The sequence below is a fragment of the Harpia harpyja genome, chromosome 13 (genome assembly GCF_026419915.1).
Source record: "Harpia harpyja isolate bHarHar1 chromosome 13, bHarHar1 primary haplotype, whole genome shotgun sequence".
Lineage (NCBI taxonomy): Eukaryota > Metazoa > Chordata > Aves > Accipitriformes > Accipitridae > Harpia > Harpia harpyja.
The window spans coordinates 29368264-29944979 of record NC_068952.1 but is presented as its reverse complement, the minus strand read 5'-3'; the positions used below and the strand labels follow the sequence as shown (position 1 = coordinate 29944979).

The 576716-nt window shown below is 41.5% G+C and overlaps 7 protein-coding genes and 1 long non-coding RNA gene across 11 annotated transcripts; 6 read left to right on the top strand and 2 right to left on the bottom strand.

Annotated features, from left to right (window-relative positions):
- Positions 1–22418: 22418 nt before the first annotated feature.
- On the bottom strand, positions 22419–61569 carry ADSS2 (adenylosuccinate synthase 2). Its single transcript, XM_052805905.1, has 13 exons — positions 61269–61569; positions 44635–44737; positions 42048–42116; positions 41241–41291; positions 38927–38993; positions 35657–35764; positions 35293–35374; positions 33610–33736; positions 30583–30737; positions 30035–30159; positions 28859–28956; positions 23974–24123; positions 22419–23209 (listed from the first exon to the last, which is right to left on the bottom strand). Exons 1-13 carry the CDS (start codon positions 61434–61436, stop codon positions 23157–23159), a joined length of 1356 nt encoding a protein of 451 aa, XP_052661865.1. The 5' UTR covers positions 61437–61569; the 3' UTR covers positions 22419–23156.
- Positions 61570–62062: 493 nt separating this feature from the next.
- Positions 62063–68008, top strand: LOC128150298 (uncharacterized). Its single transcript, XR_008238015.1, has 4 exons — positions 62063–62368; positions 63524–63572; positions 65495–65568; positions 67808–68008. It is a non-coding gene; the product is annotated as an uncharacterized LOC128150298 (long non-coding RNA).
- Positions 68009–68737: 729 nt separating this feature from the next.
- Positions 68738–100816, top strand: CATSPERE (catsper channel auxiliary subunit epsilon). The gene is given in 11 exon segments (XM_052806658.1): positions 68738–68850; positions 71697–71727; positions 72976–73053; positions 74149–74255; positions 79326–79413; positions 79796–80094; positions 80096–80156; positions 80158–80268; positions 92979–93031; positions 95121–95220; positions 100246–100816. Coding segments are annotated over 11 exon segments (1383 nt in total). The 3' UTR covers positions 100588–100816.
- A 6456-nt stretch (positions 100817–107272) lies between these two features.
- On the top strand, positions 107273–123170 carry DESI2 (desumoylating isopeptidase 2). Of its 4 annotated transcripts, XR_008237923.1 has the most exons (7): positions 107273–107692; positions 108304–108408; positions 114769–114841; positions 116721–116814; positions 117536–117677; positions 119564–120962; positions 121875–123170. XR_008237923.1 is itself a non-coding variant. In XM_052805893.1 (6 exons), exons 1-6 carry the CDS (start codon positions 107492–107494, stop codon positions 119795–119797), a joined length of 849 nt encoding a protein of 282 aa, XP_052661853.1. In that variant the 5' UTR covers positions 107273–107491; the 3' UTR covers positions 119798–123170. The 4 variants fall into 4 exon arrangements, 3 of the variants coding, with proteins under 3 accessions (XP_052661853.1, XP_052661854.1, XP_052661855.1); XM_052805893.1 differs by having other exon boundaries at positions 119564–123170; XM_052805894.1 differs by having other exon boundaries at positions 107274–107692; positions 108322–108408; positions 119564–123170.
- Positions 123171–147993: 24823 nt separating this feature from the next.
- LOC128150554 (cytochrome c oxidase assembly protein COX20, mitochondrial) lies at positions 147994–152123 on the top strand. The gene is made up of 4 exons (XM_052806821.1): positions 147994–148153; positions 150365–150479; positions 150622–150685; positions 151297–152123. The coding sequence occupies exons 1-4, from the start codon at positions 148121–148123 to the stop codon at positions 151436–151438; spliced, it is 354 nt and encodes a 117-aa protein (XP_052662781.1). The 5' UTR covers positions 147994–148120; the 3' UTR covers positions 151439–152123.
- Positions 152124–163941: 11818 nt separating this feature from the next.
- Positions 163942–178097, bottom strand: HNRNPU (heterogeneous nuclear ribonucleoprotein U). Its single transcript, XM_052806819.1, has 14 exons — positions 177151–178097; positions 175965–176076; positions 175762–175835; positions 173176–173315; positions 171558–171657; positions 170338–170450; positions 169656–169919; positions 169304–169423; positions 168683–168811; positions 168151–168319; positions 167377–167616; positions 166726–166928; positions 165480–165551; positions 163942–165065 (listed from the first exon to the last, which is right to left on the bottom strand). Exons 1-14 carry the CDS (start codon positions 177893–177895, stop codon positions 165012–165014), a joined length of 2535 nt encoding a protein of 844 aa, XP_052662779.1. The 5' UTR covers positions 177896–178097; the 3' UTR covers positions 163942–165011.
- Positions 178098–200001: 21904 nt separating this feature from the next.
- EFCAB2 (EF-hand calcium binding domain 2) lies at positions 200002–234258 on the top strand. The gene is made up of 7 exons (XM_052806525.1): positions 200002–200297; positions 220815–220899; positions 225659–225731; positions 230468–230547; positions 232413–232455; positions 232556–232622; positions 233644–234258. The coding sequence occupies exons 1-7, from the start codon at positions 200270–200272 to the stop codon at positions 233757–233759; spliced, it is 492 nt and encodes a 163-aa protein (XP_052662485.1). The 5' UTR covers positions 200002–200269; the 3' UTR covers positions 233760–234258.
- Positions 234259–256107: 21849 nt separating this feature from the next.
- On the top strand, positions 256108–573603 carry KIF26B (kinesin family member 26B). Its single transcript, XM_052806304.1, has 15 exons — positions 256108–256438; positions 256712–257113; positions 350536–351069; positions 381328–381494; positions 452055–452238; positions 501449–501655; positions 503251–503344; positions 505438–505700; positions 508617–508800; positions 513553–513712; positions 545697–545859; positions 546938–550370; positions 563157–563359; positions 564750–564900; positions 566471–573603. The coding sequence occupies exons 1-15, from the start codon at positions 256376–256378 to the stop codon at positions 566617–566619; spliced, it is 6357 nt and encodes a 2118-aa protein (XP_052662264.1). The 5' UTR covers positions 256108–256375; the 3' UTR covers positions 566620–573603.
- The last annotated feature ends 3113 nt before the right edge of the window (positions 573604–576716 follow it).

Below are 576716 nucleotides of genomic sequence, written 5' to 3'. Positions count from 1 at the left end.
ACGGGCCTCAGCTTTGGGTCCTTTGCCCTCGACGGGAAGCGACAAACAACGAATTCAATGGCGCGGTGTTGCGAACCCCCGGGGATGTCTCCTCCGCTTTCCCTACCCCCCGCCAGCATCCAGCGCTCCCCAGGGGCCGGGCACAAGCAATCGGGGGCCCGGTGGGGACCCTCCCCGCCTTGCAAAATCAAACCTTCCGCACCTCGGGTCACTGGCAGGCTGGGCCGACTAACGCCGGGGCTGAGCCTCCGTATCCAACACCGTCCTCGGGGCAGGGAGGGCGTCTGGATGCCCGGGCCTGCACGGCACCTCACCTTTCTCTGAAGGGATGGCGGGAGAGTTTGTGCTCGGGCAGCCGCCGTCACTTCACAAAACTTTTTAACACCCAGCCAACGTCCAAAAATAAAAAATGCGCTAACGCTTGCCCTGGGCGGCTGCTGGGAGGAGCTCTGGAGGCCTCTTGGCTTCATCTTCTGTGGTTCGGTAGCATCTCGTGTGCTCATGGGCTTCCCTGTCCCCATCCCCGCTCCCTGCCACATCCTCCTCCCCGGCCTCATCCCGTGCCTGCAGGGCTGCCTGCAAAGCAGCAGGAGAGCAAAAGCTGAGGGGCTTCCCTCAAGGAAAACCCAAAAGCGGCCTTAAAGAGTAGAAGGGCTCCATTTGTGTAACTCCACACATCGCCGCAGAGGTGATGCTGCCAGCAACTGTCCCGCTCCCTTTCTCTGGCACATGACTCACCCCACCGTGCAGGCGCAAACACGTCACTTTTCCCAAAGCTCAGCCCAAGCCTAGGCCACAGCAGCCCTCAGCATGGGGTCGACACCGCTTCACCCTGAGCTGCCACTGGTGAGCAGCCGCTGCCCAACCACCAGAAAGGCCAACCTGACCGAAAACACTGCGTTTCAGGTGTGGTCAATGGCATTGTGTTTGTTCGCTCTAGAAATGAGAAGACGGAGGGTAACGAGGAAAGAAAGAGGCAGTTTTCCATGCTGGCTGGAAGCAGAGAGGACAGTGGCACACGCAGAGAGCAGCAAGGGAGGGTGCTGCCGGGAGAGGTGCTGCTTCTTGGCTCAGCAAGCAGGCATTTACTGTGCTCACCCTTTTCCTGGGAAAGGGCTTTTGAACAAGACCTGTTGGGCAGGAAATGTGCCAGTACTCTTTGTACAGGTTTCCCTGCCTTGCACACGGGTCAGCGGCAGTGCTGGGGCACCCGCTCACCTCTGGACGGCACCTGCAAGATGCATTTCCTTCCCTCCCTCCCAAGCCAGCAAGAGGGTTTAATGGTGTATTTTGAGATTTGGGAGCCTGAGGAAAGCAGCACCGTGGTGGGTCTCCCAAATTGCCTCAGCAAAACAGCCAGCAGAGCTGCAGAGCCAGCAGCAACCACAATGCTAGAGCCGGTGCCCAGCCAGACGCTTGCCTCAGCATCCTCTGAGCAGGTGCCGTCCCACTGCTCCTCCTGCTCTCCCCACAGCCCAGACCTGGCCTCTGCCCCCTCCACCCAAAATCGTTGCCCAAAATGATTGCCTCCTGAGCTCAGCCTGCAGGCAGTCAATGTTTGCCCTCCAAGGAAACCATCCCCAGGCAGCTGTTGAGCACACGGTGGAAGCACCACACTTATTTCTGGGTGTTTATGGGCTCTTTTATGTCTCTTGTCCTTCCTCATTCTCCACCCACCTGCTGAAACACCCAGCACTTCAACAAAGCTGTTTCTGTTTCCTGCTCTTTGTCTCCTCTTGTTTGAGCTCCAGGACTCACATGCTGATGTACAAATATGTGGATAACATTGTCTTCTTTGTTTTCTGTAAAGGAGAAATGGAAGAATTCACCTACAATACAAAGAGGGGTCAATTTGTTTTCCCACCGTAGAAGGTAATGTTTGTCTTGCCCTGCTTTTTGTCTTGGAAGCCTGGATGGATGACAGAGGAGCTTGTCAGTTTGAGACAGAGGAGGAAAAAAGCAGGTGAAAATTGATTTGCAAGGAAGTTACTTAATCATGTATTTGTACTTTTGGTTGTGCCTCGAGCTTTTGTTTATATCTGCGTATCTCATATATTTGGGAGATGCTTGAGAGACTGACAGCCCTGTTGATGCATCAATTAAGGACCACGCTGACAAGCGCCCAGCTCTCCGAAGTGCCCGACCAGCTCTCCGAGACGAGAATCAACGTTCCTGGAAAACAAACCTCAGAGGGAAAACAAATGTCATGACCAGGATATCTTTTAAATTTTGCCTAGAAAAATAAAAAATGCTTTTTCCTAGCAGCTATATATCACGAGCAATGAAGCAAGGGTGTCCTTTTATTTTTTCCACAGAAAGCCACTTCCAAAACAGGCGAAGAAGAGCTGAAAGATCTAAGTACGGAGGAGGAGAAGCAGTCGTGCGTGCCAGTGCTGTTGCACCCCGATCAATCTCCCCACAACTATACAGAATGATGCAGACACGCACACATGGCCACCTCTGAGCCAACCCGTACAGCCCGAGCTACACAGAGCCCTCGTGTCCTCCCTGCTGTGGCAGCCACACTGGACCCACAGTGCTCACAGCCTGAAAAACATAATCTTAAACACAAGGCAGCATGACACCTTCTGGAGCTGAAAGGTGCTGGAGGCTCTTTGGGGGTGGGGACGTGCTGGCGGTCCTGGGGCGACATCCGCCAGCTCCTGCGAGGAGGCCTGGCAGGACCGGCAGGGGACCGGCAGGGGCACCGTGTGCAGGGACAGGCTTGTGGCGGGGCCTGTAGACCATCCCCAAATCAACAGTGCCAAAAACTGGGAGGCCCCATCAACTGAGTGGTGGAGGGGGCACAAGCAAGGAGGCAGAAGTGCAGGAGGGGCACGGATACCCGGAGAGGAGAAGATGGCTGAGGGTATTGCAAGACGATGCAACCAAGACATGGTCTCCACGCCGATGCCATGACCCAAAAAGTTTGCGTGGGACACTGGGTGAATCGGGAGAAGAAAATAAGTTGCTGAAGGGCTGATCCTCTGGCTCCATCCCTAAGCTGCTGAGGACCGTGCCTAGGGGAAGCATTGCAAAGTAGGTGCTTGCCACCTGTCTCCTGGCATCGGAGGGAGAGGCTGGAGAGCCGGATGGACTGCTCTGCTCCAGCACAGCCCTCTCCTGGCTGGGTATCACGCCACCTTACAAACCCCAGGACTGTGGTCGGGAGGAGCAGGGAAACACTCTCACTTGAGGCGAACAGAGCCAGACTGCAGGGGAGATGGCAGCGGGTGAGGCTCAGTCTGCGTCGTGAGGGGATGCTGGGCTCCTCGTTAGCTCCACGTTTTCCTTTCCTCTCCCTGCTGGTGTGAGAAAACGCACGCTGCATTTGTTCGGCTGCCAGGAGTATGGCAGCTCAAGCACCATCTTGTTAGCTTTGCTGTGTGTCGTTTCCCACAGCATTGCTTTAAATAATGAAGGGAGTCATGATCCACCAGCTGGATTAGACGTTATGAACTTACCTGGCTCAAATCCAATGGTGATATATTTGGTCTCATTATTTTATGCACAAATGCCACAAAACAGCGCAAGATTTTTTTTTTTTCCTAAATACTCTTTTTCTTTCAGCACTGACATTTCTCTTATTTGCATTAAGATTTGCACTGAACAGTCTGTGCCAGACCAAATTTGTCAGATACTTCTGCTTTTATGGCTGGTTTGTTCCAGGAAATCAGGGTTGGAAATTGTATCCCCTGATCTGAGGGGTGGGCCAGCGAGCGCTTCCAGGGTGGGGAACATCTCTTCGCATTCAGGGACCTGCTGTGTGAAGAAATGGGGCAACTGGTGAACGCATCATGGTGCCATGGCCAGGACATCTGTTCAGGAAAATGGAAACCGAGATCCTCATGTGATAGGACTTTTAGCAAGCATCTGAGCTGTAGTTTCCCCAGCTGTATGGGGAAGATAATATTCAGCCTGCTTTATAAAGTAGGTTTCCAAGACTTTCATCAAATGGAGATCTAGATGGAAGTGGTGGGAAGTGCTGTTAGGTAAACTGCGCCCACACTCTTGCTGTTTCCAGTGGAGGTACCCAACAAGGTGCGTGCAGGGTGATGGATGCAATGGGGCAGGGAAGCAGCCACGCTTGCTGTGGAGTGCAAAACTTTCTCTCCCCTGTGGTGGGAATCAGCCTCCCCGTCATCTGGGAGACAGAGAAAGGGAAGGTTTTGCAAGGGAGGCCAGCTAACTGCAAAAGCCAGAGATACCAAAGGGATCAGAGGTCAGGGATGGATAAGAAATGCTTTGAGCACTGAAAGATTAGAGGGCAGAAGCCTTCACTGGGGATACTTTCAGCTTGCAGCACTACAGATCCAACAGAGTTTGGCCCTACCCGAGAAGCATGAAATTGCCTCAGACCAGGTTCTCGTGTCCTGCTATTCCAGCAAAGTAAAATAAAAAATTCACAAAGAGATGCGAGCCACCTGGGATGGTAATGCCCATCACTTTCTTAGTGATAAAAGTGCAAGAAATGAGGGTGTTGTATGGTATGCTTTACCCAGCCATCCTGGCAAGATCACGCTGTTACAATTCAATTCAGCCTTCAGGCAACGCACTCCCACTCTGCTTCCGGAATCAGTCGGCGTCTGCTCTGGGTATTTCATCTCACAACCCAGAGAGAAAGGGAGATTAGAGAAGCAGAAACCTACAACATTTGGGGAAAAAAAGGTCTTTTTTTTCCCCCCCTTCTGTTTTGTGTCTTAGTATGTGCCATTGTGCTGAGTCTGCTATTTGAAGTAGTTGCTGAAAAGTCAAGACCAAGTTTGGGAGCATCTGGAAAAAACGTGAACACAATGAATCTGAAAAGCAAATTCAGGCTCTCCCCATTTTGTTTTTCATTAAGCAGAGAAGGGGAAGAGAGCGCTCCATATATTCAGCCATTCAAGTGCAATGTACTCAGATAGCGTCTGGGTGAGCCCAAGCATCGCTCTGCAAATATTGACAGTCTCTTCATTTAAGCAAGAGCTCTCAGAGCCTAATATTAAGTGCTCATTTTGTGTATTCCTCAATAAAAGTCATGCAATTAGCAGAAGAACAAGCCCAAGTGTGGTTTGTGTCTCTTCCAGACATTGCCACCCTGCACCACGAAGCACCTACTCGTGACACGGCTGCACCATTGCTGTTGTCAAAGCCGAGCCTCCTCCCCAACAGTTCAGCTCCTACATGGATGTTTTAATCTTTCATACAAATCCAATGATTTAAAGTGAAGCTGAAAAGTGCATTCAATTTTTTTGTTTTGTTTTGCTACTATTTCAGTCTTTCGCAGACTTGGGCATATTTTCCAGCCTCACAAAATTGCCTGCAGGACTCAAGGCAGCAAGCGCCATTCCCAGGCAATTCACAAACTGAAATGACAGGTTTGGATCTCCTGAATTCACAGCAGAAACGCTCCCAGCTCTGGGGCAATATGCAGCAACTATTTGATTGCCTACAATTTAATAACATTACAGGAAAACTCAGGGCAGGAAGGAGATAATGCCTCTTTCTTGCAATTTAGTCAGGAACTAGGATTTAGGAAGCTGGAGTGTATTTCCCCCCGCACCCTCCTCCACCTCGAATGTGCTCAGGATGTGGGTGTTAGTCCTGCAAAAAGCACCACTGGATCTTTAATGGCCACAGGTGGCCGGGATTTTGACTACACATCATTTGCAGACAGTTCAATAAAAGAAAGGCTGGTGAGCTTTCTCTGCTGGGACGGTCCCTAACCCCCATGGCTCCTGATGTAAATCACAGGCCATCTGTGCGTTAAGATGGCCCTCTCTCTTTTCCTGGGCTGCAGAAATGAGAAACAATAATTGGATCCTCTGAGCTGAAAGGACATGGGGCCAGTGCTTACTCCTTAATGCAATTATACAAGGCGAGAGGCAAAGGTTTCAGGAGCATTTTAAAATTGTCGGATAATCAATACAGAGGCTGAGTAGCAATGGTGGGGTTCACAGCTAAACGGATAAGGTGTCGCATCACGTTTGACCTATTTCACAGCATAAGCATCACTTCTGCCCCAGTTGTCTTTTAAAAGATATCAGTGGATACTGCTACTGCTGGAGAACAAGAGCTAAACATCACAGTCTTCCACCGAGGTGTTAAATGGGCTCCATCAAAGGTTAAATTAGCAATCCTCAGTGTAATTCTTTTGTAATATTTCTTTAACATTGAAAACAAAAATGAATGGTCAAACAATTGTGCAAGGCAGACTGTCGGCAGGATCCTGGCTTTCATGTACCCACGGGTGCACCCAGCCAGCATCAGGTGCATCTCCCTACGGGAGAATGGGACAGCGTCTCCCATTCCTGCCCTCCTGCAGTCGCTACAGGCTGACTATCACTGAATTCAGGACCCGGTCAAACTGCCAGGCTGGAGCAGGCAGACAAAGCAGGCTGGCACAACACGGTAGGAGGGCAATCATCCTAGTTTGCCTTGTAAATTGAGTCCATGCTACTGGAAAAAAAAAGCCAGGCTGATCAGCAGGTATTTGCACATTAGGGGTCCAGGCCCAAAGAGATGCATGGGCTCACAAGCCCATGTGGGACGTCAGCCCTGAATGCCATCACATACCATGGGGAAGAAGATGCTAGACTAGGAAACTCCTGCCAGCATCCTGCAGAAGTGTACTGGAGGTATAAGGCCACTAGGTCAATGAAGGGTTAGGCAATGAGGAGCTGGTCCAGGTGAATCTGGGGAGGAGGCAAAAGCAGCCACAAAGGACACTTTTCCAGGTTGCCACAGTACCTGAGCATCTGGCACCCCAGTACGTGACTATCCCTGGTTTTGCATGTTTCAGTGTATAGAAGCACACGGCTGCTCGATGGTTCTTGTTCCTGATGAGGGCACAGATCTGCCTTGGGTGAAATCCAGGTACATGCAAGAGCGGGACCATCCCTGACATGGCACAAAGTGGTTTTCACCACTGAGACTGCGTGCACCAAATAACTGCCTCCTTGGGAAGTTGAACTTACGCTGTGCTTCCAGGATCCCTTGCTGCAGGGTGAAGATAAGGCCTGAACCAGGATATTTTGAAACAGAGGCAGCAATTTGTATATCTCCTTTAACACGCAGAGCCAGCCCCCTGCGTGCTAGGTCAAAACATGAATGATGTGGCTTGGATCCTTGTCTGGTGTTTAGTGGTCTCTGCTCCCTGCATTACTGGCCTGGAACAAAGACATTTTGGATGTACACTGTTTCAGCTCTATATCGGATTCATAGCCAGCGGGGCTGGAAGTGCCTCGAGAGGACTTCCAATCTCTCTCAGTCCCTCACACGTGAAGAGTGGCGGAGATGGCAGGAGGGTGCTCCTCCTGCTTTCGGGTTTGTGCACCTCTCAGTCCTGTTCTCCCATGCTGACCGGGCACTGCAGCTCAGTACATCTCAGTGCAGCTCAGTACATTTCTGATGTCCCTTAAACTCCTCGAGCACGGAGCTTGCACTGAGCCCTGTGCTCAGGACACACACCCCCTTGGGGATTTCAAAGTACACAAAGGTGTTTCAGTCCCTGGATGGAGAAATTCATGGAAATTTCAGATTCAATTTGAAATTAATTACAAATAGGTACTGCTGGGCACATGAATGTATGAAGCTTGGATCCTTACAACTGTGTGTCCTGCTCCTGGATTACCCCTTGTCTAATGCGCTCCCTTTAGCAGTTTCTCCATTTTGCACTGCAGAAGGCACAGATCTGCAGCTGTGGTGCTCATACACCCTCTTTCCTTCACGGCACCTGGCTAATGCTGTACCTGAGCTCCTGCGGGTCTGGGTTTGTGTTTTCTTCTCACATGCTTGTTTGCACAAAGGAACTGACCTGCAGGGACTGAACGTCTTTGAGAACATCACCTTCATCAAGCTGGTCAGAAAGTTTGGGAGTCATCTGGAGGGAGCTAACAGAGTGATGGTCTAGGCCTTATTTCCACATGAAAGCCCCACAGATTATGGAGGCCTCTTTCAGCCTTAGGAGGGTACTTTTGCCTGTCATCCCCAATACTGCCAGTTGGGGCTCTCACCCTTCCTCTCTCATCCTGACAGGAGAGCGCCAGACACCAACGCTCCCCGAGCACCGTCTCTCGGCACTAAAATAGTCTCAGTATTTAGACTTTCTCCCCAGCTATCATGTGTCCCCAAGGGGGACCATCATCATATTTTACAGTGACAGACCAATTCGATCTGGTTTTCAAGTTGCTTCCAGTTTCTAGGTCCTTTCCCCTTGCTGGCACAACCAGAAAGCCAGACAGGTTTCTCCAGGGTGGGAGCTGACTTCTTGCACCCCTTGTTTGCTCCCTTCTGCCTCACTGATCCCCCTCCAGCACGGAGCTATTATCCTGGCATTTTTCTTTTCTGTGATAAGGGCAGCATATGTCTGGATCTGCAATTACAAGTTGTGTCTTTGTGAATCGCCAAGAAATGAATACTCCTTGATCCAGCCCATGTGTCGCTTCTCCCCCCTGCTGCCAGAGCGTATGATTTGAACGAGGCACCCAGCTTACCTCTGCAGAGGAGAGCTCTGCTCAAAGTTACACTTGTGCACGAGAGCTCAGAGTCACGCAGTGCTACTCCTCTTCCTCTCTTTAAGCATTAAAAAATCCAGGCTGTCATCCTCCTTGCATTTTTGCTGTTGCAGGGTAGCCCTGCGTGCAGCAGTGGGGGCTTGTCCCTGGCGTTAGGAGAGGGTGTGGGTAGCAACATCTCCAGGTGTGACTGGGCAGCTGCTGGTGCCAGCGATGTGGAGCTGCCGGACCGTTCTGCCTGGGTAAGCCTGTAAGAGCAGTTTTCCCAGAGCTGCTGTTTACCTTAAACCACTTACTCTGTTATCTTCCAGGGGGAAATTATTTTCTTTTTTCCCCAGCTGAAGAACATCAATGCCATTAAAATAATAAGAGATTTAGAGCATCCCTTTGTTTATACAGTGACATGCCACAGTGACAGGCACAATATAAATAACTAAACACTGAGATAACCAAGCACTTAGGCTGATGAAAAACTCCAACATTTTTCCCATTCCAAATTCTTTAATCTGATTTGACCTCCAGCACAATGCATACTTTAATGGTGTCTGAATAATGACTAGGCAAGGAATTAACTCCTACAGTGGGTTAACGCACTCACTTTCACCCAGAAGACCTAGGCTCAAATCCCGAATAAATCAAATGGATTTGGTGATCTCATTCCTGTTCCTCACGGTCCTTTGTTCACACCCTGCAATTTGATAGAGCCGATGGCTCCTGCCTGCCTCCTGCAGAGAGGCGCCAGCATTTGGGTGACAGAGATGGTGTGGGTCAGAGGGGAGGTGCGTTAGCAAAAACCAGCAAGCCCCTCTAATCCAGGGATCTCAGCTGCTGAAACGACAGGGGTAGGGTAGGGAGGGCTTTCACAGACCTTTCACCACCTCCAGGGTGTCGGACATTCACTGCTGTTAAACACCTTGATGTCAAAAAACCCATTTTTAACTGCGTAACAGATGCTCAAATATAAACTGCCTAAGTGTGACCAACTGCAGATTTGTCTCTCCAGGTGAGTGGGAGAGCAAACATAATTCACTTAGCTGATGGCAGTGTTGAGGGAGGTCTTCGGTAGGTGACTGTGCTGACAGCATTTTATGCATCCTATGAAGATGGTAGTATCAGTAGGGTGGGATAAGACCCTGCACCTATCAAACGGGGAACTTGGAGGTAAAACATTTTCTGGTGTCCGATATTTTCTGCATTTCTTTTGCGCTCGTCGCTAAGGTCACTTGGACAGCAATGGGAACCTTTGAGTGGCGTTTCCAAATCCTGTTACTGAAAGCTAGATGCCTGGCACCCATACTGGAGCCCGCAAATGACATCAGTGAAAGCTGCAGTGCTCGGTGGCTATGAAAATTACATCACTGCTGCCTAGATGCTGCACTTTGGTTAAACGAATTGAAAGGCTGCTTTGTTTTCTTCTAGTTTTTTATGTAATATCTCCTGCTAAGACCATACCCAAAGCACAGCCAGTAACACCACAGAGAAGTGCTGTGGAAATAACTGAGTCAGAATGTTATATTATTTTACCTTTAAAAATGTGGTCAGCAAAATCCTAAGGTCAATGAAACAAAGCGCATGTATCCCTGCAAATATAACTCGTATTAAAACCACCATGCGGGTGGGACTCCATCCCAAGAAGACAGAAAGAGAAACATACTTTAAAAAGTTTTCCATGAAGCCTCATTCAGCATGTAAAGCTACTGGGACTAAGTGCTTTTTAAGAGATTAATACGTACACGTTTTAACAAGTTTTAACTGTGTGTTTTGTTTCTTCAAAGTGCCGTTGACTGCAATCCGGAGGCCCGCAGCATGATGTGAAGATAGCTTGTGACAGCTGAGTAGCAGTGATTGGTGAAATTCTGGTCATGCCAGCGTCCATGGGAGCTCATGCCGTCATTCAAATAGTGATGGGATGTCATCCCATCTTTTCAAATTCTTGATGTGTATATTAATAAGCCAGTCTTTTCTGATGCTGCACAATACTGAAAGACTCAGAAAATAGTTTAGGTTTCGGTTAGGAGGAGCATTGCTGGTACCAAGCAGGATATCCTTCCTGTGCTGGCTTGGTAGAGGGAAGCTTTTTATTTCACGTGTGAAACATATGGGACAAATCAATGCGGCTGAATTATGGAGCCCAAATAACATCTACCAACTTCAGCAGGCGCAGTCCTTAGCCTTTGTAGCATCAATCCTATTTACTAGCAGCGGGGGTTGGGGGGCATCACCCCTCCTTCCAAGCTACAGCTCAGCAATAAGTGCCTTCTGGGCTTAGCTGAGTATTTGTGAGCTGTACCTGAGGCACAGTTGCTGCATACTGAGGTCAAGCGAATTCTCTGAGCCTGTTACCGGTGGGTAAGCTGAGGCACAGAGGGAAAAGATGGCTCCTCAGCACGATCTCCAGGAGGAGTTGCTGCTGGGGAGCAGAGCTGGAAGGACGTCTCAGCAGACCAGCACCCTCTTCTTACCTGCTAAGCATCCATGGGTCTTGCCTTAGAAGAACAGGGAACCTCACACTGTCTCTCCCGGTGTGGAAAACCATGTCCATACCGTCCCAACTCTCTACCCTAAACCCGCCCAGGCAGTCACCAAGTCCTGGTTACAGGCAGGAAGCAGGAGCAGGCAACCGCTGAGGCGGGCCAGAAGGGTGGCAAAACCCAGGTGGTTTGTACCCAGGTGGATCTGCAAACACCATGACCTCCTGGGTACCTCAGTAGGGAAAACGGCCACCCTGGAAGTCCACAGCAGCTCCCGGGAAATGGCTCACATAAGCCAGGGAAGGCTGCAGCAGCAAAGGGTGCAAACGCTTTGAAAATGTCATGCAGACCTGCAGCAGCTGGACGCGGTCAGCCTGCTTGCCGGCAGCGCAGCCGGTGAGGGGACAGAAGAGAAACAGGCTGGCAGAGCGTGTGCTCCTGCCGCTCCTTTGCACGGTTTGCTCCTGCCAGCCGAGAGTGATGAAGCCATGAAAGTGCACGGTGAGAGACCAAGCGAAATTCATCTCGCCCAGTACACCTTGGCACACGCAATGGGGGCTCGCGCTCCTACAGACGCCGGGAGTCAGGAGCGAGAAGCTCTTTAAAACGTTCCTTGGTCAGGAGGTCTTTGCGGTGCTGGGCAACATTCAGCCCTGCAGCTCAGCAAGCTGAGGTGGAGCAAAACGCTTGAAAACCCCTGGGTGATAGGTTCATAGCAGGGTTTTCAGAAGCTCTCTGCCTCACCGAGAGATTTCCAGCGGCCACCCTGGCCAGGCAGGCCGGCAGCCAGTGAGCCTTCGCCTTTGCCTTGTGCCCCCCGGAGCAGGGCATCGCACCCCCAGGAGTCACACACGCCGCGCTGTTTGTGCTTGCGCTGTTTACACACATGAATTTAAAGCATCTCCCCCGGTTTCTCCGCAAATTGCTGCATTCAGATGAAGTGGCAGCTGCTGTAATTAAGACACAGTTAATTACATATCCCCTTAATTGCAATGATAGGATTTTGTCAATTTGCTAAATAAGAATTGTTAGGTTTCTTCCGGCAAGTGCAGGCTCAGCATGGCTCAGATGTGGCTCCCTTTGTCTGCCGGCAAACGGTGAGCTGCCCGGCACCGGACCAGGACGGCGGCTCTCAGGTGGCAGAGGTGCTCGCTTTCGGCTTGCCGGCAAACTTCAGCTCTCCAGCTGCCTCCATCCGAAAAGCCTTTGCAGAGGGCAGCGCCTGAAGGGAAATGTTTAGCGTGAGCTTCAAGGCCAGTGCGGTGTTGGGAAACTTCTGGGAGGGTAAGTTGACAGGAAAGAGGCAAATCTTCTCAATCCTTTCCTTTATTTAAGAAAAAAAAAGATAATGGGAATGAGTTGGATTTCTTGCAATAAGGAATGAAATCTCCCACTCGCCTGCTACTGGGCACAGACCACGGCCGTAAGCAGGACCAGTGTCACAGCCAAGGGGCTTTTAAATTCCAGCTCTGTCCTCATGAATGACTTTATAGTCATAAAAATAGTTATAGTTTTTATAGTTATAAAAATAACTTTGCAGGTTTCTTTACTTACTGTGTCTAATTTTCCCCTTGCAGACTGTGCTGAATTTGTAAATTGCTCTTTCTCTTCCAAACTGCCAACCCAGCAAAGCCCAGGGCCAGCTCGGGCACGTGCCCTCTGCCACTACCACGTTCTGCCTCTTGCCTCCTGTGCTGCCCCACCGCTTGCAGGATGCTCTTCCAGGGACAAGTCTCCACCTGTGCCAAGATTACCGGGTTGACACAATTTTGTCTGAGTAGAGAAAACGGGAAGACAGAACAGTTGCAAAATACCAGGATTGAATCCGACTGTCATTGCCTGTTTCTGGATGAGAGCTGAACTGGTCTCCCGCAGAGATGGCCAGAGCCTGGAGCGAGCCGGGTGGTCGACATGAAGAAAACCCATCTTTCCATCCTGCTGTGGAGGCAGCTTGATACCGAGGCGAGCGAGAGAGAACACGTGTGAGACATATATGTCCTTTTTGGAATTGCTTTTCAGTGATTCAGTACACAGGGCTGTCATCCATATTGATTAATGAATCGCGGTTGACCGACCAAGTATGTTCAGGGTGTTCTCACATAAAAAAAGTGGCACAAAAAATCATCCGAATAAAAAAGATTACCTAAGATCACCTTAGACTTAATCATTAGTTATGATTAAGTTACAATTAGCTAGAAATTAATGAAAACATTGTTTGTATTTGCCTCCCAATTCTTTACCCAACAGGCAAACTCAACCTTTCTCCTCACGGGAAGCTGCAAACACCACCTCTGGGCTTCGGCAAGGCCCCGACACTAGCTCAGCATGAAGTTACATGTTGCGGTTGAGTGTCGTCCCCTCCCTGGTGGCACCTCCGCTGCTCCCAGGTCTCTTTGCTGGGCCAAGTCAACCTGCTGAACCCACAGGCACCTCTCTGCTTATTTTTCACCAGTTTGTTTTCTGCCTTTTTAGCAAGGCGAACTGGTTTGGCACAAAGCTCAGCAACCACAAGGTGAAAATCAGGACATTTTCTTGACAGCATTAGCAAGCTGCTGGTATCAGCTCGAATGGTGACATGTTCTGACTTGCAGGATGTTTTCATAAGCAAATGAAGGAATGTGGTCTAGATAAAACTGCTTTGGGGTAGGTGCAGAATTGGTCAGGGGAAAAAAATCACACCCTGGAAAGCGGTTCACCATCAGAACAGCAAAATGTATTCAGCGAACGGGTTCTGCTTCCATACAATGCAAATTTTTCATTGGTGAAGTCAGCAATGGGATAGAGAGTGTACTTAGTAAATGTGCAGGTGATGCAAAGCTGAGAGAAACTGAAAATACATTAGAAAACAGGGTAAGAGTTCAAAATTATTTTACCAAATTGAAGAAATGGTCTGAGAAAAATAGACTGCAACGCAGTAAGGCTGTGGGCAAGTTGCTACATGTAAGCAAAAAAGAATATCAACGGAGCAAATGCAAAATGGACCGAAATATGAATCAGCAGAGCTATGCCATTGGAAAGATGGGAAATATCATACTAGAATCCATAACTAGATTTCCTGATGCAAGATACATGATGTCATCCATCCTTTCCACTCAGCACTGCAAGCATTGGTGAATGAACTGTGACCATTTTCAGGTCCCCACTCCCCAGTGACACAGGAAAAAACCCCAAACGAACAGCCTTGGAGACAGCTAAAAATGAACTCCAAGCAGAGCTTCAGAGAATTGATCAGCCTGAGGAAAAAACAACTGGGATGTAGCAAATACCCAAAACATTGCTGCAGAGAAAAAGGGAATAATCTGTCCTTCCTAACCATAGCAAACAGACCACCGAACTGCAAGCTTAAATTGTAGCAGGAGGGATCTGAGTGGATGGTAGGAGAAAATTTCTAAGGGTGAAATGCTGGGAGCAGATTACTGGGGAGGCTGTGAAGTCTCAGGGTAGGAGGTGAGGCAAGCATCTGGATCACTGAAGGTAGAGATCCTCCTCCCATTCCAGGCCCCACCGACTTGAGGCGCTTCATGGTCCCTCCTGGCTCCATGGGTCTGTGTCTCAGAAGCAAAGCTCTTCCTTCTTCCTTGCCCCACCTCAACCTTTCCTTAAGTCTCCCTCTTTCAGTGCTGAGATGTAGGTCGTAGCTCACATGACAGAAGGGTGCATAAAAAAATCCAGACTCAAATTACACCTACGTTTCCAATTCCAGAAAGGTTAAAGAAAGATTTACTTTCTGCCTTCAGTAAGTAAGATGTACTGGAGAGCACATCCAATAAAGCATCAGAAAAAGGTTTACCCTTAAAGACCCGACCCTGGACTCCCTCCTGTGTCAGATCTTTTTTGTTTTCTCACTCTCTGACTTTATTCTTTAAACTTCACCACTGTCAGGAGATGCTCCTACACTTGGATCTAGGAGTAACTTGAGGAGAATGCAACGTGAGAACTAGCAGACAGTACCATCTAATTTACCGAAGCGCAGCAGCACTCAGGACAGTGGCTTGGGTGTGCAGGGGCGTAAGTTTCCAAGTGATTTGCTGATAGATGAGCTTTTCCCCTCCCCTGTCTAGCTCTTAGATCTCCACCTTCAGTACACCAGCCCATTTTATTGTGTATACAGTCAACTGCAACACTGCTAGTAAATTGGCTCAAACAGCCCTCAAAAATGCACTCGCAAGGCTGGCACCAGTGGGACTGCTCCCCTTGCCCCGAGGCCAAGAGGCACTCCCCTTCCAATGCCAGTAAGGAAAGGAGGAACCATCACAAAGCCAGGCTGAGTGAGGTAGAGGGATTTGCTCACACCAGCCTAGCAAGGGAAAGGGAGCTCAGGCAGACAGCCCCCACGACTGTGCCTGCAAGCTTTGCCTTTTCTGATCTTCGTTCTATGATTTATCTAAGTCTGTAACCCCATGGCATGAACCGGGAAAGGTAAGCTCACATTGCAGCCTCAGCCTTCACCCAATCTGTAAGCAGAAATACCACTTAGTTAAATAAATTTTATTGGTGTGAACTTCCACGGTTTTCAAAAGCAGAATGGATTTCATCCTGGAAGAAGAATCATTTTTCAGTGTGTTAAGATCAGTACGCTTCAAAAACAAGACTAGGATACTTTTTATGGCTGATTATTACTTAGCATGAGCAGGTAGATTACAGATGGTCCTGCAATTTTAATTGTATGGCTGTAGCATTTGGATGTACTGCTTTCCCTTGACTGCAACAGACTCCCTGCAGGGTCCTGCATGAACCATTTAACCTCCGTCTTAGGCTCTCTCCTTCCTACTGAGCTTTATGTCCCTTGTCTGTTAAGACCAAAGCCACTTTAGTTCACAGCATGATGAGGTTTCTTCTAATACTTCAACTCCCAAAAGCTTCTGAGACTTGTAACTATAAAGTTTTATGTGCAAAGTTACAAGAGAAAGCTGTAACTTAGGCATTCAAATGGCAAATCTTAAAAATATTCCTGATGTATCCAGGACAGAGGATAAATGCTAACACGAGGGCCTTTGAAGTGTACACCAGGAGACCGGTAAGCAAGCCGAAGTTTGGAATAAAGCTTCTCAGTTCTGTGGTAGACACAGTCGCTACTGGCACAATCTCAGGTAGCTGTGTTGGCAACCTCAACACATGATTCCTGCTGGAGGAAGGAAGATGCAACGTCCCCCATTTCCCAAAGATGAGGTATGAGGAACGCTTCCCACTGAAGCCGCGCTAAGGGTAAAACTGGAGAAGAATCACCCCCGGGGAGGAGTTGGGGAGAGGAGAGGAATCTCTGTTGGTGCTGCTGACTATGATGAGGACAACAGTTGTGCAGAACTGGCTGACAGGGATATGGAAATGTTGGTAAATATAACAGTGATTCTCAACAGCTCATATTGTGTGTGAGTGTTGGAGTTGTCACTTTTGTATGTTGTATAGCTACATTTTCCAAGATTGACTGAAATTATCTAAAGCATGAAAATACATTCTTTTGTAGACTGAATTGGATAAGGAGTTTTTACATCATGCTGTACAACTAAGTGGAAGAAGCAATGGTCTTAGTTTTAGAAAAAAAAATCAAACTGTGGATGTATTCAAGGAGTTTCTAAGACGGCTGTGTCATGACACTATTCAAAACAATAGTCTGACTAAGATCTCTGGTGAGAACCGATTTTAACATCAAACTCTTGAAGCTGCAATATTAATTCACGCTCCAGTGAAGTAGTTGCCATGGAGTGGCCAAAACATAATTCACCAACTCTGATGGGCAACAAAATACAGAAAACATCTACTTTATTTTCCAAATACTGGTGAGTCAGTGTTTTATACACAGCAGCCAAATTTCATTCCTCAGGAGGTAGAATAAATTATTACTTAATTGTGACAAACAAGCAGACCATCAGACCCACTGATATAATGAATCAGTCTGCAAAGAAATTCTGCTTTGAGTCACAGAACAGCATGCTGTTGTCCTGAATTATAAAATACTGTTTAAATAAGTTAACTGGTTCCTGCATTTGTTTCTACTCTGAGACCTGCCACTAATATTGTACAACTCATTCTAGAAACTCCCATAGCTCTGCAAAATTTAACATTTTGTAGAACCTTTACTTTTACATGCATACACTGCTTCTTTTTTTTCCTGGGGGATTCCTAATAGGTATACTATTCCATAGCAGATTTTGCTACCAAAATGGAGATTAATACATTCAAGCCATGTAAGCAAGTTATTTTAGGTCCATCAGCAGCTCCTTAACAAAAAAACCCCCAACAGTTTACATCATTGTTTGCAGGAATTTGGCATGTCTTACTGTCTTACTCCACAAATAAACTAAGGGAGTTTATAGATCTTGCACCAATATTGCCACTAGGGTAAGCCTCATGAACACACAGCACACATTATGTGCACAGGCCAGGCTACCATTTAGTTGTATAAAAAATCTGCTCAAGACTCTTAGCATTTCAGAAGGGTACTTGGGGGGGAGGAATTCTGCCCAGCTTTTATTTCTTAAATTAAAAAAAAAAAAAAAAAAGTTCATTCATCTGCACAAACTCACATTTTTTCAAAAGATGCAAGATTTTGCCTTGTTATCAATGTCATTCCCTTATTTGCTTTTAAGGTCTGTACTGGGCCAAAAATATTTCTTTTCCATAACTGCTGTATAAGAAAAATTGCTTTTCCACAGCTTGGGTAGGATTCCTGCTTGTACCTTCACTATCTTCTATTTGCTTGTTTCATCAGCTCAGTTGTTCATCCTGGAAAGGATGCCTGTGGTTTCTATCCTGGGCAACTAAGACAGGTCCACAAGGCACATGCATCCAGAGGAGCTCCAGGGTAAGGTTGTACATCAACATAAACCCGTAAGACCTGTGGAATAAGCCTTTCCCTTTTATGCCTATTGTGGGCAACACTGCAACAACTTCTAATGATTTTTTATGACTTTGGCCTAAAAGAGGAACAAGAAGAGAATCCAGGCAGAGTAAACCAAAACTACAACCAAAAGGTTTTGGCCATACCAGGAGTGCTGCATGACCTGAATTTATTATGCATATGAGAATCTAGAATGGAAATTGTTGTAAAAAAATGCTGGGTCCCCCCCCATGAAAATTTGTTGTATTACAATTTTAAAAAAAAAATTTTAAATGTTGTAGGCTATTTCTATTGGGAAGTCAGGGCTTTAAAAAGTCTAGTAATATTAAACTAATGCAGTTAGTTGCTCGACTGCAAAAGGCACAACCCTTATCTTGCTAATTACAAGTCAGATGGAGCCAATCAAACAATACTGAATTATTAAGGTCTTACTCTACATTCTCAGGCTGTTAATATCTATTAGATTACAGCTGCATTATACTGAGTGCTCATTTCAGCAGGAGATTAGAAAGTACATTTATAATGCTGGCTACCCTTTGGGTGGATCACGGTATTTACATACCATATGTCAGCATGAGATTACAGAATAATTTATGCTTTTTGCCTAGACCTTTCCAGTAAACTGCAACCAGCCCCAGTAAACCATGAAGCTGAAACTCCATTCCAACCTGACCTTGACGATTCAGCTCTCAAGAAGTACTTCATTTTCAAAAAAAAAAAGAAAAATACCACCAGCAACCGGTACCAAACAATCTTCATACAAAGCAGCATTTGACTTGCCATATCTCAACACAAGTAAGTAATCTATGCTGTTTTTCCTGTCAAAAGGGGCATAGAAGATGAACTAGGGAGGTTTGCTCTGCTGTAAACAAACTAGTCCTAAATTGCACGGAGAAAAAAGTGACTAGTCATCTCACTTTTTCCAGAAAAGAGCTGCCACCTGTCCCCCAAAGTCATACCCTCTCCCCACTACCAACACTCAGGTAATCCAAGTTCCATCTCTAATATGCAGAGGGGAACCAGCGAATGGGAAACCAATAAGGCAAACTATTTGCACTTGTGCAGATTGTTATCTAAAAATAGTTACTCAAACACACTGTAGATAACGCCAGTAGTGTGTATCAAAAGAGCTAAAGAGCAAGTACCTGGATGTATGCACAAATGGATTCTTCACTGCAAAAAACTAACATAGCATGAGAAAATACATTGCTTTGATACACTTGATTTGACAGTTCTAAAGTGGCAGTGAAGAACATTAGGATTTAACTCAACATTATCTGTCTAAAGTTGAATGGAAGATACTTGAACGTGTATTTATTGCAAGGTATTTTAAAGATGACATGTCAAATGAGTTGTAACACTCAGACCAACAAAGTATGGTGTAAAATTTTAAGTCTGCAAATAAAGCAGCATCTGTGTGTATGTATGTATGCACAGCAGTCTGCCTTAAGTAGGTAAAGCTGTCATGCACCAAAGGAAGTGTGCTTGATTACTATACCAGTAGGTTTACTACGTTTCACTGTTTCAGAGACTAGGAACAGTATGGGTGGGAGAAAACTCACCAGATTGAGTTGTCCCTTATCTTCATTCCCAGCTACTTTGCCCTTTACTTTCTCTAAACCAGCCAAACCTTTGATTATGTTTCATTAAGGGAGCTGGCTGTGACAGCAAAAGGAAACTATGATCTTCTGTTAGAAAGTAGATTTCCAGGATGATGATCGAAGAAAGCAGCTGTCATGCATTGCATCAGCATTATCTGTCTGCCACTTTCTGAAGGTTTTGTCCATTAGCTACATACCAAAACCCAATTACATGTGGAGTACAAATGTAACGGCTAAGCAGCAGAAGTATGCCTCGCTTCCCCTCCTATTCAGTAAAGGAGGCTCACTAAACCGTAGGGACCTAAGGGCTATTAAATGCTGCAGTACAGCACAAGCCTAGGAGAATCAGCCTCGTAAATATTTCAGTGGCAGCAAGAATGGTGTGAGATCAAAATACCTTGTCTGTCATCAGCCTTGTCAGGTCTAACAGGTATCTGTCTGTGCCTCCTGAAAACATCCCATTAGCGGGAGGGGACACTTGAAGGACAATCAATTTCAACTACTATCCTACGCTGCCATCCTCTCCCTTCACATGCTAGCAACAGAAGAGACTTCACAGAGGAAGGGAGTATACAGGAAGGGCCTGAGAAATACATGCTTGCCGTTGAAGTACAAAGGTTTTTCCTTTTATTACAGCTTATTACTAGCCTGTGACAGACAACCAAAAGCCTTTTGCCAATGAGTGTGGCAATTCCTTTGAGGCCAAAGGGCTCTTGACTAATGAAGGGAGAAAAAAAGCAGAACAGTGAATTTTGTCTAGAGAAAAAACTAAAAGCACCTTCAAAGACATGTAACTTTGCCCCTGCTAAACACACTGCTGGTGGTAGAGTATTAGGCTGTTCTTCTCTTCTTCCTCCTTGCTTCCATAGTTGAACATAGCATGGTTTCAAGAGCAGAGCATACAGCACTTGAAACAACCTCCGTAACTTTTAACATTTGTTTCCACAACATTCAGGTTGGTGATAACACATCCCAGCCTATTTCCCCATATGTACAAATGAAATAAGGGGTAGAAAAAGTAGCACTGGGGGAGGGGAAAATTTGGTAGAATATAACCATTCTATAACCATTGTTTAACACCAGGAAAGTGTTTGTGCACCAGTCCAAGAACTCACTCTAGCAAAACTTATGCAAAACTGGCATTTGGGGACAACATAATAAGCTTTACAGATGCCAAGTTTAACCACCTGAAATTTAAAGAGAAAAATTCTTCACTCCAGGTCACGAGAGCAAATATACGCCAAGAGATCCCAGACCACATATTATCTGGACAAGCACTGGTAGGAGGATGTTTTCAACTTTCCAGGCCTGCACTTGAGTGGAAGAATCAAAGAAAAATCTCAGCTGAACTTAAGAGAAAGCAAAAGAACATAAATCACTCTCATGCAAGACAATTCTGTTTTGTTTCTTTAACTGCACAAATAGTTTGTACCATCTTAGCCTATAGCTATATTGCTTAGAAATCCTGCTGTATCTGGGAATATGAATTCCTCAACTGAAAAACAAGAGTAGTTTGTACAGTGGAGTTACAACAGTGAAAGAATTGAAACAGGCCTTGAACTTGGAAGTCTCTGCTTGGCAGAAGTGAAACACAACTACGTAGTAAGCCCTCATTTATTCACTCTCTGTAGAAGCAAAGCATGCTCTTGTTTATTTATTTACTCACTCCTTGAACCAGCTAGGCCCCCAGTCCTTGCCTGGTAGTTTCACTGACAGCACAAATCCCCTTGGTGCCTTCTACAGCTACAGGAAGACAAGAGTATTTAGTAATTATTACCTATTGTTCACATTGCAAGGTCAACTCCCTCCATCACCTAGAAAGCAGTAGTATTTTTTTTCCTTCTAAATGAACATTGGAATTTGTGTTTCACACAGTTATATCCTTCCTTCTCTTCACCAAGGAATTAGGAAGACATTTTTAATTCAAGATGTCCCTTAGCTAGGGAGGGAGGGTACGGTTCTCTCCTGGACTGCGAGGCTGACAGGAAAACTAGACCCTCATCCCCTCCATAAAAAACTGAGTATGAAGTTGTTTGGTTTTTAATGCTGAGGAGAATGATCCTTACGTGCAATGCTGATACAAAGGTGTCTCAATGTATTTGCCAATGGTATCCTTCTCTTTCCACTTATTACACAAGTAAAATACATACCCTGCTAACTGCTGTCACATGCAAACAATTCAATAGAAACTGCTCCTTAAATATCAGTGTTTTTATCCTTCAACCCTGCTGTTCCTCCCCTTATGATAATCAGTTTTATTTTATGCCCATTGAGAACACAAACATTGTGCTGAACACCTCAACAGCAGCATCAATCCAACAAATCTACTGCATTTCAGGAAACGTCTGGTTACCTAAGACATAATCTGGAAGGCCTCATATCTTATTTTGCATTAAAAGTTTCTTATATTCACCTGCATAGCCAAAATCTACTAAACTAAATCTAAAACTCCTGCCCCACCCTGACACAAACTTGTTTTTAGGAAACAAAGTAAATTTTATTTTAAGTGAAAAGGAAGCACATGAATACCATAGCATAGTGTGTAAAAACAAAGTCATTCTCAAAAAATCTGGAAAGAGAATATGTAATTATTGAATTGTTGCCAAAACAAGTAACATTCTTTGGAATATATAATAATGGTTATAAATTAAAATAATTCTAGAACATTTCCCAACACTAATAAACCAAAGTATGTCAGATGTCTTGAGGTGAATACTTGTTATTTTCCCTACATCTAAAGCAAATACATTGAATACTTTAAATGCTATTTCTAAAGCATCTTCAATTTATAATTATAAAAGTGTCTGAGCTTTGCCAGTTCTCCAGAGAAAGATCGTCTATTGGCTATATAGAAAGGAATTTAAAAGGGCATCAAAATGTTAGACTTCTCACCAAATATAAATATAACCTCATTTAATTAGGGAAACAGTTTGAGATATGCGCCTTGGAAGTAGAGAAGTACAGGGTTTTTAAAATACCAGAAAAAAAAAAAAAAGACTAACATTATAAAACATTTAACTCAAAATCAGAACGCTTCTTTAATAATCGCAAATGAACTTTTTACAATATCAATTTTCTAACTTTCTGGGCACACTTCCTGGTAAACACTTGAGTATCCTCTGTGAGTTACAAAGAGTAAGTTTCTGTGTTATACAGCTAAAAAAACCTGGACATTCTTAACAACTTGGTATCACATCCTTTTTTTAAAAAAAACAGATCACACAATAATTTAGACAGCATTTATAGCATTATAAAATCAGAATCCCCCTCTTTAATCACTCACAAGAGCAGCCATTAAGAATACAACAGCTTTAGGAATACAAATAATGAGGATGTAAAACTATCTGTGCAAAACTGCATTATTTTTACTGTCTAAAATTTCAGGGAAGTAACACCGCCAAAAGCAGAGAGAGGATAACAAAGACAAACAGTCATGAAAGTAATGCTACTTTAGATTTTCAAACAGGAATTACATTATGAAGTAAATATTAGGTAAAGAAAAAAAAAATAATGTGATGGCACCTTGAACAACAATGACAAGTGTCCTGGAAATTGCAGTAGAACAAGAATTGATACAGGTTCATGTTAAAAGTCTCTTTCAGGAGTAGCGATTGATTTGGGGGTATCAACTCTAGCATTTCTTTCCATGCAAAAATCTATCTTTCCAACATCTTTGCTTTGCGGGCTACTAATGCATTTAAGAATGAGCAGTCTTTTGAGGAGTGTGCTTTCTTCCATGCATCTGAAATCTTTAAAACAGCTGGATCATTGATTCCCTGGATTTCCCTACTCCAATCCATTTAACTGCAGAAGAGAAAAGCAAACTTTTATTGTAAGTAATACAAAGCAAGATTAGGTTGTATCTTAAGATGAGATACAAACTTATCTTCTTAAGCACTTAAGTACCATAGTCTGAAGAAAAACACAGCATATAGTATTAGTACGTCAAGAAATGATAACTATGTCTATTGTTCTCAAAGTAAGAATGCATTGATAACTTAGAAAAGCAGGAACAGTCTTGAAGCTGCCATAATAAATAAATCAGTTTTCCAGATCGTAGGAAAAAAGATACATAGAAACTGTCAGAAAAGTAAAGATTTGCATCATCTCCTAATTCCTAGCTTTGGATGGAACCACAGGATGATCTTTACTAGGGAGCATAAGAGAAATTTATTAGTTTAGGACCTCTTACTGTCACATATATTTAAATCACATTGATATACCAGTAGTCCCACTGACTTTATAATGGCAGCAGAACTAAACCCCTATTATAACCAATCTGAAAAACACTTAAGCAAGTTATAAAAATCTCAGTTGAACAAGAACTATAGTATAAGCCAAAGAAAGAATGCATATTAAAACTTTCCAAAGCTTTCAATTCAACAGCTAAACAGATAAATAAAAAGAAGTAAAACAATAATTACAAGTATCACCAGGTACATCAGAATAAGCACAGCTGCAAACTAGTTTTCAATATTTTGAATGTTCATTAAGACAAAGTACAAGATAGGTTTCATGGAGCAGGAAAAAACCAAAACAACAAAAACAAAAAAATCTGGATTACTTACCAGGAACACCCAACTCCATTTCTATAAAGCGAACATAATTTTGTGCATTTACAGGCAGCTCATCAAATGTCCTTGCATTTGATATGTCTGTATCCCATCCTGGGAGTGTCTCATACTGAACCTCTACTTTATTTAAGACTTCCTGGTTGGCTGAGAAGCAAACAGGAACAAAAATATTATGTCCACAAAGATTATATATTCTCTACCACTAAACACATAACTGTAAAGCTTTTTATTCTTTTCTTATACAAAGAGGTTTACTCATAAGCTAATACCAGCACTGAAGGTGCTGAAGTGTCCTTTTTTGTTAATATAAGCAGAGGAAAAAAAAAAAATCCAGTAACTATCAGGACTTAGACTTTAGGAATTCCAGTACTCACAGTCACATGCCTATATTTTACTTAAAACACAATCTTTTAAGTTCAGAAAACAACTTTTCAGGAAAAGTGATTCCCCAAAATGTTGATTTTTTTTTTTTTTCTGAACACATACCAAGATCCAACTCCCCCTTCATGAGGGAATTTGGTGATGTGAAAGCAAAATTAGGCACCAGCTTGTAAGTATCAGGCAGTTAAAACATATTTTAAAATGGCATAGGTTACTAAACATAGTCATAAGATACAGTTCATACATAATAGATTTCTGATGCCCACAGACCCTTTGCCCCAAAACTCTACAATGAATTTGTCAATCAGTGTGGGGTCCCACATGATTTATGAACAGTAACTCTTCCAATTACTTCTCAGAATAGAAGCAATGAGTGTATTCCATTTTGTCCTTCATTTGTTAACTTGCTACAATGTTGTCCATTAACTCTGAATCCTGTGATGATTTCAAGTACTGGAAAAGATGCTAGGCACATTGTTCTGGAACTGAATCATTCCAGTAATTATCTGAACATTAGTCTTGGAATGACAGTGGGCAGCAAAACAAAAGCCTTAAGCCTGAAAATCCTCAAAATACGTTGATAAAAAAATGGGAGGTGTCAGGCATTCTTGCCATCCTGAAAAAGACAGGGTTCTGCCAAAGGCACTGTAATTAATGTTATGTAGGCTCCATGCCTCAGATCAAGTCATTCCTGCAAAGACAGCTAGTCAACCTGGGAAAGGGTTTTAGGTGCAAGAGGCACAGTAGAGGTGCAAATACAAAACCATCAGCGTGTGTGTAGCCAACAAACTCAGGCTCAGCATACTGAATAATTTGTCCTGGTGCAAGTAAGATTTCGATAGTAGCAATGTTGTAAGGACAGCCCTTATAAACTAGGCATTTTGAGTAAGGGTGAAAGAGGACTATGCTCTACTGACTTCAAAGCCTACAACCGTGAAGAAATGCACAATTTTTGGACTGAGGTGTTCACAGGTTAAGGCGAATGATCCTGAATCAATACTTGTTGTAATCAGGACAGACAGGAAAATTAAGGATGTTGGGTTGCAGAGGCCAAGGATAAGCACTTTCTTTAATGTCATCAGTAGTAACAACTGAGGTGTCGTCTGTTGGCCAGTTATGTTCAAAGTGCAAAACCACAAACTAATCTCTGGGCAGTGCAGATGGTCTAGAATAGGATGCTAGCCTCCCTCTTTCTAGAAGAAGGAAAGTGACTGAACACCTAATCTTGGAGGTCCACAGGCATTTTTTATTTTGAAGCCTCTGATGAGGCTAGCTGGGAGAAAGCTGAAAGCACTTAGAATTGAACGGTCTAATCTTGTCTACAATCTTCCATTACTCTGTATTAGTTCAATTCCTTACTTCCCCAAAAGAGAGGAAGAAAAAGAAGGGATAAATTTCTTGATGTTTGAAACGATTCTCTCATTTTGCTCCAGCAGGTGTGATAAAAGATAATGGGTGGGAAAGATAAGCCATAAACTGAGCTCAGTGTAGTAGCAGATGTAGTCACCATCTAGACTTCTGTGAGCTCTTCCCTTAGGGGATTTATCTTTTAGGCTTTCTGGAATATTCCCTATTAACAGCTGAATTAGGTAACAGAGAGAGCAGATATAATGATATCTGGTAGTCTGGTAGTATAATTTGGAGAAGGAATTATGTGATGTTATTTCCAACTCAAAAAAGAATAGCTGAAATTTAGAATCTTGGCACCACTGTAAGAGAAGGATCCTCCAGCAATTTCCTGAAACTGAACATAAAAACAGTCATATAGGTCAGACCAAAGGTGCAACTAGCACAGTGTCCTAGCTCTTTAATCTACAGTAGATGCCCAGGCAAAGAGCACAAAAAAAAAAAGAAGCAAGCATGAAGTAAAGCTTCTCCAAAATAATCTCCCAATTTCCTAAGGACCTGTGCTTTCAAAGTCTCCTGAGCTAGAGGTTGTGTCTGTCTGTGCTGAGATCACCTGACACCTGAACTTGGACAGGAGTCATTAGCAGGACTACACCATGGCTTTCACATTCCTTTTAAACTGATCAGCTCAGAGCTAGCAGGGAGTTCTGTCCTTCTTTCATAAACTCCTGTGACTGAATAGAAATGGAGATACTGGCCAGCTCCATAGCAAAAGACTGCAGCCTCAACAACACCAACTGAAGTCAGCTGTGAATTTACAAGACATTTTCAGTTCCTTCTTAACAGGAGATTATGAAATGCCCACAGAAATCTAAGCTAAAAAAACAGAGTGAGACTCGTATGATTCTCTCATCCAGCTGGAAAAAGGAACAATATATGAAATATGGCATGTTTTTCCTGAGATGGTGGGCACTATGTGTGCTTCTAATTCAGAGACAGTCATTTCACAAGACGGGTAAATCACTAACATCTCCAAGAGAGTGGGAGGGTAGGGAGGGGAGAGAAAAAGAAATACCCTGCCAGCAAGAGATTCCCAGACTAGATCTCTTCTAAATTAAATTCAAAATGTCAAAGAGGCAAGTTTTTAAAAATAAATGAATTCTACAAGAGGACAGCATGCAGAGATGTAGACATCAAAAATAATCTAATGGTCTGCAAAACACAAAGTGTGAAGAAAGTCACCTTTTGTTTTTTATGCCAGGGGCAGGGGTAATAAGTAACCTGCAGCATATGTGCTGAAAATGCTGCCAAATGTTGAGGAGTATAGCAGAGAGAGAGGTGTGGAACACAGAGGCGCTGTGAGAGACAGCATCTTCCAGCTTACCAGAAGTTCAGCTCAAACTCCTTCCTGACACTTAAGGAAGACAGCACGTCAACAGCAAAGACAACAACTTCTACTAAATTTCTACCAGAATTCTTAATTGTTCATACATTGAAGAAAAATACAGTTAGGCAGGTCAGCCACGTTGTGGTGCTATGACCAAATGTCAGCTACCTGTTACCTGGGCATATACAGGGAGCAAAGTCTGCTCTCAGGAACTGTAACAAGATTCTTGTGCCATCTGAGACACAAAATGAATGGGGGAAAAAAAAAAAAGTAATCACTTAAGTCTTAGCACTGGAAAACGTGGCCACCTATTTATGTCATCTTTAATGACGGACTGCCAGAGAAGGTCCTCCTGGCTTGAGCACAAGAAGTCCAAATAGCCCCCAGCTTAGATGACAGGGCTACAGATGAAGCATTTACTGAGTAGTTCTCAATTCAAACATGCAATCCCCATTATGTTCAACAGCCATCTAAAGTACACACAAATTTCCTTAATATTTTGATAAGGGTATCGATCAGGGAATACGAGTCTTAAAAGTGAAAAGCATTCCCTGGTTTACTGCAAGATGAGTAGTAAATTTCCTGAATAAAAGTGCATGCCATGTCATTCAGTATGCATTCAGATTGTAACTGGCACTTTTGTTTGAAGATACTGGAAGGCAAATCAATTAGAGAACTCCCCCAAGCACATGGAGAAACAAGATTTTTTGTTAATGCCTTATGGATTTCCCTAACAGATATGTGCTATTTGCAAGAACTACTGGCAGATCATCACTTATTCCTTTATACATAATTACATCTTTATACTACATAAATCCTGCTGTGAGTTGTATCTGATTACTACAGTTGATCTCCTCACCCACAAAAAGTTCTCTGCTGATGATATCACATGAAAAATTGTAACCTGCGACCAGCATCAAACCCTGAGGTAGCAATTAGAATGGAAACAGGCATCTATGCACACATTAGAAAACGAGAAAACCCAATCTTTAGTACTAGTTAACATTCTTCCTTTTTCTGGAGTATCTCTGCTACAGCAAACTGAAAAAGATGCATTATCCATGAAAACACTGGGCTTAATATTTGAATATTTTAACATGCAGATAAATTTTTCAGGTAAAAATGATCACTGTCCTCCTCAGGAGCTATATTTTCTATCATGCCAAGCTGATGTATGGTGGTCCTGCATCAGAAAACAGTCTTGCTTTCACCTAAACTAATTGCTCATTTCCTCCCCCACCCCTTCTCCCTCTTTTCCATTGCATAGGTGTGACAGGTTTTTGGCTACTCTGTGAACCATTAAAGGGAAATGAACTGTTAGAAAAATAACACAGGGAGAGAAAAATCTGGTTTTTCAACCAGATCAATTCTCTCATGTGGTTCACCGCATGCTTAAATGAAGACTTGTCCTGCTAGAAGAGGGGATGAATACAGTAGTGGGAATAAGACACCGGGTTTAGAGTGTGAAACAAGCTTCCAATTTAGCTTGAAGGTAATGCAGGCTGTATTAAAGGAAAGGGATAAAGCAGTAACAACCTTCACATTTAAGAAGCTTTATACAGCACTTTGCATCTTTCTAGTAGGTAAATGACAGTATTTGGTACAGGTGTCTTGAGGGTGCAGGTACAGGTGTGGTACAGTGTGTCTCTGTGCATTTGGGAAGACGTTAATGTCTTGATGCTGCATAAATTTTACAAGTCAAATGCATTTAAGTATCAGAGTACATTTCACTAAAATCTAAAATTGTTAAACAAGCAGTCTTACCAGGAAAATGAGGTATGATTTCACCATCTAATTTGTATGCAACACCAACTTTGATTTCTGGAAATACATCCAAGATATCCAATTTGGTAAGTGCCAATCTATACAGAAACATGACTCTGGTTAAACAAGTTCAACAACTCTCAACTCTCATCACATTGTAAAAATACCAAAAGAAAAATTGATTCCTGCACATTGCAATTAATTGTCTTTCCTTAGAAAAATAGCTTGTATGGCACTAATCTATTTATCTGGTGTGACTTTAAAACAAAAAAGAGAAGAAAACTTAAACAGGCTTTTTGTTGCATCCGCATCCTTAGAATTAGTAATGTAAGAAAATGGCAAAATTCAAAGAACAGGTATTCTCCAATTAAAGTGACTGGTCTATAGCTTTAAGTCTTAGAATTTTAATTGGTGAGGGTGCTGCCAAGATACTTTATGACCATTCATTTCAGATGGCTTCATAGCATGATGCCTGTTGCTGTCTGTTCCTGTCCTCTGCCAAACGTTCCTGTCCTACAGTGAAAGCAGCAAAATAATCAAACACTGGCTCTGTAAATACCTGGCTGCATCCTATTTTAAATAAAAAACACAAAGGACAAGAAAAACAGGAAAATGTAAGTAAAGCATATATTTACATAGTTTGATCTACTAGAAATTTTATACCAGTTTTGTTTCAGATACCTATTTTTCATTTTAATTAAAATCCCAAAGTCATATCCAAATTTTCTACACTTACACATACTGCTGAAGATACTGATGGGTTCCCATCTGTCTTATTTTGAAAACAAACTAACAAAACAAAACCCCACAAACTATATCAGGTTTTAAGGCCTTTGCAATGCATTTGATTTGGTTTGGCAGGATGGCAGGGGTTGGGGTACCTTGAAGCATCAAGTACTAAGATACGTAAGTGCTTCTTGGAAGATTTTAAAAGAGAAACAACAACATGCCACAAATAAAGGAAAGAAAAATTTATGAGTATGAAAGTGTCAAATAAAAAAACATTTAATGCTAGGAAAAATGAAGGACAGTTAATTTATCAAAATATCAAAACAATCAACAAATCAATACTAACAGTCTAAATGTTACTAACTAGTATATGTACAATTTACAGTAATCTGTAGCATTTCATGCTTTTTATGTCAAGTTGCCGGCAAAGCTGTCAAAATAACTCACGCAGTAAATCCATTAATCATGTAGGCATATCGAAGTAACACAAGGTCCAGCCAGCCACATCTTCTTTTTCTACCAGTGGTAACGCCAAACTCTTTACCTCTCGTTTGCAGCAATTCTCCAATTTCCTAACAAAGAGTAATACTATTACATGAGCCTTTTTTTTTTTTTTCTTGTTTGCAACACATGATGCAGATGTATACTTAACAACATTGTAAATTACCTTAAAAGTTCTTCCCCCAATTTTTCACAAAGTTGTCCATTGGGATGAAAATAGAAATACAAAATGCTATTTCTAATTCAAGAGAATGTTATTTGAGCAAATCTCTCAAAATTTGTTCCTGCTCTAGCCTTCTATTCCACAGGAAGGTCTGAGAAACTGACAATCAGATTTGGCAGTCCTGTAAGCTCAGTTCAGAATCGGAAGAATGAGACATCCAAACACACTGTCATCTACTTGCATTTAACCAGTAACACTGATTTAACATAGGACAGACACACCAAGTTATTTCACCCAGTTACAGGTCACATCTAGGGCTGATAATACTCACATTATTTTGTTCTGTAGGAAAGGCACCGATTCCAACTCTTGTTGTATATGCTTTCACAACTCCATACACTTCCCCGACATTCTGCGGTGGCATGCCCAGACCTGTACACACACCTCCAACTGTGCAGTTTGATGAAGTCACAAAAGGATATGTGCCTATTAAAAAAAATTTGTTTTAAAAACTTATTAAAACACTGGTTTTAAACTATTAAAAAAATATACATATAAAAATCTAACCTGGTGAGGAATAGTACTTGCATTACACTTACCTAGGTGTTACAATACTAAAAAAGAAAACACACAATAAATGTATTTTGTGGTCAAGAAGATATTTAATGAGCTCTTAGCTTTGTATGTACATTGTCTGATCCTTCTTTATTGAAAAAGATAGGAATCTTACCACTTACTTCAACTGGTACAGATGCAAAAGTTGACTACATGACAATTCTGAATGATCATACAAGTCAAAAATTGCAGTAAGACACCAGAAAACCATGCCTTGCTATCTTACATAAAATATACTCACTAATAGAACAATGTGAAAATTTCAAGGGAGACTCTTCTCTTAAGAAAATGGTATTAAAAGGTTAGAAAATACAAGTTTATCACTTTTCATTTTGGGAGAAAAAATAAAATGCAAGCTACTCACTGGTCAGCACGTATTAAGGATAAGAAATTGCAAAGAAATGCAGAATTCCAGAAAGAAAAATTTTGCTTACATAATCAAATGAAAAAAAAATATTTCCACAATTAAAGAAGAAAAAAAAAAAAAAAAAGAAAAGAAAGACTCCTGGAATATAGGCTAGTTCATTAGTGGTGAGAGTTTGTCTCTAGTTAAATATTTAGCTCTCATTTAAAAAACAGCCTGGACAGCAAAGATAAAAGAGTTAAACATCTCAAAATCCTTGGGTTTACACGTTTGTTTTTTTTTTTTAAAAAGTAATGGAAGATGAAACAAAGCATGCCAGTCCTTAGTTGATTTGAATTGTGAACAAACACTGCAGCCACACAGTAACTATATATAAGTGAGAAACTTCTACCTCACGCTTCAGACTTTCTTTTCTTTTGGTATAAGAATCAGAAATGGGCAAGAGAGAACGGCCAAAACAAAAGGAAATGAAAACAATATAGACAACTTTAAAAAGGCAGAACCCTTCAGAGACTGTTCAGTGAGGTTTTGCAGACTAGCTTCAGGTATCTCTAGCTTCTTTTGTCTAACTCAAATCTCTCAAGAGAAAGACACAGACTTACAGGTGATATGTCACACCAGTTTGCAAGCACTAATTAGTTTTTATCCTTAGGACACCAAAGTTGAGCTTTTCTTTACTGACAGGTAAATACAGCTAGTGGATGTCACAGAGTCAATGAGACAATTCTTACTCATTTTCAGCTCCCAGCCTGGTGTATTGACATTGGTTTATCCTCACTCAGTGTTTAAATACACAGAAGACCACACACCCCCACCCCTACACCCCAACCCCCAGACACATGCACATGTGAGCTTCGTTACACGCTCCAGAAAAGCGGGATGGACTGCAAGGCTGGGGATTTACCATCTTTACCACCAACAGACACACACTCATAAAACTCACTTCAGTATTAAGACTTCTGTGCACAAAGGCACAGAAAATAGCCCTGTTCAGAATGCTCAATAATCAAATTTGGCATTGTCACATCTTTTGACTGGGACTTGTCTATTGTTAACCCAAGTGTCCAATCCACTGATGGTATCTACCCAAGGAGAGCAGATATTCTTTCTGTGTGTGGGTCTCACAGCACAGGCAGGAGAAAAATGTAAGTGCCCGAACAATTCTGTACATATTATAGACATATCTGATGAGTTTCAGACTATTTGCATTTCCTATACATACATGAAATCTAAAATCCTCACTACTTACGAAAAACACCCCCCCTAGAGTTTTCTCCAAATATCTCAAGTTTTGCATCAAAACATTTCCCTGTGACAAGCATATTTGAAGACTTCCTTCCTCTTTTTTTTTTTTGACTTGTTAAAAAAGGAAGTTTCTTCCAATATTCAGATTATCATGGGAAAACTTGGTGCTTACACTTACAGTGACCAGCCTTAGACGCATCTTCCTTGTGTCAGGAGAGGAGAGAAAGAGGCACAAGAAAGAGGCTTTCAAACTCACTATATTTGAAAATGCCTAATATCAGAACTCCTACCAGTTGAAAGCAGAGCGTGTACCAATTTTGTATTTGTTTGACAGTAGTCCTTACAGGTTTCAATTTCAGGCTTAAGCATCTTTCCAACAATAAAAATGATGCAGTTGTAAGGCTAGTGAGACTGAAGAAAAATGGGACAAAATGCAGGAGCCAATCATATAGGCTGCTTACGCCTATACAGAGGTATAATAATTTATCTGTCCTTGCAACATAATGATAACAAACAACATAACCTCAGAAAAAAAAGCTGCTTCTATCAAGAAGCTTCTAATTTTATTAGCAAAATTACAGTGTTTTAAGAAAAACTTCACCATTTATAATTTCAAATTGATTGGGATAATATTTTACTCTTGCCTCATTAGCAATCCAGATTCCCAACATCTTTCCTTACACCATGAAACAGTTGAAAACTAAATGTTATATAAAGGGTTTAAAAAAAAAAAAGCAAGCTGATTCTTCAAAAGTCAACAACTACTTTGTATATATACCTTGCCTCTCAAAGCTCTCCATTTTTCTTCTCAAGTGTTTTCCACAGACGTATACAACTGTGAGTTATTTCATATGAAATTTATAGACACTGAAGTAATAGTTACACTCTAGTTAAGAAAAGTCACCTGATCTTTACTGTCATTCAAATAATTAATCTTGGGAGAGTCTAAAGCTTTTTCGATTTAATTAAAAACTTTTTCCTCTAATTATTTGCTAGTCATAGAGAGTACTGTTCTTCCCAAACACCAAATATTTCTGCCATAAGAACAGCTAAGCACAGAAGAGTTTATATTTAGTGTTCCTCTTTCACAACATAAGTATACAGCAATGTGTGTCTCAAAAAGGTTATACCTACCAAAATCAATGTCCAGCAGTGCTGCATTTGCACCTTCTACTAAGATCTTCTTTGGTGGTCCATGTAAAGCCTCATACATGAAATAAACACCATCCCTTACCATTGGTTTTATTTTTTCCATGCAGCCCTGAATAATACAAAAGACTATTGTATAGTACAATTTCATTATGATAAAGCCAGCCAGAGTACAAGTGCTATTCCTCCCTCATAACAATGCTCTTACTCCTTTTGAAAAGGAAAAGCAAACAAAGAAATGCTAAATATGCCATAATGGGTGAACAAGGGAAGGAAGAACATTAGACTCAGATTTATACAATAGACATGTATGCTCTTCCTAGGAGGAAAGAAAGAACAAAAGAGGAGAAAAAAGGCGGGGGGGGGGGGGGGAATAAATTCCAAACTTTTGAAATGGTTCAACTCAAGCTTGAGTATAATCACAATACTTTACTGTATTTGGTATTTCATTTCCAAGTGTTCAAAATTTCTCCCCCAAAACCAGCATGTGGGGAGTTCCGCTTCTGGCCATCTGAAGCCAACAAATGCACACAACTATAAAGCAGCATTAATTTGTGACATATATACAGGTATGTTTGTAAGTAGAAGTAAAAAGTTATTTATTGGAATTAAGTGTGAAGTGCCTGAATGCCACTGAGTAGCTGGATGTAAGAAGCCGGTAATGTTCAGATTAACACTTGGTACACAGGCCTTTCCCCATGAGAACATATGGAAGTTCTCATTCTAATGATTCACTTCACATGAAATATAACACTTTGTCTTTCAGAATTTAATCAAGTGCATAGCATAAAACAAACATTAAGTACAAGTAATTTTCCTCAAGCTACAAATACGTTTCCACCCTAACAACAAGTTTCAGATATTCTATAATCCTGATGTGTACTAAGTAAACTATAAAGCATTATAAAACACTCAACTTGAACTGATTTTTAGGTCTACGTACCGATAAAAATACTACAGCTCAACATAGTCTCACACAGTTAAGTTTCTATAAAATGCATGAACAAAAAGGCTGGGTAAGGGTAAAACACCTGACAATTTCTTCCAAGTAAGAACTTGGGTGCACGGCAAAAATCACACTGTTAGGCATAAGAAAATTAATACTAGTGAGAAATCTCACAACTGGCGCAATTGCAGGGAAAACATCAAATCAGAATTCATAATTAACCAGAAGACTAGTTTGCTGGCAGTCAGGCTTCATTAGTTCTGCTGCTATCAACTTACATTTTTTCTATGTTGTTAGTATTTTTTTTCTTCCCTTAAGGCTTATTAGAATAATCATTTACTTCAGTTCTTAAGTTTCTGACACAAGGAATTAATATTCTGCTTTACAATGAAACATACCTTCCCCAACTACTATTTTACGGGTTTTTTCTCCTAGCCAGTATGTTTGAGCAAGTGAAAGTCAAAAATAATTCTCCCTATACACGCCTTTTTCTCACAAGTTCACAGTATTTCTCTTGAAATTTTGAAATGCTGCATAAAGCAGGGTCAAAAGTGTCTTTAGGGATGCTAGCAGACTCTTTATAATTGATACATACCAATTTCCCATAATATGTATTATGTTTTAACTCCTCACACAAGCACGAGCATCAGTCACCAGGAGATCTACATATCAGTTAACTGCACACAGTGATTACATCATTTAACAGACAGAAGCAGGCTTACCTTGAGCTTTTTCAATTCCCCTTCAATATCTATCTCTAAGGTAGGATATATCGCTTTGTACTGATTGGCTAACACTTTGAACCTGGAAGGTAAAAATGCTTCACTAAGGTTTTTGTTTGTTTTCCTCCTCATGCCCCCACCAACCTTAGGTTTTACCGGTTACATATCTGCAATTATCTGGTGAATAAACAGTTTTAAACAATAAAATATTTTAACAATTATAAAGAGAAAATTTAATAAAATTATAAATAAAATTAATTTCATATTTAAATATGATTTTTAATATAAAAAGTAACAGCAACCAGGGTAGTACCCAGAAACTGAAAACTATGCTTAAAACTGTGCATTAAAATACAGAAATTACCTCTCAGAAAATTCATCAAAATCAGAAACAAGATCACACATTCTGAGTCCACTTCGAGCTGCTTTTGAAGAATATACTGGACCAATTCCTTTTTTGGTAGTTCCCAAACTTTCAAAAGATAATAACAGGAGTTATTCTTGATATAAAACTAAGATATGTTTTCTTTAAAGCTAATACATCCTTAGCATAAAATAAAATGCTGTTAATTGTGAGCATTTAGAACCTTGTTTTAAGCACTTAAAACATGAGATACTTTTAATATGCAACTTAGTTTCAGAATATCACTTTTTATAGATATAAAGATATTAATCTCCCACACACTTCTGATTTTAAACCAATAACTTTTCATACTTCAGTGAACTCTTACGTATTTATTTGTACACAATTCCCAACTTTTACACTTAAGGAACTGAATGCCAAGACAACATCCTGCAGTACTATGAACTGAAACTAACTAAACACCTTCCTAAAAAGCTGTCGTGAAGACCTAAAGAAAGTCCTCCATAACGCAACAGCACAAACAGTATGGATTTCAAGTTTGTATGTAAGAAATATTTCATTTAATTCTAAATGCCTCAGTTGGAGCCAGGAAAACAGAAATCGCTGCCGAGCATCTAAGAGTGACAATGATACTCAAAATGCTGTACATTAGAAAGGGTTCAGGAATAAATTTTCCACTGTAGCTGATTCTGAAAACCTGAATTCTTTTTCTTACCCTTACCTACCCACTCTATGCGAAAAGCCTTTTTCAGCTTAAGTCAGTGATAACAAAAGATACAATTTGCTTGCACTGACTTAACTGTCAGAGAAGTACAGCTAGTTCATTCAGAAAGTGTCTTCTACCAGAGTCTTGCTAAATAGCTATCAAAATGGAGCAAAACTGCACTCATCATAGGCAGATTATCAAACACCTTCCCCATCACTCCCAAAAGCTTAAGTAACTTTTTAAGAAGTGAACAGGTGTGCAGCATTTTCAGAAATGTGCTGTACATTGGTAAGCTTAGTTTTGCACTTAGTTTTAACTGTTTTGCTTGGTTTTTTTTTCCCTGAGCAGACACACAGAGCCTTATCATCTTCAATTATAAATTCTGCATAGGCAGAGTAGCCCAGATTTCTTCAAACTGCCTTGAGGGTACCATACCATAACTCAATTCAAGAGGGACTCCGTTGCAAGTAGAAGGTACAGGTCATATCTAAACTTTAACATAAAGGGTATCAATTGGTTTGTGAGTGAACTGAAACACAGTTCATAATCAGTACATAATTCATTTTAGTTAGGTCATTAGTAGTTTGGAGTAGATTCAAAACAATACTCTTGGAAAAAAACAAATTCTTCCAATTGGACTCAATACTGAGTAATCTCAGGGAGTGATGTGTTTGCCTCCAGTGCAAGAAGAAAGACATTCTGATCAACTTTGCATCACACAGTATCATTAACCAGACCAGGACACTGTGGCTTAAATAATTGTTTAATTCATACCCTCCACAGAGAATTTTTTTTAAGGAGGAGTTGGTTTCCATTTATTTTGTTTCATTAAGACCTGCCAATTCACAAAAGAGTTAAGCTGTCAGAAGACTGTATTTATAGAAGTTAAAACAACTGTATAAACATAATATACTATATTAGTTTACCTTCTCTATAACCTTTCTGCAACGGAAGCTACATGAGCCTTACTTGTGACTGGTTTTGAGCTACATTTGAACAGATAAAAGCATTCAGTTAAAAAAAAAAATAAACTTTCTATTTATAATGATCAACTTTGAAGTGTTAGACACAAAAGAATTTTAATACCAAATATGCTATGCAGTCAAATCTACCGTTCGACATGCTAGCAGGCTATTTCAATTCTCCACCCCACGGCCAAACAGGAGACAGTCTTTTGATAAGTAGTTCATGACAGCCAGCTCTTAGCCAGCCTGTAGTAGTACTCCCCCCCACTAGAGTCACTTACAGAGCCTTAGAATTTAGGAGGAAATAGATAGTTTAGCATTTTCAATCCATCAGCAGTTCTAACAAGCTTGAAAACTGTACGATTGTTGCAGAATTTCAAGAACCCCACAGAAAGAAGAAATACAGCCCTTTTAAGAGTGACTTAAGTTTTTTAGCTTTGAATGTAACTTTTTTTCTGGGTTTCTTTAAAACAAATTAATTGGAGAAAAGTGGTTATTTCTTCATTGGCCTTCCCCTTACAACCTTTAACACTAACTAATAAAGTGGTTCCTTCTCACAAGTAGCTGACTGACTGACTGTTTTTAATTGCAAATATTGTTATACAGCAATTTTAGTTTGTGGTCCATAAACATTCAAACATAGCTGACATACATGTACTAGCTCATAAAAGAAAAATATGTATATTCTTTCATATACATATATATATGTATGTTCGTCCTGTTTACTTTGTAATTCCTAAAATAGCAGGTAACAAGACAGCTGGTACAGCACAGTCAAGTGTGAAAATGACCCAGTGTAAGAGTAACTGACAAGTTATCACTCAATATCAACCTGTGTAAAGCAAGATATGCCCAAATCAGAGATTCTTTTAAAGGTTATTGTCATGGATGATACCTTTTACAGGTCTCAGTAAGGAAGACTGAATTACTTTTCATCCACCAGACAAACTTCCAAGAAGAGAGATTAAGTTCACTGGTATCTCAGAAGTCTATAGTGCTGCATTACTTTCCAGCTGTAGACACGCCACAGTTAATTCTGCCAGCTTTTTCCCCATCCTCAAGAACTAGTGAGCTACTTGGAAATCACAAGTTAGAAACATAGCAGCTAGTTTCTAAAAGTTTCAAAAGCTTCAGAAAGTCAGTAGCAGCATGTAGTAGACAATGTGAACACTTACACGCACTTCTGACAATGAAGCATTGTGAGATACCAAATCAGTCATATAAGACCTTTCAGTTATTTGGAGATGACGAAAGGGTCCTTTGATCTTCATAAACAGAAATATATTTTTACAGAAACAAACACCTCCAGTAAACAAAACATTAGGAAGCAGGAACACTTTTTATAAAGCAAATTAGGAACTAGGAACTTTTTCGTAAGGCAAAATATCAAGATACAACCCTTTCATTAAGAATATAATCTTTTGCCAGCCACTGGAGCACAAAAGTGTAAGAAATGATCCCTGCATACTCCACATCAAAGAGTTATAAGGATAATTAATGCTTGTTTAAACTCAACGACAAACAATAACAGAAATCCAATGTATCAAGTCATATGTTTGTACTAAGTCATCCTATGTTTGACAAAACAAAACTACCTACTTCTTTCCTGCTTGTTCTTGCCTCTGTTGTTCTTGGATGCCATCAGCAGCTTGGTGGAAATCAAATACTAAGAAAATAAAAAATAACTTAAGTAGAAAATTTGTGTAAAACAAATTACCATATCAGTAACTATTTCTTCAAACCAACTCTAGCCCTGTTCATCAATGTGGAAAACAAAAATATACACACTGAAGAGAGGCAAATAAAATGACAAGAGTTTTTTCTCCTCTTTTACAAGTTACTTTTTTTCACAGGAAAGTTCTGAGGTTCTTCAGAGACTTTTTTTTTTTTTAAGTGTTTATTTTGTAGAATACTTGCAGACTGCATATACACCTCCCCCTACTAAGCCATTTCAGCTTTGTAGTGGCCCGAAAGAATATATGGACAGGAAAGAAAGAAAATATGCAGTTGAAAAAAGATCTGGGAAAACAGGTTATAGTAAAAAATGTCAACTGCTGAAATCTACAGTGGGAACTTTTAAGTAAACATTCTTATTCATTCTAAAGATTTCTTAAACCACTTTATTTTTATATTTTAGACAACATCAATTAAAACACATTTGGAAATACAAAGCTCCCACCAACGTCTGTTATGTAAACAGAAGTCATCTTCACAAGCCCCGATTATTTTTTAAAGCATTATGTATTATTGACAGATGAGGCAAAGTATTCCTTGCACCAATTCTGTCTACCATAAAAGCAAAAAAAAAAAAAAAAAAATCTGACATGACTCATGTCAAATACAAACAGTGGTGCAACAGTTTGCAGGTTAACAGAAGGCAGCTTATTCTTCTTAAGTACTATCTCCTGAAAGTTAAACAACTAATCTACACATTACATAGGAAAGACTGAAAACTTGCAAGAAACGGACTCATTTAATAAGTACTCTAGTCTCTTTAAAACAAGAGTGGTTCTCCTTGTTTGCCTTACCAATTTATTTTGTGTTTATTTCCACACATCTCCATAATTTAAAGGATTAGATTATCCCCAGCAGCTTGAACCTATTTTTGGTTGATCTTTTGTTACAGACTAATCATTCACAGATCACCAATACCCAATTTAGAGAAGACGTATTTATCACTGCAATAGATCTCCAGACCGTCATCAAAACTTTCTAAACAGAAGCATTCTCAAAGTTCATTTATATTAACAGGTTGAATGATTATTGGTGACAGTCAATAACTGGTCCTTTTTACTCAAGACCTGTTTAGCTATGAAAACTTCACAGTATTGCCACTGCAATATAATCATCGCAGAACAGTTTTTCTAACTATCTAGTCATTTCCAAGTAATTCACCTACAGTGATTCTACTCTCAGAAAGGATTTTAGTAACTTAGGAACAGTTACTCAACTATTTGAAACTCAGTAGTTACTCCAAAGTAAAAATGTATTTATTCTGAAATAACATGTTCACTCACTAAGCTATTCCAGATCGTGGTTTTTGTTTTTTTTTTTTAAAAAAAGCAAAACCAAAAGCAAAACCTTTTTTCCGGCGTTATAAGCTTTTATCTGATAATGACCTAAAAAGTTTGCATCTTCAGAAGATGACTACCTGAGCAGCAATAAGCCCATTTCCTAATACATGCAGTTACATAACTATTATGTTACGACATCTAAAGATCTAATTTAAAGGATGAATTTATGTAGTAAAGATGTCCCAGGAGTGATACAGCAAGAGCCTCCGAAGCTCTGTTGCAAGTGGTTTGGATTCTAAACGCTATTTTACTCCAGGCTTTGAACTGCAGAGTTGTCTGGAACATAGGCTGGAATCAACGGTTGACTGAAGAGCTCCCTGGGAGGAGGGCTGCCATTCTCTCTATCCCTATAGAGTCCTTCCCATAAAGTCTCCTTTCTGAAGTATGTAGCAATTTACTTGGTAGGGAGCCTGTTAGTTTGGAAGTCACGCCCAGTCAAGTGGTTTCACAGCAGAGAAGTTGCTATAAGCAACACTGCTCTTACACCAAAGGGGGAAATGAATCCTTCAGTCAATTAACTTCTGAACTGCTTTTTTACTGCTTTGCACCTCTGATCTTTGATTTGGAAAGTGAACCTGCTTTTCCGCCTAGGTTATGCTTATGGAATAGAATTAGAGTCACTAGAATATAAACCTGGGAGGGTCCTGAGTGGCGAGTGATTTTTTTCTAGGACCTTCAATAAACCAAAGCAGCATATGGAGACTTAATCCAAAGAAAAGTATATACCTATACGAAGAGATGGCTAAAAATTGTCATGCTTTTACTGCCATCGGAGTTCAGAGAAAATAAATGTTAACAAAAAAATCAACAAAAAAACCAAACCACAAACAGGAACTTACCAATATGAGCCCTGTCAGAAATTATTAGTCTTTTTTCCCAGCCTTCTAGCCCTTAAAAGACAAAATGAAATAGCTCAAATTATGTTTTATATAGCATTTCTGTCTTCTGATGTATAAAGGATAAATACTTCTCATATTTAGTCTTCAGTCAATCTATTTAAAGATTGAACAATCACATTCCAGAGAAAAAAACCCAGTAGATTTCAATAATTAAAACTTGGCATCAGCCTATAAAGCTGAGAAAGTCAGGCTTATTCTGAGGAAGAATACTAGCTATTCTACGAGTTCCTCAATTTCAGCAATCAATCAGTAGCTTTTTGTTTTTGAATAATCGAGAGCATTGCTTTACTTCACTTACAGTAGACTGCTGCCAAACATGGCCATACACATAACAAAGTATCCAAACCAAGTTCTGAATCAGGAAGTCATTACCACAGCATTTGTTTACATTAACATGTATCAAACTGTACACTAATATTGTAAGAGGTAAAATGACTATGAACAGGTAACACACTTCAACAAGTTGTTTCATTTCTTAAATTCACTGCTTTAAGCAAAGAAAAATGTCTGCAGATAATTCATATTTAGAACATGTTCTTTTCTGAAACTGTACAGCGACTCCTTTTGTCCATCTTCCCATGAGGGCCTTGGGACTTCTAGCGAGACTCCTGTCAAAAACTAGCAGCTAAATGGATTTCTGGAAAAAAAGAAACCTGTACGTAACCTCTACAGAGGCATTCACAATCTAAATCTTTTGAGGAGGGCCACACAAACTATTTGAAGAGTAGTATCTTAAAATTTTCTCACCTTTTCCTTTCTTTAAGTTTTTTTCAGCTTCTTCAAAGAGTCCTGGCAAATGAATTACGACACCATTTCCTGAAGAAAACCGTTACGCAAAATTTAGTGAATTATGTTGAGCATGGAAAAAAACATTCCAAACAATTCAAAGACACTTCATATTTTGAATGCAGAATAGTTTAAGCTTTTAAACTTTCAAGACATTGCAATTTTTAGTCTTAGGAATTAATCTGTTAAAGACTTATTTACACCTAAAGTATGTGTTTCTAACTAAATGCATTGAATCTTTCTAATAAACTCAACAAACTTTCAATTTAGGTCAGGACAAACAGTAACAGCATCGTGGGACAGTCCAGAATGCAACTTCCTTGTATCTAAAATTAACTTCCTTTTGTACTTCATTTTAATAACCCTATTGTTTTTTAAAAGCTTAGCACATTTCTATCATCATTATAAACATTAGCATCCCCTCAGGCACTCTTCTGCTGTAAATAGACACAGAATATTCTGTATATAGAGTTGGGGTTGTTAACAGACTAGCAAAAATAACAGAGGAAAAAGCTCCATCAAAAGCAAGCTCGCTTTCCTACAGCTGTCACATTGCTCAGAAAAAGACTACTAATTCATACAATTAACCAGCATCACTGACTGCTTAAGAAGGAACATTTCCATTTAGCAAAAGTGAACCATCTTAAGGTCATACCAAACTCAGTATATCAGTAGATCCAAAGCTATCAGTATGGTAACATCTAGCTAAAGAATGAAGGGACCTGCCATTTGTAACTATTTGCATATTACTTAATTTCACATAGACAAAAGCATTCTAAACACCAAAATACAAAGTATTTAAGACTTCGTCACTGTAACCTTCATGGTACAGTCCTAATCAATAGTAATAATCTATTATAACACTCCAATCATTTTGCCCTTGCCCCCCACCTTTTTTTTTTTTTTAACCTACAAGCCCTTTCAGTGGAACCTTAAGCCAGATTTTTTTTTTTTTTTCCAAAAGAGGTTTTAAACACAGAGCAGACCTAAAGGAAGCTAGAACAACAAACTTCCAAACGGACAAGACCAAGAGATAGCAGATACAGACAAGACAATTTGTAAAAAGCTCTCTCCTGTCTACTGTATTTTTAAAGGATGGGGTCTTTCCTACTCAACCCTGAGTCCACCAAACAAAATATGGCAAATGAGCATCCTTTTTTACTGTTTTCAAGCAATAACCTTTTAAAGAAACATAACACAGTAACACATCAAAAGAGAATAAAAGTAGTATCATCTGCCACAGCCCTCAAAACTAGAAGCAGTTAACATCCCAACGTCCCTTTCATCAGAGGAATTTTCACGCCTATTGGCTCAATTTCTGTAGAAGTATTAGGCAGGGCAAGTTGATCCAAAACTATCTCGCTATCAAGTCACAATGTAACAGCTGAAAAGAGGCAATTAACCACCAATTCCCATCAAGTAAAGAGTTAATGCTGACTGCAAGCATAAAGTCACTACAAGCTGGACCCAAGAATTCAGCAAGTACTGTTTACAAACCAAGTAACTAGCATCAGAGGCTCTTTAGTTGCTATGGTGTTCAGCAAAGTGTCAATGACCACTTACTCCTGGCACATGTACCAAGCTGAGAGGCAAGACTATAGACTCAAAGCAATGAGATATGCAGGAAGAAGTGACAGGAAGAGCATGGCAATAGACTCCTGATTTGGAGAAGTACACTGTGTAAGGGACAGGAGTTCTGGGTATCAAAAAAGCAGGATGGAAGTGTTGATAGGTCATAGCCTTTAGCAACTCAGAGACTCGCCTGATTTGTTAAACAAGCACACGAGTACATGCATAGTTATAATGCTGTGTCGACATGTTTTTTATTTACCTTAATTTTTAGAAGGAAATGTTAAGGGCTACACAGCATTATTAAGTAGGTTGGTCATACAAGCATTCCAAAGAAAATAAACAATGTAGGATTGGCAACAGGATTCCAAGAGAGGGAGTGGGGTAAGTAGGGTTGTGGGGACAACAGACAGGACAACCTAACCCCCCATCAGGAAGCAAACAGATCATAGATTCTGACATCACATAGTACTGCCACTGCCCTAAACCTTCTAAGGTACTCTCCAGAGAGGACTTCTTGGTAAGAACTATATAGTGCATAAGTCTTTTGGAGTCAGCATTCATTTCACCACCCAATGGAAAAGGAAGGAAAGATCTATCTTTCAAAAGGTACTGGTAGTTACTTAGCAGGGTTGAAGGTTAAAACAGAGAGGAGGAATTCTGAGAATAAAAGAAATAATTGGTAGAGAAAATAAGAGGGAGCAGGAAAATGAAGATACGCTGGGCAGCTAGCTGTTTGCATTGATAGGACAGACAAGAACAAAGATGAACTATCCAAGACAATAAAAGAAACCTCCATAATCCAAACTTCACAACTGAGTTAAGACAGTATTAAGAAGATAGTAGAGCAGTTCAGGCCTATGAGAATTTGAGAATGAAATATCCTGATCCTGTAGGTCCTCAGATATACTTTGCTATTTTAATTTGTCAGAAGTCTGTAGCTACAGTATTGTCTAGTTTTTAGAGATGTCCCACTTACCAATGAATGCAGTGACTTTTGGATTGATGATCCCGCTTGGCAGAAGATGAAAGTCATACTCCACAGAATCCACAACAACTGTATGCCCTGCATTATTGCCTCCCTGGGGGTGGGGTGGGGGCGGGTGGGAGGAGAAAGAAAAAAAGTGTTAATGGTTTTTGATACTAAAAGACAAATGAACACAGTATAAAGATGGAATGAACTGGTTCCAGCTCCAATTCTGCAGCCTTCGTTTCTGTTATTGACAAAAGATCTTTGAGAGATCTCCTTCTCCTAGGAAATCAGCTGAACTTGTTTTGTCAAACTCAACAATTTCAACATCAGTATTATCCATTATATAGACTTTGGACAGTATTTTGGTTTATCAAAGGTACAAAAGCTTGGAATAAGATTAAAACTTTCTAAAAATTATTGGACAGAAACATAAATATTCTAGTACATGCAAACACTTCTAAAAGCCATCATCAGTTTTACTCTAACTGTAATAGGAACCTAGTAAGTATTAAAAGTGGAACTGCAACCTTACAAAAAAAAAAAAATCACCAGTAAACTGAGTATATAAACCCATACATCTATTGGGAAAGATAAGTCTAGCTGGCAATGTGCAGGCTTGTTGTTCTGAATTTTGGGTTCAATCTTTTCAGTGTTTTTCTATGAATAGTAACCAGCAAAGTTAACTTGTTCATTCTGTACCTCCTCAGCGATAAGAGAGGTCTGTAATAATAAAAGTCATTTATATCTGAAACATGCTGTTAAGGAGTGAATCTAGAGGCAACTAAGATGATTGTGGTTTCGTAAGATACCGGAAACCATTTACATCAAACTAACACTTAACATTTCTAGCTTTTTTCATTACCACAGAGAGTATTAAGAGATTTGTTAAACTGTGAAGTATGTCTAAAATACAAAAAGAAGCCGATGACCAAGTCTTAAAGAGGGTCAAGACAGGCCTATGAAACTAAAAAGATTACAAAATAGTTACTAAATATCCCCAGTTCTTGTCTGTTGTACTTTTGAAAATAAGCTTACACTCTCTTGTGACCGAGTCATTTGTGCAAGACGAGGTTACCTACAAAATGGTTCTGTTTGTCATAACTACAGGAACATCCTTTACAGGCACCTTGCACCAGAAATAAATGAACTGCTTCATAGAAGGAAAGCCTTAAAGAAAAGACTTTTAATCTAAGCCTTCTTTCAGCACAAGACAAACTGAAGAAAGGCATTATATGAAAACAAGAAGAAAAAAGAAACTATATGAAAAATTAATCTATGAAATTATAAGTCTGAAACATTTCAGAATAATGTATCACAGAAGATCTTTTCTAAGCAATGGACTCAACAGCTACTCACTACTACTACATTTACAAAGCATGAATGCAATACATAAAGCCATATATCTGACACTACAAATAAAGAATATTATTAGATATCAAACATTTGTGCCAATATGTAAATACACATGCCACAGGTAAAAGCCTAATCTCAGTGAAGTTAGCAATGAAAATTCTTGTAATTTCAGCATTATTTATTTCAGGACTTACAGCCATTCCACCTCCTTTAGAAACAGGGAAGACTTACAAACCTTCACCCAACAAAGGAAATGTCTGAATTTAAGAAAAGTTTAAATGATTTAGTAATTTAGTAGAGTTTTTCCATGGAGTGAACTGTACCTTGAAGAAGTGGTAAAGATTTCTGGATGCAGATAGTTTTCACTGCAAATGATCTGACTTAATCAGAGAATGCCAAATTTTGATTCACAACATGTGAAACATATTGAATGCATAAATAAAGCAAGCCTTTCAAGTTTATTCTTTTAAGAAAATAATAAATGTTCAGGAGTAACTTCCTCTTCCTCCTCCCATCCTTTCTATTCAACAGTAGCTGTTAAGAAAGATTTAGCAGTCTACCAACTCTACAGTTGTGTCTTTGATTTGAAAGGATGTTAACTAGCTACATTAGCAGGTAGATCATTTACAACTATTTCTTAAATGCAATGCTGATACTCCTGAGCTACTACAAGTTACTCTAAAACTAGATAATATTCTAAGAACTAACAAGTTATATACATACATAAAATATACAAGCTTTTTTAAGTAAGAAAAGACATTGGTTTTCTACTCAGTGTTTCAGAACCTAAGCAAAACCTTTCCTGAGGAAGAAAGAACAGCTATGTACTAAAGCAGCATTTACAGTCAAGTACATCTGCTGAAAGTGGTAGTTATCTTCTTCCTCAGATTCCTTCAAATTAGTCCTATCTATTAGATTCACAGTAATATCAGTCCAGACAAATTTAACATGAGCACTGAAGTGCTTTAAATGAAAATTCAATAAATAGGCCTAAGTACAACACTGAAGTACTGAGGTAGTAGTAATTTACATATGGGAAGATGAGTCCAAATTCTCCCACTGCAGCATAAATAAACGGGACTACTAATCCATACGCAACACTAAGATTAGTGAATGACTATTCATTTGAAATCCCCTACTAACTGGATGATTTAATTTCATGTTTTGCTTCTCAATTTATTTAAAAAAAAAAAAAAAAAGGTTTTCTAGCATCATGAATGTCAAAGAGAAAGAAAAATTGGCCATTGTAGAGATTAGATCACAATTAACAATAAATTCTTAGTCTTTTAAAGTCTGCCAAGCTATTGGTGCCATTCAGGTGTGGTAACTTAAAAGTTCAGCGGTCCCGTCTGCTTGAGTAAGGTGTACAGCATGCAGACTCAGACTCTGTTAATCATGAGAACGTAACTGCTGGGTTTTGGTGGTGTCCAGATTTCTCCCTTGCACTGCTGAGTGATGCCAAGGTGTGTTGTTTCCATCCTCACTGGAAAATACCCCATGGCTGACAGAATAAAAATGGCATCTTACTTTTTAAACCTTGAACTACATGCACAGCACAGCTCACACCTCATCTAGAAGCAAGCTAGTTATATATACTTCTGCATGTTTACTGTGAGCAGTTATACTTTAAGGGATTTTGCTAGAGAGTAAAGTAGAAAACTTGACATGATGTGTGATGAATCACCATCTGAACACACTCCTAGGCCATTCTAATACCTCAAGGTTTCCAAATACTTGTTTTCAGATTGGACTCAAATTTGAATCTCAGAATTTAGTTGTTTATAATATCATGATTCCTATGACATGAAAAGATTCAATCCCAAATGCACTACTGATAGCAGCCGTCTGGTAGAACATTAAGTCAGTCCCCATCCTGCTTTGGATGTCATTCTGTCAAAATGTGTCATTTTGAAAAATATTTTTAATTTCAAACCATATTCTAGGAGAGCATTAAAGCAACAGCATTTCATTAATTCGCTTTTCAAAATTCTGCTGTTGATTTACAGGTAAGCTCTACCTTAACTGCAGAAGTGCAAGCGTATAGTTACAGAGTTAGGAATTGTAATATATTAAAAGAATGGTTCACACTGTACACTTACAGTGAACTAGCAGTAAAGTGTACACATGTTGTGTGCTCAGACATTGCACAACACGGGTTTGGTAAACAATTCCAATTACAGAAACCTGAACTCAGAGTTCTAGTTGTGGTGGGGTGGAGGGGTGGGTTGTTGTTAGGTTATGGGGTTTGGGTTTGTTTTGGTTTTTTTCCCTTCCTCCAGAAATTGATGATAATGCCAACATCTTTGTAATGTAGGCAACTATTGCCTCTGGGCATAATTCAAGGTATAAACTGATGAAGTCACTCCTGGCTTCAATGCTTTCCATCTGGATTTCTGACTCCTCCTCCCTCATCACACTAAACCAAATGGGACCAGTTAGGTCATTCAAGCTAACACTCCTTTGATTCAAATGTTTAAACATTATTAATGGAGAACTAACTGTGGAATTTATTTTCACCATTAGTTAAACAAAGTTCATGCTCAAATGATCTTCAATACATTGTATAAAGCTTTTGCCAGAGGGAAATTAAGACATAAAAGTAATTTCTTGAGGCTGGCAATACTCCCCAGTTAACTAAATAGAGTAATCAGTCTACCATATCTTGGTAACCTTCTAGGTAGCCAAACTACAAGAGTTCTCTCCCAGCCACGTGAAAACTGAAACACCTACCTTGGGCCAACACAGACAGAGAGGCCAAGTGCATGGCAAGACCAAAAGATGCTCTTGCTCAGTCTGGAATACGCTACGTGCATGTAGCGATGACTCCTTTTCCCTTTCTCCCTGCACAACGGCAAGATTTCCTTCATCTGAGCCAACGAGTGTGCCATGGCCAACATACTCACTCATTAGGGCAAGGCAACTCTGGATTCAGCTACAAATAGGCAGATTGCAGAAAAGGATTGAGGGGTGGAAAAGATGACTTCTTGGAAAAGATGACTTCTTATACACGAGAGGTACAAGGCGGCACCAGTGGCACTCTGAACAATGAATTCTTCACTGGGGTGCTTTCTTCCCATTCTGCAGAACGGTAGCAGAGGAAGCCCCTCCAGAAGTCAGAATGCAGGCTGTGGAAGAGGTCAGGCAGCCAAGGCAGAGCTGGCTTTGCCAGCATAAGAGAAATAATATTGTGCGGATTAGGGGGAAAAAAAAAAAAAAAAAATTTAAGAGGAAAGCTAATCAATAAGACTGAATAGCATGACAGTCAGGAATGTCTAACAGACTCAAGACTTTACTTGCTCGGTATTGCAATGCAATATTTTATTCCAAAATTTTGCATAAGAGGCTTTCTGAAAGACAGCAAAGACACAAATACCTAATGCAAAACACAAGCAAGAAAGCCCTTTTAAGAAAAAAAGAAAGATCCTTTTAGCAATTTTTAGGTAAGTTAAACTTGCAGAAGACCAAAAAAAAAAAACCAGTTCAGGACAGGCAGTATAGGTGGGACCAGAAGAGAGCTTTCAAGGTCCAAGTACCTACTAAACACAAACCCACTGAACCTTCTTCATAAAGTTTTGTGTTCTCAACCTCTGCGTCAATGGTTTCCATGCTCTGATACAGCTGTTATAAGAGTCATCTAACCCCACCCATCTAACATATTATCAAGAAGGAGGAAAAAACAAAACAAAACAAACCAACCATACACACACAAAACCCCACTTGTTTCTTTAAGTGCTTCCCAAAAACATTTTTGTGAAAATTTTTATTTTTTCAGTGCTGCATCCATCTCACAGGATGTTACAGTATCAGGTACAGTATTGTAAATCCTCAGATCATCTGCCAGAAGAGCAGAATCAAAATTTTGAACCTAAATAAGACTGTCTCTCTTAAAAGTCATTTCACAACCTTTTTCCTCTCTCCTCCCCAAACCTCCTGTCTGTCAGTTCAAACAGCTATTAAGAAAAAAATTGTAATTTTAAAAATAATTAAAAAATCATAATACTCTAAACATTAATCACTGAAAATTAATTCTGATTTTTATTCTACCAACAACTGTGTATATTATTTTCTTAAACATACAATTACCACAGAGGAGATACTTTATGCAAAACCCAATTTATCCCCTGCACACATCCTTCAAGTTTGGATACATACAGCACAATCCTTACATGCCATGAGCTTCTCATTTCAACAGACACAATCTAGAATATCCCAACATTTTTTATTTCAAGTCTTTTCATTCTGGAAGTCATGCCAAAAGGTGTCTGCTAGTTACCTAAAAATTTTCTTAGTACAGCATCATCCCTGAAACATACCAAGGACACAGTCAGACAACAAGCACAGGTGTTTATTGCCCAAAAGGCTGTATCACCTAGCATTCAAATACTGTGAACTAGAAGTATACAGTTGGAAATTATCAAGAAGAAAAATCAGTTCTTGTTAATATTACACCAGAGACTAAACACTTCATAAATTTAATATGCATAATGCTTAACTTTTACTTATTTAACACTGAAGTATCACTCTAGATTAGGTTATTACTAGGCTATTTAGGTAAGAACAGAAATGATCTTCTCCCTTAGGTTCTAATAATGCTCACTTAGAAGACAGAACAGTATTTAAAAAAAAAAAGCCAAACCATTTCTTTACAGGTTTTCTTTACATTAGAAAACAGCCTCTGAACTTGGGCTCATTTCATCACAGAAAACTGAGTATACAGTAAAAATAGGTGCATGCCTTGCTAAAGAACAGAACATAAAAGATTCTCCATCTAACTACAAAGCATCTACCCAAAACAAAGAGCAATAAGAACCAGTAACAACACACTAAACTCCTATCAAGAGGCTAACACAGGCTTACTACTCCTAAGGTCCCAAGCATACTTGGCTTAGATATAGCACCATTTATTTGTACATCTCTATCAAGGCACAGCATTGCCATTTTAGCATACTCTGAGGTTTCCATTTAGTTTGTTTGTCCTTTCTTTATTCCTTGCACTATTTTTTCTCCTCATATCTTTCAACACAGTATTTGCAACCATTCTCTTTCCTCTCCCAAAGGATTCTTCAGTGACCAAGGCGTCAGCCCTTTCAGCAGCCCACAGCTTTACCAAATAACAATGTTAAATTGTGTCTCTAATTGAATTTCCCCAACTTTTCAACTGAGGCCCACTGTTTTTGCTCAAGACTTTGAAAGAACACACCATTAGGTTTCATGGCTGGACCCAGCCTCCAGTTTTCAGATTACCAGTTGCTGCCTGCACTGCTGCCAGCAATGCTGAAGGAGTAACTGCCACCAGGTGACACTGAACATTTGTGCTGATAACAGGGGAAAAACACGAGCTTGCTCAAAGTGAAGGGAGCACCAAACACCTATTTTTTTCCCCCCCCAACAATATCAGTTCAAACAATTCACAGAATTATGAAGTTGGGCATCTTAGAAATAGCTGTTTTAATCATAGCCTTGATGCAAAAAGAAACAAAACAAAACAAAAAACCACCTCAGCCATGACAGTTTCCCAGTACCTCTTTTTAAAAAGAGTTGTTGGTTTGGTTTTTGGAGGGTTTGTTTGGTTATTGTTTTGTTGTGTTGGGTTTTTTTTTTTTTAAACTTCTGCACATATCCTGCTCAAAAGGGTGCCAGCTGGACTGGAACGAAAAATTTCTTTCCATTTATTTGGAGAGACAGTGTGAAAGTCATCATGAACAAGCAGCATGAACCTATGCATTTCAGTATATGGATTTAGTTTAGGGACTTTTTAGTTTGATGCTCTGATGGATGCACAGTTTAAAATCCTATTAAGACACAGCAGCCTTTTTTCTCCTTTCATGATCCTGACACTATTATATTATACCATTATTTTAGAGTATTTTAAGTCATTAAGTGGAATAGTGAAAGTGAGATCAGGCACAAGATCATTACCCAATCTATAACATTTTAAGCAAAACCTGTTGTTGTAAGATAACTAAATGCATAAGCTTTTTAAAAAGGCATTATTCCAATTTTACTGGTGCGGTATGCTTAAATCACTTCCTTGAAAAAGCATATGATCCCTGACCACTAGGCTGGTAATCCTGAAATATCTAGGCTATTCAACATGTAGAGCAGCTAAGTATACAGGACTCTGACAGAAAGGTGCATAGTAATAGACAAATTATCACACAAGTACTGTTAGAATTGACAGCAATCCAGGTAACAAACCCCCATATTTACCCACTTTCTAGAAGCCTCATTCCAAAAACATTCCCTACAAAATACCACTTTTGAAATCTCCTTTCACAGTGGTAAACTGCTCAGAGATATTTTTTAAAGCAAACAAAAAAGAGGGGAGGGGAGTCTTCAGCTTGCTAAAGAAGATTAAATAGCCTAAAAATCCTTCTCAGTGTAAGCACCACACCCAAGAATCTGCATCCATATATTCAATTTAGATAGGTTGGTCAGTACTACACATAAACCAAGATACTATTCTAAAATATACCTATCCTGGCAAATGTGAACAGAATCAGTTACATATGCACAGAGGGGGCATAAGATAGCAAAGACAGCTGAAAGTATTGCACATCTGGGGGCCGTTTGATAAACATTCTTAGGAAACACCCTTTTTGCAATAGTTTTGAGTGCCTGAAAATAATAATTGGGAAGGAAAAAAATTATCTGCTAGTTGACATTTTACTGGAAACAAGCTTGAAATTTCAATAAATCAAACAAGTGACTCCTGCTAGCCAAAAATTATTGAAGCACTGGAAGGCAATACTTACCACAAACAATACACTCATGCACATGACTCAAACACACCAGTTACCACAATACTGTACCATAGTCCAGACAATACCACTGCAAAACATACTGAAGACTCATCAATAGTATCAGAGAGGACTACATTTTAAACCTATTGACTGAACAGTATTTCTAAAAGGACATCTACTGTAATCTTCAGGTAAATCATTTCAGCACTTCCCCAATCTATGCAAAATGGCTTATTTTCTCTTGCATTCTATAGCTTTTAAATACCTTAACTGCCAGCTGAAGTATTTTGGCTAGAGAACTGAATAGAACTAGCAACAATGTTAATGCAAGTACCTGACTACAGTTTTATGATTTTTTTTTTCCCCCCTTATAGCTCTGAAGACTGAAACAATTTTTAGAAGTGTAACTCTTGGAAAGGCATGTTCTGGAGCCAAACTGGTAAACTCAAAAGAATACATGAACAACCTTGAAGCAAGACAAGTCTTCTCACTTTAAGCCTTCACATAGCACAATAGCTCTTCAGCTTGTTAAATTCTGTCCATGCAGAAGAGCTTCCAAATCATGTATAAAGCATGGAGAAGGAGCATTCATAATAATATTTAACAGCAATTTTTCTTCTGGAATTGCATTGCTGTACTAGTCAAAAGCCCCCAAGGAACATTCATGTATTGAGCTAATTTCACTGGACAAATAAGAAGCAATCTTTTTTGGAGTTATGGCAGTGTCTTGATAATTTAATGAAGTTAATTTGACAAAATAGTAATGACTTATGCCTGTCTTCAGAAAGTCTAATTGATGAGTACGTCACCAACCTTTCTGTATCATGACCTTTATTGTCAGTATTAAAGAGAGATGCTCTCTTTAGACAAAAATATTATCTTCTTGCTGAATTAAAATAGTGCAAGAAAGTTTATCAGGTAAGACTTCAGGTTTACAGTGCTTAACCAGCCACTACCAAAACTCAGCTAACAGAACACTGAGGTTGAAACAACCACCGCCACGGGTTTTGGTTTGGGTTTTGCTAAATATGAAGGTACAACCAGAATGTTTCCTAAGAAGTAATTTATTCGAGAACAACTCATTTGGCTTTCCATAAATATGCTTCAACAATATTAATGTTTACCAAGGACATAAAAATTTTCGATTGAAAAAAAATATCATCAAACTGGGAATTACAAGCTCCAGTGTGTTTTATATGCAATGCCTGCTAACAAAAGCTCATCTGAAGCTAAGTGAAGCCAACAATCGAGGAAGCATGGAATCTCATTTTCCAAAAAGACTCTGAAAATGATACAAAGCCATACTCAAATGCTTATAGAGAAATCCTTAACCAGGACTTTTTCCTCTGGTGAGTTTGCTCAGAAACGTTCCATGCTCCTGGGTTTGCAGCCAATCTCACTGATTTACCTGAAAAGTATGCAAAGGACTTGACCACTTGTCCTTCCAGTTTAAGGGAGAAGGATTTGCAGTTCTTCCATTTTCCTGGCATGCACATGGGACTCTTCCAGGAAAAACGTACACACTTAGTGTATCTATCATTCACTGAAAGACTCTCAATCTTAAATTCATTCTAGCTTCAAACTTTGGGTTTCTCCCTTCCTTTTTTTGAAGGGGGGGAAAAAAAAAAAGTGCAAACTGTCTAACAGGAAACATTAATGTACCAACTTGGATAATCAGCAAAACAGAGTTGCCTGTTAACAAACCGAAAGCAAAAATACTACTCCTCCTTGTAAAAAAAAAAAAAAAAAAAAAAAAAAAAGACATTCTCTGCTTTTTAAAATCTTTGTATAGAGCACAAAGAGCAAATGTGTGCCATGTGTGCTAGCCAAGGAAGCATACACTTAAGTATGAGGCATGTGTACATACATAAGTAGAACATGCAAGTAAGAAGTCACTGCAGGAACACATAAAAAATAAAGTGCATTTGAAACTAAGATGGAGGAACAACAGCGTATCTTTCTCCATTTTAGATCTATGCAAGTTGAAAATATGCATTTTATTTTCAGAGTGTATCTTCATTAGTTAAGGACAGACTAGACTTTAGCATAGTAACCAGAACAGTTAAATTCATCTTGAACAGATCAAGACAAGAAAGCAGTTCAAACCCTGATGCCGCACGTACAGCAGTACTCCCATAACTGCTAAGACTGGTCTACCTCACTGCAACTTTACCTAACAGTGGAGGTGCATAGGGAAAAAAAAAGTTATTAGAAAAGCAGACTGAAATTACTTTTAAAAGCATATGGTGAATGGCGCTCTATACTGATACTAGATACAAAAGTATTTAAAGCAGCTCTGAAATACTGACATATGCGTTTAAGAGAACTATCTACCCAAAAAGACTACGATGACAATCACTGCCTTTTCCTTGATCATGCCAAGTTGTCTGTCTCAAAAATATGATGCCTCAGGGTAGAGCAAAGTCTTTCAAGTTCTCTCCTCTGGAATAGAAATTAGTTGTCTAGTTTAAAGAGATGTTATCTCATGCTACGTTAAGGAAGAAGCCATACACTCCTTTCAACTCTCCCCATCAGATGTGTGTGTGCATAATTTTTTCTACAGTTTACTTTTATTGCTACCACATTCCAGCATTCATTTTTAGCTCAGGGCAACCACTGTTGTTTCTGAGCTAGCTGTACAAGTGACTGCCAAGTTGGGCAAGAAGCAAGTCAATGTTGCTTTGGCATCATTTGGTTGTAAACATTTTCATTTAACTCTTAGATGAAAAGTAAAAAATACATCAAGAAAGCTGGATACTACCATAACTTACAATAAACATAAGAAAGGCTCCTTCTTGCCACAATCAGATTCCGCGAACACTGAACACACTTTTTAAAAGTTGATCAGTCTAGCAAAAAGACATATCTGAACTCCTATGATGCACCCTAACTAGACAGCTTTGCAATTACTAGGCTATTTGCTTCTCATTTCAATACATATTGCCAAAAATCTATTTTGAACTTCAGATTGCAAACCACCCCCCTTTAAAAACAAAATTTTTTAAAAAATCAAGGTTTTGATAACTAATTCATTCTCTCACATCCCAGATTTTGTGACTAATTTCTTGCTTTCTCCCCCTTCCACCCCCAATGAATTAGCAGCTAACAAACTATTGCATAACCTACTCCTGGGTTTCAGTATAAACAACATCCAGCAGCTAGCGATTTTCTTCCTTGACAATCCATTCACGTTTGTAAGATCTAAACCTAGTTCAAGGAGTCATCATGTCACACACTTAAAGTTTCTGAAATTTTGGCTAGTCTTCAGAAATTTTTGAATGTGTAGTACAAGAATTGTTGCATCAGAACAAGATCAAGAGCATGGTTTGAGGCAGAATATGACAGAATAAGCACATTATGTTTTACACATTCACCTGTATTCTCCTAACAAATAAAAGAAAACATTAACTTTACTTAATCTATTAATCTCAAAAACTCCATGCATTTCTCTATACTGACAGAACTTGCTCTGAGGAACTGCTATTTAAAGACAATATTCAGAAAGGCTCTCTAGATCTGGTTTTGGCTTAGTTTCACATGATCTGCAAAACCTTATAATGTTGCAATGCCTACGTATGTTAGGTAGGGAACAGGATGCATTATCCAAGTCCAGAATAAAGACCAATCTATCCCTAAGAGATAAAAGAGATCAAGTGAGGCAGGGCAGATAAGGAACAAGAAAAATGTTGAAAGCACAGATTGGTCCACCACTACGTTGCTTCAGTGCATAAAACCCCACCGATGCTTGCTACATTTCACAAGAATATTTAAGAAAAAATATGAAAAACAACAAGTGACTTTGGGAATATTTACAGAGAACATCTTCCAAATGTGTGAGGTAGTACAGTAGAAATAAAAAATTTATTTGAAATCTTAATAAGCTGCTATGGAGTACTGCATCTTAACCAACCAAACACAGTAAGCTTTTGTAGTAACTAACAGTAAGATTGAAAGAACAATAAGAAACCAGTAGATCAAGGTGTAATTTGCTCTTTAGTGCTATTAAGATCTCCTTTGTTAATGGTACAAACTTTATGAACTGGAAAATCAGTTTTCAACTGTTCTTCTGTTAGAAATAATTGAGACATTGTGTGATTGCTTACAATAACAAGAGATCACCTATCAGTGATGCTCTAAAGCAGGTCTGTAAAGCATATGACTCACTGATGGGGCAGGCTAAAGAACTCATTTTACTGACCTCTCTTTCCTCACCAGAGCATATTATTGGCATGCTGCCAACCACTACAAGGTCCAAAAGTGCACCCAGCACTTAAAAAAAATGAGAGCTCTAGCTAGACATCACGTATCGAATGCCTGAGTAGCTAAAAAAGCACTAATAGCTATAGCTACTGATTCTGCTATTCCTAATTCTGCATGGCCTGCAAAGGCTCCAGACCGAAACACCTTTTCAAACGAGAACATTTAGGAAAAGAGAAAAAGCAGGCTTGGTGAATGGAAGATAAGAAAATTAAAGTTTTTCAAAAAAAAGTGGCTATATACAGACTAGCGATATGGCAGCATTGGTCTGAGGACTTCAGTTGGCAGTTATCAGCCGATCAATGGTAACTGCTTCACCCCAAGAATGTGCACACTGAAAACTTCTCTACTAATTGTTGCACTGTAATCACCACATTATCAAGTGATCAGCAGTGGCGTCACTATACACACTGTTGTTTGGGGGGAGGAAGAAGAAAAGGGAGTACGAAGAATCCACACATTGCAACTGCCATGCATTAGCAGTTCTCCTGAAAGTAGGAATCGTGTGACCCCACAGCAGGCAGAGCAGTAATGGCAAGTCACAGGCAGACCATAGCGAAATCAGTTGAGAAGATGTGGTAAGAAGCTGCAATTCTGTTCTGAAGTAGTAACAAGATGTACAACAGAACTGAAGAAGCAGGAAAATAGGATTCTTTAGCATAGGAAGCATGGCTTAAAAAAATTTGAAGACTTAGAAATCTTACTCACCTGTGTGAATTATATACTCTGAGTAAATCAGCTATCTCCAACAGTAAGTGACCAAAAATTTGGTGATGAAATGAGTAAATGAGAACAGAATCATGCAGTGCAGACATTACATTTTTTTGCTGTACTGCATACACTGGTAGATTGGGTGGAGGAGGTGGTGTTAATATAAGAGATACATAGCATATTTTAGTACGGTATTTGTTTTGACAAAATGATCACCCAAAATAACTTGCTGGCATTAATTTGCCATTCCTATATCCAATAACAAATTAAAATCTGGTAATTAAATTCCCTAATTTGGTTGCATTCTGCAATGGTAGGAAGTCCCTTAATTGGAACAAGAAGCATTTTCCTTTAACTTTCCATTACCTGCGGAATTGGAAAAAAATACAATGTGTACTTTTAAATGGCAGTAAGGCCACCTGCTTACTAAGAGGGAAACTATGTCAATCAAAAAAACCACAAAAGCACAGTTTTTATGGCAACTACCCGTGAATCTCAAACCAATTCTTGCTCTATTTTACTGTCTGGACTATGATTTATGTGCTAGCAGGTAAAAAGACTTTGCTCTGTAGGCCAGATGACCAGATGCAGGTTTAAGTGCAAAAGTCTCACCAATACATTTGTTTTATCAAAAGCATCATTTTACAAGATACCTCCTAGAGGTAAATGAAGGCCAATTCAAATTTAACAGTGGAAGAACAAGTACATACTTTGCCTGTCATGTCAACATGCACTAACTGCATCTGAACCCTCTACACCAGCAGTGCCTTCATGAAACTATCACAGTTGCCAGTGCAGCTGCATTAGCAAATACATACATACAGCCCTTGGATGTGTTTTAATTCTAGTTTAGTCTCTTCAAACAGTTGTTGTTGAAACCATAATACTACTTTTGATAAATGTGAATCTGTCTCCTGAAAATAAAACCCCATACTCTTGCACTGAGCACAAGAGTCCTTTCAACCACCTCTAAACCTAGATAAAACACTTTGGAGGGTGGTACTTAGAAATAGAGCCATAATACATCTTATTTCCTGACACACTTATTTAGCTGATTGTACCTAAGCAAGCACCTCATTCCAGAGGCCATAGTCAACTAGTTAAACAAGTGGCTGAAGTCATTAGCACACCTGCTACCTAGAATACATGATGGTATGGCCATAGATTTTAGAGTACTACTTGCAATGCCTTTGCAGGCACTGTAAAAGTGATAGTCAATTCTCAGTTCTGGGATAGGACCACTTTTATGCTCTGCATCTGCACAGAACCAAGGACAGTGATATGAAACCCACACTAGAGCTCCCAGTTTCACTGCAAATGTAACAGAAGTTTCCAAGACATCTTAGACCTGCTGCAACAACTTCCCAAGTCCTCCAAGAAAATAGTTGTACTAATAAATTTTTCACAAGAACATACTAGAAATATTTGATCTCATCCACAGGCATTCTAGCAACTCTGTGGCATGATGAATAGAAAGAACCATCCTAGAATGAATAAGGGTATAATGGCAAAATAAGAATCAGAAGCTCCAATTACAGAAAGCTGATATTAACAATAGGCAGACTAAGTGTGTTCCAGTCTTTCTTTCTGGACTTGTACCACTATGAAAAGCGCAAGAGTCATACTCTAATTTACCAGCACTAACAGTAGCATCTGGAATATGCTTGCATACATAGCAAGATGATTTAATAGCTCAGTACCACCGAAAGAGAATATTCCTGTCTTCCCTTCTCCTTCTGAGAAACTGTTCTTTGTGCTTACCCTATCCTGGGCTCCTCTTTTCATTAAGGTCCTCCAAGACCATTAAATTCAGTTTTATTTACTAAAACGGCAGAAAGTAAATCCAACAAAAAATAGTTTCCTGCCATTTTGGTGAGTTAATCAACTTAACAGAAGTGTTCAAGTGCCAGAGTCAGTGCATGGGAGGAGACCCAGACAGCGCAGCCATCAACAGGAAAGGGAAGAAAGAAGGAAGAAAAGCTCCTTCCTTCAGCAGGAGCAACAAGCTGTTAGAAATGGCACAACTGGTCATGAAATTCAAGCCTGAGATAACGTCATAATTTTTCCCTTTTCTTGATCCTTTACCCAGCTGATTCAAAAGAAGTAACAAACACATTAAAACACATGCACACAAAAATTTACCATCTGACTCTCTCTCTCTCTCCACCAAAACTTCTTAGCGTTAAACATACATGCTTACCTAGATGCCCTTCAAGTTTCAAGAACAAAGTTGTAAAGGACGAACTGAGTCACTGTGTTCTATAACTCACAAAGCCAGGCGACCATGCCACAGCACATCAGATTGTATTATTAAAAAAAAAAAGGGGGGAAAAAGTAATTCATTTGCGAAAACAGCTATTTAAGTTTGTTTACTTCAAAATTAAAAGTCTCTGAAGTTCGAGTTTTTGATTTGTCAGCTTTGCAACTGACTGGGTTTTGAAAACAACAGTTTTATGTGCAGTTCTCATTAGATAACACAATGCTCCAGTGTTTGCATTCTTCTGCAAATGGTACGCTCTTCCAAAATATATTTATTTAAGAGCAAATTTAACTTGTGTGTTCAACAAAAGCGTACAGATAACGACACCTACATGAAGTCTGCGTATGCTGTAGGCATCTTACACTGCTGTATTTCTTACCTTCAAGAAAAAACGGTACATAGTTTTAGTTCATTATGTTGTGCTCTACAGAATTACTGCACTAGAAACGTTAAGAAAAATGCCTCCTCAGAACTGTGTTGTTTTTATGTAGGCATTTAGGAGTACTCTGCTTGCACGCCAGACTGACTTTTTGCGCTCTTTTGCTGGAATAAGGCCTCCAGAAGAAAAACTAAAAAAAAAAAAAAAATCAACAGAGGAAGATGGTATTTCATTGACACAACCACGATCTTGAAGCAAGGGCAAGCGAGTCTTTGAAAAGCTAGTTTTATCTGAAGATGACTAAGTTGTTGCGGGCTGCATGCACACCCTCACGTGCATCCTGTAACTAACTGCTGGTTTCGTGCGGGGGCCAGCGTTACACCCCCCCCACCCCCGCCCCGAGAGGGGACGGCGAGCACGCTCACAGGCGGTGCGGCTTAGGCCACGCCGCCGCCGGGGAGGGCTCCTCGCCCCGCTCCCAGCAGCGATGCTGCGGGAACCGCCGAGCGCGGCCCCTTCCCGGCGCCCCCCAGACAAAGAGTGCTGCGGCGGCGGGCCTGAGGGGGGGTACGCGACCCCGGCGGGCGCATTCCTCCTGCTGGAGGACAGCTCTCGGCGGCGAGGAGGGCGCCTTCCTCCTCCTCCTCCCCCCGGCGCCGGGACGGGGACAAAGGAGGAGCGGGAGGTCTGCAGAGCCCGGCCGCGGGGCTCTCTCCAGGGGCTCCTGCCCCGCCGGGGAGGGCTTCGCTGCCCCGCAGCCCGCCCTGCGCGGCGGGAGCCCCTCCGTCTCACCGGGCACCGCCGCCCGGCCCTGCGCTGAGGCGGGCGCTGGGGGAGAAGAGGGGCGAGAACAAGTGCCCGCGCGGAGCCGGGCGGCGGGGCCGCCCGCCTCAAGGTGACACCCTTGGCCTCCCCCGCGCCCCGGCTGCCTCCTCACCTGGCACCTGCAGACGATGTCGGCGTCCTGCGCCAGCAGGTCCACTACCTTGCCTTTGCCCTCGTCGCCCCACTGGGCCCCCAGCACGACGGTCACCTTGTTGCCGGGGACGCGGGCGGCGCACTCGCCGTTGGGGATGGCGGGCGCCGGGGCGCCATGCTCCGCCATGGCTCGCGCTGCCCGCTCCGGCTCCGCTCCAGGCACATGCGGCAGCGCGCGGCGGCTCCGCTCCGCTCCCCCCCCGCCTCCGCCTCCGCCTCCTCCCGGGCGGGCGGTGGTGCCGCTGCCGCGTCCAGGTGCCGCCGCCTACCGGCCCCGCCAGCGCGGCCTCCCCCGCCGCTCCCCGCCGGGCAGACCCCTGCCCTCAGGCGGAGCCCGGCCCCACTCCCCCGCGGAAAACGGGAGCCGCCGGTGCCTCTCCCGGCGCCTCCCCCCCCCCCTTCCCTCGCCCTTGCGCCGCTCCCCCCGCGCCTCGCAGCCCGGACTACATTACCCAGCGCGCTGCGCGGGGCCGAGCGCGGTGCATGCTGGGGCGCGTAGTCCCCGGGGGCCGCACCTGTGGCGGGAGGGCTCCTGCTCGCTTGCCCCATGCGCCCCCGCGGCGGCGCGAGGCCGTGTCGGCCGGGGAGCGGGTAGGGGGCGGCTGCGGCGGAGCGGCCACGGCGCCTCACCGGGCGTTGCTGGCCCTACTGAGGCTGGATGGCGGCTGCGCCTTGCGGAGGCGGAAGGAGGGGGCCAGGGGCGCTGAGAGGAGGAGGCGGCGGGGGGGGCGGGGGTTGCTTCTGTGCGTCGGGTCTGGCCTCGGCTCGATATATGCTCAAGCTGCGGCCTCGGGTTTGGTGGCCACAGATCCCGTGTCCTTTCGCCAGAGCTGGCTCTCTGGGAGGCAGCAGCAGCCCGCGGCCTGACGTGCTACAGGTGTCCCCGCACCGCTCCTGAACCAGAGCGGGAGCCTCTGGTCCGTGCCAGCCCGGAGGGTCTCGGTCTGGTGCGGCTCCCCGTTTCCCCTCAGGTTACATCTGCTGTGGGCAAGGCATACCTGTCACAGATGTCAGGCCTGCTGGCGTGGGTTTGCAGTATATCACAGCTTTGCCTATGTGGTTAGTTTTGCTGACTTAATGATAAGAATGTAAACTAGGGTTTGTAGAAGCAGGGGCTAAATGTAAGAGGCCATTTTCTCCAGAGACACCGGAACATGGCCCCAGGCTTGTTCACGAGTTAAAAAAATAATGGAAAAAACCCATAGCAGAGAAATGCCTTCATCATGCATACTTGAGGGTTTACATGTGGAACTGATGTCTCAGTGGCTGTTTTCATTCTTTCCTGCTTCACAGAATCAACACCCCTGGGGGAAGATTTTTTTTCTGTAAAGTAGCTATTAAAAAGACGTAAGTCTGAATGATGTAATTATTGCTAAGACAGCTATTCAAAAACCTGACTCACTGAGCAGTCACAATCTGCAGCTGTCTGGCAAGTTGTAGAGTTTGATATTAGTTGCTTCTTTGCTCCTTCAGATTTACTTTAACCAAGAATTTGAGGATCTATAAAAGCCACTGGAGAAAAGGTTGTGTCTTGCAAAGCTGGGAAGGTATATAACAGAAAATTAAATACGGACTTGACAGAGAACGTTTTAAAAAAAAAAAATTGAAAATATCTAAATCCTGAACGTCACTGCAAAGAGATGCTATGACAAAGTAGTCAGTTCAGTACAGAGATGTTCAGCAATTGCAAATGATACAAGGCAATTGCCTGTTTACACTTCAAAGAGCAAATAGTTCCTTAAACATTCAGTGTAGTCCATAGTATTAATATTTTTGTCTGCTCGTGCTAAAAAAAAAACCAGCCATGATTTCTGTATTGCTGCACAGAGCTTGTGGGAACTCACTAAAAGCCATAAGGAACTGCTGAAGTCAGTTTCTCCAGTCTTGCTGACGCAATGGCAAACTTTGTTTTAGTGCACTCACTTCTGAGGCCATAGATCATCTCATGACTCCCCAAACAATGGTCCAGATTAATGTTTCAGGATATGGTTTTCTAGTATAGCTGAATTGTATTAACACCTCACTGTTGCCAGCACAAATATTCCCTCAAATCTCAGAATAAATTTGAGCCTGTCATGGTAGTGTCCTAACAATGTGGTATTAGTGTAATGCCACTTTCCAAAGAGGTCTCAGGCACACGAATCCATTGTTCTGCTATTTTTATTTGGTGTTGAAGAGTTTTGAGATTTATGTTTTGGTATGTTTTCTTGGTAGGTATAGAACCAGTGAAGAAAACTATGAACTCTTCACTTCCAGAAAACCTGTAAGTATTTAATGAAGATCAAGCTAATCAATACTGATTGGTACTGCAAGGTTTAGAATTTTTACTTAATACATGGTCGTAGGGGTCTGTCATTCCTCCACCCCCTTTTCTTTGTAAACTAAATGGAAGCTTTCATTCTAATACTGTAAAACATATTAAATACTCTTATTGGCATGATTCACTAACTGTATTTATAGTGTAGTTCTAAAACATGGTAACTTGACTAAAGTACAAACACAGCTGGTGTTTAATGCCCCTTGTCAAAAACAGGCATTTGCTGTAGTATAAGTAAGAGCTTAGAATAAAACTGTGCAGAAACTCCCAATTGCACTTATTTCAGTTCATTTAGTATAAGCAAGAAAACCAGCGAGAACATGCAATGTTACCGTACTGGTTTTTTCCTCTAACATTTGTGGACTATATTAACTTGGTTTGCGAATTGGGCAAGCTGAATCTGCTCTGTGAGAGGTCAGGTGGGCATTTAGAGGTGGCACAAAGTGTCAAGAGTTTATGTTCAAGGAGTGAAGGAATGTGGCTGCCTTTTCTGGCATTCGCAAGCTGGTGTACGGGATTGACTTTGTAAAACTGAACCCATGGTAGAAGTGTATACTGATAAAGTTTAGGTTGTATTGTCTTCTGAATTGTTCAATGTTAGTGACTGGATATGAAGAACTGAGGCAGTTACATTTATCACAAATTTCACTCTAATTTGGGTATATTCAGGCTTTTCATATGACTGCATTTCCTGCCTCCCAATAAACTGCAAGAGACTCAGACAGGAATTTTTAATAGATAAACACTGAACAGAAGCAGTGCGAGATCTGCATTTCATTCAGATGTGTTGAAGAGATATGCAGAATTGTTACATATATACGTTTTCAATTATTCTGATGAAGTATCCCACATATTCTGATCATGTATTTTAAAAAAATTGACACACAAAGTAGTTTAGAGGAGAATTTTGGTAAGAACTTCAGTAGTTCAGAAAATCAAGGGTGAGCATGAATGAAGGGAAAATGCTGTAACAAGAAGGTAAACTGGACTATTAGCTAATGCTCAGCATGGCCGATGGGTCATGGAGTGCTATTTCTTTCTCCTTATTAATACTTCTTAATTGTGTTGAAGGACTACTGAACAATGTTAATACTTTTCTGATACTGTTTTTCCTAGTGTAAGCAATTTCTGAGTTTCAGGGGAAGTATACGATGAAGAAATAGCCCTTGGCAATGAAAATGTCAGGGCACGTGGTCCATGGTACGAGTTTTCTGTTAAAATGGTTTTACCTGTGACAATGATGAAATACTCAGATATTTGACACTGAGGTCTTATCTACACTAGAACAGTGGTTGCAGAAAAGTGGTCTGTGGGCCATGGTTAGCTAATCTGCAGGTGTCCTACAGAACTGTGTTATTTAAATTTGTCACATTTATCTCATTAAAACATTCAGTAAAAGGTAAGTTAATTTTACTTCCTGATTATTTACAGCATCTTTAAAGTATTTTCCTGGTTTAATTTAATGTTAAGATGTACAGTGGCTCACAAAAAATGTAGGGTGTTTAGTGCCATGGTCAAAAAAAGTCTAAGAATCACTGTGCCAGACATGATTGGCAACTGTAGCACTTCGAACTGTCCAGAATGCTGTCAGCTTAGCTTAGGAGGAAGAGAAATCATTATACAATTAGGACATACGTAATTTTGTTTGAACAGTGTGCTAATGTAATTGATCCCTGCTTGTTGCTTGTTATTACTGTTTTTAAATTAGTTTTTCCAGTTAAAATTTCCCCTAATTATTTTTGTTACATTCATTAATCTTTTTATCATGATAAAAACGAGATTAAGAACATTATAAAGTAATAACTGTATATATTGTCACGATTGATATATTTGCACACACTAGCAAGTGTTACCAACTCTTTGATTAGATATTTCTAGAATATGAAGGAACTTCATTTATTGAGTGGGAATTTCCTGATGTATGTACTGCAGAAGATAAAAGGTAAGAGCTTAAAAAATCATACACATCACAATAGCAAGATTTTGAATTCAGTGAGAGAAAAGTTAAGGTAATACTGGATACTCCTGAAATTTCATGGGCAGTTTACAGAAGTGCGTTTTTTACATGCAAGTGTAAATAAGGTAGCAGCTGACAAAAGTGGAGATAAACAGGAAAATAAAATTCTGTCGTTGAAAAGTTGTAAAGCTAAATCCTTTCCTTGGAAATGAGATTTGTAAATTATGATTTGCAAAGACAACTATTTTATATAATAATACAAAAAAAAAAGAGAGTAAAAAAGTTTTAAGTGTGTTCTTCAGATCTGCATATTCTCTTCTCTGAAAGAACAGCAAACAAATTGTTGTCTTTGCAGAGCAGAAATGAAATGGAGTTTTTTGTATGTATGGTACTGTAATTTAAATATTTACCTATAATATGTTAAATACGAAAATGGACATATATGATACAAGTTAGCTTTTATTACAGTGTTCCCCCCCAAGAATTTCATCGCTTCTTCTGATCCAAGCAGCAGCTTACCCTCCAAGGCAGATGTGAATAAGTTCCCTGTTCCTTAGTGTTACAACATGTTAAGTGTGTACAAAGATACTGTGTTCTGTCTCGGTCTTAGCCTTTGACAGCATCAGCCATTGAAAGTTTAATAGAATGCATGTGTGATAGATATTGGGTGATTCATTTTTTGCAGGACTTTATAGTTTTATAAATTTCTCAGAATATGTCTCTCAGGGAGAATGAAGCACTATGTAACGGAAACAAACAAAAAAACCCACTAATAAATGTATGAATCCTTTTTGTTGTTTTTGTTCATTAAAACAGGATGCCAAATATCATACAATATTTGACTAAGAAAGATCTTGAATTGGCTGAAAGCTTTTCCTTTTTCCTGGGTCTGGTTTTTGGTTAGAATAGTTCCCTCATCCGGGTCATTGCAAAAGTGTCAGCTCAAGGGAGGGGAGCACAGTAGCCCCGGTTTGCATCAGCTTTATCTGTTTGAAAACAGCACCCTGAGTTCACCATCTCTTGAAAGTGCCGCAAGGGCTGTGGATGAGAGCTGCTGCACCAACCAAGATTATATTTGGTTGTCAGATATAGGTTAGATTAAAGATTTTTGTCTGTGTTAACCTGTAACCCATAATACCCGAGTCCTGATAAATCCTTAATTTATTTTGCTACTAATCCTATCTGACGTTTTGGAACAAGATAGGATGAGACTAAACTGGTGAATGGGGTTAAGTGTGACCTTCAAGGCAGGTGACCAGGATGGGCAGGCCTCTAGAATGACCCATACCACATTCTTAGAGAGCTCAGGGGCTGGGAAGTGTGCCCTGCCAGTTGTCTGTCATTAAGGGGCTTGTTTATGTAGCTGTTGAGAGACAGTCATCTTGTAGTTCCCCAAAGTGTCACTGATACTGTACAGTAGCTGAGTTGTCTCACATACATGTAAGAAAAAACTTGAGCCAAAAGCTTAATGAATATTTTACATGCTTTTAGGCTCAAGTTTCTCTCACATTCTTCTTTCTTTTTTTTTTCTTTTAAATTTTGTCCAATGTGCTTAGAAATAATGCCCTAAAACTATAAACATTCAGTCTTAGAGATGTAGATTGTCACTGGAGTGCTGAACTGCTAGATTGTATTCTCTGTTTAATAGAAGTGTGGGGTTTTTCTCTTGCACAAACTTATGAAGAGGACCCTGAAATCCTAAATTTTCAAGATTTAATCTAAATAGATTCTCAGATGCACATATCTCATGTTAACTAATGTTAAACATTTGTGCTATGGGTTGTGTTTCTTTTTAAAATAATTTTAGTTCACCAAAACCAACACTGAACCTTCCATTTGCTGGGACTTACAGAGTAAAACCAATACTAAAGGCTGAGGTAAGCTGTGAAAATAAATTGTGAGAAAATTAACTGTGGTCTGATCATTGTGTCATGGTGTACTTGGTGATGGTTTGGATGCTGATGCCTCACAGCACCCACAGTCTGTTGTGAAATGGAGCTCCAGAATTGAATATGCTATTTACAAATAACCTGTCTTTATCTCTAAAGGTTGTGAAGGAAAACTTCCAAGTAAGAACAGATTTTAACTAGTGTAGAGGTGGTTCGTTTGCTTGCAAGATGAATCAATGAATTCTGAGATTTCTGATAGCGTCTTTTATTTTATTGAACTTCTAAATATTTTACACTCACCCCTTTAAGATCCAGTTACTCTGCTTGCTCTACAGACCTATCTGCATCCCTTATCTTCTCTGGGGACAAAAGGCAGCTGCTTATATACAGCTGCAGAAGAACTCAGCTTTCTCACAGTAGTTTTGTAATGACTATTGAGTGCTTTTATACCAAATTCTGTAGTATGATTAAAGATTAAAAAACGTATGGGACAATCTTAACAGATTTTAATCTTATGTTAAATGAGAGATAAGAAACCGTTGTGCAGACATTATTAATTTTCTTACTAAGTTCATCAGAACTCTTGATTCTTAAATGGGTTTGTAATAATAGTATTTCCTGCCTGTTACACTGGAACAGCACAGATTATGTGGATATTGTCGCAGATTTCTACCATGTTTACAAAAAAAACCCTTGGGATTTGACTTACTAGGATTTTTTTCAGTATTTTGTAAAGAATGTAATTGGTGTTTTGGTATCTGAACTGTAATTGGTTTTGGATCTGAAGAAGCTCATGCTGAATCCTTACTGTGATCACTGACTAGAAGGAACTATAGTGTCTTTTAAAGGTATTAAGGAAGTTTGTAATATCATGTTGAATCCCTGTTCATTAGATAAAACTGTTACAAAGAAGTGAATAGTATTGGGTCTATGTCCCCATTTACACCGCCATTTAAGGTGGCACAAAAACATATGTAAACTGCATAAATGCAGTGCATTCTATGCAGAAAGGATCTAATATACAGGCATTTAAAACAAAACAAAACAAATACATTTCATGTAAGAAACCTCTCTTAATTTAATATTTTCTCTTACTGGATGGGATTGCTGCCACTTATTTCATGAACATCAAAACCAATTGTTGCCTATGTGTTCGTGTTCTCTAACTCTCTCCTCCTATGAGCCTTTCCCAGTGCAAAACCCTACTTCTCTCCCCTTTATGTTTCACCTCACCCTTTCTATCTAAATAATCCTAAATTCTACCCATGTGTTCAAGCTCTCTTGTCGCCTTTAATATTTCGATTTCCTACCAGTATCTCTTGAGCCATTCCAGAATAGCTTCAGCTGTTCGAGTTTTCAACTACTGGTTGAACGAGAGGTAACAAGTGCTGGGATGAGTTGTAACCTACATATGTGATAATTGACCAAGGCTTTAGGACCTGGAGTTTCCAAGCATGCTTGTGTGTTCGTAAATAGTCTTACTGAATTCAATTGGACTATTCATAAATCAAAGCTTTTTCTGTAAGTAATAAAGCATTATGGAGATGTATATATTGATACAAGTAAAACATAAACCAGTAGCACTAGGAAGAACAGTGTATCAAAGCAAAACATGTTTCTGTCTTCTACGCATTTGAGGGTAAAGAATGGTATTTGCTGGCTTCTGATCATTCTAATTGTTTCATGTGGTATGTGACAGCAGCTTCACAAACAGGTAAGGGTTTTTTTCTATGTGAATATGTTTGGAAATATGTGATAGTAACATTTTCTAACAGGGATGGTATTTTTAATGATCTATGTGAATAAATGAAAAACCTGACAGTTTGGAATTTATGATTTTTGCATAATGTTGGATATTGTGTGTATATATATGTATGGGTCAAATTGAGAACTGCTTTGTTTGCATATTGAATTAAAATCCATAGAATGTGAAAAGAGGAGCTTTTGTACTTAGTACAGGTCTAAAAATGAAGGATATTGACATGTGGATTCAGATGTAGCACGGAACAAAAACGCAGCCAGCCATTGTCCAGGGTAAATCAGTGTTTCAAGACAAAATTATTACAGAAGGCAGCTCATAAGCAATAGATTACAAAGGAAAGAGATGAACTTGGGAGGATGTATGTCTAACAGGTCTGAAGGCTATTGAAGAACATATCTACTGTGGAATGCAGGGGGATTTTGATTGCAAGGGTCAGAAAGAAGTATGTTTCTTGGAAAGAGTGAATTGTAGAAATAAAAATGTCTTGGATGCTGTTGCAGGATTCCAAAGAATGCTTGTTAGAAGGGAGAAAAATGAGGCAGAGACTTTATTCTTTCGTCTATGTATGTGTATTTATCCTACTCACTAAAGTAATGATTTTTAAACCTTAGAATGTAAGCATGTCTCCCTGCACATTCGAACATCTCTGAAGAAGGCTATGTCAGAGTGAAGTTGCAGCTAAAAAACCTCTGCTCAAACAAATAGGAATTAAAAATAATTGAACAGAAGGCGCCACTTGTGTGGAGGCAGAGAGCATGATCGTGAAGTGTGCTAGACAGGCCAGGAAAAAATGAGTAGTGAAGCATAAAAGCACATGTTTTAACATAGTAGGACCAGGCAGGAACCCTGGCGGTTGTCAGTCTAGGAAGCCCTACCAGAGTTATGATCACCTTATACTCAGAAGCACTAGGAAAGTTATGAGACTACTGAAAAAGTTTTGTAGATTTCCTGAATAAAACCAGCAAGCAGGTTTTAGGTGAAAACAGTAACTTGTATTCTGCTCCTATCATCCATGGAGTTTGCCAGTATTTGGCTTGCTTTATTTATTTAGGAGGAAAACATCTATAATGCTAGTCAGGAATATTTTTAATTGCATACTTTTGCTTACGAAATATGTGTACAAAGTCCTGTTTTTCTGAACATAATAGAAATAAACAGCAGTAGCTTTCTTTTTCACAGTTTTTAAACCCCTCTGAAAACTCCTGTGTAATGCAAAGCGTCATGTGCTTGCCCTCACAGCCATGTAACTGTTCTGTTTATTGTATAGTAGGCTAGTAAGCTCCTTACTTGGATTTTTTTCTGTCAACCCCAGGGTAAACCTTCTTGCATGTTTTCTGTTTTGATTAGTGTTAATATTGCCAGCAAATGTCTTCCTCTACTTCCCAGATATTGCTGCAGAAAGGAGCACTTAATTGCTTTTTTGTTTTGTTTTGCTGGAAGGAATGCATTGAGTACAGTTACTAAACTTAAACAAAACGTGATTGACAAGAAGCCAAAGACAGCCTTAATAGCAGCAATCTCTCTTATCCTGGAAGAACCATAGATCAGACTTTTTTCTTCTACTTCAGTCACACTAGTTAGTATTACTTGCGTCTTTGCTTGGAAACTGCAAATTTAGTTTTGTAGTCATATGGAATTTTTTCAGTAAATTTGAAGATAATTGGTAGATTTTTAACATTTTACTTGAGTGGTGATTAAAACATGCTTCCATATTATAAACTCTGATCCTTGTCTACAGCTTCTTTTTTCCACTTGAACTGATGGATGAATTCTTGACCTCTTTCGAAGGCAGTGGATGCTTAGCATTGACTTCATCAGAATTAACATTTCATCCAGGATGTTTAATGGGGTTTGATTTCATGCAATCCTAATTCTATTGTATTTCTGACATCCAAGATACAGCAGTTTCCTTGCCTTTCCCTCGACCTTGGACCTTACCCATACCAGCTGCAGCAAGAGTGCAGAAGACTCGGAGGCCCCAATTCTAACACAAGCAGCGCTTTGCTCCCTGTTTTGTCATTACAGAGGGGGGCATGTCTCCCTCATTGGAGAGGGGAGTCTTCTCATATAGGGCACAACACAGGGTCTCCATTGTGCACTCTGATACAGCAGGTATACTTCCTTGCAAACTGATCTTTTTAATCTGATAACTTTCAGAAGACATGCTTTCTTTTAAACAGTACGGTTTTTTGGTAAGAGAAAAGTTACGTTATGAAAAAGCCTATGAAAGATGCTTAGAATGTATTTTTAAATGAGAAACATCAGCAAATATGGATCTGTCTTTAAATATTAAAATATTTATGCAGTGGAACAACCAAAGCCAGTATGCTAAAAACATTATTTTAGACACTGTATACACATCTCATACAAGCAGATTGATTTAAATTGTGTAAAATAGTTTTATTCAATAGCAAGCTTTTTAATGATAATTTAAAGTAATATGTAATTTATTGTTTTTGTAGAACAGATCCACTCTCCATAAGTGAAAGCCAGGTAAATTTAAGTTTGAATGTGTTCTTTGGCCTTATATCTTAATTTAGCTCTTCTCAAATTTTTTTTCTCATTTTTATGGAAAACAATTTTGACACAAATTCAGGCTGAGTAATGGCAGACCAACCTATTATTCGTTTATTTGAATTTGTGTATTTGAGATTTTTAAAATGTGTGTGGCATACAATGAATCTGATTAAACATTCCATTGGTACAGGAAACTAATATAATCTTGTTTATAAAATCCCTTATTTCGTAGCATCTGCCAAATTTAATATAAAGAGACGGTAACATAAATTATTTCCTATCTCACCCCCTCTTTGACTGTGAGAGAGATTGTGATCATGTGGGGAAATACAAAAACTTTAAATAGTAAAAAAAGTGTCCTTGCTAACAAACTGAATTCATAAGTAGTTTGCAGTCTGCTAAAAATGATTGAACTTCACAGCTGTGGAAGCAAGCTTATATTCTCCCTGTGCAAGTTATTCTACTCAGCCACCTCTGAGCAAGCAGCTGTATGATTACTCAGCTTGCCCTATTCTAAGGATGGATTGCAAAACTTGGCATTTTGATTTGAGTAGATGAATAGGAAACTGCAGGATGCGAACTGTAGGATGTAAACTTGCAGCATGTCAGCTGTTTTATAACTGCTTCTGTGCACATCCTTACACCACTATACTTTGTGGTAAAGGTGGTGAGTTTGCCTCGCTGAATGATTGCCCCTGCATGTACCATGAGATGGAAACACCAGGCGTTTACTTGCTTCCTGACTGAAAGAGCAGTATATCAGTGATGTGCCAGTCATGGAAGCATACATGGTGCACATTTAAATGACAGCTTCATAACATTTCCTTGACAAGAAACAAGTCCTGTTTTGTTTCAACAGTGAGTAACCCCTCTTCCTTTGCTGCAGCAGAACAGGCTGTATATAGCTGCATAGCCCACAAGAGTGGAGAGAGACTGAGGAAGGATTTCTGAGGGAAGTATGACAGCTTCAGAGGACAAAAAATTCTTCTGCATAAATTCTTACTCTTTCTCCCTTTATTTCTGAGAAAGGAGGTGCTGCTTCCCTCAGTTGTTGTTGCCTGTTCACATCAAAAAGAAATAGTACAATACTAGCTTGCAGCGTATGCTTTGCCCAAGTTAATATTGTTATGTTATGTGTCGTTACAAGAAGAAATACTATCGCAGTGGTAGAATATTGGTGTTTGTTAAGAAACTATCAACTTGTGTCTCTTTTTTACTTGTTAGAAGTTATTTTTGTGGATATATGATTCTGGAAGTGCAGATGCTTCTGAACTGAACCACACTGCAATTATTCCATCACAAGTATGTTGAAATGATGCCACTTAAGAAAAAAGTTAAAATGCATGTCTTGTGAAAATTTACCAGTTGAAAGTGGAAATGTCTTATTGAAATATACTGCCTGCATACATCTTTACTTATTTCCTTTTACTGTGTTACAAAAACCAAGTTTGCAGGGTTTTCTCTCCTGTTAATACTGCAACAGTAACACAGGTATAAAGAGTGAGGTGAAACCTATTGTCTATTTCATAGAGATAGAATAATTAGCAAGTTTTAGTGATTCAGTCAAATTCTAGTCTTTGTGAAAATTATATTAAGAAATTGTAACTGGCAGTAATGTGTGACAGTTAAACAGAAGTCTCTTTTCGGATTTCCTCATGCACCTGCATAGCAAACTGTTGGAAAAAGGTTTAAGCAAAGGCATTGTGGAAGTCATGATATGTGATAAACAGGGATGTCAATTTACTGGTTTAATTTAGACCTAAAATGTGACTACCTATGTACAAGCTGATCTATACAGATAGTTCTCTGAACTGAATGGAGATTTATTTAAGACATTATCTGACATGGATTAGTTGTAGGGATTAATATGCACAATAAATTTTGTTAGGAATGGGTTTCTGACCTAAACAAATGGCAGAAAGTGATTAGTCTTTGGTACGGTATCTGACACGAGGCATGCATGCATGCGACCACAATTTATTTTAATATTTTTTATTATTATTTTAAGTTGCCATCATTATATCTTTTAATTTTTTGAACATTTGTTACTATCTTCAAGATTAAAATGAAACAGAAGAAAAAGGTAGCAATATTAATTGTATTGTGAAGGCATTTTTGTTGTTAGATAACTAGATGTTAGGAAAGTGGTTTTGTTTTCTGTCTGCTGCTATGGAAAGAATGCAGAGAAAACTGAACTTGGCTCTGAGTGTTGTGTATTCTGAAATGTATAGATTGAGTAAATGTGATTTCAATGGTATGTCATTGTTTAAAAATTTATTTTGTAATATCAAAGCTTATTACAACTTCAGAATTTCAAAAGAGAAATGTTGTAATAAGCAGCTTTACACTAACTGGACAAAAATGTAATTAATAATAACCTTTATTTTACTTAAACAGTGTTCTCAGATACTCAGCAGGCTGGTTTGGAATTTGGGGCAGGAACCTGTTGTTCATACCTATTTGAAAAAAGAAAAGTACTATTCTCAGGAGCATCCAAAATTAGGGTATGGTTTTTGTTGGAGTTTTTTTGTGGACTGCTATTTAAAATAGCTACACTTGCAACTCTACAAACAGCTGTTGATGAGTAGGGCCATGATGAGAGCTGTTGGTGAGAGCTGTTGATGAAAGGCCCATCTCTGAGCCTCTTTTTTCTACTTTGATATAACTTTGTGCTTCAATAATAATTTTGCCATTTTTCCTCTTCTTTGAAGACAGCTTGTCATCTACATGTTTAGCTGCCCTTTGTTTCATTCACCATAGTGCTTAAACTTACGCAGGCCTTTCTGTCAATCCTAAAAAACTCACTACATGTAATTGTTCTACTTCATATGCACAGAAGCTCATGGAGTAGAAAGCAAGATCAAAAATCACCTAAAATTTTTACTGTAATGAATGGTCTTTGAGTCTTAATTGTCAAGTTGTAGGTATCAGCTCGAAGTTCCAACATATCCCCCCATTCAGGTATGCCATTCCTGGAAGTTCAGGACTTGTGTAAGGTGGTGTGTTGAATACCTCATCCTTATTTAGAAAAGAATCTTGGACAGATACCCTTCCTTACCCTTCTCTAGACTTCTAAGTGGGGGTTGCACATTTTTACTTTATGTGCTATTTCAGGCAGAATTTCAAAAAGGAAGTAAGGTAGCTCAGGCAGAATATCATTCAGATTCAATTAAACTGCTTCCAGTGTCTCTGCTAGCTTGCTTAGGGTAAAGTTCAGGTATTTGTGCAAAGTACCACATCTTGGACATTTTCTTTCACCTGTTGCTGAAGAATGCAGCATTTTCTGTGAATCAGCAGTTAACTATACCCTTGATAAGCAGTAATAGGGCAATGGCAGTAGTAATATGGTTCTAAACATATGTGATAAAATAATACCCAAAGTATTAATCCTTCTTTTAATGCTTGCTTATATTACAGTCATGCTTTGTCTGGGGGTTTACATGTTCTGTATAGAAAGTAGGACAGCAAGGAAGTGGTTGGAAGGTGAGGGAAAAGCAAAAGGGATCCCGGAGCCTCCTCATACCACAGCACCCACCATCAGGTGATGTTCATAGGAGCTTTTTTCTTAGGAACATCATAGGATTCCAAAGGATGAATGATTTTCTTTCTTTTCACAAGCAACTATTGTCAGTTTTCTTATAAATAAATAAAGGGATTGTGGTAAGATTTTGGTGACTCTGGACAGTCACAAAAAAAGCAATTCATGTATCCAGACAAACCTGACATTTGAAGAGCTTCCTGAGGCAGTGCCATCCCCTTCAATTCTTATTTTTTCTGTGCTGGAGCCCCTGATGAAACTCTTCTGCATTGTTATTTCTAGTATTTTGGACCAGTAAATATTAGAACTAATATAAGGACTCTGATACTGTCAGTTGCTCTACTTTTATCACTGCTTACTGCATTTTAGGGCAATTACTTCTTTTCCTTTCTAAGAGTATGTAGTATTCACCGTATTTTGCAGTGTGCCATGAAAACACAACAGGTCAACAGTGACAAAAATTCACAGTTTTTATTTGATTATGAGTTCATGAGAAAATAGAACTAACCAGTAAATAATAGTGATGTGAACATACAGGAGTTATGTGCAGCAAAGGTATTTGTCAACAAGTTTTGTGATCTGTAAAGTTTTATCGTACATAGGCCTTCAGTGAAGCTAATCCAAATATATCAGCTAAATTTTGTCATGGGGTAGTAAGAATGACTCTGGGTTTACATTTTGCAAGGGGTTCTCAACTGTAGGTATTTCCTGCAGCACATTCACCATCTGACCCTTACCCATTTTACACACTCTCTTAATGCCAATTATAAGAAGTTCACTACTATTTTGTGACTTTACTTGCTTTTTTAAAGAGTTTACTCTCAACATGTAATTAATGCTATGTATTATACTGCAAGAAATGAGTATGACTTTTAATGGGATATGTAGTATTGTTTATGTAGGTTTGGTTTGCTCTCCCTCAGTCGTTATCTATTGTACCTTTCTATTTAATCACTAGATGGCAATATAGCAACGCTCCGTATCAAAAGTTGCTAGAACCAGAGGTGGGCTTTTTCTATCACATTTTTCACAGCAGAGCTTAAATAATTCACCCCACCCCCCGAAATGGGAACATATGCATTCTGGCAATTTCAGTAAATTGTTTCTTAATGGTGTGAGTTCTTTCTGTCTTATTAACTGCTGCTTTTTTAGACAAGTGAAGTGCAGAATAATCAAGTAAGAGAAAATAAAATTGCTTTATAAAAAAAAGTCTTTTTTTGTCCAAATAAGGAAGAGAGTCTATTGATTCATCTGAATCATCTCATATAGAATCATAGAATCATAGAATCATTTCGGTTGGAAAAGACCTTCAAGATCATCGAGTCCAACCATTAACCATGCCCACTAAACCACGCCCTGGAGTACCCTGTCCACTCGCTTTTTGAATACCTCCAGGGATGGTGACTCAACCACTTCCCTGGGCAGCCCATTCCAATGTTTGACAACCCTCTCAGTAAAAAAATTTTTCCTAATATCTAACCTAAATCTCCCTTGCCTCAACTTGAGGCCATTTCCTCTTGTCCTGTCTCCAGACACCTGACAGAAGAGACCAACACCCACCTCACTACAACCCCCTTTCAGGTAGTTGTAGAGAGCGATAAGATCTCCCCTCAGCCTCCTCTTCTCTAGACTGAACAACCCCAGAATATGCTTGGTTATTTTGTGGAAACACCTTTTATTGATGCCAGTGGCACTTTGTTAGCATCTACAAGAACAGAATTTGCATCATTTTCGCCTTTCCAAATATTTACTGAGGTAAGTCTGGAAGTTAATATATCTGTTGATAGAGAAACACTGAAGTAAGTTTGTAGTGAAACAACTTGTATCCAATAATCATATGCAAGAGTGTCCTTAGCATCCCTCTTCAGAGCACTGAGCCCGTAGACTAATTCAAATTCTAGTCAGACTGGACAGGATGCTTATCACTAGACAAGGTATGAAAACTGAAATTTCAAACTCTGTTTCTCAGGAGACATATTTTCCAGTGAAATGAGAGAAAAAGAAACACGACGAGTCTTAACTGAGCTACCAGCTTTTTTTGCTTTTGGAACCTTGGACAGACTCAACAGTTTTGCTCAGTATTTGGTAAACAGTGAGAGGCTCTTAGGCTTCTTAGGTCTCTGAAACTCAGCAGCAGCTTCTCAGGAAACAAAACAGTTTGTAAGAATAGGAATAGGTTCTGTTCTGCATGACATTTTCTCCAGAATCCCAAACTAGAAAGCTTATATTCCTCCCAGGTCTGCTTTGTACTGAGCTGAATTTTTCAATTTTTAAGTTTCTGTCAGCCCTGCTATATCCTGATGTAGTGAAACAGAACTGTTTGGGCCTTGATATTTGAACAAGTTATCTTCTTCAGAGATGCCGGCCTTTGCACCCCATCAGATCCATTATTATCCTTTGTATTTAATGAATGAGTCATATTATGCCAACTGAAGTTAGGGAATTAATTTTGGAAAGCTCTGCAGCTACTATTATTTGAAAAGTAACAAAAATAATTTCTCTGTCTTGATTAGCTTGCATTATCCACACTCTCTGTTTCCTGGGAGTATTTGTCAAGGAAACCTCTTAAGTTTCAAACTCACTCCAGACTTGATGTGTTGGAGCTACTAGAGCTGTGTTCATATCAATGTATATCCTAATAAAGTGACAGTATGCTATGTACCTAAAACTGGAGGACCACACAGATTGTTGATCTCTGTAAGGAATCCATCAATGAATGGATTAGCAAAATTAATTAATAATTCTGTGGAATACACTGAGCATGGGCAAGTGAAGCATATAAGCATAAGGATATAGAATTACATCATGTGAATTTGTTATTTTTTGTAGGATTATCTATGTTAGTTGCTCACCAAGCATACTAATATTTTCTGCTTTCAGTGCTTAGAATATCTGCATTAGGGATGCATGTGTAACTGTCAATGTGATGTGCGCACACACACAGACACACACTGTAAGAAGCTAAGAATTCTTCCCAAAGACTTAGAAATTCCCAAGATTCATGACTATTTCTGTTGTCACGTTTGCTAGTCTGCATGATTTACAATAAGCCTATTCCTGCACATAGGTTATCTCTTTTCAGCCCCATTTTCTGTTACTGCTTATCAGCACAACTCTTGCTGAATTATCAGTGGCCCTGATCATCATCTGCAACATGGCTTGGTATTAGTTTTTGTTCATCCAATTTCTTCTCCACATTCCAAGTAGCTCAAAGGAGGTTGTGGGAAGGATGGGGAGAAGGTGTCCTCAGTAATAGTGAAAGTTGTATTACTCCATGGAGTTACAGTGTTACAACCATTAATTTATTTTTAACTCCAGATACTATCTTCTCAGCCAGATCTTTCAGTCATGTACAGTTCTCAGACAGCACTGAGATAGGAATATGCCTGGTTTGGTAAATCTAGAAGTTAAAGTCCAACTGCAGGCAAATTTTGATCTTTTTCTCCATGATTTCTTTTCATCATCTGTCTTCTGGAATTAAAACAGAAGTTGGAAATAATTTTGTACCACTGAAGGTGCAGTTCTTCTAAGAATGTGACATTAATCATGTAGTTGAATTTCTTTCAGTCAGTTCAACTAACTGAAGTTTTCAAGTTTCTCTGTTTGTCTGTTGTTTCTTCCATTTCAAGATTATGAACAGTCGATATACCTGCAATATCTGATGACATCATAGCAAAAATACATGGAAAGCCAACAGTATTTCAGGAATGCTTTGTTCTAGATACTCCTTTTATAATTCCAAGGCCCAAACAATCACTTCCTAGGAAGGAAAATTACATCTCATTCTGTTTCCTCCAAAATAGCGACCTCTCCCTTAAATGGTCTGCATGTTTTCCAACAACAGCAGTTTTACTATCAAATTTTGGAACGTGCTATGCAAATGATGGATTCAACACTTATATAGAAATAAAAGTTCCCTCAGATGCTTTGACCCAAGGCCTAAATAACAATGTAATTGATGTGGCTCTAACACATAATGGAATCATATTTTTAATAAATGGTACTTTTTATAAACGAGAAGCTAATTTTTTTTTTTTAAACTTGGAGTAGAACACAAGCTTCCTGAAAGTGAAATAACTGGAATACATTCAAGATATTGGTGTTCATCTGTCTATCCAGTGCAGGTGGCTTATCTGTAGTTCTCATTTGACATTTCAGATACGGATGGTCTTCATTAAATGTCTGGATGAATCTATTTTAGATCTACTTTGCATTGATGTAATGCTGGATTTAGAATTAGAAATGACCAGACTGCAACAAGTTTATTTAAAGAACATTTTGAAATAAGGTCTGCACATTGTCTGTGGCTTTCACTGCATGAGCTCATGCAGCCATGTGAAATAATTTTTAGCATCCCAGCTTAAATTTGTAAATGCGTTTCAGTGAAGCTCTCCTAATTACATTAGCTGAAAATGCATCCCGAAACATCTTGATTTCTTAGTGTACATCCTGGATATAAACTTTAAGAGAAGTTACTATTTACCTAATTGCCATTTTTTTTAACAGAGTGGAAAACAATTAAGTACTTTGGCAGCATGGACATCTTCTGAGGTTTATCTTGGATATAATGAAACATTTAATAACATAGGAGATGATACAGCAAACTTTGTGAAGTTCTTATATTTTCCAAACACTGCTCCTTTATCTGTACAGGCTGTTAGCTATGACCTAGTCCCATCTGAAATTACATTGTTGCTGATCTGCAGTGGCTGCAGCTCCTCCAGACTTTTTTTTCTGGCAGTTTATAATGAAGACAGACAATCTGGGGGCTTAAGAAATTTTTACTTACCTGTTCCTTACAGTTCTGTTGAGGATGATATACATAAATGCAGCATTATCATCTGGGCTGCTGCAGGATGACGTGAGCGTTTAGTAAACTTACAAAAGCAACACAACTAATGGATATTTTCAAATATCTGGATCAAAACTTTCTCCATCAGAAATGTCACAAGGGAGCATTACTCACCAGATTATTCTTGGTTAAGTATACTATATTTTAAGTACTTATTAAGTATTTTTTTAACTAAGTGGTAAAGTAAAAGAGATTTCAAGTAAGAGATCATTGAAGATACCTTTTTGTAAATGACAGTAGTAGAATAATACTTATTCATTTCATTGGTCTGTCAAGAGTGAAAATTATTATTTTTAGATGGACAGACATACCAAGAAGAGAGTTCGCAAACTAGTTATTTATTCTTCAGGTATTGTTAACCTGCATCCATATCAGTATGATTCTAACCTGCACCCCCTATTCAGTATGATTCTAATATGAAAACTCTGGCTTTCAGCCTTAGCATTTGTTACAGGAAGTTAACTTGATTATTTTTGTCCAATTCTGTTTGACTAGGAGTTTAATGGCATGATAGCTCTCAGGAGAAGGTGACTGAAATACTACAACTTTTTCAGTACATCAAAGAGAGATTATTTTACAACTTTCTAACTTTAAGGCACTCGCTTTCAGATTATAATCACAGCATCATATTGAAAATACCTGGAATTCCCAAGTAGAACACAAGTGTTATTAAGAAAAGTCCTTTTATTCATTATTCCAGCCTCAGGAAACCCCATCAAGTCTTTTCCCAAGGTATTTGCTAATCTTTAGTTGGCTGTTAAAGGATAATTCAACTAAGGAGGTACCATTCACTCTACAGACAATGGTATGTCTTTTTTACTACTTGAGTCACCTGGTAACTGTACAAAAGTCTAATCTGAGTCCATCTCTATGAAGTTTGGAGTTCAGTGGAGCAGTGCTGGACACTACTACAGCCATATCCTACAAAATTGTTCATGAAACTTGAGAGATCTTATTCTATGGTTTTGAGCTGTTCTAATCAAAAACCCTTCTGAGTGTGCAGGATCATATGGAAAAGCTCTCTCAGGCAAAATTAGCCAGCTCCAAAGGCCACAATAAATATTCATTGGGACAAAGCTTGCAAGATGAAGCTATCAGGCTTACTGGACACTCACTCTTACCTACTGATGCATCTTATGTGACATAGAGGATGGATCCTAACAACGTAGCCTGGTGATGGCTTGAGAGCTGAGCTTATCATTGGAAATATGGCAGCAGCTGAGAGACTGCTTACACAGAACAGGAAGCATCTAGGCAGAGCATGGCAGAACTGCCAGCCCAACTATTGCACGACTTTGGTAAACTGGACAGCTGAGCTTATGGTGATTTGGTTTGCTCATTCACCTCTGTATAAAGGTGGTCACTTCAACCAGGGTGAAAAAAAAAAAAGATCAAGGCACTAATGGTTGCTCTTCTTCCATGTGGAATGGTCTGGAACTCATCAAAATTTCAGCCATATCTGAATTTCATTAGAGTTAGGTAATTAATTAATCTGTGCTCTTTCTTAAACTCCCTGTAGTTTCAGGGCTGAGTTGGACAGCAGACATCTTAATCTGAATAGGATGAAATTATTTAGACAAACTCCTCTTTCCTTCTTTCTGTAGCCAGAAGAACGAAAAGCACAACAAACCCCTTACAAAGCCTGTTCAGCTGAATAGCCCCTCCACGGTGAAAGTGCTTTCAGAGATTAAGGTATACTACTCAGAATTTAAAAATGTCAGACATCACAAGCAGCCACTTGGAGTTCCACCTACAATGACATTGTAAAAGCATCTATGAATGATAGTGTTTCTTAGAGCAATCTTTTTCTTAACATACGCTAACTCCATATTAGCTCTGGATGTGAAGGGGAAGCTTCTTGTTATCACCATTAGTATGGTGGATTATGTATACTGTCAAAAATTAAAGGGCTACTTACCATTAATCAAAGTTCTTTGAGATGTGTATGCCATATGCCTATTCATCTTCTATCTATCTCTGGAAGAGGTCCTCATAGAGCTGTTTAGATATAGAATTATGGGGTTGAGAGGACTACAGAGTATATGGTGTGGTCTCCTTTATGTCCCTATGTGCAAAAAGATGAAGCATGACCATGCTTCATGAATACTGCTCAAGCCACATGGCTTCAAGTACTAACAGCACATGCATCCAGAGTGGCAGTGTGCCTATGGGGATTATATCTTCAAAAACTCCAGCTAGCGCTGAGTACCTCCCTATTTTCTCAGAAACATTCCTGTATCTGAAATGTATACAGTTACCACTGGCATTTCATTATTACATAAAACATTGTGCAGTATATAAGTATTTTAGAGTAGCTGATCATTTGGTGAACTAGTTTGTCCAGTCATTGTTTTATTAAAGACACTGGTATCCCCCCTTCCTCTTATGAGATCATACATGGTAACACTACTGGAGTCAGTAGATTTAAATTTATACAGTCATTAAAAGCAAATTAAGGAGTTTGCCTTCCTTCTTCAAAATAATGCTCCTTATATCTATACAAAGACCCATCTTCTATCCCCATGACATCCAGATTCTTAAGCAAAAGAATTCCAGTTGACAAAGGAAATTATCCTGCAAGATCTTGTGGTTTTTTCTTCTTTTTTTTTTTTAAGACAGAGTGAGATTGAGAGGGCAAAAGATATGTCTGTCAGCCACTAGGCATAGTGGATGAGGGAAAGGCTGTGGATATTATCTTCCTAGACTTCAGCAAGGCCTTTGACACTGTCTCTCATGGCATACTCCTTGAGAAGCTGGCGTCTCATGGCTTGGACAAGTGTACTCTTCGCTGCGTGAAAAACTGGCTGGATGGACGAGCCCAGAGGGTTGTGGTGAATGGGGTGAAATCCAGTTGGCAGCGGGTCACAAGTGGTGTTCCCCAGGGCTCGGTGTTGGGTCCCGTTTGTTTAATATCTTTATCAATGATTTGGATGAGGGGATTGAGTGCACCCTCAGCAAGTTCGCAGACGACACCAAGTTGGGAGGCAGGGTCGATCTGCTTGAGGGTAGGGAGGCTCTACAGAGAGATCTGGACAGGCTGGATCGATGGGCTGAGGCCAATCGTATGAAGTTCAACAAGGCCAAGTGCCGAGTCCTGCACTTCGGTCACGGCAACCCCATGCAGCGCTAGAGGCTTGGGGAAGAGTGGCTGGAAAGCTGCCCGGCAGAGAAAGACCTGGGGGTGCTGGTTGGCAGCTGGCTGAATATAAGTCAGCAGTGTGCCCAGGTGGCCAAGAAGGCCAACGGCATCCTGGCCTGCATCAGAAATAGTGTGGCCAGCAGGAGCAGGGAGGTGGTTGTTCCCCTGTACTCGGCACTGGTGAGGCCGCACCTCGAGTCCTGTGTTCAGTTTTGGGCCCCTCACTACAGGAAAGACATTGAGGTGCTGGAGCGTGTCCAGAGAAGGGCAACCAAGTTGGTGAGGGGCCTGGAGCACAAGTCTTATGAGGAGCAGCTGAGGGAACTGGGGCTGTTTAGTCTAGAGAAGAGGAGGCTGAGGGGAGATCTTATCGCTCTCTACAACTACCTGAAAGGGGGTTGTAGTGAGGTGGGTGTTGGTCTCTTCTGTCAGGTGTCTGGAGATAGGACAAGAGGAAATGGCCTCAAGTTGAGGCAAGGGAGATTTAGGTTAGATATTAGGAAAAATTTTTTTACTGGGAGGGTTGTCAGACATTGGAATGGGCTGCCCAGGGAAGTGGTTGAGTCACCATCCCTGGAGGTATTAAAAAAGCGAGTAGACGGGGTACTTCAGGGCATGGTTTAGTGGGCATGGTTGATGGTTGGACTTAATGATCTTGAAGGTCTTTTCCATCCTATATGACTCTATGATTCTATGGCTTGTCAAAAGACTTCTCTTTAACTTGGGGATGTATATGAATGAAGTACATGTAGATATCATATGAGAAAGATAACAACTATAAGAAAAATGAATTTGAAATAAATACAGCCATAATCTTTTGTAAATTTAAATTACACAAATGTGTATTCTTGCTGCTTTTCTTCTTACAGACTGCTTTGGGAATATATTGATAAAAATGAAAAATAACATCTTATTTGCTGCAATAACTGGCTTGAGAGAATTAGTAAAGCTTTCTGTGTGGACAAGTGGAAAGAAAAACATGGTCCTTTAATTGAATCTATCTGCTAATGTATACATGTTATTAATTGATGGTTTGAGAATATACCGCCAGACCTATCCTTTGGAAATTGAAATATTTAGCTCTACATTTAGCTCTGAAGATTCTTGGTCAATTGTAGCTTTTCAACACAGCATGATTTGAATGTCTACTATCTGAACATGGGAGATGAGGTAACATTTTGGTTTCTGATAGCTTTTGAGGAAAAGGTCGCTATAAGTACATCTCTGGAAGTCTTCAGGCCAAACATACTACAACTAGAAAAAAGCAGCAGTTATGAACTTGCTCATGGAATCTGTGTTAAAAATGAGGTACGGTTGGGGTTTTTTTCAAGTTTCTTTCAAATATAAGTTTATTTCCACTATATTTTGCTATATATGTTCATTTTCTGCTGTATTTGGGCAATATTTGGGATAGTCCTTACATGTATGTAGAAGGAATGGAGAAAGGCTTCTTTCCACATGCATTCACTGCTGTTGAGACTGCGCAGCAGAGTATATGCTCACATAGGTCCACGCAGATTAATTTTCTACTGATATAGCCATTATTTCCTTAAAACTATAAATCAAAATAGCATCTTAACTAAGGTCAGCACTCTAAATTTGTGTATTAACTACACAATTCTGCAATATTAAGATTTCTTAATAAACATGAACAATAAGTCACATAAGCTGGAAATCATCTACCCAAATTTAGGCAAATGGAACACACTTAAATATCTCTTAAGTGTTTGTCAGCTTTTCATCTTATCTGCCCCGTTCCTGCTGCGATGTTTCATTCAGGTGTCTAATGATCCAAACATATCAAAAGTGTCTCTCTTGTGCTTGAACAACCTGCTAATTTAGATGGCTACACCATAATCATAGCATGTTGTGAAGCAACTGCCATTTTGTAGAATTTAAGTCCTGTTGCTCTCTACAAGCTCACCCTTTCCTAAATAGCTCAGAAACAAGGCTCCTTTATCAATCCCATAAAGGAGGCCCATCCACTAGTATAAAAACACTGACCTAAGCATGATTGTTTTGGCAAGGTTTAGGACAGGTCCTGGACTAAAGAGATAGGAAATACCAAAAGTAGATGGGGTAGAGGACAGGTCACATGGCATACGCCTCATCCTCCTAGATGCAGCGTTGTGATTCTCACCGGTGATACAGAGTGGGTAGATTGTTTCCAGCTCTATCTCAATGCCATGATGTATCTTTGCAACCTTTCTTGAGACAGATTCATTTCCAGTCATGTCACAGACATCACTGTTTTCCTCTAATATATGTTAGAATGCCTGATCATGTTGTGCAGAGTGCGTTCTTATTGTGTGTGGGAATGTTGTTGAAGGAAAATTGTTGTGGTGATCTTAGGAGCTATTTCCTTCACTGTGTGGTGCCTATGAAGAAGAGAGAGTTGAGGATGTAGGTAGCTATATAATTCTGCTGTCCAGTGACCCTGGCTCTTTGATCTTCCTTTTCTTTCCTTTGTCTTCCTCACTTTCCAGCTCCCACCCTCTCTCAGGGAATTCTAATCCTCCTCTCTGTGCTTCTTCCCCACGGGAGGCTGAGAATGGGGAACTGGCCGTGGTGACTGAGTGCTGGAGTGTTTGAAATAGTGACTGATTAGAAAAAAAGGATTTATTTTTTCTTCTGAAGCTGACTGTGGAATGGGATTGGCATTCTGGTAGAGGTGACCAGGTAGCTACCATGCATATGGTCATGTCCTCTTAAAGACACCAAGTTGTTTCACTACAGCAGTGTCTGCAGTAGAAGCTAGTCATTTCTCTTCTGTGACATGGAGATCTTCAAAGGAAAGTGGAATGTGTGATTCCAAAAAGAAATTATGCCAAATCGCTGAGGATGTCTGTATGAAGCAAGGAAAAGACAGGAGATAGGAACGAGGGTGCTGAATTGTGAAGTCCTTGCAAGTACACTGCAAGCATGACAGTGCTTTTATTTTCCAATGTTTCAAGAAGGAGCTGCATTGGTAGGATGAGAATAGATCTCTCGGGCGCCTTTTCCAAAGGAATCTGAAGAGTGTAAAACTGCTGAGATGTTCAAAGAGCACAGGCTTAGTCTTTTGTGCTAGGACACTTGTCTCAACTAAATGAAGGCTCTTAGTTTATGGGATATATGGACCTATAGTTCAGATATCTAATTTAGGGTAGATGAATGCCAGGTACACTGTTTAGGCAACTTAGAACCACATGAGCAGAGAAAAGATTCAGCCTCTCACTTAACATAGGTACTGTGAAGGACCCATTTGTATGAGTATTACTTATTTTGTAATAAGTTCCAGAAGTGGAATTGCACTATTTTTTCCAATTCCCCGGATATCATGACGATATCCTTTATCTCAGTAGAAGCATCACTGTGGTTTAAAGATTTTTATTATTGTTATTTTTTATTCTCTTTTAGACATTTACATTTTACTACCAAACCAACTATACTTTAGAAGCCCATTATACAAAGGCATTGTGAGTATCAGAAAATTTATTCAGTACATGTTGAGCTGATAATGTAGTTTTGATAAGTGGGAATTAAAAATCTCATCAGTACTACACTAACTGCCCTGACAGTTATTACATAAATTAAATAATATAGTTAATAATGCTAAAGAGAAAATACTGCTTGTTGCTGTAATACATCAAGAAGGGCCATATGCAGCCCACAATGGACATAAGTTACATTAGGGAAAGCAAATAAAATATTTATAAAATATAAAATAGATAATCCTGTTACAAGGGGTTTATTTTACCTAATACATAGATTCACTCTAAAGTTTCTTTTCACTGTTTGTTCCAGCTGACAGGCTTTTCAGCATTTATGTTTTCTTGGATGAAGATACAGCTGTTGAACAAACCTACATCCCAAGGTTATAATCACTGATGAGGATCTGGGGTTGGAGATTAGCCTTACATTCCACATATAAACTAAGAGCTATTCTTCCTAGAAAGATACACAAGAGAGAGTACTGAGTGTGGCACATGACTGAGCCACCTCATTCTCTGAAGGAGATGACTTCAGCTACTGTTAAAATAAGCACGTCAACATGTAGCCTTAGTACAGTGCTATGGCAAAGGACCGAATGGGATTTTTGTATATATAAGAAAGAGAATATGAATAAGAACTAAAAAGGTCAGTTTGCTTCAGTGCACAGTGTTGATAAAGCTGAGATGAATATATTGGTGTCCAGGTCTAACACCCTCTGTTCAAAAGGAATGTAAAAATACTAAGAAGGCTTTAGGATCACAAAAATGATCTGGTAAGTGAAGGAAAAGGTTCGCAATGTGATGCCTAAGAGATCAGTTTGTTTCATGTCTGATAAAAGAAAGTGGCCATTGCCCTCAACATTCTTGTAATGCTTGCAACTCTGTGCAAGAAAATGAATGTAATTTAATGTCAGGCTTAAGTGTTCCATCAGGTATGCTGTAGGAGTTAGAAAGGTATGGTTTTCCCAGTACACAATGGCCACATTACTCTCTGTGAGGTGAAGGTGTGTTTGTTTTCAGTCTCCTTTGAAGCATCAGTTTGAGCACAGATTAATATATCAGACTACTTGTGAGAGTGTTATTCCACGGGTGCATGGGTTGTTGGACCTCATTCCTATGTTTAAAATTAATTACTGTTCCCTGTTATTTCAGAGGCTTCAAGCCTTCATATGTCACTGTCGTGAAAGAGATTTTGTTACATGGCTTTGGTTTAGCAGCAATTTAGGATTTATCAATATTTTTGAGAAAGATCACAAGATTGGGTTGTATAATTTTAATCATCAGCCAATTTAACAGAGTGAGTCGATGGAATTTGTTACAATCAAATTTGCAACTTAGTTAAAGATTCGAAAATGGCAAGGATCACCCAAAACTTACAGCAGGGTTGCACACAGATGGAGGTTAAATCAAATCACGCACATGCACAGACAGATAAAATGGTTCTGAACCACACAGGCAGGCAAATAGTTCTGAACCAAACTGCCAATGCACACACACAGATAAAGCAGTTCTGAACCAAATTTTACACACACCCACACACACACAGAGGTTAACCTATGATTAAAATTTCTCTCTCGTGAGTTTCATGAATTACTCACCTTTATGTGCTGGCATTCATCAAGGGACAGTCAGTGAACCTCGCAAAATCAGGCCTTTAAGTCCTCGCGAAATCATCGACAGACGATCTATCAATCCTTGGGAAATCCACCCCAAGAGGTGTCCCAGTGTCCCAGCTCAGGAGAGACACTGGGTCACACAGCCCACTGCTGTCCTGGAGAGCTCAAAAGGTCTCTCCTTGGATCACTATTTATCAGGTCTCAAGATGTTTGGCTTCAGTCTTTACTTTACATTCTGGCCACAATTCTTATCATTCTGATACACAATTCAGGCAGCAGATGGCCCAGGTGTGGCCAGAGTGCCTGATGCTCAAAAGTCGCTGCACTTGTAATCAAGATAACAGCACAATGGAGGTTTTCCCAAAGCATGCATGGCTTATCCTGAGATCTCAGAGTGACCCAGGGGGCTGCACCACTGTCCTGGTTTCAGCTGGGATAGAGTTAATTTTCTTCCTAGTAGCTGGTACAGTGCTGTGTTTTGAGTTCAGTACGTGAAGAATGTTGATAACACTGATGTCTTCAGTTGTTGCTCAGTAGTGTTTAGACTAAAGTCAAGGATTTTTCAGCTTCTCATGCCCAGCCAGCGAGAAAGCTGAAGGGGCACAAGAATTTGGCACAGGACACAGCCAGGGCACCTGACCCAAACTAGCCAATGGTGTATTCCATACCATGTGATGTCACATCTAGTATAGGAACTGGGAGTGGGGGCAGGGAATCGCCGCTCGGGGACTGGCTGGGTGTCGGTCGGCGGGTGGTGAGCAATTGCACTGCACATCATTTGTACATTCCAATCCTTTCATTATTACTGTTGTCATTTTATTAGTGTTATCATTATCATTATTAGTTTCTTCTTTTCTGTTCTATTAAACCGTTCTTATCTCAACCCACAGGTTTTGCTTCTTTTCCCAATTTTCTCCCCCATCCCACTGGGTGGTGGGGAGTGAGTGAGCGGCTGCGTGGTGTTTAGTTACTGGCTGGGGTTAAACCACGACAACCACCAAAGTCCCAAAGTAGTCACCTAAGAACTGAAATGCTTTAGTTAGTTAACTAAATTTACTGTGCTTTATTCAAAAGAATTGGGATGTAATTAAAATGTCCTGACATACTCAGAAAGCAAAAGTAGATGCCTAATAGTCCTAACTACTGTGATTTGTATGCTTTACTATCAGCTTTCATTTATTTGTTCCCATATTACACTTATATTTTAGAAGTTATTTTGCCAGTCTCATATGTCCCCTTAAGTTGGTCTGACAATTGGTAATGAGCTCAGACTCTGTATTGTGTTTTATTTTGAAGATCTTCTTTTGCTTTCCATCCAAGACAAGATTTTCACATTTTCACTTATGTGAAGTATCCAGCCAAAGATCTTGGCAAATGATCCATGAAGAAGGTTAAACACTCCAAATGGCCATTCTTCTTTGAGTTCATCTTTGAATCGGCAGTACTGCAACCCATGTTAAAATCACTGGCATTGGAGCTCTTACGCCAGGATTCATTCCTTTTTTTTCATCCAGATACTCATTCATTTAGCAGGTATCATCAGACATTGATAATGCCGCCTTCATTTTGTTGAGGAAGCCCATGATAGGTTTAGGATACCAGATGATTTTAAAACCTTCTTCAACAATTAGCAAAGACTTTATACTTTGGTGAGCTCTCCTGCAGTCTTCTGAATTCTTCTGCCAAGTATCACCCATGAGGATCTCACTGCCAATGACTGAAACAATCTTAAATCTATCAGGAAATCTATCATTGGCAGGGCCCTACATCTTGCACCCCCATCTCCAAAGATACCAAGTCTTGGCAGAGAATACCGTATTTCTCTTTAGCTACAGTGGTAATCACCTGTGCCATTGATAGTAACAGTGATACATAAAAAAGCAAACGTATTTTCAGTTTGCACTGTGTACTTGGGGAGAAGGACTATAAGGGACTGAATGCCCAGTATTAGTACAGGTATTCCTCTGCTTCCTTCTAACTCAGATTAGCAAATTTATCAAACCTACTTTATGAGCAGAAATTACTTGTGGTTTCTGAGATAATTCTGCTTGTGTTTTTCCCAAGCACCCCCATGCAGTCAAATCTGGTTGTTTTCAGGCAGGTAACTTCCCTAGTCACTTTTGTGATGTGAATCCATCTTTGAGCCCTTCATTTAAGCATGTTTGAGTATTTCAGACTTCCTCCTCTCTGCTCCCTCCCCTTAGCATTGCTGTTCAGTTTCTCTTTCCATATCAGTTCATACCTGTAATGGTGGCAGGATCCTCGAAATGTCTGTGTGGATATGCCATTCCATTTTTTTTCCTCCATCCAAATCAGTCAAAATGGATTGCTTCTCAGCAAGGTACAGAATTCATGCAGCTGCTTTTAGGCCAGGATTCAAGGACAAAGCTCTTTGCCTTAGTATACTGGAGTATAGAGCCATAAAGACCCCTATATGCATCTGATGATATCATCACTGTGCCCTGCATCAAAGGACAAAGTAGCCTGATTATTCTTTTGTCAGAAATGGTTGATCTTTAAAAGTTTTGAATCAAGCTTCCAATTCAACTCTAATATTCTCCTTCAAGGAGTCCTAAAAATGCTAGTGAACAAACCTTGCCATTTCAGAATCTGAGATCACAGAAGGGAAATAGAGTCAGCTGTCTTCAGTACTGTTTGCAAGGACCGATGATTTTCTGAAATTGATTTCTTTATGGAAAACTACAATAGGAGCAACCAGCTAAGTGTTCTGTTTTAGGGCTGCCTGAGTCAACAGTCTCTGACTGATAGATTTCAGCTTCCGTGCTACAGTAAGTTGTCTTATGCCTTTCATCTTATCTCAACACAAGCCAGACTTCTGCAAAAAGTGAATTCAGATAGGATGTCTGTAATTCCATCTTCCTAATTCCAGATTCTACTGCACCTGTTAATGGGTTCAGTAATAAGCCCAAATCTCCCACAACAGCAATCAACCTCCCACGTGAAGTCGACTTTTCTGCATTTTACAATGTGGTTTGTCTGCAAACTAAAAAAAAAATCTTTCATCTGTTCACATTTTCTAAGCTGCTTCACTATCTCACTTTAATTGGACTTGTGTTTATCTATAAAGACCCATTTCACAGCAATTGTTAATCCATCCTCCCAAAGCAAAACTTATTCTAGCATTCCAAGAGAACTAGTCTGGAAATTAACATTGAAGAATGTAGTCTGTCCTTGGATAGCTGCTGTATTATTAAAAAAGTAACCAGGAAGTCTAATAAAGTCAAACTTGTTTCTCTGGAATCAACAAGTATTTAAAAATTACAGGCTGCCAGGACTGACTCTCATAGTCCCTCAAATATCCACCTGTAATACCACAATGATACCTGTATTAGTACAGTGGGAGTAAAATGGGACACTGACATTGTAGGTGATGTGATAATAAAATAAGAAATAATAAGTAATAATAATAATAGGTGCCTCTTGCCTCCAAATGAAATGACATTGATACTGCTCCATTTCATTTCCTTGGTGTTACTGATTTATTTCAAAATAAATTCTAACACAAATTCCTGGTTTGGGCAGGGGATTCTTTTGTAGAGAATTAACCAGCTGTGTTCTGTCAGTTGAACTGCAGCATAGCATCTTTGAAAATGCTGGTAAATTGCAGCATCAGGTAGGCACTGTAGCTTGATAAGGTAATTTGAAAAAAAAAATGCAGTAACAATGCTTCTCAGATTCTTATGAGCAAATCCCGACCCACTGCCAGGAGGATTTCACTCCAATTCATATCCTTCCAGTTAATTGACATCATGTAAAATAATATAAACATTGTCTAAGTAGAAAGGCAGAAGAGAGGAAGTTCACAGTACAGTATTGATGAAAAAGTGTCCAAGAGAGTAAGATATGAAAAAGTTTGTGGACAAGAAGGGAGCCATAGTGTTATCAATTAGTATGTATAGTATGATTGAAATAACCAGGGAGCTGCTAAAGTCCTGTGTACAGCCCCCATCAGTTAATATTTAAAATAGGGAAACAATTAGACATGATTTAGGGTTTAGGAACTAACTATTAGACAATGGGGCTTTATGTTTGTGTCAGAAAAGGTAATGGATTGTGGTCTGGTCAATAAACCTTGAAGAACTGCTTGGAACTGCCAAGATTAGGGAAGAAGTGGGTAAAAGGTAATTTCTACAGGGGGAGATTGCGACCACCGACTCATTGACCACCTACTCAAATGATACCATCTACTCAAAATAAGACAATGAAGGAAGAAGACAGAGTCTGTGCACTAATTTACATGAGGGGCGAAGAAGAAAGAACCAATCATTCAGGAAAATAACAATGAATATGTATTAGTTAAGTGTATAAATGTGAGGATTTTTGAGACAAGGGTGTGCTGTCTTGAGACAGGCACCCATTCATGCACATCAATGAAATCAATTTGAAAATACCTCGACTCTCTGTGTTATTGGCTTGCACACTGGGTAAATGAACCCCGTTTGTGGGAGAACAATAGTACTGAACCAGTATGCAGAATTGGTGCAATAGTCATGATTCCCATTAGTAGTGACCAGACTCCTCAAAGTGCATGGAAGAGGTTCATTTCTGGAATGTTTCCTGGGTAAACAAAAGTTTGTATTTTTTTCAGATATCTTCTATTTATGTTGACTGCCCTCCAGGAAGGCATATTGTTGTTGAGATGTAAGTTTTAATCATTTATTTACTTCTGGGTAACTAGTTGAAATAAATGCTGACATAGTGGTATTTTTAGCCTCATATATATCACTTCTTAGATTTATAAAATGTTTCTTTCACTGCATAAAGGCATAAAAATAATTTAAATGTTTATCTTTTAGAATTATGTACAGATTTATATAGCTTATAACTTCTGAGGAAAAAAAAGCTAGCAAAATTTTTTTAAACATAAAATATCCAACTTTCCATAATATTATCAATTCTCATTATCATCCCTGGGAAAGCCAGCGTAATGTAAGTATCCTTTATCCTGTCTTGGGGCAGTGGGATGGAGAAGATGATCTTCTGTGGTTCATTCAACCTTATTTTCCTGTAATTCTCTGAAATGTTCAATCCATGATTGGAAGTACAGTATTATTAACTCAAACTTCATTCTTGTACTAAGACTTCTGACATATCAAAGAGTTCAGGAAAGTAAAAGCATAACCAATAGATCTCTTTTACCTTTAGAATTAATTTGAAACTAGCCTAAAATTCATCCCCAAAGCCAGCTTTTCATATTTTCTTTAAAAATTCATATCCTTAGAAAATTCTGTAACATCCTGAAATTATTGGGAAAGGTTTTTTTGTGAATAGAGTTCAGAATACCAAAATAATAGATGAAAAATTATTGTACAAATAATGATCATTCTTAAAGCATAGAATAATGAAAAATCATTTACATGTTTGTGCATGAAGTATTAAATGAAGCTAATTTATACAGATTATTTTTTCTTTGTCTTTTAGATCTGTAGATGTCATCTGTGAAAAACATAATTTCACTACCTACAAAACACCTGAGCGGGACACTGTATTAACAGCCCGAAGAAGACTAGGCATTTTGGACATACTGTCATATGAAATAAAGTGCTATATTTGAATATATATCACTTAATATAAAATGAGGCTGTTCTGATATTAATGTTCCTACCATCTTTTTCTTTTGTTACAGTACAGACACAGTACTTGTGAACTTAAAGTGAACTAGTATTCTAAGTATCTTCTACCAGAATAGCCTGATTGAATCAATGCAGAAAACTATTGAAATATTTTTTTCTTTTCTGAGATTACTCTCTGAAATACCTGCAAAAGCATTATCTGTACCTGATCCCAACAGGTTGATGGGCATTTGCTGTAGTTCAGAGTTTCACCCTTGTGCTGTTAAATGAACAGTGTAAAGAAACTGGGGCCTGTAATTTTTCTGTTATCTAAATTTTTAGTTACTAGTTCTGGGCAATGCTGATAGCAATAGTTGCCTACAAATCTTTAGAAACTAGTGTCGTTTTTAAGTTGATTTTAATAACATAAGAAGTTTAAACTGTATAGTGGAAACACTTGCTACTTCTGTTTGTAAGTCATAGAGAAGAGTGGCAGGTTGAAATGTTTCTGTCTAAACAATTGACATTATGTTATATCAAGATAAATAAAAATAAGAGGTTTAATAATTGTTAATGTTTCATTTCATTAGGAAATTTCTGTGGAACCCAACAGATGAGGACCAGGTTAGAGTTATAGGTTCCATTCTAGTTGGGCTGCATATGAAAAAGAGAAACAGAGTGCGACATTCAATATCTGACTAAAACTTCTCCTTTTTTAGATAGCCTATTAAGACTGGGGTAAATACGGTTGCCTAATGGAACTTCATTGTGAAGAGTATTTCCAACCTGTTACTTCCTTGTAAGTAAACTGCTGATAAGCTGTGAGGCACGAGGAAGACTTCTTCTACCAAGGTCATGCAGGGATGTGAAGCTGCAGAAAGCATCCAAGTCCAACGGCAAGAGTAATGTTATCAAATCTTTATGTTCCTTTTCACACATAGTACATACAGGACGCTTTGGTTTCAGTGGGTATTGCTGCACCACATCAGTGCTGTAATTGCAAGACCCCTTAAGATGCCTTAGGGTAAAACGTCTTGTCAGCATACTGCATACCTGTCTTACCCTCCACAGCGGTGGCAGCTCGACATGCTCACTGATCCATGCACAGTTCTGAATACAAAGGCTGTTTGTGTGCTTGTGCTCTTTTACTGGGATGTCACATTCCACATGTTTTACAGATATGATGGTGATTCATATGTTAGAAATGTTGAAGCAAATTTTGTATTATGGGAGATGAAAGGCAGAACTGGCTATGGGTACACTTCATTAATGAAAGAAGTAAGCCATCTACTGAGAATGTAGTTTAAATGTTTTATGCATAATGGCCTACATGCAAAGTATGACTGTTCTTACACATGCTGAGAACTCTTTAGTCTGAATGGATGTATATAGCTGCATAACATGTAAACATTTCATATACTGGACTTAACATCATAGACTATTCAAAGTTATGCATGTGGGAGGTATCGAAATAACACAGTAAACAGAAGAAAAATGTGCCCAATAGAATATAGTTTGGGAAATGAAATGTCAAAAATCACTTTGAAATTTCAGACTGCCTTCTCTCCAAAGAGAAAAAAAATTATATGCACTAATCCACATGGTCATGAAAAGTAATTCTGCCCGATCTATTTATAATTAAAATTAGTACATTGCTTCCTTTTTCAGTAGGATGGCAAAGGATATTTAAGCCAGCTCCTCATGTACATATAGTGTTACAGGACCTTTGGTAGCCTCCTCTGACAGCTCAATTTATGAAAGAACTCTTTGACACTCTTCTATGTATACATATACAGCTATGCTGGAGGTTTGGACATGATCCTACTTAGTCATTTGCAACCCTGACAGATACAGTCATCTCTTAAAGATAAGTAAATCAAATATACTGAAGCATGATGCCACATTTTCATGTACCATACTTTGAAATGATACATATTTAAAATTCACATTTTTAATCTGTTGGTTTGGGTTTTTAAATTTGTGTTTTTAACAGGCAGGTTGTCTGTATAAAGCACAGTCTTGGCCCATGATGCTTAAACAAAGTAAAAACTCTGCATTGGATAAAATATGGGGACCACAGGTATGAAAATGTATGTTTAGAAATAGCTGGTGATAGTGTGAATAAAATCTATTGTTATCTTACTTCATATTCTTGCATTACTGATATCCTTGGAGGAGGGGGGCATGATGAAGCATTGACAGGGTGGAATAAAGCTTATATGACAATATTGCATTGATTTAACCATAAAATGATCTAAAAGGATAATTTTGTGCTGACAATACATTATCAGCATTGTTAGTTATTATATTGCAAGAAAGGCAAAGGTATCACTTAATACTCAGTAAAGCATTCTTTGTGGTGAACAATAGGAATAATTGAAACTCTTGTAATACAGAAGAGTGGAACACAAAGAAGAGTGCTAGACAGGAAGCCAGAGGGGGATTATAGAACTAAAAAACATTCCTCAAATGCAAACACACACCAGGAAGCTGTCAGAAGAAGAGTGGGTACAAGCCAGTGGAAGTAGGATAAGCAACAAAAATTGTGTTCATCCTTCCTGAAAAATAAAGGCAAAGAATGAGTTCGTTCTTTCGCACAAGGCTGGAGTATCTGGCTTGAAATTTCTGCAAAATCTTGTCTTCACTGTGTTGTTCAGTGAGACAGAAATTTGTTTGAAAACCTCTCCACATCAAAGCCAGAAACAGTTTTGTTAGCAATGCGAGTTTGGAAAGGATTCCATTTGGATATCCTATTTATCAGTAGTTTCCTTGGCATTTAGGTCAACTTCATAGCGTTTATTTCCCATCTAAACAAAATTGTTTCACAGAACCCCAAATTTGGGCTTTTGCTCAAAGAGGCAATAATGTCATTACAATTCAGTAAGCATTTTTAGTAGTCTGTCTATCTGTGGTCTTGATACTAGAAACGCAGCTATAGTTAAATTTAGGGTGAAATCTATTTCATCATTACAGTTACATCTGTCTGTTTAAAACACTTCTACCATTAGAATATAATTCTAATAAAAACCATGCTGCTTTTATGCATCAATTCCTATTTAAGAAGCCTGACCTATTTGTACCCTTCTCGTTGCTAGAATCTAATCTTAATCACAAATACAACTCCGGATAAATTTAAATATCTTTGTAAAATAGTTTTGAATCATAGATCAGCCCAGGTTGGAAGGAACTCCAAAACCTCATCTGGTCCAACCTTTCGTGGGAAAGGGAGCCCAAGTTATATCTCATCTAGTACCATGTCCAGTCACATCTTGAAAACCTCCAGTGATGGGGACTATACCACATATCTGGGGAGATTGTTCCAGTGAATGATTGTTCTCACTGTAAAACAATTCTTTCTTACATCAAGATGAAGCCTCTCCCAGTGCAAATTGTAGCCATTGCCCCTTGTCTTCTCCATATGGCTCCTTCTGAAGAGAGCTCTTTTTGCTCAGTATTGCTCTTTTTGCCTTATGTATCAATAATATTATTGATATCACATTCTAGGGGAGGCTTGGCTTTCAGCATCAGACTCATTCCCGATCATATGGTTAGAAGAGCTGATGTACACATTTCCCCAGTTTCCTGCCTTTCGTAGGAGATTGTCAAGGTAAGGTAGGATGAAGACCAAGTGGTTTTGCTGGCCTTCAGCAGTCTAACTTTCCCTCAGCAACATTGGCTTCAGGATCTTCTGAGACTTTCAGTCTACAGGACACTTCCATTATTATTATTATACCAACTTGCAATATGTCTTTCCACATAAAAGCTTTTCATCTAACTGTTTGGATGTGGATGCTAATGGGGTTAATGTAACCTTGCTCTTACCAGTGAGGAACATTCTTGTAAACAGGAGAAAGGAATCCAGAAGATCTGGTGAGACAGGCAAGTTGAAAAGGCTTTCAGCTCACTGTTCATGAAGATCATATTCCCCATTATGAGCTCTACTCCAAGCAGTGATTCTTTACTATCTATTCAAATTGAAGAGTTTTGGTCTCTCGGTTAGCTCTGCTAGAGCTCTGATAGCTCTGACAGCTCATTTCATGCCATTTTTTAGACAGGCACTATTAGGTTAAAGTTTATTGTATGTGAAGATTAATCTGCTTTTCCCACCCTCTTGATGGTAGACTTGTGAAGGAGAAAAGCAGACTCAATTCTCCTGCCAGAAAACTGTTCTCTTAATGGAACCTTAATTAAATTTCTGCATCTTTTAATAAGAAAATCCTTTGAGTATGGGACTACAAACCTCTTCTAAACCTGTCCACTAAGACTACCTCTTCAATCACCATTACCTTGGCCCGTTAGTGTAGGTGAGAGTCATTTCCTCATGGCTGACCTTTTTTCTAGTTTTCTATGAAGATAACATGACTTTTAGAATACACATAAAACTCTTACCCAAGATTTTATTTTACTTTTATTTAGTCAGGAAAATGCTTGCATGCATCTTTTTTCCTAAAATTCATTCTTCCGCAGAAGCAACCCTTCGCATCTTTTATGTTAGTGTACCCTCTCTATCTACATTAACAGGATGATTTTCTAACAGAGCTTACATACATGTACCAATGGTATGAATGTAGACATGTACATGTATTGGGTCTGTGTGGCCAGGTTTTGGTAGTGGGGGGCTACAGGGGTGGCTTCTGTAAGAAGCTGCTGGAAGCTTCCCCTATGTCCGACAGAGCCAATGCCAGCCGGCTCCAAGACAGACCCACCGCTGGCCAACGCTGAGCCCATCAGCGATAGTGGTAGTGCCTCTGGGATAACACATTTAAGAAGGGGAAAAAAAACCTGTGCAATTGCAGCTGGAGGGAGGAGTGAGAAGGTGTGAGAGAACCAACCCTGCAGACCCCCAGGTCAGTGAAGAAGGATGGGGAGGAGGTGCTCCAGGCACCGGAGCAGAGATTCCCCTGCAGCCTGTGGGGAAGACCATGGTGAGGCAGGCTGTCCCCCTGCAGCCCAGGGAGGTCCACGGTGGAGCAGATATCCACCTGCAGCCCGTGGAGGACCCCACGCCAGAGCAGGTGGGTGCCCGAAGGAGCAGGCTCCTGGCAGGACCTGTGGCCCCGTGGAGAGAGGAGCCCACACTGGAGCAGGTTTTCTGGCAGGACTTGTGACCCCGTGGGGGACCCACGCTGGAGCAGGGGAAGAGGGTGAGGAGTCCTGCCCCTGAGGAGGAAGGAGCGGCAGAGACAATGTGTGATGAACTGACCACAACCCCCATTCTCCGTCTCCCTGCATCGCTGGCAGGGAGGAGGTAGAGAATCCGGGAGTGAAGCTGTGCCCAGGAAGAAAGGAGGGTTGGGGGAAGGTGTTTTTAAGATTTGGTTTTATTTCTCATTACCCTACTCTGGTCAATTGGTAATAAATTAAGTTAATTTTCCCCAAGTTGAGTCTGTTTTGCCCATGATGGTAATTAGCAAGTGATCTCTCCCCATCCTTATCTTGACTCATGAGCCTTTCGTTATATTTTTTCTCCCCTGTCCAGCTGAGGAGGGGAGTGACAGAGCAGCTTTGGTGGGCACCTGGCCTCCAGCCAGGGTCAACACACCACAGTACATATAGACAATACATCTTGAGAAACTCGGAGGAAGTAACCTCATTTTATGTTTGCTGTTTGATCAGATTCCCATTGGAAGCCATGCCAGGGACCCACAAGTTTTACAAGGTTGAAAGAATGTAAGGAGAATGTACAAACCATGAGATCTGGGGTTTTCACCTCCAAGCAGCCAAGCTGGATGGGAAAAAACAGAGTATGTTCTGTAATATCCACAGAACTAATGCTTTGTCCTGTCCAGGACTTTCTTGTGCAGGACTGTAGCCATAATTATGAAGCATCTTCATGCCCCTTTCAGATTGAGGAAAATATTTTCTGAAGGTTTTCAGAAATAAATTCTGAGGCATCTTCCAAGTGCTCTGTCTATTTTATATTCTGTCTCTTCTGTCTAGTAGTATCCTTAAGGTCTGTATAATAGAGACTGAATATGGTAAACTGAATACAGACTGACTTACAACTGTAAGATCACAACGTTCTCTAAAGTGATGTCTTCAGGAGAAATACAGTTACTGTAAGACTGATGTATGTGTTTGGTAAATTATTGGCAGTTTCTTAGCAGGTCTGTCAAGGGACTGAATTATATAATTTATGTTCATGTGGACATTTAATTTATGCTCAATTGAACATTTATGTAGCAGAATCTATTAATTTTCAGCCACTACTTGCACATAAAAAAACCACCACCCTGAATCTGTGTTTAATTGCTTTTCAAAGCTAGTTCAAAAATAAGTAACTCTTTTATTGTTTCTTTTCAGAATTACAAATCCTGTTTTGTGTTTCATCAGAACAGTACAAATGAAGGACTGCATGAATGTGGTGGTGCGTTTCTTCCCCCTCTCTGGACTGATCTACAAACTTGGGAAGTCTCGCTGGGCCTTAGCATAAGTGTAATGAGTTGGGCGGTTACGTGTCCCTTGACTGTATCAGGAACTCTTGCATGGCTAAGACAGGGGGTCATACTGACCGTTTCAAGGACTCTTGCTGCCCCAGTGGATGCGGGGGATGGGAGTAGAGATAATTCGTTCTCTCCTGACAACCTTGAGACATATCTCAGTCCTCTCCTAACCACCTTGGAGCATCCCGTATCTGAATCTTAACTCATTCTCTGACAGCTCTGGAGCCTTCCTTATCTGAATCGCAACTCGTGTAACGGTACCAGCGCAACTGGAATCCCAGTAATTTGCTAATGACTAAAGCCAATCATCTCCTGAACCTATAAACAGTGGTATGAAGTAAAACCCTTTGAGCTCTCCTGGGCCGCAGCAGGCTGTGACCAGCATCTCCCTCTGAGTGGGACACCTCTCAGTGCTCGCAAACTTTTCCATTTGTGAAGATCGGAGGTCTGTCACTGAAAGCCGACAAGACTTGGGCTGATACTCTCCGCTCCTGGAGGCTCAATCCTTGGCCTGTTGAGAAAGATGCCAAAGCATTTGATGTGAATATTTTCACTGAACTCAAGGGGAATTTTTAACAGCTGTACCTCTTTTACTTGCTTACATGTATATCTCTTAGTGTCTTTACGCATGTGTGCGTACTAACCTGACTATTCTATAGCAAGTATATTACAAGTTATTGCTCTTTCAGTCTGTACTTAAATTACTGTCGTGAACTTTATTTGACTGTCAGTGAATCTCAGGCTGCTATTATACTCGTAATTTCTTTAGATATAAACCGTTGACCAAGTCTGAGACTAGGAGTCAATTCAGCCGCACCCAGACTCTGACAGGAGTTTAGAAAGCAAGGGGGACTCCTCTGAACCTCGTGACTCAACGGGAGGGTCTCCTCTACCTTTTCACATTCCTGATCTCTGTACAAATCATGAGAAATCAATTCTAACTCGATTTTCCTTTGTATGTTTCTCTTTTACCCTATTGCATCTTTGGTCTCTCTGTATACATAATTTTAGTTTGATTCTGACTTGATTTTCCTTTGTGCATTTCATCCATGTATTAAGTTGTCCTGGTTTCAGCTGGGATGGAGTTTATTTTCTTCCTAGTAGCTGGTATAGTGCTGTGTTTTGTGTTCAGTATGAGAAGAATGTTGATAACACACTGATGTTTCCAGTTGTTGCCAAGTAATGTTTAGACTAAGTCAAGGATTTTTCATCTTCTCATGCGCAGCCAGCATATATTGTCATATATTTTGGGAACATAGATAAATTCCAATAAGAAGTCAAGAAAAATAAACTGGTATGTTCACATTTCCTGGTGGCTTACTTCTATTAGGCAACCTTACACTGAAACCAACTAGTGTAAGGTTTCACAGCATGAAAAAAGGTCCTGGCACAGGAGAGAGTTCTGGTTTTTCTTCTCCCCTCCTTTCACATGTTTCCTTGAACCACCAGCACAGAGGTCAGATGGAAAACAGTCAGGACTGCTTAATGCACTGCAGTTTCTGCAATGTTCCCTGCTTTTACTAAGCCTACAGTAAAGAGAACAGTTTTCAAGCTTTTTCTAACCTCTCTCAAAGCCATAAATGTTCCCTTGTATCCTGATCTTTGCAGAAACATGTTACCTCCTGTTTACACCTCCACAAGCCCTGCTGAACTGCTGGCATAACTCTTGTAGAAAGTGCTTTTTCCAAGGCAAAGGACACATAAAAACGTGTATTTACATGCCTGGATGCTCCCAAAAGTTTGAATTTAGTGCAGAAAAAATAATTGTAACTGCAAATATATTAAAAATTGACTATGATGTACTGCATTTTGAGTGTTACTTATAACTTTAGAAGGTTTTGAATAATGTGAATCATTTAATAATTCTAATCTGCTTATCAAGAACTTAAATTTTTCATTAAATATGTAAGAATGGGTGATTCTGGGCACTGGACAGTTTCATAAGATTCTCTGGTTTTTATTCTCTGTGAAAATAACCTAACAACAGGGCTTTTTTATGTGTTTCAGTTTTTGCTACTTAAAAGCATTCTTTGCAGTCCATACATATGGTGTAATTGAAAGGTAACAGCTAGTAGACATTTCTAAATATTATTGTTATTTAATATATTAAATTATTCTTATAGTCTTATTCTATTATTTTATTATTTAATATGTGTGAAATAAACTTGATATTACAAAAGCATAAAGACAAGATACCATGTTCTTGTTCTGTGCAGAAGATTCACAGATAAAGGCAGAAGAATTTATCCACACATTTTTAATGATGCAGTTTCTCCAGAATCTCTATTTGAAAGCAAACAGGAAGTTTGCCAGCCTGTCAAACCTCGCTTGCTGCAATCCAAGTGTTCTTACAAGATCCACAAAGCTAGACACATCCCTTGCAACTGCTTAGACTAATTTCTAGCCATTAATATTAGTCTTGCAGAAATCATGTTTCTGCAGCCTTCTGGTAAAAATACAGGATTTGCGTGGATGGGAATAAAAAAAATTTTAACATTCCCCCATTAGCACTTCTCCAACATATCCAGAAACTTCAGAGAATTGCTTTAGCCAGGCTTACAACTTATTTGACTAGGTGAAAAGCATTCAGAGATACTACTCAGATGCCAACTTACAGGCCTCAGTGTGGTAAACCAGTGGATACTACCTGCTTCTCATTCCAACTTCTGTGGTATTTTATTTTCTGTGTTCTGTACAAAACATACCTGGAGTTGGAAAGCTTTTTAAACCAAATGAACTTCTAAGGACCCCAGTACAGTCACCTCTTATTAGGAAAAGGCTTTATTCTTGTTCCCTAATCAAAGGAATTGCCATTGACTGAAAAAGTCAATTGCTGTTGGCTGAAAAAGCAAATAATTTAGGTATTCCTATTGGATCCTGAATCGTTATGACCATACAGATTAAAAGAAATCCCTAATAATTAACCAAACAAATATTGTCATGAGATACTGTACTTAGTGAATGTACCGCTAGTATGAAATCTGAGATATCCTTGACTAATTAAGGCAGGAATCTAAAAAGTAATTGTATTTTAATCCTATTTCATCTGCATTTCAGGTCAGAGAGACCTAGAATTACGCTCTATTCAGTCACCAGGCTCTTCATCTTTTTGGTCATCCTTATCATCAGCTACAAATACACTACTACTAACATACAAACATTACTCAGCTTTCAAGAGAACTAGAGCAAGACTTAAAAGACCGGTATCTTACTATCCGTCATACTAACGACAACCCATAAACAACTGGTCAACATATGGTGTCATTTTAGACTGCTGAAATATTGTTTATTAATGTTTTTATAAGCACTTTTTATATCTCTGTAATACCATTTAATGTATTTACGTTCAAATATGAAGGACATGGCACTGAATACAACTTTAACCGATTTGTGAGTACAGGTCAGTGGTGGCTAATAGCCTTTAACAGACACCTTTCAAGCCAAACTAAGTTAAGCTACACTTTTGAGCCTCATGCTGGGGTTAGCCTCATCTTCTTACAGCTTTCGCTGACCTACCTAAGCTATTAGCCTATCTTTTCAGTGACAAATCTGATGATAGAAACATGTATGCAAAATTTCCACTCTATCCAAGGGGCTGCAGCCAATTCAGTTCCCATAATGAGCACCACAGTCCACAGAGGGAGTATTATATGTTCCTGAAGATATTTTTTTGATACTACATGTTTTACTTCTTGTTTAACAAATGTTAATTCTATCTTTAAAGTATGTATTTGGATTATATATCCTCTCAAGCTTATTCTCTCCTTCAATATATAAATGTGAAGGTTACAATACTTGTTATAATAGTTACGTGTCTTATTTGAATCTATTTTTTCATTCCAGCTGAAGACATTTTTGCACTTCTAGTTAGAATTTTCTTATTGGCAAGTTAAGGTAGCTTGTAAAGCTTATAATGTTAATGGCAATTGTTCTGTTTGTCCTAAAATAAAGCTCCATAGGTAAATAAATGGTTGAACTTCTCATAATTGCTTTGTTCGATATTCACAGTTTATGAAAATTTTCATAAAAATTATAAAAGCTGTCGAAATCTGGCACGAAGAATACATGAGTATTTTTAATCATTCGTTACTGATTCATTTTGTATGATTCACATCCCTTCTATTTCAGTACAGTTTGTACCAAGACAGAAATCAGAAAAAATCAGAAATCAACTTTGAAATTTCACCTCCAGTGAAAACAGTCTGTTCCTACTGAACATTAGGTCGGTCTTCCCTTAGGAGAGGATGGTTCCATGGGCTGAAGCATAGGTGAGAACCCTGCAGTTCCTTCTGGAGCATTTGCACATCTGTGTTCCACCTTAGCTGCGTGTATGCCAAACGCAGGAGACACACAGGAGGTATGTAGCAACATCTGTGCGGGGTGCTCTGCATCTCTCTGTGAATCTAAGGTGCCTTAGTCTTCTCTCAGTTCTCTTTTATGGCTGAAAACTGGTGCTCCTCTAATCTTGACTATCTCTACACCTTTCAAAACTAAACAGACAATGGCATTTTCCATAAAGGCAAGAAACCAGACTGCGCTTTACGTGCATTTCTCCCATACAAGGATAGGAAAATATCATGGCATAAAGTAAACGTAGTACAGATTGGTAGACAATGATTTTGGTTTGTGCTCTTCTCTGAGGCGATTTTCAGTGTTCCTTTTAAGGGCTCAAGCAGCTTGGCTTTCAGTTTTACAAGGCAGAAGTCCCTGGGTTCACACACTACACTTCTTTTGTGGTAACAGTGACCACTACTCATCTCTGCCCCTTTACCAAATTGCCAAACTGATCTTAGTATCTTGGAGTATCCCCATACCATACTTTCTCACTCTCCAAACCACTCAGATAAATACAAGCTGCTATAAAACATACCATGTAAGGCGTAACTTTCTGCAGTACTCATGCATGCTTAACATTGCTTCTGGCACCTAGCCAATCAGTGTCTTTTTGCTCAAAAGAAGGATTTTCCTGTCTTTTGCAGATAACTGCATGAAAAGATAAACTGCGTCACGAAGTCAGTGCTGTAGTACTGTGTTAGTACTCTATGCAGTCAGTCTAACATTTAAAAGCCAAAATTCCATTTTTAAGGCAAATAAATGACACTTTGGGGCTTTATTCTTCAGCTTTATTCATATAATATGAATTTTATTTCTCTCTCCTGTCAACACAGGCTAGAAGGTATGTTTTCCTCTTCTTTTTCTTCACAGTGCATCTTGCAGACAGGCAACGAACCGGAGAGAATGAGGACTAAAAGTGATTCACTAGAAGTCATCCCAGCACCCTGTATTTCTCTCTTCTAGATAATGCATACTGTTGGTTGGAAACGGAGTCCCTGCCTTTTCAGATAAGGTTTTTGACCCCTCCAGTTTTTAAGATACAATCATATTTTCCTCAGTATTCCCTGACAGAGATGCAACTTTTTTCCCACAAAACTTTTTCATTTATTAACTACCAGCTTGTTTCCTAGCTGCCAGCCAAAGGTGGAGATGAAGAAAGTGACCCAAAGGAGTTACGACATCCCATCCACAGGTTTACTGTATCACTGGCAAAGTAAGGCATTACTGCCAACAGTCCTCATACAGCTGAGCCACAGGTTCACACACCACTCTCTGAGGCGTTTGAATTTCATATTCTGACAACCAGTAGCCAAACCTCTGGTTCAGTTTTTGCAACAATACTAGTTTCCTCTAACTGAAGATCCCTCCCCAAAGCAGGAAGTAAACTGATGCTTCTTTAACCGTCTGCATCAGTTGTGCTGCAGTACTGGAGGGACGGAGCTATTCCGCACGCAAAATGGGAGCGCAGGGCACGGAGCTCAGCAGCCAAGAGGAGTTTTAGCTGAGAAAGAGGGGCTAAACATCTAACATCTAAACATCGGCAGCCAGAAATGATAGTGGAAGCCAGAATACCCCTGGGGTAGTACGTCCTCCTTCCCGCAGCACCTTCGTCGCAAGGGCCCATCCACAGCCTGTTGTGAACTGCACCTTTTTTTAACCTGCTGCAAAAGGGCAGCAGTTGCCTCTGTAAAATTGAATCTGCACCTCGGGTTAGCTGCTGGGAGAGAGAGTGCATCTTTTCTCTTGTTGATGGTTTTAGCAGCTGGACTTTTGTTTTGCTATTGCTTGGCAAGGTTATACACAAGGTTACTTTAGGTGGTTATACATAAGGTTACCTTGTGAGGTTATACGCCAAGGTTACACCACCACACATCGAAAGTGTTTGCAGCCTTAGAAGTGGCCATGCGTTCACCAGTACCCGCACGTGGGGGATCTGCAGGCCCAAAAGGCTCAAACGCTCTGGTAACGCCTGCTCCAATTCCCACTCTGCTCCCGTGGAAGAGACGCATAAAATGGCGGTGCCGCGGGACACTCCCCGCACGGCCCCGGCACAGACTTCCCTGCCCCTGGAAACGAAGCGCCGTAACGCACGCGTGTGTCACGCTCGGCAGACAACGGGGCGGCCTGCCGGAGCCCTGCAGCCGGGAAAGCGCGGCGGCGTCTGCTCCGGCCCGGGCCCAAGGCCCGCCCGACCCGAGGGGCCTCAGCGGCGGGCGCGGCAGCCCCCGCCGGCACTCTCCGGCCAGCTCACCCACCCCAGACGCCTCCCCGGGACGGAGACGGGAAAAGGCTCGGCCCAGCGCACGGCCGCCTCGCCCCCGCCCCGGCCCGGGGAGAAGTGCGTGTCCGTCCCCCCCCCCCCCGCCGCCCAGGGGCCGCGCGCAGCCGGCGGACGGAGCGGCGCCGGGCAGGCCGGGAGCCGCGCTGCGCGCCGGGAGCCGTAGTCCGCGCCGGCCCGCGCCTCGCGGACGATGGGGGCGGGCCCCAGCGGCTCCATTTTGCGCCCATTGGCGGGGCTGCCAACCCGTCCCGCGGGCCCGGCGGCGGCGCCGGCGCCAGCGCCAAGCTAGGGCGCGATCCGTTGCCCGCGCCTCTCCCCCGCCCGCGCCTCGCCTCCTCCCTCCCTTCCCGCCTCTCCCCTCCCGCCGCCACCGGCACCGCCATCGCTACCGGGGTGGGGCCCGCGCCCGCTCCCCCCCGCCCCCGCCGCCGGCCGCCGGCCGAGCGCGTCTCCCGGGGGCGAGGCCCCGTCCCTCCGCGGCGGCGGCTCCATGGTGCCCGCCGCCCCCCCCCCGCCCCGCAGCAACAGGCAGGACGAGGAGGAAGCGGCCCCCGGGGGTCCCCACCGCCCCGCCGCCGGCCTGAGCAGCGCCGCCGCCGCCGCCGCAGCGGGAGCGACCGAGCGGGCGGGGGGCGCCCGCGGGCCGCCGGCGATGGCGAACCAGCTGGTGATCCTCAACGTCTACGACATGGTGAGCGCCGGGCCCGGCGCCAGGGGCCCGCCGCGGCGGACAGGCCCGGCCCGGGGCCGTGGGAGGCGGCGCGGCCCCGCGCTCTGTGGCGGCGGGCGCGGGCGGCGTCCCGGCCCCCCCCTCCCGGGAGGGGCGCGGGCGCCTGCGGGGGGGGGCCGGGGTCAGCGGGAAAACTTTTGGTGCCCTTCCCCTGCCTGTCCCCTTGCGAGGTGGCTCCGTGGGCTGCCGCCCGGGAGGGGGGCGGGGGAGCAGGAGAAATAACGAACCCGCGGCGGCGGGGGGGAGTGGGAGGGCGGTCTGTCAGTGCCTGCAGATCGTCTGTGACCTGCAGCAGAAGTTCGGTGCGGTGCCGGACCGGGTCTGTCAGTGACGGGTGGATCCGCTCCCTCTCTCGGGGGAAACTCTTCCCTGCCGCGAACGAGCAGCCAAACGTGAATGAATGTTCTTCCTCGGTTACTGCCCCCCGGGCTCGGGGGGGGCTGCCTTTCCTGCTCCTGAAAACGGTGAGAGTGGCCGATTTTCCAGCAGGATGGTAGCTGGGGATAACCACTGCCTCTGCAGGGATAAGAGTTTTTTAGCGCTGTGTCGGTAACGGGTTTTTTTTTTTCTAGCCCGGAATTTTTGAACAGTTTTGGTACGGCTGCAACTTGGTAGGAATAAAGGAATTGCTCCAGCTTGGTTTGCAGTCCTATGAGCTCACCTTCCCTCCCTTCTGGGTAATCTTTCTGTGACACCTACAGCAACTGTTGTATTGTCTTATGTTCAGCTGGAAGCCGCTCAAATGCCATGGTAACAAATGAGGTGTAAGTACCTGCGTAGAACAGGAGGTGCGGATAAGTAATATTAAGAAAATATTATCCGTTAATGCATTTCAATCGCTGGAAATCGGAACAAGTAGCACTAGTTCTCTGACCACGTTTTGAGTGTACTGATAGAGGGACGGTAAGATTGACAGCTAGCTTCAGGTAACTGTGTTTGTGTTACTTAGCTTATTTTGGATAGGCTTTCGTACCACCACCACCATTTTAAAGTGAACTTTTGGTGTTTTAAAAGGCTGAAGGTGTGTAGTGTAGAGTCAGTGACTGCTGGCAGAGAGAAAATGCAGCTTGTTTGCTTGGGAATACTCAGGCTCAAACGCTAGAATGTTTAATAGCAATCAATAGGGAGCTATCTGGCTTGAAATTAAAATTATATATGTGATTATATGAACTAGCCTGATTCTTGTCATTATTTTCTTTCACCCTAATACTTAACATAGAAATCAATGTCCCTGTCAAAGGATTTTATTCCTCTCCCCCCCCCCCCCCTTCTGTGTCCGAGTTCTGTCTCCGGTGAATATAACCTGTTACTTCTACTTTGTTTTTCCATCATTGTAGAAAAGGAGGGGAGACTGCACACAGGAGCAGCCTAGTCACTAATTTTTCTGAGAGAGGGGAAAAAAAAAAGGGGGTCTTTGCTCACCTGGTTGAGCTCATACGTGATGCTGATATGACAAAAAGTCAGCGTGTGTTATTTTTACTAGACTTAAGGAGGGAAGGATGCTCTGTCACATGCATATATATGACTTCTTTGGACTACGGTTCAAAAATATACATTGGAGAAGCTCTTTTGGCATGAAAAGAGAAGGTTTTATGTTTATTAACTATAAATATTTGTACAGAGGAAGAAGTAGGACTTCAGTTTCAGGACTCTTACATAAGGTAGTATCTTTGAAGTCAAGGCTTGACACGCTTCTGACTCACTAAGGTGGAAGACCCAGCGTTCTTACGAAGACTTGCTTAGCTGTGCAAAGTGTCACCTGGGCCCAGTTCACAGGCAGGCTGTGAAAACTTAGCAGAACGGACTGTCTCCTGTGTAAGTGCCTGCTTGGAAAGTAATGCCATGGCCTCTGTGAGAAACTCCGTTCTCACTATGACGATAGCATTGGTGGGGTGTGACTTCAGCATGCCTTTTCTTTTTCTCTTGTGATAGTCTACTCTTTGATTCACATGGTTCTCCTTCCATCTCTTACTCTTTAGATTTCTTTGCTGCAACCCATATCCTCTTTTCTTTTTCCTCCAGAGTTGAATTGCTGTGATCAGTTTTATTCCAGCCATCCTAGGAAGGCTGACAGTTGACAGGAGGGGAGGGGAAAAAAAAGCAACAGGAAGGTTGTGCTCATAAAAACTAATGTCATACTTTTCCTTAGGACATGTTGGGGACTGATAGTTGTCCTGTTGTCATTAGTGGAGCTCTGCCTACGTCAAGAAGTAGCATAGTCTCTAAAGCCGCCATCTGTGGAAGGAACTTAATCTTCAAATGAAGCAAGCAAGCACATTTATTTGCAGATGTTTGATCACATGTAGGGGTGGCTTTTTGTGCATTGGTCTGCAGTTGTGGTATTTGTTGAAGCTGTACATCACCAGAAATTATACATACTGTAAGCTGAGACCACTAAGCAGAATATTTCTACATCCTGCTTCAGCTGTGTTTGCTTTATAACGATGTCTAATTACTTGACCATTAGAGAAACAGACTTATTTTAAACTGCAAAGAAAAACTGAGGTTCTAACAGTGTCTGAAAGGCAGGATGTACGCTGACAGTGTCTCGAACTCTTTCGCTAAATAATGTCTCAGTCCATTTTAAACTTGTTTGAAGCAGGAGCTTAAACTAAAGCCTCACTTTCATGTTGCATAGCAGTTACATTACTGCATGTAGACAGCCTGCGGAAATCAAGGATGCTGCGTTGTTTGAGGGCACTAAGTGGGGGAGAGAAGGGAACAGTCTCATAATAGCTATTTTGAAGTTCTGTTTATTCATCAAATCCCACCAACTGTGTTTTGAGGCACTAGCAGGTTTACTGTTTGCTTCTGACATTTTGTGTCACTTGGAGGTGGCTTTGGGGTTTTTTGTGGTTTAGGTTTGGGACTGGGGTTTGTTGTTTCTCTTTTGGAACACAAGGCCACTGTTAGTCACCTGGTTGACAGAATCAACACTACTATAATTGCAACAGTCATATGAACAGCTGTATTTTAACCTGAGTACTAACTGTAGCTTCATTTCCCAGACGGCCGCTTAGGTATGCAGGGGAATACTAGGTCACCTTGCTACTGTTGAAATTCCTTACAGGACTGAGTCGGTTGGTTTTGGAGCATATACCCTTCCATTGTCCTTAACTCCTGAAAAAGCTAAAATCTTCAATAAAACCAAAGGGCAAGGAGGGGTGCGTGTGTTGTACAAGAAAGTGGACTTTGAAGTACTGGTAACTTTAGGAGGGAGAGAAGCCTAAAGGCATGTTTATGTGCTGCAGTTCATGCCTTTGAAAATCTTCTATGATCATTAAAAGGGTAGGGTGAAGACTTTGATATATTGTGTTTTGAGAACTGCAGCACTTTATAGTTTCATTTTAACTAACTGCTATTTTTAGGAGTCTAGCTTTATTTTGTGCCCAAAGTAGCATCCTGTTTTTTCCCTTGTCAAATAAGGCTATAACAATCTAAGGTATGAACATAAATGAAAGCTCTGAGGAAAGTAACGAAGAAGGTATTTTTGAAGCACTGGGATTAGTGTTTTTCTTTCATTTCAGTGACATGACTTTATTGTGCACATAGAAAAATACTTGTCTAATATTTCTACTCTGATAGTTGCATTAAATATGAATTCCTGTTTTACAAGACCGACTTAATGCAAAATACTGAGGATATGGATTTGTGCTTCTTCTATACATTCTACTATGACAAAATTCATATCAAGACTAAATGGAGGGAATCTAGTTTGTGTAATGGAAGCAAGGATGTAGCTTTTGGGATTAGTTTGGGATTCCAGAACTGACAGCATGTTACTGAACCAGCGAGCTACATAGATGTCATTTAATTTACAGTATTTGTAAGTCATTTATAATCTTTTCAGCTGTAGCCAAATTCAGCATACTTTAAGTTGCATTTGTCCTGCATTTCTTTCTTTGGTGAGATAAGGCATTTTGTTCAATGAGAAAATGTGACCAACCTTCCAAGAGCTGATCCAGATTAAGTAATAATTAGATATAATTACTGTTCCTAGGGGGAAAGTAATTTTGCCTTATTGAAATTCTTTTATCTTCAATTAACCTACTCTGTTCTTACTGGAAATATTAAGTGAAGTGCCAGCTTGCTTTAGGCACTTCTTCCAAAGCTGCTAACATTTGTTTAATTTGCCACCAGTGCTTAGTTTTTGTAGTCTAGTGAGCCCCGTGTATTTAGGTGGCACCAGTAAGGAGGAGTGCATACTTGAATAGCACTGGACCTGCTGAACACCTTGTTGGAGCAGCTTTCCATCGCATTTGTCTGCTTCTGTATAGATCGATGAGGAGGGTTGGTGACCTGCTTTTCTGTCCTCTCCCTATACCTTGCATTAGGTTTCACGGGGTTGTGGGAGGGGAGGACTGTGAATAATTTTTTTCTCTTTTTCTGCTTAGTAACAAACTAGGCTTTATTACTTTTACTGCTTATGGGACATCTTGTGTAACTTTTGTTCCATTTTCAGAGAGCAGTGATAACCTTGCTTGGCATTAGCAGATCTGATGCGTTATGTGATGTGTAGGTTACTTGGAAGTCAGAGGCCGGACCCAGAGTTTTCTGGCCGAATGGGTGTCCGGGAGAGGAAAGACTAGAGCGCCAGGGACCCTGTCTAGCTCTGTTCTAGATTAGGTTCGTTTGGATACACCTTCTCATTAGGCAAACATACTTTCTTCCTGTGCTGACAAAACTGTGTGTTGAATGTGCCTACGGTTTTGCCTATAAATATAAACCTAAAACTATTTTTAAATGGTCAGCTGGTAAAGTGTGGGATAGGACTGGCTTCAGAACTGAAACAGTTTTATGTTGAAGTAGCTCTTCCATTTTCCTGGGAGCTTTGATTTCACTTCAATGAACAGCATCCATTTTTTTTATGCTCACAAACCCATTAAGTTATTGGGTAGTCTTAACATCATTCTTCTTCCTTCCCGTCGTCTTGTTTTCTCCCTGTTTTATGTCCTTCTATGCAGAGTAAATCTAACGCAGTATATTTCTGGATGTAGCTTGGTCATACGAACTAGCTCTCTGCTCTTTTCTGGGGGGAGGAAGGAAAGAACTGTTAAGGCCTTTAAATAGACTAAGGTGATTAATATAGTCATCCATACCCCTCTAGCTAACATAGCAGTGCATCGACAAAGCCAGAAATTAAATCAAAGGGTAAAGCTTAGTCTTAAGCAAAATTTATCTACAGATCTCAATGAGCCTTAACTTTAAATAAATATAAGGAGTAAAATCTGTCTTCTGTTAATTCATGTTGACAAAATTTCCCACAGCTGGCTTGTCTATAGAACAGAACATCAAATCCTCAGCATCTTGTTATCCAGATAGTCATTTGTGTCCTGTGCCTGCTAGCACAATTGTGAATTTTAGGCTGGAAAAATCATGTGCTGATGTTTGGCAACTGCTGGTAACTTAATTTGGGGACCATTTATTTTAGATTTGACGATACTTGGAATAAGGATGACTGTAAAAGCCAAATACATCCATATCTTACACCTGAAAGTCTCTAACTTTTGACGTGACTTGATCTTTTTGCCATTTAACTTGTCTTGATTTTCATGAATAGCTTCTCAGTCCAAAGTCTAGTGTATCATTTTTATTGGGAGAAAACTAGCTTTCAGAAGCGCATGTTATATGCGATAATGTTTGGAAGGGCCCTGTAAATTATGCACTAACTCCAGCTAGCACATCTTAACGAACTGTGACACCTGTAACCCTCTGCATTTTTGTCATCAGTTGTTCTGTTTTAATAGTGACTTCACATCAGAAAGCACTTATGTCAACAGGTTGTGTGAAGAAGACAGCTTCTTTTTCTTCCTGTTTGCTAAACAAATATTAATTTTCTGGAGGTACTACCTCAGTTTGTATCCTGCCTGCCAGCTGACTTTTTGAAGTCTGCTTTGTAGAAGCTTGCAGTAGTGCCCTTTAGGATCAGATGACCTGGGAGGAAGTATCCCACTACTGGTGTAATTGACAAAATAATGTTTTCCTTGTATTTTTGAGAGGTTTTTCTGGCTAGCCAATTTCAGTTTTGAAACAACTGAAGCTTTTTTTTTTTTTTTTTGCCTTTGTTTGAGGTTCCTTTTTAAACTATGTGTCACTTGGAAAATTTTTACTGCTTGGAGGCTGATATTTTGAGGGTGATGATGTAGCCAAGGAAAGATCGTAATTTTGAGGTTTTCCCTTTCTAGAACTCTGTGCATCTTTAAGGTCTTGAGGGTAATAGTTAGCTCCTGATAGGTACTCGCTGCTGCTGCTGCTTTTGAAAAAGAAAAGAGAAAGCACTAAGGGAAGTGGGGTTTTTTCTTTCCTTTTTTTTTTTCTTTTTTTAGATTATAATTTCCTGCTTTCCTTTTGCAATGCAGCTATTATCTGCTGGCTACAATAGAAGTGATATATTGGAAACAAGTGTTAGACTTATGCAAAAGATTTACACCTGAGGTATGGAGACACAAACATCAGGAGCCTGGAGAGAGCTTAGTCTCTTGTATGGTGACCACTAATTGAGTACTCAAAGACAAAACATACTAGGTAATTTCAGTCCATCTTACATACCTCTGAGTGTGTCTTGTGCTCATCTGGTCATAAGTAAAAGTGTGGTCATTACTGTAAATGACAGCTGGTGTGTGTATATTACAGTCCTATGTTCTGATGTTATTTTAAAAAAAAAAAAAAAAGTGCTCCTGCAAAGTTATTGCAGTTGATTCTAGAATGTATTCCACTTAATGGAAAACTTTACAACCTGTAACTTGTTGACAAATTGAAAGTAGATCTGGATTTCTCCCAGGTATGGTCTCCTTGGTTGACAGATATTGACAGTGCTAAAACACTGGAGTAGAACGTAATGGAATTAATTCACTGTATACAGTTGGGGAATTTCAATGGCATGTTCTGTTCCTGTAAAATGGGTTGTGCAGTTTCACTTTGTGGTAGGGTTTTATGCTTTTGATGTGGGGGACAAATACATGTCAGTCTGCTGTCAGAAGACAAATCTGTATTGGAAACTAAATAGAGTATTTTTTTGTTTTCTTATTTCCTTTTAGTATTGGATGAATGAATATACTTCTTCCCTTGGAATTGGAGTGTTCCATTCAGGTATAGAGGTGTATGGCCGAGGTACGTACAAGAAAAACATAACTTACTCTTTGTTCCAGTAATGCTGTTATTTAAAAAACATTTTTCAGGTAGTGAGGGAAGTCTGGCTCCTGAAACCTGTTCATCAGTGTTCTCTTAAAGTTCTCATCTCTTCTGCCTCTGGAAAAAACCTTGGATATGAATAATCCAGTAGTTATCTTGCATTCTTGTATAAAGCTATGCAACTATGAAAAAGTGTGCAATTTATTTACCTAGACATAGAAATCTTTATTTTAGGTTTTGAAATACCTGTTGTTAAAACAAATGTGTGCTTCATCTAAGCACGGTTGAATCATGTTGTATTCTGCCAGCACTTAGTGCAAGGAGTTAATTTTTAACTACAGAAACAAAACCTGTTGCACATAGGCTCCTAAAAGTGTGTGATGCTCAGGAAAAATTGTCTGTTCCTTATTGGTAGGTTGGTTTGTTTTAAAGAGACAGTTTCTTCAAAATGCATCTCATGCATACTGTTTACAAATCATACTCTTGTGATAAATACAGCAATACATTCTGATTTTGCTAAATAGGTTGTACTTTGGGGAAACAGCTTCCTGATCTGTTCAGGCCACTTTGAATCCCCTTTGCTGCCAGAAGGTGTTTCTGAGCATGCTGTAGCACAGGCTCAGGTCTGAGGTGTTCCTGCCTAGCAGTATAATGACGCTCTGAGGTGATGGTGTTGCTCAAAGTAGTCCATTTAAAGAAGAAAAATCTACTTCAGTTCTCTTTTTGGAAGGTATTTGGAGGTGAGGGGAAGCAGCAAAAGGTGTGGCATGCGATCCAAACACCACATTGCGCAAAGTTATCTTAAACTATAGATGTTTCAGCTTACTATAATGGTCACATTGTAGCTGGGTTTGCAGGTGTTATCAAAGCAACAAATTGACAAAATACAATGCGTATTGTTAAAACATTTTTGGATTTCTCTTAATCCAAACCAGAAAGACCTGACTCTTACTAGTGCTGTGCCTGAAACCCAGTTCTTGAGCTGGGCCAAATACATGTGTCTCCCTTCCTGTTCAGATTATAACAGCTTTCTCATATAGCAGGTCATACCCCTGCTAGAACAATGACTTGCATTTTTCAAAGTACATCAAACTTTATTTATTAACCTGTTGTAAAAAAGATTATCCACAAAACTGAATGCTGGACTTGGATGATGTGTTACGAGTTTTGAGGAAAGGAAGCGTGAAGTCATGCTTAAAAGCTTTTTATTGCACTCTGGGTGTGGCATGTTGTGTTATCTTACAGACACAGAAGGAAGCTAAAGCACACCATTGTATTTTCACGTACTGTAAGTGCTTATGCCAGCAGATGCTATGTGCAGGCTTCAGACACATGCACTGGTTTGCTTTCTTGTTATAGTAAAGAACTCGGGACAGTTGAACTCTTACAAATCAAGAAATTAAAAAAAACTATTGGGCCACTACTTGCAGCCACACTTAGAGCTGTCGCGCACACTGAACAGAAGCACCATCAGACCTTTGAGGATGCAGTACTTTGAATCCCTAATCTATAAATATGTAAGTGGACTTTTAAAGAGAAGCAGGTGTAAAGAACACTGGTAGGATTTACAATTTAACTTGTAAATCCTCACTTATACAATGAAAACAATATATACTTACTGTAAAGTTATTCAAGTTAAACCTGTACACTGATGCAGGAAATTTCCTGTTAGTTTTCACTTAGGCTGACTAGTAACTAACAAAACTATTCATTTCCAGCTCCTTGCATTTGTTACCCATGTAAATAAGATGTCTGGTTTCTGGCTTTAGATCTTTGTGAAGTGATGTAGTCAGTGAGGTCTGCTGTTCTTTACTGTCATTTTATGCTGTTTTTGTTAAATCTGAGCTTTCTCTTTCAGAATTTGCCTATGGTGGTCATCCATACCCTTTTTCTGGAATATTTGAAATTTCACCAGGAAATGCTTCTGAGCTAGGAGAAACGTTTAAATTTAAGTAAGAGGGATACCTATTTTCTTGCTTTTGAGAAGGCATATTAAAAAGACAACTTGTTGCATTTATTTTTGAGGATAGATGTGTTGAATGATACTACAGGATTTCTGACTTTGGAGAAATTAGTGTGTTTTCTTTACTTAGAAATGAAAGATGGACAGAGGTGATGAGAGTGAAGTGTCTACAGCAAAGAACATTATTTTTAGCATACCATTAAATTCCTTAAATGTGTACAAATTCTGTTGACTTGTGGGTAGCTTTTGTTATTCGTACAGTATATACAACGGGGTAATTTTTTCAAGATAGTGAAATTTTTATTCAAAGAAAAAGCTGAAAAATGTTGCTCTTCAAGGTTTCCCCATGTCTCTTTTCCACTTTCTCAGTGTGATTGCCTTGACTGTTCCCTGTGTTACAAGCCCTTACCTGTTCTCAGCTGTCTCTTAGAAACAGTTTCCTTTGGGGAGCAGCAGAAAATTGCATCCAGTGTTTGTCAGAATTAAGTTGCAAAGAACTTGTGAGCTACAGGTGGACAATCGGCAAGGAAATAATCTCTCATGGTAAAGATGAAAGTGGTGCTGTAAAATGGAATAGAAAGAATCTATGTTATTCTTGGAGGGCAGAAAGATCTTACCACAGTAGGGTGATTTTTGAGCAATGTATGAACAGTAATCCACCTGTATCCTGGAAGCCTGATCACCGCCTATTTTCTCTGTTTCTCTTCTAGAGAGGCTGTGGTTCTAGGCAGTACTGACTTTATGGAAGATGACATAGAAAAAATAGTAGAAGAGCTTGGAAAAGAATTCAAAGGAAATGCTTATCACCTAATGCACAAAAACTGCAATCACTTTTCTTCAGCTTTATCTGAGGTAAACAAACTTGAAGGCCTATAGAAAGGTCCTTCCCAGGTGGTTACAGAGCGTCATCTCCTTCCTGTCCTTTGGAATGTTTGGCCTAACTTCCAACTTCCTACCTCTGTTACCTTGGGCAAATGTAAACCCAAAAACGTTTTTCAGGTTTTATTTGTGCTTATGTCCAAAGCACAAGATTTTGCTGCCAAAAATGCTAAATATTGTTGTCATACATAGTTTGTGTTTGAGCAAGGGTGCATTCCTAATTAAGAGACCTAGTAAATTAAGTATTAACAGGATTTCAAAATCATTTCAGATGCTTCAGAGATCACTACTGAAGATAGAACCATGTGTTATTTTTATCAGTATTTCCCCACAGAGTCATCACACTGAAAAGAATTTTTGAAGTTATGACCTACTGTTAAAGAATAACAAAGGCATTGAAGTTTCACAGACAATGTTAATCTTCTGCTTGAGAGGCTTTTGTCAAGTTACTGCTCTGCTAGCACCTGCGTCCTGGTCATGGAGATACCTGAGTGGTCATGCAGAGTGTCTGACTGTGGAGTTGAATGGGCTTTGCTTTTTCCCTTCAGCTGTATTTTAACATGATAGGTTTGCCAATATGATTGAATGCCTGGTCACTCACATGTGTATCAACACAAGGGAAGGGTCAGGAACAAGTAACCCAGGACAAAGAGGGGAATGGCAGTTGTGATTTTATTGGTGGTTAGCAATCTGTTCTTGTGAGAATTTATTCTAATGTTACATTGAAGCACTTCAAAAAAGGGATGGCTATTTTTTCCCTGGTGAACTTCCATAAAATTTAATTGTTCTTTTTTTTCAAAATCGTTAATGGCACACTTATTGCATAGCCTGTGTTTTGTGTAGACTGTTTGATCTTCCGGTGGTACTGGAAAATTTTATTGAGATGATGATTCATGTTCAGTGCTGGTACGAGTAAGTAGGGTGAGACACTGACAAAGCTGCAGTTGGCATGAAATCTGGCCTATATGGCCAGGTTTTTGCCATACTCTTCAACCGCATGGTCATGTTGTTTCTTTTTTATGTCTTGTCCTATTTAGTGTTCAAATTGACTATGAAAACAGGGATATAAATACAAGTTAAATGCTGCTCAGTCACAGCAGAGTAATGCTCCCGTTAGCTGTGATTTTCTCCATATTTGCACTGGAGTAAGTAATATCAGAAGTGAATATGGAGGTAGTGAGTAAAACAGCTCGCTTCTTGAGTAGTGATAACGAAACCATTTAATGACTGATGTACAGTAAAAACAAGTATTTAATGCAGCTTTATATATTTTTGAGGAGTTGAAACCAGCTTTGCATTGTATAGCTTCTCTTGTTCCAGTGAACCGAAGCGTGTGCTTGGCCTGTGTGCTGTAAGATGGTGATGTCTTGTGCAAAGTCATCAGAGCCCGTCACAGTAAATAGCCTCAGCTGTACACGTAACCGTAGTATTGACACTGTCTTTTTGACCACTTGATTTCAGGGTGCTTTTTTGTAATAGTGAGATTTCTCCTGCAATTTCTGTTTCTGAGGACTTAGTGGTGGATAGAAGGCATACCTTAACTCATTTCTGTGCCTTTTATAGAAGCTGTTCAAAAAGAGTGAGGTGGTTAGGCTTTTTAGGACTTCTAGAAAAAGTGTAGAACCATGTGTCAAACTCTCACAGTGGAAAACAAGTCTCCTTGTGTGACTTGGGATGCTGCTTTTACTGATGGAGAAAGTTGTCTTAGTGCAGCTAACTTGAGTGCTTCTTGACTTGCATTTGTGATATGTAAATCGTAAGGCTGCTTGCAGTCTTTGCTTTTTATTTACAGTACTGTAGTTTTGTTACTGCTGAATCCAGAAGACAAATTAATCCTTTCTTTTCCCTTCTCCCCCTAGATTCTGTGTGGAAAAGAGATTCCACGATGGGTGAATCGCCTTGCCTACTTCAGCTCTTGTATACCGTTTCTCCAGAGCTGTCTGCCAAAGGAGTGGCTGACTCCTGCAGCCCTCCAGTCTAGTGTTAGCCAGGAGCTACACGATGAGCTGGAGGAAGCTGAGGATGCAGCAGCATCAGCTTCCTTGGCAAGCTCAGCATCTGGGTCTAGAACTGGACGCCACACCAAATTATAAGTCCTCCTCCAAAGTAACAAATGGTTTGAAATACTTCAGTTTAATCTCTCCAGCAATTGACTTCCTGACAGAACATGAGAGCTGACTCTAGAACATTGTTTTTATATGCAAAAAAGGCTCTCATCAGCCCCTGTTTCAGCTCAGGATTATTTATGTAGTGAAAAGAATTGCTGGGAGGAAAGGGAAGGATTTTGTGTAAAGCCACCCTTTTCATTTTCACCTGTTTGGTAGACCTGGGTTAACTTAACATCTTGTATAAAGCAGAACTTAAATTATTTGTTTACAGTATTGTGTACTGCTGTTTACAAGTCCTGTAAGGACTCCTGCCACCATGGAAGAAGAGAGAAATTGAATTTGGTTTAACTGTTGTGATAACTCAAAAGCAGTGGTATGATGCCCTAGATGAACTCTCCCCTCTGTTTTCAAGATTTAAGGCAGGTGAATGTTAACTTTCTGAGAAATGCCAGAAACTGCTGAATACTATATATGTGAACAGGGTACTGTGCACTTAAAGTGGCTGATGTAAACAGGTAGATTCCAGGATGTAGGGAGACTGGTTTTGTCTAAGATCTTTTACTAGCAGTATGACCTCTACATTAATGAAACTGTGGATTTTTGCACATATGAAGGGAAATTTCTTTCTCATTACAATGCACATTGATACCTTTTTTTTTTTTTTTTTTTTTAACTCAGCCATGTAGTTTGCATCCTATCTTCTGTCTCTATTTACAGTCTACTTCAGCCAGGATTTAGAGATGTGAATATCATCTGTTAGAAGCATCAACAATTTTTTCACTGTTTGCTTTACTTGATTTCAAACTTGTATATAAAAGTTAATGCTTGTATTCTTTTTTTCATTTCGTATAGTTTGGAATAGTGTAATACAAGCCATTTATGGTTGGGGAATGGCCTTGCTTTTCTGCTGCTGATTTTGCTTCATTTGAGTTTGTAAACATTAGTGTCCTTTTCTTTGAGCTATAAATTACTGCCCAGTTGTGCATATCTGTGCAAATTATAGAGAAATCCTAATTTATTTTCCCACAGTCTCTATCTGTGGCATTAACTTTCTTGTCAGATGTAATGAAGAAAAACCTGAAAATTGCTTATGCACCTGCTTGTTTACACAGCAGAACCCACTAATCTGCACACATAATTATATCTGAAGGTAAGAGATATTATTTTCTAAAACACAGAAGTATGTTTGCTGGTAGATTATAATTAGAGCTAAATTATAATTAGTGATCAGAATATATAATGGAATGCCTTATTCTTGTTCACTTACCAAGAGAATTAATGGTTCTTCCAGTCATTAGTGTAAATTAGTGAGGTTCTATTGTGCACATAAGGATATAGTAGCACAAACATGAGGGAGGTGAGCTTGTGTATTTTGTAAGACTTGCTGCCTTAAACTAACAAAAACCATACCATCTGTAAACTGATCAGCTCACAAAGAAGTGTGCATTACTAGAAGTATAAATGATTCTTACAAGCTTTATTTTCAGTCTGTTGCTGGGTTTAGTTTTTCTATTAAGTGAAATACTGACTCTACAGTTTCTGCTGTTTAAAAGAAAAAAGTCCTCTTAGGAGGCAAGAATGCTTCATTTTATGAGTGCTCCTAGCCGTGGGTAGTCAGTGCCATTGAAACCCACAGGAAGGGTGCAGTAGGCTGTATCGTAGTAAGAATTCTTATGGTCGCCAGCTCTGACTCATGTGAGAAACAAGTGGAAGTTTTTCTGCTGGCAGTTGGGTTGAATCCTTTGTCAGACAGTCTAAGTTTTCACTCATCTTCTGTGATGCAGTGTAGGTACAGAGAAACACACACTCAGTTCTGGGGGAAAAAAAATCAAGTGAGACTCTTTCTGGAAAGAGTGGGATTAACAGTAGAAGTCTTTTTAACTGTAGTTTGGTACATGTTTTAATAATCTCTTCTACCAAGTGGGAAACGCTTAAGACTGACAAGTGTACTACTAACTACATTCTCTGGTCTCCAGAAGCTGGACATACTGACTCTCCCTGTTGAGTGCTTTTTTTCACTTGAATCTCTGAATTTGAGTTCTCCTTTCTTTTTTTCCTGTAGTGAAAATGAATATGGTGGTCTCCAGTCAACTCTCAAGCATTACAGAACTGAATCTCACACTACTTACAGCTAAGACAACAGGCTGCAGACAGGTTATTTTGTCTCTGCTGTGCAGCTGTGGTAGTAATGTGACTAAGTCTCTTGGCCAAGGCAGGTCCTTTATTTCAGCTCAGGGTTGAGGCCACTGATCTAGCAATGTACTGTAGCTTTTCCTAGGTTTTAGGGAAAATGAATAGAATGAATTTTCATTGCTACCTAACTTTTATGTACCAAAATCAGCTTTTTAGGCTTCTGATACATCCAGAGCGTTAGGTCAGAAATCTCTACACCTTCATTAACACACAACTACAGCATGTACAATGCAAGAACATGACAGATCACAGCACAGTTTTTATTTAGAAGTAAAACTAAGACTATTTTTTATAAAGCAGACTGGAAAGTTTGTAACAAAAATGTTCATTTTATTGGTAGCTGTACAGGTGAAAATACTGTCTTATGCGCCATAATTTTTTTTGTTTGTTTCAAAACCATCCATTTGTAAATCCTGTGAGGAAACTGACACCCGAACCCTGAAGGCTGTTGGGTATTGTATCAAAGCAAGCGGTACTGTAACTTCAGTCGCGTGCTGTCAACTCAGCCTCCACTGGATGCCTCCAAGAAGTCACCCTGCCAGTGGTTACTCCGATTTGTTAGCAATAGAGCAAGTTACCTTTCACCAGCATTACTGCCAAGCAGGGATTACTTTAGTCTACTGATGACCACACTGTGCTAGGACTAGGACACTCCAAAATGCTGTGAGAAAGCTGGACACCTGTGGAGTCTTTTCCATCAAAACGGGTAGAAAAATATCACTACTTCAGGGTTCTGCTCTGTTTACTTTCTCATTCTTGTTTAATTTTCTGTAAGATAGTACTTTTGATACGTATTATATTCTTTAACTCAAAGTCATTTTATTTAAATGCCATTTTCTGTTCAGCAAGCCAAAAAAATCCAATGTACTGTCAGTGTGCACCAGTAACTTCAGAGTGGCTTGGTAAAAACATAGTTGCATTACTTCTAAAATTTGCAATGCAATTCTGATCACTATTGATACATGATAATTTTCACTGTTGGAAGTTGGTTACAAGCTGAATATTCACTGATGCATTTTTTGTAAACTTGTATTCAAGTTTACTGTACTACATAGTATTTGTATAAAATTCAAAGAATTTTGACTTTTGTTACCTGTACATGGCAACAAGTTGTCTAGCATCTGAAACTTAAATCCATCAGTTTATTAAAAATACTTTTATAAAAAAAGACAGTTGGCTGTGTGTGTTATTCCCCTGGTACGTACAGCTTGTTTTGTCAGTGCCACCCAACCTGATCTTTGGTTTTGAAAGATGCTTTCAAAGGATAGTAAAACTATCCAAGGGTTTCCTATAGTTAAGCTCTAGGCTATATTCTGACATGGGCATCTGGAGCTGCAGTTTGGTTTGTCTGAGGCATTATTAAGAGCTACTAGTTTTTAATAGACTAAATTCAAAATGTTTTCAGATTTGGTGTGCTAACTACAGCTATTGGGGTATAAACCACTTAGGATGTGCTTGGGATATGTTGCAGATATTGTGGGCCATATTCTACAAATTTGCTTGAAAGCCCAGATCTGTAGTCTGGATTTGCACCAGACTAAGCAGCCACAAGGTGCGTGGGGTCTGTAACGTCTGCGCCTTGCACACTCCTTTGAGCAGAGCAGAAGTACCCAGGCTGTGGTAAAGTACCAGTGGCAATGCCAGCCTAAGCCACTGCTACTTGTGCTAAGGCATACCCGCTTCTGCAGCAGCAGTGCTGCTGGTGGCACAGCCTGGTGCTGACCCGGACTGGAGAAACTCCCCTGGCTGTTTAATTAAGAAGCTGCCAGGCTATTTCCCAGAGAGGGCAGTTGAGCAGTTGGGTTGCAGCCTGACGCCCTGCGCAGTTCTGCGGGGTGGTGGCACCTCTGCTCGAAGCTGTGGTTGCTCTGGGCAGCAGAGCTGGCTGCTCCTCACAGCCGCGCTGCCTGTGGGGCAGCTGCATGGCGAGCCAGCCGGCAAAGCGAGTTCCCCAAAGGTCCCCAAGCTCGGGCACAGAGCTGGCAGCAGCCCTTGAGGATGGGCTCTGCCAGCACCCAGTGGTGTTGGTGCTGGACTTTGCAAGCAAACGCAGATGAGCTCACGTGTTTTAACAGGATAGATACTTCTCTGCACGTTCAGGGCACTGATAAAATTGGAGTGCTGTCCTGTGGCTGTCAAAGCTGGTGCTGCCCTTCCCCTCTCGCCCCACAGCTGGAAAGGGTATATGTGTTTTACCACACTGTGCATGCTGAGCCTGGCATCTCCCTGCGCGCTGCCCATGAAGATTGGCTAGGACATGACCTGTTGGAGAAGCTGTCAAGATACAGGTGTGTTCCCTTGTCCGACTGATCACTAACAGAGCTGCAAGAGAGTTTGAGGAACTTGTAACCTACTGAAAGGAAACTTGACAAATTTGACAGAGTTCATCAGTTAAAACTAATAATGTGAGCACCAGATAAACTCACTTGTGGCATCCAATGGCCAAGAGTGCCTATCCACTTCTAGGAAGGTAATCAATACACAAAAAATATTATTGCATTGTTTCTTAATGGGTGAGTAGCTGAGTTTAACTGAACCGTTCTTGAAGAAAATAGAGATGTTTCAATTGAAATTTCATTTTCTAAAACAGTTTCTTCAGGCATGCAGGCTTTATGTGGCAAATTTGTCATTGGAACTGCTTCCCAATAAGCAAAGCTTTTTTATGGCTAAAGGCACCTTAGTCATATCACTCTCCCAAAATAAATGTTTTCTTTCACAGTGCTTTAGATAATGCAATGAAAAAGGCTGTTGGACAGTTCCTGACTTTCTCTGATACCCTTTGGTTTTATCTAAAGCAGATCATGAAAAAACTTCAAACTTTTCAATGTAACAACTTGTCAGAGGAGCCATGGCATTGCTTTGGGAAAGCAGCTATGCTCCACCGGCAACTCTGATTCCTGCTGTGCTAGAGTAGGAATCCCATACTTCTCACATGATCTGGTCCACTAAAACTATTATAGCGCAAACTAAACCAGGATCTAGCCATAAAGAAATGCAAGATTCCTGCACTGGTGCAGTTCTAGCTTGCTTTGGGAATGATAGAGGGCTACGTATATCTCCAGGTCTCCTTAGAGAGGGATGTTACTAACACCAGACCAGCTCTCCATCTGAGCGGCAGCCCAGGACAAGCAGAGCTAAGGTAACGCAGCTCCTTCTGCAGGTGGAAGATGGGTGGCCAGCGGTTCTTGTGTTCTTTTCAGAGTGGTTTGTCAATCCTGGAATCCTCAAAGCAGAAAGCCTGCTGCACTTGCTGATTACCTGCTGTGCTGTTTCTAACCCGTGCAGTTATGTGAAAGGAGAGGAGTCACTGCTAGTGACTTCTGAACGAAGCCAACAAAGGTGAAAGGGGGGCTTCACGTGTGCCTCAAAGGGACAGTTCAAACTAGGCTCATGGGTTTCAACTATTAAGGTTTCCTTTCAGGGACCCTTTTTTACCTCTTTACCCCTTTCACCTTTACACAGCCTGAAACAAGGCACCCAAATACTGGACTTCAAGAAGCCACGACTGTGTTGCCGAACGGCTCCTGCTGGGGCTCACCGTAGCTTGGGAGGAAGGTCAGGAAGGGGTTCAAGCCATCTCGGATGAGAAAAAAGCCTTTCCCGCAGCCGTGATGCCAGCCTTGTCTTCTGCCCCAGGCGACTGTGGGGCAGCAGCGTGGGGGGTCAGATGCACCTTTTGTGGGGTTCCCATCTGGTCCCAGCGTGGCTGATGGCTGATACAGGTCTTCCTTTACAGTGAGATAAATGACATGAATCAGACACCCCCCCTGCCAAACAGGGCGCAGACAGGTTTTTATCAGGCTCTAGCGAAACGTGCCCAACTTCCAGCACCAGGAAGGGACGGGGGGAGGAGGAGACCCTCTGTTCCCAGTGAGTGCCTGAGTGACACAGCAAATGCGGTTTCGGCTGGCTCCCTCATGTTTCCCAGGTCTGAACGGTCATTGCTGTTAGCTCAAGCAAAGCCAGGGCTTTCCTCCCAGAATAAGAATAAAGCCCCATTAAACCCACCTAATGACAACACAAATCATGTCAAACAGAAAATGGCTTGTGTTCCCTACTCGGGCTTCTGAGGCTTGTGGGTTTTGTTCTGGTTTTCCCATTCCTAATTTGCCTGTGGGAAATGCTGCCTTCCCCCAGCCCTCCTAGCACAGGCACACAATAGCTGCTTGTTTTTTGCCTGGAAGGAATTGCTGAGCCTTTAAATAGCTGGAACTGAGTTTATTTTTCTTCTGTACTTCAGCTCATTCATTACTCCAGTCATAGCATCCTAAGAGTGAAGATTTCCAAGAGCATTGGAATTTCCCTCCTTTTTTTTTCTGAAAAGATGCTCTGCATCTTAAATTTTGTGCACCAACCCTCACTAACTAATCCTGCAGTGAAGTGTCAGCTTCTAACAAATTAATTCACATCCCATTAAGCAAATATGATCTGAGTAGTGAGGACTATCAAGAGCTGATGGCAGCATAGCTGGCTCAAATGCGACTGTAAAGGTCAATTACTTTTTATGTCAGGGAGACTTGGAAAGTTCAGTAAAAGCACTGAACAAGACCTGTCGATAGTCAGGGTGACCGGCTGAGCGGAGGCTGCTTGGGCTGGCTCTTACCTCCAGCACTCTGGAGTCGAGGGCAGAGAAATGCCTCAAGGAGTACCCCAGCTTTTGAGGATGCTCTCACCTCTGCAATTGCTTTCTTTAAGCTGCTTTGCCCTTCCAGGAGCCTTATGGCGTCTGTGTGTGTTAAGAGGTTTAAAGGAAGGACAGTCTCTGTGGCCCAAACCGCTGCCTCTGCCCCACGGGTCCCCACACAAATGCTCCTCCAGTGAAACGGCCATGCCGCAACACGTGCGCAGGGATGCCACGCTCGCCTTGTGCTTTTGGAGAGTACAGATGAGCATGGCATGGGAACCTGCAATGGATCCTTCAGAGAGACAGACAGCCTTTAGCACCTCTCCAGGTTGCACTGAGCTTCAAAGGTGTAATGGTTGGTGCTAATATTGCTGAGATTGTCTTCCAATGAGAAAAAAAGGCTTTCATACTAACTATACTGATGTGATTATTTATTGATAATATACTAATACTGCAGAATTAAACCAAGAACAAACAGGAATCTGTTCAGAACTAGACTATGCACCTTTCTGGTCCTAGCCTGTGGCATAACCTGTACATAGCACAACCAGAGCAATCAGCTCCTCAGAGTCATCTTTTTCTCCCTCACTCTGTCTTCTACAGATGTTCAACTTCCTAAATAGTCTCTGAGGGCCTGTCTGTTACCTGCAGACCAAGTAACCCTGTAGGTCATGACACTCTTCCCTGATTGTGTCATGAGCTAATCTTAATGGCTCAGGACCAGGCTATTCCCATGTGCTGCAAGTTGAACCGCCGAGGAAAACGACCGGCCTGGCTGAATGGGGAGCTTTTGCTAGGACTTAAGAAAAAAAGGAGAGTTTATCATCTCTGGAGGAAAGGGCGGGCAACTTGGGAGGAGTACAGAGATCTTGTTAGATCACACAGAGAGAAAATTAGAAAGGCGAAAGCTCAGCTAGAACTAAATCTGGCCACTATCGTAAGGGACAACAAAAAATGTTTTTACAAATATGTTAACAGTAAAAAGAATCCCAAGGAGAATATCTTTCCTTTAATGGATACAGAAGGGAACGTAGCAACCAGTGATGAGGAAAAGGCCGAGGTACTTAATGCCGCCTTTGCCTCAGTCTTTAATAGTGAGTCCAGTCATCCTCAGGGTACTCCACCCCATGAGCTGGAAGGTAAGGATGAAGAGCATAACATACCTCCCTTAATCCAGGAGGAATTAGTTAGGGACCTGCTATGCCATCTGGACACTCACAAATCTATGGGACCTGATGGGATCCATCCAAGAGTACTGAGGGAACTGGCAGAGGTCCTTGCCAAGCCACTCTCTATCATCTATCAGCGTTCCTGGTCAACAGGGGAGGTCCCAGAGGACTGGAGGCTTGCCAATGTGACTCCCATTTATAAGAAGGGTCGGAGGGAGGATCTGGGGAACTACAGGCCTGTCAGCCTGACCTCAGTACCGGGAAAGATTATGGAACAGTTTGTCTTGAGAGCACTCACACAGCAGCTCCAGGATAAGAAGGGGATCAGGCCCAGTCAGCATGGGTTTACGAAAGGCAGGTCCTGCTTGACCAACCTGATCTCCTTCTATGACCAGGTGACCTGCCTAGTGGATGAGGGAAAGGCTGTCGATGTTATTTTCCTAGACTTCAGCAAGGCCTTTGACACTGTCTCTCATGGCATACTCCTTGAGAAGCTGGCGTCTCATGGCTTGGACAAGTGTACTCTTCGCTGCGTGAAAAACTGGCTGGATGGACGAGCCCAGAGGGTTGTGGTGAATGGGGTGAAATCCAGTTGGCGGTGGGTCACAAGTGGTGTTCCCCAGGGCTCAGTGTTGGGCCCCGTTCTGTTTAATATCTTTATCAATGATTTGGATGAGGGGATTGAGTGCACCCTCAGCAACTTTGCAGACGACACCAAGTTGGGAGGCAGGGTCGATCTGCTTGAGGGTAGGGAGGCTCTACAGAGGGATCTGGACAGGCTGGATCGATGGGCTGAGGCCAATTGTATGAGGTTCAACAAGGCCAAGTGCCGGGTCCTGCACTTCGGTCACGGCAACCCCATGCAGCGCTAGAGGCTTGGGGAAGAGTGGCTGCAAAGCTGCCCAGCAGAGAAAGACCTGGGGGTGCTGGTGCAGAGAAAGACCTGACGGCTGAATATGAGCCAGCAGTGTGCCCAGGTGGCCAAGGCGGCCAACGGCATCCTGGCCTGTATCAGGAACAGTGTGGCCAGCAGGAGCAGGGAGGTGGTTGTTCCCCTGTACTTGGCACTGGTGAGGCCGCACCTCGAGTCCTGTGTTCAGTTTTGGGCCCCTCACTACAGGAAAGACATTGAGGTGCTGGAGCGTGTCCAGAGAAGGGCAACCAAGTTGGTGAGGGGCCTGGAGCACAAGTCTTATGAGGAGCAGCTGAGGGATCTGGGGCTGTTCAGTCTAGAAAAGAGGAGGCTGAGGAGAGACCTTATCACTCTCTACAACTACCTGAAAGGGGGTTGTAGTGAGGTGGGTGTTGGTCTCTTCTGTCAGGTGTCTGGAGATAGGACAAGAGGAAATGGCCTCAAGTTGAGGCAAGGGAGATTTAGGTTAGATATTAGGAAAAATTTTTTTACTGGGAGGGTTGTCAGACATTGGAATGGGCTGCCCAGGGAAGTGGTTGAGTCACCATCCCTGGAGGTATTCAAAAAGCGAGTGGACAGGGTACTCCTGGGTGTGGTTTAGGGGGCATGGTTAATGGTTGGACTCGATGATCTTGAAGGTCTTTTCCAACCAAAATGATTCTATGATTCTATGATTCTATACTTCTTCCTTCTGGGAAGGTTTACTGAGAATGTCTTGAAGTAGCAGCAACCCCCCCAGCAACAGGCTCTTGTTTAATGTCCACCAGTGGTGGCCTTTGCAGCGTATACCTGGTAGCCTGCAAAAGCTCGATTCTGTCCCTCCTTGCAGACTCCAGGGTGACTTTCTGCCATCTTTCCAAGCCAGCTGTTGCCTTCAAGCCTTGTCCGCAAGCTGGAGAAAAGTGCTGAAGTAGGTTACTTTTCAGCTGATCGCCTTCATAAATTTTAATCTTTCAGTTTTATAGGAAAAAAACCACCCTAAAAGTGCACTTCTAGTGAGTGTCAGCTTGATTTGGAGAAGCTAGCCTTTGCGAAACATTAGAAACCCCATGTCCATAGGCAGCTGGAGAGGCCAAAGGACCCGATTAGCAGCTCTTCTAGTTTTTCAGCTGTGGAAGCCTGTGCTGATGACATCATCCTTCCATGATGACCTCAGAATAAAGAAACGTTTTCCCTCCCATCTGAGCAGCCCATGAAAGCTCTTTTGGTGCTCTTTTCCCAACAGCAACTTGCTTTTGGGACAAGAGCCATGGGGACAGACTGTCCAAGGTTAAATCTCTGCCACTGGGGTGCTGCAGCAGAAGCAGAGGGTGCCCTGCGAGGACACCTGAGCCAGTGCTACGCAGCACTGGGCCACGCAGACGAGCAGGACGGACTCTTGGGAGACCCAGCAAGGGACTTCAAGGGCTCCATCTCGGTTCCCCCCTCCCCACAGCATCACCTTACTCTCACTTCAGAAGAAGCCCCTGATGCAATTGTTCTAGCATTAAGTGACCTTTCAGCATGAGGGAGAGCTGCCACTCAGACCAAGGGCTAAAGCTGCTTTTAAATTTAAAACCATGTTTTAAAGTAACATACTCCACGCTGGTGCCTACAGTGTTTCAAGAAATGCAACCAAAAGCTGCAGCTGAGCCTGGGTCAGACAAGTCTCCTCTCTCTACCCAAATGCACAGATAAAACCTCTAGTTATGGAAGAGCATGATATGGGTTTGTGGCTCCTCAAGAAACACCACCTGCCTTGGGAGGGAGATGGATGTGGGGAGGCTTGAGAAAGCCCAGCCATCACACCCCTCTGCAATCCCTGGTGCCAGCATCCCATCCGCAGGGCCATGTCGTGACAGAAAGGCTAGGCAGAAGCGCTCCTGGAGTCTTCTCCAGCATCTCTGTCCCTCCCTGTGGGGCCAAGGCCACGGGAGGGAAAGGTCCATCCTGGCACTGCCTTTATTGCCCAGGCAGCAGGCACAGGGGGCAAACACCACGCTCTCTCCCACCTCCCTGGCGCAGGCATAGGAACTGCCTGCCTTCAGGTGGGGCTCCCCTCCATTCCCATGCTGCCAGACTGATAAGCGAGCCTGAAAAATAACAAAGTTGGGCTCTAAAACTGAACGGGGAATGAAATGCCATCCCTGTGAACTGCACGGCAAGCCTGGCTCCTGTAATAGTCCCATGCAGGGGATGGGAAGGAGTGGGATGAGGTGGGGTGGGGTGGGGTGGGATGGGTAAGACTCTACTGCAGGTTTTAGTACAGGTGCTTAAGGCACTCAGTCAACAGCCTGGTTCACTTGGACAAGCAGCAAATAAATAGCCTGGCTTTTATGCTTTGTGAGGAAAGAAAGGGCTTTTCTAATGTTTGCATCATGCAATATTCCCATTTAAACAAAAAGCTGGGGTTCTGCTAGCCTTGCCATGCTTATATGAGGCTTGGAACAAGAGTAAAGGTGGAAACTGCTTTTTCTGTGGTAAACTCCTGGCTGTGGGGATGGGAGAGCTCAGGCATCATGAGGCTAAAGGACAGACTTGAGTCACTCGTCGCTCCTGTGAGCACAGGGATTGGGTTCAGGAGAATGCAGGCACGCTGAGGCACATATAGCTCCAGTAGCCAAGCAAAGGAGGAGTCACAGGCAGACAGGCTGAGATGGTGGAGGTGGCTGCTCTGCCCTGAGGCGCAGAGAGGGCCTGGCCGCCAAGGCCATTCAAAGCAGTTGCTGCTCTTTGCTGGCTGGAAGAGCTTCCCTTCAAGTCTAGTTAAGTCCAAAAACCACCCAGAGAAAGAACACCTCATCTACATCTGGTTGCTGAAAGCTCAAGGAAGTCCATGAGCCAATTAAAAAAATATCACCTGGTGCCAGGCGCTAATTCTCCTGATACAAGTCAAAGTCTTTGATTATGGAAATGCTACAAGCCATCCCGTGGCTGATCCCAAGTAAACATCCAACCGGCACCACCACATTTTGTGTCGGAGTAACAGTGCTGGGACACCTCAGCCATCACCCCCAACAAGAGAGCAGCTCTCTGCTCCCTCTTCTTGCCAATCCCTTCATGGTCTGTGGCTGGAAAAGAACACTTTCCAAGCAGGACAATTCGACGAGGACACAGCACAGGCACAGACAGATGCTCACACTGCTCGTACAGCTTCGCTCTTGTAAGCGGGACTCAAAAGCCACAAGGATGTGTTTGTACCTAGTGCATTTAAAGAGAAGCAGGTAATGTAACCTTAACCTGGAAATACCAGTGCCCTGGTTTTGGCTGGGATAGAGTTAATTTTCTTCTTAGTAGCTGGTATAGTGCTGTGTTTTGGATTTAGTGTGAGAATAATGATAACACGCTGATGTTTTAGTTGTTGCTAAGCAGGGCTTATCCTAAGTTAAGGATTTTTCAGTTTCCCATGCTGTGCCAGCGAGGAGGTGCACAAGAAGCTGGGACGGATCATGGCCAGGACAGCTGACCCGAACTAGCCACAGGGATATTCCATACCATAGGATGTCATGCCTGGTATATAAACTGGGGGGAGTTGGCCAGGAGGGGCGGATCACTGCTTGGGCATCGGTCAGCAGGTGGTGAGCAATTGCATTGTGCATCACTTGTCTTTTCTTGGTTTTTTTATTTTATTTTATTTTATTTTATTTTATTTTATTTTATTTTATTCCTTTTCATTAGTATTAGTATTAGTATTAAATTTTATTTTACTTTCATTATTAAATCGGTCTTATCTCAATCCATGAGTTTTACTTTTTTCTGATTCTCCTCCCCATCCCACTGGGTCGGGGGGGAGTGAGCAAGTGGCTGTGTAGTGCCTAGTTGCTGGCTGGGTTTAAACCACGACAGCCAGCAGGTAAGCTGGTAAGACTTCACCAGAGCAGATATTTCTGGTAGTATTTAGGAAGAATTCCAAGAATATTTGTAAATTAAGTGCGATACATATAGGACTGGTATTCTAAATATACTTGTTTAACAAGTTAACCTATAGGAGTACACTAGGAGCAGTGGAATAAATGAGTGAACAAAACATGTCATCTGAGTGGGTAAGGGGTCCAAAAAGGAAGGGGGACATGTACATTCAAAGCTGAGCACAAATCCTTCCGTCACTGCTGGGGCCTGGGAACGCTACAGCGGTGGGAGGGGAGGGTGAAGACATCTCGAGACCCTTCCTCCCTCTGCCCTCCTCCCCCGGCTGTGGGACAAGCTGCCCAGAGAGGCAGGATGAGGAGGATGGGTGGCAGCCGGGACAGGCACTGCACTCGGGCTGCTGCCCATGGAACAAGCTGAAGCCTCTGGGCCCGGGCTTGTCCGTCTCATGGCAATGAGCAACGTGTGTGCATGTGCAAATGGAGGGAAGCCCGGCGGCACGGGAGGGGGAAGGACAAGCAGGTCAGCGGTCTTCTTTCCTGTATGTGCTACGAGTCATTTCTTGGTTTCCATGGAAACCAGCTGCTGCAAAATTGATGTTATAAAAAGGACTTCCAAGATTAAAGCCAACATATTTGCTTTGCTCTAACAAAAGTAGAGGGACATGTTACTTCATCGCCCTGCGTGTGGCGTAAAAACAGTGTCAGAGAAGTTGCAAGTACCCCTGAGACAAACTGCTGGCAGCGAGCACTGCATCGCCTGCCCTGTGTTGCTGAACAAACCCCAGGCAGGGGAGAGGAGGAGGAGGAGGAGGAGGAGGAGGAGGAGGAGGAAGGAGCAGGGACTTCCAGGTCCCATTAGCTCCATCTAGGTGGGTACAGCTCACACCAGTGCAGGAGGCAGCGCTGTTGCCATCTCTGAGGGCTGAAAGCTATAGTCTGCCCTGGAAAAGCGTGGCCAGCAGAAGCAGTAGCAATGTATGATTGCATGGCGAGATCTCCAAGAGGCTGCAAGGACACTATGCTGTAGCACCTCGAGTGGAAGGAGAAAAGGCAGCAATGCCAGGTTAGAGACAAGCGCAGTTATTGTGAAGCTGCCTGTCCCCCTTACACGAATATTGAACTGGGGACAACTTTATTCAGTGTCTGCTTTGATATCTGATGAGGCCATCAAGCGGTCAAAAATCAGTCTTGTATGAAGATGAAGTTTGGGTAGGCCAACTCTTATGTAAGTTGCTCTCAGAAATACATATACTATTGAATAAACCAAAGTCGTGCTTCGCAGAGAAGCTCCATAGCAACAAAGTGAGCCAGTCTTTGATGGAATAATTGGCAGGAAAACGTGCAAAACTTAAAAAGCTTAACTCTCCCTACTTATTATGAATTACTCAATCAAGTTTCATTTGGAAAGAGTCCATGAAAATAGGCATTTAGCCTAATGAGAAATGCCACAGCCCAGGTTAGGTAGCACACAGAGGCCTGTGGTTAATGCTCAGAACCAATGGTGTGAAGACAAACTGTGGCCACCATGACAGCAGCGACTCACATCTCCTCTGAAAGGCAGCAGAATGGCCACATGGACTGCATACTGCACATGTTCAACTCAATGCAGTGCTAGCACCTGCACATAATCACTTCAGTGGAAGAACAGCCTTCCCAGTGGATAATAATCAGGCAAATCAGAGAAAACATCTGGAAGCAGATGTTAGCAGGGTGGAATTCATTCTTAGCATAAGTTCTGATAAGTTTCTAGAAGTTGCTCCAACATTTTACAAAAATGTAGTCAAGAATACAGAAATGCTGAAGGCAGCCAAATCAAACATCAAATATTTTTGTTCAAGTCCTGCAAATGACAGCTGATCATAGCACTAACAAACAAGTGTTCATTATTGAAAAGTCCCTGTGTTCCTCAGTGCAGTGAAAGCTACGTGACCTTGGAAGCTTCCCGTGAATATTTTTCTGCATCTCTGCTGTGAAATCCACTCAAAATAACTATACTGGATTACCCATGACCCCATTTCTGGAAAGACTCCGACAGCAAGGCTCTACAAAACTTGAGGATGTAAAATTAGAAATCCTGGGAGCTCAATTCATGCTCTGTTGTGGAGTGTTTCATCTCCTTAAGCAGTGTTAAAGCGCTGCTACGCAGGCCTCAAGAATATAAACACTAATTACTGTAGCCATGTAACTGAAGTCATAAAGAACTTTACAGTACAACTAATAAGCAATTAGATGCTAAATTAAGAAGTAGAACATGATGGTCTATAGTCCGTCAAAGGAGGAACAAAGCTCCTCGGAAGACAGCTATGGTATTTTATGGAAGAAACAGGTAGCTCTGAAGTCTAACTTTGGCATCTGAAGATACGCAGTGTGAACAGACACATGGTGCTGCCAGTGACTTGATTTTACATATATGCTTAGCCTATCAATAAAATGATTAATTAGCTGAAAAGAACAGAATGGTCACTCCATAGGTGAGGACAGCAAAAGAAGACTGCATTATACGACATATAAGGCAGTGATTAAATGTACAGAGAGGGGAGCTGTGGCTTGGGTTCTTCAGACTCGAGCTGCTGGACAGTCAGGACATGACTCAGTTGCCTACATACTGGCACCGGGTCACTCTTGGTTTAGCCACCCAAACATAAAGTACTTTTCCAGCTGATTTAGTACTGTCATGGGAGTAACAAAACTCACACATACTTGAAAGGAACTTGTTTGACATGGACAGGATTTGCAAGATTGAGTAAGCTCTCCATCGTGTAGCCTTTCCCAGATTTCCTTCTGAACCCTCCTCCCAGCTCAAGTCACAAGAGGCTCAGATGCTCTTTGGAGCCTTGCCAGGGAAGGTAGAGGCTGATGTGAGGTAATCAGCTTTCCAACCTACTACCTTTCTTCCTGGATGAGCAATTTGTCTCAAAGTACTCCATCTCCTCTGAAACCCTCTCACCCACATGGGTGGCATTCCTTGGGAGAACAGCTCAGTCACTCTCCTGATGAGCTTGCAAAGTGCGTGGCTTCATGTTTGCCATGGTTTAACCCCAGCCAGCAACTAAGCACCACGCAGCCGCTCGCTCACTCCCCCCCCCAATGGGATGGGGGAGAGAATCAGAAAAAAAAAAGTAAAACTCGTAGGTTGAGATAAGAACAGTTTAATAGAACAGAAAAAAGAAACTAATAATGACAATAATAACAATAATAAAATGACAATAATAATAATAATAAAAGGATTGGAATATACAAAACAAGTGATGCACAATGCAATTGCTCACCACCCGCCGACCGATGCCCTGTTAGTTCCCAAGTGGCAATCCCTCCCAGCCAACTCCCCCCAGTTTATATACTGGGCATTATGTCACATGGTATGGAATACCCCTTTGGCCAGTTTGGGTCAGCTGCCCTGGCTGTGTCCCCTCCAACTTCTTGTGGCCCTCCAGCCTTCTTGCTGGCTGGGCACAAGATGCTGAAATATCCTTGACTTAGTCTAAACATTACTTGGCAACAACTGAAAACATCAATGTTATCAACATTCTTCTCATACCAAATTCAAAACATAGCACTATACCAGCTACTAGGAAGAAAATTAACTCTATCCCAGCTGAAACCAGGACAATGTTCCAGCTGGTCCAGCCATGGCTTAGCACTTAGGAGCTGCTAGGAAAAACATAGCACCAGGGTGTTGTCTAAATGGTTAGGGCCAGAGCAGAGTCAGGACATGGGTCCCATAGTAAATAAAGGTCTTGGACAGCAATCAGGTTGCGCATCAAACCAAGGATTTAAGGAGGAAGCTTGGTCAGAAGTTAAACTGATGTTGAGAAGACAAGGCAGGAGCCTGGACAGAAGATGAGAGGGACTCAAGGAAACCCTAGAGGAAAGGCTATCTGCCTTGTAAGGACCCACTGAGTAAAGGATAGATTTGTTTTCAAAATCTTCTTTATTCTTTCTTACAGTGTAGTTCAGAGAGTTGTGTTGTCAGACTTAATTGCTTTTCTATTCTAATAAAACAGCCTTGGACAGCCAGGTGAAGAAAAGTTGAGAAGAGCAGCGTGAGGTCAGCGCACTGGGTGACTCATCCCAGCAGAGGCAGCAACACTGGCTGCTCAGGCATGCAAGTCCTTACGTTCTTCTTTGCTGTTGAAGCCTCTAGTTGCCCCTGAGACAGTCAAACCCTCAAATCAGGATATGAACGCACATGTCTGACTCCCAGATTGTTCAGCTGGTCTTTCTTACCTCTGTTCAATAAAACACATCAACTTGCAAACCAATTTTCAGTCTAGAATTTGCTTGACCCACAGTCTCTATAGGAATGGAGACAGTGAGTTTCAAAATTGGTTCCCAGTGTTCCTTTCCAATAGCAGCACACAAAGTACAGGAAAATCACCCATCAGCCTTGTAAAGAGCATCTCATGCAACTTGTTAACTGAAAATTGTCTCAGACATTGACAAATCCAATTTGATCACACAGTGATAACTGAACTCTATCCTGAAGCACAATAGCAGGGCCTTCTGATAGTGTCACTGAATATTTTCTCTGTAGCTTTCTCTCGCAACACCGAGGTGTTCTTTCAGTTCACTGATGCTGCCATGCAGCTGCGGTCCTACAGCAGTAAGACTTGAGTATCCTCAGCAATGTGAGAAGAAACTGGGGCTGGCAGATATACATCCAGAATTGCTGCAGGCAAGTTGAGCAAATGACGCATAAGAAATCCGTGTATCCTGATGAGTGATAACAAAATAGAGGCATTTTATTTTTTTTAATCTGACTCATGCATTCACTTCCTCTGTCTGAGGGCAACACGTAGGTAAGAACAACTTCACTTCCACTAACTGGAAGAATTTTCCCCCAGATGGAACTTCTTTGGTCAGTAACTGCTGGCAAGCAGCCTGGGGAATTTTGAATATGGTTTTAGAATAGTTTCTGAAGCAGGAAGGGACCTTCAAAAAGGCAGTGAAACTGAATATTTCTGAACAGATCAACTAAGCCTGGACTAAGTGTGTTACGTTCTAACCATGGAAGATCAATGACGAGATCTGTAGGAGGGGGTCAGCACTGCTGGGCTGGAGTGAGAATGGTATGGTGGTACCAAGAAGTCTTTGTGGTGTTCGGACACTTTTGCTGACCCACTTCTATAACTACATATCTGATCTTTGCCTAGAGCTGCACACTTCCCTAGTATTTGTATCCTTTGGGGACCTGGAAGGGGCAGAGAACATTGCCCAAGGGTTGCTGATGGCCCCTCCTGACCCTGGATGAATAGCTGTCCAGAACCTTCCATGGAAAACAGAGGTGAAGATATCTGCATGCCTCGGTGCTTCTTCCTGCAGGAGGCAAAGCTTCTGGGGCAAAAGAGGTCTGCCTATCAGGACCCCACTGAGGAGGGAGCATGGGGCATGTATGGTCGTGAAGCTGTCAGTGGAAGGATAGGTGATCTCTCCTGAGAGCTGAAATGGGGCAAAGACAGAGAAAGCTTTTGATCATGGAGGGGGAGGAGGAAGTTTCTTGGCTGAGAAGGTTCCTTCAAACCCTCTAGGGCAGGAGCCACCAGCTCCACCTCTGACCTCTCTAACCTTTATCAAATTTCCCATCTGTGGCTGTTGCTTTCAGAGCCTTTATCAAGTTTCTCTCCAACCACCCCATTTCCCACCAACTCCTTTTGAAGGAGCATTTACACACACCATGTACCAGCTCCTTCCCCTTTCCTGTCAGCTTGACACAAAGCAGCATAAAAGCAGTCTTCCACCACTGCTTTCTACAGGCTGGAATACACAAGACATCGTGGCCACCTCCTTCTCTCTGACAGGCTAGTATGCTCAAGGCTAGTGAGGGCAGGTTACCCAGAGCTCTGGAGAAATGTGGGATGGTTCCTCAGGGCTCTCGAGATGGTTGTTAAAGCCCCGAGCCAGGTGGTAACACAAGGAAAGTCAAAAAGGACGCAGACAGCCAGTGAGGATGGGATGGTGGGTCCCAAGCCAGCTGGGGAAGTGTCTTGCTTCCTCACCAAGGTTGTGCCGGGCACAGCATTCATCGGCAATTCAGAGGCTGTGGGGAAGACTGGCACTCTGCTTGTTGTCCAGGGTCCACCCTTTTGCAGGGAGACGGCTACAAATATGTTCTGCTTCCACAGTGCATGTGGTAAGGCCAGAAGTAAACGCAGCATAGGCAGACATAGCTCTGCTAGCACAAAGGTCCCCCAGGAATAAGCAAAGCTGTAGCAAATTCTGGGCTTGGAAGGTGAAAGGGAGACCAACAAAGCAGCCAGCAGCAGCTCCCTGCGAGAGAAGGTGTCTTGCTGGCTGGGCATGAGAAGCTGAAAAATCCTTGACTTAGTCTAAACACTACTTGGCAACAATTGAAAACATCAGTGTTATCAACATTCCTCTCATACCAAACTCCAAACACAGCACTACACCAGCTACTAGAAAGAAAATTAACTCTATCCCAGCTGAAACCAGGCCAAAAGGGAACACAGTTACAGCTGCTCTTGTGTGGATCTAAAAACCAAGCGAGACTTCACTTCTTGTGGCTCCTCCAGCTATCCTGCTTGGACTGCTCAGGTTCCCGCTCCATGCGGACAGCCCCAACCAGCCTGACTCACAACAGAAGACATACAAGGTATGGTACCTGTCTCTCCAAATCACAGCTTTCTCAGAAGTTTGATTTACTCTGATCAGACATGTTTGCTGGATGTGAAAGCAGGCTGCACCGACAAGATAATATATTAGTACTAAAAATTAAATACATTAAATTTAATGTTCCCTTCACATCAATATTTTGTGGAAGCATTCATTTGTAATGATGACCTGAAGATGTACATATGCAAGGAGGATGCTAGAGGCAGAAAGGACTTGTGTGTGGTTTTCGTCTAGCCCACACTTCCTACACAATTTTGGACAAAATGACACCTTGGGATCCCTTCCAGCCCTATTTCTCCTGAGTTTATAGTGCTATTAAATATGGTAACTTTGTTGTTATTGGGATAGAGGCCCAATAACAATTTTTTATCTTTCTGGACAAGAAAACAGGTTTTACTGTTTTATTTAATGATGCTATTCTTCACTGATTACATGATGTTTTAGCACTTGTCGAAATTCAGTGTCTGTACTCTGACCCCTTTTTCCCCCCAAAATCATACTAATAACCTCAATAAATCTGAAGTTATCAAGAAGCTTTAAGGATTTGGGGAGCTTAGTGTTTTGGTGAAATATCAGTGTATGTGTGTTAAAATGGATTCTAGAAACTTTCCAGAAACTGAGCTGTATTAATTATGAAAAAATTAGGTTTAACCAGCATTTATATAAATTCATAGATGCTGGACAGTCTGTAGCTGATACACCTTTACAAATGAGCTAAAATCAGTCTCTATGTCATTCTTCGTAACTATAGATTAAAATTGTGTGAGAATGTGAAATTAACTGAAAAAGCAGCACTCTTGTGGATAACGATAATATCAAAAATTGCCACTTTTCTCAACTGAAGTCTGCACGATTTCGTTAATTACCTGTCTTAGCTCTGGATCTGAAATCAGTCGCTTAAAAGCCCAGTGACAGGTGACAGATTGTTCTTAGCAGACACACCCCTAGTAACTAAGGAGCTGATGGTTACTGAGTTTTAAATAAAAATCAAAATGCTTAAATTTTACTCCTCTGAGTGCACAGCAGCTCTGCATTTTTTGGAGAAAGATCTAATAAATGAAATGGTGAGGGTGATTTGACTTAAAAATAACAGCATAGTGCCTGAAGTTCTTGTTAGGGATTGGTCTTTCACCACAATTTGCCTGAACAGAAGATTATGCCAGTTATAGATAAGATTTTAAAGAGACCTCTAATATGTGCCAAATAAATCTAAGGCTTGCCTGTAGTTAGGTTGGAAAAAAAAAAAAAACAAACCCAGAACTTTGAACAGCATTAGGTTTTTAATATTCATTACAAGCATTTGAAAAAGATGGGGGATTTAAGACAAACTACTGTATTGCAATGATCATCTTGATCGAGTTTAAAGTACCCTCACAGGAGGTAAAGAAATGTAAAAAGGAAACCATAAAATACGGGAATGTACGTATTGCTCCCAAGCGTAAGGACAAGGTGGGAATCGGGTGGAACCTACACTATTATTCAGAATTACACTATCATAAGCCCAAGTTAGCACTCTGAAGGACCGTTCATCAAAATAAGCACTCCTTTCCCTTCCTCACCTTAGAAATGGCCCCTCTCTGAAGCACCAGGTTCAGTGAAGCCTGTTGTAGAAGTTTCCTGCCAACACAGACTTCCCCAGGACTGGAAGAATAACTCACCAGCTACCTCTGGCTGGTGTTAGGCTATTTTAGCTTCAGCAGACCAGAAAAACTTATCTATTAGACACCAATTGTATCCAGCTCTCTAAGCATTTTAAACAGTTTGTAAGTGAGGTAATTAAGCACATGTTTAGCTTCTGCTCTTGTTTCTGCGGAGGTACTGAGAAGGCACAAGTCTGACATGCTGGGAAAATAAAACTATCAGCATGGGAAAATGTATGGGAAAATAAAGCTACCAGCATAAATAAAGAAACCTTTCTGCATAGACCAGTAGCCACTGAATAGATGCCCATGTTCAGGAGGTCTGAAACTGAATTTAAGGAGCAGCTAGCTATCTCACTGTTGAGGATAATAGCACTGGGCCCTACACTAAGTGAGATTCCTGAAGGCTTCCCTAGTGGCACCGCTGTGCACATGGAGGTGGACGACAACTAGCAGTTCCGTGCTGAGGGTGCACACAAATCCCCCTGGTCTACCCAGGAACAATTCCTCCAGCACCCCAGAGAGCTCCAGTTGCCCTACTTTTTTCCAAAACCTCAGAGCACAGCTTCTGTCCCCCACCAAATTCTGCCGGCTGTCTTGCATCAGGTGCTCTGTAGAGTTAATTCATAGATGTAAGTGACTTTAGCCCCAGCACGCAATGCTTTAGGCACGAAACTAGCATCCTCCAAAATCAAAATCCGACAGAAGGTCGTAGCCCTCGGTAGCCAGTCACCAACAGACTGACTCAGCCTTCAGGCCAGGTCACAGTGTGGCACCAGGAAAAGAGCAAAAAATACTGGATGCAAAAACACCAGCAACAAGATATGGAGTATTTTTAATCTCTGATCCTTCTCAGAAAGCAGCAGAAACCACACCAGCTGCAAAAATATTTATACGCTAAATTAACACTCTTGGTGTGCAAGACATGAACTCATTCCTGTCACAAATGAGAAAAACCTTGAATTCTTGCCAGGGAATCTGGACACCATAGCAGGACACCTGAGGTGCCTGCAAATCTGGAACAACTGTTTGGAAATAATATGTTGTGTTTGACTTTGATCTCTCAAATCTCAGCCTTGCAGACTGGCTGTTTCTTATGAGATCTTCCTGAAGCCCCTTGCCAAAGGTGCGCCATTTTGCATAGGAGATCCTGCCCTAGCATACTGAAACCAGCCTTTGTAGCATGACGAAAAAACGTACCCTGACTTCTCTGAATCTTTCACCTATTATGGATGGTGGCTGTCTTAGGAGTATACTGTTACTTCCAGTGGAACAAAACACCTTGCATCTGGCCGTGTCACCAGACAAGGTAGCGTGGGGATAAGTCAGTGAAACCTACTCCAGAATATTTGGTACTTGATTACAAAATTAAAATCAAACCCCCAAACCCCTTACCCTGCCCCCCAAAAACAAAAAAAAAAGAAGAAAAAAATGAAGAAAGAAACCCCAAGGTGAAATGAGATCTACCTGATGCACCGTATTTTTTTTTCTAGTTGATACATGGCATCATTTCTGAACATCCTCTCCAGCTGTCTGATTTGAGTGTCTACTTTGATATGCTCTGCTCCTTGAATGTGACTCCTCTTTCCCTGTATGCTGCTAATTATACATCTACTTTAATGGCACATTGCATGCAAAACACATCATCAAAGTGGATCCTGGCACACCACTTCTCTCCTCTCTTACCCTTCAGTTCAGTGATATCATTATATTATATCACTGTCTGTGTTAAAAGTGAACCAGTTGTCCAGACCATAGCACATTAAAGCAATAAGAGGGTTCTTTCCCTTCTCTGGGCTTCAGCCTAATCTTGGCAAAAATGCAAGAGCCACAGTGAGTAATGCAAAAAGTTAATTTAGCTAGTGTTGAATATATAGGGAAAAGTGTAAGGACAGGAGAAGCACACCATGATACTTCCTCAGAACACCCTTGCAGCCTCCAGCGACTTGTGGTGAGAGAATTCTTACGCCTGAGAGGGTGCCTGAGCATTTAATAGCCTTCAATAGATTTTCTTTTTTTCCTCTGTGAATTTTCTAGTTCTGTTGTGCTGTTTAAACAGCTTATTTCTAAATAAATTTCTTACTGGCACAACCCTCTTCAGTTTGTTATGACTTCTCAGAAACCACATTGCAAAAGAAACAATTACCATACAAATATCTTATTAGTTCTAGTCTCCAGTTTTCCCTCAGGAATTAATAAAGATTAAGCCTGACACATTCATATGACAGACATGGAACATGAAGCTCAGAGTTCATAATAACCCCCCTCCACACTTCGTGATAGAAACCTCAGGACAGCTACTGTATTTTGAAAAACTAAGACGTGAAATGGAAGGGGAAGTTTTAAAAGAAAGTGAGATAAACCTGTTAGGAATGAAACAGGCCTAAGTAAAGCAGATGTGAGGCAAGAGAAGAGTTCCCTTCCAAACTCCTGTTTCTATAACCCTGTGGTTACTAGGTCATTATTATTCACATTTGTTTCAGAAATAGCATGTATCTCCTAATGTCTTCAGTTTCAGAAAACAAGTTCTACATCTTACAAAGCTGCAACTTAAAAAAATGGACCAAAAAATGGCAGAAATAAATACTACCATCATCGGCTTGAAGTGGATTACAGTGACATACAAGAAAGCTTAGTGTCTGTCAGTATTTGCCATTAAGACATTTAAGACATGCTTTATAGACAACAGAAGTAATTTACAATATATGAAAAAATTTGGTTAACTGAGAAAAACTCTCTTCTATTTTTAGTCAGAAGTATCCTTAAGTCCAATTGCTACTAATAAGTCAGGAAATTCTAAATGTAGCTCTACATTTAACAGTATAGCTGCAATTATAACTATTACATTATTTACTGTTATTGTTATTTACTGTTATTGTTATTTACTGTTATTGTTATGTTATTTACCATTAAGTTCTTCACTGTGAGGGTGGTGAGGCACTGGAACAGGTTGCCCAGAGAGGTTGTGGCTGCCCCATCCCTGGAAGTGTTCAAGGTCAGGTTGGATGGGGCTTTGAGGAACCTGGTCTAGTGGAAGGTGTCCCTGCCCATGGCAGGGGGGGCTAGAACTAGATGATCTTTAAGGTTCCTTCCAACCCAAACCATTCCATGATTCTATGATTCCATGTTTTACGTAAGCCTTCTTTTTTAACATAAACCCCTCTTTCTTTTTGAATCAAGTGACTGAATAAGATAAGCAGATTAAAAGATCTGGTAGAAGAAATACAGCCATTAGAAGCCTGCCCTTGTTTCCCTGGCTTTTAGAGGAGTATGTTGCATTAACATATCTTACGTGTTGCAGCTGAAAAGATCATTTGTACAGCCAGTTAGGCAAAGTCAACCTACCGAAATGATCAGCAAAGCCAACCCAAAATAAAACTGTCTTCCAGCAGAAATTTAATTTGCACTAGCATTAATGCTTGGGGAAAAAAAGTAATTTTTTTTATTCAATTGCACAAGTATTTTGCTGACTGCCTTGGCAACTGCAGCCTGCACACACTTTTTGTGCCTGCCCTGTGCCCACAAGGGTGGTTACTCTCACATAACCTACTGCTGTCATGATAACCATTTACCACCACAAAACTATCAAAATATGTAACTCCTACACACTTGCATACAGTAACATAATGTCCTCCTCCTAAAGGACAAACACCCTCATGAGAACTGAGGACATGAGTGGAATAACCATCCTCTTCCTGACTTCTGGCAATTCTAAGTACCCCTTGCTTTCACGGCTTACGAAATGGCATGTGGTCACCACAAGCAATTGCTTGACTGCTATTTAAGCAGCTTCAGGGTGACCATGAAGACAGATAAAAAGTCCCGCTGGATATATCCAAAATTTGTCTTGAGGCATGCCTCAACTACTAGCCCAGCAACCTGACAGCCTGCTACCTGCCAAACAACATCTGCAATGGAGCAACTTCTTGAGGCACTTGATCTAAATCTGCACTGCTCTCAAAAGATCAGCGTGTTTCTCCCCTCACAATGGCCAGGCAACAGCTTTTTGTGTAGTGTTAGTTTTCAGCTGCATCAGGTGGCAGAGCTGGTGGTACCAGTGAGAAGGCAGGATCGCACAGCAAAGAGGAAGGCCTGGACCACCTCTGGTGCCAGCAGCCCACCTTGGAAGTGTTTAAGCTACGTGTGGAGCTGAAAGGCAAAGCCAAGAGTGGTTCGATACCAACAGACAGAGCAGCCCCCACTTGCCAGTAACAACTGCTATGGACAGACCAGGAAAGCCTTCACAAACTACCTGGGCAGAGCACACAACCCTTAGGGAGATGCTGAATTCATCCCACTGAAGGTTAGTTATCTGAAAGGTCTATGGTAGCCATCAACCTAAAGTGGTTATCATCCATACTGCCTATTAAATGTATTTCTTAGGACAGGCTGTCACATCTTTTGCAGGTGCTTGCTTCTCCACAAGGCTACATGAACAGCTTATGGTATAGGAGTAACTTACATGACCAAGACATGCCAAAGGTAGGAAATTCCACGTATGTGTGATGGCTTCCTCCTTCTAGGGAGTACAGCCCAAATTGTTTCATAAGTGACAAGATCCTTGTACATAGGTTGAGACCCCTGAAGCAAGCGCTCTGTGTGATGAAGGAAATAAGCACTGGCGAAGTCAGTGAGCCAGGTTCCCGTCTGCACTGTTGTGCAGGCTATCCCAAAGTGTCGCGTCAGCGGCCCCTCCGCTTTTCAGCTAAGGAGGCTCCAGCTCAAGAGTCTTCGTTGGTCCCAAGCACTGCCAAGCAGCCCTCTGTCTACTTCCAATTCCACAAAGGGTAACAGTTACTAATTTTAGAGCAACTTCCAAAGCCCACGAAGCAGAACCGTGAGGTCCAGCAGTAAAGCAGATTAATGACTGAGTGCCAAAGACAGGGAAAAAAAATTAGAATGTTACGTTTATTGCCAATGGGTATTTCAGTGTAATCTGTGTGATTTGGATATTTGGAAAAGGGAAAAATGACACGTAGGGAAAACCATGCGCTTCTCCTGAGCCTGTTCTTGACTATCAGACAGAAGATGCTCTATTTGTGTACTCTGCTCTCCAGCACCTTAATTCTAAAACCCATTTCCTGTTTCAAAGCAAAAAAGACCTTTCCATTCTTCTCCTTCAAAATATGAACTTCTGCAGGGCAGGCCACCTCATCGGTAGTAAAAGCAGTGTCTGTTTTTCACCATTGTGGCCTTGTTAATCTCAGATATATTAGCATGCTCTTGGGATTTCTTACTATATTCCGCAATGTTTGTCATTGCTTAATAAAATGCAGTTACATCTTTTTAAACCAACTAAGATAAAAACAGACATTGCAAACTTTTCCAAGGAGAGATTATGCCAATAATTTTGTTTTTCAAATACTATAGCAAATGTCCTATGTTCGCAGCAGTACGTACATAATACACGTTAGCTTTGAACAGGCTTAACTACTCACAATTCAGGCAATGTTTACCAATCTTTTTAAAACAGATAGCACATGTATTGAATCGGCATGTTCCATGAATTCAGAGCATTGCCTGTGAAGTCCACAAAGATGATAAAACAGTGATAGATTGGGACTGTTGGGAAGGATTGAAACTTGTTTCTAATCCATCAGAGATTTAAAATAGCTTATGTAAATGTACAGCAGCACTTTTCAACTAGTGATACATGAAAATTGATTATGTCTAAAAGTACATTGTTTCCAAAATCCTGAAAAGACTTAAGTAGTAACAGAAAACTCAAATTGGCTTAGATTTCAGTGTGTGAAAAAGACCATTTTATTTAGCATAGGATTAAAAAAACCCCACATACAAAAATAATCTTTAACAAGGTCTGAAGGCATCTCATTCCTCCTAGGAAAGTAACATGTTTTTTAAATCAAAGAGGAATACTACACATCTCTCATCCTTGTTATACTTCATCACTAAGATGGAAAAGGTCCTAAATTGAACCCTCCCTGTAATTCACTACTTGGCAGGTAGGGACTTGTTTTCTTGCAGCAGAATGTGCTTTTACAGTATCTTCCAGAACTACAGAACTCTTGTCCTACGGTACTTGGCACTATTTACCTCTTCAGGTATAATTAGGTATCTAAGGGATCATTTCCAGTATGCCTACCTGATTTAGCACAGGACTTACCCCTACCGAACCCACTCGTGTTTTGTCTAATTCAGTTGTGAATGTCCCACACGAGAGCATTTTCAAGAGCGCTTCTTTTGAAGCAACTCTTCCTAAAAGAAACCATTCTTCCTCCACCTCCTTTCCCCTGCCACCAGGGCCCTCTTCTCCCCGTCGCACATCTCCTCACCCCATTCTGGGCCGTGCCCCGTGTGCGCCGGCGATAACCTCTCCCCCATCCCATCCGCCGTGCCTGCGCCGCTCAGGCTGCCTACACCCGCCGCAGGCTCCCATGACCTCCTTCTCCCACTAGGTGCTACTCGCTCAGCGTGTGTTCGTCTTCTGCTCCTGTTATCGCTCTCTGGGCTTTCAGTAACTCGGCTCAGACAGGCTGGGGCCGAGGCCGCCGGGCCGCCGGGCTGCGGCAGGGCCCCTCTTCGAGGGCTCCCGCTACGCCGCCGCCGAGCAGGGAGCTGCTGGAAAGCCCTGCTCAACGCCTCGTTCCGCGGCAAGGCGCGCCGCCACCCAGAAAGCAACAGGGCGGCGTACGGCGGACTCGCGCCGCTCTCCCCACGCACGAAGGATGGCCGAGGGCACGGGTGACGCGGCACCGGCCCGCGAAGCTGCCGCAGCCGCCTCTCTCACAGCGGCCAACCGGGAACCGCGGCGGCGCAGGGAGGCGGGGGCCGGCCCGCCCTGGCCCGCAGGCTGGGCCCTCAGGGCGCTGCCGACGGTCACTGCTGCAGCCGCTCCGGCAGGGCCAGGCGGGCTGCGCGGAGCAGCGCGGAGCAGGGCGGAGCAGCGCGGGCCGGACGCCGCCCTCCCTGCGCGCCCGGCGGAGGCGCGTGCCTGGAGCGACGGGGGGCGGGGGCGGGCCGAGCGCCAGCGCCGCGCGTCCTCCCCCTCCTCCCGCCCGCGCGCGCGCGCTCCCGCGCGCGCGCCCTGCTCCGTGACCCATTTCACTGAACAAAGGATTTTGCTGGAATCTCAGCGCTAGACCTAAAATGGCGCCGGCGCGCTCGCCCGCCCCCGCCCCCGCCCCCCCCCGCGGGCACCATAGAGACGGGGCGGGGCGGGCCGGGGCGGGTAGAGCGGCCCCTGCTCCTGCCTTCTCTACGCGGCCGTAGTCCGGCCTCGCTGGTGCGCGGCGGGGGAGGGGGCGCGGGCCGGGGAAGGCGCTGTCCCCTCATGGCGGACGAGGGCGACTCTGAGCCGAGGAAGGTAATGGGGGAGGGGGTCGGCGAGGGGCCCTTCCCGCCCCGCGCGTGGCCGCAGCCCTCCCCCCTCGCCGGAGCGCTGCCCTTCCCCCCCCACTCCCCCCCCAGCCCTGCTTGAGGGGGGCGGCTGAGGGAGCCGTGCCCGTAGGGTCCCGCCCCGGCTGGGCGGCGGGGACGGCCGCGGAGCGGCGACTGAAAGTCGTCCCCGGGGGGTGGCGGGGCCGGGGCGGGCCTCTGGCCCGCAGAGGCGCCGGAGGCCGACGGTGCATGGAGCCTTTCACGCGTCCTACGGGTTCACCGCCCGCCCCGCTGAAGGGCTGCCGGGCCCTGGGGGGAGGAAGAGGAGGAGGAGGAGGAGGAGGAGCTGTGCCGCCACGGTCCCCGTCCTACGCGCGGCAGTGCCCGCGAAAGCAGCGGGGGAGCCCAGCGCTGCGGACAGGGGAGGTTATCGCAGACCAGTAGTGAACCCCCGTGGGTTTTGCTCCAGAGGAAATAAGTAGGGAACAGTAGATGGAAACCGGCGGCAGAACTGAGGCTCTGTAGGGCCAGGTGGGTGGGCTGAGGGTTTTGTGTTTGTTTTTCCACGGACCCCACGGTTACAGGGCTTTCTCTTTGTGGGTGAAACACTGTCATGACGCTTGAGCGATCCTAATGCCGGTAGTTAGCAATGGTTAAAGTCATAACAAGTGATTTCAAGTATAGCAACAGGTGAAACGCTATTTTAAAAGGGTGCATCATGCTGCATGGATGTAGCAGGGATACCTTCTTAGCCAACAACAACATATCGAGTGACTTCTTCCGTCTGAGAGGACTTGAAATTACTCATTAGGAAATTAGACCAACATAGACCAAATCCTTTTTGTCTCACTTGTACACAGGGATTATGTGGAAACAGCTGATGGCTGTCCCTAGGGAACATAGATAAAATTATTGGTGGGGATTTCCATACTTGCATACAAATCCAGCTGTTGTCAGATGCTTGCCATCCCTATTACCACAGTCAGACATGTTTCACAATGCCTTGTCTCACGGAGTTGTCAGCCCTCCACAAAGAGTTGACTGTAGTACTCCATCTTCAAAATCTACTTTGTCCAAGTAGAATAGCTTTACAAAAAATAAAACCATTTAAAAAAAATCTTTCAAAATTTTAGTTGATACAGTTGCACATGTGGTATTTAATGGTCTGAGGGTTTAAACACAATAGAATGAAGATGAATTCTCACACCATCCCTAACAAGAGAATTAATAGCAGAAAGATGTGCGGATGTTACTACGGTGTAGCCACCTTAACCCTGACCCATGTCATCTAGAGGCCTTTTTGTATGTAGTTTCTCACTCCTGCTTGTGGCGCAAATGCACATGTGCGAGGATGTTTGTCGGGTGGGAAATGTGAGTTGCGTTCACGTTAGAAGACTTGGATTTTGCAGAAGCCAGGGTAGGCATGTCTGAAATGAAAAGTGTACTTGTCAGTTCACGGTTGGGTTTATGAATGCCACATGGAATTACCATTTGAAAATTAAATAGCAAACTGATAGTTAGAAGCTAGGGTAGGTTACAGATGTGAGACAGAGTATGAAATAGTTTGAATAATTTTTATCACTAGGTTAATTTAAAAACTTATGTGTTGTATATAGAAGAATTTCTGTGCACAGCCCTGCCTATATATAGGATTAGATTAAAAATTACTGGTTTATAGATGTTTTTATTCAATGTTCAGTATAAGGTTCTCTACTACATGCACATTCTCTGGTAATTTCACCTTTTTTTTAAGCACATTTGCCTTTTCAAATATTAAAATTATGTGGCATAACTAACTGCATAATTGATTGTAATCTTACCTGTTTGTTGTGATGTACGTTGGTTTTGAACAAAGATCGTAGATTTTGAAGGTTTTCTCCCTTCTTTTTTGGGGGAATGTAAAGGAAAAAATGAAATAGTTCTTTTATAATATTCAATAGAAAGGATGGATCAACAGGTTTGTACAAAATGATGCTGCCTAAATCAATAGTTAACTCTTCCGAAACCGTTCCTGATACAGCTATGCATGTTCACTTTTGCTCAGACATATAACCCTGCAAGTAGGAAATCCTCAAGTGGTTATTTTTGACTACTAAGGCAACAAGTCCATTTTACAATGGAGTTGGTATCATAGATCTCTACAAAAGTAATTTTTTTAATTTATGGTGTGTTTCGGTTTTGTTTTTTTTTCTTGCAGTCCTTCAAACTCCTAGGATTTCTTGATGTTAAAAGTGTCCCATGTGCACGAGAATCAGTGCTCTATGGCTCCCTGGGATCTTTAGTTGTGGGTCTTGGACATTTTTTAGCAACTAGTAAGTACTTATTCCTTCTTTTTTTAATATATTTATTTGCAAGGAAAAATCAATTCCGATTTGCTGTTAGGTTTTATTAATAACGGGAAGTCATCCAAGGTTTTTTCTCTAATTTTTTTGAGGATTTTTGTTTTTCTTTCAGGTAGAGTTAGAAGATCTTGTGACTTTGCAGTTGGTGGCTTTATTTGCACGATGTTGGGATACTGGTATGTAAAACGCTTCTTGAATTTTGACCTAGGTTGGCTGCTTTGTACAACATGATACCCGTGTGACCTTTCACACTGTTTTTGAAACTCCACAAAAAACTTGCCTAGCAAAGCGTCCTCTTCTTTCTCCCTGAAATAGTTCTCTCTCTCTTTTTTTTTTTTTTTTTTTAAAGGAAGAGAGTTCAATGAATTAGAATTTTTATGTTAATATTTTTTTTTAAACTTGTTATTGTTTCTGGAAGCCTAAGAGATCAAACCAGCCAGTTATTTCCATCTTTCTTAATTCTTTCTTTTTTTCTTCACATATGCATGTCATCCTTCTGTCCTAATTATAAAGGCAGCATACTAAATGGTCATGACATTAAGATTCAAATTATAGAAATTAGCATTTTCCATTGGACTTGTATATCCCGCTCCTCAGTGGCTGCATGATGCTTGCCTTAAAGAAATAGCAGTTACCCTAGTATTTTCATTATGCATCATTTTGTAATGAATTCTACTAGCATTATTATATGTGGTTTCAACTTTTTCAACTGACTGAATAACTCTGATTTGATACTGTCACTCATATAAAGCAGGGAATCCTGTTTTCTTTTCATCCCCTCCTCTAGGTTTTACTGCAGGTACAATTTGGCCCAACACAGGATCCGGCAAAGAATGCTTAAAGAAGGAATGAGAAACAAAATTTTATTTGAAGGCAGTTCTCTTGATCCAGAAAGAAAACAAACTGGCAATGAAAGAAGCGATTCATAGTCTGCTATAGAGGAATCTGTGGTCTAATACAGCTTTGGGAGAAGGTGGTCCGAAAATGGCAGTCTTCCCTGTAAATGTGTGAGGTGCCTAAAACTGGTAAATCATGCTGGTTTTCCTAGCAAATCCAAGCAAGAAGTTCATAGCGAATCTGTTCAGTCACTATACAAGTCTGTCTTTGTTTCATCTATGTCTGTATGTGTATGACTGTGTACACAGATAGTATTGACCTCCTGTTCAACGTCTGGGAACTGATGTGTTCTGTTACAGGGTCTGAAGAGGATTAATGACAGGTTTGGGGACTGCTTTAACTTCTATTATAAACAAAAGGGTTAATTTTAGTGAAGTTGTAATTACATCTCATTTCAATACAGGAAAATATTTTCATCAGCTGTTCTCTTGAGTAAACTTATCTTTCAGTGCTACTGTTAATTGTGCTGTTTGTAAAACAGGAACTTTTAAACAGCAGGTGACCACTTTGCTTGTGCAAGGTGAGTGGTATTGGTAGCCTTTGTAAGATTTCAGCTGCAGAATAACTTCAGATAATTTATATACAAAGTAAAGTTGAAGGATTTCATCTTTGTTCTGTCTGTGCGAAACTAAGAATAAAATCACACTTCAGAAGCAGTCTAAGCTATGTAAGTAACTAATCTTTTTACTTGATTAAAAATCTTGCTCTTCTATTTAAGATATTTCCTTACAATTGGTGGAATAATAATTTACGTTACTTGTAAGTAGTGATGGTCAGTAGTTGTGGAGGTTTTTTTTAAAGGCATGTTCTACTTGTATATTTCACTGTACATTTTCAGTTAAATATCACTATATAATTTCAAGGAAACCATCTTATTTGGAAATACAGTGTTAGGTGGTAAAAAGATGAGTGATGGCCTAATATTCCTTGCTTGCTTCTGTCTACACCAGTGACACAATGTATTTATTTTTTTCACAAAATGATTTATAGTATGTTGTGCTGTAAGCACTTTTTGGTCTAAAGGCATTCACTGAGCAAAAATAGTCCTTTCCCCTCACCCTGTTAGTCTGAGAGAGTTTGTGATCTGTTGTTAGCTCAAGTTGGTGTGGGGAGGTTTGGGAATCCAGATGCAAACAGCAGCACTGCTCTACTTATTTAATTTGGAAATATACTTAAGAGCACTAAACAAATGTGCTGTTTACACTAGGATAATTAAACTTTTACCCTCTGTGGATTAGCCTCTTACAAGAAGAAAACAAACTGTATACTCTGTTTCCTTTTTTTCCTCTATTCCTCTTGTTTCTTCTGGAGGAAACAATAAAGATAAGTTTTATAGAGGACATTCATTTCAATAGTTTTATATTAAAAGTCTCCAGAAAACTGGAGTTAGTGTGATGAAAGACTTCCTGTCCTCACTGCAAAATCTAAACTCAGAAGTTAACTGGTAGCTAACTCTTAATTCAGAAGAGAAAAATGTTTCCCCTCATTCTGTGCTGGGTGAGGAGGGGTCGAGGGGGAGGGAGGCTCCTTCCCTTTGGGGTAGGAGGTGTTGCCTTGTAAAGCCATTTGAGTGGCAGTGGGAAACTGAGCGAGCCATGAACCAGGACTTAGCAAGCTCCTATTTTAATGCATGGTTGAGTTCTTTCCTATCTGACCTAAGAAAAGGAATTGCAACCTAAGCAGGGGGTCTTTTGGCTGCGAGGTCATAGTTCAGCTGGGGAGTTCAGGAAACAAAAGCATGCAGATGAAAATTTACTCTTTGGCAAAGAGCAGTTGTAGAGAAAGAAGAGAATACTGTTTCATACTGATAGGAAAGAAGTTAGCATGCACATAATGGCATCCTTCAAAATGCACAAGTACTGTGACTGATGAGAAAAAAGGAGAAGCGTCATGATACTGTGTAAACTGAAAAATCTGGGGAAAACTGCAGCATTAGATCCTCTCCGGTGTTAATTGGTGTTGGTTTAAGCCACTGCATTTAAGGATGCTAGCTCAATAGCAGCCTAACTACAGTATTAGCAATTCTGGCCAATAACAGTGAAATTCTAGATGTATCTGCATTACGTAGATAGCCAGTCTAATAGTTCTGCTTCACTTTACAAAATGTAAAATGAGTATGCCAGATGTTAACAGAAAAACGGGGAAAGAGGCAATATGCAGGCAGTCTTGCCAACGTGTTTGAACTTCATTATCTAGTAAAACTTGAGGTGGAATTGAGCTAACCAAAAGTCAGAGCCTTTGCTGAATGGGGTGGGGGGGATAAGTCAAGGAAGCTGTGAGCAGGACTCAGTTGGCATGAAAGGGGAGGGCCTGCAATAGCAGAGGGAAGAATGCTCATGGTTAAACATGCAGGGGAAAAAAGTCTGGTGTAATTACTCAAAGCGCCGGCTACAGCTACTTCTGTGCCAGCTATGGAAAGTGGATTGAATGTGACTGATGGGTTACAAACCCCTGTTGAAAGGGTGAGGGACAGGACAAAACCCCAAAATCTGGAAGCTATTAGCTGTTGTAAATTAGGATACGTTCACAAGAAAATAAAAATTACAGTAACTTAATAGAAGTAATTTTAACATTTGAAAACAATTTCCTAACTAATTTTTAAATTAGTGAGCCATATCGCTGTTAATGCTAATTTTTTTTTAATCTAAGTCATTGGTGAAAACACGTAGCATGCATCTGTGTTTTATTATCGGACTTGATATCTTTAAGTATTGCTGCTAATGACAGATGTGATAGTTCTTGCTTTATCAAGGTTCAAAATATTCCTCAAGTTAAAACTTAACAGGCTGTTACTAGAAAGGAGGAGAAATCGTAATTTTGAAGATGTTTGGTTTTCATCCCTCTGAATGAGCCTTAAAAAGGAAAGAATGAAGTATAGCAACGTCAAGCTATAAAGTTGCTAAAATCCTGTTTATTTTACTGAGTTATGTTACTTGGTCACTGAACGGTGACTGACAAGCACAATTAGTTTTTATCCCTGAAGTTAGTAAAATCCTCCCTGAAAGCAATCTAAAACACCACGAAAATAAATAGATGGGTTTATGGCCCCACTCACTCCTCCACACCTTACTCGTCCCACTCCCCGCAGTAGCGATACTCTTGGGAAGAGGTGTTTGCCAGCCCCCTCCGGCAGGAGTGCGCACCTGGGGCTCCCAACAGCAACCAGAGCGCACCCATGGCGCAAGGGCACGTGTCCTCCAAGCCTTTCAGGAAGGAAGGTCACTGTCAAGGCAACAGGCTGAAATGTGGAATCCAAGGTTAATTGCCAGCTCTGTTATTGGAAACGTGTGTGATCAGATCGCCTCTGCACCGCAGTGCCTTTCACTAAAGCAAACATAACGCTTCAGCCATCGGCAGTTGCGACTGGCTCAAAACCCAAGAACTTTTTTGAAGTTGACAGCAGAGGCAATTACAACTGTCATCCCAAACTCCTCATTTATGTCTTTACCCAAGCAGAGATTTTTGGGAGATGCTGGCTCTTGCTGCATTTTGCAGGCTTCCAGGCTATTCTGTGTGTGTCACCGCCCACCCCAGGTCCTCGAATGCTGCAAAGGAAGGGTCATCTCCTGTCACTAACAAATGAGTCTGGCTTGTGGTAGGATGATTTTTTAGGCTGGGGGGGAATTACATTTGTTTTTTCTGGTGTAAGCAACCCAGGTAACAATGAAGTACTGTGTGAACTCAGTTGTAATGAGCTCCCAAGTGAAAGATTTTCCCCAGCTTAGGAGGCTAATTCCCGTACTTCTCTCATTCCTGTCCAGGCGTTTAGCTCAGGAGCTCAGTGGTTGCCAGTGAAAGTTGTTTGTTTGCTCCATTTAAAGTTTGAAACAAATACATTGTTATTGCCTTGGAAAACTGATCAAAACAAAGGTTTTACAGTATGTTCAGATGATAAGTACATGATCCTTGGATGATTTTTTTAATTCTTTTTTTTTTAAGAACTGAGAATTAAATGTCAGGAGTGGAGCTGAGCTTTAGTTAATGTGACTCAAGGCCTTGGAACATATATCCTTCTTAGGCTTAAAATGAAAATATTACACTAAGCAAGTATGGCTGCTAAACCTTCAAATGGAGGCGGGGGAGCAGGCTGATGAAGAGAAGTTAGAGCCTTGGGCGATTTGAAGATGCAGACTTTTATTCACAGCTAGCAGCACCCTGACTAAGACTGTTCGTAGGCCCCCACGTTTTCATGTGCTCTCTATTTTTTTTCTGCATGGGCTCGTAGTTTGCCTGAGAGCCATCCAGCAGTGGGTCTTCCTGTTCCTGTGGGAATAGGTCGCAGCATCCCTGTATCTGCTTGTTTTAAAGATTAAGAGCACTTCGTTCTGAGGAGGTTATTTTAATCCTTCCAGCTTCTGTCATGTCATGAGCAAGACTGAGTCAGAGCCATCAAGTTTCCTGAACATGCCAGGAGTCCACTGGCAGTACCTAAAACCATGAGAGCAGAGAATTACCACTGCAGGGCTCTTTCTCTTTAGACTGGCCAGAGCTCCAAAAACACCCAGCCTGTGTATTGTGGTGATCTGTTTAACAGAACCAAAGATTCCCCCTCTCTTGTCTTCAAGCACTGGAGAGAAGGAAACACATGCTTTGCTTGTTTTTTAAAATCCTTGTTACTTTGTCAAATGCTGTAACAAAAAGCAGCAGGTGTGTTCTCAGCCAACATGGCTTCTCCCTCTGGACAACAAATCCTCATCTCTCCTATTAATGGCAAATGGCTTGTGATCAACTGCAGTGATTATGGTGTGCATTTATCCGTGAAACGTCTTGACCTTCAAGCCTGCATATACGTGCGTGACAGTTTTTTGGAGTTCATCTGCAAGCTTTACAACTCTGGCTGATATTCATGCTTTCCATCATCCAGGTCAAGAGTTCTTACCACCTTTACCTTTGCCAGGTGGCCAAACCCAGTGAGAAAGATCCTTCTCCACCACTTCATCACTGTGACACTTCACAGGTGCTGCAGAAACGGGATGAGAGATCCACCCAGCCAATTTTCCCATGGCTCCTTCTTCTGAGCAAATTCTCAGTCAGGGTGCCCATAATCCCTGCCAACAGAACATTTAGGATATGTTAACTTAAGTGATTAAAGGGAAGCTAACATCCCCTTCCCTGTCAGGAAACATTCAGGCTCTAGCTGAGATAGTAGCAACATCACTGAAGATGAAAAGCCAATAACTGATTTATTATTGGGCAGATACTTATCACAAATGGCTGTTGCAGGAGTCATCCATAGAGCAAAGAGAGAGCAAAAAAATTTCCAACAGCCTGTTCCTCAAAATAGAGGGGATGATACTCTGTTCAGGCCCCCCAAAGAAATTGGAATTACCAGTGATTATCACATGCTGTGCTTACAGTGCTTTCATCCAACATTTAAAGCCCTCGAGGGTCACCCTGAGGCAGCATTGGGAGGCTGTGACAGAACTTGTTTGACTCTGTTTCTTAGCTCTGATTGATAGTATCCAAGTGCCACGTTCTTCAGTAACTGCCTACTCGGAGTCCCAGATAGATAAAAAGAGCTCAGCCTTCTGTTTCTAAACCTCACAAAGTCCCCTTGAACTACTACCTTAGAGGGCTTCTTACCTCCGCTAACAAGCATGATGGTCTTCTCCATCCCAAAAGCCAGTCACCATTCATTTCTACTCACCATTTTCTGTGTCACCATTCACCCCTCTACGGAGGACACCACACCTCGGTTTGTATGCCTCAGTCATCCACATGTGCACTCTCAAGACCATCTAAGAGATGCATCTGGAGAGCATCTAAGTGAGTCACAGAGTGACCACCTACCACAGGGCCAGCCAGCCGCTCCCTCGGAATAACATTCAGTTCAAGCAGAGTGAAGGATGCCCACGCGTACACGCGTAGGCGGGCACAGGCCTGCAGCCATGCTCCCCGCACTTCAGGAATGGTCTGAGAACTGCAGGGCTGTGAGACACCACAAACCACAGCTCTGTATTAAATTGCATACCCCTGGTATGGCAGCAAACCTGACTGACAAAATTCAGAGTTCAGTTACTGATATATCAGCAACACTGTTCATCTACTGGTGACCTCCAGTGGGTTCCACACTAATTGGAACGCTTAAGATACAGCCACCATTCAAGGAGGAGCCCATGCACTCCCTCCCTTGCCCCACCAGCCTTTCGGTTGCTTTCAGCAGTGTAATATTCACTGGTTGGTTCTGGAACTAGAGAAGGATACTTACACTTGGTACTTGCTGGATTAATACACCTTACAAGGCAGTAAGTATCTATAAAAGCAAGATCATTCCTGAAAACTTATCTTTGTTTTCTACGCTAGGATCTGCTGAAAGAAACTGTTGGAGTCTCTTGTTTCCCTTCCACGGGTGTTTCCTTAAAGGAAAAAATAAAAGGACTGGCCAGCTGCCAAGCTGTGGAGGCACATAAATATCCCGGGGCTGTGCCAACACGGCTGCCGAAGCAGTAGCAGCAGCCCCCTCCTGAGAATGTCCGGGATCCACCAGGGCGATGGTTTTTTGGAAGTGTCTCCCAGCCTCCACCTTCTTTTCCACCGCTGAGCAGAGTGCGGAGTTTCCTCAACGCCGAGCAGGGCTGGGCTCAGCGTGCTGCCCTGCGGACCGGAGCACTGGATCACAGTGATTCTTTCCACCTCCTCCTTTCTTTCAGAGAAAGCAGCTCCTACTGCAGCCATGTATGGGAGCCAGCCGGTCAGCTCGAGCACCGGCAGTCAGCGTGGTGCTCAGCGGCCCCTGCTCCACACAGGAGATAGATGATACTTCTCTTTGTAAAAAAGGGGTAGGCAAGTTCATACAAAAGGTGCGACTGAAGGAATGTCCTAGTTTCTAGAAAGCAAATGCATTTTGTGACACTTATGTCTTGCGTTCTCTGATAATGTAAGTAAGTAGTGAAATGGTTCTTACTGTGCTATCACGGCCCCTTTCTCCAAGGTGTCTCAGAGCAAACAGGGAGAATAGACAAGATGATATGTAATTTGCACAAGTACTTTACATCTAATGTTTCTTTTTGAGGTGCTTGGCTTACTATTTAACAATTTAATAAATTAGATTTTTTTTTTAAATAATACTTATTACTATTATTATTATTACAGGGTAGCTGCTTGCATAATAGAGCGTACACTAGAGGCTGGGAAGCAGCTAGCTGAATAGCCGTCCTGCTGAAAAGGATAGGACTTACAGTGGATGCCAAGTTGAACGTGGGCCAAGAGAGTGTTCTCACTGCAAGTAAGGCAAACCACAGTCTGGGCTCCATCAGGAAGTACGTGGCCAACAAATCGAGGGACGCGCTTATTCCCTGGTACGTGACACTGCTGAGGCAGCGCGTACAATATTGCTGTCCAGCTTTGGGCCTCGGTCAACAAGGCTGTCAAAAAAAAAGGTAGAGGCTCCAGTGAAGGGCTCCTAAGGTGTTCAGGGAGCTCAAGCGCATGCCCTCTGGAAAAACGGTGGAAGGAGTTGGACTTGGTCTGAGGAGGAGCAGGCTGTGCGGTGACCTCATAACCGCCTAATACTGTCTGCAGGACAGTTACAAAGATGGAGCCAAACGCCTCCTGATAGTTGCAGATGATGTGGGAGGAGCCACAAACTCTAGCTTGGGAGCTTCAGGCCGAGCAGCAGGACAAACTGTTGTGCTGCAAGGGCAGTGCAGCACTGGAATAGGTGTCCCAGAGAAGTCGTGCAGTTTCCACCCTGGCAGGTTTTCAAGCTTCTGCTAAACAAAGCCCCGGCTGACCTGAGTACCAGTGCCAGACCTGCTGCAAGCGGGAGGATGGACTACATCTCCAGAGGGCCTTGTGAACAACATTTCTGTGATTCTGTGACCTACTGAGAGACAGAGACTCTGCAAAACTCAAGGCAGAAAAAGCCCAGTGCAGTGGACCACCCACACAGTAACATCCCGTTTTGCTTTCAGGAATTCATTCCTTCCGATGCAGTGCTCCCAGGCTGGGCTGGAGGCCCCACAGGTGCTCCGACAGCAGCAGGGAGCATGAAGCGGAGAAGACAAAGTGCGCAAAGCGTGGAGGTGCCAGTCTTTGGGTATGTAGCTCTGCTGCTCGCAACCTGCATGCGATGCTGCATGTGGATTCTGCTAGCTCAACTATTTCCAACACTTGTTTCTCAGCATGATGTAAGCAAACCCAAGTGTCATTTCTTTCAGAAAAAAATATTATAGTAAATCACTCCAACGAGGCTTACTCATTTCCTCTCCCCCATCTCTTACTACCTTCTTACCAGAGAGACAAAAGTCCTTTTATAATACAAGGGCTTATCTCACCTGCTTGCTCAACAGCCCCACAGAGCTGAAAGTTCACCAGAGATGAAAGAAGAACTGCACCTTTCCTGCATCTCTCACCTTGTAAACAATTGCTGGTATTTTAAGCTTGCCTTTATATCCAGGGACATCTTCAGTACTATTCTGGACCTTTTTATTTTACAACTTTCTTGGGCATCAACACCATTTCAGAACTCGTGCTCCATCAGTGCTCCTCACCAGCACAGACCTCCCCACATCTAAGGCAAACCCGTTTTTGTTGGAAGCTGGTGGAAAACTGCCAGAGCATAGAGTGGCAGAAAGTTAACATAGGCTGATATGACATAAACAAGGGCCACGCTCAGACCAGAAAAGACACATACTTGCTTTTTTATGCCACATTAGTTATCAGAGGTGTCCTAGTAAGCAGCCATCTAATCCTAGCTAAGGGAGAATTAACGCTGAGAAAAACAAGTGCCCTTTCACTTCTTGTGTGCTAATCAGGCAGCAGATCCCTGAATCATTATTTAGTGTAAATTGCAGCTGTCCGTGACTACCAAGTGGTAAAATTTTTCTGAGCATGAAAAAGTTTGAGGGAAAAATTGGCTAGGCTGTCTTACCGATAGTTTCTATTTCAGTAACTTTTAGGACCAAAATTACTCTGCAGATCAAAGATTGTCTACTAAACCAGAAAAGAGAACAAAGAAGGTGCTCTAAAGTAACACTTGTATATCGTCACCCTCATGAGTAATTATATTACAAGTTTTTTACATTTGCCTTCATTTTTTTCTCTTTTGATGTTGACTGTGTTAAGCATTTAGCATCTTTTTTAAGCTACAGCTGAGTTTATGTAGCAATTGATTCATTGCTGAATCTTCCTGCCACTCCCAGTGCTGGCAGAAAGACAAACTAAGGCAAGAGTCACAACCAGATTAATTACTGGCCAAGTCCTGATTTCAGCCGATTCCCTGCAACAGCTAGCTCTAGAAAGGCCCGCTGCACTGGAGGAGACAGCTTGTGCCTCGGTCACCGGGCAAAGGGAGAAAAGCTGCGCCAAACTAATTGCTAATCTGCTATTAAAATAACGAGAGGCCCCCTCCACCTATGTGGGGTGGCTTTGTCTAGGATGAGGTGAACTGCGCGTGACAGAGGGAGGCACTGCTCTCACTTCACCACAGCCGGTTGGTTTGTTAGCACCGGAGTTACAAAGCTGCCCTACTGCATTTCCGTTTTCCTCTCAGCAGTTTTTTCTGACATCCTGGAGCTCTCCCCATCCACCACAGTGCTTCAGGCTGAGACAGCTCCCGCTGTACTTACTCCTACCTTACTAGTTCACAACTACGGTATAGGCACACTTCTTTGCTTGGGAGAGTCCAACCCCTGGCCGTTGAACATCTGCAGGAGTATTAAAGTACCTCACACGTCTCTAACTCGGTTTGATTTCTTGTGGCTTAGTCTGAGCTTGTGCTTTTAGAAAGCACTGGCACGGTTTTCCAAAGGGTCATGAACTGGGAAACCTCCAAATCTTAAAAGATGACATCATCACCTATTTCTGTTAAAAACATTGGTCAAGAGTGTTGTAAGAGATTAAAAAAAAAAAACCAACCAGTGGCTTACACCATGAAGACCTTTTTTTTTATGCAAGTGGCATGGACTGCACGTGGCATTGTTAGAATGCTGGTTTAATTCATTCCGCTATCAGAAAAATGGGGCAGAATTTCTAAAAATGTCTTTGCTGATCAAGAATTATTCTGCAGTAGGCACTGAAAGGAACCCATGTTCAGGTGCTGCTTGCACCGAGCTCCTACACGCACACGACAGCATTGCTGAGGACTCCCCGTGCAGTGCAGGAGCAGTGCAGCACGCTAGAGGGACCAGCTCACGACAGCAGAACTGGGGTTTGGCGACAGGGATCGTGCACAGCACCCCAGAACAAAAGCCAGGCCCTGATGTCCCACAGGTAGGAGTCCATTTACAAAGTCCATTTACCCTCAGAGCGCCCAGGACACAGCCCGTTGCCGATACCACGGTGCCTCAGGGAAACACCTCCATTTACACTGTGCTTATCCTAGCGACTGTTACTAGCAAAGGCAGAAATACAACTGGAGTATTTTTTTAAGTGGGAACTTCCTCTCAAGATACCCACCACAGACCTGCCTCCAGCCTGCAGCTAAGCACACATGGCCCCATCACACAATGCGGGGTGGCTACAACCTGTTGTAAGATGAGACATGTCAGCAGCTTCAGCAGACAGGGCTGCAAGGAGGGTACCACCAGCAGCAGCGTTGCTGCTACTGCTGCTAATAGCTGCACAGACAGCATACACCATGTTCCTGCTGCTACCGAACCACATCTGAGGCTCTCCAGGTTTGGACTCCATTAAAAAAAAACCAAAACAAAAAACCCAAAAACCCCTCAATTAGAAAAAAGCAAACCCAGTTTGTATTCTATTAGAAGAAAACTGAACACACAAGAACCCCAAACCCCTGTTGTACATCACTAGCATCTGCACCACCACTGCCAGCAGCACAGCTGCTCTACTACTGGAACTTCTCATGTAAACAAGTCCTTGTAAGCTGCGAGAAGTTACTCAACCTGGCTGATGGCTCAGCCCTCTCCTTTTGGTAACATACAGCTGGGCTTTCCTCACCTTTCTGTAACCATCAGCTGTTTTGTATTGCCTTTGTTAAACACAAACTGTAGATTTAAGTGTTTGGGTTTCTTTTTAAATATTGGTGATTTTCCAGGTAGCTTTTCTATACAAGCCATTTTCACATGGCAAAATAAATCCCTTCTCTATGAATAATCAGAGCCAAGATAAATTGAGGGAGTCTCTCTCCTTTGTGGGTGGACCCAGGCTGGAGGAAGACACAACCGAACGCACATGCTGCTCTCTGCTCTGCTGCAGTAACGAGCAGGGCTGTACTTGGACTTTTCTGTCCCCTCTCCAAGGTACATGCACCTACCTCAGTGGTGCTTATGTTGAAGCTTTTTTGAATTCTGTACCTCAGAACGCAGGCACACCTGTACCTGAACTTACCAAAACAGCTTTTTTTCATACAAGAGTATTTTTAGTAGAAATGGATACTCCTCTTTCAAGTGTAAGACAGTTGAAGCACTTCCTCTCGTGTTTTTTTTAAACACCATACATCGCAGAATTGAAAACAAAACATCCCAGACTTCTGAATTAAAATACAAGCTTTACAACCACATAGTAAGTGTAGGCTCTTATATTTCAGTTTAAGACTATATCATTTTATAGAGTACCAAAATAAGCAAAGGATCAGCACTCCATACAAAGTGTTAGTTCTTGTGAGGAGGGTAGAAGGGAGATGGACTTTCATTACACTAAACTTTTTTTGCAAGTCTAAAGAAAATTCCATTTCAGCAAAACAGATCTGGGTTTAGATTCCCCACATTTCTAGTTCATTAAATAGTGTTTCTTTAAAAACAATTTACATTTTTCTCATTCAAAGTAAAGGGATGATTTAAAGGAGTATTAACAAGGAGGGTGGTGCTGTTCATGTTTAATGTCAATATGCAGTGTCATCTGCTAGGAAGGCTAGAAGAGCAACACAACTTTACTTCTGAATACTATTAGAAATGGACCAACATTTGAGAAAAGTTTAAAGCACACTACACCGGCTTGAGGTCTAGTTTGCTGCTGGTAAGCCTCTGCTAGTCTGTACACTGCCATGAGGAACAAACTCAGCAGGCAAATCCCAACACCCAGATGCTGGCAGCGACACATGTTTTCACACATGTACCCCCGAGTCCCACTTAGGACAGTTCTGTCTCTCCCCTGTCTTAACAGCATTAAAATGCAAGGAAATTAGCAGCTAACATCGCCACTACAATTTTACAAAAGCATTAAGTCTGAACAAAATAGCAGTTAAAACAAATTGAAGCTCTCTGTTCAACTCCAGGATTCATTCTCCATGACAACCCTCCTTCTGTCCTACCCCCTGTCCAGTTTACTCCTCCACTCCTTCCCTAATGTCTATTTTACAATAAATAGGTTAAGTGGATTTACATGATGCAAATGCAACTCAAAAGACTTTTGCCCTATACATATAACCATGTTAAGCTGTGAGATTATACATGTGATATATCTCTAACAGAGCAACTACCAGTTTAGATTTTTTCCAAGAAACACAAGTATTTCAGCATGTACACAGTAATGACTTTAAAACTGTCCAACATCATTGCTTTCATACATTCTCTTCCTCTTTATAGCCTTAAAGGGATTTTAGACCTTGATGGCAACAATCCCAAAACAAGAGTAAAATGAATTTATTTTATTGCAAACAAACGTCTAGAGTTAAATTTCTCCACCCACTTTCTTTAAAGAGAAAAGGAATCAGCAGGCTAAGGAGATACACCCATTTGAGAATTGACATGATTAAAAATTAGCTATAAAATGGGTGACTCACAGTTTCATTAGCTTACAAAATGGTGGAGTAACTACTACAAGCACACTAGGTATACAGTATTTTGTGGGGAAAGAGTTATACAGACACACAGCTAACTTCATATAGATCCCATTAGACAACTGGATTTACAACAAGTTTTGTTTAATAAGAAATGGGCAAAGCCAGCTTCTTTTCAGAATCAAAATGCAGAACAAATGGAAAAGAAATTATGGTGTTGTACCTTCACAAGTTTGAGCCTCCACAAATAATGCAACCAAGTTTTACAACTTTAAGAGCTTCTACATACACTCCACCTTCACTATTTAGCCCCAGGTTTCCTCTTTGCCCCCAGCATCTCATTGAGTTCCAAATGTTACAAAAAAGTCCTAGTTATTGCCAGAAACTTTTACCTCCCCCTCCTCCCCTCCCCACCCAGAAGCTTCATAGAGAGGATGGAGTGTAATATGGAGCTTTACATAATCTCATGGTATTCACGAGGGCTACTAAGGAGCCTCCGTACGAATCTGGTTGCTAACATTTCTATCGTATTGTGACATGACTCACGACTGTTTCTTAGAAATTGGGGGATGGGGAAAAAGGAGAAAATTCTTTAATAAAAAGACACCAGGTACAAAGCAACGTTTTACTTTTGTTGTGGTAAAAAAAAAGTCACATTTTACAGATAAAATGTAGAACCCTGAAATACTGACACATTCTCTTATCGTGCACAATGCTGAGGTTCTCTTACGAATCACTTTAAAACTGCAATTAAAAATGTACAAAAAAAGAAAAGAAAAAAAATCAACCCACAAAGCTTCTAAAAAAGGAACCCGCAGGCACTTCCTCTTGTGGAATGTTTAAAAAGTTAGCCTACTAAAGAAAACAGTCGACTTCTTGTGAAGGTTTTGGAGAAATATGTATCAGTTCATTTATTTGGGTATTCAATAATATCCTTGGTGATAATGCTGACTCCATGGCTTCTGACCCCAGAATTGCTGCAATAAATGGATAAATAGTTAATTTTAACCTGTAATCACATAATGGTTACATTTCTTACAGAAAAAAAAAAAGTGTTTAACAAACATCTAGTCCTGGAACTTGAGAAGATTAAAGCCCTCTCAAATAGCAGCAAGTTCCTAAACAACTGAAGGCAGTTAAGAGTTCAGTTCACAGTAGTAATGTGAAGCCAAATACTACATGCCATTAAGACGGGTAAGCCATAGCTGATATTTGATATATCAAGACCATCAAGCCAGATTAAGTTTTGCACAGAAAACTATTTATAGTGATATTACCCAGCATTAAAAGATTCTGCTATCCAGTTTTGATTACACATCTAATTATTTCAGACAGCATTTTGAAACACTCCAGTTAACAATCAGTGAAAAGGTAAAGTTATGACTACTTACACCCTGCTGCCACTGGTTGTAGCCCTGAGATTGGTTTTTGTAGCCACGATTATTTCCCCTTCCTCTGAAGTTCTGCAAGAGGACAACAGTTTTTAACTACTTCACCTATATAGATTTTTCAGAAGTGTACTAATACCAATCTTTCTATTACCACCAAACCATCACAGACCATATGGAATCTTTCAAATACAAGGTATCAGGCTGAGGTTAAAAAAAAACCAAACACCACCACCACCCCCTGCCGCAAAAAAAAAAACCAAACAAACAAAAAAACCACACCACAAAAACCTGAAAAACACTAGAATAGCAAAAGCCTCTCCCCCTCCTCCAAGCAACTGCTTCTTAAACATGGAGCAAGAACCCCAGAATTAATAAGCCAGCTCAAACTGTTGTTGCCAGTGGTATGGAAAGCTGGCTAATCCAGTTTTGACTCACCCTATTTCCAGCTGCTGAACTGCACCAGGACAACTAAAAATACAAGAGCTTGCCTATTTTTAGTTAGGAAAGGCTGTAGTTGCTACAAGGATGTGTTATCTGATCAGACAAAAGGATATGGGTCATACAACTGAAAACGGAAGAGCTAGTCCACAAAACTTCAAGTACAAGTTACGGTACAAAAAAAGGGACATTGATACTAGTAGATAAAATAGTGCATTTCCCCCGTTTGTCAGTATTAGACAAACCTGAGCCATGTTTACTAGCATGGGCTCCATCTGCTGGCTCTTCAGTAATCAAAATTATGTTTTCGAATACTTCCACTGATATTCCATCAGTTAAGACCATGCCTAGTATGTCTTTACTAGTTATGTTTGATACCAGACACCAAAACAAAGACTCTCTCCAGAGCTATTTCCAGCAAGTTCTCTAAATGCTTGATAAAGATACATCTTGACCCTAAGGCCAAACAACGGTTACTACTGTTTGGAGAAAAAAAAAAAAAAAAAATAGAAAAAAAAAAAAGAGAGAAAAATCAAACACAAGCCTTCACACACATGCCCTAAAAATCTTCATCTTGTTAACAGGACAGAGGTACAGTCTTAACATGGAACCTCCACATCAGCATCAGAACTTCTTAGGCAATGTTCAGAGCTCTGGGCACACACACCGAACTAGAAAGCTAGGCCTTTTAGTGTGGGATTAGTGTAGTACCACAACCAAGTTTGTGGCTGTTCACAGCCACCAAACCTTTCAAACATCATCATCCAAATTACTGTAGTTCAACTAATAAATCCCCCCAAAGCATCACCTGGTTGTAGTTTCCCCTGTTGGGCATTCCACCTCTGTTATAGTTGCCTCTGTTTGAGTAGCCACCTCTGCTTGGAAAGACAGGGCCACGAGGATACGGGTAGCCAATTGCACCGCTGCTGCCACCGCCGCCGCCGCCACCACCACCACCTCGCTGAGGCATGTTGCCTCCCCTCCTGTTGTATCCACCGCGATTGCCAGGGACTGCAGGGAGAAAGTTACTTCAATCAAATAATTGTTAGGTCTCTAAGTATTTCTTACATGAAGATTATTGTTCAAAATAATGATGGTATAGAAATAAAACATCCAAATTCAGTACAAAAATTTCAATGCAAAGATTAAGTCATCTGGTCATAATGAAAACTGGTAATTTAACCATGTACTAGCCCCCAGTACAGTCTGGCACATAAGTGAACACCAAACCTAACATAAAAACTCAAAGCTGTGCCTCAAACCACACAGACAGTGTTATCCAGGATTTTGACAATCCTCACTTTTAAAATTGGACCACTAACTTTGCACCAATACTTTAAACTTACTGAAGTTGAAATCAAGGGTCCCACTAAGTAATAATTGCAATGCAAGTACTACAACCTTTCTTCCCCCCAGCAGCAGCAACCTCCAAAATTTACAGGCTTATTTCTTGGCTCACCTCCCCCTCTGAAGTTGCCACGCATGTTGAATCCTCCACGTCCTCTCTGACCCCTATTAAACTGATTTTTATTGCTCTTCTTGTTCTTCTTTGAGCCAGTGTTCTGTTTCTTTTCTGGTGGAAGAGACTTCTTACTTTCTTCTTTATATTGTTCCAAAAGCTTCTGAGCTTCTTCTTTTTGCAACTCTACATAGATTATTTCATCAAAACATTCTGCTACCTCTGGCAGTGTGAAGTTCCCTATAATTGCAAAAACACTGAGTATTCAGCATCTACATTCAGCTACAACCAAAGCCATAACTTAACCACCTTTCTCCCATTCTTCCCCCCACCCCCCTGCATTCCCTCAGCATAGGGACAAAATTACATAATCTGAACATTTAAGAAATGTAACAGTGACAAAAGAAATAAACAGGTCTTCATGGAGTTGCCAGTACTGTTCCAAACCTTGAAAACATTCTGCCTATATCTTTTTTTTCTTTTATAAGCCTCCACTCAGAACACCAGTTTCTGCCAAATATGTCACTTATATAGGGCACTTTATGCCAAGACAGCTTTGTGCATCTGCATGAAGCATATCAGCATAACTGAGTAGTGTTAAGGACTGCAGCAGAGGGAACACAATATAGTGTTGTCCTACAAGTTACAATAGTCTTCCAGTTTTGTTTAAGTACAACTGTTTAAGATAAAGTGATTTTTTAGACTTCACGTTTACTTAATCCTTTAAACAGATACTCAGCATCCTAAAACACAGTATAGGATTATGTTCCATGCCTTTCATTTTGAGAACTGCATGCTCTGGAAGATCTTTTCCCTCCACCTCTGCCTTCTTTTGTGTTCTTTGCTTGTAGTCTTCATCTTTTGGGCAAACAACAACTGCTTTGCGCTGGAAGCCTGCAAACAGGCACATTTTTCTCCTCTGCGCAGCTGCAGACACATTTGTCTGAAAAAAATGCAGTAACTTACTACACGTAGCTGTCATTGTAAGAGTTAAGGAAGTCAACTTATGGTGTATAGACTTCACCTCTACAAGAGCTTGCAATGAAGTTTACAAATAACTGGACATAAAGATGCTGCATAATGCAAAGTTACGAGCTCATATCCACGTGTTAAAACACTATTCCTCCCACATCCCATAAATCCAGAGAAGTTCAGACAAGCATTTGTAGTAATATCTCAACTTTGCATCCCCTGAATGAGTAGTAAGTGAAACAACTGCTATTACAATGTAACTTTAATCCCATTTAATTACTGCACTACAGCCTATAACAAAACTTCCTTAACCATTTTTCACTGAAGCTTCTACCTGATCCAAAATGAAATTCCGCTTCTTACGAGCTGCGATCTCAATGAACTTCCCCAGACACTGTGGAGCTCTCTGCAACAGTGTGTTAAGTTTTCCAGTGTCCGCCATCTGCCGCTTAAAACCTGCAACCTACAGAGAGATTTCCCAGAGTTTAAGTAGCCCTGATACACGTGGCTGACATTTTTCTTTGCTAAATGCTTTTCACCTTGCTTCAAGGATTGTTCAAGGCCACAGCTACAAACTCATAACTGAAATTGCCAAAGCCTCCATAAGACATAGAGCTTTATAAACAAAGACACTAGGTGAATCAATACAGCTGAATCTAAGGTATACTCATTACATTACTAATTCAAAGCTAAGCGTTCTATTCTGAGGACACCGATATAAAGAGAAATAAGAAATAGTCAACTGTTGACTATTTAAGTATGTAGTCCCACAAAAAGCTTCCAAATCCTGCTGTGCCATGTATGAGTTAGCAGCTCAGCAAGACAACAAAATTTTAATGGTCACTAGCTAACCAGCAGCTGGTTTCTCAGATTTCTTTGATACAAAACAAGCCCATGGCAGCCAAAGACCTTGGATTTACAGCAAGTCTTTAACATACCAAGAAACATCACTTACCATCATTTTGTCCATAATAGTGTTTGTCCCAAGAATGTTGTATTTCCCAGGATTTGCTGCTGCATGTTTGGTAACCCAGGTAGTCTTGCCGGCTCCAGGCAAGCCAATCATCATCACCACCTGTGACGACAGGTTCTGTATTTTAGATACTAGTTCAAAGATTTTCTTTAATATGCAACTTAGACCAGCAAGCCTAATGGAAACTGAGTGGGGGGGCTATGAAGAGTCACCGGATACCAACTATTAAAGCTCCCAAACAAAAAGGTCAGAGTGTTGTACAATAGTCTGCTTAAACTCCACCACTTCAGTTCACCTGTCTCAACAACCTTGAGATTATCAACGAGAAACTTACCTCACAATCTTTCTTTTGCTCAGGTCCCTTTGGTCCTCGGACCCTATCCTCCAGGGGGACCTTCTGGATGAAGGTATACTCTTCAGGTACAGGAAAGTAAGGTTCCTCCTTCTGACCAAAGTTGAACTCAACTGCACAGTTATGGCAGAGAACATGTGGGAAGAGTGGCCGCCCATCAAGAACTTCCTTACTTATTTTGAATGCAACACCAAGCTCTTGTCCGTTCTTGGAATATGAGAGTTCCACTTCATCACCATCAAAATTCTGGTTTTCAAGACAAAGCATTAGTTTGGATAAAATTACTCGCCTTGCACTATAAAGTTATATTAGACATTTCACTATATTGGCTATATTCACTCAACTTCTGCAACACTGTTTTATTATAAAGGATCTACTTAAAAGTTTTCTCCTAAAATGAGTTACTGTCAACGATCATCTCGTTCAAGATCTGATTTATTTTTTTCCCTAAAAGGCTTTAAAGACATTTCTCTGTGAATATAAAATCTTAACACATTGACAGCAGTCACTGTTGATAATGCCTGCTATTTCTACCTCCTCCCTATGGTAAACAACTTGTCTTGCTCCAAGTTCTTCCTGTATCTGGTTTACGGCTTCTCACATCAAAGCAGTCTAAAAATTCAAGGATGTTTTTCCTCAAATGAAAATATAAGTGAAAACTTACAGCAAAACATCCAATCACATCATTTTCATCAAACTTCTCACCAAAGTCTTCAGTCTCACAATTGCATGTCTTTATTCCTTTTAGAGAATATCCATAAGAAAACTCTTCTTCACCTGAAGAAATAATTTAAACTTATTAAAAATAGGCATTTTTTAGAAATACAATCAATTCACAGCTACATAAGCAAGCTGCTGTTCAGTACGGTTTTTTAATGCCAAAACAAGCTATGACCCCTAAACAGCTACAGCTTGTTCTTGTATTCAAGAATACTGTCACTTGAGATGGAACAGCAGTATTTCCTCCATCCCAGTGTTAATAGCCTTATGCTGCTGGTTCCAGATTCATGTTGACATAAAACTGAACTGCCACATAAAGACATGAGCAAGTATTTTTAAACTCTGAAGACCTGATTATGCACCAGTATACCTGTAACGTAGTCAGAAAGGCTTTCTGAATTTAGTCTCCAGTAGCACTTACCCCTCCCCATTTTAAAGGGAGTTTAGCAGACATTCAGCCTACAGGACAGCTGAGTATGAAGCTGCAAGGAACAAGCTAACAGAAAGTGTCAAACACAAGGACCCAGGTGGAACTTAAGTACTTAACTAGAAAGCTGCTGCTGATGTTAGAACATACCAAATTCATATACATTTTGCACAAAGGTATGTCTCAGCAGCAGGTATTAGTTATAAATACCATTATGATCAGTTCCCATGTATCTAATGTAATTGTACTTCCTTCTTCCTAGCTACTTTCAGAAATGAGGATTCTCCCCCCAAGCCAAAAGAATTATAATGTAGCTATCCAGGAATCTTTCTTCACTAGTTAAATCTTATACCATGCCCCACCCTTTAATAATGAAAAAAAAAAAAAAAGGGGGGGGGGGGGCTGTGAAACCCCTCTTCCTATTTATGACACTACATGAAAAGGAGAAATCCTTAACCTTGTCAGGTCTTCAAAAGAATGTTCTCCACAACCCATACCTGACCACTGAAAGAATTAACTCTCAAATCATGTACTCCTTACAGGCCTGAGTACTTAATGACTTTATTTGGTCCCAGTAATAAACTTTCTTGCACCACGACCAGTGAACGATTCAAGTTAAGACTTCTCAGAACACACAGACTACAATCGCTAAGCTTTTCCCATCTGCTTAAGAAAAAATGACAAAACTTCAACCATATACACAGTAATATAAAAGTAACCAAATGTTAAAGTCTTACCAAGCAACATTCCACTTGTGTTCAGTGACCAGCCAACTCGTACTTCATGTATGTCAATGTCTTTTGTATACAGGTGTTTAACAGGAATCTTTTCTGTGACCTATTTTTAAATTATTCATTAAAAGGTGTGTAGTGTTTATTAGACACTAACAAGATGGAAACACAAAGGTAACATCTGGAACCTTTACACTTCACTTTCTGCAAAAATAAAACATGCTTAAATACATGAAACCACAAGCTAATGAATAAATAGTTGCATCTCCTGACTGACTGAGCAATGAAGATGCAAGATACCATATACCTTCAAAGCACTTAGTCATAGTGGCCAAACACCTTAATCCTTTTGACACTGTATTAAAATCACAAAGATGTATACGTGTATTTAAAAAAAATAATTGCCATAAAGTTGGGATTAACAGGAAATTAACTTTGTCAATAAAATGTGGTAATGGATAAAAAAAATTGCTTTACCAAGACTGGGGAAAATACTACACTCATCCCTTTCCACAGTAAGCAGACTTCCTGGGCAAGTTACCAGCTTCCAAGCAACATACCCAGATTCAAAAAAACCCACCTAAAAGCACTGGAATTTGTAGGCAACCAGCTATTTTCTAACTGCCTTTACAAACTTCACCAAACTAAACTGAAAAACTTATCAGCATCCTACCAGTTTCCACAGCTATTCCAGTCAGGTGACCGAGGTGAAACTGATTTGAAAGTGAACAGGGCAATAAATACCGTCATCAATTTCACTTCACTGGCCTTCCAAAGTTATAGGTACCAACACAGAAATCGCTCAATGCAAGAGCATGGAGAATGGGATCACTACCCACTCCTCATGGTAGTGGTTAGATTTGAAAGTACTAGAGGAAGAGAACAGAGTAAGCCTTTATATACACAGGCACATCCTATGCAAAGAAGCCTTTAAAATTGTTAAGTAATAAATAAATAAAACCAAACTCTGTGCCTCCTGTTATTCTTTTGTCAGAAAGTGGGAGAAATCTATTTATTACAAGGCTGATGGCTCTTCATCATTCTCACCCTTTAGGAGAACTCTCGCTCTCAAAATTCAAGTACCTGCTAAATACACGCACGGCATACACAAGTCAGAATTATTCAGGTTGGAAGGGACCTCTGGAGGTCATCTAGCCCAAATCCTTGCTTTGAGCAGGTCAAACTCAAAGACTAAGCAGGAACAGAAAAAGGACTGCTGGGATAATTTATATGCCTTTAAAAAAAAAAAGCCAAGCTTTCTGTAATCTTCAGAAAGTACATGCAAACTTCTGACTAGCGAGTATCAAAATTCTTCCAAGTGTTGATACATGAGGTGCCAAATAAAATTCTTTGTTCAAAAATGAGACCAGAAGTTACACATTCAGGGCAAATGCAAGGTGCTTTTTTTTTTTTTCCTTAAATGGAAGTTCTTATAGAAGAGGAAGCAGTTTTGCAAATTGACCAATCTTTTATCAAGAATTGTCACAGGCTTCTAAGAGAAGGCCTTCTGAAAGTCCTGTTCACCTGAAATAGTTTCAACTAAGTCCAAAAAAACTGACAAATATAAACAATATTATATTTAAGCATGCAAAACAGTCTCCCATAAAACATCAGTTTAACTCACCTTCATCTCAAAGCAGACTTTGCCTTTAGAAACTCCATAGGAGGCTCTCCCTCCAGCCCAAAGGAAAGCAAAGCTTTCCATGGTCAGAGAGGAAGCACTAAACCGGTCTCTTGAGATTTTAAAATGCAGGTCACAGTTATCTGTTAACATAAAAATCATTCTGTTTACTCTTATTACAAAATAAAGTACAGCTGTCCAATGTTATGCATTAAAGGTGATTTCAGCTTTCAAAGGTGATTTTCAAGACAAACTGTCAGCAAGTGCTCAGCATCTTTCAGGAAAGCAACTGAACACATGCTTAGATGGAGCTGCAGGCTGAAGCTCAGCCAAAAATCTTAGGAAAAGCTAGCTAACAAGAATAATTTTCAAGGTGCCATCTTCACTCCTGTCACCAAATTCCCTCTATTTTTTTCTATCTACTTAAAAACCTGAATTTCATCTCATCTGTTTGAACATTTTTTTTCAGTTACCTGAGATACTTCCATCAATATAGAGCAAAGGAAACTGTGTTGTGCTTTTTGCATTACTTGCTAGATACCTTTTTCTGAAGTCTTCTTACCCCTCATGCCCAAACCTAAGGGCAGCTGAGAAACAAAAATACTTGTGTTCCTATTTACTTAAGCACTGAAAGTAGTACTGTCTTTGGTTAATATAGTCAATTATCAAGTCCAATTAGATTAAGCCAATTGAAATAAAGTCAGTTAAGTCAAGTGCAGATAGGTTACGCACGCAGAATGTGGTAAGAGAACATACTTCACCCAAGAACACAATCTGCACTATGAATTCACCTATCGCTCCAAGAACTTAAGTGGAACCTTTGTTTTACAGACATCTTCAGAGCCGCACACCATGAAATTTCAAATTTATCTTCTGGTAGGTTTCAAAAAGACAATGCAAAATGGTAACATGAGGTGCAGGATATAGCACCTGAATTCCGCAGAGCAAGGAATCCATAGAAGAAACTCCAAACCTATTTGATGGTTACAAGAAAGGAGCAAAATGAGCGAGCAGGGAGTTCTGCCCTGGTGTAAAATCCACACGCTGCCCGAGTACACCAAAATGCAGTCTTCCCTGTATGACCGGTAACTCTCATGCATGAGATCTTGTTTTGTTTGCATACAGTCATCCCCAGTTGCAACTACAATATTTGTGATCCAAGTGTTTTCTCATTAGTACTTCTAACTTTTATTTATTGCATGAAAACCAGATAAAATAATGCAGAAGAAACCCACCTATATAGGTTACTTTTAGAACAACAAATGAGAACAGAATCTGAAATTACAGCTTCCTTGTAAGACACAGGTAATAAAAAGCACTTAAGAGTGCTAAACCTCTTATATGTCTGGATCATTACGGTCCAGAAAAGAGAGTGCCAAGTTGTTACACAATTCAGTCTTGAAGCTATGTTTGATTCTGATCTCCAAGCAGTCTGTCAACACTTTAAACTAAATCCCAAAGTCTATCCAGTAACAAAACCTTCTACTAGAAATAATAATAATAATAATGAAAAGTAGCTACTATTCAGTTACTGGGAAAATCAGAAGCTCTTGCAAAGGTGGCTACTCACCAGGTTAGCAGCTAGAAACTTGAGATTTAGTTAGCAAAATGTCAAGAATGGCATATTCAGCAATTTACATAGCTGTAAACTAATACCTCCTTCCATTTCAAAACATTTCTCGGGGAAAAAAACACATGGATCTACTAGCAAATATGCCAGATAATGCCAAAATTTAAGCTTTCCTTCCATGGCACTTAAAGAATCCAATGAGTTCAAGCATCACTTATTCAAGTTTTCTAATAACGCACCAAGTCCTTATACTTACCCTCACAAATACAAATGTCAACTTTGCCCCAGTCATGGTACATCACAATAACAGTTAACATTTATAATCTGCCTCAATCTCCCTCCCCCCGCCCCGGCACTGTTTGTAGGTACTTGTCAATTTCTACACCCTTTCTGACCAATTCTCTCTGCCATCCCATTTGCACAAAGCACCCCCGCCAGCCCCAAACTCCCAGGTTACACAAATGGGTCACTTTTCAGGAGGCCTTACCTGATTTTTTTTGTTGTTAAATTTATCAGAAAACATGAAAAAATACTCCACTGGTTGGTACATAAATAGGGCCTTAGCAGGTCACACAGGATGCTCACTTCACAAATTGTACTACTGTAATGACCTACACTATTGCCTCTCAGAACTTTCTGAAGTTCAAAGCTCATGTACTGTATAGTTAGCTTCTCAAGCTGTTTCTAGAGTGTTCCATGCTCACTCGACAGTTGGCCAGCTTAGTTTCCACACTAGATTAGTGTTTTCGTTAAAGATTTCTTCAGAAAACTGTACAATATCACAGACTTCATAGAAAAACCAAGCTTATTACTGCTAATATAAGACCCATATACCCTTCTGTTCATTTGTATACTGAAAACGGGTGGAAATACCACTTTCACCACCATGTAACTTTGGAAAAAAAAAAAAAAATTGCAAGTCAACAAATGTATTCACCCCACATTTCAGAAAGTGTGGGTTTTAAGATTAAAAGCATAACAACACATCTTTCCAAGTAAAGGAAAGCATGTTTACTCACAAGTATCAAGACAAACCACTGTGTCGTCAAAATGTTCATCTTCTTCTTCAACAGGTGGTTGAGGGGACTTGGCCCTGAACAAAACAAAAGCAAACAAACCAAAGATAATAAAGCTACATGTATTTTCACACTGTTAAAATAAGCATTTCTGTACTTTAGTTCTCGTCATTCAGAAAATGCTGCCCAGCATCAAGTTTATTTACCTGCTGTACTTATTTTCCTCAATGTATTCAAAATATCCACGGCCATGGTCTTCACGTGGTCTCTTCACTCCCCTCTTTTTCTCACCAGGTTTTTGTTCTGTTTTAGCATCTCCTGTAACAGAATTAATGATTTATTTTAATTACACAAAGTAACTCTTCAATTGGGAATAAAATCCTATATGACGCTTCCAACTTTGGAAATGGTGAGAACCTACAGCACGAGAAAGGCAATAGCACCGTACAGAAAAATTGTGCTTCGTACTAAGATAAGAAGCCGTATCTGGAATTTCTCAGAAGACCCAAAACTTGTCTGCTAAATCGTCTCTGGTACGCGACAGAAGCGGCCAGTACACCACGCAGCAGCTGGTGCAGCCCTCGATGTTGAGATCCCCACAGAAAAGCCAGACCGCTCCCAAGCGGTTAAGAAAAAAATTTAAAAAACAAAGAAACAAAAAAATACACACACCCCCCCCCCGAAACCCGACAAAAACCCCTCCCGCCACGCCAGACCCGCACCCCCCCCCCCCGCCGCCGCCAGCAGGACATTCCCGGCCGCTCGCAAGGGCACCGAGCGATCCGCACGACTGCGCCTCCTCTCGGCCGGCGGCGGCCCGGCCGGCAGCCCCGCCTGGGGCCGCCCGGCTGCCTGCAGGGAAGGGATTCCGCCTCCTCCCTCCCGCCTCCATTGTACCAGGCCTTCCCAACGCCATCCCGTGCGGCGCCCAGGCCGGAAGTGACGTCACGCCGCCGAGCGCTCCTCAGCACAATACAGCGCGCCCCAGCGGCCCCTCCGCCGCCGCCCCTCCCCCCCCCGCGGCCCGGCGCGGCGGCCCCTTCCCCGCGCCTCCCCCCCCGCGCGACGGCCCCTCCTCCTCCGGCCCCGCACAACGGCCCCTCACGGGACCCTCGCCCCCCCCCACCCCCCCCCGGGGCCCGGCGCAACGCCTGGAGGGGAGCACGCGGTGCCGCGCGGGGTGTGGTGGGGGGCCGTGGACAACCCCCCCCCCTTCCCCGCGGGGGAGGCGCCGCCGTCGCGCCGGCCGTGAACGCCCTCCCGCGCGCGCCCCGGAAACCGCCCTCCTGGCCGTTGCCGCCTCCCCCCCCCCCCCCCGCGACGGGGGTTCCCGGGGGGGGATTAACTGCCCCCCCCCCCCCGGCCCCCCCCCTTCTCGCCGCGCACACTTACCGCCGGTGGCCTGAGCCCCGGGGCGGCCGCCGCCGCCGCCACCTTCCGCTTTCTTCTGCTGCTGCTGCTGCTGCTTGGCGGGGCCCGCCGGGCCGGAGGGGGCCGCCGCCGGGGGCCCGGAGGCGCCGCCAGCGCTTTTGCCGGGGGCTTCCTTGGCGGCGCCGCGCGGTTGGAGGAGCGGCGGGGGCTGCTGCTGCTGGGGCTGCTGGGGCTGCGGCGGCGGCTGCTGCTCCCCGTGCCCGTTGGCGTCCCCAGCCGCGGCCTCCTCCTCGTCGGCGAGTTCGTCCTCCCCCTCTTGGAAGCCCTGGTCGTCTCCGTTCTCATCCTCCTCCTCCTCCTCTTCCTCCTCCTCGCCGCCCGCCTCCTCTTCCATGGGGCCGCCCCCGGCCCCCGCCCGCTCGCCGTTCTCCTCGCCCAGCTCCATGGCGTCGCCATCGGCGGCCTCCAGCCCTTCCTCGTCGTCGTCCTCCGCGGTGGAGGCCGCGGCCTGGTCGGGGCCTCCCCCCTGGTGGAGCTGCGAGGCGCCCCCGCCGCTCTCGGCTGCCTCCCCCTCCATGCTGCCGTTGCCAGGCTCAACTGCGCTGCTGGCGGGGCCTCCCCCGCCGGCCTCCTCCTGGTCTAGCGCGGCCTGGAGCCGCTCCATGAGCTCGGCCTTGAGGCCCTTGTCGGAGAGGCGCCGCTTTTTCAGCTCCTCCTTCAGCTCCGACACCTTCAGCTTCTTCACGTTCACGGGCGAGCAGCTCATGGCGGCGGCGGCGGCGGCTCGATCCCTGGGCGGGCGACTCTGGGTTGGGGCGGACGGCGGCGGCGGCTCTGGGTCGGGGCCCCGGCGGGAGGCGGTGGGTGGGTGGCGCGGCTGGTTCGTGCGGCTGCGGCAGCTGCAGAGCGGACCCGCCTGGCGCCAAATCCTTTCAGCGAGCTCGCGAGGGAGACGCGCCTCGCGGGGCCGAGCACGCAGCACTGCCCGCCCCGCCCCCGCGCACGTCGTCCCTCCTCCCCCCCCGCTCCCCCCGCTACCGTAACGGCCGCCCGCGCGCGCCCGTACCGTAAATACCCGCCCGAGCGCAGCGGTGCCGCGCGGACCCGGCCCGCTCTCAGCCGTGGGCCGGCCGGCCGCCGCCGCTCCGCCGGGCCGCGGAGCGGAGCCTGAGGGGCAGGAGCGGCTCTCCCTGCCGGCACGGCCCGCTCCGCGCCAGCAGCTGTACCTGCGCCATGTTGGGCAAGGCGGCAGCAGGAAGCGCCGCCGCCGGCACCGCCGTTGTCCCCGCTCCGATACACCCCTTCGGCAAAACGATCCGCTCGGGACTGGAAATCAGTCACCGTGTCACCCGAGTAGGCCTCCGCCCGTCCTTCTGGCGTGGATTAAACCCGAAGAAGGTCCCAGACCAACTAAACGGTCGCCCCCCGCCCCCCCCCCCCCCCCCAGCCCCTGCCCTGTTCCCAGCCCACAGCCTCGCAGGCCTGGCAGCTCCTTCCCCCCCCCCGCCCCACTGCCGGGCGCCCATCTCGGGCCTAGTCAGCACAGTTTGCGGCGTAAAGGGTTTGAAAACGAATCTAGCTACTCAAAATCGTTACCCTGATTCAACCTTGTTAACACAGTTAAGTAAGGACAAAGGTAGAGCTATATATACCCATTCCTTCACCGGCTGCAGCACTGAGAGGCGTGCAGGGACGCGATCTTTGACTACATGTGGCTGGGCTAGCTAACAAAGCCACGGGGCTAACAAAGGTTTTTCAAGTACATTAACTCTCCTCCGGACAAAAAGCACTAGTCTGGAGCTCAGCACAGAGCTGATCTGCTAACCAGAACTACTCAGTTTTCCCTCTTTCTCCCTCTGCACAGCATTAATTTGGGGCTCTCCTCAGCCACTGAGTTGTACAGTGGTTGAATTTTTCCAATTTGGTCAAAAGTTCCTTGAAAACAAACAGCAGAGAGGTTTTCACATGAACAGAAAGGCAGCACTAATCTACAATCTGCTTCCTCGGGGAGCCTGGATAAAAAGCTAATTTTCACTTGCAGAAAAAGAAAAGCAAGTCAAACAACTGGAAGATCAGTATGAAGTGCAACAGAAGGGAAGGTGTGTTTGGCATGAAGTTGCCTTGTGTTGGTACAGGTCGCGTGGCCTTCTGAGCCAGAACAAATTACGTTTACCTGCGCCGAGAGGAAGGGCGGAGAGAGGAGGAAGTCACACTGTTTTAACAGCGCAAGGAAAGGCCTCTTCCAAGCACACATGCACACGCACACACACATACACTGCTCTGTCCTCAGTCAGGCTGTATCCCTTTGGAGGAAACATGACTCAGTCGGCAAGGTTAGCTCAACCCGTCACTACACAACGGCTTGTTGGAACAGAGACAGGGAGAACTCCCTCATGCAATACATACAGATGAGAAAAAGGTTGCCAGAACCTTTCCCTTACTATAAATGCAAGTTAGTAGATTTTTTTTTTCTCAGTCTAGCAGGTCAGAGTCGTCTCAATAGGGGAAAAAAAGGGCAAGAGTGAGTGCATCAGTGCTGGGGAGAGGTCAGTGCGTGATCAAGCTGCATCAGTATAAATCATTACCTTTGTCTATTTCTTCATGAAAGAGCTATCTTAGCTAGTCTGCTGAGCTACTCTTGATATATACTGTTCTGCCAAGGTGGTAACAAAAGTATACAGGGTTCACCTAGTGTCCTATTGCAAGATTACTGACTGAAGCTTACAGATAACTCTGCATTAATTTAGATGTCATCTGCCTGTCCAACCTCCATGTTCTTTTTCTGAATGTAAAAAAAAAATTAAACAGAAAATATATCATTAAGTCTTTATGACTTGTATTACATCTGAACCTCAGACAGAGCCCTTCGTTTAGACCTTGGTCTGGCACAGGCCTCTTCACATGTTGAGCTATGCTTCTGGAAGAGCTTCATCGACCTGATGCCTGATAATCCCTCCCACCACTACAAACTTTATAGATTGATAGATTCTTTTAGGCCAGTTTTGGATCCCTAAGCATTGCCTTAAATTAGCACATCTGCCCAAATTCACAGCACCTCTGTGTTAGAAAATGCCCTTGTTCAGAATCACCCTAGAGCTGCAGTCCTCACATGTAATCCCATTCTCAAACAATGTCATGTCTGCCTACTTCAGTAACATGCTCATACTGCTTTATACTCCTGTTACCATGGAGAAACAAAACAGCTAACAGCTTTGAGACACATCAGGAGATTACTTACTTAACCTAAAGCATTCAAGCCTGTATATAAAGGCACAAATACATAAAGTAAGAATCATATTTTTTTTCCCCAGAAATTTAACACCACCAACCTGAGAATTTTTTTTTTAAGTTACTAAGGCTATCTCGTTATTAAACCACTTAGAAGGCTGAACTTTTTTTTTTTTTTTTTTAAAGGAGATTGATTCATACCATAGCAGTAAGGGTACTTAATATCTAACCACACAGTTATACTACCAAACAAGTGTAGTAGGACTGTGTTCTCAGACTACAGTTATGTTACCTATTATTATAGAAATCCCAGTCAATTTTCAGATGTCAGGCGATTCAACTGTGGTAAGAACAGCATTTCTTATAAAGCTAAGTACATAAAATACACACGTAACTGAAATAGATATGTAACCTTAATGACTGCCTCTCAGTGTAAAAAAAAAAAAAAAAAAGCTTTTTTATGTTTAAGTTGAATACATATTTCTTACAAATTTGCTTCTGAGAAAAACTGTCCAAGATAGCTAGCTCCCTTGTCCTCTTTGAGTCCTACGTTTCAGGAGTTTGCATCCTCCCTATTCATACTTTGAAGGGGAGAAATAAGGGGATACACTCTCCTCATTGCTGTGCCCTCTCTTAATTCAGATAGTAGATCCTTCAACTCAGCTTTTCCTAGATCATGCAGATAGATACCAGCCATACTATAAAAATGAGTGTTTGGTAATGTGAACTTCTGAAACAAGAAAGTGCTAGAGGAAAGCACTTTAGCTTTAATTTGCAAAGCTGCTACTTGTATGATAGCAATGGCCATATGAAAAACAAAACAACATTGCTGATAACCACAAGTACTCTTCTATTAAAATTGCCTTTTCTTTGGTCTCAAAATATGTAAAAAAAATTCTTCCTTTCCATTTAGGTGGAAAGTGACATCTACCCATACATAACAGATGCAATTCTATGCACTTTATTTATCCATCATGTAACATTTTCCTCCTGACTGTGTTACTTTCTAACTTAAAAGAATGTTTTTCTCTCCAAACCGGTCTCCCCTCTCAAACATAATTTGGAATCCTCCTTCTGGGACTTGGCTCTTCAACAGATCAGTTACTGTGGTTTCCCTCACTTTTGTTTGTGCTGCTTTAGACTTTAATTAGTTGCTTTCCTCACCCATAATGTTCTTTCCATTATTCACCCTTAGTCCTTCCACATCCCCCTCCTCTTCCTGTTTGCCAAGAGCAGTGACAAAGGGGTGACAAAAAGAAGAGCAGGCTTTCAGGAGAGGACCTGATAGTCTCAGGAGTCCCATCCCACCTGGGCTTTGAACCTTTCCATACACCTTCAGTGTTGCAGGAGGACCCAGGCATTTATGTTTTCCTAGTTCTGCTCTCTTACAGCCTTGTCTGTCCTGTTATGGCTGTTCTTCTCATGCTTTACCCTATGTCTGACCATCACAATATGCTCCTGGTCTCTTCTGTATGTCCTTAACCCATCTACCCTCAATTAATAGTGCCTTCAGAATTCCACATTCAACACACCATTACTTTAAAAGAGAATATCATTCTTGAAATACTCTGCTGCCTTTTATGATAGCAGGCAGCATGTGGAGTGAGTCTTTTTCTTTCTCGCTTTTCATCTCTCCTCATGAAATCCTCATTAATCATTATTAGAGCCAGTCAGAAATTTTCAGACATTTTTAAAGTGCTAATTTGTCACAAGTGAGGCTGCATGACAAAGGGTCAGTTCTGATGATTTCTTAGCCCAAAGAACCCCCTATCTATATATCTCCATAGGTAGGCTCTATCTGTGGAGACTCTGCCAGGATGTTGGGAGCTTGTTTTGGAGAAATACCACTACACTCGTCCTGTGCTCCTCTCTTTCCCTGACATGCACTACTGCTCACTATCAGGGTGAGGATGCTGAACTAGATTGACCTTGCCTTGTACTATCTATAATCTCTCCATGATATTTTAATATCAAATGAGGTCCAATTCATCTCAGAAACGAGGTGGTCCTTTGCCATAATAAGGCCTATTATTTGCACAGGGACTAGATCAGTTAGGTCCTAAGGATGGTTTCGGATCTAAGGATAGTTAGTGCCTGATTACAAGTAAAGCTAACAGCATTCAAGGGACTGAAATTCAGGTTTCTGGTACCAGTCTGGTTCACCAGTTTCTCCTCAGTAGCACCTTTCTCTTATTACACTCCTGCACAGCATCCCCAGGTGGGTCGTCTGTCAGGGGTCAGCACACAAGTCCTTTTTAAGATCCTAATGCTATTTTGCTTTTCCTGTACTGGATGAAGATGAAGTACTTCAGCAGTCCCACCAAGCAGAAGGAAGGGCTGCAAACCTACACTGGGACATCACAAATCGGCCACAACCCATGTTTGTCACCCTTTAAAGGGTAAGCACCCACTGACCCTGTAGTGACAAGAATCCCCCTTTCCCCATTTTCAAAAAGTAGCCTTTCTTGCTTAAAAAAGCCAAAACCCAAACCCATGAGTTTCTTAGAAACAGTTTCTCAATTCAGAGCATTCAAAGACTCACACAGTTTCCAAACGTGGCCTTGGAAATAAAGGCTGCATTCCTCCAACATTAAAATTAGGATTCATTTTGGCTTTATTCAGAGTCCTTCAGAAGTTTACCAACCACACACTTCTCAAGTGTTACATATGAACTACTTCATAAGAAGATACTCGGCTCCAGAAATCAGATATCTGCAGTTTCTTGAGATTTTTCTTGTAACTTGCCACATATACACATTTACTAGAGTGGAGCTGTGAACTCAGGAAAATTAGATAGACTAAACCCCTCTGAATAGCAGTCAGTCTGTGAAAGAGGAGGTAGCATTGTAAATCAACTTCCAAAAAATACTGTTTTCCTGCGAGAACACAATGTGAAGCAATCATTTCAAAAGAGTATAAATTAATCTCTCTAAGGGACTATTAAGACAATTATAAGCAGGTTTTAAAGTTGAGTGTCAGCTCCAGTGTACCTTCCTGCTCATATACCAGAAGAAACATATGGTCAATATATGTAACTAAAACTGATTGATCTTGGAAGACAGATACAAGAAGTGTGGGTGGCAGGACAATTCAGAACTGGCAGCCAAAAGACCAGCTCTGGCCTAATGCAACTTTTCTCTTCAACCTCATTTTAGAAAAAAACAACCCCAAAACCCAAACAAAAAACCCAAAGAAACCCAAACCCTCCATCCCACCCCCACACACTCTTATTTTCTTTCCCTCTCATTCTGATGCTCTACACCCTCTGTAGTACACACAGTACACTCCTGTCATCATTTTACTCTTTAAGCCTCTTCAATACACCTTTGTCCTTCCCCTCTTGAGATGCTTTGGTCAAAAAAGGGAAGCAGCCACACACCTATTGTGGCACCAGAGTGCTGCCAGCTCTTAGGCCATCTCTGTATCCCCTCCTCAGTTCACAAAGAATGGCTTCTACAGATTGGGAAGGCCTTGCTAGACAAAACCACATAAACCCCCTAAAACTTAGAAGAACATTGTATGCTAACAAACGGTACTACCATGGTACAACCCCACACCTTAAATCTGTGATGGGCTGAGTAAGCAAGCTATTTTTGTATATTCATTAATCCATGTTGGCATGCTTTCAAGATGGCCATTTTTGTAATGGGAGCATGCCACACAGCTGAAGCCCAGAGCATTCACAAATGTACATATCCCACCTGAAGCTGTTGGCTTATTTGTTTTTAAGTTCTACAGCCTCAGGATAACTACATGCAGACAGAGGCAGTACCTCAGACTTCTCCCCAGCACTACTTTCTACATAGGAAACATGTCCAGTACATAGGAAGGAAGGAAGGAAGGAAGGAAAGAGAAAAGAAAAAGCTAAATGCCAAGTAGCTTTCCCTGTCTAGGCGCTGCTCTGACAATACTACAAGGCTGTTGCTACAAAATCCTAAGATCTGCTAAGGTAGCTCCAGGAGACACCAAAGCAGCAGAAAGCAAATTAGAAAGTGCAAAACTGCCTTTCCCCACAGTCTTGGTCTCAGATCTCTTCACTCTTACCTTTGGAAGCAGCATCCCAAAGTCTAGCTACTTTTCTGTTAGGCCCCAGAATAAGTCAGCACAGAAAAGAAAAGAAAAAACCCTCCACACAGTCAGTGAGAAAAGGAAACAGAACTTTTTCCTTTCTGCCCTCTCGCCTCCCATCACACATGCATGGGCTCAGAAAGCTCCACAAAACCTAACTGTGCACTAGCAAACCGCAGCACAAGCATTAGTGACGCTTAAGACTGTACACTATATGATCTGTAAATCAAGAAATATAGAAAACCAGGATAAAGAAAAGAAATTAGGTCAGAGGTTTGGTTAGGGTTATGGGGTTTTTTTGTTTGTTTTGGTTGGGTTTTTTTAAACTGGATTTTATCCAATTAAGTTTACCTAACTGTAGAATGTTTCCTGGAAAGAAAGACATTTTGTCATACACTGCTCTTTAACCCACTCTGCTAGAACAAATCTGCTCAGCCTTTCTTTATTTTTGGGATGAGAAGAACTAGCATCATTTCATATGACCAACTGAGCAGCAACAGAAACTTTTCTGGCAACACAATAATGTAACTGCTAGCAAATGGCTACAGGTAATTTCCTAGGAAAGCATCCAAAAACTCAGTGACCCCCCTGCTAACTTTCTGAGAACAATTATTTGACAATAAGCATCAGAAGAAAAGCACTGTCACTTAACCTTGCTGTTCCACATCCATAGTCTAAGGATACTCCCAGGAGGGCGCTCTTGCTAGAAAGCAGGCAGCCCTTCCAGCAGGTATTATAAACCACAACGAGATATCCCATCAGGTCACGCTGCTTTAAAGGAACAGTGCCAGCAAAACCGGGGGGGAGGAGGGTTGAAAGTTTTCTAGGGGCTTTGTGCTGGAAGGTAGCTAATCAAAGAGTTAATAAGCTCCTAAACTATCCAGCTAAAATTTTCTGATAGCGAACATAAAGAAAACCATCCTTTTAATAACATCAGGCCAATGTGTTTTGTGCAGCACCCTGAATTATCAGTATTTGTAATTCCGGGCTCTCTATCCTATAGCTTTTCCTGTGTCCTGGGGACTCCTGTGACTCCGCTGAGTTCATTACAGGGTCGGGCCTCAATTTGATTCTGGATTTTATGAGTCCTTTTTCATACAAAAGAAAACAGAACTGCCTGGCAGTCCTCTATGAGATGAGACATCTGCACTTTTTTCTCCTGCTCTCTCCCGCTCCACTTACCAGCAAAGAGATCCCCAACAGCAAAAATTAAAACAAGTAAGAAGCAAGATGAGCACAGCATGCCAGTCATAACAAGGAACTGTTTTAACAATCCTATTAGCATATACAGGACAGTGTTTCTGAAATAAAATAAAGCTTGTTGCTAAGTAACAATAGCGTGCTTGTCTATCATTTACAAGAACTTAAAACCAAAAGTATTGTTAAAAAGGAATTAAAAAAGACATGCACTCCAAGCACAAATCTCACACCTTCAAAACAGAGAAGAATCAGTTTGTCCACAAAACCTAGAAGGTTTTTTTTATTGCCAGTATATTCCAGGTGGGAAAGTCTCAGATACTCTAGTTATGGATAGCACTGTGAATTCTAATATACTGATGCACAAAAGGCAATTGAAAGTTAACCTCCCCCACAAAACACTTGAAAAAGAAGCAATTGCGTGAGAAAATAATGTTATAACTGAGCAGCTTTAAACAAAATGAATACACAGAAAATAATGTTATAACTGATCAGCTTCAAAGGAAATGAATGCAGAGCATTCAGAGGGCAAATCTTTGAATGAATGATTAAACCCAGCTTTTTTCCTTTATCCTCTATTTCTTCTCTGGAGCTGGTCTCATCACAAAAGCCAACAGGTTTTTTTAACTCCATAGTAACTAACTCTAGCAATCCCTGCCCAAGTTCTTAGGCTTGACAATATGAGAGTTTGTACTTAATGCCCTGCTTTAGCAACCAGCAGTGAATCAGAAGCAAGCTTTAGGTCCACTGTTTATTTGAAGCACCCTTATTATGAGGAAATATTTCTGGTAATATTTCCTTTTGTTCCTTTGTACTTCTCACTTACTGGTTTATAGCTTTCCCTATATTGTCTCCCCCATTTTTATGTATTTCAAAAGCTTTCATGTACTTGAAATACTTCATCAAAATGATGCAGACTTTCACTTTGCTGTAACATTGAAGCGTCTGGCTTGAACCTGACCTGCACTGGCAGTGGATCTCAACTTGCAGCAGCCCACATGAAATGCGTTGAAGATCTCTGTTTGCTTCCAAGTGAACAAGGACTGCTCTGGAGAACATTACCCCAGATAACCCCCAAACTGACAGCCTGGGAGGGAAGTGAATGAACATGGGTGCTGAGTCACTTTTCACTTTCATTGCTGTGAACAGGTAACAAATCCACAGAAGCCAATTTGGATACTCAGCAGCAAAACTTGCATAAGGGTGAAAATACTCCTCCTTCTCTCATGCCTTCCTTCTCCTCCTCCCTGCCATGCAAACTGTTAACTGATGTGATGGGGAGCACACTAGAAACTTGTACTTGCGGAGCCAGGGACAGAGCACTTCCCTTTGCAAGACAGCTAACTGAAACCCTTCAGGAGCCCAGGGCTGGTACGCACTCATCACCCAGAGCCAGCAGCACCTTGGGCCCAATCTGCCACAGAACAAGCACCTGGAGGCCAAAGATACTTCCAAGCCAAGGCTGGAATAAGTCTGCAACCTGACACAAGAAAGGGAAGAATTTGGTTGGGATGAGTGCTATGGCCTTACAGGGAGGCTGTGACTTGCAGGCAGAAGGCAGGAAGAAAGAGCATGAAACGCAAGGGATGGGGCAGCCCACCCTGCGCGGGCTGAAGCAGAAGGGCTGGTGGAGCAGCGAGGAGCCTGCCTGCCTGCCTTCCCCGCCTGCCTGAACAAGGGTGGGCTGTCAGCAGCCTCATGCTGGGATGCTACAGGGTGCTTTCCTGGGTGATATCCAGAATGGGTTTGAATAAAGCAAAGTTTAAAAAAACACTGAATAAATACCAGTGGTAAACACCATGCTCTTCCAGAGTATGTTCTGGATTTTAAGCAGTTTTGTTGAAATTTGAAGTTTACTTTGCTGCTTTGGTCAAGTTTATTAAACTAATTTATTACTGCTTCTCCTGGAATCATTTAAGAGATTCTGTTAATTCTAGAGAATAACAAAAATGAGAAAACTCCTTAGAATGAAGAAAAGGAAATTTATGAAACACAGTATTTTAATTAGAAATAAAGTTTCTTGTTGCAGGCACCAAGAGCTCTTAAAATCCTAACAGCCTATATTTTAAAATAAAAGCATTTAAAACTGGGTAACAGTATGTTAATTTTCCCCTTTCTGCCCTTTAGGTATATTTGGAGGCACATTTTAATGATAAAGGACAAGTATTTTCTTTCAGTACTTTTAACAGTCTGATGTTTTATCTGAATTGGAAATTGCATTTGATTTCTGTCTTCTTTTTTTTCCAGTCTTTACTGTGGCTGCATCTGCTGAAACTGGGGGTGTAAGAGAGGGAGAAGTGTGATTTACACTGGTGGAGCTTACTGCTGAACTCACTGGTGTTACTTGTGTGAGGTAAAGCTAAGCACACATATATGCCTCATGATTGGGATTGAGTATGAGTATATGCCTCAAGACTGGGATTTTTCCATTATCCATTTAGATCTGCTGATATTTTGGATCTCTAGATCCTCCTCTCTCCCATTTTTTTTTCAAAACTTAAAGATCCTTTATATATCATTCTGACAAATACAACTTTTCTATCTGATTATCTATATCCAGTTTTTCTTTCATCCTTTTGTTTTCTGATGCTTCTGTTTCAAGCATTTGGCTGTGTTTTTTCACTTCTGTTCTTCATTTTTGTTCTATTTTGAAATCCTCTCATTTAGGTTTCATTCTAATTCTTCTAACACTGATACCTCACAGATCTTTTCTCTTCCTGGTGCACATTATCTGTCTTTCTCAGTAGATAACACATATGGTCTCTCTCTCCACCTTCCAGATATTAGCACTTTTATTCTTGATTTCCAAGTGACAATATAAGTGATTAATTTCATGCAATTATTTGTGATCACAAAGTTGACAAAAAAGAGCTCTTACAATCTAGGTTTGTCTGTGAAACCTTATGCTTAATATAAAATCAACTCTTATCTGCAGCAATCCGCCAGGCTATTGAAGGATGTTGGGAGGATGGACAAAAGAATTTGGAGATGGCTCTCTTAAAAGCATAAGACATCTTCCCAGCATCAACCATTGGGTTGCTGCTAATGGCACTGGCTCCTTCATAACCAACCACACCTTATGCAGATCCAAATGTCAGGCCTGGAGCTTTGAGTGATCTGTGAATTTATGGAGCTTTTTTTTTTTCCCCACCTTTGTAACTCTGATATTACTGAAGATTGTCCGTACTGAGAAAAAGAGATGGGTATTTACTTCTTTCAAAGTCTCAAATCAGAGATTCTCCTCTGTGTTTCTTATTTCTCAAATCTATAGGGAAGCCAATAGCTCTAGGCTGATAACTTTATGCATTCATATTTTATGGCAATGAATATAGGTTGGAAAGTGATAAAAACAGAGCTCTGAAAATCAGCTTCTTCCTCCTACTATTGAATCAAAGTAATCCCAGAAAGACAGAAAACCTCTTTTAGTCCTTTCTGGGACTGTGTCATATTTACTGAGGAGGCCTTCAGTCACTCTGGAAAGTGGACTTCTGAAAATATGCTGAAAATTTTGGCTGGTAGAGTTGTTTAGGAGAACAAGAGATTCTCAGACTTCTGAAATTTTAGATCAGAAGAATCATGTGTATCTCCATGGCTACCAGATCAGTTCACGAGCATCCTGGCAGATTTCTGGTAGCCATTTTGGAAGGTTTCATAGGTAAACTACTTAGTGGAAAGACTACTGTAGCCATGCAGGCTTGCTGGTGAGACCAAGGTTGTATATATTTGACCATCAGTTAGAAGGGAAGACATGTTACTGCACCACCTTGCTATTTGACCTTGTTAAACTTGCTGGTGTCAGGGCTAGACATCAACAAAGACAGTGGTCTATTTAGTGTCTTGGGATCTGGTGATCATGGGCCTGCCTACCTGTCTGTGAAATCTGAACTTCTAGCAGGCAAATATTTCACTGTGGGAAGAGGAGGAGTGGTGGTGCCACTGAAGGGAAGGCTTCAAGGATGTGTCTGCTTCCAGGAGCATCCTTGGATGTTCACAGAGGCACACAGGACACAAAAGGAGGACCTTTTCAAAAGGCTCAGCACTTGGGTATGCCATCTGGCCTAGGTCCCACACTCTTTCCACATCCCTGTTGCTATGTGCTCTACATTTTCTTATTCTACATTTCCTTATTTCTACAAATTAACCTCAGTTTCACCTCTTTAATACTAAATTTTAGTTTTCTCTTCAGTCATGTATCTTCAATGCATCTTGGATGCTCCACACTACACTTAAGAGACAAACTACTTGCAAAGGGGATGGGGAGAGAGGTACAAATATTATCTTAAAGATTTTCTATACTATCTTAAAGATATCCTAAAATATACAACAGTAACACTCAGCCTACATGCAATAGATATATGATACGATATCACTTTTCGGGTAAGGCATTCTGAGCTTTTGGAGGTTTGTTCTTAATCCTGTAAATAACTACAGATGGAAAATCACTTACATGTGTTAGTGTGTGAAAAATGAGGGTTAAAAGGCCTATCCAGGGTCACAGCTGAGGTCTGGTAACAGAGAAACAACATTTAATAATTTCATGGGCAGATTCTGTCTAGTTCAGCTACAGTGGTTTATGATCTTACTGTCCCAGCAGCTGCACTGCTTAAGAAGTGACAAAATGGGATGTGTGATCACTCCCTGGGTCACAGCTTTGTGTATCAATTTAAAGTATTAAATGTGCTGTGCTGTGTTGAAAGGTGAGGTGAAAGGAGGTGGAAGAAGATGTACCGGGGCATCCACACCCATTGCGATCTGATTCTTCTGTTACAGGGCGAGAGATGCCAGCTGGCAGTGGAAGGTAAGGTCACCAAGAGACAACAGTATTGCCTCAAATCACTGCAGCAAGGTTTGGTCTTCAGGCTTCCAGATCTTGCGGTTTAGTTAAAAACTACCCTCCTTCTCAGACTGTGTTTGGTTGAGTTAATCTAAACTGACAGTGACTGTAGCTCTCAAGGTGGTGATGATGTATACAGCAATGTCAATACATACTGCTGTATCATGAAAGTATATAAGAAACAGATAAAAGATGTGTTCTAATTATATACTTCAATAAGCAGTTATAAGAAAATAACTCTCTCACACCATAAGTGATACCACTTTCAGGTTTATTTACATAGCTATCCAATTCCTGATGGTAAGTCATGGTGCCAATGACATAGAACTGGGAAGAGGTTACCTGTCTAGGGTTTACTGATCCTCAGTTGCAGATGGATTACTAAACTTATATTTCCACTTTATAAAGTTCAGTTAGCAGCTTGAAACTTATGCATATATTAGGTAGTCCATTTTCACTGTCCTGCATAATTTTAGCTATAACTTCCTTAAGTGAGCAGGTAATTGATCACAGCTTTCCTAATGCTGCAAATCTTTACATGTTGCAGTAATCTTAGACAGTGGTCTGTGTATGATCAGTGTGTCTGATCAGCAACTGTCTGATCAGCAACCGTGGCTTAAGCAGTTGTCGCTCCCTACATTATGCTGTGCAAGTATTTATTTGGCTATTCAGCAAATGAGAACTCATCTCACAGAGAAATAACCCATTAGTACTTTGTTGCCTATTTGTTTTTCATGGGTTATTTTTCAGGTTTGTCATTTCCCTGGTGTGGTTTATTGCACAGCTTCATAAATGCTTAAGTGATACAGCTCTGAATGTCCAACGCTAAGACAATTTAAATGGCTTTATCAGGATATTTAAGTGCCTCTTCCTGCTAAGTCTCCTTTATCTGCATCTATCTACAGTATCTATTAGTATCAGTTTAGCACGTTGCAGTTTTCCCCACTCCTTAGGGCTCTGCATGTGTTAACTGCTCGTCTTTCTGTCCCCCAAGGCTAATGTCCTTATCCTGTCTTCCTTTGCAAACACTCACCTCTACCTTGCAGTTATCAATTAGCCATTTCACTCCAATAGTCCAAATGATGTAACAAAATAAAGCTAAATTTGTTTGAAAATGATGGCCACTGTATTCTGTTGAAGGGATGCAACTTCTATTTCAGGGCTGCAAAAGGGATCATATGTCCAAAACCAGGGTTTTTTTTCCCCAGATCTGCCAGCTAGTCTAATAAATGATGCTACTTCTCTTTTCAAGCCCTGCTTTTGCTTCCTCGGTGGGCCTCCACGTGAACGGAGCATGACTGGAAGCTAGTTCAGGATGGCAGGCATCAGAGTTGCGAGAAGGGAAGCCAGTGATGGACCAAAAGCCCCTTCCACCCACTGATGGAGGACTGTGCCGAAAATCTCAGGCTGCTGCTGCTTGGTGGCAGGTCTGTGTTTCCTCAGCCCCAGTCAGTTGTTCTTACGCTGTCCCTTCTGGTGTGCTAGCCCGGATCACATCCTGGTAACAACAACAACAAAGGTGATACAAAAGCAGGTGATGCCTCTGCTTGCCCTGGCACAGTGCCCCTGAAAACTCAACCAGTCCAAAGTATTTGTTCTCTCTTAGTTTGAGTTACTCTAAATGGCTCAGTAGACAAAAGCTTCCTATTTCTAGATTTATGACATATCTAAATAGTTACACTAGCAAAACTTACAAGTGGAGGAGCAGTTTTGATGGCTTATTTTTCATGTTCCCTAGAATGAAGAATACAGCAAAATGTCAGCTCTTCCTGGTAAAATTGGCTGAACTTCAGCTTTTGACAGTGTAACAGTCTATTGTGGTATTTTACATTCATAGCCAACATGCAAAGTCTCTGAGCACAGATTAGATTTTCATTAATACAGTTATCTATCTTCTGGCCACAGTGCATCAAAGTCCCATATAGCTCACGAGGGAATCAAACAGAAGTTCAATTTCTTTCTTATTCTAAAGGTAGAGAAAATATTCCTGGGATGTGTCTTAGTTCTGTTCCTTTTTTCCCCCTCTTAAAGTAACAAAGTGTATTTTTATTTCAAAGCAACTTTCATTTTACAATAGTAAGTCTATATAGGAAAGTTTACAAAACATACTCTGTACAGTATCTCTAGTTAGATCAGAGTTAACATTATTTAAATGTGGAAATTAATTCAATCTCTGCAAAGTTAAAGTTTATATTTAAGTAATAAGAAAATGTCACAAACCTGGAGAAACCATGAGAGAAGCTAGCCATGCAATTAGCCCTTTGAATAAAAAAAACACTGAGATGAATAAGAATTGAGGTGATGCTTATGCTATAACACTAGTCTTAATCCTGTGCCATTTGTGTCAGTGGAGATGAATAAATTGTGAATCAAATTAAGATCAGTCCCACAGACCTTAACCTTATTCCCACTGAAATTCTGAAGATAACTTGAGCAGGTAGTGGGGTCAGACCTGTAAAGTGAAATCCTGAAGACATTAAGTTAATGGGACTTGTTATAGAATATGATTTTTCTCCCTTACTGTTTGTGGTGGGTTGACCTGACACCAGGTGCCCACCAATGCCGCTCTATCACTCCCCCCCTCAGCTAGACAGGGGAGAGAAAATATAATGGAAGGCTCGTAGGTCAAGATAAGGGCAGGGAGAGATCACTCAGCAATTACCGTCACAGGCAAAACAGACTTGACTTGGGGAAATTAGTTTAATTTATTACCAATCAAATCAGAGTAGGGTAATGAGAAAGAAAACCAAATCTTAAAACACCTTCACCCCTACCCCTCCCTTCTTCCTGGGCTCAACTTCACTCCCAAATTCTCTATTTCCCCCCCTGAGCAGCACAGCGGGACAGGGAATGGGGGTTGCAGTCAGTTCATCACATGTGGTCTCTGCTGCTCCTTCCTCCTCACACTCTTCCCCTGCTCCAGCGTGGGGTCCCTCCCATGGGAGGCAGTCCTCCACGAACTCCTCCAACACAGGTCTTTCCCACGGGCTGCAGTTCTTCATGAACTTCTCCAGCGTGGGTCCCTTCCACAGGCTGCAGTCCTTCAGGCACAGACTGCTCCAGCGTGGGTCCCCCATGGGGTCACAAGTCCTGCCAGAAAACCTGCTCCAGTGTGAGCTCCTCTCTTCATGGGGCCACAGGTCCTGCCAGGAGCCTGCTCCAGCACGGGCTTCCCATGGGGTCACAGCCTCCTTCGGGCATCCGCCTGCTCCGGCGTGGGGTCCTCCACGGGCTGCAGGTGGATATCTGCTCCACTGTGGACCTCCCTGGGCTGCAGGGGGACAGTCTGCCTCACCATGGTTTTCCCCACGGGCTGCAGGGGAATCTCTGCTCTGGTGCCTGGAGCACCTCCTCCCCCTCCTTCTTCACTGACCTGGGGGTCTGCAGGGTTGGTTCTCTCACACCTTCTCACTCCTCCCTCCAGCTGCAATTGCACAGGTTTTTTTTCCCTTCTTAAATGTGTTATCCCAGAGGCACTACCACTATTGCTGATGGGCTCGGCCTTGGCCAGCGGTGGGTCTGTCTTGGAGCCGGCTGGCATTGGCTCTGTCAGACATAGGGGAAGCTTCCAGCAGCTTCTTACAGAAGCCACCCCTGTAGCCCCCCACTACCAAAACCTGGCCACACAGACCCAATACACTGTCCTACTGTAGATGTAAAAGGATAATGCTACATAAATTGTCCAAACATTATCTTCACAAGCAGATGGTCTAGATTTTTTTTTAATAAATTAAAACTTGCATTCTGAAGAAAACAGAAAAATCTTGTAAGTGCTTAAATTGATGGGTTTTCTTATACCCAGGTTCATTTTGGTTTTGATTACTAACCTAGTGAGTACAGCAACATCTCCATGCCCAAATAATTTTGACAGATGATCTAAAAGAAAGTAGTTCTCCTACTCATGCGCTAGGAGAACTTTCCTAAGTATTAAAAAGTACTATATCGTGCCTCATGTAAACCGATTAAGTGCCATATATGATCATTCAGATGTGTAACCTTAGTTCCTCCTCTCATCCCAAAGCTAACTACTCCTGTGTTGCAGCTGATGGCTTTGTAAAATGTACTTTGGGCCAATTTACCCACGGTATGGCCTTTATACCATTAAATTGCATGTTATCATATAACAAACAACAAAATAAGAACTTTCTTTTAAAGGCTAGTTTCACGACATTGAACATAATTCCAGTGTTCAACATTCCCATTCAATTGTGATTGTCCAAATGTCAGTCTGAAACCTATGATTTTGTGTTTTTCTCACATATCTCTATTTTTATACAGCTTCTAGATAACTACATTATTAAAGGGCCTCCCTTAAATATTAAAGAACAATCAAAGAGCCTTTCACTTTTTTAAGAACACCAAAATGAGCCTTCTGGGTCATATCAAAGGTCCATCTCTTTGAGTATCTTTTCTTCTAGTGAGGCCTAAAGCAGGTGCTCAGTGGAGAACCAGGCAAACAGATATCTCAAATACTCTCTCTCTCAGCCTCCTACAAATGGTTTGTGATTCGAGGACTTCCTGAGCTAGGGGCGTTAAAGAGTATTTCCATGTATTCAGTACCACTCATGGGTTTTTCTTCTTTTCTTCCTAAGTACATCAATTCAGTGATTTGATAGTATGTTATTTGGGGATTTTTTGGCACGGTATTGAAACATGTGCAAAGAACTTTTTCAAAGGAAACAGAGAAGAGTGGAGTTTGCATTCATGTTGCCAACGTCATTGCTTTTGTCTCTTGCAAGAGCAGTTCCACTGACGTCATCTTGCTGCTCCAGAAGTCCCTTATTCCTGAATTTCAGGCTGCTGGCTGACACCTATGCTCCAGAGGAACACAGGTGTCTTGGATATGGAAACCAAGGTCTTAATTTGAGGAAGCAGGCTTTCTTTACCAGTATGGGGCCCCTGAACTTGGCTCGGTGTTCAGTGGCGACCCCCCGCTGCCTGTGGAGCACGGGGAGAAGTACTCATGGCAACCCGTGTTGCTAGGCAGATGGATGATTGTGTTTTGTTCCTGCCACCGTGTTCTCGGGGATCCTGGCTTCACTTCTAGATATAATTAATGGTAATAAAGTCTGAAGGTTAAAATATGTGGATCTCTGGGGCCATTTCTATGCCTGGGTGGGATGGGGAACAGCATCCTGGCACTTACATATAAAAGCGAGAGCTTTTTTCTGCTGCAGCTCTTTAGGCATAGTCCCAGAGGCTGAGCACTGCCAGTAGCTCCTTGACATTGAGGCATATTGCTGAGGGAAAGAAATGCTTCCTTTTTCCTAGTAACTCATTTTTAATGCAAATTCAGTCACTTTTCCTCAAATGCAGCTTTGCTGAAGCTGGACAGGAACAGCTAAACATCCACAGGGTCGTAGCTGTATATGAGCAGCAAGGGATATCTGCCAGTACAGTTCCAAAGCCATCCCATGGACCAAGAAGAATTTGAGATGCTGCTATTATAAGTGGCCTTCAAACCTATTTTTCCCCCTTCCTTCCTTCTGAGTTTTACTTACAGACTCTGCCAAACACTGAGGCTTCTCCCTCTAAAAGAACCTCTCACCCTTCCTGCCTTCCTCCCTATGTCTCCCTCACTTCTAATTGCACGGTCCAACTTCCTAGCTGTGCTGATTCAGATGCTTGTCAGACCCTTTACCAAATTTCTTAATGTGGCAGAAAACTATTCACTTTTTGATGGATTTTTTTTTTACTACTTCAATGACTCATCTCTGCTCCCAATGAATGGCAGAGCCAGCACAAGGTAGAAGGAGGATGTGCAGCCAGCAGTAGAGAAAGAAGGGCAAGACCTGAAGAAAGAGCTGGATCCTCCCCTTTCAGCATCGGTGAACTCCACATGTCTCAAGGAATCATACCCTGACATTTTATTTAAGAGACCAGATTTTGGGCTTCTATATTTATTACCTGTATCAAAAATAAAGGAACTCCCTTGCCAATTTATGTGGTTTTTGCTGTTCTGTATGTCAGAGCAGTAAGACTTTTATATTTCAAAAAGAAAACAAAATTATAACAGATGAGGTTAATAAGAAAATACCAGCAGCCTGGAAGAGGTCAATGGCAGAGCAAATAATGGTGGGCATGCCTATTTGTCTGTCTCTGCCCACTCTGTTAGGCTTCTCTTCATCTGGTCCAAGGATAGGATCAAAGCCTGCAGTTAACAAAGAGAACAAGCCAGAAGAGAAGCTGTCTTCCCTCCCACACATCAAGGAATGAGGTAGCTGCTCTCAGTGTAATTTACCCAAAATCTGAAGGGAAAGATACAGCATAGGCAAGGAATGATGGAGTCTTTTTCTCGTTTTTATCTGGTTGCTGTGTATCATTTGGGTGAACAGATAATGTTTAGATAATACTCTGTTTTGAAGAAGCTGTTTCTGAGTCACTCAGATCAGCTGCTGATCCCAGAGGAAGAGTGGAATGAAGATGCCAAATGCACTTGGGTCATTTGTGTTATATTGGTGAAAAAGGGTACTGGGACATGGAAACACCTCCTGAGTGGTAGGGCTGTACCCATTTAGCTACAGAGGAGTTCTAGGTAGACTCCTGTCACAGAATTGTAGCTATTCATTTACTTTCTCTGTGAAGGGCAAATGAATATGCTTCTTTGTGCCTTCAGTTATATGGTCCCCAAGGACCCACAGAGGGACTTCTATAGTGAAGGTCTTCAGCAAGTGTTCAGAGCAAAGATGTGTCCAAATGCCACAACCCTGAAGCCATGGGGGGACACTGCTTTGTAGGATGTTATTATACCTCCTTGAACTGCTTTATCTTTTACACCACTTCTCAGCTTTTAGAGCTGTTTTTTATTGCTGAACAAAATTTCTGAACATATGCATGGAAAATATACAAAATGTGTGATAGGACCCTGATAGATGAGAGGAATGTATGTGATGAAATTATGTGCAGAGGCAAGGGTACCTTAAGTCTATTAGACTTCAGTAGATTCAGGCTTTATATCAACAATGCTGGTTTCTTCCATATTTTCCCTGAGATATTTTCTGACATTTTTTAAATGAAAAATTACAAGTTTAAAAGGGTATGTTCTCTTCAGAGGAGCTCTTTAAAGATCTTGCATGCAGCAGCTGATATTTCAAGCTGTTGAATTAGTAGTTCTGGGTTTCCTTTTGTACTTGTCTGTGCCAAAATGCGATTAGTTGTTTCAGCCCACTCATACCCTTGGTTTGAGATGTCTGTGCATTAAGTTAGAAGGGAAACAGTCATGTGGTTCAGGTCCAATATTTGATCTGCATTATAATTGTTAACATTTTTTTCCTACATAGATTTTCAAGATACTTTGCCAGGAAATTTTAAAGCAGTGAGTTCTCATTTTGCAGTGCTTTCTCATTCCATATTTCATTCTGCTCCTGGAGACAGGCAAGACACCAAAGCCCTGTGTGTCAGGAATTGGGGGAAGAAGGGGAAACAGGTGCTGACACTTGGCTGCAAGTTACTGAAAGCAAAAGGAAACTCCTGGCTAGAGCAGACGATGCAAATGAAGCACTTTGATTTACAGTAATTGTCCTGAGCGGAATCTCAACAACATGGGCAGGATAGTGCAAAATACTGTTTGCTGAAATTAGTGTTAGCTGTAAGTCACAAAAGATTCTGCAGCTAGGCTAAAGGTATCAAACTTAACAAATACAAACATCCAGGATTTGACCAATACTTTTATATACTCAGAACAGTGCTCTCCTTGAGGAACTATTGTAGCAGCTCATGAGGGCCTAGAGGACCGTGCTGCAACAGGACGTAGACATTGTGGCATACACAACGTGTCATAGCTGTTGCATACCTTTTCTTGATCGGCTTTTACACACTGCTTTCATTACCATCCCTCTTGGAGGAAACAAATTCAAGTGTGTGTCAAATAGGAAAGGGTGGTGAGGAAAGCCAAGTGCAAGCCTTGGTGAAATTGCTGGGAAGATGTTAAAGGTAGTGGCCTGAGTGGAGTTACTGTCTTACCACATCATGATTGCAGTGAATCACTTCCATTCAAAGGCTACTCTAAAAACACAAGAATCTCAATAAATTCACACAATAGGCAATATTTTTATCTATTTCAAAGATGAATATTGTTCATATTCTGGGTATGGATTTGGCATGAAAACCTGAATGACTAGAACAGGATTTTTTAGAGCTTTTATTAAGGAAATGTGGTAAACACTTTGAATTAGTGTAGCATTTGTAGCAGAGCTGTAAATGTCCTATGATGAATCATGTGATCCGGAAAATGATGTAAGAAATCTAACGCTGGGCACAATATTCAAGAACTTGAAATTCCACATTTGGGGTAGGAGAGGGAAGAGATAAGAAAGCTCCGCCCTTGCCAGAACAACATATTTTGCACTTTTCTTCAGTTTCAAACACATGACTGATCCACAACCATAGATCTACAACCAGGAAAGACAAAGGTTTTCTGTGTGGAGGGGTTGAGGAATTAAGGAATGGGAGCCCTGTAAGACTGAAAGATTAGGGCCTTTCCTTCTGCTGCTGCTTCTGCATCCTCTGACTTTGGCTGCCATGCTGTTCTCACCAAAACTTCCGTTATCAATTTGAGAGGAAACAAATCCGTGCTACCTGTGTAGTCAAACATGTAATTTGAAATATTTTGTTACTTTAGTGAACTGTTCAAGTCTGTAGATAACCTTTCAGAGGGATCAGCTTTGTTAGAGAGCATAATCAGCTGTTTTCCCCACAGAGTAAAGATGTATTCTCTTGGGTGTCTATTACACCCTCTTTACTCTGAGCCATGTTCAATAAAAACACAGAAATCAATGGCTGAAAGGCAAACAGCAAATGTTAAAATGTTATAAAAAAGTGATCCTTTTAAAGCAAAGAAGCCCTATTTGGGTTCAATGTCTTTTTTTGAATTTCAGGCTTCCATGAATACTGAGCACATCTTAACTCTTTGTTTGAGAGGTGGAGATGAGCGTGTGAGGAAGAATCATCCACATGGGCTTTGCAAAAATTTAACATCTGACAAACAAGCACCTGCTGTGGCGAGGACAAGGTTTTAGTTCTAGGAATTTCATAAATATTTATTTTCTATGAATATATGGTTGCATCTTGCCGGAATATTAATATTTATATTTTCTCTACTTTCACAGTTTAGAGTCAGAAGAACCAGGCATCACAAGTGTGTCTGCTAAAACACACAGCTAAATTTAAACTGCACAGTTTTATTTAATATCGCCAAGACAGAATATTTTAGCTGTTTCGGCACGACGGTATTTAGAATAAAATGTTCCTTCACTTTCTGCAGCTCAGATACAGGGGAATCTCTGCAGTTGCTGGGAAAACTCTGCTTGCAGGAGAAACGGAGTAGCGGCAGGTTTGAGGGTCCTGTGGGGAGCCTGGCTGCGGGGACAGTGGTGTGTGCCCCAACTCGCAGGCCAGGTGCGGGTTTCAGTCATGTTTTCCATAGCTTTAGGCCCTAAACCCCAGCGTGGGGTGGCACGGGGCCCCGGGGCCTGGGGAGCAGGCCGGGGCTGAGCCCCCGCACTGGCCTCCAAATTCTGGGCTTGATCGACGTTTTGGGGGGGACTGCGGCCGTGTCTCCCTGCCCGCGGCAGTACTCGGGGCCGGCACGCAGAGCCTCCAGCCGACGACCTCCATCATCTTTCACTCACTTTGTACGTTAGCAGGCCGCGAAGGCCGCAAGGGAAGAGCGTTCCCGGGCCAAGGGAAGGTGGCTGCGGCTGTCAGCCCGGCCGGGCAGGCCGCGGGGAGCCGCGGCGGCTGCGAGGAGCGGCGGCGGGAAGAGAGGGCCCGGCCGGGCCCGCGTCGCCACGGCGACGGCGCGGGGCTGCTGCCATGGCGGAGAAGGAAGGGAACGGCGAGGGTAAGGCCGGGGCCGGGGCCGGGGCCGAGGGCTCCCGCCCCGCGGCGTGCGCGGGAGGGCTGGCGGCGGGGACCGGCCGCCGCCGGGCGCCGGCCGAGTGGGGCCCGCCCTGCCGCGGCCTCCGGCCTCCCGCCTCCGGCGGGCGAGGCGGCGGCTGGCGGGGTCTGCCCGTCACGGGGCTGGCGCCAGGGAGGCACACGGACGCGCACGGGGAGACACAGACGTACATACGTATGCGCGTGTATGCGTGCATTTATGCATGTGTATATGAATGCATGCACACGTACCCATATATAAATACACCCCCTGCCCCCTCCCCCGGCCCCCCCATTCATGGTGGCCACACCACTGCCTCCACCTCAGGCCTGCCCCCGCCTCAGGGCGAGGGGCTTCTCCCCTGCGCTGCCCGCTGCAACGGCACCCGCGGCCTATGCCACCCGCGGGCGATGGCCACGGGTGCCGGCTGCCTTACGGTTGTGTTACAGCCACGCAGGGCGCACCCGGAGTTGATGGTGGCGAGGCTGACTGCCTCGTCATGGCGTGGGGTGGCTTCCAGGGCGGCCGGGATGGCTGGACCAGCCGCTGGAGCCAGTTGGTCATCGCCCCTTGCAGTCATTTCTGGATGCATCGGGCACTCTCTGCCAGGAAAAAGTAATCTGTGCTGCTGATAGCACCATGGCTTATTTTTAGAGGCAAGCGTGTTCTACTTTAGGGAGTGTTGCCAGAAATTATGTTCTACAGGCTGAAGGTAATTCCTCCTGCAATGATATTCAAATACCGTTTGAAGGAAAACGTACTTTCTGTAAAACTCACAGTATTGTGACTTCTAAAATCCATCTTTTCTGTAGTAAAGTTGTGTCTGTTGTAATAGTTTGCAAATTTTGAACATTGTATATGAAATAATCTAAATAATGGATTATTTCGTCTTATTTGGGAAAAAACTAATATATTCTGTAGAAAAGTCCTGTATAAATAGTTGCTGTGGATGGTGCTGAATGAGTAATTTGATTTTGGTAGAAGTATTTCTAGTGTGCACTTTGCAGTATAGATATGTTGCAGAAGTTAAGAAATAAGACTGATGTAGCTTCAATGAGGACTGTTCTAAAAGTATTATTTCTTTTATATTGTTTTTCATTTTTGTGTAGTCTTGTGAAAGCATATTTTTTGCATCTTTCCCATTTTGCAAATGAAGCTGAGGCACAGTGCTGGCAGAGGTAGATAGAGATGATAGGATAACAGCCTAGAAGTCTCCTGAACCATCTGAGAAGAGGGAGTCTGGAGTTCTGGCAGGTTAACAGCAATATTGGGAAATTCTGGCTCCATATATTCTGGACACGCATATGTATGATACTGAGATTTTGCACCGTTTTGTCAATCCACAGGCAGAAACTCTTGGAGAAGGAAGGTCATGGATTTTTGATTGCTTGATTAATGGCTTTTAATGCTGTTTTTGTAGTTTCAAGGTGAGAATACTTTGTAACAAGTTCAATTACTGTATTACTGAAGACAGACTCTCTTGGGTTTTTTTTACACTTAATGTTTTTTAACATCCTGTAAAACACTATTCCCAATAGAGTATCAGATGTCATCTTCTAGAGGAAAATTGTGCTGTCATCCTAAATGACCTTGACCCATAAACTCCATTCCTGGCTCTACCAGACTTCCCAATGGATCATGGAAAGTAACATACTGGGCTTTAGTTTCCTATCTGTAGAATAAGGACAATAACCTGTATCACATGGGCAAGGCATCTGACTTATCTTTTGTCACTCATGAGAATCATAGTCTGTTATTAGGCAAACCAGTTGCTTATTGCCCTATAAATGTGTCTTATTACTATAAACATGGTTGAAGTAAGCTAACAGTCAGTGTCTCATTAAACTGCAGAAGCAATCCCATAAGAATAAGTCACTTGCACCCATTTCAGAGTTGCTGTTAGACTTCTTGCAGATAGCAGTTAGAGGGTTAATTAGGATTCCTTGATTCTGGATTCATGCATCGATCATGCTTTCTTCTGACAAGCATTCCACATCTATGCAAACTGCAACTTTTACTTTATTATGCTTCAAACAGAGCAATAACATTAGTTGTATTGTCAAATAATTACTCTTTAGGGTATTCCTCTCGGTGCTTTGTAGCATTGCAGTTCCACCAGCTTTCATGGTAAAGGTTTCCCTTAGGTCCTATTATTTTCAAGTTTTGCCTTCTTCAAAGTTAAAATGCCTGCTTAAATGTTGTACAGATATACACGATGTACACAAGGAAAAATGGTGAAAGGCCAAACCCTGCAACCTCATGTACATCATGTTACTCACATGAGTATTACCCTCTAACTTATGCAATTCTTGTGAATAAAATCTTGTATGTGCATAAGTGTTAATGGGATCATGCCCATACTATCTGTAGCTACATGTTTTAAGTGTGAATTTATATCACTACATTTGTGCTTTCAACATTGTTTAATGTTTTTTCTTCATACCCATCTGATTACGCTAGACTGTTTGCTTAATTGTTCTCTTCTGTATATTTGTCCGTATCTTCCCTCCCATCATTCTGTTTCTTTCCCTTTTTCTGCTACTTAATTCAGTCTGTCTGTTCTTCCATTTGCCCTCAGATACTCTATTTGTAATTTGACATAACATGTCAGTTTTTCTAAGTTTTAATATCTCTGATCTCAATACTGATGTTACTAGAACCTGAAAGCAAGATGTCAGACTGGTAGTGCCTGAAGTAAAACTAGACAGAAGACAAGACATATTTTTCTCCAGCTGGGATTTATGAAATCACATGGAAGTACATAAAGGAGAGAACGCTCAGTGTTCCTATATCATTATGGTAATGTTATGTAATTGATCAGTATTGGAGCTTTTCTAAGACCATATTCTTTGTGCCAGTTAGCACATATTTAAAATGCAATTAATAAGTCATGAATTTTAATCCAAAAGGAAGTACATTAAATAGTCTGAGCTCCTGTTTCACCCACTTACACCCATATGAAATCGAGTAACTAGTTCTGGATAGCAGATGTCCTCCAGAAAGATACCTGATTCTGATGCGAATTGCTACGGAGATGGAGAATAACCATTCTGCGATGATGGTTTTCTCTGGTAAATGATTAGTAGTTGCTCTGGGTAGTTTGAGTTACAGCTGCAATATGTAATCAGGCCTCACAGATCCTCTTCCCGACTTACGAAACAGTCATGTGGAATTTTTTAGTGGAGATGGGAGAAAGTTTTCACCCCAATTTTAGTGCCTTATGTAAATAAAGTAATAGTGTGTTCAATCATACATACATGTCTGCTCTTTAACTGCCCTGGTTTACTGCCTGGCACACTGGTGAAATCAGAGATTTACTGGAGTTTACATTTGGTAAGAACTAGCTACATATCCCATTCAACTACTACCTTCTTGCAAAGAAGCAGAGTTGCCCCTGCTTCACCTGCCCTGCCGAATCCTCCCACATCTGTAGGTAGGATCTAAACCTTCCCTCTCCGTGTCACCTGGCTCTGCCTGGATTCTGTATCACTAGAGATACTGAAAATGTGCTATCACTGCTCATTCTGTTTTAATAAACTTACAAGTCCAAGCTTAGAGAGCCTAGTAGCTGCCACGAGCACTGTTGGCAGTCGTAACCATTAATTCTGCTCAGAGCACACTTAATTAACGTCAGAGTTTCAAATCTGACACAGAAAAGCGCTGAAGCTGTCTATGACTTTGGGGAATCCCACTGAATGGGATAATATGATGTACATGACGCTTAAGCACATGAGTACATTTAAGGGTCTTGCTATAGTGAGTATTTAAAAATGTATTTTTGAGGATTTCACAGATAAGCATCAGCATTTGAAAGGCACAAAAGCTATGGATTAAACACTCACAATAAACCTTCAGGCTAAAGTAGTCCATCAGACAAGTTATCTCTAATTTAAAAAGTGGCAGTGTTTCATTTATGGAAAAAAATACAAAATTAGTGTGAGCTGTTAAAAATAAGTAGCTTTCATAGGGCCCAAGCAAGCAATATTTCGGCTCTAGAAGAAAATCTGAATATATGAGATCACTTAGGAAATCAGTGTGCAGTTTTATCACAGTGGAATTTACAGATGAACACTATGAATATTTTTATATCCTCTTGTTGACATTGCTGTGAGAAATTACGTGAGAAAAGTTTATAGCTTTTATTAGACTGTAATGCAGTTTAATATGCACCTTGACATCAATCTGAGTAATGTTTTAATATTTGTACTTATTTGAGAGTGAAACAAAAAATAAATTATGTCCATCTCCCATGGAAAAACAGAAGCTGTAGATCTGATCCTCCTGGCTATATTCCTGCAGTAAAAGTTGATCTCAAATGGATGTAGAACAGGTAATTGCAGATTGACAGGTTTCTTGTTTCCATGGTGCATAAAATGGCAGAAGTTTTTTGGTTTGGCTCTACTTCTAGCTGACTTACTGAATAAAACATTGGCTGGTGTGCAGAAAGGCTTTAAACTTTTTTGTCTTTTAAACAATGCCCACCAGCAGATACGCGGTCCTGACAGGGAGCTCAAGAACTCCCACAAATTATCTTTCCAACAATAGTTAACATGTTATTAAGAATTTCCATGTCTACATACTAATTATTCTGAGATCTGAGGTGTTGGGGTTCTTTCTGCAATTTAGGAGCACCTTATTTTGTGTGAACAGATACCGCTTCGTTGCTATTGGCGATAAAATGTGGTGGGCTGAAGGCTGTGGAAGGGAAATGGTCTTTCGGGTAACAGAGGTCTGATGTGAACCTGTTGTCGAACGTGCTCAACGTTTAGCCCCCAGGTGGGAGGTGGCCATGCAGACAGAGGTGCTGGTCACACCACCGCTCTGCCCTGGCCAAATCCGGCTGTGGGGTCCAGCTGCCGCTGCTGCCGTTTCTGCTATGGGGATATGGTTGAGGCGGGGGGCAAAAGCTGAAAATAGCTCCTACACATCCTGTGAAGTATCCTGAGGGGAGAAGTGGCCGTGGCAGCGATGTCCCAGCCCAGCCTGTGTGGAGGTGAGCCTCGCGCCCGGCGCAGCAGAGGTGGCAGGATGGGCACAGGACAGTCAGAGATGGGGCTGGGGGTGCTGCAGAAGGTGTCCAGAGAAGCAGGGAGCTCCCTGCGCGGAGCTGGCCGGTACCCGGTGCGGGGGTAAAAGCTGTGGGCATGGTAAGGGGCAGGAGGTCCCAAAACCTACCTCTGGCCCCCACGGCTTTTGAGGTTGGATTATGTGCTACCTGACAGGTCTCGGGAGATATTTTTAGGAGTGGTCTTTAATTGTAAATGTCCATCTTTAAGAAAATACAGACTCCCAACTTTTTGGAAATACGACATCCTTACTGTTCAATGTTACGTAGGCGTGGGTAGTATGTGAAAGCCTCATGCATGTAAGATCGGAAGGGATTTCCTTGAGTCCAGCCTGGGGCTGTATACAACCATAACTTTCAAAAGCTTACCAAGCTCCATCTTAAAAATGGTAAGGATTATTGTGTCGCTGGTGTAAGGTCACAGGAGGTTCTGGACCATTACTGCTGATGATCAGGTTGCAAATTAGACATGAATTTTGAAATTTATCTGTGAACAGCTTGTATCCTTTTTTTTACCTGTTTGCCAACTTTCTCCTTTAACTTAGCCTGCCTCAAATGGTTATAGAAATAAGTCTTACTCCGCATTGATGATAAATGTAAATGTCTTAAATTTGTCAGCTGAAATGCTGTTCAAATTTAGAATATTACTCTTAGGCAAACAAAAAGAAAATTGGACGTTCGTATTCATTCACAATATGTAAAGAAAGTGATTTAGCACTGTAAGTGATACTTTCAAGACGGCTCCTTAAAAAACAAGCAGCTGCAGCAAACCCCTGTAATCCCTTGCCATTTTGTTTCACCGTAACAGTCTTCCTTTGCTTGATAAAGCCCTCATGCCAGAGTAGTGCAGATAGAATTGCAACCAGTCTAGAAACTGTATTTTTTTTAACCCATTTGAGACCCTGTCAGGCACATTGAAGGGCTTGTGATATGATACATAACAGCATGTATTAAAAGTCATACTTAAACCCCTTCATTCTTCTATTATATTGTAGACAATTACAGTTCTTTCAAAAGAGGAAAGTTTGCAAACTGCTGTATTCTAGCAGTGCTACTGTGGTGCTGTAGTTAAACTTTATAATGGCTTATGTTTAAAATAAATTAATTCTTAGAGCACTAATACCCACTTGAGTTTGGTCCCTGGTTCTTGACCACTTGAGCAATCAGTGGCAGAGGCAGTTTAGTAGGCATATTCAGTTTATCAGATGTTTGATGCTGCCACACATGCGATCAGATGTACGTGCATGCTGTTGGTGACAAGTTATACCGTGCCCTGTTGGGGCCATCCCACGTCATTGGCAGAGTTGTCCTGGTTTTGGCTGGGACAGAGTTAATTTTCTTCCTAGTAGCTGGTATAGTGTTATGTTTTGGGTTCAGTATGAGAAGAATGTTGATAACACACTGATGTTTTCAGTTGTTGCTAAGTAGTGTTTAGACTAAGTCAAGGATTTTTCAGCTTCTCATGCCCAGCCAGCAAGAAGGCTGGAGGGACACAAGAAGTTGGGAGGGGACACAGCCAGGAGAGCTGACCCAAACTGGCCAAAGGGATATTCCATAACATATGATGGCATGCCCAGTATATAAACTGGGGGGAGTTGGCTGGGGGGGTGGATCACTTCTCAGGAACTAACTGGGCATTGGTCAGCAAGTGGTGAGCAATTGCATTGTGCATCACTTGTTTTGTATATTCCAATTCTTTTATTCTTATTATTGTCATTTTATTATTGTTATTATTATCATTACTATTTTCTTCCTTTCTGTTCTATTAAACTGTTCTTATCTCAACCCACGAGTTTTGCCATTTTCCTTCCGATTCTGTCCCCCATCGCACTGGGTGGGGGGTAGTGAGTGGGCGACTGCGTGGTGCTTAGTTGCTGGCTGGGGTTAAACCACGACAGAGTGAGCTGCTGTTGTGGGGCACGCAGCAGCATGTGCATTACTGCATTTTGGTGGAGCTTGGTGTGGTGCATATGTGTAGTAGTGTGCATGTGTGGGTGTTGGAGTTGTCCTTTGTGGCTGTGCCACCCGCTTCTGGGGCCAGCACTGTGGAAAGTCCAGGAAAAATGGGGACAAATGCCTTCTGTGACCACACAGCATAGCAGCATGGGTTGTGTTCTGCCAGTGTCGCAGCCAACATAAGCTCTTCCTTTTCAGCAGCAGCTGGAGCTATAGCAAGACTTTCCGCATCACCAGGAGAGCTATATATCCTCACAGGACAGTTTGCTGTTGGTGATGAAAGAGACTATAAGTATGGGCTAGAACATAACTCTTTCATTATATCCCAGGTGTGGCTGAGATGAAAGATACGGAACAAATTGCAACAGTGGAGATGACTGTTTTTGCCAGCTCTGAGCTGCAACAGGAGTGCTGACAGGTACAACTGCCAGAGTTGGGATTTCAGGGATGTGCAAGACATCCCTAATGGAGATTTATGCTGAGCTTATCTCTGCCTTATGAAAAGGGAGACTGCATGCAGCCGATATTGACTTTAAAAAAAGTGTCACGATTGTTTTTTGCAGGCCAACAAGTGCCAAGCGCTGGCATTTCTTTCACTTCACTGTAGGAAGGATAACATAATGACTTTCCTCAAGAGAAGTGTAAGATAACTAATTGTGTATTATCTGTGAATCACAGGCATATAGGAGGCTATCCAGATCTATGCATAGATGGGATGTCCTTGCTTTCTTTGGATGACTGGAGGCATATCTCCACATCCTCTGCTCAGAAGGGAAGATCTTTATATCAAAAGGAAAGGATTTTCCCCCATCATTCTGCAAGTTAGTGTGACAAAGCATGTTGCTTCACTGCCCTCAGTGTCAGTTGCATGCAATGGCAAGTATTTGGCAGCTTGTCTGTGGACACCAGCTGGCAAAAGGAGAGCTTCACTGTCAGAGCTGGACCTGTGCAAATAATTAGGGTGAGCAATATTAATCAGAGCTTGCTGCTTTAGTTCATGAAGCTCCAGGCTTTGTGAAGTCAGACTCGGCCACAACTTGAGTAGCTGCAAAACGATGACGTGCTTGGCTGGCTGAAATCTAGGTCATTATTGAGACCTGTTAGGTCCAATTTGGATATGTGTTTCTTCCTGAGAGTCCTTATTGCGTGCTGCTTCCAAAGTAATAATCTGCAACAGTTGTGAGGCCTGTGGAACTAAAGCAGCATGGCTATGGCCAACTGCTTGGGAAGGCAGGCAGAGCCAAATCCTGAGAGCTGTAGTTGAGCATTTCATGCTGTGTCCTGATTGTTGCTCTAAAAATGTTACAGCTACTCCTGACAAAATGTTTGACAGCTTATCAAATGAAAATGCCTGTTGTTATGATCCAGGACTCAATAGCTTGTTCTGTCCTGTAAGGCCACTGTAACTGTCCCATCCCAGAATCTTGAGGCCCATTTCAGCCGCTCCTTCCCTCCAAGAAGTGCAAAAAGGCAAAACGGATTTGAGGAAAAAAAATATGTTTGAATGCATGACCAAATATTAGGGGAACAAAAAAGAAACTGGCTTTTCTACAAGGACTTTGCAACCACAAATGCACAAAGTGTGGGCAAACAGACTTGTGAGAAAGCTGGTAAGAGAGGAACCGCTATGGTCAGGGTAGGTGCTGTTGTATTTTGAAAGATGCTCAGGAGGACTGCTGAGCGTTTCTGCTGTGAGTAATGATGACTCCAGATTCTTTCAAGCTCTAAGACATTATCCCTACTTTTTATCTGAGGTTTGGGCATACACAGGGCATACCCCACATGCATTGCTTCTGTTTCCCAGTGCTATGTGTTCCCCAGAGGATATAGGCAATAAGCTGTATGTTACTGTTCACAGTGTGACCCTGCACTACTTAATACAGGGGTGACAGTGGGTTAGGATACAAGGAGTAAGGCGCTTAAGAAGGTCGAGTCAGGGCATTAGCTCTCACTATTGACTGTTTCAGAGCTCAGAGAGACTTTGTACTCAGGGTGATAAAAATCTGTAAGCTGTAGCTATAGGGAAAGGTGCAAGACAGAGCTATGAACTGGCACAGCAAGGTGCTTGTCACTGGGCACTAACCACACTACCCCCAACAGCGAGGGGGACAGTGAGAGATGGCAGGAGGGGCTCAGGGCTGTGGGTGGTGGAGCTGCATGAAGTCCTTAGAGCAGCAGCAGCACAACAGTAAATTGGAGCTGGAGGAGGGCTGGGTGCCAAGCATTTGCTTGTGCACTTCCCTGCTGCTTACAGGTAGTAATCCTCCTGCACAGTATCATCTTGGCTCGTCAAAACGTGTATGTGGGAATCCAACTTGCATTGCCATTTCCTAATGGAAGGGCTTCTGCCTACTACCACCAGCGAGGCAGTGGACGATGGCCCCCACTGGACCATTTTCCTCGCAGATGTAAAATGAATGCTGTAGCACGGCTTAGAAATTACTCACTAGAAAATGTGTCAGAATGGCTTGCAATTTTAATGTGAATTAGGCCAACTTGTGGTTTTCTTTTCTGACGTTTTTTTTCTGGGCATGCTGCTAGGTCCAGAATACTTCATCAGCAGGAGAATCTAGTGCTGTATCCAGGTCCTGGTCCCAGCCTGCACAGTTCCATTTCCAAGGCCCGGACTAGCCCGTCTCGGCTAGGTGATGCTATGGGCCACTGCTTGGGCTTGCAGCAGCTCAGGAATCCCTGCCAGAGTCTGTCTTGTCTTAATTGCTTTGACCTGGAACATGATGGATGCTACATCCCAGATGCATGGTCATACCAACCGGCCAGCCACTGCACCTCCATTTCTCCTCTTTGGCAGACACAGGCCAAATCACAAATTTGTTCTGTGCAGTGAAAGTAGGAAGGACTCCTTCCATACCATCTCACCAAAAAAAATTTGAAAAATTGATCATTCACCAAACCTCAGATAGTGCTTCAGGTTTGAGAAAATTGAACTCTAGCTGAGTACAGCAAGGTAGTATTCTTTGATCATTTCCCAGGATTGCAGGCTTCTCTGCTGATGCTTATGAAGGCTGGTGCTTCAGTATATCTAGATATATATCTAGATACAGAATATCTACACAGATTGCGTGCAGTAAAAACATCAGGGCATATTTTGTTGAGCTTTTCCTGGGACACATGAAGTGCTGTCACTGACATGGATTGATATGTACCTGTGTTGCATCACTCAGACTAACTACCTACAAGAGAATGGATTTTTCCCTAGCAAACCATATGATTCCTTCCCCAGTGCATCCCAGGACTGTGTAGACTGAGCTTGCTGTCACCAACAAGCTGCTCAGGAACTCTTTGAGTGGCAGGAAGGAAGGATTTTCTTGCCTGTAGGGCAGGGGAGAGACTAATGACACGTGGCAAATGAAGAGATGCAATTATGATGACAAAAGCACAAAGCTGGGAAAGAAGGTTCAGCAGAGCAAATGGGTGCTGCTATCCTGGAGGGAACAGTGCTCCAGGGCAAGGTGAGCAGAGTCAACTGGCGGTGTCAGCCACCTCTGCCAGTGTGCATTTCTGTGTAAGCAGCTCAGCCAGGTAATAGGAAGGGCAGAGTTGTATCCCTTACCACATCCTCAGCCCATGCTGCTGCTTTTTTTTTTTTCAGGGGCACCAAACTTGCAGTCCGTCTTCCATATGTCTTCCTCATGAGCAAACCCACCACATGTCGAGCCCTGAAGAGCACTTAGTGGAGTTTTACAGACTGTAAGAGGCACTGTATGACATTAGCAGGACTCCTGCTGGGACCCAGTCCCACTCAGCCACTCCTAATATTTAACACTCCCTGCCCCTCTTCCCTTCACTTGCAAGTTCTGCTTGGTTGTAAATAGTTTCAGTAAGTTTAGAGTAAGTTTGGTTTGTGTTTTGTGTGTAGGAAGTCCTTATGCCTTTTATTTCTTTGACAAATTGCAATCCTCCATTCTGGGGACCTCCAGGAAGGACTGGTGGAACCAGGGAAATTAACGCCTCTGTTCCAGAAGCCTGGGCATGGGGAGGCTGTCAGGATCGTAGTATAGGAAGGGATGCAGAAAATAGTGGTTTATTGGTCCCCTCCAACATATGGACAATTTTGTGTTACAGCAAGCATCTGTCAAGGAATTTGCAGAGGTAGCAAGGGTATCCCTTGTAATTTGCCCTTCTCCATTCCCTTAGGCAAATGCATTATCTGCAGCAAGCCCAGGCAGTGGTTGTCGTTCCACTGGGGCTTCATACTGACCTACTTTGCCATTTGCATCCCCTGGCTTTAAGAAATACAATGCAAGCTCTGGACAGAGCAAGCAAACAGGATCCTGGTAAGGATGTGGGAGTCAGGTTTAATACAGCAGCTGTTCAAGCTGTTTTATCATTATGGCTCAGGGCATATAGGTATGAGTTATCAAGTACTGAAGATACAGAGTGATCTCTGTGGACTGGTGTGGGGGCTGTTTGCCCAGCACAGCCCAGGCAAAATAATGTCATCTTGCAAGAGCAACCAGAAGTGACAGCATTAAAATGGTTTTGGTGACCTACAAGAATGTGTACCACAAGGGAAAGAAATATTTTTTCCATTGATGAAGAACTATATTTGATCCAGAAGGGAGGGCAGTAGACAAGATTGACTGTGCCTCCAGCACCTTTGGGGAGAGATCACTGAGAGAAGAACTTTGTGAATGGTGGATATTCACTTTCAAATCTGTCCTGGTTTCAGCTGGGATAGAGTTAATTTTCTTCCTAGTAGCTGGTATAGTGCTATGTTTTGGGTTCAGTATGAGAAGAATGTTGATAGCACACTGATGTTTTCAGTTGTTGCTAAGTAGTGTTTAGACTAAGTCAAGGATTTTTCAGCTTCTCATGCCCAGCCAGCAAGAAGGCTGGAGGGACACAAGAAGTTGGGAGGGGACACAGCCAGGAGAGCTGACCCAAACTGGCCAAAGGGATATTCCATAACATATGATGGCATGCCCAGTATATAAACTGGGGGGAGTTGGCTGGGGGGGTGGATCACTTCTCAGGAACTAACTGGGCATTGGTCAGCAAGTGGTGAGCAATTGCATTGTGCATCACTTGTTTTGTATATTCCAATTCTTTTATTCTTATTATTGTCATTTTATTACTGTTATTATTATCATTACTATTTTCTTCCTTTCTGTTCTATTAAACTGTTCTTATCTCAACCCACAAGTTTTGCCATTTTCCTTCCGATTCTGTCCCCCATCGCACTGGGTGGGGGGTAGTGAGTGGGCGACTGCGTGGTGCTTAGTTGCTGGCTGGGGTTAAACCACAACAAAATCAATGACACTTTAATATGAATGGTGTTTTGGAGGCAGTGTGAACTATGGATTTAAACACCTTTGGATATACTAGGTGATGAAAGGCATTGACTATTTATGGCTTCTTTTCCAGCTTGATGTGGCATCCTCCATGGCCTGTTTTGTTCTATGTTGTAGTGTCAGTTAGATTAGGAATTCTAGGAGGAACTAGAAGCTTGACTGCTTATCAAGGCAGCAATAGTTTCTATACTTACTTTGTTTCTCAACAGTTGAATTATTTTATTAATTGCCCCATTAGTTTTGTTAGTTCTGGTTCCCACATGTATTAAAACATCTGAATCTATGGTAGATTAGAATGCCATGGCATTTAAAATACCGTCTGCTGAACAATCAAACCCTAGAATAATATTCAGGATATCTTGTTTCATCAGGTAAAGTTACTGGCAACTTGTCGCTCCATTAGTTGCCGCCAACTGACTATCACAAACTGGATATATTTTGCATATTGGTATATCATTGCATTTTTCAACTTTGAGGTTGAAATGCACAGTTTTTATAACATTGTTTTTAAGTCTTTAATGAATTTGTCAACTTTTAACTGAAATAACCAAAATATTTCCATTGTGGTTGATCTGAACTCTTTTTATTTTTTTATTACTAACATAGTTCTATAAAATAGTCTCATTTCCATAGCCAAAGCTTGAGTCAAGATAGTGCTTAATTTTTTACATCACTTTATTATATATTTTGCCCATGTTACAATTGTCTCATGTAAAGAAGACAAAAAGGAAAAATTATGTTTAATATTTTTGTGTCAGAATTCGAAGTAACTTTTGCAGTTAACTTTGTCACAGCCTTCATCAAACTGACAGCCTGTATTTTATTATTAGACATCAAATTAATTACTTGATTTTTCTAAAACTCTATTTGCTGCTGGTGGTTTTGTTCTCATGGTTATTTGTACCATGTGCCATGGGGCTGTGCAAAGATTGTTCTGATTGCTCCACTCTGAGAGCTCCATTCTGTGTATCTATTTTTAAATATAGTCCCTTTATTTTTATTCTCTATTAGTTTTCCATAAGGCAGTTACTGTGGTGGAAACAACCAGGTAATTTTTCAGCTCTCACATGTACTACCATTAGGAAAAGAGGTATGACAATAGGGTGAGGTTATGCTCTTAGTCCAAGGTTGCTCGCATACATGATAACGAGTGTAGGGTTTTGGTTTTGTTGATTCACACTGATGATGGGGTTTGCTTATTTATCTAGGTACCATATGGTGTATGATGCGACAAACATAAATGATAGGGAGCAATGATATGGCTAGTTCTCAACAATTTGAAAAGCATGAAAGAAGAGTCTTTTGCTGTTCTTGAGACTTCATTTTTGCTTCTTTGAGAATGCTTGAAAGTGACCAATGCAGAAACCAGTTAAGCTTTTTTATTCTCCTACAGGAAACAGACTGAAATTCAGATTGCCTAAGTATCATCTGTGATAACATGGGATGCTTCTCATCCAGGAAAGAAAGCATTATTCCTTTCCTGAGTCTGCAGGCCATAGCTTGGATCCCCAAATTGGAGTAGGTACCACTGTCAGTGAAGACCGCAGCCTGGTCATTTCTTGGGAACTGATGTATACCAAATTTCATGATGCTGCATCTTTTATCTCTTCATTCAATCCGAATGGCTAAACTCAGGTGACACATTTCCCATTGGGGCCATCAATACTTTGTGTCAACCTGTTTTCTTCAGATTGCAGTTCAGGAATGGGTTTATGCCTTCTGTGGAGGAATCAAGCTGCTTTATAAACCTCTTGGTTTTCTTCAAAATCTGCTTGTTTTGTCTTTCCAGAATGAAGACTCTTCAATGAGCACATACATTAAATTATTTCATTACGTATCACAAGACACAAAGAAACAACATTGCATATTCCCCAAGCTTACAGCTTAATCATATTGTTCCTTTATTTTCTGGTATCTAATATAGTAATATCATACATGCTATAGGAGATACAGAGTAGAGAAAAAATATTTCTCTTGCCTGAATTTTTTTAGAACACGGCATACAATTACTGTTTCAGCATATTAGGCTGACTGTATATTAAGCTTCCTCTGGAATTAAGAAGGTCACTAGAAGAAATCTAATGTATGTCTTTTCTTCTACAGAGCAGAAAGGTCTTGCCAATAAGTCAGATTCAAATGGCCTCAAGATTATTTTCTCCCCATGTTCCTTTTCCTCAGTAATTTCCTTAAATTAGAATTAGTTAAATGCTGTAAGGTTTTCTTCTTTGGGGTGGGGCAAGGTTTTGAATTATTTTTAAGTCAGTCAAGCTCCCCACACTTAACATGAAGGCAACACAAACATTTGTGGCAGAATAATTTAAGGAGTTGTATACTTTGCTTTGGAATTAGGAAAGAGAAGCAGTAGTGTGGGAACAGCTTACGCTGATGTCATCAGCAAGAGTTCATCTTACGACACCACACTGGCTTTCTCTTTTTGTTCTGGAAACACAATGTCTTGATAAAACTGATGAGCTTATTTGAGAGTGTTTGAGATTTCACCTATGTTGGTGATGCTGAGTATTGTGACTGCTTTTTAATAGCTTGACCTAGGTGATGGTCCTGTTAGCACTTGCTTAAAAGCCCGATTAGATCTCATAAGAGCTAATTGATAACCTCCTCAGAGTTGCAATTGTGAAGTCTCCTACTGTTTTTTTGCTTCTTATTTAAGCAACTATACATTGTACATTTCTTCTCATTAGAACTACAGTCAGATTTGGGGTTTTTTTTTCAGTTCTTAGGCCCTTATTTCCATCTGTGGTTTTGTGAAGGATTTTGGAAGAGATCAGATGAAACAGTGGCTGCAAACATCAAAGACAAATCTCTTTTGCTTTTTAGTTCATCCCTTTCATTCTTTTGTCCTGTACACCTAGATAATAAATTTGGAATCGCCCTTAAAGGGAACATGGTATTCTTCAGGAATAGCACCAGTCTCCCTTCTTACTGTGGAAGTGTTCCTGCATCTTGATACGTTTCTAGGATTTTAACTCCATATTAAAGCTCTAAGGAGTAAGATCTGTTTAGCTATTTCTGCTTGTTGGCCAAACCTTTTTTAGCTCAACCACCTTCTCACCTCTCCTTTTTGATTGGCATTGTATGGCAAGACAGAGAGTATTACTTGTGATTTTGGGGATGATGGGAAGAGCTAGGATTTGCAAAGGATGGTCATAGGGGCCTTATGGAAGACTGCTGGAGCAGTGTGGGGAGGGTGGTTAAATACCGTAGCTTGGATCCATGAAAGAGAAGGTTCACTGAAGTTGAGTGGAGATTGCAGGGGCCTTTAAGACTCACATTCTGTCATGTGGCTGCCTGCACAGTTATGTCCCCTCTCATGTCCATTGCCTTCTTAAAAATGTTCCTGTTCCGTACAATTCTGTACTTCCTGCTCATAAGCCCCAGTTAGTGGATGGGGAGATCTACAAAAGAGCTGTTAATAACACCACTTTTAAATAAAATCAGAACAACAACCTGTAAATGACTCTAAAACTGTCTGTCACTGAGTTGGGATTGTGTCCCTTGTCCTTTCAAGTTCAGCAAGGCAGCCCCATGTGAGAAAGGGTTCCTGTCACCAGAGACCTCAGGGGTTTCCTCACACCTGCTTGTAACCATAACTTAGTACCATGAAGAGAGAATGGAGTAATTAATGAGGTGTCCACATGCATATAGGCATTTAAATATAACTTTGGCCATATTTATTAAAATATACCTAGATTAATGTTTACAAAGATTACTATTTCAGGTGTGTTGAGCAGTAACACTAAATAATAAAATCAAGTCCACTGGTGCTTCTACAAATCAGCCCTTAATTTTACTTTTTACATAGTACAAAAAGAGTTTTGGAGTATTGCATTGTGTTAATAGGTTCATCAGGCTACACTGGGACTAAACCTTTTCCTGTGAACAGCAGACAGATGCTGCTTTCCAGCATTTTAGGTGGTTGTTTAATGTTGGCCTACCTAGTCTTTTGATACCTCTTTTTTCTGCACATAATTTCTCTTCAGTGAAAGGAAGGGTTGGCTTTTTGAACCATCTGAGCAACTGGCCCTGAGGAAGAAAAGAAAGCAAGCTCATACAGTTAAATGAATGGTAGAATCTAACAAATGGTATCAACTAGAAATCACTTTTAAAAATGCTCATTACTCAAGAGTCTGGCAGAGCCGCATCTATTTAATTGCTTCTGTTCCCTACAAAGACTGAAGATGTGGTCTTTGAAGAAGAAATGTCACAAATGAGGCAGGTGTGCTGCTTAAGGGCTGGCTTCAAATGGGCCTCAGTGTGCTGGGGAACAGTCTGGACGATCTGAAGAGGAACAATTCAGTCTGAAAGAACCAGCAGAATTAATTTGGGACTCCCAGCTCCCTGCCAGCCTTACTTAACTGGCAGTGTCTAGAGGTTTGTCTAGTTCATGCTAAACAAACTGGGAAAATAGCAAAGGATGGTACAGGAAAGGAAACTGATAGTGAATACACTTTTCAGTTAATGTAACCGAGGAATGGATTTTAAGACATTTTGTCTTCTTATTGCTTATGTGGTAGGAAAATAAATGAGAACGAGAAAATGAGAAAAACCCAACAAGTATCTGAAGCATTTTAGCAGCATAAAAATGAAAATGGTATATCATCCCTACAGGATACATTTGAGGGAATAAGTAGTTGTAGGTATTGGAATCTTTTTTGGCATGGTATGTTTCAATATTTACTTATTTAAGCCATTAGAAGTAATAAGGTAATTTTATCTTTGATATTATGTATAGTTTTTCTAGTTAGTAGAATAAGTGAGTAAAATCTTTTATTCAATCAGACCGTAGGTATTTCTGTCCTGAAAACTGCTAAAAAATTGCTCCACAGGGCAACATGAAACTTTCATTGATCTATCCATGGAGCAGAGTATCCTTGTGCAGAAAAATTTCAGTACATTGGAGCATCACATCTGCTGAGTTAACTGCATGTCTGATCTCTTGATGCCCTTCTTGAAGGGATCATTTTAAACCTTTGTCCATTACTTATCCTAGAGCTGGAATCCATCTTTTTCTCCCTCCCAAAGAGAGGTTTAGAGTGAATCCAAGAAGTCTTCAGATAACTAGCTTTGCCATCCTGAACTATGTTGAATATCTTTGGCTTTCATCCTCAGAGGGACGACGAGATTTAGGCAATAGCTTATTAGGTGTTCACTCATCTCACATAGAGTCTTTGAGAGGACTACAGCATGTTATATTTTCTTCCATGGTTATGGCTCTTAATCACAACTTGCTCTCAGTTCTTAGAAGAAATATGGATTATCTGGTACCTAGGTTAAATCATGAAGTTATTTCATTTCAGGATCTTTCTTTGCCAGGCCTCTTGAAACAGGTAAGATTAATGTGTACTATTTTCACAGAAGGCAAAGCCTGAAAAGGTTGGATGGCTACATAGTTCCAGTACTGGAAATGTTTCCCTGCCTTCCCCTGGTTAATTTTTATTTCTACAGAAGGCTCACTCATCAAGCCAAGAATATACAGCTATAAATATTCCTTCAGCATTTCTCTATTGCAAGACATAGTGTACAACTGAAGTGCCTGATCTCAAGAACTGAATTCCAACAGTCTACACTGGAGACTGGATCCAGCACTCTTTGAAGTCACTGAAAAAACTTCCATCGAATTTAGTAGTTTGAGAGTAAGTCTTTAGGGCCTCTTCTACAAGGAATCAGGTCCACTTAGATTTAACTATGCTTTTTGGAAAGGAATTAAATGTGGTTTGTACTGCTTAGGCACATAAAAGGCAGGGATTATTGTCAAGCTATGAAAAAACCACAGTGTGTCCTTGTGCTGGTTTTGGCTGGGGTAGAGTTAATTTTCTTCATAGTAGCTAGTATGGAGCCATGTTTTGGATTTGTGCTGAAAACAGTGTTGATGATAATGCCAAGATGTTTTCATTACTGCTGAGCAGTGCTTGCACAGAGTCAAGGCCTTTTCTGCTCCTCACCCTACCCCACCAGCGAGGAGGTGGGGGTTGCACAAGAAGTTGGGAGGGGACACAGCCAGGACAGCTGACACCAACTGACCAAAGAAAAGGGATATTCCAGACCATATGACCATATGCTCAACCTATAACACTGGGGGAAGAGGGAAGGGGGGGACATTTGGCATTTGTCTTCCCAAGTAACTGTTACACGTGATGGAGCCCTGCTTTCCTGTAGATGGCTGAACACCTGCCTGCCCATGGGAAGTGATGAATGAATTCCTTGTTTTGCTTTGCTTGCGCACGCAGCTTTCATTTTACCTATTAAACTGCCTTTATCTCAACCCACGAGTTTTCTCACTTTTACTCTTCTGATTCTCTCCCCCATCCCACCTGGGGAGGAGTGAGCGAGTGGCTGTGTGGTGCTTAGTTGCCGGCTGGGGTTAAACCACGACAGTCCTGTATCTGGGGACTGAACAGGGCTCTTCTTCCTCAGTGAGCTCCAGTCTCCAATCCATTGTACATGTGCCTACTCATGCTTCCACCAGGAGAATAAAGTCAAAGAGAGGAATACAGGATATATTCCTACCTCTCTTCTCTTTACGTATCCTCTGGGGGAGTTCAGTACCAAAGACAGACAGAAAGCAGCAGGCACCTGTACCGTTACAAGGTACACCTCTCTTCTACATGAAAAAGAGCTTCCTTATACCTGCGTCAATCTACTACTATAGTGAAGTGCTTGCAGCCTGTGCTGGGTTGATCTTGGGCAGCTGCCAGGCACCCACCCAGCCACTCTCTGCCTTCCTCAGCAGCACAAGGGGAGAAAATACAATAAAAAAGCTCATGGGTCAAGGTAAAAACAGGGAGATCACAAAGCCAGTCTATCTTTTAGCTAGGTTCAGTTCTGATACCCTTTGCCACAAACCAGACATTTCTGTCATGAGGGCAAGAGAGCAAATGACAGAAATGGTTGTAGACTGCAGCCCCAGGGATTCCCAAAACATTGGGATTGTAGGAAACTACGTATGGATTTGTTATGTCAGTGGAAACAATGTCCAGTGGTTTAGTGCTGGTCAGAGCTGCTCAACAACACTTTTAACACCAGATGAGCTTAGGGAAGAAAATAAATCTGTTCTGATAGAGAAGAGTTATGTTTTTATCATTATGTTGGGAATACAAAAGAGACAGCCATGTTCTGGCTGTCACTCGAATTTTCCCTGTGGCGTCTCTGTGGAGGCTGTGGGGCTAGCTCACGAAATGCTGCCTGCTGAGAGTTGGTTTGCCAGTTGGAGTCTGGGGCTGTATTTAGCCACAGAAATGAAGAGGTCAACTCCGTTATCACTTTGCTTCCTATATTCTGTCTTTTGGAGTCAAACTACAACATTAATAAATGGGCTAACCAGTTCACTCTTTATTTACCCTGGTTTCCTTGCCAGGGAGGTCTTTTTGAGAGGGACTCCTTCCTTTCTTTACATTTTTCTCTTCAGAATTTATTTCCTGGTACTTCCCTTACCCCAAGAATGCAATTTCTGGCTTTAGATGAGATATAACTGTGACGACTTGTGGTTCTTTTTTCCCCATTCTTTGAGATGGAGATATAAAAACCAAACGCAGCAAACTGCTCCTTCCCCTTCCCTGAGATTGTCTTCCTTTGCAAACTGTTGCAATAAATTATTTACCATGAGACACATTCACTGTGCACATATCTTAGCCATCTCTTTATTCTTGGTTCTCAGCTTTTCATACATTATAGCTAACTTAGTGGACATGAGAGCACTTACGTTTCCTTGGATGCAGGAACTTGGATGAAGTGACTCAGCCCCATCTCATGGCAAGCCTGGGCCCAGGTTTGCCTTGCTTCTTCCGCTGGCACCATGGCATCCAGGAGGGGCTCAGGCTTGTGGTCCAGAAGGAGCTGTGGCAGGGTCCACACCTGGACAGCTTGGTGATCGTGTAGCTGAGACGCACCATTACCACCAGACTTGATGTAGCTGCAGTGCCATAGCAAGGCCGTATTACTAATATAAATGACAAGATCCTGCATTTAGAGTCGTTTTTTTTCAGAATAACTTCTGCTTTTTCGAAGTACCTTTCCTGTCTGCCCCTTTATCAGTTTTGGTGCTTCTGCTGTCGCAGTTCTTAAATTGGAAATAAATGAGTTGCAACAGCTCAGTGAATCTTTCTTTTTCTTTTCTTATGTTTCTTTTTGCAGATGGCGCAGTAGCTGAAATTGAGAAAAAGATTATAGAAGCTTTTGAGGTGTTTGACCATGAATGCAATAAAACTGTGGATGTCAGGTTCGTAAATATCTTCACACAGAAATATTACAGGATCTCGTATAGAGATAAATAAGTTCCTAAACCTGCCTCTGCTTTATCAGAAAATGTAATTGAAACAGTCCTTTTGGCCCTGGTTGGACAATTATGTCTTTGCTTGTTTAATAGACATTTTGCATTGGTCAATATGGTAAGTGGTTGAAGACTGAAACCGGCTTGGGAGAGGGATGCTGGGACTGGTAGGGTAAAGAGGCAAGAGGAAACTGCAGCTAGACAAAAAGTCTAAGGCTACAATTATTACTAGCAAATGTCTGCTTTGATAGCTCATTTGGCACTACAGGTCCTGGATACTGTATGGATCCTCTCACTTTCAGGATAGTCCCAGCGCATCAAGGGGTGTCCCTGCCAGTGTGTGTCACAGTTACCTGCTCTCCGTAGGTGTCTCCAACTGCAGTGCATCCTGCACGTCCCTCTTCCTCTGGGGCAGTGTGGGAGGTGGATATTGCTCTGACAGGGAGGTGTTTTTAGGAGACTTGGAAGAACCGTGCGTATAATTTGATTATTTAACATAATAATAACAACAATAACAACAACATAAAGGTGATCATACTTGATTGCACCAAAAGTCCATTTAGCCCAGTACCCTCATCTGGGCTACTAGTAGTTACTTGGGGGAGGAATTATAAGGAATTGAGTAAATTCGCAGTATTTCTTGTTGGTTTTTGTACATCTGCCACATTATGATTTGAGTGGCGCCTGGGTTTTTTTGTGTCTTATGATAAATAGCGAACAATTGTTCTCTATTAATCTTCTTGACACCATTAATGATTTCATTAGCTGTCTGTCACATCCATCCTCCATCACAGTAGTTTAAGTCTGAAGAGTCTGGATGTGTTTTATCTCTTAGGAGATGCTATTCCATAGCTCTGGCCATTCTTTTTTGTGCTCCTTCTTGTTCAGCTTTCTCCTTTTTGAAATGAGATGACCAGAACGGCGGGAATGGGATGCACAGATGGGAATCAGGAGGGAGAACTGCATGCACTATATCTTTAGCATGCAGTGTTATGGAAATACAAACAAAACACATGTCTGAGGGAGTAACAAAAAGTTCAGTGGAAGATAAAAACATGGACTCTTAGACTGATAACGGCATAACTGACTACAAGATACAGAGCTAAAAGAAGTCAAATTTAAAGATTCCTAAATAATCTTGATTCTGGTATTTTTAAAGTTTGAATATTTGACAGTGCTACTTTAACTTCATTTTAACATAAACATCCATACACATAACAATATGGCTTTTCTTATAAAATACATAAAGCACATGTTTATGTCTCACTGAGCAGGTTCTGAAGTTGTTATAAGCTGTTGTCATTAAAGTTTACTGAAGTAATTTTTCATATTTCCAATTACTCTTTTCACAAGAATATCACCAGAGCTTTTAATTATAAATCAGTTATTGAGTATAAACACTACAAAGGAGTAAATGATTTTTCAGTTATACTAGATAGGGAGAATTTCAGGGTATGCGCCCACACTTGGTACAGTTGCTGTTCCCTCGCCCATAGGGCTCTTTGGGAAGAGTGCTCACTTAAATCTCTTTGCCCATCCCCGGGGAGATGCCTGATGCCCGGGGCTGGGGCTGCCCCGGTGCCCCCCGGCTGCCCTGCTCCTGGCTGGGCAGTGGGACGAGCCCTGGCTGCCCGGCCCTGCCCTGCCACCCGCCTTGGGAAGCCCCTGCCACTACAACCCCCCCAGCCCTGAGGACCCCCTAACCCTCACCGCACCATGACATATTCGTTGCTTGTTTGTCATTTACATCCGCAGTCCTGGCTAAATAGCTGTAGAATTCGCTACACTCCTTGCTCTACTATATAATGGATATAGAGCTTGAGAAAATGTTACAACAATGAAATGATACAAATAGACTTTTTAAACATTTATTCATTCAGACAGTAAGTCATAACCTGTGAGAGGGGACATTCAGAAGTGTATTTAACATAGTAAATGCACAATTTCACATTAATTTTTATCATAGCACAGCTATTGACAATGAACAACAATTTATTGTCTAATTATTCCTAGGTTCATATTGCAGGGCTGTATCACAATAATGGGATTATTAATGGCTGATTATCTTGTATCAGAAGGTGGCAGTACAGCACAATTCTTAACCAGAATTGTAGACATATGAATGTTATTGCCTGAAATATCAGATTCCTGTGAAGAATATGGAAAATTACCCTGGCTTGACAGGCTAGCATCGGTATTGCATGACTCCTAATGCAAATAAAAGTCAGTAAGAAATTAAGCATGAGGAAGATGGTATTGTTTCATACTGCTTACAACACACCCCAAGTCAAAGGCTTTCATGATTTTGCAAATCTTGTCATTGAAAGTGTTATATGTAGGGTGAAAACTATGGCCCAAATTTTTATTGCATCTGTGTTACAAAACCTGTATGAACATAAACTCACTTTAACCATCATTTTTGTATGCTAGAAACTACACAGCAGAAACCGCAGCCGCTGAACTAAGAGAGAGGAAGTGGCTGGGAGGAAAATACAATTTCCTATCTGGGTCCTTTAAACTCCATGTCATTACCAAATGTGGCATGACTTTTTTGACCACAGACACTTCAAACAACATCCTCATGCTGGCACACGCACAGACTGTCAGAAAGAGCAGACAGCAATGCCATATTTTGCAAACTCTTTCAGGGCCTGGCTTACCTTCATCACATTGCAGTTTTGCTGAGTGTGAGCTGTGGCAGGAGATGATGGCAACCTTCCCATCTCTGGCAGTCTGTAAGAGTAGAAGTAGTGTGGGACAGCAGAGAGGCATGATTTGGGTTGGGTGTTTCTCTGAGGGAGGCAGAGAATATTTACAGGTATCTTTTAGCTGGAAAAGATGAGAGAGTACAGGAGTGAGAGCATCAAATACAGTATATCCATACTAGAAGTAGGATGCATGGACAAGGATTATAAAAATAGGACTAAATTTCTGACCTCATTGAGGCCAATGGCCAAACTTCCATTCACGTCCACGGGGGACAAGGTTTCACTGAGTCATTTGAGCAGATGGCTTTGTTTCATAACAACTGTATGTGTGGGATTGGGTTTTGTTTTCCAACTATTTTTGTGCAGCCAGCCTTTTCCTCTCTTTCATCTATTGTAGTGCTTCTCACATGTTTTCAATCAGCATGGGAGCTCCTTGGGACCTGTCTGAGGAGGGCAAAGACTGACGCCTATAATTTTATGTGTGCTTTGTGTGCTGCATTTGGGGCCTTACTGTTATGAGATGATTTTACAAAGGTCATTGCTTCTTGTATCTACCATTTTTATTAGGCAATCTAATTTTTCCACCAAATATACTGGTGAAGATTAAGAAACCACAGAGGTTTGAATCATGGGAACCACCAGCACTGTGGATACTTATTCAAATGTGCTTGAATTTCTGTGTTGTAGAATTGGACTGAAAATCACAAGCAGTATTGAAGCCTATGTTATTTTGTTTTCAATCAGACTGTAAGTCTCATTAGTACTCTTTTTTACAGCTTCACAGTGCTTTTGTTTCTAGTCTGCGATGGTGTTCCTCATAAACTTTTTTGAGGCATTGCCAGTTTGGTCATGTCATGGTTTAACCTCAGCCAGCAACTAAGCACCATGCAGCCGCCCACTCACTCCCCCCCGTCCCCCAGTGGGATGGGGGAAAGAATCAGAAGGAAAATGGTAAAAGTCGTGGGTTGAGATAAGAACAGTTTAATAGAACAGAAAGGAAGAAAATAGTAATGATAATAATAACAATAATAAAATGACAATTGCTCACCACTCGCTGACCAATGCCCAGTTAGTTCCTGAGCGGCAATCTTTCCCCCCCCGGCCAACTCCCCCCAGTTTATATACTGGGCATGCCATTGGCCAGTTTGGGTCAGCTCTCCTGGCTGTGTCCTCTCTCAACTTCTTGTGCCCTTCCAGCCTTCTTGCTGGCTGGGCATGAGAAGCTGAAAAATCCTTGACTTAGTCTAAACATTACTTGGCAACAACTGAAAACATCAGTGTGTTATCAACATTCTTCTCATACTGAATCCAAGACATAGCACTATACCAGCTACTAGGAAGAAAATTAACTCTATCGCAGCCAAAACCAGGACAGGTCAGAATTTTATTTAGATCCTCAGAACAACTACACCAGGTTCAGCAGTAAATGTAAGCTATGAATATATTTTGCAGCATAAACAGGGAGGTGATAAGCCACTGTGTTGGTCTGTATGACTCTTTCAGACCACAGCAGGGGCATAGCAGGGCTGCCTCCTTCCTGACCTTTTGTAATTGTTCTTTACTGCAGTTAGAATTTGTATCTTTACAGCATTTAATGTAAACATGTATTTTATTTGTTACCTTTCATCTCAGTAGGTTTCCAAGTGTTTTGTTAACTATATAAATGTAGACTTTACTGAAATTAAGCTTAACAATTAGAGGACAGCAGTTGAAAAGTAACCTGCACACAGTAAGCTGCAACACAATAGTAAAGAAGAATTTTTGGGGAAAGTCACAAGAGCAATTATACTCTTCCAAAAAGCTCCAGAATAATTAATGTCTGTAAAAATAGACATTGCTTACTAAGACATCATTTAAAAGTCCACATACATACGATTATGCGTGCCTGTGTGCTTGTACATGCACACTCCTATATGCAAGCTGTGAATTGGTATCTGGATTCTCCACAGACACTCTCGTATTGCAGATTTACTGACAAAGATGTTCTTTCTTTCTTTCAGAGAGATTGGTTCAATTGTCAGGTCACTGGGTTGCTTCCCAACTGAGGCAGAACTACATGAACTGCTTGCAAAGGTAACTGTTTAGATCTTTTGTATTTTTTTCAATCTTAAACTTGCACAAGGTTGGCCCTTTTGCCTTGCTGTGTGGAAAACCTAAGCTCTTCTCCCAGAGGCTGGAAGTGTCATGGAAGTCATTCAGGTAGGCAGGCAGTCTCTCAGGTTGCCCTGAAGCAAGCCTTTAGGCTGATGAGGTAACAACATTGGTGGGTTAAAATGAGGAATCTTTGACGGTCTTTTACCCCAGAAGGTCACTGTGACACTGTGCCAAGGCGGAGGGACATTTATAGAAAATGGAGGAAAAATTGGGTTTGGCTGAGCAAAAAGAATGTCCTAAACCTCAGTTGGATTAGGATATCCAAACCCTAACTAACCATCTCACTCTTCTGGACATGCCATGGACATACACTGGATGGTTAAGTAATAAAAATTAGTTCTTGAGCAGGTGTTAAAATTATACTTCAAATTCCAAAAATACACAGAGGGAAGACCTGCTATTTTTTTTCACTGCATCCTGTTATTGCTATCTTATAGCCAGACCTCTCAACTTTCTGTCCTTCATGAGGTCTCTCCTAGTCTTGAGATTTCTCAGTTATAGGTAAGTAATCTTTTCTTACTTGATTACTTAAGCCTGTAACTCAGAATTCACACATAAAACTTCGCAAGACCTAGTGGTCCTCCCATTCTCCCAGTGTTATGCAGGGGTAAGGAACTTCAATCACATTTCTCCACAGTTTTTTCCTGCACTAATTTTTGTCTCCTTATCTCATGCTTGTAAGAGAAAGGATAGTGTGCTGGTGCCTTGGTAGGGTATGGTGAATAAATGGGACAAAGAAGTGGGAAAAAGACTTCACATTATTTTTGCAAACTGATATGCTGCCTTAAGCAATGGAAGATGCGGGGGCCAAGAGGTGGGGGAAGGTTTTTTTTCTTTTTCATGTATAGGTCAGGATACTGGGAATTGATCTCTCTTACTCTTTTCCTTCTGTCCCCCCCCAAATTTGGATGGTTGCAGTAGTAGTCTCCTCAGCAGGCTTGCCTGGTCTCTTGTAGATCAGAATTTAGTGTGAAAAATCTTGTGCTAAGTCTTGTGAAAATGATGCAGCTGCTTCAGATGAGGAAGTGCAAAGAACCATCGGAGGAGAAACATCTTTTAACATGATACTGCAATCTGTCTGCTCTGGTTCTGTACTCTCAGTACCAGATTGTCCCAGCTCCCACTGACAAACAAGACAAAATGAAAAGATAAATTATGGTGCTTAATACGGATGATATTTTTAGTGGCCCACAGAGATTTTTGTCTGCAGCAACTGAACAGAGCAACTGACTCAAGATACAGAATTGAGAAAAGGAAGCAGATGCTTTGACCCCCTGCCCAGTCCAGGGGAACCAGGAGAGTTTAAGGCCTGCCTCCCCCTCCCAAAGAGATTGGACTTTCTAGTTTATTTTTTTTTCCCAATTTTCAGCATTACTGAAAATATGAGATAAGTAATGCATAAGAAAGTACAATGCAATGCAGCTATGAGGTGGAAGATTGTTGAGATACAACAGTATAACATGTATGCAATTGTCGATTATAAGGATATTAAATTAAAGTACAAATACTGCAAGAAGAAAGAATACATTTAAGAGTAATGGTTAACCTTAAAGAACACTGGACTGGAAGTTAAATCTCAAAGAAGGTTTCATGGTGCCTCTAATGAAACCTTGGCATAGGCTTAGTACCAGAACACTGTCTTTTTGTAGAACCCTTGATGTATTATGTTAATCACAAATATATCTTAATTTATATAAGATACCATTATCATTGACTATGGTAATACCATTTTATCTTAACCTAGATAAGGTAAAAATTGTCTCTATTGGCCGGTTTGTAACCAAGCTATTTCTCCAATATTTTTGCCCATTGTAAGCTGTGATTCATTTTAGTTTCTCACTACTTGTGTCTCTCAGTCATCTCATCTTCCTGTTAGCTTTATTGTAGCTAAACTAGCATATGTTGCCCTCAAATTATTAATATCTGCCAAATCAGCATTCATGTAATTATTTTATCTCTAAAAATTATCATATACTGTTTGCTATATTGCCTTATGCTAAATGCTGTACTTAGAATATCTTTAGGCCTACTTACAAAGTTAAGATTAAATGATAAGCCTAGAGATGGTGAAAGCTAATCTGAGGGTTACTACAGTGCCTGGAGTTTGAAATCCCAGGTTCAGTGCACTGCTCTGCCACAGATCTCCTGGATAACTCTGGAAGATGGTTTTGTTTCTTTGTGACTCAAGTCCCCAAACGTTATATGGAAAATAATAGTATAGCTGTGAGAGTAGAGATACAAAACATAATGTGTGCTACAATACAGTTGTTATGGGAGCTGTGGATGTACTCAAAGGAAGGAAATAGAGCAAAACTCACAGAGTTTGAACAAGCAAATACTCTTACTGTCACGGTCACTGTGAAAAGAGGAGGAATTACAGAAAAAGGAAAACATGAATGGGAAATGAGGTGTAGAACAGGAGTGAGCATGAGGAAGAGTAAGAGGATACATATACCTGCAAATCTGAATACTTACTGACTTAGGTGAAGTTAATATATTCAGTTTATTCACATATCTATCCAATGTTAGAAATAGGATTACTTTTAACAGTTCAAGGTATTGCTGGGCCTGGAGAGCCACTGAAACAGAAGCTGTTCTTTCTAGGTCAGAGGAAGCTGAGGTTGCTCATCACCTCCCAGGACTAGGTCCATTGTCAGGAAGGACACGTTTCTTCCACAGACTGCTTTCTGAAGGCAAAATACAAATAGCACACCAACAAAAAGAGACAAATCTGGATGATATTTGTCAGTGAGGGCTGACACTTTCAGAGGTATTTGTTATGTTGAGCTCTGAAGTGGTCATTGCTGGTGAGCTCTTCTGGTATGAAAATTAGGATGACCTTCAACTGTTTGGATGAACAGATCTAATATTTTTTGGCTCTTAAACATGGTTTATATAACGTATCATCTTCATGGATGTTTTGGGTCCTTGCTTTTTTTTGTTCTGCTTAATGTAAGACACATCTATCTCTTTCTGATAAATAGCTACCATATTTCTTTTTCTGTCTCTGTGGACTTCTGACCTAATACTAGTTGAAGGACAGATGTTCCCTAAAACATCCTGTGTACTGTTACATCTCAGTATTTGTGATGCGTGGTATAGTTCAGTGTATTGGCTAACTGTTATGTCACTGGAAAAAAAGTTAAGTTTTACTAGGTGTTTTGTTACATGTTCTCAGTCAAGCAAGGATTAAAACAAATGATTCTGTAATGGTAAAAGGTACCATTTGATTTAGCATGCAGCATGCAACAGCTTCATTTCCTTGCTAAGATCCCTTCCGCTAGGCTTACCAAACAGAAGGGAAAAAGTGCTTTTTCAACCCAATTTCCACTCTAAAGCATCAAGAGGTGTGGCTGTGTGCTTTTAAAAACCAAAACCCTTCAAGAGCACTGGAAAAGAGCATGCAGCAGCACTTGCAGCTCTCCGGTTAAGCAACGGGATGTATCAGGCATCACCCCAGCTCTGACCCAGCTCCCAAGAGGAAGATTTCTTACTTCGTCTTTTCCTGGCTCAGTTAGGAGATTTCAGATCAGTGCCTCTCTGAGTCTTCTTTCAGTCTGAGCTGTGTCTTGGGGAGCCTAGCAAGGTGTCGCTGCTGCCATGTGAGACCACACGGCATGCATCCAGTTTCAACACAGACAGGAACAGGCTAGCTCCATTAAGAGGGCTCCTTTTGGGAGCAAAACTTGAAATTTTCAGGGAAGGGATGCACCCCGATGATAGGGAGCAGTTTTTACCATGTTGCTCATCTCCGGTGGAAGTATAGGAATGCAGTGCGAATGCTCCTAGAAGTCTCCGATGTTTTGGGACTAATCTGTTAATTTATTTGGGAGGCAAAGGGAAGCTTTTCTTTGTGTAGCATTTTATGGGCTGCCTTAGGACTGTTTCAGACGGCCCTGACTCAGTCTGCCTGCCTCTCTGGTCCTTCCCCTGACAACTCTGCCTGGCTATGAAACACTGTAGGCAACAAATTCCATCCTTGAGGTGTACTAGACTGGGGCTATGTCCAAACTAGCACATTAAATATGCCCAGTAACATCCTTGGGTGTTGAAGCCAGCTGGCACAGAGCAGCTCATGTCTACCCTGGTAAATGTTTTACGTGGCATGGCTGCACAAAGCAGCCTGCTGGGGAAAAGTCCCTAAGGTCCTAGCCAGGCCTGGTGACTGCTGGGGGGAGTGTTAGGTGGCACAGGCCAAAATCATGCCAGGGAATGTGCTAATGCTTTGCTGTTGTGGGTGGTCACATTACACAGCTTGGGAATGTTCCAGGTCCTGCTAGACTTTACTAGTATGAATGCAGTCTGAATGTTTAAACCTCTGCTGAGTTATTGTGGGAGATAAGATCAGTTATTAGACATCCAGTTCCTTTGCATGAATGGTTTCTAAGCTCAAGAGGGCAATATTGAGTTGTTGAAAGTGTCTGTAATAGCAGGCCTGTATTTTGCCTGGGATATTATTTCTTCCTCGAATTTCTTTCTGTTTGGTCACAAGCATTTCACTCAGATGTTATGGTGCCATGTGACACTAAAAACCTGATGTAAATATTCAAATTCTAACCCTGTAATTTTAATGCAGGAACCACCCCAATTTTCTGGTTTTCATATTAGTTTGCTAATGAGTCATATAACCTGCCATACTTAAGTTTTATTTTTAGGTAGAAGAAGAAGAACCAACCGGATACATTCATCTGGAAAAATTTCTTCCAGTGATGACAAAAGTACTACTTGACAGAAGGTAATGGAAAGTGGTTTTTCTGTGTCTGTAGTTTATTCCAGATTGACAGGGTTGATTCTGAATATATATATCTATAGTAATTTTATGTAACTGGAAGGAGTACAGATTTTTTTTGTTATTTAAACTCAGTTTACATTAGCTTGATAGATTTTCGTTCAAAATTACTTTGTCTACATAAAATTATGTTGTATGGATGATATAAATAATACCAGCTTAAAATCATGAATTGTGATAATGTGTAGCTTTTGTATTTTTAATGTGAATCAGAATTAACTTGCTATTCAATATGTTTTGTGCATCTCTGAAATACTTTACATTGAAATTAAGGTCATAACCATTACTTTCCCTGAACATATGAGTTACAGTTACTGAGAAGCACAGTGTGTTACAGTGTGTTTCTAATAAGTTGTGTAAATAAGCTTCATATTCAGGTCTCAAAGTGACTGCCAGGTACAGTTGAAGGTACACAACTAGCACTCTAAAAGACTGCTGATCTAAAAGTCTAAAACAAAAATGCTGTTCATTATTCAGAGGTACATAGAAATCTTTGCCTGTACACCGGAACTTGTGCTATTTTGATATTTTGCACTAAAAGCAAGATTACTGATAGGGAATTTATCTTTCATTTTAAAGATGGTAGCCAAGGTTTTTGGGAGACTCAGTCTTGTCCAATACTGAGAAGTTATTTTGCACACAGAGGGCCTTTGGTAGGAGGGTGTTCTACACACGAAATAGCTATAGGATTTCCCAAAACTCTCTCGCAGCATCCAGAGACAGCAGGCTCCACCTTGGGGCTGTGTTTGAGAGTCTTGCGCCCGTGTCTGGACACAGACCAGCTAGCAGTGTTTGGGTCCCGGTGTACTGGGGCACGTGCATTGCCTTCCCAGGTTCCTGCACCTTTGCCTTCTCTGGCCTTCAAGGCACATTTCTGGCTCCATACCGATGTTCACCCTTTCACAAAATACCTTGCTGCTCTGGGTTCTCTTCTCTTCCTCCACACCCCCTCCACACAAACATACACACACACAAAAAACTAAACCCACACACTTTCTCCAGACTAGTTCAGGCTTGTCAAGACCCACTTTGTCTTTTGGGGCACTATGTCCATAGTTCACTTATCCAAGGGCACGTGAGATTTGGATCACAAAAAACAAGGCTGCTTCTTAGCACATTTGATTTTTAGATAGTAAAAGAGTGAGGCGGGTCTGGACGAAACAATCAAGCAGTTAGAAGCTTCCTGGCTTTAACATCTTCTCTTTAGTATTCTTGGGGGTTGGTGAAGTCTGCTGGGATATGGAAGTTCTCCATTGCTGCACAGGGCTTCCTTTCCAGCTCTGAAATCAGGCACACATATGCACGCACACACGTGCCCAGTTTTCCTCTCTCTCTGAAATTGTTAGTGACAGACAGACCTTTTCTTTTATAGCTACCAGCCTCCTTTGCTCATCATCAGCTCATTAGACTGTCAAAGTCCCACTAGGTGATCTGTTGCCTAGCTACCAGCGTACCCAGACAAAACTTTGTGTTCTTGGTTTGGCCATCTCCTGTTCAGTGCATTGGCTACGTGGAATGATTCACTATTATTGATCCCTACTAACCCACTCAGGCAGCCCAGACATGCAGAAGCCATTCATCTTGCTCCTTAGCACAAGGAAAATTAAACAGGAGTGTAATAAAAGACGTAAGAGGTAAAGATATGGACAGTTCCAAAAAGTCAAGCTGGAATTAAATGTTTGGTAGATAAACGTAGTAAATTCTCATAGAAAATAAGTTTTCCCTTTCCTTTAGTACTCCTATTTTATTCTTTCAGAATAGTACAGCAGCCTGGCAAACAGTGAGTTAACTTTCTGATTCAATGGTTTCAGCTACCGGCCTATTCCAGAAGATGTTCTTCTACATGCATTTGAGGTCTGTAACTAAATATTCAAGTACCTAATTGCTGGAAAGAAGTTGCTGATTCTTGATTAAATGTGGTTAAAACCACAAGTTCTATTCTTTTTCTTTAAAGGCTTTGGATGAGCATAAATGTGGATATATTACTAAAGAGGAGCTGGTCAAATATTTGACTAAAGAAGGTAACATGACTTTTGTAATATCAGTATTTAAGTAAATAGACATTACATGTGTGTATGGCACCTTGAGGTCCTCACTCTGCATGCCAAAACTTGCGGGAGTAGATACGTTATCTTCAAACAATACTGTTGCCATGATGAGTGGCTGCAGACTGGAACATTTCACTGGTGAATAACGCAGGGAACGAACATTTATCATCTGCCTGCTTGCAGACATTATAAGATAGAGATTATTATTATTAAGAGTCATAATTCAATCTTGTGTGGATAGTTTATGATTCTGTGCACATCTCTGTGCTTCCTAAAGATGTGACTCTTTTTCTGTCCTTCTGTAAAATTGTAGTTTAGATTTCCAGATGTTTCAGGTAGTTTCAGTGCTCATTCATTCCTACATTATCTTGACCTTAATTCCAGTGCCCTACGCAAAGAGATTCAAAGACCAGATTTAAGTCGTATATCATGTAATCCTCAATATCCCTTGAAGAGCCTGCTTTTCTTGCACGACTGACTCACGCCTACCTGCCTCAAGTACAAAATGATGTGCAGGCTTTGCGCAAGACCCATCCTCAGATGAGAACCTTGTTCTCAAAGAGGGATGAAGTAGGCCATCAGCAGCTTTGAAGCTCCTAAAAGAGAAAAGGCAGAAGCCTTTCATGATGAAAATACAAGTGCAAGGATAGCCAAATGAGAGATAATAATTCTAATGTACACATTAGAAGAATTAATTCTGACAAAAATGGTTGTTTTGAAATCCCTGTGGCAGAGAGGAACTGGCTGTTTTGGAGTCTGTGAACTAGAAGGATATCAGAAGATCCAGGCCCTCTTTCTCCTTTCCCTTAGACCAGCTTGCTTGGTGTGCAGCACTTACATTGGCAAAAGTGAAGGAATCGGATCCTTAGTATTGCTCCTTTTCTCCTCTGCGTGAGGACCAAAAGGAGATCCCTGCAAGGAAAAAGCGGTGTAATTTGCCAGCCCTGAAAAGAATACTTATCAAGACAAAGTGTTATTCTCTGCTGTCTTTCAGGTGAGCCCTTTACTCAGGAAGAAATGGAGGACATGCTCTCCACTGCTCTAGATCCAGAAACAAATTCTGTTCACTACAGAGACTACATTTCAATGATGATAGTAGATGAAACTTAAGATCTTCCCCTTTAGTGTTTGAGATGCCTTTTGGTAACAGCAGTGTAGCTTGGCAGTTAGTTGAAATATGTATTTTAAAGTATAACAAAGCTCAGCTTGTGACTTTGTGCTTATAAGTAAAATAAAATCTGTGTAGCTATATTTCCTTGGGTTCTGTATACGTATTGAAATATATTCACACCTGGAAAAAGAGCTCTTAACAGAGATACTGTGTAAGGTCTGGAAAAGAAATCATGGAATTTGGTTTGAAAATAACAGGAAAAATTATGTTAATGGAGTCAAGAAATGACTTTACAATTGCTTCTGTAAAACTAATGGAAAATGAGACCTGTGAAAGCGGGTGATAAGTAGGTAAGTGAGTACCTTAAGATGACTAAAATTGTGAAGCCGTGCTTTATATTTAAATGTAATCCCTGTTTGTGTTTAACTAATAAGGCACCAGGTAGGTTACTCCTTTTGAAATAATATAACAAATCAAATAAACTTTCTACAGTTTCTAGGTTTTGTCAAATGGTTGTGTTTTGTTTACCATAGGCAATTAAACCGGACCAGTTAGTTCCATTTTATGTTACTCACCCACTGGCACATGATACTTTGCTTCCATTTTAAACATGCAGGTAACACTCAAACCATTGCTGTAGTCAAATTTACAAAGTAATCTTTGAGAACAGTTCTGTTACTATAGGCAATAAACAGTTCCCCTTTCATAACCAGTTTGAAAGTCAGGAGCTTAAACTATTTAAAACTTAGGATCGTAGGACTGGAATTTGATTTTCATAAACTGATGAGGCACCATTTTTTGAAAAACGTTAGTGTAGAATATGAGTCTCAACTATCCTTGCTAGAAGACCACCACAGACCTCACTGCTCTTCTCATTTCTAGCTTAAGTATTTTCTTGACTGTTACTGTACAGTTGTCCTTTAACCTGAGTTCAAGTTCTTTCCTCTCGAGTTCTTGACTTGTACATCATCTTCTAACAAGTGACCAGCGGTTGCCCTCAACTGATGAAGTCTCAGCTTGTAGGAGAAGATTCTGTGGTCTGGTCCTCAAGGGCACCATCTTGCACTTTGTGCTCCACACTTTCCACCCCATTGCTGTTTTTCTACTCTCTATCAAGTTGGGTTTCCTCCTGTACAGTGTCCTACCACTCCTCTGTCTTAACTGCATATCCCAGCTCTGTGTCATCAGCAGACTTCACCGGCTGATGAAATCCAGGGAAGACTGACGCAGAGAGACATTGAATGCCTTACCCCGTCTCATGCCCTTCTAGTGGCAGAGCTGAGAACAGAGCACAGGGCTCCTCATGTCATGTCTTTTGCTCTACCCATTTGTTTCACTTGAGCTGGAAGCTCAGAGAAGCTGTTTTCCTACATAGCTGCAAGGGAGCTGCTATGCTTCATGAAGAAGAGATCAGCACGATCTAAATGTGGTGATGGAAGCAATCTGAAAGAGACCATTTTTTAATTCTCTTTTTACTTCTCTGACCCAAGTTGTCCTTCACTGATATTTTCTTAAACAGTAAGGGAACAAAGAGTTAATGCAGGTAAACAACATTTGCCTAGTTCTAAGCTGGGTTTCCACCTGGGAACCACCGTTGCACTGGTCTTAAGACTCTGCAATGCACTCTTGTTAACACATTTACTGGGTCTTTAATGTGTCAGTAAGAATGAAAAACAAAGGTAATCATTAGTGTTATAATGTGTGAAGATATGGGTTTTTGAAGATTAAAGCAAGACCAACAGAGGCCCATTAAGAAAATATATTTTTTATTAGCCTTCTTTAGTCTCTCTTTGGAAGCTGAAATTATTTGCCCTAGATGAATCCTTCTTCCGTTTGATATACAGTGTGTTGTACTGGATTTCTAACACAGCTGACGTGAATACAAGTTTCATTCATATTCTGCAGTCTTGGAGCCACTGTCAGCCTCATCTGGGATGTCAGCAGGAAGATGCTTATTTCTGGAAATCATTTCATAGCTCACATTGCTCCAGTGAGAGCACAATTTGTTTCTGGTGGTGCTACCCCAGAGGCCGCCTCAGCTACTGCTGTATCAAATCAGGATGTCCATGTACAACACAGTTACAATTCATAGCGCAGACAGGATCTTAACATATATACTTTGATGGTATATATATTTTTTTATCTGACAGTCCTCAAATTCAAGGGAAGAGGGTATTCTGGCAAGTAAAAATTGGGATTGTGTCTGAATTTATCACACAGCAACTCCTCCAGCCTCATCTTATACCTGTCCCCAAGAAAGATATGTGCAAATAGGACAGATAAAAGCAAGTTGCAGTCTTCACTTTGGGCATAAGCAACCAAATTCCATTGCCTAGAGAGTTTCCAAATTGGGCGTGAAGGAAGTGTCAAGAGCCAATCTCAGACTCTGTAGGATCCTAAAAGCTGAGTGCTCCCTGCCAGCTAGAATCACATAGTGGTGATCTCATGGGCTTGTGAAGGAGCTGCCCCATGCATCGCCCCAGAAGCGGCTGAGCAACGCTGCACATGACTGTTCCCTTGTCCATGGCTTTCGTGACTTGCCAACCCATGCCATGCCCACCCCATGGTGGCAGTGGGCTGCATAAGGGGACTCTTTGAAGCTCCCTGGGATGGGGTCTGTGAGTGCCCTGCATCTCTGTGCTCCCTGGGGATGAGCAGGGTCCCATACCCTAGGGACAGGGGGAGGAGACTTAAGGAACCATTTCGCTATAACTTAAAAACCCTCTTTGTTTCTAAATTTGAAGGGAAAAACACATTACTTTGTCTGCATCTTGGAGGTGGACAAATGGAACTGCTGAGTGGTCTTGAGCTGTGTCTTGCTACATGCCTCTCCTTGCTGGCTGTTTTGCCTCTTCCCTCAAGATCAGGAACAAAGATAGGGGAGCGGATCACACCGGGAAGCCTCTAGGGAGGAACCAGCCTAGCACCTGGACTAAATCCACACAGGGAAGCAGAGCCAAGGCTTTGAAGAAACTGGGGAAGTCAGAGGGCTTTTGACCTAGTTGAAGGAGGGAGAAGGAAGGGAACTCATTACCCAGATGTAAAAAAGAAAACAAAAAGAAAAGAAAAAGAAGAAATCAAAGAAGCAAACCCTGGAAACAGTCTACAAATACAACTGAATCAGCAGGCTGTTTACATCACTGCTGCAAGTTGTAGGCTGGACAAGACTTTGCTTGTTTAAAACTTTAAGTCGGTTCAGCTGTGTCAGGGCATATCTGGTATATAGTAGAGACCTTCTCCTCAGTCTTATTGATACTGTGGAGAAATTCTTCCAGCTGCTGAACTTGTATTTGGGAGTCCTGTTGCTCATATTCCAGGTACTATATTGCTTTTTACATTTCCCTCATCAGCTTTGGAGTTGCTTCTCCAAAACGCTTTTCTCTCTGCTAGTGACAGTCCTGTATATATTCACACCCAAAGGCTTCAACATTTTCCCATTGCAATGCATACCAGCATGGTATTTACAGTTCTTTTAGACTCTCCACTGACTGTGGGCAGAAGCAGAAGTTGCAGGACTTCCTCCACCAAAACACTAAAGGGCCGGCATCAGACCTGGGACTCCAGGAAAGGAACTGGGCTGTTCATCTGTGCACCTTCACCCGTGTTTTCAGAGAGGTAAAAGCCTGCAAAACATGCAGGCTCTTCCCTCTGTTCAGGCAATAAGAATTTGCAATATTTTTCCTTCTTTCTCTTGTTTCAGTCTATCTTTTCTCTTATACCTTGTTTCATTAGTACAGTTGCATGATAACCTGCGAGGGTTGAAAATGCAAGAGAGTTTTGCTCTCCCACACTGCTGATGCCCTGCTGCTTGCTCTGACAGCTGTCCATATCAGGGTGTCATTTATCACTGGATCTAGACTTGCTGCCACTGAAATCAGCAGTGGCAAACTCTCATCACAAGTAACAGAGAGAACCAAGGCCTTCGGTTTCAAGGGGGAAAGTGGCTGGGGGTGCTGGAGTTCAGCCAAGGCTGGGATGGGGACGGGAAGCTATGATTTTCTAAGTCCTGTAATATACTGTTATCATTGTGTAAAAGGGGGAGCATAGTCTGGACAGTAAGGCACCAGGTTGGCAGGCAGGTTTCATTCTAGACTTTGTGAGAGGTATTGGGTACGTCATATAATCTCTCTCTAGCTGAACTTTCCAACTATAAAGTCAAAGTAATTATAAGGAATAGGAGACAGGGAGTATCTGTCTTGCCTACCCAGACTGTCGACTTTTTGTACCACTAACTCTGATGTTTGCACAGTGTCTAGTACTATGAAGTTCTGATCAAAATCAGTGCCTACAGACCTCCCTGTCACATAATTAATAAAGTTCTCAACCTTCAAGTCTTTTGTTCCAGACTGTACGTTCAGGTTGCAACTTCTAAACAGGTCAGTCTACAGCAAGTATGTTTGTTTTTCACTGAACACAACTCTCTTTCATAGTGTCTCATGCCATGCTAGGTTTGATTGTAAAACTGACTATTGAAACATCTGGTCTTATTGTTGGAGGGTTTTTTCAGGCAGGTCAGTACTAGGCATGGGGACTATGCTGATTTAAAAGCTAAATAAAGATGTAGGTTGAAACAAAGCAAATTCTCCTGCTTAACCCTTTTTGAATCCCTGGGGCTACTATTTGTCTTAGTATAGTTCTGAGAGCCAAGAAAATGTTATTCATTGTGCTCAAAAGATTGATCATAGCATTTATATCCTGAGGCCCAAATCCTGAAGTCCTTATTCAGACAGAGCTCCCATTGACTTCAAAGAGAGTTCTGTCTGCAGAAGAGCTTCAGAAATAGGATGTACTGGCTCACAAGGCACTGTGAAAACCTTTTAGTCTCTTTAAATGAAGCCTCATCTGTGGAAGATCTAACAGAGATGTACAACCAGCATGCAAGTTGTGTCATTGAAATGACCAAAAATGTAAAACCATGGGAGTAGGTAGTTAATTCTTGTCTACAGTAATGCAAGCAAGCAAGATTCAGCAAGAGTCAGCAAACAGAACTTTCCTATTTTATTCAGACTACAAAAAGCAAAATCTAGGGATGCTACTGCATGGAGGCTTAAAATTACCTCTTCCTGCCATTATCTTGGAAACACTGCAGCCTTAAAAACACACACATGTTGCTTCTGCGATTTCATATACTAAAACAATTCCTTTTATCCTGGACTCTAACTAGTCCTTTTAGAAGCCCTTTTAGAACAGGCTTCCCTGTTGCAAATACCTACCTAAATGATAGCATAAAAGGAAACAGTTTGAAATAAGATGTTTCACGTAGAGGAAAGCCTTTGAATATTTGCTGCCAACAGTAGTCTCTTTCCTGCCAAGATAACAGCATCCTTCAGTGCAGAACAGGTCCTAAGCTTTGCTTTATGGTATGCAGCCGTGTCTTCCCTTAGACTTCAGCCTAGTGATTAAAATAACCAGAGTGGAGTTCTCAGGTTTTTCAGAAGTGTGATTTTGGAGCTGATAATGCAAGAATTCGAAGCTATCGGAGGTCTTCCACATGTGCAAGTTATCCAAGCTTTCTGCATTACAATAGTTTAGGTTTTACAGTGATGGAATATTAAGGATGTGGTGTGGTCCAGATGGAAAGTAATAGCAAAGACTGAAATTTAGCTTCATTTTAATGTATAGTAACACAGCCAAGAAAAACTCAGTAGTTCAACTGTAAGGAAAACTTTGCTGAAATACCTATTTGCACGGTGAAGCTGCACTCAATATTGCAGAGACAAAACTAAAAAAAACCCCACAGTAGCCAGTTTTCATATGGTGTTAAGCTGTTTTGCAAAGCAATGCCATTCTTCAGAGCTCCCTCAAACACAGAGGTGCATTCAAATTCAACTCAGATTTGATGGAAGACTGAGAACCTGTCTCTAGTTCTTTGGGCTTCCTCAAAGTTGCAGAGATAGTTTGTTACTATCAACTGTTGAGATCAGTAGGGGAGAACTTCCTGAAGAAGTTGTATAACTAGGAGTGGGAAGAAGACCACTCTAAATACAGGGTCCTTGACTGAACCCATTCCTAGAAAGAAAGAAAGAGAAAAAGAAGAAAGAGAAAAAGAAGAGCTCCACTGCTCCACAAGAGCCACAGTTTGTTGACTTTCAGGATATGTTATTAGACATGTCTATTTGCCCAAGATAGCTATTACTCAGTTCACAGAGGCTAGCCTGAGTTTGAGGTTCAGCTATTTGAATGTAGTTCGTTTTCATTGGTAGTTTCCTCTGGTACCTCCTCATCTGGAGGCACAATGCAGTGCTGCTGTCATTCACCTTTTTATTACAGTAGCCCTACAAAGCTCATATTGGGAATACTGTGTGCTCTAAAAAAACCCAACTATCTAATCTAAGAGCATCTATAATGAAAAGCAGGGGACACACACAATAAAACCAGTTACATACTCTTTTTATAGTTATGTTATTTAATTACAGTGTTCTACAATTTATATAAACAACCTGTGAGTTTCCTCTGTTGCTCCTTTGCCAAGACAGGTTTCTTTTTGATGTCACACTGAACTACATATGCTGAAAGCATCGTAAAAATGCACTAGAAACAGAGGAAACTGTTGAAAGGAACTGTTGAAAGCATATAAGCATTGGGTTTACACCAATGTGAAGAAAGAGGTTCTTCCTTTTCATTTCCTGTTGGCAATGTGCTGTTGGGCTTTCAAGATGTTCTCACAGAAATCTTGTGGCTCCATGGGGTAGAACTGAGTGGCCATGAAGAAAGGGTGTGTGTGGAAATGTGTCCTTTGGATTTTCTCGTATAAACAACTGAAACGTTTTTTTTTTCCCCATCTTCCAAAACACGAAGGGATGCAATGTCTTTCAGCAAAGTAGTATAATATGAGATGCACTTGTTGGTGAGATCTCTGCTTCCCTCTTCAAAAATGTGCCACCTCTTCAGCATAACACAGTGGATTAGTTGGGGTAGAGGATCTTTCCCAGGAACTTAATCTTTAAAACAGGTAAATGAACACCAGGGACAGTAGCAGACACTGCAGAGCTAAAAAAAAAAAAAAAAGTAACAGATAAATCTCTTCATATGGACTTTTCTAATTGCCAAGGGCACGTTCTGTCTGGCAGAGATGATTTAGCAATACCCACTGAGAGGATGAGCTCCAGAAGGCAGAGGGGAATAATGATAAGTGTTCTTTTGAATGGGTTGGCAGAATTTTAACAAGGGATTCCCAGAAGCCCCATAAGCTCTTTCTGTAACAGCCTTATTTCAGAACTTGACCACTTGGTGTTGAGGGGAAAGGACCATTTAAATGTTCTGAGAATGGTCTATACCCACAGATGTTAGTCCCTAAGTGTGGAAGAACATAGCCACTTTGTAAGCCATGCTAGCTAGCCTTTGATAGCCCGAAACCATTGCTCCCATAGGAGGCAATGTCAGCTGGAAGCATAGAGCTATAAAATGAAGAGAAAGACTGTTCTTCTGTTTTCTCAGGGTAACACAGAAGTTGAACATCATTGCTCACTCCCTGCCCATTCTCACTGGGAAGCAAAGGCTTTACAGTGATGCAGTCACAAGGGGAAATGATGAATGAACTGCAAACATTTGGGAAAACACAGAATTGGAAAAAATGACCTACAAGTAGACATGCTGAACCCATACACCTTTTACATGCAAAGTTCACACCCAAGATAGCTAATGTCAATCATGCTCTGTACTATTATATGCTTACAAAAAGGTGAGCTCAGGAAAAACATTTAAATTCAGAAAACAAATTCTTCATAGACAAATCAAGATTGGAAGTAAAGTCCAATTTGGCGACCAGGACTTGCCGAATAGGGTCCCTACAAAATGGGAAGAGCCAACACCTACGTTCAAAGACACACACACAGAGGAACAGTGGCTGCCTGGGCTAATATGACAACCTCAAGAGATCAATAACCATGGAAACCTCAGTAAAAGGAATGCATCTTCAGGGAAATTCAGAAAAGAGAGGAAGAAATGATAACTGGAAAACCCTTCAGAGGCAAAAATACATGTATTCCCCTCTCCAGAGATGCTTGTGGTACAAACAGCTTTTATTTTTAAACAAAATATGTTCTCACTGGCATATATGGGAAACTATTTGGTGCAAAGGTTTTGTAATATCTCTTCTATAGAGTTGTCACATTTCTTCATTTGTGAAGGCCTTAGTTTTAGAAGCTTATGGTCAAACTCACTCTCAGTTTTCATTTAAACAAGAAATAGGAAATAGTCTGCCTTCCTCACTTCTGGCAGTATCTTCAAAAAGAATAAAAACAATCTGAAAGTAAGTAGCTCTGGAAGACAGCATGCCTTTCTAACCTGTATTTAACGTGTGTTGTACCGTCCTTTGTTGGAAGCCAAAATTCTGACTAATGCTGTTCAAATATGATTCCTATTTCTATAATCAGTGAGGTCTACAAGGTACACCATCAGAAACTACAGGTACATAATGGTGGGAAAAAGACAAAGGCGTTCTCGCACACACACAGAAAGCTTGCCTGGCCTTTCAAAGAGCTGGCTGAGAACCAGATCTCTGCATCAGCTAATGAATGTATCTCAAGCTGCAACAGAAAGAACTGCATTCATCACTGCTAAAATTTAACTTTGTAACTTACCTTTCGGCAATGAAAATTCATAACAAGCATAATAAAAATGGCAACAGAGGAACGTTCTTCCCCTTTCTCTATTGGAATTACCTGCTGTTTGTCCAGCACTCATGTGCACCCAGCCGAGACCAGCAAGTTCACTTTCCTTTTGTTATGCTCTGAACCAGATACAAACTGTAAGGTAAAGCTCTTGCACTAAACTTCTGATGCTCTGCTGATGAAATCTTTAAGCCTTAGACTATTTGTTTAAGAACAACAGATATGATTCTGTTTGAAGGGCTTTTTTAGGATGGTAGGTAGATTAAATAAATTTGTTCAGAAATGGCCATCTTCAGTCCCTGCTGATCAATGAGTGTTCCTCTGAACAGCGGCATTTACAGACCATCCCTGTTCCCCATCTGGGGAGCAAGCCTTGCTCTGTCCCCCTTAAAGCCCCACTACAGCTGCCCCAGCAGACTCCCATCGGTGAAAGCAGTCCCCAAATTCCCTACTGCCCCTGCTGCTTCACTGACAATAGAAACATGAACTATATCAAAGAATTGACATCAATGACAGGCCAGGTTGCGGAAAGTCACACTTCTCTTACTCAGGATTGTAAAAATAAGATAAACTCTCCACATTCATTACTACCTTCATGTTACCAATAACATCATTAATCTACTACAACACTCCATAATGGGCCAGCTTTACTGTCCATTAAGTGTCCATCTCACGGAGACGGTACAGTGTTTTTCATCATCCTTGACCCTCATACTGAGGGTATGTACCTCATACAAATGTACAGAGGTACCTCTGGAGATGCCAGAAAGGTGTCTCAAAATTCCCATCTCCCAGGTCTTTGTCAGAGGGGCTCACAATTAACACAATGATATTCAGCAAGCTCTGTATCTTCTGTGTTCCCATCATAGACTCTATTTTCATGTAAATCTGAAGTCAACTGGTTATGTCCCTATACAGTGGCCTACTCAGCAATCATGTTGAGAAGAAATTGGTCTCTCTGAAAACTGTGTAGAACTGAGCTACATGTACAGAATACGATTTGTACAAGTAAGTACCTTCTGGCCCATTAATACCTGTACCGTTGAATGCAGAATTAGGCTGTTGCTGAAGGGACCTGTATATTACGGAATAGAGGAAGAGTACCTATACCATTTTGGTTGTTGTACTTGTGTCTCTAACCAACATCAATGTGCACAAGTGCAAATTACAGGAACCACAAGGTGTTTAGCTTGAAGCCTAATCTAATGGGTTGTTGTAAAGTCTGTGCCTTGCTAGAGCAGTTTACTGGAGACAAAAGCTGTATCAAAGGCAAACTAGGGGAACATGGTTAACCTACCCAATTTCGTGGTATTGTGTAGTTCGATCTCTCTCATTGCTCTAAAAACTGCAACCCTTACTACTTCCTTTGAGTTCTCTTTGCCTATCTTGATTCCTGGAATGTGCCAGACACATGCCATTAGGGAATGAACAGTGCCAAACTGCTCTCTCATCTTCTCCTACCTGTGCTCACACTGATGTGTCCAAAGGACATCGTTATTTCCTACACTGAAAATTCAGGGTGCAAGCTGTGCCTTCTTCAGTGGTACTTGGATGGGTCAAAAGTTCATACACAAGAGCATACTTTGACTGCCATCTTCCTCCTCCTGGAGAGAATGCCTCATTCTGCTGGGGTTCTGGTGGTGTCAAATTACATATTTTGGATGCCTGTAATTACAGAAATCTGTAGATCAGCCACGCACTGCTACATTCACAGATTAGAAATGGTTTCCATTTTTGCAGAACAGCCCTTCAATTACTCATTAATTGGGGCTCCATGTTCCACTTTCCTGCATGGTCTGTGCTTGCCAATCTAGTCCATGGGTCAAAGGAAGTTATTTCCTTGTAAGCAGAGTTTGTTAAGACAGATTCTTCATATTTATTCTCCCGTATTGGGTCTGGCTGAGATGGAGTTAATTTTCCCCATAGCAGCCCTCATAGTGCTGTGCTCTGTATTGGTGCTAGAAAGGTGCTGATAACACACCAGTGTTCTGGCTGCTGCTGAGCAGTGCCTGCACAGCATCAAGGCTGTCTCTCCAACATTGCCCCCCGCCCTCACCCAGTAGTCTGGGGGTGGGCAAGATCCTGGGAGGCGACACAGCCAGGACAGCTGGCCCAAAATGACTAAAGGGATATTCCACACCATATGGTGTCAGCTCAGTAATAAAAGATAAGTAAAGGGAGGACCCTAAAAAGAAGTTGGGCCTGAGAAGGAAGAGTGGTAGCCTGGGCCCTTTCTCGTAACAGATGTGATGTCAAAGTGCACCAGCAAACAAATTTCATTAAGATGCCACATCCTGGCACCAACCACTTGGCAGGTATTGTGAATAAGAAAATGCAGACCCTGTTTAAGAGTAAGGAACTTCTTACCTGCTTGAAGAAGGCATGCAGAAGAATTTCTGGATTAGTCTTGTGCTCCGTGAAAAAAAAAAGTCTTTGTGGTTGTGATGTATGCAAGTTATCCTCATTTATCAAGACAAGAGCTGTAAGGTTCTTGAGTTTTAAGGATTGCTGTTATCAGTACTCCATGTGGCTAAAGCTTGGAGAGCAATCTTGAATATACAGGATGTTGGGTTTAGTTAGCAAACTAACCTCATTTATGTAATGCATTAAAAAACACCTCATTGGCCTGTTTGCTCAAAGGAATGTGAATTGACCATTATTCAAGACTGGTTTACAGAACCATTACTGTTAATGCTTATGGGACATGTAAAGTAACTATCTATAGATAAATATCTATAATGATTTCTTGTTTCACTTCTTAAGGTTTTAATATCTCCTTAGTAAGTTTGAATACAGCTCTAATGCCTAATTAACCCCATTTTCATTTCATTAGTATGCTATAAACAAAAAGAGCAACAGGTGTCTAGCCAGGTAGGTAGCCTTTATAGTAAACAGTTCATCTTAGGAGGAGACACAGGTGTTTTTCTTTCAACACAGAAAATGGTAAACACAGAGTCACACAAAGAAACACACCTACCCACCCTTTGCCAGAGTCCTGAATGTCATTAGGACCTTCAAGCTTGTAGCCTTCATTTTATTGTTATTTGCATGGCAATTAGTAATTATGAAGTTGCCATATGGTCCTAGCTGCCCATTCTTTTCCAGATTGACTTGAATTATATGTAGCAATTTTTTCTTCCTAATTTGTCAGAGATGCATTCAGCAAAGCCGCTTCAACTCACATGGACCCCCCACTGATTAGTTAGCATCTGAGCAGCTTCCTAAAACACTTCCTTAAAAGGTTACAACCTTCCTTTTGAAGCCTAAGAAAATTTGTTCCAGTCAAGCATGTGAAAGAATGTGAACAACTGGGAAAACCTGTCATACACAGAAAAAAAGGTAAGTCAGTCAGTCATCTATATTTGTCAGCCAAAGATGTTTGCTTTCCAAGTAATTCTGAGAACCACCTTCATGAGACATCAACCTTTGCAAGTGGGAACAGGGTGGCTGTCTGACAGAATAGGCCGTATCTCCCTACAGGTTTTCTGAATGCAACTTCACAGCTGTGTGGCATGTAATAGAACAGTTTCAACTTTAGAAATTTTGGCAATACTCTTTCTGGCCCCTCTGGAGCTTTCTCCATACTTTTTAGCAACGAAAATGTTTTCTCTGTGATAAATATATCAGCTTGAAGCCCAGATAAGGTGAAGATTCTCTGAATGATACAACCTCACATACATTCCTCTCTAGAAGGTGATCCTTAGATCACCTCTCATCACCACCCTACCACCCTGAGGCAGAGTGCAGCTTTTCCTAGGGAAAGAAAAGTCAGGATCACTACACTCTTCTGTTTTAAGCAGGCCTAGCATGCTACAGAAACACTCCATTTCTCTTGAGATCTTCCACTCACTGGTATTAGTTTGTTTATTTATTTGTATGTAAACAACCTTAAAAGAACATGCCTCCCAGGCTTGCAGTATCTCTTCCACCTAGCAGACACCATCGTCATACAGACTAAAGTGTAAATAATATGGGAGCAAATGCCAGCCTTCCACCACCAGCAAGAACACAGATCAATACAAAATCACCCAAGCCTTCGGGACCCAAAAGGCATCCTGTCCTCAGGCTACCTGCCCAGCCCTGCTGTGTTCCTGTTAATGAATAATGAAGCCCCGGCTGCTCCCAGCAGTGTGCGATGGCATCCCGTACACATTCACAAAGACGGAGATTTGCCAGCTCCAGGGCACTGAGTCCAGCTCTTTTGGACCGAAGACCTGTTTCGGTTTGCAGTCTCATTAGAGAAGTAACCGTGTGAACATACTGGCACTCAAGGCTTCTCAGTAAACATTAAAATTATTAACACATGCCCTCACCTAGCAATGTTCATCCCAGAATGTTGATCCAAACTTTCAGACAGGACCAGCCTCAGCTGTCACTGCAGCACACTGCATTTTCGCATCAAATACCTGACTGCTGTCCAAAACTCCTTGGTCACAGAATGGCAGTGTGACTCTCCTACAGCATCAGCCACTTCCCAGACTCTCACCCTGCCTGTGCTAGGAGATTTGGACCAAATTAATTACTGTAAATTGATGTCGTTGCATCATTGCAGATCAGACATCAAGCAATGAATATAGTGGTGAGCCTAGAACTGGTTAAAATGCTCAATAAGGATAATTGCATGGGTGAACATTTCTTTAATATGCACAAAGCTAAACAATCAAATTAAAATGTAGGTCATTGTAAGTACTCTGAAGCCCTGTCTATGCATAAAGAGACATCCTGATGGGTCTGAAGAGAGGGAAACCTCTGGGAAAGAGGCAGTGAGGAGCAGTGGGGGCAGACTGAGTGCTAACCTCTTCCTCCACCAGCGCAGTTATTTGCAAAATATTCATCTTTCTACAGTGCAGTTATGGCTGTGTGCTGGTTTTGGCTGGGATAGAGTTAATTTTCTTCACCATAGCTAGTACAGAGCCATGTTTTGGATTTGTGCTGGTAACAGTGTTGATAACACAGGGCTGTTTTTGTTACTGCTGAGCAGTGCTTACACAGAGCCAAGGCCTTTTCTGCTTCCCACCCCACCCCACCAGTGAGTCGGCTGGGGGTGCACAAGAAGTTGGGAGGCGACACAGCTGGGACAGCTGACCCCAACTGGCCAAAGGGATATTCCAGACGATAGCAGGTCATGCTCAGCAATAAAACTAGGGGGAAGGTTGGCGGGGTGGTTGCTGCCTGGGGACTGGCTGGCCATTGGTTGGTGGTAAGCAATTGTTTCCATTTGCATCACTTGTCTTTCTTGGGTTTTATTTATCTCTGTGTTATTTTCCTTCTAATTAGAATTTATTACTATTATTATTATTAACATCATTATTATCATTATTATTATTATTTTATTCCGATTCTCTTCCCCCATCCTGCTGGCAGAGGGGAGTGAGTGGCTGCATGGTGCTTAGCTGCCAGTGGGGGTTAAACCACGACAGGCTGTTATGTTAAATTGGCTTTGTCAAACTGATGCAGCTTTATGTCTGAACATTGCTACCAGCTTAAAGCTGGCTCTCTCCAGTTCAACTTGCACCTGCTCACATGGGCACAAGCTACATGGATGTAACCAGTAAAAGGAGCTTTAAATCCAAACAAATAACGATCCAAGTAGGTCACACTGATTTCATTAAGGCCATTTAAACTTCCATTTGTGTTAAACTGGTAAAACTTTCACAAGCAGGCAAGCCCTCTCTAAAGAATAGAAGAGACAGTTCTGCTGAACTTGGTGACATGAGGTAACATATTCCACTCCGCCAAAGCTTTCCAGCAGTGGGAAGAAATACCCATCAATTGCTGCCAGCCCACCTCTGAAACCATGTTTGTGTTGCTAGCTGCCAAGCTATGGGATTGTTTTCCCTGTCATGGTGTTTGACAGAATAGTTATGGTTCAGAAAAGAGCCACATCATTAAGGCAGTGGGTGGGGACATGCTGCTGAGCACAGCTGCCCCTTGCTTGTGTTGCTTCCAGGGACAGAGCACAGCTTGAGGGGACAGACGGAGACTTTCCTAAAGCTGTGAGCATGCCTGCCCTGAAACCGTGCAGCAATACTTTACCCAAGCCTGCCTGGGCACAGAGATAGGCTGTTGGTGTCATCTCACCCACGCTGACTTCTGTGCTCAGTGACAAGACTGCTCATTTGTTTAAACCTGAAAGGAGTTCCTGTGCACAGCAAACCAAGCTCACCCAGAGCACCGGCCTCACGATGTCCCTCTGAGGAACAGGTATGCCTTACTCATCCCCTGCTCTGAGCAATCCAGAGCTGTGTTGCCAAGTCTGAATGTCCTTTGATGGGCAGACACAAAAACTGCAGTCATCTGGGTCCAGTCATGAACCCTCCTGGACTCCCCTGATGGGTTATTCATGTAGTCAGAGCAGGAGAGCATGAATAAGCTAGAGGAAAACTCATTGTGGTAGGCAGGGAAGGGCAAAGAGCAGCTTTCTATACCTTTCTTGGCCACAGACCTGCGTCCACAGGAGGTGGCAGGTCTAGCCATGGCTCTGCCTCCCCAGCTGCCAAGCGAGCTGATGAAGAGAGTGATACAGGGACAGAAACGTGTCTTTCAAGGCAATGACAAACTAGGGGCAGGTAACAAAGAGGTGTGAGGGAAATGTCAGGCAGATAAGTCAGTCATTAGCCCTCTGCAGTTGCTTCATAAAGAATATAATCAGCATGGAATGATGTACAGCAAAGAGAAAAATGGAACATTAAAATTTTTGGAAGTCTGCATGCTGTAAGGTTCACTTTTAACCCTAAACTTGGTGATAAAAGAAAGGTATGAAATGTTTGAAAAGGAGTCAAAAAAGGGTTTCAGGTGAAACAGATGCTCATAGATCTGGAGAGCCTACCGTTACAAAAATCTCAGGAACATACTGGGGTGAGACCTCTGATGTAGCTTATCATGAATGTAATTCTCTGTTGTTTGAGCAGTGAGTTGAATTAGTTCACCTCAGGTGGGCTGAGGGGCAGAAAAGAAACGCCTGCTGCCTTTTATATAGTGTTTCATTTAAGGTATTTACACATTCAAGACTCTGTTAGCCTCGTTAGTGCCTGTGATGCCAGCTCTGTTGATGCCAGCTCTGTTGTTGATCTGTACCGCTGTAATTTACTCCTGCAACAAGAGAGGATGCAGCATAAAAATGAGATGATATAAATGCTTCACTGTTTGTTTCTCAGGGCTACCTGTTCATTTCGCTATGTTATCTCTGCTTACCCCCTTCCACGCCATCTGCACTGCTTGCCTGTGTCCCTGGCTCCTAGGGTGCAGCAGGCACACACACTGGCTTTGCACTTGCTACCCACCAGCAGCCGCTTTGCCTGTTTTCTAACTTTGGCACATGCTGGCCTATATTCCTCCTGTTAATGCTGCTATTTGTTTATGCTATTAATACCATCTTCTCCCCTCTTCTATCCAAAGAAGATTACTGAGAATAATTCTTTTGGAAGATGTTTGTCCTCTGCCCCTGAGGTAGTTAGGAGAGTCTTTAAAGAACGTTTAAAAGGAATCCTTTACCCTCTAATATCTCCAGCTGATGTCCCTGTGCTCAGGGAGAATCGCTAGCAGCATGCCAGAGCCAGGTCCTAGCAGTTCAGGCTGCCACAGGCCCCCTCAGCATGGCTCCACTGGCCCAGGCAGCCAACAGACACTTCCACTGGGGGCTTCTGTCACAACCCCACAGATGCCAGTGGCTGCTCTTGCATTACCCTGGATGTGGCTCCACCAAGCCTGGCACGGCAAGCAATTGATGGCTTTTCCATGTGCCCACTGAGGCAAGCAGGACTTCTAGACAAGAAGCAGCTTGCATCTTTCTCCTTCAGAGCCTGCGACTGGCTGTTGTTACTCCAATATTTTCCTGCTCTGTTACTGTTCTGTGTAAAATCTGCATTGCTAGAGCTTGGTGCTTTGGGATTCACAGGTACTCCTGCTTTGTTCCATTTTTCAGGCTTGTCTTTACTTCTGGAGTTGCAATGAATGCTTATTGTGGCTGAGTAACAGAAAATGGGATTCTGTCAAATTTCAGTATTTGAATTTATGAACTTAACCGAAATTGGCTGCAGACTTGTCATTGCAATGCATCCCACTGCATAAAATGACTGTAAACTTCTCCATGCAACCCTGCTCTGTGAGTATATATACATGCATGACACCGCATCCTTTATTACTTATGAAACACATATCAATATTGTATTAATAAGTAGGCATTGATTTTTACTGAGAACATAAAGATTTATGAAAGTAGGCAGTGCTGTGTGGCAGAAACTATGAAAGCAGTTTCTAGAAAATCTATGAAATATTTTATATTTGAGATATAAATCCAAAGAGACAGCCCTTCGTGGAAAATACATTGCTATTGTTATTGGGCAAGGGTGAGATTTAAAGGCAACTGGTTTGCAAAGGAATGAGACTCTTTCTTTGTCCAAATTTGAACACAAATGGCTTCCTTTTATATTACAGGGAGATTGAAGGAGGCTCTCAGTGGAGCAAGGAAAGCACAGGCTAAACACCTGCACAATGGCCCTGAGGCAAAAGGGCTATGCTAAGCAAACAGGGAGACATACCCCTGTCAGGCTGACAGTAAAACTCTGCTGTTGCTTGGAGTAGGAAAAAGTATAAAGTGTGCTGATGCAGATCTGCTGGTAACAGCAAGAAGTAGAAGCTGTAATAAGGACCACCTAGAGAGTTCCCTGTCCATGTTACACCACCCAGAACTAGGGATTATAGCAGTGCATGAGAAGTACACATTTTCCAGTGTTGGTCTTTTTTTTATGCGGACACACAAGGTAAATCTAGGGACTGATTTAGAAATTGTGCTACAGCAAACACCTCAGCATCCAGCTCATACAGAGGAAATGCCCAGTCTTAATTCTTCATGATATCATACTCAACAATTGTCAAGAGCAAGCAGAAAAACACACTCCAGAAGCATAGTATATCCCAGATACTATAGAAGGAGCATTACCTACACCATCAGAAGTACAAATGCAGTCTATACAGCTGATTTCCTCCTGTACTGCATGAATTCCTAAATCCTGCAGAATACTCGGGCTGTGGATATGTGTGTTTCTGCTGATGTGTGTGCTATACAAAAGGATAAAGGACTTAATGTGCTAGAGCTTTTTTGCTGAAATGATCCTATGCTTTGACAAGGGGATGAGAACAAGAACTGTAGTGGTTTTAGAGAAGAAATGTATCAAACTGGGAAAGTTCTGGTGATTTTATTTGTAGCTCTTAATAATTAGCTATTTCTATCTTTACAATTAATTCTTTGTCACTATTACTACAAATGCCTTCAGTTTCCTCCCTGTCCCCCAACGGACTCCAGCTTATTAATATGCAGCTTTAAGCAAGTATCGGAGCTGTCATGCATTTCAAATCTCCCTGAGGAAGCTTTTTAAAATTGTAAGTAAGACCCGATACTGAGACTTATTAGCACCAAACTTGGAAACAAAGCTTCTGTGCAGGCAGTGATGACTCTTCAAGTTACAGTTGCTGTCACCCTTTTTATCCTGAGATTTATTATAAATGTGAATACCTCAAAGGACTTCTTTGATGCAACCAGTATTTCCAGCTCTCATAAACTGCTGTTTATTCATAGAACTGGGCTTGTGCCAGCATCTCAGGTTTGAGTGATGAAGCTGAACTTCTAGGTCAGATTTAATTGCACCCACACCGAGATACACTCGGAAGAAATCCACTGAAAGCAGCAGAGTGATAGTACACCACCACAAATGCACTGCAGTGTGATGGAGAAACTGGAAGTTTGTATACTAGCTAAAAGACAGGTCACAACAGTCCCTAGAGGTGCAATATCTAGATGGAGATCAAAGACCACCCTCAATGCTTTGAGATGAGGTTTTGCTCGAACCTCCGACACTTTTGCCTGCATCCCAGGCTGTGGCTCCTGTCTGCTTACTTATAAATGTCTGAACAGCTCCATTTTTTCAGCTCTGTCTGAAATTAAGAACAATTAGTCTAACTTCTGAACTGCTAGCATAAATGATTTGCCAGGACTAAGGTTAAGGCAGATTCCCATGACTACCAGTTACGATAACAGAAGAAATGTGTGAACTTGAAACTGAGAGGTAGCTGTGTAGCTGCATGTCATTGGCATGTTGGTGATTCTGCTAACTAATAGTCTTTCTTTAGTGACACACGGAGCAGGAGGGGTTGTAGGAGGAAACCTTATCAACTTCCACACAAGGGAGCCTAAAGAGAGGGAGAAAGCTATACCTGAATGCTTCTCAGAAAGGCATTAACCCACAGAAAGCGTTCCTAGCAGAGCTTCTTGCTGGAGTGATACCATAGTGTCCTATACTTTGGCCAGCACAAAATAACAAGAACTGGAAAGATTTTAGCAGCAAAATATCTCAAAGCGGAGAATTTGGAACATCTCAGCTTCCAAAAATTTTCACAATTCAATAAAGCCTTTCTCGAATGACCCAAAATGTCAGGAGGGAGACAGCGGCACCAACAGCAACAGAGCCATCGCCCAGGCTCGGCCAATAAAGACACACAAGACGGCAAGTTGGAAGAGGAGCTCTCTTCTTAACGGTTCCCCCAAACCCGAGCTGTGAGCAGGTGGAAATTTGCTACTGAGACTCTTCAGGCTCAGAGGACAATTTCACTGTGTTCTGAGGTCCTAATATCCTGACTGGAGGTGTTCTTCCTCCTCACCACTCACGACCCTACTTCTCCACCTCAAACCAAACTTCGCCATCAGCTAAGGACTGAGAAAGCCGTGGGCATCCTCCTCAAGATCCTGCCATGTGGATGGGATCCGGTTTTCCCCCCCGGGCTACGCCATCTGCTCCACCGCCCCCTTGCCAGAGATGGCCTCCCCCTCAGCCACCCTGCCGGCAGGCACCCGGGCTGCCAGCGCCTCCCGAAGCCCCGGCTACGAACCCAGCTGGTTTGGGCTATACTGCTGGAGCCCTCACCCAGCCGGGCAGCGGGCAGGAAGGAACACAGGGAGGGGGGATGCCAGGCGGGCGGAGAGCAGGCACCCCACCACAGGCCCAGCTCTCTGGGGGAGCACGGCACAGAGCGGCACACCGGTAGGATCTGGCCCCGGGAGCGGCCGGGCAGAGGACCCCGGTTACCGTGCCCTGCCGGGGAGGCAACATCTCCTCCCCTAAAAACCCTGGGGGGAGTTCACCCCCGGAAAAAGGCACGCTTGCAGCCGTACCCGGAGAGGAGCCCGATCCACCCCCGCCCCAGGGACGGCGGGCATTTCTCTGGAGGAGGGACAGCGCTGCACCCCGTTCCGGTGCCGGTGCCCCGGCGGAGCTGGCGGCTCGCCCGCTGCCCCCGAGCGGGGCCGGCGGAGCGGTGCCCGCCTCCTTCCCCGCGCCTCCCCACACGCCACGGCCACGGCCGCCGCCCGACCGCCCCCGCCGCGCGCCGCCGGCAGAGGGCGCCCGCCGCCCGCCAACGCCGCGGGGCCGCGCGCCCCGCCCCGCCCCGCCCCGCCCCGCCGGGCCGCGCCCACCGCCGCCCCTCAGCGCCGGCGGCGCCGCTCGCCTGCGGGTTACATGGCCTTACCCCCCCGCCTCCCGCCCAGGTGGGCCGGTAAATTGGCGGTTTAACGGTCGGCCCTGCTGCTCGCCCCACGGCGGGGACCGGCTGTGGCGCGGCGGTGGCTCTGGGGAGGGGGCGTGGGTCGGCGGGCGGCACCCGCCTCGAACCTGCCGGTGCGAGCCGGGGAGGAGCGCGGTCACTCACGGCCCGCCTCGCCTCCGGCGGGCCGATGCTTTCCCTCCGCTCTCCCCCTGCCCGGCTGCTGGGAGCCACGCAGCCTTGAAACGCCGTTTTGTTCCCCGCGCTCCGCCAGCCTGCTGTAAGGCCCCGCCTCATGGCCCCTGCCCGAACCGTCGAGGGGGTCCGCGCACTGCCCCGGGCCCGAGGACCGGTGGAGAAAGCGAAGCCGGGGTGCCGGCAGAGCTCGGCCTCCCGGTCCCCACCCGGCCCTGGCGTGCCGTTTGGAAGCTGTCAGCGCGCTCGTCAAGCTGCTGCCCCTTGCCCGCAGGATAGCCATCATCTCCTGAGGTAGGCGCACACAGGATGGCGGTCACTGACAGAGCAGATGTGGTTAGGCAGGCATAGCTAGCAGCTTGGTAATTAAAGGCCTGCTGAAAAACGATGCAAATCTGCCAGTTCGCCACCAGAATCGCTGAGCCCAGAAAATGAGCAGTTACACACCGTGGTGCAAGTGGCACGTGGCTGCCTACAGTGTCTTGGGGCCTACGGAGTATACCTGCTCTGTACTGTCATAGACCTGCACAGCATTTTCCTGCGTTGCCTTGTCATCCCTATCACGTCTGCCTACAGAACAAACCACGGGATCTCCGCATGCGGATTTATGTGAAACCCATTCACATGCAGTAGGAGCTAGGGTGCATCTCCTTTGTTTGCCTGTTTGATCAGCTTTTTGGAGGCACCTGTGTAAATGCATAAGGCACTACTGATGCAGCCTGGCTACCTTGGGCAGCATCGCTTGTGTCAGCTTTAGATTAAAGCTTTCTTAACCAGATCCAGAATGGCTGTTCCACTCTAAGGGTGATAACCTAGTGAAGTTAAAACACAGCAGAGCATCTTGCACATCTTTACCGCTGGCAGAGTATCTGTGAAAACAGAAAGGCACTGGGAGATTCCTTGCTTAGTGATGCAGTGGGCTGGTTTTGTTCCCTCACGGCTGTTACAGCCCAGGTACATTAGGGATGCTGGAAGGATGCATTTATATGCAAGTAACAATAGGAGGTTGCAAAGGTGGATGGAAGTCCCCTGTGTGTTCTGCCCTCCCAATTGCATCAACCCATCCGTGTTATGACCCTATCAGAGGATCTGGCATTTAGCTCTTTATTGTATCCATTTCTGAGAAAATCGCCAACTTGTTTTGAGGAGGAAGATTTATTAGAGATGATTGTGCTATCTGCAGGATTTGAAATAAAAAAGGATATGTAACCAGATACATGATGTGCAAAAAGAAATCATAATTAGAAGGGAAAGATTGATAGGGACACAAGTCTGTGGAATTTCATTATGAAGAGACCAATTTATTATGCCCTTGACTGCAAGTTAAATTAATACACGTAAAATTACAACACAGAAAAGAGATGCCAGTGACTGTCATAAAAACAGCTTGCTTTTCTTTCCTAGTTATTTAGGGAGGATTGGAAACACTTGTGAATCATGTTCATTAAAGCCTTGAATAGAGGCAACTAACCAATAACTGCGGTGGAAGCAACAAGGTTCCCCCCTCCGCCCGCCCGCCCTTTTCAAGAAGAGGGGGGAAATCACAGACGTCAATCAAGAAATACTGCAAAATAAAATGGACCCTCCTGGCAGCCGAGGCATCGCGTAGACCTGCGGTGAGGCTCCGGCAGTCTGCTCGCAGCCTCCGGCCGGCAGCCCCGCCGCTGACCGGGGAGTGCACAGGGCTCTGCCGCCCGGCTCTTCCCTTCCCTTGCAAAACTGTCAGGCCCAAATGGGCAGGAGGATATTGGCTGCGGGGGACGCGGAGGCTCCTCCCAGAGCCTGGATCCCGATATTTTTGGAGGATTTCTTTTAACTCAGTTACAAACCTTGGCGAAGGAAACAAGTTGCCGCGGTAGCGGGGGCAGAAGGCGTCCCCGCTAGGGCGACCGCGGCTCCCGCTCCTGCTTTACCTTCCTAAAGCTACCTTGGATGCTTCGCCTCACTTGCGGAGGAGAGCTGTGCTGCCTGCCGGGGGAAATGCTCCTACTCTGGATGTTGCTGTTTCTGTGAAAACAAGGGTTGTAAGGGAATGAGAGGGAAGACAATGAGGAAAAACCGACCGGGAGAAAACCCCAGCCCCAGGCGTTTTCCCGAGAATTGACGGCGCTTTGGGGCTGAGCGATCCCGTCGGAGGCGGCGGCGGCGGCTGCGCCCGGCGGAGGGAGCAGCCTGCCCACTCCGCGGGGCACTTCCCGGGACCAGCTATTCCCTTCGGATGCGGACTGGGAAACCTGTAGGAAATTCTCCCGCCGCGCTGTGAAGCCACCATGAATTCAGTGGCTGGAAATAAGGAGAGGATTGCCGTCACGGCGCGGGGCAGAAAATACGGGGTAAGTTGTCGGCGGAGGGGGGGGCTCGGAGCGGTGACCGCCGTCGTGCCGGGGCTCCCGCGCCCCTCGCCCGGCGGTTACCGGCGCCGCCGGCTATCGCCCCCCTCCCTCGGCCGCAGCCCCGCTCAACTTCCGCGGTGCGGGGCGGCGGCTCCGGGCGGCCGCGGGGGCGGGCGAGGCGTGGGGGCGGCCGCGGGCGCGGAGCGTCCGAGCGAAACTTGCCGGCGCCGCCGGGCCTCCCTGCCTGACCCGCTGCTCCTTCTCCCGCTCCAGGTGACCGACCCCTGCTCCCCCACCAAGCCCGCCGCCCCCTTCTCCCCCGAGAGCTGGTACCGGAAGGCGTACGAGGAGTCCCGGGCGGGGAGTCGCCCGGCGCCGGAGGGAGCCGGCTCTGCCCTGGGCTCCTCCGGCACCCCGTCCCCCGGCTCCGGCACCTCCTCGCCGGGCTCCTTCACCGGCTCGCCGGGACCCGCCTCGCCCGGCATCGGCACCAGCTCCCCCGGCTCGCTGGGCGGTTCGCCGGGCTTCGGCACCGGCTCGCCGGGCTCCGGCAGCGGCGGCGGCTCCTCGCCGGGCTCCGACCGCGGCGTCTGGTGCGAGCACTGCAACGCCCGCCTGGCGGAGCTGAAGAGGCAGGCGCTGAAGCTCCTCATCCCCGGGCCCGTCAGCAGCAAGGTGAGCCAGGGGCTGGGGCGGAGCGGGGTGGGGTGGGGGGGTGCCTGCGCGGCGGGGCCGCAGCCGCCTGGGAGCGGCCCCCCCCCCCAGCTGGTGGGGCAGCGAGCCGGCTCTCCCTTGGGGCTGCTGGCCACCGGGGCTCCCCTCGGCCGGTGTCACCGCTGAGGGTTTTAGGGTCCATTTGGGTTCTCCCCCTTCTTGGTCTTGTTCCCTTTCCCCATCCCCTCCTCCTGCTTCATGTGGAGCAGGGCGCCTCTGTCTTCGGGCGGCATCTGTGACAGTCCCTCAAGCTCGCTCCTTGCCTCCCCTTTCATTGCGTTGACGGTGGTTTTGTGTTGTTATTTCCCGACTACTTGTTCTTGTTCCCAGTGAGGGGCATGCAAGGGTAGGAATGCCACGCGGGAGTCGTTGGTCCCTTCCCCTTTGGGTTTCTTTGATCCCTACAAGATGGATTTACAAAATACCCTGAGACTTGGCAGCCAGCTTAGTGGTAAGGCGTGTATGGTCTGATGCCCATGGTTTGTACTTCCATTGCGGGGCCAGGTGCAGGAGAGACCCTCCTGTAGCACCAGGTTCAGATGAGGCGTTGAAATGCTGTGTGAGCCCAAAGGTCACCCAGGGAGGCTGCTGCAGACCACGGCATTGGAGCCAGCTCTCCTGGGTGTCTCTCACACAAGGACAGCTTGGTGATGCTTCTCTCTTACAGAGAAGCACTAGATTTTTTTTTTTTTAGTGTGGTGTGTTGGTTTTTTTTTTTTTCTCCTAATAGGAAGACTTAAAAATACTCAGGGCTGTTGGACCCTGCGTGATCAGTTGAATAATCCTGTGCCTGAAGAGCATGCAAGCATTTCTGAAATCTGGCCTCAGGTTTTAAGAGTTGACTGATCATGGATAGAGTTGGAAGTCTGCTTTCTGCCTCTGTTGGGGAATCTGGTACCTCCAAAGGCATACTCTGAAATTCCTTGTTTTTGTTTTGTTTGGCATTGCTTCTTTTTTTCCCTGTTTGTTGTGCATAGAAAGATTAAGGCTAACTGCCCTAAAAGAGTGACCAGCAGCCCTTGGCTGACCCCATGCTAGCAAAATAGTAAGCATTGGGTTCCTCCATAGCAACCCTGTGAGCATTGTATTGTCAATGGGTTTACAGCTCCCAGAATGTGATACAAGGCAATTTTGTTTGCCCTGTTGGGTCCAGGTACTATCAAATGGTAATATTTACTCTTCAACTTCAAAGAGTTTTCATTAGTGGTTGCGATAAAGAGGTGTCATGGAAAAGAGCTGACTGCTGAGAAAGGGTCCCTGGTACTGCTGTTGTGTTGTACTTGTACTCTCCATTATTTATGTGCTGTTTGCGAGGGAGGTTGTGCTCTCTTGAACAAAAGGCTCGAGGGTGGTTGTTACCTTGTCTCAAGAGCTGGCTTAACTGAATTATTCATGAAAAGGGAAAGGTGGAACCACCAAAATTAATAGTCAATTTAACCATATTAATACATGGTTGATTCCCTGGAAAGTGGCCCTGTACTAAAATCTTCACAAATTTCAGGCTGTGTGATTTGGTAGTGATTACCAGCTGTGGGTATAGGTGTCAAATTACTGATACAGGTATGTCTCAGAATAACTGAGATTGGGGGTGGAGGGAGGATAAAAAGTTCAGCATCAAGGCTTTGTATCCCTCGCACAGTGTTAAATAGAAATTGACAGATTCTGCAGTCATGTAAAGATTTGTACAGGCTTCTCGTATTGTAATAGTGGTAGTTGTTGCCCATCCTCGCCTTCCTGAGATGTTACCCTCATGTTACTATTATTTGTTCTGTTCTGTTGTTCGCATAGTTTAGCTGATGGTGTTGTACAGGCCAATCTTTTTTCACGTCAGTAGTAAGCCTTACTTCTCTGTCTTTAGCCCCCTTACCTATGTTCTTTTTTTCTTCTTACACCTTCTTTCCAAACCTTCCAGTTCTGTAGGAGTACCACTTACAAAACTGTTAATATCCAATGCGTGCATTTAGAGGGAAGGAAGGAGGCACAAGTAAGGTGGTCTTTGCAGGCTCTGGTGACCTTCTGTCCTATTTGCTATGCTTAATTGTACTTGTGGGCTCAATCCTGTTGAGGAGGTACTCTGGCCTTTTGCACACAATTCCCTTCTGCAGATGGGTGCTATCTGGCTGTGGCTATTTGCAGAAGCATCCCTTTCTTTCATCCTTTCTGGCTTATTTACAACTGTTCAGAACTGTCTGGGCTTGTGATTTCTGCCTTCAGCAGACACTGCCCAGCACAGTGAGGCTTTGGTCTAGGTGATATGGGATACAAATATCACGGCTGGTGCCATTGACTTCTTTGGGTCGGGTATGCCGTGCTGGTCTTGCAAGTTTGTTTTTGCTGGCATCCGCGGGGTAGCCTGATCAGTGTCTGCTTAGGGGAAAGCAGGGTGTTGGCATGGGCTCGGCCAGGGCCTGTGAGCTGCTTTTGTAGGTGTATGCCACAGCAATGCTCTGAGGTTGTGCTCTGAGCGCAACAGGTACAGGGTCTCTCGCAAGAATCTGGAAACCTGTCATGTGTCTGAGGAAAACTTACTTTGGCTTGGGTTGAGGCTGGAGTCTACCATGCTGTGTTAATGTAGCTGGCATTTTTCAGGGTCCTGTGAGGTCTGCTCTTGATTACTGCTATGGGAATAGGTTTTTGGTGGGGTAGAATTGATCCTGCCACTGAGTTCAGTGGAAGAAGGAGCAGATCACATTCCTGGCTCTGGGTATTCCCTCAGAACTTGCAAAGCATCTTACAACTCAAGACTGTGGTGCCCAGTAGGACACAGCTAATTGGTGATATGCCTTTATTAGAACAATTAAATGGAGCATTTAAGTGTATCAGTCATCTTCTAGTCAGCCAGATCTAGCTGACTTACATGATTTTTGTTGGTGCTGTTGAAGACAGCCTAGAAATTTCATTAGCATTATAAATATAGTCTGTAGCACCTGTTTCACACTTATACTGTATTTAGAAATGCACATAACCTGGGGTATTGTGTGTTGCAGAACAAACAGAATATGAGGGTATCTGTGTTTTGACATGTATCTAGTAGCAGATATTGGAATCTGCAGTAACTTAGGCAAACGTAAACCTACATTGATGTTTTCTGCAGCATGCAATCATGTAAAGGTTTGTGTATATCTGCAAAGTGGAATAGTATACTTAATTGCTGCATAAACAGACCAGGCTTTATGCATGAAGCTATGTACTGAAGCTTTTAATTTGATACAGAAAAAGCCACATTTGACCTAGAGCAAACTGCTTCTGACTAGCTCATTGTTAGTGTTGAGGTGTTGAGCTTTCAGTTTTAAATAGAAGCATTCTCTCCTAATATGTCAACAGGATGAAAACCTGGGATTTGGTTGGGTTTTTTTGTTTAGTGTTGGTTTTTTTTTTTTTGTTGAGGCACAAAGGTAAGGAATATATAACTACAGTTGTGCTACTTTATTTTAACTATTTAAAATGCCAGGTTCCCTGCCACTTATAAAGAGGGAAATGCTAAAACCTTGTTGTTTCTTTTTCCCCTCTTGTGATACAGATGTGACTTAATGATGTACAGTAATTATGTACGTACAAGGGGTTATGCTTCATGAGAATTAAATCTTATTGTAACCCCTATGCAAAGCATGCCCATGGGAAATGACTAGCACAGGTGGTTGTTATAGTTGCACATTGCAGTTTGTAACTGAGAGGATCTTAGAGCATTTGGTGGTAATTGTGGGATTTTTATTACAGTGTCAAACATTTGCATGATAAGGATTGCCTCAAAAATTACTAATATTGTTTTTTTATTTTTAAATTTTAAGCTTTTTCATGGGCTATATTTTCAGAAGGGCATCAGACAAAGTTCTAGTGTAGAAGTTTATGGCATCATACTCCCTGTTTATCAGAATTTGTGTGAAATCTGGTTGCTTTGAGTTCAAACCTGTGATATCCTCTGGCTTCAATGGAACACTAACCTTGCAGGCATCTGACAAAAGATCATTAAGTTTAACTGAAGAGTTGCTATATTTATGTGTATCAAATTATATTGTGCGTAAATATTCAATTGAATGCTAATAAGAATAGTCTCAAGCTGGCGATTATAGATTTGTTAGTATGGGATTCCAAAAATCCTGAACACAGCCTTTAAACCAAGAGGTAAATTGAATGTGTAGACATGGATAGCTGCTTGGGCATGTTGTGATTTGGTCAGGAAGTAAGGATGCTATTTTAAATGCTAGAGATGGATAGCACTCATGTTGTTAGGTGGTTTATATTCTGGACTATCCCCTAGCTAAAAAGTCTGTGCTTCTGAGTATAAGAATTGGGTAAATTCTGGTTTAGTGCAGTGTGTCTGTGAAGAAGGAAGGAAAGGGCTTGTATTCAGGGTACAGTTTTTTGTTTTCTTTTTTCACAGATTTACTGATGTTCTATCTCACTTTTTGCTTGCATATTGTTGAATTAGCCTTTTCTATTTCAGAGGTGTTCAGTAGTCAAAGACTTGACTAATAATTATTAATAATGAAGAAAGCCCTGAAACTGATCTAATGAAAAATAGGTTCCTGTTAGCTTGTAGCTACTTTAGAAACATTCCCAATAGAGACAGGACAGTAATGAACCCTTCCTCAAAGCTTAGCAAGTGGCAGAATAATGGAATTTCATTTCTGTCCAGACCTTTAATTTGTGAACAAGCACAGCCAGTCTGTATGGTGACTTAATTCACTGTGCAAAAAATCTCAGGCACCTAATCATTTCATCCCAACTAATTGTAATGCAGATAGGATTATTGCATTAGAAATGTGATTTTAAATGGCCTGAGGCAGTAATTTGTCAGCATTTGGAAGGATTAACTCCATTAAAGTTTAGGCAACAACAACCATTCTTTTGTGTTGCATCACAAGTCACAATACCAAACATTTAGTGTAACTCATCTGTGAATCTTCTTGCAGTTGTATGTTTCCTGGCAAGTTGGGAAACCACAAACTACCTCACTTGCACTGGAATTACAGCTGCTTACAGAGGTCCAGAGGAGACAAACAGATATGCCTTCACCCCTGATGAATTAACGTAAACCCTTTTCTAGGAGCAGCTGGAAGTCTTGCTGCCACAATCCACTGTGTCAACATGTGAAATGATATAAATACTTCTTTCAAGCTTGCAAATATCTTTGAGTTAAGGGTGAAGATACTGTATATTAAAGACTGCTTTTTAGGAAGCTGTCAAAACTGCTAGCTCTGCAGCTTTCTCCATGGGATCAAAGAGGCTTGCCATTACTGACTGCCCTGGAAATTAGGAACAGGCCTATGATTATATTTAATGAACTGAGACTATAGTGTTTTTCCTATCAGAAAAGAAAATACTTTTAGACAGACCTGTTGTGGTGGTGGAGGGGAGGGGGAAGTATTGATGTTTTATCTGAAGTGAATCTCTATGGAGGAGCAAAACTTTGATCGAATTTTGTGGTTTTTTTTTTTCCCCTTTTTACTGAGACTTGGCCGTGCATCTGAAAACACTGTGTTCAGAAATACACAGTCAATGCTTAGTCTGTAGCTGGCCTCTTCATGCCAGGCTATTAAGTGACAAAGTTCCTTCAAGGTGCTTTATACATGCCATGAACGCTGCACCGATCTCTAAAATCACGTTGTACCTTTAGATAGCCTTATTATTTTCCTAGAAGTAAATTTTGCAACATCCGTAGCAGTCTTGTATAACAAGCGTAGGATTTGGGCGTATAATTTTGGAAGGGGAAGAGGAAAAAAGGTAGTCCATGCTGAATTCCCCAGACAGCGTTAGAAAAAATATCACATATTACCAGTACGGGCCTTTGGCATGTAATGGGATTCATGCCTGTGTCAGCAGATTATTAGAATGTTGCAGTGCTGTGTATGTAGGGTTGAAAGACATTGCAGTTTTGCCCCATCAGCAGCTGTAGCCTTTGACATCATATAACTGGGGTGCTTCCAAGCACTGAACTTGCAGCCCGCCACCACAATAAAGGTGTCATGCTCTATACATAATGATGTAGTAGGAACTGTAGCATTTTGTGACATGCAGTCTGCATGTCAAAAGCGTGAGAGATGTTCTAAGTTAAATTGCTAGCTTAGATCTTAGCAAAGTGTCATGCTGTAGCTTGAGAGGCAGGTATGTTAATAAAATGTGAGGAATACAAGCATATGGGCTCTCCCCTCCTTCTCCCCCCCCCATTGGATAAATAATTCCTAGTCCACATTATTTGTTGCTGAAGCTGCAATTCATGAACTATCCCTGACTTCAGAAAAGCAGATTGGATGTTTACTTTGAATTAAGCAAGCTGTAGTATGTAACAACAACCTGATAAACAAAATAGTATCCCAAGAGTGGAAAGTTCTAGAAGTGTCTTCCACAGTCTTTCCCATTATTGGACCAAATTTTGGTTACATTGTGACACTGATGGAAGTCACATCAGTTAATTAAGGTATTGCTCTTCTAGAAAGCAGTGGTAAAGTAATAACTGCAAGCAGTCTGCTGCAAGTCACACATTGAAATGCTGCTTCTCTTTAGAAGCTTCAGCTTCCACGTTTCAAAGACTTAGCAATGTTTCATGGAACAGTTTCTGTTAACATGGGGTGGTCACTGGAGCAAGGTTGTTTTAGATGATCATACCATGGCTACATCCTTATTCGTAGGTTTATGGAACTCAAATCCCCAGTAACTTATGTTGCCCAGTTTTATTTTCAGTTGTCTTCAATGCAACCTTCCTACATTAAAACAGGGTTTTAAAAAAAATAAATAAGCATAATGAAGCTGCTAAGAACTGTGTTTAGATGTCTGGTTTTGAAACCTGAAATATATAATCAGACACCTTCTTGGTACAGTTGTAATATCCTGTAGCATCTACAGCCAGAATATTCATTTGTTTATGCTTCTTTTCCATCCAGTTCCCTCTTTAGCTGATATTACAGTACAGCTTAGTAATGTTCTGATGAAACCATTTTTAAGGTTTTTCCAAGTAAAAGCATGGACCCACACAAGACACCTCATGGGACAGGGGAATGTTGACTGGACTGTTCTGAGCTTGGGATGGAGGCTGTTCAAAAGATCCTGCAAGAAATGTCAAATACTGAAAACGCTTCTTTGTATAACATGAACTATTGCTGGCTACTTATAAAAACAGTGCAAGTGGGGGGGGGGGGGAGAGAGAGGAAAAAAAAAAAAAAAGAGGAGGTCTGGATCTGAACCTTATCAGTCTATTCACTTACATGAAATTGGCCCTAGTGAGGGGATTCCAACTTCATCATAATCAGCAGGGTTTCATTTAGGCCACAGCTCTACCTATCATATACCTCTAACCACGGAATACTTGCATACATTTAAAGCAGCAGTCAGACATGCTGCTTGGGCTGAGCAGGGCTAAGACATCCTGGCCCCTTGTGGGTTTCCCAATGTGCCTTTTCTTTCTCCTCTCCATATGAAGGTCATAAGTTAGCATCCCTGCAGGTCTCCTGTGTGAATACACGGTGGTTGCTCCCTGCCTTAGTTCTTATCAAAATGATAGATAGTTCAAATGCTTTCAATAGCCCTGCTTTCTAAACTCAAGTCCTTTTGATTGAAAGGTCAGGGAGTGACTAGATGTGCTATTACAACAGCAGATGCGAGGAGCCAGTGATCTCTGATGAGAAGGGTACTGATGAGAGCAGCACAATGCATCCAACCGTAACCTCAGCTGTAACTAGTACAGAATATAGGGATTACTTTTTAATTACTTTATGAAAGAGAAAGTAACGGAAAATATGATACCAGCTAGACAAAAGAATCAGTTTTAAGAAATTGGTGTATTCAATTGCAGCTCAGATTTATTGTTGTGGTACCAGAATTCAATTTATTTTACTTGAAATAAGACCGTGTAGTAAGGCTGTTAAAAGCTACTTACCATTCCAGCATTGGTGTACTACTTAAAATTTATTTTCATCTTCAACTGTGTTTACTTTTAGGTGTCACTAAGACCTGCTATTCTGTTCAATCTGTACTATTAAATAGTATAGTCTATGGTTGATCTTGTATTTCTTATATATTATAAAATATTCTGTGTTTTCTGGGAGGAAAGAAAAGATTTCAGACTAAAGAAACCTTCAGACTGGTTTCCTCTTCTCAGCTTTCCTCTGAAACTGTATTCAGTAGTAGTCTTTGGCGGGGGGGGGGGGGGGGGGGAATTGCCAAGGAAGTTCTGTTTGAGAGACCTGAGGGAACTGATGGGGTATTAAATTGGACTAGGTTTACAGTTTATGATGAAAACAAAAGACTTCTCCTCAGAAGGAACTGGACACTTCTAGATTCACATAAGTAAATCCTGTGTTGGTATAAGATTTTTGTAATGCATGTTTAAATTTGTCATGCCTTCCTATTAAACAAAGTAGGGCTGAGTCTGCTCACTTTGTTGCCCTACAAGTAGGAGAACTTAACTTACAGGCTCTATGGTATCTGCTTTGTTTGTGGCTGGTCAATGATCTTATTCAATGGATTTGGTGATTCAGGAAAAGTGCATCAAATGCCTTTTATTTTATTCTAGTAAAAAAAATACTGCAAGCCAATGTGAGTGTGGCTTTGGAAAACATTTTAAATTTCTTGCTGGTGGTGTATGTCAGAGGAACCGTGTGTGCTAGAGATAGGATATATGTATCCAGTGTGATATGACTGATGTAGAGCATCCGTCCAGGTCTAGTGTCTGTAGGAAAATCTTAAATTGGGAATACAGTCTGCTTAAGTGTTTTGGCTTCCAAATTACCTTCAAGTGGAACTTGCTTTATATGTATTTGTTTTTTTACAACTGTGTTTCAACCTGCAGATGTTCTGTGATGTATTAATAACAAACCTGTACTCTAACTTATTTCACCATGGCCCCTAAATCATAAATACTTTGACGTGATTGTTTATTTGCACCTGAGTATTCACAACAGCTTCTCTGTTCCATGGGCTTGCATGGGAACAAAATTCTACTCACATGAATGTTTGGGGAAAAGCAAATGAAAGGAGACTTTGACACCCATCACAGTAAATATTTTCTTTTTCTGAAGAAAAAGAGAAAATTCACAGTGGTTTGGGGGTTTCAACTTTGTTCAGAACTGTTTGAGAAGACACACCTCAATGGTGGAATTAATTTTCCCCAAGTTGTGCATGTTTCATTCCCTCTTTCTGTCCCACCCTCCTAATTAACTGAAGATAAATGAGGGTTCAGGAATACAACCCCTCAATTTCTGTGGGCTGCTGTGTGGTTCTGTTGGAAATTGCCTATTCCTTTTATCACAGGCGCACTTGAAGATATGAAAGAGTCCTGCAGTGCTGAAGAAGATGGTTGCTCTGGAGTCCTTTGCTAAAAGAGGGGCAGAACTTGACCTTTGCATGTTTCTGTCCCAGCTCCTGTAAGAGTCACTTGGGCAAACTCCTGTCTTACCAAAGCCAAACTTGGACTTGATTACGCTGAAGTTATTCAGGAGAGTGGGCTTCTGCCTTCTAACCAATAACCTGAATGATTGTATGCTACTATTTCAATCGGACAGTTTTATTTTTCTGTGCCTCTTAGCTAAATGAACCTCTGACCTGCTAAGTGCCAAATGCTGAAAGAATTACCCGTTTACTCCATCCACCTGACAGACTCCAGCAGAAAGCCTAGTGGGCAATAAGGCAGTCTTGGCTTTAAGCAGGCACTGAACTGCAAGAATAGAAGTCATTACTCTTCATTTCTCTATTAGTTTCACTGCTCATTTAATAGTGCCGGGCAAAGAAAAACATTAATATCCTATTCAGCAGCCAAATGCACCAAATTGGGAGTTGTGACTTGTGTGTTTTTCCTCTTTTCTAATGGTATCATTAAAATTTAACAAGTCCTCTAAATCATGTTAGTATTCCCAGGGTTAATATTGCTGAAATTGCTGGCAGTGTTCCCACAGGAAGAGTTAACAGTGGCTGAGGCTGTGCGGCTGGCATTTGTTGCTTGGAGGGAGGTGTTGGGACTGGAGAAGCCCTGGCACCAGAAAGGCACAATGAACTCTTTGGTGACGGGGCATTTGCAATACACATACATATTCTTTCCTATTCACCTCTCCCTTTTCACCCCCTCCCCCCTTTTCTCTCCCCACTAGTCCTAAAGCTGTCATTTCAGCTCGTACTCATTAGATTCCTAATGGAAATTCTTGACAATAAGCCTGCATACATGTGAACCTAGCAGGAAGGCATACAAGTGTGCTAGTCGGTGCGAGTGTCAGATTTAAGAGATTGTTAGACCGTAGATGGCTTTTACTGGAGGTCGAGAAGGCTAACAAAGTGGGAGATGCAATTAAAATGGTATTTGTTAGAAAGGAATAGCTAGCTATCTGGGCAGACTGAACGTGGGGAAATGATGGGTAGCTGGAAGGCCATTAGTGATAGCTTTGTAAGCGGTTTTGCAGCATGGGTGGTAAGCCTAAATCCAGAGCTGCTCTTTTACCATGCCTAATAAGACTTCCTTTTTTTTTCCTGTGTGTCAAATCCATTTTTGAATAATGGATTTGACAAAATTTCTGTGGATTTTGGTTTAGATTTAGAGGTGGGAGAAAGAAGTTACGGTGGGTAGGGTGAGTAAGAGAAGAAACTGGCTTAAGGGAGTTTTTGGGTACGCTCTCCCATCACCATGAAAACAAGGGTCCGCAAGATTTTGCAGAGTTGGCTTTTGTGAAGTCATTGACTCAGTGCTCTGCAAAGAGGCTGTTTGGTGAGGAATATGAGATGGGACAGGCAGCTCATTGAAATACCTTCTCATTTTAAATGAACAGTTGGGATCTGGTTCTTTTAAGCTCTTGATGAGAGCGCTGATGTTAATAAAAAAAAAAATCTTTTCAGAATTGCTTTCCCCACTGCAATCATCTTTAATTGTTAGAGGTATTTGATCACATATCTTCTTTATCCTTTTCTTGACTGGTGAACTGTTGGGTGTTTGGCTTCAACATCACTGTTAACAATTTTTAAAGTTGCGAGGCGCGAGAGTAGGCACTTACAGCAGATTGGCCAATACATTTTTGGTGTCCTAAAAGACATAAGCTGCTGTGAGAATAGGAAAGGCCCACTGCAAGGAGAAGTATGGGGCTTTGAGAGGAAGAAGACAGGGTATGGAAACGAGAATGAAGTGTGCCTTGGTTGGTCCAGGCAGCAAAGAAACAGTGCTTCCATGGGAAAGGTGGCACGCTGGGGAAGCAGGGAGAAATGGGTGATAAACCCAAGTTCCTTAAAAGGCTGAGCTCACTGCTGATGTCTTTAAAGCTTTACAGAAATAATTCATATGAAGGTTGTGTTTTGTTTTGAGTTGTTGGGGTTTTTTGTTCTTTTAAAAAAGCCATCCCTATAATTTTTCATCTCTCAATTTCTTTCTCTCACAATAGAAACCAGCAAGCAGCCAGAAGAGTAAAAGGCAGTTAAACCAAAGTTGCCTTTATTTTAATGCACTTTAGTATTTTTCATTCTGAAACTAGATTTTCCAAAGACTAAGGTACTGGTGCATCCTGTGATCTAAGGATGTAACTAGATTTTCCTTCTTACATCTAATTCACTTGTTTCTCTTTTGTTTACCAGTCACAAAGACCTATACATTCCATACTGTCCATTTGAGACTTGGTATAAAATAGGGACTCAACCTATTACACTCACAGTTTCACCCAACATAGAAAATAAATGACATACATTTTAGTGCATCAGCAATAGTTATAAATTCAGCCTGGCTTCTCCTTTCCATGTGCCTGTCTCTGGAGGAAAAAATGTTTGATTTCCAGTTTAATTTGAATTCCTAGTGTTGAGCTTACTAATTCTGTAGTAGTAGTATTATACTGGACACTGTAAGGGCGTGCTATTAAGTAGTAGTACTTGTTCCAAATACTTTAAAAGCAGAATAGAAAAGACTTAAGGTGTAGAGGAGAGCTAAAGGTGGGGGGGTATACATGAGGGCTGAATGCACTGGCACTGATGGCTCTAAATGAAGCACTTCACAGACTGAAGTGTTTTAAATTGCCAACCCTCTTTGTCAATTCCTTACTTAGTTTCTTCTAGCTTGTCTGCCACTGTCTTGCCTGTTTAATATTCCAGTTAAGTTTAACAAGAGATGAAACATCCAGGATGCCTGTATCCTCCAGGGGTCAGCTCTACTGATGTTAATATTTGTTAGCTCTTTATAAGCAATGAACTAAACAGGGGTATAAAGAGGAGGGGGAGAAGAGGAAGGGTAACTGTTGTGACTTCTCTTAATTTGCTGTTCTTTTTACCAGCAAAGGAAATAAATTCTGTCCCTTTCCTACTCCAAACGCATGCACTTTGGATAATAGGAATAGTTTCAATAAGCACACACTGCTAAGGTCCAGATAAAGGCTATTTCTGTCTGAAATATCAAGGACCGGAGTGTGCTATGTGGGAAGCTGGTGTGGAATCATGCTGCTGAGGAAGCAGTGTGTAGTAATGCGCATGGGTGACACTGATAAATGGCTCCTCTAAGCAAGCATCTGCAGCAAATTGTCAGACTGAGACTTCCCAGCATACCCAAGACCTCTGCATGAATGAAATCTCTGTTGTGCCATTATTTACCCACCTCCATATGAAATGAGAGGATAGGATTCATTGCTTCAGTGCAGCTTTTATGAGTTTGCTCTCTTTATGTTCATATATGTGTATGTGTGTATATATTTCTTTTTCTGCACTGCTTTCTGCAGCAATGACTGCAGAACTCCCAGTGTCCTCTCACTGATTAGCCATACAGCTTTTTGCAATTGGACAAAAAGGCTTTCAGGGCAAAGGACAGGCCTTTTACTTCTGGAAACCTAAAATGAAATGTGTTCTATGTATTCTGTTCTTTGGCCAGGCACATGTATAATTAAGGTCAGTAATAAGTGTGGGTTTTTTTTGTTGTTTTATTTTGTTGTGGTTGTTTTAGTAGAAGTTGTGGTGACTGGGAAAGAAAAGGGAAAGGTCTTGGATTCTTTCTTTTCCTTTTTGAAGAATCATGATTACTGTCTTCAAAAGGCAATGAGACAGCCTGCAAATCTATTTTGCACTGGAGTAAAGCCTCTCATCTTTTCCTTGTTACCACTGGACATCAGTGCATGAAAAGAATCAGACTTCCTCTTTGCCTTTCTTCAATATGTATTTTTTTGACTTCTTTCAGGTGATTTTCTAGAATAACTTGTCATTGAAACTGAAACTCTGGTGATTTAAGCTTTGATGGAAAAGTCTCTTGAGATCAGAGGAGAATTTCTGGCCAACCTAGAAAAAACCCATTGTTTGGTAGTTAGCATATACTTCCAGTACATAAAGATCCAGATAAGTTCCCTGCTCTTCTTAATTCCAGCCAATATGTCAAACCTTGGGGCTCTGAGAAATGAATGCCTGTGGGTTTAGCTGCAAGGATGTAAAATGGTAACCTCTGACAGAGCAGCAGAAAGGTAACACTGTGCGTCAGGGCAGAAGGACTTACCATGCATGCATAACTTACCTACCAGATTACACTAACAAGCACCTTAGCTGAAGTCTGCCTTCACTGGCAATGTAAATAAATCTGACAGGGAGTTTGGGTGCTGCTGAGGTGAGGATATATGTCCTGTCCCACCACCCTGCTGTGGTGTTGATGGCTGTCCACCGCTGTCTGCTCCACTCTGGTGCTGCAGCTCTCTTAAATTGTTGCTTGACTATTGGAGCCATCAGCTTCTTGCTATATTAGCCTTTGTCCTCAGGCTATTTCTGTCTGTTTTGCTGGCTTTTTGTAAAAAGCTTGAATATTTGCTCATGATGTGGAATGGGACTTTCCTCACAGAGGTTTTGATAGGAAAAGACCTTTTAAAATCACTCCATGGAAGAGGACGGATGCTCTTAGAGGTAGAGTCAAGCGGTTTGTAACACTTAGATGCTCATGGAAGTCACAGGACTTCTGACAGTTGCAAATATTCACATCAATGAGCCTATTACTGGAGTATGCATGTAGATCTCATCTCAGTAAAATGTCTTTCTCTTCTGTTTTTTACAGCTGAGGAGAGGAGATACAGAGCAACTTGGTGAACTAATTAGTTGCATAAAACACAGTCCAGGTTTCTTGCTTGTGCTCTTGACTAATGGGCTTTTTCCTTTCCTGCTAGTGTTGCCCGTCTCATTCTGTAGCAGCTCTTGTATGCTGGCTCAGCATTGGCTCTTCTGACTCTGTACAGAGAGGAAGAGAGGAGTTGTGGTTTGCATTTCAAAGCTGTTGGCCTTAAAGGGATTTGAATATGGCAGTTGAATATACAGTAACTAATTACCCAGTTATGACAAAAAGTCTCTTAGAAAGACCTTGACTTCTGATTCTGATTGATACCAGAAGCTGGCTGTTAGTTTAACAAAAAAAAAAAAAAAGAGAAATTGCTAATGGGGTTGGGTACTTTTTTGGTGATTTTTCAGAGAGTGTTTATTAATCCTTTTTTCCTCCTACCTTGGACAGTTCATATCTATGAATAATTTAATTGTCCTTGGCTGTCTGCTGTTGTGAATGGCATGCTGTTAGGCATTCTGTATTCATGTGGTATTTGTTAATGTTTGTTTTGTATTCTGTCTGCCTCTCTGCCTTTCCAGAGATCAAATGGATGATGCAAGGCTTGACAACATATAAATGCTATTAAACTGTATCTGAAAGAATAGAAAGGGGGCCTTTGTCATTTCATTAGTTAGAACATTAATTGGAATAGATTGTTCAGTGTTTTTCTTGCCAGTGGAGAAGTAAATGTTTATGTGAAAGCATTTTTCTGCTTCTTGAAAAGTTTGTCTTGAGAACGCGTCTAGAATTTAAGTAACAATTTGTACTGGCTTACATGATATCTCAAATGTGTTCCCTCTCTGTTTCCTATCCCTAGGCATTCTTTGTTACTGTCATTATTCACAAGGTTTAAACTCCAGAAATACCAGTTTTCAGATTTTAATGCTCTTCCTTTTCATTGAGGTTTGTATTGCTTTAACTGCTCTTATGATGCTTGTCAAGCAAAGAAAAGCATCTGTAACATTTCTCTGTTTACATCCTTTCTGATCCAAACATAAACATCATTATTAGTATTCCAAACATTTATTTAGATCCTGTCTATAATCCTCATGAGCCTCAGGTTAAGACCCTGAGAACAGCAGGCAGAAAGCACACCCCAAGCTACTCTGTTGTCTGCAGTTTTGCCAGGTGAATGGGAAACCAGGCTAATGCTTTACTGCAATTCTATAGAGTGATCTTGGAGATGAACGTCTGTTCTGAGAAAGCTTCATCTTTCAGAAAAAAAACATGCTAAGAACAAGAAATAATAACAACATTTGCTGTCATGGGTAAATCACTTAATGGCTGCTTTCTTGCTGGCTGTTACATTAATAGTAACTTTTTAAGGTGACATTGAAATTTTTCATCATCCACAATTAAAGAGTGTTTGAGTGTATGCTGCTGCTCTAACAGTCTCCACTTTTGTAGATATTTTGGCCAAGTTCCTCAAAGTTCCTCAAAGCTGTTTATCTTGTGTTTCTTGTGGTGCCTACCAGAGTCTACTACGTGTTGCTAGGCTTCATAAAAAAGTTGCGTAGCCCTGTAGGTAGCAGAGGGTCTTTCAAAGTGCTTCTGATGCTGGGTGCACCTAATGCAGAGGAATAACTTCTGTAAAGCTGACCCCACTGTTGCTGGATGGCTGGATTGCAGGTACATACTTGCTTTTTTTGGCCAATGCTTTGAGAGTCCAGTCCTGTAGATCTTGTTCCTGGATGTCAGCCAAGTGGCTGTGGGTTCTGAAACTGGGCATCAGTGCTGCAGTGCCTCTTGAGGCAGGCATGTTTGGAGACACTGTTCTCACTGTGGGCAATGCTGGATGTGCTGCCTCTTTGTCTGTGGAAGGGCTTGTTAGGCTGCCTTTAATGTGAACCATCTGTGGCAACCTGCATGCTCTGTTATAATACTGTTTTTATGTCAGACCTCCAGTGGCATGCTGTGAGTGAGCTGGAGACCAGCATGGGAATTAAGGTAGAAAATCCACTGGAAACATATTGCAGTGCATGTACAATTAACTGGAAAATAATTATGTTCATTTTAAACTGTACATCCTGCACCAGACTCCATCTTTGTTTTTATTCTGGCAGCTGTAGTGACTCTGGTGAAATTACAGGGTATAAAACAAGGGTGAAGTGTTTCTGTAGATGTTCCAGCATTTGTTAGAGGCCTCCCCTGTGTTGGGTGAAGCAGTACTGGAGTTTGTGCTTTCCTTCTTCATTGTCTCTTGAAGGATCCTGTCAGACAGTCTGAGGCTTGTTAGAGCACCCAAAACATGGAGTAGCTAATTGGCTACAGCCCTATGCTTTCTTTATATACTGCTGTTTCTCTTCCTGGAACCACCAAACACACTGTACACCTCTTTCCTTTAAAGAACTTCTATGCTGTTTTAACCTCTCTACCCCATTTTCCACACTCTTTTGATAATTTTCTTTTTCCTAACTAATGACTCACCTGGATAGGATTGCCGCTGGCTTTATGATTATAGCAATTAACTCTAACCCTAAGGAAATGGCTTGCTGTGTTGCCTGGCAGCCAGGGTCTACAGGAGCTGGTAAACCAGAATGGATCAGACTTTAGTCTTCCTTCATTTTAATCTTGTTATTGATTAGCAAGGAAACAACTTACCGTGAAGGATCCTGTCAATTTTCAGGTTGGTGAAGTTATTCCAAAATCTGTTGACTTGATTTTTCAGAGTTGCTGTGAATTCCTTACAACCTCTAGTAAACTGCAAAGGCTTTGGTGGTTCTGTAAACAAGGCTTCTTAAGCTTGGCTTAAAGGAATTGAGAACTACAACTGGAATCACTGTTGTAACAATTTTCTTTTCCGCAAATTAGACTTGATTTTATAGCCAAGCTTTAGTATTGTCTTTCATTTGGTGGTAGAGAATCATGAAAATACAGTTTTAAGTGAAGTTAGGGCCTTGGGAATACATTATTGCCTTTAGCAAGCTTGCTCACGCATTAATAACTAAAAGCAGATGTGTAAGCAAGAGTTTTGAACACTGAACAAAATGGGAGCGAGCGGCGTGTACGTAGGTGTCTCAAAGCAGGCCTAACTCTGGGTACCAGGTGTTATCAAAGAGCACCTCTCAACTAATGTCAGAGGTGATAATGTGAACAAGCCGACTGAATTGGGGTGACATGGCACAATTAAATCTTTATAGGGCTAGCCACAGCCTGCTGAATTGGCTGCATGAGAGGAAAGGTAGATCTGCCTACAAACAAACACAGGCCTAATAAAGCTACAATTTGTTTTTGTACCCCCATTGCCCCTTTTAATCATTCTTTTACCAAATGTCAGCACAGATGGAAAATTCAAACCAAGCTCACTGATCCAATTCTGTGGAATTGGAAAGGTGTGTAGTATACCAATGCAGCTCCCCTGGGCTGGAGTGCTGCCAGGCTAGATGGCAGATGTTTTAGGTTGGAAGGGGCTCCTGGAAGTTACCTAGTCCAGCCTCCTCTTCAAAGCAGGGTGGACTTCAGTGTTAGATCAGCTTGTTCTGGGACTCACGCAGTGAAATTATGAGCATCTCCAAGGCCAGAGATTGTACAGCCTCTCTGGGCCCCTGTTGCCTTGCCTCTCCAGTCCTGTCCCTTCAAGCACACATTCTTGCCCTGTCTTTTGTGCCAGCACTTACTTTTCTGACCTTGTGGTGAGCTTGTTAGGGAGCTAACCTGGCAAAACTAACCCCTTCCCCAAACCCCTGGTACCAACAAAAAGGGGACTTGATGTGTGAAATGTTACTCAGTAAATCAGACCTTGTTCTCCTTCAGTATGGAGGTATTTGTGTTTTCCAGAGCCAGACATCTACACCCAGCTGAGTGATTAAGACATGAACTGCTCATCTGATATCAGAATATTTGTAAACACTATAACTACATATAGCCGCAGGCAAATGATTTTTTCCTCACAGTTTATGACTGCATGATGAAAAAATGTAACTAGAGGGGGAAAAAGCCAGCTTTTTCATATACTGCAGTCTTAGTTATTACACTTCTGTTAGTATTCCTTGTATTTTTTTTTGGTAGGTGATAGAAAAATGGGCAGAGATGCCAATTTAATTAAGAGAATGGCTACCCTTGGAATTGGTCTGAGGGCAGTGAATTTAGTATGCCAATGCAAGTAGGTGGACAAGTACAGTATTGACAGTAGTAACAGTCTAAATACAGTGTTTCATGCTCTACTTATGTGTGGCTATGGGTGAACACTTGCGGTGACAAATAGTGGATTAAATACCATCTAACTGAAGAAGGTCTATAAGAAGGGGAAAGGTGCTTGAAAACCATAAATGCATCTTACAGACATATCTGTGTTCCCCCTGTGCAGACTGAAAAGATGTGATTTAACTCTGCTGAGACTGAGGTGTTTGTGGTGGGCTGTCCTAGTGTCTGTCTCCTTAACAGTCAGTCCAATGCAGAAGGTTTCTTTTCTGCAGCTGTACAACATGGAGACCTTCTACCTTGAGTTGCTTTTCCTAAATGGCAAAACAGTCTACTGCAGGGCTCTCTGCCTTTGGGAGGGAGTGTGACAACAAGTGCGTGGGGCTCTGCTTGGTTCTGTATTTCTGGTCAGCGCAGGCAGTAAGCTATTAAGCTCCTTTGAGACACATACCTTAGGTGTTTGGTATTCTCCTTTGGTCCTGCCATGCTGTGCCTATGAGCAAAGAGGAATATGTACTTAATGAATCAAATGCTGCATCTGCATTGCAACAGAACAAATTTATATTTGACCCAGTGCTTGCAATTATAACAGCAAATCGGTGTCACTTCTTAATCTGCAGTCATTGAAAGTTTCTGCCTTATCCCTTTGGTGTTCAGGAAGGCTGAAATCTGTGAGGTCTGGATTGCTAACTGGAAAGTGTCAATGGCTCAGCAATTTATGTTCAAAATATGGATGGACATGTGTTGTGAAAGATGAGGACTTTTGCTAAAGCACCATGAGATTTAACTCATCTGCATTTTAATTATAAGGGGGATACTGAAAAAACAACTTATTAGCCACAAAATAACACATCCTGGTAATACCAGTTTCTTCCTGGGTTGTAAGTTTATTGTGGGATACCACTGCACTTCTTAAAATTATATCCTGGGCACTTTACTGTGTTTCAAAACTTAGTTTTGTTATAGCTCTCCATTAGCCACAGACCTTAGGGCTGATCTTGTGGTCCTGTAGGCTAAGATTTCTCTACTGAAGCTTATGGTGTTCCACTGATGCAGGGAGTAGATAGGAACAGAAATTGGATTTCCATCTTTTTGTGGCTATTGTGCTGTTAATTCAGTTACTCTTCATTCAGCTGTGGTGGAAAAAAAGAACTAATTGCAAGTCCCCTGGCTGTGACTGCTGATCATACTTTGGGGTTTAATACAAATACAGGGCTCCTTCTACCTGTTAAAGGTATTTCAACAAGTTCGAGGAATCCTTGGAGTAGAATAAACATTGCTCTATTTCTCTTGTGTCATCCAATGCCCTTATCTTAACACTTCTGCCCCATATACCCAGTAACTCTGTCTTGGTCCTTTTTGGAATTGTAGCTATTTTGACAGGCCTACAAAAAACGCCTCAAGTTCCTTGGCAGAAGCTTCTTGGTAAAAATAAACACATACCTCTAATTGTTAAATTTTAGATAATTTTAGATAAATTTTGATAAATTTTAGATTAAAGAGATAGTGGGACTAATATCAGACCCGGGTGCCAGACACCAAGCAAGCATGCTTTTGAATTAACGGGATTCCGAGCTTGTTCTACCCCTGTCCATTCTAAGGAGCAAATCTGAAAGCTCACTTATTGCAATTGTCTTTTGGGCCAAAATAGTAACTATGGACTGGCAAGGTAGAAATGAGCCCTGATAATCTCCTCTCTCAGTGGAGATGGATGTGCCTGCAGTGGTGGGAACACTGATGTGGTAGAGGAATACAGGTGCTAGATACACATTTTCTACCTGGGCAAATCCTCTAGAGGCTGGTCACCTGGGCTTGCTGGCAGAATTGACTAGTTCTGGTTCCACAGGTGGCTGCTGTCCTGTGCTGTGGGAACTTGCCAAGCATGAGTGATGGGAAGAGAAAAGGCCAGGGAAGAGGAGGAAAAAATCCTCCAATTTTTTCATTGCTGTCAATTTCTAATGTCCTCTGAACTGCCTACTTGTACCAATGAGAATCATACTTAATAGGAACCTTCCCATGTTCAGACAGTTTAATTATTCAAAATGCATTAAGACTTTTTTAATATCTGGACTTTGTTCTAGAATAAATACTTTAGTTTGGTTTTGAAAATGCACTCAAATGATTCACAAGTATTAATGAATTATCCTTCAGCCTTTTGTCTGCTCTAAGGGATTTATGACTAGAGATCAGAGGTATGGAGGAGTGAAATGACTTGTCACAGTCACAGAGAGCCTGATAGTTTGATTCCCAGGACCTGTGTTTTAATGACAAAAAGCAATGTGGCACAGTGAATAGTTGCTAACCTATGTGGAAGCTGGAATTCTCTTTTTTGCAGTAGCATAGACAAATCATGTGGCCTTGAACAAACTGTGCTACCTACAGGTTATTTTTACCTTTGTTTCTTTGCCCTGACTCCTTTCTCGCTCTACTAAGACTGTAAATTCTAATTGGGAAAAAGCTGTCTTTGTACAGTGCATGGCATAAGAGATCTTGATTTTTTTTTTTTAGTTATTTTTTTAGCTGTTGCCTCTAAGTGCTACCAAAATATGAAATGTAGAATAATAAATATAGAAACAGATTTTTTTTTGTGTGTTACATTCTTTCAGGTTTTACTTTGTTTAATGTATTTTTGCATTGCTACTTTTAGCTCTGTGGATGTCCCTAGTGCTCTCGATTGCCATAAAGCTTTATATTCTATGTACCTGCATACAAAATGACTTTCTCCAGCCTAGTTGCTGCTATTTTACAAACTAAATGCTCAAACAGCAGTCTGTTCCACCCTCTCTCGCTTACCTTCCTCTTAGTTTGGATTACAGAAGAACTGGCTAGATTCTGTTTTGCTAGTCATGCTCTGTGTTTGGTTTTTTTTTTCTATACACTGCATATAAATACCCTGGCAAATTTAAATTAACTGCAACTGTAATTTACTGTTGGACCAGGACTGTTTCCATCCTACTGTATCCTTTAAAGAAAGAAGTGGGTGTTAATGTCACAAACACACCTTTTCTCTAAAGGCTCTGTAGTATTAAGCAGCCTGGTTGCCTGTGTAATGCTTGCTGACACTCAGAACTTTGTCTTCTAATTGTAGCAGGGGAAAATACAACCCCTGTCAGAGTCAGTGGTGGGTCAATGGAGAACAAAGGCAGTAATCAATCCAAGGCCTAATTAAAGGCAGTGGTGCCAGGAAATGATAGGGAATTCAGCAGCCTGACACTCAAACTTCCCTAATTGGACTAGTGTTGTTTGTAACTGCCCTGTGCCCCATTCCATATTGCCCCAGCTATGATAGCAGTATCTCACTCTGTTTAGTGTTTTGCTTTGCTCTTGAGTTAAAGGCAGAGATGGTTAGAGGGATCCACTAGCAGTGATTGCTGTAGCTTTATACTTTCACTTCACTTTTTTTTGGGGGGGGGGGGGGTAAAAGCTCGGTTACTGAATGATGGTTATAAGCAGGTCGATACTCTATTATAGTTGATAATCTCATAAAAAGAGATGGTATGGCTAAGAGAAACATGCTGAGGCTGCTGCTGTTCTCATGTTCTTCAAATGAGAAAGCAAATAAGAGAAATAGTACTTTTGGATGAAGAGGATGACTTTGGTTCATTAACAATTTCATTTGAAGTGTTGTGGTTTCTACTTCTTCATGAGATTAAAAAGAACTCCCTCTGAAGAACTTCAGGCCAGAAGAGGAGCTTAAACAGCAAGTATTTGTGACCAAGAAGCAAAATTGCTTTCTGCATCCTGTAACTGTATGATAAAGTGTAGCACTTGCTGCAGGAACCTGAGAAAGATCCTACAAACCAGTTAGGAGTTCTTTATACATGTAAGTACAATAAATATCTGTTAGCTTGAGCTGTGTGATATGTTCTAGTTAAATAACATTTAAATAAAGTTCTGTCATTTCTGCAGGAAAGGATCCTGCAGAGCATCTTAAGTGCAGAAAAGAAATCCTGATGGAGTCTTCAGTAGCTTTGCAGAGAAATGCGTTTTAAGCATCAGACTAATTTGTTGTACTTCTGTGGAAATTTCCCCTCCCACACTTGATATTTTCCTGTGTATTGGAGGTTTCTGTACAATAATGAGAAATAGCTAATTCTTTCTGAATTTCATGTTGAGAAAAAACTGCTTGGGAATGAAGTGGAATGAGTGTCTGGAAAAAGAATGGCAAGATCTAGTGGTTTTTTTTTTTTTTTTTGGACACGAAGGTCTACAGCTGGGGACAGGGAGAAGAGAATATTGTGGGTGGTAAATCGCATCATGACAAAGAGTTGATATATAATTGGTAGCACCATGCAGGATTTGATTCTGAATTTTTGCAACTGTATCACTTCTGTCATTCCCTCCTCAGCTATGTAATAAAATGTCATAGTACGAGCTAGTCAACCATAAGTAATTTCATGGACTTCAATGGAATGTTGCCCATGTAACATATACCAACGTATTTTTGAAGGCCTGGGTCATAGGCTAGGCTGTGGCATTAGTGTGTGCCCGGTAGCAGGGTGGCGAGACATTAGCCTCACCATGTGCCAGCTGCCAGTCAGTATCAGTGAAAAGTGCCCATTCAGTTTGCTTCGTAATGTGAATGCCATGTGTAGTGGAGACAGATGTTTCCCTGTAAACACAATGAGTTGAAATATATTTGTTTTCAGAGAAATTGCAGGAATATAACCACATCTATCTAGCTACTCACTGGCATAGTTAAGTGAGCTACCCCTATGACTCTTATTCCCAGGTATTTTTTAATTGAGAGTTGGATGTCACTGAGTAAAGGGATTCTTCACTGTGAAGTGGAAAGACCATTATAAAACAGTATTTAAAATACAGAGAAATGCAAGCTACGTTATTTGTATTAATAGTACTTTTTTCATCCCTGAGCCATATAAATGTTTCAAGAAGAATTTAATTTTGTGTGTAGGTGAAACAGATCTGAAGGACCTGGATAGTCTCTGGACACAAATGAAGCCAGGTCTCTAGTCTTTTTGTCATGTCCACCATACCTGACTGCAGAATGAGCTCTGTAGATGAAAAGGTATTGAAGGAAGCACTGAATAACATTCCCCGCCCCCCCCCCCCCCCCCCCCCGTAACAACTGGTGTTGATGACATTTCTAAACACTTCTAAATTATGCAAATCTTAAAGCAACAGAGCAATTCTTATCTATACCTACAATTTTGAGCAGAGTTGTTCTCTAGTACCTAATCACAATAATGAAAGTTAATCCAAGTTTGAACTTCAAACCATTTGAAGAACAACTAATAAACACAACTAATGAGTGGAACACAACTAATGAGTGGGCTTTCTGTATATATTAGAAACCGTGTTTCTTTGTATGTTACTTTAAGAACTTGGAAATGTCTCAGTTGCCTGTTACAAGAGGTGTGGAAAACCCTCCACAGACTTTCCTGTCTCCTAAGCTGTGCAGCCTCCTGCAAATTATGTACCTTGCAGAGAAGCATTATTAATTCCAGTGGACTGGCCTGTGGCACAGTCCAAATCTGTTTATAATCTTTCAGCACTCTGATATTGCCTACACCCCTAACAAGAAGGATCAGAGGCATGTGGAGGGGAAGAGATGGACCCATGTTTCAGTGTGATAAGTACATTAAAAACAAGAACAGCAACTGCTTCCTGTTGAACCTCTACTGTTTAATTCAGTCTAGTGGTATAGGAGTTTTATCATTTTTCACAAGTAAAAAAATTTGAATAAACAGATCTACCCAACCAGCCAGTTCTTAAGAGATGAGATGCAGTTTTTTTGGATCTACAGGGTATTCTGATGCACTAAGTTTTTGGTAAGATCCTTTTCACTAAAGAAGAGTAAAGAATTTGGGGGGGGAAGCCAACCCAAAATGTAATGAAATCATGTTGTATCCCAGGCTGTCAAAGGCTGGTACATCATTGTTTATCTTCTTAGACTGATGAGTTTATTAGTATCTTTTTTGTGTGCTCTAATAGGTTGCCATGTACTGGGACTTAATAGCATATTTGTGCTGCCAACAAGATGTTTAGCTACAGATCTAGCTGAGTAGCAAGTTTCTTTGAGCAGAAGGACCAGCTAAATTCAGGACTCTTTCTAGCTGGCAGGCCAATAATACAGCTCTGCTTCTACCTGGCAAGATAAGTTTTCCCAGCCTCATTCTATTTTTCTTTAGTGCAGCATGTAGCAGATAGATTTGAATCACAAGGTTGGTTGGCTGATGTACCATATAGAATGCAGCACAAGATACATGCCTGTTTAAATTCTCCTAAACTTGGTGCAGAGAATGACACTGACTAGAGGAAAACAGGATGAGTAGTTTTTTGGATAGACTTTAAAGGGTTTGTCAACTGCAAATGGAGAATTTTCTCTGGCTTTTGAGCGGATAGAATGCTGCTTCAATTGCAACTGAGTTTCTCAGACACAGAAGGGCATTAATTAAAGGGAAACGACAGACTCCTCAATGTTATTTTTTCAAGGCCAAGCTTAATGTTATCTAGCGTGTTACATGAGATTGTGTCATATTCATATTGGGGCAGGTTAGGAGTAGAAAAAATACAGATCAATGAAATTGTTTATGAAAGTTTGTACACAATGTCTTATTCTTTCTTGCTTCATTAGTACTGGTTGAGTTGTCTCCTGCTTTGTTTTACCTTTTCACGCCTCTCAGAGAGACTCCATCATATTGGCTGTTGTATTTCATTATTTGCATCTCACGCTGAATGCTAAGTATCTGTGGAAAGCAGGGTCCTATTATGGTGTGCACCGTGTACATGAAAGGTAGGACCACTCTCTGCTCTTAAACAATAGCAACAACATTTAAACTAAGCAGAAAGTCTGAGGGTGTCACTCTGAGTATTTGTTCTCTTGCTTGTGACACGGGAATACTGATTAATCATGTTACATCAATAGTCATCCACCTAGACAGCTTTCTGTTCTGAAAGATTAGGATCATATTTCTATCACTTCTAAATGCTGTGTAGCCCCAGAAGAGGGGTTACCAAACTCAGGAGATGGTGTCTCCCTATGTTTCCAGAGCATGCGAGACCTGTAGAAGGATTTTAGGACTGAGGCCGTGAGATGGAGATGTAAGTTTCACAGACTTGCCATGTAACTCTCGGCAAATTCCAATGCCTGCGTTTCACTGTCTGAAGTACTACAACCAAAGGACCCCTTGTATAAGGGCCAGATGAAACTTCAGCATGTTTTCTACAGAAATCTTCAGGTGAAAGGTGTTGTAAAACTTCAACGTGCTGTGGTTAAACAGTATTATCACTCTAACTTATCACCACAATAGTAATAGCATAAATGGATTTGATGATTAAGTTGCCATGAAAAATTTGACATGGTAATAAAAAAAATAAATTCTAAGTTGCAAACTGTAAACACAGCTGCTTATTCTGCTTTTATTGTAGAAGCAAATGAGAGAGAAAATGCTGTTATATTGATAAAAACTTTTCCCCAAGTCCCTGAACTTTCAACAGATAAAGTATTGGAGGGAAAGAAAATGTTTCCTCAAACATCTCTACTCCTTTTTCTCTTTGTCTAGGCAGCTGTTTTTATGACCACAGGGAAACTTGACCCTGCAAGGGTTATTCACTACCTGGGTCATTATAATGCTATAACTTTTAGGATGTTTCTACCCAAAGACAAAAGGAGGTAACTTTGGTAAATGGCCTATAATTCTAGGTCTTGCATCTTTCACCCTGCCCTGTGCTTAGTGCTCTCCTCTGTAGGCATGGGTGGGGAGAAGCTGTTGGACTGAGAAATCAAAAGCTGTGAAATGGTCTCACAGGTTGTCACCTTGCCTTCAGATTAGCTAAAAGTGGCAACACAATCAAACCTTTGTGTTTATATTGTGACAGCCTTTTCTTGGGGATTGTTCTTTAGTAGATAGCATATATGGCTATACCTCTGATCCTGCAAGTGATTGAACTGGCAGGCTGATTCTGTGCCGATATGTCTGCAAAGGTCAGTAATGATTCCTGGGTGTAGGTAAGTGGTTCTCATGCTCTAAGCGTGACTGCCAGCTTGACATATCAGCAAGCACTTTATCTGGCCTTCCCCCTTCCTTGCTGTGGTGCCTGGAGCTTACACAATTAGTGCATCATGCTTCTGCTGTAGCAGTTCCACCGTTCTTGCTGGCTCTGGGCTAGCTGTAATGTAGAGGCTTCCCCACGAAGCACTGGGGGGCTGGTCTGTATCCACATATGTATGCCTACTTTGTACCCTGTGTTCAGAGGCAGCATAGTGTTGTGGCATCTGTTTTGTCAGTTGGTATGTCATTAAGGTACATGGTGTATGTGATATTCATATGACACTAATGCACAAGCCCCCTCTCCTGCTTCTCACTTTTGTGTGAACCAGTGCATGGCATTTCAGCTAAATTCTGTAGTCTGTGGTCATAGGAGCATGACCCTCTTCAGTCTTTTAAAATCCACAGTAGGATGACTGTGTGAGGAAATCCTTGATTTGTGAATCAGAACAGTTTGCCTAGACTCAGGCACAGCTTGGTTCTTAATTCTCTGTGGTTGCTTGGGCTAGAGCAAAATGAGTGCAAAAGGGTGGAAATCATTATTCCATGTTTTGTTTGACACAGCCTGGTCCTAGTCAAAATGTGTAATGTGCAAGGCAGCAGGGAGCACAGGATGCTCTCAACCTGAGCTGATTCTGTCGTCAGTGGTGTCAGGTAATTACGTCAGATTTTAATATTCAGACCTGCTGGATTTTCTGTGTTATTTTCTTTCAAATACCTACAAAATAGAGCCTCTTTTTCCTGAAAACAGCACTGTGCTGAGCTTAACACCTAGTCTGCTGTTCAAGTAATGTCTGGAGAAATTCTTGGGACTTCAGAATAAGTTTTGCTTGGATGAGGATATCAGCATTTAGTCTGGTGGATGTAGCTATAAAAAATACTTTGGAGGAAAGGTCATGTGAGCCGGAGATGAGTTGCCTTTGCCTGTGCTGTTTAAAAGACTATTTCAGATGCAATACGTTATCTGGGTTGAACACAGCATTAAGTGCTTTATTGCTGTTATGGTGTGGGCAGTAGTAGAAAGGAATTACACAGACTGGTAGAAGTGAGCTTTGACTTGACTTGCTGTGAATCACTTATCAGGTGTTGAGTGTGGGACTAAATATTAACACCTTTCAGGACACTAAGCACTTAAACTCTGCCTTAAACCCCTGTAAAGGTACTTGGCATGGAGAAGGCAGAAGCAATTTGTCATCAGGTTAGGCATGCATTTGAAAATGGTTCATTGATTTGAGAGGCAATTCCTAATCGGGCCCAATGGTGAGCTAAATTTCTAGTTCAAATGCAACTGTATGTCAGTAATACTGAAAAAATGCTGTTTTCTGGATGTTTGAAAGGAGTATGTGATCAAATCGTACATGTGCCCCACTTCCAATCTTCCCCAACCAGTAGAGCTGCCACCTACCTAGCCAGCCCCTCAGTGGTAGGCTGACCCCAGCTGGAAGGTAAGCCCCCAACCACTTGCTCACCCTCCTCCAGCAGGGTGGGGATGAGAATAGAAGGGTAAAAGCAAGGCGAAAACCCTCGTGGGTTGATATAAAGGCAGTTTAAGTGAAGAAAAAAAGGACCCCCCCCATCTCCACCCTGAAAAACAAGCAATGCAAAAGCAATCACTCACCACCAGCAGACCAATGCCCAGCCAGTCTCTAAGCAACAGCTACTTTAGAAAATCTCCTTCCCTCAGTTTTACTGCTAAGCATGATGTTATATGGTCTGGAACATCCCTTTGGTCAGTTGGGGTCAGCTGTCCTGGGTCTGTGTCCCTTCCCAACCTCTTGTCCATCTCCAGCCTGCTCACTGCGGTGGCACAGTGAGAAACAGAGAAAGCCTTGGGGCTGCATAGCGATAGCTAATACGTTGGTGTGTTATCAACACTGTTTTGGTCAGCCATCTAAAATGCATATAGGCTGCTGTGAAGAAAATTATCTCCATCCCAGCTAAATCCATACACCTTCCCAGTTAACAGGTTGAACACTGGATTTCAGAGTGCAATAACCTGATGGTTTAGCTGAAACCTATCTCAGGAAGAAGGAGAAACTTCAACAGTCAAGATTGCCAGCCTGTCCAAAGCACTGCACTGTTAAGAACCCAATTCTCCCTTTTCTTTTTGTATGACCTTTTTTTTGTTTGTTTGTTTTTCATTTCAGTTAGCAAAACAGAGAGGAAATTATGTACCAAATATCTAAACGGATGTAGGAGATGGAGAGGAAAGGATGTAAGGCTCTATGTGTTGTGGGTTTTGTTTTTTGGGGTTTTTTTTTTTGGTATATTTTATTTGAGATTGCTTGTGGGTACAGATTGTAGATATCTGGTTTGTACGCAACGTAAAGGCAGAAAGCACATCTCCCATCTCTTTCTCATCTCTCATTTCAAATATTAGTTTGTGACTTACCCTTTAATTCTTCCTTATTTTAAGTCTTGTAATTCAAGTAGCTCCCATCACATTTCTAACCCTCACTGTTGAATGGCAACTGAAGAACTTGGTACAAACAGGGATCTTGATCTGTCTATCAACTCAGGTACTGCTACCTGTGGAAAAAATAAGGCACATGAACACCTCTATTTAGAGGCGTAATTTTATTTTTATCACTAAAACTATGTGAACAAATAGAAGTAAAAAAAAAAAAAAGCCAAAGTCCACACTCAGTTAATCTAATGCTTAAAGCATCTATTTTGGGTGAAGTTCTAGACCCACTCTCACTTTAGTCCTAAGTTTGAAAAATGTTTGAATAACAAAACTGTAATTGCCATTCTTCCTGATAACAGAGAGCTAGCTGCAGTTGCAGAGAAAATACTGAGTGTGCCTGTGGGCTTTCTCAACATGCAAAATAATCCTGAACTATAGCTTGCCTTTAAAAACATCAAATGCTATTACTGGAGAGCCTATATTCTTTAGAATAAGCAAGAGGGCGTAGGAAAGGAAGAAAAGGGTCAAATTGCCTACAGCAAGTCTTGTGCTTTAGGTAGTGATGGACTGGCAGGTTGTCAAAACACAGACAGACGCTTCTGTAACGTATGAACAACATTGCATGAGAATGAATGAACAGTGTTCTGCTTTTCCAGCCTCCTTCCACCCCCATTGTGTTATTAGCTGCATTGCATAATTTGTGTGTGTGAAACATTTTATAAAGTCAGTATGGTGCTTGTCAAACTACCTGTCATTATCCTCCTTGTAAGGCAGTTATTCTGTCTACTTTTGCTTTGGTCTTCTCTCTTCCCCTAGGGAGATGCAGCACAGCTGACTTTGATTTCAGTTTCAACTGCTGCCTAAAATTGTCCCTTCTGAAAAGCATTGATTGATTTTTGGTGGGAGCATGATTTGTAGAGCTGGAGATAGATCTATCAATAAGCCAAGACTGACTTTTGGACCAGTGAGGGAACGCTGGTCATGTTTTCTTCTTCACTTGAATGAGTCTATTAACTTCATTGAGTTAATTGAGTGCTGACAGGAGAGATTAATCTCTCCCTTGATTTTGTATGTCCCTTTTAATTTTGTTATTTATTTTTATATCTTTAATTTTTTCCGGTTCTCTTATAAAAGTACTGTACACTTTTGTTTAAGAACATGTACATTTTATGTTTTTGGCCTTATTAGGAAATCCTGTTGCATGTGTTTGGTTTTCTTTAAAAGTATTTAAACTCATGCTTGCAAAGACAAATTTTCATCACTCTTAAAATCCATAAGACCAGATTTTTATCTGGCAAAATTAGCAAGTGACAGTTGAGGATAACTCCCTGCATTCTTTCATGTGTGTCATGGTTTAACCCCAGCCAGCAACTAAGCACCATGCAGCTTGTTCACTTCCACCCCACCCAGCGGGATGGGGGAGAGAATTGGGAAGAAAAAAATAAAATGTATGGGTTGAGATAAAGACAGTTTAATAGGACAGAAAAAGGAAGAAAAGAATAATAATGGTAATAGTAATAATAAAAGAATTGGAATATACAAAACAAGTGATGCACAATGCAATTGCTCACCACTCACTGACCAATGCCCAGTCAGTTCCTGAGCAGCAGCCCCTGGCCAGTTTTCCCCCCAGTTTATGTACTGGACATGACGTCCCATGGTATGGAATATCCCTTTGGCCAGTTTGGGTCAGCTGTCCTGGCTGTGTCAACTTCTTGTGCCCCTCCAGCCTTCTTGCTGGCTGGGCATGAGAAGCTGAAATATCATTGACTTAGTATACTTAACACACTGATGTTTTTGGTTGTTGCTATCAACATTATTCTCATACTAACTCCAAAACACAACACTCTACCAGCTGCTAGGAAGAAAATTAACTCTATCCTAGCCAAAACCAGGACAATGTGTCAGGTTGTATCTGTGTGGAAAGAATGGATGGCAAAGGCTGGGAGGTTTTACTGCTGATGAAAAAGTTAAATGTAAAAGGTGAGTTTTCAGGTAATGTTTACTGAATGTTTTAGGACCTCACATAAAAAGTTGAGGGCATTCAGTTGCAAATATATTTCATGCATCTATTCCCCTATAAATTACATCTATCATCTAAAAAGAAAAATATTTTTACTTTTAGGAGAAAGTAAAATGCATCTGTTTAATTCAGGGTGGCCTGAAGTTGCAGTTCTGAACTGCACAAAGATGGGCAGATTGTGTTGTAAAGAATAAAAGATACAGCAGACACATTAAAAAAAAAATCATAGGCAAAATTACATCCCAAATAAATGTTCATCAAATTTGCCAGGCCTAGTTATGTCTATCTTTCTACTCTGACAGGTTTCAGGTGGCCTGCAATGTCACAGGCACTTGAGAATAGCTCTTGTCAGTGATGTGGGCAAGCCTCTGTGTGTGTGCCCATGTATGTGCAGCAGATGAAGAAGTAGCCAGCTGCTCTCATTTGAGTTTATGCTTATTTCTCCTGTTGCTATTTCTGCCTAGGTGGGCATAGCTCTGGGGAAAAAAAAAGGGGGGGGGGTTCCAAGTGTTTCAACTGAGGAGATTCTGACATTGCAGTGTATTAAAATCACAGAAATAATTGGGCTGTCACTAACTCTGTGCCTGTAAGACAGATGGGTGCCAGTGACAGGCAAGGAGGAGGTAGGATGTGAACGTGTGTGTAAGGTCATGGGGAAGGATAGGCTATGGGAATCTTCAGGGAGGATGAAGGGATTGATGGGGTTATGCTGCAAGTTGCCTGGAAGTGTGAAGTGAAGCATAGAGCTAGGGTATGTGTGGGAAAAACATTGGGTTTGGATGCAGGGTATGGCGAGAGAAGGGGGACATCCAGGCGCTATAGGGAATTTCCAGCTGCAGGTTTAATGTGCTGGCCTCTGCCCAGATTGCTGTGTCCCAGACTAAGCTCTGGCTCTGTTTGCTATAGGTAAAAATAGACAAGCACTGCTTGTGGCACAGTCTCCACAGTAATCAAGGAAAGTGTTTGATCTTGTTGGGTAACTAGGTGTGCTAGGTTGCAGGAGAGCGTAAGAGTTGCTTATGTTCCTCCAAACATGTCGGTACGGGGACCGAGCAGTTGGGGCTACTTATTCCCTTGTGCTGCTGCAGAACTAGTGTTTTACTTGCCTGTTGCAGAGCAGTTTGTCAAGGTAATTCACAAATGGGTGTGCAGTACTCAATGTTATGAACCAAACCAGAAGATTAAAGTTCAGGTACAGGTGTTCTGAGAGTAAAAGCCAGTGACAATAAACCTCTCAAGTGAAAAAAAGGCATGGAAGATGTTTTTCTAGACCTGCTAAAATCAGTTTATGAAAGTGGCCCATCACTCTAAGTGCTGTCCTTGGTCTTTCAAGAGCATTTACTAGTCCTCTCTAGCAGCAAGTTCATCACCAAACGAACATTTCCTTTTGCTAGTGTGTGACATTTCTGTGTTAGTGTGGTACAGTTCCAATTCTCTCCTATAGACAGGATGATTTTCTTGGCAATCTGTGACATAATTATATGTTGAAGCATGCAGTGAGGGACTATTTTTGGCCAGTGATAAAATGACAATGATTGCACATAATTGCTGAAAATAATTTTGAATTTTATTAATGAGATACTCCAAACAACATCTTGTAGACTATTGTCTCAGTTAACAGCCAATTCGTAAGAGTTAAGTGTTTGTGTAATTTGCATTTATTTCCCCTATTTATATTGAAATGACACTTGCTGTCCATAATTACCCATCCTCCAGATACAAGTTGTTGCTTTTTAGTTGTTGTTTCCCTTAAAAGAAGTGGAAATAAACACACAATTTAGAGTTGTATTGATTAGTCTCATCCAGGGTATAAGTAGAGTTTTTACTGTGCATCTGTTTCCCTGCATTTTGGGAAGACTAGCTGCAGGCACAGAGAATAATTCTAATAAAGATTAAAAAAGTGCTAAGGCTGATCACGGGGAAGTGTTTTTTAAATAGCATGAAATGGTGGTAGGAATCTCTCTGTTTCTAATCCAGCAAAGATTTACATATTTAACTTTCTATATTGTGCTATCATTGGGACTACTTAGAGTAAAGAAAATGAAAGGCACAAATCTTAGTGGAGAGGAAAATTCTAAATTATCATGTTGATTTAGGGTGTGGTTTGGCTCTACTCATGGGAGGGACAAGCAGGCATGAGTGACAGTTACAACGAGGTGGTTGTGGGAGTTCTTAACTGCTGCTGATTCTATATGTATCCTGATTTCAGGTAGTAGGGCTCATCAGCACCCCTCACCCCTCTTTTTCTTCTTCCCTTCAATCTTCCTTGCAGTGAAGGTATCGATGTACTATGCTCAGGATGGCTCAGTCCAAACTGGTATGAGAAATGCTCCTTGGTGATAATGAAATCAGCTCAGCTGAGTGTACTCCTATCAGCTGGCCCTGCTTTGGGGAGGAGGTTGGTTCCGAGGCTTCCTGAGGTCCCCTTCAGTCTGTGGGGTTCTGTGATCCTATTCTGCGATTAATGCATGCTTTACCCCCATGTTCTAGCGATGCTGAATCCAATCTGAGGACAGGAATTACTCTGTCAGGTTATATGTAATGTTTCCCTTTTTTTGTAACATTGCTTTAGGAAGTTAATTTTAGGTTGAAGTTCTAGTAGTCATCTGGGATCAAAACACTAAGAAAAGCAGTTCTCCTCCAGCAGTTCAATAGAGGAGGCTTTTATGTGCATCGCTTCTTCCCATAAATATTTCAAAGTACTATAAGTGTGAGGAAATATAGTCTACTGCAGAGACATGGCAGGAAGGTGAATGTTTCCACTCTTTTTTTTGGCTTTGTTCATCAATACTCTGTTTCAGGATAGAGGAAACATTGAGGTAAACGTACTGTTTCGGGCTAACCCCCTGCCCAGTTACTATAGACTTAATAGAAATGCGTATGGTTGATAGACTTCTAGTTTGGTTTTGTCCCCCTGCCCATCAAATTGCTTATCTATCTGGGAAGGTATTACTGTCAGTTTCCTGTAGGTGGTGTTAAGTGTTGTATAATGGTGATTTATCTGACTGCAGGAGAGGATCAAGAGAAATTTCAATTAAGCAATTAATTTTTCTGTTGTGAAATCCTAATGCTAACACATACCTATCCAGTGCTAGAGGAACTGCGTCCACAGCCTTGATACTACCCTCTACAGGGAAAGAGCATGCAGTAAACTTCTGACACAGATCTGTCTTAATTACTGAGCCTTCTTCAGATTTCTGTGTCTCTTGGTAACTGAAGTTGTGTCTACTTCTACAAATCATGTGTCTAAATAGTACGATAAGGAGCAGTTTTATGGAATAATCCAACTATTTGCTCAATCAAATAAGTGATGATATTCAAAGATTTTTTTTTTCCCCTAGAGGAAATGCTGTAATTTTCTGATTCCCCAACCTCTGCAGGAGGAGCTGATACCTTAGTTGCTGTGGAATTCCTAAGCTGGGTAGTATAGGCTGAGGAAAAAGAAATGAAGAGCGTCTTTCTCACTTTCTTCAATGAGGTGCAAATAGGATGTGTCACTGTGCAGTTCTGGTGAACAGCTATGTAGACAGTTGAATTTCTAGCTTATCTGATGAATTACAGAAATGTTTCCACAGATGCTACCCAGTGCAATTAAATATGGAAGGTACGTATCTCTCTCCCCTTTCTTTCCACTCTTAATTTGCTGCTGCTAGCTTTGCCTTTGTGCTGACTTGCTCAGGAGGAGCAGAAATATGGGATTCAGAAATGTATTGCTCAAAACAAAAGCGTTCCACTTAGTTGTAACATCTTTGAAGCTGATGATAAAAGATTTGTTATGACTTTTTTTTGCTTGTGAATGTATGAGTAAATCTGTTGATGAATTTTTTTGTTTGTGATATCTCCAAACAGTGAGTTTAACAGCTCTTGGCCCTTCCCCTCTCCTTTAAACATGACCTCAAGAGCAAGTAGATCTTGAATAAGCAAAGATGTAGCTCTTGTAGGGGGCTGAACTGGTAGAAAGAATGGACTGGAGCACAAAAAGCTGGCAAGTCTGACAATAGGGATCAGTTGATCAAACTCTGAACTTATTAATTTAATCACAGTTTCCTTCAGCTTTTCCAGAGGGCTGCAGTAATCATAAAAATGAAGGATTTCCTTCAACTTCGCAGGTAGCAACACTGGAAACACTTTAGTTTGTTGGGTCAGCTTTGAAGAAACAATGCTATTAAATAGGCCTGTAATCCAACAGACCTGCAAATAGTAATCACTGGGTAAGAAATGATGGTCTCTTTCAGGCACAGGGAATACCTAATTAATCCCTGAAGCTATGGGTGGGCTAGAACACACCCGCTGAGACGTCTGGAAGATGACATCTTAGGTGTAAAGGGACAGGAGAGCAGGGGAATTAATCCTCTATTTAGAAAAAAAAAAATTAAAACAAAACCCCAAAAATCCCCCTCCAACAAAATACAGACCATAGTAGTTCTTTTTTTCCATGTTTATTGTAGAATTCCCATTCTTTTTTCTTTTGTAAAGGTCTTTCTGTAAAGGTCTGATTTTTTTGAGGAGAGGATCGGACCCAGGTGCTAACATTCACAGCAAAAATATCTGTCTATCAAGAAGGCCTTGGATTATTTTTATTAATAGACATCAAAGGCTACACATAGTAAGCACAGTTATTGGTACTTGCAGGGGAAAATGGTAGTCTTGTGCGCAAGGGGCCTCTTTGATGCACTTACCTTAGTGTGAAGTGTGGGTTGGAACCTTTCAATCTGTTTTGACTCCTAAATAGACGTGTGTCTGCTTGCCTTTTTTTTTTTTTCCTTTTTTCCCCCAAGTCTTTATTATGAGTATCCTCAGGGGGTCTGCATGTGCCAACATAGCTTGTGTCAAACAGGAGTTAACTAATGTGTAAAACATGAGTCTATGCCTTTTCATAGAAAATCTTAGTTTTTCTGTTTCCAAGAATAACATTCTTGGTCATCTGGTGTAATGTCTTATTGTCAAAGTTGAAAAGTATTTCACTGTTAAAGATAGAAACATCTTATTTGCAAGACGATTCCAGCTGTACTTGTGGTTGTATGTGAATGTGAGACAAATCAGAAATATGGCGCAATTTTATTTATGCACTATTTGCTCTGTGGTACGCACCTTACTTTTTTTGTGTCTCTGTAGTGTTTAGAACAGTTCCTTGGGTGCTTGGAATTGTAAGTTAAGCCATTACCAGTGATGGTATGAATTTGGACTGAACTAAGAAAGTGAACAGGAGAATGTATTCTCCTTTGTCTTTGTACTGTCTCACACATACACTTCTGAAAAGCAAGATTTTTCTCCCAGATAATCCCGTTTGTACTGTTTTGTTTGGGAGAACAGTTGATGGCTTGTTTACAAGTATTAGTGTGCTGATATTTCTTTTAATTTTGAAATAGTTACATGCTCTATAAAGCTTAAAAAGGTTGGCACTGAGTAGGAGGTACAGCATCTGTAAACAAAGGAACAGCCCTGGGTAGAAGCCCTGTCAAAGTCTGCTATTCCAAAAATGGACTGGTCCCAAGAAGCAAAGAAGTTGTGGGATGAGTGATAAGACATCTACGGTGCCACCTGTGGCCTGCTGCTGCCAGTTACGGTATCTGAGCAGTATAAAATAATAGAGTTTAAATTAAAAATCTTTAGTCACACTTTTTTTTGCTATATACTCTATGATTTTTTCCTTATTTTGTAGATTAAACTACCGAGGGTTTGTGTGTGGTTTTCCTCAAACTGCAGGTTCTGTGAAGGCTTGGGATTACTATCATGAAATAATGTGTCCCTTTCCTAAAATCTTGAATCGCAAATCTTCAAGAGCTGAAATCTGTAGTGGAATTGACAGTTTGTAAATTGGTTCTCCATTTACTTATTGAAGTAGTGTTGCATATTTGCTCTATAGCCATGAGGTTGCATGCAGAGTACGTTTTCCTCCCTTATTCCTCTGCTTTATTGGCTGCCCCAAGGGAGACACAGGACCTTGAAAAAGAGGATTTGATTACATGAGCGAAGGAGAACCTGACCTTCAGATGTTGCACCCTCCATAACTGGGGGAGGGGAGATAATGGTTTAAGCATATACTTGATGGAAGAGAGATGTGCAAGTCTTGCTTACGGAGGCAAAACTCTCATGCTCAATTACTGTTTCACCTGAAAGAAGCTTGATGGTTTTGTCCCTGCTGTTTCATTTCAGGAACAGTAACTGATGTGGCAGACAGAGTAATAAGAAAGAAATCCGTACAAAAGCTTTCCAGAAGCTGACATTTCATTCTGGGCTTTTTTGTCTGGTAGCAGCTAGTTTGCCAGCTTGCAGTCTTGAGCTCCGGGTGTTGCAGCAACCTTCTTCCTTCCAAAAGCCATCCTTTATTCTACCTCATCTCTTCTGTCCAGTGATGTGTTTCTTGAAGTACAGGAGTGCTTACAGTTGCTGCTAATGGCTGCAAAGTGAGACATTTCTGGGGTGCTAGCTATGCTAGACATAGTTGATGCTTGAAATGAAGCTTTGTGATGTCGACTCCAAGTGGTCATCAATATCTGTGAGGTAATCCTCTTTGCCCCAGGTCACCACTGTTTATGTGAAAATGAGCACATGAAAGGTGGTTTTGCAAGCATACTTCTATGTGCTCTTCAGAGCTGTTTTGATGCCAGTTTCAACCACTTCATGACACTTAATGTCTAGATGTCTCTGGAGGCTTGAAACCCTCATGGTTTCAAAAGTGTGATGGAACTATTTATGTCTGAGTATTTCTGTTCAGCCTGATAGCAGCTCTCTTAACATGTGTTTGGGCCTAGGCAGTTAATCTGTTTGTCAATACAAAGTTCAGCTATTATTAACTTTCTGAAACTTTGAGTATACTCAAGCTTTTATAATAAACCATGACTCAGTACTTGTCAGGTTATTGTTACCATTGCCTGACAGAATGATTTCCAATGAATAGAATGAGCCTATCAAACATTGTGCTTCTTAGAGACAGCAGCTTGAAGAACAGTATCAAACCAGCAGGATGAGAATGCTAGAAAGTTATACTTTTTCTTCTCTAAATACTGCAAGACTACTGCTCAAGCACTTGTACCCTTTCTTGAATCTGAGGGGTTTCTTTTTCCATTTACTGGATCAATAACTTTTAGTTGGAGAAATAATGAAATGTCTTTATTTGGGAATGGAGAAATGGTGTTGCGTGTTAGCCCTGTCCTTTAAGGTGCCTGTAATGCTTCTCCTGGACTGGTAAATTCCACAAAATCTGCAAGTGCACTCAGTCTTTCATCAAGTCACTGTTAAAAATATTGTGTAGTGCTGGACCCTGAGTAAACCCTTGTAGTGCCATGCTTCAGATTTTCCTAGCTTGATAGTGAACTACCAAGAATGATTGATCAAGAATGTCTTTTCAGCCAGCTTCTTCAGGTGTAATTTGATATAAACCATGCTTCCTTAGTCTACAAATGAAATATCATGTGGTATAGCTCAATTATATTCAGGCAGTTGAGTTGCACATCTACTCCTTTTCTGCCATCTTTTAAGTCATATATTGACCTGACATTATTTGCTCTCTGTTGACTGCTGTTATTCCCTACATGATTCTAAGTTTTCTTCTTTCATTTCAGTATTTTTATGGGTATCAAAGCTATATTGACCATGCCTTCTCATCACTTCTTTTCTACAGCTAGTAATTCGGTTTGTCCTTCTGGGATTCTACCTATCCTGTATGAATTCTTAAAAACTACTTTATTCTTTAAACGTCCTTGGTACATCTCATTAAACCATGCAGGCCTAAATATAACCTGTGTACCTACTTATATTATTTTATCTTTTTTCTATTTTTTCCTATCTTACAATTCCTAATTCTTAAGTAATTCAGTGTGTGCTGTGCCATCGGGTATTTCCCCACATTCTCTGTTGGTTAACAAAAGACTTTCCTACAGTAATGGATCTGTCTGTTCTGCATCCTTTCACTTCTAATTATTAATCTAACTTCCTTATTGTCATTTTCTATTTCCCTTGGTAGTTGTGACTCATAGTGTGCCTGTGCCTTAGCCTTTCTGACTTCTGTCTCTCTCTGCTTGTACTAGTCTCTATACTCACCCGTATCAATGTATCTTTGTTTGCATTTTTGTACCACTTCTCTTTTGGCTTTTAAGATCCTGAAAGAGCTCTTGATGAAGCCTTATTGAGCTCCTGTTACATACCTTTTTCTTCTGGGGATGAAAGTCATTTTGGCTGTTGGGCCTTTTAATGCTACCCTCCTATAGAAAAGAACAGCTTTTCATTTTTCCCGAGTTGCTTCCTGTGGGATCGCAAACTCCCTCGCCTCTTCCCCCCCCCCCCCCTTTCGTACTCATCGTTGCAGGATCACTTCAATTTTAAAATGCCTTTTATGCTTAGAGTCTGTCAACTAGAGGCATTTGTTGCAAAGGGGGTTACAAATGTGATCGGTAATTTTGATATAATTGACAAACTAGGGTGACTAGAGGCTGAGAGAAACTTGAGCCTGGAAGGGCTCATGTTACTCAAAATCAGATTAAATATCTAGAAGGGGAGAAACTCTCATGCATCAGGGCACAAACGAATCCCTAAATGAATTGGTATAGAAGAGATGGATGGACCATTACTGTGATCAGATACAGCTATTTCTGTGCTTTGCTGATAACCTGAGGGGTGGCAGATTGGTGTATGGTCCCTCAGAAAGGGGGGAGTAAACAATTGCTTCTTCCACTGTCTGTCAATATGTGTGTATTTTTGGGATAAGGATTAAATAATCATAATAAACATCAGTGTTGCTACTGGCTGTGACAGGGAATTATTTTGTTTGGGTATGGGTGAGCTGCATATGGGATCACATGCCAGTATCTCTCATGGTAGTGTCTCTAGAGAGGAATTTCTTTCAAGGCTGGTGGAGTTATTTTAAATCTACCCTTGTAACAATTCATTTGGCTTATATATGAAATATATGCAGCTGTATCTAGAAAATAAATATATGTGTGGGGACAGATAATTCAAGATGCAGTAATTTTCACGTTGCAGTTGGTCTGTGTTTGCCAGGAGGATTGGCTTCATGCTTATTGTCCATTTTATGATATTCATGTCACAGGTATCTGTAGGTGCATGACTACTTGGAGCACAGAGAAGCTGAGCTTCCTCAATTGATGCCATGTCTGTGTTTGTCAGGAGTATGGCAAATAGGGATGGCAGCTTCAGCCATAATACTGCTCTGAAGTTCATTATTTTGTCAAACTTTTTATCTGCTGAAAAAACTTGCCAACAGTCCTTCAGCTGCTTGTTTGTTTGACTTTTTAAAATCTGTCACTTGGTATATAGTACATCACAAACTTTGGAAACTAGGAAATCACTTTCCACAGGAGTGCTTCTTTTTGTTTTGGGATTTCTGTTTGATTTCATTACCAATTAACAAAATGGTTTTCCTATGCTTTTAAGGGCATTGCTGTGGATGAAGGGGCATTATGCTTCTTAAGCATTGTCTACTGTGAGGCAGACAGACCACCCATTTTCAAAACGTTCCAGAGAACAAAAGATGTTCATACTGACAGATTGTATGTTCTGTCATTGTAACACCAAACTATTAAGTAAAGCTGTCCCTCAAGGCAAAGCATTTCATTATTTTCCTTTGAATCAGTAACTTGTTTATTAATATGTACTAAGTGGCTAAATCCAGACTGTACTGCAGGCAAGGAAAACTGATTTATCACAGCTCTTTGGTATTGGATGTTTTATATTTAGCTGAATTATCTTTAGTTTTAGATTAAGGAGAATATTTTGACAGGAGCAGTTGGATGAAGCACCAAGTCCTGCTCTAAAATATGCAATGTTGTTTTTAAACTCTTTCACTCAAGAAGTTGTGGTGACTGATGAGAGATTCTGGCAATGGATGCTTGCAGGAGTGAGCAAGGCACATGAGCAGCATGTGCATACCTGTTTTCATCAGAGCTCTTACATTGAGTAAGGAAAAAAACTTGGCACTCTTATGCAGGCACTGGATCTTCTTTTGGGGAATGAAGATGGATGTGGTCATGCTGAACTCTGCTTATGTACTCTCCATAGGGGTCATCTGGTCAACATGGACTGTCATTAGAAGACGTGACTTTACTTTTCTTGGACTGATATTACTTGTTTTACTAAGAGGTCTGTATTGGCTTTGTGTGGCAAGGTTTTGGTAGCCGGGGGGTTACAGGGGTGGCTTCTGTGAGAAGCTGCTGGAAGCTTCCCCTGCATCCGACAGCCAATACCAGCCAGCTCTAAGACGGACCCACCGCTGGCCAAGGCTGAGCCAATCAGCGATAGTGGTAACACCTCTGGGATAACATTTTTTAAGAAGGAAAAAAAAGTTGCAGGACAGAGACAGAAACGGCAGCTGGAGAGAGAGTGAGAACATGCAAGAGAAACAACCCTGCAAACCCCCAGGTCAGTGAAGAAGGAGGGGGAGGAGATGCTTCAGGTGCAGGAGCAGAGATTCCCCTGCAGCCCGTGGGGAAGACCATGGTGAGGCAGGCTGTCCCCCTGCAGCCCATGGAGGTCCACAGTGGAGCAGATATTCACCTGCAGCCCATGGAGGTCCACAGTGGAGCAGATATTCACCTGCAGCCCATGGAGGTCCACAGTGGAGCAGATATTCACCTGCAGCCCATGGAGGTCCACAGTGGAGCAGATATTCACCTGCAGCCCATGGAGGTCCACAGTGGAGCAGATATTCACCTGCAGCCCATGGAGGTCCACAGTGGAGCAGGTGGGTGCCCAAAGGAGGCTGTGACCCAGTGGGAAGCCCACGCTGGAGCAGGCTCCTGGCAGGACCTGTGACCCTGTGGAGAGAGGAGCCCACGGAGCAGGTTTTCTGGCAGGACTTGTGACCCCACAGGGGACCCACGTTGGAGCAGTGTGCTCCCAAAGGACTGCACGCCATGTAAGGGACCCATGCTGGAGCAGTTCGTGAAGAACTGCAGCCCGTGGGAAGGACCCACGTTGGAGAAGTTTGTGGAAGACTGTCTCCCATGGGAGGGACCCCAGGCTGGAGCAGGGGAAGAGTGTGATGAGTCCTGCCCCTGAGGAGGATGAAGCAGCAGAGATAACGTGTGATGAAGTGACTGTAAACCCCATTCCCCGACCCTGTGCGCCGCTGGTAGGGGTTGGTAGAGAATCTGGGAGTGAAGTTGTGCCCGGGAAGAAGTGAGGGGTGGAGGGAAGGTGTTCTGAGATTTGGTTTTATTTCTCATTACCCTACTCTGGTTGATTGGTAATAAATTGAGTTAATTTTCCCCAAGTTGAGTCTGTTTTGCCCGTGACAGTAATTGGTGAGTGATCTCTCCTGTCCTTATCTCGACCCAGGAGCCCTTTGTTGTATTTTCTCTCCCCTGTCCAGCTGAGGAGGGGGGAGTGATAGAACAGCTTTGGTGGGCACCTGGTGTTCAGCCAGGGTCAACCTGCCACAAGGTCAGAAGAGATGAGGGTGGAAAAGGGTGAACTGAAGGCGGCAAAGAAAAGAGTTCTGCATAAGGCGTGGAAGTGTTTGAGAAATTATGTGCTTGTGAGTGATTGCGGAGGTGGGAGGCAAAAATATTCTCTTTGTTTGCATTTATGTCTATACATGGGATCTCTACCTAGCCAAAGAAGGGACTGAAGCTCAGGGAGACAGTTGGGCACACAAGAATTGGTGGCAACAGTTAAAAAATCAAAAGAAAGTAAAAACCCAGCACCAGATGGTCTAACCTTGTGCAGTGCTACTCAGTCATCTCGTGGGGACATGTGGTGCTGATTAAGCTTAAAACTGCAGATAATCATATAAATTAGCTGGCTAGTGGTAGACTGTTTATGATCCCTAGCTTTGCAAGATTTTGTTACCTCATCTGAAAAAAATCAACTCAGACAATCATGTCCAAAGCTTTCAGGAAAGGGTTTAAGGAAAGTCAGTGGTAACATTACTAATGATTTCTCCTCCCCATCCCCAGATCCTCCCGCAATCTTCCCCTTTCTCTCTTTCCCTTAATTCTTCTCTGTTACTAACTTTTACATGTACTGTAGCTCTTGGCACACTGGAACTGCTCACAGGTTTTCATTCCATCTGTGGACTTGTGCTGTGGACTCTTCGAGTTTGGTTTGGGCATGGCTTTGTGACTGAGCTATGCCACTGAGATTCGGCAGTAAAACCTTCTCTGACAGGCTGTGAAGCTGAGAAAGCCACAGTGATGCTCAGCCTCATTTCCTCCATCTACGAAAAGCTGAAAAAAGGGTGGAACGAAGTATTACCTGTCTTGTTTTACAGGGATTGCAAGCTGCCCAAGGAAGGGCTGGTCTTCAGCTGAGCACTTGAACAGTATGTAGCACATGTGCCTCTGACTTTAGCTGATTTTTCTAAACCATGGTACAACTGATGATGATAGTTTGTATGCCTTGGTTCTAGTATAGCAATGAGGATTATCTAGGGAGGGATGAGATTTAAAGTCCCTGTTTTCAGACAGGTAATACAGCCACCTCAAATATTGTTGTAAGACCTTTCTAAAACTTGGACCAAAGTTGACACCCTAGCTGTCCTGTGTGCTGTGTGTTGGAGCCTGTTAATTCTGACCTGTATGTGCTGGGTATCTTGCTATGTAATCTTACCAGACATCTGAGAAAACAGAGATAAAGCCTGAATCATCTGGCCGACCAGGAATACGTCCACAGCAATTGTGTAGAAATCAGGAACACGCTCGTTAGTAAATACTAGTGGGCTGCAGCTTAGCTTCCCATTCAAGACATTTCTCTGTAGCCCACATGTATTTTATCTTTCTCATTTTTTCCTTGGAGGGGTGGGGTGGGTGTGCGTGGGGAGGAATAATCTACAGAGCCTTCTGAATCCAACTTTTTTTTTTTTCTCCTCCCCTTCAAAAGTCTTATTTCCCCAGTAAATGCAGACACAGCTGTGTGGTCTAACTACAAAATAGACTGTAGTCAATTCTGCCATCTGCTGATGATCTCTTCTGGCTGCTTGCCAGCATGCTTGTAATATGTGACTAAATCCAAATCAGTTGAGGACATTAGTAGTATTTGGCCTGTGCTATAGGTAAAGACAGGCAAAATGTGGCCTGGCTTTTGATATAACAATTATTTTTGTGCTACTAGAATCTATTTCTTCATGTTCTAAATCAGGATTCACAGGCAAGAACTGTATGTGTTCCTGTTACAGCTTTATTAACTATGTCATATTAATCCGTGATTGCAAAAAATGGAAACTGGCCAGTGTTTTGAATCTGAATGACCTTAACTGCTGGGGAATATAGGCATTAAGAGGGGATTTAATTTGTAAGGGAGTTAAACCTTGCCTGTATTGGTCTCAGGACATACCAAACTTGCTTCTATTGCAGTTTGGGTACAGCTAAAACTTCAGCAACGTATTATTTGCGCGCTGACAATTTGGTGAGGGGGCCTTCCAGAAACAGGCAATATCACAGTATTTGTGGTTTTTGTGGGGGGAAAAAGTAAAGACTAGAGTGGAACTGTATCCAGCTGTTGATTTGTATCTGCATTCCCAGTCCTTGCCTTGACCTGGGTCCCCAGTGCTTTTCTTAAACGCATCCCAGCATCAAAAGCTACTTCTTGCGCCAATCTCTCCCAAACCATTGAACTATGAAGGCAACAAAAATGAGAGGAAACCTACAATGAGCCTGCAGTAAATGACTTGGGGAACATACTGTAAAGATACAATACTGAAACAATCTCTGAAGATACATTTTTTTTTTGTTGTTGTTTTTATATTCCTTTTTCATATAAAAGAAACTGTTACTGTGGCTGCAGTAGTCAGGATTGAAATGCTCTCAAATCAGCTATGGGATGTCAGTCTGTTTTTTTAGGACAAGCTGGTCACTAAAGGAGGGAGGGGAAAAAGTGACTTCTGGTATATTGCACATCAGGCTGCATTTTAAGGGTTTTGCATCTTCCTCAAGAAGTCAGTTGGTTAGAGGAGAAGTTCTAGCTGGGCCATGTCTCTGGTGTAGCATTTCTTACATGGTATTTCTAATGCTATATTTCAACTCCTTTTCAGTGGCTGAATGTGTATAGAACATAGATTAAGCAAAGGAATGTCCACTGGAGTATTTAAAGCATGTGCATGCTGGTGAGTAGGGTGTGAGAAGGATGTAAAAAAAAAAATGGAGAGTATGGTGATATTTTAATAAAAACTATGCCCAAGGAACATGATTATTAAGGAATCTGTCCATGAGATCTGCTTAGAAAGTGATACCTTTTAGTCTTGAATTCCCATATTTTGTCTGTCTTGCTGCTGTGTTATTCTTTAAAGTATCACTGATAACTGCAGGTAACTCCTGCTTTTGGAAAGTTGAGGCTAGGATTAGAGATACTCCCTGATGCTTTTTCTGTCCTTTTTTTTTTTTTTTTTTTTCCCCCCTGCCTTTTTTTACACAGTGCAGTTTTCCTGCAGAGGCACCTGCAAACTCAATGACAGGCCTGGGAGATTTTCTTTCCTCTGGATTCCTCTACAAGTTGTACTGTGACTTGGCCTCAATTTCTGCCAGGCATGCCTTAGGTAAAGCTACCATACATTAGTGTAACAGCAGAAGGAAGGCTAGAGAAAGATCTGTGTAGACATCAGATAATGACAAAATCATCAGAAATTTTAGCCTCCAATCCTGGAAGTACTTAAGCATATGCTTTGTTTTATGCGCCATGACTAACTGTAAGAAAAGCAGTGTGACTCCAGAGACCCTGATGCATTGCAAGGGAGAGACATTACATAGTTTTGATCTGCAGTATGATTTTGATCTGTTAAATGGCACCTACTTTGCAAAAAGATTCTTCATCTTCTTGCATCACACCATGCTGATCCCTTTGTGTTTTAACTGAAATTCAAACAGGACCTGCAAGTTGAGGAAGTACAAAGAGGGGAGTGTTTTTCCCCAACTGTGGCTTTCCAAATACACTTTGTGCTTATTGTTTTCCAGTTCTAGGTACTCCCCTTCTTGACTGGAGAAGCAGAAAGTTACCCATTTATTACCATCAGTTCATATTCCCAGTAAAAACATCAGATATAAGCTGGGGTGAAGGAAGGGAGGGGAAAGAGTGAGTGGGTATGAACTGAAGAGGTTCTTGGGCTCTGCAGTAATTCAAGCTCTGGCTTGGATTACTGCCAGTCACTGGGGGTTTCAGTGCTGTGGGAGGAGAAGAGGGGTAGGTATACAGATTTATTTAGTGGTTAATTCAAGTAGTTTGCAAGCTTTTGAATGGTGAGCAATCAGCCCAGTAGGGGAGCTCTTCCACTGTGTCTTGTAATGCGCGCTTGCTATTAAGTGTTTATAACGGAATGAAAGCATGTTGTGTTGAAACACTGTGTACTTAACAAGCAGCGTGCCTCTTAGCTAATCTAACAGACATCCTGTGTTTGGTTGGAGAAGTGTAAGAGGTCAGCATGGCCTTTTTTTTTGTTTTTATAATGTTGTTTAAATTCTTGTTGACCTCCATCCTCTTATGAAATAACTGAAAAGTTAAACCCACAAATTCAGCAGTTTTTCTTAAAACCTTAAGTGGTTCATTGACACAGACATTGAGAAAAAGGGCATCAGTGTCTCCTTACCATGCCTGAATGCCAGCCAGTATGCATAGCTTTTTATTTGAACAAGCTTCTAAACATAGAATAGATTGTTAAAGTGGTCTTTAAATAACTGGGACTTGTACCTTTTCATTATTTATTTATTTATTTATTTCTGTTTTCAAGTATAAACTTTTATGTTTACACTATTCTCTTCTGTGTCCATACTCTTGGGTTGTCAGGAATATCGAGCTTATGAGCCATCTTATCAAAGCCAAGCTTGGGATTGTGCGATCTGGAGTGGCAACAGGACACATTAACTGAAAGTATTAAATCTCAGCCAAAGTGCTTTATCTACAATTTTAGTTGTACACTTGTATTAAATGAATGTAAATAAAATACAATGTCTTCTAAAGTAGTCTGACCTGAAACATCTTCCTTTCTTGAGAGATGCCTATGGCTGTCAGAATAGGTGGTGGCAAGATGCGTGTTTGGGATACAGGAGCGATGCAGTGTGCTTTATGAAGTATTTTAGTGGTGAAGTGAGTAGGTGAGGTTCTATATAATCGTATGTCCCCAAAGATGGTTGATGTATGAGTTTAGAGACACAGGGTAACAGGAAGAATTCTCTAACTAAGAACTTAAAAGATACAGTGCTAGATGCAATTAAAGAGGTGGAAAATAGTAATTAGATTTTTTTCTGGTTTGTTTTTGTCCTGCTACATCTTGTGAGCTCCTTCCTGCTATAAGCAAGCTGTACAAAGGAAAGAATAGTGGTCAGCCCACCATACATCTCCTGTGCTCAGATGAGGAATTTCAAACCATTTTTCTAGACTTTCCTTCAGTTTGCTGCAGGCACGAAGCAATTCTTTAGCTATAAGACTGGTGTTTAAGGACTGGGGAGGGGAAAGGGGCTGAGTTTCTGGGAAAAGGAGAGACCTATTTCTGCAGAGGAATTGCCTCAGTGCAAGCTGGTCTTCCAGCTGTGCAGCTGCCAGGACTTGTGTGTATTGTGAGGGAGGAAAGAGAGGCTGACGTCTCCTTGCTCAAGATGGCAGGTCCTGAAAAAGTGCAAGTCCCTGCCCAGAGGGGCGCCCTCATTTCTGGGACCATGGCTGCAGCAGAGTTTCTTGTTACTTGGTACAGGTAGGAATTGCAGCTGACCCAAATCTTTGGAAAGCACTACTCCTGCTTCAGTGAATACTATGCGAAATCTGTTTTGGTTTAGATCAGATATACAAGGGAAATGGCTTTCTCTTGCAATCTTTCATTTTGTTCCCTATGCAGCAAATGTTATGTTCCTACTAAATGCTAACAGCTATTGATAACAGGCAGGTATTGAGCCTTCCACTGGTTCCTGTAAAATGTGAAGGTATGTTCAAGGCTGCCACCCCAAAGCACCAACCATATAGTAAAATATCTACCTCCTTCCAGCTGTGTTTTTTTAAGGAGTATCTACTTTTGCCTTCAGAATCTGTTTCCATCATACTGAATTGAATGTTTCTTAGAATTAAAAAAAAAAAAAAAAAAAAAAGCTGTTTCAATACAGCTTTCCAAACAGTAGGTACCAAGCCCACTCCTTCTTTTATCTGTAACACTGAAATACTTTCTACAAGTTACTGGTGCCAGTCATGTCTTTGCACTCTTTAACCTCTGGAGAGGTTATTGTTAAAAGTCTTTTCAGTTGACATGGCAGCAGCTGTTAAAGAAAGTATGTTTTTCTCATAGGTAAATGAATGTTTACCTGCAAGAAAGTCAGTCCAGCATTTCTGAGCCAGAAGAGTCTTGGGTGTTAATAGCGAGAGTTGTGAAATATGCAGCCAATCTCTGAAATAATTCCAGATCAAGGCTGAACATATTGAACACTGTATGTAAACAACAGTATTTGTGTTGGAGCTGGATCAAAGCTCTCTTTTCTTCATTTTTAAATGGCTAAAGAATGAACAGGTTAGTGACTAGAGATTAACATTCATTTTAGTCATTTCAGGTCTGCTTGATTAGCAGTGGGCCTCTTTCCAGGCTTTACCTGTTTCATGTGGGGCTACCAAACTGCAGGACCTGCAGGTTCTTCAACTGAGTTTTCAGGGTAGCAAAAGACAGCATTCAGCAAATATGATTCTAGGGATTCACTTGCAGGAAAATATACTTTAAAATAAGCCAATGTACTTTTTCACAACTCACAGCTGACCTTCTGCTGTACTGAAGAACTGGCTCCTCCTTTTTTGCCGCCTTTTTGTTTCTTGGCTCATTGCTGATCCAAGATATTTTACTACTTAGTGACTTGGTTTCTTTAACAACCTTTACTAGGAAGCTTTCCTGACAGTGTTTTCAGAAATAGAAACAGATGAGAAATTGCTTGCAATTCATTCACTATTTACGTGCTGAGGAACTCGAACAGATGGCAAAAGTAGGCTTTGCACAGTCTGTATTAACTAGCATGTTGTGCTGTCTGGCTTTTCCTGTAGTCGTCTTCACACTACAGAATAGATGGTAATGGCATATACTTGGGTCCAGCAAACCAATGAGAAGTGTTTTCCTATGAGTGGAGACGTCCACATCTGATGCTGCTAGCAACAGGTATTCCCATACTTGTTATCTGCCTTGATCTGAAGTATTTGTGCAGGGCAGATGTGCAGTGCAGCCTCCCATTGCTGAGGCTCAGGATGAGCCTGTTGGTAGAATGAAAGCTGTGAAAGTCACGTAGCACCTATGGATAATGCCATGGAGAGTCAGGATCAACATTGGGACTAGGACCTGGGATAACGTGTGAAACCTGCAGTGGTCTCTGAGGTAAAGCTTTGTGCACTGACTTTTGTTTCCCTGAGTAAGGAATGGAAAGAGGACATGTAATAGGTTGAACTGCGCACAGTAACGCCATTGTAGAGTTCCTTCTAGACGAAATATTGGCTTTACCTGGGCTTTCTACTCCCTAAATCATTCTGGCATTGGCTCCCCCTCCAGGGAGAGATTGCTCTCCTTCAGTCAAACACCAGAACCACCATAGCACCAATTCACAGATCTGTTTGGACTCAGCGCTGCCCCCCGCTCCGCCCCCCCCCCCCCCCCAGCTTTTCCTTTCTTAAAGTTATAAAAAGAGAAAAATAAACTATGCCAAACAACAATAAGAAAAAATTAAAGCAAACTGCAGTTGGGTTTGGCTCTTTCTTCTGAAGCAAACCTGGCATGCCTTCTACCTTTGAGAAATATACATGTCCTGCAGAAGTCTGGGTTACAGATTTATTTTTTTTTTTAATGCGGAAGATTTACTGTGGTATGGTAACCTGTTGGTGCTAAATATAGATCCTAATGATCAGTTGGTCATTGATTATATAGGAAAAGATTTAGTCCGTCCTGTGTTAGGAACATTGGTATTGACTATTAAGCAGAAATATTATTTTGATGTGATGATTTTGTTTAAAGGAAAAAACCCACAACAACCACCAGAACCAAACTAGTCTCTGTCCTTAAGCCATCCTCTGTTAACTAGGTATAGCACTGGGGAGCATCAAGAACTAGTTAGTATCCCAAAGACTTGCCTGCTGGCATTTGAAAAAGCAAACCACTCTGCAGCAGTTATCATACATCTAGATCCCCTTTTTCTAAAGTAAATAAGATGGTTTGGCTTTCATTAGCAGATATAGGGAAAGGTCATAATGGAAGTGATAAAGGGATGTTTTTTAATGGATTTTCTTTCACTGATATGGTTCTATATAGGTTTTTAGGAAGGAGAGAAGAGAAATGCTGTAAGCCAACTGTAACTACCAGGTTGTAATTCAGTGGGAAATGCTACTGATGGATCTTTTTTCCTTACAAATGTAGTCTATACTTGGAACAAATCCTGAAGATAAATTTGGTTTCCTGAAGGGAAGTGTAAAGATCTGAGGGCTTTATGGCTGAGGGCAGCCATAAAATACTTGAGCTTGTGGGGTTTTAAGCGTACTCACACTTGTTCAGAGATATCTACCAGGTGGTGGCAATGTCTTACATGGAAAAGAACTAGCCAATTAAAAATGTGACTTATGGCAATCCATAAGATACTAATATTTGTTTAGAAGAGTTGTTGTTCGTAACCCTTCAAAGAAGAGATCACAAGAAGGAAGTAAAAGAAAATATGTTGAAGGCCTGATGTTTCATCTAGGTTGTACCTGTGAGTTTTATGTATGTCTTTTAAAATCAGAGAGCACACTGAAGGTATTATGTTGTTTACAGACAATACAAACGCCCACTTGCATGCAATGTTGTTAGATCTGTTTGATAATTAGGTACAGTTTTGTGCTTGTCAGTACTGACTCTTCTCAACATAACTGCTGGGATGTGAGAAACAGGATAATGAAAAGTTGTTTTGAAGTCAGTTATTTGAAACTATGTTCTGTTTCTTTCCATAAGGTTCAAGAGTTCAGAGCATTCTTGAGAAGTTTAATACAAGTAAGATATGTTGTACATAAATGTGCTGTTTTAATGCTGTATCAATTACTGTAGGTAACGAGCTGGAGCAGAAGAAGAGATAGCAAGTAGCATGGAAAATATAATTTAAATATTCAAAGGAAATTTATCAGAACTTCTGGTCACAAAATGTAAAAGGATGTACTTCTACTGGGTGTTTCTTTCAAGTTACTATTCATTTATAGCACTTACTTTCACCTTTTCTATGAGGAATAGGATGCTGCTGTTTCTGAAAGAGAGGGTTTGTGATGGAGCATGTTGTCTCTACCAAGGGAGAAACTCATATGTAATGAATTAAGTGTGTGCAAGGGTCTCCTCTGGTTGAAATGCTAAGTCTGCTCAAGCTTGTTATAATGGATTCAGCAAGGTATTTAAGCATATAATTCTCTGAAAACTAACTGGTGGATCTTGGGTGTCTATATGCTGGCAGTTTTAATGGGGAATCTGCATTGGAGGACTGAGCAGAGTTTGGGTTTGAAACCCACCCCTGTGGCTTGTCCTCTTTTCATTTTTCATTGGAGGTAACTAGTAAGAAGCTGCCAGCACCAGCATGGTGGGAGGGGGAGGTGTAAGTTCTCTAAAGATCATGTACAAGAAACCGCATCTTGTAGTAATTTCTTATCACTCAGAAAGCTGTTCTGGGTCTTTGCTTTAAACTCGGGGCACCATCTCTTACTATAGTAAAGCCTTCATTTGAGGAGAGGAAATAGAAACCTCCAAAATAGTAAAATATTTTCTGCTTAGAAATAAGATTTCTTCTATGTTACGGTTCGATTGATTTAGCTCCCAGTCCACATGATGGATCACGTGAACACTTTGTGCAGGAGAAAACTGTTCCCAAGGTGAAACCTCAAATTTACGAGTTAAGATTCCTTGCTTTTTCTTGTAGAAAGCCTTCAGTTCTTTCAGTTCCCTATCTTAGGATTAGTTATCCCAGTCACCAAACTCTTTGACATGTTAATAAGTTACTATGTCATCTGCTCTGCAGTGATTTTGCACATGTTCTTACCAATGCATCTGTCTTGTGAGAAGTGCAGGTAGGGGATGAGTTAAACCCAGCAGTGTGAGGTACTCCCAGCACTCCCGTGAAGAGACACCCCAGGAAAGCTGATTTGTTGTCACTTTAGGCCTGCCTTTAGCAGTTCCCCCCCCTTCTCCAATAATTTGTGGTAATATGGTGTCTTGTGTGAGTGTAAAAATCTCGATATAACAAAATATTAAACCTGAAAAAAAGTTACTTAACTGGTGGCTTCAGGGTCTCTTTTGGAGTTTTCTGATCATAGCTGGAAATGTTTGGCAAGATTGGATTTCTGTCATTCCTGCTCTAGTGGCTCAAAGTTTTTGAACTATTTACTGGTGTTGTCCCAAACAGGATGGTCCACAAGTGACTGTATTGCAGGGACCCACAGTGTCCCCTGGCTTGTGCTTTCCCAGGTTGCTGCAACTTCTGCTTCCAAGCTCTGAATCCCTGTTTTGTGTGTACCAGATGAGTTCCATTTTGAGCTTTTGTCTGAGTCTTAATCTTTCAGTCAACATTCATGTGGGCAGCTTGACTGAGCCTCCAAACTGATTTTTGGGAGTGGAGTTCCATAGGAAATAGATTTGTCTGACTAGGACGTGTCTGAAGTCCCCTGGTTGGGATAGCAAGCCTGGGGGAGGGGACCCTACCATGAGAATATAGTTGAAATCATTCTTGGCACAAAGTGCCTGTAGATGTGCTCTGTGTGCATGGCAGAAGAAATACTTACTAAAACCTCAGCAAAGGATTCTACTGAGTTGTTATTATAATGGCTTTGGTAGATATAACCTTGAAATTTTGTGTCTGAGAATGTAAGGCTAATTTGTAGGATTGAGAGAGACTTCAATGACCCCTATCTTAACTCAGCTGTCAAAAAGACAAATTAACCCCTTTCCAAAATCTTTCTTATCATTCATCACTTCTGGTTTAGACTGAGAGCTCAACTACTCACTTTCAGTTGCCTACAAACACACTGCCTGTGTATGATAAGGAGACATTTGCTAAATCATTTTGGGAAATGAAAGCTAGAGAGATAAGTTAATTTTGGTAACCTTTTAGTTAGTTTTACAATCCAGTGTCTCTTTTATTCCCAAAATTACAAGTCACTTACAATACACCGGTTTACTTAAGTTTCAGTAGTTCTTAATGCAAATCAAATATATGTCAAACAGAATTAAATTTACTCTTTGGATATTGCAAGCCCATACCTATTCCTTCTAAGCCTAAGTCTAGTAACAGATCTAGGAGTAGACATAACTTGTAAAGTTCCATAGGTGGTTGAGTGTCCAGCATTGGTCACTACAGGCTCTTGTTGGTTAGTTGTTTGTGTCTGAAGTGGGGGAAGAGAATTTCATTGTATGTAACTTTTCCCACTTCCTCTGTTTCTCCCTTATTGGGAATGAGCTGCATGCAAGAACAATTCTTATTTAGGGGCTGTGTACTGCTTAGGTTTCTCATGGAGCAGAAGCGGGTGGAGATGGGTTTTTTGTTTTGTTTGGGTTTTTTTATTTATTTTTTTTGTTTGTTAATGGAGACTTTTTTTAGTACTGCATAAATTTACATTTTCAGATTATTTTCTAGCAGAGTATTAGATGTTAGTTTAGATCTCCCTGTCACTATGAGCTGGGAGTTGCTTTGTTCTTTCTTCACTGTAGTCTTTGGCTATTTCTGAGCTAATAGACAGGGAAGTGGGAAGCAACAAAGTTTAAGTATGTGGAAGGTTTTACTACATTAAAACCAGTATAAGAAGAAAATAAAGTCTTGGAAACTTAGCACGTGAGTGTGTGTGTTTCTAAATTGAGTGGTGAGAGTGTGGTTTGGGCAAATTACTTGCTATTATCATGCATTGCTCTGATGTATTGGAACAGAAGCTCAGAAAGACAGTTTAGAAGACAAGTGAGATTATTCAAGTTTGTAAACAAAGGTGGTGTCAGGAAAAATTATTCTAAGAGCAGTTCAAGGAAAAAAATACCAAAGCATGAAATATTACTGAATTACAGTGCTGTAATTTTTTAACCTACTGCCACAGACTGCGTTTCGGTCTTTGTGCATAAATTTTAGTGCAGCAGTCTTCATATCATTTATGCAGACAGCTTTTCAGTCACCTGAGTTGATTTCATTATTGTGGGATAACATTCTTGGTATTCATTCCACTCGCTCCCAAATACTCCTTTTTAAAGTTCCACTTAGCCTTACAGGTAAACAGCAAACTGTATGTTTCAGATATCTCTTGCACGCTTCATGCTATACTGATTTCATTGAATCTGCTTGTACAGATAAGTACTTGTCTGTTTAGGAGCTGCTGTAGGTAAGCCCAGAGCTTTTGGCGTTTCAGACCTCAGACTTCCTCTGATGTACTTATTTGGATTGTGAATATGAAGTTTTGAAGTCAATAAGCATTCTGAATGTGGCTTAAAGAAAAAGTGAGGAGTCCTGCTCTTAAGTTTGAGAATGTTTTAGAAAAAAACCCGAACCCCTTTATTTTAGAGGGCATGATGTATTCTAAGAGACTGTTGGCACAGTAAAGATGCAAAGCTCAAACTCCTGTGTTAGAAGATAGACAGGAGACAGTGTCTGTGAAAATGGACAATCAACAGAGCTTGCATGGGACAAAACTTCTTCCCTAACTCTTGTTGAAGGTCATGGGTTATTGTTTAACCACTTTTGCACAGTGTCCTACCTTGTAACATGAATGAGAGAACAAATAATGTCAAGAGCTGCTGCACCGATGACTTATTTCCTTCTCCATAGTTCCAGGCGGCTGCTTTTGGGTTTGTTTTTATTTTTCCATTGTTTCCCTTCTTCAGTATTTGAATACATGAGCTTGTTCTGTTTATAAACTCTTGACTTTGGAAAATATCCTATGTCATAGTTCAGAGGCCCTAACTTGTAGCTGACAAATTTAAGAATAAAGGAGAAATAATTCCTTCAGTTTTGAAATGAGAAGTATTCTGGGCTATTATTAATGGAGGTTTATCTCAGGAAATTGTTACTGGAAGAAGTTTTAAAGTAGACAAAATCTTTCCACTGCTTGATGTCATCATGACAAGTACGAAAGTCGCCAAGTCTTGAAAAATCAAAAGACTGACACCATGAATACCTACATCCATAATATGACACTTTAATTTTTAAAAATCACTTTAAAATTTTGCTGTTTTTCAGTGTCTGTGTGTGTGAGGAGGAGGGGTGGGGACAGTGTTCAGCTCTTCTGGAAGTTTGGTACAGTGACTCTGAAATAGCTCTTACCACCTCCTGGAGGTGTCACCCTGTTAGCCCCACACAAGCTCTAACAAATGCCGTTCTCCCCTGCAGCCTCCCCCCTGCCCACCCAGAGCTTGTTGGGATCTCAGGAGGAGTGAGCAGATGCTGGTGGTTCCTCCTCTGGCAAAGAACAGGGCTGAAGGGAACCGTCTCCAGGCAATCTTCCTTGTCCTGCTTCCCCTGGCCTGCTCTGCTGGACAGAGAAGGGAGCATGTTCTCCCCTTCAGCAAGAAGGGACAGCTGCACTTCCCAAACCCTTGACAAACAATCAAGTTCTGCTGGATCAAAGTGTTTCTATCGACTTAGTGGTTTTAGGGAACTTTTTTTTTTTTTCTTGAGGGGAAAGTTAACAATGTGAGTGCTTGAATGAATAAAATAGCTTTAAAAATCACAGGACAACTTCTCCAAAGAGGTCTGACAGGAGCTACTTTGCTTTACAGTTAGATCACAGGCTGTTTCTTGTTGGTGGCTTGCTCTGGTTTAATGATTAGGAGGCTATTAACTGATTGTATAGTGCCTTTAAAGGATTATCTGGTCTCTGGCCAAAGTTACATTAAAAAACCAAACCAGAACAACCCCCCCCCAAACAAAAAAAAGACCCCACAAACAACACTTCTGCTGTTTCACGAAGAAATTTGTCTGTTTTATAATGAACTATTTTTAATTTAACTGTTAGTTTTAAAAATAATTTTTCTGCTTTTTTATTTCTCTTCACTTTCCTAGTTTAAAAGCAATGTAATGATTGTAGCCAAGGCAGTTTAACCAGGCTTTCTTGAGCAGTGAGATGATTCATTAATAAGTAGGTGGGCTAGAGAGTCAGAAAGCTACTAGGGGAATGGGCAAGGACCTGAAGAATACCAAGACACATCTTTGCTTGTTAACACTGGGTGAGAGAAAGAGAAATCAGTTTCTGAAGAAGCAGTTCTTTCTTAGGGCCTAGGTTTGTTTTGCCTCGTACTGGAGATGATAATTAACCTAGTCTTAAAAGGACAGAAGTCATCAGATCTCACAGAGAAATGGGTTTCTTATGAGTATGGACACTTTGTTCCAGGTGGGTGAGTCAGAATCTGTCTCTCCTGGATATTGCTGGAAGTCTCCATTGCATGCTCCGGTTGGGCCTTCTTCCCTATTGCCCCATGGTTTCTTTAGTGCCTGAATAAACCTGGTGCTTCAGAGTGTCTCAAGACAATTGGGCATCAGTAGTCTGTTCAGCGAGTCCAGCCTACACAGATAATTTAAAGGAACAAGAGAAATCAAAATAGCCACATTTCCCTTGGTCTATAAATTCTGAACCTGAATTTCCCATCAACTCCTGAGCATTGGTGTGTGTATGTGTACGTACTGTGTGTGTCTTTGTGTATATATGTGTTTATAAAATTATCAAATGAATAAGAACAAGAAGAAGAAGAATATCTATACTTGTAGTCTGAGCAGAATTACCTACAAATGGAAGATCTGGGGATTTTTTTCCTATTTGTTTGCCATTAGTGGGTGTTTTCAAGAAGATACTGTGTTCTAGTGAAAACCTAGCAGTTGGTTTTTCATATGCATACATATAATCCACTCAAGCTATTCCCTGTTCACCTCATCCGACTCTGTTCCCTCCTTCCATTTAGGAAATTCAGTGTTCTCTAAAGCCCAGATAGGGGTTATCAATCATGTTCAATATTAGGTTACTTGCAGAAGAGAGTCATTACCTTTAATGTGTAATAACTGCACCATGAAGATAATACAATAAAATCCAAGAAATGTAATTTAGAAAGGCTTCCTGCTCAAGCTTAAAAAAAAAAATAAATGTTATAATCCCATCCTTAGGGTCATAGAAAATCTTGTTTATTTTATTCCTTCTACTTTGTGCCTTTTGGGGCTTCTTGCAGAGTAATGCATCATCTGCCTGGGATGGTTCTCAGTGCGGGGCTGCTGCATTCAGCTATTTCTATAGAAACACCCAAGAATACTTTCTGTTGTAGTATAGTTGCTGTGCTAAGGGCTGCTGCAGCACAGAGAGCAACTATTGTGTTGGATTGTGGTTGTAATGGTCCTGCTAAAAATCTTATGATTTGATGAATTACAGGGAATAGGACTACACTGTACTTTTGACATAGGCATGAATGGTGCCCAAATGGAGATACTGGAAACTTGGAAAAATAAGAAAGCTTTTTGTGTTCAAACATGTCCACGTGGAAACAAATAGCTGTTTTCTGGAGTGACTTCAGTGGGAGGGAGGGTCAGGGTGTGGAGCTGCTGTTACTGCTTTTGTACCTTTTCCTTTGGCTTTGTTCTCCAGCACTGACACACTAGCGTGCCTGGCTGTCCCACTAGAAGGGAGCAAGATATTGTCAGCTTTAGAAGGTGGAAGAGTAATGAGGAGATAAGTAGCAAAGGAGACTTCGTTGTCTTGGGAAGGGCAGTGTAGCCCAGTCATTTCAACCAGTCTTTTGTGAGAGATTCCCAGCTCCAACTGGATTTCTCAGGAACAGTTTGATGCAGTGGTTCAAAAACAATTTTTTTTTTTTTTTTTTTTTAAACCAACAGTGGTAATGGCAGTTCCTAGCTCTGTGGTTTTACACTTTAACAGTGTTTCTCTGCTCCTGCAGATATGGCTGGTAGGTGTCCTTGAATGAGGGGATTATTCCTTTTTGTCCTCAGTGTTTTGGATTAATATTCTGACTCAACTGCCAGAATTCTTCTCCCTTCATTTACTTTATTGGTAAATGTCTACGTTTTCAAAATGTTTGGTAAAGTGTTCATTTTAATTTTGTTTTACTATTTCTTCCTCTTTTGGGTACATTCCCACTAGGCTATATGCCGTTCTATTTACTGTAATCCAAATCTGAGCAACAGCAGTTTCTGCTAATCTGATAAATTCAGTTTTCTGTGAGGGAGTTTTCAATAGGGATAGGGCTTCCATGAACTATTCTCTCCAGGAATAAAGACTGTAGTCTCCAGTTAGTGTGGTGTGTGTCTTTGCTGTGATATATTTTGATGTTAAGCTTTTCATGGGGATCCTACTCTTTTCTGTTGGAATATGTTTCCTCTGCTGTTGTCTCCTATTGTACATATCCTGGAGAGCAAAGCAGCCTCGTTAGGCAAAGAGGACCTTCTTTGGACTTATTCCTTCACTTCCTTCAGGTGCATACTTATAAGTAAGTGAGCAGCCATGCAAAGTAATAAAATTGGTCAACTGAACTGAAAGTCCCTTTAGATCTAAAACTATAAGCAGTTAATGGAGTTTACAGTGCTGGTCCTCTGTATTACTAGCAGAGGTAATGATCAAGGTTTGAGAGGGAAATCTAAACAAGAACCAGAGTACTACTGGGAAAACTTTGTTGAGGATTTTACAGAAAAAGGACAACAGAAAGCATGATGGCTAACCAAGCTTCTGACCCATTCCTACATGAAGGCTTTGGTTAGGTTATGTGGTACTAAGGGGCCTGAGGTAGGTCCCACTGGGAAGGAGTGGACTGGTGGTAAAGCTTCTAACAGTGTTTTGCCACTTCAGCTCACTTAATATTTGACCCTGAAACTTGATGTTCCAGCAGGCAACATTAGGAATTCTGTGTCTTTAACAGTCTTAATTCAGTGCAGTGGTACAAGTGTGTAGTTTCACTGGATATTTCTTTATGTAAATAGTTTGAAAGAAAACTGAAAGATTTTGGATTTTCTTTCTCTATGGGAAATGTCTCTTTCCCTCAAAGCTCTGGAAAAACAGATTATCAGTTAAAAATAGAGGCAGATGAATATACAGAAATCTCCTCTCTTCCGTAGTTGTATTTCTTCCCACGTGCACGGCCAAAACTTGAAATGAACTTGCTCTTAGCTGTTCTCATGATATTGATGTTGCATTGTCTCTGGGCACTGAAATAATCCAGTAAATGTGCTCTCTGCTTAAGTGCAACTTTAATTTGAAAATCGCATCCATAGCAGTTCTCAGAAATCCTATTTGAAATTACTAAGCATGACTGCTCATGCTGGAAATGCTTTAAAAATCAGTCTAGTCAGACACCAGAAGCTATTTCAAGTGCCTTTTCTAGCCAATCCTTGTTACCCACCACGGGTCAGAATTAGAGTCTTTGCACATCAAATATAGTCAACACGCTGTGATTGTTCTGTGGAGTAAGAATCTTGACAAAGCACTATGGAATGAATTCTAAAAGATCATAGCTGACATACCCTAGAAAAATGTGAAGTACATTTGTCAAATTATATCAGTTGTGAATTAGTGTCTTGGCTTGAATTAATAAGAGGAAATTGTCTAGAGACTATTATCTGGATGAAACTTGTTGATGCAATGTTGTGTTTGATCTATTAAATATGTTTTTCCTAATACTGCACCTCTTGCTAGTCAGCACTATTTAGATGTTTCTTATTTTTCTAGACTTAAAAAAAAATTTCTCTGAAACTCCAAGGGACAAACTTTGCTTCTCACTGTAATAAAATAAATGTTGCATAAATGACTGAGTAAATCTGCTGCCTATGTATACTCTTGTGGTTGGCTATCAGATTTTGCTTAACTGGAAACTGCATCTGAGTAAGAGCACTAGTGTTTGGAAAGATGTTGCCACGTGATGAATCCTGACCCAGTACTGGGGGAGGGGAGTGCGCATGTGTGGACAGACAGATCAAGATAGCTCTATTTTGCAGCAAATTGAACAGCGCTGTGACTAAGCCTGAATTTTGTGTAAAGATGTTCTGAAGTTTGTCTTAACTGCTTGTTTATATTCACTGCTCTTGTCTTGAAACTAAGGCACCATAGCCTTAGTCACAAATAATTTCAGTTTGTCCTGGGCTTTGCCTGTGTGCAAGTCAGAGAAGATGCCATCCAGTGTATCCTGCAGCTGTTTGGACTAGTGGTGATTTAACTGCTGTTTTCATGCCCCATCTTTAATCATATTAAGTTGTCAACCAGCTGAGATAGCTCATCTTTCTCATAATAAGTCTCTGCTGAACTGGTTAGACATCCCAATGGTTAGATGGGTGACTGGTACTTAGGCCCCAACAGATGGCTTGAATGGGAAGCAAAAAGCCTTCAATGAAGCTACAAGTTGGTGGGAAGCGGTGTGAAAAAGTTTGAGTAAATCATGCAGCCAAGCATGCAACTTTCTGCATCTTGATTTCTGGCTCAGCATCTTTCTGTGGAAGTATTCTATAAGCCATGAGTTCTCCAAGGGGACTGAACGTAAGCACAGACAGCAAATGATTATTAGCACTGCAATTTAGGAGTAACATCTCTCACTTCAGTACTCCTCTTTTGAGAGAATGGAGTTCTAAAGTGAGATACGCTGTCAGAATACCCTTGAATTATAGTGGTAACTGGAGATCTTTGCTCTACTGATGCCCGTTTTAGCTCTGACTTTAATTAGGGCTAAGAAAGAAGATGGATGTAACCAGTTTAGATCTTAAATCATTAATAAGAAGAATGAGATTAACTGTGCTTTGTTAAAGAATGCCAGTCTGGAGGTTTGCCATTTTATGTATTGGAGAATTTGCCCACTCTAGTATGAAAATTAGTTTTAACTTTTAAAAATTAAAATAGCTTGTTACAAAAATTATTTTTAAGGCAAACCTTGTAAATAACTTTCGTTAAAGGGGTATGTCTCTTTTTCTTCAGGCTGCTGCCTTTCACTTTAAAACTGCATAGTAGCAGATAGTGTGCCTTTCCTTAAGTGTGGGTTTTTGGGGGGGGGGGATTTTACTTGCTGTGTATAAACCCACAGAACAAAACCAAGACTAGTGTAAAACTAGATAGCCCTTGTGTTCATATATATGTGTCTGTGAGGTTTTGTGGTTTCCTCTGAAATGGAAACTGGACATAGAAGTGTATGTTCTACTTCTGTAACTTGGCAGCAGGGTGTCAGGCAGGACAGCCTGTGAAACTGGGAAATAAAATTTTTCTCTGATGGGAGAGTAGATCTAGGGCTTCTACTCTTTTGTTCTTTTAATAGCATTCTGCTTTTGGTTTGGTTTAAGAAAATGATTTTGTGGTCTGTTTACTGTGGACAGAACTTCAAGCAAGGAGAGATGGAGGACTGGTAAAATGTCCGTTTGATGCTCACAAACAGAGTTTGTTCGGGTTTGTGATAAAACTAAAATGACACTAAGATCCTAAAAGTACATTTACTCAAAGAGGATGGCTTTTACTTTGGGCTCTTAATGAAACTGCAATGGCTTGAGCAAAACTAGTTTAGTTCCATAGTTTAACATTGTCTCTGCACCTTACAGTTTGTTTTAGCTTTGGGTTTTGTTGTGATAGTTTTGCACAATACTAGTTAAGATCTGCACTGGGGATAATGGGAATGGAGGCATCAGTCATGTCAGGAGATGTGGGCACAACATAATCTAAGGTAGCCAAAGGAATGTTAAGCTGAGCTGGTTGCCTGATTTCTATGTGGTTAGGTATCTGTGGCTAGATTTCTGTCAAACATATACACACACAAAGTGGTTCTGCTAAACTGAGTTTATTATTTTTATGCAGGTCTATGTAATGTATTAGTTCGTTGTCTGAAGATCACAGGAGATCTTAAACATATGGAGCATGCTTAGTATGACAGGGTAGTGTTAACAAATTCTTCTTTTCTTTTGCTTTTGTTAGGTTTAAATTTGACAGTGGTTCATGAGCTGTGGCTCAGCATAGAGGGGAGCGGTATGGTTCTGTGGCACTGACTGTCTCCAGCTGCCATTCACATTAAGAGAAAGCCACACACATGATGTGCTTGCCTAATGTCAATCTGTAGTTCTCATCATCTCTGGGCTGTTACAAAATTATGGCTCAGAGATAGAGGCTTTGTGCAATAGCAACTGGTAGGGAATGTGTCTTCAGGGTCCTTCCAGTAAGCCATGGACTGTCCAGTGAAAGCCTTTTGGAAGCCTTGAATTGCTGTGTTTTATGTTTCTTATGATACGGAGTTAAAAAAAAATTATTCCTGTGAGTTTCACCACAAGATTTATTTGAGCTGTTAACTGCTGTGATGAAGGTGATCCCTGAAGTCTTCAGCACAAGCTTGGTAACAGATGACTTTGTCAGGATGGTATATTGGATCTGTTACAAGCAAATGATATATGACTTGAACAGATCAGATTTGTCTTGGATTTTTGTTCTTTTGTAGTGGAAATTTTGTTGCACAGTCCTTCACCTGATTATTTAATAAGGACAGATACACTGGAATTATGTGCAACACATCCACTAGCGTGCAACAAACATTAAAGGCTTAAACTTTTCTAATTTAAATCTAGATTTTCATTTAAATCTATTGATAGAGGATTTCTTGCCTGGGAGGCAGAAAAAGACTTGTCATGCAGTTGTTACTGCTTTTAGTAAAGCCCTGCTGTCCCATTGGGCTGATTGATCCATTTCTTCCAAAGAATAGAACATGGAATGGGCCTGGGCTCCTTGCTCTCTGTTTCTCAGTGCTGGCTATCTTGAATTTCTTGCTGAAGGGAGCTGGGGTGTTGGAGTGGGCTCTGCTTTGGCTCTTTGTTACATTTAAAAGGTATGACAACGCAAGAAAGAAATACCAATTTCGTATTCCTCCTAGAAAAGTGTTGTTTTCTTTTGTTTGTGTGGCTAGTCCAAGGGAAAACAGCAGGACAGTGTTTGTAAGCCAGGCAAATGGGATTTATTCTCTGAATTTGTGACAGAAATACTTACAGCTTCAGCAAAACCAATTAAAGTATCTGATCTGCTTACAGATTTATCAGATTTTTTTTTTCCTTACTTGGTGAAGCAAAGCTTGGAGCAAACAGATGGAAAGTATCATGGGAACTGGAATGAATATAGCTTTTGGTAGGAACCAAAATGTGATTTGATCTAGTAGCCTTTCTTTTCTATTATTTTAATTCTCAGTATTGCATTCAGGGAACAAAATGAGTCTTCCTGTGGGTTATTCATCACCTGTAATTTCCATAAGTGTTTCTCTAAGTCTCCTGGAGTAACTGTTTTTGTTTCACGTATCAAAGGAAGTGAGATCAAATCCTGTTATGGTGTTCTTTTCCATCAGGTTAGCTGAGTTTTCTCATATTAGAATAAACTTATGGGGGGATGGGAAAAAAAATAAAGTAATAGCCAATCAACAGTTGTTTGCATCTTAAATATTCAAAATAAAATTGCGTCTTGCTAAGATGAAATAAGAAGAGAAATCTTAGAGAAGTTTAGATATGAAAGCTATCCCACAAATATTACACATGCGTAAATGTGCTCCATGTGAACATTGCCATTAGTGGGCTCAAGCAAAGAACCTCGCCTGTGCAATAGGGTGTAAGTCCCCACTCTAGCCCTTAAATTGTCCATTATTGAAGAAACTATTGTTTCTGTAGCCATGAGAGGGCAGAGGGCAAACTGCTCATGCGCAATCCATCTGGCCCCTGACTGCCTGGGGACTGCTGATTTCCTTCCCCCCTTCCCTGTACAGTCAGAAGTGTCAAGTGATTTTTTTAAAACTTTTTTTTTTTGAGCAAACTTTTTATGGGATAGTGTCATCATCGGAGAAAACTCACTGTGGGGAAGTGTTTGCACAACCTCCATGGAGAAAATATTTTCCTGGATTCTGAGGTGCAACATCTGGGGAAAATGAAAGCAGATCCTAGAGACTGAAACATGTTGTCAGGGTAAGTATGTTCATAATAAATGTAAGTTCAAGACCTAGCCTGAGCGAAGCAGAGTGCCCACATGACATAGGAGAAAGTTTGCCTTTTTAGAGCCATTTTGTATGAGGAGATAAAACTTTTCTTCTCCCTGAGCAAGTGAGTAACAGAGTGTATTGCTTGGTGGTTCAGACAGTGGTATTCTGCATAAGAGTATGGTGGTAGGAAACAGCATCTCTGTTACCTATGCCTTATTACAAACACCCGGATTATTGGGGGTACAGAAGACAGGGAAGCAAAATACAGTCTTTCGTATGCCTATCACTTAAAAAAAAAAAACCAAACCCAAATCTAACATTCTCTTCAAATTCTGCAGATAACTCATTTTATCAGACTAGCAGTGGCACAAAGACATTCTTTAGACTAGCAGGCCAGATTTTGGTGTCTGAAACTTTGTAGTGTTGGCAATGGCATTCACTGTGGAACTTGCTGCTCTGTAACTGGGGTTGCAAGCTCTGCTCTTCTGCACTTGTCCTCCAAGCGCATGTCTTGCATGGAGAAGTGTTGGATAGGCATTTTTGCTGTGTGCCTTGTAGATACTGATTGCAGAAGCTCACTATCAGCAGGAAGCCGTGGAAGAAGAGATTTCAGAAAGGGTGTGTATTGCATCAGAAGACAAATAAGGTCAGAATTTCACTGTTGACTGAACTCCTTGGTCATTTGCATCAATGTGAATTTTATCACTGTCTTGGATTTGCTGTGTCCTCTTGGAAGTCCCATTCTTAAGGCAGAAGCACAGCAGCCTAGATTTGTCTCTGGCTCTGGTCACTTTTGTACTATTCTTATGACACACCGCCATGAGCCCAGTTTTCACTGAGTAGTAAAACTGAGTTTACAGCTGTGTTGTTGAGTGGGTGATGTGCTAGCAAGAATGCCTAAAATATAGTCAAATTCGTTCCTTCTACAGCCTGTTCAGAGACTCAGTGTTTGAGAAATATTTGGTGAAGAACTGGAGGGTACATGACAAAGTAGTGCTGTACCTGTTTCCTTCAAAGCTCTTCCTTTTTTCCCCCTTGCCTCTGACCTGTCCTAGTATTTTGTGCAACAGAAGGAAGGTATTTCTTTGTGAATTAGAATTTTCCTTCTCATTACTGAGATTTTCTCTTTAAATTTTAATCTGGTGAATGCATCCTAAGAAGAATCAGTCTGATACCCAGTTGAGTCCTGGCCTGCACATCATAAGCTGGCTGTTACAGTTGTTCTGCATGGCAACAACAGTGCTTCCCAGATATTTATCATTTTGAGACAAGCCAAAGGGCCAGACCATAACATGTAAAGTAAAAATGTAGACACAATTTTAAAAGAGCTATGGCCTAATACTGAGATGTATGCAGAATGGTGGCGGTGGGTATGAAATTGCAGCTTAACTAACTGTGGGAATCTTGTTGACTTTTCCCAATGACTTGACAACTGCCTGTTGTCCCAGAGCTGGGGCAAGACCCCATCTCCTGAGGCTAAGGCACGTCCACAGGTGGCCAGGCTATGTTCTGCATGTGGTAGAAAACAGATTCTGTGAACTCTTGGTGCTGCTTGCAAAGTACCTGCTTACCTCAAAGCTGATGGTAATTCACTGTTTCACTGTTGTTTCTTGAAGTGGAAGTCTTTTGCCAGTTAAGTTTATGACAAGAAACCTCGGAGGCTGGCTTTCAGTTAAATCCCCCACAAAATCCCACCATTTTACAGCTAATCTTTCTGTTTCAGAGGCATGTTTCTGTACCCATTCTTTCTCCCACTTGAGAGACCGTCAGTAGCTGCCAGATGCTAATAAAATTGTAAGGGATGGAGATACCGAAATAGCATCCCTTTGGTAAAACTATTGCGTTCCAGGCAGCCATAAATGCTATCTATCAGAGGCAGGGAGCCATTTCTTTCTAGCACAGATGGTTTAGTGTAGCTGGAAGAGCAGGGGGGAGAATAAACCCCACCTGAGGGCCGACAGGGGAATTGTGGGCATTGCAGCCTTGCAGTTGGGATATAGGATAGGGCAACATCAGAGAGATGTGACCTGTCACAAATAATGCACCTAGGTGGGATTTACAGCTCTGTATTTGTCTGCCTGGGTATATGATGTTCAATGTAAATAATGGCCTATTGAACTGCAGGAGACAATGTGTTGCTTGGCTGTGCTGCTTGCTCAGTTTTCATAGAAAAAGAAGAAAAACCAAACGCACCACTACGAAGAAACTCCTCTTTTTGGCCATGTGCCAGGCATAACAACCAGGCATGAAAGCAGCTTGGCACCAAGGACTAAGGATTTTTAGTCTCCCCTCAACCCGCGCATTTTGAGGTTTCTTTACTATAATGTCTTTTGTACTCTGTAAGATAATTACTATGCTAACCTTGTTAAAAAGAAACAAAACCAAAAAGGAAAATTGTCACAGTGACTCCTTTTAACAGGATTATGAGGAACAAGAACACTTCCTTTTTGTGCCTGAAAACACTTTTTAGCCTGCTTCTCTGCTCACTCAGGGAGGACAAACTAAAGAATGTCTACCAGGCTCCATGCACTCTTCCCAGATCTAATTCCTGAGATGTCTCTCGTGACCTCCTGTGAAGATGGCTCCCTGCTGAGAGGGAGCCTGATTGCTCTGCAGAAATGGCTTCATGCTTCCGAAGTCAGGTACTAAGTGTCCACCACTGCAGGAGAAGACAACTTAGAAACAAATGAGTTTTTAGTGTTGAGTGATAGAGACCAGGCTGATGGCTTTCCCTTTTTATCCCCACTTCCCTTCCACCCTTTCCCTAAATTTTTGCTGCTGTTATCACCAAATTGAGCTGGAATTTGTGAACAATTTGGCTGGCGCTCAGCCCACTGTGGTAGGTATTGCTGAAGCCAAGATGAATGACTTGAGAAGAGGTGCAATAAGAGGAGAGAGGCTGGTGTGCATAGAGGTATTTTTCCAGTGGGACCTATTTCTCCTTTGTTTCTTTCTTGTGCCCTTTTCCATACTTCTCTCATTTTTGGCACCTAGAGACCTATGTCTTTGAAGCCATATACAAACATGGACAGCCACTGTACTCCAGTAGCAATTAATCAAAGCCCTCTTCATAGTGCTTTTTACAATTCTATAGATAAAACTCCTCAATTAATTTTCCATTTCTGTTTCAGAACTTCAACTGAGCTGCAGTTGGGTATAGAGGTAGCGGTGTACTTGGCAACACTTTTCCTTCATCCTCTTATATACCAGAGCAAGTCTATCTTCATTTAACTTTGCCATGTTTTATTTAGACTGCAACCTAACCCTGCAAATCCCATAAAACAGTCATGTCTTATTACCCTTTTGTACTACTAGATGCTGCGTTTTAGCTAGTGGTAACTATGTGGTACTGCTAAGAAAGCAGGGCCGTGGAGCAACTTGATGAGTATGTGGATAAGTTCACAGACAAGGTGGACACATAGGCTGGTTGAAAGAGTATATTATTTAATTTTAACTTGTTTTTCAGTGTGTAGGGCTGTCTATCAAGTACTCAACTAGCAGAGCTACCATTATGGCCAAATAAACTCAACTTACTTTTCAAGCTAAGAGTTGGAGTTTTCATTGTATTCAGCAGTAGAAGTGGTGTGCCTCCTGACTTCCATCCTCTGTTTTTTGGGGTAGTCAAGCTCTGCTGGGGCCAAGGGCCCAGGGTTGCAAGTATCATGCTGCTCAGTAATAGAGGGGAGCTCTGCAAGTAAGCAGGGGTTATGTGAGAACTTGGGCTGCTGAGCTGGCAGCAAAACTATCCCTTAGGAAAGTGATGCAGGTTGCTTCTTTCTGACTTGCAGTACCTCTTCTTTACCCTTCTCAGCACTGTTCAGGTTGCTGTGGTGCCACGTTTGAAGAAACATGGGGGATAGCAATTTTAACTTCCTGCCTTTTCTGACCATGCCATCTGCCCATAAAGATCTGAAGATGAGTAGAACCTTGATTCTTAATGTTGCTATGGGTCACCCTTCTGTTCCTTAATGCTGCTCTTCCTGCTCTAGTGTGGCAAAGATGATAGGCTTAGGTCGTAATGCATCTGAGAGTGCAGTGCTCATCTCCCTATAGCTAACTATGCCATTGCACACAGACAATTTCAGTTTTTAATTCCTATTCATCAGGTGTTCAGTGGTGGCCCAATATTCAGTAGCGTGTGTGGTGGTGTGTGGGGGTTTTTTTGTTTGTTTGTTTGGTTTTTTGTTTGTTTGTTATTTTTAGTACCTTGGATTCCCAGGTTAATTCCCATCTGAGTATTAGCTAGGCCTGCTCTGTTTCTAAAATCAGATAAGTTGGTGTAATTTGCTCAGCTGTAGGCAGTACTGGGTTGTAGGCTCTATATAAAGATGCTTATTAAATGCCATTTTTCCCCATTTCCAAATCTATTCCACTGTGAAGTTGAATTATTGAAGAGCTGCATATAGTCTGAGAAATGACACCCAAACTGTAGAAATAAAATATGTTAGAGATGTAGGCATTAGTACAGCATTTTTAATATGAGGTCACTGTGAAAAGATAGAGTGGCTATTCTTTTCAGTTAATATCAGCCTCATATTAGGGGATTGTTACCCGTATAATACTGTATGTTCTTCAGAAGGTGTCTAGTCAGAAATGCATTAGCTGGGAGCTCTACGTGTTGGTTGAAAGAATCTGACTTAGTCCTGCAGAATGCATGTGCGTGTCTTTGTAATGGAGGGCTGCGTGGGTCCTCAGAATTGCTTTGGAGTGTGGGAAGGCTGGTTTGCTTTACATATCTGTGGGACAGGTCAATTAAAACTGAGTTTTAATTGGAGCCATACCAGCTTACCCAGGCAGGACCTCCCCCTGCTGCCCCATACTTACAATAAAAATGGGGCTTGGCTGTTTTACATCACGTGCAATTACCAATATCTACGTCAGGTTTGCACCAAAGGGTGACAGTGTTTCTAAATCAGAGTGAGAACATGGAAAATCTTCCTTGTCAGTCAATACAAAGGTGCAGAGAGACAGAGTAAAAAGCCCAATGTCACCCAAAAAGTGTTTTGTGTATTCAGAAGCTGATAAAGAAGATACCATAAACTGTCAGCTGCTGAGCAGAAATTGGGAAATGCCAGTATCAGTCAGAAATGTGGTGCCAGACAGGAGCGTGGATGAGCTGTGGGGTTTTTGGTGCGGTTTTTTTTTGTTTTTTTTCATTTTTTTTTTTTATCATCTCTCTTGTCATGTGGATTCCTACGTTGGCATCCTGCCTTTTGAGGGTGGGCCAAGGCCAATTGTATGAGGTTCAACAATGCTAAGTGCTGGGTCCTGCGCATAGGTCACAAGAACCCCATGCAACGCTACAGACTTGGGGAAGACTGTCAGGAAAGCTGCCTGGCAGAAAAGAACCCGGGGGCATTGGTCAACAGCCATCTGAATACGACCTGGCAGCGTGCCCAGGGAAGTGATTGTACCCTGTACTCGGCACTGGTGAGGCAGCACCTCAAATACTGTGTTCGGTTTTGGGCCCCTCACTACAAGAAAGACATTGAGGTGCTGGAGTGTGTCCAGAGAAGGGCAATGATGCTGGTGAAGGGTCTGGAGAACAAGCCTCCAGACTGGAGTGGCTGAGGGAACTGGGGTTGTTTAGCCTGGAGAAAAGGAGGCTGAGGGTAGACCTTATCGCTCTCTACAACTACCTGAAAGGAGGTTGTAGCGAGGTGGGTGTTGGTCTCTTCTACCAAGTGACAGGATGGGAGGAAGCAGCCTCAAGTTGCACTTGGGGAGGTTTAGATTGGATATTAGGAAAAATTTTGTCACTGAAAGGGTTATGAAGCATTGGAACAGGCTGCCCAGGGAAGTGGTTGAGTCAACCACCCCTGGAGGTATTTAAAAGATGCGTAGACGTGGCGCTTAGGGACATGGTTTAGTGGTGGACTTGGCAGTGCTAGGTTAATGGTTGGACTTGATCTTAAAGGTCTTTTCTAACCTAAACATTTCTATGATTCTAAACTTTCCTCTAATCTGTATCAGCACTGTAGCTGTCGAACATGTGGATGCCCATGTTTTAGAAAGCTTTTGAGATTGGGATCTAAGCCTCCGGTCTGAAGGACATCAGCACTTAGTGGTATCACTGCAGCACAGGCACAGGAGTGCTGGCATCCGCTTGTGTGATTCACGGGCCATGTGGCTTCCAGCCACACTTGCAGGTTCAGTAACCACACTGAGAACAGGGAGTGATGTGCAGTAACACAGGGAGGGGCAGGCTGGCTGCACCTTTAGCTTTTTTTTTTTTCTCTGCCTGAGTACTACTTAAACTGCAACAAGGGACCAAATGTATTAGGTCAAGCTAAGGCTGTGGCTGTACAGTGAAATAAAGGGGTAGCTGTATCAGATATGGTGTACCTGCATAGGCTTTAAGCTAACTAGTGTGGAAAATGATAACCAAGAAGAAGTAACAGCGTGGACTTCAGAGATAACTGCCCAAAGATGTGGGGGATCCTGGTATGTGCTTGGCCTTATAACCCTGATTAAACACTGCAGGTCTATTAATCATACTAATTGGAGGAACATAACTGAATTCTGTGCCTGCATTAGTACAGTCTTTCTACTGCCTTTCTGCAGTCAGTAGGTAAGAGCATGCCTGTTGGATAACTGACTTTAAGGCACCTCCTGAAAATGATTCGGAAGACCTCACGTCTCTGTGGGCAGTGTGGGGAGCCTGGAATGATGATGATCAGTACTTCGGTGCTCACCTACAAATTTGACAGTATGAACTTCAGTTAAAGTTTGTGCTGCTGCATCTTTGTCACAGTGAAGACCTGTGCTCTTAGCATCAGGGCAACATAAATACCTTGTCTTCATTGCTATGAGCCACTGTGAATTGCAAGTGGGGTATATATGTTATGAAACAGAGCTGCCTACATTTTTATCGAGTGTTTCATGAATGGCTTCACTTTTTACAACTGGGACAGGAAATTAGGGGTGGCTGCTAAATTTGTGTTTGGAAGTTTGGTGAGGACAAGCAGGTGATTAGTGAATTTCAGATCAAAATGCTAGTCTTTCTCTTTTCTTTCTTGTAAGTAGATGCTGAAGTCCCAACATTTGTGAGGGCCCATCCTGTGAATGATGCCAAAGCTGAAGCAGTTTCATTGTGCTGAAGAACCATGATAAAGTGTTAGTCCACTGCTCTTGAGGACAGGAGTGAAAGACACACCTATTCAGGAAGGTGTATTGCTTTCAAGGATAAGCCCAAAGAAAATCAATCCACAGCCAGCAGAAAAGGCCACTTCTGTGTTGGTTGGAACTGCATTTGTCCCAGAAGTTTTAGCCATACTGGTCTGTAAATTGCTGTACATTTTCAATTTTACAGTGATGGTTTTTATACACTAGTGCTGTTCGCTTTACTGTTTTTGATTATCGTGGGGGGTTTTGTTCTGTGGGAGTGGGTGTATAGTTTTCTTCCTTGTGTTTTTTTGGTTTTGTTTTTTTTTTTTTTTCCTTCTGTGCTCCTGTGTAACATCTTAGTATTGTGCTTCCACATCCCAGGGAACCATCAACATTTCATACATCAGATTTGATGTGAGACTATGGTTAATTGCAGGATTCAGAAATCTAATTTTAAGGTATTTACTGTTTTCACAGCAATTATTTCCTTTTAGTAAATTAAATGGCTCTAATGTTAATGAAGAGCAAATTAAGAGAGGACAAAGAACAGAAACACTCTATTTCCTCATTGTTCAGTATTAACAGAATAATCTTGAAGGCATCCTCCTAGCTTAGCTGAAGACAATTGATGACCCTGTATAGGATTTGGAATATACGGATTTGATTCCTGACTCTGCACAGGCTCTCAGTTTAATCTGGCTGTGATCTCTTGATGTTTCTTGGATATAAATAAAGCTGCCACAGCAGTGGTGGGTTCATCCTCTTGTGACAGAGACTGTGTTTCTTCTCCTGTACCCGTCACTACTTACTTGGACTAGAGGAGCAGGGATGCCTGACTGTGCTTTGTTTTTTAATCTTTTACCAGTGAGAAGTCCAAGGTTGATATTCAATCTGTAGGCTAATGGAAAGAAACTATTCCAAGTGTGGTGGTTTTCTGTCATCTCAGGGGTGCTGCACCACTTCTGTTATTCATGTTGGTTATTCTGAACGCTTTAATGGGTATAGTTTTTTGGAATAGCCTTCTGGTCATTTAGGAACTGGGTAAGTGAGCCTAGCCATAAACCATCCTGTTTGCCTTTGTTCTTCTACTGAGTAGTAGGTGGAGTTATACTTTAGTGCCTAAGCTGATTTAAAGGATGAGAGCTAGTAGATAGAAAGCACATTTCTTATGTACAAAAGCTAAGAGTAAGTTGCCTCTTTGTGATTTGTATTTCACAGTACTGTATGATTCTTCAGAATATAAAGATGTGCTTAGTGTAGTGATCTCAAGAGCCCCTTTATCTTGGTGATGTTTTTCAATGTGAAAAAATGGTCTGAGAATTGTAAGAGTCTGAACTGATATAAACTGGCATAGTCATAGAATCATACAATCATTTAGGTTGGAAAAGACCTTCAAGATCATTGAGTCCAACCATCAGCCATGCCCACTAAACCATGTTCTGAAGTCTATGGACTTTATCTTGTGCTAGGCTGATTCTTAAAGTTTTATGCATGTTCCTTTCAAAATAGCCTGTGGAAGAAAAAGGCATACTGGTTATTTTATACTGTATTGTTTTGTGAAGTTTTCTCCTGTGAAATAAAGTACGCCCTTTCTTTTTCCTTGTATTACCTTTGACCTTGCCTCTGCATAGATGCCATTGGAAGTCATATGGAGTGTCCCCACTTCTGGGAGAATGTAAGCAAAGCTGGTCAAGGCAAGGTCTTTGTGCTTTCCTCGTCTTGTGCTTAAGGAATTCCAGGCTGGGGGTTTGCATTAGGAATTCATGCAAATAAACCACAAGCAACAATTTTGCTTTTTCTGTGGAGAAAATTACTTAGAATGTATTTCAGTATTTTAGTCATATTATGCAAAAAAAAAATTACTTGCAGTGTTATGTTCATTCAAACCATTTGATAGATTTAGGGTATTTTTATAGTCAGTGGAGAAAGGCACAGTCCTCCAAAGGTGACTTTACAAACTCAGACACTCTTAAAAGTAACCTTTCTCCTCTAACTGTAATGTGGGCTTAGGCTCCAGTGGTGTTAGAGTATCCCATCTTTGTATATCCTCTCTTTTTATGGCTTTATGATGCTGTCCAAATGCTGTTCAGATATGAACTGAATTGAAAGCTTTTGAGTCCTGTTGACTCTTTTAATGCCTGATTTTACCTGTGCAAATTATACTACTGTGTCACTGAGGAGCTGCTAATACCATTAGTTGTGTCTTTTTGAGGACATGTAGTTGTCAGCTTTTCAGAAGAGGTGAAAACTGTGGTAGTAGAACTATGAAAGTCACAAAATCATTCAACTTGACTTGTGACTGTGCCCCAAAGCCCAGTAAGTGTGTGTACTACTCTGATTTAAAGATATGGTTCTCAGACTCAGCGTTGATTCCTTAGATGAAAAGTGTGCTTGCACCAGTGGAAACCAGCCCCAGGTATTTGTCTTTTAGTAGCACTAATAAAATCATATCTCCAAAGTAGATGAAGTTGTCATTGAGGGATCCCTAAATGAAGAAGCTTATCACAGATTCCAGGTCAGGAAGGCTAATGCTTTCTATGCTGAAGTTTTTATGTAATGAATGAGCCTTTCCTTGGTCAATAAAGTTTCACCTTGCTGACTCTTTTCTTTTCCATTTACTTCAACTTCCTGCATCAATTCCATTCACACTTGCGTATTGTTTTCCTCTCGCCATGTTGAGTTTCTGGTCTTATATTAACAGCCTGCTTCATAAGACACTATAAATCTTACTCTGGATGGAGAAAAGTGGATGTCTCATCAGTTCATTGGGGGGAGTCCTGGCAGGGGAAAAAAAAAAAAGTACTCACTCCACACACATATGTGCTAGTTGATTTGTCAGCTGGGCAAGATCTGGCTTTCAAGTGAGGTGTAATTTCCTCCAGTTTCTAGTTTTGTGTGTTTAGTATGGTCTCCCTCTGTTTCCTGATGTCTGGGCTTTGGTTACTTGTCAAATGCAGTGATGATCTGTATGGTAACGTGAGAAAGAAGAATTTGCAGTGTACCCTTGCTAGTCTGTTGGCTTGCAAGACACTTAACTTTATGCGAGATCAAAGCAGAGAACTAAAACTTTTTTTCTTTGAATTTTGAGTGCTAATCTAGTAGAGGAGATAGCAGAATTTGAGGCATATCTGTTAGCTAGTCTGTACTGCATGGAACATAGCTTGGGAGGCATAAATCTGTATCTTTCAGCTTTTATATATACCTTAAACACTTAAGTTAGGCTTAATTTTCTTCAGGTTAAAAGGTGAAATGAATATGTATAGAGAGGTGCACAATGCACAAAGCCTTCAGTCTGATGTATTTTTACTATTGCAGAAGCATTTCTGCTCCTGCTGAAGCATAGCTCCTTGGCAATGCAACCTGTCCTCCCCTCTTTGCAACGACTTCTGAGGAAATACAGTGTCAAACCTGGAGTGCTCAGTGCGTGGGCTTAGCATAACTAAAACATTAATTAAAACTCTGGAATAAAAACTGAAGATCCAAGACTACTCTTCAGACTGAAACTACAAAAAGTGCTTTTTTTTGATGGAGACATAGCCCTCATGCACCAAACTTGAGGATAAGTCTCAGTAAAATTCATTGCAAGTCTCCCTGCAGCCTGTTCCACATACAAAGTCATTTCTTTGACTTGGTTTTCTCTAACAAGTATATTGTGATTTGTGTCGTTGATGTCTGTTGGCATAAATACGTGGTATGTCAAAAGAAGTGTTCATACTCTATTTCATGTGCTTCTCCATCTGGGTAGAAGATGAAAACTTAACAGTTTAATTTACAGCTGAAAGATGCTTGCATACTGCTGTGGTGAGTGTAGTAGAACTTAGGCAGAAGAAAATGTCAAATACCCACTTTCATACTGTCTGCTCACTAGTGTTTGTGTTTCACTTAGATCAACACCCTTCATCTATTAATGGTACTGTTTCTGTGCCATACCTAAAAAAATAAATTACCTTTTAAAATCTTCATTACACGCACAGCTGAGCTGGCAGGATGTTGGTTAGAAGCTCTGTTAGTAACAATTAAATTCTTGAGCAGCAGCACTTCCAAAGTTATGGAGCTTTTCAAACTATGCCCCAACTGAGAGGCTGATAATCATGAGCTGTTTTGAAGAAGCGGACACTGAGAAAACAAATAACTAACTGGATGGTATTAATTTGCTCAGATATTTGATCAAAGGTTGCTTACGTAAGGAGAACCTGGTAAAAGAGAGGGCCCCAGGAATTTGCTTTTCTGTTTGTTCCTTTTGGAAAGGGAAAATAAAACACTCCAAGAACCTAATTTTTCCTAATTTAAACTTCTCTAATTTTAAATGAGAACATGATTTTCTCCATTTTGCAGAGAAGATGGAAAAGGGAGTTAATTCTCAGCATGCAGTGTTCTTGTAGCATTTCCTTAGTGGTAACTGTTGTGGGCTACATTTGCTGATAATAGTTTGAAGTGCCATATACAAAGTAATCCTATGTTTTATGGGAGGGTTTTTTTTTTTTTTAATTCACAAAAGGCTAGAAAAAAGGAAAGTTGTTGCATATTTGTGCAGTACTTATAAAAGAGTGAAGGAATAAAGAAAAACTTGGGGACTTTGTGAGGGGGGAAAATTGAAAGAGAAGCAGTCCTGGAATTTGGTCCTAATGGATTTAGTGTGAGCAAGACCAGGGCCTGAGTGTTTAAAAGGATATAGAGTGCTTTAAAGACCTAAAAACCTGCTCTTGTTGTCTGACTGCAATGCAAGTTGTTTATAGTTAGAGGCAAAAAAATTGGATTCTTTCTTGCTCTTGCAAGATTTAGTTTCTTTCGGTTAGTATTTTACATTAAAAAAAACCTAATATGTTTCAAATTAGGGTAATTTGAGGTTTTGGATAGGAGCTCTTTAATAAACATAATAAAGAAAAGATGTTCCATGGAGTAAGTCGTGTAATATCTGGATTTGTTACTGTGCTTTTTCTTCCCTGTCTCCCCCCCCCCCCAACCAATACGAGAATAGTCTACAGTTATTTTTAGCTCTATAGGGTTTCTATTTAATTTTAATTTTTTTAGCCACTTACATATTGCAGTGGTATCTTGACTTCTGAAAAGCTTCTGGTAGCTGGAAACCCTGGGGAGCTCAGAGAGGCAGGAAAGTGTTGGGGGGGGGTACTCAGCACCCACAGCTGTTTGTCTGCATTGTGCCTCTGTGCTCTCTGAGAGCAGAATTGAGAGAATGGTGTAGCAAATATCTTTTGAAAACTGGTTTTTGTACTTGTGTCAAGGCTCAGTGGAGCCTTGTGAACAGGCTGTGTGGGTCCGCAGCGTGGGTACTCAGGCACCGTGTGTGTTGGCCAAGCCTTTCTATAGCTCAGTGGTAGGTATGACACCCATTTCCCTCCCGTGGGATTTTCTGCACACAGGACTGCTGTAACACCACTTTAAATTATCATCTCGGCACCTTCTTATACTATTTACTTCTGTTTTCACAGACTTGTTTTAATATGAAATGAATAGGCCTTTGCAGAAGACAAAGGGACAAAATTTCTGTAGGTTACTGCACATTATGAGCCATTACAGCAGAAATACCTCCCTCCCTGTGGAAGTGCCTTACAGCCTTGTATGGCTATGTGAGGAATCGCCAGATTGCAGACTACTTGCTTTACCCTAAAAAATCCTTTCTATTTTAGATATTGCATATAGTGGCCTAGGCAACCTGTTTCTTGGATTTATCTCAAGAGTGATGTGCTAAAAGCTGCAAATGAAGCATGACATAGGAATTACTTTCTGGGGATGAGATCTGAAAGGCATTTTAATCATTGAATCAAGACTAGGTTTAAGACTTAAGGCAGCATCCAAATCTAGTGGGATCTGTCAGCTGAATGATGGCTGCTTCCCACCCAGGCAGAGTATTTACCAAAGGGCTGCACTGCACTGCACCAGTTTGCACATTTGCAGGCATTTTAATCATTGAATCAAGACTAGGTTTAAGACTTAAGGCAGCATCCCAAATCTAGTGGGATCTGTCAGCTGAATGATGGCTGCTTCCCACCCAGGCAGAGTATTTACCAAAGGGCTGCACTGCACTGCACCAGTTTGCACATTTTGCTGCTGTTTTGGAGCGTGCCACAATGTATTTGGCAGTCAACATGATCATATGTGTTCTGAGCCTAGTTTGTACATGTACAGTAGGCGATCTCTCCTCTGTCTCTGTAAAGGAAGCCCAAGGATTCCCTCTTCTGGGGAAGTAAGGGAGAATGACTTTTAATAGTGGTGGTTGCTGTGATGAGTCTTCATGTTGGCATCCTAGGTGCCAGTATAGTGAGTACGCCTGAAGACGGGGAATCTTTAGGAATCGTGTCCCAAATGGTGGTTTAAACTCTGGATGGGTTTTGCACCTTGCTCGGTGTGCTGCATCTGTTCTGCCAGGTACCATAGCCCATAGAGAGATCTGGATTGCTCCAAAAGAAATGAGAAAAAGTGTTACGAGTTTCCACCTGAACATCAGGAAACACTTCCACTGTGTGGGTGACTTAACACTGGCATAGGTTGCCCAGAGGGGTTGTGGAGTCTCCCACCTTGGACATAGCCAAAAGCCATCTGGACATGGTCCTGGGCAGCCTGCTCTAGGTGGCCGTGCTTGAGCATGAGGGTTGGATGAGATGACCTCCATAGGTCCCTTCCAGCCTCAAATGTTCTGCGATTCTGTTGCTTTGCTTCCCTCACTCAGATTCTACCAAGCACTCTTGGCTCAGCCAGAATGGGAACTTGGGCAAGGAGAGTATAGGAAATGCATGTTTTTGCGTTTTCTGTTTGGGGCTGATGTTGTCAGGATGGAGTCAGAATTATTTATTCATTGAACTGCACATTCCCTTCTTGAAGTTAAAAACACTTCTAGATGTGATTAACAGGAATAACTTGTACTGTCTTCAAACCTTTATGGTTTATTTTTGTGTTGTCCTCTGAAAGCTGACTTTAAGTAGCAAAGGACATATTCTGTGTTAATTTTTTAAATGCTATTATGTACATGACAAAACCAGCCATAACAGAGTTCAGGACAGAAACATTTCTGTGCTTATTTGTGTGTAAGAGCACTGGTGACACCTTATGCATCTGACATGGCTGACATTGCTCCCAAGAATAAATGTGGAAACGATTGCCTACAAAGCCTGGCTGGGAACAGGGGCAGGAGGTGGGGTGGGGAATCAGAGGTTCACATCTGTTATGGAAGATGGTGTAAAATGTTCTAGCTGTGCAGGTGTAACTCTCCCTAGAAATAAAATGACCTTAATATGCAGTAGTGTATTCAATGTTTAATTTTTAAAAAAGCAGCCATAAAAACTCTGAATGCATATACACACATCAAACTTTGTTACAGTTATATTTGCACTGGATACCAAGTGATGTCTCTGTAATCGTTCTCTTTCTGTGTCCCTTAACTTTTGCACAATAAATTCATAAAATGCTATAGAAGTGGATGCCAAAAAAGGTCTCTGGTGGAATTTTGTGAGCATGCCAGAAAATATTCTATGAACGGTAACATGGGAGAGTGAGTTAAATTACAATACTAAATGCAGGGTTTAGCTGAGAACACCAAAAGCATTAAAATTGGGGGAGAAGGGGAGGGAGGGTGAGTTGGACTTCCCAGTAACACCAGGCTGCCAGTCCCTATGGTAATCAGTGGAGTCCTCAATGCAGACTCTGTAAACATTAATAAAACAAAAAGATCCCAGTGTTCTGGTATCACTTCTGTAAAAGCCTTGGAGACCTTACATGTAGCTTGTGTAGTGTTGATAAAACATGTGAAATAATTTCAGACAGAGACTGTGAGCTGGAGCCACAGTTCTGGTTATTAATACCAAACTGTACAAATGGTTGCAAAAATAGCTAAAATGCTTATAATTAAAAATGCATTGAGAAATTTGATTGTGCAATGCAACTATATTTCCACCCATAAACTCGAGCTATGGGTAAGAAAAAAAATAAAAACCCCTCCACTTTAAACGCAGTAAGTGGGGCCACTGTATGCTCCCCAAATGGTCTGTTGGCGTATGGGAATCTGGTCCTTACATGCAGTTCCCAGTCTGCAAGTGCAGTTTGTTTTCCCTATGGGGCATATCTAATAGTCTTGCTAGCTTGAGTAGTGCAATGTCCTAGGGCTCTTGTGCCTGTGTTACTCTGCTCATAAGAAAAAGTAAATACAAAGTAATGAGTGGATTATTGTAGGGCAGTCTCTATCCTTTGCCCAGGTCCTGAGTAGAAGGGCTGACAATGGAGATTCTGTTCCTTTTTTTTTTTTTTTTTTTTTAGGATTTTGATTACCTGATGACTGCTTTTTTTTCTCTTTTTTTTTTCTTGTGTTCTCCCCCCCCCCCCCCCATGTAACAAAGCCCATGTGATCTTTGAGGAGAATTTGTCTCTTCTAACTTAATGCATGGAATATCTAAAGCTAGGCCTCAAGTTTAGAGGTAGTGGCAGTGAATTTCAAGAAGCCATATAAGGTGGCAATATCTGATTTGGAAGTCTGGTCTTGGATGTATTAAATTACATCAGTTGAATTGGGGGACTTGTCTTTGGTTGTGTTGATGCCCCATGATGACTGATCATTTCCCATGCAAGATTAGTCATAATTCAGAGGCATGTGGCAAGAGCCAAGTAAATGGCACTCCTGTGCCAAAAGGCAGACTTGTCCTGACTGGTGGTGCTGCTGCACTAACCAGCCTTGGCATAAAACAGCTTATATACATGATGGTGTCCAGCAAGGCCTGGAAAAACTCAGGCTCCCTGCTCAGGCCACTGCCCTCAACAATTAAGATTGGTTTCTACCAGACCAGTGGATTAAGGCCACAACATCAAGGCATGCAGAGGGTCACTTCTTTCACCAGCTCCCAGCTCTGCAGCCTTTCCCCCCCCTTTCCTGTTGCAGCCTTCATACTTGCCTTGCTCCTTGGGAGCTGCCTAACCTCAGTCAGCTGTGTGGAGAAGAAGGGGTGGTGGCAGCACTGACTTCACCTGACCCAAAACTCCTCCATGCCCATGTCCGCTTGTGGTGAGCTGGACTTTGGGCCCACAAGTAGCACAGTGATGGCTGCTCAGCAGCACACCTTCTGCAAGAAGAATAGATAGTATGTCTTATCTTGCCATGCCTGAAGGTAGACAGTGCTGCTTCTGAGGAGATGGAGTTTTTAAACCCCAGAAGGCTGCTCTGCCAAGTGTTGTTGGCCTAAAGGGGTGCAGCCTTACTGCTGTGTGGAGAGAATGGTGCAGCTGCCTTAGCAGTTGGGGAGGATCTAATGAGTGAATCCTGGTAGAACACAGCTCTGGGGGTTTATAACTGCAAGATACAACCTCATGTTTGGCAGCTTTTCTTTGTGAGGTTACGTGGTTTCCCTGCCAGGTGTCACTGCTCAAGTGTCCGTGTTGCTCCTCGTGGCTTATCTAAGGGCTGCAGGCACCAAGGTCCAGATTCCAGATACTGCTGTGGAAGCTGGCTGCAAAGGACAAGCATAATGCTTCATATTGCCATGCTTTGTGAATGTAGCCTAAAGCCACAGTGGCACCTTTAATCACTGCTGATCTGCTCAGACTCCTTCTGCCCTCCTACTCTCACTTTGCCTCCATCTCAGTGTGGCTCTTTGCTACAGCATTAGAAATAATGAGGTTTGGTGCTAATTCCAAGATACTGTGCTCCTTAGCCCGTGCCCCATCTGCTTCAGAGAACAACAAAGCAATCTCTGAAGGAACTGCCCAGGTCTGTGTGAATCGGAAGGAGTAGTGTTATGTGTGAGAGCTAAACAGAGACTAATACTAAATTTAAATTAATGAGACCCAGACTCTGGAAATGAAACTAAGGAAAATAAGGTAATGCAGTGATAGGAGAGCTTTCTATCTCAAAATTGAAGTTGGATTTCTTTTTTCTTTCTGGCTATGTAGCTTTCAGCTATTCAGACAAAAACAAATTTAAGCCAGTACAATAACAACTCCTTGTTTCCCCCTTCCCTGCACTGTTTTCCTTGAAGTGTCTTTCCAGGATGATGTTGACACTATTCATTTATTTATTTTTTTTAAATCTAAATTCAGATGTCAGCTCGTCTGTCAATAAATAAAAAGTAGATTTTTTTTTTGTCAGGTTGCATGGATTATGCAGGTATGTAGACTATATAACATGTTTACTTAACCAGTTGTTGCTGAAATTCTTACAAGGTGTTTTAAGAGGCCACTGGGCTACTCTGCTGATCATAAATCACTGTTGTTTAAGGAGGTATGTCTAAGTTTTCTTAAATTGGGTTTGATTTCTGAATCTATAGAGCTGAATCAGTAACAGAGAACCTGGAGCCTGAGTTTACAGAGGGTCACTCTGTAGATTAATTGCAGGAGGTGCCCTTGGGTAGAGGGAGAGAGTGGGTAGCCTTATCCAGTGTATTTCAAGAGCAGTGCCATAGTGGCAGTGGCTACCTCTAGAACTAACAGCTTCGTCCTTTCAGACGCCAGTCCCATTTCCCTATTGATTATGCTGTGGCTGGGTACACAAGAAGCACTGTATTAGTCTGAAGTCATGATCAGTGTCTTTAATCTTTACAAGGGTTGGAAATCCATTCTCCTCCCTACTGGTTAGAGAGCTTTTCAGCTGACACTGTAACCTGAGGAACATTGTATTTTGGTTTGAGCCTGGGTAATGTTACCAGGCTCTACTGGAAGCTTTTTCTTCCCCCCTTCTCTCGCCTTTTTTTTTTTTTTTTTTTTTTTTTTTTCATGGCTCACTTGGGGACTATTTGGAAAAAGATTTGTAATCTTAGCCTTCATCAGACCACACAAGTCAAGAGGCTGATCCCCTCTTGGGCTTGTCAGCAGTTAGCTTATTCAGGGCAACATGAGCTGTGGTGAGAGTGGGGGAGGCATGTTGTTAGCCCACACTTGTAGATCTGTGTCATGGGGGGCCAGCAACACCATGCTGTTTGGCAGTGAGGGCTCATTATGTGCCTGTCCCCCATGGTCCCACAGCAAGGGCTTGAGGCTTCTGTTTGCAGTGAATGGATGCGGGGAGGGGAGTGCTTGGTCTCCTTCAGCTCTGAATACTTTCATTGAGACCTTGGTGAGAATGCTTTCCAACGGAGCCGTGTCACATCTTCCACCATTTGAATCGCTTGGGATTTTGTGAGGGTGTGGAGGATGGGATACAGGCTGTGGAGGCTGTGACAGCCTGGGGTTGCACAGTGTGAGTACTTTTCAACAAACCCAATAGTTCTGAACTGAAATGATGCCTACTTTATTTGGACTCTTCTTTTTTTTTTAATACGTGATAACAACAAAAGAGGTTATTAGCTGTACTCCAAAGCTCCCCTAATGTCACAAATGTGACTGTAAAGATATGTATTGAAACAGAGCATTTACCAGCCTGGAGAAGTGCAGTGGTAAATGTTAGACCATGTTGCTTGCTGCTGGCTCTAAGTGTTCAGAAGCAACGGTGTTCCCAGAGGTCTGACCAAGGCCCACAGAATAGTATTGTACTCTATACCAACTTCAGTTGGCTTCAGATCCATTAAGGTTTCTGCTATACCCACATCACCAGATGCCTGGCAGCCAAGTGACCCATCAGCCTCTGGACCCAAGCCAGTACCTTCCGTCAGAGCAGCCTTGCATCATGCAGCTGTGTCAGCTTGAGTCAGTGCTGCTGTGGTAGGTGTGTTCTGGATCATCTTGCGAGGGAGCAGCCAAAAGCAGGTCCTTTGGCATCTGCAAAAGCCACAGTGAGTGGAGTTGGAGCTCTCTTCTCATGTAAAGCCACACTCAGCAGCCTGACGGTTTCCATCCTGACCACAGCTTATCTTCCCCGCACATCTTCCTGCACTCACCAGCCCCTTGAACCCAGTCTCTTGTCACTTAGCCTTGGCAAAAAATACCAAATCCTGTGCAATCCCTGCCTCAGCAGATGCAGAGTCTGCTGAATTGGGAGCTGAAGCACATGCTGAAGTATACAGATTAGTTTATAGTTTGTGTAGAAAGTTGCACGCAGACACAATTTAATGAAATTTAGTAGGTACATTTGTAGCAGACTTAAGACAAAAAGGCTGTGTGTTACAGGCTTGTCATAACACACATTCTACCACTTGAGCTGTGTTGGCATAGTTAAACAGTGCAACTGCCCCAAGGCTGGAGAATAGAGCTTTGCCTGGTGAAAAGGTGTCCTATGTACTGCAGTTTATCCTCATACTGTACGTGAAATAGTCGTGACAGTGTAATTCTGTTCCCACTGACAGTTGGCAGATTCTTGTTACTTTTTTTAGGTTTTTTGTGTTCTTGTTTTTTCTTCTTCCTCCCCTTTGCATACCCCAAATATTTATACCGTGCTAACCAAACATAAGCTGATCTTGCAACTGGAGTGGAAACCTGCAAACAACTTTGCTCCTGAAATTATTTCCAGCTGAAAAGCTGGGTGTGCTCCTGCTTCCTGCCCTGTATACTAGGTGGAATAAATGTTCTTTCATGGCTGTTCTAAAGCTCTTAGATTTCTTTGACTGCATGGAGGTTGGGGGCACTCAGCACCCTCTAAGATAAAGATTTTAACTTTCATGGTGCATTTTTGTTTGTTTTCATGTCTGTAACATTTTTGTACAAGCATAAAAATGGTATCAATATATCTCAACTATTGTACATGAGAAATGTGTAGAATATGGGGGCATCAGAAGTAATAAAATTCTAGGGAGAGAAGTGTATTTACATATACAAATTTCACTTCCAAAGAAAAGTCTTTGATATGTTACATCTCATTTTAGGGGTTCCAGGGATCACAGGCAATAATTACAAGTGATTCTATGCGCAGAAAAGAAATTAAGCAAAACCATAATTAGACAATTTGATAATTAGATCATTAACAAGCTCCTAACATAACTGTGTTAATGGAAACAGCTATAAATACAAAACTATATCTGGTTACCGTCTGGTATTACATCAAAGCTGAGGAGCTTTCACAAGCAAACGCAACCCACCCTGAGATAATGTAAAACTGTTAGAATAAAATTTCAATGGGTTGCGCTGGGATTTTTCTTTTCTCAGTTCACATTATTGATAAAAACAAAACAAAGTGCTAATAAAAATAATGAATAATGTCATGCACAGCCAAAGTGGTAGGTATGGTATCAATTAACCTGAAGCTGGGATTAGTGCACAGAGTGAGGCGGGACGTCAGGGCTGAAGGGCAGGAGAAGGGTCAAAGGGTATCTGCTGGGTTTGGGAGCTGTGCACCTGATAAGCCTGGTAAGCCTGGGGCTGAACTGCAAAAGGCTGGGCAAACCAGGGGAGGGAGCATGGGCATGGTATTGCTGGCAGGAAAGGAACAGGATGGTGGTGCTTTTCCCTCCTTGAGGAAAAAAGGGGATTTCCAAGAGATTGAGTCACTGAAATGTAGTTTGATCTTGGACACGATGGGAGTTTGAAGAATCCCGAGGCAAGAGCAAGCAAAGCAGCCCTTTTGTGAGTGAATGGCTTGGGGTGAGAAGGAGGTGGTAAATGATAACAGGCCAAATGTTACTGAGGGGGAAAGATTTAGCAGATCGAAGTGGGACTGTGAGAGTCTGTATGGCTAGACAGCAGGGGACATTAGCTGCCTGTGGAGCAAGTGGCTGTCAGCACCTGGTATGTGGCTACTATTTAAAGCAGCAGCCTGCTGCAGGCCTGGTATGTGTCAAGGAGGATGTTTCAGACAGGTGCCGTCAAACCTCAGAGCTGCTTACAGGATGCTCTTACGCAACTTCTGTCCACCCGAAACACAGCATAAAGTCTTTTGGGAAAGCAGGGTGGCATACAACACATTCATAGAGATGTTGTGATCTTTTTCTAGGTCAGCAGTTCCATATCTTTGCTGACCCCATGAGTAGACCTTCAAATTATTTGTATTGGAAATTAATTGGAAAAAAAATAATCCTTTTGTAGATCATTGCCTTGATTTCTCCTCTCCCCCTCCTTTGTCCCTCCCAATTCGCACCATCAACTTCAAGTAGATATCTCATCTTCTCCCCCTGCAACCTCAAGGGTTGCATAGTGATCTGAGACTGTTTTCCACAGTCTTAACTAACCCTCTAGCTTTCACACTGCCCGCTTGCTCGATCCTGGGTGCATTCACATGAAGGAAATAGCTCCTAAAGAAGGCATGTAACAGCTCTGCAGATGTTGAGGTGCATGTTCTTTAGCACAGTCAGGATAAAAAGCTGATGGAAATCCCCATTCAATACTAGTGTGAGATGTGACTGCTGCTGATGGATAACAGCCAGGTTTGTATGCAGCTTGGAATGCTCTGCGTGGACAAAGATTTGAGAATCAGTGCAGGGGGGAGACTCGCTCCTATTTCCAAATTACATGTTTTTAACAATGCTGTTTATCTAATGCAAAATGGAAACACTGAAAAGCAGCAAATACATTTCAATTTTTCACGTGCCTCTGTGAATGTGCACGGGAGAGACTTCATTATTACTGTGAAGTGACTGTTGTCTTTGTGATATACTTTCCCAGTGGTTAGGAGCAAAATTCATTCTGTTTCCTAGATGGCATGCAGATAAGCTCCATCCGATTTGAATAAAGTGGGCAAGATTTTAATTTTACTTGCAGTTTTGCTAAGATTAAGATTACTTGGGTTGCCCGGTGTTTTCATATTGAAGGACATGAAAGAAAGTCAACTTAAAGTGTGAATTTCGAATGGCTTTGTTAAACTGCAGTAAAACTCTTCATGTTTTAACTACCATAATTAGTGCTGTACTAAGGCTTGCCATGCTCTAATTCTAGTCAATCCATATCCTTGACCTTCCCAACTCCTCTCCAGTCAAGTTGAGGAGGGTGGAAATCTGATAGTGGCAGAAAAGAAACTAGGGAAGAGACCCTGAATGAGCGTTGCTTGAGGAGAGCATATCCAAGATGAACGAAAGGTAGGTTTGCTGAACCAGGTTGGAACCTCAGTGTGAAGTGGAGAAATTGGTAAAATTGTTTCTAAAAGCTGAGTGAATTAAAAAAACCCCAAGACCAAACCACCCCCCCACCCCCGCCCAAACCAAACAAACAAAAGGAAGATTGGACATGCAAAGGCAAAGGTCTTTACCCATTGTAAAAGCCACCAATAACCTGTACCAATCTATCGATTTTTTCTTTTTCTTTTTTTTTTTCCCTTCCAAAACAGTGATCTTGCATGCAATTTAAAGATAACTAATGTGTCTTAGAGTGGAGAGAAAAGCATAAAAGTGAGCATGCAGAAATGGTTTAAAAAAACAGGATACAAAAGTAAGCTGAATATGACAGAAAAGTTTTGATTCTCTGATGCATGTCAATTGTAGATGTGCTGAAGCTGAACAAATTTGATAAAAAATGTTACACATTGAATAGACTTTTTGAGAATGCTAAGTTATGAAGTAAACTCCACAATTTTTCTAGTGAATGTTTGCCTAAAATAAAAGGGAGATGATTCTCATGTTTGAAGAGCAGTTACAAGAGGTTTCAGCTTGCTACAAAGCCCTTTATAAGTCAGAACAGTAAGTATATAGGCATCACAAATACTGTCCTGACCTTCACACTCATGATGTTTAGTTACCATTCTTCAGGTATGACAGCTGTTTGAGAATCACTGGTTACAGTGTCAATAGTAGCTCAGTGCTGGCAATCATCAAAGAACTGTAATGCTCTTCTCACAGGAAAAGCAGGCTGAACTTTGAAAATGTAGAGGTGTGTCAGAACAGTAATTGCTATTGTAGCTTGGTTACTCAAAGAGGTTCAAGTGATCTGTTGATTTGATGTTTATCAAAGCTTGGAATAATGGGGAAGTTTGAAAGGATCAAAGAAAAACTAATGTTATTCCAGTATTTTAACAGGTCTGGCCCATGTAATCATAGGTCAGTCATGCTTCATGCTTATCCCAGATGGGTATGAAAGGGTGGGTAACAGGATATCAACAATAAAGAACAATGTATTTGTGAATGGCAATCAGAGGATTTTATGAAAAAAAGGTATCATATTTGCCACTATGGTGAGGAGTGAGACTAAACATTTGGTTGATAAAGCTAATAGTTTGTAAGCTCTTGAAAGCATCTAATTCTAACAATAGTTAGGTCAAATTTGTAGCCAGCTCCCAGCTGAGTGAAGAGGCAGCAATAGCAACTGAGTTCTGTGGGTTGACTGGAGACTTGAGCAAAAATGCATCTGTGATACATCTGGGTTGCATGCATGACACAAGACTGCTTATAGCAATGATGCAGAAAAGTACTAGGGGGGTCAAGGTGAATAATCAGTTGAACACAAGCTCATAGTGTGCTCTGGTGGCTAACAAAGCAAATGCAATCCTTCAACATTCAGGCAGGAAAATACAAAGCAAGGAGGAGAGAATGGAGCTGCTCCTTTTTCCAGCACAAGTGATGAGGCTTCTGCAATTCTGAGTTTGTTTCTATTCTTTGTGCTATAAAAAGGGTGCTGACACATTCTGCCCCTTCAGCAACAGCTGAGTTTGTCTACCACATAGCTGTAGAAGAAGCTTCCCTCCAGGATACCCTATGCACGCTGTGGCCACAGATTCAGTCTGGGCTGCAGAGCTCTAGACAAATGCATAGCAGAGCTCATTGGGCAAGGCTTGGATTTGCACCACGGAATGTATATTTAGATTTTCCTGCTGCTATTTCATCTCTTCTTCCCAACCCAATTAAAAATCTGGCTGCTGTCTAGCTATCAAATGCTAACACAAACACCTGTGTGCCAGATGTGTACAGCTGTAGGTCCGTCAGTGCTGATCCATCATCAGAGCCATAAGCCAATCCATGGAGCAATTACAAAACACTTTTTGTTTTTCCCCTTCTTCTGTCCCTCCTCCCCATTTTTAATCCTCCTATTTTTCCAGGGTCTTCTCTCTTCTGCTTCCTGCTGCTGCAAGTTTGTAAGGTGAGCCTTGCTCAGACTTTTTGTCTCTTTCAGATAAGAAAACAGAGAGCCTAAACCAAAGGAGCACATTTTCCTGGCTGCAGAATGGCTGCTTTATACTGACAAATGTTAAATTACAAAAGTCCAAATGTGAGTTGCATGTGCCAGCTCAAGAAAACCACCTTGAAAATAGTAATGTTGTGAGGCCTACACCAGGCAGAATTAAGATTTGATTTTTCCTTTCCCCCCATCCCTGAAAAGAACTAGTCCCCCAGATGTGTTCTGGAGATACTGACTGTAGGACAGGTAGCACTCTCATGGCCTTTTTGAAAGGGAAGGCTGAAGTCAGCAGCAGAAAGCAGTCCTTCAGTTTTGAGGGACAAAAATGATGATAGTTAAAGAGATGGGATATGATAACGCTGCAGAGTTTTTTACTGCAGTTGGTAAGACAGTCACTTTACAAAGGCTTGCTGGGAACAGGCTAATGTAAAAAGCCTCTTTCTTATTCCACTATGCTTTCCTCATGACCTCTGCCTCTCCTTTTGTCCAAGTTCCCTACTTACAGCTCTCCAGTTCAGGATTGCCTCCTCTCTCTCTTCTCCCCAACATGTAGTAACACTGCTTATGGGGGGACATTCCTGCTGGGGAGAGAGAGTTTCAGAAGGACAAGAGGGAAATATGGTCTCCTTTTCTAGCAAAGGACATGAGAGAGTTTCATTTGCTCAGCTGGGAGTGGTAATGGATGGCTCATGTGAAGAAGATATATTGGGCGTGAGGGAAGTCTTCTGTGACAGAGAGTGTAAGGCTGTGTGGTCTTGCCCAGAGAATGTTAGTTGCTTTGTACAGAGTAATAGAAAAAGGGAGGCCACCTCACTGCTCCCTTGGTCTTGCTCATGTGCAACTTTGGCTTTTACTTACCAAACCACTGCTTGTGCTAGCAGAGATCCTGCCACCTTAGATAATTCAGATGAGTCAGTCTTTACTTAGCAAAGCTAACTGATTTTTATCCAAGGGTTCCAAGCTCAGTTTGATGGTACAGTGATACTAATTTATAGTCATAATGTGTATCCTGTCATGCTTATGTGAGGAAAGACTCCCATTGACTTCAGTTTATTTGAACATACTTCTGCTTTAACAGAAGTGGTGCCATTGTAACAGTGAGGAGCTGTTTTTCAACTGTTGGGGCTCTGGAATGCTGAAAACAGCAGATCTCTGAAATGTAGCCTAGAAGTGATAGGACATGTTTAAGTTAGGTGCAAAGTCACTTGGAAAATAGCCCAAATGCCTCTGGAAAGTAAATTTACAAGTATAATCTCTTTATTGGGCTTGAAAGTACACCCTCAAGAGAGAAAGGAGAACAGAGGGGATTCCAGCCCTGCGCCCCCCCCCCCCCCCCCCCCCCCCCCGGCCATTTAGAGACCAACCATGGACTAACAGGATTGTGTTTAGAGCAGAGATGTTTGCACAGTCATGGAAAAACATGTGTTTTTTATCAGGGTTAAGGCTTCCCTCCTACTAATGTTTCTTAATTAGTTCTTTTACTCCCCGCCTGTGGAGAGTGAGAGTCTGGAAAACACACTTCTTCCTGGGCAGAACTTTGATCATTGCTTTCCCTTACTTCTCCCCTCACCTTGTATGATGGATTACATACCAGCAGTCATTGCTGCCTGGACCCCTTCAGAAACAAAAGAACTCCATGAGTCTTATGGGAGCATCTTCAAGCAAAAGCTGACCTCTGTGTTTTAGTTAGTATTGACTGCTTTGTTTTTCCCTGAAGAGCAATGAATGATATTGGTGTTGAAAAACACTATTTGGTAAGAAGGTCTTGAGATTCATTGTATAGTTGAGTTTTCTCTGAGGTGGAGTAATGAAATAGGGTTACAATGTCTAACTTGCACAGGCTATAGTTGACCAAATCAAATCCAGTTGTGCACAAAATCTTAGAGAGTATGTCCTAGTGGCTGCCTGTTATGTTTGCAAAAAAGTAGTATGTATATGAGGTATTTGTACATGAATCTATGATCAGCTAGGTTCCATGTAACATGTAAAAGTGCAGATTGTTCATCCTATTTCTTGCCCGCCTCTCTGTCCACCAGTTGAGCTCTGCCTGTTTTCATCATGTCTCCTAGTGAGCTTTGTGTAAATATATGTCTGAAACAGATTGCGTTTCATGCTGAAAGTGGTTGTTTGCTTCCTCTGTTGAGGAAGATGGACACAAAGCTGGGTAGCAGAAAGGAAAGGATTATTCTATTTGTAATCTGCTTTCTTAGTGGTGGAGTTAAAACGTCATGAAAACTATACAGAAGGAGAGGAGGATGCTTCTGCATTACCTTACCTGATCATATAGTAGTGCCATTCCTTCTCCTCCTCCATGAGGTCAGGACTGCATTTACTCTGGTACAGCTGTCTGTGTACTTCAGTGTTTAACTACTGCCTCTTTGCTGGGTACATTTTCACTGGGTAAAGCAAGAATTCCCCCTCCTATCTGTCTATGATGGCTCTCTAAAAAGTAAAACTTCCTTCCCTCTTCTGTCTTTCCCATGTCGTATTTTAGTTCAGGACCAAAGATGAGGGATTAATTGTTAGCTGGTTACAGTGGAGATGAACAACTAAACATAGCTGGAATTGGTGTTTACTTGAGCTTGAAAACTAAAACGGTAATGTGAAAAGGCTCCTTGCAGCAAAGCTCAGGGTGTACTCTGTTTAGTTCACTTCTTGCCTTGTGCATTTATGCTATAGTCTGTGTTGTGACTGATCTCCTGAAGCTTTCAGACCTCTTACAGGCTTTCATTTGTTTATTATAGGAATAGGAGTTTATAGTAATGCTGTTTATACTAAAGATGGGTGAACCATTACAGCAATAAGAGAAACCATCATGAACCTTTGCCCTGAACTCATACCAAACTCTTTTGTGATTTTTAAAGTTCTGTTTCAGTTTTCAGTGCCATTGTACTTTGTTCTGTCAGGACTGGAAATGAGTGTCAAAATATAAATGGTATTTCCAATGTCAACCTCAGATTTCACGAGCAAATCTGCTCTCATGCCAGGGAGTGTGGAGTTTCTTAGACCTCACAAGTTTCAGTAGTGAGTATAACCTTTCCAACTCCTGCTGTTTAGTGCAGCTAGCTCAAAGCGCTTAATCAGTGAGGCTTGCCCATCACTATTTCATATGGGACAAGATAACTATTGAACTAATAAGCATTCCTAGGGGAATGTGTGCAGATGATTGCTTGCAGATGAAACACTGAAACAGAAAGTGCTGTGTAGCTGCATTTCCCTGCTATTCGAGCAAGGATGTAGTGACTGTCCAGCTTTGGCCTCCTTCCTGCTAAATGTGTTGCAAGCCTGTCAGCTGATTCTTCTGTGAAATTGTGGTGGAGCTGCCCAGTGCAGAATAAGAAAGTAAACTCTATTTTAGGCTCTATCAGTTTTGTTTTGAGAACAAAATGTGACTAATGTGTTTCTGGAACCTGGGTTTCTCCAAATTTATTTGCTGTCCTGTAGGCTTTTCTGTTTCATATTCCAGACTTGGATCCAGTGTTGAGCTATCCATCTAGTAGAGTCTGACAGATCAGTAGAGCCAATCTTGGGAGTAATCAATTCAGGTTGTGCCTGTTTTCTTCCCTTCTGCTCCTGAGGAGGAATAGTCTTTCTTCTTCCCCACCTCCCTCTCTCTCTCTCTCTGTTTATTGTTGTATCAGAGAAAGATCTGATGTTTGTTTTAACACTGAGATGAAGCTGAATTCACTGCTGTCCAGCACTCTTTAAAGTTGGTGTGCTACTTGCATATTTATATCATGCTGACATTTGCTTACTTTAGAGAAGGCTTTATTTCCTTGGAATATTTATCACAGTGTCCAGGAATTTCCATGTTGAACTGCTGCTGGATCTGAATGTTGTATATAATTACCTGGGTTCAAGCCCAGTTGCCTAAGGGAAGTTAACTTTCAAAGAACAACAACTAGCTCTGTGGCACTAGCTAGCTGAAGGAAGAGCTGGCAAGGATTTTTCCTGGACTGATGTGGAGCAGCCTGGAAAGATGACTCACACCTCACTTCAGCTATATAGGTAGCTTTGTCTAGCTTATTAGGGGAAAAGTAGAGAGTCCTTTCCCTGCATACCTGGCATCATGGATGGGGTGCCTATATCTGATGTGATCTGTTGACTTAGTTATGGTCTGGGATGGAAAATAAGATTTGACATCTTTTGCATCCTGTTTTTTCCCCCTGATTTCCACCAGTCCCTTTCCCAAAGGTTAAGGGGGTAGGGTTGGTGCAGAATCCAGTTGCTGTCTTCCTGACACACTTTGATACTCTGACCCCCTTTGTGCATAGAATAGAAATGACCAGCTTGAGGCTTGATCAGATCTCAGCCTCCTGTTGTTTCCCATCAGCTTATATGACTCTCTTGGGCTTCTGGGGCTAGAACTGCTCTTTTGCTGCTGTGCATAAAGAGGCACTATGATTTATGAATCAATTAATCACTGCATGCTGAGGAGCTGTTCACGGTAGTTAAACAGTGAAAATAAAATGCTTGAGTATATAATAAAGATGGATCATAATGAATATGACCCTCTACCAATGAATTCTCTCCCTCCCTATGTTATACCCCCTACCCATTCTTTCCCAGCACAGCCAAACTATCAAGACATGAAATTTGTCTATCTTGCTTGTCATGGGGTTCATCAAATTACTTGATAAGGGTGGTGTTTGTGTGATTTTTCCCCCCTGCCCTCCATGCACTCTTCCAGTCTGTTCTCAGTTTGCTGCTAAAGCCACAAAGATGAAGAAGAAAAAAATAAGATTCTGATACTACTCATTGTAAACCTTTTTGAGTAGTCATAAGAAAATCCACCAATAAGTCCTCAAAACTTAAGGAGGGGAAGGTGAAGTCTGCCCTGCCTGGTCTGTAAAACCAAAAATGTGGTGCGAAATTTCCAATAAATGTTTCCATCACATAACTGTCACTATTTGCATAACACACACCTCATTGCTGTGCATTTCTGAAACTGCATGATACTGTAAGAACGAGGCAAGTTTGGTGGTAAGCCCCTGCTAAGATTGCTGTTTGCCTTCACAACTTACTGAAGCACTTTGCAATTTAGGCCAGCATTCAATGACTGTAGTCATGTCAGGGTGGCATATTGCTCTGTGGATAGCACCCCTGACATTGAAAGATCTACCCATGAGGTAAGGATATGAGGCAAGAGGTTTTAAACCTGATCACATGGTTTTGCACCAAAACTATGCTTTCCAAGAAGAAACTTATTCTTTACAAATTATTGACCCCTATATATGTTCTATTTTCTAAATAAAATTATTGTTTTATTTTACATAATACCCAAAATAGTGGTAGAACATTTCATTAACAGAAAATGTTTTTTTTTTTTTCTGGCTGAAAAGTGTATTCTTGGTAAATGAAATGCTGAAAAGCTCTCAAACTTTATCAAATATCCATCTGTTTTGAATTCCGAGAAGGATTTTGGGAGAGTAATGGTACTTCTGTCTTTTTCTTTTTTTTCTTTACAGCAGGCTTTGAAATTTTACATTTTCGTTGCAGAGTATTTCCTGGATTTTCCGAGTACCAAAAGCTGGTGTTGATGAGTAGATGAATTTGTGAACCTTGCTACAAGCCCACTGGTTTTAGTGGAGTTGCTCTTGATCTCACCTGTGTAACTAAGAGTAGATTTCATTCAAGCCAGAAATTAGGTGCAGTGGTGTGAAGCAGGTTAATTCATTCTCTCTGCCATGCATTGAAGCTTGCAGTTGAATTATAATATTTGCCACTTATCAGTAAAAGTAAAAGAATTTTCTCTTCCCAACACAATCTAGTTTCTCATTTTTGTTCAGCTCTGCTGCTGGCATATGTTGACTGTATCTAATGGCCTTTGTTTGCATTCTAAGCTTATCTCATAAATTGGCTTTTGAAATGCACAATCAGCAGTAATAACGTTTCACTGTGGTAGCCATGGTTAAACATTTCTCTCTCCTCCCCCTTCTCTGTTTGGTTTTTAGGACCCAGGTTTCTCTTCGGTGATTCATGACAAGCTCCAAGTTCCCAATACTATTCGTAAAGCATGGAATGAGAAGGACAACAGATGTGATGTTTGTGCCACACACCTGAACCAGTTGAAGCAAGAGGCAATTCAGATGGTGCTGACCTTAGAGCAAGCTGCCAACTCAGAACATTACGATGCCTCGCCAGGCTCTCCCCCACCTCTCTCCAATATCCCCACATTAGTGAGTCCCCGGCACATGGGCAGCCTGCAGCCCAGGGACTGGGCATACATGCCTGCTCCTTATGCTACATCTAATTATACAGGCTTTGTTGCCAACAAACACAGTGGAAAACCCAACAGTCTAGGAATTGTCAATGGAGTGGAGAAGAAAAATGGCTCTCCTGGACACCAAGCCAAGGTCAGCTTTCAAATGGCCACCAGCCCCAGCAATGGTAACGTTCTCAACTCTGTGGCCATCCAGGCTCATCAGTACCTTGATGGCACCTGGTCTTTGTCAAGAACGAATGGCGTCACTCTATATCCCTACCAAGTAAGTATTTTAAAATAACAAAACATATTTGTTTTCTTCCCATCGAAGCTTGCACGGACATGTTAACACTGCTTGTGCCTGTTGCGTAGAAGTAGAGCCATTCATAAAGTGAAGCACCAGAACAAGGAGTGCTATGAATTCCTGTTTCCCTGACAGGGCATTGAGTTGGTGGAGACACAGATTACAACCAGTATTAATTAGAACACCTTTTATTAATTCAGCTGTTATTAGTAATAGAACCAAGCCGTTGTGTTTAATAGCAGATAACTATTCATATGGTATATGCAATTATTCCCTCACACAGTTCTCACTCACTCACTCTTGCTCATCATACTTGGTTGGAGCAACAGCTGGGAGCCAACCACACTTGTTTACTCACAAGTGGAAAGAGGCGCTAGTGTACCAGTGACTTCTGGGCTGGTATTCAGAAAGTACCCAGAAGGTCTTTTGGTTCATCATGTGTCCATATGATCCTATAGTCTTTGTGTACATATAGCAGGCACTACCTTTGTTGATGTGTTCTAAACTACATACATTCTTATTGATGCTAGTGTGTGCTGGTGGCCTTCTGCAGATTCAACTGATTCTTGGTGGTTTGATTTGTATCAGTTCTCATGAATTCAACAGGTCCACTAGTCTCCAGAGCTTAGCAGTTTTGGGGAGATTTTCATGTACTTCTCAGCATGTCCTTTTCTTCCTCTTTGGCCTGATGTTTTCTGGTATACCACACCCATAAGTATGTGTAGAACCCCTCCACACCAGCTGGCACAGAAGGGGTTTTTGTGACAGGAGTTAGGCTTTCCGATGCACTTAGCTGCAGGTGGTGGGATTTTCAGAGTGCCCAAGCACTTGCAGATTATGACATAAGCCTATTCTTTCTGAGTTCTCCCAGCCATCCTGTTGGCTTCCTTAGGCACATAAATATCTTTGGAAGTTGGTCTTTCTACTAAGTTACGAACAGATTGCAAGATAGGTCCCTAAATTAATATTTAACATTTGTCAGTATGAGTAACTTGTATTACAGCCAGAAAAAAGTGATGTTATTCATAAGCATTAAGATATTTTCATGCACCAAAGAAAACTTGGTAAAACCAGAAGTGAACTACAGTTACTTTATCTGGAAAATATGTGACTTTATAGTTTTGTGGATTTATGCTCTAGTGAACCTGAATCACATTTGGGCAGGTCAGTATGTGATCATAGTTTGATCTAAGAAAAAAAAAAAAAATTCTCATCTATGTTTCATCTACCCCCCCCTTAACAACGCACATTAAGAAAACTGAATAATTATTAGTTGTGTTAAGAAAATCAGTTCAGTTTTATTGCATTCACAATCTTTTAGGTTCATCTTCTATGAAAATGTGGGGTTTTTTTACTTTTTAATAATGTTCATAGTTCCTAGATGTTTCATTTTGTCTTAAAAATATTCAGTAAGGAGTATCAATTATTCAAAACTTCCCAGTTTGGCTCCAGTTAGATTAAGGAGTGTTCCCTGCCATTTACCACTCATTTCAATAACCTTGAAATAGAAAAGACACCCCACAAACAAAAAAACCCCAAACAAAATCCAGACAAACTGAAAAAACCCCAAACAAACCTAGCAATGATGGACTGTGTTGATACTAAGTTTTATATTCTCTTTAAGATTCCACCTTCAAATGTTAAAATTCTGACTTTACTCAAGTGTCACATTTAATTGTCCAGTCAAGGAATAATAATTATAGCTTTTGTCTTTAAACGTGTTGAAAGGATTTTAGTGTTTGGTTATGTAGTATCCATATCAGACTGGGAATTAGTCAAGTAAGAAGAAAAACTTTGAAAAGTGTTTTATTTGTAATTTGAAGTAGTAGGAAGATGCAGGCTTTGCTTTTTCTGCTTTTGTGTACAGAAACCAATCTTATTTGCTACACATTTTCAGAACATTTTAGATCTCTCTCCCATATAAATATATTTTTTGTTATGCACTTACAGAACTACTGGGGAAGAGCACTAGGAAGATGACTCTGTTATCTTAATTAGAACCCTTCTTGATCTGAAGGTGAATTAAAAAAAGAGGCGCTAGCTACTTACTTGCAAATGTCTATATATTAATTAAATTTTCTTGCCTTCCCTTAAGTGATTAGAAAAACCTCACTGTGCATTAGCTAAGAGGAATAAAAAATAATTTCTTGGGATAAAAAGCCTTGCACTTCACACAGAGAGGTACAGTACCCTTTTACATCATAATCTTGTTAAATTGATGTCCAGGGAGAAGTCAGTCTCTTGGCTCTAGACTTAATGGCGCCTGTTGTAGACACTTCCCATTGTAAATTAGCTTTTGTTAGACAGTCTAGATAACTTGACAGAAATGGTTGAGTACCTTGAAAACTGACCGTGTTTTCTTCCTTGAAATATCACCAAAAAGAGAAAACACTAGTTTGGATGTGAAGTTCTGTGGGTCAGAATTGACTCATGGCAATTTTAGGCACCAAAAAGTATTCCTACTGTTGTAAGTTCTAGGATGTTACTTCCTTCCTAGGATCCTCCCTTCCAGACTGCCTAAAATTAGAACCTTGTTATGGTGAACAATTTACAACTTTTGTTTCAGTTCTGGTAGAAAAAACAAACAAACAAACAAAAAATATGAAGTGAGTGTTGTGATATTGTAGGGCTCAGCTGCGGCCATAGTGTAGGGCGAGTCTTAAATGACATGCCACTATTCAACTACTTTTGCAGAAAGGGTAATTGCTATCAGGAGTAAGTAAAACAAATGTGAATTTATACTTTACCAGATTTAGTAATGTATTATGTGTTTAAAGTCTGAAAAATAGAAGTAGTAATACTGTCTTTAACTGGAGATGCATGTCAGATGTAAAAGAAACTTTCCAGTAATTTCATGGAGGTATTAGGGGAACTCATCAGTGGAGTCTCCTAAGAATAAGTCAGAGAAATAACTGCTAAGAATTGTTTAGGCAAAACTGGTCCCACCTGGAGATTGGGAGATGGCGTAGATGACCTCATCAGTCCCCACTGGTCCTGTTTTATGTGATTCCATATTTAGCCACCCCTTGACTAGACAGAAACAAAGATCTGGTTCCAAAAACCTGTGATGTCCACTAGGCCTGGGTCACAAATGAACAGCTGACATTGTTTTCTGTAAGGGGCTGAATCAAATTTTGCTGGTAAGTGGCCCTCTTACAAAACAGGGAATCAGAGGCAGGGAAAGGCAATTGATTGATCTTAAACATAAAGCATGGCCCATTAAAACCCTTCTACAAACTCTGGTATGCTGAAATGGTTACCTGGTCAGGGGAAAAGTGACCCCTTTCTGTTGAATACGTATAGGAAAATACCAGCCAAAATTCAATAGAATTTGATTCAGAGTCTGAAAATCATGCTCCTTCAGTCATCAGCAGGTAGCATTTGTATACCCTGGGGATCAGACTGTGTTTTAACACTTGTAAAGGCTTCTGTTGATCTCCCTATCACTCAGAGGGATTTCAGTCCTTCTCTGCTCAGAGAAAACTCATTTCAATTGGTGAGGTTTTACCTGAGAAGGGCTGTAATTATTTGTGCAGCTGCTAATGTGAATTACAGGATACCACAGTGTTAAGTACCTTTCCGTTGCTTACCAGTTATTACATAACACTTCTAAAGAAAAAGAAACCTTTGAGCCTGAGGTACTAATGTAGGAGCCGAAAGTCCAAATACCTCGATGAAATTATTTCTTCTTGTAATTTTTATAGAGAATGTGATACTAAATAGAATGCATAACATTCTTATTACTTTATTATCCAAAGCAAAACCACCACACTAAAGAATAAGATAGATTTGAGTCCTTAGTAGTTCAGACTGATTTAGGGTTTGCTTTCAAAGGGAAAGGAGTTGAAAATAGTGACTAGATTAAGCTGGTTACACTAAAACACTTTTTCTGGTGTAAAAGCGCTCCATTGTTTAGAAGTAGTTGCTCCTCTTCAGAAAGGTGCCCTCTTTTAACCTAAATTAACTGCATGGTTCTCAAATGTTGTGCCTCTAAACCGAAAGCATGGCATTAACTGCATTGTGGTGTGAGTTGCTGTCATGGTTTAACCCCAGCCAGCAACTAAGTACCATGCAGCCTCTCTATCACTCCCCCACTCAACTGGACAGGGATGAGAAAATATAACTAAAGGCTTGTGGGTTGAGATAAGGACAGGGAGAGATCACTCAACCAATTACTGTCACGGGCAAAACAGACTTGATTTAGGGAAAATTAACTTAATTTATTGCCAATCAACCAGAGTAGGGTAATGAGAAATAAAACCAAATCTTAAAACACCTTCCCCCCCCCCCCCCCTTCTTTTCCCGGGCCCAACTCCACTCCCAATTTTCTCTACCTCTTCCCCTGCCAGTGACACAGGGGGATGGGGAATGGGGGTTGGGGTCAGTTCATCACACGTTATCTCTGCTGCTCCTTCCTCCTCAGGGGGAGGACTCCTCACACTCTTCCCCTGCTCCAGCCTGGGGTCCCTCCCACGGGAGACAGTCTTCTACAAACTTCTCCAACATGGGTCCTTCCCACGGGCTGCAGTTCTTCACAAACTGCTCCAGTGTGGGTCCCTTCCACAGGCTGCAGTCCTTCAGGCACAGACTGCTCCAGTGTGGGTCCCCTGTGGGGGTCACAAGTCCTGCCAGAAAACCTGCTCCAGTGTGGGCTCCTCTCTCCATGGCGTCACAGGTCCTGCCAGAAGCCTGCTCCAGTGGGGGCTTCCCACGGGGTCACAGCCTCCTTTGGGCACCCACCTGCTCCAGCATGGGGTCCTCCCTGGGCTGCAGGTGGATATCTGCTCCACTGTGGACCTCCATGGGCTGCAGGGGGACAGCCTGCCTCACCATGGTCTTCCCTATGGGCTGCAGGGGAATCTCTGCTCCGGCGCCTGGAGCATCTCCTCCCCCTCCTTCTGCACTGACCTGGGGGTCTGCAGGGTTGGTTCTCTCACACCTTCTCACTCCTCTCTCCGGCTGCAATTGCACAGATTTTTTTTTTTTTCCCCTTCTTAAATCTGTTATCCCAGAAGTGGTACGACCACCTGATGGGCTTGGCCTTGGCCAGTGGCGGGTCTGTCTTGGAGCCAGCTGGCATTGTCTCTGTCAGACATGGGGGGAAGCTTCCAGCAGCTTTTCACAGAAGCCACCCCTGTAGCCCCCCACTACCAAAACCTGGCCACACAAACCCAATACAGCTGCAGAACATAAAACGGTGGGCATTTCCTCGGTCCTCTACTTACCTTCCTGGATCTGCATAAGAATCTTTTCTTGTCTTTAAGTAGATTATTTAAAAGGGCAAACAAAAAAAAATTTAGCACAGCGTGTTTGGTAGATTTGAGTGACAGGAAGGTAAGAAAGAACCAGAGAACTGGAAAAGGCCAACTGTTCCAGAAACAATGTGGGCCATGAGAGGGACAGATGCGTAACAGAAAATGTGGCTGTTGATGTGGGTGAGCGCCTCCTGCTCCAGACCTTGAGGTTGTGAAGTTTGAATTTGGTAGGGAAAAAGGTAGTGCATGTAAGGATTTGAGTATGGGTGTTGTGAACATAATGATATTCAAGGAAAAATTGTTCCTTTCTCCCCTGCACTTAAAAAGACCCTTTTGACCAAAAGTTTGGAAAATGAGATCTTAAGCTACTGAGAGCCTCTTGGCCCCAGGCGTAATGATCTCAAGCCTATTCAGAGAGTTATCAAAGGCTTTGTTTGTGTACAATTGATGAAAGCCTACAGTATGTGCTTTCTGTTTCCTCTTTATGTATAATGTATGTTTAGAAGAACACTGTTCTCTGAGAAAATACCAGCTTGTTCTGGAGTTTTGCAGTGATGTATGATTTGTTTGGAGTTTACTTAGGTCATGGCTGTCTCATAACACATCAGTTCTTTCAGGCACAGGCTTTTAAAAAGAAACTGGTAATGATTAGAGTTGGGCACAAGATGGAGAGTTCACATACAGAGCTAATGCCTGTGTGTGGGGTATTCCCATCCAGGATTTTGATTCCAAGCTTTTTTTCCCCAAGTCTCTGCTGTCTAACTTATTTCGTTTCCACTTGCTGCTGTTTCTGTCGCTTCTTAAACTGTTCAGCCAGTTAAAGCTAAAATGTTAATGATTGCTACAACAGTGCCAGGGTAATTTAAGTACCTTCTAAAGCATATAATGCAAGGTACAGAAATGAAGTTACTTGCTCCATCTGTAGACTAACAGGTGTCTTCTATAATTATTCCATGCTTCCTAGAAGCAGACCTATTTTGCCCGAGCATCTTAGCAACAAAATAAAAGGAGATTTGTATACTGTCTCTTCTAGTACCATTTTCTTATGCGACCACGCACAACTCAGTATGAGATACCTAACACAGGAGGTGTTTTGCATTTGTGCAGTTAAGTTTTGGTCCAGAATTTTTTGGATGGCTTATGTTTCAATAGCAGTTGAATGAGATCCACATTTGAGTGTGATGGCTCCCTGAACATAGTAGAAAACTTTGTTCCTATTTCCTATGTTCCTTGTTCCTATGCAAGCTCATGAATGATGATGCTGAACAAACGTGTGCAAATTCTTGCACTGATTTTTTTTTTTTTAAATTCTGTGACGTGGACTCTAACAAAGTAACTCTATAGCGAGACTGTAGACTGAAAGTGCAGGAATTTTATTTCCAAAGATTGTTTGACTGGGCCAAGAAACAGATTGTCAAACAAATTCATTGGCACTGAAATTATATCTCTGCTTAATTATCTCTGTTGCCCTCTTCCCCCTTGTTGTTACCTCTGAAGTAGCTTTCCTCTGACTAAAAGCCTTTTTAAACCACATCACTAATAATTAGATATGACCCTACTAAAGCTGGTGTATGTCATCAGCTGACATTTTGCCATGATTGTTTGATCATTCAGTTTGTATATTAACAGGAGTTGGCTATTTGTATTTCAACCCTCCCGTCCACCCTCTCAACTAGCAGTCTAGTTGTATACAGATTCTCTAATATCATCAAGAGGGGAAACTGAAGTCTATGTGAACTGTAGGAGCAGTTTCTTTTTTGCATTACTCTGGTCTGATTTGATCTCTTACAGCATTTTTATGCATGGCTTAATGACCTTAGAATGATTACTTTTCCCCTTCATGATACTGGGGTGACCAAGGGAAGAAAGAGGTAAAGGCTATCCCATGGACTGAAAAGAGCTAAGTAGGCTTATCCTATGAGTATGAAAACCCCATGACTCAACTGTGATGCGAGGAAGAAATCTGTGGACTATTAGAGGAGTGAGTTAATCCTGTAAATTAGCGAAAGCCAGAAGATCACAATTAGTGAGGATTTAGAGTCTTGGTTTCCTCCCCTGTAGCTTAAGGATTTTGTCCACATGTGAGACTAGTTTCTTTTCTGAAATAATAGCTGTGCTGACTGCTTCCATCATGGAACAAAAGTATAAACTGAGAGGAGGGGAGATGTTTTAACAGTGAGAAAAATGATGTAGAGGTAGGATGGAGAGAGGGAGAACACAAAGTCATACATTGACACAAAATTGTCCCTTTATTTCCCACACTGTATATAAGTAGGCACAGAATCAGAGAGAAAAATGGTCAGCTTCTGCTTTATTTCATAGCTCAAGAACACAGAGAGTTAAGTTAAAAGACAGCCAATTTGGAAGTGAGAAGAGGAAATACGCTTTTCATGCAGTGTACAGTTCTGTGGGACTTACTGCCGTGGAAATAGTATTGAGGCCAAGAGCTTAGGAAAATTCATAAAAGGATTATGTGTTTATGTGGGCAATAAAAAAATTCCTTCTTTCCGATATTAGGATAAAAAAAGGTAAGGGATAAATTTCCATATAGCATAAGGCAATTGGTATCTTACATTCTATGGAGAAGGCTTCCTTTAAATATCCCCAATCTATGGCTAAGGACTGGAATTCCTGAAAGTACCACTGAAGCTTTCCAGCACAGGTGTAACTGGGCTGACTGGGAGAAGGATACTGATGTACTTAGTCAGCTCTTACACTCTTTGTCCCTCTCTTCTGAAAGTGGCTCTTGAGTGGCAGCTGAAGAGAGAGCCTAGATTAGAGCCTGAACCAGGTGAAGGATAAACACCACATGACTGGTGCTTGTGTTTTGGATGGAGGCCTGTGATAAACAGATTAGCGAAGACTGCTTTTCTAACAGTTTCAACAACATTGCTAGAGTTCAACATAAGTGTTGTACATTTCAGAATTCTTTTAATATATATTTTTTTTAATTTCTTACTCAAGTGTGTGAAGATTCATGGCTTCTAAAAACTCTCTTGGGTTGAATCATTTATATGAGCAACATCTTGGTCTTTAACACTGCATAAAGATTCGGTCATGTGGCTGATATTCCTCCTGTATCTTGCTACTGGTCAGCATCTGTTGCAAGAAGAGAGAAAATGGAAATGTACAAAACCAACAGTAACTCATTCTAACTGAGATGGGAAGGAGGGGATGACAAAAGAATTAAAAAGCAAATTTTTAGGAGTTTCCCTTTAGATTCCCAAGGGATACCACTCAAAGAAGACACAAATCGATGTATTGTCTCCTTGACAGAGACATTTGTTTCTTACATTGTTTTATGTAAATGGGACATAAAATTAAGATTAGGTTTAGGAACATCATCATAATTTTTTTTTTCCTCTTTGTAAAATCCTGTTCTAACCTTTTCTTTTGCTTAGAAAAAGATTTGGGCTTTTAAATATGAAGAATTGTATTACTGTGCAAAAAATAAATTGACAAAGCCTTTTTCTTTGATGCTGTGCTGTGCTTCTGGGAAGTAAGGAATAAATAGCTGGAGGCTGATGTAACTCTGAAATGTGATTCCACACAGCTATCATGTAAAACCATTGTTTTCTCTAAAGTGTTTCTGAGCTGGTGTCAGAAACAGAGCATCAAATTCTCTGTTGGGACAGCTCTCTGTAATTCAGTGGATTTGAGTTAAAGTGGTTGGTGTTCCTTTATAATCCAGAGCATTGTTAACTTGAGAGGTGGGTGTTGTCAGATAAAATATATACGGGGCCAGACTGTCTTCTGTCTCACTCCAGGATAATTGCTTTGCAGTTGACATAGCTATATCAGTGTAATATAGGTAAGAATGAGATCAACATCAACCCTGTAAGATCTGATCAGCCAGAGAGTGAGAACAGCTGTGGTGATGGGAGTGAATATGGTGTCTTGCACTCCAAGTGGGCTCAACTTCCCTTCGGGCTGGTGGAGTGGGAAGCTTTCTTTTTCCTTACAACTCTGGCCTGACCGCATGCTGAAGAGTCTGTTGGACCTGCTCCTCCTGACAATGAAAGCAGAAGGCTGGTTGTCCAGCAGCTTTTGAACTTTTAATGTGTCTAGCTGTATTTTATGAAGACTAAGGAAGGATTATACCTCTACAGGGGTGAGAAAAAGCCCCTCCCAGCTAAGGAAACCATCTTTTAAATCTATAGACTGCTCTGAGGAGAAATGAAATTGCATTTCACCTTTCACTCTCACCTAACCTCTCTGGCTGAATTCAGAACTGCTCTAAAGGTTGAAGGGGAAGGGAAGGTAACAAGCTCTCATCTTCCAAGGGATTGGTTGGCGCTCACTGTGCTTAATGTCACTAGCAAATCTCAGCATAAGCATCTGTAGCTCTTCCTTGTATGGGAGCGCAAGAGTCACCATCACGCGTGCCATTAAGGTATCTGAGGACTTTGTTTTATAAACCAAGAACGTCTCGGGTCTGACTGGTAGATGTGAACATAAAGTGACTAAGCTGCAACCAGTGCAAGGTAATAGTTGTATGGATGGGAGTGCAAGTAAAGTTGTTGTGACAGCTCTTCGAATCAAATACATGTGTCTGTCATGCTTCAAATTGTTTGACATTTTTTTGAATTTGTGAAAGTGGCATATATATGTGTTTATTAAATAGCTGGCTAAATTTATGCACAGGCTTTTGGCTAGTGGGAAAGACAGAAAAAGAATTAAAGGTTGGAACTATGCTTGATGAAATCACTTCTGCTTCCTTAACTTCATTGTGGCTGCATTGATCTACAGTGAGTGCAGCTTGGTGTCACTGGATAATTATAAAGCACACCTATGATGTGAATTCTGCAATTTCTTTACATCTTTTACTGCACTATCTATTACTTTGCAAGAAAGTCAAGGCTATTACTAAAAGCAGAGTTTAGGCCTAGTTTTGAAAAAGATTTCTATTTTAAAGCATAGAGAGTGATATTTTCTTTCTTGTAAGAGACAGATAGCCGATAGATAGGGTTTATTGTTGCTTTTCTTCCTGACAGGTTTTAGGCTGCTGGAGCTAGGCAGTGTTGCTGGATTTAAACACAAATCATAAGCACAGTCATCTCTGTTTTATTCCTGTATATTTTCTCAGTTACTGCAGTGCAACATAGAAGATGGAAAATTAACTCAAGCGTTATTAAAGAAATTATACGGAATGCATCAGAAGAAAATGTATAGTAATAAGATATCATCAGTTTCTCTGATCCCTGAAAACTTTGTGTGAAGTTCATTGCCAATGTGCAGGAGGTAAAAAAGGATGCGACATGATTCTCAATTGTACCATACAGGTATATCATGGCAGTGATCACAGACAGGACTGATAGGGAAAATGTGCTCAGAAAGCTTTGTCTACATTTGGACCAGCTTCGGTGAAAGTCATCATGAAGAGTCTTGCAATGTTAGGTAGGTTTAACTGAGGCTTAGCATGCAAGCTAGTGGAAGATTTCTGATTTTTTTGCTTTGAAGTAATGTAAACCAAAACTATCATTTTTGTCCTGTTCAGCAAATAATATAACCAGCTACTATTCAGGTGACTTAGGAGAACAACACAGCTAAGCGTTCCTGGCCACCAGGCCTCCCTGACAAATTACAGGAATATCAGAGGGTGTCCTAAAGCTTATCTGTTTTATTTTATTTTTAGGTGTAAATGCTAAATAAACAATCAAGTTGTTTTCAGGTAAATAAGTGCTTTGGAAGGAAAAATCTAGTTCTCATGTTACCAGCTTTGCATTATTCTCTGCCCTAGTCAGTCATCACAAGGGTCTTTGCCTCTGTAATCCTAAATGCCTCGAAGTGCCATTTGGAGCCAGGATTTAGTAGTGATGCTGATTATCTCCTGAGTGTTGTCTTGCACTTCAGAGCCTTTGTAAAGATCCTTTTAAACATTGCCAGACACCAGTTTATAAAGATTTATTCCTACTTATATAAAAGTAGGTGGAATGCAGATACCTGCCCTGATGATAGCTAGGGCAGATTTTGAATGAAATTCAAGATTTCTGGAAAGGAGTTATGTGTGTGCAGGTTACGTACATTATGAGATTTTTCCAAGCTCAGTGATGTGGGTTTCTCTGTTTCCTTTTTTATCCACTGCTCGATGACTTTAATCATATATTGTGACTACCTGTCTCTTCTCCCTGCCCCCTCAATGCTTTGTCTCTGAAGCAGGGACGGTTGGCACTGCTGCAAGGGACTGTTAGTTCTGGGGCCTCTAGGAATTTTATGATATAATGAATATGAATAATAGAGCACATTATTCCTTGTATCTTCTCCAGTAAAGGTGGTTTCAAGTGTGGCAGTGGAGCCTTATTATAGCTTGGCTTCCTTTTGAGTGTGAGAGCGAGAGTGTGGGAGGGCAGTTACATGTTACATACAGGCATATTAGTTACAAATGCTTAACAGAAATACTGGAAAACAACTGATTGCTCCCCAGTATCCCATTTAATATGCTGGATAATTTTATATCAATCATGAGGAAAAAAAGAATTTTGTTAATGCTATTGCTGCTAGTGTTCTTGTGCCCAATTTGAATACATAGAGTAGGAATGCCTCTTTGTAATTTCTTGGAGAATCCATAGATGGTACCACAGAAAGCCAAAGGGACCTGTCAGTAGCCACAACTCTACTAGAGCAAGAGAATGGTTTGTGCTTAGGTCATTAGAGAATTTGCTTCCAAGACTTTATAAATGTTGCATGGACATGGCGGGGAGGGGGGAAATGAAATTCTACAAGGAAACGTGATGTAAACTCAGCTGAGAGAGAGCTGGAGTGGTAACTGTATAATATTTTGCAGACTTTAAAGTCCATTTCTGTAAAAGGACCCAAAATACTTTGAGCATCAAAACTAAACCTTGGCAATACCTTTGAATGAAACAAACTTTATTATCCCATGCTTTATGTGTTAAGAAGCAGATGTACAGGAAAGTGGAAGGATATGCCTGAGATGGGTGCTATGCAGTCTGCGAAGAATTGAGAAAATAACATTTTCTTCTGTTACACTTGGGACAAAAAGGGCCATCTTGTCATTTGATACGTGGAAGTTAGATTTTTCTGTGCCTGCCTGGAAGAATCAATATCAGAGTGGATTATGAAATGGAGCCATTATAAGGGTTCACAATAATTTGGAAAAACTTTGGAAACAGAAGAGACTGACTAAAAAAATCTTGCTGGTTGATTGTTTTTTATCTTCAAATATGGCTTGAGCTGGAATTTTTATCAACTGCACAGAGTTCATACACTTTACCATTTACAACAAGCTGCTACTGTGGTTTCTGAAAAGAAAAAAACTTGAAAACAAGGGCTTTGCTTTACAGGGATTCACTTGAAAGCATGCCCTTGGGAAAGAACAAGACTATAGAAGTTTTAAATTGACCTCTGAAGTTTTTTAGGTTTTAGCACCATTGAAATGTATTCTTTCAAAAAGCTTCTGAATCCAGGATAGTAAACAACAAGTCTTCTTTCTTGTTTACTCTGCTTTAATTCCTAATAAAAGTAGTTCCAGCAAATACTAAAATTCTGTCATCCTCGTATAATGCTCTGTTTCCTCCTAGGGAACCTTCTGCAATGCTATACTGTTGGAAAATTTACCTCTGAAACTGTAAACTTTTTTTTCTTGAACTTTCATAATTATCTATCTCTGTTGGATAGGACTGAACCCTGTGCGCATGAAACCCACTGTCTGTAGGGGACACTATGCAGCAATGGGTATTTTGGAGTTCTAGTCCTCTGGGTTGGTCGCAAAGCTAGTCTGCATCTGTTTTACATGGCTTCTGTTACTGTGGCCATTGTGAGCTGAGCAACGTAGTGGTGGGAAGTATTGGGATTTATCCCTGAATTATCCCTGAATTTTTTGGTTTAATGCATAAATAGTATGGAGAATCTAATGGTTTAATGCATAAATATATTCATTCCACTTCTGATTTTTTTGGGGCATCCTCAGTCTGGTTTATTTATTTGTGTGTGCATGTGTTTATGTATATACACGCACAAATATATCTTTTTCTTCCACTTCATTTCCTCTAGGAAAGACTCTTATGCTGCTTTTCCAAAAGAAGTTACTGATAAACTTCAGGATAGATTCTGATCTGAAATCAAGTTCACTCCACTGGTGACAGAGCATTATCATGCTTTTGCCTTTTTGTAGCTGTGTGCCATTCTGCTGATACTAAGAAAATCAAAGAATCGGAGTACACTGAGTTCTGAAAGCTAATGTAGAAGGGGGAGTGTTTCAGTCCCTCTTAAGAATACACACTAAGCAGCAGTTTTAGAAGTGTTTCAGGCTTGGTTCTTTATTATCCTGCATATGGAATAGTGCTCTATGTTTTGGAGCTAGTTCATGCCCATCTTGTATTTCCTTTGTCCTAGTGTAAATGACTGTGCAAGCTAACTTAGTAAATGCCTACAGCATACCTTGTGAAGAGACACGCGAGACCTTTTTCTTCAGTTACACAGATGACAACACTGCACTTCCACTGACCTGTAGTCAGTGATCCTTCTTTTGGCATGTCATTATGGAGCAGAAAATCAGTCCATGATGCTCTATTAAAAGTTAATTAAAATAGAATAAAGACTTCCTTTCAAAAATTGATTTAAAAGTAGCTTCTGAAACTTTTACATTACAAACCAAGTAAACAAGTTGAAGGGGAAAAATCCAAAACATTTCATATGCAAATAAAAATTCTGTGTGGAGTGCTGAAAGCCAAAATGAAAACTGAAGATAACCAGGAGACATTTATTACAGTTCAGAATGGTTTACTAGAGTTTAGGCATCATTTCAGATGGTGAGCCTGTTGTTTTTATATTTGGACTTCATTAAATGCATTTAATTAAATTTACTGTAGATCTGTTTTATTCCCAAGGGGCCAGTTAATGTAATCTTGCTGTTTGCTTATAAAAAAAATCAACCAATATTTCCTGCACTGATTTTAATCACTGTTTATTTTTAGACCCTAGTGAAGTGCGTTTCGTCAGTTTAGTTTATTGTGCAAACTCCTTGGGGCAATGACTTTTTGTCTTTGTTTGTGCCCTATGTAGAAGTAACTGTATATTCATTGTTGCTGTGTTTTTTTCAAAAAAAAAAAAAAAAGAGAGATAAAAGAAAAAATAAGTAGAGAAATACCATTTGAAGGTTATTTAGGCTGACTTTTATTAGGAAGAAGTAAATGTAGCTATAAGACTTGACTGTATACTTCCAGACACTTTTCTTATGCTGATATTCTCTCTTAACCTTCTGACTTTTGACTGTTAAGATCTTTTAAGTTTTCCCAGGTAGTTTGTTTTGTTCTCTCCTGTCTCTTAGGGTGCCAACAGGAAAAGTGATCAGGGTATGTAATGGAACAAGAATAAAAATCAGCAATTGTTAGTGGTAAAAATTAGGAAATAATAAGTCTACAAGGAGGCAGAAATTAAGAAAATGGCAGGGGCCTTGGATGATTCACAAAGTACGAGTCTACCTGAGATTAATGTACTACAAAGACAGGCAGTAATTTATAACAAAAACTGGAAGAACTTCATGTGTATGTGCTGTGAACAAATTTTGCTGTGAAAGTATACACGAAGTGTACCTATGAGTAAAGAGTAAATAACTGTCAGTGTTTACTGTGGGCACTGCATTCCAAAGTTAAACACATTGTGTAGTAAGATGCATAACACTTTGCATATGACTGTCATTTATTTGTCTTTTGCAGCCCTTCTCCTAGACAGGAAATGGCTGATACGAGATCATTAACGCTGCATGGAGTCCACCCTTGGTTTGATCTGAGTTCTGTTTTGCCGGAAAATAATCCTTGATTAATCAAGTGGTTATTATTTGTCCACTCAAAATTCTCATGACAGGTTATACTGATGGAATTTGAAAGAATATCGTCTTTTGAGGAATGGCTGCCATTTGTTGGTGCTGCAGGTTATGGATGTTCAATTTTTCCCTCTCCTGCCTTTTCAGAAAGGGCTGTAGGGCACAGCCAGACTAGAGCCTGTGCCCCTTCCTCTCTATTATTCACTTTTCAGAACTGTGCAATTTTGAAAATATGCATGTCCGTAGTTCATATCTTCCTAACTGAGCACTGATTTTTTTTTTTAATGCCATTTGAGAAAAGTAAAGGACTTATGTGTCTTGGCAGTGTCTAAAAAGAAGCGTCATCTAAAATCAGTGGTAAGGAGAAAATGCTGTTCTTCACCTGACCTTATTTAGCTGGTTAGTGCAGATGGGGATTGGTATCAATTACTCAGTCTGCAAGAGCATGTGCACTAAATTCCAGCTGAGAATGGACAGTCGGCATGCTTAAAGTTCTTAGTGTACAAGGGCCCTAAGGGGAAACGTGGGAATACGATCATCATACTGTAAAGCTGTCATAGTGAAGATGGATTATGATGGTTCCTGCAGACTAAAATGCAGATTACATATACTGGGGAAAGATCATTGTGTGCACTTGAATTAAATGCTAGGTCTGCTTCAGCTAATGTAATGTTGAGCTAGCGCCTGGAAAACCGTGCTCAGCTTGGATCCCTTCAAGACTTGTAAATCAAAAATGGCCAACTGAAACAATTTTGATTGAAAACCTGTTAGAAGTTGCAGCAAATGAGAGAAGGCAAAACCAGGATTAGCTTGGAAAATAGAAGTAGACTAGGAGCATACATAAAAAGCTGAGAATGTTTGGTGCTGTGTAAGAAAGGTCCATCCCATTCAGCAGAGTATGTAGCAAGTGTGCAGTCTGATGCTCACAAGCTGACCTCTTTGTGGCACTGAAAGGGGACCAGAACAGAGAGAGACCCAGTTCCTAATGATTTATAGTATGCACTAACAGAGCTTAATTTGATGTTCAGTTGAGGATGAGCTCCTCCTCTTTTTTGCTTTTGTTAGCTGAGAGGGCAGTAAATCTAGAGCAAACAGAAGACAACATAGCATAACTCAGCACCTAGTCGGCCTGTAGAATTCACCCCAGGAAGCGGCCTCCAAGTCAAATGCTTATAGTTGAGTGATTTTTATGACTGCTAATAACAGCTGTAGCTATGCAACCTAAGGTAATAAGGCAACCAAATCTATGCCTTAAGGCATTCACCTTCAGGGCCAGGAAGGAACTGTTTCTGTCCAGCTGCTGGTCTCATTTGAAGGCTCTTCTGGCACCTTTTGAATTCTTTTCATGTATTCCTGTTAAAAATGATGGTTGTTGCTGTCATAAAATAATTTTAAAACCGCAGCAGGACATTTTTATTATTAACGTGAAAGTAAGACATGTGTTCATGTATTGTGACAGAGATTAGAAGGACCAACCTTGTTAAATTTATAGAGAGGTCACTCCCGCTGATGCATAGCTTCTGCAGAACTGCCTTGGTTTTTTTTCTTTAGCAACTGCATACTGACTCCTCTGGAAATGAGACAATTTCATGGCAGCTCCCATTAGCACTGATAACTGTGAAATTAGCTATTACCACATCTCCATGTTGGTACCGTGAAAGAAGGAACACCTGCAAGGGACTATTAATAGTAGGGCCAGAAAAGGGGAAGGCAGCTACACAAAGCCAAAAGGCAATGCAATTCAGCATGACCGTTACATTGGGAGATGGTGGATTAGGCCACGGTTTGTGCAATTCACTGCTATGGTGGAAGTTTTCAGCACGGACGTTGAGCTAAATGCTGTTTCCCTGTGGGAAAAGAGGAACATGATATTGTCATGCTTTTTGACTTGAGATGTTGGCTGGTGTCAGGGTCTTGCAAGGTATTTGCATTGAAAGGATGTGCTGTTGACTTCTGAAGAGTGTATCAACATCTCTGTTTGTGGGGAAGAAATAAGAGTGTTTCCTAGGCAAGTGCGAGGCTCACAGTTCTGGGCCTTTTCCAGCTGGAATTCAGCCCCTTAAAAGTGCCTTTCTTGCAACACCACTCTGTTGGTACCTCTCTTGTTTTCACTTCTGCACATCTTCAGTGCATTTTTGGACCAATAGCCAATCCCCCACATTTACATTTAGCCCCACTGAACCCTTCTGAACATTTGGTGTAACTTTTGAGCAGCTCTGCATTCAACCTTGCATAAAGGCTCCTATTCTGGCTATCCTAGCCTAATGTAAATCTTAGGACTCAGACACATGATCAGCTTGATAACTTTTTAGCAAGCTTACTAATACATGGTAACTGTGAATGCATATTCATAGTTTACAGCAAATTCAAGATAATTTGACTTGGTTTCTTTGACTTAGGTCTAGACAAGTGATTGTAAGATAAATCATTATTACCTTGTGTTTGCCACAGGCTAAGGGTGTGCACGTGGACTGCTGTTATGACTCAGCAGGGCAACTTATTTCTGTGCTTGAGCCCTCATAATCTCATACAATGCCAGTCAGCATTCAGAAAGAAAACTGGCTCCTAGACAGCTTTACAAATGATGAGTTGAATGGTTCACCTGAGTATGTGCAACTTCAGTGACTTTAATTTCATTGTGAGCATTTAAGCTGATAACAACATTTTAAGAACTAAATTTCATGCAGAAGACTGGGTACTTTGCAGTCCTCAATGTTTCCTGTGGAATCGAGCCCAAACAGAGGTATCAGAAAAAGATGCTTTCTTCTTCAGGAATGAGACAAATTGCTCTTTTTAGGATGAGAGGTCTTACTGAAATGCAGGTAATACACTGGAAGATGTGTTGTAGCATTGCTTAAGCTAAATTGAAATGGAGGGAAGGGACCCATCAACTTGATGACTAGACACTAAGATCTGAACACAGTATTTCTTTTTTAAAGCTTTCTTTGCTGCTTGCAGGTTTCAGTGGATTTTCAGAAGAGCTGAGAGTACTTGGAGCCTTAGACCTGTCTTGAGAGATGCAAATTTAGCAAAGCAGTAAAATGTGCACCTTGAGTTTTATTCCACTAAAGATGGATCAGGATATACAAGACTCTCCTCAGAGTCCTTTCAGATGATGAGTTGTTAAAATTTCAGTGAGGCAGCAAAAGAGAAAGCTGCGTAAGCAGTATTAACAATTGTTGGTGTCAGAGGTTAACTTTTATTTAATCAGTTTTTAAAAATGTACTTCTACGTGAAGACGATTTAGGAAAGTGTATGGAAAAGGATACTACAGAATAAATCTTCAAACGTAGAATATTTGATGAGTTGAGAAAGGTTTCACAGTCTCTCTCAACTCAGATTTCCCAGGGTTCTATATGGCTTGGTCCAAAATATGCCTGGCTTCTAAATGAGTTGACTCTTCTCTGCAAGCAGCTCTTTTGTATTTGTTCAGCAGTTCATGCCTCATGCAAGATTCAAGTCCTCTCGTTCCTCCATTTATAAGGTACATTACTGATAGTCTTGTGACCTAACACACAGAGAAAACAATTTGTATTATTGTGGTATCTGCCAGCACTAAGATAATTAAATCTTTGGCAGCAGTTTATAGAAAAGCTGATACTCATCATTTCTTTCTGATGGGGAAGCCACTGGGATGGTACTAGTTTCTAAATAGATTCAAGGCATTTGCTAGATCCCTGGGGGTCAAACCCATGCACCTTTCCATGAGCAGCTGGGTAAGAGACCTGTCAGATGTGTACTGATCTTGCCCCCCAAAAAGGTCAGCTCTTGAGGTGATTATGTGTGGGGGCTGAATTTGCATTATGCCACATTCTTATGCAATAATCATTGCAGGAATCTCTAAGCCTGTCAGATTTTTTTAATACTGGAAATGAAGTAGTTCTCTCTCCTCATGTGTTTTCATGGTAGAACTTGATCATAATGTCTTTTAAATAATGACTAATGATCCGGTTCATACACCTATGTGTGGAAAAACTAATGGTGTTTTTTATTGTTTACTCTCTTGCTAGCTATAGAAAGAGGTTGCTTTCTGGGTCAATACTGCCATTTAAGTTAAGCCCACATGCTGACACACTCTGGTAGCTTCTAGACCTGTTCTTGTCAACTGACAAGTGAAAGGTCAATGCCTTACAGATCACTGTTTGTGATAGGGAAACAGCTACAGTAAGATTTGAACTTCTTACGATGCCTTGACATTGCTGGCAGGTTAGTAACTGATCAGAGAAATAAAAGTTTGTTTTCATAACAAATGTATTACTCCTGTACATAGTGAACTAGAGAGACTTGTGCCTCAGCTTCAGAAGTGCAGTCACTTCATTTAGCTGCTCCCCCATGTGTACAGACAGACAGAATTCAGACGTGCTCATCTTTCATAGTCCACACACGCTCTTCATTGTGTCACTAGTTATTTTAGCACAATTAGCCTGGCTGCTGAGGTCTTAAAAGGTAGCTGATGCAACAAGGGATTACAGCGTGGTCACTGAATACGGATGTTCAAAATCAACTTTAACTGAGCCACACAAAAGAAAGGCCTTTTCTCTTGTGAAATGGTAGGAATCTGGTAGCAAATAAAAGTCATAGTAGAAAAAGATCCAATTAATTTCCAGCTGCACAGCTTTATAATGCAGCAGCAAGATATACAGGTAATTAGGAGAATTAACAACTTTATAAAAGTAGATTTAAAAAAAACTTCTGAAAGCTATAGGTGGCCTCAGCTTTCCCACAGCTTGCCATGTTATTGTTGTCTTCTTGACGAGAAAGGAAGCAGTTTTATTGTGTTGCTGCACAGTATCTTTTTGCATTGCTGAAATGCCTAGAGACACAAAACTGAGACCAGAACCTCTTTTTGCTAGCTGCTGTTCCTATTTTTCATTTGCAGAGTAAGTATGGGAATATGCCAGCTGGGAACCCTTACATTGCTGCTCTGTCCACAGAGACTTGGCTGGTGGAGCTTCATGAATGAGAGGCATATTTGGGTCTAGCTGGTGGTGCTTTACTCACAAGGGATAGCTCACAGTCTTGCAGGGGTCTGCCCATGGGGAGTCTGCTTCACCGGGGGAGCTCTGGGGTATGGAGGGTGAGCAGATTTACATCTCAGGATGGCTATCCCGCCTGTAGCTTCCTTGGGGAGCAATAGGAGAGGCTGGCATGATCCTGAATGGACATCAGAAAACATTGAAGGCATTGAGGAAGGTGAGCTATGACAGCTGTTGTGTTTTTGTAACAAGGTAGAGGCCTTACCTTTCAGAAAATAGTTTGATAATGAAGTAGTAGCCAATAAATAAAATTTGCAGGCTATGTCACTCAGACTAAAGGAGCACTGCAGACTAGAATCTGCAACTTCTATACAAGGGCTAAGTTCAGTTGAGGTAGATATTTGCTGTCCTGAATGCTTCAGATCATGCAATTTCTCCTTCTCCAATATTTTTTTCGTCTGTTTGCTTTTCTGCTTAGTAAATATATTGGTACAAAGTAAGCGAGCAAGAAGCAGGCTTGGTCAATACTATTTCAGACTCAATATACTGATTCCTTTTGATGTAGATAGAGTACTAACTATTTCTTCCATGGATTACTTGGTTCAGGAGGGCACTGGCAAGCTGAGAAAAGTGAATTCATTGCTAAGCTTGACTAAAATGAGTCTATGTCTCTCATGTCTCAGTGGTGGTTGTTGCTTGGGAATGTGCATCAACTTATATTTATCAAGTTAAGGTCTGTATGGGAATTTGCTGATCAAGCAAATGAACCATTGTCATAGGCTTAATAGAACAGATTTTATAATAAAGCTTTCATTATTGCCAATGCAATTCTTATTCGGTATTTTTGAGGAGAGTGCGCTCAAGAAGTAACTCACAGATTTTCAGGCAGTACTGTTGCACTGTATGGTTTTGGTTTTGTTTGTTTTACTTTGTGTTTCAGTTCAAAAGTCTAGGGCGAGAATGTGCAGAGTGAATGAGTGAAACTAAGAGGGAGAATACTGGATGGCTGAGTGTGGTGGGTTGACCCTGGCTGGGTGCCAGGTGCCCACCAAAGCTGCTCTATCACTCCCCCTCCTCAGCTGGACAGGGGGGAGAAAATATAACAAAAGGCTTGTGGGTCAAGATAAGGACAGTTTAATAAAATGAAAGCAAAGGTTGCGTGTGAAAGCAAAGAAAAACAAATGATGTTATTCTCTACTTCGCATCAGCAGGCAATGTCTAGCCACTTCGTGGGAAGTAGAGCTTCAGTACGCGTAGTGGTTGCACCGGAAGACAAAAATGCCCCCCATCTGTCTCCCTTTACTTAGCTTTTATATCTGAGCTGACGTTGTATGGTATGGAATATCTGTTTGGTTAGTTTAGGTCAGCTGTCCTGGTTATGTCCCCTCCCAAGATCTTGCCCAGCCCCAGCCTGCTGTTGAGGGGGGGGGGCAAAAATGTTGGAGAGACAGCCTTGATGCTGTGTCAGCACTGCTCAGCAGTAGCCAAAACACTGGTGTGTTATTAACACCTTTCTAGCTACCAATGCAGAGCACAGCACTACGAGGGCTACTATGGGGAGAATTAACTCCATCTCAGCCAGACCCAATACACTGAGAAAATAGTGTCATTATTTACAATGGAAAATACAGCATAAAATAAAAAACTTCAAAAATACTCTTTTGTGAGGCAGAACTCTTAGGAGGAAGAATCAGAGGAAAATGTCTTACAGTAGAGAAATCCATCGTTATTTGGATGTCTGATCAGCTGTTGGATCAGCCTCTAAGTAGCTGATCTTATTCAGTGATTTGCTGTAAACTATTTCATTTAATGGTATGGGTTCTTGAGCATGAGATGGAACGAACTGTATCATGGCAGTTTTGATGGGAGAATGTGCCCATGTCTGCGGAAATTGGGATTTCATCTGTGCTGAGGAGTGCACTGGATCTGTGTTAAATAGCTATCTTGTTTATAGGGGGACATGGGAGGTGGCTGCAACAGTCAAAGGTTATCTTTCTTTTGGACAGCAGGAAGCTGGAGGTTGCAATTAAGCTCTAGGTGCTGTTGTGGTAACTAAGTAATGTTTGAGTAAAAGTAGTTTATGCTAAATAGAGTCTGACTCTTCCTTGTTAGATGCAAAGCATAATCAGCATTCTTGTCATCCCAGTGATTCCCCCTTTGAAAAAAACTGACTCTTTCTAAGGTGCACTGTTTTGTGTTTAGGCACAAAATCTGTGCTGTTATGGTAGCCCCTTCCGCTAGATCAGTATTTCAGATTTTATGTGCAGATTTGAATAAAGCAGGAGCAAAGCATGCCCAAGGACCCTCTCTAGAGTTTCAGTATTCACAATGAGTAGTGAGTTGCCTTTGCTAAGCAGTATTTGGTATGTCTACATCCAAGAAAGAGACTGAATGCAGCAGACTTTATGCATGTCCTTTTTCAGCCTCTTCCTCATAGAACACATTCTTTTGACAGGAAAGGACTATCAGGAGTTACTGTCTTGCTCTTGCTCACACAGTGTCTATATCAGCAGTTGCAGCGGTCTCGAGCTATAGCAGCTTAGTATTCTGCTGTGAGAGAAAAAGGTCATAATCAAATGGCAAGATGCTATAAGACTATGCCAGAGCCCTTATCTACAAGAACTTGCTACCATTTCAAAATTATTTTTTCTAAAGGTGGATTTTGTCCTGAATAATTCCTTAAATGTCACCTCTGTTGTAGTGAGTGAGTTGTGACAGATACAGAGTATGTTCTTGGTACTCTGTGGTATATTAAAGATGACTGACTTAGCAAATCCCCACCACTTTCAAGTTGCTCTGATTGAATGGTGTAATTGTTCCTTTTTGCCCTGTGAAGGGTGTGTTAAAATTAATTTGATAGTTGTGTGGGCAGCACAAGATTCCTCTTTCCTTCTGCCCCCAAGACCCCACTTCAATTTACTGGTAGTTCATTAAACCCTCTACCAGATTTATCTCAAAGCGTTTGAAGCTGTATTTAACAATGATATTTGAAACTGACTCTTAAGTATTTCCCTTTTATATTTTCACATGCTAACCTCTCCCAACAACACTCTAAAATTATGAAAATGAAATATAGTAAATGTCAAATTATCCACATTTCTCTTTTTTCTTTTTGGCACTGAGCACAGTGGATCCCAGCTGTCACCTTGTCTTTTGAATGCTACCATACATAAGTTCATGCTGCACTTTTTTGTTACTGCGTAGAACTTAATGCAGAACTTCCATGTTAGGTAAAAGGGGTGATGTCAATATTTCCAGAGGGGCTCAGATAAAATACCCAAATTGTAGGAAGAGGACCTACTACTTATTGATACATTCCCTTGTTGAGAGATGGCTTGTCTAGGTGAAGTAGAACTCCAATATTTCCTTCATTAATGTCCCTTCTGCTGAAGAGACTCAAGAATTGTCAGCTCCTGCTCTGTGTGTTTTCTGATGCTGCTTCCTATAATCAAGTTACTATAATTCTGCTGAAATTTGTAGTGGCTGGGAAGCTGGTGGCTTCCCGAAGACTTAAGATTTTTATCTTGTTCTGCAATCCACCACACTGTCACATCAGACAGCGAACTCTTGTACACTGAGGAAAGTGGAAGAATTCTTCGAGTTTTCAAAATTAATTTGTAAACTAGAGTTCTCGCCTCAACCTGTAAGAATTGGTAGGGGTAGGTCAAGCCCAGGAAAACCAGGGTCGCTTAGTTCTTGGGAAGGATTTGGTATTCTATACATGTGTCAGAAAAAAGACACATGTGAATGATGTACTGTGAGATGCCTCTCCCGGTGCTTCATCACTTCCATAGACCAGAAACCAGGCTCCTTGAGCTAAACAGGAAGAATAACTTTATCTTGTTATGACTGAGAGTAAACTGTGATGAGCCAAAAGGAGTTGGACAGAAGGTAAAAGATTAATATTTCAGAAGAGCCAGAACACCTGACTGCATAATGGAAAACTTGAAATTAAGCTGCTAAGCTTGTGTTCTAAGCAGGTTTATAAGAATTGATGATGTTTTTGGTGTGCTAAAGCTTAGAGAGGTATCCTTTAGAGCTTCCCTCCACTCATCTTTTAAAGGGAGGGTCTTTAAGAAGAACCTTTTTCTTGGTTAATGTAGACATTTGCTGCCTAAAATAAGCCAGGAAGTAACTTCATCGGTATTTATTGGGCAGAAAATTCAGTGCTGCTCTGAATCAAGAGTGGATTGCCAAAGAAGTCATTCATGAGTGTGTGTGTGTGTTTATGAAAGAGAGCTTTTTACCTTCAGTTTCTTCTTGCTAGTGAGCCTCTCTCCTGAGATTAGGATCTCTGGACATGGAGGAACACAGATTTGTATCTTGAATTTGCCTTCAGACTGGATAGGTTTCCTGCATTTCTGTGCATCCAGTTCATTCGTCAGTCATTGATGTTAACTAGATTTTGAGGATGTTCCTGAATGCTTCACTACCTCCAGAGCAAAGGATGTTTCACATCTTTCATAAATGCTGACTTCCATTTGTCCAGTAATTTCAGTTGGGAGTCCTCAGTTAGGAGCTTTAGAAACATTAACAATCTTGGCTGTAAAACACCCTTACGCAAATATAATTAACCTCATACTGCATGATGGCAAGTCTTATGCACAGAGTGACTCTTTAATTGGAGTAGGAAGAGAATCTAGCCTGCCTGATACCTGTGGTTTAACTGCAGAGCCATCTTTTTCCTATGAAGTAGAGAATTTAAATCATGACTTATCTCTAGCTCTTGCAGTATACTGTCAGAAAGCAGTGGAAGAGGAGGTTAATGGATGCCTTGCTTTTATGAGACAGGAGAAAAAAATGGGGCCTTGGGAGGGACATCTGTCTTGTTCCATGTGCACTTAAAAGGTTTTTATTGAGGCATGAAAGGTTGTGTGGTTCCACGCTTTGTCTTTTCGCTGCTTATCCAGGCAGTGATGTGCTGCCAACAATTCAATAAAGGAATTTCTCAAAATATATCCTATTTAACTGATCTTCAGCCTCACATATACGCTATGTGGATACTCACAGAAGAGAAGAGAATTGAGGAACTGATTCTTCTTTTTCCCCTTAAATCCAGAAACAGTATCTAGTGAGAGAGACAGCGACACTGAGGCAGATTTACATGAACTGTACTTGCCAGGCATACATTATTGGGGGGGGGGGGGGGGAGTGGGGAAGGCACCCCCCCCCCCCCCCCCCCCCCCGAACAAGAATCTGAGTTTCTCAATGTTCAAAGTGTAATTTTCAACTCTGTCTTTTGAAGTGGGATGGGGAAAAAAAAGAAATTATCTAAGAGCTTTGGAAATGTCTGTTCTATGAGTATTTTTCCTTAAATGCTTGATATATCCTGGGTGCATTTACTCAAGTTTGTGTATGTGTGAACTTCAGTGAGCAATGTCAGAGCAGAAAGGGATAATTTGGTACTGTGACTGGAGGACAGAGTAAATGAGATGGTAAGATTACTTCCAAAGCCCACTCTTCAGTTTAGTATAATAATTTAATTGATTTCTACACTGTCTGATCTACAAGGCAAAAGAAAGAAATGCAACAGAACTGACTCAAAGTCAGTAGTCTCTGGATATATGAATCCTCTGGACTTCTTTCTGCCTATTACTTTATGTATATATATTGAATTCTGGGAATAAGTGAGGACTTACTAGTCAAATATTGTGGGCATGTGTCTAGGTGTCTAGTGAGGTACTCAGCCTGTGGATTGACCCAGATGTACAAATTTGTGCAGTATAAACAATACTCTGATAAGTACCGGACACAAAAAAGGTTCCCAGCCTGGCCCAGAATTTGGCATAGCACTGTCTTTGCCCTTTCATCTCCACTGGCTGCCTGACCAAAGGGACAATTCCATAATTAAATATCAAGTTCTAGTTTGTTATCATCCTGTTCTTGCTTTGATATAAAGAAAAGATAGCAACAGAGTGACTTGAGGAACTCATTCAAGCAAAACCTGATGTTCTGCTTGAGGTTACAAGTGTTGCAGTATCACAGGGTACTTCTGTGGGCTTTTACCTGTATAACATCAAGTGGTGTTACAGGCTTCCCATCTAAGGAATAGTAGAATGTTTGAAATTCAGGGAGATGTTTCCGCTTTCATTGCTTCTAGAGACATTTCACTGTTGAAAAATCCCACATTGGCTGACAAAGTAAGCAAGTGCTAAAACTGGAAACCATTCCTAGATTAGGAGACCCTGGACTGTGATTTAAGCCAGTTCTTTTTTTGTCTTAATTTGTCTGTCTTGTGTTAGGTAAAATAAAGTGTGTTCCCATTTTGGTCCTTGTAATACACTGTCAACTAAGAAGTGTCCCTGCCGAGGCAAACAGTAAATTGATGGAGCTCAAGGACAGACAGTATGTGCATTTGGGAGTTTAGTTCTGACAGAGTTCATACTGAGAAATGGATTTTTACCCAGGAAGTGTGCCAGCCATAGGTAAGGAAACCAGGCAGTGGTGCTGGACCCTCAGGATCAAGAGGGTGCTTACAAGCCCAACATGCCCCATTATGAGTGTCCATCCAGGGCAACTCGGGGAGGGCTCTCTGACGTGGCTGTTTACACTGGAATGCTGCTTTTCACAGATAATACATCAATATCAATGTCAACAGTAGCTTCCTGTTTTCTGCAACAAAGCAAGCTGTGTGAATGAACGGGAAGGAGAGCTGCTGCCTCTCCAGCAGGCTCTGGGGGTCAGTACTTGTCATGGTTTAACCCCAGCCAGCAACTAAGCACCACGCAGCTGCTTGCTCACTTCCCCCCACCCAGTGGGATGGGGGAGAGAATCGGGGAAAAAAAGGTAAAACTCGTGGGTTGAGATAAGAACAGTTTAATAGGACAGAAAGGAAGAAACTAATGATAATAAAGTGACAATAATAATAATAATAATAATAATAATAATAATAGAAGTGGAAGATACAAAACAAGTGATGCACAATGCAATTGCTTACCACTCGCCGACCTGCCCAGTTAGTTCCCGAGCAGCTATCCCTCACAGCTCACTCCCCCCAGTTTATATACTGGGCATGATGTCACATGGTATGGAATACCCCGTTGGCCAGTTTGGGTCAGCTGTCCTGGCTGTGTCCCCTCCCAACTTCTTGTGCCCCTCCAGCCTTCTTGCTGGCTGGGCATAGGAAGCTGAAAAACCCTTGACTTAGTCTAAACATTAGTTGGCAACAACTGAAAACATCAGTGTGTTATCAACATTCTTCTCATACTGAATCCAAGACATAGCACTATACCAGCTACTAGGAGGAAAATTAACTCTGTCCCAGCTGAAACCAGGATAGTACCATACAGATGTTTCACAGCTTGCAGTTTGAGCAGCTGACCATCTCTGTAGTACTTGGACTGTTGTGTAGGACACATGACAAAATAGCAGTACTACTGAAAAGCCTACATTTATATAGAAACAACCCCATTCTGCATCTGTCCATAGTATATGCAATTCCTAAAATTAGTATTATTTATCTGTCTTCTGTCTCTGTCATATGGATAGTGTGGTACTCCACAAATACAGAATTTGTAAATCTTTGATTATTTCCAGGTGCTTCTTCAGTTCCTTTGCATTCTACTATAAGAAAATGTGACCTAAATACAGGCTTTATAAGATCTTCATCCCCATTTATTGGAAAGCATTAGCATTCTATTTGCTGACTAGTTATCTATTTCTCTCTGGGTGCATAGGTGTGGGGGAATGGTTTATATTTATATCTTTCTAAAAGAATCTCATGTCTCTTTGGTATGAGAGTAATTGTTCTGGAGTGCTTGTATTTAAGAACTAGTTATTCAAAAACTTGTAAACCAAGCATCTAATCAGCTTTTGAGGAAGCTTCAGAGTAATACCTTTCAGGCAATTTCCACAATCAGTTTGAGGCTTTTTGTTGCTCTGTTTGCTCTGTGCTGTTCATATTAATAGGACTTATGGACATGGGCATGGATCACCTGAATGTTTCTATAACTGCCAAAATCATTTAGTTACTGCTTTTATGCCCACGTCATGATGGATGTTTTCTGGGTGTCCAAAACACCAAGACACACAAATCCTTTCCTGTTTTGCAGTTGGATGAAATGCCTCCCTCAAGCCTCACCATCTTGCAACTTCAGGGGATCTGCTAACACCAACAGAAATGTGCTGCACTGGCTATGGAAATTCATATTTGAGGCTGCAAATCTTTATTTGGCAGAAGATGGGGAGGTTATGATTGCAATTGAGATTGTAGTTGAGATAAGCCAACTCATCAACTTCTTAACTGTTGTCAGGTTGCCATGGAAGTGAGTGGCACTTCCTGGTGACACTGTTAGCAGAGGCAATTGATTAATGATGATCCATCCCTGATTTTCAGATATATGAATTGGATGTACTAGGATGAGGTTAGGTTTATATGTGTACTCTGCTCTGAAGGGAGAGCTTTTTAAATCTGTCTGCTTAGCAGTTCCCAACATGTTAGGTGATAAAACTGGTTTTAGGATAATTTGAGGGGATAGGGGAGAGTCTTGTGCTAGTTCACTGCAAACATAAATAGCTGAGTTAGAAAAAATATGGAAAATTTGAGGAATTATTGCTTAGTGAATTCAAGTGTATTGGATGCCCCAAGTGGACATACATAGGTTAGCAGAACACTGAAGAACAAATATCTGTTTGCCTGCATGCTGGAAATGTAGGGAGGTATCCTGGCAGCCAGCCTAAATTCCTGCTTTTTAACAGTAGTACGAGATGATTTAAATCCAGGATTTCAGCTTCTGAGAGCTCTGCTCATTCAGTGTAGTGAATCGGTAAATTAGAAGGGCTCAGTGTGTGACTAACATGATAGGGGCGCTTTCAGCAATTTTACTGGTTCCTCATGAAATAGAGTGGCTAGTTTAGCATTCCTGTTCTTGAAGCATTACAACTGATTGGCCTAAAAATATGTAAAATAAGGATAAACTCTTAGATTACCCTCTTAGCCATAGTAGAATGGGTAACAATTCTCTATAAAAGGAACAGAGGTGGCTTGATAGTTGGTCTAAAAAATGTTGCCATATCACATGTCTCTTCCCCTCCCAAATACAAATCACAGTTCTTCAACTTTGCCTTTAATAACTGAAACGTTTAATAGCTGAAATAAAGCAAGCCTAACTGGAAAAAGAACTACAGGATGATCTCAAGTGCCTTTCTTGATGTGCCTCACAAAGATGTTCTGTTGTTATTGTGGTGGTAAGGACAGGCATGAGAACTGAAATTGAACATGCGAGAGACTGGTTCTTGCAAACTTTTTGCAGGAGGAAGGAAGCTATGCCTGGATGATTGCTAGCAATAATTTGGGAGTGTTCTTTTTAGGCATATGTTGCAATTTTGTGACACGCTAACAAAAGTTATTTGTGGTTGAAATGAGGGAAAGAGGAAAGCGAAGTTGTTAGAAATTGCATGAAGTACAATATATGACATCACACCACTGTAAGTTCATGCAGAAGTAATAGTCAAGAAACTGAAATCAAAGTTTTGAGGAGGTACTTCAATAGGGCTGACCTAGCTTTCTCTGAACTCAATAAAGATCTTTCAGTTAATTTGGGGAGAGCTGGGTCAAGTCTGGTTAAACTCCATATGCTTTTTCCAGACAATGAATGGCTGAGATGAGGCTTCCTCACAGGGGAAAAAATGTCAAATGGGCCATCAGAAGAATGAAATCACGGGATTTTTAAAACCTTTTAAGAAAGCCAGTGAAAGTGAGTGGTAATGATCCCAATTTTCCAGAGAGATGATAAATAGTCTAGGATCCCAAGGGACTCCTTCCTATGGTGCATGCTGGCTTTTCTGGAGAAAGGTAACAAAAATACTTAATACACTAGTGCTGTTATTTTACAAAAGCAAACAAATGTATTTTTTTTTCCTGAAGTAAAATATAAATATCTTACATGTATCTAAGCTGTCTCTCTTGTACCCTGAGGTAAAACTGAGCAAGGATTATGGTTTACTCTTTCTTTTCCGTATGGATGGAAAGCCATAGACATTATTGACATTTCTAGTGATGGGATGAATTTATCCCATTAGTTTTAATGCAGACAAGGTTAGAGCTAAGCCAAAGTACTGTAGATCAGCATGACAGAAGCAATAAACTTGTTCACAGAGCAGCAAAGATGTAGTGAATGGAATGCCTTTCTTACTCCATCTGCAACCCAGAGGTACTTCTGGATGAGGAGGGGTCAGCTAGTGAGCTTTAGCTGATGACACTTTTGTTCTTTTCTGTCTTCAGATATCTCAGCTTATGACAGAGACTAGTCGAGAGGGCCTGACTGAAGCAGCATTGAACCGCTACAATGCAGATAAACCCTCCTTGTACAGCTTCCCTGCTTCCCAGAGCACGTATGTTGCCAGTGAAGTATCCACAGGCACCTCCGTGGCAGCATCATTTTTTGCCAGGTAAGAGAGATTTCTCAGATTTTCCTTCTCTGGAAACATAATTTCTTTCAAAGGAGATGATTCTGTAGTGAAGAAGTGGGGTTGACAGACTACAGCACACATGTTGAAATATGGCTATAGATACAGATCTATCACAAACTTGCAGGAATTACCATGAAAATGTTGTTTAATCCACCTGTATGCATTTGTCTGTAAGATGGGGATGATACTTCTACCCTCTTCTGCAAAACGTCCCTTTAATTCTTGATTTGGGTTAAAATGTGATTGTGCTCCCAAAATAATACCTGATTTAGTGACATTTTTGGAGGGGTGTATCCCTGAATGAGAAGGGCCCATCCACATAATTTTCTGAGATAGGCAATTAATTGTAGAGCTAACTGGAGGTGGATAGTTCTGTTCGGCGGGCCACCTTCAGGCTTTATTGAATTTACTTCCATCTAGGGAAATTATCAAGATTTCCATTTTCAGACTTAAAAGTTAAGGTTTCTGATTTCAGTTTCTGTTCCTGCCATGCTGTTGAGTTGACCTGAGGGCCTAAATTCAGCCTCAGAACACCCTTTCTGTTGAATATTCAGCCAATGTTTCAGAAAAATCTCAGTGAGATAAAGTGTCATTAAAAAAAATCTTATGACTGTCTTTATTAATTTTTCAGTAAAAATGGTTTGTTTAGTGGCCGTAGCAGCTAATAAGTGAAATATCCATTATCAACAATGGAAATATTTTTCTGTGCAGAAATATGCTCTGCAGGACATAATCTGCATATATTTGCAGAATATAATCTTTTTAGCCCAGTTGAATCCTTATGTAACTGAAGAAGTTGAAATAATCCTTGTCTCTTAATGCTTTTCAATAATTACAAGACTGACTTGGGAAGAGTTGTGGAAGTTATGAAATAAGAGAATAACCTATTTTTACAGCACTTCCAATCCAGTCTAGTGAGAGATCTGAATTTCAAAACATGGAGTGAACTTTTGAGTGAACACCTCAGGCATATTCAGATTAATTTCCTACCCTTTAGAGAGCCAACTATTAGTAATTCCACATGATTCTATTTTATTTTAAAGGTAAATGGAAAACTTATGAAGTTGTTGGGCTCTGTAAATCTGGAAAGAAGATTTTCCTCTCCTATTTTTCCTCACAAACATGAGGACTGCATATGTTCAGTCAGTGTCACACAAGTGAGTCATTAAGAGGATTAAGAATAGCATTTTAGAAGATCCAGTGAATATTGTTTGGGGCAGCTCTGCCATTTTTTCTCTACAGATGTGATGCTGCAATAGCAAGTGTGAATGATGACAGTGGTCTCAATTTGCTGCCCTTTTCTGTTTAACTGCAAGTTTAAATTAAAGTTGCTGAATGTACTCATATGGTAATATCTAACAAGAGTGCAGATTGGGATTAGCACATATTTTAGCATGAATTGATTTATGAAGATGGTTTAACTCATTTGTTCTTCATTGTTTCACTGTTTTATGCTGAGAGAATTCATTTGCTCTTAATATACTTTGCTGAAATGTAGGAAACTAATTAAATTTACTCAAAATCCCTAGTGTGTATCACAGCATTTTAAGTAGAACTCTGTTAAGTTTCTAGCTGGTGGTGTGAATTCTTGGGTGTGCTTGGCCCAGCAGAGATCTCACGTTTAGACTGTTTATTTTTAAACTGTACTTAGCAAGACAAAAATGCCTGGTTCAGTTTGGGGTATTGCATAATTACATTAATATCACTTATATAAGTCAGTTTTGTTCTGGTCTTCAAGTTATATCATCTGCTGACAGTTCAAGCAGCAAATCCAAGTCAGTCGTTCACTGCTTGACCTTTTGACAAGAAAATGCACAACTTGTTTTCAAAATGTGGATCTCATTAATTTTTGTTTTACAACTTATGTGTCTATTTGCATTTTTGTAAAGTGGTGGTAAGAAGCGTAAAAACCCACATGTATGTGTATTATGAAATACAAAGTAGAAGGCAGTGGTTGTCAAACTCATTAATGTGGTGCGCTGTTTACAATATGAAACAGTCATTTGTACCAGGCATATGAATTCTAAACTTTTGCTTTTTCTGATTGTAAGTGGCACACGGAGTACTGACTAGCAGCTATGCCTGTTTTTTTTGAACGTGTGTCACATATGATGTTTACATGGTCAGTAAGTAAGAAATTATTACACAGCCAGGGAAATTTGCTAATGTGAAGCTGAAGTTGGAAGTAGAAGAGTAGAAAATATTCTTTTGAAATTTGAATAATGTCCCACAGTATTCCACTCTAAGTTCCCTAACAAGGAGAGCAAACCTCAGATGAGGTTCAGATATGAAAGTCATCCATCATCAGGAAAAAACCCAATTAACTAAAATGCTGCAGTATGGAGGAAATGTCAAGGCATCCATGGGAACTTTTGGTTGTAATTACCTGAGAAACATCAGGAGTGCAATACTGGGAGCTCATAATTTTTCTGTTCTCAGGCACTGCTAGTCTAACAGTGATACTCACTTGATTGGCTTACAGCTGGCATTGAGCCATGGAGAAGTGTCTGAAGACCACAGTGACTCTCAATCTTTTGAAAAGCCAGGAGACTTATCAGTTGTCTCAATACTTGACTTTTATGTTTCATGATCTATAGCTGACAGATTTCCAAGCCAGCTAAAGGGGCTGCAACCTGTGAATTGTCATTTGTCGGGATATCGCTGCAAGAGAACTTATGATATGTCAGGATTCCCATGGGACAGTATGTGAGTGTTTTAAAGGAGCGAACATTGAAAACTGTCCAAAGTGCTCTGCTGGTAGGCTTATGAATAATGGATGATACAGGTATGAATAATGAATTTCTAATGGTGATTCTGACACAGAAACTGAATTCAATCGATCGTACTTTTAAAGATAAGCACCAAATTTGCCTTTCTGTTCAGGGTTATCACTCATTTTTGTCTCAGATATCCTCCAATCCATGCTAATTTACCATCATCTTGCTTCTTAGTACACATTTGTGATGAAAATAATTCATTTAGTGAATGTGAAATAATGGTAAGATTCTTTACACAAAAAGAGCATTTTAGGATTTTTGCCTCCAGTTTGGATCTTTGTCATAAGACGCACTGCGTTTTTCGGCCATCGCAGTCTCAGGTGTACTAACCTCTTGCCTTGTGTCCTCCAAGCGCAATGTAGGAGTGTGCCACCTCCAGTTAAGAGAGAAGTATATGCTGGTGCTGATGATGCCAAAGAACTGAGGGAAGGGCCTTCTGTTGCTCATCTCCCTGGTATCTTTGTAAAGCTCTAGCAGGTCAAGGGGCATTGTACTGAACCTTGTTCCTATCTATGCTGGTTTCTACGTGGAGAAAATTTCTGGGACTCTGACTTCAGCTTTGGCCTGGCTACTCCATAAACAAGCCTGCCCTTCTGAATAAAACTTCTCTGTTGTGACTGGGCTGTAGAATTTCATTAGTCTCTCAAAGGGTGATAGCATGGTGCAGAAACTAGAACTCAAAACTGGACCAGAGCTTTTCAATACAATACCTAAAAGTTTTTGGGATCTTGGTATTGTTCCTTGTTTGCCTTGTCACAGTAAGCTTGCTTCCTTGGAAAGGAAGAACTTTTATTGCATCAGGACAAAGGAGAAACTTAAAAGCCCATTTCACTTTGGACCTCAAAAAAAGGTAAAAATTTTTGAGAAGGAGATATTTTTAAATGGTAGTCTTGAAAATTGTTTCCTGTTGCTGGTCAGGAAATGTAGCAGTGTATCTTGAACAAAAGCCCGCCTCGGTCTGAAATCAGATATAGTCATATTTGGATTAATTGAGCCTAATGGGAATATAGATAATCTTGAAAGTAGCCTGAAAAATCTGTTCTAGGGATCATTTTCCACGTCTTTATGCAGCTTGAACACTAAGCAGGGCCACGCAATGCTACTGTTGTAGGTGTAGCAAGGCATGTTTTCCAAATGAAATGCAGAAATGTCTGGATTTTTTTAAAACTTCTTATTTTGAGACAAAATAAGAATAGAAAACCTTAGCTTCATGTATAACTGACATGTAGCTACTCAGCATGGGATAAGCTCTAGTTACAATTACCTCCATTCTTGGAAAAACTGCTGGTGACCCTTTCCACACTCATTCTCCATCCCAGTGTGGTTTGGCAGCTGGGGGAGGAGGAGGTGAGGCAATGCCTTACTGGCAAGGGGTATTGTGAATGTTGTGTTCAAAATGCTGCTGAATGCTCCACAGATTTCCCTTCCACTCCTGAGAATCTTTTTTGAATCTTTTTAAAAATTCTGGTACATATTGCATGAACCACAAAGCTTTTAGGAGGACAGTATTTGTGGGTCCCTCTTGTTAAAGCCACTGTGCTGTTTTGATGACTTAGCACTCCAGAGACCCCAGAATCTCATGCCTCACTTTTTTTGCACGTACGTGATAAACTGTCGGCTTATCACGCAACTTTTGATGATTGCTGGTTTTCCTTATAGGTGCAATATTATGTGACTTTTGTTGAAACTTAAAGTAATGAGCTAGTCTGCACAATCTTTCTGCTTATGGGGAAAATTTTTAAAGCCCAAAGGCTTAGAATCCAGGAACACCAGGACTTTTCCTTAAAGACTGTGTATTGGTTTAAATTAATCATACCATTTTAAGGTCCTGGCTTGAATTTTTCGGAGGTCTGGGGGAAGTTCACAAAAACAAACTTTTCCTGGCATTGCAACAGAGGGTTTGTCAGAACATATGCAGCAAAAGCAGGTAAGAAACAGAGGCAGCAGCTAGTAGAGAAGGAAATGGGTTGGAGTGGGTGTCCCTGTACCACAGAGCCCAGCTTTGGCTTGGGAAGCTCCGTGGGAGAAGCATTTGATTTGTATCAGTAGTCTGGCTGTAAGTGGTGTAGCTGAAGTGTTACGCTAGCAGATGTAGAGCCAGGTCTGGAATCTCCCAGAGGGCGAAAGCTGCTTGTCCTGTGCCCTGTGCCTTTCTGAAGAAAGTTCTGTTGAAGTTTTAAATGTTTTTGAATAGTCTGAACTGCAGATGACTCGGATGAAAGTGCTTTTTCATGAACTGCTCTTTCAAGCCATGCAGTGGTTCCCTGGTTTAGGCACTGCTTGAGAAGTCCTTGATGTCAAATACTGGTGACCACAACATCCCTAAGAGAAAATTATTTTCTGCGACTTAGGTGAAAACATATTTTGGTTTCTTGCTGTCTAAACTATGCAGAACCTAACAGGATTTTCTTTCATTAGCTGAACAAACTAAACTTAATGGTTAAATTGCAGTCAGTCTCAGACATTTTGATGAACTATATATTAACAACCCTGATCAGAATTTCTACTCTTTTCCCTCATCCTCATCATATACTGCATAAGAAATACGTAAAAAGGGGAATGTTGAGATAAAAGATCCATAGACTGTCTTTCAGTAGGAATGCTGGCAGCAAGTTTTAAAACATCTGTAAATAATTTTCACAAATATTTCTACCTTCAAAGCCTGTCTTGGGGCTGACTAGTAGGGGAAATTTCATTCACAATGATCTCAGTCAACCTGAAAGACCATGAAACAAATATTTAAAATTGGCACCTAGGTTTGAGTGCACAACTTCAGGGGGCTGTTTTTTCATATTTGCTCAACATTCATCAGAAATGTAGGAGATCTATGTTCATAGTCACTGTTTTCTGTGCTCCCCATTACTGTGAGAGCCCCAACTAACAGGCCATTTCTGCTTCCTGTTGTTGGTGTTATTTCATGTGTATAAAGTAAATGCCAACCAAAAGGGAATCTTGACTCTCCTGCAGCCAAAGGCGGCTGGCAGTTGGGGCATAAAGAATACTCTTTTTCTATGGTTCAATGTAAACAAAATAAAAATGTCCTAGCAGGAAAGACTGTGTGAGCTACATGCAAGAATAGCCAGTGCCTAGTAGTGGAGGCAATGATCTGATACAGAATAAAAAAATTAGGACTTAAGTGCCACATCTGGATGAGGGAAAGCAAAGGTATTTGAATGATTTCTAATTTTGCATAGTAGTTCTATCTTGGGTGCCAAACAATTTCCAGTGATTTTTTTTTTTTTTTTCCCCCCAAAGCTGACACATTCCCCATGGCAGTTTTGTTTGAATCTGTTCATATCTTTTGATTACAAAAAAGTTCAGCAACAAGATTCCAGACGAGGTCTGTTTGTAATAGGAAGTCTGTAGGGTACATGTCCGAAACCATGGTGTTTGAATCTTTAGATACTTGCACACTGCTGCTATTTAAACAGAAACTTAAGAAAATATATCCACATTTAGACCTGGGTTGGAAATCTAGTTGTGATATGTTTAATTTGGCATTGGGCTGTAAACAGAAATAATTTGAACCTTCATGCCAGTTAGATCCACTGTATGTTGGCTGCAGATCAATAGCTTTTATTCATAGCTCAAAATACAGATAATGGACCCTGATTTTTAAACAGGATTTTGGGAGCGTTCCATGGAGCTACAAAAAGAAGTAAGCTAAAATTACCCTTAGATTATCATAGAATACTATACTTGCAGGGGTGTGCCATCTGCTTAGCCTCAAAGTACGTAACTGACAAAAAGGATGTAAATCCTCCTCATGTTCCCAGTGTCAAAGTAATCCAGTTCAGATGTACAGGGGCGTTTACCTTAAGTTAACAAATATAGTTTTCTGGACTAAACGTGTTTTAAAAATAATTATTTAGAACAATGTAAAGTAAAAGATTACTATCCAGGAACAATTTATTGACCATTGAACAGAGAAATTAAGATTCCAATCCACAAAAGGTATGTTACTTTGATGATATGTCCGTATTGAAATATGCTACACCTGCTTCTGTGCACTGCACAAAGTGAGTGTTTTCTGATCTGCACTTGCCCCACATATGGTATGTTTAGTATTGATGGTAATGGCAATCACTGAATAATGTTGTTATTGAAATGGTCATCAAGATTTCGAGTTTCTTGTGTAACTAGCCTTTCAGAGTCTTGAGAAATCTCGATAATTTTCTAAGTAAAGCTCCCCTTTCTTCCCTTTTTCTTTGGGAAGTTTTGAGATACTATGTTGTTTCTCTGTGATGCAGTCCCCAATTCCATCTTATGAATATCTGGTACTGTAAAGCAAAGAACACAGACCATGAAATTTTTTGTGCTTAAGAGATTATTTTAAAATAGATGTCTCCTTATTTTAAAATACTTGTCTCCTAAGTATAATTCATTATATTAATTGTTTCTAATATATATTGCCTGAAAAGCAGAATCTTAGAGTTTTTTGAATTCCTGTAATGATCTGTGGTGTTTATTTACAACTTTTTGTTTCTGTAAATGTGTGAGTGCTTTGCATAATTTTCATTTTTACTTTTTTATGTACACAAGTTTGTGAACTTGCATCTAGAATTCATTTTCACTATTAATTTTTAAATGATCAGTTATGTTCAATTTTTAAATTAAAAAAATTCATCTGGGAATACAGTACATTTATATGTGCTTCTCCCTCCTTTTTTTCTGTCTGCTTATTTTCTCAATTACAACTCCCTGAAAATTTATGGTAACTAGGGACTCCATTAGCTAGTAAGCAAACACTGTCCATCTCTCTCCAATCCTAGAGTCAATAACTGATTATATTACAATGAAAAGAGCCAGTAATGCAAACACCTACTTAATCTACTTCACGCAATGTACATGCTTTGTAGAAGCTCTGTTATGTAGTCTCTGTCGAGGCAGAAGGTAACCAAGACACTTCCTGTCTTCAGTAGTTAGCAATGGCCTTTGTCTGATGTTTCTGAGATGTTGCCTTAGCTTAAAGTTTGCTTTCTCTATTTGTACCTCACTGATTGCTGCTATTACAGATGAGAAGTTTTAGACCTGTAAATGACTGTACTGGCCCCATTCTTGCTGCAACTCTCATGTCTTGGATGTTGTGTACTGATAAATGCTTTGCATTCCTGGGAAGAATATTGGATGCTGATGATACGGCACTGAGGCACTGATTATTTTTGTGTTTTGCTAAGGAAGGAGGCAATTTTTCATGGATTTGTATTCCTAATTGTCCTAGGTGATTTCAAGCATTCAGTACAAAAGTACCTAGGTGTATGGAAGCTGAACTCCTGCTGCTCTCCATACACTATGCTAAAACAGAGGCAACTTCTTTTCTACTTCTCGCCATGTCTTGTGATTTCCTGCTGATTTCAATAGATCACAAAAGGGGAGGCTAACTAAGGAGAGGTTTGGCCTTCTAATTTCTAAGAGGTGGTTTTTGGGGTGCCAGAGTCCTTGTTACGTGAACACCTGTTCCCTGCTGATTTAGGAAAACTTAAAAGGAACTCAGGCTATTTCCTTCCCTCGGCGCTACCTTTCCCTACACCTGACATGTACATTGAGAAAAATTGCTAGCAGCATGTACAGTAATCCCTCAGCACCTGTTACCAAAGACTCTTGGTGTTTAATCTTGCCTTTTAGTCTTAGGGCAGTGGAAATAAAAACGGTCAGCATTAATCTTCTGACTTCTAGTATAGTTGTGACTGCCAACTATAGTATAGGCAACCTCGTGTTGATTTACTGTTTTGCATATTTCTTGCTTCCATTAAACCTTGACATAAGAGTTTTGATTTATAGTGTCTCTATCTTGGCTTGTGGAGAGAGAAAGATGAATTGATGTAGTTGCACTGTCTATAGCAGAAAATTATATGCACCATCAGTTGTTTTTTCCCTCTGTTTTTAACACCATCAAACTAACCTTCACTCAAAGAGATCATAAATCCATAGTAAGAAGACTTTTTCCTAAACACCTGGAAGTTCAGAGTGGCAAGCTTTGTATTCCAATTACTGCTTTCCTGTTACAAGAAGTACTGTTACAGCGCTGCCCCAGCAGCCTTGAAATTCCAGCTGTGATTTACCCTGTCTGTAGAGTTCTCTACCACCTGCTCAAAGAGTCAGTGTTTTCTTAACCTTGAGAGCAATCTATTCAGCTGCTGAATGGTTTTTCCTTACAATTACCAGTGAATACAGACCATTTTATTTTCCTTGCTCATAGAATAAAAACTCCAACAAGAAAATGGGTTGAAATGTTGACGTATTTGTTTATTGCCAAATAATTTAACATTAGGTAGACAACTGCCAGTTGGGCTTGTATATAAGCATCCCTGGGATGTGGTTATAAAATATGATAAGACCACAGTACACCTGTGTACATGACTAGGTGGATTGTGGCAAATAGAGATTTAGAACCTCACCTCTTTGCTCAGCTGTAGATTGAACATGATGCCCATTTTACAACTGCTGTCCACTGGCTTATTTCAGTCAAACTATTAGTTTGGTCTTTTCTGAGTAACTCAAGTTCAGGATTACATGCGTGCATTGCATGCAGGATGGGCTCCAGACCATTCTACCACGCATCTTGATTTGACACTACTAGCTGCCTTTCAGGAGACAGACCTGTTAAAGGATAAAACAAGAAATTAATGTACACATTTAGGAAATAAGTAATTACAGGAACATTGCAGCTAATGATTTCCCTGTGAATGCATTTCTTGAGATTTCATGACTTTGGGCTGTAGCTTTAGAGGTTTTCTTATGATTGGGGAATTCTAGAGGGAATTCAAGTGTATTTTCTGTTGCTTAATAAAGAATTGGCAGTGATTTCTTCAGTCAAAGTGTTCACAGGGTCTGCCTTTTCTATTCAGCTGTCTGTTTTCAGGAAATTAATACACAATTTCTTTAAGACCTCTATTCTTCTGGTTAACATTGGTCAATGGATTCAAATGTCCTTTTAGGGTATAGTCAGAGAGATTCACATAGATTGTATATTAGTCATCCTCATTTCTTTGAATAACCAGGCTAAAAACTGCTGCTGATAAATAGTGAGGCAATCTTTGGTTTTATTATCCCAACAGTCATGACAGAAAGGAACCAAGGTAGTTACTCTGTTGTGAGAATTACAGCAGTAATCTCTTTGAATCTAAGAAAGAATCCTGGATAAGTGAAAACTGTGGAAATTTAGGCAAAGGCAGAAAAGACAATATTAGCAAAATGTATTTCCATTTCTTTTTGGAATACCTCTTTGTATGCAAATAAAGGGAGAAATCAGCCAGCCTTTTATTAGAATGGAAAAAGTACATAGAGAGAAATTGCACAGTATTGTGTCTCTTGTTCAAGCTATCTGTAAGCAAGCTGAGTTACTAACCTGTCCAGGATAGAGCATGTCAACACTGTATGAAAGTTCAGATTTGCCTGTTTCTCCTTTTGCTTTTTATTACTGAAAGAGAAACAAATTAATGTGAATCTAAGCTTTTTCACTGCAATAGCTATTCCTTTTCCAGCTCTCCCACCATGTTTGTCCCTTCCTACAGCAGCATCAACCTGTTATTAAGACAGAACTACTTTAATTCAGCTATGTGATGTTGTGGAAATATCTGACTAGTTGTGCAAGGTGAAAGACATCTGAGTTATGTCCAAATATGTATTTCTAATATGTGCAAGACAGCACTGTTCAGAGATTCCCAAGGGCCCCATGGCCTTTAGTTCAGGGCAGTTAATTAGCCCTGGACTTCCTGTTTGAACCTTGCTTATTCTGATTTATTTTGGTTGTCTCCATAGGACACTACACAGTAGGGTGTGTGCTCCAAAGCTGGCATTTCTGTTGGCCTCAACTATTACCTGTCACAAGTGAGACACAAACCATCATGAGATAAAGCAAAAGAGAATTTCTTGGACCTTTGAGCTGTAAGAGTCTTTAGGTTTCACACGCAGAGATTCTTGGTTGTTTTTTGTTTTGTGGTGTGTCATGTGTCGTCCCGTCCCCCCCCCGCATGCATGAAGGTCAGAAGTGGACTTGCATAATGAAAGCTGAGAAGAATAATCCTATGATTCCACAGGTTGAAGCGAAACATTTTGTATTGCAGAACTTGTGAAATAATGCTGTGAACTCATAGGAATGAGGAATACATATATCTCTTGAATCAAGCTATGCATGGGAATGGGACTAGAAGGAAGGAAAACAAAATAAATCTCTGAAAAGGAAATATAAGTATTTCACTAAATCATGAAATTCTGGGAACACCAGTGAGCTATATGCCACTATTTACGGGTTTAGTGGAGCAATCCAGGTCTCCAGGAACAATACTGGACTTGACATTAATCCAGGGCAAACAGGAAAATACCAGTGATGGGATACAATTTAAAAAAAAATATATATATATTGCCAATGAGTTTAGGATTATGGAAAACAGGTGTTGGGTCATATTGGCTTGAATTGTTTTTCCTGAGGTGATTACATATTTAGTTAAAGTACAACTGATACAATACAATCTATGTGGATTTCCCTGAGCTATTTGAGTTAACACCCTGTGAATTCTTGATGAATACTTTACAGCAACACGAAACAAATTGGGAATGCATTAAATAGACTAAACTAGATGAAATATGTATTATATTAAATGACTCTGCTCCTGTTGGGATTCTGTGGAGATACAGAATGCCATAGGGCATTAACTGGAAAAATATCGTTAAACCTTTCAGGTGGTGTTGGGAAGGTTGTTAGTAACAGATTGCTTAGTCCTCTGGACCAACAATAGGTGTAACATCAATGCCAAATGTAATATCATAAAGCCAATAGTAAAGAATGTAGACCATGCTTACAGAATAGGAACCTATGTACTGAGAAGCGCTTACTGGAAAGGATCTCTGTGTCATGGTTAATTAGTTGCATGTGAGCACACAGTGGGACACTGTGGTCAGGAGGGCTAATGCAACTCTTGAATATCTGTAAGAATAAGAACATATGAAGAGAGACTGGGAAGTGACTTTAACTCTGCGTTAGGATTAGATATGGCCACTGCTAGAATAGTCTGTCTAGTTCTGATGTCCACAGTCAAGAAAGATGTTGAAAAAATGTAGAAGCCTCAGAGAAGAGACACTAAGATGATTAGAAGTTTGGAAAACATGCCTTCCAACAGCTTGAGTTTAGTTTATCAAACAGATATAGAAAGAGATGTGTTGACAGTGTGCAGGGAACCTCTGCAGGGAACAGAAACGTGATACTAGAGGATTCCAGTCTAGCAGACAAAAGCATGTCAAGATGTAATGGCAGGAAGTTGAATCTAGACAAACTCAGAATCATAATGAAGTGTGCATGTTTAGGAAGCATGTTTAGGAAAGGGCAATGACCTGCTGAAATGAACAAGAGTAGCAGAGAGTTCTCTTTTGGTGTCTGCTTTTTAAATTAAAATTGATATTTGAACAAAAAAGGCTGTAGTTAACCACAGTTTGGGGGGCTTTAAGAGATTTAATGTAGGGATGATCCATTGCTTTTGCTGGAAGTTTCATTAGAGAGTCATAATAGTCTCACTTAATCTGGGAAGACATACTTGTGTGTGAAGGTGCAGCAACAAGGAATAGTATTTCTGCTCCTTTTTCAGACAGCAACACTGTAACAAAGCACAACAAAAAATTGCCATGAAGAAAAGAGTAAATTATTAATTTTCTTAATTTAGCTAGGAGTGATTAACAAGTCAGTCTTTTAATTGATGTGGGTTTTTGTAGATGAACTTCAAAGGTTTGGGGTTTTTGTTTTGTTTTGTTTTTTTAAACTGCCAGTATCTGGAATTTTCATTTTTGCCTTTTTATGCAACAAGATGTGGGAATCTTTGTTTTTTTCATAGCTTCTCTGGGCACACATATGCTTTAGTGGTGTATTGTTTCCCTGATCTTTTGAGATTCCATCAGTTTCTTGTCTGTTTCAGAAAGTCCATCAGTATATATCATTAAAAAAAAAAGCCTTCCTGAAGTTGCAAATGCTTTACTTCTTCCTTTGCCTCTTCAGTTGAGGACATCAGTCAGCAAGGGTGACGGGCGTTCATTGCTGACACAAGTAGATCAGTAAAAATCATACGAGTGGGAAAGAGCATCCTAATAGTTTGACATATAAATTAAGAGGTGAATTTAGCAGCCAAAGCTGAAATAAAAACCATATTGTATCTGAAGGCAAAGGCTTTGGGACAAATGTCTGTGCTTTAAAATTACTGAATTGATGAAACCAATGCAAAAAAACCCCACCCCAAAACCAAAAAATCCAAACCCAACCAAAAAATATCCCAGCTGTTCTACTTGATGGCTCATAAAATCTGAATAAAGTCCTTCAAGGGCTCTTTTTATAGGGAGAGACTATTTTTTTTGTATGAGTAGTTATGGTAGCATCTGGTTCCCATCTTTGGGAATTCAGAGAATCCACAGGCACCGACATGCTGTCTGCTGCAGAGAAGCTCTACAACACAGATAAATGCTTCAGACAAGTGCGCAGTATGTAATGTAATTGTGTGCATGCTGGAAAGATGTCGGGGTTTGCTGGGAGGAGGCAAAATCTGAATCAGTAAAGTTTGATTAACATAAGCAATAGGAGCAGCCCTTGCATAAAATTTCCTTTGTTCACCTGTGAAGAGTGGACTGATAAGCTAGCAACACCTGAGTCAATAGGATTAATCGGTCAGAGAAGGTAAGCAAGGCATACCGAAGGCAAAAGGAGTCAGTGGGTTTTCACAGGGGCTATATCCTTCACAGAGGGTCCAAACAATGGGATCAGTAAACTAATTGTCAACAAATTTGAGCAGGAAATATCAAGGGCCTTTTATGAATAATCACATTGGATTTAGTAACTGTTGAATGACAAAGGAAAGCAGAATTTGTACGAGTTATTTCTCGCTCATCACATTTGTCATTCTAATGCCTTATCCTTTCTATAAACAGGATTTGTATGTAAGAATTAGTCACATTGTTATCTTATGTGAAATTATATTACATAATGGTAAGAGTTTGTTACACATTATTGACATGTGGTATCACAGGAAGCAAAATCTTCAGGATGCCTTGAACGTGGGCACAGACACAGCGCTGATTTTTTTGCTTATATTGTGCTCAGCACATTGTTTTTGCTTAGCGAGTAGTATGATAGAACAAATAGAGAGGACATGTAAAAATTTTGCTTCCCTTATGGCTGGAGATGGACTCAACCTCAATTTGAGTCAAAACCAAAATGCATTTAAGTACAACTCTGTGCTGGAATGAAGCTTACCTTCCTGCCAGGACACCTGCTTATGCACGTATATATATACAGAAGAGGTGATAGCAGATATCCTTTGTGCCTCAGGGAACCACTATTGTACTGTGTGAATATGCCTGACTTTTGTATAGTAACCTAGAGGTTAGTGCATTTCTCCAGGAAACTGGAGAACTGGGTTCTAGGCCTCCCTGAACCTGAAAAGAGTAAAAAATGACAGCTCATGCAACCCAAAGGAATGTCTTTAAATGGTACGCAAGGGTGGAATAGGTTCTCACTCCAATAATGTCAGCTGAGGATGCTCCACTGTGTAGGGAGGAGTGTGAGATCCACAGGGCCACTGGCAGCAAAGTGAGAGGGAGTAAGCCCTTCCCTAGACCCGGAGAGCAGGGCTGGGAAAGTGCTGTAGCTGCCATTCACTTCCTCCAGCAGCCATGCCTAAAATAAGAGAGGTGCCAGCCATTATGTGTGACTTTGTGACTATACCCAGAAAGAAATTTGAGGCTGTGACTCCCTTTTCCACGCAGGTGCCTAGTTCTGTGCTGCAAAAGTGCTGTGGTCTGGGAGAGAGACATTGTTTCACAAATGTCTGTCTTCAGTACTTCCTATGGGTCAGCTTATATGTTTGCAGCATGCCAAGCTGGGGTGATGTTCAACCAAATGCCTCAATCTTCCTATACTCAGGTTAGGTACCTAATTTCTATACACAGAGGTTTTGACTGTCCCATTAATAGAGTTGCTAAGAAATTGCCATGCCTAAGGATGGCGTGGATCTAGGCTGAAGTTTACACCTGAACCTGAAAAGTATGTTCAGACTAAAAGTTTCAGGTTTTATTTGCATTAAAAATAACAAGTACATTGTGAATACAAGAATCATATATTCCTCGAATAAAAAATTCAAAATTGCTGAAGAGACCAGGTTTCCAAGAGCACTGAGATGGGAATGTTTTAGGAGCCTAGGTCCCATTTTCAAAATTATTGAAGTGCTTACGAGCTTAAGTAACAGTGACTACCACTGGAATCTGGATTCCTGCACATCTAGGTAACTTCTGAAATTGTACCTGTGAAGTGATTACAGCTTTTTCAGTACTTACAGGAGGCAGATTTTATAGCTGTGTTCTGATTCAGATTTATCTCTGGTTTTGCCATAAAGCACTGTTCTTGAATTTTGAAAATTATGTTTATAATTAATTCCTAACAAATAACTACACTTAAACCCCAAACACATTATACAATATGTTAGCTCCAAGGAACAATATCCTAAATGAAAACAGATCCTTTTCTTTTTCTTCATGCCAGCTCTTTGTTTAGCAGTATGGCAATTGCACACACATATCCCAGATGTTCATGGAAACAAAATTCCTCTTTAATTTACAGCAGAATCTCATTTTATCCCTTGCTGGCTTTGTATTTGTCAAAGACACAAATGTTTAAAGCCTTATACTCAAATATGCTACAGTGGTATTTTGCATGCCTCTTAAAAGCTAATGTTTGTAAAAATCACAGAATAATTCAGATTGGAAGAAACACCTGGAGGTCATCTAGTCCAACTCTCTGCTCAGAGCAAGTCCAGTTACATCAGGTTGCTCAGGGCCATGTCTCATGGAGCTTTGAATATCTTTGGATGGAGTTTTTACAGCTTCCAAGTCCCTGTTCCCGTGGTTGGGCATGCTCATGGTGGAAAAAAAAAATTCTTTATGTATAATTTGAATTTCCTGTGTTGCAATTGGTGTCTTTTGCCTCTCCTTCTGTCCCTGTGCATCTCCAAGAGTGAGTCTGGTCCTGTCTTCTCTAAACCCTCTCATCGGTTGTAGAGAGCACTAAGAGCTCCCCTTCACCTACTCAAGGCTAAGTAAATCCAGTTCTCAGCATCTCCTCATACGTTACATGCTCCAGCCCCTGACCATCCTACGTGTTCATCTCGGTGGACAAAGAGATCATTGTCTCATTGGAGAGAAGGTCGTAGAGATATGCCTTCAGTGAGATACTGTTCTAGAAGTATAAACTGCTAATATATGAAATCTGACTATTGTGCAATTCATTTTTGCTGGGACTGGTCTTAGAGATCATGCTCAAAATCTGAACTTTAAGTTTCAGGTTCTAATCTCTGATGCTATATTTTCCATTGCTTCTGCCTGAGAAATACATAGTCAGGAGAGAGTGAACTGATTATATATTTGGTAAGATGTGTGATTTCAGATTTTAGATGTAGGAATTTCTGTAGCTACTGTTTTCTCTGCTCTTCTTGTAGTGAACATGGGTAATACTGTGGAACACCCATGACGGTTCACTCGTATTTGCTTTGCAAAGTCTTTGGCTGGGAGTCAAACAGCAGTGACAGCCCGAGCCTCTGTTTCACGTACTCAGGAACTATTAAATATTGGTGTTTCATGGAAAAAGCCGTCATCGCAGACCGTGCTGATTTGAGCACCAGATGGTTGTGTGCTCAAATCCACAAAAGGATTTTTCCCTGGAGAGCTTTTTCGTGCGGGCTGCTGCTGTGGGCTGAGGGGGATGAAGGCTCAGCCAATGCCAAGGTCTTGTCAGGTGCTGCAGGGCTGGGGGGCTCCCCATGGGGGGTGGCAGGGCAGGGCCGGGCAGCCAGGGCCTGTCCCACCGCCCAGCCAGGGGGCCATCAGGGCAACCCTGTGCGCTGGGGACAGGCTGAGGCCAGGCCGGGATGTGGGCCCGTGGGTAGGCCCGGCTCAGCGAGGCCCATGGCAGGACAGGGCTGTAGGGAGCTGAGACTGGCCCTGCTGTGGCATCGCTGGGGCGAGGACTGATGGCCCCGGGGGCTGACATGGGGTCCTGGGCTGGGGGGGGGCGCTCCAGGGTGGCTGACCAGGACCTGTAAGGCCTGTGGGTGCCCTCAGGGCCCTGACAGACCAAGAGCTGGGCCTGGGGTTAGGAGAAGGGCAAAGCCTGAACCTGCAGTGGGCGTGAGGCTGGAGAGGGGATGCGAAACAACAACGCAAGCTGTGGAAAGGTTTCTGCCCTGTAAGCTTGTTCATGTGGCCCACGGCGCTGGGAGAGCTAAAGCTTAACCAAGGCCTAGGATTAGGGTTAGAAGGTGAAAGCCCAGAGCTGCGTCTGTCATGGGGCTGAAAAGCGGCTGCAAAATCACAGAGCAGCCTGCAAAAAGATTTCTCCCGTGGTGATTTGCAGAGAAATTGGCTGAGGATCTGATTAATACAGGGAAGGGGAGGAATTGCTGCATTGCCTGCAAAAATTACCAGACTGTAAGCATCTATCACGTTCTCAGAGTACGTCCCAATCCTGTGTCTGCAGCATATGAGGAACAGGCCAATAATTAGACCTGTCTGAACTGTAATTTTTGTTGGACTGCTCAGTTTTTTCAGCACTCTTTCATTTTTACACTGGAACTAGCATAATTTAAAACTTCTTTGACTCCCACTATGGAGGGTCAGCAGAGATGAATACAGGAGTGACATTCATCTCCATGAACCTTACTGCATTGGCAATTAACTAGTACCACTAGTTTTCTTATTGCTTCAGTTACTAGTGAAAGAGGGACTAAAGAAGAGTCAGGAAATTCAGCCCAGGCACAATTCATTTTGCACGCAAGCCACAGAAAAACAGCAGCAAGTGCTAATTACGGTTTTTTAAGTTGAGCATTTCCTCTCTATGTGTCTGTTTGCAAACAGCAAATTCCCTCCACGCCCACGTAGTTGGAGACACAAAGATGATACTGGAGCATGCAAATACATACTTGTCTATAAAATTGACTTCACACTTTCCTCCTTAGTACAGGTATCAGAATGGGAGATTGTTTAACTTCCTCAGTGAGTCTCTCTTGACTAGCTGGATCTGCCTAGTTTTACCCAACACCTTCTGACCTGGCAAGCACAGGAAAATAAATGCAAAGTGGTACAGTGCTCATAGAGCGTCCCTGTTCACCCTCAAGTCTCTTTTTCCCTACTTTGGGGAGGCTGCTGTCTTCTGGCACTTGTTTTTACATCTTTATGAGCTCACAAGTCTTTAGGCAGTGCCCCACCTTGAGCTGGAATTTTAGTCTGAACAAGAGTGGGGATGATGTTATTACTTAGAATTTCTCTGTGAAGGGAAAAATTCTTCTTCTCTTTCTTCATTCTGTTGCTTCAAAGTTGATGTTGCAGCACCTGGTAAGTTGTACTTGTGCCCGTGAAACCTGGCTGGCACTGTCTCCTCCCTATGCCCTGGTTTCTCAGGAAGAAGTAAAGGAGCACAGAGTGCTCCCACCAGGCCCCTGGTCTGGATGCCGGTACAAAGGGCTGAGGCAGCTGGAGAGATGAACTGCTGAGTTAGGAAGAGCTACCTGGCTTGGTGGTCAAGTGAATTGACAGAGGAGCTGTGCTCAGCTGTGCTCAGACTAGAGTCTGGTATCCTGTAATGCCTGTATTCTCTGGAAATGTGCAGGGGATGTTCTGATTCTCACTCCCTTCCCACGAGGGAGGATACAGCTCCTGAGAAATTGTAGTCTTCTGGCCATGATATTCCCTGTATTTTACCAAAAAGTCTGATAGAAGAACAAAGCATAGTCAAGTAAAGGAGAGCTTTAAAAATCCTTAGGAGCAAACAGAGGATGTGGTATTTTCTGTTCTCCTATATAAGCTAGGTCTTGAGGATTCAAGGGCAAAAGAGCTCTTTACTGAAAGTGGTGCTGGAGACTACATGGACTTGAAGTTCATAGTGTTCATAGTGATATGGCCAACAGCATTTCATTAGAGCCCAATACAGCTGTCTAACAGTTTGATCTTTTCTGATTCGTATGATACTCCCATTACATAAGTCTTTCTCCTCTGAAAGGATTTCCCACCTCTGAAGGTTTCCTATGGCCTGTGGGGATTCTTCAACCTTTTGCAGTTCCCTGGTCATCTGTCCCAACTCATCTCACTATTTGCTCCTGCTCTCCTGTTATCGTTCCTTAGCTCCTTCTCCATTGGTATTTTTCATATGCGTCTTAATTCATTAACTTTAGGACACTGAGAATTTTTGCTGTGTAATCAAGTTAAGAAATTCCTAACCCTCATCTTCCCCAAATGCTTACTCTTGCCCTGGTTTGGCTCTACACATTCCCTTTGATCGTGCTGATGAAACTGTGGGCCAGCCCAGCACGCTACACTATTGAATGACCAACATTAAGAATAGCCGTCCAGCAACGTTAAGTTTTTGTTTTTTTTTTTTTTTAACCTGAAGAATCATCCAGTGATTTTGTTTACAGCACTGTACTGCAAATGATTGTTTCAGCACAGCTGAAAGGGGCAAGAGGTTGGGGGGGGGCTAAAATTAGAATCTTGTAGGAGAGAAGAAGGGGTGTTATCTCTAACTTAATCCTGAGTAATACTGTTGCACCTTCAAAGGCATGAAGATGGAGAGGTACCACATGGCAAAACATACCTTATTTCGTAAAAGCAACACAAACATTTGGGTGGCTATTTGTATGTCTCAAAACATAAATGCTACTTGTTTAAGTACTGAATTGTAATAAAAAAAAAAATAACTTGGTTGTTAAATTGTGGATGCAGGCTGCACCAGAAAGGATATTAGCCAATTGCCAACCTCCAGTTTAAGATTTGGGTTTGTCTAGATCATGAAGTAACTGAGATTTGACTCCCACAATACCTGATAATTTGTATATCTGTACAGAAAGGCTGCCTTGGCTCTGTTTGTTCAAAAGAATTTGTAAAACCACTGTAAACAATAAAAGCTTGAGAACAGGTGCTTTCAGTCATATATAAATGCTCATGGGCTTGTTAAAAATTACGGTTTCTAAATATGTGAAAATTATGATTAGCAAACAAGTCTGTAAATGATGGCTGGTGAGAAAGAAGAGTGAGCTAGTACCTTTATATAAACATTCATGGAGTTTATTGAATTAGTCATTATAAATTTTATACAGGTCAAATATTGAGTTTTTTAATTCATCAGTCAAGATGGTGTTACCCTGATTGTTGCTAAAAAAGCAGTATTTTAAATGATTCCTGTCATATGCCTAGGTAGCCACAGGAGGTGTTCAGAGTGGCACTAAGTGCTCTGTGGGATCAATTTTCCTATCATTTAGCACCAGAAATTAGTCTTTTCCTTCTTTCTGATTTTTTTTTTTTCTTTTCCTCTTCTCCCCAAATTCAGCAGGGTTCTATCCAGCAATAGCAAAGCCTGCAAAAAGGTGGAGATGACCACGTATATGGCAATGGAGTCCCTCAGGTCAAACTGTGCATGGGCTCAGTATTCTGGTAGAGTTTTTTCTGCAGGGATGCGGCTGGGGAACAGCAATGTTGGTTGTGCCCCTTGAGTCCTCAGGAACATCAGTGCACTTCAGGCATTCTGCAGCCTGGTGGGGACTCAGCCCCCTTGCCTTGGTGAGGGACATTTGCCTGTTCCCCATGTGCTGTGAGGCTTCTCACTCCTGCTTTGCATCTTCCCCCCAGCTCTGTCCACCCAGCAGCCATTTCTGTAAGAAGCTCTCTGCTCTGCCAGGTGGGTTTGAGTTGCTTTGTCAGGACTGAACAGTGAGCTTAAAGGTAGATGATGTTTGGTTTTAACTGGCAGCTTCTACAACATGGTTCTTTGCTGTTTTTCTCAAACTTCTCTACCATTTTGAAAGTACACTGTTGTTCATGGAGATCCAGTTATGCACCCTGCAAAACAGAGCAGCATATTGAAATTAATAAAGAATTAAAAGAAGGCAATGTAATTAATGCCAATCAACATGAACTTATGGAAAATAGTTCTTGTCAAAATGACTTGTAATAGCATCAGAAAGAAATATCAAGTAGAGTTGATTAAATATAATTGCATTGATGTGAAATTTGGTAGTTAAGGACTCTTAAGTCTACTGGGTGTGTAAAGAGAGGCAGTGTCTGGGAAAGAAAGGAAGAAAGGCTCAGAGCTGATATAAGGTCTTTACTATGAGGACAGTTAACCATTGCAGATTGAAGACCGGTGAAAGCTTATTAATGGTGATTTCTATAAATGTGCAATGCAGCTCTGTGGCCTGTTATATGACGGCAACCATGGTGATCATGATGTTCTTTTCCGGGTACATAAATCAGCAGATCTCAAAATGCGAAGGCACTGAATGTAGGCTGGGGGAGGGTGAGAGGGTGGTGGGCGCATCTTGCAGAAGTAGCAAGGAAGTTGTAACTATGAGTCAGGGTGGGGCCAGGAGAAAGAGCTGAGCTGAGAAGCTGTGCAGTCTGAGGAAGTCGAACAGTGTATGTGCTTTTCAGTGAATAGGAATTTAAGCTAAAATTTATTAAATATTCAGTTTGCAAAAATGTTTTTCTAAATGTCTCTTAATTGCACAAATTCTAAGTTGTAGAATTATGGACTTCACTCTTCCACCTCTTGTCATGATGCATTGTGCTTGATGTTTGACCATTTGACTTCTTTTTTCTTTTTGAGTGATGCTATTTGTGTAGAAAGTTTCTGCTGAACATGAGCAAGGGATGTACTAGTTGTGCTAAAAAAAAATAGAAAAAAATCATATATCTAAACATTTGGTTACTGCCACTTTTTATTTACATTAAATAGTACCTTCTACTACTAATGCACCATTTAAGTCTGTGGAAAGAGTAAGACATGGTATTCAAACTTCATTACTTTGAGAACAACTACAAGAAGTGCTTTGCCTTAAGGTAAACTGGAGTGAAATTGAGCTTGGGAGAGCTATGGAGATTCCTTTAGGGCACAATTCCTTCCTTCCTACACCCTTATTCTTGGTCAGATTTAGAAGCTTGTAATTTACTTCTGACTAACTTCCAGCATCATGTTTTAATATCCCTTAAGCATTTCAGTTGTACCGACTAACACAAAGGGGATAAGTAGTCATGGAAATAATCCCTTTTTTCTACCTTCCTATCTAGTCCTTGCCTACCTGGTCTGGTGCAAAGGCGTCAGTTCTGATGAATTTTTTATTTTTTTTTTTTAAAAGCTTTCCCAACAGAGGAAGTCTTCTGTACTGAATCCTGGCTTTGCATCAGTGCGAAGCTAGTTAGGTGACTTGCCAAGAACAAACCCAGCATAATTGGTCTGCACTGACTAGGAACTACATGAATTGCAGACTGTCTCAGTGTGGCAAGAGGAATCTGAAACACAAACTGTAATGTTTAAAAATGCAAATTTATAGGCTTGCTGCATTGTTTTGCTCAGTGTGATTGCCTTTAGTAAAAGGTTCTGAGGAAGGGGAGTCAGCCAGGTGCGCTCTCTGCTATGCAGTCCATCTTTTAGCAAGCTCAGCACCTCAGTGCTACACCACTCAGGATGGTGAGGGGATATTTTTTGTTTGTGTTTTTTTCCCCCACTGTGTTAGTAAATATGGCTTCTACTCATCTGTAATATGAGCAACCTCATTCAAATGTTCAGAAACAAAAAAATATATTTGCCTTGTCAACGTTTGTCAGTTTTGAACCTAGAAATGCTGCAAAGCCTTTCTTTGTTTCCATTTTTAATAAATCTAACAGACTGAAGCACCTCAGAAGTATCAAGCCTACCTTTAGCAAGGCTCTTATGCTCCTTCCATGTTTCCAAATGTTGTCCCCCACTTCACCTCCCTGCCTGCATTACCCAGTTGGCAGAGTGCCTTCCACAAGGACCTCAGCAGAAGTGCAAGAGGGTGGTACTGGGCCTGTGTCAGAACATCAGAGCTATCCTCATTTCTTACTGTATGTAGTATGTGGATAGTATGTAGTAGAGGCCAATGTAGTACGTAGTAGAGGCCAATGGCGATGTCAATTATAAATTATTAGTAATAACAATTAGGAGATAAAATCTTACCCTGTTTTGATATTGATGGGAGTTTTGCCATCAGCTTCACTGGTCAAGATTAAACCTAACAAGAGGGCAAACCTGTTCTCCTGTTGTTTCTTAATCCATGAACAGCAATGCTGATTGTTACAAAAGGGTACCATGGCCAAACAAGGTGACTAATGACACTGGCGTCTAGCAATGGAAAGGTGATGTAAAGTGCAGTTTATCATTATGGCTCATTCACCACACTGTGGGCTCTGCTGCTGGAATCAACGAGGAGTCAATGAAATGATGAAGTCCTTCTTTGGTATTACTTTAGTTCATATGCCAAATTGCATGTGTCCCTCTCACCGCTGAGCTTTATACTGGTCTTGCATTGTTACCATCATTGCCCTGCTATCGGTAGTTCATGATTCAGAAGACCTCCTGTAAAGACAGGTTTTCTGAACTTAAAGGATGTGAAACATGCAGGTCAGTCAAATCAGTTCTGAGATGTTTTTGTTATTTTGCCAGCTCCTGAGTTGCCTATACAATGTCCCTTCTTTTTCAACTGAATGAATTAAAATAATCAGTAATCAGCTCAAAATTGTACATGGGTTCAATTTTAATCTTTAATCATCATAAATCTTCATTCTTGGTGTTTCCTAAGTAAAATCAAGAAAACTACTACCTGTGGTAAAAGGCTTTTTTCTTTCAAATATAGCTGTGGACAAAATTGTACCTCTGGAATAAATGTGCAGTTTATCCCATGCTATTCTGTATTTGTCTCCAAAAGAAAGGAGCAGAAATGTTCCATCTGGGCTCTGCACTTCAAGAGTTGCAATAAAAATTTGTATTACTCTAACCTCAACCTGAAAAAGTACTTACATCGTGTAGGCCTTCTAATGTTATTTCTTTTAATCTCTTGGTAGCATATGAATATAGAGATATTCCTGACAGCTGTATCAGCTGCACTCTTTTAAAAAATATGAAAATGCTGAAGTTTAAAAAAAAAAAAAAAGCACATTGTAGTTTGCTTTCATAAATAACTGTTCAGTATGGGATTGTGTTTTCTTTATAGAAAAAAAAGTATGACTGGGTTTATTATTTCTGTTTGATTGTTTTTATTTGAAGGTTTTTGAATCATTTCAAGAATGTGGCTCTAGTCTTCTGATATCAGGATAATTAAAAAACTAGGACAAAATGTGAACCAAATTTCATTTCTCTCTGCATAGTATACTGATGCAAGCACAGACATTATTAGATATGAATTATCATCCTCGAGTTTTCATCATCAGGATGAAGAGGCTGATTCAGTCATCTTTGAATCTCATAGTTTGTAAATGGCAGAACATCCTTTAGCGTGGCAACCCACCCAGTGTGTTCAGGCATTACTTCTGGTCTTTGACCTGGATGAGCATCACTTCAGAAGCATCGTTTACATGAAACTTTCAGCAATAAAGTATGCTTGGGTATACATACTTAGGCTGGGGGTGTGGGTGTGAACAAATGCATTTTGCTTCTGTGGAAAGTGAGTTAATGTTGGTTTACTTATTAGAGTAAATTCAGAATTTTTAATTGAACAAATATCACAGATTATTTTTGGCAGTACATGGACAGGTATTAGAGAGTGATCCAGTTCCCACTAAAACCAATAAAAGTCTTTAATATGATGGAAGCTGGCTCAAGTTCTTTGTAAGGTGTCTGACAGCTGTTAGGTGATATTTATCACTGAAAGTAACATCAACAGGTATTGCACGGCTTTGAGTAAGGTAACCTCTTAGCTCAGGGCTTCATCTTCTTTCTCTTTTAACCTACATGGAATAAGTCTGTCTTTACTTGCAGAGAAAGAAGGCTTTAACTTTACAGAAACTTTGTAAAAGAATGCTCTTTGTTGAGGCTATAGCTGATAATTAACTGGATGCCAGACAAGGTAGTTTAGATAATAATGTAAGAAGAATTCATACTCATTAACTCCATATCCCTATTAAAATAAATTTTATTTTCTCTCTCTCTTTTTCTTTTTGGCATTTGGATTATAAATTGTACACAACGTCATGGGCCACTGGACAGTCATCTGAGTGCAGCTTGCTCTAAATGAATGATGCTGAACAGCATTAGGCAAGCCTCGTTCCTTTACAGGGATAATTTTAATTAAATTTCAATTGACCTAAAAAGAGGAAAGAAACTAATTAAAATTATTAAGAGGTATTTCAGTTGACGTAATCTGTCAGTAAGAAAGAGAGAAAATCAACCTGCCACAAAGTTTTCTGGCACCATTTGTACTCAAAGCCTTTGTGTTATGATCTTTATTGACAGCTGGAGGGGAAAGAGTTACCTAATCAGTAGTATCAAATCAATACTTTTATGCACAAAGCAGTTCTGAATAGCATTAGTGGAGCGCCTTTCTCTGTTAAATAAATGTTAGCTCAGTGTTTTCTTAATGCATGATTTTCATCAAGTATATTTAATGCTGTTGACACAATTCTCTTTACTGTTCTTAAGCTCCTCCTAAATGTCCCAGTGGCCATGGTAACCCTCACTCACTGTACATTGTTACCTCCAACACTGCCTTTCTAGGGCTGGTTGTTAATGAGCATCATTTGCTGGTTCACTTGTACAAGGTCTTTCTTAATTTCCTTCTGGTTTTAGTATCAGCTCAGCATTGAATAATCTCAGCCCTAACATCCCTAGGGTGTTTTTTTGTCTGGGGAAAAAAAAGGAATATATATGTATTTAAACATGAATAGTACTTTGTTTAGCATTTTGCTGATGTGTCGTCTTATCAGTTTGCTATTTATTTATTCATCTTTTTATTGTTGAAATAGGAAATTTTACCTATTCATGGCTCTGCACTACATGTCTGGGGCTTCTCTGTATACATTCTAGTTCTGCAGATAAGATCTGAAAAATGCTATGGATTTATTGCCATCTGTCTGCCTGTGGACTAGTGTATTGTAAATGGAGTGCTATTTGCATATAATTACATAGTTCTACCCTTGTTAATACATTAATTGTGCATCATTGTTCTACTAACTGACAGACCCCCTATCTGACTTCTACAACTCTTTCTGTAGGTTGATCTAGGCAGCGCTGTCTGTATCAGCATGGCTTTCGGCAGAGCCTCCCTTGCAGCTGGGAGGTGACTTACTGAGCAGCAAGAAACCATGGCCAGAACTGCTCGAGAGTTGGACATTGTTTGCTTTTTAAAAACTCAGTACCTTGGAATTAAGACTAAAACTATTAAGTCTCCTGTTGCATTGGGAACTCCATTCCAGTTTTGTGGGCAAGGCTCTTGCTGTTTAGTCAGCTGAAATGGAAATTAATTCAAAGCATAAGAATTTGGGCTAACACCTTGTTATTTTAAGGGTCATTTTTCCTCCCAGAATCAACAGATAACAAATTTCAGATTTGCACAGCAATTGTGGCAGAGTACTATTGTTTGCCATATGCGGTAGTCACTTATTTTTCAACTCATGATCAACATATTTATCATGTGAAGTAACAAGAAGCTGATTGTCTGTCCCACATGAATAAGGTAGACTGTGCTTTACATTAACAAACTATATTCTTGATGGACTTCATCTTTCTCTTTATCAGTGTTGCTCGTTGTGTGTATTCCAAATTAGAGCCATTAGCTGTAAAGAAAGAAACATGTTTTTACAGCTTTTAAGTTCTATTAGCATTACAGAACCCATAAAGCCATAGGAGAGAGAGTTTCTTTGGCCCACACATTCCTGTTTTCCTCCAGGAACTATAGAGCTCTGTGTGCATCCTTTGCATGAAGGCAGGAGGCACAAGGCAGCTCACCTACACCAGAGCTCCCCTTGGCACTAAACAAGTGAGCCAGAAAGGACAGAGTTTTCTTTCAGCTTGAGCATTTGGGGTTGGCAATAAGAGAATAAAAATCTTGTGAATTTGAAAGCAGAGTTAATTTGTTCAGGATAATTGAAAGACAGTGAAAAAGGAACCTCATGCCGCCTCTTTTAGCAACATTTCAGAGTGGAAACAGCTGGAGGGTTCAGGGCTTACCAGTCTGAATGATATGCAAAGGAATTAAATGGTGCTTGAAACACCCTGGATAGCTTGTCCTTTTGTTGTACAGGATATTTGTTTGGAGGTTATTTACTGGGCTTCCTTCTCCAACCATTTCAGTCCCAACTCAAAAATTAATTATGTAACCGTTTCTTAAAGGGAATAAGAAATCACTTTGGGAAATTAAATTCCTAAACAGCATTGCAAATAGTTGGGTGAGACTTCCTAAGTCCTCTAGTTCTGGCTGGGTCATGAAACTGATTAGTAATTCTGTTGCAAATGACATGTCAGCTGGAGAAAATGGCACTGAGAAGCTGGTTACAGGTTAAATATTTCTTAGCCCTAAACATCATGACAAACCTGCAGTAACATGAAGTAACAGGCTGGGTTGTCACTACTTTGTGAGAAATAGAAATGTGGTTTCTGGAGGAAAGAGGAGAAAGACGGACAAAGGGTAATGTTTAGACCTGTTTTTATTGCATTTGAAGCGAAAGCTGCAATTATACCTTAAAAAGTCAAAATTTTCACTTAATTAACAGCAGAAACTGAGTCATGCTTCTTTGCATGTCCCGTGGTGGTGTGTATGCTATGTGCAGTCATCATAGTTTTTAGTCAGTGACCTTTGATCTTTAAAAAGACTAAGTACGAGACAGTGAAACCTGACTGATTTGTGAAGTCACTTTGCAGAAAAGTGGCTAATTCTCTTGACAAAGGGACATGTTTCAGTGTATATATAGTGTCTGCTCAGAAAAAAGGATTGTGAAAAAAATGTCATATTTGTAAGTGGAATGGAGTGTCTGAAGTAGTGACACGAGTTTTTAAAGAATAGGCATAAAATGGAAAAAAAAATTCCAGCATGCTGCTACTTTGTGCTGGTTTTGATCCATAGATGGTGATGGAATACTTCCACAATGTGCCAGTGTTGTCACAACAGTGTACACCACCCCATTTCAACCACCATCAAAATAATCAAAATAAGCATTTGATTCAGTGTCAAGCAATGGTTTGGAAAGAATTTTCTCTATGTCCAGAGGGTGTCCAAAGATTACTTTTAGATGCCTACAGAAAACCCGCAGATTTATGAAGGGCCAAGCCATAAATAATAAAAACTATTATTTGTTTCAGGGTAATGAGTCTTTTAAAGACAGAAAGTTGGTTGGAAGTACAAAGCACTGTGTTCATTTCTCTTTGTAATAGCTGCTGTCTTAGCATTGAGCTGTGTTAGCAGAAAACTGTTGGCTGGATTTAGTTAGGTCTGGTGGTGACCGTGAGTTGAACAAGCACCAAAGTCAGTGCTAGAGAAGAGGAGGAACTGCAGAACTGGAGTCAGGTGAAGGAAGAAAATAATACTTAAAATCTGCAGTGAGAGGTGCTGAGGGCAGTTGTCTGTCATGAAATGCCCAGTGTCAGGTGACTCATAAGCATGGTGACAATCATGGCATCATTAACCTGTGTCCAGACGGGATCCTATGGTTCAACCCCACCTAGGGGTGCTCCTTGGATTGAGGCCTAGCTGCTGCTGCCTGTGATAGAGGGACACCTTGGTTGTATTAGGCACCAGAGAAGCATCTTCCCTCTGAGAGCATAGGTTGACTGTGACCCAAAAGTATCCGTTAAGAACAAGTATATTGTTCATTCACTCGAAGATAAATAGCAAGAAAGGAGATAAAACAGCAAAAGGTCTGTAACTGTGTTCTTACTGAGGTCTCCTTTCCTTGCAAATCTTTTAAAGTTGGCGGCTTATCCTCCTACTCATAAGACACTGTTTGTGTGATGATATTAGGATCTTGCTCAGGCAGCTGCTGCCATTTTTTTCTAGCTCTCTCTCTAGCTTGAGGGCTTTCATGCATTGGCCTCCCCTACATCCTACATTCTGGGTTTGCCGAGGAAAAGAACCTGCATTTGAGGAGACTGGCATTTCTTCAGTAGGTAGCTCCTCTTTTCTCTTGTTCTGCTAAAGAACCCAATGTTCTTTCTGATAGCACCTTACCTCTGTTTTGTTTCCTGCTTCTTGCACCTTACAGCTTCCCCTGATTTAATTCTGTAGGGTCAGATAAGTTGCTGTCTTGATCTACTTTCAGTGTAAAACCGGTATGCATAAAATTAATAGTGATCTGATCACCTGTTCTCTGCAGGACAGCTGCGGAGAGAACATTTCCTATAATAATGCACTCTGTACAAAATAATGCACTCTGTACAAAACAATGTGGTTTTAAAGACTGCTTCAAGTATTATGAACAGAGGGGTCTTGATAGCTGACGTTTTTGTGTTGCCCTACTTTTGAGTGCTTTAACCAGATAACCCAATTAATTCTAATGTAGTTTTTTAAAAAAATGAAATATGCTGTACTATATATTTGGTACCTCTCTCAATGACAGCTGTCACGTTGCCAAGACAATTCAACAGAGACAATAAATCATTCTGTTAGCCTGCTGCAAGGTGGTGCCTTCAGACCTGTGTGTGTTGCTGGAATTGTATGTGAGCTAAAGTACTTGAACTTGTCTGAGCTCATGTTTTTAGTTTCCATTGAACAGATGAAACCAGGGATACGTTTGCACTGCCTCTGCAGTTGTCTTATCTTGTGACTCTCTAACAGTTTCACACTGGTGTTCCTGGTGTTCCCATTCTTTACTTAGCATAAGCATGTATGAGAGGTAGAGGAATAAAAGCCAGTTGCTTTTATAGTATTTTCTTAGTGAAGCAGGCTCTGCATGACTCAGTAAGGCACTACTTATTTTTTATACCTCAGGCTACTAAGGCATGGACTTACATTAAGCACTTGTTGGAGTTTGTAGTTGGACTTTAAAATGTTGAGCATGTACCTCACTGAAAGATCCCAGTTCAGAAATCACTATCAAAAGTGTTTCTTTCAAGGGGGAGCACCAGGTAAAAAAGCATCGGGCAATGGTTTCACAAATTGGTAAATTTGTTTTAAGGCCATCCAGAACCAGATGAAAAACACTAGGTAAATGGTGCAAATCAGTGAAATGACATCAAGCAATTCTGACAGTTCATGTTTGTTTAAGGTAAGCGAAGGGCTAATTTGCCCCTGTAGACTTTTTCAACTAGATTGAGTATAATCTGTCCTCCCAGCATTTGCAGAAATGGCAGCTTGAACACTCTATCTAGTGATTTAGTTAGGTCAAGAGAAATACAATTGTATGCTTTTCTCCCAGTTAGAGCAAATTGTACTGCTGAGTAAACTGGGAATATGCAGACATGGTATTAACAGCTGTAGAACCATGACTGAATCCTTGAGGATTAGAGTAAGAAAATATGGAGGCTCAATTATGATGTATGTTGTAGAAAAAAAACACTTGATGAGCTGACTCAAATTTTTGTGTTGTTCACCTGTTCCCAGTTGGGACTGCATGCCATCCTGGTGGTATGCACCCACACAAGAAGCTGGATACGTAGCAAAGCCCAGGCTAATAAATCTGCTGGGTTTATTACTGTGGGCTCTACAGTGGCACCACAGGAGGCAGCAAGGAGCGATGCAGGGGTAAAAGGATGCTGATGAATCAGCAACATGACTTTTGTGGGATGAGGAAACATCTGTGAAGCTTTTCTGAAAAAAAGGTGAGAAAAGCAATACCATCATGGATATTTGCTGACGTTATGAACTTTCACACACCATTTTGTTTTTTCTTTGGTGTGGGTCATGCTCTGCTGCTGTCACAGCAGGGGTGTTTAACAAGTCCTAGTAAAAGAGAACTGTGTTTGTGGAAGCTGCTGTGCAGATTTGATAGGATGTTAGGATGGAGAGGCAGAACAATCAATACACTCAGACATACCATTAGGCAAAAACGAAGTGAAGATAAATATATTTTTTCTCTTTGATACAGAGTGAATCTTTGTACTGGGGAGCTCAGCTGTTACATGCATTTTGCTTCCAGGATAATGTCTACTTTCGACCATCATGGTTTCAGAACAATCTCTCTAATACACTGTAAGACATAGTGGCTGCGAAGGCCGTGCTAAGGAATTGGTAATCCTCTCTGAATTGCAGTCCTACTGTGTTAGTGGTTAGCACAGCGTTCTTGCTTTACATATTTTCCTTTGTAATATATGCTTCACTGGATTTTGAAAAATGCAGCAAAAGCTCTGAAGATGGATAACACAATTCCTTTTCCACACCACCACAAGCCTGCATTGTAGATGTAAGAGGCAATGAAGTATTCAAGCAGGAAACAAGTTTAGTGGATAAATGGGTAAGAGAGCTGTTCAAATATATTTCTAAGAGTTGTCCAGAAGAAGGAGGGTGATAATGCCATAGTACTGAGACTTTTATTGCCATCAGGACCCTATCCTTACAGGGTCCTCTACTTCTGGTTGTTCACAGTGGCCATTTGACTTGGCAGCCTCATAATAGGCCAAATTAATTCTGAATAACATTACGAGAAAGTGCCTGTCCTGCCACGTAGATTTTCTGGTACTCAGCCTTGCGAGTTCAACATAGAAAGCTTGTGTGGGCTAGGCCAGAACATCACAGAGAGGTTGCTGAGGGTTGGGTTAGCAGTTTCAAACACCAGAACCAAAACTGTCAGATATAATAGAAAAAATTGCAAGGCTATAGTAATTTTATTCACAGTTTATTTAAAACATAACTTAAAGACTGCAGTTTGATTTCCAAAGTCAGAGACTAAAATGAGAATGCTTGATCATTTTGTCAATTTACATGAACATGTCAATTATTAAAATACGTGGAACAGAGATGTAGACATAGAAAAATATACTTGTACACTAACTGAATTATTCCCTTCTGAGTTCTTTTTGGTGGGAAATTATAAAAAATGTAATGAAGTCTTGGAGTGGAAATCAAAGAAATGTCACCCTGTATGATTGGGTGTAATGGCACCAAGGGAGTCTGAAAGTATTGTCTCAATTTATCATTTCCAAGATAAGTGCCTTGCATTTTAAATGAAGCAAGAAAGCCTTCAGAAATGTGCTTTCATACAGCTCCACTTCTGCATTTGTTATTTTCATAGTATATTTGAATTCTTGGCTTTTAAAATATTCTTTTGGTTGCATTGACTCACTGCTGGTCAATCATATTTTTCCAGTTAAAAAAGGAAACTAAAAATTCCCTTTCCCATTCCCTTCCACTCTCCACCAAATAAAAACCGCTGACCAAAAATGTTGATTCTTCCTTAAGAGTTTTGTCTGATTGAGACCCATAAAATAACGGTCAGCAAGAATGCCTCTTTTTTTGCCAGCTCAGTATTTTCTTCAGTTAGTATACCTCATATCTCATTGTGTCTTCCTTTTCACTGGTAGTTTTCCATCCTATGGTCTGTTATAATAAGAAAATTTAAAATTATTCATTCATTTAGTTTGTACTTCTTCATTTCCTATCAGCTACTAAGGTGTAAAAAGTGAGCTTTCATGATTGTTTATTTCCCCCTGCTTCCCTCCTGTCGTCATTTGTACTGCTCTTTATAAAAATCTACTAAAATATGAAGCTAAAAAGGGTTATTTTTCTGAAAACTTTCCACTGCTGTTTTACACATTCTCCTCTTGGATTGCTCCTGGGGAGAGCAGGGGTATTTGTCATTGATTAAAAAGTCCTATAGAATTTGGTGGAGGGCTATCTCCTATTCCTAGACTTCTTAAAGCAGCTCATGGGATTTAAAAGGGTAATGCCTCTCTGCTATAGAATTCAGTTAGTTACATAAATATTTTTTTGAACTCTCCTATGACCCATATATTGTTTAGAGTAATTTCTATAGAGCTTGTTTAATTTCTTTCAAACTTTTATTGGTTTCATCCTTATTATATTTGATGGGAATTTCTTATGAGAAGAGGAGAAAAACCCCAATGAAGTATGACTCAAAAAAAATACCCTCTAGTTGTATACATTCTTTGTAGAAGAAATGTAGAACTGTGTCCTTAATTGGTAACATAATAAATTGATGTATCTGCCTGCATTCTCTTAGGCTTATACTGTATTTGGAAAAAAAATGTGAAATTACAATTGTTTGTCCAATTATAAGAAGCTTACTAAAAGATTGAACAAAAACTTTTCTTAAAGAAAAAATTATCCATAATGTAACACTGAGGTGCCTGCACTATTTTTCTCTACTTCCTGAGCTTCAGATTTACACCATGATATTAAATATGCCACAGTATAAACAATGTGTACTTTGTAAGATAAAACATTATATCAGAGTAAGTGAAAGGCAGGATAACAATACAGGCTGTAGCACTGTATCATTAGTATCACTTGTTGTGTCCTGTACATTTCAATATAAATGTAAATATAGAGAGTACCTTTTCTGAAAGTGGTGAATTTTGTTGTCTGTTGCACTTTCCTCTGAAATTCTGAAAGCACAGCATACAGTGTCCTGTCCAGTTTGAAGCTATTACTGACTTTAAATTTAGTGAGAGCTTTGGATTGCAGATAGGAGCACAAAGGAAAGTTTTATCATATGGCCTCTCCATCCCTTGATACAAATACACTGTTTCCTGTACTGGTAGCTTATTTTGCGTCTTCGTTGTATACTCAAGTAATATATGAGCAAGCTATGTCTCTGGAACTGGAAGTGCAGTGTTTTCTGTTAAAATATTTCACATATATTTGTGCATTCCAGTCAGTGATATTTGTGATGCAATAGTTAGTGCCTTTTGTTGATCTAGGATATGATAATCATATTTTAGATACCTTTACTATAAAAGCATAATTTGTTTGGCTTTGCTTTCTTTTTAAGAGAACTAATCTAGGGTTGCTGTAACTTTCTTTGCGTCTTGGACATTGTGCAAAGCCAGCCATTCGACCGTGCATGTGGGCTGAAGTAGAGGTCAATGTGCACATACTGACTGGTTTGAACTGTAAGTATGGCTTTCCCATATCAGGTTTAGAATTTCCAAGGCAAACCCGAGTACTGAGGTCCAACGACTCAAGACTCCTTAGAGTTGTCAGGGTATTCAACAGTTTTTGATGCCTTATAGAAACACATCTACTAGAGGAAAACACATAAACTTTACCTGTCTACCCTGTGTTTTCTGTTTATGTTGAGACTCCAAACCCTGTGCTTCTCAACACACTTTTTATACAATACATAGGTGGTGTTTTCACATAATTTACAGTCCCTTCAAGTAATAAGGTTGCACTTCATGGCCAATCAATCTGGGAGGGAAATGAAGAAATTTACAGAACATTTAACATTATAAAATGTTACAAAATCTACAGGTGTAAGAGAACATTAAGATTTCTGAACATATAAGATACTAATTCTGTAAAAATGTTCCTATATAGAACAACCAAGCACAGAAAGATCAGCAGTTAAATTTATTCACCTTCTCTCATGGAAAAGAAGGCCTTTGAACAAATAGAAATGCAGTGATTGCAAGCCTACCGATACTTTAACATGGGTCAAATGGGAGACTAAAATGAAAATGTGCCTGTATCTCTGCTGGTTGTTTTGTCTCGGGCTTTGTCCTTTGACAGGATTTTGTTTCTGCCACCTATGGCTTACCTTCAGTACTGCAGTACCGCTGAGGACGTGTGCCGTATTGCACTACTTGCATTTTCAACCTCATTCTTCTTCTGCGATCAGAGAAGCTAGAAGTTGAACCGGAAACCTCAAGGGCTTCTAAAGTGAAAAGTCAGGCAGACATGCTAAGGTTATCACTATCGGCTCTGTATGCTTAATTAGAAGTTCAGTAGCAGATTATAATTTACTTTACTAGTGTCAAAACCTTCATTAGAAATGAAACTGTGATGAAGAGGTGCATGTGGCAAATGGAGCCTGTGAACCATAACTAAGGCCTGTTTATCTGGGGCAACCATTGGAGAGAATGAGAGGAGAGAGATGCCAGGGCTGGCGTTACACTGTGTGAATGAAATAATGAATTTAAGTTGGTACTTATGTGGAGCTGTTGAGATGAGCCTTTTAGGCGGTGGGGGTGGGAGGAAGCGAATGGTTTTCAAGACATTGTGCTTTTCAGTTGCTGCCATTTCCTTTTTCCTTAAAACGAAGAATTTAAAGACTGGACAGAAACAATAGGAGTCTAATGTAGAGCCAGTGCCCAGATATAAACAGTGGGATCAAGGTGAATAATGTTCTGTATCTGTGGACTGTGGATGGGATTGGGTGATTTTCCTCACTACAGGGATGCTATGTCACTTGGGAGCCCTTGTTTTAAAAACCAGCTCCACAGACCCCCCCCCCCAGTACCGTATTTGTAGCTGGCAGCTGGTAAGCTCCATCTTACCTGTTCAGATATGTTCATATCACCTTAAAAAAACCCCATCCTGAGCTTTAATTGTGACAATGAAGGAGTACAGTGTGTTAGGGCCTGATGTGACAGAGCCTTCCCAAGCCCCAGTGAGCCAGTCATCCCAATGTACATGCAAAGGCTTGCAGGCAGGCTGACTCTGTTAGCTCTGATAACCACAGTATTTGCATTTTCACCCTCAGCTGCTGATTTACTCCGGTGCTTTTACATCAGATAACTTTTATAATAATGCTAACAGACAGGTGAGGAGCAGTCACTAAGAAAGCTGTAATGGCTTAGGTGGGCAGAGGGAGATTTGTGGGTAAAGATATTTAAAGAAAGCAGATTTTAGTTAAAATCATTAACCACTGGATGCAAAAGAGGTGTACTGCCAGACAGTTTTCATTGTGTTTTATTAGCGTCTCTTCTATCTATGGTAGATCTCTTGTCTCTGGTGTATGTTAGCAACAGCAGGAGATTCCCATTTTCCCTTAGCACAGACTGTAATATAGCGAAGTAATTCTGAACAACAGGAAATGCCTTTTCAAAATAGTGAGTGGCAAGAGTTGGATATGTGATTTGGATTTCAGTTCTGCTCCTAATGCTAACACTGCTACTGGCTTTAACAGGAGCATTTTAATATAGACCAAAATAGAGGAGATGTTTCTTCTTCTGAATGGAGTAGTGCAGGTGGATGAAAGTCTTGTGGCAGTGTTCTGTGAGCAGATGTTGCGTAATTGCTTTAGGCAGTGTGAGAAGTAATGGCATTACTCGTTCCCATTGCTGCTTGTTCTCAAAAATCAGCCTTTCAGCTGAGTACTACTGAGGTTACTATTAAGAAATGTTGCCCCAAATAAGCAAGTATGTGTTATCCAGCCCTGTTTGGGAATTGCCTCTAGTTATCCACAAAGTGAATTATCCTTGGAGCTGTGGAGATCTAAACAGTATTTTTTTTTTTCCCCACTAATTGATTTAAGCAAGCAAACTTACTAGATTCATGAAGTCCTTCTCTGTATGCTTCTGTTCCCAGAGAAGGCTTTGCCTACAAATGTTATCAAGAATATTAGCTGAAGCCTGTTGACCTGCAGAGAGATTTGCTTGTTCCTTTTGCTTGTACCAGTGTGAGAAAGTCTGAGAAGAGCAGACAACAACATACCAAGCAGGCAAAAGCCTGTATCCTAAAGCTGTATCATGCCTTGCTGGTGCCTCGATAGCAGCGATGCCCATTCTTTTTTGAAGGTACCTGTGGCCTGTTGTAGTGTCTCCCCTCACATGACTGAACATGTGTCCATCCCAAGATCAGCCTGAAGGTTGCACCCATGGTTTCACAATGCCAACTTGTGTCTTGTTCATGTAATGGATGTGCATCAGGCCACGTGACAGGGAGAGGCAGCAGAGCCCTCGAGCAACAGAGTGGCCAGCAGTTGGCTGATGATGCCAGAACAATTCATCTTTCTACAGCCCACTGCTTGCCCCTGGCTGAAGGCCCTGCAAGAAAACAAGGGTGGCAGGAAATAATCTGTAGGTGGATGAATTGTCTTCACAGTTTGGCCTTGCCTGTGGTCTGTAGGTGTGTGTGCTGATACCCTGGGGATCATTCCTTTCTCAGGCCTTTTGAACTTTCCAGATTGGTGGCAGTGGTGTGATGATAGTGCTGATGATGCTGGTGAGGGGAAGAGTATTTTTTGCTGAACTCCTAATAGTATCAAGGGTAAGTTCAACAGAAGTAATGTGAATAGCATCTGGTCTACTACCTGTTAACATATTGAATGCCTTGAGCATGTTGGCAGTGCTTTTGGTGTTATTGCCAGCAGCTTGTCAAAACTGACTTGATTTTCTTTTAGAACCCTCAGAAAAATATCCAGGAGTACCTTGTGGCTTAAGTCATCCTCAAACTCCATCACAGTAGAGACAGGCTCCTGCCCAGTTCTGGGATAATGCTGAGTTAGAAAAGCTAAGTTGTTACATTCTCAAGCATCTGTGAGCTCATGAAGGTGCATAAAGATGCTCTAGCCCCAAGTGCTAGAGTAGGTAATTGCTTCATGCTTTATAAGCGTGTCGAGTGGATGCCAAGGATGTCAGCTTTGCTGGCATGCCCCTTCCTTTATTTGTTTGCTTATTTATTAATTTTTTTTGGTTACTGCATGCTGCATAATGTGTACACAGCTGGGACTACTAGCCATTTTCCTTAGCAAGCTCTTTAATGAAACTTTAAATTAAATTCTTCCCTTTCCATTGGCAAGTTTTTCAATTTTTCCATTTAATGAAAATGATCCCATATGTGGAGAGGAGAACATTCTCCAAGCAAATGTATTCAGTATGTTTTGTTATGGGCCATATTTTTTTTTTACATAGATATTTGGTTGTTGAATTATGAATTTTTTATCATATAAAGTATCTTAGGCAAATATTTGAGCATGTTTAAATGCATGTATAGTGCATTTTATGGTTCATGCCGAGTAAAATTGGGTTTTACAGTCATCTTCTGTATTGCAGTAGATACTACTTGTGCTTGGTAGTGTCATATCATGACTGATTTGGTTTTCATGCATATTAATTAGCTACCTGGTAACATATGTATCCCATCAATGTTCTGAGTAGCTGCACAGGATTTAAAAATGAGGCTTAGAGCTGTTAGCCTTAGAAGACTGGAAGAGACTTCTGCAGTGAATGTTTTTGGGTTTTTTTCCTCTAATATATTTAAACAATACATGATATCTCAACAGAAGGTGTGGGTTCATAGCAGTGCTTGCCGAGTGAGTTTCTATGTAGGAGGTCAGACAGGATTGCAGGATGATGCTTTTGACTTTAATACCAAAAAATCTCTTCTGTAATATAGCTTCTTCAGAAACTTACTCAACTCTTCCCTTCTCTTTTGCAGAATTTCACCAATTAGGCTTGTATTATTGCATCCCACTGTTTTCTTACAAGCTTTAAAAAGGCAGATTCAAGCACAGACTGTGCTTTGAAAGGAGTGTTTGTATGCTTTTTATACATTTGGCAGTTGCCATGGGTAGTTATTGTCAGTATAACTCAGTTTACAATATAATGAGCTATTTTTGAGAAAATTCATTTGCTGCAGAGCATGAGTAGGTGCATATGAGCTTGTGCACCCGCACGCACGCCAGCATATGCCAGCACATAGCCATTTATACCCATACGTGCTCCTGTCTCAAACATCCAGTTTTAATGATAAGTTCAGTGAACCGGCCTGTTACTTTATGCATATGTGTTTTTGAAAGAAATAACATTGCTTGCTATATCTGGAAACTGTCCCTATCTTACACCAAGAGGTATTATGTAGCTCATGAATGCTTCTACCAGCGTTTAACGTAATTCTGTGTTATAATTGATTCTCCATTACACAAGATAAGATGGGAACTGAAACACCCTGAAAAACCCAGATAATGCAGTACTAAGGGGAGACAGCTGAGTGACCGTTATGCACAGCCAACTTATCCACAATTTGGATAGTTTTGTGGTGGAGCTGCTAATCCAATGCTGACTTCTGCAGAGCAGATAGGAGGTCAGGCTTATTTGCTCAGTCAGAGCATCCATCTGTGCTGCTCTTCATTGCAGCTAAGATGATTTCCAAGAACCTACAGATCTAGGAAGCATTGCCTGAGCAGCTCATGTGGAGGCATGTCAACTTGGGTCTGGCTTGTCTGGTTAGATCCAGGTGTCCTTCTGCAACTGGGTCCAGCAGGAGCTAATATCTTGTACTGTGCTTCCAGGGCACTCATGGTTGGTGTCATGTGTTTAGTGCAGCACCAGGGCTTGTAGCTCAGGTGAGCCTGGGGTGGCAGGGCAGAAAGTCCCTTTGGGAGTCTCTGCATCTGTGCTACTCTTGATCTGAGATGGTTAAATTGTCCTGAAATACTGAGAGATTGACTGAACTTACAGAGTGGTCACTAAGCACTAGCAGCTTTGGACTCAGAAAGCCCGTTTTGTTCCTTGAGCTAAAGGAATTAGTCCATTAACTGTGTATAAGTAGTAAGTTTTAATACTTTTTAAATTCAGCCACTGGAAAGAGAGATGTGATCTTGTGTATTAAAGCAAGTATAGCACATAAAAGATTGCACTTTGGGCTTTTTGTAGCATGCCTTTATTTCCAGAGCAGCTGTGAACAGGGCTTGTATGAGAAACAATGTGTGTAGATGTTTTTGGTGAAAATTTAAAACATTTTATTGCTGTCTAAATTTTCTGTGAGATTTTATATTTTATATTAAGGTTTTTTTAAAGAAGAAGTAACCCTTCTTCTCTCTTATGTTAAAAAAAAAAAAGTATAAAAATAAAGATTTGGGTCAAAAAATTGATGCTGGAAACTAATCAGAACTTTGGTTGCCTCATCACAATTCTGATTTCTTCCTTGATCTTTTACGTGGGCTAAGTTCTCTACCTGGACTAGGTGTTACTGATGGTACAATGCCATGTGTGCCTTCTGTCAAGGAAAGATGTCCAGTAAAAGACCCCAACCATTTACATTTCCTTGAAATAAAATTTTGTGTTAGATCTCTTCTACAGGAATTGTTTTTCACCAGCCATCCTTACAGAAGGCATGGAAAAAAAATTAAGTCCTCCCAGGAGGAATTTCTCAGGCATTCCCTGACTGCAAGGAAAGCTGAAGGCATTGTACCAAATAGCGCACAATTGCAGGAAGGGGGTAAAGAATCCTATTTTTAGGCTCTCTTGAGCACTTCAGAGGCTTGTAGATGTTATGTCCTTGGCAGTCCTTGACACTTCAGATATACCTGGCACACACAGGCTGTTCTGGAGAGCATCCACTCAGTGATAAATACTGAGGATCCTAGCAGTATTGTTCAGCGGAACAAGGCTACAATTTGATCTGAAATGAAATTTCAGATCATTTCTCTGTATGCATGTTATGGATCATTCCACTGTATTGGTTAATTGTGGTCTAGTGATGTAATTGGAATTCTGGAAACATAAATCAGTGTCATCCTCAAAAAGAACCAGAGCAAAGTGACACGTTTTATTGGTTATTCCATTTAGATGTAATGTAATATCAGATACTTCTAGGATTATAACATTGAGGCCTAATATGATAGATTCTGTAAGTGGCTAGATTGGGTGCTTGATAAAAATTAATATTGAGGCAGGCTTTTCTTATTATTATTGTGGTCTGAGGCAGGAAAGATCCTCTCAGACTTATGTCTGAAGATTCCCCAAAATGCTGGTATTACTACTTCACCAATCATTTAAACACAAATCAAACAGTATTTTAGAATTTGAAAAATTAAAAGAGTAATACAAACACCTTAAATAAATGTTGTGGTTTTTTCCACTCATTCTTTTCTTATTATGGCATGTACTCTCTGAGCTCTCGGTGTCCACTGGAATAGACCCCCATATAGTTAACATAAGAAATAGAAGTTGTCAATCCTTCTCCAACTCAAGTTAACAAAACAGATAATTATTTAAAGGAAAATATATAAGAGAAGTGAACAAGTAGATAATGACGTGCATTGCTCCGATTAGTTTTCCTAGTTCCCTTTCTACAGTACAGTTGATTGTGCTGTCCATCAAGCATGACATGAGAAGAGGAATAATTGGAAACGAGAGAGGAGGGGACCTGGGAGCACTGCATGTGAAGGTGACAGGGAGAGCCAAGGGCAGGGAAGTGAGTTCAGTATTTTCTTTGTGTGGTTTCTGTCAAGTGGAGTTCTGCTTAGCGTGCTGCCATGTTCCTGACAGCTCCCAGGATTCTGCTCATTCTCATCCTAAATTGGTTTCTGCAGTTACAAATCCAAGAGGAAAAGTAAAGCTACTAATTGAATGTAAAGGCTTTCTGACTTGGCTCACAGCTTACTCCAGGGCTGCTGAGTGTCTACTTGCAGGCCATAAGTAGGAATGAGCTTTCTGTTTACAAACAGTGCATTTGGCTTGGCTGAGACTGCCCATTTAAAAAAACATAAAAGTTGAAAATGTAGTGTCATGACTTATTTGAAACACTAAATGGTATGTAATCCATGGAGGCAACACTGAGATTTTACCACAGTAGGTTACGTTGCAGTCTAACTCACTGTGCTTACTTCATAGGCACATTATCAAGGCGAAGGATGCAGAGTTGTTTTTAATCTTAAGAGCAGCAACTGTTTTCTGCTTCTAAGATTTACTGTCTTGAAGCCCTGAACAGTGCAGGTAATATTTCCAGAGTTAAAACAACTGGCTTGAAAGAATAAGATAATACTCCAGAAGTGGGCGTAAGAAGAAAAACAAAGAAAAGAAAAATTAATGATGAAAAAATAAGGCATCATTTTGCTTAGTTTCACATGAAGTAGAAGATCTGATTATAGGTTTTAAGACTCCCTTTTCCCTTCATTGAAGCTCCTCTGGCAGTCAGTGCCTACTGCTGAGCCCTGTGTCCTACCGCAGGGACAGGGGACTGGTGGGTGCTGGTGGTGAGTGACTTTGCAGGGCAGCTGCCCCTGCCCCCTTCCTCCCTATTCTTTCCTACCCCTTCTAGTAGGAGCTGCATTCTTCCTACTTTTTGGGCAAAAAGAGGCAGCATTCAGTGCTGAGGCAGGCGTTCCCTATCCGCCAGGTTGAATTCTCTCTCTGGGTGACCAGCTGGGGTCATGCCGAATTGATTTAAATGGAAAAAAGCGATATTTTCACATGCTTATGAACTTTGTCCTTCTTTCTACTTTCAGGTATACATTACCAAATCCTTAAAACCTCCTGTTGCCCCCATCTCCCACAGCCTGCTGTTTCCTTATGGATGTCCTGACTGTAGCATGGATAGGCACAGGCCCAAGCACTGACAGGCAATTGCCTGTGCTGTTCAAGGGTTAGCATGAGCATTTGGCATTTTCTTGGAGAAGGCCTAGGTGTAGTTCACAGGTTAGCATGGACCAGAGATCATCCCCAGGGGCTGTGTTTGGTTACAGGCACCCTGTTTTAAGGGCTGAGAGCATTTAGCTGAATGCTGTACCAGCTGGTCTTGAGGCCAAAATATGATTCCTTGCCCATTTTATGTACAAGTATAGGCACAGAGGTGAGTTTCAGTTATCTAAGTGGCAGGAGACACTATAATACTTGTGCTGATGCACCTTCTGCATGTGCTGCAGGAGAGGACTTTTGCTCTGGTCCTGGCCTGATTTGGCTCTGGCTGAAGTCTCTGGTTAAATTCCCTTTATCTTTGCGGTGGAAGCAAAGTTGTACCACAACCAAAAGCTTAAAACAAAATAGCACCCTTGTCTGCCATGTTTGTTACTAGATTTTTTTTTTTTTTTTTAAATTCCAAAGGATTGTTAGGGTGTTCTTCAAATGTGGGATAAGCACATCGAGTGGTGGTGAATGCTGATGCTCAGCAAAACATCTGAAACTGTCTTTTGGCTGAAAGAATGGTTCACTTAAAAGATAAGGACTGGATTTCTGAAGGTTTGGTTTTAAGTACTTAAAGCAGCAGATTAAAAGGGCATACAAGTGTGTCTCAAGCATTTTTGAAAAAACCTCACCACTTCCATATTTAGTGCCAGCCACTTTTTACTTCTTGTGAATCTGAAGATGAGCATTGTGTTTTCTTTTTGTGTGTTTGCAGTGCAGTGGGGTGCACAATAGGGCAATAGAAAAAAATTAGTAGTTACCACCAAACCTTTGGCTATGGTGAGAGCGGTCATGTGTCTGGGCTCTTTGCTTCCAGCAAGAGGTGGACAAACTGGAAAGAGGACAGAGGAGAGTGGTGAGAAGGATCATATACACTGAAAGAAACAGGGCTATTTACAGAGGAGACTGAGGAGGGATTAAAAAATGGTCTAAAAAAGTAGAAGAGAATATTTCCACCATGTTTGTGATGAATGGGACAAATTATAGCAAGGATGTTTCAGATTGGACATTGGTACAGTCGACTGGTTGGAAAACTCGGATCTGTCAGTACAGAGAAAGTTAAAACTTTTTGAGCCAGGTTTTCACAATACAGAATAAATAAATAGGTTCTATCTGCTGAAACTGTTCCTTATGTAAAGATGTAACTGGAATATGAAGATAAAACTGAGGGAAACTTCTGCTTAAGTATAACATTATTGCAACTGTTATGTCTTTGGTTTTACACTGTGGCTGTCTACAAAGAATGATTTAGATGATGCAGATAATTGCAAATGGAATTTTCCGCAAAATTTTGGCAAATTTTTTCACTCACTGTGAGTAGGTTTTGCTGCTGAAAGGTTTTTCCATGTGCAAAAGGAGTTTATGATGAAAGGTTTCTGTGCGAAGGAGTTTCTGCAGAAGGGCTGCTCTGTTCTTCTGTTTTGGTAAAGCTCTATGCAGAAAGTGTCTTCTGACAGTGAATTGACTGCGGATGCAATATGCATTAGAATTTCAGCAGATAAATCATTCTGGATCAGGCAGGTAATGTCAGCTCCAGTGGAGAGCAGGGTGCTCAATGACGAATTGCATTTTGACACACTTTCAGTGCTCCTTCATGATTTCTTTTTCAGTCAGTTGCCTCTTTGCCTCTACTGTGATTTATAATTCACATCACTACACTTCTTACCCTGAATCTCTTCATGTGTTGTTGTTGTCTCCTTGCTTTTGTTCCTTTTCCATGTCCTCAGTGTAGTAGGCTCCATGTCACTGGCGTACCAGATGCCATGATGTCCCCCTCTCCCTACATTTTCTCTGAATACTGCTTGATTCCAGCGCTAGCACCTGCAGTTCAAACCTCAATGGGACTGGACCAGGCTGTGGAAAAACGTACTAGGTGAAGAAGACCTCTATAGTTAGTTCTGATGGTTTGAAGTTATAGAGGGCTCACTTGAAAGTTCATTGGTTAGTTGTCAGTCGCTCAGGAGTGGAAGTACTAACTAGGATAAAACCTAGTGATTATGTATGTTCCTGTTCCTGGTGGGTGCACTTAAATAAATATTTGGTTGTCTAATCATGAAAACTAAATATTTTACTACTTGAGATGTGTGCAGACATTTGATTAAGGAGCCAACATGAAAGAAAAAATTTATTTTGAGTTAGAAAAAGAAAACAGATTTCTTGGAAGATGGATGTTTTGGAAAAATTATTATAAAGGGCAACAGATACTTAGAGGTGCTTCTGAAGTTGAAGATGTGGAGAAAACCTGCATGTGCAACTAAGAACAGAAGTGACAGCCTTGTGATTTTCTGCAAGTCTCTGGAGGAGGCCATATCAGTTGTATGCTGTAGTATTAAACTGGTTTGCATGTAATGAAGGGTATTCTTACTAAACCAGCTGCTGAAATTCTCAATCTATAGGTAAGCTGAACTCCTACTGGCATCAGCATAGAGTAGGAACCTAATGTAGATGCTCTCAATGTCTTTTAGAGGAGTTTCTCTCTCTCCACAGACTGTACAGAACCTAGAGATACTATCTGTTTGGACAGCTAAACCAGGTTCATGTGGTTCAGCATTATGTATACACCTAATTGTTTTCTATGTACTTCCCCTCACTGGAGGTGACGTAAATGTGAATTTGTGTGCAGATCTGGGAAGAGAAAAGAAAGTTACTGGTTCAGCATTTGCCACTCTAATTATTTGTTGCTGCTGTCAGAACTACCCTTCTAAAAGGAGCCTAAGTGTGACTTTTGCTCTTGGGCTGCTTTCTGGGTTAGAGCACGCCCGTGCTGCCTGAGGCATGCTCTAGGGCCTTCCTGTAGTTATGTATAAAGCCCTTGCCCAAACAGCACTTTTACCCTTTTAAACTCAGACAGTATGGTGAATTGTGTGGGTCTGGTGAATTCAGTAACAGACCAACCAACATACAAGCTAGACCCAGTCTAGTCATACAGTGTAGCTGCTGTTTTAAACCTAAGCCATTCCCAAAGAAAATGTTATCTATTTTAATGAAAACTTAAATAATGTTCTCCACAGATTGTAGTTAGAAGAGTTGCCTCTAAACAGTGTCTCCACTGATTGCTGCTACATTACTCATTGTAAGATTTCTTTCTTTTCCTACATTCTTTTCAGAATGTAAATTAATTTAGATTATAATAATCATTTAGATTATTATAATCATTTGCCTCAGATCCTACCAATTAAAAAAAAGAAGAAAGATGAAATTAGAAGTATTGTTTTGCAAGTGACAATTAGATATCTTGCACTGCCTTAGGTTGCATTTCTGTTTGTTTTCCTAATTTTCTTTGAATACAGTTTCACGTTTCTCTTTCTTTTCACCTCTTTTATCTTTCAGGGGGATTGCCAGCAGAAAATTCTAATCTAATTATTTGTGGATCATGTTCTTGCTATGGAGTTCCTTTCTTGCCACAAAGCCCTCTGATAGGCTCCCCGTGGTATTTCTGGCCGACATCTCCCTAGCCCTGGAGTTTTCCTATTCACATCCTGGTTATGTTATTGAGGAGAAAGTGTAAAACAACCTCTTTCACTAAAAGACCTTCAAGATCCACACGTTAGCTTTTATGTGACTTGACTGGTGAACCTGAAATGCTGCCTATACCCCCATGCAATACAAAATGTCATAGGTCTGCTAGGGACTGTGGCTTAGAACAGCATGTCTGAGTAGCCAGATGGCCGTCACACTGTTACAGCACTGTCATGACTTACTAGCTATTGCTGTGTTCATGCCTGTCAAATCAGAGCTATGCTCTTATGAAGCAAAAACTGCATCAGCTAATGAAGCAAAGGATGCATCATTGCACTAGGCAGAGCCAAAGTAGTATCAAATGGTAAGAGTTCCTGCAGAACAGGATGTATGCTGGCACGTCACCAAGTGGTGGTGAGTTGGTGTGTTAAGCAGCAGTTATTGCAGAACAGAAATAACTTCTGGGTGAAGTTCACACTTGTTTAGTTCACTGTCTCTTTATAATGCGCAGCTTGCAGCTTCTGAGGAAATGCAAGAAATTCTGTGGGGGCCAGGCATAAACACATCTTCTGACTGCTAGTACAGCACCGCGTGCTTCATTTGATCTAGGACTCTTGAGTAAGTAGCAATCCATGCATCATCAGCTTGGCCAGACAAGTGGTGCACAGTGTCCTCCTGGCCGAGACTGGTGGCTGCACACTGCGGCTGTTCCCTAACAGACCAAGGCAAGGGAAGAAATACCCTGCAGAAATGTGCATGCAAGTCCTCAGCTAGGTTGGAATGGCATTTCTTTAACTGTCTGGATTTAGTACCAAGGTTTGCCGTTTTAGTAACTCAACTGTAGAGAACGTGTTAAGCTGTGAACATCATTTGACTGCCTTTCTTCTTCTTGTTCCTTAAGGTTTAAACTTCATTATTTAATACTCTAGTTCACAATAGATTTTTCAGCAAATAAATTATCCAAAATTTTTATAGAAATGAAAAAAAGCTGCAAACATTAGATGGAACAAAGATCTTCATTTTGGAAAAAGCTTTTTTGTTGTTGTTTGTTTGTTTGTTTGTTTTAAACAACAAAGCCCAGATTCCTTTGTCAAAAGGACTTCTGCAACTTAACCAACTGCAATAGAACAGTTGCTTGAATATATCAGCTTTATCTATTACAGTTTGCCACCTCATAGTTATAGATAACTTCAGTCAAATTGGAGAAAAATTTTGTAGACCTGGAAGGTAGGATCTAAAAAAACCTTAGGAGATTTTTTTACAGAGACAGAGACTAGCACATGAAAGATAAAACTTGGCATGTATCTGAAGGTAAGTCAGAGGTTAGTGGCAGTGAGCGCAGGCACAGGGTATGTCGCTAACATTTGGACTTTGTAATATAAATGGCTGGAACAGTCAGGTTTCTGGTAGAGAAAGAAATGTTATGCCAGCCGAAGAGAATATTTGGTTGATCTTTTGACCCACTATTAAATAGTGATAAAAACATTAAGACTGTCAGTGGAAAACAAGGTCCTTCACTGATGGAGTAGTCAAGGCTCTTCTGAACTTTATAATCTTTCTGGCATACTCTGACGTCGTAGCACCTGGGAAAGGATCTGTTCACTTGTCAGTTAAATTTGGATCCAGTAAACTTATCCTTAAGTAGTGCTTCATCAGAGTGGGGGTTGTTTTTCTGATAAATGTTTTCCATTAACCACCAGGGCTACTCAGCAGATGAGTATTTATGTCACCATCTCTCGTTTTGCCAGGCTTGTGATTTGCATTCTCTTGCTACTTACGTTGCAGAGGTCTCTGCCTAAGATTTATTTATGTAGGTGCGCCCTGAAGCTGTGCAAGGAATGGGACAGGATGCTCCTTGGCCTTCACACACTGGAAGGAGAGAAGTCAATTCACACTCCCTCTTTACCTCTCCAAAGGTACAAAGCATCCCAATGGATAGAGAAAGGGATAAGGATATGTTCTTCACTCACTCTCTTGACATATGCTGTAGCCACTGAGAAGGATTGATTCTGTGGGAAGTAAGATGTACCCCATAAATGTGTTGTGCCTGCTCCCCAGTCCTTGCCTCTATACCCATTTCTCGAGTCAGTGTGATTCAGAACCATCTCCTTAGCATTCCAGAGCTCTTAATGGTATGATCCAAAGCCACTGATACCAGCAGTGAATCCCTGTTGTTTCAGTGAGGCACTGCCTCACTGAATACTCAAAATCAGTATTTTTATTAAATACTAGCTGATTATTAAGAGCATTAATTGCAGCAGGACACTGCTGTTATTTTTTAAAAGTCAGGGTTTTTTTTTTACAGCCAACACTTACAGAAAGCACCATGGTGATGGAACCCCATTGCATTTCTAAAAATAAAGTAGGGCAGTAGTGAGACATAATTATGCCTACCTTGTTATTGGAACTAAAATATACAGCACTGAAAATACCATACTTGGAAAGAAAATTGATTCCTAAATATCAGCCTATCAATTGTCTCAAATGTACTGGCTTGAGCACAATGCATTGTTAATAGTATTTAAGCCAGATTTTAGGTATTTAGATGCTTAACATTCAGCAGCTTTAGATACTACTGAAGCCATGTGCAAACCATTCAAAATTGGGCCTCCTTATTACTCTGAAAGTGAACATTTTACTAAACCTTGAAAGAGAGAGCAATGAATTTAAAAACAAAACAAAACAAAAAAAACCCCAAACCAAAACCCTAAGTGAACACAGTTTCAAATGGAGGAGAAAGCCAGCTCTTAATCCTGGTTTTGGGCTTTCCTCCAGTTGGGCTAGCCATGTGGGTAAGGGAAGCAGGATTTGGCACTGGGAAACAATAATGCTGAAGAAGGCATAGGAACGGAGAGATGAAGTATGCAACAGCTAAACTGTATTCTGTATTTCCAGAAACACTGGGATGCAGAAAGGAGAGTTCCTCTCTCCAGTGTTACAGTGCAGGAACATGGGGGATACTGGCTGCAATTTTGTGAGTGAGATTGAGAAATCGGGGAGTTCAGAGGAGGGGATTAAGATTAATTAATGAGTTCTAATAAAAAGGACTAAATGTGTATAGTTTTGCTAAATGGTGACTAATGTGACCCGAGGGATAGAACAGCCCACAAATATTTGAGGGATGTAACTCCCCCAAAGAGGGACAGAAGAATAATTATTTAGCATAAAGGATAAATTGTAGTTATAAGTAAATGGAGGAAATAAAACAAAGAAAAACTTAATCTGAGTATTGGGAACAATTTCCTGAATGAGAGTTCAGTTATTACCCCCTGGAATAATCATCCCAAATAAGTGTGGGAGCCTGTTTTTCCCCTGTATTAAACACTTGGCTGGAAAAATACCACACACACAACTGGAGCAATCTTAGTCTTGGCATGAGAGAAGAGAGGAGGTCTAGGGGTCCACTACCCCTAGGGTCTCTGAAGGAATAACATGTTCCTGGACCTGTTTTTCTTCTCTGATGTTTGGGTTTTTTTTTTTTTTCTCTTGAGAAATCAGTTCAAATTTCACAGTATGTCAGCAGATATACCTGTATAGATGCTGCTGCCCTCGGCAGGATGACGCCCTTGTGTCATGGCAGGCTGGCCCCGGCTGCCTGGGGAGCTGCTCTGCAGGAGAGGACCTGGGGTCCTGCTGGGCAGCAAGCAGGCACGGCCTGCCGTGTCCCCTGGCAGGGAGGGAGGGCACCAGCATCCTGGGCTGTGCTGAGAGGAGCAGAGCTACAGGTCAAGGGAAGTGATTATCCCTCTTGGCTCAGCACTCATTAGACTGTGTCCAGCTTGGGGCCTCCCAGAGCAAGAGAGGTGAACAAGCTGGAGGGAGCTCTGTGGGGGCCACCAAGGCCCTGGTTTGAGCAGGAGGGTGGACTAGAGACCACCCTTCCAACCTGAATTATTCTGTGATCCCACACAGTATCAGTCTGGTTTTGCTAGAGATGGTGATGCGCATCAGACAACCTTTAGAAGTTTTTGTAAGAACAGTTTATTCCAGTCTGTTTTATAGAAGAGTATGAAATGATGTACAAGCTTAGGAAAAAGATGACGAATATTATTGTGGTGGTGTTTGTGGGGTTTTTTTGGTTTTTTGTTTGTTTTTTTTTTTAAAAAAAAAAAAAACCCAGTAAGCATCACCGGCACCTTGCACACCTAATAATATATACGGTAATAATGTCTTTTTTTCTGTTGATTAGGTCTTCACATTTTTACTTTGAACAGAACCTGTGCTATTGGGCTACGCCGATACACTTTTTTCCTGGGAAAGAAGGGAGCCTCAGAGAAATTGTAAACAGCATTGAATCCTTAAGACAGTTCTGCCTGTCTAAGCCACAGTTGTGTCTGAGGAGTGCGTGGCTTCCCCACTGTCCTGGTGCTCCCTCAGTGACATATTTCTGATGCTGCTTTCAGTCGCATCCCCTTTGTGTTGGTGATACCACTGGCAATGCCTTTCTTCTGAGCGGACTGCGGTGTGCTTGCTGCACATGCTGTATGCCATGAGATGCTACTGGGAGCTTACACAAATGCCATCACTTGAGGTTCTTGCAGTCTTAGGGAGATGGTGCAGTGTTGCTCAGAGCATCTCTTTGCTGCTAGGAGGACATGCTTTGCTTGCTCTGACATTCTGCCCCTTGTGCAAACATTTATACGAAGGCCAACTGAGTTTGAAATGCTTTAACATCTGAATTTTATGGAGGTGTAAACAATTAATGAGTTTGCAAGGTAGTGAAAAATCAAGCCTCAGGTCCTTGGGCCTACATGGTATATCATCAACTCTGAGCAGGCTCCATTGTTATTTGGATAAGGAGACATGCAACAGTGATTCTAAAAATCTCAGGAGAGTTTTTGCAAACACGCTTAAATCAAACTGTAGTTAGAGAAATGAAATTGAAAGTCACGTTATGGCAACAGCTGGGAGAACATTAATGGGCTGAGGGGAAGATAAAAGAAAGGACCATGGTGGCGCAGAAAAAGAGAGAGGGGACACAGGGAATCATTCCTCATCACGCTTTTTGGCTACACCTTGATTTCATGCCACGGTTTACTGACCGCTCTCCTCCTTCCTTCCCCTTGTTGTGCTAACATAACTCTTCGTGGGTCTGTGTTGTAAATTGCATCATTGGTAGGGTAAAAAGGCAGCTCTTCAGGGGTGTGCTTACTCTCCCAATCAGCAGGACAGCAGAGGTAGATGCAGTTCATCTTGGCTGTTACATGTGAGCCTTGGCTTTTGCACTGAAGTAGTTGGACTTGCCCTTTCCATCAGCCATTTCAACAGCCCAGGTTTGCACGTATACAAGAGAAATATGTGCTACAGCTGTTTATGTTTATGTGTACTTTGCTGTGTAAATTACATTTAGCTTGTTTCATTACAGAGGTAAAAATTACATTCTGTGCATGTGTGCATAGAAAAACAGTGTACATTTTAAAGGCTTATCCTCTTCAGCTCTCTGCAAGGGAATTCTTGAGTTATGGGTTAAATGGAGTCCCAGCAGGTGTTTGCATCTCCCTCTCTGCCTCTCCCAGTTACACACATGCTCTGCACCTTGCCCTTTCACAGCCACAGTCACATGTTGGACAGCATGGAAGAGAGAAATGGATGCAGTTTCTTTCAGAAAGCTGCAGGGAGAAGTTTGTAACATGCTATTCAAAACCTCCTATAAATGAGAAACGTATTGCTAGTGCAGGTATTGCGTGGGGTGGGAAGTTACCATGAAATTCAGTTGAGACACCTCAGATGAAGTCTGTTCGGCAGTGGTAGCGTGTGCCCGGGGAATCATGACTCTTCTTCCATTCCGTGGGGCTTTGCACCGTCCCTGTGGATTTGTGGCTCTTTATGGCTGTCTTTCTTCACCTCCATACTGTTGCACTTCCATGAGGGAAGCTGCAGCTCTAACCAGGAACATCTGAGAAAAACATTTTATTATCAGACATGAAGAAAAGTTTCTTGCATTTGATTATCCAGCCATAATGTAGTAATAATAATGATGGAATGGAAGGCAATGTAAGTAATGTGATTATAGTTATTTAGATGGTAAATTGGAGGAGTTTTATTACCTTCTTTGCTTCCTTTATAACTTTCAATATGCCCATTTAAAAAGTAAAATCAAAACAATATGTTTCCTTGGTTTATACATTAGTCACTATGAAAAGTTGCTAGCATTGAGATACGCAGATGTTTTTTCATGAAGGGAAGGCTTAATATTGCATGTGAAAGATGTGACTAAATGGGTCTTTCTCTTTTTGAATCAGCATACCAAGAACTAAATGGATAAAAACCAATAAAGCATTACATTAACCTTTAGTAATATTCAGTTATTGTAATTTGCTATATTTATTTATATTTTTATTAGCTGACCTAACTTTTATCCTTTCAGCTTTTTTCTCCTATTTCAACAGTAATTTGTCAATTAGCAGACTTTTAGTTTTGTATCTAATCAGGATAAATAGTGGGACAAATTTCAAGCTCTCCATGAACCAGCTGCTATGAAATCATACAGAAGTATGTGAAGCGATACTAACTTAGATTTCCTGAAAATTTGCCCCAGATGTGTTATGCACAGTTATATGTTAGTGCCTAAATTATCTTTTTTTTTCTTTGAGGTTTGCAAAGTTTCTCTGTGGCATTGTATTTCTGGATATGTACTACTTCTGATCTATACACTTGAGCAGCCTTGGGAGAAGCAGGCAGTGGTTGGTTGGGGTAAAGCTCCACAAACTTGGGTAGTATCCACACAATTCCTCCTTTAATTCTCATCAGGTTAGTAACTAAAGCTGTATGAACAATTGTTTTTTTGGTTTGGCATCAGAAATGAAAGCAACAAAATTCTGGTTTGAGTTAGACACAACATTCTTTTCAATCTCATACAGACAATTTTATTTCTCTTTCCGTGTATGCTAAAGCTTAAAAAAGTTATGCATATGTGGTTTTAAGGCACTGAAATGTTTCACTGGTCTTTTTGAAATTCTGGTATATCCATTCATCCTAAACACTGTTTGTGACCAAAGCTACTAGCCAAATTCTGACCCCTAACCTAGAAACCTAAGAAACTGAGGACCACATCCTGCTGTGTTACATGTCTGTGCTAGTAGAGAGAAATGGTAGAGGAGCATGTTAGTGCTCTGCACCAGCAGCTCTGGGCAGTGCTGTAGCACTTGCAGGCTAAGCTGGGGTAGCGGCTAATGAGCCAGCTGGTATACCACAATCTTGAGGGACCCTTCTAGGGTTCCAGCTAAATTGTACATAGATAGCTGATGCTTCCCTTGTTAGGATTTGGACAGAAAAGTGCTCCTTTGCCAGGGAGCAGCTACGTGTACTCTGCCTCCCTGAAAGTATATATTCCTGCCCTGAAGAATTCAGACCAGTGTTAGTGGGTAGTGCCTGTAAATACGACACACTGACTGCCGCCCTCATCTCTGAGCTTGCCATTTGCAAGGAAAGACCTATTTTCCCCTTAGCTTTGGAATGATTTAGATATTATGTAGGCTTACTCTCCATGGCACTTTCTTCCTCTAATTCAACCTGCAAGGATTTATGTAACCATCATTATTACAGACTAATTAAAAGTAACAGTCTTCAAATGGTCACACATACTTCTTTATACTTCCTTTGCTTGTGGCGATGTGACAGACGGTGTTCAAGCATCCAGAATAACTGTGCTTGCTTCCTGTTATATAAGATGACTCCTTAAAATAGACTACTGAGATTTTTTTTGTGTGTGTGTTGGCGCTTTTTTTTGTCTCCCCAACCACCTTCACAATATCACAGCACTGTCCTCATATAAGCCAATGTGACTGCCCTTCTGCTTCTGCTGTAATTGTATTTAATCTTGGTGGAAAAGAACATGAAAATAAGCTTTGTTTTTGTCATTCCACTTTTTTCTGTGGCATCAGATAGAGAAGGGGAGATGGCATGGTCACATGCCCTCTATTTATACTCCTTTAATTACCAAATGTGGTGTTGTAGTTCTTGTGATAGTGAGTTTATCTGCAGCAATGGCAGCCAGCATCTCTGTGCTTGTGAGCCATTTTTACTCCCCACCAGGTGTTCAAGGGCTGATGCAATTCAGTCATGCTTGAAAAAATTCTGCATCTCACTTGGTAAATAATGATAGTGTAATCATGTCTTGCTCTGCTAACACACACCGTGGTAACCCGAGTTTGTCTGGCCGCCCCACCAGCCAACTTGCCTGAGAGCCTCCTAACAGTCGTATTGACAAGCTCCATTCACGAGCTGGTTGTCTTCTGTTCTAACGTTAGGGCTTTCTGTAATCTCCTTCAAGAGAATGAGTGTTTTCTGCTTCTCCTTTCTTCAGCAGCAATACAGGGTATACATAATGGTGTGGGATCAGGTCCATAGATAAGAATCCCTTTACTAACTCGGAAAATGCCTGTTCCTGAAATTTGTCCAGCCCCTTAAGGTCCCATTAATCTCAGTAGGAGCTAAAGGCATGCAGCACGCAGCACAGGAGGTGCTTAGGCCCCTGCAAAACTGAACATGGACAGCAGATTTATCATGCATTCAGAGACAAGTGATCTTTGCATTTAATTTGATCAGAGTGTGTTTCCATGCAGCGTTAGAGATGTGAAATACAACCATGCAAAAAGGCCCCGTAGATACACTGTTTGTCCTGGTAGGAAATGCTGTCTAATTATGTGTCACATAGTCCATGGGTCTTCTTTCCATATCTTCATTTTCAGAGGTAGATATCTAGAACAGAAAATAAATCGAAAGGGGAGTATAAATGCTCTCTAGGCTGGGGAACAGAATGGCAAATGAAAGTCTAACTTAGTGCAGTGGGCAGGAGCTAATAATAGAGTAAGGACTGTAACATCACCCCCGAATGGGCATCAGCATGTTAGTGATGAGCTGAGTGCATTTCATCCGCCTGCTGTGTTTCCAATATTATTTGATTAAATGAATCAATGGGACAGTAACCAGATAAAGCAAAAAACGGGTAATACGACATACATGTAAAATAGCTGCAAAAGCACATAATGAAATGAAAGAAAAAAGTCAGTGATATTGATGACTAAAGGAGAGAGATCTGTGGGATGGTAGCTTTGCCTGGTGCAGTGTTGTGCTGTCCCAGCCCACATGTGAAGCAGCGTGATGATGTTTGCCCAAGTTAGCAAGGCCCCGAATTGACTCCCTGTCCTGTGTTCCACAGCGCTTCTGTTCTTTGGTTTGTGCATGTAGGACTGGTGTGGGTGTTGATCTGTACAGGGGAAAGTGAACTGGCTCTATTGCATGTATGTGTTCCCACATATATAAAGCAGTCATTTTTGTTGTGGGGCATTTCTTCTTGCTAAAATAATTGTATCAGTACAGCTGCTCTTGTGTAATTGCAATTTTATCATTAGGTGGTACTTTACATTATATTCCCCTATTCCCCTTGCAGTTTGGGAATAAACTGTACCAGAGTAAATGCCTTCACACTGAGGTTATTTGCTATAGCTATACTGCTGAAATTACAGTGGGATAACCTATGTTTAGACAGGGACAAAAAAAAAAAAAAGTATTGATATGGCATAAGTATAAGTTAAGGCTTGTCTGTCTGTATCAGCTTTACAGTGCTTTTGCACAGTAGATACACAGTGTATTTCTATTGCTTTCCCACTGAAGCACCATATCAGGAAGAAGAATAAAATTTATATTTAGAAATTTAATGAAGTATATCTTGTGGTGTAAAAAGGTTTTGTTACTAGCTACTTTAAGTGTCCCCCCCTGCCCTTGTAACCTTCTGAGTTGTAACATTCATTCTTGAATGACTGCTTGAGTGAGGCTACTTCAATGATGCCCACAGTTTATGGTGATGTTGCAAGTGGGCAAAACAGAAGATTTACTAAAAATAACCTTGCTTCTGAGAGCATGGGAGGCCGTGCGGCTGTGTGCAAAGCTGTGCAGAGGAGACCCTGGCTGCTCTATCAGCCTCACTCTTCACTATGAGTCTGATGGGCCCTATTAAAGCCAAGGGACTGGTTTTAAACTCTGCAGCTTGGTGAGAGGGTGCAGGGTGGTATTTTTGGTTATGAGAAAGGAAAGTGCTGTGACATGCTGGTATCTGCAAGCAGCCTTTTAGGGAGGGCTGATTGAAATCTATGTTTGCTGGGTGTTAGGACACACAAGAATCAGGGTGGGAGGATGAAGGAAGAGTCTGCCTGAGGCTCCTCAGAGAGTACTGCACAGTTTTGTTTTGAGCCCAGGAGGCCTGAACTGATAAAGCTAGACAGCTTAACTAAGTCCCAAATGGATCAATATCTTATAGATAGAATGATGTTTTCATTTTGATCTGAAGCTTCAACAGGAGAATGTTTTACTCTGGAGCAGCTGGAGGGTCCTTTAACACAAGGAGGTGGCCCCAGACGTGCCAGATCAGTCGGACAACTGCATTTTAACTACACTACCCACTCAATAAGGTTTCCATCCTCTCTTGTTTAAATCAGATAAACCCATTTTGAGTGAGAGAGAGTGTGACATCGGAAGCTAAATTCCAAATTTTATTTTCTGGCTAACCATTGTGTTAAGGGGTTTATGGTTATTTAAAATGACCAGTACACTGGATGTGTCAGGGTGATCAAATTTTCAGAATGGAAAACAAGGGCTTCTCTTGCTGCAAACACAGGGTGAGGGAGGATTTGGATTGCTTGTGCCTTGCTGCAGGTAGCTGTAGTAGGGCAAAAGGAACAAATTAATCTCTCTGTTATCTTCTCATCTGGAAAGAAAAGTATATTCAAATTTTTCTGTACGCAGGATGTGCTTTTCCAGATAATCAACAACCCAGACTGCAGGGCATCAACATGCACAATTGATTTTCTCAAAAAAATGTGAAAAGCTACACTGCTATAATTCTAATATCAGCTGATGGGTTTTGGAGTCCTTCCCCAAGGCCAGACTGATTCCTTGTAGTACTCTAGGCCTTCTTCCATAAAGCCCTTAATCTGAAAAAATGTCCCATGAAGATGAACCAGCATTCTTGAAGAGGAAGCACAATGAAAAAAGTTTGACTAGAAAGCTCTATCCATGGAAATATGAGGCAACCTGAGCTTAGAAGATGGACAATTCTGGAAGATTGCATCCATCTGCCTCTTGTAAGTAGGAAGAAAGAGAATGCTTCAGTTTCAAAGATCAACAGTAACAAATTGTGCAAAATTGGATTGATTTTCTTGAAGTAGCTGTATAAAACCATTTAAGATGTTTGAATCATAAACTCTTTGGTGGTGGGTTTCTCAAGAATATGTTGCAACATCATCTACCCTATAATGGGATGCATAAGAAGTCTTTGATCAGTAAACAGCTTCTTCATTCAACTCCATAAAAAGTTGGGTGCAACAAAACTATAAGCCTTTGTGTGGTATGGCAGCACAGTAAATAAGGTGACTTTCCCTTGGATACCATCCACTGTCTGTAGGAACTGCTGTGATGCATAAGCTATTTGCTGACCTCTGCTCATATTTCTCTAATCTGAGGTAGTCCATACTGTGCATCTTCATCTTCAATTTCAGGGGCTGACTTCTACAAAATGCATCATTGTACTCTCTTCATTGCAGAGGGCTTGATTTACCACCACTGAATTCCAGGCTTCTGTTGATGTATTCCTTTCAAAGCAGTAGATATTTACCATTCGAAACTAAGAGTATCACAGTGCTGAGTTTGTCCCAGGTGCTGTCATTCCCTAGTTGTTCTTCTCCCACCCTTTGTCTGGTATAAAAGAAATATAGTAAGAAATACAGGTTTTGTCTTATTCTGAGGGTGCTGTATGACAGGAGCCAAATTGCAGCTGTTTGTTACAAAGAAAGATGGTAGGATCTGGCTGCAGGCTGTCCTGCATCTTGCTTCCTGTGTTCATAAGCTTTTTCTGTGTAGCAAATGGGAGAGCAGGATAAAAATGTATTGTAGAACCATATAGGTGTACTTTGGCAACTATAAGAATTTCTGAGGTAGGTTTGCAGAGAAAAAAGTACTGGAAATGTTTTCCAAGCCCAACAGAAAACTCTGTCCATAGGATTCCTAGCTTGATGTTCTGGTTTCCTGACTGTGGGATATTTATTATGAGGGAGGTAGATGAACCAATTTTCCAGACCTTCTCATCAAAGAATGAACTTCACAGAGAAGTTATTCTGCTCTGACGAAGGCAATGCAGTGGCCTGATCTCTTGTGTCAGGGAGCTGCATTACTAAGTGAGAGGTCTCTTGGAAGGGTAATTTTGTTCCTGTTTTTTCAAGTTTTCTCTGAGTTGTTGGTAGAGGTAATTTTTAGCCTGCTGTTTGTTTGGATGATGAGGACCGGGATTTTTAGAAGCATATGCTTTGTACCAAGATGCTGTAACACAGGGGATGTGCCTTTTGATAGGATTGCACCAAGCAGTAGGTGCTGTGGGTCAGGAACCTACGGGTCGTTGCAGAGGGAGGAACCAGAAGACCCCAGTGCCGAGAGAGCTGACCCGGCTTTCAGTCGGCCAGCTGTCAAGGAAGAAAAGCTTCCAGTGTTTATTGAGTATGATTTGCCTTATGAAAGACGTGGAACAGAAAGTTTGTCATGCTCCTAACCCTTCACTAGAGAATGGTGGAGAAAGACAATAGGATGGCAATAGGAGAGCTCAGAGTTACAGCTGAATCTCCCTGCTTGGGAAATGAGCTTTCATCCTGACTGCACCGAGTGAAATATTCGTGCCTACCTCTCATTAGAGTAAACAGCAATATGCTGGCCTGCGGGTGATAAAAATATATCACAACAGCAAGGTCTGTATCCAAAAAGAAAGAAGAGGATTAGTTTTCTATGCATTTTAAGAAGGAAAAGAGTTTTCTGGCTAATATTTTCTGGCTGCTTGCATTTGTCATACCTACCATGGACCCATGAGACTCAGAGATGGCAGTCCCTTTGGTGATCTGGAAGAGCAGACAAGACCCTTGCTAATTCCTCTGATTTCCTTCCCCCCTGCACCCATCAGTGTCAGCTGTATTTTATCAATATTGAACATGCTTTACTGGCACTTTATTCACGTGGAACAGAGGTGATTTGTTGATAATATCCATATTTGCACAAAAGAGGTTGAGATCCAAGTGAAATCAAACAGCAAATATGTTTCTCTGTCTTCTTTATATGTGACAAGATGCATTTAGAGAGACACTTTTCGCATAAAATTTTGAGCCATTGTAAATAACTTTTTCATTTTTAGAGGTATTTTAAAAAAATTACTGTTGCTAAGAAATAAAAATACATGTCAAATACTTGTTCAGTTTAGCAGTATGCCCAACTGTCTGAGGAGTGCCCTCAGAACTGAAAATTAATTGGCTTTCACTGAAATCTGTACAGGTAATAAGCAAAAAGCTGCAGATTAAAGGCTTTATACATCTTATAAATTCTGCTTGTTGGTGCCTGTGCCACACACCTGTACAGTTCACTTCTTTCTGGCAAAGTCTTACTACTTTGTGTGGTATATTTAATTTCATGTTGTTTTTTATTTCACTTTACTGGAAATAGGAAAACAAGAACAAAAGGTTTGTTTAAAAAATAACAGTAACTGCCAACAGTAATAGTGTTTTCCAGTTTCATAATTTTTTGTAATAATTCATTCTGCAGCATGATTAAAGTAGGTTAAATATTAAGGTCAGCTCCCAAAGGAGGTGGGGTCTGAGCTGGCAGAACGCTGAGCATTCCTGCAAGAGGCTGGGCATGTAGGACTTCCCCTGCAAATGGTAGGGTTGTGTAGAATTGCTTCCTGAATCTTCAGTAGACAGAGATAGAATGTCTTATAACAAAACATTAAAGGTGACTTGGGTGAAATTTTTGTCAAAGTTTTTCCCCAGCAAGAAATGTGGATTTCATTCAAATTAAATCACTTCTGCTTGATTTAGCTTATGTCCTCCCAGAAAGTAAACAAGAATCAAGAAATTTTTTAATGTGTTTTGGTTACACCCTTGCAAAAAGAAGTAGTTATTAACTTTTTCAGTTTGAAATTGTAGTTTGACATTTGCTTCAATTATATTTAAATTAATATTCTAAAAATGAAAACTTTAATTTTGGATTGAATAAATTGCTGAGACTGATGCTAAGTGATTTTGTTGAAACTTTTCAGAGAAAAGATATTTTGAAAGAAAAAATAAAGTGTAATGTTTTACTGCTTTCAGAATTGTAGTAACATTTCTTTCATAGCATCATTGGATCAGAGAGGCTGGAAGGGACCTCGGGATGTTTCTAATCCAACCCCCTGCTCAAAGCAGGCTCAGCTCTGAGGTCAGACCGTTTCCCAGGATTTTATCCATTTGGGTCCTAAACCTCCCCAAGGACAAAGACTGCGCAACCTTGCTTGGCTGTCCTCAGGGTGAAAACACTTTTCCTTATACCCTGTCCAGACTTCTCTTGTTTCAACATATGCCCATTAGCTCTTGTTCTCCTTCTATGCCCTGGTTTGAAGAGCCTGACTCCGTCATCTTGATACCCTCCTCATAGGTAGTGGGGGGATGCTGTTCGGCATCTCCCAAACCACCATAACTATTTTTGTGAATCTGCTGAAGAGATCTAGATTACATTACTATTTGCCACTGTTCATGAATTTCTTTGTGCTTCAGCATATCTCCATGAAGGTGGGATCATAAAATTTCTTTCTTTTGTTTTGCCTGTTTTGCTTATAAGCTGTTGGGGTTGGACTGATTTTAGCATGTGTGCAGTCTGTTAGGAGGAGGACTTCGGTCTTGGACCTTAGCATATTATACGTAGTAATGGTGGTAGTCTCCAGTAGCTGAAAACAACTTGTCTCAAAGAATTGTCGCTATCTCATGGTGGGGACTTGATTAAGTACAAGACAAGACTAACAGGAACTCTTAGAGGAAATATTTTTTGCTACAACAGGAGATTGCTTGTCAGAGCTGGGTTTAAGTGGATTGAATTTCAGTGCATCTGCGTTGTCAGTATAGTTTACCATTTGTATGCTGTTATTTTAAACGTGCTGGCTTCCAAAATATTGATGAGGCAAAAAACCCAGTAAAGCTTACCTGCCTTTTGGCCTTTTTATGTATCTGTTTAATTGTTCTGCCAGCCAGAAAGTTAAACAATGACAAAATGGACTGTGAATCTGTGTGCTGGCTGCTTTTCCTCCTGGTGTTATGAGAGGTTTTTGCTGAATGGGACAGAGATGAAGTAAAATAGCTTTCCACACAGTGTGTGGTCAGGCTTTAGCATCCAGGGTAATAGAATAACTGTAATCGTATAAGCTCCATAAAACTTACAGTTAAAGAAATTGCTTTATGTGATTTTAAGGACTGTTATTAAATGGCCAGTGGTTTGTGGGCCTCTCATTCCAAAGCTTCTGTTAGTCACATTTTTGAGTTGTCATAACTGTCATTACTTCTTGCTCGTGAGGAGAGTCAGCTAGGGGCTGGCTAACCAGGAGTTCTGTCCCATGGTTTAAAGTTTGCTAGGTTGTCTCAGAGATGGGGAAAATCTGTTTGCCAGCCACCCCTGGTGTGGTACTTTCAGGAGAAGACAGTGTAACTGCACATCTATACCACTAATATTTTCCAGCTAACACTTGAAGACTGACAGATCTGCGTGTTTCTTGCTTTATGTAATAACAGTACAAATATAAAACAGTGCACATCTCCTTTCTTATTACTTAGTGGCAATGCTGGCATCTTGCGATCTAAATCTTTAGTATAGACAGGCAATACTTCTTAACACCCAAAGCTTGAGCTGGATGGAGCTTGTTTCTGATCTTTCCTTGAAAGATACTAGTGCTTTTGCCCTCAGCTCTGTGTGACTGAAATTAAGGCTACTCTGGTCTGTGGTTGTCGGTCTCCCGCGTATGCAGTTTTCCCAAGGGACTTGAAGACACATTGCCAAGTAACTGTGGCAGTAATAGGTAAGTGCTTACGTTTGAAATCATTTGAGTTATAGTAAATGTAGCTGGTTTTCTTCCCGTATTAAACTAGTGCTAAACATCTGATTTTATTTTATCCAAGTATAATGGTTCAGCTTGCTTCATGCATTAAGCATGCAGTGACACATATCCAACTCATCCTCAGAGCTTTCCAAGAACAAGATAATGCTGTGAGGACTGTCATCTGTCTGAGTACCATTTCTTATAAAAGCATTTTTCAGAGAGAAAAATAAGCTAGGTTAATAATAGAAACAACCTCTACCCGCTCTTTAAAAAAATTGACTAGTGATTTGTCTTCTGTGTTTGAGTGCTGAACATGGAAAGAAAGGAAAGAAAGCAGAAATGATCTTTCTCTAGCTAAATGTATCAAGCCATTGAGTCAAGATGTACTTTTCTTGATGGGTACTATTGAAGGGCAAGGGTATGATTTCTTGTAGAAATTTCAAATGTGATAGTTCTTTTGATCTGTTACTTTTTTGGCCATTACCTCTGTGCGTGAGAGCTAATTAATGATCCTGTTGCCAGACAGAAGGACATCTGTCACTGAATCAGGGTTTTTCAGGAGCTTTTAGGTTAGGTGAAAAGATCTTTACTGGAATACAGTGATACGTGGTGAAGAGAATCTTGTGGATCAAACAGTAATGACATGAGAAGTGGTTTGTTTTGTATCTTGTCATATCCTTCTCTAAAACTGGGCGTTTCACCCAAATAACAGCTGTGTAGAATATGAGTCCTCTGTCCTGCAATATGTACTTGTGTAGGACTTTGAGCTTCTCATTAAGCTACTGGTCTTCAAGCATATTCATCTTCATTTTGGTGCAACCTAGGAGCAGGTCTGTTGGCAGAGAATTTACACAAATTTGAACTTGATATAAGAGCAGGTCTGAGCTGTTAATTTCACTGAGATTGCCCATGCGCAACAAGCCTCAGATTTTATAAGACCTGTCCTGAATAAAGTTCGAAGCCTTGTTTTGACTCTGTTAGAACTAAGTAGGTTAAAAACAATGAGTTTCTGAACAGTTACAATACAGTTCCAGGGGAGAGCACAGTCACTTAAGGCACTGTGGCCAAAACATCTGAATTAACCACCCAAGAAGTGAAAGATTGCAGCCTGGGACAGCTTTATTGTTGCTATGAAATTGAACGCATACATAAAAATAAAGAGAACAATAAGGGGCAAGTGTTTACTGGGCATTAGAGAGATGTTTATTATACCTTCTACAGCATAAGCAGAAAGCTCAAATTATCTCCAGATTTTAAAGGCATTGTAAAATAATTAAACACAAATACTAAGAATCTTACTGGAACTACAAATCCAGGAAATGTTCCTCTGAGGATTCTTATTTCATTCTTTACATGTCTTACTAGGCTGCAATGCCACAGCCCTGGGTTTGGCCACACAGAGAATTAAAGTGGAGTAAAGTTGCCCTGATTCTCATTTGTAGCTCATAAGTCCTGTTGGAAGGCAGGGAATGTAGGCTGGGAAGGGCCATAGCAAGCCAACTGCCAGATTTATTGCTCTGTCTTTTTGCTTTCAGTTTGGATGAGAAAAACTGTTCCGTATTGAGGTACAAGAAAAAGCCCTTGGAGGTGGTTCTTGCTCTGCCATGGAGCACGTCTCAGGTGGTAGCCCTGGTTTGCAGCAGATGGTGGAGAGGCAACCTGGCCCCTTGCAGCAGAGCATGGCTGTTAGCTTGTCGGTTAAACATCCTGTAAAGCTTCTCTGTTCTCTTTGCTTTAGAAGATGCAAAGAAAGGCATGGCACAAAGGAAGCCATGGCTCCTGGCCAGATCATTGCCCTCCAAATAGAAAGATGAGATTTTGTATGAAACTACATTTAGTACCACATGCCTCAGATTTTAAGGTCAGGGAAGTGCTTGCCATAGTAATTCAGGCATATTGGGCACGTCAAAGAAAAATGATTTAGAGCACCCTTTGGCACGAGCCAGTTCAGGAGGTTAAATCAGTAGTAGCCAAGCCAAAATAAATGTGAGGAAAGAAGCAAGGGAGGGAAAGGAAGTATGCAGACAGGGAAGTGGCAGGTATGGGGCCTCTCCTTTTGGTGGTAGTACTCAGGTCAACTTGGCTGTAATGTCACCTTAGTGAAACTGCATCACCTATACAGGTGATTGGGAGAAACAGAATCACTTTTGGTGATGATTCAGAGAAGCTAGGTTACATCCCTGTAATTAGAACATGTGAACATCCCATTTAGTACCCTGTGTCCAGTTTGTATAGGCAGCATATAACTGTCATAATTCAGTAACTAAAGATCCTGGAGAAGAAAGCAACTGTTGAGTGACCCTGTGTAACCGAAAATCAAGACTGGCTTTTCTCATAGAAAAAAGCCTGCATGGTTGTAATTTTGCTGTATCCCGTTGGTTTTTACCTTACAGCTACATGAGGACCTATATGATATGATGGCTCATTTTATATAAACCTATTTACCCGAAACAGAAAATACACCGTGAACCCGTATTTGCAAACATTTGAGTTGGAAATAATCAAAACTAATGGCAGGCTTCCAGTATATTTTTGTTTGACATTCCATCAGTTAACTGAAGTACTGTGCAGACTACATTTTACTTAGTAGGTGACAGTCAAGAATTTCTACTTTTTCTACAGGAAGAATTACAGCTGGGGTTTACAAAAAAAAAAAAAAAAAAAATCATTGGTAGGGCTTTTGTTTTGAGGGTGAGGCTGGGTAATGGTGTCTTCCACTTTTAGGTGCCCAACCTGAGACCATAGGATATGAGTGTTTCACGCTGGGTAGCCAGCACAGTTGGTCACAAACATAGATGTATTTTATAACTAGTGATATATCTGCACAAATATGCTTTGAAAGCTTGTTTAAGAGACTGGTTTCCAAACTAAACTTCCATCTATTTTCCAACCCAGCACCAAGATACAGCAGGCAAGGTAGCTTTGGGTAAGTAAAGATAGCGTTTTAATTACTAGGGAAGATCATGAATCTCCTTTGGGCTTGTCAAACCAGCACATCCTCTGGTAAGCCATCCCTTGCAACATACAAAGTTCATACCTTACTCCTTGAGTGGTGCACCCAGTGGAGAGTATGTGTCTTATAAAATGAAATTTATACCTCCAAATAAAGAAGAAAAATCAATCTTTAGTTTTAATGAAAATTGTAAATATTTATATTAAAGTTAGCTAGTACATGACTGTTTAGCCCCCACAGCTTGAGAGCCATTTTCTTTGTGGAAAATATGATATGAGAGTGAGCATATTTTCAATTTTTATTTTGACACAGAAACTGATATGCCCGCTCACTGGCCCCTATGATCTGGAATTCAGTTTCCAGGGGTGATAAGTACCGGATGCATCGTAGTGTAATACGAAACTCCAGTAATGAATAATTATACAGAGATACCTAAGGAAATTTCTTCAGATGTCAGTAGTGAAGGGGCATGTCAGCTACTGAAGTGTGAGAGTCAGTGTTACTTACCAATAATGACCTTCGCTGACACAAGTGTAAATAATATTTTAAGTATTCACTCAAATGTCTAATCTCCTTCTGAATCTAACAAACCTGCTGGCCTTACTGACCTCTACTTTGACAGCGAGTCCTAAAGCTTTAATTTTGCCTTGGATGATGTGTTGGTGAAAAAAGTAATTTCTTTTATCACGCTAAACAGGTGTCCCTTGAATTTTATTAGCAGTGTCTGTTTTCTTAGTTAAATGAGAGGAAGCAAACATGCCATGAGTTGGCATAGCCAGGCTCACTGAAGTTCATGATCTTATATGAATTTATGCCAAATGAGGTCCCAGTCCACTCTGTTCGAGCTGGAGGCACACAAACATTAAGTATGCAGGGAAGCTTTATTTATTGTTCTTTAAGTGCTGTATCACACCGTTTGTGGTTTGTTTTTTTTCTCCCCTGACTATTGCTTAGCAACAAGTGGATGTATGGATTTGTTCTCAGTTTCTAAAGTTGCTTTTTCTGAGCAGCCAGAGTTAATTTAGAAACCATGAATTTTCAAACTGTTCCTTCCACAGTGTTTCCTTATGTACGTTGCACTGTAACCATTACCCACTGACTTCTCTAAGCAAGGTATTTACAGAGCTTTCCATAATGCCTTTTATTTCGTCTAAAGAGTTTCATCAACTTCATTCTTGTATTGCTTATAAGTAGTATGAATAACTTTCTTAGCAGAGATCTTTGCATCACCCTTAGCAGTGCCTTTGTTCTGTGTTAAAAATGGATTATTTAATCCACTTCTGTTCATTCCTCTCTCTAGACAAGTTTCCAGAGAGCATACTTTGCCCCCTCACATCTCAGAATTACCTCTAAGCCGGTTTACTTCCATTTTTTCAATAAATCCCCCAGAGGATCTTCAGCTTTCAGAAAGTTCGTATCAGTCATTATTTGGCTTCCAGTGTAGGGGAATAAGCTCTAAAATGAATGTGTTTGAAAATCCCAGCCTGCCCATGGAGTTTTAAGGGAAAAAATATATCACCATTTCTGCATAGGTGGGAGGTGAAAAGCATTCTGATTGCCCAAAGATACACCTTATTCAAATTGTATTTTAAAAAACAAAAAGCAGAGAATGTCCTTTCAAGAAATGACCTCAGTCTTTGGTGTGGATCAGGTGGACATTCAAAGCAGTTCCCCTTTCCTGCCAGCAATCCATCAGTTTTATTTGGATTGAACTTTAATCAGCTTTCTAATGCCCCTCCTGCAATCTCAAATCTTGATCTTGTGATTATTTCCTCGTATTTCCTCTGCCACAAATCTTTTAAGCTTTCAAAAAGTCTCCAGCTGCTTGTTTATTTAGGGACTCTCAGGAAAAAATAATCTAAATTAACTGAAGGTGTGAATCCAAAGCATATTAGCTAAACTGGATTAAATCTGCATTATTTTAGAAGATAATTCAGTAAAATGACATTAAAGTCAATTCTGTTGTGAATGAGCGTGTCCACACAGTGGTCTAATACATTTAAAATTACGCACTTCAAAAATTTAATTTGGATCAAGTTTCTTGTGTGTCTCTGTGGACACAATCCCTACCACAGCCATAACGCACACAGCAGGGAAGTGGTTTGTGTTGCACTGGAGCCCACTGCGCACCCCTGCATAGTTCATAGCTGATGTCACTTGGTGTAGGAGTCGGTCAGAAAATCAGCATTGTCTCAACACTGTCATCAGGAACATGAACAGTACATTTCCTGACAATGGCCTGTTTGGAGCGCAGTGGCCGATCCCAAGAACGGAACGTGCGGTACAAGGCTCCTGGAAGGTACCTGGCTAGAGCCATTAGACTGTCAAAAAGGATGGATTGCAACTGTTGCCATAACATCGATGAAGAAATCATGAACTTTAAATGAACTTTGCTTCATTATAATACCAAAACACACCTCCTGGTCGAAGGCTACCCGCCTCCAAGACTTACCACGCTTCGGACACTGACCCTGCGCCTGCGTGATAGCCTCGCTCGAGAAGGGCGGAGACTCCTGAGGCAGAGGTGGAGCAAGGTGTGTTACTAAGCATAAAAGATGAATTCTGAACAACGGAAGTTTGGAGCTTCCCCACCAAGGACCACGACGATCGACGACGCAGCGTTAGCTGGACCCAGGACCGTTAGGATGTCTTGAGATCAGCGGTGGTAGCTATAACTTCTCTTTCTCCTCTCTCTAAACTTAACTTTACTTTTCTCCTTTCTTTCACCCATCCCTAACTATCGCGTGCCTCTTCACAGGCAATACAATAAAGTTTTACTGCGTGATTATTGCTATCCCCTTTGGTGTTGGTCACCTTAATTTTGCACTTTCGAGATCGTAGCAAACGAACCATCACGAGTCCACTGAGTGGACCGTGACACTTGGCTCAAGTGGGATATAATGTAACCTGGAGAATGATCAGCTTATTGTCAATACATAAAGCCGTGCTGCCATCATCACCATTTCCATTACTGCAGTAGTATGCATAGTCTCAAGTGGAAATCAGAGTCCTATTATACTAGTGTCCTGGTTTCGGCTGGGATAGAGTTAATTTTCTTTCTAATAGCTGGTATAGTGTTGTGGTTTTGGTTCAGGATGAGAAGAATGTTGATAACACACTGATGTTTTCAGTTGTTGCCAACTAATGTTTAGACTAAGTCAAGGATTTTTCAGCTTCCTATGCCCAGCCAGCAAGAAGGCTGGAGGGGCACAAGGAATTGGGAGGGGACACAGCCAGGACAGCTGACCCAAACTGGCCAAAGGGGTATTCCACACCATGTGATGTCATGCCCAGTATATAAACTGGGGGGAGCTGGCCTGGGGGAAGGGATTGCTGCTCGGGAACTGACTGGGCATCGGTTAGTGAGTGGTGAGCAATTGCACTGTGCATCACTTGTTTTGTATATTCCAATTCTTTTGTTATTATTGTCATTTTATTATTATTATTGTCATTATTAGTTTCTTCCTTTCTGTTCTGTTAAACTGTCTTTATCTCAACCCACGAGTTACTTTTTTTTTTTTTCTCCTAATTCTCTCCCCCATCCCACTGGGTGGGGGAAGTGAGTGAGCGGCTGCATGGTGCTTAGTTTCTGGCTGGGGTTAAACCATGAGAACTAGATATTAAATGAAAGCAAATTAGCTGGCTTCTGTACAAAGAGCAGAGTCTAAACAGCTGCTGGCTGGACCAGGCGGGCCATGAACTGCAGCAGCATCAGGTCTCCCAAGGTCCAGCCTGGTGCTTTGCCTGAGAAGTCTGGTAGTCCAGAGAGTCCGCATGGGAGAGCCAGGCCTCTGACTTGCCTTGAAAAGTAAAATGTGAGAATTTCTAACCTCCTGTGCTAGATCACAGGGCCAAATCAGAATCAGCTGGCATGACCAACTGTGTTGAGAGCAATGCTAGCCACCCAAGCTGAATGATTTTACTCATGCAAGTGTGCTCACAAGAAAGCCACACTGTACATGTTTGTGTCATATTGCAGACTACCTCTGGTTAAAATAACCTTCTCTTCCCAGTTAAATGCTCTGAGAATTACCTGAGGCTTATTGCCTCTTTGATCCCCTTCAAAATTCAGTCAAGTCTGATAGGGCTTGTAAATGATTTTCTAGCCTGCCATGAATTGATTTTTCTCTCCTTGGGGAAAAAACAGAAAATCCCATGCAGTTGTGAGAAATAGTTCATTGCTTTTTCATCCATTTTGCCAGTTGCAAGCCAAAAATGTAAAGGAAAATGCAGGTTCTTCCATTTGAATGCAATCTCAAAGGTTATAACTGTCAAACTAGAATATAGTTCCAAGGTTTTGAAAAGGCCAGGTACCTCCAACAATGTTTTTTCTTTAAGAAAATGCCAGCTATGGGCTTGGTTGGGTCAAGAAGTGGTTTGTATTACACTACTGGCTTTGTAAAAAGAACAGCAAATGCTGGAGAAGCATTTAGTAGCAAGAGGGATAATGAATCTGTCAGTCAACTTAGAAAATGGCTTTTAGGAAATGTGTTTTCACCCGAGGTGAGTCAATGGGACCAGATGTATGACCAGAGTGGGTGGAGCCATTGCCTATATTTAAGACTGGACTACTGAACTTGACCACAGGAGTAAATTTTTCAGTGTGTTTGGCTAACATATGTATTTCCAATTGTTGCACTTAGTACAAGATTTTGCTTAAAATAATTTTATAGCGAAGCTAAGACATACAGAAAATCTTGATTCAGCATGGACAATGTCATAAAAGCATTAGTGACAGAGAGTGTGGAAGCTGAAATCTTTGAATCCTCTCAAACCATTGAAATGTTGCTAGGAAAAGGAGAAATTGGTGCTTTTTGCTTTGGTTTAGACCAACACATTTTGATTATGTTTCCTATGAAAAAGAAAGCAGACTCTTAAAAAGAGAGGGCCAGGTGATGAACTGCAGCCTTTAGGCCAGAGGGAAGGGGAAGAACAAGGACAAGGAAGTGGTACAGAAACTTGAGCTGTAATTCTGTGTCAGGTCAATTAAAATTTCCTAGTGTTTTTCTTTTATTAAAAACTAATCTCCCTGGAACTGCTTTTCACTTGCCATAGGCTAAAAGAATACATGCTGGCAGTGCACACAGTTTGCACACAACCAGCTGACATATGGCAACTTCACACCCAGCAGTAATTTGTTCATGTGTCTGAGGCATCTGATACAAACACAAGGTACTTGCATACTGAATTGAGTGTGTGTGTGTATGTATATGTAGGCTCAATCTTTTTTCCGTGACTCCTTGGGATAAAATAATGTAATTACTTTTATAAATGTCAGTGTTGGATAATGTATACTGATACCGGTGTAATGGAGCTAAAGCTTCTTAAAACTTAGGAGGATTTAGAATTATTGGTCTTGACTGTCACACTTCAACAAAGTAAGGAGAGCTACTGTCAGTACAGGCTCCTTCTATACCTATCTTAATTCACAATTTGTCTGCCAAAGCAAACAACATGGAAGTAGCCTCATGAATTGTTATATCCATCTCTCCTTTGAGATGGTGCTCCAGTTGACCTGCTCTGTTTAAAGTGCTCGTTTTATAAAAGGGAAAGCATGGGACAGCATGATTAATATTAACATTATCCCTGGTCAGTACAGAACACACAAGTGTTGGAACAAAACAGCTGCAACAAAGGCTGAATGTTGAATTGTCTCTCAAAACAAAACATTTTGCAGAACAAAAGTATGAAAAGTTTCTGTACCAGAAAAGCTTAGCTTTTTAATCAAAGTCTATACAAACTTCAGCATTCTTATCTGAGAATACCATAGTATTAAAACCAGTTGTCATTGTCTTCCCTGCTTTGTGGTTAATGCAGCTGTAGTTGGTATGATTATCTCCATCTCGTTGCAAACAGCAATGTTTTCACTGGTCACCGATTGTTCAGTTTTCAGACTGGCTTATGTTTTAAGAGGTGATAAAAATTTAAAACAGCTAGTGCAAGGCTTCTTACACCTCAGCAAATTCACCTGAGCATTTAATACTAATTAACTTAACAGTGGCTGCTTACATCCAAACATTGCACAAGTATTCATTTTCCAATCAGAGGCTTATGAATGAGACACAATTCTTTGTGAACCATTTGGTGACTGAACTTAATTTGAGAACAGAAATTGCTGTATAGCTCATTGATTTAATTGGAGGTTTTGGAGCTTTCTTGCAGGCTGAATTGCTTCAACAGATGAGATAGCAACAGAGGCCTGATTGTGACCCTCCTTAATGCAGACTGTGTAAATTTGGAGCAACTTTGTGAAGTCAGTGACGTTAAACTAGGGATAATGAGTGAAGAACAAGAATTATAAAACTGTTGGGATCAATGAGGTCAAAACTGAGATCCTACATAAGTAGTAACCTGATAAATACCTTTCTTTATTCTTGACTGCTTGTGTTGATGAGTTTGGGGTTGTTTTAGCTCACTCTTGTCATTTTTCCCACAGAGCTGCTCAGAAATTGAACCTGTCTTCCAAAAAGAAGAAGCACAGGCCTTCTGCATCATCCGTTCCTGAATCTCCTCTCTTCTCTACCAGCTTCACCAGTATCCTTCAGACCTCCCCACCACCTGCACCACCATGTTTGTTGAGGGCAGTCAGCAAAGTGAAAGACACCCCTGGTTTGGGCAAGGTAGGCCTTGCAAATATCACTAAAACACTTGTTTTCTTTGGGAGAAGATTTTATCCTTGCACAAAACTTTAAGGGAATTGAAAGACCATGTCCTTTCTCAGTTGGCTTTACTGCAATCGGTCCCTGAACACGTGTATAAAGGCCTAACAATGTAAGTTAATTAATGCAAGTGAACTAATAAAATTGAAGTTGACATCAACACAGCCAGACCTACTTGTGCAGCAGCAATACATATCAAGGCCAGCTACACTAAACGCACCTGCATTGGGACCACAGTGCTACTAGATGGTGGTAATGCTTGTTCTGCTAGGGTTTCTGAAGCAGTTGGTCTCTGTGGCTGTGTTTAAACTGTGTAGCAGTTGCTTGCTGTGGCATATTCTGGGTTCCTGATCCCCTTGCTGTCCAGACTGGTGTCTTGGCTGGACACACTGTAATTTGTTTCCACCTCATGTTTCCTGGCTTTCTTCCAGTACAGTCAGGGCAAGACTGGGCCATGTACCTGAACAAAGCCTATGCTGATAATGATGAATTGCTCCTTTTTCCTTCTGTCATGTTATTTCCTCCCACTGTTCATAATCATACCTTCTTAAAATGCTGTTTAGGTGCACACTTATAATGGAAAATGGTTGAGGCAATGGAGGAGGTGGTTATATAGTTTGCTGTTGCTTTGTTGTTTGTCCGAGTGGCCCTTCCTTTTTCCCTGTCATAAATGGAGAGCCTGGCATATTGCATCTGGGAATACACGCATGCAGTTGCCGAGGACAGCAGTTTGCTTTAATCAAGGTAGTTTCTTATGCAAGCATCTGTGTGCGGGGCTTTTCCATATTCATTGAATACTAAGCAGTGACAATGAATTTGGCGAAAATCTTTGTGTTTAGAAGAGAAATTGTAATGTATGATCTAGGAGTGCTGAGCATAGGATGGGCTTCGGAATTTTCACTGCTGATTTTGGATACTCACTTTCTTGTGCAGTTCCAGTGTTTTTTTCAAAGAACAATGGTATTACTTTCATGGATGGTTTAATGCCTGTTTGAAAATGGTTTCCCTCCACATAGGGCTCCCTTTCTTTCGTCTTGCCTGGTAGGTGGGAAGTAATGTACAAATCTGTCATGATCTCATAAAAGTTAGTAGTGATGCATACTCTCACTTTAGTGAGAGGAGGACTAAACTTGAACCTGTTCATTGCTGTAAGAAGCTGCTATGGAAAATATTTACATTAGAAGCCATGCTCTCCAGATCCTTACTTTTCTGTGCTTGGGACAGGTTATATCTGAATAAAAATAAAAATTCCACTGAGGAATAATGAAGGGTGTGTTCATGAAAACAAGGGACTAATTTCCCTTGTTGAACTGTGTGGGCACTTTTCCTGATTATTAGTTTTCACCCTTCTGAAGAAAAGTGTCTACACACAGAAAGACACAAACATAGCTCTGTCAAAACACTGCAAGCTTGATCAGAACCTTCCTTGCTCCTCTAATTATTGGTTTCCAGTGGATAGGGCTTGGGAAACAGTTTTGCAATATGCCCGAACAGACCTATGATTTGCTGCTTCATCAACACCATGTACCAGAACAGGCTCCAGGCTTTCCACCTGTATAAGTAAAACTGAAATTTTGCAGTCCAGCTGATGAAGGAGGATATTTCTTTTCAGTTTAGACTTACTATCCCGTAGCTATCGGAGTATACAAGAAATAGCTAAGAGGTTTTAAAAAAAAAAAATGTTTTAACACATTTCTCCAAAGTAATAAACCAAATCAGGTTAATTCATATAGTCAAAATAGAGAAAATTCTTTCTTTTTTCCACATTTCCATTAGCAAAAATATGTCTAACCTACGGTTTCTGGAATTCAGTTTCATTTTTCACCTCTGGCTTCTTCTAGGAGTCACCCTATAATTATGACCTGAAGCTTGTATACTTTCATCAAAGTTTCCCATCAGTTTACCTCTGTAGCACAATTTTCATTTTAATATGTCAGAAATAGGTGTGAGGCATAATAAGTAAATAACTGCAGAATAACAATGTAATTTATCTGTCAGACTGAGAAAACTTCAGATAAGGTAATGGAATTTCCAGCTTGTTTGCTTTTTAATTTTTATTGTTGTTATTTATACATGTTCTGTTCGGTTTGGTTGGCATATGTTTTGATAGGAGCATGCTAAAAAAAACTATGTTACTTTTCTCAGCATTTTCTCTCATATAGTATTTTCTGTAAGTGTATAAATTTATAAAATGTAGACCTGTGTGGAGGAAGCAGGTTCAGGGAAGCTAAATGTTATTTTCAGTCACTTTAAGGTTTTTTCTGGTTTGTGTTTAAATAACATTTTACCAGCAATCCCAGTGTGATAAAACTCTGTTTTGCTTTGGGTTTGAGTGGGCTGGGCAATTTCTAACATGACAGTTTGTTACTGGAAAGTCTGGTTCACCAGAACTGGAAATCTGGCCATTACCAAGGACTCTGGATTTCTGAGACCGCTGGGGACGGCTGTGCACAGACTGCCCTGGTCGGGCTTCCTGGCAGGCAGACTCTTAGCTATAGGGCTGGCAGCCCTGGCACAGACTCTGGATGTTGCTAGATTGGTGTTAGATTGAGAGCTGTCCGTTTGCCGGCGTGGGTGGGTATGCAAGACGCTGTGGGATAGGAAGTCAGGTACTTCAAATCTTAGACTTTGAGGTTCAATTTCATTTCATAGTTTTCTAAAATGAACTTGCCACCAAACAGTTGCCATTTTATATTTTCACTTCTACTAGAAATTTCAAAGATTCTACTTCTCATTGCAAACTTGATGACAATGATTTATTTAAATTTGTAGAGTTTCTCAGCTGTCATGTGCAGGCATGCAATTTTTGTGAGTTAAACTAGGAGGATTTGCCTATCAGCAACATATTTAAAAGTTAATTGGCAGCTCAGTTAGTATGGATATGGATACAACTAAAGTCTAAACTGACAAAGAGAAGAGAATTAGAGAGTGTATACTCAGGCTGCATGCTTCACACCTTTTCTTACAAAACGCCTTGCAAATCAAACTGTACCAGCCTGGAATTTGGAAGAAGTATTATTTGAAAGCTAAAGTTCAGCTTCACAGAAGGGGGAAGATGGTATTAATAATGAAATGTTGGGACTGCATAATCACCATTTTACTTCACTGTTAGATACACCATTGACCTTAGCAGAAATACTGCAGTGTCAAAGTGAAATAAAGTAGTAAAGGATCAGATTTTTTGTTGCACTCACTTCAGGGAGAACTTTTTGGAAATAAAATAAAAGGTTTGTAACCATGTTGCAAATATATTAACAGTGGTGCTTGTATGGATCATAACATACACATGTGCTTTGGGTTTGCATTTGCTGGCAGAGGGAGCTGATCCCCGGGTAGTAGTGTGGTATCCCCACAGTTGTTTCTTGAGAGCAGAGAGTTTTCTTTTGGGTTGAGCAACAGTCCTGCTCCATAAACTGCCACAGCTTGAGCATCACCTTTCCTTCTCTCTCTGCTTTGAATCATCGTATTCTGAGAGTGGTAGATTGCTTTTGCTGGGTTTACACACACAGTGTGCCACTGTTCTGGATGACTGTGTGCGCAGTTTCCCCAAGTCCCATCGTTTTCTGGAACATACTCCTTAAGCCTGTTTTGTCCTTGCTGACAATGAGCCAAGAAACAGAGCAAAAAGGCTTTCCATGCAGAAATAATGAATTATTCCATGACTGCACTTAGATTAACTAGTGTAAGGGCATTCTATTAAGGTTTGCTTAGATTTGCTCCCCAGTCTTCTTCCCTCCCCTCCACTTTCTGTCAAACAAAGCCGAAACTAAACCAAGACTTTTGATGAAAATCCAAAATGTTCTTTCTGTGAAAGATGATGTTTTGCTGAATCCCACATTACCCATGAAAAACAGCTTGTATGAAAAATTTTCTGCCAGCCTTAATAAATAGGTTGTTTTCAGGTGCCACAGGGTTCAGGATGAATGGATGTAGTCTCTGTGCTTTCTTTAATTTATTATTTTTCTGTGTGTAGTCTTATAAAACTCTGTCACTGAGAGGTATTTGTTATGTTTGGGCAGAGATTAGTTTACTTTTCCTTATATATTATTTTTTGGTGTGAATTGTTTTTTGTTGGTACTTGTTAATCTGAAAATAAAATAGCAATGTTTGTGTGTTAAAATGATCCTTATGCAAAAGGTTTCTACCAGGGAGAAAGAAGTCGTCATTGTACCTTCTTTGGGAAGTCATTTCAACCTATTAGCAAAATGGACTGTAATTTGTGATCTTGTGTTTACTTTTTATTTTTCTGTAGCATCAGGACTCCTGCTCTCAGACCCCAGCCCCATTTTGCTAAATAATGTATAAATTCAGATTAAAAAAAATGGTTTCTGTCCCAGGGCACTTATGATCTCAGTGTAGGGAGGAAGACCAGACAGACAGAGAGACGGGAAGCAAGAAGAAACAATGAGGTATTATTGGTCATCTTGATAGCGGTGCCCCCAACCCATCAACAGTCTAATATTAGATACCCCTTGTCAAGCTTTGGTAGGTGTTGTAGAAGAGGAGATTATTAAAATCTTTGGAGGGGGAGTAATAGGTTACACTGCAGATGCTTCTGAGGAGACCTTTCCAAGTGTGTAGGGCAGGGTAGGAAGCAGCACAGAGGGGGGTTTTTGAGAGTCTAGTAAGTGAGTGAGAGATGCGGGAGCTGGTCACCTGGCAGGGGCTGAGCGCGGAGACTGGCTGGGAAGGGCTGTGAATGGGAGCCAAGCCATGGCCAAATGCCAGGAATGCCCACAATATGCTGGTAGGAGATTGGTTCTGTGATAGACACTCCTAAGTCATACACCTTGCTCCTAAAGACCTGTGTCACATACTAAAAAAGGTTCAGTTAAAATTTTTCAGTGCCTGGCTGTAAGAATTTAATCTTCCATTAAAGCACAATATTTGATTGAAATAATCGTAAAGTCTACTGTTCCCTTTACATTAGTCTGCAGCTTGCCTTTTCCTCACATTGATTTGCATAAAACTCTATCTGGAAGCATCAGAAAGATTTTGTCTGACCTGAAAGTGCCTCCACTAAAACAGCAGGCCATTTTCAGAGGCACTCAGCTGTGTCATTCCTTTGAATTTTTGTGAATGTCACTGGGAGCTGGTACCCACTTCCCTGAGGCCCACTGAAGGTTCCTACCATAAAGTCTAGCTAGTAAGTATCTTGTTCGGTGAAGGAGAGCACATTTGTGTGGGGAAAGGTGTGATACTCCTTTCCTCTTTGGAGGCAGGAGGTCCACAAAGGCAGAATACCACTGACGATTAACAGACAGAGTCTTATGTCTTTGGCCTAAAAAAGACAGTGGTAGTATCATTGTAAAAAATCAAAAGATGGTCTTATGTCACACCATCCCACTTTGTATATTGAACATATAACATGCTACTATCCTTTTGATCCAAGTGGCTAGTCAAGATGCAGTGCTTTGCAGATTTTTTCCAGATAGGGGAAGAGATTATGAAGGGAATGCATCAGGTATTGTTAGTTCAATTCAGTTCCTTTACAAGGAAATACAAAATCTTGAATGCCAACAGAGAGAAGCAACTAAAGGCAATTTTCCTTCTTACTCCACCAGGTCCTTTCAGCTAGGACTTCAATGTCTCATTCCTTCCTCGGTTTAAGGGCATTTCTTTGTCCTACAGTACCAATGTTTGTTCAAGTTTTTCTTCTCCTTGTTGTTCTTTCTGTCCCTGCTTCTCCACTTGTTTATATGTACATCTGCCAAAAGTAACAGTGAAGAAAGCCCTACTGCCCAAGCAGTTCATCTTTCTGAGTAGATTCAGAACTGTCTTTTGGCAGGGGACAGAAGTGTATGCCAATGCTTTGGGTTTGCAAACTGCTAGTATTTCAGCTATCCGCTGCCTTGAAATAGTTTATTGGACTTTTCACTAAGTAGGGCAACAATTATTGCACTGGCCTTGACATGCTTTAATCCAAGCTATAACAGTGCAATATGTGTGTTAATAATGAATAAGTATTCTATTGGCTATAGCCTGTATGAATCATGATTTGAATAGTCTTTGTCAAAAGATGTTTTCAATAGCTGTGTCAACTCATTGTATCAGTGCAGTGGAAAGTAGACAGACATTCTTAGACTTACGTGATTTGCAAAGTTGATTTGAAGGGAACAAAATTGATGCACATCTTGATTAAGTCCAAAAGATATAGGAAACCTCCTTTTCTACTATCAGAATTTGCATTTTGGCTAGCTGATTGGTGGATGTGATGATTTTTTTGGCAACATTATGGTATACATTAAGCAGGTGTTTATGAAAACCTGTGTTAAGGTCAGCAGAAAACCTGTGTTAAGGTCAGCAAAAAACCAAGCACAACTTGCAAAATATGTTCTGTATTTCACTTCACTGCCATCCATCTTGAAGGTTTTTCAGAGAGAATCAAATAGGTTTTCTTTCCTTTGTAAAGCAGAGGTTCTCTGTCCTTCATTACTCAGGTGTATAGGGGGAAAAAGTTAATGGTTAGGTGACAAATGTGATTTTAAACCCTTTATCACAGAAAACAATTTCTGAAGTGAAAGCTGGTTTTGCCCAAAGTTACCATGGTTACTGAAATGGGGAAGAAAAAAAAAAAAGGATGATCCCTTGAGGCATTTAAAGGAGACATGTGTGTTCATCTTTGTTGTCAACATGATTGTTGTACAAATTAAATAGTTAGTTCCACTTGGAATGAAATCCAGGTGGCCTTTTGCCCTCTAGACAGAGTTGCTCAGAACTGGGATTTTCCTCACCAAATCTACTGTTTGGACCTGGTGGAGGCTTTCATGCTCTTTGGCTAGATTCCTGCTAGGTGGGCTTTTCTGGGAGGAGTTTTCATACCTGAAACTGCTTTAAGAAAAAGGTAAAATTAATAAAAGCTGGAACAATTGCTACAAACAATAATCTCTTACCTCCGTCAGTCATATTTTCTATGCACACTTAGTTTGTCTTTCTCTAAAGTAAAGCTTATCCTGGATGTGGAAATACCAACCCTGGCATGCCTGGACTCTGTCAGATTGCATTTTGGTTGGCTGTGAGATTTAAAGACAGACCTATTTTAAAGAAATTTCTATGCAGTCACGTTTCTACAATTTAGAGAATGGCCATAATTGCTGTTCCTTCTCTTTGTGAAGTGCAGAAGCTGCTACTTCATGGGAGATAGGAGCACATATCAACCAAGCCTGCTAAGAGAAAATCTGGCCTGTTGCCTAAACTTGACACCATGGAAGAGAGAATGCTTGTGTGGAGAAGCAGGGCTGCATTTCGGCCATATAATCTAGCCAGTCCCTTTAGGAGGGGAAGATTAGGTCTTGCCCCTACCTATTAATAAGCCAATTTAAGGGCAATGGGTCCATTTTGGCCCACCTGCAAGCTGTTAAAAGCTTAGGAAGCAGCTCCAAAGTTCCTGGCCTGACAAGCTGTCATTCCTGATAATGGGATTCCTAAAGTCAGTTGGCAAGGAGCAGACCCAGAGAGAGGAGCTCGTGGCAAGTGGATGCTAGTGTAATCGTTTCCTGGAGCATTGCAGATGCAGGCAGGTAAATGGAGGTGGACACTAAGGAATAGGCTTACATCTGAAATGGGAAAATAGAAGGCAGAATACCGTTGCTGTCCTCACATCTGAATCCACAAAATGGAGCAGTTCTGCTGTATGGCATTAGGAGTGCTCCACCAATCTGGGCATCGTGTGGTCAAGCGTGATACTAAGGTATCTTTCTCTTCTGTTAATTCCTTCACCTCTGCTGATTTTCCATAAAATAAAGCCATCTTTCAAACTAGTAGACATCTCCCTTTTCACTGGGAAGGGCTGAAAACGACAACACAGAAAGTGAGGTTTTTCTAGAGAGTAACTTACAGTCCTTAAATGAAACTCTTGGTTTTGGAAAAAAAGCATCTCTTTCCATATGTCATAGAGGAAGACTTGTACCCTAATCTGAGCACCGACTATTGGTGATAGCAAATACGGATAAGAGACCGTTGCTCGGTGAATTACTTTTTTGCCTCAAAGAATATAAAAAATGGTATTCCTCTCCTTAGTGACATCTTCCTATGTGTATTCAGAAATTGTACTGATGAGTGAGCTTGTGAGCATGGGAGGTGGGTAGAGGAGATTTGCAGTGGAATTGAACTGGACAGACAAAATATGAAAAAGGCTGTACCTCACTTTGATAATATTTCTTATTTCTGTGTTGGAAGAATCAATCCTTTCCGTGATTCTTTTATAGTACATTTCACCCAGGGAAACAGCTGTAAAGCCTAGTTTTGTATTGTTTCCTGTGGTCTGTTTTGAGGAATTTTCCTGTAAACATTGAGGATCAAAATAAAATCCACTTGCTGAAATCACTTCAGGCTGGTGCTACTAGGCTTTGTATGTTCCTAAGTGACTTGATTTATACAGCGCCCTCTGCATCGTCATAAACGCATAATTTTATGCCCAGCAATCTATAACTTTTAGGTCAGTTGACTGTTTTCTTGATTGAAGTCACTTAGTGGCATGAATGATCATAATTTGTAGACATCTAGTTGCCTATAAACCTTAATAGACAAGGCCCACGTGGGTCAATTAATTTGACTGTCTCAATGTTGTCAACCTAATGAAGCTACAGAAATCTTTAATATTGGTCACCTAGTAGGTATGCTTTAAACATATTCTCATGTTGTTGAAATAGTATGACAGTATAGTGGCCACATTTTAAAGTCTCTTAACATTGAAGGTTATGCAATTTGAATGAAAACTACTGGATTTTTCTAGAATATAAAAAGTCATTGTTTTTAACACTTTGATTTCCTCGAAGTTTTTCTGACCTATTGTCTTTTTATTTCCTTTGCTTTTCAATTTAGGTTGTACTGCTGGTTGATATTTTGGGGCATTATGATAGTTCTAGTTAATCACTTCCACTTCATTTCTAAGACTTTCAGTAGTACTTTTTGATATGTCCCCTTCCTCCCTGCCCTCTCCCCCTCACCTCTCACCCCATTAAATTAATTTTTAAATCCATGAAGAAGAGGTTAATACGTATCAGGAAAGTCAAGATGAAAGAAACTGAAAATTACAAGGGTGTCTCTCAGACAATGCTGAGGAAGGAAATTAAATGCTGAATAGTTTGCTAAACCTGGGATCATGGCAAGTTTTCTGAGATCTTATGCAAATTGCGGGCACTGTACTTTAAGCACTCAGCTGTAGGCCTTATAACAATTTTTTTTCCCCTTTAAAACTTCCTAAAGCTCTTCTCCTCCCAGCCTTTTCCTTTTGTGTTTGACTCTTCTCAGCATGTGTCTGAGAGCAGTGCTCAGTGGTGCAGGCGGGATGGTGACACTGTGGGACGCTCAGCTACAGCACTGCTGTAACATCATGGACTAATGATTCAGCTGAGCCTCTTGATTCAGCTGCAAGGTTATTCTGCTTTCCATCATCCTACAGGTCTGGGCTTTACCTCGTTTCTCTGGTACAACAGTGACTTAAATAGATAACCAGCTCAGCTGAGGAAGAGCCTAGCGTGAACTGTATTTTAATACTGGGAATACCATTAGATATATCTCTTCTCATTCACCATCTCTCCCCCTTTTTTGCCTTTTCCTTTAGGAATCAAACCCATTTTGGGGAATATGTCTCTGGAGATATTTGTTGATTTTTTTGTGCTTTTATGAGACACCTGTATCCCCATGCTCCAAGTCATTATCTCCCTATCTTTTTCCTCCCTCTTTAATGCCACCATTGCACTCCCTTAGGCTGCGATTCACGTTGCTAGCTTAAGTGAACTGATCACTATCCTTCTGATCTAGGCTGGTCATATGAATTCCTCCCATGGAGGAATGGAGAGAAGTGCTACCTATATTAGGATGGGCTGACTTGCCTACCAGATGTTACTTTCTTTTTCAGTTGATTACAGAGGCAACCTAGACAGCTGCCTTTGAATGAGATATCTGTGTTTTGGCTGGCTCAAGTAAGGTGAAATGAAACTCTCCCTGAGTAGGAACACAGTCTCTTCTTGTGTTCTGCTCTGAACCTTTAATAGAAAACCAGCTACTGGGAGGTATAGTAACAAGATGCAAACAGAAAGGTCTAGATACTTGCATCTCTTCTCCAGATGGTAGTCTGCATCCTCTGCTTTCCAGTCTAAGAAACATTGGAGGCTCACTATATTGCACCCAGGTCTGGTTGAACAGACCTGCATGCAACCGAGCAGGCTGCATAAAGCAGCCAGACCTTCAAGGAAAAGGACCAAGCAGGCTTTTGCACATTTTTCCTTATGCAAACCAAAGGAAGGTTGAACTGATCTTTATTGATTTAAGGACCAGAGATGTTCAGCTGTACTTCTGCTAGGATGGATCTGTAAAGCTGGTCACAATGTGCACACCCATTAGATTACAGCTACTGGCCCTCAGATGCCTGGATTCTCATTGCTCTGTAACATGACCTGTGAATCACTTCCAGTGAGGATTCCTTCCCAGAAGGGTAGGCAGTGTGGCTTGGGGTTTGGAAACATATCGTTAGTGGATCTGGATTCCTGATACCTAAATGCCATTTCATTTTCCAAATGTAAATAGACTTTTTCTTCTATGTTGTTACCAAATTGATTAGTAGTTAAAAGATCTTTCATTGGATAGTGAGATATGAAATGCCAGGTATGAAAAGAAATACTTTAATGTTCCCATTTTTCTTTATGAAAGAATCTTTCTATATAGAAAAGGTAAAAACAAAGTTTGAAATCATTGACCTGTCTGATCTTAAAAAATCAGGAGGTAGGTTAATACATTTTTAAGGCCTGTGACCCTCAAAACCTCTCCTGTAGCACTCAGAAGTGAGAAACAGAGTGGGTGCACCTGCAATAGGTGGATGGGTAGGTATGTGTGTAATTCACACTATACATACGGTGTGTACATTTGTATCTAGAAACATATATAGGTGCATATATATATATGTGTATAAATGTATTCATCTCCCCCTCCCCACCAGTACAGTGGGAATATATAGGAAAAAGCTATATATGGAGCTTCTGAGCAAGTTATCTGAAAAAATTGGGAGGCTAACTAGCTATAGACTTGCTTTTATTTATAAACTAGCAGATTTTTTTTTGAGAGAGGACTAAACGTTTCCTTAAGACACTTCCAGTAACTTCTCATGGATTTTAATCAAGAATAATATCCTCCTTCTTCCTTAGCTCAGTCCTCCTATACATTGCATGATCTTTTTTCTCGTAAGAGGTGATTGAAAATGCTCATACAAATAGCAGCATTTTACATTAAATTCTCTAGGTATCCGTGAGGCTCTATTGCATTTCTGTAGATCTCAGTTACTCTCATCCATATTAATTGCTGTTGGATTTTTCCACAGATCGGCTCAATCTACAATGTTTGTACTGAAGGGGAGACGCTTAGTTAGAAAAAGATGTGGTGTTAAAATGTGGTGTGTATTAAAATGCCAATAGGAAAGCTGTACAATAACCCTTACAGCATCACATACTCCACTACAGAAACATAGATGTGGGAAAAATTAAAAACTGTTGATCCTTTCTTCCCTGCCCCCTTTTCCCACAGAAAATATGACATATGTATTTCAAACTGTATTTGCTGTAATGTCTTGCCCCCTTCTTTCCATCATTTGGTATTGCTGGAGGTTTATCCAAAACCAAATCTTAATTTGCTATAGAAATTTGTTCTTGACTAGCTCAGCCACAGCACCTGAGCCCAGATTCTGGACGAAGTGTGGCTAGAAAAGCTGCTCTCCCTTCCCCACCTGCCCCCAAGAAAATACTGTAAACATTGCCTTTTTGTCAGCTATGAGGAGCAGTGCTAAGGTATGTGCTGGCACGAGATCTGACTGAGGCACCGGGGATGCGTATCGCCTGGCCACACAGAAGTAGAAGGCATGCACTTGGATTGATAACAGCGTGTGCAGACGTGATAAACACAAGGAGGCCCAGGCTGCTTTTGGGAAATGGAATAGCAACACAGAGGAGGAAACGGGATTCCCCCAGGGCCTCGTACTCAGTGAGTGGTGGGAATCGTGAATCTCCTCAGATGGGAGGGAGTTATTAATCAGAAAGACTATTATGCTGCACGAGGCATTGCTGAAACAGAACACCACCAAGCTATTTCCTATCTTATCAGGGTGCATTAATAATGCAGCAGTAATAATAGAAGTACAAATTAAAAATAACTGGATGGGCAGATAAGCAGAGTTCTTGAGATTAAGGGGATCGGGAATTGCTTCAAACAGTTAATTGCAGAGCAGCACATAGGGGGAAATTTGCCTTTGCTGTTTTGCCTTTGTTATGTTCTTATTCTTCATCTTATCTCCATGAGCATTATTTCTAGGGCTTTTACATAGACACTAATAGGCGTAATATTTCCTCAAGATTTCAGACAATTCTTCTTTATCTCCAAAGAAATGAAGTATCTTTTCCTGATCCATCTAATTCAGTAGGGACTAATAATGGTGAATAAGAAGAGTATTCTGATTATTAGGCGTCTTCTACATAAACCTCTTATCATTTTCTCCTCCCACTCCAAGCCCACAATAAAAAGGCAGACAAGACGTTACAAGTGTCAAATATTCAGGCTTCAGGACAAATTGATGCAGACTGTTCCCTGGAGGTTTGTAAGCTCCCTCCAGATTGCAGTGGCATGAAATCCCCAGTGTCTCTGAGTCTCTTGAGGTGTAATAGCTGGGCTGGGCAAAGAGAAATGTGAGTATCTGGTTGTCTGCAACTGGATGATTGTGCCCCTCTCCCCGTTCTTTCTTGCACAGCCTATGTCTGTAAGTCACTGACCTGGCAGGGCTTTACCTGATTTGGGGCCACTGCATGTTTCCTTTCCATAGAATTAAAATAATGACTCAGAACTACTCTTTGATTCCCTGCTGGGTACCAAAATGTGCCTTCCTTAGGGCATGAGACTGCTGTCACTTTGATTTCAAGTCCTGTTTGCTAAGCAGTTTTCAGGACACTCAAGTTCTGCTCTCAAAGAAATAGGTATTGGAGCTAGTGCCATGTGCCATTTCACACAGCTCCATCCAAGCCGCACTGGCCCACCGAGAGATAAGGCTATCAAGGGAAGCCCATTCAGCTGAACGCCCAATACACTGATGGAGAAGAAGCTTAGCAAAGAATTGCAGCACAACTATTACTCCACCGTTTTTCTGGAAAGCAACATCATTTGTGAAACAAGCAATACGGGAGCTCAGCATCAAAGACTGTAAATCATGTCATCCTGCTTTTAACATGGTTTTAGTAGTCCAAAAAGCTTCTTCGTGTAATATTGTTATTAGTGAAGAATTCAATCTACTGTACAGAATAGTTTATCACAGTTGGTTGCCACAGGAATATTCTCCATGATTTGTCAGATTAAAAGGGTGGAGAAAGCTGTTGCTGAAATATTGCTTTCTTCAGTAACAGAAGAAGAAAGCCCTTTGGAGGGGATGAGAGATAACCTGGGGAGGAGGGAGGCAAGGACAAAAGGATGTATTATCTGCACACTGATCCTGAACTTTCTGTGCATGCCATTAGTATTGTAAGTGTTCAGCACAGTTTGATAGTCAACTTCTGAAATAGAGTGGTACACTATTGCCTGGTCACTCTTCTTCATTCAGATTGTACCTCCACTAATGTAAATGGTGTAGATTAGAACATCAGGGATGAACATAGCAGTAGGTGAATTCACCAGCTTCAGGTTCAAGGTGAAGCAGTGAAAGTAGGTAAACTACAGTGGCCAAATGAGAAGTGGGCAGACTCCATCGACCTGTGCTTACTCTTGACAAAAGCAGCTTGTGGAACATTTTCATCTTGTGAACTAGATGACTGAAACACTCTGAGCACATGAATTCATGTGGATGATGAAACTTTCAGGATTCATAGGCATTTTTACAGAACCTGACAACAAACTGAGTATCTGTGATACTTGTATCCATGATCCATAGCCATCATCCTCTGTGTCAATGCCAGCTGAGTGCATGGAGCTCTCCCTGGGGATGGATGAGGAACCAACCGAGAGTTTATGGGTCAGGATTAAAGGGAAGGCAAGGACAGGTGACATTATAGTGGGGGTCTGCTAGAAGCCACCTGACCAGGAAGACCAAGTGGATGAGGGCCTCTATAGATAGATAGGAGCAGCCTCACGTTTGCAAGCCCTGGTCCTCATGGGGGGCTTCAACCACGCTGGTATCTGTTGGAGGAACAACACAGCAGGGCATAAGTAATCCAGGAGGTTCCTGGAATGCATTGGTGACGATTTCCTTCTCCAAGTGATAGAGGAGCCAGTGAGGACAGGTGCTATACTGGACCTTGTTCTCACTAACAAGGTGGGACTGGTGGGGAACGTGAAGGTCAAGAGCAGCCTCAGCTGCAGTGACCATGAAGTGGTGGAGTTCAAGATTTTTAGGGCAGCGAGGAGGGCTCACAGCAGGCTCACTACCCTGGACTTCAGGAGAGCAGACTTTGTCCTCTTCAGGTATCTGCTTAGTAGAGTACCATGGGATAAAGCCCTGGAGGGAAGAGCGGCCCAAGAAAGCTGGTTAATATTCAAGGATCACCTCCTCCAATCTCAAGGATCACCTCCTCCAATCTCAGGAGCGATGCAGCCCAACAAAAAGGAAGTCAGGCAAAAATGCCAGGAGACCTGCATGGATGAGCAGGTAGCTCCTGGACAAATTCAAACACAAAAAGAAAGCCTACAGAGGGTAGCAGCAAGGACAGGTAGCCTGGGAGGAATACAGAGAAATTGTCCAAGCAGTCAGGGATCACGTGGGGAAAACCAAACCCCTGATAGAATTCAGTCTGTCCAGAGACATCAAGGGCAACAAGAAAAACTTCTATAGGTACATCAGTGACAAAAGGAAGACTAGGGAGAATGTGGGCCCTCTCTGGAAGGAAACGGGAGACCTGGTTACCCGGCACATGGAGAAGGCTGAGGTACTCAATGACTATTTTGCCTCAGTCTTCACCGGCAAGTGCTCCAGCCACACCACCCAAGTCGCAGAAGGCAAAGGCACAGACTGGAGAATGAGGAACTGCCCACCACAGGAGAAGATCAGGTTTGTGACCGTCTAAGGAACCTAAAGGTGCACACGTCCATGGGACCTGATGAGATGGATCCATGGGTCCTGAGGGAACTGGTGGCAGAAGTGGCTAAGCCACTATCCATCATATTTGAGAAGTCATGGCAGTCCAGGGAAGTTCCCGCTGGCTGGAAAAGGGGAAACTAACCCCCATTTTTGAAAAGGGAAAAAAGGAAGTCCCAGGGAAGTACAGGCCAGTGAGTCTCACCTCTGTGCGCAGCAAGATCATGGAGCAGATCCTCCTGGAAACTATGCTAGGGCACATGGAAAATAGGAAGGTGGTTGGTGACAGCCAACACGGCTTCACTAAGGACAAATCATGGCTGACAGATTTGGTGGTCTTTTACGATGGGTTTGCAGTGTTGATGGATAAGGGGAGAGCAATGGACGTCATCTACCCAGACATGCGCAAAGTGTTTGACGCTGTCCTGCATGACAACCTTGTCTCTAAATTGGAGAGACATGGATTTGATGGATGGAGCACTCGGTGGATAAGGAATTGGCTGGATGGTCACACTCAAAGAATTGCGGTCGACGTCTTGATGTCCAAGTGGAGAGCAGTGATGAGAAGCATTCCCCAGGGCGGGGTATTGGGACCGGTGCTGTTTAACATCTTTGTTGGTGACATGGCCAGTGGGATTGCGTGCACCCACAGCAAGTTTGTGGATGACACCAAGCTGTGTGGTGTGGTGGACACACTGGATGGAAGGAATGTCATCCAGAGGGACCTTGACAGGCTGGAGAGGTGGGCCCGTGTGAACCTCATGAAGTTCAACAAGGCCAAGTGCAAGGTCCTGCGCATGCATCAGGGCAATCCCAAGCACAAATACAGGCTGGGCGATGAGTGGATTGAGAGCAGCCTTGCGGAGAAGGACTTGGAAGTGTTGGTTGATGAGAAGCTCAATGTGACTTGGCAATGTGTATTTGCAGCCCAGAAAGCCAACCGTATCCTGGGCTGCATCAAAAGAAGCATGACCAGCAGGTCCAGGGAGGTGATTGTCCCCCTCTACTCTGCTCTCATGAGGCCCCACCTGGAGTACTGTGCTCAGCTCTGGGGCCCCCAGCATAAGAAGGACACCGACCTGTTGGAGCAAGTCCAGAGGAGGGCCACGAAGATGATTAGAGGGCTGGAGCACCTCTCCTGTGAAGACAGGCTGTGGGAGAGTTGGGGTTGTTCAGCCTGGAGAAGAGAAGGCTCTGGGAAGGCCCTATAGCAGCCTTCCAGTACCTAAAGGGGGCCTATAAGAAAGCAGGAGAGGGACTTTTTACAAGGGCATGTAGTGATAGGACAAGGGGTAATGGCTTTAAACTGGAAGAGGGTAGGTTTAGATTAGATGTAGGGAAGAAATTCTTTACTGTGAGGGTGGTGAGGCACTGGAACAGGTTGCCCAGAGAGGTTGTGGATGCCCCATCCCTGGAAGTGTTCAAGGCCGGGTTGGATGGGGCTTTGAGCAACCTGGTCTAGTGGAAGGTGTCCCTGCCCATGGCAGGGGGCTTGGAACTAGATGATCTTTAAGGTCCCTTCTAACCCAAACCAATCTATGATTCTATGATACTCATTACCCATGATAATAGCTGCTGTCATGGTATTAAACCTATCAGTCCAAATCCAAATTCTTTTCCTTTTGTTTCCTCCCCAGAAATGATTCACAGATGTTTTTCATCTACCTATCCATGTCTCTGATGTGCATCTTATCGTCACAAACTGCCACTGATGTCTCTAGTTGATCTCTGTTTTGCTGTTGCACCTCCTTTAGCTGGGATGCTCTTCTCACCATCCCTGAACCCTCAGGTGACCTCTCTCCTGAACCTCTGATCCTTCTACCTCTGCCTGTTCCATTCTGAGCCCTGCATTTTATATGTCAACATTTCTTCTCATTCAGGAAGGCTTTTTTGTCCTGATGTGATTTACATATGCATCAGTAAATGGTTTGCTTTTTTGTTGCATCTAAAGGGAGGCAAAGGGGAAAAAGGAAAGACATGCAATTAGTTACTGAAAACTAGAGTTAAAGTATAAAAATTGAAACTGCTCTTCTCATATGTCTGGGTCTCCCTTCACTAAATTCTCAGGCAATAATCACAAAACAACGATTAATTAGACTATCCTTGTTCTAAGGCATTGTCGGCATCCACTGTCTCTCAGGGCTAGACTGTGGAGATTCGGTCGGGGGACTAAACAGATCTGCAAAGAGTACGACAGAGGCAAGCTACTAATATTCTTACAGATTTCCCAGTTACTGTCTAGACAGAAAATATACAAGGTGGGTGCCTGCCCTGCATTTATTTTTTTCCCCCTCACTTTTTCAAGGAAGGTTTGTAAGAGCTGAAAGTACCTTCTAGGCTCTAAGAGTTTTCATAGGAAGACTTTTGCATATCAGTGGGTTTTTTGTGATTTTTCGGGGGGGGGGGGGGGGGGGTGGTGGTGGTGTTACACAATGATTTATATCACTCTGTGTGTCCTCTAGGGTAGTCCTAGAATGTGTGGAAACACGGGTAGAGAAGATATGTTCTAGCTAGCAAGTGAGTCTAAAATACCAGACTCTGGACAAAGCTCAGCTTTTCTTTCTCTGCAAGTTACACTTATCTTCACATCTCTTAACTACCCTTCCACTTCTGTTTAACTTGCTCCCTCATAGTCCAATTCTTTTCTTTCCTTTTTACTACTGTGAGATAGAAGACTATTCACCAAATTCTCTGGCCCCCAGGGAAATGTTTTAAAAATACACTACTAAGTAAACACATTCATTACTTAGTCTAGGATCAAATGACCTGACAAGACAGGTAAAGCAAAGCTGTGGTAACATGCTCTCTCCCTCCCTTCTTCCCGACACCTTAATCCTGCAGCACTGCCACTCACCCATACCCCTCGATCATCTCCTTGGAGGACTGTTAGCATCTTCCTCCTAACTGGCAGAGACAAAATGCACACAGCCTTACCTTGCAACATGCTTACTTGTTTTGAAGTAAATGATTCAAGTCCAAATTTGTAATGGTTGTTCAAAGTCCAGCTGATAAGAAACTCAAACTGTGACTAGTTAAAGGCTGGCAACTGATTTTGATACTTTCTGGAGACTGACCTTTCATACCTCATAACAAGCTATGTTTTAGCAAATTGTGGAAATACAACAAATAAGATCTGAATCAGAAGCTGAATTGAGTATTTGTCATGTAAATGTTACTATTGGAAGTTAATTTCTTCAGAGCTAGATGTCAAAACAGGCTTCTGAACAGAAGGCAAAAGGATGCAAGGCTCTGTAAGACTGACTGCTTTCTGAAACAATATGAGCCAAATTCAGCTATGACTCTCACAAGCAGAAGGCAAATACTGAATTAAAAATGGTTGTTTCATAAACACTGTGTGTTCCTGCTGTTGGGATTTTAAGAATGGAAAGATAAATTGAATCTTGCTTTTGCCTGGCTGTGCAGTCCTTAGGGGGATGCTCACAGATCTGCTGCCCTTGTATCCACCCAGTAACACCACACATAACAGCAACATGTGCGGTAACTGGAGTTCAAGGATTATTTAGGGCAGCAGTCACCCCACAGTGGGCAGGGGGCCCTCCAACAACTGCCTTTTCCTGTGTGGAGATGTGCAAGAATTCTGTTCTTTGGATTCTCAGAGAGATGTTATGCTGGAGAAATCAATTTTTCAAAGAGACCATGAGAGCCTGTTTAATTTTAATAGTTTGTATTATATCTGAAAATGGAAGCAGAATGGAGAGATACTTTCTTAAAAGGAGAGTCTTAGGACCTGATATTTTCAAAATCCAGACAGCTAGAGATTCAGAGCAGTGGAGGGAAGGCTGTTGGTGGTCTCTCAGTGAATAGACAAATAGATCAGGAAAACCAGTATGTGAATTAGCAGTCTTGACTGAGAGCCCAGGATTAAACAGGCACAGACGCTAAACAATCCTCTTGCCCCTTGAAATGGCCCTAGTCAAATAGAGCTGAGGTATGTTAATAGGTAAACTGATCTGGATACAGTTTATGCAGCACCTGGTCTGTTTAGAGAACAAAATTGTCAACATGGCATCTTCCATAGTTTTTAATTCACTTCATTAAAAAAAAATTACAAAAATAGATCTTGATTTATGCACCTTGGGCAGGCTGGCCCAGCAATGAAGCCTTCAGTTCACATCCCAGCCTCTGCATGGAGAAGTCAAACAAAACCACCTCTGTCATGCAGTGATGCCTTTTAATTTACACAAACCAAATAGCTGCCAGAGACTTCATTAAGTTCAAGAGTACAGGGGAGGAGGAGGAGGGATGAGGAGGATTATAAGCTGGCAAGAAGAGCTTCATATTAAGTGAGACGTTAATTTGCATTTGCTGATATTTAGTTGAGCTTGAAAGTAAAGGCTGTTGTAACCGTATAGTATAAAAATGCTTTTGCTTGTGCTTTTTCCCCCCATTAAGAAGCCAATTTGTCTGTGTTTTACTGATCTTAGAGATAAGACAGATAAGGAGAGAAGTGAACCTTCCTTTCAATTCAGACTGAAAAAAACCCCAGTGTTACTCCTAGCTCCGTCTAGACATGCCTTTGTCATCATGGTTCAGATCTGGTCCCTTTGAAGAATTTCTTTTGAGTAGATGTTAAAAATGTCACAAAAGAATTAAGGAAGGAAAGTAAGAATGAACTGGAAATTCTTAGACCTTGCCTGACTCAGAACTTTGCCTTCGCAGAAAGTACACAAGGTGGTAGATAAATCATTATTGCAGATTAAACAATAATTTTTATGTTGTTGTGTAAATTGCTGTATTTCATCATTTATGCTCATCCAACCCTTATACTTGTGGATCTGTAAGGATGTCACTTGCAATTCATGAGTTTTCTTTGAATTACCAGGGAGTACAAGCAGATGAGACAATACTGAAAAACTTAACTGATAACAGAAGGTAGTGTAATTTAGTATAAATCAGATACAGAATACAGTTCAGAGCTTAAAGCAGTATATTGTGATTAAGAGGGGTTCCTTGGAAATACTTCTTCCTTTTCTTTTGACCATGTGGGGTTTTCTTTTCCTCTTTAAAAATAATTGTATTTAATACAGCTGTTGAGGTGCAGAGGGAATACAGGCTAAGCAAAGGTGACTGACAGGAGCGGTATCAAAAGTGTAAATGGAGGTGCATGAGGACCAGTGTGCTGTGCTCATCTTCCTTTTGTTGTGCTTTTCAGCTACTCCATATCACGAATACCCAATTTTTTTTGTTGTTGTTTGGTCATAGAGAGGTTACAAGGATGCTTCTGATGTATTTGCATTGATTTTGCTTTAAGCTGCTGAATATTGTTCTTGGAGGACATTCATTGCTATGTGCTTCTGACAGACAAAGAGAAATAATTTCCAACTGAGAAATTAGGTGCTTCTGAGGATGAGCCTTTTAGAATAGTGTCTGCAGTCAGGAAGGCTAATCATCCAAATGATAGACATGCATGGTTGACTTTCCTCTTTATGCAGCCTTGATTGAGACACGATGAGCATGCTGCTGGCCTTCGCAGTGGATAATTTTGTTAGAACAATGTCCTCCAGGAAAGGCTTTTATACAGCAAGGAGGACAAGTGTGGCAAATTGCTTACAAACCCCAGACCTAGAGGCTTCTCTTTGTGAAAGCTGCCAGCCCACAGTACAGCAGTGCTGCAAAGCTGGAATTCAATAGCTGTTTCTGCTGCTGTAAAAAGTGTAACTTTTTTCCTAAACTCTTTGCTTATTTTCTCAGAAGGCTTGTTTTCACAGGATCAACAGGTTTGGGAGGCCCAGAGTACAGGAAAACAGAACAGAACTAAATGCTTACAGTGAGGACTGCTTGTTATTATACCAATAACAAGAGAAGCAATCACCTCCTGATGAAGTGAAATAGGGCACTATCTTCTTTCCATTCCATTTCTGATATAGAAAGTTGTCTGTGGCAACTTCAGTCTCTTGCCCTCTAGTTTTCTTGCTTTTTATTTTTTCTATTTCTGTTGTTAACTGACAGCAGCTGCCAAAAACATTATATCCCATTGCATTTCTTACATACTTTATAGAAACTGCACCACAAGTACATAGTTTGTGATGTGCTGGTCTTCTGATCTGTGCGTCTTCTGATATATTGCATGATGGCGAGGGCTCTTGTTCTAATTGCTTACAGTCTCATAAGCAGAAATGGTCTCTGCAGTGAAATGAAGAGGCAGGGCATCATTACTACAATGGGTGACAGATCCGAAAGGATTTATAATTTCAGGACTTGTAAATTCAGGATTTATAATTTATAATTTCAGTTCATTAATGACTGTGATATTTAACTCTTCCAGCCTGCCCTTTTATTAGCTGTGTCTAGTTTTCTGGACTGCAATACCACTCTTACTCTGCAGATAACAGCCCCTGTCTACAGCTTGCCCCTCATTGCCTTATGTCTTTCCTTCCAGGAATATGGTCCATCCATGCCGTCTTCCTTAGTGCCACTTTTTCCTCCTCCCATGTTCATCTCAGGGCTGTCTTCCGTGTTGTCTCCCTTTTTTGGAATCTGTCTTTTCCTCTTACACCAGGCTGTGTCTTCACTCCCATCCAGCTTTCCCCAGTTGTCCTGCTGACCTTACTCTGTTATAAAAGGGGAGGAAGATGCCTGAGCCACAGCAGAAGACAATGATCGAGTAGATTAGGGCAGAGCTCTGTGAGAGCAGCTCTGCTGATCAGTGCTTATTTACATCTGCTCAAGATCTGGTGCCGAAAATCTTAGGAACTTGCACCTAATTCATCATGTCTTATTTTCTTTACAGATAGAAGAATTAGACAAGTGCTTGGTTTCACTCTGGTTATGTGAAAAGAGGTATACAGAAGAACTGTAATTGGTCCAGATGCCATTACTGCAATATCAAATGTCTGTATTAGCCGATATTTGAGATATTGCTTGCTAGAAGCAGCATTTTAACAGACTTACCAAAGACAGAATCTTCACATTCTCTTCCCTCCTGCTCAGCTAATGCTGCTGCTCACTCTCTGTGGGCCAGAGTGGGGCTACCAGCTCCCCCTTACCCTCCCTGACCTCTCTCTGCTGCCTTCTAATGTCAGGATCTGCTACTATTTTTCCCGTAATGCTTTTTATTTCTGCTGATGCCATGAGCTTTATTGTACCTTTAGGAAGTATTTATATGTTATGAATTATATTTTACTCCCACACTGGTTTCTCTTTTCATAAACAAGCCTTACAAAAATCTCTGCGTTGGGCAGTTACATATAAATTTGATCCTTTTTTTTTTTTTTTTTTCACAGAGAGGATAAGGTAAATGATGGATTGCATTAATAAAAAAAAGCGTATTGCTGTATGTAAACTGGTCCCTTATGGTATAATATACCTCTCTTCAGCCTGTATCAACAATGTGTTGAACAAGGCATTCATTTAGAAAAGGGGAAAAATATCACCTAGCCTGAAAGTTCAAGCCTACAGTACAATGTCAGGGTTAGTGAAGCATACAGACGCTTCTTTGTCTAAACAGTGTGCCAAGAAGAAAAAGGCCAGAAACGACCGACCTGGAATGTGGAAACTTTGGGACCATAAATGAAGAACCCCATTTTCACTTTAACAAAGAGTGTGTTTGGAGGCATGCTCATTATTTATTAGTATGTTCACTCAGAAAGAAACACAAAAGCTGAATAGGCTGTTCTGGCTTACGCACACAGTGGGACATGACAGAGTTCTCATGTTTTCTGTTGAACATAACTGTAGATGTTGTGTCAGGATGCACGCTAGTAATCCTAGAGAATAATCCAGGCAAATCGTGGCCTCTTCCAGCCCACCCCTCCATCAAGAGAACTGTTGTCATGTGGAATTAAAGTACTCCTGAAATGACTTACCATGGCTGTTACATCATGTTCCTATTTGCAACTCTCTGGAGGTTATCAGCACAGTTAATTCATGTGTCATGGATATTCTTGAAGTTAACATCACAAATCAAAGTATATTTATAGTATTGGTTTAGAAGTCAGATAGTTAGAAATGTGTACATATTAAAAAAAAGAAAACCCTCATCATTCAGCCAAAAAAGTAACACTGGATTTTCTGTCATTAAACTGACAGGATGTTATAGCTGCTGTAAATAATAGTGACTGCTAAAATCTTTTGGCCTCCCCAGTGTACAAATCAACCAAACATGGATTAACTAGTTTCCTCTAATGTGGTTTGCACTAATCCAATATCCTCTGATAACAGGAGAAGGCCTTTAATTAGAGCAATTTGGTTTCCCTTCTGTGTATGCTGTGGCTTCTCAGAAAACACTCGTTAGCTTTATGGAGTTCAAAGTCAAGTAAACTTAAAAAATCTATTACCTGAATGATGCCTGGGGACCTCTGTGCAGGGCTTTTGCTGGGACACTGGGGCTGGATGCATGCACCTTGAGGCTTGGATGAGAAGTCGTTTGAACATTACCAGAAACGAGATGGACAGATTGCTCCTTCCCCTTCCTTAGACTGGAGAGTCTGCAGGTGGGTGGTACTGTGGCCACGTTCTCAGTCCCCCATGTGCTTCACTTCATACGGGAATGATGAGAGGGATAACAGGGGCTCTAGGCAGCTCCTGACTTTCCTTGTGTGTTTGCACTATCTTGTTCTCAGTTGCAAGAGCTGAAGAGCTGCAGGGCGCTCTCGTGTACTTTCAGTGGCCCTGCCAGCAGCCATTGCTTCTGCCTGAGAGTTTTTGGAGTGGTGCACGCTCCTGCAGCATTTCCTTTGCTCATGGCACGCCTTTGTCACAGTCATCCCATATGGGGCTGTCCAGTGGGAATACAGATTTCCCAGATAGGCTGCTTTACCTTGGGAGGCCCTTACATTGTGTGTATTACATGAATATTGGATTCAGCAGCTCAACGACTTTGTCATGCTGCTGCAGAGAAATACAGAAAGCAAATTCCTCTCTGAGGCTGACAGGTAGACAGACTGGCAGCAGCCATCTGAGTTGAATGGTTTCATTTTCATGTTTTAACAAAAAGCAGGATGAAAGTTATTAAAGGTGACAGTAGTAGAAGACAGGTTCTTTGGCAGTTTCTGCACTTTCGCCCTTCCCTGGATGTCATTATTTTCTTCAACTAGTAACCACTTTACTTTCTGGTAATGTCACCTTTGCTCTCTTCTGCCCCTTTTGGTCATCAAATTTATAGCAAAATGATTAGGGGTTGGAGGGAAGGAGATGGGGAGAGAGAGTAGAGGTTGAACATCAGAAGCAGTAGTAAGTTACTTTACTAGAATACAAGCAGGCTGGTGGCTGAATAGCTTCACTGAAATTTTCTTGTAACAAAGCAGAAAATTGCCCAGCATGGATGCCTGAAATATCTCTGAGTTCTCGCTGAGGATGGGGAAATGTTTAGCATCAAATAGCTAATATATTCTCAAGAACCTCAGAAGATGACTGTTACGTAGCTTGTGTTTGGGTTTGTTAGGATTTTCAGTGTGTGCAATTAGCTGAACCCTTCAAAGGTTGGTGTTCTTCCCAGAAAACCAGGCTTGCTCCTATTTAGCAATTCTGTAGACTTTCCCCACTTTGGGGGAATCAACAGCTGGTCAGGGAGCACCTTAATGTGGTCATAGTGCCAGAGATGTGCCAAACAGTTTTAATGGGGTTTAAGATGTAAGCAAGGTTGTCAAGTCTCATGTGATGCATATGAAACTGACTGCAGCTGAACCTCATCTCAAGGTCCCCTATGGCCAAGACTGCATCTCCTAGTATTGAAGCCTGGTGAAGCCTCTTTCCCACTTTCTGAGCTGCTGACTGATGTGCTAACTAGCTGTGGCTGGTGTCTTGGGCCAAAGAGGAGGAGAGGTGCGGCTGGAGCAGTACATTTCACACACTAGCTCTGGGGCTCTCGCACCACGCAAGTGGACATGCGCTGTCCCATGTGCACAACGTGCTGGTATGTGACTCGGCACATGGAGTTTTATGTACTGGAACAGGAGAATGATGAATCTAACCAGACATCTGTTTTTGACTCCTTCAATAGACATTTTACACTCTCAAGAGGTACATTATACCCACATGGGTTTTCTGTTGACTACCTAAGCATTCACTTACAGTCCTTCACTGCATAAACCAGTCTTGCACATCAGTTGTGAATTTGGCTCTGTTGCAGAACAGTAATGATTTGAGCAGCTGGGAATCAGAGAAAAGAGAGTGAGGAGAGAAGAGGAAGCTACATCTCTGTCTTAGTGAACACAGACATTTTTAAAGACTTTACTGGGGAGAAGAATATTTATTTGATACACAGTAATTTTGCAGTGTAAATGATCATCTCAGATGAACTCATGCTAAAAAATGACCTCTCCATTTCTTCTTTTTTTTTCTTCCTTTTTTAAATACATTTGGAACCTTTTGAGAAGGCTGTGTATAAAAGTATTGAAACTCCCAGCTTGGGGGAGAGAACATTGGTTTTTATCATTTTGTGTAGGCACATACATGCACAGACAGAAGCCAAGTCACTGAAATAGTCTGTAACAAATGGATCTGATCCAGAAAAGTCTATGTAATTAGATTAGCCTTTGGCCTGGCAAACACTTCATAAAGTTCTGTTAATACAATGTGAGAGAGCTAGTAAAATAAAGAGGAATTTATCATTGGCTGAAATTGGAAAAAAAACCCCAACCTGATTCTTTTTTGATTTCATGGCAATGAATCCACTGGATAAATTTATTGGTTGGTCACAATAAGGGTGTTAAACTAGGAATGCTCAGCCACCAATCTCCCTATTTTTTAGAGCAGTATTTTAAAAATCTTTACAGCTCTCAGATGAGACAGTTTCCTCTTCCATCATGCACTGAAAAATTGATCTTTAGTGGCAGTTATTGTTGTTGTTTTTATCTTTGTCATCAGTTTGTTCAGTGTTGTTTCAATGATCTCCTAAGTCAGACTGGAAAAACAGATGACATAGGACCAGGTTATGGACCAGGTCCAAATGACCAGAGGAAAACCGTCTGAGCTGTGGCATAACACATGGGTGAGAGAGCAGAAGCTTTGGCAGAGCGCAGCAAGGGCGCACCTCTGTTCGTATTCCTCTAAAGGTAACAGGAATTTTATCACTGGCTTCAGTGGTAGCCTAATTAGGTCTCTGAAGGCTTTTGAAAAATCCCCCTTGACATCTGATGACTGTTCCCTGCGGTGTCAGTGGAAAAGTATGCATCTTCTGTCAGTCCAAAAGATGGCTCCACATGGAACTTTTTTTTTCTTTTGCTGCAAATTAATATTATAGCACTTCTTTTGTCACCGTGCGGCTGAAGAGAAGTGCAGCCATGTCCGTGAAATACAGCATGAGTTTGTTATGAACATAGACAAATGGCACAGTAGGTTAATGCAATAGTCTATCTCTAGACATCTGGGCTCACACCCTTGCTCAGACCTTGTGTAAAAATAAGTTTGTAGCCCAGAGGACTCTTTAGCACACCTCATTCACAGTACTCCTGCATGTTTTGGCAGGTTTCCATCTCTGGCCAGAAGAGGCTCAGGACTGGAATAGCAGTAGAACATTTCGAGGTGAGAAATGAAGAGTGCTGACAGAGACCTGCAAGAAAACTGTTCAGACTGTGTCTATGGTGGATTAATAGAAATACCACCAATCCCATGCAGCATTTTTGGTGCTTGTTTGGACACTTCCACAGTGCCATTTGTTCCAGGTCGTTACAGTCCTGCACCTTTATGCCTTGCCTGTGTGCCTGAATGATACTGTAAGGAAGGTGAGATCCTGCAAGTTCTCGGACTACTTAACACTTACTCTGTCAGTAACTTTGAAATTTGAGGCTATGTTGAGCAATACCTTACTTTTAAAAAACTTCATTCCGTAGAATTTATCAGGAGAGAGTAGTATTTAGCCTGATAAAGTGTTGATTCATCGACTGTCAGATGCTGAGGGCAAAGAGATGATCTTTTCTCCTCAAGATAGTAGAGTATCTTACAATGTAATTAATAGCATTTACCTAATGAGTCACTATAGCAAGGCCCAGAGAATTGAGTTGTATATGAATGTATAATGGAATGGAAGGAAGGAGGAGAAAACCTGCTCTTGAAGGCATCGAGCACGGGTGGAGATGCAAGGACATCAAATAGATCCATACAAACTCATGAACATGCCTATGTGTATTTGGCAAAGTTTAGGTCAGTGGTCTATACAGTCTCATCTCCTGCTGCCTCAATGAAAGGCCATTGCCTGGTGATTTAAAGGACACCTTAAACTAAGTTGCAAACTGTGCAGCAGCATTGGCTGGGGAAAAGGAGAGGAAGGATTCTTTCCTAACACCTGTGGACAATTAGGTGACAGGTGTGGTAGGAGGTTTTATTATTCGAAGCATCCCCTTGGGACCATAACTGCAGAACAAATCCTGTTAAGGTCTGTTGTGGTTTAACCCTAGCCAGCAACTAAGCACCACGCAGCCACTCACTTCCCCCCTGCACCCCCTCCCCAGGATGGGGGAGAGAATCAGGAAAGGAAAAAAAGTAAAACTCGTGAGTTGAGATAAGAACAGTTTAATAGGACAGAAAGGAAGAAACTAATAATTACAATAATAACAATAATAAAGCAACAACAATAATAATAAAAGAAGTGGAATATACAAAACAAGTGATGCACAGTGCAGTCGCTCACCACTCACCGACTGATGCCCAGTCAGTTCCCGAGCAGCGGGAGTGCATGCATCCCAGGCCAGCTCCCCCCAGTTTATATGCTGGGCATGACGTCACATGATATGGAATACCCCTTTGGCCAGTTTGGGTCAGCTGTCCTGGCTGTGTCCCCTCCCAACTTCTTGTGTCCCTCCAGCCTTCTTGCTGGCTGGGCATAGGAAGCTGAAAAATCCTTGACTTAGTCTAAACATTAGTTGGCAACAACTGAAAACATCAGTGTGTTATCAACATTCTTCTCATACTGAACCCAAAACACAACACTGTACCAGCTACTAGAAAGAAAATTATCCCAGCCGAAACCAGGACAAGGTCACACCATAGAATCATAGAATCATTTCGGTTGGAAAAGACCTTCAAGATCATCAAGTCCAACCATTAACCATGCCCCCTAAACCATGCCCTGGAGTACCCTGTCCACTTGCTTTTTTAATACCTCCAGGGATGGTGACTCAACCACTTCCCTGGGCAGCCCATTCCAATGTTTGACAACCCTCTCAGTAAAAAAATTTTTCCTAATATCTAACCTAAATCTCCCTTGCCTCAACTTGAGGCCATTTCCTCTTGTCCTATCTCCAGCCACCTGACAGAAGAGACCAACACCCACCTCACTGCAACCCCCTTTCAGGTAGTTGTAGAGAGCGATAAGGTCTCCCCTCAGCCTCCTCTTTTCTAGACTGAACAACCCCAGATCCCTCAGCCGCTCCTCATAAGACTTGTGCTCAAGGCCCCTCACCAACTTGGTTGCCCTTCTCTGGACACGCTCAAGCAGCTCAATGTCTTTCCTGTAGTGAGGGGCCCAAAACTGAACACAGGACTCGAGGTGCGGCCTCACCAGTGCCGAGTACAGGGGAACAATCACCTCCCTGCTCCTGCTGGCCACACATCCAGACACTAAAAAAAAAAAATAATCCAGTTACAGTGTTTAACTTAATAGCCTTATGTAGTAGTGAGTACTGCCTGTTGAAGGGAAATGCTTGGTATTATAATTCCTACAGTTACTTTGCCTGCTTGAGAATTCAAAGTGAATTTTTTATTTAAGCATCTATCATGAGATGTTAGAACTAGAAAAGCCAGCTTCATCTTCCTGTCATTTATAAACCTTTCACTTACTATTGTTTCCAGTATTTCAACAGCAAATTTCCCAATGTATGGAGGGTAGCTGAACCTCAACATAGGGATGATGTCCCATACTGATGCAGAAGGTGTTTCAAGTGTTTGGCCATGCGTAGGCTTTCTTCCTTCTCTTCACCAAGGGCATCAGCAGAGTTAAAGTAATTGCCTGCGTTCAAGCCCTGGGGGAGATATTTAGCCCTTGGGGGCAATGGTGGTCCCCAGCTAGCCCTTCTTTTTCTCTTCTGAGGAAGAAGGTAGTGGATGAGGTGGAGGAATCTCGAAGGCCAAGTCCAGCCCCTGATCCCCAGCCCCCAGGTATGCTCCTTTTTCCAAAGAGTTTGACTATTGTTCTTAAGAGTTTCCTCTGTTGTGAAGGACCCAGTTTTGGGGGTTACTCTGACCATGATCTCCCTTTCTTACTTTTGTTCATTCTTTCTAGTGAACCCTTTTCCTTCCAGCCTGAAAAGATCCCATTAATCTTGAAGAGTTGAATTGACTTAAACAAGTTGAAGTTCTATGATTAGCTAATCTGTCTGAAAGATAGTTTGTGGATAAAGTCGGTGGGCCAAGATTTCATCTCATATGTTTTGGCTTGTTTGTGCATGAATATTGACAAATATTTTTAAAACATTTTAAATATCTACCTATCATTTTTCTTTAGAGCAGTTCTGTATACTCCTCCGCTACATTTTTATTCTTATGCAGGAACTATTTGCAAAGGGTTTATTATATAGATTTCTACATGCTTTTCTAGGTTTATACATGAAAAGCATTCCTGCTTTTCTTTTGCAGACTCTCCGGAAAATGTAGATTCAGGATAGTATGCCATGTATGCCTGCAGAAACTTCAAAGTTTTCTGCACAAAAATGTGTTGGCTTTTAGGCTGGATTTTGGGGTTATCTTTTTTTTTAACTCGTCGTGTTTCATGTTAAGATAATGAATCAGTTTTATTAATGGGGAAACATGGTGAATGTTTGTAGACTTTGCTCTGAGTGTGCATCTCTAGAGAGAGTAACGAAGTGTAGATTAGCTCTACAAAATACATGTTACACTACTTCAAAAAGATAACATAATTGTGTGATTAGAACTCTTTATAAATAGCAATTTGCTCAATCTTATTTTTTTCAATTTTATGGAGATGAATGTCAAGGTTTTAAATTTTTTTTTTTTTCTACTGGGATTTTCTTAACTCTTTCAGTACTTAAGTGTTTAATACATGCCCAGTTAGTAGGTCTAGTTCTACTAAAGCAACAACTTAATTATCTAATGTAATTTTTTGTATCAGTAGCTATATTTCAGGATAGCCGCTCTCTGTCAGGTCATGCTAGTTCCCAATATTAATCTAATCGGCTTATTTGAAAACTGATGGAATTGATTGAAAGTTGAACTAGTGATTGAGCTAAAAATAGGTGAAAATTTTTCAATCTGTTTTTGTTTCGTTGGTTTTTTGTTTGTGGTTTTTTCCCCCCCAAAACCAAATTTGGGTTGACAGTACTCCATAAGTATGGAATTATTTTCATTTCAAAATTACTTTTTGTTTATATAATGCATCATATAAATGACACTTTCAAAGTATTTTTAAAGTCAGTGAGAGGAAAATACTTTGTTTTACCAACACAGACATTTAAAATTAATTCTAAAAAATTTCAGCATTTCTCAGAAAATTTCAGTCTTGTGGATTTTTATTTCTATTCAAAACAAAATCATATTTTGAAATATCAAAGTTTCTATCCTGCCAAAATAGAAATTCTGAGTGCGGGATTTTTAAAGATGTAGCTGAAAGTTGTCAAGTTAAAATGTGTTTGGGATTTCTTGTAACCAAAAGAGCTTCAACTGTATATGTTGCAACAAGGTACAAATTCTCAATTGAGATATGCATAAGTGAGAGTCCTTCTCTTACTAAGGGAAAAACAAGGCATTTTGCAAAATATGCTGGCTGATCTGAGTTTTGAATTTTAACTTCAGGGAAATAAGTGTCGCATTCCAGATGTTCAGCAAGACAGGCTTTGAGTTCATCCCTGCCCTTTTGGGGGACAGGGGACTATGTTTTAATGCCTTTTGTAGATATTTGCAACAGTGAGTGTCAGTTGCTGGAACTGAGGGACTTAATCCAGTTGCATCTGTATGGTCTATAGGGGCTGAGCTCCATAGGATCCAGAATGCTGCCTTCTCCTACAGTGTCTAGGATTTCCTATCTGATGAGCTGAGGTTTGCTCCAGTCTTCAGAGGTGATTAAAATATATCCAGATAAGAAGTTTGGGGTTCAAGTGTTTTTCTGAGGTTCATGTTAATATAGCAGTCTAGGTATAATCTGCTAGGTATTAAAAATATCTGTCTTGTGTTATGGCTATAGAAAATAATGGCATCCCGAAACAGCAAATAAACCACTTTATTCTAATGGAAATCACTGGAGAGCCAAGGTAGCTGATGCATAAAGCAGATTCCATGTAACATATTCCGGCATTGATATACCTCATTAATGGTAGAAACTTTTCTGCCAGGTGAGCTAGTAGGAGGGATTCTAAGTTACTCTTATCTGGAAGTCATTATAGATTAATGACATTTTCTTCCTCATGCCTTTGTCCATCTGGTCGCTTGCAATATTTCAGAATACATTTCAGAGGATGTTACAGTCTGTGGATGTTCGTGCAGCAAGAGACATAGTAAATTAGACTTACTGTGCATGTCAGTGAGCTATACAGAAAAGATTTGAACCATAGACCAGAATAGTTTGGAAAGAGTTATTATGATCTGTCAAGTCAATAATTCACATTTTAGAAAAGCCCTCGGTATAAATTTACAGTTTGGATTCATTTTACAACCTATCAGGCCATTAATCAGGGCTTTGTAAGGTCCCCTAATGCAGTTTTATATAATCTGTATTTTTATCTTTTGACATGATGGACTGTAACAGCTTAATTAAAATAATATTAAGAGGTTTCCTGAATCTCACACTATCCAAGGACATCTAGAGATAGTCACTCCATTGAAAATGTACCCTGTTCTATCTTGTTATTACACAGAGAATGGGATATGTCCTGAAGCATCTTGGCAGAGACCACATTTCTTGCAACGTCTATGCAAATTGGTAGAAATTAATGACAGAATGAATTTCCTTTACTTTGGCGAGTTCATATGCAATATTCACCTTACCAAAACTTGTATTGAATATTAGCTAATGTGCATTCACGTGCAGTCAGGTAAGATGTGTAGCATTTAACAGAAATACAGTAAGAGCAGTGGTATAGAGAAAGTTGTGTGCGAACCATGACATATTACCATTTATTAGGCTTTATGTTATTGAATAATCTGAGTCAAAAGCCAGATGTAAATATACCCAAAGTTGAGATGCACACTATCTAAAGTAAGATCTATATCCCAATTTTTTCTTTGTATAGCAAAAATACTATGTAAGAATGAAAGATACTTGGCTATTAAAGAGATAAGCACAGAGCTGCATGGCTTGCAGCACTCACAGTTGAGTGTTGCTGTGAGGACAGTCCTTAAAAAAATGAAGGGCTAATGTACAGCTATAGTACTGGACAACAAGTGATAAAGACAGCTTTAGAAGTGCAATTAAAAACCCACATTGTTAATTTTTCACCATAATAGTTGTCATAATGCCTGTGACTGTACCTGAGGCTTCCCAGCTGGACAGATTTGTGGTCCATTCTGTCTAAATGTGATACTGTCACTTCCAGGAACTATTTGGAAGGAAAGAAGTGAGGAAAACCCAAGTTGATCCAAGTTAGGGCTTTGGCTCCACCAGTGAAAACCTGAATATTGTTGTGGTTGGCATGACTCTCATTTAGATTCTGGCCCAACCCCGGCCACACTCACTTTCTGTGCTTCTCACTTTTCATACTGATGTATATGATCAGTCTGTACTCAAGCAGTCCCACTTACTTCAAGACATACCTTTTTCAGGTTTTGTGGTATAAAACCATCCTTCAGCAGACAGACAGGCAGTAGAGCTGTCTCCCTCCCTACCACACAGTGCTGATTTAGGATCACATTTCAATTTGAAGTTTGAATATTTTATCAAGCTTCATTCTGTGCTGCATATTAAAAATCCGTCTGTAAGTGATATTTGTTGTGTTATCTTCTCCCTTTTACCATTCTGGTATATTTTACCTTACTGGTTCTGCTTATGCTCTGATCTACTGTGGGAAGATGTGTCTTCAAAAAAACCAAACCAACCCCTCAACCCCTCCCCCCTTTTTTCCTTCATTAATCTCTCTATTTTGTGATGAGTGACAAAACATTACAAGGCATCAGAGATCATTTCTTCCCTGATACTAAGCTACAGTAGTGACAAGCATGGAGGATGAATTATCTTAAAACGAAAGATCCCTTTATTGCTCAAGAGAAGGCTAGTTGCTTCAATCATTTGTGAAACCTGTGCACTGACTGTTACTTTCATAGCCATTGTCTGGCATGCAGTGCCACCGATGACAAATAGCAGTGTTACCACAGAAATTTTCATAGTAGGTGGAAAAGCACTGTTTAGAGATGGATTTAGAAACAGATTCATTGGTGTAATAGCTAGGATATCTCCAGTAGTGTCAACAGAGATGCAATGTCTCTGCAGGGATTGTTACCCACCAAAGGCACAAAGGTCTTTGCTGAGTGATCTCAGTTTTGAAAATGCTGGATCTCATTGTTGATTCATGGTGACATCATTGTGACCAAAGTGGAAATTGTAAGATTTTAGAGGAGATGAAGCAGCCAGCTCTGTCACCCACCTCTGAGAGAGGGTGGAGCCATAGAATTGTTGCCTGCCCAACCCCATCAAGGTCCTCCACTTGTTCTTGTCCACCACCAGATCACTCTGCCTGCGTGCGTGAGAAAAGAGAGAAGTCAAATTGTCAGTGTAGTTCAGGCTAGCTGAAGGTGAAGCCTTCTTGAGCAGCTCCTAAGTGATCAAGAGCTTGATCTTTAGAAAGTAAGCTTGTGTGGCTGATGCAGTCCCCATCCTGGTGATAGGTGCAATGGAAGGAGCCTTGCTTGGTTATGTAGAGTCCAGAATGAGATTATTCTTAGCTATTTAAATAACCTGCCTAGAAAACTGATCACCCTAGACTTAGGATTTGACAAGGAGGGATCACTCTGGCACTTAAAATGAAGGTTTTTTTAAGCCATGTGGGACTAAAGCAAACTTCATTAAACCTCTGTTTTCATCATCTTGCTCATATTTGTCAATGGTGATTATAGCCCTTAACTAGTGCTACTCTACTGCCAGATGTGAATTATCAGCAAAGGAGCTGGATTTGCCCTGTGCTTCTCTGTTAGATTATTCATTAAGAAACATAAAAGCTTTTCAAAACAGTCAAAACTACCTGCTCCTTTGATACATGCTTAACCTAGATATCAGGAAGAGGTAAAGTGCTTACCATTGTCTTGGTTTGTAATGTTTGTCCAATGCCTTGTTAAACTGAAGTTTTGAAACCCAAATACAAATGCATTTTTGCATTTGTATTAAGCAGCTCAGCCTGTCTAGTGTCACAATGAGGATTGTTTTAAAGGTGCACCTGGAAACCAAGGTGCATAAAATAATCTTGTATAACTAGCAGCTTAGGGACGAAGTACTATTATGGCAAAGTTTTACTTTAAAAAAGCGCTTGTAATGCCCATTGCATTCATACTCCATAAGTCCTTGTTTTGTGTTTTGGTCATGGAAAAAGCTAATAGTACTCAATACAAAAAAAAATATTTGCAGGACTCAACAAAGTTCGTTTTTATAGTTCTTGTGGACAGCAGCTGCAGGCTATCAGCCTGGTCCCTTGATAAATGGTTTTGACATTTCCTACAGACACCCTTCATGAAAAAGGCTTTTTATTTATTCTCAGATGTTGATTTCTGCATTATTGATCAGGTGCCATTCATTAAAGGCTGCTACTTGCTAGAAGAATTACACAGTCCCTAAGCTACACACAACATAATGAATTATTCTGTTGACGAACAGCAATGTTAAAGGAATGTTAAGGTTGCATGGTTAAGCACTCAAAAGTCAGGAAATGGCAGTTGAGGTTGAAGACAATGGGAATTTTGTCTGAATTAAGATTGCAGAATTACAGCTGAGGGCATGTACAAAAACTACTAACAAGCACTGGATATTCGTTCTAGGGCAAGTGGTTAGTTACCTGATCTATTCACAAACACTGCCGTTATTTATTGTAGCATTTAACAAGGCAGCAAGCAGTGGATGAAATCGTTAGTGGTAGGGGTCACTAGGCAGATGGGCACTTTGTTGGCTGTTTCTCATTGCTATAGAGTTGCATTCATCAAGGAAGGAGTTTAGTAGCAGTGTTATGCTGTATACTACAGCTGAGGGTAAAAGAAGTTAGTGTCTCCCTGTGACACGAGGCAAGTTTCATTTGTCAAAGTACTGTTTCCATTAAGTTCTCTGGGGGTTCCTGTTTAGTTTTCTTTCTGTCTTTTTTTGTTTGTCTGCCTCTCTGGTTTGGTATCATTTTAATTCTGTTATTTAGCTATTATGTTCAGTACAAAAAACACAGGAAAGCTTTACAGTCCTGATGTCTTGGTTCTGTGATCAGACAGATCAGGAGTGGTGCTAAGCATACCGTACCATCCCCCTTGCCTGCATGACTGGATTTCTTCCGATGGGAACGCAGGATGCAGCGGAGATGAGCTGCACTGTACCTGGAGTCAGATGCATGCTCAGGAACCAATACCACAGAGTACAACACAGAGCTCATTTGCACCAGCAGCGCAGACTTAGCTAATATGTCTTTGGATTTTTCCAAGTAAGAAAGAACATCCTTGTACCACCAGAGGCTGTGTTTGCTGATCCCCAGCTTTTAGGAACAAATTTGCTCAGACATATGACTTCCTTGGATTTACTTTCCTTCGGGGGTAAGAGTCAGGTTGTAGTGCCTTCTAGAGGATACTGAAAATCCCAACACGATGTTCTGACTACTGGTCAGAAAGCAATTGAACGTTAGTACTGGGGAAGGCATAAAAAAAAAAAAATCTGAGGAAGGAGAAGCAACCAGAGCCTCAGCAACAGGTTCTGGAGGAGCTGGGAGAGGCAGCTTCATGTACTGTATGTACCCATGGGAGACCTTTCTGGGGCACTCCTCTCCCCACGCCCAAAAGGAGTGACGGCATCCCACAAATGGCACTATGAACATGCCCAAACCCAATAATGTCCCGAATGGGCTATAGATTTGATTCAGACTACAAGTTGTCTCATCAGAGCCTGTGGTTCTCTCCTGATAGTTTAAGTTCCCCCTAGTTTGTGTCTTGGCAGGATGCAAGTGGCATGGCACTGGTGAGGCCGCACCTCGAGTACTGTGTTCAGTTTTGGGCCCCTCACTACAGGAAAGACATTGAGCTGCTTGAGCGTGTCCAGAGAAGGGCAACCAAGTTGGTGAGGGGCCTTGAGCACAAGTCTTATGAGGAGCGGCTGAGGGATCTGGGGTTGTTCAGTCTAGAAAAGAGGAGGCTGAGGGGAGACCTTATCGCTCTCTACAACTACCTGAAAGGGGGTTGTAGTGAGGTGGGTGTTGGTCTCTTCTGTCAGGTGGCTGGAGATAGGACAAGAGGAAATGGCCTCAAGTTGAGGCAAGGGAGAGTTAGGTTAGATATTAGGAAAAATTTTTTTACTGAGAGGGTTGTCAAACATTGGAATGGGCTGCCCAGGGAAGTGGTTGAGTCACCATCCCTGGAGGTATTCAAAAAGCGAGTGGACAGGGTACTCCAGGACATGGTTTAGGGGGCATGGTTAATGGTTAGACTCGATGATCTTGAAGGTCTTTTCCAACCTAAATGATTCTATGATTCTATGTGGGCTGTGTGGGTATTGGCAAAGCACAGCTCAGACGGGACCAGTGGGATGCCAGTGCAGACCACCACAGTGGAAGGCTCACAAGGCAGACTGTTGAGTCGTTGTTGGAGATGGGATATTATGGAGTTATGTGAACCTTTAGATGCAACTTGTATGGTCTTCTGGGACTGGCAGAATGAAGAACTGCCCACCATAGGAGAAGATCAGGTTTGTGACCGTCTAAGGAACCTAAAGGTGCACAAGTCCATGGGACCTGATGAGATGGATCCATGGGTCCTGAGGGAACTGGTGGCGGAAGTGGCTAAGCCACTATCCATCATATTTGAGAAGTCATGGCAGTCCAGGGAAGTTCCCGCTGGCTGGAAAAGGGGAAACTAACCCCCATTTTTGAAAAGGGAAAAAAGGAAGTCCCAGGGAAGTACAGGCCAGTGAGTCTCACCTCTGTGCGCAGCAAGATCATGGAGCAGATCCTCCTGGAAACTATGCTAGGGCACATGGAAAATAGGAAGGTGGTTGGTGACAGCCAACACGGCTTCACTAAGGACAAATCATGGCTGACAGATTTGGTGGTCTTTTACGATGGGTTTGCAGTGTTGATGGATAAGGGGAGAGCAATGGACGTCATCTACCCAGACATGCGCAAAGTGTTTGACGCTGTCCTGCATGACAACCTTGTCTCTAAATTGGAGAGACATGGATTTGATGGATGGAGCACTCGGTGGATAAGGAATTGGCTGGATGGTCACACTCAAAGAATTGCGGTCGACGTCTTGATGTCCAAGTGGAGAGCAGTGATGAGAAGCATTCCCCAGGGCGGGGTATTGGGACCGGTGCTGTTTAACATCTTTGTTGGTGACATGGCCAGTGGGATTGCGTGCACCCACAGCAAGTTTGTGGATGACACCAAGCTGTGTGGTGTGGTGGACACACTGGATGGAAGGAATGTCATCCAGAGGGACCTTGACAGGCTGGAGAGGTGGGCCCGTGTGAACCTCATGAAGTTCAACAAGGCCAAGTGCAAGGTCCTGCGCATGCATCAGGGCAATCCCAAGCACAAATACAGGCTGGGCGATGAGTGGATTGAGAGCAGCCTTGCGGAGAAGGACTTGGAAGTGTTGGTTGATGAGAAGCTCAATGTGACTGGGCAATGTGTATTTGCAGCCCAGAAAGCCAACCGTATCCTGGGCTGCATCAAAAGAAGCATGACCAGCAGGTCCAGGGAGGTGATTGTCCCCCTCTACTCTGCTCTCATGAGGCCCCACCTGGAGTACTGTGCTCAGCTCTGGGGCCCCCAGCATAAGAAGGACACCGACCTGTTGGAGCAAGTCCAGAGGAGGGCCACGAAGATGATTAGAGGGCTGGAGCACCTCTCCTGTGAAGACAGGCTGTGGGAGAGTTGGGGTTGTTCAGCCTGGAGAAGAGAAGGCTCTGGGAAGGCCCTATAGCAGCCTTCCAGTACCTAAAGGGGGCCTATAAGAAAGCAGGAGAGGGACTTTTTACAAGGGCATGTAGTGATAGGACAAGGGGTAATGGCTTTAAACTGGAAGAGGGTAGGTTTAGATTAGATGTAGGGAAGAAATTCTTTACTGTGAGGGTGGTGAGGCACTGGAACAGGTTGCCCAGAGAGGTTGTGGATGCCCCATCCCTGGAAGTGTTCAAGGCCGGGTTGGATGGGGCTTTGAGCAACCTGGTCTAGTGGAAGGTGTCCCTGCCCATGGCAGGGGGCTTGGAACTAGATGATCTTTAAGGTCCCTTCTAACCCAAACCAATCTATGATTCTATGATTCTGTTCTTTTGTCGCAGGCACAATAAATAATCCTGTTTGTTTCAGAGGCATGTAAAAATCAAGCCCACCATAAAAATCTGTTCCACAGGTTTCTTTTAAGGCTCAACAAATGCATTTTTAGTTAGAGACAATATACAGCATTACAAATGGATCTCATTAATTCTAAGTGACTGGCTGCTTGGGCTCTGTAGTTATTGTGCCTTCCTGTACCACTGCCAAAGATAGAAGCATGCAGGTAGTATTAAATAGGATACAACAATAAAGAAAAAGTATATTCAATATCATGTTTATGCCCTTGTAAACATTATAGCCTGCAGGTATGGGATAAGAAAGGGCAGAACTAGAGTTCAGGTAGTCTGTTTAAGTAAAGCAAGCCTTTCGTGGGATGTTAGATGATTCATTTATTCTTACGCTTTATTTCTGCAGTTGAAAAATGAGCATAATTGTAAATATATGTCTTAATCCTGTTAGAAGCCTTTGCAAAGCCCCGTAGGATCTTCAGGTGAATGGTTCACTAACAATATAAATCATATCATTGCTTGGATCCAGGTTTTATGATTTCCTCCTTTTTCAAGTTTCATTTTTTTGGTGGTTGTTCCTAACTAGGGTCAAATTGTCCTTTTATATACTTGCAGATAAATAAGGAATTATTGCTGAATTCAATGGCTTTATAATGTATTAAATTTCTGACTAAAGCATCTAGCTCCAATCCTTGAAGTTTCTGCTGATTGTTTCATGCAACATATGGCACCGGAGGCTGGTTATACTTCCCTTCTGGAGACTGGATTTCTCCTCTGAATACCCAAGCACTTATTGGATCTCACCCATATTGCCTAATATGATAATTGTACCTCCTTCCATTTATATAGACTGTCTTTAGCAATGCCACCCCTTGCTTGCTTTGGGATTCTTTTCCTCCCCATGAATTCCCAAATCTTTTTCTTAGGCAGTAGCACGAACCATCCCTTTTATTTACTGGCTGTCATTACCAACTGCCACTCCAAAGCTTTACACATCTTTCTCCACACTTATCTGCATTAAACTGCAATTTGTCACTTCTTCTGGCTTGGCTTAAATAATGTAAATCCTTCTTATCTGATTGCATCGCTACTCATTATTTATGGTGCTATGCCATACACTGTTATGTGCAGACTGGGGAATCTCCTTTTGTATGCAGTCATGGAGATCATCTTTATGAATAATGGAAAAGCTTACAATTGTGATTATACATCTTCTGTGCAATACCTCTATATCCTTTGTTTCTCCAGCACTGAAAAGACATCTCAAAGACATGTGTAAGGGAAACTTTGTCTTTTATCTGCATTCTTTCCATAGAAAGTCTTGTTTCCTTAGACAAAAAAGCAGAGAGCGTTGTTCATCCGGGAATTCCTGTTCTCCTGAGAATGTATAATGCGAAGCCCTCAGTGCCACCCTTTCTCTAATTAGAGATGAGATGAACTGCCTGCTTAACTTACCAAGCCGCATCCTATGCACCTTTTTCACAGCTTCACAAAAAGGGAACCCAGGGCTCTTAGAAGTAATATAGCAGACATAATTATCAATGCACATGCTTGAGATATTGCTACTGTTGATATTGCTACTGCTTTCTATCAACACCAGTCCTTGTGGCAGCCGAGGCAGTACAGTCATGTTTTACTGGAAGGGCGGGTTTCTAAGAGGAAGCTTTAATGAGTGAAGCAAAGTTCTCTTCAGTCTTTATGCACTGCAGCAGAATATGAGCAGGGCCTACGAGAAAGAGCCAAGTGACTCACCACTGCCGGCTCCCTCCTTCCCTGGGGGCTGATGGCAACCCTGTGTAGGCAGCAAGAACCACAGCAGCCTTGTCATCAATCACAAGAGCAGAGAAGTTCCTTTAGGGAGGCTTGGCTCGCTGGTGCCACACATGTGTTTGATGGGTTTGGCTGATCTGTCTGTAGGATCTGTAGATATCAAGCTAGGCTGGAAGAGAACAGAGCAACATATGGTACATCACATGCTTGGAGGTCACTACTGCACCATCTGAGTTTCTTGTATCTAACTTAAAGAATAGAAAACATGGCTAAGCTGTGTTGTGTGGCTGGGACTATGTCATGGTTTAACCCTGGTAGGCAGCTCAGCCCCACAGAGCCCCTCGCTCACTCCCTCCCAGTAGGATGTGTGAGGGAATTGGAAGGGTAGAAGTGAAAACTCATGGGTTGACATAAAGACGGTTTACTAGAAAGAGCAAAAGCTGCGCTCACAAGCAAAGCAAAACAAGGAATTCATTCACCACTTCCCATCGGCAGGCAGGTGTTCAGCCATCTCCAGGAAAGCAGGGCTCCATCACATCATGGTTACTTGGGAAGACAAACGCCGTAACTCTGAATGTCCCCCCCCTTCTTCCTTCTTTCCCCAGCTTTTATTGCTGGGCATGACATCATATGGTCTGGAATATCCCTTTGGTCAGTTGGAGTCAGCTGTCCCAGCTGTGTCCCCTCCCAACTTCTTGTGCGCTCCCAGCCTTCTCACTGGTGGGGTGGGATGAGAAGCAGAAAAGGTCTTAGCGGTGTGTAAGCACTGCTCAGCAATAACTAAAACATGCCTGTGTCATCAACACTGTTTTCATTACAAATCCAAAATGTAGCACCATAGAAGCTATTATGAAGAAAATTAACCATCCCAGCTAAAACCAGTACAGACTATAAAGTAAATTAAACAGGAGCAGGAAATGTTCCTGGGCATCGGCAGTCAATCATCCATACTCCTGCATTGTTAACAATGTCCCTGGCATGGTGTTGGACCCCTAGACTGTTCTCCCAAACAATTCCAGGCATGGTTTTTAAATTAGCACAGGCAAGTGACCATCTTGGTAGACCATTGGATATGGCCACACCATAGTAGAGGATGAGAATTACAGGGAAGGATGCTTGCCATTTTGTGCCAGGGAACAGTTTTTGCCTTGTTTAATTTACTAGATAGATACTTTCTATCTAAAGACCCTTTTGAAAAATTCGTATTAAGTAAAAAAAAGGAAAGTGGGAAACCCTCTACTCTAAAAGGTCACTGAAGTGAAGCAAAATATCTGATTTTGAAAGGTAAAGAGATCTCACGCCAAGGAAATGAGATCTTGAAATTTGTGGCAGCCAACTGTACTTGCTATTAGGTGAAGAAAAATAAGTTCTTATTGGAGTGAGAGAAGCAGAGCAAATTTTTGCAGTAGTGTGTTAGAGGCTTAAGTAAGGCATCTGCTGACTGTACTGGTAGGTGCGTGCTTACGTATCTGCAGATCCACTGCAGGGAAGACAAGATTTGCCAGCTGATCCCATGTTGTTCATGCTGGGATTGTTGAAGGCTGTTTTGCTTTGTTCAGTTCTCATGAAAATGCTACTAACAGTGATGTTTAAAGATCTTCTGCAAAAAAAAGAAGCTGGAATTTCATCCCTGCACATGAGCTGAGTTAGGCTGTTGTTGGCCCCATCATAGATGCAGGTACACTTCTGTGGATCTATGTGCAGGTATGCGGAGAGTGTCAGAAGCTGGGAAAAATCCTCCCCCTGCTTGAGGCAACGTGCAGACTGCCCCAGCTATGCAGGTCTGAAATGCAGGCTTCTCTCAAAGAGATCAGAAGGAAGCAAAAGGAAAACCGTGAACACACAGTCTGTTTGCTGCATGGGGAAGCTTAGGGAAAGGTTGTTTCCATGACAGGTTGATCCTCATGTCCTTTTTTTTTTTTTTTTTTTCGTAAAGAGCAGAAGAAAGTTGCAGTGCTCTATGTTAACCTTCAGTAAATGCTGAAGTAGCAATGCGACAGCTAAGTGGCTGGGCTGATGTACATGCTGGTTTCAGAGAGTGTTGGTGCTCAGCACTGTCTTTCGACCGTACCAAACTACAGTCACAAAACTCAAAGCTACTGCTGATGTGAACAAAACAAGAGGTCACTGAGCCATCCCCTATGACCTGAGCATATTTCACATCAGATTTTACTGAATTTATTAATAAAGTTACATCATCCAATTGAAAAAGGGTACAATCCTGATAAGGGCAAGTTTTTCGAATAATACGATCAGTGTTTGGGTACAGTAAGCTACTTCCCATTATTGCTATGAGTGCAAATTAGTTTAACTGCTGTACAGGATGGGGTTGATGAGCTGGTAAAGTTTTAGCAATTACACAAGAAAGAAACATAGGGACAGTTGTAAAAAAGAGGAGACCTGCCAAGCCCTAATGGTGGTGTTTTTTCAGTTGTTTTCACTGCTTTTGCAAAGTGGCAGAGCAGTAACAGTAACAGCCATTTCCACAGACAACAAGAGTGATCAGGCCTGAGTGTCTTCTAATTTGTGCTGAAGTGAAGCACTGAAGCCTACAAGAGTTACTTTAGTGAAAATAGAAAGAGAGGCAATGAGGCCTGTTTACACATGCTTCCTGACCAGCTTACATAATTTACCCCAGTTTGGTTTGGTTTTTTTTTTTTTCAAATGTGACCAGGAGACTGCCATTAAAGCAACTTCCACTCATACAATACTGTATTTGTCTCATTCGGGCTCAGTCTGTTTATCTTGACCTCCTAGATTTCATGTTAGCACGATCAGTTAATTGTCTCATGATCAGTAAAAAAGATCGTTTAAAATGCCCAACTGACTGTTTCCATATTCTCTGGGCACTATAGAAAGGCTTCTAGCTTTACATCCATCATGCAAAAGCATGTATGTTAATAAGCATTTGGGATGTCAGATTTTCTTGTGCTGTAGTATTTTGTGGCTGGCTACAGCAAAAATGCGTGCTTGCCACCATTATTTACAACTGTAACAGTGAGCAATTACAAACCCCACTCTTCATTAACCTCCAAGAAGGCTGTTCCTGCAGCCAGTGATTGCCATTATATTGATGGAGTGCTAATACAGCTCAATAGCCCCAGCTGGTCTGTCTCACCCGTGAATGCACGGCAGCTCCTGCCTCCCACCACCACCCAGCACACGTCCAGCAGAAGCTGCTCGAATGATTGATGAGAAAAGCAGCTCATAAAGGCAAGCACAGTGCCCAAAGCAACAGCTGTCTAGCCCAGTCCCTGCAGTAATTAGATAAATGAACCCCAAACAAAATCTTACAGGCCAGAGTAGAAGGAAGTGATAGCATCCCCAGTGTCAATCTCCAATCGCTTGTGTTGCCTCATTCCAGCCTCTGTTGGTAGTTATTCGTGTTTGATGCAGATTTGACACAGCTTACCTCTCCCACCTTCTGTGCTCATTTCACTGGGGGTCCTCCAGACAGACCCCCAGCGGGCACAGGAGACGTGGGAGTGGCAGGGGCTGGGGCTGTACTCTTGTTCTCTTTTTTTTCCTATGGCATCAGTTCTACTTTGCAGAGCGTGCTGAACCTTTGTCTTTCTCCACAGAGCAAGAACATAACAAAAGGTCCATGGTAGGTCACAAATTGAGTTTAGCTTAGCTGGGGAAAATCCTGCAATTAGCAAATTCCTTCTTCAAGAAATAGTTGGTGTGTCTATAGGGATACAGTAGATAAAAAAGGAGGAGGCAATGGAACATGGTTCAGGCAGCTGAAATTGTGATAGAGCTGATTAAAAGGTCTGTGCTTATTTTTACAGTACAGAAGCATAGTGATATTACAGCAATTCCCCTATATCTTCCCTTGATGCTACTGAATGATACCTGTGAAGGAACTCTTCAGTGCCAATAATTACCATTTACAGAGAAAATTATGAAAAATGTATATACATTAAATTTTTAGATATATTCAGAAAATGTATATGCTTTTTTAAAAAAATAGCGTATATAATTTAAATGCACACACACACGTATAGAATAAATACATATACAAAAATCCAAAGAAACCCTGTTGAGGAAACCTAAACAGTACAGCTCTGATTCTGCTTTCATTTGTGGCATTGCACGTCAGGAGTAATATTGTGGAATTCAATGACTGTAGAACATATTAAAGGACAGAATAAATCTTTGTAGGCAGGAACTGAAATCCAGAGAAGTAAATGGGCGTCCTGTTGGATGGAATAGTTGTCAAAATGAAATCCTGTAAACTCACAGAAGAGAACACATTAAAAAAATGCTTCCAGCACGAGCAGAATTAAGAGGTGAAGTTATATCCTAGAAAAGGCACAATAATGCTGCAGAGCAAGTGACCTTTTCTTTTATTCTCTCTCTCCACTCTTAAGCTAGGGTAATGCTTGCCGAGTTCAGCCAGATTTGCATGAGTGTAAAATCAGATCAAAATTAGGCCCAGGTTGTTTGTTTTACTAACAGCACATGTCTTGAGACTGCTTTCATGTTTCCCTGTAGAAACAGTTAGGGGTGCGTCTAAGGCTGAGCACTGCCAAGACCTGATCACTGGGATTCAGATAAGAATTTCTGGCAGACTGAGTGGTCCCATTAATCGCAAGTGGTATCTCTTAAACCCTTCAATTACAGGAGATTAGTGGGAAACTGTAGCATTGGACTAAAGGAGTAATGACACGTAGGAAGTGAAGCAGAAAACCTGCTTTCTTCTTTTTAAGGAGAAGTTCAATTTACAGTTTATTTAAATATAAATTGTACGCATAAAGTATTAGAGTTCTTAAACTTCACTGTTCAGTTAGTTTCAAATTAACCGTACTGTATTTCTGCCTTCCCCAGAGCAGCACTGTGATCTTCAACCTGTCTGTTCCTTAAATTGAACTGAAGTCTTTTAAGTCCATTAAGTTCCTGCACTATCCCCATAGCTGGCTGAGTTATGTTCCCTCGTCCTCGCACTGCCTCCCCCGTGGCATGGATTGCAGGGGCCAGCATGGACTCCGAGCCTCCCCCCGCTACCCCCAGCTATAAATTGCACGAAGGACTGTGAAACGGCAGAGGTGGCGGCCGTGGTCTCCCATCGTTTCTACTGCTGTAGCTTAGTTGATTTACTCTTGTCATAACTACTATTGGGAAATGCTTTGCATGAATCCTTGGGTTTAGGTTACATGCATAATAATGTTTAATAATGGAGTGCCTACCTAATGGCAACTGCCAGTCCTTTGAGGCCCGGTAATGACTGAATGTATCAGTATGCCTTGCAGTGAAGTAAGCTGCAACTCAGCCCGTTGTACAGGTGGGGAGTGTGAAACAGAGATTGCATTGCTAGTTCACAATCGCACTGCATCTGAGGCACAGACATTAGGAGAGGTCCTAGCTCCCCAATCTCAACCGGATTCCCAGACCACAAGCCTGCCTGTCTCCTCAGAAGATACATCTAGCTCAGATGTTTTAAAATCTGTTTTGGTCTGCCTAGCTTATTGTGCCACAGTTACGTATGCAGTTCTGAATCCCAGTACGTGTTTCTCAGGACTGAAGTTTGCCTGTATCTTGCCTGCTTGTTGGGCTTTTGCTATAGTCACAGCTCCCGTGGCATAATAGTGGACATATATTTTGCACAGCCAGGATCTCATTGTCTTCTCAATTAATGTAATGTAAATCAGGAGTAATGTGAAAGAGTTACACTGGTGTGAAACTGGCCTGGAAGAATACTTTAGGGTCTACAAATTACCAGATGAGTTCAAATAATCTATTGCTACTACTTATGTTCAGTGTCCATCACACTCATGCGCGCATCTTTATTTTTGCTAGCATGTGATTTTTGCTGAAGACTGTCACACAGATTTTTGTGTGCTGCTGAATTTGGGCCAGGGGCTGTGCTGCCGAGGGAAAGCATTTTTATTATGCTTACAGTAAAAAGAATAACTTTAGCCTACAATGCAGGATTCTGCGTCTCAGGTAATCATATATACCTGTGGTGGTATAAAGAAAGCAAGAAGCATTTGTGGAGTGCAAGTCTTCTTATCTGGAAGGCAGATCCATAAAACAGACCACGTGAATTAAGTGCCTGTTTCTCTCTATTGTCTACAAAGGGGTCAGACAACTGGCTTGGATGGAGACAGCTCCTGCAGGCTGGTCTAAATGGAGGTGAGAGGAATTACCCCTGATAAGCTGTGCCAAGGTGCACGGACATCTTCATGCCAGCTGCCAACAAACTAGCTTCAGAGTAAGAAGTGGTCCAGCTATCAGGATACCTACATGTAATCAATATGATATTCCTCCGCCCTAACACACATGGACATGGTCTTTTCCACCCTAAATGATTTTGTGATTCTATATAGATGTGGCGCTTAGGGACATGGTTTAGCAGTGGACTTGGTAGTGTTAGGTTAACAGTTGGACTTTATGATCTTATGAGTCTTTTCCAACCTAAGTGATTCTGTGATTCTATGATTCTATGAACCATTATGTCTCAAAACAAAAATCCCCAATGCACAGGAAATACAAAGGTTCATGGCAATAGCAGTATTTTTCTTGAGAAATGTCTATATTTGCCAGAGTTGAGGAGCCAAATGGTCAGAAAATGTATGCTGTTAGACAACTCCTGGGACTTCTGAGTTGAGCTCTTTTTTATAGTGGTTCATTCAGTTTATCTGATGCAAGTAAATTTTTAGGATTTCAGTTAAATTGGTCTTTTACTCCAGGGAAAGAGAAACCTGATGCTTCAGCTTCTATCCCTGTAGCTGTTGGAAGTTAGGAGGATTTGCAGTATCATTTCAGTAAGAAGTGACAGGTATTAATCTGATTTTGTGTGAACTGGTTTAAATCAGGACCCAAGCCAGTGATATTATACTGTAACAAAATTGGTGTAGCTGAAGTTAAAACTGAATGCCCATGCAGTTTGAGGCCAGAAAGAACTCTTAGACTGTCTGTATATGAAAGGTTGTTAAATTTCATGCACTATCCATTCTCCAAAACCCAAAGAAACTTAGCCCCAGGGTATTCAGTTAACTTTCCTTTCCACACAAAGATCAAGGATCTGGAGGGCATGGATTCATAGCAGCAAAAAATACACATAAAGTTATAGTGAAATAGTTTTCTAAAGCAGAGCAAGTATTTTATTTAAAGCAGTTGAAGATTACCATTTATTTTGGTTTCCAGCAGATCTGTCTAATGCTCTTGATATTGGCATCTGTTTAAAAATGTGGGACACAGTAGAAAAAGCCAAAGGCATCCAAAGTTGAAAATAGGAAAACAGATCAAGTCTGATACTGTTCTTTGTTTTCTTGCTCCTCTAGGATTCACAGTGTTGTACTCCTTCCCTTCCCTGCTAACTTGACTAGTGCTTCTGAGCTGCCAGGAGACCTAGGGCTGGAATAAACATTCAAACCTTGTCCAATTCATGTGGACTGACAGGGTTTTGGCTGCCTTTGTCCTTAGTAGAAATCAGCTCTGCTTAGGGTTGGGTTTAGAAGAATGCCTTTGGCAAAATATTGAAAGTGGCTTTCTTCAGTTAGAAGTTAGGTTTCATAAGCAGCTTAGCTGAGCAGTTGAGAAGAGAACCCATTCATACCCAAGCAGTATTTTTCCTCTTTCCCTCAACTAATTGTGTAAAACTGAAATCATATGCACAGATGTGTGACAGTTTCGCCATCTAATGACAACTTGTTTTCCCAGGTTAAAATATATGTAGTCAAATTACCACTGACTCTCAGATATATAGAGAAGACATCACAAAAATACTGAATAATGCCAATTAATCTCGGGTCTCATTCTATTGTATTCAAAGGAGTTGTGTCAAAAATGAATTTGCCCAGATTTTACCTCTCAAAGCAGCTGATTTATTTCCATGTGGGATGAGCTTAGGCCAGTATGAAATGAGATCTACCTACAAAGAGCACCAGCCTCAGTGAGGCCAACAGGGGCTGCAGCCTTGTCTAACTTTTAGGGCTACAACCTCCTCCCAGGGTGCATCTGCTGTTCTAACAGCTGATGTCCTCCTGCCCTGTGATGAGGTGACCCTCTGTGGTCACTTGCATGCTAACCGTAGGTGGGTTTGATACAAGTGGCATACAATTAAGGGGCATTAAGACAAAAGTTCTGTCTGTTTGGTGTGAAAGTCAGTCTGCTCTAGGACAAAGTGCCTGCAGGTATGGCTAGAGCTGACAGAGAGGTGATGTTTGCCCTGTAAAGTTCAGGAACTCATGTGTCTGCAGGTAGTGAATTTATGGGGAGAACCAAAGCCAGACCGATTGTCATCAGTTTTACTTACATTAAATTGCTTACCGACTGGGCTAAGGATGCAGTATAACCTCATTAAATCCATGAACATGTATTTTTGTCTTAGGAATAACATCTTATTATGTAGCCATTTAATGAGTTGTGAGCTAACATGTTTTAACAAATCTTTTATCGCTTATTACATTCCACTCCCTTGACGATAATTTCAAAATCTGACCATTAAAACAGGGATCTTTTCACAACTCTTTGATGATGACACTTAGAACTAAGTACTTCATCTTTTTGCATTTGGATTAGAAGCAAAAGGTGTAAATTACAGATCTGGCTTTTATGTGCTTTTATTGATCAGACTGCTTCGTAGAAACTGCAGTTCTGATAGCTTAGCAGTCTAGATTACCTTTCAGCTTTCTTAATTGGGCCACTGGGGTACAGTTAATTTTCAATTTATATTGAGAGTAAGACCAGGTGATGTAGTACCTCATCATTAAACTTGAGTAACATTGACACTAAAACACCATGATGTACCTCGTACCTCTAAATACACAAGCTGCTTGTTGAAGTAGATGGAGATAAGTTCTGGCTTTATTCATTGTGTATTTTAGACCAAATTCTGCCCATAATAATTACTGTGTCTTCACTGACTTCCACTGAGACACTAGCTACAGCAAGCAAGTATGATTTGTTTGAGTGTAATTGGAAACTTCATTTAACATACCAGTCTAGAGCATCCAACAGACTAATCAAATGTGATCATCTTTTTGTGTGTTTGCTGACAGGTCAAAGTCATGGTGCGCATCTCTTCCACACTTGCCAGAGACACATCTGAGTCCAGCTCTTTCTTAAAAGTTGACCCCCGTAAGAAGCAAATCACGCTGTATGACCCATTGGCCTGTGGAGGTCAGAATGCTTTCCAGAAAAGGGGAAACCAGGTTCCACCCAAGATGTTTGCTTTTGATGCAGTTTTCCCCCAAGATGCATCACAGGTAGGCAACGTACAATCAGAATAGTTATCTAAACAATAGCATGCACCGGAGCCAAATTTGTTTCTGCTGCAACAGTAGTACTTTCAGTGGAGCTGGACCAGGGCTGAATTTGGTCCGCCAATGTCATCGATAATGAAATCAGATTATTAAATTCTGTCTCGATAATTTTGTGCTTTCTTTATTCTTCACTGTAAATAATTGCTCCTAAAATTATACGTGCAATAAATGTGCTAATTGGTGACTAGTAGGCAATCCTCAATATCAACAAGTTATTGTATATTATAAAATCTTATCATTTGGTGTATACAGCGATCTGACCAGAACTGCAGTTCTCTGATGCAGTCCTCTATTCATTAAGAAGTCAAGGATTATTTATGCAGTGTTCTATTCTACAGTTTACAATAGGAGGATAGGGATATTAGTCCACAAATCTTTATTCATGTGTATATATTCAGATTTCTTATTTTTATTAGACTTCTTTGGTTTGATGAACTATGTTACCCAAATGTCATGAGGAGGACAGTAAAAGAGTAAAGTAACATTACAAAGTATAATTAGAAAACAGTACTGTAAGGCTGTTTCTGTACTCATAAGCTAAACAGAGTTAGAACACAGGGCCAGCTAAAGCACTGTCATATGATCGTATCATTAGGTCAATCCCTGACCTAGTTCTGGTCCAGGCAGCTAGCACCTCCCAGACTAATGCCTGGATGCAGTTCAAGGGCTGGCCTGTGAACCATCCCTTTTCCTTGCCCATTTTATTTACTATTATAGAGATAGTCTAGAAATACCCATGAACTAGGTGAATTTACATGATTTATTATCAGATGCAAAGTGCTTCACATAAAAGCCTAAAGTGCGAATTCTGATTTAGTTTCACCCACTATTGATAGGCAGTTGCTGTAGAAGCACTGTAGACCATTCAACCTGCTTGAACCTTAAATCTACCTTAAATTTAAGAATGCCTAAGGTAAATTTGTGTGTTGTACTTCTTAAAATACTGCTACAGTCTTCAGGGTGGAATCTACTGCTGCAAAAAGCTAAGAAGACTCATAACAATGTAGAGAAAAATTAAGAAATGTCACCTAGCTAATACTAAAGAGGCTGTTTGTTCCCCTTACATTCCCTACCCACCTGATAGCAGAATTGAACTCAGGCTGTAATTGGGCAAGTAATAGAGCCTGTAAAAGCTCCTCAGTATTTGACTGGTTTTTAATCAAAAATGTATCTTTAAAGTCCCCTAAATAGGCAGTTCTAACCAACCAACCACATCCCGTTACAGTATGTGTATTTTGTTTAACCCCATAAAGGATGTTGATGCTTCAGCAAATGAAACTTACCTGACACAGAGCAAAAGTCCTGCTTCATGTGCTTACACAAGTAATATCATTCCCATCAACAGCATAGGTCACATGAATGAGGCAAGCAGTATTAGACTTTTTGATCCTTCAACATCGTATCTGGAGCACTGATGACATTACGACCATTTTCCAGTGAAAATACTCTGTTGATTTTCTTTTTTATTGTTAATGGTTTTCTTTTGTTTCTTTTTTTTTCTTCTTTTTTTTCTTTTTCTTTTTAAATACCTGTGACAGGCTGAAGTATGTGCTGGGACTGTGGCTGAGGTGATCCAGTCGGTGGTCAATGGGGCAGATGGCTGCGTGTTCTGCTTTGGCCATGCCAAGCTTGGTTGGTATTGTTAAATTTCCCTACTCAAGCAGCAAAGTGAATATTTTTAACCCAAGATGGCTAGTACATTAGACTAGGGAAAACAAACTTCATTTGTCTGTGCATAGTAATTGTATTTGAATATGGTACACTGTGCATGACCTTGTACTACACCTTCACCTCTCGCTTACACATCTGTTCACTTTATATATTGTCTAAATGTTGGACGGCATGCTCTTTGAAACAGAAGTTATCTTTGAGTTGTTGCTTCATTCCGTCCCGAGTACTATAGCAATTTTTAGCACTGTCTTCAATTGTTAATGAATGATCCAACAGTGAATTGTTAATGAATGATCCAACAGTGATCTACAGTTTTACAAATGTGCTTGGTATTGGAGACTGTTTGCCAAAATACCACTTTTATCAAGCTGTGTAAAGACTGTGAGTATCCACTCAAGTACTTGATGTTTGTGATGGCACTATTCAAGTGCTGTGACTGGGCACTCAAATAATTTGATTTATAGTCTATTCCCTGGTTAGACAATTCACTCACTGACCTCTTCCTATTCTGTCTCCAACAAATCCTGTTCTAATGGTTAACTGAATGTTACCAATGGATCAAAACTCGCTCTTTGCAAATGCATCAACAGCATTTCAGGTTTTCATGGAAAGACAATAAAAAGGAGAATCATCATTATTAACATGTTACTCTTCTGAAATAACTGGATTTCAAGAGTAATCATGTATTTTGTTCATGCTTGTCTAACAGTATTTTGAAAATACTGTCTCTTTAATGAAGAGGATTGTATTGTATGTGTGCAATGATCTCCATTCTTTACTGTCTCCAAGAAACACAGATGTACACATACAACTTAAAAGGGCAAATCAGTTTTTCAAGCGATAAAGAAGATCAAGCTGTATCAGGCCATGATTATCCCAAATTATAGGCAACAGAAACTGGAGAGTACTGAATGCTGCAATGCCACCAGCTCTAGTGCAATGAATGGAGCAGGGCCACTGGTCCAACTAACTGCAAGGCCCTTCAGGGCCAGGCAGGAGTAACACTAGGATGAGCACTTGGATATTTAACCCCCTGTGACCTACCGAACACAGGATGGCAAATGAGATGGAAAAGACAGCCACCAGATAATGGCGTCTCACAAGTGCTACATGTCCTTAGGGAGGCTAGGGCTTTGCTGGAGCACAGCTGAGTCTCTGCAGTTTCTTCGTTAACTGCACCACCACCACTGCACCAACCCTGGACACACCCAGACCTTGCCCCAGACACGTGCATAGAAATATTTTCTTCACTGATCTTTTTCCACAGAGATTCAACATAAGAAATGAAGCAAGGTAAAAGAAGCCACAAGTACTTGCCTGAAAGGATGTATACCTTTATCATTTGGCTTATAAATTTAGGAGCTTTAGAAAACTTGTCTAAGAGCATTGTATGTAGCGACACCTAAAGAAGTATGATAGTACTCTGTGTCTGTTCTTCATCAGCAAACTTTTACAGCAGAGACAAGCCAGAGCTATAATTGCAGAGTCAAATAATAGCAAACCGGGGGAAGGTTTTGACCCAGATAAAATATTTCTTGTTGTGGACCCACTTCTGCACCAAATGACCACATGTACCTGTTTTTTTTTCTGGATGAAGTTACACCTGTATGATCCTGGGACCAGGTTTATGTCAATCCCAACCCCAGCATATGAAGTGTAATATAGTGCTTTGAAGTAAAATGGTATTCAAAGAATACCATACTCACAGTATCTAAAGCAGGGATTTTTAGAGACCATGGCACTCCTGCTCTGCTCAATTCCCCCCACTATTCACCCACAGCAGAGGCTGCAGTGTTGCATGGTAGGGACCTGCCTGGGGGATGGGAGATGTCAGAGGAATGCATGAGGTAATGATTTTTGAAAACAGCTCAAGATTTAATCTGCATTTTCCATGTACTATTTGTCTGCCTGCCTATCTTTCTCCCTTGCTGACTGTCCTTACTGTAGTGAAGAAGTTGTTTTCATGAGGCTGTGCAGGATAATCTCTCTTGGCAGAAGGCTGTGAAAGTCCTGGGAGTGATTTTATCTTTTCTCCATCCCCCCATTCCTGACAGGGAAGTCATACACCATGATCGGAAAGGATGATTCCATGCAAAACCTCGGCATAATCCCTTGTGCCATCTCATGGCTCTTCAAGTTGATTAATGAACGCAAAGAGAAGACAGGAGCCCGCTTCTCGGTCCGAATTTCTGCAGTGGAAGTGTGGGGGAAAGAAGAAAATCTGAGAGACCTGTTGTCAGAAGTGGCTACAGGCAGCCTGCAAGACGGCCAGTCCCCAGGTGTCTACCTTTGTGAAGACCCCATTTGTGGCATGCAGGTAAATCCAAAGTTCATTTTACACTGAAACAAGCAATGTGACTTTTTTTTGTTTGTTTGTTTTAAGCTGTTGATATGGTTCAAATTCAAGAACTACCCAGAGCATAAAGTTTATAGACTTGAAAGTGTTTACTTTAAAACGTGCAAGAACTTTATGACCTGCAGCTGCAGGGCCATCTGCTCTCCTGGCCTAAATATTTGTACCTCTGGTATAATAGATGTTGAGCAGGGGCTTGTGTTTGCAATAAAATGTGAAAACATTCAGTCCAAACAAAAATTCACCTCATTCTTAAAAAAAAAATAAAAAGAAAGTGTGATCTCTCTTTTGTAAAATATCAAGCTAAAATATTTACAGTACTGCACAAATAGCTGGACACCATTAATATGGCTGTTTATCTCTTTATAAACTACATTATTTATAGCACTTGCTTTAGCAATGTTGTAGGAAGCATTAATTGCTACTTATTAATTGCTGCCAAGAAATAAATTCCTGAGCTGGGCAAGCCAAGAATAACTCGAACTCTTTTCAGGTTTGGAGGTTTAGCAGGAATGATTAACTGGCTCATGTATTTCCTGGGTGACCACTAGAAAGTTTCAGCAGCCCTGTTTTTTTTTTCCCCTCTTGGTTTGAGGGGAAAAAAAGGCCTAGTCTTTCATTTTGCTGTCTGTGAGGGAATAAATCTGAATTTTGTATGACTAGATGAAGAGGGAGCAAACCAGCATGATGGAGCTTGAATACATTCTTTCAACCTTAAAGGCAATGGCTGCTTCCATCGAGAACCTGCAGAGCACTGCCTATCCAAGGATGGGGAATGGAGGGAGGAGGGAACAGACCTACAGGGTCATGTACCCTATTTCCAGCTCCAAGCATCTAGAAATCATGATTCATATCCACAAAAGTCATGAATTGTGAGATTTTAAACAGCAAGTAATAAATTTTGTGGTTTATCTCTTTGTGGTTTAAGCCTTTCAGACATACTTAGATCATATTTTCCATTCTTTTCCGTTCTACCCGAGGACTACAAAGATGTGTCTTGATTTTAAATAACAATTAGGGTTCTCATTCTCACTTGACTCCTGGCTTTAGTGCTTTATAAAATACTTACAGTATCACAAGAGGTCTCACCCTCTGGTATCCAGTAATGGATGCAGTCTAGTGAATATAAGATGGGAGACTTGAGTCTTCACAGTTCCCATTGGGGTGATAGATGGGCCAGTTAAGATCTGCATTAGCATACGCATGTTGCATATGTTACATAACTGTGTAACAACTAGCCTGTCATTAGAGCTTAATTCTTTACTAAGGTATTTAAGCACAATAGCAATAATAATAAATATCCCATTTTTGTTGCTTATTTTCATATAGGTACAGACAGAACAGCTATATACAAAATGAATTATTTTAGATCAGTGGAGAAAAGGTAGCTCCATGAGATGTCTATGTATCTCTGTAGTGTAAAATACTGAATTAAATTGCAAGAAAAAAAGCCTTTTTATGTGTGTTTACAAGACATAGCGATGTTCTGGAGTCATGTATCCTACACCTGAATTCTCAAAATCCTCGGATGAAGGGAGGATATTCTATTATAGCCATACAGATATGCAAAATCAGCAGTGTGGATAGCAAATGAATAATCACCATATGTCATACTGTCTGTCATTGGACCTTTCCAAGTATGCACATTTTCTTGTTGCTTACATTAGTGGGATCAGCCTACAGACTGGCCTGCCTTCTGCTTGCCTTGTTAACTCCTTCCTTACCCCCTCCCTCTTTCTAGAGAGAGCTTAGCCTTCAACTGTGCCACCCCATCCCATGCACAGCCTCAGCTTTATCCCTTCTCAGGCTGATTAATGGTCACGAAGAGAAGACAGGAGCACTGTCTTCTTTACGAGAACTTAACTTCTAGCTGTATTACATAGCAGGGGAACAAACCCTGAGAATGGGAGTTCCTCACTGTTTTTAGGCCAGACAGAACAAGTCTATCCTATGGGCTGTGGGCCAGCTCTGCCTACTGCCAAAACTAATGCCATCAGATTATAGTGTCACATGTCTCTTCCACAGACAAACTAATCTTAGGTGACATGAAACATGCATGCGTTCCTAATGTTATGGGGGGTTAATAATATCTGCCCTCCTATGCTGTCTGTCCCTTTGGAGAGATAAGAGCAGGCTGGGGACTGGGACTGAGGTCCAGCAAATGTGAATGTGTGTATATTACCTGCCTTGTTCCTTTTAATGGGTTGCCCTGGCTTGTGAACAGGTGCATAAGCTTGTGGTATGAAGGGGCAAGAAAATGGCTTCTCTGCTGTGCTGCTCCCCCCATGCTATGGGGCTGAACACAAGCTTCACTCCTGTTGTTCCCTGGATTTGTCTGTGGATTGCTCCCTTCTAACACTTTCTGAAGGGTAACATGTAGTCCTGCCCCTGCCAGTCTCCACCAACTGTTGAGTTTGGGATTGACATGTCTTCCACAATTATTTTTTTTCCACTTCTAACCCTCAGAACGACACAGTGATTGCTGGAGCCAGCAATGCAGGGGAAAAAAAAGGCAGTGAAAACAGTGAATAATTAATAAGCATAAATAGCTTAAAATTCTGGGAAAGTGAAGGAGCAAATTTATTCATCTGTCCAGCCCATAGGACAGTTTTCAGTTGCTGGGGTTTATTTGTAACAACTCCCACCAGAGGTACCCCAGGTAAGAACCCTCAAAATCCTGGATTCAATCATGGGGCTCCTGGAGGACATGGTATTGTCACTACCAGTGTCAGGAGGGTCTCATTCCATTGGGCACCTCCTCCTTTTCGGTCCCATCAGAAGCCAACGTATCTACAGTGTGCGTTGACTGTGGGAAGTTGTCTGGTAGTGTTGACTTGTGTGGGAGTTTCTAGGTCATTTCTCCCTTGTGTTAACCTGCAGCTTCAGAATCAAAGCGAGCTCCGCGCCCCTACGGCGGAGAAGGCTGCCTTCTTCCTCGACGCCGCCATTGCCTCACGTCGCAGCAGCCAGCGGGATTGCGACGAGGAGGATCACCGCAACTCCCACATGCTCTTCACTCTGCACATCTACCAGTACCGCATGGAGAAGAGCGGTAAAGGCGGAAGTAAGCTGTCTATTTGCTCCCTTTGGTTTCATCTGTGCCTGCCTGGAGACTGGCTTTAAGCAAGCCTTTAAACAATATTCTTTAGTGGTGAAAATTAGCAGAGTTCTCCATTCAGAATGGGGTGGGGCCATTCATACCAGCAGACTGTCCACCTGCCTGTTAAAGGCCCACCAAAGGCCATTAAAGGCCACTGGGGATTATTACCATTAATTGTCAATTTAGTTGCCTTTGTAGAGATACCAACAGCTAGTCCTCAGCACTGCATGGGCCTCTGTATCTAAAAAAAAAGTGCTTTTCGGATTGGCTTTTAGTATTATCTTTACTGATAGTGTTGAGGTCATGGATTAAAATATTGTGGCAACGGGTGTTCCCTGCCACCCTTAGGTTAGCTATTCCTCTTCGGCACCTAAACAGGGCAGTGTGTGTAGAAGCTGATGCTGGCAATGCATAACTGTAGCTTTTCTCAGAGATACATGATACTTTAGTTACTGGCCCAACTACATGTACACAAAGCACTCTCATGGTTCTTTGTAAAGGCTCTGGGCTTCTCAGACTGGCTTGCTCCCTCTCTTTGCCATAGATGATTTCACTGGCTTGTGTCTTTACTTCCATCTCCCACTTGTAAGTGAGGAAAAGATACCTCCATGTCTACTTTTATGTTTCTGTAATTTTCAAAGGTTTCATTTGACTCGCACCATTTGTATTTTTTTATTATATTTATCTTCTGTTTCAAGTCTCCCAAATTGTTTATAACTGGAGATATACAAAGGGGTTTTTTTTAGTAAGTTCCAGTGATAAAAGATTTGTATAATATAAGAAGCACCCCCACAGAAAAAGAAAACTTTCATATTAAAATTCTTTTTTTGAAATAATCATTTTTTACCAGGAAGAAATGTTTGTTTGAAAGACACCAGAGACCTCTGCTTCTTTAAATTTGTGGGCTTAAGCAACTCTGCAGAAATAGCATATGTTTCAGCTCCTGGCTCTACATAAGTTATTTGTAATAAGGAATAGAATGCAAGCTATGATGCGTAGTGGGTGAACACCACTGCAGTATTAATGTCTAATGTTTGAATGCAGAAAATTTACATTGACAGTACTTATAAGATAGAAAACCCCAAAGTTGCTCTAAATGGAAATGCAGTTTGCATGTGTTTAAGTAATAACCCCTGTGGAATTGGCAGGCAGAAATCTCAATTAACTAAAAGTTTATTAATTAACCACCCTGCGGTGGAAAGGAAGACTGAATGCTCAAATGGACTGGTTCATAGCAATAAAGATGGCTGATTTGGAGGGAATTATTATTGCAATTATTTAATGCTCCATGCTTTTTACTGCATGCAAGTACATGTACACACAGTCCTTTTCTACTATTTTCAAATGCAATTAATAAAAGGGAAAAAATATTTTCCTGTGGCTATAATGAGTCATTTTAAAAAAATAAGACATCATCCTGTTGGATTATATGGCATGCTTTGCCCACTGCCTGTAGTTATATCTTTGTCTCGTGGCCATACCACCTCCTGTCTTCAAGGTCCCATATCTGAGTGGCCTCACAAGCCAGGCAGGGTCAGATCTCGCTGATAATTGAATGAAGGGGGAATTCCAGCTGCTCAGAAAGGGCGCCTAGTGATTATCACTGTCTCCTGCTGTAATGAAGGACTTTTCAGAAAACAATGTGAAGATAGTAGAGATATATAGATTCCAATAACAGGATTAAAAAAGGATAGGAAAAAGAAAAAAAAAAAAGAAACCCAGCTTCTAAAAGGTAAGAGATTAAAGGGCTGGCTAACATACGATTTTGGTAAAAAATGACTGATAGTAACGCATTGGTACTGTACTTACCTCCTTGTTAGATTCATTACCAGGAATGTCATGAAGCAGGCTTAGCACCATTGAAATAAATGGCATTGTGGCAGAACTGGCACAGTCATTTTTCAGCTGTCAGCTCTGAAAAGTCTTTGCGGCCATAGACAAAAATAAGTGTTAGGATGTTCCGCTTCTCTCTATAGTTGCCAGGCACATTAGTGGAGAACTTGCCTAACAAATAACTTCATTTTCAGATGAAGCAAGTGGATCTGCCATGCTAAAAATGTCTTACTTTGACTTGTAAATTAAATAAGAAGGAAAGATTTGATAATTTCTCTTATTCTGGATTTCCTCAACCTGTGTAATAGGAATATGTGTGGAAACAATATGACTAAGATTTTGAAGGGTAGCGATTTCTCTCATTTTCTTTTGTTTCTCCAATGTCTGGTAATCTTAGCAACAGAAATATTTATTATATGTAATTCAGAAAAGTCACCTGCAGTCATTTTCAGTAGCAATTAAACACATTTCTTTCTTTTTCGAAGTAAATCATTGGGGGATACTCAAAAAAGGTAATTTCAGCCTTCTGAGGATAGCAGTCTTAGAGGACTCAGGGACTCTTAAGTCTAAGAGTTTTAAGGACACTTAGAGAGGAGGCAAAGGTCCTCCATGAGCAGTCTGGAGGAGGTGAAGATGCAGCTGCCTGGACGGTTGCCCAGGAAAGCCTGGCTTTCTGCAGTGAGTGCAGGAGCCCGTAGTGCGTGTGGATACTTCCTCCTGAGAAGTATCCCACAACTGAGAGCACAGTGGTGAAACTTCCATGGACATGTTTAAAGGGTTGTCGTATAATCTGGGACTATTACAGCGCTTTGAATGTCTAGCCAGCAGCATTAGTTTTAATCAGATATTTATTCTGCACTTCAGTTTTGTGATACTCAGCATAACTTAACCAATATCACAGTATAATTTAATACATGGAACTCCTGTGTTGCCCAATACCTGATGTAGCTGAAGCACTAACAAGACGTAAAAGAAGCAGAAGTTACTGTATTTTAACAATTGTTGACAGAGATGCTGGCTACATTTTTGGAATATTATTCTCAAATCCCATAGCATAAACCACTTTCACAGAAAAAGTCTTCTCTCTTCCCCTCTCTTTCTTCTTTCTTTTTTTCTCTCTGTTTTGCTGCTCTTTTATTTTCTTATCTTCTTTTCTTCCTTCTCTTTAATAATTTTTCTTTTTTCTTTTATCATAAAAATCTACTCGTAGTTTTATTGTTGTTCATTTTAATTAGCTATCACCTACAGCTGAAACAGAATTATAGAATTGTATATAACATATTCTACAGAAAGGCTTTATATTTTTATGGAAAGTTTTGTGTAATGCAAGACACCAAGTAGTAGCAATAAGCAGTCAGCCCTGTGTTTTTCAGTGCTTGCAAAATGAAATCTCTCTCTCCTTATTTTTTCAGGGTAGGTTAACATGTTTTAAGTTACAGCTAATAGTTATATATACCTTTAGTAGCTGTGTGTTTTCTATATTTATATACATTTTTCATAGTAGACTTTCTATGAGGGAATATGCAACATGATATGATCGTGTATCACCTTTTTGTCAGCATGTAGAAGTTTTACATGTGTCATCTTCACATATCTATGTAAACCTATTTCCTTCTACCTCCTATGGCACCTACATGCCTGTATACCATGTGCCTGTACCACAGCTACTGAATGCAGGGTCATTGAAAAAACATGCTTGGGGTTGATAAGACATTCCCAAAGTAATGAAATGTATCTGGAAACTTCTTTCCTAAGGTCTCCATCATGTAGTTGCTCCCATTGCCATCTTTGCTTGTGAACTGGTCTCCCCCCACAGCTAATACTTTTTTTTACCAGATGCATAAGTTGAGGTCCTGTGTCAAAATGGCTATGAATTTATTTGCATAGAGGTAAACTCAGATGTGAAAGTATTTCTGCTTCTCTTTAAGTTATGTTTGTGTCCTCAAATAGTGCTCTTAACTGTTAAGATCCTAGAAATAAAACTGCCTTTTCCTACAGATTGCTTCTAAACTAACTCTTGAGAATAGGGAGGAGTGGTCAAAGATCAGATGATAAAAAGACCCAGCTAGAAAATTGTCTTGAGATAATAGAGAATTAGAAGCACTTCTGTAAAGTCTATATAGTCCCCATCCTGGGTTCATAAGGAACCATCGGCTTTTAAATAGAGCAAATGTCTGTTAATCTTCATGTTTCAACAGTAGCATCTTTTCACTTTAAAGGTAGTGTGTTGATACAGAGTAAACAAGAAAAAATCATAGGGGCCTACTGACAGTTTGACAGAAACTATTTTCAGAACAGAGCAACTTGTCGGCAATCCGTTACCCATGGCATGGCAAACCTTTTCTTAGCCCAAATGATAATGTAAAAGTGTATAGACTTAAAGCAAAGTTGAATGTCCCACAGACACCACAGGTTCTTCTGAAGATCCAGTATTCAAGATGGGAAAGATAAGAGAAGCAACCACAGGATCACTGCTCACCCTAGCAGCAATTCCCACCCTGTAGATTTCTGGACAGAGGAACAGTAAAGACAGAGACAGAAACAGACCCAACTCAGGTACAGGCTAATAGAGCTATATTAAAAAAAAAAAAAAAAAAAAGCAGCAGAAAAGCACAGCGGTGACTCTCACAGAGTTAAACCTGCAGGAGCCAGTGAGTACTGAAAGCCTCGGCAATTTTGAAGCAAGTCCAGCATGGACAGCAATGTGCAGCAATAAATGCTGACAGTGAGTTAATAGGACCCCTACAGTTTGTTGCTGCTAACATGAATTAGGAGAGGTTTCTGGATTGTTTCCTCTTCGCAAGTCCTGGCGAGTCTTTTGCTTTCCTGGGAAGCTGCTTTTGGAGGCACATGCTAACTGTTTGCTTTCTTTGTTTATGCCAGTGTCCGGAGGTCGCAGCCGCTTGCACCTTATTGACCTGGGTAGCTGCGTGAAAGTGCTCAGCAAAAACCGGGAGGGAAGCTCTGGCCTCTGTCTCTCATTGTCAGCACTGGGCAATGTCATCCTGGCCCTTGTCAATGGAAGCAAACACATCCCGTACAAGTAAGTGGTATTCTATGTTGCACCTAATGAGAGGATGCTTGCAAGTGGTTTGCTTGCCTGGGCCTGAGGCAGACTTGGGGTAAGCAGGGAGACAGTCTGCTGGGCTCACTGCAGCCCTCCCGAGGTACAGCAAAACCTGCCTAAGGTTCAATGACACCCGATCTAACCTTACATCTGGTAGCTACACTGTATTTGACATTCAGGATTCAACGGAAGAAGTCTGCTGGAATAGGACCCAGGTGTCTTAAAAAGATCTTAATGCTTGAAGTTCAGCACATTAGGATTTTGTTTTCTAGGACTGTTCAAAGTTTTTTTAATGTTTCAAAGCATCTGAGAGCCAGTTTCATATTCGTTCCACAGAGACAAACATTGCTGCCATAATGCAGCACTACAGAGAAAATTATTTTGCTGTCCGTTGTGTGGAATTTAGTTTCTTGAAAATATATGTCACAATGAGCATGCGTGTTTGTCATGAGATTCTTTCTGTGATCCAAGGTTACTTTGCATTTTATTTTTGTATGGTTTGAATCTCAGTGTCAGCCTTTCACTCACAAAAAAGAAGTAGGCCCTATTTGTCACACTAGACAAGTGGCCTTTGCTGCTGCAGGTAGCTTCTAGGAAATGAGAGCAATTGCTCACCTAGTGGGTATGTTTTGTACTCATTTCTCTTCATCGTTGTCTCACCCCATTTGTCATGTGTGCAGGTCTGAAAGCAAGTTTGATTCATTACCCAACCCAGACAGTCATACAGCCTTCCTATTGAGAAGTTTCTGATTTTGTGGACAATATTGCTTTTCTCTAGCCTAAAGCCTAGGGAGTAGCAACTGGCATCACAGGAATGGCTTACTGTACGCAACTTGTAATCAAACTGCTAATGATCGTCACCATTCATGAAGGACACGTATATGAGATCTGGAGTTAGGAACAACAGGATGACATGAAAAACGAACCAAGTCACAGAGCATATTTCAGTCCATACGTTTTACCCTTTTTATCATGTTAAAGGCTGCAAACATGACTATTTTCATAGAATCATAGAATCATTTAGGTTGGAAAACACCTTCAAGATCATCGAGTCCAACCATCATCCATGCCCACTAAACCATGTTATGGAGTACCCGTCTACGCACTTTTGAATACCTCCAGGGATGGTGACTCAACCACTTCCCTGGGCAGCCTATTCCAATGTCTGACAACCCTCCCAGTAAAAAAATTTTTCCTAATATCTAACCTAAATCTCCCTTGCCTCAACTTGAGGCCATTTCCTCTTGTCCTATCTCCAGCCACCTGACAGAAGAGACCAACACCCACCTCACTACAACCCCCTTTCAGGTAGTTGTAGAGAGTGATAAGGTCTCCCCTCAGCCTCCTCTTCTCTAGACTAAACAGCCCCAGTTCCCTCAGCCGCTCCTCATAAGACTTGTGCTCAAGGCCCCTCACCAACTTGGTTGCCCTTCTCTGGACACGCTCCAGCACCTCAATGTCTTTCCTGTAGTGAGGGGCCCAAAACTGAACACAGGACTCGAGGTGCGGCCTCACCAGTGCCGAGTACAGGGGAACAACCACCTCCCTGCTCCTGCTGGCCACACTATTTCTGATGCAGGCCAGGATGCCATTGGCCTTCTTGGCCACCTGGGCACACTGCTGGCTCATATTCAGCCGGCTGTCAACCAGCACACCCAGGTCTTTTTCTGCTGGGCAGCTTTGCAGCCACTCTTCCCCAAGCCTGTAGCACTGCATGGGGTTGCTGTGACCGAAGTGCAGGACCCGGCACTTGGCCTTGTTGAACCTCATACAATTGGCCTCAGCCCATCGATCCAGCCTGTCCAGATCTCTCTGTAGAGCCTCCCTACCCTCAAGCAGATCGACCCTGCCTCCCAACTTGGTGTTGTCTGCAAACTTGCTGAGGGTGCACTCAATCCCCTCATCCAAATCATCGATAAAGATATTAAACAGAACGGGGCCCAACACCGAGCCCTGGGGAACACCACTTGTGACCCACCGCCAACTGGATTTCACCCCATTCACCACAACCCTCTGGGCTCGTCCATCCAGCCAGTTTTTCATCCAGCAAAGAGTACACTTGTCCAAGCCATGAGACACCAGTTTCTCAAGGAGTATGCCATGAGAGACAGTGTCAAAGGCCTTGCTGAAGTCAAGGAAGATAACATCCACAGCCTTTCCCTCATCCACTAGGCGGGTCACCTGGTCATAGGAGATCAGGTTGGTCAAGCAGGATCTGCCTTTCGTAAACCCATGCTGACTGGGCCTGGTCCACTGCTTGTCCTGGACTTGCCATGTGAGTGCTCTCAAGACAAACCGTTCCATAATCTTCCCCAGTACCGAGGTCAGGCTGACAGGCCTGTAGTTCCCCGGATCCTCCCTCCGACCCTTCTTGTAAATGGGAGTCACATTGGCAAGCCTCCAGTCCTCTGGGACCTCCCCTGTTGACCAGGAATGCTGATAGATGGTGGAGAGTGGCTTGGCAAGCACCTCTGCCAGTTCCCTCAGTACTCTTGGATGGATCCCATCAGGTCCCATAGATTTGTGAGTGTCCAGATGGCGTAGTAGGTCACTAACTATTTCTTTCTGGATTAAGGAGGGTATACTCTGCTCTTCATCCTCACCTTCCAGCTCAGGGGGCGGAGTACCCTGAAGATAACTGGTCTCCTTATTAAAGACTGAGGCAAAGAAGGCATTAAGTACCTCAGCCTTTTCCTCATCTCTGGTGGCTACATTCCCTTCTGTATCCATTAAAGGATAGATATTCTCGCATGTTCATTCAAGATTACAAAGTATTGACAAGTTTTACTTCTTTGGTTTTGTCTTCATTTTGGAAAATAAAGATGAATTGAGTTTGTTTATAATTTTATTTTTCTTCTAACATTTATTTTCCCAAATTAGGCAGTCTGGGCTTAAAATATGCTCTCTGGAAATATTCCTGTTCCTGGAATTCAGTCAGACTGGAATTCAGTTAAGGGCCAACCAAATTTGTATGTATAAGTGTTCATGAAATATTTTGTGGATCATGCACCTAGTCATAGTGTGAAAGTAGCTTGAACTCTACACTTCACAAAGTGTAGCTCAAACTATGCTTATCAAAAGCCTGTCTTCCTTCCTGTCAGTTTTTATGGACTGAAGGGAAGGCAAACTGTAGGAATAGAAAAATGATGTTAATGATGCTCCCTAGGCTAGAACTAAACATACAAGGAATAGTTACCAAATACAACAGCTGTCTTTCCTGGCAGTGCCTGACTGGGAGAAAAGTGTTAACCAAACATGTCTTCTACTTGCTGCACTACCAATCTTCCTTCTACGATTCCCAGCTGTTGCACTTCTGAGCTTACACAGCCAGAGGTGCCAGTATACTTGCTCATCAGTGTTTCTGTACTGCTGAAAGAAGATAAAAGCTCTCTTCAGGCCAGCATCTCTTCTTGAATTCGCTCCTATAAGAGCAGATAGTATAGACTATAAATATAGGGAAGTGGTTGGTCATCTGTAAATCAGAGGGAATATCTCTGTTTCTAAGGAGGACTTTAAAAAGGTAATTTGAAAAACATATTGGCATATTTTGGAGCAAATTTCGTCCACTTCTTGCTGAGAAGAGTGCAGAAAGTATTTTTTCCCAAATGTGATCTATTCACGAGCAATGGAAATAAGAGTCTTGGTGGCTGGGTGAGCGCAAATACTATTTGCTCAGTGATCTGGCAGCACAGATCTGTGCTGCTCCTCGGTGGAGAAGAGAGGAAGGAGGGCGGGGGGTGGAATGTGCTGCATCCTAGAAGAGGCTGAGCATCCCAAAGACTGATGTGATATGTGTTCAGTAGCACCTCTTGTTTAGAGCAGTGGCTAGCCTATCCATCTGAGATAATTTCCCTTTCTTAAGGTGTGTTCTCTTTCATTGTTAAGGATAAAATTTAAATTTTGTTAACTGCTTTTTTTGAGTGGGACCAAAGGAAAACAACGGAAATGTTTTCTTATGTGACAGCACTGCATATTGTGTGTGTGGTCCAGCAAATTTCCATAGAGCAGCAGACAAAATGGAGCATCTTTTCTTTATCTGAGCTATTAAACAGCCATTAAGTATTTTATGGCAGCCTGTCAGTAGGCACTGCATGGCTTCCTGGGAGCCCGGAAACTCACAATTTCATAGACATCAGGTTTTCTCTTACTGCAGAAATTTAGTTCTCTAAACTCTGAGAGGCTGCAGGCTCCTAAACTCCCTTCAGTGCTGTATCCAGCTTTATCTCCGCAGGTAGTAGCTGTAGGGAAAAGCTTGTTCAGATTCATAGCTGGTATAAGCAGATGCTACTGCATTGCCTTCAGTGGGCTCTGTGTTTATGCCAGAGATGAATTTGCCTCTGCCTGCAGTCTCTGTGAAAAACACATGCTGCTGTTCAGCACATTTTGCATTTTTTTTTCTTACCCATAAGGCTAAGCCTTGGAAGTCATTAAGTTGGAATCTTTCTCCCTTGGGAACACCCCCACACCCCTCCACATTTTGGGAATAGTAACACAGACTGACTCTAGCTTTACCAGGAACTTGTCTACTAAAGTTGTAAGAAAGTAATGTAGAAATCTTCAGACATCAAACAATACAGGTTGATATGGTTTGGGATCTTGTCCTGCATTCAAGTTAAATTCCACATGGGTCTGAAGAATGGGCAAGAATCCCTATAATGGGCAACAATATGCAGCTAATGAGTGACCAGGCTGTGATTTCTGGGAGTTTGTATCTTTCTTTCCTATATGTACTTATAATCTCTCTCTAATATCTCAGTGGATTATCTCTTTGTCACTATTAATGTCCAGACCTATTTTGAACCTTCCTAAGCACATTGTTCTGTGTTATATAAAGAATGTTATATAAATGTTATATAAAATAGAATGTTATATAAAATAGAATTTTTAATTTCACTTAAATACATTGCCATTTAATGCCACCAGTTTCATTTGCTCTTGAGTTAGGAGCAAATCCCTCAAAAGACTGGGCAAGAATTATTTTCTCCACAGGAATGTCAAATATCTTCATAAAAATTGAAAAGGTGCACTTGCAAGCCCAAGGGAGAGCAAGGGAGTCCGCTCCTACCCTGACTTAGTTTGACAGGGCTCAGATCTGCTACAGGAGGAGGGTTTTGCTAAGCTGCAGTAATTGTTAGTGCCATTTTATTTTTTTAAGAGCATTTCAGCTTTACATTAGTGCTGCATTATCTGCCTCTGATTTCCAAGATGAATGTGTTTTAAACCCTCAAATGAATACCCATTTGCACAAACTCCAGATACTGGTTTATATAGCTCACTATTCAAAAATTACTCCAGTTGCTAGGCAACAGGGGTGGTGATAATTCATGGTAATGCTGTTTTGGAAATAATCATTTTTATACATTTTAATGACTATGAGAATGTAAGAAAACTGTTTAGAAAAGTGCAAGGCTGTATGAATTTCTCTTTCAGAAATTGTTGCTTGTTTTATTTAATAGGCTTCTCTCTTAATGTGCTATCCCAACGTGCTAGTGTTTCCGGAGGCATCCTATATTTTGAACTACATGCTTATGCTTATCCAAGGAGTCTTGTCCATAAAATAGATGGGCATGAGTCAAAAGCACGAATTTTATTCTTGGCACTTCTGCTTCTCTGTCATATGGTTGCAGTTCCTCCCAGATCTTACTTACATGCTGGTATTGGGTTTTTTTAATCCTATCTGTAGAAAATAAAATTATATTAAGTGACTGGTGCAAGGTTGCACAAGAGGCTTAGTGGCAGAGCTACCATGTTTTAAGATCTAATCTGGTGCTTAAACCATGGGCTAATCCATTCTTTCTTTCTGCATGACCTTTGGAAAATAATTTATTTCTGTATTTATTTATTTATTCCCATTTATAAAACTGAGGTAGAAAAAAATCAAATAGGACTTTGCAAAGGGCATTCAAACTTGGCAAAAAGCATTACTTACATTTTAACTGTTGCTAGGACTCTGTTACCTTATTTTTTCACTTTTTTTTAGACTTAAGGACTCACGTAGGTGGTCCTAATGGGATGCAAAAATCTGTGGTTTTTTGGTCAAGGGTGGACTATTACTGCTTTTAAGTGAAGCAGAGAAAAGGGAAAGTGTTGGTTTATAGTATTGTGGTATAAAAGATGAGCCTAAAAATATGCTGTATATCAGATATTTTCTTTATATTGTTAGTTAATTATTGAAGTAAAAATGAAAATGCGGTTTGGATGGATCCAGTAATTCAGATTATTTTCTTGGTTGAATGAGTGTATCTGTCTGCAGTTGTTTCATCTGTGTAAAAAAACCTGTGTGTGAAGAGAACTGGGATCCCAGGTACCTTTTGTTTATACGGTTTGCCTTTGCATTTATAGCATGAGTTAGATTATTGTTCTCAGAAGAAAAGTCAGTGAAAACTTTTCAGGAAGAGATAAGGAAAGCTGAAAACCAGTTCACAATACAATTTTTGTACAATAACTGGTATTAGTACTGGAGATTTTATCCTTATTTACAAGCTTCTATTAAGTCTTAGTTTTGTGGGATTCACACAACCATGTCTGCTTACTAGGCCTAAGAATTTAATGCCAAAATTGAACTACATGCCCAATGAGCAATCTGTTTAATGGTTAATTCATCAGTGCCTAAACCTGAAATAATTTATTTTTTTTAATTGAGAGATTTCAATCGCTTTTGCTTTCCACTGCTGCATCTACTAGTCTTCTGTTCCTTGCTTTTGCTTCTTCTCAATGAGAACATGGTACAAAGACCACAGAAAGACTCAGAAAAAAATCTGGCGAGACCTTTGGAATCTCCAATCTTTCTGTGTTAATTTAGTATTGAATATATTAGAATTGGATGAAGAACTGTTTTGCTGTTTTACTTGTGGAAATGTGAGAGCAGAAGAAGGGGAAATGAATGAAAATGAGTATATGAGTGATAGCTGAAACAGAGTCACGGGACTGGGAAATGGCCCAAAATGAATGGGAGAGCTCTGAGAGACACTGAGATAACGTGTAGAGGAGACAACAATCCACAGAAAAGAACTGGGAAGCAAAAGAGAAAAAGAAATGAGCCTATTCAAAAAGAGGAATAAGAAATACCCCTGAATGATCCAATTGTAGGAGAGCAGTCAACAGAGATTTTGTTGAATGTGAAATAGTTCCTAATTAGCTATCAAAAACATGAGCTGCTCAGGAACAAAAGAATTTTTCCGTGATGTTGGCAGCCAGGTTGTATGGACCGGAGCCTTGGCGAACAGACACTGGAGGCACTGAGCAATGCCATATTACACCAGCTGAGGACCTGGCCTTAGGTGCATGCTCTTTGACACTAGCCAGAGTGCTTTGGCAACATGGAAGAGCAATGCAGTTGCCAGCAAGAGCACTGAAACACTGTCAGCACGGATATAATGAGGACTTGGAGCATCTGGCAATTACTTTCACCTTTGGGGTTTTTCTGTAGCTGGCAGTTTTACTAGGCTGAATTTCTGACAATTTTCTTCTATATTCCGGGGAACTACATAAAATAGATGGAATCAGGGATGCACAGGCTGTGAATGTAGGAAAACTTCTTGCATTTTATTAGTGTAATTTAATCTGCAGCTCAGGAGCATGAGGATAACAGATTTTGCATGCTCCAGCAATCGCTGTTGTAGTGTTCATCAACAATGCACTTTATTGTAGGACAGTTTGTACAGCTGATAGTGCAGATTTGAGCTTTATCTGCACATGTCTTACTGTACTGTGTTTCATCATCAAGTTAATGAGAGATAGTAGACAAAATCCTCAAGGAAAGCTTCAGTGGAGCTGCCATTCCCCAGCTTTGGGTTTTCAACTCAGTCCTGCCAGACTGGCAACGTGATAATTATTGGAGCAGAGGTGTCTGCGTGCATGTGTACTGGATGTAAGAGAGTGTGTTGCATTCACTGATCCTGATCCCCTGTTACAACAGTTTTACAACAGACCTCAGCTGACATGGCTCCATTCTGCACGAGTGTTCAAGTGGGAAGAATCAGGCCTCATAAGCTAGCTCTTTTAATGCTCTCTGAACCACTTGACGAATTACCGCTTTACAGATATTGTAACAAGCAAATAATGATGGACTGCAAAATGAAATGAGAAGGGAAGTGCTTGTGGCTTATAGTCAGATTTAATAGCAATTACTGATTGCATTTAAATAGCCGTTCCTATCAGCAGCAGATAGCTGCATCATGGAAGGACACTACTTTGGTCCTGGGCCAGCACAGACTTGACTGGTAATGAACAAGCAATCCAGTAGCGTGCAGTTATTGCTGAAATATAACTTGAGTGGGACCCAAATAGGCCATTGTGGTGATTTCATGTACAAATGAATCTCTACTTAATTCATTAAAATGCCATTTTGAACCTTCAGTCAGGGTATCCAGCAGTTTATTCTCACCTGTTCCACCACTGGTTCAGGCTCAATTGAACATTAATACATTTTCCTGCATGGAAATGTGGTGATAATTCATTTCATGTATAATTGAACAATTTTTAAATAGTCATATTCTTGGAATAACTAGCTCTTATGCAATGCAGCAAATTATCAAAAAGCATGTAGCAATATTTATTAGCCTTACTTCATGTTTTTGGTTACCTGTGGTTTCTTGAATAGTTACATATGGATATGATCTGTGAAATTAACTTTCGTTTCCATACTGATTCTTCTTTCCCTGCACAAAATCAGTGTGGCTCAGGGCAAGAGAGCAGAGACATCCCACTGCAAATGGCCAAAGAAAATAGCTTTTCTTTGTATAGTGCTAGTATGTAGCCCCTTGTTCGGAGTTGGGCATCTTATTGCTAAGAAGAGGTTACAGGCTGCAGAGAATTTAAAAGAGAAGCAAGAAGAATTATGAATGGTCCAAGATGAAAGGGTTACTCACCTGGAAGAACACCATGACAGAAATGAAGCTTCATAGCTTCCAGGGAAAAGGAGACCTCTGAGAGGGGAGATGACAACTACTCTGTAGTATTTCAAGGATGTGAATACACACAGAAGGAAAAAATTATTTCTGGTGAGACAAAGTGGCAGAATGATTTCTTATCCTTAAGTAATGAGGCAGAGGAATTTAAACTTGAAAGCATGCTAACAGTGATTCCTGTTAGTCAATGGAATATCTTCCTGAGAGCTGAAGTGAACACTACATTGGTAGAAAGATTTAAAAGCAAAATAAACATGTAACTAACAAATATTAATTAACAGTTACATAATAAAGAGTTCCAGATTGGTTAGGGGCTAGGCTTACGCAATTTCAGTGCAGAGTTCTGGCACCAAATCTTTAACAATTTTCAATAACTGTACTTCCATTTTGATAATTTATCTTCATCCTTGTTTGGAAAGTGTTTGCACATGGCTGGCAGTTATACAAATAAACAATAAAACATTTCCTAGTGTGTCTACTAGAATCTCCTCTGCTTTTGGGAGTCTGAAAACTAGCAGTTGGCTGGACTTGCATGGCATCAAAGAAATCCAGAAAGTCTCAGCGGTGTCTTTCTCAAGACTGTACCCTAGCAGGCATATGGGATGTCCAGTCTCCATTTCTGTGCCAGATGATTTAACTCAGTTAACCGCTTTTCTTCCTTCATCATTTAGTTACACTTTTTTTTTAAGGTCTCTTTCTCTTTGAATTGCAAAATCAGGTTCTCCCTGTGCTTGAGCCAAAACTCAGTGTAAGTCAATGGAAATCTTTTTATTGGGCTTTCGTTTAAGCCAACAGATTAGAAAACATGCTTATATCTAATTAGATGAGATAATCCTCAAATCCTTGCTAAGGGATATTGTATACCGTAGTTCATGTTCACTATTTGATGATTAACAGCTTATTTGTTGAAAGAGGCAGTATGTGGTTAAGTGTTACCTAGTGTTGAGTTTGTTTCGGATTGCAAGGGAGGTGATTGATGGAATTGGTGAATGTGAAAACTGGAAATGTACAATCATCTATTGACTGGTTCTAAATGGGTCTGTGACCATGAAGTTGGAGCTCAAGAAGGTTATACAGGAACTTGCCACATAAATAGGGAATTGTGACTACTTAAGTGGCACAAGCAGGACTACTTGATTTTCCTCTTCAATATATAAGTAGTATTTGCAACCTTAACTTAAAAATAAACAAAAACTTGGTTTACGTTTTCTGGGAAAATAGTTGAACAATTTTTCTTCATACTCTTTCTTTTCTTGGACTCTATTTAACACCACCCCCCCCATGAAGTGACACAGGCCCTAGAAGCTTTGAAGAGAATTGTGTGGTTGTAAATGGAGACTGTTTCAGCCAGTTTGTCTTATTGCTGCAAGAGTATTTGAATGGCATTGCAATTGCAAGATTATTTTTTTCCATACAAACTTTTTTTGAAGTTCTTATTTTCATAACATGTTTGAGAGAAAAGCAATGAAGACAAATCCTCTTGTGCTCTTCAGATACCAGCTAGCTTCTGCTGGATGATCAAAGTTTTTGGGCTGGTGGTTGCCTCCAGGCCTGTACACAATGAACAGATGTGAAGTGAATTTTTTAAAATATGCATTGACTTTTTAGAGTTAAGCAGGCTGGTTAGAACTATCTTCTGAAATATTAAAATTAGCTCTCTCTCCTGCTGGAGAAAAAACTTCTTAGATTATTTAAATTTTTAAAATTTTGTTTGTTTATACATGCCATCAGGTGACATGCTTTCTAGCAATATGTGACAAGACTCAGTAAAATTAATTTCAGACAGCAGGTTTAACTGTTTTAGCTGTATTTAGTCTCATTACCCCATCAGCAAAACTGTTCTACCTGCCATATTTAAAATTATTTTCCAATGGGTTATTTTTGGGGGGTGGGTGGAGTTACTAAATTGTTTCTCTCCCTATTCCTTAGTTTGTGCTCTTGGGCAGAAATAAAGCTTCACTCATTTTGAAAACCGATGACAAAATATATGTCCTACTGCCAGAAATATCAGCCCTTCTGGCTCCCTTTGGTACAGCTGGTTCTGAAGAGCAGAGGCCTGGGTAGCAGAATGGTGGCGGCAGCTGGTTTGGGTGCTGTTACAACCCTGGGAGCTATGGACGTACAGTCTTCAGTCTATAAATAGAACAAAAGGAGAAAGTTGGGAGCTGTCCTAGACGTGAAGGGATTTAGGGGCTCGGAAAAGGACACATGGTGTATTACACTCTTTGCAGGAGTGGGTGTTCTCACTGATTGAAGTCTCTCTCCTGCTGCCCTCGACGTAGGCAGCTTGCACAGACTGCAGCTTTCCTGGGTGTCCTGCCTGCCTTCAGTGGGAGCTCCAGAGGGCAGAGGTCTCACATGTCGTGTGTGCCAGTCCCTTGGGCAGCTCAGCCTGCGCTAGGCATCTGCGCCGCTTGACTTGGAGACAGACGGAGAACAAGTGAGGGGAGCCACTTACAAGGTGAGCTGTTAAAAGCACCTCATCATCTCTTTGCAAGTGGGACCTGAATCTCCTCGGAGCAGTCTTTTAAGGACTGAACACAATTTTCATGTCTGCCTCCAGCTATAAACAGAGTAGCAGAATCTTTTGTGCTCCTAGACTGCATTTCCTCTCTCTTGCAAACAACAGTTTTCACAGGCTCCGTGTGATGTGCTTTGAAGTTACATGCCCATGCAAGAGGACGGGAATTAGATGCAGTATCTAGATCTGCTACCCAATTGGCATGTACTGTGTAACAAAAAAAGTGTTTCCAAAGGTATGGTGTTAGAGAAATAACTGCACTTTTTCAGAGAGGGAGAGAGAGTTTTCTAGGAGCTCTGTGTACTCAGTCAGACCATGCTGACATGCACCCCCTGAATCCTGCTCATCTCTCTCATGTGCGGACATTTCTGGAGTGATGGAAGATAGTTCTTTTCATGTCAAAGGGAACTGAGGGTAACTGCTGTAGTTGCAATAGTTTACACTGATGTGAAAGAGGGGCTTATGGAGGGCCAAAGCTGAATAAGATTTGACTCTGAAAATACATGTCTGTGAAGGAGAACCAGTTGGCACCCTACCACATTGTGCTCCAGTGAGATTTGCAAAACACTCCTGTTTTTTGAAGCCAAGGGTTGAGGCTGCTTACTGTGGACTGTGTTTTACAGAAAAAGTGAGGGTGTGCTTTGGTAACCTTTAGGACCTTTGCATCATACAGAATATAAAATAAGCCTGTTAAACTAGTAACAGATTTTCTTTTCTCTTGTTAGGTGACTACTGCCATTTTGGATGGCTACGTGCTGTGCAATGGCATTATAATCAGTGGCTTTTGTTGGTTTTGAGCTACTCTTGATTGCAGTCCTCTGTGGGCCGCTTTGCCTGGAATAATTTTTGCGTGTCAGACATAAACATAAAGTAGATTACACAACCGGTGAAGTCCTTTGTGTCCCTTTGCAGGTGCCATGTCTGTTCCCCTCACACCGCAGTGAGCTGCATGGTGATGAGGGTGTTGTTTGGGAGAAGGCTCAGGCTGCTCTGAATCTGAAGCTGATGCTTTGGGTCTCTCTACCGTACATGCTCCCAGGGGTTGTCACCTGTCTTCCCAGCAGGGTCAGGCCTTGTCCAGGCAGGGCCATGATGCTTCTGTGGCACTGTAGCCGAACTCCCCCGGTCTCTACTGGTATCACAATCACATCTGTTAGGTATACTCTGAAAACTGAAATGGATTTTTTCATCCTCCCAAGAAAATTCATAGTTTTGCTTAAACTTTTCTACCAAACATCTTTTTTCACAGAGAGATAAGACAATGAAAGCAAAGAATTACAAGCAAGTCAGTATGTATATTTGATAATAAACTGGCTGATGGAAACAGATACCACAAAAAGGTTTTCTTCAAAAATTGGCTCATTTGATTAGAGAAGAATTTACATTTTTTAATACGTAAGATTTTTCTCTGATAATACTATTATATCACACCCATGCAAAAGATAGTATAACCCTTCAAAATACATTTTTAACCCATTAGCCATGTTCCATCCATCAATGGTGCTTCTCTGTGGAGCAATACCCAATTCTTTTAAGGAATCTCAGCTTCACACTAACAACTGTTCAGATGCCTAATCAGAGACCAAACTCTGCTGTTGCTAAAGGTATCCCTCTCGCTGAAGATTACAGAACAATAGATAATTGAAGAGAGTAACAACAAAACACCACATTTTTTCAACAGGAGACATTTAGTTGTGGGCTATGAATAAAGAATGTTGCGGGCTGTGTATGAAATTATATTAAGGTAATATTCAACTCTAGCAATAATGGTGTGGGTATGTGAGAGTCACTTTGACTAGCAATTACACATCTATTTTATGCATTAAACAGCTATGTTATCTCTCTATTGAAACTAACCTTAAGTTCAGAACACAAATAACTTTCTTAATAATTTTATGTTCATATCTGTATAGATATAAAACCAATAACTGTATGCTTCATGATAAGTATTACCAGTGTGTTGCTTCACCTTAATTCATCTCCCAGAAATATAAAAATCCAAATGTTTCCTACTAATGTCTAGTCTGTAATCCATATTAAACCTAATCAATTCTGTATTCTTCTCTGTGTATTATCCATTAATTGTGCCAGTAACTGGAGCGTTATATAAGTTGCTTTTTAAGACTGCACAATTCGGAAGTACAATTCTATTGTGCCAGAAGCCAACTAATAAAGTTTACCAATGCTTATTGTCTTAAATACAAAGGGACAAAGTTAAGTATTCTATGCCAATATTATAAATTATATGCTGTCCATATGACCTTTCACTGCATTTTGCAATACCTGAATGCCAGAATAAATTCTCCTTTGTTAATCTCATAATATGGTTAATCTCATAATATGCAATAGGAGTATGTATGGTGCTTTTTCCTTCTGGCTCCTTTCTCATAGAAAATGAACATCTCCCAGCCCCATGGTCTGATTATGTTCATACTGAAACATTTCTGGCAGTTAAATCTGCAAACCTTTGCATATTTAAATAGAGAACATTCTTTTGGGAGATCTAGAAAGGTGGGCAGAGATCAGCAAATCTTCACTCCTCTTGCTGTGCAGGTTCCAAGAAGGGGAGTCCTGAGGGATTCTTGCTCCTTTCATCCATAATAGGAAGTAAAATTCTTTACCACCATATTTAGGAAAAAGGTCCAGCTTCTTGCAGATCAAAGGTTATGCACTTATTGTCTTCAGGTCAGGGCTAGATGAGTGTTGAGAACTCACTCAGCATACCGTGCTCTGCCATTATCCAAGTTTTGAATTGCACAAGTATAGACCAGCAATGGATGTGTTCAAGTGGTTGATTTAGAGACATAATTTGTTTTTCAAGGCATTAATATGCATTTTTACCATCTTTATTTTTCACTCATTCAGAGTAGGAACCAGTAAACACAGGGCACAATATTGGTATTGTTGGGTGAATCTCGTAGTCTTCAGAAAAGAAACTCCAGCACAGTTAGATTGCAGGAAATGAGATAGCCCCTAAATGTGATCTTGTGCTGCTTCTCAAATATTTCTGTCATTGCTTTCAATCTGTTTACATGAATTATTAAATATAGAACTTTTATATTCCATGATGCCCTTAATTTATACAAGCTTTACAGAATGTGGATCAGATAAATTTTCCTACGTGTTCCTACCTACATCTTACCATCTTTAATCCTGTGCACTCATTAACAACTGGTAACGTTATGAAACATCCTGGTGTTTTCCTTCTTTATCTCCAATATATTTCAGAAGTAGATTTATTTATCATATAGTTCTAGCAAATAACTGTGAAGCACTCATTGTCACTGCTGCAGTATCTTTAGTCCATGGTTATTCAGAATCTGAATTCTGGCTGTAGTTTCTCAAATAATTCCATAACCTCAAGCAGCTAGGGGAGAAGGAGGCAGACATAATTGGAAGCCACATTTCCGATTCTGGGGCATTCCAGTGCCCCAGTGTCCCATGTTAAACCTTCTGGACGCTTAACTGGCAGCAGGGACCCCAGGATGCCTGTTGGGTCACCCTGCTGCCTGACATCTCCACAGGACACGGTGAACAGTGCTGTGACCCTGTCTCTGACATGTCCCCTCTACTAGCAGCGGTCACATCCTTGGCAATCCCCTATGGCAGACTTGTAGGACACCCACAGGAAATAGTGTGTCAACTGCTGTCTCAGTGACTGTGCTCCTAAACATTCTCTGATACTATATGATGCTCTTTTACGTGGTGGAGAAGGTCTAGAGGTGTGTGAAGCTCTCACCCTTTTCTGTTTTCTTTTATATTTGCCAGGTCTGAAATGGAATGGTATGTTCTGCTGTGCTAATTGATTAAATGGCATCTATCATGACATAAAGACATCAAACAGAATTATTTTTTCTCCCATGTTACCGTTTAAAGCTCTCAATTTTGCTCAGATCATTAGTGTATAATTTTCAGATGAGCTAGCCAGAAGGTCCCTAAATAAAAATTAGGAGAACAGATTAGCTAGGAAAGCTAGACTGGTAATGAGCTGTTGCACTATGGTAATGTGCTAGGTTTATAGTTCATATCTAGCCCTAATCAGTCATAAGTGCAAGTTGTCAGCGTTTGATAGCTAATTGGTGTTTCTTGGAATTACACTGCAACAAAACACTGAAATGAAAATAAAGCTTTTCTTTATATATGACAAGTTAAGAGTTTGGGTCAAAAACACCTCTTAGCTACACTATATGCAAATCTGCTGCTCTGAGGGAATCACAGAATCATAGAATGGTTTGGGTTAGAAGGGACCTTAAAGATCATCTAGTTCCAAGCCCCCTGCCATGGGCAGGGACACCTTCCACTAGACCAGGTTGCTCAAAGCCCCATCCAACCCGGCCTTGAACACTTCCAGGGATGGGGCATCCACAGCCTCTCTGGGCAACCTGTTCCAGTGCCTCACCACCCTCACAGTAAAGAATTTCTTCCCTACATCTAATCTAAACCTACCCTCTTCCAGTTTAAAGCCATTACCCCTTGTCCTATCACTACATGCCCTTGTAAAAAGTCCCTCTCCTGCTTTCTTATAGGCCCCCTTTAGGTACTGGAAGGCTGCTATAGGGCCTTCCCAGAGCCTTCTCTTCTCCAGGCTGAACAACCCCAACTCTCCCACAGCCTGTCTTCACAGGAGAGGTGCTCCAGCCCTCTAATCATCTTCGTGGCCCTCCTCTGGACTTGCTCCAACAGGTCGGTGTCCTTCTTATGCTGGGGGCCCCAGAGCTGAGCACAGTACTCCAGGTGGGGCCTCATGAGAGCAGAGTAGAGGGGGACAATCACCTCCCTGGACCTGCTGGTCATGCTTCTTTTGATGCAGCCCAGGATACGGTTGGCTTTCTGGGCTGCAAATACACATTGCCAAGTCACATTGAGCTTCTCATCAACCAACACTTCCAAGTCCTTCTCCGCAAGGCTGCTCTCAATCCACTCATCGCCCAGCCTGTATTTGTGCTTGGGATTGCCCTGATGCATGCGCAGGACCTTGCACTTGGCCTTGTTGAACTTCATGAGGTTCACACGGGCCCACCTCTCCAGCCTGTCAAGGTCCCTCTGGATGACATTCCTTCCCTCCAGTGTGTCAGCCACACCACACAGCTTGGTGTCATTGGCAGACTTGCTGTGGGTGCACTCAATCCCAGTGTTCGTGGGTTGTCAAAACCCATGAACAAGAAGATTCATGGGTTGTCAAAACTTCTTTGGTCCCTTTTGGGTCATTATTACTTTTTTTGAAACTGGTACAGTAGTGGCTTTTAAAACAGAACAGGACCTTTAAACCATTTGCGTTGTATTTAATGTCATACATCACAGAAAAAAAACCCAAACTAAACCTGAACTACTGGAAAATATTAACAATGCAATAATGGCTTCAGCTCTCCTAACAGCCCATTTGTTATTGATTGTATTTACTCTGTGTTCATTTGAGAACTGCTGTCCTCCCACAGAATTAATTGGACATAAAATCATAACATGGATGTGAAAAATTATAAAGCAGGAATAATCTAAGCCACAGGACATGAAAGACTTAAAAGCCTGGCTAACTTGACATCTGTGAGCTGAGATTTTTGTCATTGCACAGCTATAATTAGGTGGCTCTAATCACTCTCATAATGCTAATACAGGAAATGTCCTTTCTGTCCTCAGTAGCTGGTGGTGGGAATGACTGCTATGCACAATGTTGTGCTTCAAAACTGTGAAGCCTGACAAGCTCCGTGAGCAGGACTTGCTCTGACATTTGTGCTCTAAGAGATATTTAACCACCTCCTGAGAGGCTGAAGCATACATGATCATTCCATCTCACTGCTAGTCATCCAAATACGTTTTTTAGTTGGCCTTTTAATTGACCATTTCCAATCAGATTTAACACAGGGACAGGACTTTAGATATCCGAGGTCTGTGGAAGACTCCTGGGACTGGGAGAGGAACAGGGCAGAAGCAGGCTGGGCCATGAAGGTGTGAAGCCAGCAGTTACCTGCTCCGTTGTGTGCTGGCTTCTTGCCAGCCAGCTGAGCCTGATGCCACCCAGCCAGCACGCACAAGCCAACAGGGAGTGAGGAAGGAGTTGCAGCTGGAGGAGATGAGTTACGTGGGATGTGGCAAGGTGAGGTCATAGGGACTATGCAGAAGAGGGGACAGCAGAAATGTAGGAAATGGAGGACACAAACCCACAGGAAACTAGTCTTCATTAATTCCTCTATTCGTAGAACAACTTGTTCATTTATTCAGATCCTTACCATTTGAAATGCAATTAGATGAATGTATTTTCCTGCTGAGTAAAATTCATACAGTCAGTAGACAAACCCCTCTCTAAATGATTTGCTCATCAGTGTGTATGGAGGAGGAGGAGAGATAGAGAGAAGAGAGGAGCTTGAATGAGTTCACTGCTAGATCTTCTGAATTAAGTGATCAATCTTTGTTACTGCAATAGCTGCAAAAGTTAACACTGAGGTGTTAAGAAAGTCTCACTACAACAAAAATTCAGTATTAGTATTCAGATGTTAGAGGAACAAATCCTGAAGGACTGAGTTAAAACTCACTTCAGAGTAAATCCAGACAGCAGGTATTGCCTTCTTGGAGGGTAAGCGTTGAAGTATCTTGACTGTTCCCAAGACAGGGAAACCTGGAACAGTTATCTGTGCATTTAAATTCAACACTCCTCCCAAAATACGTATACATTTGGATACAACCCTCTGGATGCAGCCCTTATCCTCTGTTTTATGCAGACATGATACCTAATGTCTGAATGTCTAGGTGAAAGAACAGTGGTAAATGTAATCTGTCTAGACCTGAGTAAATAACTGAGTAGTGTCCCCTGAGCAATTATTAGTTAAGCTGAAGAAGACAAGGAGCTGTGAGATGCATCAGGTAGTGAAGACTGATGAGACAGTAGCTAGCATTGAAGTGGGAGTTATCAGAGTAGAGGAATGGCCACCAGGGAAGTTCTTCAAGGACCAGTTTTGGGAGAGATTTTGTTTAGTGTTATTATCAGCAGCCTTGACACACAAAGCAGGAGCATGCTAATCATAGTGGCTGGTTACACAAAGCTGAGAGCCATCATCTGTACAAAGGAAGATCAGAGCATCACATGGCAGCAGCTGTGGGACCTCGAGGGCTACAGTAATAGAACTGGCACTAATGCAAGGACTTGCCCTGATGGACTGCTAACAATTTCTACTGAAATCTGGGAGCTCATCAAGCTAGAAGAGGGGGTGGGGTGTGTGCTGATTTAGGCATATTGGTTAATGATCACGGGTGTCCACAGCTGATGGAACAGTGAGAAGTTAATGAAGTCTGAGGAGGCATTAGGAATGACAGCAGAAAAACAGTAATGCCTTTATGCAAGGGACTAGTGATTCTTCTCCTGGATACAGCTCTGGTCACCCGTATAGATGAAGAGTGAATTCAGATGGAAACAAGTACAAGAAAGACTGGCAAGGGGAGCAGGTTAGCTTTTCATGTGAGAGAAGATGAAATTAATTTGGCTTGCATAGCCAAATAGAGTCAGGGAACAGAGAGCGTGTGAGGAGGACTGTAAGTGATGTCTGTACATGTGGCAGGAGCATTCCTGCCCCCGGGGAGTGAGAGCAATGGAAACCAAAGGGCCATGTTGGAGCATGGGCAAATAGGGGAGTAGATGGCTTCCAGTGTGCCACTCTGAAATGGAAGTGTGTGTGGGCAGTGCTAGGATGCCCTAATGTTTTTAAGGATGGGTTTTCTAAATGCTTAAGGAGGATTACATGATTCTCTGTACTGGGTAGGGGCAGGAGCTACTAATTCACAGTTTCTTCTCACCCCAAGTATCACCTTCACTGTGATGACAGTCCCACAGGGATCAGGCTCACAGGACCAAACAATGCGTTTCTCTCTCCTCCTTCTCCTTCTGTGGTTGTTATGCATGCGCTCTCCTTAACAGAATGACTGTCTTTGCTCTTGGCCTGTCTTGTGTCTCCAGACACATCGACCAGGGCTGCATTGACTGGGTGCTGAGAAAGGCTTTTCTCCATCCTTAGGAGAGCACAGCAGGCATGCGGAGGGGATTCAGGAAGGAGGCTGCAGAGCATCGCTGTAAACCACTATAACCTAACACTAAGAACATAAGAATGGCCATATTGATTCAGGCCAAATGACCTTCTAGTATCCTGTCTCTGTCTAAATTCAACAGCAGATGCTGAGGAGAGAGTATAAGACTAGAATGAGTACTGTGCCAAAATATTCTTGCAGCCTCAACTATTTTCAGCTGCAGAATTCCTGAGCTTCAGCAGCGGCTTTGTAAACAGAAGAGGGACCTGCCAGGCACATTGTAAATGAGTCCAGTTTGAGGCTTTTTGAAGACGGTTGAAGGTTGAAAGGAGCTTTTTATGAAAGACTGGCTCAGCTTGTCTTTGAAATTTTGTTCTAGTGCTTCTGGGATTTTGAACAGCTAACTCTTTAATAGATATCTTTTTATCATTTAAAACTAAATACATAAAACATTAGTAGTTGTGTATTGCTTTCTGGCACTCACAAGTCTGTTCTGACTACCAGCCTTGTGGAGAGGCAGCTATTAACATGGAAATACTTGAATTTACAGTTAATTTTCTGGGCATAATAGACACCTATAGAACTCTAAAGCATGCTCTGGTTACCTCAGGTAAAACTGCAAGCTATGTGACAATTACTAAATGGTGAGTTTAAAAGAGTTCCTTTCCTTTGCTGTCACAGGCTATTAAGAGATCTCTGAAGTCTTGGAGATATAAGAGCCTATTGAGGAGCTTGTCTAATTAATGGTATTATAGTGGGCAAAATAAATAGATGAATCCATTTAAAGGGGGAGTGAAACTTCAGATAACATAAAAAATGCATGTGCATCATTAATATTTTAAATTGCTGCATAGATGAATATAAATATATTTGATACAGCCTATCTCCAAATGGTTTAAATAGCAAATATATATACATTAAAAATCATTATATATTGATTTGGCCACTTTTACTTACAATACGTAGTACTTGCATGGAGACTGGGGTCCCTCAGGTTTTGTTTGGAGTCCTCTGTGAATAAAGTGTGATAGAGTGTGAGAGGGGTAAAAGAACCAAACATTTAGTATTCTTGTGCCTGTGTTTATAGATGACAAAATTCCCATTGCCCTGCAGCAGCTGCTAGATTTGGCCCTATGCTGCCAAGAGCGTCATCATAAAACTGCCTGTGGTTCCACAGTTTAACTTCATTGCCATGTATGTGACTTCAGAAGGGATTATTTTATTCATTATCTCATGTACCCAGTCACCAAATCTGTAAAAGCCCAGTTCAGACCCTGCTGAAGCTTATGGGAGACTTTCTGTAGATTTCAGTGACAGCTGGGTTTGGACCATAGTGCCATGGGTTTCAGTTCATAAAATCTCAATTTTGGGGCTTGTTTTCAGACATCACCAAAACCAGGCACGGGCAGAGATTTCTTCATCTGTGATCTTTAATTGCCATGCAGGATAACATCATCACTGTTGTCACTCAGTCTGTCTCATCACATCTCTAAATCAGCCCATTGTGTGAGTAGCTCAGTCCATCTGTGGATGAAAGTTGTCACTGTCTGATGGCCATTCATTTTTATGTGAAAGGATTTTTTGGTCTCTCTCCAGTTCCTAACAAGCTCACCCTGCCCCTATTGATTGTTGGCAGTACAAATATAGAGGCCAAGGATTTTCAGGCCAGAGAACACCATGTTCATCAGATTCTGCAAACATCGTTGCAGATGTCTAAGAAACTTATTTTGACCCTGAAACTATATATTGAATAGTAAAGTAAATGGAGTCTGTGAAGTGAAACCAGGTTTCTAGTCCATTTTGCATTTTAAAGAAGATAGGTGTAAAGAAGTTCAGCTTTCTTACTCTTCTCAAAACAGAAAGAATGTGTAAAGTTAGACAGCTAAGTCCATACTTAGCCACCTTGTTACTTACCCAGATTTTTGGAAGGAGACAGGCATGCACGTTGTCTAGGATCTGTACATATTACCTGTACATGCCAATACAGTATTCCTAAATAACAGTCATGGTTTTTTAATTCCTAGATGGTTTGGAGCTGAGCAACTGAGGCCAGTGTGTCCCCAACTGATAAATGGGAGGTGACACCTAAAAAATTCCCCTGTTTTGGAACTTGCTTCACCTGCTTGATTCCCATCCTAGGCTAGCACATCACTTGGCTGCTGTAAAGTCCATGTTCTTTGCCAATGGATAGGGATTGCTTCTTTTAGCAGCTTTTAGCAGTTTCATGCTTCTCTGTGAAGCAGAGTTTGGAGCTGTATGTGAAGAGGAACTTTAAAAGGCAATAATAAATTGATTACCAGAGATGGAAGCATGCTTAAGGCTTCTGACTGTTTATTTTGCTTTAATGCTGTTAGTTTAATATTTTTACTGCTTTACTTTATGTTTTGACAGCTTATAGTCAGGATGCACTTTCATATGAGTGCATATTTTTTGGTCTGTTGATCTAAATGAACAGTTCTGAGAGCATCAGCATTGAGAAAATAATGTTTCTTTCTAACAATTTGTATCTTAATTTTGATATCCAAAAGGGTATAAATACTGGCTGAAAGTTCCCCTGTGGTTGGGAATTTGTCTCATCTGTGTGCTTTCTCTGGTGTGTTCAAGAGTGGAGTTTAAGGAGTTTCAGTCTTGTTTCTGTGGGAGTACAAATAAGATTTCTCTCCATCCACTCAAGCCATCAGTTCTCACAGCATTTACAGAGACTAACCATCTTTGAGGCTTTTATATTATTTTCTCAAAGTTTCTTCAAACTGGCCAACAGGCTAGAAGTTTATTGCTGGAGGTGATGAGGCAAGCTTGCGTGCAGGTGCATAGGCAATATGAACTCTTAAGCCTAACTTTCTTTGGGAATACGTCTAGCGAGTGGCATAGTTGAATTGTGTAATTTGCATAATATTAATGACAACCATAGTCTGCCTTCTTTTTTCTTCTTTTCCTTTCCGCACAGAAGTGTGTGCACTTTCACTGCCCTCTGCTGTAATGTTGTAGGCTGAAGGCTCTAGGAGGTCAGCATTTAAAATCTTACTTATCAAAATGTGAAGTATTTTGCTAAGTGACCTTCCCAGTTTCCTGGAGATGTCATCTATTTATGCTAGTAGCAGTGCCAAGTGGAGTGGTTTCTGAAACTGAACAGCAGTCAATTTATTTTCAGGTACCACTCCATTTGGGATTGCAATTAGGATAACTAGAGCTGCTCTCCAGCACAGGAAACTGGGAAGGTCACGCTGCCAAATTGTTGGCATCTTGATGAAGGAGTGTAAACTACTGCTGTCACTACTGTAGATCAAATGAGTCTAAGCAGAATGAAGTAATTATGAAATCCTCCCAAAAGATCATGAATATTCATGGCTCAATTACAAACATTTGAAGTTAATTTTCATTTGAGGAAATAACCCTGGTATTCCACTCTCAATACATACGGATCACAACACTCCTTGCAAGCAAAGGGCAAAGTGCTGTCGCTTGCTGCTGTGGCTCACAGGTGCCGCTGTGGGCTGCCTCCGGCCGGGCAGCGCGGGAGTCCTCGGTGCGGCAGCGAGCAGCCTTTCTATCCCCCCTCCAAATTGCCATGGTGTATTCACCGGGGCGGCAGCCAAAATGTTCACCTAGCTGCCTGGGGCGCGGGTAACGCGAGAGTCATGCCAGTCTGGCAGGCAGGTGCTTGTTTGCGCTGAAAGGGGAGTTGAGGTGGCCGCTGCCCTGCCCTCTCTGCAGGGGCTGTCACCGGTGGTGGCTCTTCAGCACGTGTGACCCCCGCCGATGACGCTGGCAGCAGCTGAGCTGCGGGGAGCTGAGGCCTTCTGAAAAACAACCCCTTTGCTTAGCCACGCTGAGTGCAGAGTGGAGAGCCTTGCTTTCATCACCCTACTGCTTGACCCTGTGAAGGCAGCGGGAGCTGGGGGCAGCAGCCCTGCAAGCAAAGACGCTGAGCAACAGGAGCGGATCCTGCTCTTCATGCTGATGCAGGGGTGTTGGAAATGCCCTCGCTGGGTGTCTCTTTGCTGTGCTCCTGCCAAAATTAGCCATCAGAAGGGCTGGTGTGAAGGTGGTTTCCAGAACGTGTCCTCAGCAGATTGTCAGGGGATGTTTCCTCATGCTTCTTTCCCCTGTTGCTGCCCTATAGGTACAGGCACTGGCCAGCCACTCTCCACCCCTTCCCTTCCCAGCACTCCCACTGCGCTGCTGGGGCACTGGCAGACCGGAGGAGAGGCAGGCAGGCTCCGAAGCTGCTCCAGTTGCTATTCCGTAGCAGATACAACTGTTGCCTTCTCATATAAAGCAACCCAATGGCTTCATGGAGATAAGCTGAGCCAAACTTGTGGTTGCCGTAATGCTTCCAAGTAAGGGAGCCAAACAAGGAGCAGCATGGGGGCAGGGAAGGCTTTTTCCTTCCCTTTATGAGTGTACCTTGGTAGAAGTTAGCACAGAGCCTGGCCACATACAGAGTCCTTAAATTATTTAAAATCTGGATCATTATTAGTTTTAACTGTGGAAATTTTTTTCTCCTGTAAATCACAGTCTATTTATTACACACGTTTTCTTAACCAGTGGCATTGCTGGTTTTGAGGAATCTGGCTTTAACTCCAACATAGAGTTGCTGAGCCTAATTAGCTCCCTGGATTAATTGAGCTTCTGTTTTTCAGCTAGAATTTATTAGGAGCTGGCACTGTAATGAGACAGACCACTAGGATCCTCTTCCTTTTTGATTATCTTTGAGCTTTGTTTGTGTGTTTTTAATGGTTGCTTGTGAATGATGTTTGGCTCTGTGCTGGGAGTTGGAGTACAGAAGGGAGAGGGATCATTTTGTCCATTTTCAGTGCAGTCATCTCTCTGAAACCATCACTGGTCTCCAGCAGAGCTGCCCTCCCAACCACCTCCTCCCTCCCACCCCAACACTTGCACTTGCTGTGACTTTAAAGCACATCTGGATCTCAGCTCTTATTTGAGTAACACGTTGACCTGTAAATAAGGGTTTGTGTCTTCAGTTTGGTATTGCCAATGTGTGAAGTGCACCTGAACCAAACCACATGAATTCACATAGCCAGGGCAAAGACTGCGAGGAACTTTCTTCTCTTGTTGGCTGAAGTATTTAAACAAAGCTTGTGCTGCTTTAGCTTCACTGGTGGCACAAGGCAGAAATAAGAAGATGGAGGAGCCATTTTTCTCTGTGCTTCTCCAGGGCTAGCATAGCAGTGTGCAGCTCTGACCTGGGCTGGCAATGTCAGAAACGATGCACTCTTTAATATGTAGATAAAAGTGAAGCTGTTGTGTGCTAGCGACTGCTTTATTGTGAGATAGTTCTACTATGGATAAGCTTGAATTGCTGAGATCAGTCAGTGGGACCTCCAAAGAGTGGGGCACTTTTATGTCATTTTTGGATAACAGGGTGCTCCTTGGCTGTTTTGTAGGCTAAGTTTCATCAGTTTGGGGAGCAACTTTTATACAAAAGAGCCCCTTTTATGGTGAGGGGGACAGTCTGTTTCAAGGAGTCAGAGTGGCTGCAGTTATTGGGACTCTGTCCTTGTGCCATTAATTTTCTTTTCTGTCTTTGGTGAAAAGAAACAAAAGATGCTATTTTGTGCATCTGCCACATGCTCATGTGTTGTCACAGGCACAAGGATTGTTCTGCAATATGAAATTTGCATAGTTAGGCTCTTAAAAGACAAGAATTGTAGGGGGAACACGCCTATATTTTATATGCATTTTCTAATACTAGAATTTAAGTATAAGTCCCTGTTACCCCATACTTGGCTGCAACACCACCTTTCTCCTGCTCTTGACTGCTGCAATGTCACATCCCTTCCAGATGTGGTTGTGATTTTCCCAGTACGTGAACCTGAGCAGTATCCCCTCAGCGCAGCCCTTTCAGCTGGCTCGCCCTTTCTGCTGGCTCTCCCTTCCCCTGTACAGCGAGCACAGCTTTCTGGGTTGTGCTAGTGTACCTCATACATGATAACTAACTGCAGCAGCAGTGGAGATTTCCACTTTGCTTAATTTTCCCTTTAAGGCTAGTCAGCTTCCACCTGGAACAAGTTCATTATTTCCCCAATGCCTCATTTCACCAGCTGAAGGATTCCCCAGGTTAAAGATCCAACATGTTACCTATCTTTCTTAAACTGCCTCACTTTGTTCTGCTAACAAACCCAGGCTAACATGACTGAACCACCGAGGGCTTTATCACTCCACCTGGCCTCATTTTGCCTGTGCCTACACACATTGCTCCCATTTCCTCTCTCCCTCTATCAAAATTATTAATGGAAAGGAAAGACATAGCTAAGCAAACTATACTGGTTCATCATGAACTCAGCTGTTACACACCTGTAGCATCCACTATTGGGCTTGTGCCTTTTAAGCTATAAACTGTCCTCTGTAGAGATTATTTCCATGCAATAAGAGCCAAAACCAAATGGAGTATTTCTGTGGTTCCCTTGTTATGCAAGCATTTATTACTATGAATAAAGCAGTGCATCAGCACGAGGGAACAGAGTTAAGACTTCATGATCAAAAATAACTGCCACAGTTACTGAGATGTTTTCCTTTGACATACCTCTATAAATAATTAGATTACAAGACACCTGAGGGCATACATCGTCTGATCCTGTAACAATAACACCTTGAGGGAGTTGACAACTTTCTCCTTTTGGCCAAGTGCCTAGGAAGACACTAAGGTATATGATTAATAGAGAGCACACACACCCCCACCCTTGCATGTCCTAAAGCTTAGTTATAACATTGTATTGTATCCCTTTTGGAATGTTATTATTTCTATTCCTGATGGTGCTGCTGTTGTCACTGAATAGCCAAAATCCTCATAGCAGTAGGGTGAGAGGAAAGGGAAGACAAAGAAAATATTTTTTATTAAGGTGGGGGAAAAAAATACCCCAAAGAAATCGTATAATAGAATTGGTTAAATAATTCCACAGAAAAATCATTATTCCAAGACTTTAGCTGGATCTTCCTCTCCAGTATTCCCTCCTTGTATGGAACTGTCCTGTGTTTCCCTCTCCCACACGGAGATGCTGGGCAACAAAAACTCCTGCGAATTTCCTGAGCATAATATTTATTCTTATTGCTTCATTTTCTATTCATGAATTCTATTTTGCAGCCCTAAACAAAAGCAATTACGATTTGCCTCTTTTCCATGTAGCTCACTTCAAACACATTGCTCACATGGATTCTCATAAAGCTGAAGGACCTGACAGGCACTGCCCATGCTATGCCCCCTCACCCTGGCCTGTGCCTCACCTGGACAGCATGATGCAGTCAGCCATGCCAAATTATGGCGGGGTGATGGGATTCCTCTGCTGGGTATCAGTGAGCAGCTGGGGGGACTCGAGTGGGGAGGGCGGCCTTGGAGGTCAACCAGTGACAGTGGAGGACATTAGTGGGACCAAGAGGTGAGGAAAGAGGAGATTAGTACTGGGAGAGTGTCTAGCAGTGTTGCTGGAGCCTGGCAAAGTCTGGTGTAGCTGGTTAGACCGCTGCAGGATGAAATGGAGCTCTGCTGGGCTGTTTAGGTGAGGAGCTGGAGGTGAGGATCATGGTATGGGAATGAGAATGAGTGAGAAGGTTGGATGAGGAAAGCCCAGGATAGACACTGATAGAAGAGAACAGGATTGTCTGATGAGAGTAGAGCATGGCAAAAAGGATGTGAACACATGAGAGCACAGCTCTCCTACAGCACAGGAAAAGATTGTGGTGTTCCTGAGTCCCACTGTTTTTCTACAGGCAGCAAATACTAGCAAAACCTCATGGTAAATTGTGGGTCATGTCCTCTACTGCTCATCCATACAAAAGGTGGCAGCTGGCTGCTGCTGCCAGCTAGTCAGGTAGTTCAGCAACTGAGGCTTTTTAATACATAGGGAGGCTCCAGGCTTACTGATGTCTCACTGAAGTGCAAACACAAATCCACGTGAACTTACATAAAATATATATAATAAGAGCATTCAGATTGTGAAATCAATCACTACGGAGGCAGGAAATGTCAAATTAAGGTTGTCCTGGCAAACTTACTTTGGTCCCATGGGCTATATATTGTGTTGTCTTTGCAGGATTACCCCCCCCCCCCACCCCGCCTCAGTTATCATCTTTTTCAAGGCAGATAAAGGACCTGCTTTAGAGATGAATCGGGACTGTACAGTGATGTGGTCATTGCCAAAAAATTCCTTCCCTAATTTGTAGCAGAAGTTGGAAGGCATATAGAAAATGGGACTGAGGGATGTGGAGGAGAAGGGAGGTATTCTGAAGGGAGCCGGTACCACCTTAAGAACTGGCTCTGCCGATGCGTTCCTAAAATTTTTAGATGGGCTATTAATTGTGTGTTCCTGGTTTTCTGGGTACCCAGGCTGAGAACCAGCTGCCCCATTTTCTCTGCAAGAGAAGTCAAAGTTAGCTATACTTTGAATATAAAAGACTATATAATGCTCAGTACTCTGAAAGATTAGTGCTTCACACCAAACACCTATATTCACTGAAGTCTTCAATGCTGCAGGTATTATCAGAGGATTATATACCTCACCTCACAGGCATTCATCAGATACTGCATTGATGAGCTCCACAGGAAAAAGAAAAAAAAAAAGAACTTTTAAAGAAATCAGTCATTCTGGATTCAGAGCTGAGTTTGTATAGTCCTAACAGTAGATAAGGCACAAGTCCACACATTAAGAGGCAAGGATTAAATGAAAGACTGAATAACTTTTTGCTCAGTGAGCACTGTTTATCCTGTGCAGTAATTGAGGCAGGGGTCTGGTGGAAAAATAGTATCCAGTCATGAAATTAAAGACTTTGATTTAATGCACATAGGCAAGTGGGATATATGCAGTGTCCAAGGAAACGTATCATGATCTTGACTACTTCATTCTTCAATATAAGATTCTGTATTGTTTGAATCTGAGCATAATTAATCATTCATGAGGAAGGAAAATACAGATATGTATAAGAGGAGCATGAAGTTGTACATTTTTCCTTCTTACTGAGCAAGTGAAAGGACTAATTTACACTGATCCCAGTTTGCATGGTGAAGTCTCAGAAGAGAAGAACTAGAGAACACTGTGCTCACTGCAGCACTGCCACATCTCTCTTTTGGGGAGGTCTAATACCTGCTAGGGTTCCTTATGGTAGCTATAGAGAGATTCAGAAAATAGCACTGTAAGCCATCCAGTAGATGCTGTAATGTGAGAGGGTGGAAATATAGGGGAGGTAAGGGAGCAGCATGGAGAAGAGAGAGCTCCTCTCCACGTGGAGGGCTGCTACTCCATGGAACAAACTGGACCTTTCCGTCTGGCAATCTGCACAGTTCTTCCTTTCTGGATCATCTGTACCGTATCTGCTGACATACTTCCTAGAGACATCTGAGTTTAGTTTCCTGCCCCCAGGGCTCCTGCCTCTGGGCTTTTCCAGAGATAGAGCTTTGCATAGTTTATTTTGGGGTTTTACCTGTGTGTGAGGTGTATGAACAGTATTTAGTAGTATTTTGCTGTAGCCACGATGATCTAAGGAGTTAGGCAAGAAAAGGTTTACAAGTAAGGGTAATGTATTTTATTAGACCTAGTCATGCAGTTAGAAAAATGAGGTAACTTTTAAATACTGAAAAGGCTGCAGAATGGACTTACTGATATACAGGCTTTGGAGTCTGAAGTGTGGTATCCTGACCCCACCTTCATTGTTCTCTGTGTATTATATCCCCATATTCATGATGGGTTATGGCAAATTTCCTAAACTATAAAAACATTAGTGGATGGGATAGAAATACATTTAAAATGAAGACAGGTATATAAAATGGGGTCATCATGCTGCTCTGGCATATCATTTTATTGCTCTTGGAGCAGAATAGAAATGGACCATTAGCATTCCTGAAGATCTCCCATTTGCTATAAAGACATTGGTGCGTTTCACTATGCTCCTGTGAGAAATCTGGGACCTTCAGCAAGCCAGCCTCTAATACAGTGAACAACATGCACCCAGGAGCAGCAGCCCTTCTGTGAGCTTCTTCAAAATTTCCTGTGTCTTAGTTTAGTTTGCACAGCCAGAAAATCAACAAAGGTCTTCCTTCTCAAAGCTCTTCCAGTGCATCTCTTTGTAAAAACCTTCTGCTTTCACAGGAAATTTTGCTTTTGCAAATACCAGCTCATGAATCAGCTAATGAAACAATTCAGAGCCTTTCTTTTTTTCAGGCAGAAATGCCATGTCAGCATTCAGAAGAACAAAGCATCTACTTTGTGTCTCACACTGTCAAGCAAATTTCAGTGAGACATCCAAAATATTTTACCAATATTTTACTTGATGAGGATAGGGTGAGTTAAAAATTAGAGCCACACATTTTTGTGTTATTATGTTCTCTTTGATTTTCTTACTTTCCTTTAGAAGTTAGTGGGTGCTATTGTGAGAGATCAGTGAACCTTGAACAGGTGAACTTGTCTTATGACAATATCTAGAATTGACAAAAATCTGTGTTTAGCAAATTTCTGCCTCTTTATTTTCCAGTGTACAATAGTGACATGAAGCTAGTTATTTTGTCTACATGCAAAGTGAAGTTGATAGTCAAGATGCAGACTGTGCTGAATGAGCAAACTCTAAAATTAGAAATCAGTGTTGGCTGGGCTTTTTTGCTGCTAGGTTTCAGGCTTTAATCCTAAACAAATCTGCCCTTTAGTTCCTACCTGATATATGTCAGAGGATCCTTTGAATTATAGAATAGGTATTTCCTCTGTATCGTCCTTCTTCTTGCAAGTGTGTATTTCAGTACAAGGCAGATGGCACAGATTATTTTATATTCATAATGCATATACCTCTAGGAGAGCCATGCCGCAGTGTGCTGCATGGGCTATGTATTCTCAGGAGACCGACATGTTCAGAATGTATTCTTTTGCCCTTTCCCCTGTTGTCTCATGTTTTGCTATGATAGAAGCACTAGCAAATGAAAGGCTTGTTATTGATTTCTGTGCAGATGTTAATAATTTCTGTGTAACTCTGCATTGGAGTGGCAGCAACTGATGTACAAAATTTGACATCTTAATTATTCCTTGATGGAAAGGAAGGCCACTAACCTGAGATACAGCAGCCTATTAACTCTGGATCTGTGGATTCAAAGAAGCCTTAGGTCACAAGTAAAATGAGTGAGGCTGTCTCAGTATAGTCTTTAAGGATGTTTGCTTCTCAAACACACCAGACTGTCTTCAATGTGTCTGGAGCAGATGGAAGCAAAAAATCCTGAAACAAAAAATGGTTTACTTCCAGTATTGCTAGCCTAGCTGAAATCGCAAGTGCTGGAAATCTCAGGAGAAGCACGATTTATAAGCTCCCCAGACTTATTGCTAGATGCCTCAAAACATGCATCCCAAATGCTGTTGTTTACTCAATCAAAAAGAGAGGTTCAAGAATTTTGGTGTTTGTCTGTCAGTCCCATCCTGTAGGCGTAACTTCAGTTCTCAGCAGTTGCAGATTTATGCAGAATTTCTGTGAGCTGGAAATGTTAAGTGGATGACCAAGGGCATACATGCACCATAGGTTATTAGCCAATATTGAACAGTGAGCCCCAAAAATCTGATCCCCAGCCACTGAAAGTATTGCTATCATTACAACAGTGAAAACAATTCCTTTCACAATAGGTAAATATCAGGCTGTTGCTGTCTTTGCTTTCAGCCATATGTAACTATCATCCACAACCTTTAGTGTAGGAGAGGCTCTTTTCAAAAGGATGCCGTTTCTCAATTAACCATCCAGTTGACCTGTACACCTTGTAGCTAAAGTTCTTTTTAAAAATTACATTGTGCATTTCTGACTATAGGATTAGATGACCATCACAGAAGCATTATATATGCATCATCATGCTGTTAAAATTCATATTCTTAGTCCAGTCACAGACAGCCCCACAATAAGGCACCAGCATTTCAAAAGCTATCCTATGCTGAACAATAGAGTAAATGGCAAGAACAGAAAATTTGGTTTCTGCCTCAGTGGAAGAAGAGATCTAATATGAAAGAATAATTGTGCAAAGTCCTAAGGCTTGATTGTTTTGTATTTCACCAGCATCATCCAAAATTATTTCAGTGATTAAACTATTATTATTATTGAGTTACCCAGTGCCCTAGAAGGCAAGAAAAAATTTGGGTCCTCTAATCTAATCCACTACCCTCTTGCCCTCCAGAGCTGGGCCAGAGTTTGCTTGCACACTGTGCACTGGAAGAGGGCAGCAGTTTGGTGTTTGCTGCAGCGGCTCCTTAACAGTTAGTCTCCAAGGCTGGTCTGCATCTCTGCATTGGCAGTGTTAACAGTGCAGAAGGACTGAAGCCAGAAGAAAACAGAAAGGGGAAATTGGGAAGAGGAAAGAAATTTAAAGTGTAGTCCAGGGTCTTTCAGCATGCTCAGCTGCAGATACAACATAGTGCAAACCTGAGGAAGGAAACTAATTAGGATTCCATTAAAAAGAGGAGAAAAAATCTTGCTGAGACTCAGGTCACATCACGATGGTCAAAGTGAAACCTTGCTCGCTAATGTAGTCTTAATTCATTTTGTTTTGCAGAGACAGCAAGCTCACCATGTTGCTTCGGGAGTCTTTGGGGAATATGAACTGCCGCACCACAATGATAGCTCACATTTCAGCCGCTGCGGGGAACTATGCTGAGACGCTGTCCACCATCCAGATTGCATCAAGGGTCCTCAGGATGAAGAAAAAGAAAACTAAGGTAAGACAATGTATAACTCCCTTCTTGTAATGGTGGAGGAGGGAGGAAGAAAGACCCTGAAGAATCCTTAATAGGGTCAAGCAGCATGTAACAAAATCAGTAATCAATTCCAAAGTGCGTGCGTTGTTGTACGTACCCTGTCCTAGGCAAGTGGCTTAGAGCACAGAGCAGAGACTAGGAGGGGTAAACTCTTTAGCTTCAGATACAGAGGAGTGAGTTCAGACATACCTGCTCTAGCAGGTTTGTAAGCTGGCCTCATTTAGTGACAGAGCTGTCAGAGAGCATTTATTTTCAGTTATCCTCTTAGTGCTAATGAAATAATAAGGAATGAAACTGCTGTGGAGTTGAAGGAAATTGGAATTAATGAAGAATTATATTCTCTATGCTTCTCAGATTGAGCAGGAGCAAAATAAATGCAAAGCAGTGTGTCCATTGCCAGCATTGATGCCCCTTTTATTCCCACTGCTTCCAAATACAGGTGATAGATTTTCCAAGAAGTAGAGTGAGGATGGAATGTATCCACTTTCATGTTTTAGAGTCCTGGTTCCTTCTGTACAGCTTACAGTGTGAATTGGGCACAACGAGTGAATTTTATGCATTTCATTTAAATTAACAGCCTATGGATTGACAAAACCTTTTTTGCCGATGGATTGAAGAGGGACAAGTGAAGGGATTCAGTCCACAGACCATTGCAGCAGTGTGTCTCCAGAGACCTCTGAGTGCATGTTATACAATTCCACACACACACACACACACACACACAGAGAGAGCAAAGCCTTTGCCAAATATCTGATTTCTTTAGCCAGGCTCAATTAAGGAAGAGACCCTAATCCATTTGTTCAGTACTTTTTTTTGGAAGTCTCATGATTTCAAGTGGGACACAGAGCTAGGGCATTGGGTTCTCCACTGAATACTGTTCTGTGTTTGCTGTAGGACTGTGGATAAGAAGCTTCAGAGTTCTGTGCCTTAGTTTAGAGATTTCCTAGTTTAGATGTGACTGTGACCTTTCTGTGTATGCACTTTGTGCAAGGAGCTGTTTGCAATGCTGAAATGTCATGGTCTCTCTCTCATATTGCAGTACACATCAAGTTCTTCTGGAGGAGAGAGCTCTTGTGAGGAGGGCAGGATGCGGAGGCCAACCCAGCTGAGGCCTTTCCATTCTAGAAACACTGTTGACCCAGACTTCCCTATTTTGCATTTATCAAGTGATCCTGATTATTCATCCAGCAGTGAGCAGTCGTGTGACACGGTGATTTACGTTGGCCCCAATGGCACTGCCCTTTCTGATAAGGAACTGACAGATAATGAGGGTCCCCCTGACTTTGTACCCATAGTTCCTGCTCTGCAAAAGACCAAAAACGAGGGCAGGTCAGAGGAAGTTAATGAATCGGGGCCCAGCACATCTGAAAGAGACTGCTTGAAGTGCAACACCTTTGCAGAGCTCCAGGAGAGGCTGGATTGCATAGATGGCAGTGAAGAGACCGACAGATTTCCCTTTGAAGAGGTGCCTGCTCAATTTAGCTCAGACCAGATGTCTAAGTGCTCTGTCTCAAGCCAGCTGGCAGAGCTTAGCCACTTACCAGAGTCAGATAAGGAAGATATGATGCCAGAAAGTCAGCATCCTGATAGAGAAGCCAAGGAAAATATAAATGCAACACCCAGCAAAACTAAGAGAAATCACTCCCCTGTTCCTTCTGGAGCACTTACTAATGTTTCAACTCCATCTTCTCCCAGGAGTGTAACAGGCAGCTCTAGTAAAGAGCTTAGTTCTTGTCAGTTAGCACACAGCACCAGCTTGCAGAGCAGCAGAGAAGGTCTCAACACCTGTGGATTTGTGGAAGGCAAACCTCGGCCAATGGGTTCACCCCGGCTTGGCATTGCGAGCCTCTCGAAGACATCTGAGTACAAGCCACCAGCTTCTCCTTCCCAGAGGTGCAAGGTCTATACACAGAAAGGAGTCCTGCCCAGCTCCACTCCCCCACCAGCTCCCCTGAGTAAGGATACTGGGACGACATCTAGTGAATCTTTATTGCAGCCAGAAATCCGGACCCCACCTGTAGGCATGAGCCCTCAGATCATGAAGAAGTCGGTGTCCTCCAGCAATGGGGATTTTGAAGAGACCGTTCTTGATGAAGATCAGCAGCAAAGCATTTCTCCAGAATCCAAGAAGGAGATTCTGAGCACCACCATGGTGACTGTGCAGCAGCCATTAGAGCTGAATGGAGAGGACGAGCTGGTGTTCACCCTTGTAGAAGAGCTAACCATTAGTGGGGTCCTTGACAATGGGCGCCCAACCAGTATCATCAGTTTTAACAGTGATTGCTCTGTGCAGGCTTTGGCCTCTGGGTCTAGGCCAGTCAGTATTATCAGCAGCATATCTGAAGATCTTGAATGTTACTCCAGTGCAGCTCCTGTGTCTGAAGTCAGCATCACACAGTTCCTTCCACTTCCAAAGTTGGGCCTGGATGACAAATCCCAGGATGATGGCAGCAGGCGCTCATCCATCAGCTCATGGCTGAGTGAAATGAGCACAGGGAGTGACGGTGAACAGTCGTGCCACAGCTTCATAGCCCAGGCATGCTATGGGCACGGGGAAGCAATGGCAGAACCCCCTGTTTCTGAGTTTGCGAGCATACAAAGTGCCAGCATGATTTGTGTAAGTGACAAACAGAAGCCGGTGACTGACAACATGCTTATACTGTCGGAAATGGGGGAGGAAGCTTTCGGCAAAGTGCCACCCATGAAAGGCTGTAAAATATCAGCTCTAGGGAAAACTACTGTCACAATCAAAAACACTGCAAGCCTCAGCAGCTGTGAAGGCTACATCCCAATGAAGACAAACATTACTGTGTATCCATGTATTGCCGTTAATCCCTTCAAAGCACAAGATACTGATGACGCTGTACCGGCAGTAACTGCAGACCCAAAGGTTGCTCATCCCCATGACGGGAAAGAATCCAGTGCTAAGAAGGATATAAAATTTGAAGACCCTTGGCTGAAGAGAGAAGAAGATGTAAAAAAGGACAGCTCTGGGAGCAGTGATGGGCCAAGGCCTGACACAGCTGCAATTTCAGCCAAGCCTGAGCACAGCACAAAGCAGTCCTCAGCAGACAGGTGCAGCAGCAGCAGCAGCGGGGACGCCTCTATCTCCCCAGGATCTGACAGTCTAAAGAGGATTGTGGATGGGTGTGAGGTGGCAGCGTCTGGCTCTGCAACCCAAAGCCCTGTTCATTCCAGTGATGGCTTGAAGAATGGCAGCCTCCCTCGAGGGCTCCCGAAGGCAAGCAAGCCGGAGGAGCCTGGCGGTCACCTCCATCCTACTGCCACTGACAGCAGCGGAGTCAGCTCTTCTGCCCTCCCCCAGTTTTCTAAGGTGAGCCTTGACAAGAAAATGGCCTCTCCCAAACACTGTGTCCTCACTCGTCCCAAAGGGACCCCTCCTCTGCCACCGGTGAGAAAGTCAAGCTTGGATCAGAAGAACAGAGCCAGCCCCCAGCACAGCGCAGCCAGCAGCACCACAAGCAGTCCCTCCAGCCAGCCCGGATCCTTCCTGGCCAGCTTCCCCGAGGAGCTGAATGCCAAACAGAAGGGCCCTGGCATCGACAGCATCGGCAACAACAGCAGCAGCAAGCTCTTCAGTGCCAAACTGGAGCAGCTTGCCTGCAGGACCAACTCCCTTGGGAGGTCCACAGGAAGCCACTATGAGTGTTTGTCGCTGGAAAGAGCAGAAAGCCTGTCCTCTGTGAGCTCCAAAATGAGCCCTGGCAAAGACACCACCATGCCTAGGGCCGGAAGGAGCTTCAGCCGCAGTGTCATGTCCTCACCCACCAACTCGGGCCTCTCCCAGTCGGCAGGGGCCTCCCCGAAAGCCAGCCAGTCGAAGATCTCTGCAGTCAGCAAGCTCCTGCTGGCAAGTCCCAAGGCCCGCAGCCTGTCTGCCTCTGCCACCAAAACACTCAGCTTCTCGACCAAGTCTCTGCCTCAGTCCGTAGGGCAGAGCTCCAGTTTGCCTCCGAGTGGGAAGAACATGTCCTGGTCAACGCAGTCCCTCAGCAGAAACCGGGGCTCCAGCCTTGCTTCCAAATTGCCCCTTCGGGCTGTCAACGGGCGGATTTCAGAGCTGCTCCAAGGGAGTGCCAGTGGCCGAGGCTTACAGCTGCGGGCAAGCTCAGAGGCAGACGAGCGCGGGGGCCTTCCCGGAGATGAGAAGCCAACTGTTCACATGCTGCCTTCACCTTACAGCAAGATCACCCCTCCTCGGAAACCTCACCGCTGCAGCAGTGGTCACGGGAGCGACAACAGCAGTGTCCTGAGCGGGGAGCTGCCTCCCGCCATGGGGAAAACAGCCCTCTTCTACCACAGCGGAGGGAGCAGTGGCTATGAGAGCATGATGAGGGACAGTGAGGCGACGGGGAGTGCCTCTTCAGCACAAGACTCCATGAGCGAGAACAGCAGCTCCGTGAGCAGCAGGTGCCGAAGTCTGAAAAATCCAAAGAAACGATCAAATGCAGGTAAGCTTGCAGTGGTGTGAAAGAGGGATGCAGACCAAAGCAGATAACTAGTTCATGGTGGGGAGGGCTAGCCCTAAGGGTGAGCCAATTCAGTACCAGCTATATCTCTTAGCAGAGAAGCGAGGCCAGGATAAGCATCCTAAGCTCCAAGTTTCTTAATTTTGCAACATGCACAAATCCTGTGTGGTTGCATTGCCTTTGCAGCGGAGTCTCCCACTCATCCATTTCACTTAGGTTTACTTCACATGAACAGAAGAACATTTATCCCTAAAACTGGTTAGTATTGCCAATGGCAGCCACATTCATGTATTTATTTATACAAATATTCTGATTTGATTCCAGAAAGATGCCTTTGTGAGGCAGTGAAATATTCTTAAGCAGTTTGGGCACAGACTCCCCTCTTGGTACGCACGTATTTCACCAGCAGAAGACCAGAGTCTTACTGAATAGCAGTATCTGTTGTGAGCCCACTTTTGCTGCTTGTGTGCTCTGGATGCCCAAAGGTGCAAGATGCCCCACAGCTGAAACCACCGCTGAGTTCCTTCTTCCCACCTAGAAGATGGAACAAAATTGTGCCCATGCCCCTTGAAAGATGTTATCCTGCCTCTGAGACTCTTAGTTTTTAACTTTTGAGTTATGAGTCCTTCTTTTCTCAGTAATTTATTGATAACAAATAATTAAATTATATTAATAATAATACATGGGGACTACTGCACTGAAGCGCTTTAGCGATCGTAGAAAGGATCAGAAAGACTTCATCTTTGTTCAGATATAATCCCCAGTAGCTTTCATACTACATCAGGACTTTTTAATTAGATAGCAAGAGCCTCCTGGGTCATACGAAGAGTCTGTGCGGTTGCAACTGGTACATCTTCCCAGCAGAATGTGTTTCAGAAAATTGCAGGACAGGGATGATGAACATCCATCAGCTGGTTACCTCACCTTTTTCCTGGGTGCTGTTTTCCCAACCTGAAGTGTGAGTCCTGCCTAGCGTACTTTTGAAAAAAATGCACATTGGCATTGGAACTGGTGCGCACAGGTATGTGAAACATCAGTGGCTACTTATCCTACAGTAGCGCTGGCTGTCCAAAATGTGTTATTCTCATAGTGTTCCTAATTCACCAGCCATTTCACTTGCTAGGATACTCACCTCTGGGATTCATTTGCCATGAATGAACTGAATAATGCATAACTCTCCCTTTCTTTATGCTCTTGACTGTGGTAGCAGGAAGAACATGTGCAGCACAGATGTGAATAGATACTGCTATTAAAGCCATATCCATAAGTGCATGGCTGATTGTACCTGTTTAGAGGATGCATCTGAAAGTGATCACTCTACACAGTGTAAGCACAGACCAAGCAATGAAATAATCTTTCTGAAGTTAACTTTGCATCCTATGAGAAAATCTCTTTCCTATCCCTTCAGTTTACATGGTAATAAATTGATTTTCCTCTTTCTGGGGAGTTGTTCTTCTAATAGCTGCTTTCAGATATAAACTTTTTAATAGTAACTTGCAAGAAAAAGAAGGAAGATTTGTATGTTGTGGAAAAGGAAAACAAAGCTGTTCACAGAGGTGGCGTTTGTGGATATATACTGACAACTGGATTGTGTCTTGTGGAGAAGCTGCCCATATAATATGGACTTTTTCCACAGGACATTCAGATGGAAAAATTTATCAAGTTCTGTGAAAACAGGCAGCTGTGCAGATGAGGGAACAGAAAGAAAATGGCAGTGTAGATTTATCCTTATTAGACACTAGAGGACATGCCCCATTCCCTAGGGGAGATACCTTAAAAAAATACTCTGAGAAAAGTTTCAGGCAGAGCCTGCAGATTCTTTAGACTTCAGAGTTCATCCCAAACCTAAATCAGTAGAAGACCAGGATTTGTTTACTCTGATGCTCATAAAACTAGTTGTTTCATTTCACTTCTCTCTGCTTTGATAGCACATTAGAGGCTGGACAAGGCTGGAGATATGACTGAGAAAAACATTGTCTTTGTGTTGTAATTGCAGAAGAGCTTCAGATCTGTGTGTTGTACTTTATATCAGAGTTATATTTTCGCTCACAACTTTGGCTTTTGATAACCCCTGTGCAGGACTGAACATTGTGTCAGTGGCCATGAAAAGGAAGTTATGAAGAGAGGACTGTTTGAGACTCAGGTTTCAGGTTGCTCTTGTAGCAGTCTAGAAGACACCTGGAGGGAAGAGGCTTTTCCATGGTCTAGCCAGCCTTGAGCCTACCTGGCAGAGCAGCGACACTGGTTTGTCGTGCTGTGCAGGTATGCAAAGGCACTGAGCGAGGGGGCGAGCAGGAACCTTTCCTTAGCAGGGAACATGGGGAGTCTAAGCTTTGCTGCTTTTTTACTGCTGTGTAACATCTGACCTGTCTTTTTCACCAAACACAGCTTTTTTGGCTGGCCGACAGATTAATCTCTTTATTCTAATTTCTTGTGTGGGTTAGTTTCTCTCTCCTTGGTCAGCAATGTTTCAGATATCTACCTGTTGCTGGACCTGAATCTCTGGGGTGGACGGTTTTCAGTGGAGGGCCTGTGTCCGTGGAAGTTGCCTGCGCTGGTGGGCTTAGCATAGCTTAGCACATTGACCTCCCTCAAACTAATTTACAAAGCTTCTCTCTTAATTCAGCCTGTCACCTGCTGTGGAGAGATTCCCAGTGTATCATCTCTGATACTTTACTTTTGAGTGATTCTCCATATAAGCAAGTAATTCCTATATTGTTTTGAATGACTTGTACTTGTATTTGTGTATAAGTACAACCAGAAGTTTTATGCAAATTAAAAAAAAATCTTTACTACCTTCCATATCTCTAGCAGCAAACCACTGCCCAAAAATTAATAAGGCTTCACTTTCTTATAACCCAGCTACTGTTTGCATTTGGTCCTGCAGCAGTGAAATCATAATTCTGTTTTGATGTGTTTGATAATAGTATAATTTTTCACATGTCAGCAGATTTATGATGGCATAAACCCAGGATTATGACTTCAATGCAGGAGGAGCTGAGATATAAGGGAGAATAGAGCTGTTCACCAATATATTTTTATTGCATAATAAACAAAAAAACCGCAAAGGTTTGCAATCTTTCATCCTCTGTAATATCTCCTTCCAATAGGTCTGTTCTAGTGTGAATTTTCTCTCTTAAGGAACACTTTTTAATGAAACAGATACTAGACAAAGGTTCTGAGCTCTTAAAAGACAGATATTATTTTAATACATAGTATCAAGAGCATTGGACCTTTCCTGATTTGCGGTCACAGATCCACTGTGCTGTAATGGATATGGAACTATAGATATGCTCATTTCAGGTCAGGCAACCTTGTCCACTTTATTTATGATTATTATTAACAGAAATGCTAGCTGTCAGACATGATCAACATGAATCAGCCCAAGGCCCCTGTAAGAGGAGCCATAAAGAGTCTTTAAGAGAATCACCAGCAGCCCTGTCAGATCTCACAATTACTTTTGAAGTTCTGACACATTGGAGAGACATCATTTTTTTTCTTGAGATTAAGATCTTGTCTTTCAATGCTCTTAAGTGCATTATTTGTATGTGTAGGTGCTTCTGCCCTGAATGTCATACATGAAGCATCAGACCTACATTGTCAGCTTTTGAAAGATAAAGCTAGTTCATATCCTTCGGTGTTAGCCTTTGGTTAAATTTTGGGCTCTGCCTGGGTACCTGTACAGTTCACAGACAGCCCAGTCTTGTGTGTACAAAACTAAAATAAAATAATAAAAAAATTTGCCTCTTGCATTCTGGTACCTATTGAAAAATCGTGTGTTTACATCATGAAGCACATAAGCCTTTCCCCTGAAGCTAACCTATCCATTTAATAAACATTCCCATCTTTCTAACATTTAACATTGGTCCTATAACATCATGGCAGCATATATTGCCCCAAAGTGACTGCTTATGGCAGAAACAGAGCTATTCAGCCCTGATCTACAGCTGTACATTTCAAAGCTTTGTACAGCTGCTCTTTAATCCACCCTGTGGTGTAACTATTATTCCAGACCCCATTTTACAGGTGGAGAATGAAGGCAGAGAACTTTACTGACTTGCCCAATGCCTACAATTAAGTGAGAGCCAGATCCAGGGTTAAATTACAGGCACCCTTGACTCCTATCCTCAACCCCAACTGACTTGGCCGCACATCCTCCCTGCCCTTGCCGAGCAGTGGAGAGAAAGGTTTAATTTGTTATTTTCTTTTTGTGACAGGCCCTTCCTCCCTCTCTGTCCGCAAGTGTCTGTGCAACTATGGTTTCTCTGATTTCTTCGCTTGCTCCATTAGCCCTTCCCCTATAAGAAACAGTTGGCATCTCGGCCTCATTTCTGGCTCTGGCTCTAGTCTCCTCTCTCTTGGGTAGGCAGTGCTGTCCTGAGCAGGGCACCGAAGTGTTAGAGCATAGTTTGTACAGTCATCACTAGCACCAATTATATGTTATTTTTTAATTCCTCAGAAATTTCAAGTGCAATGGCCCAGTGGTGCTCAATGGAAAGGCAATGAGAGGGGTGCTTTTATAATACGTACTCCTGTATGTGATCAGGAAATGCATTCCGACTGAACTCCATTTTACCAAAGCTGTATTTGTATCCCAGACCACAGAGATCTTCCTGAGGCTGTTTTCTTTCCTGATCCCTTTGGGAATAGGGTTGGGTGCCTAAGAGATTCCCAATCCCATGTGAAATCAAGTTAGACCTAAGGGCTGCAGGCTATTACTGCTTGCAGCGCTCTGCCGAGATGGGATGGACCTCTGCCGAGGAGTGTGTCTCCTTTGATTTCTCTAGTTGAGGTTTTTTGGGGCCGAGTCTGAGCCTGGAGCCTTACCAGTGCTGGGGCAGGTGCTGGCAGGGTGAAACACTCAGGGCAGTGCTCTGTGGCTCAAGCAGTGTGCAGCAGTCATAACGCACCAGTGGGGACCACTGCCTGTTGACTGGTGTGCACAGATCCACTCAGACCCAGGACTCGGGCATGAGAGGAAGATGTGGGAAGGAAGGAGACAGTCAAAGAGGTGAGGTTTAGGGGAGAAAGTCCTTACTGTAAAGTGCCCTGGGTCAGTCTGGGCCAGTTCAGCCTTCCTGAACATGGAGTATCAGTGAGCATCAGAAAACAAAAATCTAAGGGATGCTATTGAAAGTAAGGCCAAGTAGAAAGGAGACTGGGTGAAAATTAAGGTTTCCAAATGCTGGCTTCCTAAAGTTTAAACTTGTGCCCTGAGTTGGAGTTGTGTATCTCAGCACTTGCAGGACCCTGCTTTTGTCTGTCCAGGATAGGATTGGTGTGTGTGTTTGTGCACATGGTTTAATCTTCTTTGCATGGGGAACCTGTCTGACTATAGATAATTAGAGATTCCTGCTGCAGCATTTTATGGCTTTTGCAGTAAAGTTTCATGACTCCTTGCGGCTCTTTCTCAGTACTAAGTTTCACCACCAAAGCAGAGCAAATTGCTACATGATTTTAAACACTTTAATAAAAAGACAGACTGTTAAGACATGACAACAATTATCAACAATTAGAATCAGTTTTTCTCTCTTACTTGTGTGCTCTGGGTTTCACTGGTAGGATGGTTTTAAAGATGGAGATTTAGAGGTTCCTGGAAAGCCCTGAAAACTCTATATTCAAACATATTCACTCTCTGGAAGCACTTAGCCCTGCCTATGAAAGCAGCAGGAAAAAGCAGAGGCTGAATCCATGGGCTGTAAATTATGAAAGTCCATCTCCAACCAATATTGCAAAGCACCACATTTTGAAACGTGGCCAAAATGATAATGATGAAACAAAACACCAACAAAAAGAGTCTGAGCTTTTCTTGTTGAATCCAAGTGAAAAGGAATTTGGTTCATGTTTAGACTGCCTAAGGCACAGTGTGGGGAGCTGAAAATTGCCCTTTGTATCACAAAGCCGTAGGGCATCTCCAGCATTTCTACTTCAACTTGCTTACAAGTGATGGTAGCTAATTGATACCCTGCATTGTACCTTTACCATGACAAAGGATGTTTAGAATTATACAGGAAAAAGCTTCTTTGCTTGCAGGCGACCACTTTATGCATGTAACTGCTGGCTGGACAGACCTGGGGGGAGCAGAGGGAAAGGAAGTATGGGCTTCAGCTCCCATTTTTTTTTGTTCATTAAAACAACAGCATTGATTTTCCCAGGTCAAAGCCAGGCCATTTCATGCAGCAAATCTGTGTTGAAAGGGATCAGAGTAATCATTTTTTACACGCTTGACTACTGCGTGCCAGCACTGAGCTTTCAGCCACATGAACATAGGAATGATTTAATAGAGGAAATGGCAGCCGGCTATTGTGCACGGTGAAGGCTCCATGTAACATGCATGACTGAGTCGCACACCATTAGGCTGGGTGTAAATAAAACCTGCTCCTGACACTGCCACAGAATTAGCTCACTGGAATGCCTCCACCACTGTCCTGTTGGGAGCTAATGCTCTGCCTGCAGAGCCCCTTCCCCCTCCAGCCTCTGCCTTTGCTGCCCAAGCAATTGGCGCAGCCATTTAGTGCAGTACTGTAGCAACAATAACCAGCTCCTTAAATAATACCACAATGCTGACAAATACCTGTTAAACCAAAATCCAGCCTGTAGTGAGATAAGTATTTGGAAGAGACTCTGGTCATTTTTTACTAGGGATCATGGGTGCTGAAAACTCACCCCCTGTGATGTGCATCTTCCCTGGAGAATCTCCCTGATTACTTGTCAACCTGCCACGCTGCAGGAGGGCTGCTTCCTGATCTGGTTTCAGCAGTGCTCATTTACCAGCTCTAAACTGCCTTGAAAAGCTCCTTTTAAAGTGAGACAGTAATTCAGGAAGCAAAATTAAGAAATTAACTGGGTGGGTAGAAAAAAATTAGGAGTAGGCTGTACCTCAGCATGTTCCTTATACCAGTATGGAAGCAACATATCTAGTATAGGTATGGCTGGAAGATTATAAACAAGGGTTGCTTTATTCCTGTGTACAACAAGCAGTGATTTCTAGCCTTAAGTGTCCTTGTACTTCTTATTGATTCCCAACAGCAGGATTGCATATAAGTCAACACAGAATACAGACTGAATTATTTTACAGTGAGGTGGACGTAGAAGATTTTCTTCTGAATGATGGATCCTGTCAGTGCTTCTTATTCCAGGTATTGAGGTGCAACATGGTCCTTCCTATGTAATCTGAGTTGCCAGGATGAGCAAATGCTGTTTAGATTTTCTGGCAATAAATGCCTGAATTCTTTGGTGTTTGTAGTACTGACCTCAAGATGGGCCCCCTAAATACTTCTGGTGAAGTCTCCACACCATCGGAGTGGCCTTCCACTTGAAAGCATTCGCAATGTCTTCAGTAATTGGGAAGGGAACTCTGCAAACTCTATGAAAATCCAAGGAGTGAATAGCTATGTGCTCTGCACAGGGGAAAGTGCACTATAAAATAAACAAGGAGAAGGGATGTCAAAGGAATGGAGAGGAGTTGATTCAGTCATGGACAATTGCCCATAAGGGCAGATCACATTAGGAAATGGGAATGAGAGAAGTCAGCACTGCGTTTTCAACTCAAAGCAGGAGCTCTGTTGTCAGACAGTGAGGAGCAGCAGGGGGAACAGGACAGATAATCTTTCCTAGTAAGCAAACAGTTTGATGCCACATTTGAGGTTGATGCTATTGCTACTGGAAGCACAATATTTCTTGGAAATGAAGCCACAGAAGGAATGGTGGGAGCTTAGGGGTACTGCTCTACTTAGCCAGGATTGGTTTTTGTAATCGCCTTGAGTTTGGATTGACTGTCTAGTGAGAAAAAACGAAATACTGAACAACAGGTTCTGTACAGAAAGGCAATTTTACCTCCCATAACATTAAGCACAGTGGGGAATAGCTTTGGCTCCACATCCTGCCTTTGAGCACACACTATAAACTTCTGAAATTATGATATATCAAGTTACAGTTTCATTTTCTGTTTGAAACACCTCAAAATTTCTAGGATAGCAGTTGTTTTGCATCCCATTCAGATGTATCCTCTGAAGAGATATGCATCAGGCTTCTTTTCATGAAGATTTTGCATTTATACTTTTTGCCTTTACCTTTTTCACAGAAAAGATGCTCAGTCTGGAATGTGTGCTTGGAAAGAAATCTAAGGGGAACACTCCGAAATACACATTTCTTAAGCAAAACCAGACCTCTTATAGTTTCTGCCCTGGTCAACACATACTTTTATGAGCACACATCCTTATGCAGTGGGGCAATTTTGCTGAGGTCAATGAGTCTTCTTATCCTTAAAGTTTCCCTTACATACCTAGCTGGCTTGGTCTGTGTTTCTGACACCTGAAGGCTTCGCTGGACTTACCTTTGCTGAAGTATGTTGTAGCGTCAGTGCCACTCTTCAGTCAGATCTGCTTTCACACTGCACACCCTCACTGCTGCGTAACTCCCCTTATCTTTTAACCTGGCCAAACCTTAACCTATAACTCAAGGTAGAGCAACAGATCTGTTGCAAAAGCAAATCTTGTATTCTGTGCATTTTCAAGGCTATGTCATAGTCTGATTATTCATACTCAAGCTAGGCTCAAGAGGGGTTATTCTGAGTGTGGATAAATTCAAACTAAGTGAACAACATATCCTCTGAGACATTTAGCAAATGGCATGTTGCTTTACATGTTGTATGGTCATAAATGAAAGTGTCATTATTCTGTCCTGGCTTCAGCTTACAGGATTTCTTTCAGATCGATTTTTGGTATAAATTTCTCTTTTTTAATGGAGGAATGCATCCCACTTACGTGGCGGGAGGGTCAGCTGGTTTGCTGAGGTGCTGGGCAGGGTGGGCGCTCCCCCAGTCCCAGCTCATGGGGCAGAGGCGGGAGGGACCTGCCGGGAGCTGCTCCTGCTGAGCTCCCTGGCTGATCACTGCCTTCATAAGATGTGTGCAGGGAAGTAGAGGAGTGATGTGCTGTAATTCCTACAAAGCATTTTATTTATTATACAGTCAAAATTTATGAGATCCTAACCCCATCAAGTGCTCCCAATAAATTTGGGACTTCAAATGGGTATTTTCTATGTAAATGCAAAACTATTCATTTTAACAATTTAATTGTTGTGTCTGCGTGTGGATACGGATGATCAAGCTGTCAGCTGCTTTGTGACACTCACCCTGAAGCTCTGCTTTGCCTGTATCTCGTTACTGATCCCAATTAGGGTGAAATCAGAAAAAACAGAGGCTAAATGGAGAGGTCAGTGGCAGGAGTCTCCTGTCAAAAGACACCATTATTTTCTGTACCTGCGCTAATAAGCAGCCTATTAATCAGTGCGTGTTTAGAATAGACTAGATTCGGTTTTGCCTCACTGCAAAGATGCAGATCTTTCATTTCATTTCTCCCCAAAGTGCTCTAAACCTCAGATAAATCATCCTGAGTCAGCATTCAAGGCTCAGATAAAAAGACATCCCTCTTTCTCTTTCTCCTCTGCCTCATGCATGGACGTACCCACTGTGATAGGGCAGGGAGACTTGCGCAGGCAGCCTCCGCGTCCCGCAGGAGCCCCTGGGCAGATGGCAGCAAGTCTGCCTGCCTCAGGTGGCTTTGCCCTGCCGCATTGCCCTGGTGCACCGAGAGCTGGCAGCCTCGCTTTGTGATAACCCACAGGCTATCCAGGTGCGAGCTCTGGCTAGAAAAACATAATGAGCTCATGTTAGCATGTCTCCTGCTGCTACCGTAGTTTCTGCTGCCTCTTCTCCGAGGGATAAGCGCTATTAGTTGGAGCCTTAGGTTGGAGCCCTCCTTCCAGACCACAGGCTTCTGTTTCTCATTGAGCCAAATGGATATGAATGGGAACTAAATGCAAAAGCATTTACCATCATCCCTGTAATTCAAGCCCTAGTGACATCTGTTTTGCTTTCCTCCAGATAAGAGCCTGATGCTGTTCTCGTGGCAAGGTGAATCAGAGCCATCCCCCAAGTGTCTCAGGCCTGGGCTTTGGCTCTGGTCGGAGAGGCAGTTCTTCCAGCAGGGATGGTTTAAAAGTGCCCCATTACATGAGAAGGTGGTGTTAACAGCCACAGTGGGGAAAAAAGAAAGATGGAAGAAAAAAGGAAGAAAATCAAACACCACAGAAAAAGGCATTACCTTAGTCATAGTTCAGCCATGCATGGGAGAGCTGGACAGAAGGAATTTCCAGTCTGCTCCGCTGCTTCCTTGAAATGCTAGAGCTAGTCCGTAGGCATGGCGGGAAAGGAGATGTGACCATCAATGCGGGGCACAAAGTAAAAAGAATTAGCAGCACTTGGCTGCATTACACAGGAGGTCAGATCTGGTGCTTCTAAGTGCTGCTGGCTCTGAAAGTTGATGAGCAGCAAAGATAGGAAAGAGATTGCTTTTACACTCAGACAAAATTTTAAGGACTGCTCCTGTGAGACACCATGGCCAAAAGCCTAAAAAGTATTTAAAAAAACATTTATTACCTAAATCCTGTTTGTCTTGAGTGACACTAGGGATGTACTCAGTGCCCTTCACATCTAAGCAAGTGGAGGGCCCGTTTTCCAGGAGGGGCTGAGCCCATTGCAGAATCTCTCCCTGCATGTAACAAAATTTAATAGTCCGTCACCCTGTCTCACCTCCCTTCAAGTAAGCAGCTGCTCTCACCATTTGGCTGCCTTTCTCTAGCATTGCTGACGAGTTACCCTTAGCACTGCAGTTTGTTGTGGTCTTCCCAAACTGTGTCTTTATTGTTGTTGTCACTTTTTAGCTATGGTAATGGGTCAGGTCTTGCTTTTCCTTTTATCAAGATCTGATTAGTCCCTTGATCAGGCAGTGTAATGTAGAGATTAACTGAAATGCATTCAAGGTAAGTGAATGCTGACATTCACTCCCACTGACTGGTACCACAGGTGTAAAATAACTCCTTCTTGCTGGTATTTGTAAGGCTTCATTTGTTCTGGCATGGGTTTTTTTGCTGGGCTGCGGTTTGAGTAGTAAATACAACTATGACAGGTGTCACAGGATGGGCAGTCCAGTTCTTAGGCCATTTGGTATAAAGGGGCCTTGTAGAGCTCCCTGTCTATCCGCCTTGGCTGTGCTCTCCTTTTCTTGCATAGAATTATCTCAGATGCATTCAAATAAAAGCTCTGTACACTAGGCTTTCCAGATAGACAGCAAGATAGACCGTTCTCATCCATTTTAGAGCTAGCATTTACAGGTTAATTACTGGTTACTAACTGCTGGTTTCTAGCACAGACTGCTGCACTCAGAAATCAATGGGATAAGATGTGATAGTTTGCAAAGTCAGCAGAGAAACAGATTCCCATGAATGAAACTAGACAATGCTTTGTTACTTGCGAATCCCAAAACTAGGCAATCAATAGATATTTTTCTTTTCTGGGGCGGGTTTGGCTTTCATTGAAGCACCAAATTGGCAGACATGTTGAAGCTATTTACATTCAAGTTTCAATAAATGTAGTGCTGGGGATTCCTCTAAATGATTTTATCTTGTTTTTAAAATAAAACCTGCATGATCATTCTGCATCCCTTCCCTGCTGGCATCAGTTTTGTTCTTGCAGCCAAGGGAGTCAGTTAATAGTTTCATTCAAACTTGCTGGCTCCAGCTTTTGGTTTTGGTTTCTTCCATCCCTTCTACTCCTGCTGTCTTCTAGGGGAGACCCTGCAGGAGTTGTCAGCTACAAAATTATTTTTTTTTTTAAACCCAGACATAGCTCTGATTGTACTAAACAAAGCAAGGAAATGTAACCAGTTGTTTTTCTTTTTTGTGTGTGTCTGTTCTTTCTCCCAACAAACCATATGCTCAGCTTCCTTACCGCTGCCATCAGGCCAGTGACGTACTTTTTCTTCCTTGCTTTACCTTAGGCCCTGACTTGGCAACTCACATGGCAGATGATGTCCGTATAGCATAGGCTTTATCAACCATCATACATTTTCAGCTATTGCAGTGCTCCCATCTGCTGTGCTGGTATTATAAAGCAGGATGGGTGTGCATGAGCACTGGTATTAAAGCAGACACAGTGACTAATTCTTCTGCCAGCCCATCGTTCTTGCTGCTTTCTTGCCCATCACCAGTGCTGCAGTAAGTGCATAAGTGGGAAATGTTTTAGAAGAATTTTCTACTGAACAGAGACAAGGCTAGTGCAACTCTGGTGGCAACCACCAAGCTCAGGTGTACTTACTGCAGGTGTTTTGGCCCCTCTAGTTTTTTTACTGCTCTACCCAGCCTACAGTGGCATTATGCAAGGGACTAGGTGGTGGTATACTGGCACTCAACTCCAGCATAGTAAAAGAACTTGGGTATCAAAGTGCTTTTTGTGCTGTGATTAAAAAAACCAAACCCACACCTCCCCTGGAGATGGTCTATGCAGAGGCTGTATAATGCTTGTCCTTAGGCTGTAAGAGCCAGTACCAGTAAAGAGATAGGAAGGCAAAGCTAGACCAGTTCCAACCTGCTGCTCTGGTCCTTCACTGGCATACCTGTACACACCGAGACCTGAGCAAAGGGAAGCAGGCACAAGCTCTGGAAACTTTAGGGTACGTATGCCCTCTGAGGATCAAATCCTGGAGTCAGGCACCAAAGAACATGTGAGGATCCGACTATGATGAGTGGGTACAGCACATTGCAGCTACAGCTCACCCCAACTTCCATGGCCTCCTGGGGTTTTTCACTCCATTTTCTTCTGTGTGTAAGAAGGCTGACTATGTATAGTTTGTAAACATCTCTGCAGATGGAGCAGAAAGGAGAGGCAATAACTGTGCTAACATGAAATGGCACTTTCTGCATTCGCAGGTTCACAGAGACGGAGGCTTATTCCAGCTTTATCACTTGATACCGCTTCCCCAGCAAGGAAGCCTGCCAACAGCCCTGGGGTCCGCTGGGTGGATGGGCCCCTGCGAAGTGGGCAGAGGGGGCTGGGGGAGCCCTTTGAGATCAAAGTCTATGAGATAGATGATGTGGAGAGGCTCCAGCGGCGACGAGTTGGGGACAGCAAGGTGAGTGCAATCCATGTAATCTGTCTCCCTCCTCCTGGAGGGTGTAAGAGGGGGAATTCAGATTGTGCAGTCAAAAATGTGTAGTATTTTATATGGTTAGTTCAACAGGCAGCAAAACCTATTATCTCGTTTAAGAGCAGTTATGACCTAAGTTATGTCTTCTTCTGCAGCAGCTAACAGACATTGGTACCTTGCATTTTTGCCCCTAGCTTACAGTTTTGGTGGTTCCTGTGCTTCAGCATCTTGTCACATATGTCTTTCAAGGCACCAATGGTGCCTGAAGTACTTTGATGGTATTGTTTTTAGGATAGCTAATGTCTTCTCTCTAACAAAGTTGTTCCTGCCAACCTCAGGCCTCCAAATTTACTAAAAGATCAGGGAATTGTAAAGGTCAGCTCTTGAGAGGTATGGTTGGGAAGAGTATCTGAAGTTGGTGGAATAGCACCAATTTTAGAGTAGCTGTGGATGTAGACTTTATTATTATTTTAAGGCACTTTTTCTTCCTAGCCCCTTCCACTTGGTTAGGCTGTTTGTGATGTTGTTCTCTGATATGATTTTGTATGGAGAAAAACATCACTTGTTGGGGTGGGGTTTCCACTGCACTTCACCCACACAGCAGATTTGTCTACAGAGCAGAAGACAGAATAGTGTTGAGACCTTCACACAGTCTTGGAGGAGGATAGTTCTGGTATTGGGACTGCTCCCACACTAGCAAGGGCAGCACAGCCCTCACCATGGGCTCATTTACTGCACTTCTTGATGGCTGCCACCCCACAGAAGTCATGCGAGGCCAGGCTGGGTGTCTCCAGACAGCACTGCACCCTGTGCTGTTACTGTGCCCCATATCTTTACAGAAAATATATCTTCTTTATTAATGATTGTGAATTGCTAGAGCTTTTCATAACATATTCCCTTTGTTTAAGGATGTTTTAAATTTTATATTGCTACCAGTTCTCTTATTTTATAATATGACTACTGCATTTCTCATGCACCAAGCACAAAGATGTATTTAGGATTTTAATACAGCAAGCCATGGATTTCCTTCTCCCAAGAGCTTAGATTTTCTTAGCCAAACTTCCAGTGACAAAAGCCAGAAATGTTTTGCTACAGTTAATCTGATTTCAAGATGCTGCCTGTTATTAATTATTATGGTTTATTATTAACTATCATTGCAAAGTCTTCAAAGCTCACTGATGGAAAGCATCAAACCCAAACAAAAGCAATAAAAATAAAACAGATGATGGATGATTTCATGCAGTGATTCATATATTTCCAGAGTAAATGGCTCATTGTTAGTATTATTGATTAGAAGATCATTTGACTGAATGGATCTGGGTATTTCTTCTCCTCTTCACCTATTCCTTCCCTGCTCCTTTTTCCTGGTTGGCAGGAGGTGATATGTTTCAATGCCAAGCTGAAAATCCTGGAGCATCGCCAGCAGAGAATTGCTGAGGTCAAGGCCAAGTATGAGTGGTTAATGAGAGAACTGGAGGTGACCAAACAGTACCTGATGCTGGATCCTAATAAATGGCTCAGCGAATGTAAGGACATCATTTCATTGCCTAGACTCATAGGTGCCCTTTGGTTTATTTAATGGGGGGATGGAGGGGAGCAGAAATGTTTGTTAAGAATGAGATGTGAGCTACTGTGTTTGTAAACTAAAATGAACTGACATATGACCTAAGGGCAACTTTTAGATTGACTGTATTTCTAGAACTAGTCGCTATAATTCTTATTAAATGTTGACAGTAGAACTGAACAATCCTTTTTTGCCTGAGAGCTGAATGTTGAAATGGTACAGCATTGTAGTGGTGAATATTGCCATTGGTAGATTAGCATTCACGCGTTTCAGTCCACAGCTCCTGAAAATGAGATATTTTTTTTTTTGGCCTCAGATCACTCAGACATACGCGCAATATTATAAATCTGTTCTTCTACCGCAAAATAACACTGTGGAGCAAACTTGTCCCTTGGCACCAGTGGGCTTACATGAGAAATGAATTTGGCCCATTTTTTATAACTATAGATGTGTAAAGTTCAGAGAGCTTAAAGGGCATTCACATTCAAATGATAAAGGACCTCAACACCTCAAAGGAAAAAAGATAAAGAGTACTGCAGTAATGCTACAACAATTTTTAGTATTAGTAATCAGATGAGTTCATGTCAAAGAGTTCTAGAAAAAAAAATTTTTTTCAATTTATTTAGGATAATTGCAGGTGGCAAAAGGAGGTCGGCTGGTGTGTTCTCTTAGAGCATCCTAACTCTTCCTTTGACAGCTGCCATAAGTTAACACTAGATTGGTACACCCTGCAAAACAACCACAGTGTATGTTTCAGGAATGCTGTTAAGGAAGAGAGGTAGAAAGGACGGATTTAAAGGGAGCAGAGAATTTGCCATACATTGCCGTCCGCTTACTGTGTGATGCCTTTGCTTCTGATTCCAGTGTGATAAATGCAGAAAGCCTCAAGGACGGCACAGACCTCAGGGACCAGATAAGATGGGAGGTGCTGGCTCAGCCAACGTATCTCACACTCAGCTTCCATGGAAGCTGCTGCCAGCTGGTCTCTGGCAGCATATGGGCACCTATGTTGGAGTGGTTGATGTGTATGCCTTCCCTTGCCACTCTTGAGAGGTCTAGTGAGAATCACATGGAATAGGGAGAGGTGTGAGGAGCAAAGAGATTGGAGGTTGGTTTCTAACTCCGAGTTCTGAATTCAGCAAAGGACTTGTCCTTCCAGGGCACAGCACCTATTTAAATCTCTTTCTGGTCAGCAGAATGTGTGAGAGAGTCAGTACATGCTTAGCATTCAACATTTGCTTAACAGTGTTGGAGTGCGGCAAAAGGCACCTGCAGTTCTGGAGAGGATGGCAGAGCATATCACTCAAAAAACCATCCAATGCAATCTTAACAGACTTTTTCACTATCAGCAAGCAGCTGTGCCATTTTAATAGCCTTTAAACAGAAAAGGCAACTTTTAATGACAATGGCAAGCCAGAGATAATGTTCTATACGTTACTGATGGGTTTGAAGACTTGAATTACGCTGTCTCTCCCACTAACCAGCACTGGCTTTTATCTGCTTTTCCCATCTGTGTCTTTTCTTTCCCACAGTTGATCTGGAGCAGGTATTTGAGCTGGATTCTCTGGAATACCTGGAGGCCCTGGAATGTGTGACTGAGCGTTTGGAAAACCGTGTCAACTTCTGCAAGGCCCATCTCATGATGATCACCTGTTTTGACATCACCTCTAGACACCGATAAAGTATGAACCTCAAGAGAATTTCAATGCGCATCTCTGCCATCCTCCTTTTCCCTTCTGAACAGCATCCCAAAGACAACAGAATGAGGATGAAGGTTGGAGTCAAGTCTCAACTGTGTGTATGAGAGATTTGCTATACTATACAGAAGAGTAGTATTAAAAAAAACAGGACGAGCATGAAAAATGAAGATATAAGGTTGTTGATTCTCTTAGCCTAAAACAGCACTTTGAGGAACCTTTAAGGACATGTCTGTAAATAAGAACTGCTGGCAGAAGACACTTCTTTCCCTGCATTAGCTGAGGGAGGAGGAAAGGTGGTTGTAGGACTTCCATTGAGAGGTTCATTAAAAGAAAACCTATCCAGAAAAACTGTTCAAGTGCCTTGCAAATCTTTATTATCCAAACATTTATGTTCATACTTTATTGTGTACAGATGGTGCTAGTCAAGAAAAGAAAAAGGAAAAAAACAAACACACTTTTGAAATGTATTTACAGCTTGTTTTTCTCTTGGTGTTTTGAGACTTGCTGTTTCTAAGTAACTTGTGTTTGTAGAGATATTTCCTAATCAGTACAACATATGAATAAATGTTAACTGTCTTTTCTTGTTACCAGAGTAAGGCCACTCAAAGAGAAATTCAACTTTCCCAGATGACACAAAAAGTATTTCTAGCAGTGAGTAAGGTTTGCTTATATATTTTTCTGTACTGTCTTATATGCTGGAGGACACAGTAATTTTCTCAGCCTGTAGGTTCTGCAATGTATGAGAGAGGAGAGGTGACATTACTGTGAAGTAAATATCATTTCCATTTGATCCAACCCCCATAACCTGTTTTCTTTTTCATGTATTTTTAGCTTCGTACTGGCTGGAGTTATGGATGAGGAGGCACTTCTATCCTAACCCCTTTCTCTGGTGCTAATAACTTCTGGAAAATTACTCTTTACACTGAGGGCTCCCATGCTTATCAGTCCAAAAATGAGTGATTTATTCTGTCTTTCTTTCTTGAGACTATGACTGATAAAATTTAGCTTCACCTCTTTTTGACATATACCACTGCAAAACATGTTTTGGCAGCTTTTGGTCCCTGGCCCAGTCTGTCCATAGTCACAGATGTACCTGAGGATTGCAGGCTCTGCTCAGCTCAGCGTGTCTGGAAATAAATGGGAGTCATGAGTGAGTGGATATAGCACTTCAAGCATGTTGGCTATAGCATTTTCCTTATCAAATCTCCAGTACTGAAGCCATGGCAAAATTCACATTGACATCAAAAGGACAAGGGTCTGTGCCTCAATGCACATTCAAATGTTCTACTTGTTTGCCTCTTTATCTACAAAACAGTATGTGGGAAGGAACATCCTTTGTGTTTCTTAAAGAAATGTGCGAAATCTGCATTTTAATTACATATGGGCATGAACAATTATTTTGTTGAATTACGTTTCTTCTTCTTCTATATTGAAATAAGCCCATTCATAAAAATCCCTCTCACATACACTTGTGCTACCCTCCTGTTGCTTGTGAGAAAATAAGAGCATCATTTAACCTATACTCAATATGCATCAATTTACTGCTGTACTTAAATGCATCTCTTCTTTTACCTGCACCACCATATTAACGCCATCTTACAATATCCCAAGCAGCAAGTCCCAATGGAAGAATAACCCTACAAAAATACTGATAGATTTTCTAGTGGTTAGCTGCAAAAAATCCCCTTTTTTAAAAAAAAAAAAAGAAATAGAATTTATGTAGTTTTATTTTCTTTTAATACTCTACAACTTGTAATAACAAATCTCATTCGTTCTATTAGCCTTGTCACTGGATTTTGTAGAAGATCCTTCTTACATTCTATAGGATTACTTGGAGGGAAAAAGGGTCCTATATGAAAGTTGCTTTCTAGTCTGTTCCACAGCATTTTCCTATCATGAAACTCATATTCCAAGTAAGTATTAAGGACATAGGTCTGATCTCTCTCCTCTTCTTTCTCCAGGCAAAGAAAACCTCTGAAAAAAACCCCCAAACAATCTAGCTTTGTTTCTCTTTGTAATGATTTCAGTAGCACTTCTTACATATTGGTTCTGTTGAGGCCATCTTTTCTCCGCAGAGCTCCATGAATTCAGTACAGCTCCACAGAGCCATGGGAATCTCCCCTGCAGTTTTGTGCTGGATGAAGACCTAGCACCCTTGGGATATGGAGTGCATCTCTCTTTATGGGATTGGTCCCACGGAGCCCCAGACGCACGCTGCCAGGTCACCTACACACAGGAGAGAGACTTTCATAGCCAGCTCCCATCTCTCACACGCCTGCATCCCCAGGCAGGCCTGTACCGCTTTCACCTGTGACACTGCTTTAAGCCTGTCTCCCAGGCTGTGTCCCCACATTCAAGGAAGAACAACCCCTCCCCTTCAAGTTGTGGACATGAAATTAAATGTTGCCTTCTTTAAGCTTAAGCATTTCTGAAAATGCATTTGCTGGAAGGTGGTCATTGAGTAATTGGGACGTGTTGTCCTTCCTCTGCTGAAAACAAGCAGCCCAAAATGGGCATGTTGGGCTCCCTGGGGACTTGCGGTGAGATGGTAAATGGCAAGCGGAACGGTAAAACTAAACAGACACTTGATAGAAAGAAAGTGAAATCCTAGCAAATGGTGCATGCACAGAATGCATTATTAACAAGAGATGCCCTTTCACATAGTCTGGGACTTAGACAAAAGTCATGATGTTTCTATAAATCAAGTGGACACATTTCAGAGCTATTGTAAAATATCTATTATGTGTAATATTCCTCAGCATCATTAACTCAATTATTCATTGTGTCTAGATTTGGTACCTCTGTAGATGAGGAAGCATAGCAAAAAGTTCTTATATCTAGCCATTATTTTAAACGGTAAGAGCATATGTTTGCCTTGTTTATCCCAATGGACCAAAACTGATTCTTGAATTCAAATGGATTATGCCAAGGATGAATTTGGCATACTGCAAATTATGTACTAACTGAGCAGAATCACAGTCCTTACAAATATTTTATTTCTGAGGACTTAAAGCAGCCATTAACACTCCCATCATATACTAGTATTCATATCCTAAAATCCATACTCATCTTCTCTTTTTTGACTTCGTGTCAGTACATTTCAGAATTTGCCCCTATATTTTTAGGAGTTGTGGTGGCTTAATGCATAAAAGGGAATGAAAATTTGTGGAGATTTGACATCTATGAAAAGTTTTCTTGTTGATAATAGCTTTTTACTTCAGAATTAATATTATTTTACTTCAAATATCTTGAAAAGAGGAAATTAAAAGCATCAGGACCTTATTATGAAATTGATCTTAGTCTACAGTAGCCAGCATTTTACAGAAGATCCATAAACTTCTGCAAGTCATCCAGGAAGTCCCACTCTAAGCAATTGCCAGCGTAATGCTGGTTTTATGCTGTTTTTTTTAAAAGGCATTAAGTTGCCCAAAATACACAAGAGCAACATGAATGTAATGCAGAATCATTTGCATATTCAGAAATCAATCTTATTTCCCTGGGACAGCTTTAGTAGGAAACATGTTAACGTAATTAGGTTTGAAGGTTAATTCTTTGTTCACACGCGTAACAGGAGATCACAGTGCTTCATTGTCGGGTTGTGTAATGGCTGCAGAATACCACCACTGCTCCGCATCCCCACTGCTGTGCTCAGGCATGGGCAGCTGGGGGACAGTTTGGGCCCTCATTTTGAGAACTGCTCATCTTGGCATACGTGAACCTTATTTATACAAGGGACTGAACTTGCTTTATTGCCACAAATTCAAGTGAGACCTTAGACTGGAGAATTTGGCTGCGATCTGGATTCAGACATCCCACGGGTCTGTGTGAGCTCTTGCAGTGGGCAGAAAGCCACGCTCGCACACCTGCTGACACTGGGTGCTGGGTCACGTTGTATCCTAGAAGGTGTGGGAGATGCCTAATTCCTGGTGCGTTTGTCATAACAACACGTGTCTTTTCTCCTGCCATGCATGCCTTGTATTTGCCTCAAAACAATTCCTTGTCAATTCATTCAGATCTAAGTAATCTGAAATACTGTTTCACAGAAAGGCAAGGAAGCAAACCGATACTCGGGCTCTCCTTTCTTAGGTCTTTACTGGGCCTGTTCTCATTTCACGTGTGCTGGTATAACTGAGGCACAATTGTGTTAAGAGCCAGGAGAGTTATAGCAGTGTAAACCCCGTTGTGAGGAAAAGGAAAATTCATCCACCTGCTATTTCTTTGGGTATTTATTGTGCTGCTAGTTATACAGTTGAAGAAACACAGAATCCTCCTACCTGTTTGATACCCTCTCATTTTGCATAAGGGCCATGCACAGGGCTATCACTGAATATCTACTGGCTTCGATCCAGTCTTGGAAGACTTCCACTGCCGTACAACGTAACTTCTGATGCAGCTACATAAAATAGGAACTGGTAAAGAGCAATGGCATGATCCTCTGACACGAAGCAAGCTAAGTGAGAGCTGCAGATAATATACAGAAAAGCATGAAAGATACACGCTGGTATTTTTTTCTTTCATCTCTGAACATGCAATTATAGAGGCAGAAAGCTGGGAGTGATGCTGGGAGTAATGCACATCAAGTCCCAAGCTTGCTCATAGGATAGACTCAGTCCATCTTGAAGTGTTTTTTTTTTTTCCTTTTTTTCATTTACCTCGATAATATGGTTTGTCTTAAAATAGCAACTATTACCTGTGGCATGGAATTTAAATTTTATGACAGCTGAAGGATGTAGACTCTTTTACAAACATTGCCTTTTGCAAATGTTTGTGATTTTGTTGCATCTTTTTTTCTGAGCTAAAAATAATCGTAAAAGTAAAGCATATATACATACAGACAAATGTGTATGTACACAGCCCGAGAGAGACAGTCCCCTCACACGTTATTTTGGGGAGGTGGCATAGCTGTTCACAAATGGCAACAACATCACTCCCCCTTCCTCCTCCAAGGAGTACCTATAAAACTTCTTGCACTTACTAGGACGAAGCTGACTTATGCCACACTATAGGGAAAACTTATGCTTGAAACACTTCTGAAAGCTGCTTTAAAAGGTCCTTTCTTCCACATGTTCTTCAGCCTACAAAGCCAAGTCGCTGCAGTTCCCCTGTAGAGGCTGTCATTGAAATGTTAAAGCCTGTAAAAGTAATCCAAATGAACTACTCTATATTTCAGGGTGTCATGAATTTAAGGCAAGATATTTTACAATCATGGCTGTTAAATGCAACAATTTCTGCATATGCATGAGGCATACAGCATAGTTACATCAACTGAAAGCCTGGACTCTCAGCTGCCTATGAGATAAAGCTTTCTGTCTAGTCCTAGTAGCTTTAAAATTGTAACTAACTTGAAGCTTCTGCATTGCAGAAGCAAATATGATTCTCATAAAACCAGAGGTTGAGCGACCCTCTGATGCCAGTTCATATGGGAGAGACAGTTGCACAGCATCAGGGATGTACCAGCTCACCGCAGAGATCAAAGCATTCATATCACTAAATTCTGATAGGAGTGGATGATGACTGTACAGAGAGGCACTGTTTCTCAAATCCACTGATGGATGACATACTTTGCTTAATCCTGATGTCCTCATGGTCTTTGTTTTGTTACTCCATAGGCTTTTGCATTGGCGACACGTAGCAGTTTTTGGAGACGCAGGGCTGGCCATTGCTAGCTATCGCAAGATTTGAAACAGGTTTCCAAATAACTATGGCAAACAAGACTGTGAATGATTTGTCAGTGCAAAGTTAATAATCTCTATCTCTTGCATTTATTGTGCGCTCATCCCAGGGTTATCTGAGCTTTCATACCTGCTCTTGGACATAATAAACCATTTTATTATTGTCTTTATCTTTTCTTCTTTCTCCTTCTCAAGCAAGCTTTAAAAAAAAAAGAAATATCAGTTTCCCTTGAAAATGTAGCACCCTTATCCTAACCCCATTGAAGTCAATACGGATTTTGCCACCAGCTTCACAGACTGCAGACTTGTGCTCGCTTATGCAACATTTTGAAGCTCACAAAGAGCATGATGATTCTGCAAAGAATGGAGGTGCTGAAAGTGAAATAGTAGCATTCGTCTATAATATTTCAAACCACCTTCAAATAGGACAGGAAGTAAAACACAACCAAAACCATCTTACTTTGAGTGGTCCTACTTAAGTATTGAGCAAACTTTATAATAATGGTAATAAATTGGTGCTTGAGGCAGTTTCAGCTATATTACATATTCTCTCTATAATATAGATATGGATGTATTCACCTTCTATATTGTATATGTATGTGTGTGAGTATTTACATATAGCACACATACATATATGTTTTATGTATGCATAGATACTAACTTTTCTAAGTTTTACTTCTTTCCCTCCCATAGCTGAAACTGCTGGTTACTAACATTCACATCATATTCTATGTATGAAGGATATAATTTATTTGTAAACTCAGGATGTTCTTGTTTTATAGAGTTGCTTGTATTTTATAATTTATTTACACATCATGGTTGGAAATGCTTATCTAAGTGCTATGCATTGAAGTGTATGTTTGCTAAATCCATTTCACTCTGTCCGTGGCTATGTTCTTTCTCATTATAACAGTGGTATACAATAGAGCTAAGGAGGAGACAAACTGATAGATACAGAACTTACACTGGTCCCACCAGTGGGTAATTCCAGAAGAGGATGTATCAGTAGTAGATATATATATATTTTATCAACTAAATTTTATGGAAAAAAAAAAAAGAAAAAGAAAGAACAGCATGAGGACAAGTTCAAAATGTGGAAAGTCACAGCCATTTCCAAGTTGCTCAACAAATACATTGAGCCTTTTGCCATTAAAATTGTAAAGTTTATTGTTTGCTGGCTAAAAAATATCCCTTTTGTGGTATCTGAGGTGTGAAACATTGTCAAAAATATGATGTCTGGAAAAAAAAATCAAACTATAGTGGCATTAAATGTTTACTTTTATCTTACCAATATATCTGCCTCCTCCTCCTGACTATTTCACTTTGGATGAGAGCATTTATGAAATGGTAGAGAAGAAGATGCTTTTGACCCACAAGAGGATGTACTATTATAATAGTGGGAATGAGCAAGACCAAACCTGAAAGTAAAACAACTGAAGGGGTTCTGCCAAGCAAGTATTGCTGAGATGCAAATTCACCAGACAACAACAATAAGGAATTGCAGAGTTTGATAGCAGTGCCAGGAACATTACAACCAAGCACAGCACCATTAATGTCTCCTCTGCTGGTGTCCAGAAACAGAAACAAAACACCGTCACAGGGCCTGAATTGGTCAGGCTTATACATAAGCTGGCTATGCATACATGTCTCCCCATATTAGCAGGGATTGCTCCATCTGCATCTGTGAGCAAGGGAAAAATCTGAGACCAAACATGATAAAAATGTGTTCTTTTTTTTAGCATCTCTGGCAACTGTGTCAGATTTCCCTTGGCCACTGTGCAGGTATATAACACAATGTCAGAGTAATAAAAAAGAGCTTGTGTCCATTACTTAAGACATGCCTCTCTCTCAGAGAGGCAATGGTGGCAGGTTCAGCTGACCCCTGAACTTCTGCTAAGGTGTGTTCAGTATCTGCTTGCCTTTTGCTCAGATTTGTGGTGTTCCCTGTTGATAATTTTAAAAGAGTGCCTCACTTGCAGGGCCAGATGTGACTTAGCTCTCTGGGCAAATCTCAAATGCCCACTGACACTTGGGTAAGCCCTGATAAGGACACTGTGCTCTTCCCATTGGAAGAAAACAAGTCTTATTTCTTGTGGGGAAGAGAAAAAAGGAAACAATTTAAAACTTCTTTTAAGACACATCATATGCTAGTAGATGAGTCCCTCATATTCCCTACTTTAGGAGGGACATATTAGCATGCTAAGCATCTAAATATTTGGTTGACATTTTGGTGAGCATTTAAAATAGCCCTTTCTTCTATCTTGTTATTATACCAGCTTGGTGGCAGAGCTAGCAGTCACAGTGGCAGGAGATGCAGTCATCTATGGTGACCAGCTCTTCCAAACAAAAAATATTGAGGTGGCTACAGAGGCAAAGGCTGGCAATTAATGAGATGGTGTGGCAGAAGGGAGGAGGGAGTTTCTCCTTTCTCCTTTCCCAGCAGCAAAACGTATGTCTCCAGTATTACCTTAGCTGTTGCCCCTGGGCCAGCAAATCTGCATGCTGGTGCCTCTCCGCAGTAGCTGTAAATGAAGATAAACAGCCATTTCTTTCATCTGTGGGCTGCTCAGAATAGCTCTGATTTGCTCTAAAGAGCTAAAAGGCTTATTGCCTATTTTTGAGGTAATTTATCTTCATTGCTGTTATCATGCGGCCACATCAGTATTAAAGAGCCCGAAGTGCCTTACAGTGACAAAAACAGAGAAAAATGGGCTAGTGCAAGTCCTAGACTTTGTCTAAGGCAGAACTCATGGTGAGGAGCTCTATATGAGCTGAAAACAAAATCAATTCACTCTTGGTTAGTTCTGAAGCCTTACAGACCTCAACGCTACACACCTCCGGGTTGGGGCAAGATTGCCAGCAAAGGTTTCAGGCGTGGAGCGAGCGTGGGGGCTCACACAGCTGGTGTCCTTATGAGGCCTGCTTGAAATTGTTTGCACCTCTTGTAAACTAATGCCCTAGCCATGACCAAGTCTTAACTTGTCTTTAAAACCAATAACTTGCCAGTCTAAAAATCAGGAGAGGGTTCAGTGTGGAAACCTGACAGACCCCATCTCCTAATGTTTATTTCCTCTAGAAAAAGGCCATCTGTGAGTGGATTTTGTGTTTTATGATATCCGTTAGTATTCTTGACAGTTGGCCAATCTGGCAGTTTTGGAGGCTGACATCTGCTATTTAACCACTGAGCAACACTGTACTGGCTGTGACCACACGAATGCTCTACATTTCTCGAAGACCGCTTTTATAACCTCCAAAAACAAGGAGGTAGCTTGGAGATCCTATCCACTCTCACTTCAAGAACAACCCTGGCAATTGCTGATCTGGGAAAAGCTCTAAGATGGCCAAAAATGGTCCATCCCCAATGGACGCTTGTCTAGGGAAAAGACCTGCATTCATTTTCATAGGTGTTTACATGTGTGTCTTCTGTGGACTCTCATTGCACAGGTTTGGCACCCACGCTTTGCGTCAGATTGCGGGTTTCATGCCAACCAAATGGCAGCCAAACATATGCAGCTGTGCGTGTTTGGCGCACATCCATATTCCCATTTCTATCTCCTAGAGACCCAAGTGCAGCCAGACGTGTGGGTGCGGTGTGTGGGACTCGGGGCTTGCTGCAGAGAAGGAGTCCCACACCTCCAGCCATGGAGAAGGTCACTCACTTTAAAAGGAGCAGGGACTGTCCTTGTCCCTGTCTCATGCCTGCTCAGCTTCATTCTCTGAATGCCGGGAAACCAGGGAGATGGGAGAAAACCTGACATTTTCCTGTATTTAGTCAAAAGATGAATTGCTCATTGCAGTCACAATAAAGCAGAGGCAGGGAGCACACAAGCCATCCTGCTTGCTGGGCTGTGCTCTGCAGACTCTTCCTCACCAGTGCCATTGGATGTTCTGTGCTGCTCAGCACAGTCCCTTGTAAACGGCACCTTGGGGCTTGCCTGAAAGAAGAGCACCCAGTGGTGCTGAAGGCGTAGCAGTGCTTTTACCCACCTAGCCTTTTGGTGCCCATCCACGCATCGTGGCCCAGCTCGTTCCCATCTCTGTGCTTTAGCTGGATGCCCAGGGACACAACTATGAAAAGAGTGATGGCAGCTGTGGGAAGATTCACAGCCCTGTTTTTATTAAAGAGCAAGCTGCCTGGTCCTAAACCATATTTGATGGAAACCTCACAATACCCAGCAAGTGGCACCACGGGAGCCAAGCAAGACACCGTAAACATAATTTTCTCCTAATTTCCAAGGACAATGGAAGGCATGGCAATTATGCGAATAATGAGAAAACAGTTCGGCTCCTCATGCTGCCCCAGGGGGCTGGTATAGCTGGGACTCACGCCTGCCCTGAGTTTCCAGAGGCTCAAAGAACATTTCTGAAGGTTATATGTAAAGCCATTAAGATGCTGCGAAATCCAC

Coding starts and splice junctions, on each gene's coding strand:
- EFCAB2 (XM_052806525.1), top strand. CDS start 200,270: ATGGCGGAGAAGGAAGGGAACGGCGAGG. Junction 225,732..230,467: donor TACATGAACTGCTTGCAAAG/GTAACTGTTTAG, acceptor TTTTATTTTTAG/GTAGAAGAAGAAGAACCAAC. Junction 232,456..232,555: donor TTCTTCTACATGCATTTGAG/GTCTGTAACTAA, acceptor TTTTCTTTAAAG/GCTTTGGATGAGCATAAATG.
- HNRNPU (XM_052806819.1), bottom strand. CDS start 177,895: ATGAGCTGCTCGCCCGTGAACGTGAAGAAGCTGAAGGTGTCGGAGCTG. Junction 168,320..168,682: donor GGAATTTCATTTTGGATCAG/GTAGAAGCTTCA, acceptor CATTTTTTTCAG/ACAAATGTGTCTGCAGCTGC. Junction 166,929..167,376: donor TGGCAACTTCAGAGGGGGAG/GTGAGCCAAGAA, acceptor TTCTCCCTGCAG/TCCCTGGCAATCGCGGTGGA.
- KIF26B (XM_052806304.1), top strand. CDS start 256,376: ATGAATTCAGTGGCTGGAAATAAGGAGAGGATTGCCGTCACGGCGCGG. Junction 381,495..452,054: donor GCAGCATCATTTTTTGCCAG/GTAAGAGAGATT, acceptor TTTTTCCCACAG/AGCTGCTCAGAAATTGAACC. Junction 545,860..546,937: donor TGAAGAAAAAGAAAACTAAG/GTAAGACAATGT, acceptor CTCATATTGCAG/TACACATCAAGTTCTTCTGG.
- DESI2 (XM_052805893.1), top strand. CDS start 107,492: ATGGTGCCCGCCGCCCCCCCCCCGCCCCGCAGCAACAGGCAGGACGAG. Junction 114,842..116,720: donor TATAGAGGTGTATGGCCGAG/GTACGTACAAGA, acceptor TTTCTCTTTCAG/AATTTGCCTATGGTGGTCAT. Junction 116,815..117,535: donor GGAGAAACGTTTAAATTTAA/GTAAGAGGGATA, acceptor TTTCTCTTCTAG/AGAGGCTGTGGTTCTAGGCA.
- ADSS2 (XM_052805905.1), bottom strand. CDS start 61,436: ATGGCGGAGCATGGCGCCCCGGCGCCCGCCATCCCCAACGGCGAGTGC. Junction 33,737..35,292: donor GGGAATTGAAAAAGCTCAAG/GTAAGCCTGCTT, acceptor TGTATTATTCAG/GGCTGCATGGAAAAAATAAA. Junction 28,957..30,034: donor ATGATTAATGGATTTACTGC/GTGAGTTATTTT, acceptor GTTTCTGTATAG/ATTGGCACTTACCAAATTGG.
- LOC128150554 (XM_052806821.1), top strand. CDS start 148,121: ATGGCGGACGAGGGCGACTCTGAGCCGAGGAAG. Junction 148,154..150,364: donor GCGACTCTGAGCCGAGGAAG/GTAATGGGGGAG, acceptor TTTTTCTTGCAG/TCCTTCAAACTCCTAGGATT. Junction 150,480..150,621: donor TGGACATTTTTTAGCAACTA/GTAAGTACTTAT, acceptor TTTTTCTTTCAG/GTAGAGTTAGAAGATCTTGT.